Source organism: Rutilus rutilus (assembly GCF_951802725.1).
Source record: "Rutilus rutilus genome assembly, chromosome: 24".
NCBI lineage: Eukaryota > Metazoa > Chordata > Actinopteri > Cypriniformes > Leuciscidae > Rutilus > Rutilus rutilus.
Window position 1 is genome coordinate 18,189,481 of NC_140228.1, and position 576,716 is coordinate 18,766,196.

At 38.6% G+C, this 576,716-nt stretch overlaps 13 protein-coding genes across 36 annotated transcripts in view; 10 read left to right on the forward strand and 3 right to left on the reverse strand.

The window, feature by feature from the left end:
* The window catches only part of pdcd6 (programmed cell death 6), a 16,771-nt gene extending 12,169 nt beyond the window's left edge, over window positions 1–4,602 (forward strand). The window contains exons 4-6 of the mRNA XM_084398572.1: window positions 1,501–1,659; window positions 1,893–2,002; window positions 3,751–4,602. Of these exons, the coding sequence (XP_084254698.1) occupies window positions 1,501–1,659; window positions 1,893–2,002; window positions 3,751–3,849 (368 nt within the window). The 3' untranslated portion in view covers window positions 3,850–4,602. The remainder of the gene's footprint in view (window positions 1–1,500; window positions 1,660–1,892; window positions 2,003–3,750) is intronic.
* An 8,570-nt stretch (window positions 4,603–13,172) lies between these two features.
* dlgap1b (discs, large homolog-associated protein 1b) lies at window positions 13,173–156,931 on the forward strand. Of its 9 annotated transcripts, none has more exons than XM_084399650.1 (13): window positions 13,173–13,334; window positions 68,687–68,771; window positions 96,018–97,148; window positions 104,517–104,731; window positions 113,603–113,783; window positions 118,972–119,218; window positions 143,034–143,419; window positions 144,167–144,249; window positions 148,961–149,376; window positions 151,231–151,322; window positions 151,502–151,654; window positions 152,713–152,727; window positions 153,006–153,092. In XM_084399650.1, the coding sequence occupies exons 3-12, from the start codon at window positions 96,066–96,068 to the stop codon at window positions 152,713–152,715; spliced, it is 2,859 nt and encodes a 952-aa protein (XP_084255776.1). In that variant the 5' UTR covers window positions 13,173–13,334; window positions 68,687–68,771; window positions 96,018–96,065; the 3' UTR covers window positions 152,716–152,727; window positions 153,006–153,092. The 9 variants fall into 9 exon arrangements, with proteins under 9 accessions (XP_084255776.1, XP_084255769.1, XP_084255774.1 ...); XM_084399644.1 differs by lacking the exons at window positions 13,173–13,334; window positions 152,713–152,727 and adding exons at window positions 29,235–29,264; window positions 29,346–29,460 and having other exon boundaries at window positions 153,006–156,931; XM_084399647.1 differs by lacking the exons at window positions 13,173–13,334; window positions 152,713–152,727 and adding exons at window positions 29,235–29,264; window positions 29,346–29,460 and having other exon boundaries at window positions 96,021–97,148; window positions 153,006–156,931.
* A 1,552-nt stretch (window positions 156,932–158,483) lies between these two features.
* Window positions 158,484–165,470, reverse strand: tgif1 (TGFB-induced factor homeobox 1). Its single transcript, XM_084398573.1, has 3 exons — window positions 164,975–165,470; window positions 162,696–162,925; window positions 158,484–160,129 (listed from the first exon to the last, which is right to left on the reverse strand). The coding sequence occupies exons 1-3, from the start codon at window positions 164,988–164,990 to the stop codon at window positions 159,554–159,556; spliced, it is 822 nt and encodes a 273-aa protein (XP_084254699.1). The 5' UTR covers window positions 164,991–165,470; the 3' UTR covers window positions 158,484–159,553.
* A 2,688-nt stretch (window positions 165,471–168,158) lies between these two features.
* Window positions 168,159–170,510, forward strand: otud1 (OTU deubiquitinase 1). The gene has a single exon (XM_084398635.1). It carries the CDS (start codon window positions 168,657–168,659, stop codon window positions 169,959–169,961), a length of 1,305 nt encoding a protein of 434 aa, XP_084254761.1. The 5' UTR covers window positions 168,159–168,656; the 3' UTR covers window positions 169,962–170,510.
* A 2,259-nt stretch (window positions 170,511–172,769) lies between these two features.
* Window positions 172,770–306,760, forward strand: kiaa1217 (KIAA1217 ortholog). Of its 6 annotated transcripts, XM_084399152.1 has the most exons (22): window positions 201,986–202,350; window positions 254,516–254,808; window positions 270,041–270,127; window positions 271,701–271,905; window positions 276,642–276,840; window positions 279,733–279,826; window positions 288,963–289,717; window positions 290,982–291,086; window positions 291,406–291,455; window positions 292,152–292,315; window positions 293,156–293,331; window positions 295,324–295,460; window positions 295,890–296,037; window positions 297,011–297,446; window positions 297,634–297,859; window positions 297,934–298,229; window positions 299,087–299,239; window positions 299,927–300,031; window positions 301,361–301,435; window positions 301,799–303,430; window positions 303,963–304,094; window positions 305,059–306,760. In XM_084399152.1, exons 1-22 carry the CDS (start codon window positions 202,047–202,049, stop codon window positions 305,548–305,550), a joined length of 6,264 nt encoding a protein of 2,087 aa, XP_084255278.1. In that variant the 5' UTR covers window positions 201,986–202,046; the 3' UTR covers window positions 305,551–306,760. The 6 variants fall into 6 exon arrangements, with proteins under 6 accessions (XP_084255281.1, XP_084255280.1, XP_084255278.1 ...); XM_084399155.1 differs by lacking the exons at window positions 201,986–202,350; window positions 270,041–270,127 and adding an exon at window positions 172,770–172,976; XM_084399153.1 differs by lacking the exon at window positions 270,041–270,127 and having other exon boundaries at window positions 201,987–202,350.
* Window positions 306,761–315,772: 9,012 nt separating this feature from the next.
* LOC311284329 (uracil nucleotide/cysteinyl leukotriene receptor) lies at window positions 315,773–318,101 on the forward strand. Of its 2 annotated transcripts, none has more exons than XM_084399307.1 (2): window positions 315,773–315,909; window positions 316,731–318,101. In XM_084399307.1, the coding sequence occupies exon 2, from the start codon at window positions 316,747–316,749 to the stop codon at window positions 317,698–317,700; it is 954 nt and encodes a 317-aa protein (XP_084255433.1). In that variant the 5' UTR covers window positions 315,773–315,909; window positions 316,731–316,746; the 3' UTR covers window positions 317,701–318,101. The 2 variants fall into 2 exon arrangements, with proteins under 2 accessions (XP_084255433.1, XP_084255434.1); XM_084399308.1 differs by having other exon boundaries at window positions 315,784–315,909; window positions 316,734–318,101.
* Window positions 318,102–331,456: 13,355 nt separating this feature from the next.
* On the forward strand, window positions 331,457–359,388 carry nphp3 (nephronophthisis 3). Of its 2 annotated transcripts, XM_084399349.1 has the most exons (29): window positions 331,559–331,630; window positions 331,725–331,841; window positions 332,614–332,995; window positions 335,173–335,298; window positions 335,554–335,704; window positions 336,021–336,173; window positions 336,245–336,378; window positions 336,471–336,631; window positions 338,020–338,197; window positions 339,562–339,636; window positions 340,276–340,431; window positions 344,199–344,302; window positions 344,397–344,511; window positions 345,951–346,094; window positions 346,613–346,710; window positions 346,815–346,917; window positions 346,998–347,080; window positions 347,287–347,425; window positions 347,513–347,677; window positions 347,840–347,934; window positions 350,551–350,673; window positions 350,752–350,941; window positions 351,022–351,263; window positions 355,757–355,832; window positions 355,949–356,076; window positions 357,734–357,974; window positions 358,147–358,272; window positions 358,377–358,492; window positions 359,077–359,388. In XM_084399349.1, exons 3-29 carry the CDS (start codon window positions 332,672–332,674, stop codon window positions 359,240–359,242), a joined length of 3,912 nt encoding a protein of 1,303 aa, XP_084255475.1. In that variant the 5' UTR covers window positions 331,559–331,630; window positions 331,725–331,841; window positions 332,614–332,671; the 3' UTR covers window positions 359,243–359,388. The 2 variants fall into 2 exon arrangements, with proteins under 2 accessions (XP_084255474.1, XP_084255475.1); XM_084399348.1 differs by having other exon boundaries at window positions 331,457–331,841.
* Window positions 359,389–361,362: 1,974 nt separating this feature from the next.
* On the reverse strand, window positions 361,363–374,112 carry uba5 (ubiquitin-like modifier activating enzyme 5). The gene is made up of 12 exons (XM_084399350.1): window positions 373,758–374,112; window positions 373,620–373,665; window positions 373,442–373,531; window positions 373,036–373,145; window positions 371,299–371,385; window positions 371,133–371,214; window positions 370,835–370,939; window positions 365,060–365,187; window positions 363,503–363,638; window positions 362,685–362,760; window positions 362,478–362,584; window positions 361,363–361,914 (listed from the first exon to the last, which is right to left on the reverse strand). Exons 1-12 carry the CDS (start codon window positions 373,904–373,906, stop codon window positions 361,837–361,839), a joined length of 1,194 nt encoding a protein of 397 aa, XP_084255476.1. The 5' UTR covers window positions 373,907–374,112; the 3' UTR covers window positions 361,363–361,836.
* Window positions 374,113–374,566: 454 nt separating this feature from the next.
* Window positions 374,567–390,538, forward strand: topbp1 (DNA topoisomerase II binding protein 1). Of its 2 annotated transcripts, XM_084399448.1 has the most exons (29): window positions 374,644–374,784; window positions 375,082–375,181; window positions 375,282–375,416; window positions 375,647–375,790; window positions 375,932–376,113; window positions 377,125–377,318; window positions 377,407–377,601; window positions 378,216–378,379; window positions 378,540–378,703; window positions 379,280–379,530; window positions 379,611–379,915; window positions 380,010–380,182; window positions 381,732–381,943; window positions 382,643–382,965; window positions 383,146–383,331; window positions 383,406–383,521; window positions 383,665–383,788; window positions 384,712–384,876; window positions 384,974–385,070; window positions 385,171–385,366; window positions 385,622–385,851; window positions 386,599–386,738; window positions 386,817–386,919; window positions 388,582–388,745; window positions 388,823–388,951; window positions 389,024–389,113; window positions 389,269–389,430; window positions 390,058–390,219; window positions 390,400–390,538. In XM_084399448.1, exons 2-28 carry the CDS (start codon window positions 375,095–375,097, stop codon window positions 390,193–390,195), a joined length of 4,569 nt encoding a protein of 1,522 aa, XP_084255574.1. In that variant the 5' UTR covers window positions 374,644–374,784; window positions 375,082–375,094; the 3' UTR covers window positions 390,196–390,219; window positions 390,400–390,538. The 2 variants fall into 2 exon arrangements, with proteins under 2 accessions (XP_084255573.1, XP_084255574.1); XM_084399447.1 differs by lacking the exon at window positions 390,400–390,538 and having other exon boundaries at window positions 374,567–374,784; window positions 390,058–390,284.
* Window positions 390,539–392,976: 2,438 nt separating this feature from the next.
* On the forward strand, window positions 392,977–459,787 carry tmem108 (transmembrane protein 108). 4 transcript variants are annotated; one of them, XM_084399160.1, is made up of 5 exons: window positions 392,977–393,263; window positions 439,186–439,269; window positions 454,696–455,910; window positions 456,146–456,297; window positions 458,003–459,787. In XM_084399160.1, the coding sequence occupies exons 2-5, from the start codon at window positions 439,230–439,232 to the stop codon at window positions 458,117–458,119; spliced, it is 1,524 nt and encodes a 507-aa protein (XP_084255286.1). In that variant the 5' UTR covers window positions 392,977–393,263; window positions 439,186–439,229; the 3' UTR covers window positions 458,120–459,787. The 4 variants fall into 4 exon arrangements, with proteins under 4 accessions (XP_084255286.1, XP_084255285.1, XP_084255284.1 ...); XM_084399159.1 differs by lacking the exon at window positions 392,977–393,263 and adding an exon at window positions 394,448–394,601; XM_084399158.1 differs by lacking the exon at window positions 392,977–393,263 and adding an exon at window positions 416,436–416,569.
* A 13,524-nt stretch (window positions 459,788–473,311) lies between these two features.
* On the forward strand, window positions 473,312–482,197 carry cdv3 (carnitine deficiency-associated gene expressed in ventricle 3). 3 transcript variants are annotated; one of them, XM_084398725.1, is made up of 7 exons: window positions 473,312–473,378; window positions 473,794–473,907; window positions 474,044–474,266; window positions 478,730–478,806; window positions 479,036–479,163; window positions 479,251–479,416; window positions 480,910–482,197. In XM_084398725.1, exons 3-7 carry the CDS (start codon window positions 474,072–474,074, stop codon window positions 481,034–481,036), a joined length of 693 nt encoding a protein of 230 aa, XP_084254851.1. In that variant the 5' UTR covers window positions 473,312–473,378; window positions 473,794–473,907; window positions 474,044–474,071; the 3' UTR covers window positions 481,037–482,197. The 3 variants fall into 3 exon arrangements, with proteins under 3 accessions (XP_084254851.1, XP_084254852.1, XP_084254853.1); XM_084398726.1 differs by lacking the exon at window positions 473,794–473,907 and having other exon boundaries at window positions 473,329–473,378; XM_084398727.1 differs by lacking the exon at window positions 473,312–473,378 and having other exon boundaries at window positions 473,853–474,266; window positions 478,733–478,806.
* A 463-nt stretch (window positions 482,198–482,660) lies between these two features.
* vps41 (VPS41 subunit of HOPS complex) lies at window positions 482,661–509,010 on the reverse strand. The gene is made up of 29 exons (XM_084398724.1): window positions 508,805–509,010; window positions 508,167–508,205; window positions 503,684–503,791; window positions 500,316–500,393; window positions 500,117–500,191; window positions 497,315–497,377; window positions 496,787–496,852; window positions 493,348–493,467; window positions 493,101–493,247; window positions 492,951–493,017; window positions 491,953–492,050; window positions 490,329–490,458; window positions 490,096–490,211; window positions 489,937–489,993; window positions 489,758–489,819; window positions 489,576–489,657; window positions 488,435–488,527; window positions 488,150–488,277; window positions 487,882–488,026; window positions 487,602–487,643; window positions 487,463–487,513; window positions 487,204–487,341; window positions 486,027–486,081; window positions 485,701–485,841; window positions 485,470–485,606; window positions 485,276–485,375; window positions 485,140–485,184; window positions 483,407–483,486; window positions 482,661–482,908 (listed from the first exon to the last, which is right to left on the reverse strand). The coding sequence occupies exons 1-29, from the start codon at window positions 508,823–508,825 to the stop codon at window positions 482,828–482,830; spliced, it is 2,565 nt and encodes an 854-aa protein (XP_084254850.1). The 5' UTR covers window positions 508,826–509,010; the 3' UTR covers window positions 482,661–482,827.
* Window positions 509,011–539,461: 30,451 nt separating this feature from the next.
* Window positions 539,462–576,716, forward strand: part of pou6f2 (POU class 6 homeobox 2) — a 114,071-nt gene continuing 76,816 nt past the window's right edge. The window contains exons 1-3 of one of the 3 annotated variants that reach the window (XM_084399259.1): window positions 539,462–539,722; window positions 540,866–541,031; window positions 568,078–568,175. In XM_084399259.1, coding sequence (XP_084255385.1) covers window positions 540,872–541,031; window positions 568,078–568,175 — 258 coding nt within the window. In that variant the 5' untranslated portion in view covers window positions 539,462–539,722; window positions 540,866–540,871. Of the gene's footprint in view, window positions 539,723–540,744; window positions 541,032–568,077; window positions 568,176–576,716 lie in introns of those variants that run through there. The other 2 variants (XM_084399258.1, XM_084399257.1) reach the window with 2 other exon arrangements.

A 576,716-nucleotide genomic window follows, 5' to 3' on the forward strand; every position in this document is an offset into this window, starting at 1 on the left:
TTCCTATTTACATGTTGTGATAGGGCTGGGCGATATGGCCTAAAAAAAAAATCCCCGATTTTTTTCACAAAAAATCCGATTTACGATTTAAATCGATTTTTTTTTCCTTTTTTCCCTACTTAAAATCAATCTGCAGATGACAAAGAAATTGTTCAAAACAATTTTTAACTTTATTTTGTTTTGAATTTCCCTTCTGGGATTTGATTTGGATTTTCCCCTTGGGGTTAAAGTGCAATCAGAAACAACAAGGGATTGGGATTGGTGGGGAACGTGGAAAAAAAATGTACATCACAATAAAGTGTATTGTGATTGTTAAAACATTTGGTAACTAAACAGAATTTTATTAAGTTTAGTGACAACACAATGTTTACATGGTAGTCTACAATGACTGGTATGCTACTGTTTTTATTATTGCTTTCACAATTTCAATTCAATTCTTGTGATTTGATTCTGATCTTGATTCAATATCGATTCCTTTGGATAAATACTAGGTACAGTAGATACATGTTAATTTAAAGGCCTTTCAGCTGGTATTATTATTAAAGGTTAAAAATAACATCTCAAATTAAATATAATGTTTTTTTATAATAACAAGTTCAACATTATAATATTTTAATGATATAGGTAAAAATATAATAAATATGTAATATATGTTATCATATTTAGCAAAATACTACTCTCTACAGCAATTATTTTAAAGTCCAACTAACGTGCTATGGTCATTAATGGGCTTTCCAGAGGTAAAAGTAACTTTACGTGACGTATTGTCCTCCAGCAGTTATTATAGACCTATTTCCGCAGTTGAAAAACACAGATCGATCGATTTTATTTCATTTCGTAAAGTTGAACTGTATCTTTCAAATTACCTACTGATCCTTCGTGTTTATTTAGCCTACTATTAACTAGTAGTAAAGAGTAACAGATGATCGGTTCACGTGCCGCTTGAACTCTGTCAGTGATCTGTCAAGCGCCAAAACGATGTTTATTGTTTGAATTTCGTAATTAAATCGACTGAATCTGAGACTTTGTTTCATAGCAATAGTAACCTTCTCTGTCTTGTCTGTCGGTGTCAGTGTCCTCTCGCTGTGACTATACAAATCACAACATGTAAATAGGAAAATGTTGGCGTTATTTTGTCACTTAATGGGAGCATTATGCTAGCTGGAGCTGTTTACCTCCAGTCTTTGTGCTAAGCTAGGCTAGCGGTGGGTGCGTCGGAAAAAGTCCCCAAAAGTCGGCGTGTTCCTTTAAAGTTAATACACATGGGCATCGTACCAGCTCAATTATGATCTTTCAGGGATACATTTCCATCTTTTCTCTAGTAATGGTAGGCAAAATGTTATGAACTATGGCCGTGTTTTGTAAACATAGTAAATGGTTTTGACAGAAAATCACCAGTCACGTTACCTCAAAAGTGAAGTAATGCAATAAATCATCAAATTTGAGGATTAAATGTGACCAAACATTCCCTAAATGCTTTCTTCTCTTTCTTTTTTTAAGCTATGTTTGACCGGGAGAACAAAGGCGGGGTCAACTTCAATGAGTTTGCCGGCGTTTGGAAGTACATCACAGACTGGCAGAACATCTTCCGCACCTACGACAGGGACAACTCAGGGTTTATCGACAAGACCGAGCTCAAACAGGCTCTCACCGGCTTTGGTGAGTTCGTAATGCTTACTTATTGACCGCTATTAATGGAAAGTCGGAGGTGATGGATGCATTCAGTGAGGTGTTTAAAAGAAAATCCTGTAGGAATGAGAGGCAAGGGCATTGATTCACAAGACCAATACAAGGAAGGACAAATGAACTGATGGAACAACTGATGAAAAATGATTATTGTCAACCTTGTGGAAAATTCTGAACTAATTTCAAACACTTCTCTTTTTACACAGGTTATCGTCTCTCAGATCAGTTTTACAACACACTGATAGAGAAATTTGACCGTCAGAAGAGGGGACAAGTGGCTTTTGATGACTTCATTCAGTGCTGTATTGTACTACAGGTAATGATCTGTGTTGTATGCATTTGCAATTTGCACTTTATAAGGATAATTCATCCAGAAATGAAAATGCTGTCAGTATTTTAACACCCTCGTGTTGTTTTCTTTCTTCTGTGGAACACAAACGGAGAATGTTTGAAGAATATCCTGTCCATTCTTTTTCAAATGAAAGTAAATGAGTACTTGGACTGTCAAGCTCCAAAATAGCAAAAGAACCTTAAACATATTATAAAAGTAATTCATGCAAGCTATCATTTGATAGCTTTGTGTGAGCAACAAACAGAATTTTTGTTATTTGCGGACCATTTGCCATCGAATCATCTATCAATGAAGAGTTCATGATAGATGAATATCTGTTTCGTGAATTAATTTTTCTTAAGAATCAGATCTTTTCAACTGATTTGAAAGCTTCTTCATCATTTTGAGTCACTTTTACCTAGAAACACATTTCGTGTTTTATACACTAAAAATGCAGCCTATTAATTCACCAAAAAAAGAAAATTATGTCATTAATTACTCACCCTCATGTCGTCCCAAACCCGTAAGACCTGCGTTCATCTTCGGAACACAAATAAAGATATTTTTGATGAAATCAGAGAGCTCTCTGACCCCTCCATAAACCGCAATTTAATTACCACTTTCAAGGCCCAGAAAGGTAGTAAAGACATTGTTAAAATAGTCCATGTGACTGTCAACCTTAATTTTATGAAGTGACGAGAATACTTTGTGCGCAAAAACAAACAAAAGTAATTTTTCTCTCGTTTGTGTCAGTCTCCTACGCTGTTTACGTTGTAAATACAGGGCAGCTCTTCCGAGTTCTACGTCAGAACGCCGGCTTACCATTGGCCGACGCTGTTGACGTGAGCACCACTACACATACGTGTGATGCTGACCAATGGTGAGCCAGCGTTCTGATGAAAGGTAATATTTGAAAAAGCATAATGGGGCACTTTAATGATAATGTATTATTATTAGTAGTAGTAGTATGGTTCTACTGCAAACTGGAATTTTATTTTTGCTTAAATGGGCTTATGAATTTTCATGTATTAATTGCTTTTTTATTGCCAATGTATGAACAGCTAGGTTGCCTATGAAAGCCTGTAGGCTGATTTTTATGTGAAGGATTCGTTGTTTTTGCTGGAAAAATCAAAAGGATGTGACGTTTACACACACACTCCCAAGAGCCTCTCTTCCGCTGCTCTTTCTGCTGCGTGAACGGCCGTTGGGGATGTTCGTTAACAGTAAATCGCTGCAAAAGTGTTTCCATCTTCCATCGGTGTCGCTAATGACAAGGGTTTCTGAATTTTATATACAGCCCCTTTAACTCAAAAAGTGTTTTGGGGTCAAACTAACTCAGATATTTGGTCACATCTATTAATGAATCAGTCTGATCTGGTTCTTGAGTTCAATGCACTGATTCAGTATTCCAGTTACAGTGGTTCAGTTTACGGGAGGGGAAGATTATCAGTGAATAAACTTACATTTTTGTCTGTTCCTAATCCTAACATAAAACTATCGTTTAACTTCAGAAGACTTGCAATACATAGCTCTTGACTTACATAGACGTATGGTGCTTTTGTGTCCTTTTTGAAGCTTGAACACTTGAGTCCCCATTCATTGTAATTATATAGAAAAGCACAGTCTTGTTTTGTGTTCAGCAGAAGAACAAAAGTCAAACGGGTTTGGGACAGTTCGCCATAATGCAGTGATATACACCTAAAACTGATTGGGTGTTTTTTTATTTTCAACAGAGGTTAACTGACGTGTTCCGGCGATATGACACAGATCAGGACGGCTGGATCCAGGTGTCGTACGAGCAGTATCTGTCAATGGTCTTCAACGTGGTATAGCACAACACGAGCACGCCTGCACTCTCCTGTGCCAAACGCCAAATGTCCCTCCCCATGCGGTCTGAGACAGAGACTAGCCAATACTACCCTCTACCGGACGACACGGGGACGGGATTTTTATGACTCTTCATTACGTCTATCTGTCTGTTTGTTCGTCTGTTAGTAGCCATGTCGCCATATTTCTTAACCATTATTATTGAAAGAATTATGGAATATCACTCTCTCTCTGTGTTTAATGAATGTTGACATTGTGAAAATCATATTAAGACTCAGTTGCATGCTTTCTGATAAACCTTCTTAATGTCAAAGCATGAATTAATGTTTCTTTCTTTGGCTGAATTCATGTTTACAATGAAATACTGTGAGTGCAGGTTGTGTTTGCCATAAAAAGATCCTTTTATTTGGATTGACTGTCAGCTCTTCCATATATTTGTAAAGAATTATATTTTTAATCTGCACAATAATGTAATTCAACCTTTTATTTTAAGAAGGAGGTACATATGCTTTTGTATGCCTTTTTCATGCATGATGCCTTACAACTGTTAAAATAACAAACAAAAAAAACTGTTTTATTAAAAACTGGAAATAAGTTTGAAAATAAGTCTTTCATTTGTATGTGCATCTTTTCATGAATGTTACTCATGAGCTATTTAAGCAATTTAACATTATTTACCAAGAGTCTGACAGCACACAAAAGATAACAATGAGTGTCATTACTGTCAAATATGATAAATAAATATTTTTTTTAGGTTAGATTGGATGGTCCTCTTTATATAAAGTACAATTCTACCCCCTAGTGTATAGTTTTGTGTAATACATGCTTGGGCATGCTAAATATATTTCTGGCTTAGCAATTTAAAACATTAAAATAATTGCCTGCCCCTAAACGGCAACGAATTTTCATTTATTGAGGATTTCCACCTCCGCTTTACTTATGTATGTGCACAACTTTAATCGTAGGGGAGACCGGGGAGTGTAACACGGTGTAAATGTTTGTCATGCTAACTTAAAACCCACACAAGCTACAACAGTTGTGTTATGGCTGTTTAGTGGGGGGATGGTTGTAACAGTTCATCAAAATGTCTCTGCATTGTGTGCATGGAACACTGGAAACACATGGTTGGAAGAAGTGTGGGTCAGGTGTGCATGTTGTCAGTTCTAGGCCCATAAGGCCTGCATGCACACCAGGGGCAGCCATCTACATTGACAGCAAACTCTGTGAAAGTGACTGAACCATTATGTGACAGGAATGCAGTACGCAAAAATGCAAGTTATGTCCATTTATATCCAGAAGCAAGTTATATCCAGTTTTACAACTTTGTTGCCATGACGCCTAAAACCCTAAAATAGGCGTAAAACGAGTTGAGCAACTCTTCAGCTGAAATAAAAAGAAAGTTTACAAGAACAAATGTTAGTGTTTTTTTATACATATAAGATACGCTTCACATTTCTAGATCACGGTTAAAGGCAAGGGGTGATCGTGCACTTGCAATAGTTGGGCCTAGCTATGGAATGGTCTCCCCTTATCTGTGAAAATGAGCTTAAAACTAAATTGAAATCTTATTTTTTTACTTTGGCTTTTTAAACTTTATGTTAAATTTGCTGATTTTATTTTGTATTGTTTTTAATCTTATTTGTACAGCACTATGGTTCAACTGCTGTTGTGTTTATCAGTGCTTAATAAATACAGGAAATGTTAAATGTAAATGAATGTAAGAAGCAGAATTTTAAAATCAATATGAGGGACTGGGGAAATGTGTTTGATAGAAGAAGTTCTAGAAACAACTGGAGTTTATAAAGAAGTTTAGAAGAGAGACCAGTGAGAGATGGAATTAATATTACATAGGTGAAAGTATGCAGTACGCGTGATATTATTAACATGAGCTTAGAAGGATAGAGTGCTATCAAAGATGACACCCAGACTCTTAATCTGCAATGAAGGAAAAATTAGTTATTATTAGTTATTGAGTTATCAATAGCCACAGAAAAACAATCTGATTTTTTTAGAATAGATTTTGTGTTTACAAAAGCTGGGACCAAGATGGTTCTTGTGCATGTTGCCCAGTTGGGACAAACCTAGTGGCAAGTGCAATCCTGAATGAAATCCATGTGGGCAATTGCCATGGGCCATTATGGAACCTGTGGACAATCCTTTATAGGGCCCAGTTTTTCAGCCCATTTCTTACCCATATAGGCCCCATATACACGTGTTGGCTGGGAAGGAGGACTTCAGTTTTACCGCTATTGAGTTTTAAAAATTTAGCTGAAAGCCCATCTTTAATTTCAGCCAAACAACTGGACAGAGATTGGTGAAGGAGAGGAACCCTTGCAAGACAGATAGAGCTGGTCGTCATAAGCACAGCAATGAAAATGGATACCATATTTCCCAAAAATATGACTGAGAAGAAGTAAGTAGATGAATAAAAGAGGGCCCGAAACAGAACCCTGAGGAACACCAGAGGTTATCACTAGATGATTTTGAAATATTTAAGTTGGACGAACTGAGTGTGACCAGAGAGAAATGATCTAAAACAAGACTTGGGTGTTAGTAATCCCAAAAGAAGCTAACCTGTCAAGGAGTATATTGTGCAAGACGAAATCGAAGGATTTAGAGTCAGCTGCCAGTAACAGGCTGTTAGTGATTTTAACAAGAACAGTCTCTGTGCTATGCTGGGGACGGAAGCCCGATGGAAATTGTTTAAACAATTTATTGTCAAAGAAATGATCATGCTACAACACACTTTTTCCAAAACAAATTAAATAAATGGTAAATTTGAAATTGGACGAAAGTTATCAAAATTGGATGAATCAGCCCCTGTGTTCTTAAATATGAGAGAAATAATAGAAGATTTAAGAGATGAAGGAACCAAGCCTAAATCTGTCGGTTGCGGTACCCTTAAGTACCAGCAGATGGAAGCCTCGTTCCACACTGTTTCCAGAGACTCCCAGAACCCTCTGCTCATTATTAGTTAACCTGTTTCAGCTGTCTTGTTTTCTTAGTTTATTACCCTGTCTATTTAAATGCCTTTTGCCCTGCATTCATTATGAAGTCTTGTTTGCTTTGATTCACATTCTCAAGCAGTTTAGTGTTCCTTATATGTTATCTCTGCCAGACTCTTGGATTCTTTGTTCCTGTCTGCCCTTCATGGAGTGTACTTTGTGTATTTGGACTGATTGTATTGACCCTCTGCCTGGTATGGACCATGACCTTGGATTATAAACTGCGTTTGGATTCTTACTCCTTATGCTGTGTATGCTATGTTATTGTTGCCTCTACTCTCATAATAAAAACCTGGATAAAGACAAACTCATTCCAGAAACTCTACAGCAGTTAGCTAATGCTGACATCTCCATGACAGACAGCTGTATATTATGGATGAAATTCTTTCATTATTTGGAAAGGATATAGAAAACAATATTGTGGTAGCCCTTAATTTGATCAAAACATCCAAAATTGCATGTGCAAAATAAATGGATGATCAGCCTGTTTATTTCAAATTGAACAAATTTCAGAGTGAGAGCTTAGATGAGGACGGCAGAGAGAGTTGCAAAGCATCTTGGGATCGTGGAGTAAGCTTTGAGCAGTTCTTTGATTACCTGAATGGGATGAACCCAAAAACCTTTCACTAGTTCACACGTACAGTACATATAATTAGAGTCCACTCATTCATCAAATTATCAAATTGTAATAAGATTACATGGACTTGATCCAGAGTATTCTGGCCTGTTACAGCATCATCATACTGCTAGACCTGTAAGATTGCCTCAAATTCTCAATGGAGTTAAAACATGTTGAAGACATATCTCTACACTGTTGCATTCAACTGTCCTTACACTCATAGAGAAAAAGGTACAAAAGCTGTTACTTCTGTACCTAAAGGGTGCATATTAGTACATTAAAGATTAGTAACGACATGTCAATACCTAAATGAAACAAAAGTGTACATTTAAAAAAAAGATACTGCCCCAGTGATAGCTTTTGTACCTTTTTTTCTGAGAGTGTAGATGCATTTTTGAATAGTGATGTGTGTTTTTTTTTTATGTGTAAGGTGTGTCATTTTGGTTGTGTGAAGCACTTTAAATGTGCTATAGAAACTTTTTTGTTGTTTTTACATCTTCATTTAGTGTGGTTTATAGTATTACTGTTATTGTACAAATTTACATTTAAGTAAACATAGTAGCTGAATACATTATGGAAATTGCTGTTACCATAAACAGGTCCATTTATGGCGTTTACTAATGTTTTAAAGGAAGACCATTGTTGTTGAGTTTAAACCAAATGCACACTAGATGGCATTGTTTTCAGTTTTCACCTTGGCCACTTTTTATGTCTTGTATGATTTCTCACAACTGTAAATCCAAGTTTTGTCACTTTGTTTATTTTCCTCCTGAATTTTGAAAGTCTGACATTTAAGATTTTGCTTTGTTATTGAGATGGCCTTCTGCAATCTCTGCATTTGGGTCAAAGTTCACCAGCACTGCTATTCAGAAAAGCCTAAGTGAAGTGGCTAACAACCTGAAATCAAATTTTCTATGTCTAGTTTGACTATGTTATAAATGCAAAGCGTCTATCAAATTGAAAGTCAAAACAAGTAGTTGCATAGGTACTATTTGTAGTGGAGATGAGTGGTACCCGGTGGGGTCTTCTGCTGTTGTAGCCCATCCGCCTCAAGGTTGTGCGTGGTGTGGCTTCACAAATGCTTTGCTGCATACCTCGGTTGTAACGAGTGGTTATTTCAGTCAAAGTTGCTCTTCTATCAGCTTGAATCAGTCGGCCCATTCTCCTCTGACCTCTAGCATCAACAAGGCATTTTCGCCCACAGGACTGCCGCATACTGGATGTTTTTCCCTTTTCACACCATTCTTTGTAAACCCTAGAAATGGTTGTGCGTGAAAATCCCAGTAACTGAGCAGATTGTGAAATACTCAGACCGGCCCGTCTGGCACCAACAACCATGCCACGCTCAAAATTGCTTAAATCACCTTTCTTTCCCATTCTGACATTCAGTTTGGAGTTCAGGAGATTGTCTTGACCAGGACCACACCCCTAAATGCATTGAAGCAACTGCCATGTGATTGGTTGATTAGATAATTGCATTAATGAGAAATTGAACAGGTGTTCCTAATAATCCTTTAGGTGAGTGTATGAAATATCAGAATTAGTAATAAAGTGTTTAAAGCTGGCATAACATGAAACTAGAAACTAGTGACAATTGTTCAGCTGACAAAACAGCTTTCCAAAATACGTTCAACAGAAAAAAATCATAAAACAGTTTTGAAAATTTGAGTTTTGAAAATGACGTGATCATTATACAGTGCATACCATTGCAAATCTGTCTATCCCTCACTGGCTCATTTTCATCTGCATAAAATGCAATATGGCATAATGACATATTCAAGGCTGTGCTGCAGTTAAGTCAATCACATTCAGATCCACCACCATTCCTATATGCAACGCTGACTTTTCACAATCCAATGGATAAAATTAAGATCTGCATTCTTTTTATTGTGCATGATAAGCCATTTCATTCTAAAACTCCTAAAACACATTTAAATACAATAATAATGGCTTTATAAGAGCAGACAATGTTGTTGAAAATCTTTAAGTTATGGAATCTTTAGCATCTCTCAAAAAATGTCACTGGTGATTGACAGGTGGCAGAATGGAGAATTAAAATGACCTCAAGTGGCCAGGCAGATGAATGGATTCATCATCGTTTGGTCACACCGTTAAAGCGATTACAGACATAATGAAAAGTATATAATGTGCACACACACATTCACCAATAACACAATGGTTGTCTCAATAGAGAACAGACCAAGGAGAAGATCTCTGATTGAGCTGCTGCCTCGCATTAGCAGGGTGGCCAGTCAACTGCCAGTCCTAATATTCAAAATGCACCATGTCCAATTAATGCTAGACATTATACAGTCCCTCTTAATTTTTCTGTTTACTGCATTGCTCAAGGACATTATTCTTGCCTTTGGCTTCAATGACACAAGAAAGGCAAATTAAAAAACTTCTTCAATGTAAAAAGTGATCAGTTGACTTAACTTAAAATGATTAAGTAATAAACTTCATACATAATTGAAAAAATTAAGCTATGTGAACTTGACAACTTCGTCCAGTTTATTTACTTAGGAAACCTGTTGCCTTAAAATGATTAAGTCAACTGATCACTTTTCTAATAATCAGAGTAAGGACTTATTTCGCAGTAAGATGTTTATGATGTATGACATGAGCACGCAATTTTCATTATTCTTATTATTCGCTTGTGTTTATTTTTACCGCCATTATGCACATAGCCTAATGCACTGCACAAATGATGAACTGGCCACTGTTTTAATATAGGCCTGCTTATGTCAAATACAAAACACATTTCTATGGACGTATTGGAATTTTTTCGACCTTTAATTTACATGTTGTGCAACAATATCATCCTGAACTCAGTTTCTTCATCAAACCCAAATGTTATGAATTCTTTACCGCTATATCTGCACATGACACTGTCATCCGTATGCGTCACAACACAAGCACATGCACACTTTGATCAGAGTGGAATAGGTGCGATTAAAGTGTTTACATACCTGTGTAAAATCAGTATACGCCACATTTTCCTGGGATTATGGCTATGATTATGAGCTCAATTGCATCAATTTGATTGAAGTATTGTATTTAAATGAGATAAAGTTTTAATTGCCTAAATCTCGCATAATGAGGGTGCATTTAGCCTAGTTAAATGATATCAAAACAATTATATAAGAACTTTGTATAAAAATACTTTTAGTAAATCGGTGTGCTTAAGAGTTGACACTGTGAATTTTGGGCTTTTCTGTCCCTTCTACAAAATGAGGCCGGCTCATTCATCATCTCCCCCGGGAAAGATGTTTCTTGTGTCCCCTGTTGCCCCTTAAACCAGCCTGGCCACCACTACACCCACCCAGTCCAGCCAGTTGACACACTCATAATGATGATGAAGTGGGCCTCACACATTTCTGTGTGTGTGCAAAAGAAAACCCAACAGAGAATGAATGTGAGAGGGGGAGATACATAGCCTACAGTAACAGTCAAACATCTGGGCACACCAGACAACAGACTGAATGCTGTTATATTTCGTAAACCCTTGTGTGTGCATGTTTCTTAGTTCTGCATGCATGTGTGTGCCACAAATTACCACAAATTTCAAAACCACAAATATCAGCATTTCTACTGTCTGGTTAAGATTTGAGACAGTAGAGCTTGCCTTTGCAATAAGCAGAAGTGAGATCAACCAAAAAAAAAAAAAACAAAGAAAAAAAAAAAAAACATAAATTTATGTATAAACTTTATACCAAAACAAACAAACAAATAATAACATAATATATGTAGGCTAGAGGTTTATTTCTCCCTAATCAAACACACCTGATTAAACTTATCAGCTCCTTAGTGGATACATAGAAGATCAGAAATGGGCCTGAAAGATCAGGATTAGGAGCCACTGAATAAGAGTCCTGGTCCTGGTCCTGGTCCTGGTCCTGGTCCTGGTCCTGGTCCTGGTGACCCGGAGATCTGTATATTTTGTAGTTCTCCCTTATCTGACACACCCAGTTCAGTTCATGGAGCTCTATGCTAACTAGCTGATGATTTGAATCAGGTGTGTTAAATAAGGGAGACATACAAAACGTGAAGTGGGACTCAAAGATCAGGATTATGAACCGCTGAAACTGAGGGCACCATCTATCTATCTATCTATCTATCTATCTATCTATCTATCTATCTATCTATCTATCTATCTATCTATCTATCTATCTATCTATCTGTCTGTCTTATTAACAAAGTTTGGGAGGAACACGTTCAGATAATTAACCTAATTAACACAAGAGGAGCACATTCCGTTAATTAACTCAATTAACGATAAGAGGTATATACAGCATGCTTACCTCTGTTCCTTGACAGAATTCCAGCGTCTCTCCACCTGAATGGGGGGAGTACTCTGGGTTGGGGCCAAATTCCGAGCTCGGAGCCCTCCCCTCGGACAGCACGCCAAATACACATAACCTTTACTCTATTTAATTATATGTAAGTGTTAACTCGTGAACATTGTATAGACATCTATCTAGTGCAGGTTCTCAACACTGGCCCTCGAGGTCCACTTTCCTCCAGGGCCAGAGTTTTGCTCCAACCTAAAATCCAACACAACGGAAGAAGCTAATCAAAGTCTTCAGGATTATGCCTATTCGAAAGTTGCAGGTTGGTAAGTTTAATCAAGTTGGAGATAAAGTGCAGGATGTCGAGAGCCAGAGTTGAGAACCCCTGCTCTATAGTGACATAATACGTGAATATAGATGTCCACCATCGGACCAAAAGCGAGCGTGCTAGTGCGTGCCAGGGTCAGTTGTGTTTCCACTGTCACTTCCGGGGCTTGATCGGGACTTCCTCTGGGCTTTTTCGGGACTTCCTCAGGGGTTTTTGGCCCACTGAATACATTTTTCCAAAGCGAGCCAACTGGGGCTTGAGGAGTGAACAAGGCAGAGTTTACCTGAGTCAGGAGACGTTCAACACTGCTGTTCATTTCCCATGTTATCATATCATATTAACTTTAACATTAAAGATATTTTAAATAATTTTCAGTTCAAAACTCACTTTCAGATACCATCGAGTGTTTTCAAATAACTTCCTTACGATCCGATGGGGATTCTGATTAAGCTATACCGTATGAGGCAGACAACTTATATGCGATGCTAAAGGCTACCTATGCTAACCATTGCGTATATAATAAGTGAAGTTCCTAAATGTAATTTCGGGAGGTAATTAAACCCATCTAATCTTTCAATCATCAGCTGTGTTGGCATCCCTCCACCTCCCCAACTCCACCAACATAATTTAAGCATTTTGCAACCATAGGCTATATCTCATCATCCAAGCATTAGTAGTCCCACTCCACTGCAAGCCAAATACCTTTAACCTTATTAGCTTATATGGGCCAACAAATTCGTGAAATACATATGTTTAAGGAAAATACGAGAGACTGTTGAAGAAAGTAGACAAATATATAATTATCATCTATTTGATTTCATATTTTATCTCTTTTCCCTGTGCTTTTGTTGAAACCGGACTAATCTGCATATGTCATAAAAACATGCACGCAGGTTAACTCGTATAAATCATAACCCCTGTTTTCTTCTCGTGAGCTTCCTCTGTTGAAGCACTGCTGTATGACTCAGTAATCCATTCCGTGGTTTATCGCTGTCCGGCTTTTTCTCAGCATCTGATGCTGCAGCAGGACTGTGTGTGCAGACGGTGAAGCGCGCGCGGTTAGTGAGAGGACTCGGCAGTAGGGGGACGTCCTATCCACCGCAAGCCGGGCTTTAATTCCGTTCACACTGCGAGACCCCAACAGAGTCCACCGCTGAGGTCCAGGCACCCTCCACCGTTACGGATTTAATGCTTGTACCCGGCTGTTTTCCCGAAAAACTGTGTTTATCCGCGCCGTGAAACTCTCGAGGTAAGGAGCGTGCACATAATTGACAGCTTAGTTTCATGCAATTGTTGGACGCTGTGCGTGCTTTTGCTTGGCTCGCGCGCTGGTTTGGATGCTGGCCACTGCAAAGATGATTTCCAGTATGTAGATTAAAGCATATGTCAGTGGTGCCATTATGCGCTATTGTCTCATCTCTCACTGTTTTATCTGGTGGGAATGGAATGGGTTTAATTCTCAACATGTCACTGCAATCGATCCTAAGGCTGCGGGGAATTTGGACCGCACTCAAGTGACCATAAGGAGCGTCAGTGAACTGTTGACTGTGAGACTGTTTAAGCCTGGTCGTTGAATTTTAAAGGTTGAACGAGGATAGATGAATCCTTTTAAACACACAGATGGACTTTATATTGTTTTATACGTTTAGGCTTTTGGAGCGTCAAGATAGGGACGTGGAGGGAGAAGTTATTTGGCACTAATCAAAGGCGAAGCATGCACAAGCATAACACGTCATAGTAAATAAATCGTCCTGTTTTCACAGCATTAACTATATCAGACTCAGGCAATTATGACGTCACGCAGTGTTGCGTTATAGCGCGTAACTGCACTGACAGCCGCGCGGAAATGTGTGCATGTGAATGGGTACATATAACTGCTTTTGTTCTGTAACTCTTTCTAATTTTGGAGCAACATGCACTGTAAAAAAATAAATATATTTGTAATTACAGGAAAATTACTGGGCACAACTTCTATAATAAAACATGTCAATTGTAAGTTACATGGTCATATACAGTAACACAATTATATATGCATATTACAATATGCCTATGTATACTTTTACAGTAGAATAATGCAGGAATTATGTAAAAGGTGTGTTAAAACAGCACACATGTAAGCTCTGTGTGCCCAGAAATCACATAAATCTTGTGAATTTAGGTCAAAGCAAATAAAAAGAATTTGTTTTTCAAAAAGCATTTTTTGCTAAAATACCCCAACAAACAAATAAACCAAATAGGGGGATGGCACTGAATAGGGGCCCCTAAACATGAATTGTACAAGTATGACAATAAGTGATGTGAATGGCTTTTGATCTGAGATTTTAGCTGTAAAAAGATGTGGATTTAGTATGTTTTAAGGTTTTATGGGCAGGGGTAACGTTTCCTGTTATATCCAGTGTATATGGTTCTGAGTTGCAATTGAAAATGGAAGAGAAAGAATGAGGAAGTGAATGAATATAATATGTAGCAGGTTTCTAAAAGACACAAATTAAGCAGAGGTTTATGCATTTTTTTTCTATCATGGTGCAAACTCCTCATTAAGACTGTTGGCTGCTCCTTCACAGGTTTCTTTACACTCTGAACAGTCCTTTTATTCAGAGCTGTGTGTGTATTTGTGTACGAGACAGAGAAAGATCTTCTACCTCCACAGACCACGCCACTGCAAATGCTTCATTTCTAGGTTGCATGCATAGAATCTGTATCTGCCAGGCTTACCGTCACACTTTTTCTTCTCCTCTCTTCATCTGTCAGCCAAAACACTTTGATGCTGTTTTAAGTGTGACTGGTAATATGGTGGCCAGCCCAGCTCTATAGAATGACTTGATGCGTTTCACACTCAAATGTCTAAATGACCATCTGCACTCTATCTTGAGTAAAGTATTCCCCCCTAAACTAAAACTAAAGATGCTTCATATTTTAAATCCTTTATTTTTAACATAAGAGCTACAGTATGCACCCATGTTTCATCTATCTATCTATCTAGAGTGATAAGCTCAACTGGATGCCTACAGACATGGTCATAAATAATGAATTCTTTTTCTTATTGGTTCATCTCTGTGCGGCACATGGCAGTAATGAGACGTCTAAATAATAAACCAAACTTGCAGGAGTTTTTTTTTTTTTTTGTAGCATGCATTTTCAAATGAGCGAGTAAGAAATACTTTGTCATACTGTAACATCACACAAAATAAAGATAAAGAAAGCCTTTTACTAAATATTAAACATTCATAAGGAGTGTTCAAAAGATCAACTGTTGCGGTATATTAACACCTTGCGTTGTGTTTTAATTGTAGATCTTTATGTCTGTGTGTTACTGTCAAAAATAGTGTTTTTATGGGTGCTGCCCTTGTATTGAATAATCGTAACTATAGTCTTGTGCCTTGCATTCAGAGATTGTTCTTCATCTTCACAGTGCCTGCAGCTACACTGATAGCCGTTACTGTACTTTAGTCTCCGCATAGCCCCTGCCTTAGGGCAGATCTCATACGATCTCCTCTTCGCTGTACTGTGCAGACGTCAGACCCTTTATCAGTAGTGTGTGCTTCAAGCCTATTGGGTGGTAAATTTGTGTCCTACTCATCTTTTTCAGCACAGTCTCACATCAGAAGTGTAGAGCCCTTAATCACAGATGAGAAATACATTTCAGTCCTGTAGGACCCTACAGCTGAGCTCTGGAGCATGACACTGGCAGCCAGGATCCTCTCCCAGCATTCCCAGATACTTTTTTCCTTCAGCGTTCTCTTCTGCTGCTTCTGGAGCGGAGGAGAGGAGCTGCCCGAGGGAGGTCATCTGAGCAGCCATCAGTCTCTTATTTCAGAATGACGGAGGAGAATTTAGAAAAGGTGGAATAAAGGACAAGTGTGGCTTTGAATGCTGAGACCGGGAATTCACTGATGTGAATTAGAAGCACAAGGCCTTTTTGGACTTTTTATTAGATAGGAAAGTGAACAATGATAAAAAATGATTGAGAAGAAAGAATAGGAATGAAATATGTTCAGTATGTGATTTAGAAGTGTTCAAATTGAGGGGTGACTGGTGGTGGTGGTGGTGGTGGGGGTAATAAATTGTACTACTGAAACTTTTCATTGGTATTTAAAAGGTGTTTTTCGTTGGATAATTTTTAAAGTGCTACATCCTTAAAGCCAACCAAACATTAGTCGACAAGAAGAGGCTTGGCCGACTAAATTTAAAGTTTTTTGAAGTTTCTACTTGACAGGTAAAGTTTGGCATGCTATTTGGAGAAATCGATTTAAAATCACTGCTAGTAAAAGTTAATGTAAGCTATGATTAGCTCGTGCATGCTCTCTCGTGCACACGTTTAATAGGCGTTCCCTCTCGGGAGCATGTGCATTTTTTCAAAAAGTGGAGAGGGCGGTTCTTTTCTAAAATTCGGGAAAATCCTCCGCTATACCTTTAAATATGTATATTAGTGACAGAAAAAAAAAAACCTCCACAGGAATTGGCGAAGTCACACAGTCTGTGACAGACAATTCAAACGGTTGGTCAATGTGGTAAATTATGTCGGGAAGGAAATCCAAATCCATCATCGACATCAAACATGGCCTCTGACATCAATAATGCACTGGGCATGTTGCCGTCCAAGGCCACTCCCACCAGTCTGGTGAGAGACACTTAACCAGAGTTAAACACAGCCTTTCTTTAGTTGGAAATACTCCTTAGCAAACTTTTAGTCATAACTGACTTGTATTGTTCCTGGGTGCAAGAATTCAAAGAGTAAACGTTTAGCGGGAGCGAGTGAATTTCGGCAGTGGCTAAAGGTTGCAAAGAATCGTAAATTGTTCTGTCAGTTCCCGAAGCAAAATGCTGTCACATACAGAAATCTGTTGCCATAGTGTTCCATTTTTACCATAATGCTGTTTAAAGAGTATAGTACGACTGTCAGGAGTTGTGTTCTAGTTTGGTTTTGTTCTGTCTCTGTTTGCCTGAGTTTCCTGTCATTGCTAGTTTCCATGTTTGTTAATGAGTTATACACTTGTTCCCTGTTGTCATGTTAACGAGTTTTCCTTAGTTGCTTGTCTAGTGTTAACGTTATGTTTAAGTGTGTAGTGCTTTGTTTTCCCCGATGTTCATGAAAAGTTAGTTTGATCGTCTTCCTGAAGCTCACCATATCAAAACACTGGACCTAGACTAGATTTGTAAGATGGAAAATAAAATGGATTTTTATCTGGATCGCTCGCTCTGTGTATTTTGTTCGAGCCTCAACGAGCGGTCAACTGCCTGTGAACAGTTCTCAGTGTGTGTGTTTTATTCATCTTCATTTGTCAGCATCACTGAGCATACATTACATCCTTTAAGCAAGCCAGGGGTTATATTTATGATGTGTGTGTGTGTGTGGAGCGTTGTGTGTAAGGGAATGTAAACAGACAGTAATAACCCAGAGAAGACAGAAATGCACTGCCATCAGTTCACTTCAGTGGGCTCACTTTGGCACTAATGAATGTGATTTTACACACAGACACGTGACTATAAGGCAGCCTTCTTTGAGATTCTCTGGCATGACTCGGCGCTGTCGGCCTCACAGGCCTGATCTGTCACTACCACAACACATATACAATCAAACACCGCAAGAGTGACTTTAAAAAGGAAAAATGACAGTGTAAATTTAAACATAAGAGGGAGAGAGAAAAACGCAGAGAGAAAGTGCAAAGTCATTTTTATAGTGTCAGGGGTTTGTTTGAAAGAGATTTATTTTAGCCTGTGAGATTCAGTCTGCTGCCCAGAGACTTTCTGAAGAACAGAATACAAATTTGTATGCTACCTCATTGTTTTAAGGTAGGCCCAAACTAAACGATTTTTTAAATCTATTTTGAGATTCCATTCACAAACAATCAGATTTCTGACTGTAAAACAGTCTTGCAAAATCTCTCGCGGTCAAACGTGACTTAGTAAACAAACATGGCGGACGACGGGCTAGAAGAAATGACGATAATAGTGTTTGGATTGATTTTTACAGAAAATTTGTGGAGAAAAAAAAAGGAAAAAGGTTTGGATGAAGTTGTGTTATTCTTAGTCTTCCGTCAGCTGGCTTTCTGAATGGGTATCGGTTCGTTCCCCGTGACAATCAACAGAGTGCATGTGTTTGTCCTCGGGGTTCCCCCCACCTAACAGGATTTCTGATCGTAAATATCCTACACGTTCTTCTGAGTAGATTCAATCACACTTAACATGTCACACCACATAAATCTGATAAGATAATCTGTAGAACCATCAAGATAATCGGTTTCGGGACTTTACCTATAGGATTGAATAGTTGAAATTGTACAGTGTGGAGGATTCGTATCACTATTGCAACCATATCATAATGTACTTTTTAAAACAGAGTTAAAGGATAAGTTCACTTCAGAATGCAAATTTCCTGATAATTTACTCACCCCCATGTCATCCAAGATATTCATGTCTTTCTTTCTTCAGTCGAAAAGAAATGAAGGTTTTTGAGGAAAACATTCCAGGATTTTTCTCCATATAGTGGACTTCAACGGCTATCAACAGGTTGAAGGTCCAAATTGCAGTTTCAATTACAGACCTAGTGTTTACAAAAAAAAAAAGGGGGTAAATCAACGGTGTCGGAAATGAGAGATGAGAAATGAGAAAATGAGTTTTTCACCCTACCCTACATATTCTGCCTACGTCAGGTTACCGTAATATACCGTATATATTACGTAATATAACTATATATATTTGTTTGTTTGTTTTTTATATACGTTTCGCCAGTTAAGACCCTTATTCCTCGGCTGGGATCGTGTAGAGCCCTTTGAAGCTGCATTGAAACTGCGATTTGGACCTTCAACCCATTGATAGTCCGCTATATGGAGAAAAATCCTGCAAAGTTTTCCTTAAAAACCTTCATTTCTTTTCGACTGAAGAAAGAAAGTACATCTTGGATGACATGGGGGTGAGTAAATTGTCAGGAAATTTTCATTCTGAAGTGAACTACTCCTTTAACTATTATATTGTGTAAAGCATCGCTGACACTCAGATATGAGGTGAGTGGACCCAGTTACCTCACCCTCAAGTGCAGGAACCAGTGGTCTCCAATACAAAAAGGCAGATTAGGGAGTATTATTCAATCAGGGGAAAGAAGGAAGTGACAGCATATTAAAGATGACATACAGATGCTGATGAGCCAAAAAGTTATTTCAGTCCAGCTGAACAGTCAGAAGTGCCTGCTCGCCTCAGATCAGCTCTTGTGTGTGTGTGTGTGTGTGTATGAGAGAGTCTGTATTGTCAAGTTGCATATTGATGTTCATTTGCATCTTCGAAAATTGGTGGCGCTGTGTAGATGCTGCTTTGTGGGTCAATGTTGCGCTAATTCCCACAAAGACTTGAGGTGTTTTTCTCTGCAGGAAGTGGGAAAGTACAGTTCATGTGAGATTTATGAAATGGGAACATTGAATAATTGACGAAGTGGAGGTGCTCTTCCCTGACTTGTTCTTCTGTAGCTCTGCGAGACCCGCAGGCTTTTAATGCATTTAACTCTTAGAGAGGCACATGACTACAGGTTGTGTGTTATGTGTTAAGCAAGACAGAAAAAAAGCATAGAGTCAGTGTTTAAAAAGCAAAATATGTTTAATCTAATGTATCTCTGTTTAGCTCTCTTGCATTGTCCTACTTTTAATCGTTTTTGTATCAGCATTTTAAGCATTTTTGTTCCGCGAGCAGAACGCAGAAAATGAAGTAGGGGAGAGCGGGGCACAAGCTAACACTTTTTGACTTTCTCAGTTTGTGTAAATCCACTTGGGGTTCAGAGTATTTATTTTTTCCCACATTAATTTCCCATATGTCTAGTACAATTTTGTGGTTTTGTTTCATTAATACAGTGTATACTTTTTTCTTGATTTACCCTGAAAAAAATGGAAGTGAAATGTGACAACATGCCCCATAGGTGGCACATACATTGTAACATGACCATATGACAGCTTAAAATGTTATCTGATCTAATAAAAATAAATAAAAATAAAATAATGGCATTTTTTTAATAATTAAAAATAAAGTAATTTTTGAGTTTGACAACAAACACACTGCAAATCACAGCTATACAGCTAGTTCAAAACATAATAATAATGAATAATTTCTGAACATTGACTCTCAGTCTTTATTCACCTTTTTCTCGTGGTTTCTCAATAGAATTAATAAAAGTATAGAATAGCATAGTTCTATTAGGGGCACATTGTGACGCAGTGTTACAACATTCCCCTACACAACTTGGAATTTAAACCTGGCTACTGTCTTCTGCTACTTAGCAAAGCATTAAATAGCTATCCCAACTGTTAAATAACAGATATAAGGTTAAAATAATATCAGAATTAAATAAACATAAAACATTTATTTAAGAAATTTACTTTTGCTATGGATAAATAAACGTTCAATGGTTTCGTCATACTGGCATGTGTGGAAAGTTTTAAACCATGTGTGTTACAACTAGCCCTGCATTAGTTTGTGTCCCCTACACCCAGGCCTTAAAAGTGCACTATGCAGGATTTTCCCAAATAATAAAGCATAGACTATATGAAAAAAATATAATCCCTCACACTCATTAATTATGCTCCAATAGAATTGTTTGGTTGTGTTTGTCTACAGAGACATTGTCCTCTGCCTGTATTTTCTAATTTTATTCTCCTATTGCTGTGCTTGGGGACATTTCCGGGCTGAAACCTTTGGCCAGAGGGTGTGTCGTCTGTGTCTGAAGCTTGGGAAGCTTTGCTAAATTGTCGTGTATCGACACAAAAAACAATTTGCTAATGCTGCTTTTGCCTTATTTACTGTTATCTGTAACTCGACAGATTACTAGGCACTGTAATTGTTTTTTTAGATGACACATAATTATTGTTTATTTGCAAGCTAGACTGAAGATGGCTAACTTCGCTGGAAAATTACAGCCAGTCATCCAATTATTAAGGTTACTGTTCGTTCATATACTGTACACATAAACAAAACAAAAAAGAAGCCATTTATGCACGATAAACACAATATTTGAAAAAATACCTGCAAAACACCTCATCACTCATCGTCTCGCATGAAGTCCGCTGTTGATTCGCTGTCTCATGTGATGCTGATGCAGGTTTGGCTGTGTCACCTGTGTGTGTTTTGGCAACCGATATGATGTCTGGGACAGGGGGCTTAGCTTCTGGCTTGAGCCCGCCTGCGAGGAGGGACCAAGTTTGAGTGTTGTGTTTGTGAACGGCAACTGAAAATCCTGCATAGTGCACCTTTTTGAAAATCATCACTACAAAAACAAGTCAAATGGGGACCTTGTTTTTAATTTTATAATTAGTTACAACATAATTTTCAGCAACATTCAGCACATATGACTATGAGAGATGCCAAGTGCTAAACTCCCATCAAGCCAGTCCTGATGAATATAGTGTACATGCTTGTTATGATTATGGTAATCAACAGGCAGCACAAAAAAGACGGCCTTTAAGCTGTTTTTGGAAAAACCACCATACATTCAGGTGACACCAAAGCCTGTCATTGTCTTCTTAAGAAAAAAATACGATTTTTTTTTTAAAGTAAGTATTTGAGAATATTTTTCAAGAATTGCACTGGTAGGAACATTCTTCTGTCTTAAGAAATTTCTTAATTTGTTTAAAGAAGTTTTTCACGAATCTGACCGCTGCACAATTTAACTACAAAAACATTTCAGTCAGGACTTTCTGCAGACTTCAGAAAAATCTTTTAGAAAGCTTCTAAAAGTGGTTTGCATTTGTAGCTCCATATAGCTTTAATTTGAACCTCTATTTCCTTGTTGTTTATATTGCTAAATATAACTTGATCATCACCGTATATCTTTTATTATCTAATCACATTAATCTGACATCACTAGCTTTTAATCTAAATCACTATCGCTAGCACAACGCGTTAGCATTTCGCTAGTCTGTTAACTAGTCATGCATGCTTGCTGTCTCCCTTCAAACACAGCCCTGAATGTCAGCAGAGACCGTGTCTTCTAGACAATCCCATGTGAAGACCTTCTCCTTTTTGCAAGCCAAGACAGACTCTGTTTTTTTTTTCCTGCAATTTTCTTGTGTGAGGAAAAATGTCTTATATTTTCAGTAAAAATTAAGTTTTAATTTAAACCATAAACAAATAAAAAGACAGCTGTAAATGAATCTGAATTCACTTTTGCTGGAAAACAGTGTAATTTAGTGAAGAACATCATTGTTTTGGTCATAATTTTGAATTCATTTTCACTATGACAGAAAATGGAGGTGTCTCTTGTGAAGTGTTTCAGTATGTAACCACCTAGCAACACCCTATCAACCACTCACAACACCCTAACAATCACATAACCACATAGAACACCTTAGCAACCACATAACAATGCCCTGACAACCATGAACACTCTTAGGGGCAGTTCACATAGAATGCATTTTTTCATTCCACTGCGCTACTTTTCCATTGTTTTTCAGTGGAATAAAACTACATTCTAAAAACGCGGTGCTCAAGTTAAAAGAAGCTAAACTTTAAAAAATGCGTCTTAACACATTGGGATTGCGTTGGTGTATAGCTTACATTGTAGCAATGACTTTCGGCTGTGTGGGATGGAGTTGCTATCAATTAACGCCACTTACTCAGTTTAGTCTGATGAGGTCTGTCATCTCACTTGAGGCACACATTTCCACCCCCCAACACACACACACACACACGCGCACACACACACACTTACTCCGTCTAAAGCACAGAGATTTGTGTAAGCGGTCGTTAGCAGGGATAATCTGCACTAGACAAGCTGTAAGAGGAGGGGAAGTGGCAGTGTGTGTGTATTTTGCAGGAACAGATCTGTCACACACACACTGCCACTTCCCCTCCTCTTACAGACAATTTATATGCACACATGTACTGTTAATAATTACAAGCTGATCAGGACAGATCAAATACATGATGCATGATCCATGAGTGTTAAATTATATCCTGTAGCACGACTGGCAGCATATGGCAGTTTTAATCTTAAGAAACACATTCAAAAATAAAAATATGGGCACTGGATGTTTTGTAAGTCATGCTTTTATCGATATAAATTATATTTTCTGAAGAAAATGTATGCAAAACTCTTCAGCATGTTGGTCTGTGGTTGTGAGTGATGCTTTTCTTTTGGTATTTTATTTAGATGCATAAAATAATATAATGTATTAATAATCTTATAATGTTATAATTTATATAATACATACTTTTTTTACAAAACATTTTTTGATTTCTTTTTGCTCTAGTCCAATTATAATATAAATATAATAAAAAAATTTAAACTTAATTGCATATATTTAAAATTAAAAACAATATATGTACTTATACTTTAGAATATCATGCTTATATTTTTTTCTCAAACAGAATAAAATGGTCTTAAAATATACAGCTGCCTCATAATGGGATCATAATATTGGGACAATCTTGGTATCAATAAGTTTGAAATCTTCTGGTATTATCTATTAACACAGCACAGCACAAAAAAGTACTATAGCAATAATATGATTTTCTTAAAAAGGACTATGGGAACAGCATCTTTGAAGTGCAAATATGACCAGTGTTAATAATACTTATGCTTGACAAACTGCTAATGATAAAATGTGTGCATGTTGTGCGTGTTAATGTGTGTGTTTAATAAAATGTTGTAACCAGCAGTATCTAGATAGATAAAAGCAGCATGGCTTGTGTTTTAGTGCAGTTACTCAGCTGTGGAACACAGAGATACTTTGTACTTAATACAGATAAAGGAGGTTTACCTCATGCTGTGATGTTTATAAGAATCCTGTCTGCCCCTGCTCTATCTTTCCATCCCTTTCTCTATCCTCTATTTTTCTCAGAATTCCCTTGGGAAGAACAAAAATTGACTTCATACCTCGTTACTGATAGATTTGGCCTGTTGGTCAGGGAGAAAGAGAGTGAAATATGGAGAGCGAAGAAAGAAAGAGGCAATGAAAGTCAGCAGCACAAGACCGTAAGCAGAGAGCAGACTTAAATGTCAAGTTCAGCCAAAAATGAAAATTCTGTCTTCAGTCACTCACCCTCATGTACTGTGTCAGTCTGCTTTAGTATGAGATTTTTTTAATTTAGGTTCTTTTTTTTTTTTTTTTTTATATTGACAATACACAGATGAGCCAAAACATTATGACCACCTGCCTAATATGCCGTTGGTCCTTTGTGTGCTGCCAAAACAGTACCGACCCACTGAGGCATGGGCTCTACAAGACCCCTGCCCTGAAGGTGTCCTGTGGTATCTTGCACTTTAAGACGTTAGCACCAGATCCTTCAGGTCCTGAAGGTTGCAAAGTGGAGCCGCCATGGATTGAACTTGTTGGTCCAGCATATCCCACAGATGCTCAATTGGATTGAGACCTGGGGAATTTGGAGGCCAGGGCAACACATCTTCATCATGTTCCTCAAACCTTTCCTGAATAATGTCTGCAGTGTGGTAGGTTGCATTATCCTGCTGAAAAAGGGCACTTACACCATGGAACACCATTGTCATGATGAAGGAGTGTACCTGGTCTGAAACAATATCTAGGTAGTTCGCACATACGTTCTCAGCAGAACATTGCCCAGAACATCACACTCCCTCCTCCGGCTTGTCGTCGTCCCATGGTGCCATCACTTCTCCAAGTACATGGCGCACACGTACATGGCCGTCCACGTGATTAAAAGAAAACAGGACTCATTGGACCAGGCGACATTTACACTGCTCCAGGGTCCAGTTCTGACGCTTGCGTGCCCATTGTAGGCTCTTTCGACGTTGTACAGGGGTCATCGTAGGCACTCTGAGCGGTCTGCGGCTACGCAACCCCATACACCCCATACCACGTTCCTCCCAAAATTTTGTCCTACAGTAGACCTTCTGTTGGTTTGGACCAGACGGGATAGGCCTCGTTGCCCACTAATAATGTATCGATGAGCCTCAGGCACCCAACACCATGTCGCTGGTATGTGGTTTGTCCGTCCTCAGTTGGTAAATTCTCAGCACTGCTGACAAAAGCAACTCACAGCCTTGTCGTTTTAGAGATACTCTGATCGCCCTGCCATAACAATTTGACCCGTGTCAAAGTCGCTCAGATTTTTATTCCTGCCCATTTCTCTTGTGTCCAACATGTTAATTATAATAACTGATTGTTTTCTCACTGTCTAATCTACCCAGACATTAATATGTGGCCTTGTTAGGAAACGATCAGTGATATTTGCTTCACCTGTGACTAGTCATAACGTTTTGGCTCATCAGTCTATATCGGATTGTAACAAGGTTCGTTGATAAGGAAGGAGGAGGCAGTAACAGGTGAACGTTCAACGTAACTTTAATATCATAAAATAAACAAACACAAAACGAAAGTAAAGCAGCAGCTCCTCACGGACGACTGCCACACAAAACATAACAAAACACAACGTAAATAGTCCAGACCTGGTCCTCTCTCGTCCTTCACTGTCGTCACTCCTCATTTTATCCTCCCGGATGTCCTAAACACTAATAATTTAAAACACTTATAATTTAATAACAATGTTAATAAACCTTTATCAAATCAAAATATGAATATCTGAATATCCATTTTTCATACTGTACATTATACAGTTACATTAAGTTGTGATGCCTAAATTCACTTGTAGAATTTAAAATGATTCATTTTATTGTGTAGTGTTTTAATTTATTTAGACAAAATAGTGTCGATTTTTAATATTGGCCTTTTATTGGTTATTGGCTGTAACATAAAATGTCTATATGTCATCATCTAACATCTATAGGGTTTGTGTTTTGTCGCTACAGGCATTTAGAACCTCTTTTATTTGCAATCCCACACAGATGAAGCTCTAATGCCACCATTCATTCTCCAACAGAGGATAGCGGGACAAACAGCGTTTAGAGCTGATATTTTAAAAGGGTCTATCCATCCATCTGACACAGACAATGAATATAAATGTTGAACATTTCTGTTACTCCCGCCACAGTCAGAATAAAGTGAAGAGAGAGTGCATTTGTTAAAGAAACGTTTCGTGCGGATGGAGGACAGCGTGCAATAAAAATGTTAAGGAGGGGTGGATGAGAGGTGCTGATGTAGATGTAACACACTGACTATATATTTGTGGCTCTCAGACATGCTGGGTTCTTTAGAGTCTGACAAATTTAATTTCACAGCCTGCAGAACACACGTAAATGTGCACGCATGCACACACACATATATGCACGCAAACAGGAAGCATACTGACATTTACACGGACTGTTCTAGCAATGGCAGTCACAGCATCCACACGGAACTAAAACAAGCATTACCCGAGACAGAAAGAGAACGGCGGCTTTTAATGTAGAAAGAGTTTGTCATAATTCCTAGATGAAGATGAGTCGCCCTTACAAAAACGTACATTGTACAGTGTTGTCGTGCTGATCCCATAGTATATTTTAATTAAAATCACAGTATTGCCATTGTACTTTTTTAAGTGATGTGTTAATAGACAAGTTATACAAGCAGATTTTTTTTTTTTTTTAAAGGGGTTATGACATGGATTTTTAATATGTTCCTTGAGGTTAACTTTAGCCATTATCCATATAAAACAGTAATTTACTGAAAATGCATTATGAAATAATTTACTTGCGGTTTGCAATGCAGCTGCTGTCAGATCCAACATGTTGGCTACTTCATCCTTCAACAAAAGTTATACGCCAAATCGCCGTTTACAAAACAAAATGCTCCGGACAAACATATGACGCGATACGGGACGCCATTAAAACAAACCATCCACTTATTTCTGATGCTTCGGTCATTTTGAAGTCAGAGACGCAAACAAACATTAAAGTGAACGTTCTTTCACTCTTCCGCTCGTCCTGTTGTCGGCAGACTCAAGTGAATGGACTTTGTCACAGGCATCTGTGTAAACTTTAACCAGTGTCAAACGGGTTCCGTTTGCTTTTGACGCGACACGACGCACACATCCAGTATCCCTTTTTTCTAGCAAGCCTTCTGCGTTTTAGATTATGGGAGGTACTTCCGGTTTGGGGAAATTCCACTCAAAAAGACTGAAACAAATCAGCATCAGAAACAAATCATTTCAAATCATAAGGTTGCACCCTAAAAATAATCATAATACGTCAGTTTGACTGAATAAGCTGAAAAATTCCTTTATGTTCTCATGTTCAGACTTATAACATGCTTGGTATTTTAATGTGACGTGGTGTAACAACGCTGCATCCTTATCCTCCTGATTTCCTTTTTTAATAATCTGTCTTTATTAATCGCTGCATTGCTGATGATGGTTTTAAACATCAACGATATCTGCCCTTTCCAATGAACACAAGAACATGCAGTAAACTCAGACAACTTAATCCAGATATTTTAATCAAATCCGCAAATGCGTTTTAAAGAACCAAATTAACCAGAGGTCAGTTATCACGATAAGAAGATCTGGCATCTGTCATATCATCTCAGATTTATTAAGCGAGGTACGCAGAACAGACCCCAGGAAAAATAATAAATGTAAAAAATAAACTTGAAACTTAACATATGCAAATCTTTATCTTCTATAGTTAAATATTTAAAAAATTTAAATCAAAATGTAACTTATTTGATCTAGTCTTTAGAATTGGTTTTCTTTTTCTTTTCTTTTTTTCCCTGTTGAAATTACCTGTGGACCCCTGGTGGTCCCCGGAACCCACTATGAAAACCCCACTGGGTGTTTGTTGATTTTGTGAATGTGAAGGTGTGTGTAATTGTGCTGACATTTACTTACTTCCTGTTTGCTGAGGATTATCTACAGCGCTGTCAATTTGGCAGTAGCTCTCTCTCTCTCTCTCTCTCTCTCTCTCTCACTCACTCGCACACTCACACAAAACTCTCACACCAATGGGGTTTAGTTTCTGTTTTCTTTTTTGGCTATCAAATGTTTCACCCTCAAAGATGAGTGTTAACATATGGCATGGGAATGTGTAAACACAACTTATTGTGGTGCCAAACAGCAAAATACTTAAATCTGTTGAATTTGGCAGCCTATTTCCGTCTTGTGTGGGAGAAAAATAAAAGCCAGAGTCTTCAAAAACCGTCTGGCCACACACGATTGGTTACATCCCAAAACAAGATCTGCTTTTCCTGAAGGAAATACATGAGTTTGCAAGGCAGCAAAAGAACAGTGTTAAAGTTGTAGGTAAGTTTGGGTTTTAGACTTCAAATAAATGCTGTTCCTTTGAACTTTATATTCCACAAAGAATCCGGGGAAAAAATGTATCACAGTTTCCACAAAAATATGAAGTGGCAAAACCGTTTTCTTCATTGATAACAATGTGAAATGTTTCTCTAAACAGAAAATCAGCAAATTAGAATGATTTCTGAAGGATCATGTGACACTGAATACTGGAGTAATGATGCTGAAAATTCAGCTTTGCCATCACCGGAATAAATTATATTTTAAAATATATTAAAAAATCTTCAAACTTCTGAATGGTAATGTACAAAATAAGACCGATCGCAATTTAGTATGTACATATCAATTTGAAGCCATTGCGTTGGGTAGATTTTTGTTTCACACTGCACTTGGTGGCACTGTCCTAGTGTGATTCTTGACCATCCTCCTCTCTCTTTCTCTCTTCCTCTGGTAATATTACTACAAAGCAATAATGTGTTAATTAAAAAACAGGGCATTAGGGACCTGTGTCTGTGTCTATGAGTGCCTGTGTGCCAACGTGATGTAAGAGGTCAAATTTCAGAGCCTTATTGAACAGCACTCCAGAGGAAGCGGCACAGATTGGAAAATGATTGGAAGGCTGGATATAGATGAATGATTAGAAGCGCATGAAACAGATGGAATGAGACGATGCAGAGAAATGGAGAGAGATTGAAATAGCACTCAGGTGAAAAACAGATTTATAGAGGTTTGAAAGTTTAATGTGAATGTCTGTCATGTCCTTCTCCCTGAATGTCATCTCTCTTTTCCTCAAGTGTTTCGTTGTCTCCACTTCCTGCGAAAAAGGAAGTTATTTATTGTACATGTGTGTGCGTTTTATCACAGGTCCCTGTGTCTTATAATAAGGTGGTAACAGATTTAACCAATCAGCAGACTGTATTATATCTACGACAGCCAGAGCACAGGGGGGACTTGTGTCTGACAGATGGCTGTGGTGTGTGTGTGTGTGTGCGCGCGCGCATGCATGTTCTCACTTTGTATGTGTCGCTGGATGAAATGTTGAAGCTTCATGTGTGTACGTGAGCATATTCTGATTTGTTTGTATTTACACACATGAATGTGTTTTCATTGTATCTTTCTGTGTCTTAACTAGCAGACGTGCATGCATGTGTGCGTGTGTTGGCTGCAGCTCCAGAAATGCCAGGAGGTCCGTGTGTAAAGACTATATCACAGTGTGTTTTTCAGTGCAGCCGTTGACCACCCTCCAGCAGGTCAGTGCCTCTGCCCTCTGCACACACCAGCCAGTCGACAGACCCCTCGACCGCAAATACATGATGAAATTGAGTTTATCCTGAAGCCACTCTGGGCTACAACACAGTTGTGACCATTTGTGACTCAGAGAGTAAAAGGCTGTTTACACAGGATGCATTCTTGCTGTTTTGTATGTAAACATGCACAGGATTGACTTCTTTGACTGTTGAGATGCATTTTGCTTCCATTACAAGCCATATTAAGGTCTCCTGAAATCAAAATGTAGGTTTTTTAGCCTTTAGTATGAATATGTTAGCCTTAAGGTTATGAATAAGCTGGTGTGTTCCAAAACAATGACAAAATTTGCTTTTAGGAGATATTAGCATACAAAACGTACAACTTCCGCAAAAATGGATCACTGATTTTTATGACATCACCACGGACTTCAGATTCTCATCACAGCTCGTGTCCAATCAAATTCTCTCTAGAATCTAAAGCGTCCCGCCCCCTATGCTATAAATATCACCTGGCCAAAGCGACCGTTGACACGTCACAGAGCAATATGGGTTGGAGATGTGTGTTCGGTTTCTCAAATGCTCGAGTTTTATTCCATTTTCCAACTGTACGTTGGTTAAGAAAGAAATAGCTAGAATTTATTCACACCTCTACTAATGAATCCAACGTATCAGCAGTGCTCGGATTCGCTTCCTTGGTGCTGTCAAGTACGAATTGCAGTCTGTGAGGTAAACTAAATGCTAATGGCTATTTAAAAATGGGGAGGAGCCATTCAATATGTCCCGCCTTAGCTTCCTGTTTCAGTGGAAATTACGCATCATCCAAAGCTGTGTGTTCCAAGGCATTTCAGTGGACATTTAAACCTAGTTCTGTCCTGACAAGTCCTTGGCATGGTAATGGATTACTTAAACACAGCCCTGACGTCTAGGCAAAAAAAAAGGCAAAATTTGGACTGTCAGTGAATATTTGACGTCTAATAGCTCAAGAATACACGTATAGACATGTAAAACAAAATTAAGCCAACTCATAGACTTTGATTACATGATGGAGTATCATATTGCAAGTTATTTTGGCGAAAAAAGATATGTAACCAAATTCATGGTTATTTTGGCTAGAATTTGGTTACTCGTAGCCAGACTATATCGGGTCTATAGCTCACTTAGACGGTGAAATGACGGCTATTGCTTGCTGTACAATATAGCATACATGAATTACCCGTAGCAGGTCTATACAGGTGGAGCTGGGGAAGGTGGAGGGTTTCTGAAAGTGCACTGCAACTTCAACAGGAAATGCTGAGTATTTGGAGGTTAAGCAGTGAGTTCATTGGTTACTGATATGGCAGAAACCAATCAGCTGTGGCCTATAGAGAATGATGTGATTGCAAGCAGATTGAGTTAAGGACCTATCAGCCTGTGTTATCTAGAGTTTCATGACAGAACTTTGTATTTAAATTTTAAAAAATGTGCATCAACTTGACTTATAACGCTTGTTTTGTAAAGTTTAAATAAAAGAAAACTAATTCTACCGGGGTAAAGATTTGATCCATTTTTCGAGTGCGATTTGTCTGTTCAGACCATTGCATGACAAAACTAACTGAATAAATGTGTAGGTGGCACTTATGGAAAATCAAAAATACCCGTTATGCCGAACATAAGCGCTGTGCAACTTTCCATTTGCTTGTCATGGAGAGAAAGAAAGTCAAATTAAAAGTATTTACATGTTTTCAAACACACATTCGTATTTTTGTATTCACAGTGGTGTTTATCACTGTTTATCATGTTTAACATCAAATACAAGAGTGCAGAGACAAGAGAGTCGGTCCCTCTGATATTCACTGTCGCTCAGCAAAATAGTCTGTTTGTGAGCACCACCAAGTTCTAGTTTTATGTAACATTAGGGACTCTGAAAGAATGAATCTTATTGGTTTGGCCAGTTTTCTTTGCAGTGCAATATCGGGCCCTATGATTTATGCTATGAGGAAAACGCAGGCTCTAGTCATAAAAATGGAATTTACTATATAACACTGAATGTCATGGAATTCGATATGGACTATGCTTGTGAATATTAAACCGCAAAAAGTCTGCTATGTATGTACACTGTGTTCCAAATTATTATGCAAGTGACATATCAGTTGGATTTCAGATAAATAAGCATTCAGATTTTAGTTTTTCAAAGAAAATGTTTGTTTGTTTTATTTTGCATGATTTTTTCAGTATCAAGTTCAGACAGGTTTATTAAATACTTTGCCAGGTCTTCTTAGGTAAATTGAAAACCTACTTAAAGTGACTGTTCCACATTAAGTCACGGTTCTTATGCAATATGGGGATGAAAAAAGATCTTTCTGAAGATGAAAAACATGAAATAGTGAAAAAGGCATGAAAACTATTTTATGGGGGGAGAAAACTGAATAGAGATTATCAAACTGTCAAAAGAAAGTGATTTATAGCACAGAAGAGCTTATTTAGGAAAGTTTCGATCAAACAAATGAATTGTATTAAAAAGGGCTGCTATAAAAAAGCCACTGTGTGCATGTAAGTACCTTAGAGTAGTCATGTATAAACACTTAAGGCATTACTATGAACTACTACAGTACAAAGATGTCTATTTAAAGGTACTGCCCCAGTGACAAGATGTTGTACCCCTAAGGGTACAATTGTTTAACTTTTTTTCCTGTGAGTAAGTGGTTTCTAAGGTGTATTGAGTGGTTGCTAGGGTGTTTTGGTGGGTTACTGGCTCAAGTCATAAAACCCCACCTCCGAGTGTCTGATAAACCTTCTTCAATGTCAGCCTGTGAGACTAATTATCTCTATACCAGACTATTTATCTCACTACAAAAGGAACACAAAGTGCTGCTCAGAGTCTTCCAAGAACACTTCTGAGTGATCAATTGAATAATTTCAACTAAAATGAGTCAGATTTCTACTTGTCTATGTTTAGGAAACTGCTTCACTGCTGAACTGATTATTATTTTATAATGAGGCAGAAAAAAAAAAGATGAGTTGGGAATTTACTGGGGAAAGTAATTGAGATGTTTTTTTGTACTTTAAAGCTTAACAATCATTTCAATATTTGCAAGAAAATCTGGTAAGTGAATGTAATCAAATACTTGTTTGCTGTTGTAGGTCATCACCCATATTTGTTTTTTTTTTCTCAACACACACACACACACACACACACACACACACACACACACACACACACACACACACACACACACACACACACACACACACACACACACACACACACACACACACACACACACACACACACACACACACACACACACACACACACACACACACACACACAACCAGCCTGTGTGTGTGTTCTAAGCTGCCAAATATAAACACAAGTAGACAGCTCTGATAACCTAGCTTTGAGATGGTGTTAAATAATCTTAGTCATACAGGCTTCCTCATAGAGTCAAAGGAACATGCAACCTCCAAAACGAACACCTCACTGATCTCCTCATTAATCGCAACAGCATCTGGTGTATTAGCAAACAAATGTGTAAAGGTTTCAGAGTTACTATTACAATACTGAAACATGGATGGTTTTACACAGGAATGTTTGTACATTTTTACTGAAGATGAGAAATGGCTTGATATGTCTTTCACTATAAGGTCCACTATTCTGTCGTGGTGTGCGATGTACATTCCCTTATAAGCATGGCAGCCATTCAAGATGTGTGGCAATGTTTCAGTGATCTGTTCTGTAGTGTGATTCAAACAATGAGGTACCTGAGTTGTAGGAAACCAGATAGAAAGGTTGAGTCTGGTTGGAAGAACTTGTAGTCTGGCTTTTACTGTAAAAATAGCCTCAGTGCACTATTCTTAAGAAATGAGTGAGAAACAGAGTGATCAGCAGAGGAGAGATTTCAGGGGAAATTTCCCCTGAAGTTTCAGTCCAGTCCAGTGTTGTTTCTGATGATATTGGTGTAGGTCTTGGAGAGTTCGCCGGGCAACTGTGGATGTTAACATGTGTTTGTGATCACCGTATGTGGCTGTTGCCCAGAGGTCAGGGGGTCAGTAATGATGTCCTCTGAGACCCTCACAGTCCCAGAGTCAGACCGCACCCACTCCAGTGATACTCCAGTTCGGACTCAGAGGTCGTTCAGTTCCGGCCAGTCTGACCAGACACCAAAGCCAGCAGAATGGGTGTCAAGTTTCTCGCTGGGTTTTCTTTTAAAGCCAAGGAAGTGGGGCTCTGACTCCCTGGTACCTTGCGTCTCCGAAGGTCCAGGAACAGGGAGGATCGGGCCAGCTCTCTAACATCTTTATCATCATTATTCAGCATGTTCTGAAGATGGGAAATCCGCATGCTGGTATAGATCCATATCACAATTGGTGCCCCCAACCGTCCTTCCCATTGGGGGTGAATTGGGAGTATTCCTATGAGGACATTCCATAGACATAACGATTTCTATACTGTACAAACTGTATATTCTATCCATAAAACCATCTCAAAAAACTTTTTAACAGTTTTAAAAAACATAATTTAATATGATTTATAAGCTGTTTTCCTCATGGGTACCAAAAATATGTCCCCACAAGCTCAAAAATTTGTGTTACACACACACACACACACACACACACATTCACACACCTGCCAGATGACATTTCTCTCTACAGGTCTGTCTCTGACACAATGACATGGATAACAAATAACCTATAATCCCCTTTACGCCAACTCCAAAGGTCACTTATCAAATGAGTGAAATTAAATTGCATTATAATATACAAAACATTAGCAGAAATTGAATCAAATTCCTTGCAGTTGGCATTAATTTGTGCATTATCCAATTTGTCATTTGTTTAATGAATTTTTTTTTCGTATAAGAGAACTTGATGTCAAGATAATTGCATATATTTTTAAGAAAATAACTTTGTTTCATGGAAACTAAAAATAGATATTTTACTGCTGGTAAATGTTCTCATAGGGAGGTTTGGTTTAGTTAAACATCCTTTTTAGACCTTGAATGATGAGAAAGAAATGCAATTTGAATTTCACACAGTCCCTGGGTGAGTTTGTTCACAAATGCCTATTACATTGCTCTAAATATCTGTCATGCTATTTGTGTGGATGTGTCTGTGCAAAATCACAGTCTGCATTCCTGGGAATTCAAGCCAAATGAATAAATGATCAAGTAATTGAATCATTATATTCAGTTTAAATGTAGACATCATATTGCAGACAAAAACAATAATAAATATAGCTGCAAGCAGCAATTATCGGGGCCAAGCGCAAGCAGATGACAGGATATGCCAACATTTACATTTACATTTACATTTACATTTAGTCATTTAGCAGACGCTTTTATCCAAAGCGACTTACAAATCAGGACTAAATTAAGCGAGTCATCATGAAGAGGCAAAAGACAACAACAACGCAAGAAGTGTTCAGAATACGAAGTTCAGGCATTATTCAGAGTAGCATAAGCATGATAAGTGGGATTTTAAGGGAAAGGTTTTTTTTTTTTTTTTTTTTTTTTTTTTTTTTATGAGTTTAGGTGCTCATGGAAGAGATGGGTTTTCAGCTGCTTTTTGAATGTTGTCAGGGATTCAGCATTCCGGATGAGGGTGGGGAGAGTGTTCCACCAGCATGGAACTGTGAATGAGAATGATCTGGAAAAACATGGCTGAAGGTGTCAGACCAACTGGAACAATGAGCAATTAAATACATTTAAAGAGGATTTCAGATGAAATGGCTGAAAAATCATATTAAAAGTCATTTAAAATATGATTTAATGGATTATCACTTTCGACCAATAGGTGGCGCAGTTACAAAAGTAATGTGATGTGGTCAGAGTGAAGTGACAATGACACATACAAAGTTTGGTGTCAATATGTCAAGGCATTGCAGAGATAAAGCCTGAATTGTGCTTTTAGCATCATGCCTCAACTTTGCTGCTACGCTATATGAAAACGGTTTCATCTATTGACACGAAATCCATAACTTTTATACAGCATAGTCTGGAGATGATACGATTCGATTTTGGTGAAAATCGGACAAACGGTCTAGGAGGAGTTTGAAAAAGTAGGTTTTGACTGAAAATCAAGATGGCGGACAGGAAGCTAGGCCAAATAAGGAAAACTTGGTATCTATGTTCTCGGCTTGACCCAATGAATCTATTAAGACCAGTTGCATTACAATAGGCCAACTTATTCAAAAGTTATTAGCAGTTTTGTAAATTTTGTTAGAACTTTTGACCACTAGGTGGCACTGTCTCGAAATATTTTGGATACCTTCAGGGGATGGTGCTGATGGCACATTATGAGTTTCCTAATATTACACCAATGCATTTGTTTAGTATAGCATTTTATTTCACAAAACTGTATTGAAGTCAATGGGAATTTCATGTTTTGTTCTATTATAGCGCCACCAAGAGGCTGAGTCCCACCATTTTTTTTACATGTCCTCAGAGTGAGCTCATACATATGTTTGTCGATTTTGGTGAAAATATCTCAATTCGCTTCGGAGTTATAGACATTTATATGAAAAAACACGTAAAAAATGACTGACACATGACTTTGATTGGAATTTACTACCCCTAAACATCAATATTATCGCATTTGGGCATTGGCGTATAGCTATCGACCTATGTTTCCAAACTTCTGGCGGTGGTTTCGTCTCGATCGGACTAGCGGTTTCGAAGATATAGCAAAATGTTTTTTAAGCGCTAAATCACAACGCTACACAAACCGTAAGGCGAAACCTAGCATGTTTGGTATCGTGGGACTCGGCAACGATTCAGGACTCTAATGAGATGAGTCTCGTGAAAATAAGTCGACCACACCCAAAGTTATAAGCATTTGAAAGCATTTGGTGAAAAAAATTCACCACTAGGTGGCACTGTTTCGAAACTTCTCAGGCTCCTTCAGGGCATCGTGCTGATGATCCATTCCAAGTTTTGTAACGATACGTTCACGCGCTCATAAAATACAGCATTTTAGCACATAATTCAAAATGGCCGACAGCCAAAATGGCTGATCGGAGAAAATTGGATATCAGTCGACTCAGCATGACGCCCTGAATCTTACGAGACCACTTTTATGATTTTTGGACAAACCATTCAGAAGTTATAAGCAAAAATAGCCATTTTTCATATCTCCGGACCAGTAGGTGGCACTGCGCCGAAACGCAGCATGTTGCCTCAGGTCATGCTTGTGATGAGATGTACCAAGTTTGGTCTGAATACGATAAACCGTTGCGGAGATACAGCCCTACGACTGTTTTCACAAGCGCTACGTAAAATTTGTTTGCGCGGTATTCGAGAACGGTTTGATGAATCAACACGAATTCCATAACTTTTTTTCGGCATGGTCTGAAGATGATCTGATTCAATTTTCGTGGAAATTGGACCAACGGCCTAGGAGGAGTTCGAAAAAGTAGGTTTTTCGGAAAATTCGAAATGGCGGAAAAAATTTTATGACGAAAAATGACGTCATAGGGTGCGTTCGAATCGTCATGAGCTCAGGAATCAGAGGAAAAAAGAATTTTGTTTCTAGCCCTTGTGGTTCAAAAGTTATTAGCATAAACATGAGTGCAACTTTGGACAGTTGGTGGCGCTAGAGGGAAAGACTTAGACACACCAAAATTGGTGTATTTAATGTTGGGACTGTCCTCTATTAGAATGTCAAATCATTACAACTTTCCCGCGATCGGTTCTATGGGCTGCCATAGACTCCCAGTCGGAAGAAGGAAGAATAATAATAATAATAAATATAGCTGCAAGCAGCAATTATCGGGGCCAAGCACAATCAGACGACAAGACATGCCAACATGTCTGAAAGTGTCAGACCAACTGCAACAATGAGCAATTAAAGACATTTAAAGAGGATTTTAGACGAAATGGCTGAAAAATCATAGAAACAGTCAATAAAAATATGATTTAATGCATTATCACTTTCGACCAATAGGTGGCGCAGTTACAAAACTGATGTGATGTGGTCAGAGTGAAGTGACAATGACACATACAAAGTTTGGTGTCAATATGTCAAGGCATTGCAGAGATAAAGCCTGAATAGTGCTATTAGCATCATGCCTCAACTTTGCTGCTGCGCTATACGAAAACGGTTTCGTCTATCCACACGAAATCCATAACTTTTAGTCGGCACGGTCTGGAGATGATACGATTCGATTTTGGTGAAAATCGGACAAACGGTCTAGGAGGAGTTCGAAAAAGTAGGTTTTGAATGAAAATCAAGATGGCGGACAGGAAGTTTGGCCAAATAAGGTAAACTTGGTATCTATGTTCTCGGCTTGACCCAAGGAATCTATTAAGACCAGTGGCATTTCAGTAGCCAGATTTATTCCAAAGTTATTAGCCTTTTTGTAAATGTTGTTATAAGTTTTGACCACTAGGTGGCGCTGTTTCGAAATATTTTGAATACCTTTAGGGGATGGTGCTGATGGCACATTCTGAGTTTTGTAATATTACACCAATGCATTTGTTTAGTATAGCATTTTATTTCACAAAACTGTATTGAAGTCAATGGGAATTTCATGTTTTGTTCTATTATAGCGCCACCAAGAGGCTCAGTCCCACCATTTTTTTTTTGTGTCCTCAGAGTGAGCCCATACATATGTGTGTCGATTTTGGTGAAAATATCTCAATTCGCTTCAGAGTTATACACATTTATATGAAAAAACACGTAAAAAATGACTGACACATGACTTTGATTGGAATTTACTACCCCTAAACATCAATATTTTCGCATTTGGGCATTGGCGTATAGCTATCGACCTATGTTTCCAAACTTCTGATGGTGGTTTCGTCTCGATCGGACAAACGGTTTCGAAGATATAGCCAAATGTTTTTTAAGCGCTAAATCACAACGCTACACAAACCATAAGGCGAAACCTAGCATGTTTGGTATCGTTGGACTCGGCAAGGATTCAGGAGTCTATTGAGATGAGTTTGGTGAAAATAAGTCGACCACACCCAAAGTTATAAGCATTTGAAAAAAAAAATTCCCCACTAGGTGGCGCTTTTTCGAAACTTCTCACGCTCCTTCAGAACATCGTGCTGATGACCCATACCAAGTTTCGTAACAATCCGTTCATGCGTTCTTAAAATACAGCATTTTAGCACATAATTCAAAATGGCAGACAGTCAAAATGGCCGATATGGTAAAATTTGATATCAGTCGACTCGGCATGTTGCCCTGAATCTAACGAGACCAATTTTATGATTTTTGGAGAAATTGTTCAGAAGTTATAAGCAAAAATAGCCATTTTTCATATCTCCGGACCAGTAGGTGGCGCTGCGCCGAAACGCAGCATGTAGCCTCAGGTCATGCTTGTGATGACATGTACCAATTTTGGTCTGAATCCGATAAAGCGTTGCGGAGATACAGCCCTACGACTGTTTTCGCAAGCGCTACGTAAAATGTGTTCGAGCGTTATTCGAAAACGGTTTGACGAATCAATTTGAATTCCATAACTTTTTGTCAGCACTGCCTGAAGATGATCTGGTTCAATTTTCGTGCAAATCGGACAAACCGTCTAGGACGAGTTCGAAAAAGTAGCTTTTAAGGACAATTCAAAATGGCGGCCATATTGTTATGACGAAAATGACGTCATATGATGCAATCGAATTGGCATGAGCTCAGGAATAAGAGAAAAAAAGAATTTTGTTGATTGGACTTACGATTCAAAAGTTATTAGCAAAATAAAAGTGAAACTTTGGACAGGTGGTGGCGCTAGAGGGAATGACTTAGACACACCAAAATTGGTGTATTTAATGTTGGGACTGTCCTCTATCAGAATGTCAAACCATTACAACTTTCCCGCAATCGGTTCTATGGGCTGCCATAGACTCCCAGTCGGAAGAAACGGAAGAATAATAATAATAATAGGAACGGGAACAGATACAATAGGTGCCTACGCACCTTCGGTGCTTGGCCCCTAAATATAGCTGCAAGCAGCAATTATCGGGGCCAAGCGCAAGCAGATGACAGGATATGCCAACATGGCTGAAGGTGTCAGACCAACTGCAACAATGAGCAATTAAATACATTTAAAGAGGATTTTAGGCGAAATGGCTGAAAAATCATATAAAAAGTCATTCAAAATATGATTTAATGTATTATCACTTTCAACCAATAGGTGGAGCAGTTACAAAACTGTTGTGATGTGGTCAGAGTGAAGTGACAATGACACATACAAAGTTTGGTGTCAATATGTCAAGGCATTGCAGAGATAAAGCCTGAATAATGCTTTTAGCATCATGCCTCAAATTTGCTGCTGCGCTATACGAAAACGGTTTCGTCAATTGACACGAAATCCATAACTTTCAGTCGGCACAGTCTGGAGATGATATGATTAGATTTTGGTGAAAATCGGACAAACGGTGTAGGAGGAGTTCGAAAAAGTAGGTTTTGAATGAAAATAGTATTTTATTTCACAAAACTGTATTGAAGTCAATGGGAATTTCATGTTTTGTTCTATTATAGCGCCACCAAGAGGCTGAGTCCCACCATTTTTTTACGTGTCCTCAGAGTGAGCCCATACATATGTGTGTCAGTTTTGATGAAAATATCTCAATTGGCTTCAGAGTTATAGGCATTTATATGAAAAAACACGTAAAAAATGACTGACACATGACTTTGTTTGGAATTTACTACCCCTAAACATCAATATTTTCGCATTTGGGCATTGGCGTATAGCTATCGACCTATGTTTCCAAACTTCTGACGGTGGTTTCGTCTCGATCGGACTAGCGGTTTCGAAGATATAGCCAAATGTTTTTTAAGCGCTAAATCACAACGCTACACAAACCGTAAGGCGAAACCTAGCATGTTTGGTATCATAGGACTCGGCAACGATTCAGGAGTCTAAAAAGATGAGTTTCGTGAAAATAAGTCGACCACACCCAAAGTTATAAGCATTTGAAAAAAAAAATTCACCACTAGGTGGCGCTGTTTCGAAACTTCTCAGGCTCATTCAGGGCATTGTGCTGATGACCCATACCACGTTTCGTAACAATCCGTTCATGCGTTCTTAAAATACAGCATTTTAGCACATAATTCAAAATGGCCGACAGCCAAAATGGCCGATATGGTAAAATTGGATATCAGTCGACTCGGCATGTTGCCCTGAATCTAACAAGACCAATTTTATGATTTTTGGACAAACTGTTCAGAAGTTATAAGCAAAAATAGCCATTTTTCATATCTCTGGACCAGTAGGTGGCGCTGCGCCGAAACGCAGAATGTAGCCTCAGGTCATGCTTGTGATGACATGTACCAATTTTGGTCTGAATCCGATAAAGCATTGCGGAGATACAGCCCTACGACTGTTTTCGCAAGCGCTACGTAAAATTTGTTCGAGCGTTATTCGAAAACGGTTTGACGAATCAATTTGAATTCCATAACTTTTTGTCAGCACTACCTGAAGATGATCTGGTTCAATTTTCGTGCAAATCGGACAAACCGTCTAGGATGAGTTCGAAAAAGTAGCTTTTTCAGCACATTCAAAATGGCGGCCATATTTATATGCCGGAAAATGACGTCATACGGTGCAATCGAATCGGCATGAGCTCAGGAATCAGAGAAAAAAAGATTTTTGTTGATTGGCCTTACGCTTCAAAAGTTATTAGCAAAATAAAAGTGAAAGTTTGGACAGGTGGTGGCGCTAGAGGGAATGACTTAGAAACACCAAAATTGGTGTATTTAATGTTGGGACTGTCCTCTATCAGAATGTCAAACCAAAACAACTTTCCCGCAATCGGTTCTATGGGCTGCCATAGACTCCCAGTTGGAAGAAGGAAGAATAATAATAATAATAGGAACGGGAACGGATACAATAGGTGCCTACGCACCTTCGGTGCTTGGCCCCTAATAATGCATTTTATTTATTTAAGGCACTTTTCAAATCACTCAAGGTCTCCATACATCAAGAACAAGAAGTAGCAACAATAACAATATGAAAATAATAAATAACAATAAACTATAAAAGAGGAAAGCAACAAATACAAACATGACAACTGTAAAAATAACAAAAAACAAAACCAAAAGTGCTTGATTTGAGTGCAGACAGTAATCATGAAGGATAAGCTATTCTGAATAAGTGAGTTTTTTAGTTTGACTTTAAATTGAGAATTAATTACGGATGTACCCTGGGAGAGAATTCCAAAGGCGAGAAGAAGCAAGGCTAAAACTAAAAGCCCTATATGGCCCATGGTGGTTAGACGAGCAGAGACTGTAAGAGATCTGCAAGGTAAGGTGGAGCAATGCTATGAAGAGATTTGTAAGTAAGGAGGAAAATGTTGAATTCTATGCAGAATTTGATAGGAAGCTAAGCGGAACTACGCAGGGTGAGAAATGGACAGAGGCGAGCAATATTATGAAGAAGAAAATAACAAGATCTGGTTTTGCTATTGATGCGAGCTTCAAATGGAAGAGTGCTGTCAAACATGACCCCCAAGTTCCTAACCTGGTGGGAAGGAAAAACAGAGGAACCATCTGGATGGATAATGAAAAACTGCAGGACCTAGAGAGAGTATATAATTAGTGCCTATAAGGAGTACTTCAGTCTTACTGCCATTAAGTTTAAGAAAGGTGGCAGAAAACCAAACTTTAATTTCGTGAAGGCAGTTGGTAAGAAAGACAGGGAGGTGGAAAAATGGAATCAGGGCTTGTAGATACACAGAGCTGTGTATCATCAGCGTAACAGTGGAATTTAATACCAAATTTAGAGAAGATATTACCAAGTGGAAGAGGGTAAATTAGGAACAATAGGGGACCTAGGACAGAACCTTGGGGGACACCACAGCTAACAGAAGAAGGTTGGGATTGAATTTTTTTTATTGAACAAACTGTGTGCTGTTAGGTATTAAGTGAACCAGGCGAAAGGAATAGCAGTGATACCAATAGTGGATAAACGGTTCAACAGAATATTGTGTGAAATGGTGTCAAAAGCTGCACTCAAATCAAGCAAAACAAGAATAGATAAGACCCGCCATCAGCAGCCATTAACAGATCATTAGTTACAGTATCATGCTTAGAAAGAAACCCTGACTGAAAACACTCATATAAGTTAATTGTTACTAAGGTGAGCATGGACCTGTGCTGCAACTGCTTTTTCACGAATTTTGGAAATAAAAGGAAGATTTGAGACGGGATGGAAATTATCTAAATTGTTAGGGTCTGCACCAGGTTTCTTAAGAATTGGGGTTATAGCGGCTATTTTAAATGATGATGGAACAATGCCGGAGCTATGAGAAGTGTGAATAATGTGAGTTATAAAAGAAGAAAGAGAAGGAAAACAGGTTTTTACCAGATGAGTTGGTATAGGATCAAGTAAACGTGGAAGAATTTGATTTGCAAATGAGATGAGAAATTTCTTGTTCAGATGGCAAGGCAAAAGAAGAAAGGAGAGTGAAGGGATAATCGGTTGAGACAGTGGTGGAAATACTGTATGGTGAACTACAGTATGGGTTTGCCAAAGAGGCCAACTGTTGGTGTATGGGGGTTATTTTGTCCAGAAAGTGTGAGATCAGCAATAACACATACCCACCATATGTATGGCTGTATCTGTTTTCAATCAGCACCACGGACAGCGGCAAATTGTATATTTAACGATGCATTCCAGTGAGGAAAATGCTTCTATTTGCATTTTTCATAGTTTAATAAAATAAAATATTATTACAAATTGTATTATCATAATCACTCAATAACATTTTGAGTGAAATGTAGAATTTAAAAAGTATTATTAATTTCAAATTACCTCAGTATTTGGTTCATTCTATTTTTGATTTAATAGCAACAACACTAGAACAGCTTGAACAGTTTGTGTGAAATCATGTTATCCAACATTATTTGTCCCAAGATGCTATTTCAAAACCTTCTCGAAGAGTTCACATGATCAGTGTCAAAAATTTGCATATTTGATTACCTGGAAATAGTGCAGAATCTTAAAGGTACATTATGAAACCCCCCCCCTTTGTCCCAAGATGCTATTTCAAAACCTTCTCGAAGAGTTCACATGATCAGTGTCAAAAATTTGCATATTTGATTACCTGGAAATAGTGCAGAATCTTAAAGGTACATTATGAACCCCCCCCCCCCCCCCCCCCCCCCATGTACATAATGAATCAATCAATACATCATCAATCCTTCTTCCAAAACATGTTTTTGTCTTACCCTGATTCACTATGGTAAGCCTATTATAAGCCTCACGGGATGGTTTTCATGGTAAATTGCATACGAACGTCACTCGCCCGTGCGTGTCTCGTCTTATCTGTAAATAGAGAAAAGTTGATCCGGCTACTTTGGTGTGTGTTTGGTGTGGGAGTGGCATAAGTTAGTTGTCACAACAAGTGAGAAAGGTTGACATGGAGCACAAATCTAAAACCTCCAGGGAATTACCCAGTTTATGCTGAACAGATGAGAGTCTGCTGGCAAAAGGAGAATGTGACAGAGCTCGGCTTGGCTTTTCAGAGATGGCGAGAACTGAGGGATTTGAAATGTTGTAAAAAAAGCAACATTTCAAATTACTCATGAGGTGAGTAAGGTATTTTATTGAACAGATAAATATGTAGCTCTCTAACAGAGTTCTTTGTAAAGAATTATCTATTCTGAAGGGTCATATTCATCTGCAGTCAGGCAGAGCCAACGCACAATAAAAATAAAAAAATTCTGCAAAATGCATGCAGTTTTGTTTTTTAACCACTAGAGGGCCAAAAGATACATAGTGTACCTTTAAATATTTAAAGTCCCCCTGTGGTGAAAATCAAGCTTATAATGTTGTTTATATGTCTAGATGGTGTTTTAATATGCTTTAAGACAAACCATGTGCAAATTCATGTCAACACCATTGCTGAGTATTTTCTCCTTAAAACTGAAGTGAACCAAAGTTAGTCTTAAAAAATGCGGTTTGAAATCGCTGGTGTTTCTGACATCACAAACTACCTTCAATGTAATCACATCAAATAATCACATCAATGTGTGACCATCAAGGATCTCTGAGCTGGTGTGAATGAGTGGAGGCGGGGCTCATTTCCCTGTTCATAGAACCATGTATACTAAATGAGGCAAGAGTGTAGAGTTACATTCAAGCTATTTTAAGGCATGAAGAATTTAAATATGTCATTTTGGTGATCAAAGATGAGTTTTAAGGGATAAAATTATTAACTAAAGGGGGACTTTAACATTTTAACATTCTTTGTTTTAAATTGTTCATAATCCTAGAAAATGCAGTTCATTTCCAGGTTTAAATCCGCTTTTCAGTGTGGTCTCTTTTGGGCCCAGCTGTATGTGAGGCATCTTTTGCCCGAGTGATTAATCGACATTGACAAGATTCATTGCCGGAGGATCATGATCTGATCACACACACTCGCAGAATATCCTCAGAGACTGTGAGTTGACAGATCGGACGTGGCTGTCATCCGACTGTCCTCAGTGACTTCTTTTATGTATGTATCAAGCTATTGTGTGTTTCTCTTTTTGAACCGATTGTAGTGTAGGCTGCATTACGAATGGATCTAGGTTATGCACAAACTCACTCACTGCAGATGTTGGCTATGGTGATTCAGGTAGAGCTTTTGTAGATGAAAAAAACTTTGTGCATGCATACAGTTGACTGTGTGTGTGTGTGTGTGTGTGTGTGTGTGGAGGGTCATATTCATATCACATGCAAATCTCATGCAAATTCCTGCAGAGTGAAGTCATTGCATAAACCATTTCTTTCTCTCTCTTTTTATTGCATCCTCACATCTAAAAATCGCATTGCAAACTTATTTACATTTTCCTATTGTTTTATCTGCATAAATTATATTATTATTAATTGTAATATATTATTACAATTTAAAAAAATTATATTTTAAGAAATATAATAATATTTCACACTATTACTATTTTACTGTATTTTTGATCAAATAAATGCAGCCTAGGTGAACATAGGAGATTTCTTTCCAAAAATGTTTAAATCTTAATTATTCCAAGCTTTTGATGGGTTGTGTATTTTATTTTATTTATTATTTACTTAAAAAATGTGTTAAATATATGTATAGTCATTGTATCTTTTGTCAGACATACAGTGCCCTCCTCTAATATTGGCACCCTTAGTAAATATGAGCAAAGGCGGCTGTGAAAATAAATCTGCATCGTTTATTCTTTTGATCTTTTATTGAAGAAATGCACAAAATTCTAACCTTTAATTGAAGTAAAACAATTGAAAGTGGGTGGACTCACATTATGAAATAAATGTTTGTCTCTAGTTCACATTGGCCACAATTATTTGCACCCAATTATTGCAACGCACTTTTCTCAAGATAGCAGCTCTGAGTTTTCTCCTATAATGCCTGATGAGTTTGGAGACCAGAGATCAGAGACCATTCCTCCATACAGAATCTCTCCAGATCCTTCAGATTCCCAGATCCACGTTAGTGCTTCTTCTCTTCAGTTCAGCCCACTCATATAGGGTTCAGGTCAGGGGACTGGGACGGTCATGGCAGAAGCTTCATTTTGTGCTCAGTGACACATTTTTGTTTTGGATCGTTGTCCTGATGGAAGATTCAACCACGGCCCGTTATAAGGTTTATAGCAGAAGCGGTCAGGTTTTGATTTTTTTATCTTGTTGGTATTTTATAGAATTCATGATACCATGTATCTGAACAAGATGTCCAGGACCTCCAGCAAAAAAATAGGCCCACAACATTAAAGATCCAGTGGTATATTTAACCGTGGGCATGGGGTAATTTATATCCCTGTGTTTACAAAACCGATCTCAAAAAGCTATTTTATTTAGTTTCATCTGATCATAGAACCAGGTCCCTTTTGAAGTTCCAGTCGTGTCTGACAACTGAATATACTGGAGTTTGTTTTTGGATGAGCAAGGAGGATTTTACTTGAAATCCTCCCAAACAACATGTAGTGATGCAGGGGTTGTTTGAATTTTTAATCTTTCTGACCACAAGACTCAACTAATCTCTGCAATTCTCCATCTGTGATCCTTGGAGAGTCTTGGGCCACTCAAACGTTCCTCCTCACCGTGTATTTGGACGATATAGACACACGTCCTCTTCCAGGCAGATTTGTAACATCTTTAGTTGATTGGAACTTCTTAATTATTGCCCTGATGGTGGAAATGGGGATTTTCAATGCTTTAGCTATTTTCAGCCACTTTCTATTTCATGCTCCTAGTCACCTTGGTGTGCTAATTTTTTTTTAATATGAATAGAAGTATACTTCAGATTTTACTCATAAGAATTTCTAGGGGTGCCAATAATTGTGGCCAATGTGCATTGGAGAAAAACATTGATTTCATAATGTGAGTTTTCCCTCACTTTAAATTGTTTTACTTCAATGAAAGGTTAGAATTTTGTGGGCACTGTATATGGAAATTCTGAACAAGCTGTTTTTAAGTTGCAAGTTGTTTTTGGCTTTGGTTCAATAATTGATGTTTTTGGAATCTCAAAAAAGGTAAATTTGATTTTAGTAGTACTGTGACCTCTTTAAGTAATAAATGAAACATCACTTAAGAGTCAAAAGATGCAGGCCAGAGTGCAGACTGATGTCAGTTTCTCTACGGCTACTGACACACTGTAGCTTTGAATGACAGTTATGACTCAGTACCTTCGAGTGCACTTTTTTTTATTTACTAGTTTACTTTCAGAGAAAAGTAACCCTTTGGGCAACAATGTGTCTCCGTCATGAAAAACATATAAGCCTTCAGATACACACATGCACACACATGCTCATACCCACACAGCAACTGTTAAAGAGATAATCGCATCAGTCTTCTTACATTTCCTCTCTGCATAAGTCGGTCCAACATCAATGATTCAATTAGAGAGAGAGAGAGTAGGTAAGACGCTAAAAGTAATATCATGTAGGTGACACCTACAGCAGCAGGTTGCAGGCTTAGACAGAGTGGTTGTTGTCTAGAAGCACACTTTACCAGCCTGCAGCGCAACCATCCCAGCACGATTGACACACTTGGAATGGATTAACGAACAGCAGTTAATCCATTCTGTAATCTTGTTTATAAAGAAGGGGTGACTGCCGTGCACTGAGCTGCAAACCAGCGGGAGACATTTTCAGGTCAGCGTCTTCTGCTGATAAGTGACTCTTTCGATGTTCAATTTTTTGCGCCATGCACTGCTGCTTTACCCAGAATCCTCTGCATGTAGGGCCTGTTTTTAATATCCTGTCTCATTTTTATAGTGGCATCTCCTCTTTGTGACCAATTTTTTTGCTTCTCATACCCTGAAAGATAGATCATTGTTCAGTCAATCTGATTAGTAAAAATTTGTAGTACTAATAAAGACACTCCCTGCATCCAAACATGCACACAGCTATATAGTATGCAGAAGTAGTCAAATGAGTAAGATGTCAGAATATGGAGTATTCTTGATATAATATAAGCAAAAATAAATAATAAAAAAGATGAAAGATTTTTGGCTTTAAACACACCTTAAAAAAATCAAGGCTTGTTTTCCACACTATTTTTTGCTAAATGAACCAGTGTTGTTATTGATAACTAAAACTAAAGTTTATTTAGTTGAAATTAAGCTAAAATAAAATAATATATAAAATAATATATAAATATCAAATTTAAAAAAAGTTAATGAAACAAAATGAAAACGGAATGGGTACGCTTCTGGGTGACCTGTGTCTGAAGCACGTGTGAAATCACTCCAATCTCATTGGCAAAATGTAGTCCTGTGTGTAGTCCTGTGTCACCTGAATCTTCTTATTGGCTGAAGTCAGTTGCTCTCGAGCATGCAGGAAGTATGGCAAAGCAATGCATCGTCTCGCTCCCTTTCTCAGTCAACCAGGGTTACAGTTGTAACCGAGACGTTTCCTTTCAAGGGAACTCAGTGCTGCATCAAAATGTTGACGTAGTGGGAATGTTCATACCCACTATGCCATAGTGAACAAATGCCTGCTCAAAAGGTGTTAGTCATACCGAGCACAAAGCTTAAGTAGCAAGCACTTGAGAACTTAGGGTAGACTCCATGTCCAGACTATAGAATCTAATGAAGGTGTGTGGAAAGGACCAGCTTGCCACATCACAAACCCCCCTTAAGGGAAACCCCTGACAATAATGCCTTAGAGGAAGCCATACTCCTTGTAGAATGGGCTCTGATGGCTTGGTGCGAAGGAGGATCACGCCACAGAGATAGCCTCTACTATCCATTTGCTTATTCGTTGTTTAGATGCTGAGGAACCCCATCTAGGGGAACCAAAGCATACCAATAGCTGGTCAGAATTACACTACTGAGATGAACAGTGGATGTAACAACTGAGGGCCCGAACTGGGCAAAGAAAATTAAGTTACTCTTGGTCTGCTGTCTGAAAAGGAGGAGGGCAAAAGGCCTGCAAGATAACAGAGAGTGCTACATTAGTAGGTACTCTCTGAACATAACCCGGTCTAGGTTGAAGAAAAGCTTTAACCATGTCAGGAGCAATCTCTAAGCAGGACGAGGCAACAGACAGGGCTTGCAAATCTCCTACTCCTTTGTTAGTGAGGTAATTGCAAGTAAGAAAGCCATCTTAAGAGTCCTCTAAAGCTGACTCTAAAGGCTCAAAGGGTGCCATAGACAGACTGTCCAGTTTCATGGGCAAATTCCACATGCAGGCCTCAGTCGAACAGTTCCACTTCGGAAACGGAGCCCTCTGGTGTCAGGACTTCTTTCCTTTAAGAGGGGAAGAAAATACCCCAAAGCGTTCTCGACCGCTTTCATCGCCAGACAGTTTATGTGTAAGCACTTCTCTTGGCCTGACCACAGGCCAAAAGTCAGCTTGCCCTCGTAGAGGGTGCCCCAACCTGAGTTGGAGGCATCTGTCGAGACTACTTTCAGTTTCGAGACCGCTCCCAGATCTACGCCTGACTGATATCAGTCTGTCACCTTCCAGGGCTCCAGAGCTGTAACAGAGTTCTGGGTTACCTTGAGGCATGCATGACCGGAGGCCCATGCCCGACGCGGGACGCGCGTCTTCAGCCAGTGCTGAAGTGGGCGCATGTGAAGCAAGCCCAGCCGAAGCACTGCTGAGGCTGAGGCCATGAGGCCTAGCATCCTCTGAAAACTTTTGAGAGGAGTGGCATTGCCAACTTTGAATGACGCCGCCAGGCGCTGTATTCGCAGAGCGCGCTGTAATGTAAGCCGCGCTGTCATTGACACTGAGTCCAAATCTGTTTCCAGAAAAGAGATTTTCTGGCTGGGAGACAGCAAACTCTTGGTCCAATTGACTTTGAGACACAAGCCTTCTAGATGGCTGAGTAGTAAGCCTTGTGCGTTATCAGTTCCACCTCTGACTGCGCTAGAATTAGCCAGTCATCCAAATAGTTCAGTACTTGCATTTCCCGTTGTCTCAGGGGAGCGAGCGCCGCGTCCATGCACTTCGTAAATGTACGAGGTGCTAAAGACAGGCCGAACGGAAGGACGGTGTACTGATAGGCCTGGCCCTCGAAGGCGAATCTCAAGAAAGGCCTGTGACGGGGCGCTATTTGTATCTGAAAATATGCATCCTTCAGATCCACTGAAATAAACCAGTCCCTTGGGCGAATTTGCGCGAGGATTTGTCTGGTCGTGAGCATTCTGAACGACCTCTTCATAAGGGCTTTGTTCAAACGCCTGAGATCCAGGATGGGACTGAGACCGCTATCCTTCTTGGGTACTAGGAAGTACCGGCTGTAGAAGCCCGACTCGCTCTGTGCCAGAGGGACGGTTTCTATGGCTCCTTTTTTCAGCAGTTTCGCTATCTTGGCGCGAAGTAGATGGGCTACTTCGCCTTTCACCGTAGTTTCGACCCTGGCTCGAAAGCGCGGGGGTCTGCGAGCGAACTGCAGCGAATAGCCTCGCTTTATAATGTTCAACACCCATTCTGACACGCCCGGGATCATTTCCCATGCTTTTGCACGTATGGCTAGGGGAAGAATGGTATCTGGGCTCTGGTCGCCGTGTATTAGGGACCCGGAGACCCGATTGGGCTGATACACTGACACTGTGCTTACAGTGCTTATATGGGGCAGCGCGCTGAGAACAGCGGCCGGCCGATTTACACGTAACGCTCTTGTCACGGGGACTGGGAAGTGTTTTATTGAAGGGAGCCCTATATGTGTATGTGACACAGTGCGTGCAGTGTTTATTAGTGAGCGCTGAGAAGCGGGCACACTTCTTACACTTAAAACACCATGGGTGTTTATTGATGGGAGCCCTAAGTGAGTGTGTGTCACTGAATGGGCAGTGTTTATGAGTAGGGGTGAGCACTGAGCAGCGGGCACATTTCCTACATTTGAAACACACGCGGCCTGAGCCGATTTTATTGATGTGGGCCCTGAATGAGTGAGTGTCACTGAACGGGCCGTGCTTATGTGTAGGGGTGAGCACTGGGAAGTGGGCACAATTCTTACATTTATAACACTTTCGGCGTGAGCCGCACAAACAGACATAATGCTCTTTTTGAGATTTATCTGGGTCGCCGTGAAAACGGCGTTTGGGTACAGGCGAGCGGGTTGTATATCGGGCTCGTTGGCTGCAAAATACACTCCTCCAGTCACCTCTGCTGTGGGAACTGCGAGAGCGAAGCGTGCTGCTTTCGATGGCGGTCCGGCCGCAGCGGGACTCGACCGTTGTCGTCTTCTCAGAGTGGTCAGGAAGACTTGGGAGGCTCAGGATTCAGCGCAATCTTGGGCCTGGGTCCCCAGGGGGGAGGCGCTTCACTCCATGGCTGTGAGGCGGCTGCTTTTTAGAGCGACCTGTCGCGGAACTCGAGTGCCTGGGAATGAAGTGTTGCATGGCCTGCGACGTCTTCTGTACCTCCGAGTAGCACTCAGCAAAGCCTTTTACAGACGGGCCGAAGAGACCGGAAGGAGACACGGGCGCTTCAAGGAAGGTGGCTCTGTCGGAGTCCTTCATCTCTGACAGTGTGAGCCACAAGTGTCTCTCGGTGACGGTGAGAGACGCCATGTTCCTCCCAATGGCCTGTGCAGCGGATGTGGCGCTTCTGAGATCCGTGAAGCTTTCAGGATCCGGGCCTGCCTCGTCCATAGAGCGGAGAAGGTTGGCCTGATAAATTTGAAGCACAGCCATGGAGTGAAGCGCTGAAGCGGCCTGACCGGCGGCAGCGTAGGCGAAGACTGCCGGCTTCCTCAGACACTAGGCTCTGTGATACAGATGGCTCGTCCCGCTGCAGTGCCTTTTCGACGGCGCAGGCTTCTTCCAGAGATCCAGGGATGTGTACACTTCGCTGAAGAGATGAAAAATCAAAGAGCATCCTATCGGGATCTGGCTTATAAAAGCATAAGCCACGCCCATTCTGGCAGGCCGTGACGACTGAGGGCGCCAGCGCCCTCATTGGTGCTTACGTCACGAGCAGCCTCTCGATAGGTTGCAGCAAGTTGCCGCAGAGCAGCCAATAGGCGTGCGAGCTGCCTCGCCTAGGTCTGCTCTCTGCAGCAAAATGCGTTTTAAAATAATACAAAATTAAGGATAATTTTTGGCTTCAGTATTCTCGAGAAAAGGGATTTTCCCCGTAGCGTAAGCTAGCTTACGCAACACGAGAGTACTCTCGTAAGAGAACTATAAATAATACTAAAATAACTGAAATGAACTCAAGGAATTTATTATATTATATTATATTATATTATACAGTATTATATTATATTATAAATATTGACCTTATTTTATTTTTTACAAAAATGTTTTGATAAAGTCATGCAAAGACTTAACAGTTTTGAGTGTTGAAGCAAAAGGTCCGTTAAATCGGTGAAATTAACTTACAAATTCTTAAACCATTTTTGCTATTGAAGTTTAAAGTCCCCCTGTGTGGTGGGCAGTGCTGATTTCTAAATGCATAGCTGTTTAATAAAACATGATGTCAGGTGACTCATAAATGTTGCATACTGAATCATATGAGCACACACACGCAGAGTCTCTAACCTTTCCCCTCATGATTTTTAGTAATCAGCATGTTTAAGGTCACATAAAGGTCACGCTGATGTCTCTTCCAGCTTCACACACAGTTCTGAAAGATCACTTTAAATGTCCTAAAATATTTATTAGCAATATATACAGCTTTTTAAAAATCGTTAGAAGATTCATCAAAACAACTCTCACATTACAAATATCAGCAATCATTTGATTAAAAATATTTAATCATCCATCACGAGACAGGGCCACTGTCATTGGTGCATGATACTGTCATCGTGATGAGACATGGCAATTATTTTAATAAATCTGGATAGCTTAACCTCATTAGAATGTCACATAGATGAGCTGCCTGCTGGGAAATGGGCTTAGAGACCACCAGTGTGTGTGAAATGCCATTACTGACTGGTTTTGATTGACAGCTCTGTGTTAATCTATAGGTATCCACATAAATCTGCAAGCAGATTTGCATATGCACAGCTAAATGGGCACATTCCATAGACTTCTATTGTTTTTATATAACTAGCTATAAATGCTTATAATACTAGTTTTAAAGATTTTTTTCTAGTAGCTGTTTATATAAAGAAATAGGATGGGACTTTTTTTCTCAGAATTGTGAGATACAAACTCACAATTGCAAGTTAAATATATAAACTTGCAAGTCAGAATTGTGAGTAAAAAAAAATGTATTCAGTTTTTTTTTTATTCCATGACAGAAACAGCCTTCCATAAAAAGAGTATAAAAATAAAGTAAAAAAAGGTTGTGTTTTTTTTTATTGTAAAAATGCATAGTTTTCTGTGGGGGTTAGGGTGAAGTATTACAAGCATTTATAGCTAGTTGTATATATAAAACAATAGAAATTATTTTTAATTCCGTGTTGGAAACAAGCTTCCATATCTTTTACAAATTAGGACGTTCCCAAAAGGAGTTTTAGTTCACTTGTGGGTAAAGATTTGTCCACAAAATATGGTTAAGTAGGTACACACACACACACACACACACACACATGCAGATACACATTCCACTCATTGGATCATGCTAACTGATTTAGCTGTAAGAGGCTCATGGTTTCTGCTATCTAATTAACCCTTTGCGAGAGCGAGCATATTTGTGTTTCTATCTATTTACTCATCAATTACTTATTTACATCGTTAACCCAGTGATATGTGAAAATGTGTATGTGTGTGATAATCTAATAGTTTTTAAACCAGCAGCTCTACATGTGTTCTGACTGTAAGTTGTGTGTGTTTATGTCATTTTGAGGCATAAAGTTTACCCCACGGTGACCCACATACACACTCTGCAGCTTACTGTGGATGTATGCATACTCGTATTGTCCATGCGCTACTTTTCATTCTCCCTCTGGCTGATTCTCTTCCATCCCTCGTTCTCCTGTGTTTGATGGTGGTTCATCTCTCGGGCTTATCGACTAAAATTAAACCTTAATTAACTTGCCATTCTTCGGCCTCATGTTATTTTAACTATCCTTTTTTTTCTTCTTTTAAGTACACTCCTAAGACACACACACACACACACACACACACACACACACACACACACACACACACACACACACACACACACACACAATCTTACTCTTCATTTTTAAGTGAGAGAGTTCACAAGTGTGTCTCCAACTCGTCTGTGTGCATTCTGAATGGAGTCAGTTAATTGAATAATGATTGACTGTGTAGACTGGAGTGATCTCTGTAAAAGATATATTGGTATTTATGGGTGATCTTCTAGTGGGGATACTGGAAGGCTCTGGGAAGAAGTGGTTTATGTAATGGAGGAGAATCCTATGCAATCAGAGATTTTATATGGATCTCTAAAAGTGTAAACTAACTACTTGATAAGCATACTGTAGCAAAATCCACAATATTCAGTCCAATGGCATAATTGTGGGTGTGATAATGCTTTTATTCAAAGGTTCAATGAACAATATATATGATTAACTTAGAATTTATAGAGACATATTGTCAGTTATTTAGTCGATTTTTAGCCAACGAAAATAGTTCCAAGTAAAGTAAAAACAGAGTCAAGCACCACACATCTCCAAACATCAAACATTATAGTGTTTTTTTATTCTTGAAATAATCAGTGTTTTTGAATTAATCTTTTGAGGGAATGATTCAATGACTGACTCAGAGGGAGTGTATGAAGTTTACCTGATTGAATGAAGTGTACTTAAATGAATAGCTTGAATAAATGATTCAATGACTCACTCATAAAGACAGGTTATATTTGTTGTTATATTGGTGGTAAATGAGTCATTTGAAGAAGGGTTAAGAAGGGATAACTAAAACTAAATCTAAAACCACTCTTGTTACTTTAACTTTAACTGAAATGAAATAAAAAAAGATATATATTTAGGGCACTATCTTACACCCGGCGCAATGCAGCGCCAAGCGTGGCGCTAATGTTTTTTTGCTAGTTTCAGTCCGACGCAGTTATCATTTTCACGTCCTGCGCCTCGTTGTTTAAATAGCAAATGCATTTGCGCGCATTTGCGCCCATTTGTGCGCCCATGGGCGTGCTGGTCTGAAAACGAGGTGTGTTCAGGCGCATTGTTGGTTCTATTTTGAGGCAACAGAAACAGACTATGCCATTGACCAACTGAAACCTGGTCTAAAGTCAATGGCGCAATATTTGTTTTTGTTTAGCGTACACTCTGCTTATTAAACACACAGGGCACAAAAACATGCCAAATATTTAAAATAAAAGGATTACAATGTAAAAGATTATTATTATGTACATAAAGATATGGTGGAATCCGGCTTGTCCCGTTGATGGTCTGCTTGCACACTTTTACCTTGCGCACGAGCAGTTCCGTTTGCGCTCTGGAGACTCGTTCAGTCTTTCCACTATCAAATTCCGTCTTGTAAATAGCAAATCTGCCATGGCACGAGCGCAACTGGCCAAAAGTGGATTCGGACACGTCCTAAGTGAACTTGCGTTGTGTGCTTTAGACCATGCGCTTAGATCGTTAAAATAGGGCCCTTAATCTTATTAGGGATGCACCGAAAGATGCAAAATGGCATTTTCGGTTTTTGGCCGAAAGAGAAAAAGGCTGAAAATATATGCCCCCGCACCCCCAATGTTCAGTGCTCAGGTTTTCACAGCATTTCGCAGTATTTTTTGTAACTTTGTGTAACGGGGGCCAGCTAGTAGTCGCTGTGCAAGCAAACCTCTCTCCTCTGATCTCAATAGGCGCTCTAGCGACAGATGCTAGGGGCTTCAGTCTTTAGCTTCCTTGTTAGAGCGCCTGACTCACGCCGGAGACCCAGGTTCGAGGCCCGCACAGAGCGGGGCGAGTAGGACCCGGGTGGAGGGGTTACATTTGCGCCTCCACTTCTGAAGATGCAAAACTTTGAAGCGACTTCGCTTGCTAAGCATTTCTTTCTTCAACTATAATTATTCTATACTATAATCTATGCAAACATACACTTCAGAAGCATCCTGTGTTCATTTTGCTTGCTCTTTATTTCTCCTATTTTTCTCCCACTTGTCATATAATTTTCCCACTCCCTCATTCACTCATGTATTATTACATGATGCACACAGAATTTGCATCCCGTCTGTGTGTGTGTGCGTGCACAGCCACATCTCATTTCCATGCTGTGGATGTGCAAACGTCATGCTGATGTGGCCTGAATTAACATTAGTGTGCTTCAGCCCTAAAGTTCCTAAACAACAGTGGCATACCCTCGTGTGTCTCTGTGTGTAGATGTGGGTCTGTGTTTGGCCATGCACACCAGAGAAGCCATATGTGAGTGATGACAGTGTACGTGCGTGCATGTGTTTAGAGAATGCGAGGCAGTGGATCATGAACATGAGTGTGTTTTCTGAATGTTAATGTCTGTATATTAAACTGTATGTGAACAGAATACAATTAGCGTTGGCGCAGAACTGCTGTGATCTGTTTGTTTAATGTATGTATTTGTTTATGACTAAGCATCTGTGTGTATTTTTTTTGTGTCCAATGGCATTATTTTGTAGTTAAGCCTCTGGCTCAACAGATGCCCCTCTTTGAAATTTTAGGGAAAGTACGTGTGTTTTTATTTGTTTGAATTTGTTAATGCAGCCTGGTCTTATTGTTAAAGTGCACATATTATGCTATTTTAAAGGCTCCTGAATTTGTTTTGGAGGTCTCCTACAACAGGTTTACATGCAGGTCAAAAAACCTAAAATTTTCTTATAATATACATTGTCTCATAACACCACATTTTTCAAAGATTCTCAAACGATTCGTTTGAAGATTCAGTCTCTCTAAACCCCTCCTTTCCGAGAGCCTACTCTGCTCTGATTGGTCAGATGGCCCATTCTGTTGTGATTGGTCTACTGCTTACTGTGCCTTTCGAAAATGAATAGCCCATTACCTTCCTGAATCCTCAGCGATTGAACACACTGTAAAGACAGTATTTGCAAATGTCCACGTGCATCTTGAAAAGTGGATGTTTTGGAAAGTGCTGCGGGAAGTTTTTGTGCCATCTAGTGGTTTAGAGGAAAATAAAATCAAAGGCACCTTTTACCCTGTGGCGCCTTTAGCCCCGCTGTACCCTACTATATAGAGTTGAGCAGATGAGCCCAGATTATAAATTCAACAAGCTGAATGGTTAGTCGTTTCCCTTTATAATGTTTTTCTATGGAAAATTATTAAGATTTGCTCGTTGACTTGTTTTGCCCTCCAGGTGGGTGTTATATGAAAACTATGAATTGGCCAGTGCTAAGTGGTTAGGGTCTTTTAGATGGTTGCTAGGTAGTTGTTAGAGTGTTCTAGATGATTAAATGTTGCTAGGGTTGTGGATGGTTGCTAAGTGGTTGTGAGGGTGTTTGTGATGGGTGCTAGGGAGTTGCTAAGTGGTTGTAATCGTAGTTAAGGCATTGCTAGGAATGCCAGTGTTTTGTAAATGGTTGTTAGGCGACTGAAAGGTTGCCATTGCTAATTGGTTGCTAGAGTATTGATGGTTTTTCTAAATGGTTGCAAGGGCATTGCTAAGTGGTTGTTAGGGTGTTTGTGACAGTTTTTAGGGCATTGCTAGGTGGATGCTAAGGTTTAGTAGATGTTGCTAGGGCTTTGCTAAGCAATTGCTAGGGTAGATGTTTGCTTGGGTGTTGCTAAGTATTTGTTAGGGTGTTTGTGATGATTGCGGCATTACTAGGTGGTTTCAACGGTATTGTAAATTTTTTTGCTAGGGCATTGCTAGGTGGCTGTTAGGGTGTTCTTAATGTTTGCTAATGCTGGGGACACACTTAACGACCAGCTGAAACATTTTTAAGACTGAACTTAACACACTTACAGACTGTTTCCCATGACTGGAGCAGATTTTAAACACAGACTGAACGCAACTGTCTCTGACTCGGCGCATTTGGGCATGATCAGTCGTAAGTATCAAATTACATTCATAATCGGCCTTGCAGTCAGTCGTTAAGTGTGTCCCCGGTTTAATTGGCTTGGAGTTGCTGGGGTATTCTAGGGTCTCTACAGTCTCTGGTCTATGAGTTTGCTGCTTTTTTTTGCTCTGTCACCAAGTGAAAATCATAAGTCTGGTAACATTTGATGACACATAATTGTTGCCTTGTGCTTTTAAGTTGCCCAGCTTGGTGCCTGCCAAACAAATCCACACTGGAGTGCTGAGAAAATTTCACTTGCAAATTTCTTCAGAGGCCACTTTTTGCTTACTCAACAGTGAGCTGAGCCTTTTCCAATGTACCGGGTTCTCTTGAACCTTTTTGATACACTCAGACACACTTAAAATTGCTTAAATCCTGTAATTCTTCGACCTCAGATGTCAGAATGAAGGCTGAAAGTGCATTGTGGGACAGCCGTTGTGTCTTCCACATGAGCGCACAGCTGGCCAGTAGCACTAGTACCCTGAAGACTACAATTACAAGAAAGAAAGCAATGGCATCTGAACAGCTTTTGTCCCCGGAGACCTGATGGATATTGGATTGTACTCTCCCTGAGCTGCCATGAATGTAGGTGTTTACCTGAATCACTGACAGCTGCTGATCCATCAGGAAAGATTCCATGAGTGCTGTAATTGAGCTCATCACTTGGAGAGCTTGCGAAAACCTGAGAAAAACAGAATACAGTAAATGTGCCTGTAACTGCCTGCTTGACGGTTTTGGATGACCTTTCTCTCTCTCTATTTCTTTCCTGTTTAGCCCCGGCTGGCCTAAAATCTAAATCCAGTCCCTTTTTTGTCAATAATTCACTGCCTTTTCACGGCCACTATAATCCTCTTTCGAAGGGCACAGCATAGACAATCATCAAACTTGACTGTGTATGTGTGCATGCCTGTTCATTTGTGTGTGTGTGTGTGTGTGTGTGCGGTTATAACCCATAATCCTCATGAATGCTGACTGTTCTAGAAATGGGTCAGTTTGTTGCAGTCGAAGAGAAAGATGAGGTGAGAAAGAGGCAGGAACCAAAAGGGCACACATCACATTTTAGTTGTAACAAGAGAATGTTTTATAGTTTATAGTGTTTCTATTGGCCCTTTTGGTCTATAAATACTCTTTAAACACTTTTCACATTCTCACTTAATTTGTCTGCTAATAATATCCAACTGTAGACATACTTCTATCACAGGAGAATTCTCTCATATTTGTATTTTTTCCTACAATACCATAACCATTTTCTCCACAGTGTCATTTTCATCACAAAAAAAAATTGGTGGTCGAAATGTCATTAGAAAGAGAAAGGAGTTTCTAATCCAAAAATATTTCGGAGGCTAATTCCATTGCTAGAATTGCTTAGTATTGCTAGAATTGTATAGATGTATTTATGTATTAAAGGTGAACTAAGTAACTTTTTTTACCTTAACTGAACAGCTTCGGAGTCATTGGAATGGTTATATTACTTATTTCGGGTTGAATGGTGGTCGTTTCGCACCCCCCTGGTGCCCCTGAGCGGAAAATGCGCACTTGCAACTTTGAGCCGGCGGGCCGCCGGCCGCCGCGTCAGGAAGTCTCGCGTGATATCAGGTCTCGCGATGTAAACAATTGCTTTACGGCCAAAAGAAATCTGCTAAAATGCTGTCATTATTGCGCTCCCTCACGCTGTTCGAACCCGAATGAAGAAGACGTTTTAAAGAATGTCCCGTCTGCTTTGATGTCGTTGATCTACTAGCCTCTGGTGTCTGAGAATAGCCAACGAGTTTTTACAACAGTGTTGTCAAATATCTATTCCGAAGCTGTGGGGGGAGCTCTAGAGAGAAACCTGCGAGCAAAAAGCGAGAATACAGCGAAGAAATCCCGAAGTTACTGAATGCAGCTTTAATAGGCTGTGTTGTCTTACCTCGTTGGTATTCTGATTACCATTGTTGGTATTACTATAATTGTATAGATGTATTCATGTATTCATAGGCTGTGTAGGTATTCTGATTACCATTGTTGATTTTGCTATAATTGTTACCTGCGGTACTATATGGTATGTATTTAAGATTTTTTTTTTTCGTATGTGTATATATAAAATTTTAATTATTATATTATAATAACGTTAAAGGAACACGCTTATTCACCTTCTTTCCTACATTTAGATAGGTGGGCAAATGCATTTTTGTCTCAGTGCATGCACTGTTTTAGTTTGACAGGGTCGGCGCGAGCTTAGCTTAGCTTCATGAATGGAATCCTTTGTTGCCAGCTAGCATGTCCTGAGTAAAAGTGATTAAAAAAAAACAACAACACCTAATTACTTCTTGTGGCCTGCGTATTCACAATGAGTACAAATAGCGATGCAGATTAACACTAGGCGATTTCCCAGGCAGATATTGACTTGGGACTATATTAGGGTGAAGCACAGGCGAAGCACTGCTACTTGGGTGCAGAGATATCACGCAACGCAGAGATAGCTGGCTATTTTTCCTACAGTACATGAATGGCGATGAACATGGCTGATTTTGTGAGAGACGAAGAGGGTGACAGACAGTCAAGATCCAGAACCATACCTCTATGAACCAGAGTTTTCAGAAGATGAGCTGCGTGCTTTGGAAATAGAACGACAGGAGGAGGAGGTTGCGATCGCTCAACAGCCTGAGGACGTGAGGATGAGAGCCAGCACGAACTGGTGGTGTGAATGTGGGGGAATATGCCAATCTATGCCGACTGAAATAGAGTGTCTGTGCTGTGGCGAGTGGGATAAGTTACTGCCATCGATGACCAGGCTCAACGCGTAAGATCAAGATGAGCGTGCCCGCAGTTGTGTCACAGCTACCGAGGATTTCACGGCGTTGATCCATCCTGCAGTACTCGCTTTTTTTTTTCGGTGTGATAAAGTGAACTGGAAAAAACGTCCCACGCCGAATGGACCAAATGGACAGCTGTCCACCGAGTAAGTGATTATTTCAAACATGACGCATGTATAGGTCGACCCATATTATACCTGTATTCACAAGTTGTGGGATTTCATGTGTTGCGTGATATCTCTGCGCCCAAGTAGCAGTGCTTCGCCTGTGCTTCCCCCTAATATAGTACCAAGTCAATATCTGCCTAGGAAATCACCTAGTGTTAATCTGCATCGCTATTTGTACTCGTTGTGAATACGCAGGCCACAAGAAGTAATTAGGTGTTTTTTTAGGGGTTTTTTTTTTTCACTTTTACTCAGGACATGCTAGCTGGCAACAAAGGATTCCATTCATTAAGCTAAGCTAAGCTATCGCTGACCCTGTCAAACTAAAACAATCCATGCACTTGGATTGGAAGCATCCAGACAAAAATGCATTTGCCCACCTATCTAAATGTAGGAAAGAAGGTGAATAAGCCCTATTTAAAAAAAAACTTTTAAATTCTTTTAATAATTAAGGAAGCAGCTACCTTTGTTTTTCTTTCTTGTTTTTTTGTAACAGACCGGGGTGGGTCTTAATAAGTCTGACTTCTTCCCACTCCGTTTCGAGCAATTGATTGATTTATGTTGTTAAAGTAAGGTGAATTTACCTTCTTGTATAGATTGAATCAAATGTTTCTTTATTGCCTTTGATATATGTCACTATATTGCTCGAAATAAAAAATTCATTCAGAATAGTATTTCTGTCATGACAACTCTCTTTGTGTTTGGCATGGATATGACAATGTTGGGTAAAGGTCCTTGCACACTGAGTCCGAAATTTTCGCATACGTTTCTTCGTATTCATGATTCGGTGGCTCTGAATTGTCAAAACACCATTCAAAATGCTTGCTGGTTGCGAAAACGCAGAAAATCGAACCTGATCCGAATTTTTTTTATCACATGACAAAACCAGGAAACATGGGCATGACTAAACTTCAAAATAAAAGACCTGAAACCAAGAACATGAACTAAACCAAATGTGACAGTTTGCAAAGGATTTGTAAATACTTTATTACGGTTTACTTATTATAAAGTGTTACCCAATGTTGATATGTTTGGTCTTGGCATAATAGATATGCTGCTGCTGTTATTGCTGCCACTGTTGGTTATTGCTGCTGCTGGAGAGCAAGTACAGGAATTGCTACTGCCAATACATACATGACGCTGCTGTGAGCAAGTAAGACATGCTGCTGCTGTACAATATAGCATACATGAATTACCTATAGCAGATCTATACAGGTGGAACTGGGGAAGGTGGAGGGTTTCTGAAAGCGCTGCAATTGCTAACAGAAAATGTTGACCAGTGTTTGAAGGTTAAGCAGCAAATTCATTGGCTACTGATACAGCAGGAACCAATCAGCTGTGCCCTATAGAGAATGATGTGATTGCAAGCAGATTGAGTTGAGGACCTATCAGCCTACGCCATTTAGAGTTTCATGACAGAACTTTGTACAGTATGTATCCAAAATACAGTTTTGCATTAAAAATACAAAAATATGCATACAAAAATACAGCTTGACTTTGCTCCTTTGCTTTTCAAAGACACTGTTGTCTCTTTGTTAACCAAATACACTTTTGAAAATACTTTATTTGTGGCTTTTTTTTTTTTTTTTTTTTTTTTTGCTTTGGTGGAAATGTGTGAAGGAATTGAATAATAATTCATTTTCACAATAAATATTGAAATAGTTTGTTTATTTAATTCTTTGTTTAGATTATAATAGTTTTTAGAATGTAGTAATTCATGTGTTTATGGTGTATTTTTCTTTTTCAAGATGACACAAGGGGAAAAAAGTTTGTAAACGCATTGCAAAATCCATAGTTTTTCCTCATTTTCTGACTGCGCCAAGTTGTTCTGGTAGAATTACATTAGTATACACTGTAGCTCAGCTTCTTGGTTTCTTGTTTCTGTCGAACTGCAGAGGTTGAGTATGCTGATGCATTTTAAAGTGGACAACTCAAGCATTCAACTTGATCGTGAAGATAACACCACAGCACTGTAGATTTCAGATAAGACGTCTTGTTTCCTGTCATGCTATCCTCCCAGCACTCTCTCTTTCTTTCCCATCTCTCTTTCTGTATGTTTTGCATAGGTCACAGCCAATTGCTCCACTCTTTTTTAATCCTTATTTTTGCATAATGATGCATAATTCATGAGGAGCTTGTGAATATGAATGAGTGTGGCAGTGTCATGTCATAGAAGTGAGTTTTTAAGCGGAGTCATAAGGGTCACTAATGCAGCGAACACCTCTAAAGACACGACTGTCTCCAAACATGCCAACTGAAACTCAATCTTCACTTTAGTCTGAGGGTAATCTAAGGTTCATTCGCAATCCTCATTAAATGCACATTATTTGAAAGTGTATTAGTTTTCCCGTTCTACCTCAGGGGTCAGGATGAGGGTGTACGTGGAAAAAAACAAATGTGTGGTTAAAGAGGTTGATGACTTTAGAGATTGTATCTATTCAAAAACTTATTTTCCAACAATATATATTCACTAAAGTTGAAGTGTGACAACAAGTGTATTAAGTAAGCTAATATTCCATTATTGTGAGAACATTTGCACAGTCCTCTTGCATAGCACAATGGTTTATGGGCGATATTAGCCCAAAAATCATGCACAGATGCACACTTTGAAAACCCACAGAGAACTGAATGCCATCTGGGCACTTTTGACATACTATTTCCAACGTACAATGGAACATACTAATCCTAATCTCACTGACTGTCCTAGATGGTTTAGTATCTCGCCTTTAGAAAATTACTTCACTTCAACTCAACTTGTAGCAGCATTTCTGTATTTCTCTTATTTATTAAGTGGACTGTGCATATATCCTTAACATATTTTCCCAGGCATCAGGTGCAGCCTGACCTTCAATATATTTATGACTTAAGGTCTGTTTAGGCTGTCATGCGTTCATCTTCAACCACATTTGTGACCATCAGCCACCCAGTGTGTATAATAGCCATATGCATATAATAGGTGTTCAACTTTCCATGCATACCATGTGTTGTTGATGTTGATTGAACTTGTGAGAGCCCACAGCATGCTGACGGGGAGGTGTGAAGCTGGAGTGGATGATGTGTCCCAGCTGAGCGTGAAATTGAAATTGCTCCAAACAGCAGAGGGAAAAAGAGAGTGAGAAAGACAGATGGATGGATGGATGGATGGAACGATAGATAGATAGATAGTCAGTCCTTAAAGTTCCCCTCTTAAATATAACAAAAACTGAGACCCCGTTTGTGTGTGAGGGTTCACAAGAGAGTGGAAGGATAGCAGCACATATAAGCAAACTGAAAAGCAGCTATTGTTAATGCAGATTGGTTGGGAGATATTTAATAAAGTAGCTTGAATTACACACACCTTGTAACTGTGTTATTTTACTCTTGTAACAGTGTTATTTTACTCTGGAGCATGGTTTTCATATTCACCACATCGCCCATATACTCCTGCGCTATAGCAATGTAATCAGCAAGTTGATAGACTATGGGCCCTATCTTGCACCCAGCGCAATTGACTTTGTACACCGACGCATGTATCATTCCTATTTTGCACCCGCGCACAGCAGACTTTTTCCTCCACAGACGCACGTCAGTTAACTAAGAAATACACTTGCGCTTCCCGGGGCGGTTCAGCGCAAAGAGGAGGCGTGTTCCGGCGCAAACGTTCCCTCATGCTATTTTGCAGGTTTAGAAAACAATTCCGCCACTGACCGAAAAAAACTAGTTTAAAGTCAGTGGCGCGTTGCACATGTTATTATATGCTATTTTAAGGGCGCATGCTTGGCCATAATCAATGTAGCGTGTGCACAACGTGCATACACTTCGATTCTCTCATCTACGCAGAAGCAGCAGTTTTCATTTTTGCAAATCATACATTATTACGATAGAACGATAGAACGATAGATAGATAGATAGATAGATAGATAGATAGATAGATAGATAGATAGATAGACAGTTTATTATAAAAGCATACATCTAGCTTACACATTTACCCAAATTATCATACGCCTGTTTAACCGAAGTTAATTTGGGTGTATTTCTCCATCCCCAACGTCACTTCTCTGTGTTTTACGGCCCTGACGAGAACGTCGGTCTCCTTGGCTGTGAACCGCTCCTGGCGCGCGCCTGGCAAATCCACCGTTATAATAGGAATCCGCTATAGAACAAGCGCGCCTGCTCTTAAAGGGAATGTGAGATGACGCTCTGATTGGTTTATTTCACGTTACGCCCAAACCACACCTATGAGTAACCAAACATCCACCATTTGAAGCTGTTGTCATTTATTTTATAGGTTAAGCTTCATTATGGAACATGCAAATTAAACACTGAAAACTGTAATGTTTAAATTAAAAGTAAGCAATATCACAAACAAATAAAAACAATCTGCAGATAATCACATCTATGTAAAAAACCGCAGTTGTTTTTTATAGTTTTTCCCAATATAGTTAGTTGCTAAAGAAGCCAAAGCATCAATGTGACAGCCGGTCTGGAACAGTATACGATCTACAGAGAGTTGACACCACTCAAAGCGTTCTGGTCCACTCCAGGTCCACTCAGGGTTTCCTACATTTCCTATCCACCTTATTTTTTATGTAAAAGCTGGCGCAGCCATTTGTAACATGAATGTATGAAGCTTATGGTGTCATTCGCTTCTAGTTATTTTAAGTTATACAAAAATAGTCTGATATGCTGCTGGATATTGCAAACTGGTATTTGTTAAAGTTAAATCAAGCTTTTAATGTTGTTTATATGTCTATGTGGTGTTTTGAATATGCTTTAAGTCAAACCATATACAAATGCATAAGTCAACACCATTGCTGAGTATTTTCTCCTCAAAACTGCAGTGAACCAAAAAACGCGGTTTGAAATCGCTGGTGTTTCTGACGTCACAAACTACCTTGTAACCAATCAGGTCAATGTGTGATCTTCAATGAGCTGGTGTGAGTGAGTGGAGGCGGGGCTAATTTGCATATTCATAGAACCGCGTATACTAAATGAGGCAAGAATTCTTAGGATTCAAGGATTAGAGTTACATTCAAGCTATTTTAAGGCATGAAGAATTATGGAAAAAAACTTTGGTGATCAAATATGAGTTTAAAGGGATAAAATTATTGACTACAGGAGGACTTTAATTTATCATTTTAATTTATTATATTAATAATAAACACAATAAAAGAACAATAAAGTTCATAATGCAAATAGTTGTACTGTTTATCGTACTTTGTAATTCTGCTCATCTAATGAATCAGAAGTCTCGCACATTCACAGACATTGACGCTCCGACGTTCAAAAAGAAAAAAGTCCATTCCTCACTCCACTTTGGCCCGGTCCCATATGGCACACTTCATATGCATTTATGGTTTTGTGGACTTTTAATGGCCGCCACATGTAGTTTATATTGAGAAATAAACATAAACGTTTATTAATGGGTGTCTCATTTGTCATTTTAGGTCTCATAAGGGTGCTCACGAACATCCCCTTTCCGCTTGAAATGAGCCCTCGATGCGCACTTTTGCCAACCCCGCATTGAAGCGAGCTCCACAGGAGATTTCTTACCAACAGTCAAAGTGACATTACATCACGAAAGTGCAGACTTGGAGGAAGACTGTAAGTGTTTAGGGAGCCATTTGGGACAGGGCCTTCCATTCTGCTCACATACTTTGGTCTGGACTGCAGTGAACGATTGATTAAGCCAATCAGCTTAGAGGGTGGGAAGAAACTTATATAATTTCCCGTTCGTATATCACTGCAGGTGGTACCGGGGACTTAAGCTGCACGTATGCTCAGTCTGGAGCTTGAACTCAAGAACAGTGTCTTTCAAGGGATTCAGATAGGCATAAAATGAAAGGTTCACACTGGTTCTTTCCTGGATGGTGTATTCTCCCTTTTTCTGTCTGCCGATCGCTTTCATGTTTTTTACCCCTCACTTCTGTCCCTGGCGAGAGCATTTGGAAGCTGAACTGTCAGTTTGTTGCTTTGATTTTCTCAGTGTGCAAGCCTAGCCCACAGACAGTCCTCTGCTGTGCTCACAAACACACACACACACACACATGAATACTACATGAATAAATAGAGCACCAAACCGCTGAAATTGCTCAAATGTTCAAAGCTACGTGAATTTATTCATGGTCGACTCGGCTGTGTGAACAGCTTTAGGTCAATGAAAAACGGCTTTGCTTCAATGCCTGAAAGCGGAGCAAGTCAAGATGTAAAAATCTTAACATCTCATCTTTTGGTTATACTAGTAAAAGCGTACACAAACACATACAGTCACACATATTTAAAATAAGGTCCTTAGTACCCGCAGAGAGCCTCATAAATCATTTAATTGTTATATAAATCATTGTAATGGTGTGTGTGCAGGGGCGTAGCAAATGTCTGAAGGGGACAGAATATGCACCAAAACTCGCTTATGGCTTGTTATCTTATTTGTACCTACTTGTATTGCCATGAGCAAATTATGTTTTAGGCAATAAATACTGATATAAATTATAGTTAGTTAGAGTATAGACTACAGTATAAAGTAGTGTATGTCGTTTTTATTATAAATTATACTTGTATAGTAAAACAATTGTCTTATTACATTATACACTACCGTTCAAACTTTTTGGGTTTGTGAAAGAGGTCTTTTATGCTCACGTGTATATTTGATCAAAAATACAGTAAAAAAGTAATATTCAAAGTCCCTTTAAAAGGGGTCATGAACTGAAAAATAACATTTTCCTTGAGCTTTTGACATATTAAGAGGTAAATATCCTATAAGTTTCAAAACTGTAAACTTCCTTGTTAGTCCAAGAACAGCTTTTTTTGTAATCAAGCCCAGAGCACGACTCATTGGCTATATGTTTACACGCAACCAAATAATCCGTCACTGCAGCTCAGTCGGACTGAAAAGCCCTCATGTAGGCCTAAATACCTTAATCGATCCGATTGAGCTCGGTCCGATTGAAAGGGGTGGTTTATTCCTTTTCTAATCCGTTCAAGAGAACATGTAAACACTTGATCGGATTGAAAACCGAAACTGAAAGGACTGCACATAGCGTAATGGTGTATGACGTGCCGAACAAGCGACATAAAGTGTCATATAAATGAGTGTCCCCTCATTCTAAACTTCTCCTTTCACTCAGCGTCTGTGAAGTGAAGCAAGGCAACGTCCCACCAGTCCTTGTTTCGGATTCTCATCCACAGACGACTTTTTGGGCACGAGGAGGGGCATTTACTAAGCAGCATGGCACAATGGTTATAAGCTTATTGTCTCCAAATTATGACCAGAAAATAGATAAATATTAATTAACCAAAATGATGATTCTGATGGAATTTCAACATTGAATCAATGTCACCTTGCTATCTGGGAAGTCTGCTGTTTAAAACAAATGAAGAACCAATGTAGGAGCATGGTTATTATGCGCAAACAGTGTGCATGTCAAAAAATATATTCCGATTTGAAGCTTGTGACGTATAAACGTGCTCATCAACTCGATCACATTTTAGCGTTCATGTAAACACTACATTCAAATTTATCAATCGGAATGAATTCAGTCAACATAGTAAACATAGCCATTGTGTCTATGATAGGTGAAAGAAGAACGCCTCTGCAGAAAAAAATGAACGCCTACTTCATCACTGGCGTGTTAGTGAGATGAGGCCGAGAGAAGAGCAATACAGGATCACTGGACTAAAAATAACACTACCTTCCAAAGGATCCTAATGCTAGGAATGTGGTTATTTGTTTTCAACAATGTGAATGTCTCAGTTGAGCATTATTTATTTGTATTGGGTACATTTAACTGTGGATTCTTTGGCAAATCAGTTGTAATTTTGGTGCAGGCTTTGCCCGAATTCATCAGACACAATGACTTTACCAGTTGCCGATTGTATAGAAACGTAATGTCTACATTCAGATGATCTTATTGCTAGCTGAAAAACATAGAGGACACGTCCCTCATACATATTTTACCTTCAAAATAATTTTTCACATGGGGTCTCATGCATTTTGTGCTCTGTTTTTTTCTATTTCAGTGCGACAGACGTCCTGCATGGAGGACATGAGGAAAGAATTAAACACAACGAGGAAAAGGATGAGTAAAAAGAGAGAATAAATCAGGTGAGTTTGTGGATGTGTTTCAGTCTCCTCTGAAAAGTGTGTTTCCCAAAGAATCAGCCATTCTTTTCATTGTCAAAATTCTGTTTTTAATCTTTTTAATCTTTCATCCTTTATGTTCATGAAAGTGAAACTATAATGCAATTATGCAAACTTTCAATTTGAGTTAAATATTAGTCAGAAGAAGATTACATATACCTCCCTTTTTTATTTTTATTTTTTGTAGTGATCTTTATTATTAATAATATTATGTTATTTCTATTATATTAGGTTTAATTTGTTATCATAAGTTAACTACATTGGATAACATAAATAACATAACAATACTTCTACAGCATTAATTAATATTAGTCTACGTTAATTAACATTTTTTGTAATCTTTTTTTTTTTATTACAAGTTATCTGTTAATATTAGTTAATGCGCTGTAAACTGACATGAACAACAATAGTTTTTACTAATTAACTTTAATTAATAAATGCTTAAAAAATACTGCTCATTGTTAGTTCATGTTAGCTAATGCATTTTCTATTGTTAACAAATGGGATCTTGCTAAGTGTTACCATTATATTTGCTTTTTTATGTTAACTATTTAAACAATAAAAGAATGCAGGACAAGAGCATATTCCAAGACTTTCATAAAGACGTTATACAGCGATGTTGTTGATAAAAAACAGACATAATTTTAATTTTAATGCGTGACCTTGTAATTGTCCCGGAGGTAATTGAGTCATCAGTGTCTCAATGTCTAATGGATCTGCTGCCTGAATTAGTAATCATGATATTGCGATTCATGTCATGTGGGAAATTGCGAGTGGAGTGAAACTAAGTTTAACCAATGAGTTGTTCTGAGACTCCAGAAGCTGCTTGGTGTAAGGCAGTGGTTCTCAGCTGGTTTGGCCACGGGACCCACATTTTCCCTTGGTCATCAAGCCACGAGCCATTATATATAGAATTATATATAGGTTCTATTAATACAATAAGGTTGATAAGTTGGTATGGGCCACCACAGTCAATTAAAATATACAAAATAACACAAAGTGAATATAAGGTGGCATTTTGGGGTTATGAAAACAACAGTTACCATGGTGAGTACTCAATACTAACATGAACCGTTAATGAAACATGGAAACTTGCAAATCCTTCCCAGCTAACACACGACGTACCAGTTATGTGATTTATTGGTACTTTACTTTTATTTCATGACTTATTAATTGACAACGTAACTATGACGTTGCATGCACGTAATTTCTTTTGCGCTTTCGAAGTGATAAAGCGTGCGTCGCCGCATTTGCGTGTGCAATTGTAAAATGCGCGCTACGAGCACAGTATAATGCCTGACAGGACAGGAACGTTTATTTTTCTGAGGTGAGAGACTTTTTATTTCTTAACAAGCTACGAAAAAATAACGTTAGAATAATGAAACTGACATAGCCTGACAACATCTCCGCAGATAATAAATCGGGCGTTTTTCTCAGGCACACTTTACCACGTCTGACAGAAGAGTCAACAGCTTTCACGCACATCTTTCTAAATAAAAAAGTTAGGGTTAGGGTTCAAAGTCTAGCAATAGAAAAAACAACATTTTGTTGTTGATGTTGTTTCTTTGACTGCTCACTCCGCAACCCACTCAGAACAGTCTTGCGCCCCACCAGTTGAGAAACCAGTGGAGTTTAGACCAAAAAGCTCTATTTTTGTCTCATCAGACCACATGACCTTCTCCCATTCCAAACTTCAGACGGGCCTGGACATGCTCTGGCTTGAGCAGGGGGACCTTGCGTGCGCTGCAGGATTTTAATCCATGACGGCGTAGTGTGTTACTAATGGTTTTCTTTGAGACTGTGGTCCCAGCTTTCTTCAGACCAGGTCCTGCCATGTAGTTCTGGGCTGATCCCTCACCTTCCTCATGATCATTGATGCCCCACGAGGTGACCGAGGGAGATTGACCGTCATCTTGAACTTCTTCCATTTTTTAATAATTGCGCCAACAGTTGTTGCCTTCTCACCAAGCTGCTTGCCTATTGTCCTGTAGCCCATCCCAGCCTTGTGCAGGTCTACAATTTTATCCCTGATGTCCTTACACAGCTCTCTGGTCTTGGCCATTGTGGACAGGTAATGAGTGAAGAACAGGAGGGCTTCTTAAAGAAAAACTAACAGGTCTGTGAGAGCTGGAATTCTTACTGGTTGGTAGTTGATCAAATACTTATGTCATGCAATAAAATGCAAATTAATTATTTCAAAATCATACAATGTGATTTTCTGGATTTCTGTTTTAGATTCCGTCTCTCACAGTTGAAGTGTACCTATGATAAAAATTACAGACATCTACATGCTTTGTAAGTAGGAAAACCTGCAAAATCGGCAGTGTATCAAAAACTTGTTCTCCCCACTGTATATATTCCAGATGGTAGTAATATGTGTTTATCCACTTATATCTGATATGACACAAATATAACATCAGAAGTGATGTTGGAATATTATCAATTAAAATGTGTTGTACAGCAGTGAGGTTTCCAAGAGCAGATGTTTCTGTGTCCGTTATCATTGATCTTCTAGAAATTGTGAAGTGTGGGGAAATCCTGAAGTAGAACCATGATTGTGTTGTAGTCTAAAAATTTCTTTTAGTACCCCATCTGGACACACACACACACACACACACACACACACACACACACACACACACACACACACACACACACACACACACACACAGACAGGCTCTAGTAGTGTTATAACTGCCTGTGGAACTCTAAATTATGGTGGCAGAGCAGCTGTTCTGCCAAAGGATTTGATCAGACGACTTCAGACCTAAATGTGCTGAACCTACACTGCCTCCCACACACACAGTCTTATTAGAGGAAGAATATCTCACATCTACCTGATGTAAGCTGAAGCACACTGAACGAGATTTTTAATTAACTGCCAACCAAAACACACACACACACACACACACACACACAAACCTGAGGGTTAAATTGACCCAGAATGTTCCATAACAGCATTCCAGTACCTTCGACCGAAAAAAAGAAAACAATTACTGGCTTTTTGTTTGTCGATTCATTCCAAATCCTGCTTGTTTTTATTTGATCTTTACTAGAAAAAAATTGCATACAGAACTCACAAAAGGATGTCAGCACTAATTGATTTTTGGGTCTGTCCACCTCCAAAATCCTGATTTAACTTCTGTAGACACCCCAAATTTTAATTATTTCTATAATATATTTATTAGGGCTGTCAATGTAATACAATAATTTACTGCAATGCAATCAACATGTTAGAATGATTTCTGAAGGATCAGTTCACACTGAAGATTGTAAATTAGCTACATTTTAAAAAGCAGTTACTTTAAATTGTAATATTATTTCACAATATTAAATTTTTTACTGTATTTACTGACAACACAGCGGCAGTCTCTTACATAAATCACCAGGGATTGGCCCAAAATGCACCTCTATGCGTTTCCTCCAGTTTCTTTGCTCCCAGGAGTTCTAGCTAGAGTTCGCCAACAAGGGTCTTGCCTCTTACTGATAGCGCTGCATTGGCCGAACAGAGTATGGTTCTCAGAGATAATATCTCTCCTCGACGGCTCGCCATGGGTGATTCCGGAGAGGAGGGACATTCTGTCCAAGGCGGAGGGCACGATGTTCCATCCCAGGCCCGACCTGTGGAACCTTCATGTTTGGCCCCTGATGGGTACCAATTAAGAGACACTAGGCTTTCGCCTGACGTTATTGAGACCATTCTAAGTGCTAGGGCTTCCTTCACTAGAAAGAGTTATGCCAGCAAATGGGGTGTCTTTTGAAAGGTGGTGTGTTGTACATAATGCAGATCTGGTCAACTGCCAGATTGCTTCAGTTCTGGACTTCCTGCAGGAAAAATCATCAACAGGCACATGCCCCGCCACTCTCAGAGTTTATGTGGCCACTCTTTCGGCTTGCCACGTCTTGGTTGACGGGGTGCCACTCAGGAGAAATCCTCTGCTCGCTCGTTTCATTCGTGGGGCCAGACGACTAAGGCCTCCCGTAAGAACCAAGATCCCTTCATGGAACTTAGCTATAGTCCTCGAGGGTCTGGTTGAGACCCCCTTTGAACCTCTAGAATCAGCGTCTGACAAACTTCTGACCCTAAAGATGGTTTTTCTTATGGCTGTAACTTGAATCGGGGAATAATAAAGAATCGGGGATATGCAGGCTCTGTCGATCTCGCCATCCTGCTTAGACTTTGCCCCAGGAATGGTGAAAGTGATTTTGCATCCTCATCCTGACTACCTGCCTAAGGTTCCTTTCTCGACTGTTCATCCGGTCACTCTCGAGACTTTCTGCCCTCCGCCATTCACAACGCTGGGGCAGGAGAGATCTCACAGACTGTGTCCAGTCCGTGCTCTTCAGGCCTACGTCCACCGCACTAGCCAGTGGCGTAAGTCAGAGCAACTGTTCGTCTGTTATGGGGGCCGTAACAAGGGGGCGGCCGCCACCAAGCAGACCATGTCACATTGGGTCAGGGATGCTATTGCTCTTGCCTATGAGGCGCACGGTCAAGCTTCGCCAACGGGTCTTCGGGTCTCACTCCACCAGGGGGGTCGCCTCCTCTAGTGCTCTGGCAAGGGGTGCCCCCTTACAACTTGTTTGTGATGCGGCAGGCTGGTCCTCTCCCCACACATTCATAAGATTTTATAGTTTGGATGTTCATGCCACTTTGGGCTCTCACGTCCTTGAGTCGACATCACAAGCTAATGTCTGAGGCCTTCTTGCGTTCTTGTGAGCACACCTACACAACCGTAAAGGGTCCAGACACCTTCAAGCACGGCGGCGTGGGTATTCTCGTTCCCAATGCGCTAAGCAGCGCAGCATCGATTGTAGCTTTTGAAAGGGAACGATCCGGGTTGCTTGACTGTAACCCTATTCCCTGAAAAAGCGGAACGAGATGCTGCGCTACATTGCCGTGCTGAAGATGTCCCGGGACTGCTCTTCAGACAAAATATCCTGACGATGCACCCGTGGCTCATCTATTTATACCCTTGCGTCGCGGGTATGCGCAGATGACGTCATCGACCGAGGCTATATTATCTCCGGGTCAATTCTATTGACGTGTTACACACAATATTCACAGCTGGTCACGATTAAAGACATTCCCAATGCGCTAAGCAGCGCAGCATCTCGTTCCGCTTTTTCAGGGAACAGAGTTACAGTCAAGTAACCCGGATCGTTATGTAAGTATAACAAAAGAGGACAAGCAGCTTTGAAACACAAAGGATTATTTTTTTAGATATTTTGTCTGTGCACATTAGTAGTTTTGAGGAAGTCTCATGCTAACAGCTTCTATCAGCCTGTCTGCTGTCTGTCTCTAATAGAACTGGATACTCGCGCTGGCAGGTAGGAAGCCCAGAGAACAGGATTAGAGGATATAGGGGAAGTCATACTGTGAAGTCAGCTCCACTTCATTGTCTGATATCAGACTAACCTTTGTGTTGCCAGGTCTCTGGTTTTACAGTCGCTATGGCAGCGGCCTAACTGCAGCAAGGGATGCTAGGATGCTGTTTTGTGAGCTGTAGCAAAATAATCAGTGGCTTTTATGATACCTTTAGTCACTGTTATATTGTGCACACAAACACACACATGGTGTTCCAACAATAGCTGCGTGAACCCAAGCACCTCTGTCAGAGTAATACTATAAGGGAACGTATCTCTGGTGACGCTCTGTGAGCTGCTTCTGTATCTAAAAATGATTCTGTGGTGCAGTCATAGACTGTAAAAAAAATATGGACGTAGTGTCTGTCACGTCACCCGTAGGTTTCTGAAGAGCATTTTTGAAGCCCAAAGTGGGTGGAGCTCATCTTTTTAAGATTTAAAAAAAACAAAGTAAATTATATATTAGTACTCATACTCAATTTAAGCTTGTAGAAATTAAAACATAAATATAAACATAGTCAAATTAAGTAAAACCTACTCAGCTTTCTGATACTGGTGTTTCCATCATGCACTGGGGCATAAATAATTAATAGGGTTGCATTTTTCACTGTTTTCCAGCTGTTTTTACATGGTTTTATCATTGCTTTTGTTGTTTAGTAACTTGCTGTTTTGTGACATCTGGAGTTCATTTTCTACTCAAAATGACACATTCACAAACAAAAATGATCCATCAAATGTTACTGTTATTGTGTATAGTTTGTGTACCAAGTATATTGAGATCTCTGTGTTCGGGAATCGGGTGGGTACCACATTACTTCTAATATGTGGATATGTAGTCTACACAATATCTACTGTATATCATTTACTTAAGTAAAGCATACACTTTAAAAGTATGACTTAATTCAGAGTTGAAACAGAGTCTTGCAAAGTAAACTTCAGCTAAGTAGAAATTGATCAACTAAGTTTCCTAGTTAAATAATATATCAATTATTTCTTTGATTATTTGCTATCTTTCAAATAGTATGTAAATTAAATACATAAGTGTCTTGTATTGTAATATTTATTTGTAGATTTATTACATAAAAAATATTGTAATATTTATTTGTAGATTTGAGCACATTTAAAAGGTATGCAATTGAGTCAAATCTACAAAAAGTACATGTACATTTTCAGTTTTCTGTAATTGAAATAGATCTAAAATAAAAATTAAATAGATGATTTTTAAATCGAAATGAAATAAGTGGAAGTTAAAGTACTAAAATTACTAACACTAAAGCTGAAATCAAATAATTATATATAGAAATATAAAAACCGGTAACACTTTACAATAAGGTTTCATTAGTTAACATTAGTTAAGTACTTTATTTAACATGAACTAAGAATGAACACTACTTCTACAGCATGTGTTAATCTTAGTTGATGTTCATTTCAACATTCACTAATACATTATTAATTATGCTGTATTTGGTAACGTTAGTTATAAAACACACCTCTCTGAGTGCCAAAAACAAACATTTTGTTTCTTGTTTACATGTATTTAATTCAAGAAGTGTTAAAGGATCTTAATGTCATTTTTAGATTATTGTTCTTATGAAACTTTTCTTTTGGAATCTTCATTTTTATCTCCTAAATATAAGGATGTCAATGCAGTAACGTAGTTACGGTACTTAATACTCTTTTTTTTTATACTCTTGGTAGCTTCAGAAGCTATTCAAATGAACAAAATCCCATCTCCCAAATAGCCCTAAAACTGGTTAAAATATAGATTCTTATAAATACATGTTTGAGAGCAAGTTAATGTGCCTCAACTTGACAATTTCAGTGGATTTTTGGCTCTCAGATAGGTATGTTTTCTGCAATTCTTCTGATAGAGGGAAACAAGAAACATTTCTAGTTTAAACATTATTCATTCTTCAGACATTCCTTTTTAAATGCAATATGTATCAGCTGTGTGCAAAGTGAACCACATTTGGTTTTCAATCACTGAAAATGGGTCAAATTCAACAATTTGAACATGGAGCTGCTTTGAGATCCCCATATCTATGGGACTGAACTATATAGGGCCTTGAAAATGAAGATTTCAAAAGGAAAGTTTATTAAGAATGACAATCTTGAAGGATATTAAGATATCTTGAATACTTTTAGAGTTTCAGGCACTCATGTATGTTCTATGCAATTGAGATACAAAAAAAATGAGATACATTTCTAGGTTTAACATTATTTGTTCTTAGATATTCCTCTTTAAAAGAAAAAAAAAGTTTTCACTTTATGAAAGTGACCCACTTTTCTTTTCTTTTTCTTTTTTTATTGAAAATGTGTACAATTTGCCAGTTTACTCATGGATCCACATTAAGATCTTCATATCTCTGGGATTGAACTATCGAGGGCCTTTAAAATGAATATGCCAAAAGAAGAGTTTGTTAAGAAGAATCTAAAAGGATATCAAGATATTTTTTAAACTTCTTGAGTTAAAGGTAGGCAAACTTGAGGCAAAAAAACAGAAGAAGTGCTTTTTGCCATTTTTGAACTGTCACCGTTGGCATATAATGCAACAAAGATTGCTGAAGTCAACAGATTTTACTAATAGACCTACCAATCTCTGGGTAAAAATAAAATAATGATGCTGCCATCTTTCTAAAGTCATTTTTACACCCCTCTAATTTGTCTCCAAATCTCAGGTGGAAATTGTCATTTTGACCCCCTTCTTCAAAATAGTGGATTACTCGGTAAATATACATGCACGAAATTTTATATTTTGGCTTTCGTCACTATTTATGCTTGTCTTTCTACAGAAAAAAATATATATTTAAAAAAAATAAAAAAAATAAGTTTCCGAAATTTGCTTGATTTGACCACGGAATAACCCTGCGCACTTGCATGGGTTTATTATAAGCAGCCACTTCTATAAATTCACATTAAGCTCATTTAAATGTTTTTATAATACTGTAAATGAAAATGATATAGATACATATTCCATTCAAATACATATAGCCTACATCATACACTTATGCACGGAACCACTGTAACGCCCACATCTAGAAAACCTCTGTAATAAACACGGAGATGTTAGTCCCATCTGAATCGGTTGGTGAAATCACTGACATAGGGTGATAAGAAAACAAGTCCATTTCGAATAGAGCTGTAATCTCATTTTACCCTTTGGTTCATGTGGACCAGTCAAACATAATCCAATGTAACCAAAGACATGGAATCATCACAGGACCTGAAAACTGATCTGTGGGTATTAAACACTTTGCAGCTCACACCATTATCCAGAGTGGTTTTCTGTAGTCGGATCTCTAAAGGCCGAGCGCTGTCCTTCCTGCCAGAAAACCAGATTTGGTGCCTGGAGCTTTTTGATGTTAAAAGTATCAAACTCTCTAAGCTCGACTCTAACTGAAGCTCTTTTTAAAGAGCTGTAATATGCACTGAATGCAGCGCAGTGAGAAACAGACCCATATGATGCACAGACTATGCTCTGGGAACTGGGGCTGGAGTTTAGGAAGAAAGGAACAGTATTCGGAGCACCACGTTCGGAATATCAATTGGTCTAGCGGGGTTAATGTTTAACACCAGTGCCAAGGAAAATTCAATTGCTTCCACAAAATGGGTGATATTTGAAAAGGAGCCTCGAGGAAGACTTCAAAGAGCACCAGCTCAGCAGTGTATCCACGGATACCGAGTCAATGGGAGTGAATGAGAGGGATGAAGACATGGTAATTTAGGTAGATTATTATTTTGTGTGCATGTGCGTGCTTCATTAGTGCTATATTTTGTGCGGCAAGGACGTGTCGGGATCTTAGAAGGGGAAGAACGGAAATGATTTGTGCATTGACGGCATCTGTAGAGAAGACATTCAAATAAAAAATAACCATTAAGCCCAAGTTAAATGCACTTACTACTGACCACTTAAATGGTTGCTTAATAATTATAATTAGCCAATATTGTGTCACATGTACTACTTGGAACTATGCATTATTCAAATGAATGTTAATGACTTGTTTTCATGATTAAATTATAAATGAGTCATAATAAACCAAGAAAATGAGGCAGTGTTTTAGACGGCAAGGCCTCTTGGCTTTAAGCATTTTAGTCCATTAACCCAAAATAATGACCTCATTTGCGGAAAATGATTAGTTGTTTCTTTTCTCCCCATATTACAGGGTGTTATCTGGGTTATGAAATGATTCTTTTCTCTGCAACGGTGGTACTTGTGAAGCACAAAAACTTTCAGGAGTCAATGCAAGCAAGTTAAACTCATCAAAGTCAGCGTGTCTCTCCTAATTTGCTGTTTTGAGTTGTTTGGCAATTACAAACGCAGCTCTCTGCCGTGTTTGCAACAATGAAATTAAAAACTCATTTACCATTTTTCATAAACTCTTGATTTCACACCTCATTGCCGAGACTTGTGAAGCTCATTAAGGCTAAATCGCTATTCGGCGATAAAAGCATTGTGTTGCTCCCTGATACTCTGCCTTCCCTCTGCAATGCAACCTGGGAAGAGAAGGTGCCGAACTGACATCAATCATCAATTGCATGTGGTTCATTAAGACTGTATGAGGAAATAAACACATTTTCTTGCAAGAAACTGACCCTTTATTGCCTTAAATTAATGAGTTTTGTTTATCTTTATATGAAGTAATTCATGTTTCATGGATTATAGCTTTTCAATTTTATAAACAGTGTACCAGATTTTGTATCGAAACACTGTTACTAGAAGCAGGTTATCTGGTGTTCAATATAAATTCAATGTAATTACATAGACCTTCATAGCTGTCACAGCTGTTTGCACATGTTGTCAGTCCTGTTTGATCAATGTCCCTATGGGGCTCTTAATTAAATTTCAGCACACTAGTCAGACCCACTTTAGGTTGTACTAAGATAAAATGATGCCCATGCAGTATTCAGACACTTGGCTAAATACTCAGCAGGTTATGAAACAAAGAAAACGGGCTGAAATGAAATACTCAAGACCAGTGGCCAACTTGACATGTCTTTTGTTTCCAAGTTGCACGTTTAAAAAACACCCACTTTGTGTTTCAAATCTGTTCGCCATGATGGTTTTGAATTGCTTGAAATATGATTGGAATTTACGTGCATACATCACTACATCGTATAGGCTACATACAATTATAATGAGAACATCATTATAATTGTGTGCTTGGGACATGGATCTTAATGGTGAAAATTTTGTTTTGTAACCAGGCTCTCAAAAATTATAAAAAAATTTGGATTCAGATTTATCGGCCAATAGGCCTATGTCGGTTAACGGCTTTTGTATAAAGAATTATCGGTTATCAGCCAAAATGTTAATATTGGTGCATCCCCACTACTGACATTATTTTTTGGTGCGGTCACATTTAACATTGTTCAATGAAGTCATTTCAATTGGAATTTTGCGTCAGGGCGAAAGATTTCCACTGGCAGATTTTGCAGCAGGTTCACAGGTCATGCGGATTCACTGGGTTGACTAACAGAAAACTGCTTGGTTTGAAAGTGACTGTGTGAGCTAAGCATTGCTACAGCATTGACAATGAGCATTAAACATTTTTTGTCCATAAAATTTCTCCAAAATTTTGCTAATGTGACCACAACTTTAGACGATGTACAGTATCTTGCACTGCAGTGATAATAACCGCTGTTATTACAACTGACTAGCCTCAAACGAAAGCTTGAAGAACATTTTTGTGTTCCATCCAACTCCAATAACTTCAACTTGGAAACTTGACAAATATGATTGGAATTTACGTGCATACATCACTACATCGTATAGGCTACATACAATTATAATGAGAACAACATTATAATTGTGTGCTTGGGACATGGATCTTAATGGTGAAAATTTTGTTTTGTAACCAGGCTCTCAAAAATGATAAAAAAATTTGGATTCAGATTTATCGGCCAATAGGCCTATGTCGGTTAACGGCTTTTGTATAAAGAATTATCGGTTATCAGCCAAAATGTTAATATTGGTGCATCCCCACTACTGACATTATTTTTTGGTGCGGTCACATTTAACATTATTCAATGAAGTCATTTCAATTGGAATTTTGCGTTAACCGCTGTTATTACAACTGACTAGCCTCAAACGAAAGCTTGAAGAACATTTTTGTGTTCCATCCAACTCCAATAACTTCAACTTGGAAACTTGACAATTTTCAACCCTGACTTCAAAATGTTGATGTATGATAGTAATTGATCTTCTCTGTTAATAATTCGGCTACCACTCATCTTGTCAAAATTGTTGTCTAATACTGCATCTTTTAGATTGTGATCTTTTCTGTAACTATTTCAGTTCAATTGAAATTCTTTGAAGCCATTTTTCTTAGTTGTAGTGTTTCTGTTTCTGCCTTTGCATGGCAGAATTGTCCTGAAAAACAAATGCTACAGAAAATGCTTTACATGTATTCATCTTGTGAGCATCTGACAACAAAAGTCTTATATCTGGAAGAGGTGTTAGTGAGGCCAGCAGGGGGTGCTCACCCTGTGGTCTGTGTGGGTCCTAATGCCCCAGTATAGTGACGGGGACACTATACTGCCAAAAGAGCACCGTCCTTCAGATGAGACGTTAAACCGAGGTCCTGACTCTCTGTGGTCATTAAAAATCCCAGGATGTCCTTCGAAAAAGAGTAGGGGTGTAACCCCGGCATCCTGGCCAAATTTGCCCCTTGGCCTCTGTCCATCATGGCCTCCTAATCATCCCCATATACTGATTGGCTTCATCACTGTCTTCTCTCCACCAGTAAGCTGGTGTGTGGTGGGCGTTCTGGCGCAATATGGCTGCCGTCGCATCATCCAAGTGGATGCTGCACATTGGTGGTGGTTGAGGAGATTCCCCCATCTATGTAAAGCGCTTTGAGGTCTCAGAAAAAGCGCTATATAAATGTAACGAATTATTATTATTATTATTATATCCAGTTGGAATATCCCACATCCGACTTTGAACGGAATGCAACAGCATGCGAGAAAGTTATGTTTCTAGACTTTTTGATATGTTTATTGTTATGATAATATGTTTTCACCATCTGAGAGAATCTTACCACATACATTCTACCACTTCTTTCACATTATTCCTGCATTCTGATATTCAGTGGCGCTTTTCATGTGCAAAGGCTTTGTATTAGAACAATTCCGCTTTGGGCATTTCAACTGCATTTCCTCTCAGGTTTTGTTCTTCGCTATGGCGGACTAGTCATGAGAATTCAAATGTATTTGCATTTTTGAACATTTGCTGCCTTCGAAAAAGGTTGTACCATCTACCTCTTCCTATTTATTCTTCTTTCACTCAGCCTCTGCATGAAGTGAGAGCACAAGAAAGTGTGCGTGTTTATGTCTGTCAGTTTGCGTCCTTGGGTTTTATGGGGCATTTGGATGCCATGATGAAGGCTATAGCCGCGGGGACAGACTGAGAGGTGTACAGTACAAACAGGGTAATGATGTCACGAGAGCTGCTTTGAAACCCAACAGCCATGGGAAACAAAAGACTATTACACCCTCCTCTCTTCCTTTATTTCCCAACGCATCCCTCCATCTCTTACCTCCTTATTTTCGCTCTCTGTCTTCATTCTCTGCAGAGAGGCTTGTGTCTGTAGTCATCATACACAGGGCACAGTGGCTTCCTGAAGTGTCATAACACGTTAACAGTCCTGCCACTCAAGCTCCTCCTGCAGAGACCAAGCAGAGGCCAAAAACTCTGGTTATATCACTGCAACAAAGGGACCTAATAGAAAACATATCCCCCTTTTATAGCTGTAATTCTCAGTGGGTTTTTCTTCAGGAACTAAACACAATTTTTTAATATACGAAAGCAATGAAATATGAGAGAATGTGAGTGTGAAAGCCTCTTGGAGAATATGTTCGTGTTTGTTCCTGTTTTGCAGATCTGATTGTACTCACACATGAAATCTAGAGCAGCTGTTTGCTCAATAGTGTTTTGCTTTCGGCTTCTGTTTAATCACACCGCTATATCAGCAGAAAAGCAGAGGGATTTCTTTTTAAAGCCAGTCTGTGGGAATTAAAGGAACACTTCACTCAAAAATGGAAATTCTGTCATGTGCTCGTGTCGTGTGTTCCAAAGCTGTACGATTTCCTTTTTTCCATGGAATGCAAAAACAGAATGCACAGTGTGGTATTTTCTGTGTATCAAAAGTGACAAAAAATGCTCCATAAAAAAACTCCATTTGACTCATACTCTATATTTCAAGTCTTCTGAAGACATAAGATAGCTTTGTGTAAAGAACAGACTGAAATTGAACCCTCATCCTCTCCATAAATTTTTTAACAAATCCTTCCTTCGTGGGTCAAAATGACCCGAACCCATAAAATGTTATCAAATGACCCAAGATAATTTTGGACAAGAGGAGAAATAAAATGAGGATCAATATCGGTGTTGCATTTCCTAACACTGTTTAACAAGTCTGGTGAATGGCAGTGTAATCAACTACAGTTTGTGTTATACATAAATAAGTCAGTAAGTTTTAAACATGTAGCAACTGTGCTACGTTACCCAACCATTTAATTTGACAAATAAAGTTACATGTATGAGTAGTAATTTAGCATTAAACAATACATTACTTGCATCTAATTCATTAGAATTAAATCAAATCATGTGATCAAATGCAACGGTTATAAAACGTTATTTTAGTACCTCATTCATGAACATGATTTGTGATTTCGGAATATTAGCTGTGAAAGTTACATGCTGTGCCTTTATAATGATAATAATAATAATTTGCACTCAAAGCGCTTTACATAGAAGGGGGGATCTCCTCAACCACCACCAATAGCATCCACCTGGACGAAGCGACGGCAGTCAGATTGTGCCAGAACGACCACCACTCACCAGATTATTGGTGGTGAGGAGACAGAGTGATGAAGCTAATCATTATATATAGGGATGATTAGGAAGCCATGTTGATGGACAGAGGCCAATGGGCAAATTTGGCCAGGATTTGGATGGGATTTGTAATGGCCACAGAGAGTCAGGACCTCGGTTTATGGTCTCATCCTTTAAATCTAATATTTCAGTTTGTAATATGATGCCTCACACACATACACACATTTAAACTCCCATAGCTTGATATTCAAAAACAGCTCTCTCATTAGAGTCTACTTTTCAACATTTAAAAACGATGAGCTTTCCCTCCTTATTTTTAATGTACTACTGGAGATCAAATATTTCCTGACACATCTGCCCTCCTCATGTCAAAAGAGCACAGGGAGTTCAGTCTATTAACCTGTTTTAAAAGTTAAACCGACCTGCACACCAGCGCTAATGCTAAGAGACTGAGGAGCTGGTACATTATTAGAAGAAAACCACAGAGACTTATGTCACATCAGATTATTCACCCATTGACCTGAACATGCTAAGCTTCTGCTAATGCTAAATCCCCACAATTGGATTTGTATTGAGTGGATTGTGTTTTTTTATTGCTTTGTTTTTTGTTTGTTTTTTGTGTGCCTATTTTGCTTCCACCTCCTACTTCCTGTTTTTCCATTTCCATTTTCATAATTGTTGTTTTAGCTTTCCTGAGAATTAGGAGCTCAACTGGTTATGCAATTTCACATTAATTCAGGCTAACACATGTTAAATGTTCTCCTGCGAGGATGACGTTATGTGTCTCCTGCCGTGATCTAAATGAAAAATATATCAAGATAATCTAGAAAGACACCATGCATCTTTTCTGGGAAATAATATGCAAAGTAAAATAATGTGTAATTTGCTACACACACACACACACACACACACACACACACACACACACACATATATATATATATATATATATACCACAGCTGCACATCGTTTAGTGTATTTAGTTTCTCTGTGTTCAGTCTTGTGACAGATCGACCGACCAAATGGATTATGCAGCATGGTTTTCTATTATTGCTCATGAAAACCTGGACTTTTTTACCTTCACTGGACAATTCTGCCTTCTTGCCGTCACCAGCCCCTTTGGCGACGAGAACCTGAAGTCACTGTTCTGGATCAGTGCGAAATACCATCATCCCACAGACCTCCCAGACACCTCTGGATTGAACTGGAGGGATGCTATGATCCTGTGTCTGGAGAGTGTTTATCCCCGGTCCAGAACACAGCCGGACCCAGAGCCCGTTCCACCACCATAGACCACTGAGGAATCGTGTGTGCAGACGGAGAGCTACCACTCTCCGCGACACGTCAGCCAGAGCCCAAAGATAAGAGGTCAGCGCGGACCCTCGCCCCACAAGAGGAGCCCCCCAGTGAGTCTGACCAGGGCTGTGAGCCCACGACATCAGTGGTCGATGGTATACTGGTGGAAATTGAGACTGAGGACTGGCTGATGGACTTCAGCGCGGAGGTATCAACTCTCACCCTATCCCACCCCATTTCTGTTTTTTCATCGCTGTTTCTGGACAGCACTATGGACTATATGAACTTTTTATATGTTCTTCTGAACCTCCATCACTGTTTTTAGACAGCACAATGGACTCTTTATCTGTTTCATTAGAACCTTCATCGCTGTTTTTAGACACCTGCATGAACAATGTATTGTTATCTTCAACCCTCTCAAATCTCCATCTACCTCCGTCACCGCCCTGCTCAGCCAGTCCTCAAGCCCTGCCTCTACTGGAGGTTTGCAGCCCTTTACCATCTCCTGCAATGCCAAGCAGTCATGTCGAGCCGCAGGTCCTTCAACCGCCATCAGCGCCTGAGCGGAGAGATCCAGTGGCTCCGCCTCCAGCCTCGGATCATCTCGCTCCGTCTCGACCCATCGACCTGTCGGCTCCACCGTGGCTCCTCCCACATCCGGCTCCACCAGACACCCTCTGCCTTTCGACTCTACCGGGTTTCCCTCGTCCCACCGGTTCCCCATTGGTCAGTCGTCACACCACCTCCACCACGGACTTGCGGATATTCCACTACGCTCCATTCCTCCACCCCTACGGCTGCAGCGGGCTCCTCCTCCCCTTCGGGTATGCCTCTGTCCTTTATCACAGCGGCATCGCCTCAGTCCTCGGGCAGTCTGGCTCTTCCTCAGACAATCATCGCGCGGCATCGTCTAGGCCTCCCGTGCCAGCGATGTCGCTCTTCTCCATCAGCTCTCCGTCTGCGCCCTGGGATCCATCGGCTCTGGCTCTGTCAGTCATCCCCCAGTCTCTCTACACCACCTTGGCTCCTCCCTCCCTCTTCACTGCGCTCTGGGTCTGTGCCATCGGACGTACACCATCATCGCCGCCGTGGGCTCGTAGTTGTCTATCTGTCACCATTCTTCCGCCACCTGCCATCACCATCCATTCTCCATCTCCTGTCACCATCCCTACACCATTTCCACACCCTCCTCCTAAGCCTTCTCCTTCTCCTCACCTAACCGTGAGGTCGCGCCTTCCAGGAGGGGGCGTTATGTCACACGGACATGCATGTTCAAAGGAGACGTTTTATTGGTTGGCGCCTAGCCAATGAAATGAGACTTCTATTGTACACGATGATGTCACGAAAACCTAACATGGCTTGATGCATTAGACTGATATTAAAATAAATAAATGATATTATCAAACTCAGTAAACACCATACTAATAATGCATACTACAGAAAAGCAGATGAGCACATTTTAGAACATTGATTATTTTTTTTATTTTTTTTTTATGTTTAATTTAAAAATTAAAATATCAAATGAAAATAGCATCAGGGTTGTTTTCTAAAGTATGCCTTCATGGGTGTGAATCACTTCATTTACGCTGGAGGAAAACAACTGTGATGGGTGGTAAAAAAAATTATTAGAGTGGATGGGAATTGGGAAACCGTCTTGTATTGCTGCTGCATCACATTATGTAAACTGCACAGATTTAGGTGTCATGATAATCTATCAATAAATGCACACACCTTGTCCTCTGCTGCTGTTGGCGCTGCGTTGGGCAGCACGGTTGAAGAGCATGCTGAAAAACACAGACTAAAATACAGGGAGGAGCCGAAGCCTAACGCCTTTTTCATGGGAGTTTTAAAGGGGAATAAGGCGATCTTTAATTCGTGTGCAGATTATGGAGATAATCACAAACTTTTTTGTGGGGCTGAAGCCCTCCTAAAATGGACCTAGGGATGCCTCTGGGTTAAATTATGTTCATTATTGGTTGTTTCTGTCAAAATTAAAGAAATCCTTTTGAATTATCCGCCATGTTTTTCTATTTATTTTTAATTTGGTCAAAAAGACGGCAAACTTTAGCTTAAAGGCTGAGAAATCTGGCCATGAGTAACAGTCTGTCCCATTCATAAATGTCCAATGATAACGAAATCTAATTTAAAGTAGTATGACAGAGTATGACACACCATGATAAAAATAGACAAAACCTTTATTCATTCATTATTTATAACCCTGGAAATGTCAATAATATCTTGACCACTGAACTGAAGTCTGGTCACTTTGTTTTCCTTATGTTTTATTTATAAGAAATGTATGACAGACCTTCCTTTGAACTCTCCAAATCCTCTAATACCAGAAATGTTTTTCCACATTTCTTCTTTTCATCTAGTTTTCCTTGGTTTGGTCTTTTTATTTCATTTATTATTGAGGTGTATTCTGATTGGATGCCGAAAGGCTATGCTGTACATTATCTTCATTAGTGTTCATCCGAGGAAAATTGGGTTGTTTATAACAAACATTGCACTGTGTTTTTCAGAAAAATATGCCGTTTGTAGCGTGAAATGTGTAGCAAATTTAGCATGTCGCATGCAGTGTTTAGACTGTTGTTTATAATCTGTTGGGTGAAGTTTGTGTTGTGTCGTTCCCCTCGGCTGTATCTCTGCTTCACTAGTCAGTTTGATCCTGATGGTTTCCGTCAGCCCCATCAGCAGCCTGTTATTGCACTCTCAGCCAACTGTACATATCACCCACAAGACATTTCTAACACACATGCAAACAGAGATCTCACAAACACATGCTGCTGACACAGACACACAGACACACACATCCAAAACTATGACCGAACGTCCTCATTTATAATTCATACTATAGTCCAAATCATAGCATGCTGCCATCTTTCCACAAAATGCCAATAATAGAATGTCCTCGTCTGAGAATCTTTCCCGCATGAAGCTCCTGCCATTCCCTATTAACCCTGTTACTGAAATGGCAACTTGCTTTTTCACACTAAGTATCACTTGCTCACCAACTCCTCATGAGTTCACGAGCAATGTGCTCTCTGTTGGGTGAGGCGATGGGGGGGGGGAGGCTTGTTGCCATGGTGAGGAGAAAAACGACCACGTTCAATTTCCCCCGTGAGATTATTTATAGTTGTCTTTATTGGGCTTTATTGAAAGGAAAAAAAGAAGATAGGGAGAGAAAATTGCTCGCTGGTCGGAACAATATGTTGTTATGGTACAAACGGATGGCAGGTTACAGGATTCAAAATGGAAGGGCGCTTTTATTTAGTCACAGAACCAATTAGCAAGCAACCCACTTTTTTGTTCAGGCGTAATGTGGTTTACACCTCCACGCTTATGTGCATGCAGGTTTGTTGGTAGTGTTTCGTAGGTTTTGAGTTCAGTCTGGACTGCCATAATTATTTTTCATTTAAAGTTGAGAATTTTTTTTTAGGTCCTAATATGTCCTTTCACAAAGTCTTGATTTTGTTTTTGGGGTGTACTAGAATATGTTTTCATGCTTAATTGTTCAAAAATCGCATTATTTTCACATTATTTTTCACATATTTTACATTATTAGCACCTCTCTCACCAGTCTGGCTCGAACGCGCTGTTTAGTTCCTGTTTTCGATAAAGCCCCTCCTTCCAAAATATGAAATGTGCTGTGATTGGTTAGCTGGCCCAGTGTGTCGTGATTGGCACCGCTTAGCGCATGTTCGTGAAATGTCACGCCCCTTCATAACAACAAGTTCTGCTAACTTGTTCTAACTTGTTTAAGTTAACAACAGATTGTCCAGACAAAATGGGAACCGCTTTTGTGTGTATATTCTGCATTGTGTTCTCTTAGGTTCTGGAAGTGTGCAGAAAATGTGCAGCGCACAGACAAATGTTGGGGTTATAATGTTTAGGAACAGTGTTTAAAATAAATTTTAACCACTCTCAGTTTGTCTGCCTTAGGACAACGTTTTTCTGAGGTGGAAAGAATAGCGAAAACAACTCTTCATCTTTAGGGCAGTTCAACCAGCAGCCATATCACACTGTGTAGCACAAAACTGGTTGCCCAGTGAAGCTAAGCAGGGCTGAGCCTGGTCAGTACCTGGATGGGAGACCTCCTGGGAAAACTAGGTGGCTGCTGGAAGAGGTGTTAGTAAGGCCAGCAGGGGGTGCTCACCCTGTGGTCTGTGTGGGTCCTAACGCCCCAGTATATTGATGGGGACACTATACTGTAACAAACACTGTCCTTCGGTTGAGACGTTAAAACAAGGTCCTGACTCTCTGTGGTCATAAAAAAATCCCAATTTGCCCACTGGCCTCTATCCATCATCATGGCCTCCTAATCATCCCCATATACTGATTGGCTTCATCACTCTGTCTCCTCTCCACCAATAAACTGGTGTGTGGCGCAATATGACTGCCGTCGCATAGATTTGATAAAAAAATAGTGTGAAATATTATTATTATTTTTGTGGAAACGTTTTTTTTCAGGATTCTTTTATGAATAGAATTTTCAAAAGAACAGCATTTATTTGAAATTAATATATTGTAAACATTATAATTGTCTGTCTTTACTGAATCATTTATTAAGTTCTTTAAAAAGCCAAAAGCGTTACAATTTTCAACGTTTGACCAGTATTATATATTTATTATTTCTTAATAGTGTAAATTTCCAGGGTCATTCTGTGTGCCCACTAAGGGAAGAAGAACCACTTTCTTTCTTTTTTTAACCACTGATGTAGATGATCTAGTGTGGCATGTAAATGTTTATAATAATCCTTTACGACTGTAAGCCATGTCACACTGTAGGATCTCAGTTGTCATTAATGTCAGACTGTAAGGCAGTCAAGATTCGTTTAAAACGTATGGATGCAAGAAAACTCATCCGGAGTCATCAATCCGTGACACGTGACTGTGAGCTGCATTACATGCTGGATTGCAAGGGTGGCTAGCAAACAAAAACAATCTCGTGTTAATTTTGATCATGGCTTGTCTTAAAAAGAAAAATGGAAAAAATGAAGGCGATGTGTTTGGAGCAAGTGGTGGTTTGTAATCTCAGGTTTGGCGCTCCTATTGGTTTTTGATTTGACGAGTGTCGTAGGAGAAGCCACACTGCCACTGCAGGACTGTGCATGAAATCTTCTGACACTGCCAGAATTTCATCTGAGGTAACATTTTATCGCAACGGTCATTAATCGGCTGTTGGTGAACATGTCAAACTAGCGATCAAAGACTTCAGGTTTTTGCCTAGAATCAGAGGAATATTTTAGGATTCTTAACATTTGTCTCAGATGGCCAAATCGTACAGTGTTGGGCTGTCCCAGACGAAAGATTACCAATCGTGGCGTTTTTCTGTGGTCGTGGCTCCTAAACGGTGGTCCTACATCATACAGTGAGAGAGGTTCAAAGACGGTCGTTGTCACGGTCTTGCGACCAAAGATCTGACAGTGTCAGAAATTTTGCATGATCATCTCACAGTTTGTTTGCTACTATGATCTAAGTCTACTGACTAGCCAATAAATGGTTTATTGATCAATGTGACATAAATCTACTTCCCTCAAGCTCCATTTGCAAAATTTGCATGCCTCTTTTCCCTAGCTATATGACCGCGTCAATATTCTCCTCTTTTTTTCGGCACACATAAAATCCACAATTACCAAAATGTGATTCATCTTATTCTATTTGTTTACCACTAGCGCATGCTGATAACGTTTTATTCTTCTATACTAACTTGCGCTGTAGCCTACGATTCAATAGGTGTCATCGTCGTACAGTCTACATACATGCCCAAGTTTATTAGATCCATGTCGTACAGTGTGATTTGTAGTACAGTGTGATCTTATAGGACTGCCGAAATGTAGCTGTAACTGCCGAAATGTCTGTAGCAGGCATAAGGGAAATTTGTTTAATCGGCATATAAAGATTAAGTATTTCAAATTAAAAGTCATTATATTTTTACTACCAAAGCTTTGTTTAGATAATCGATGTGCTAAACTCTAGCATGTGTTCAGTGAAGCTGAGACTTCTGAAGGTTTAATCAAATTAGCTTAAATGTTAAAGTGAGTAGGCCTATTCATTAATAAATGGTCAATAAAAGCAAGTTGAGGGATCCTATATGTCCTAAATAGCTAATAGACATGTGCGGACACACACATAACGTTGCTTTTGATTCCATTAAATGTGTTCCATCATCTGTGTTGCTCAAGTTTATTTGCAGTTGTTATTCTTCACGAGTAAGGTCGGTTACTCAGAAATCATTTAGCTGTGCTAAAATCTGACATAGTGATTACTGAGCACTTCTTTGCACACATCCCCTCTCTCTGTCTTTGTGTCTCTTCCTCTTGTGTTTGTTTTCTTTGATCAAACAGATCTGCAGCAAGAAATTTTTCATAGAGTGTGTGTCAGAGTGTGTGTAACTCAAAGAGTGACTTGGTGCTGCTCTCATTAATGACAGCCAGCGTAATTAGTTTGGCCCGGAGAGAGAAACTCTTGGCTGTCGTTTCATCTGTCAGCATAGTTTGATTGTTTTAAAGCACACTTCAATGAAACCAAAATAGAGAGAGGAAGACGAGGGAGGAACAAAAAAAGGTCAGCTAAAGATATTTTTATATATTTTGCAAATGTAGTTGCCACAGTCCTGTGTGGTTGCTATGGAGTTAGAAGTAGTTGCTATGTCTGCCCGTGCAAAATTTGCTGCCACAATTTTACACAGTTTCTTGGGAATTTTAGTGGTTCCTAAGATTTTTCTTCTGTGTTTTGGGTGGTTGCTAGGGCATTGCTAGGAGGTTGCTAATCTGTTTTGAGCTGTGTTTCCCAAAAAATGCCCAGTTCACAAAACTCATTGGCACTAATGGTCTCAATGATCTACTTAGGCTCACAATGCTTTGGGGAAACATAGCTGTTTGCGGTTGTTAGGGTTGCCCACTCAAAAGCTTCCCCAATCCTATTTGGTTGCTAGGGCATTGTGAGTATAGTTGCTAGAACATTTTTATGTGATTGCTAGAGTAGTTATAAAGGTGTTGCTATGTAGTTGGGAGGGTGTTCTGGGTGATTACTAGAGCATTGTTATGTGGTTGCCAGGGTGTTCTGATAGTTGCTAAAGTGTTACTGTGTGGTTGCTAGGTCGTTTTGAGTAGTTACTAGAGCTTTGTTATGTGGTTGCTAGTGTTCTGGGTGGTTATAACTGTTGCAATTTAGTTGTGAGGGTGTTATGGGTGATTACTAAAGCATTTTATGTGGTTGCTTGGGTGTTCTGATAGTTGCTAGGGTGTTGCTATGTGGTTGCTAGGGCGTTTTGTGTAGTTGCTAGAACATTGTTTTGTGGTTGCTAGAGTAGTTATAAAGGTGTTGCTGTGTGGTTGTGAGGGTGTTCTGGGTGATTACTAGAGCATTGTTATGTGGTTGCCAGGGTGTTCTGATAGTTGCTAAAGTGTTACCGTGTGGTTGCTAGGTCGTTTTGAGTAGTTACTAGAGCTTTGTTATGTGGTTGCTAGTGTTCTGGGTGGTTATAACTGTTGCAATTTAGTTGTGAGGGTGTTATGGGTGATTACTAAAGAATTTTATGTGGTTGCTTGGGTATTCTGATGGTTGCAAGGGTGTTGCTATGTGGTTGCTAGGGCGTTTTGTGTAGTTGCTAGAACATTGTTTTGTGGTTGCTAGAGTAGTTATAAAGGTGTTGCTGTGTGGTTGTGAGGGTGTTCTGGGTGATTACTAGAGCATTGTTATGTGGTTGCCAGGGTGTTCTGATAGTTGCTAAAGTGTTACCGTGTGGTTGCTAGGTCGTTTTGAGTAGTTACTAGAGCTTTGTTATGTGGTTGCTAGTGTTCTGGGTGGTTATAACTGTTGCAATTTAGTTGTGAGGGTGTTATGGGTGATTACTAAAGCATTTTATGTGGTTGCTTGGGTGTTCTGATAGTTGCTAGGGTGTTGCTATGTGGTTGCTAGGGCGTTTTGTGTAGTTGCTAGAACATTGTTTTGTGGTTGCTAGAGTAGTTATAAAGGTGTTGCTATGTGGTTGTGAGGGTGTTCTGGGTGATTACTAGAGCATTGTTATGTGGTTGCTAAAGTATTCAACATAGTAGCTGCATAATTTGAGGCATCATTCATGGCCATTGCACAAATGATGCTGGGTGATTTACGCACAAGTTTAATTTTTAATGTTAATGCTTTGTTCAAATCACTAACCCTAAGTATGACCTTGCCTTAAAAACCACCACTAATAAATTTGAGTAAGGACAATAATTGCAGTTATTAGAGGGTGAAGAACAAAGTAGTGTGGATGAGGAAGTGAGCAGGAAGAATTGTGAAGCTCTAGTGTGAGTTGAGTGCAGTAGAAAGTACAAGATGAGCATCTTTATTTATGGATTTCCACTCAGTCTAATTTATAGCAAGTTCCACTAGGATGCATCTGAAATGCTTCAGGGGGCAATGAATGAGCTCAGCCTTACACAACAACTCAAATATGAGCTGTTATGAGGATGTATCAAGCGCACATACTTACACACACACACACACACACACACATGCACACAGATGGACACAATTAAACATTTGGTGGTCTTTATTCAAGTAATCTCATTTATGCTTGTGTACATTTAAACTTGACCCCTCAAGACACGTTGCACCAAGTTTGACGTCAATGATTTGTTTTCTAGTAGATTTTCCCAGTGAATTTCAGATATGAATATGCATAAATTGTATAATATATTATATTTTAGGATCCTTTTTGGAGCTGTTTGCTATATTAATGAATAAATCTTTTTCTTTTCTTTTTTTTTGGCTGTGTGTGTGTTCCTACCTCAACTAAGAAGTACAGACGAATGCACATTTTCATTTTTCTTTTATTTTCAGAGTTATATATGCCTTACTAAGAAGAGAGAAAGCAGAGAAATCTAGTTCCTCTGGGAAAAGACATAAACATCAGGCTATTTTTCTGCCAAGACTACAACATTTGAACACACTCACTGGCAGCTCATGCATTAATATAATGCATGGCATGACATCCGCTATAAAGATTTCATCAGAAACAGACGCTATGGTTTATTTATCAGTCTCATTAAATAATCATACACTTTACATTTGTTTCAGCTCTCCCATCAATCGGTTGAACTTACACGCTCATGGATTTGCATATTTCATCAAAACAAAACAAAGTTGCTTGGAAATAAGTGTATTTGGATATGTGTTTTAACTTTGTCTTGGGAGAAGATTAGTTTGACTTCATCTGTTATCAAAGAAAGGTATAAAAGCAATTAATTATTCTGTTTTCTTCATCTTCAGTTCAGTCTTGCCGTTCTTACAAAGACAGAGAGAGATGTAGTAATAAGGCAAGAGATTTACTCTATGTCAGCTTTCACACACACATAGACAATGTCAGACAGGAGTCACCACACAGCATGAGGAGTGTGTAAATGAGATTTATTAGAAGATAAAAGTTTTAATAGTCTTTTTATACGTGCTTATCATGACTGTGTGGGTGAATGCCTCTTCATTTAATGCACATTTCAGAATGTGTGTGTGTGTGTGTGTGTGTGTGTGTGACTTAGCATGCTTTACACAGCATCATTACTCCAGTCTTCAGTGTCACATGATCCTTCAGAAATCATTCTAAAATGCTGATTTAGTGCTAAAAGTAAAATTTCATATTATTAGCAATGTTGAAAACAGTTGTGCTGCTTAATATTTTTGTGGAAACTATGACACATTTTTTTCACGATTCTTTGATGAATTGAAAGTTCAAAAGATTGACATTTATCTAAAATAGAAATCTTTTGTAGCATTATGTCTTTACTGTCACTTTTAATCAATTTAATGCATCCTTGCTGAATAAAAGTATTAATTTCTTTGTATAGTTAGATGATCGAGTGAATATATAGCCACTATCTGCTTATTTGTAGGTAGAAATTGACTAATAAATTGGAAAAAGGCAGTTATGTATTTCAGACATTATTTTGAATCATCACATTTGTTTTACAGAGCCATCTACACATCATGGTCTGTTTCATAAAAATAATAATGTATGAAATCAAATGGTATAGTCATGGGTGAAGCTAAACGCTCTTTAGCCATGATATAGCACATGCTGAATGCTCATGTTCTGTATAAACATCCATCTCACTGGAAGTCATTGATCTCAGTACAGTCATTGATCTTTTGGTAAATGCTCTTAATGAATTCACAGCCTCACAAATGACTTCAAGCATGAACAACTGATTTCTCATTTTGACACAGTAAACAGGATATAGCTGAATAAACAGCAAAATGCGTCAGTCCTTTTCTTTCAGTCTTAATCTGTCTTTGGCTATATATTTCGCTCCTCTCATCTCTGTCTTTCTTCAGATTTGGCGAGGCATGCCTGGAGAGGTTTTTCACATGCTAATGTTGGTGTTCTAACAACACTGCTGCATTTACTGTTCCGTCCTATATACTGTATGATTATGCATCATATGATTTACATCAACAAATCAACATCATTTTGAATGAGCATTGGTGACATTATCTGATATAATATCAGGACAGTCATTAATACTCCTAATAATTATTTTTTTTAAAGTATCTTATGCTCCCCAATGCAGCCTTTATTAAACAAGAATGCAGCAAAAAATTATATTGTTAAATATTATTACAATTTAAAATAACAATTTTCTATTTTAATATATTTTAAAATGTACTTTATTCCTGTGATGGCAAAGCTGAATTTTCAGCATCATTACCCCAGTCTTCAGTGTCACATGATTTGGTGCTTAAGAAACATTTATTATTATTATTATTATCTATGTGAAAAACAGTTGAGCTGCTCACAATTCTTTAATACAAAGTTCAAAAGAACAGCATTTATTTCAAATAGAAATCTTTTGTAGAAATGTAAGTCTTTACTCTCTGTCTCTAGGCTACTGTTTTGATCAATTTAATGTGTCCATTCTGAATAAAAGTGTTAATTTATTTTAAAAAAGAAATAAGAAGAAATCTTACTGACCCCAAACGTTTGAATGGTAGTGTAGAATTATGGGTATGGGTCACAATGGTCAACTAGTCATCAGCTGGCTAGTTGATTATTATTTATTATTTGTTTCCAATATATATTTGCAGTGCATATGCTGTATTTAGCATGCTAACAGTGTGCTTGGTCTTTTGGTAAATGCTCTTAATTTATTATTCACCTTTAAAGCACTCCTGCTAAAGACTCCTGCTAAAGAAATACACATTCAGACAGACATGTTTGGCCATTCTGTCAAATCTCATATTGTTTTTTTGAGTGTCGCACCAAGTTAAGATAGCATGTCAAGTTAAATACTCCAATTTTTAAAAATGTGTCTTGAAACTCCTGTGTTCTTTTCCAGTTTAGTGCACTCATTCTATCTATTTTTGTACACCAGAACACATGTAAATGTTCTTGATCGGGGTCAGTTGGCTCCAACACCAGTCTACTTTTACAAGTTGTCTAGTTCACACAGATTAGTCTACTATTCATTTAGGCAACCATCTACATCCCTAGCACGATGGCCTGGATGTAACATCACACCCTGAATTGTTACAAATGTTTTTTGAATATCAGTCCTCTATAGTGGACACTATGTAGTATGAACTGAATCTTTAATGCATCTTTTTTTCTCCCTCTCTGTTTTTGTTTCTCTCTCCTTTTGTTCCTCTTGTTTTTCATTATTTCACATAATCTGTTTGTCCTCTACGTTACTCTGGACCTCTTGTCTCTCTGTCCATCTGTCTTTCTGCAGTAGGCACATTGTGTGTGGATGAGGCTGTGAGAGGGTGAGTGTATCAGGATGACGATGAAAGGCTTGTCCTCTAGCCGTAGCCACCACCACACACTCACCCACTGCGACCCGTCCTATGACTCTTTGACCCTCCGCCACGAACGACGGCCTTATGTCCTCAACCCAGCCCACACGACTGACCAGGGCTTCTACGGGTGCCAGTCTGATCTGGCTTGCAGCACATTTCCACGCCGACATCATGGCTCACAGCACGAGTTTAAAGGTGAATGTGCCATTGTGCCCTATGTGGGACCGGGGGGCGTAGCCGGAGGAACTGGGGGTGGGTACGGCCCTTGTGGCCCGACTGGCATCCCCCCGTCCCTTCTGGAGAAGTTTGACCAGCAGCAAACAGTGAGGAAGGACGGGTATCACACATTGCAATACAAACGGACGGCGGCGCTCGAGCACCAGCGCAGCGACAGTCCTGGGCGAATACGCCACCTTGTACACTCTGTCCAAAAACTGTTCACCAAATCCCATTCTCTAGAAGGTCCTAGTCAGCGCAGCCTCAACGGAAATGACCCCGCCATCCCAGCCGATGCAATGGCCACGGCTGCATCCCACCCGAACGTTTCCTCAATGACTGTAGGCACCCTACACAAGCCGTCTAGCAACAAGCGGGGAAAGAGCAAGGAGCGCAGTCGCTCTGAGCCCAAACCTCGTGCACGGACACCTGGGTCTGGTTACTGGAGCTCAGACGACACTCTGGACAGAGAGATCTGCCTCTACCACCAGCATCAACCCTCTGGAGTCATGACCATGGGCCGCCATCCGGACAAATCCCAGTCCCACTACTTCTTGGGACAGAGCTACAACACCCTAGGAGGGGGACGCTCGTCCCTGAAGACCTCACGCAGCAACAACGACATTGGAAGTTGTTCCACATGCTCCAACCCCACAGGAGGCGCTCTGACTTTCGGAGGCCCGACGGCAGTGGACCAAGCTGGGCCGCTCCTCAAGAAGAGCTCCTGGTCCAGCACGCTAACGGTGAGCAGGGCCCGAGAGGTGTACCAGAAGGCCACGGTCAATATCGATAAAGCCCTAGTCAAAGCACAGACCTGCCAACAGGGACGAACCTGCCAGTTTTTACAGGTAGGAGAGAGATTTAGCTTCCCTTCATCACAACGACCATCATCATCATTGCCATCGGTGTCATTAGGTCAGCTCCCACACCTAATGGTTTGTGCTGAGGATGCATGTGCATTTGGTTTCTCGGTGTGGAAGGTGTGACATCTCTTCATCTTTCTTTTCATCTCGTGCTTCATCTCTCATCACGGTTTCCGTCTTTCAGCGCATGATCTTTCTGCTGTGTTTGCATGTTTGTGAAGAGTGGACATATTGCATGCATGCGCATGTCTATGTTAGGGGGCTGTTCACACAGGATACAGTCTTGCGTCTGTCCGTTTTGTAATTGTTTTTTCTTTGATAATGTGTGCATTTTGATGTATATTGCTGGGTTTTAAAATTTTCAATGAAAATCTAAGAATTGTCCTATGCCAGACTTCAATAACGCCTCACAGTTTTTAAATAGTTTTTTTTTTTTTTTTTTTTTTTAAGTGCAAGAGGGATTCCATTGACCATTGTGATGGACTACTGTATGGCTGATGTAACATCAGATGTTTTCTATGAGTAGGCATAGAGGTTAATGTTCCAGGACACTTTGACCAGAAATATGTACAATAAGTCAAATTTGGACTTCTGAAGGGCTCTTGTAAGGTCAGAAGGACTCAATGAGCATGTATAGAAAGTTCAATATCAAGGACTCTTTGGTCAAAAATATGGTCAGTAGGTCAAATTTGGACTACACTTTGGTTGATTTAACATCAGAAGAAGTCTATGAGACCTAACTTTTTCCGTTTTGCATTACACATTGATAACACAGTCTCACTGTTCTTGCATGAAAATGTGTTAAAGAAACATCTGTGACAATCACGACAAGTCTTGATTACTCCTAATAGCTTTTTATGAAAACATGCTAGATGGTTGTCTTTGACCATTGTAACAGATCATGCTGTTTTTAATCATTTTCGTATGAAAAGTGTGCTAGATGGCATCGTTGCCTATTGCAATGTGTCTCACATGTATTTTGCGTTTTTCCATATCTAAAGATACCTGCATTCTGTTTTATTCCACTAGGCCTTTGTCTAGCTGATTTTAACGCAACAAAATGTCCTGTGTGAACGGCTCCTTTTTATGTCAATGTGTTTGAATGTATTAACATATGCTCAGGACTGACCTGCTGTGTGTTAGTGGCACTGTGACAGATTAAAATGAACTCAGAGACCAAGGCTTTGTGCTTTGTTTTCTTTGTTGTGGACTAAGGCTGTGTGATATAGAGATCACAAACAAATAAATGAGGGATAACTGAGAAAAAAAAAATAGGCCCGCAGCCCTGGAGATCAGTGACTGTTTGTGTGAAGATTAAGAGAAAAAAAATGGATTTTGTGTTTGTCCTTCTGCTATCTCTCTCAGTCTTATTTGTTCCCAATGTGACACAGTAACTAAGTCACAGGAAAACTAAAGTGATGGAGAAAGCAGAAATGGAAAGAGGAGAGCAGTGGAAAACATGGTTCAGGAAGAATGGAGAACTGGGAGAGGAAACCAGAAGAAGAGTTAAATATGGTTGAAGTCAACTAATTTGAAGTGAAAGTGTGTGACTATGCTAGTTCAGGAAATTACAAACAAATGAATGAATGAAGGAGCTAGAGTGAAGTATGTTTACTGGAGAGAGTCAAGGAGAGAATAAGAGAGGAAGGGTAAGAGAAGACGTTGCAGATAGAGGAGTCCGGAGAGATAGAGTAACTAAATAAAAAGGCAGAACTCCAAGGAGAACTGCCAAAGTGCCCATATCTGAGCCCCCATCTGCAGTAATGAGAGTCTGTCTGCTAATAGAGTTAGCTTCACTGTAAGTGCACAGACTTGCCATGGATAACTTTAGACATCTTATTTGCCGGTATGGCTATAGTTACTTTAATGCTAAGGTCACGATCATCTTCATAGCAGACAGAGCCCATAAAGCATTCAGGTACTTTGTTTCCTTTTTGTCCCGCTCTCTCTCTGCACCTCTTCCTCATTTCCATCCTCTACTCTTAAAAAAAAAAAGAGTAGCATTCCGTAGAGAGTGGATCCTTTCCCCTGGTCTGAACAATATCTCTCTTTGTGCCCCTTTCTCTTCTGTTTTCGGTGACGGAGGAAAGGTTGTTGGCTTCTCCCCCTAGTAGAGCGTGTGAAAAAGAGGGGAACGTGTGAACGAATTGCGTTAGCATGCGACGCACATCATGCAGTGAGCCTGCAGCCGGGCTCACTATAGTTCTCCTACACTGCATGGCCACTAAAAATGGTGGAAGATTTTAACAGAAACCGAGCCGTGCCGGATAATATGAAATGATTGTTATTCATCTCAGAGAGGTGAGAGGCTTTTGAGGTGAGGGTTTGAGAAGAGCACGTTACGTGTGTCGTACATGAATAGCGCAAGTGGGTGTAAAATGTTTTCAAGATCGTTTTCAGATAATGATGTTGGTTGTGCAGAAGTCAATATTGGGTTTTGTAGTGGAGGCAGCAGGTGTTAGTGTGTGGGTACGGGTTGCATAAGGCCGTGCGTGTTATGCCAGGATGCGCTTTTAGCTTTTTAAGAGTGTATTATCTGATGTATCAAAGAGGTTTTATGTGTTATAGAGATAATGTGGGAAGAGATTGAGAAGTTTTAGTCATAGTGGCGTCATCTAGCAGGGAGGGTTTCTGGTTAATACTTTATAGAATAATCACACAATAAGCATTTGTGATGTATTAGTAAACAGTTAGTCATTCATAACGCATTGATTGTATGTTTTTAATACATTGATCAGCACATAATTTATTCGTGGACAGTTGCAATTAATTATTATGCATTTATGTATAAGATTTAGGACATATATAGCTTCAGTGGGAAATTAGTTTATTTATTAGAATTAGAAAAAAAGATTAACAAAATATTTACATAGTTTAAACATAAATATGTTTAAAAATATTTAAACATAAATACATATACACTAAAATGTAAACAAATATTAATATTTTGCACACACATAAACAAATATGAAACTTTGAAATTATGTATAATATATTTGATTATATAGATATTTCTGTTTAGTTTTATACATTTTCAGTTTCTTCATCATATTTAAAAGTGATCTGTAATTAAACAAAAAAAATAGTTTTCAATTTTAGTGGGTTAAAACTATTTACAGTGTTTATATGCATTTATATTTAATGAATTGCATATAAACCGATCAGTATTGGTTACACTATAACAGCTGTTCCCTGTCAAGGGAACTCACGCTGCGTCGACTGACGCTAAGAGAACGCTTTACATGATGACGTCTTGAAGCACATGTAAAATCAGTCCAGTGGTGTGACGGAACGTCAGAGGCGGGTGATGTCATGAACCAGGAAACTATAAAGCCTGCCCAAAACAGAGACACAGCTAGCTACTGTGTCTTCAGCAGCGCTCATTGTGAAACTGTATATATATATACAGTATATATATATACATATATATATAGCCTACATATATAAAGTCATGGCAAGCAAGCAGCAGTTCAGGATGTGTGTGCACCCCTGCCCACGTTATTTAACGGGTGGGGACACTCAAATTTTTTGTGTAGCTTGTTTGGGTGCAGCCCCAAACATCAAAAGCCAGCTCTTCATACCGTTGCCTCCCGTGCTCCCCCACAGAAAGGCTGGGGACAGGGATGGCGCTCTCATCCGCAGTCTTTGAAGGGTAAGACGGATGTGAGGTCCGGCATCATCTCTAAGAAGGCTGCGGGGAAGAGGTCCTGACGCCCGAGGGCTCAGGCCAATGAGGGCAGTCCCCCCCGAAGCGGAGCGGTCAACACCTCATTATACGGTGCCCGTCTCCCTTCGGTGCCCTCAGCCAGTTCGGCCGTTCCCTGCCAATTCGCCGTTACAGGGCGTCGGGCTGATTGCACAACAAAAACTAGAAGCCAGTGTCGAGAGGCTGGTACCACTAGTAGAATTTTTGCCAGCGTGGAAGCTACTGCCAAATGTTTCTCATTGGATCCTGCAGACAAAAAAAAAAGGGTATCAAATACAGTTCAGGTCTCGCCCGCCCAGGTTAATGGGGGTCCTATCCACCATGGTGGGCCCAGAGCAGATTCTGGTAATGGAACAAGAAGTGGAAACCTTGTTGGAGAAAGGAGCCATAGAATATGTACCTCCCTCCAATAGGAAAACCGGGTTCTACAGCCGGTATTTCATAGTTCCAAAGAAGGATGGAGGGTTGCATCCCATTTTGGATCTTCAAATGCTAAACGAGTCATGCAACTAAAGTTCAGAATGTTAACACTGAGACAAATCGTGCCACAGATCAGATCCGAGGACTGGTTTGTCACGATAGATGGACGCATACTTCAAGGACGCATACTTCCATGTATCCATTCTTCCATATCACAGGGAGTTCCTGAGATTCGCTATTTGGGGCAAAGCGTACCAGTATCGAGTTCTTCCATTCGTCCTAGCACTATCACCCCGCACTTTCACGAAATGCGTAGATGCACCTCTGCGCCTGCAGGGTATTCGGATCATGAACTACATCAACAATTGGTTGATTCTGGCTCAGTTGCATCAGTTGGCAGTTCGGCCCACATGAAAGAGTTGGGGTTATGGCTAAACGGCAAAAAGAGTGTGCTTTCTCCACTACAGAGGACCACTTTTCTAGGCATGGTGTGGGACTCAATGTTGATGCAGGCACGCCTGTCACCGGCATGCATAGAGTCTATCCTTTCAGCTGTGAAAAGAATAAAGCTAGGCCAGTCACTCACTGTCAAACAGTTTCAGAGGCTGTTGGGTCTGATGGCAGCAGGGTCCAACGTGATACCTTTTGGACTGTTGTACATGAGACCCCTGCAGTGGTGGCTCAGGACCAAAAGTTTTCCCTGAGGGGCAACCCCTTTCGCATGATCAGGGTTACGCGGCGATGCTTATGTGGATCTCAGGGGCCATCATGTGCTTGTCCGCACAGACAACACATCGGTGGTCACCTATATAAATCACCAGGGGGGTTTGCGCTTGCGTCCACTCTGCAAACTGGCGCACCAAATCCTCCTGTGGTCCCAGGAAGCTACTGTCACTCAGAGCGGCTTACATCCCTGGGGCCCAGAATATAGGAGCAGACATCCTGTCGAGACAGGGGAATGGAGGCTCCACCCCAAGGTGTTTATGTCTCGAGAGACGTCTCACTGTCAACTTTGGTTCTCCCTCACACATCCAGCTCCTCTCGGACTGGATGCTATGGTACAAACGTGGCCGAGGCTATGTTTGTATGCATTTCCCCCGATCACTCTGCTCCCGGGAGTTCTGGAAAGAGTTCGCAGGGACCAGGTTCACCTACTTCTTATAGCCACGTGGTGGCCGGGCCGAGTATGGTTCCCCGATCTAGTGTCTTTCCACGACGGGCCTCCACTGGAGTTACCCGTCAGGAGGGACCTTCTGTCCCAAGCAGGGGGCTCGATTGTTCACTCCCGTCTAGAACTGTGGAAGCTGTAGGCTTGGCCTCTGAGGGGGCCCAGCTCATAGGGACAGTTCTCTCAACTGAGGTTGTAGAGACCATTCTACATTTCAGAGCTCCCTCCACGAGGAAACTTTATGCCTTGAAGTGGAGAGTTTTCACTTCATGGTGTAGTGACCGTCAGTCGGACCCAGTTAACCGCCAGGTTGGTACAGTGCTGGAGTTCCTGCAGGAGCGGTTCACTGCAGGTCTATCCCCGTCCACTTTGAAGGTTTATGTGGCGGCCATAGGTGTTTACCACATTCCTTTTGGGTGGAATGCCTTTGGGTAAAGATCCGCTGGTATCTCGTTTCCTCCGTGGTACTCTGAGGCTGAGGCCTGCAGCTCGTACCAGGGGATCCTACCTTCATCCTAGACCAGGTTATGTTCCAAAGGTCCCCACTAATGTGGCCAGATCTGTCATGCTGCAGGCCTTTTGTCCTCCTCCCTTCCAGAATTCGGACCAGGAAAAGAATAATCTGCTTTGTCAGGGCGCTAGATGCCTATGTCCACAGAGCTGCCCTGGTGCGTAAAGCTGAACATTTGTTCATATGTTTTGGGCCCCCTAAAAAAGGGTCCCCTGCATCTAAGCAGAGAATGAGCAAGTGGGTGGTTGAGGCTATCTCACTTGCTTATGAATCGGTCAGACAGCCTTCACCTATGGCTGTCTGTTCCCATTCTACTAGGAGTATGGCGGCCTCCAAGGCCCTTATAACAGGAGTTGCTCTCCAAGATGTTTGTGATGCAGCAGGTTGGTCCTCACCGCACACATTTGTAAGGTTCTACTCTTTGAACTTGGACTCTACACCAGGGTCCCAGGTGCTCTCGTCCTAGTGCTGCTCCTCGTGATTTCACACTGGACAGACACTTGACGCTATGGTGGCGTTGGTATAGACGTTCCCTTTGCATCAATCGACGCAGTGCGAGTTCCCTTGAAAGGGAACACCTCGGTTACGACTGTAACCTCGGTTCCATGAAGAGGGAACGAGACGCTGTGTCACCTTGCCATATCTCCTACGTGCCTGTCAGCGACTATTTCAGACTTTTACGAAGCTAGCGCGGCTCTGTTTTGGGCAGGCTTTATAGTTTCCTGGTTCATGACGTCACCCTCCACTGACGTTCCGTCACACCATTGGACTGATTTAACGTGCTTCAAGACGTCATCACACGAAGCGTTCCCTTAGCGTCAATCGATGCAGCATCTCGTTCCCTCTTCAGGGAACCGAGGTTACAGTCATAACCGAGGCGTTTTCAGAACATTTATTATTAATTAATTGTAATTTATTTAGTGCTGTTTATTTCGCATCTAACATTAAAGTTTTTGTTTTTTTATAATATGTGTGTATAGATATATATAGATATAGATTAGATATATATATATAGATATAGATTATTTGATAATACCAAATAAGTGAGATATATGCGTAGTTATCATATATGAAAATAGTTATGAAAGTTACCACCACTTAACTGCTTAAACATAAATTAGAAATATTCCCTTGGCAACTAATTGAAACAAATTAATTTAAGTTGAAAATAAAATCAATTAAAGGTAAATATTTGTTTTGTTTTGAAATGACTAAAGGACATAACAAAATTACTATAATTTAAACTAAAATAAAAAATAAAACTGAAAATACAAAAATTAAAGCTAATTAAAAATTCTACAGTAGCATATAAATAATACTGAAATAACACTGTAACCATGTTTATATATAAACATATTGATCATTAAAACACCATTTGCAACTGTTTATAAATGAATGTTCTCGTTAATGTTTGACTGATCATATTAATTCACATTAATTATCTATTATTTAATACATCATTAAATGCGTTATTGCTTGTAGTCATTATTAAGTGTAACAGGCAAATCATGTGTTAATGAGAAGCTAACTTTCTCTCTGTCTGTGCAGGTTCCTCAGGATGAGTGGGGTGGCTTCTCGTCTGTGGGTCAGGATGACGAGATCCCGTGCAGGAGGATGAGGAGCGGCAGCTACATCAAGGCTATGGCAGAGGAGGACAGTGGAGACTCGGACTGCAGCCCTAAACCTTCACCCAAAGTCCAGGCCCGGAGAGCCAGTTACCTGAAAGCCACCCAGCCTTCCCTCACCGAGATGACCACACTCAAGTGAGTCTGGAAAAGTATTAGCTTGTGCATGTTGCCGCCACAAAATCACATGGGAAATTAAATGCATGTACTCTGTGTGTACGAAAAGCGTGCAGGTGCGTGGGCCCGCCGATCCATCTGCAATTTCAATGAACCTTCATTTCTCTGGGGTCATTTTAAACATGTTATTTTACAGGCGCTCAAGCCACTCCGCATCTCTAAGTGCTGTAGGGATGTGTCTCTAGAGAGGGTGTAGTCTCGTCCTTAAACCCCACCTCTGTTCACACACAAACGCATACACTCACTCACTGCAATTTCATATAAAATCCCTCCATGTCTTCAGTACAGTGAAATCCTTTCACTCTCCCCTTTATTAAAAATTCAACAGAACAAAGCCATTTCAAAGGGAATTTTCTTGCGCCTTTAAAGTTCCTACCGACATTTTTGTAGTTGCGCACCGTTATATCATCTGTAAATAGTACTTTTTTAAATGTAGGAACTGATATTGAGTTCTATTTATCTTATTTATGTTATCACCTCACATGTATGTTGCTATTATAGTTGTGTATTACTATACAGTGACAACATTTCCTACTTAGACTATATACAATGAGGTGAGTCACTTTTATCCCACAGACTTCTTCATGAGAGCAAACTGATTTGCATTATAAAGAGAATCAACAAAACACTTTTGGTTCTGTGTGTGTGAATGTGCACTTTTGTGTGTAAACTTTGCAAACACAGCATTCGTATAATGCGAGCCTTATCACTGTGAAAACAGCAGATGCTCATAAGATAGTGGATATTGAAGTATACATATATATATATATATATATATATATATATATATATATATATATATTTTTTTTTTTTTTTTTTTTTTTTTTTAAATGGCTACTTTTATTCAGCAAGGACACTTTAAATTGATACAAATAAATGCTTTTCTTTTGATCTTTTCATTCATTAAAGAATCCAGAAATAAATTATAATGGTTTCCAGAAAACTATTAAGCAGCACAACAATTTTCAACATTGATAATAATAAGAAATGTTTCTCTAGCAGCAAATCAGCATATTAGAATGATTTCTTTAGGATCATGTGACACTTTCGACTCAAGTAATGATGCTGAAAATTCATTTTTGACATTTTAAAATACAAAACAGTTATTTTTAATTATAATAATAATTGTAATATTTAATATTACTCTTTTTACTGTATTTTTGATCAATTAAATGCAGCCTTGGTGAGCAGAAGAGACTTATATAAAACACATTAAAATGTTTGTATTATTAAGGCTATATTTTATAGAATTATACTAGGATGTTGTTACAGATGCAAGTATGAGACAATAGTTCAGGATCTAGAGAGGCTACAGGATCTAGAGAGGCTAGAGAGGCTTCCTTTTTAATTGATATTAAATTGTTTAATTAAGGTTAATACATGCTAGTTTCCATGACAGAGTTCAAGATAAATCTTTTCATTACTACTTGAGCTGCCAGTTTGCTAAGTTTCAAATGATTATTAAACAGCAAGCACAAACTATGCAAAAGCGGCAGCCCTTCCGGCGCACTCTGTGTCCGAGTTCACTTCCTCGTTTTCATTCACTCCCTCAAGTGGACTATATTAGTGGAGTAATGTAGGAAATATTGAATGAGGGTGTAGGGGTGATTTCAAATCAGGGCCAATAAGTAGAAAGACCATAAGAAATTAAATACACAGAAGTCAATGCCCATAATGAGACACAGGTGTGCAACAATCAGAAACCAAGGAAACAGATTTTTTTTTTTTTTAAAGAAGAGAAGAAAAACACAGGAAGAGTGGGAATGCAAACTAAGAGGCTGTTTACACTACACACACAGTTTTCAATTAAAAACGTAAAACTTTGAATGCGTTTTGGCAGCAAACGACAATCTCTGAAGACAATGATGTCATGCACATGTGCATTACATGTTCAATCTATAGTGTTTCATCACCATCCAATTGCCTAGCAGCAGAATACACCGTTTTTAGTCGTTTTCGCGGATTCGTGTGAATGGGGATCGGTTTGATAATGGTGTCGCCTGTACGCTGAAAACTCAAAGGAAAAACTTCTCCGTTTTAAGCATATCGTTGTCATGTAAACGTACCCTTAAAGTTCATGAATAATGTCAACATGATAGTCCTTAGACACAATAGAACACAAAAACTTAGAATACCTGTGACATGTAGTATATACGTTTATATATTGAAACTGTCATAATGACTGGATACGAGACAGGAAGCAATTGCAAGTGGTTTATTCAGATAGTTCAGAACAACAGTACAAGCCGATGGTGAAGAGTGACGCAGGGACTTCGATGGTCAGGATCCGTGAAGAAGTGCAGTGAAGGTGACGGTGAGACGACGGATAAATCCACAACGAAGACTTGGAACAGGAACACAAGGCAGGAACTGGACACCGGAACACCAACATGAACGACATCAAACAACGATCTGACAAGGATGATAGAACAACGGTAAGTATTAAAGGAGTCGTGATATTGCTTGCAGCTGGTGATGTGATGATGATCAGCTGGAGCGGATCAAGTGATGTCATACACTCACGCCCACAACACAACACAACAACATAAACACAAGACTAGAAGGAACAGAGAATACATCTACCGTGACAGTACCCCTCCTCCTAAGAACGCCTCCTGGCGTTCTCAGGCTCCCCTACCTGTCGATTGTAATCATCGATAAGGGAGTGATCCAGGATGTCTCTAGCAGGCACCCAACTTCTCTCCTCCGGACCGTAACCTTCCCAGTCCACCAAGTACTGAAATCCGCGTCCCCTCCGCCTAGAGTCCAGAATACGATTAACCGAATATGTGGTCTCCCCATCTACGAGTCGCGGTGGGGGAGGAACCGGGACAGGCGGATTAATGTGAGAATGAAACACTGGCTTAATTTTAGACACATGAAAGGCGGAATGGATCCTCCTGTACGCGTGAAGTAATTTGAGGCGGACTGCCACCGGACTAATGATCTTGGTGACAGTAAACGGACCAATAAATTTGGGTGCAAGTTTATTAGAGACGGTGCGCAAAGGAATGTTCTTGGTTGAAAGCCACACTTTTTGACCCACGACGTATACGGGAGGCTTTGACCTGTGGCGATCGGCCTTGGCCTTGGTGCGCGCCCCCACTTGGAGTAGAGTCTCACGGGCTCTATTCCAAGTACGGTGACACCTCTGAACAAAGGCGTGAGCGGAGGGAACCGCAACCTCGGATTCCAGACTGGGAAAAATAGGTGGCTGGTAACCTACACCACACTCAAATGGAGAAAGGCCCGTGGCCGACACTGGCAACGTGTTGTGAGCGTACTCCACCATAGAAAGTTGTTGGCTCCATGAAGAAGGATTCTTGGATACCAAACATCGCAACACTCTCTCCAAATCCTGGTTGGCTCTCTCGGTTTGACCATTGCTCTGGGGATGAAACCCTGAGGACAGACTAACCGACCCCAGTAATCTACAAAACTCTCGCCAAAATTTGGACACGAACTGGGGTCCCCTGTCGGAAACCACGTCAATCGGGTGGCCATGTAAATGAAAGACATGGTCTACGACCGCTACCGCTGTCTCCTTAGCTGAGGGTAATTTGGGTAAGGGAACAAAATGGGCTGCCTTCGAGAACCGGTCCACCACAGTCAAAACGACTGTGTTCCCCTGAGAGGGTGGGAGGGCGGTAATGAAATCTAGAGCGATATGGGACCAGGGTCTCGAAGGAACCGACAGCGGTTGAAGTAACCCATCTGGAGGTTGATTGGAAGTCTTACCAGTGGCACAAACAGAGCAAGCCAAAACAAAATCGTGAATGTCGCGAGCCATACGTGGCCACCAGAATCGTTGCCTGACTAAAAAACTAGTGCGATTAACTCCTGGATGGCAAGCCACGTTGGAGCCATGACCCCACTGGATAACGTCGGACCGTAATCCCTCCGGCACGAACAAACAACTCGGTGGACCACCGGGCGGAGGCGTTACCCCTTCTAAGGCCTTCTCGACCCTCGATTCGATCTCCCATGAGAGTGTGGAAACGACTAGAGTTTCGGGCAAAATGCACTCGGGAGTAGTCGGGCGTTCGGAAAAATCAAATATGCGAGATAAGGAGTCGGGTTTGATGTTCTTGGAACCCGAACGGTAAGAAATAGAAAAATCTAAACGACCGAAAAAAAGTGCCCACCGCGCCTGCCTGGAGTTCAGTCTTTTAGCAGTTCGGATATACTCTAGATTCTTGTGATTAGTCCAGACGATAAAAGGTACCCCCGACCCTTCTAACCAGTGGCGCCATTCCTCCAACGCTAACTTAACTGCCAACAACTCTCTGTTACCAATGTCGTAATTGCGTTCTGCCGGGGACAACCGGTGAGAAAAAAACGCGCAGGGATGCATCTTGTCGTCTATAGGGGAGCGTTGGGACAACACTGCACCTACTCCCACCTCTGACGCGTCGACCTCCACCACGAACTGACGTGAAGAATCAGGGGCGACAAGGATGGGGGCTGAAACAAAGCGGCCTTTCAGTTTGGTAAACACAGCCTCGGCTGTGTTTGACCACCTGAACGTCGTTCTGGGGGAGGTCAAGGCAGTCAGAGGTGCGACTAGTTGGCTGAAATTGCGAATAAAACGCCGATAGAAGTTGGCGAACCCCAGGAACCTCTGCAGGGCCTTGCGGGAATCTGGGCTTGGCTAATCTACCACAGCCTTGATCTTCTCAGGGTCCATCCGCATACCTTCAGACGACACAATGTACCCAAGGAAAGGAACTGACTGTGCATGAAAATCGCATTTCTCCGTCTTGACAAAAAGACCATTGTCTAGCAACCTCTGAAGCACTCGTCGGACGTGTTGCACATGTTCCTGGAGAGAAGAAGAAAAAATCAATATGTCGTCCAGGTAGACATATATGAACTGATCGATCATATCTCGCAACACGTCATTGACCAGTGCCTGGAAAACTGCCGGGGAGTTGGACAGCCCAAAAGGCATGACCAAATATTCAAAGTGCCACCTGGGGGTGTTAAAGGCAGTTTTCCACTCATCCCCCTCCCTAATGCGAACCAAACGATAAGCGTTACGCAAATCCAATTTTGTGAAGATGGACGCTCCCTGCAAACTATCGAAAGCTGAAGACATCAACGGCAAAGGATACGTATTCTTTACCGTGATGTTATTCAACCCTCGGTAATCAATACACGGTCGCAGAGAACCGTCCTTCTTCCCCACAAAAAAGAACCTCGCCCCCGCTGGAGAAGAGGAAGGGCGAATGAACTTGGTTGCTAGAGAATCAGAAATATATTTCTCCATAGCCTCCCTCTCAGGAATAGAGAGTGAATATAACTTGCCCTTAGGCGGAGACTTACCTGGCAGTAAATCTATTGCACAGTCATAGGGACGATGCGGAGGAAGAGAAGCAGCACGAGACTTACTGAACACTTCCTTCAGGTCCAGATACTCTGCGGGCACGTTAGACAAATCCCCTGCTTCCTCCTGAAAAACAGAAACAGGCACAGACGAACAGGCAGACACGAGACAGGACTTATGACACTCCTTGCTCCACTCCAGTACAGCTTTATGATGCCAGTCCACTTGGGGGTTATGTTGGATGAGCCAGGGATGTCCGAGGACGACGGATGCCAGAGGTGAATCCATGATGAAAAACGAGATAGTCTCAGAATGGTTGCCAGAAGTGATGAGAGTTAAATCTTCAGTGGAGAGGGAAATAGTGGGGAGTTCTTGTCCATTGAGGGCGTGAACCGCGATTCTGTGTCCGAGGGGTTTGAGGGGTTTGAGGGGAATCTGAAACTGCAGTGCGAAAGTGTGGTCCATAAAATTACCTTCTGCCCCAGAATCCAGAAGTGCTCGACAGTCGTGCTGGTGGACTGACCATCTTAGTCTTACCGGGAGGAGCGTGGAGGTAGATGGAGTCGAGGATGAGGTCTTCCTGGCGGAGATCCCACCCGATAGTAGCCTCAAGTTTACTATCGGGCTTGCCCTTTTACTGGGCAGTTGTATGCAAAATGTCCTGCTCCTCCACAATACAGGCAAAGGCCCTGGGACCGCCGCCTCTCCCTCTCCTCCCGGGAAAGCCGAGCTCGACCCACCTGCATGGGCTCGGGATCGTAGATGGGGCTGACCACGTCCCTGCCATTGGATCTGGAACCGTCGACTCCTCCGAAGGTACGGGTGGACGGAGCTCGGCGCTCGATCCTAGATAACCGAGCGTCCACCCGCAGAGCAAGATCAATGAGACCGGTCAGTGTGGTCGGTAGATCCAAGGCGTAGATCTCCTTCTGGACGTGGTCAGCCAACCCATGCAGGAACATGTCCCACTGCGCCTCCTCGTTCCATCCGCACTCCGCCGCCAAGGTCCGGAACTCGATCGAAAAATCGGAAACTGATCTTTCTCCTTGCCGAAGATCCGCCAATGTTCTAGCGGCCTCTCTCCCCGAGACCGCTCGGTCGAAAACCTTCTTCATCTCGGCGGCGAGGGTCTGGAACGAGGCGTAGCATGGGTTCTGGTTCTCCCACACCGCCGTTCCCCAAAGTGCTGCCCTCCCAGTCAACAATGTCAGTACAAACGCCACTCTGGCCTGTTCAGTGTTGAAAGTCTGTGGTTGAAGAGCGAAGTGCATCGAACAACGCGTCAAGAATGCTCTACAAAAAGCTGGTTCACCTGAATATGGCTCTGGTACAGGTAGGCGGGGCTCTGACTGGGAGGGTCTCGCTGGAGGTGTGGGAGGAACGGCCGGTGTGGGCGGCGCAGCGGGAATCTGAATGCGTTGGATCTGCTGGGTGAGCTCGGACACCTGTGTCACCAAAGCTTGTACTGCGCGACCTGTGTCGCCGATCTCTTGCTGCTGTGAGTCCATTCTTCGGATACTGTGATGAATGAATTCTTCCAATGATCCTGAAGACGCACTCGCTGCTTCCATTCCGCGGTCAGATCGTTCTGTCATAATGACTGGATACAAGACAGGAAGCAATTGCAAGTGGTTTATTCAGATAGTTCAGAACAACAGTACAAGCCGATGGTGAAGAGTGACGCAGGGACTTCGATAGTCAGGATCCGTGAAGAAGTGCAGTGAAGGTGACGGTGAGACGACGGATAAATCCACAACGAAGACTTGGAACAGGAACACAAGGCAGGAACTGGACACCGGAACACCAACACGAACGACATCAAACAACGATCTGACAAGGATGATAGAACAACGGTAAGTATTAAAGGAGTCGTGATATTGCTTGCAGCTGGTGATGTGATGATGATCAGCTGGAGCGGATCAAGTGATGTCATACACTCACGCCCACAACACACGCGCTCACACAACAACATAAACACAAGACTAGAAGGAACAGAGAATACATCTACCGTGACAGAAACATTACTCATACTATATATTTAATTTACTCAATTATGTGTCATTAGACTCCTAAAGTGCATAACTCAAGTGATGGTGTTCCAACTGAATCTCTTCAGATACTCCCTCCTCAGTGTGTAGGAACAGTGAACACCGCATAGGGACCCTGTGATGGGCTCTTTATCTATTTCTGCTTGACAGAAAGTGCAGCAACATTGAATATTTATAATCAGAGCATTGTGCCTTGAACTCAAACATGGACACACACATTCAAACACACATATACATGCTCCCATACACGCACATATTTGAAAAAATAATATGTAATAAAAGAAGTGGAGATTTATAAACTTATATCCACGTAAGCACACACACAGTAATAGAGTAGACATACACACTCATGCAAATGTGTGATTAAACAACTCCATATATACACCAAGAAAAGAAAAGAAAATGCTGCGTTATATAATGAATATGCAATCCCTTGAGGCCTGTGCTCATTATAGACAGATATTTCCTTTATTTCTTCAAAACAATTCCACAGACTTGCATTGAAGCCATGAGTCATATCTACGATTTATGATTAGTTTTTTTTATCAAGACACAAAATGATGTGCAAAAATGCAACAAACTAAACTTTAACCAAAAACGAAAGATTAAAACATTAAAAAAGATTATTATAATTAATTATATTAAAAATGAGCTGTAATGGTTTGGATTGAATAATGCTCATAAAATATATAATAGTTTATTAAAAATAATAGTTTAAATGTGTATATATTATTTATCTACATTTAAAAAAACGTACGCTATGAAAAACCTGAGGAAAAACCCTGAAAATAATAGCATTTAATGAGAACACATTAACTTTGTCCTATTTTTCTCCACAATGTCAAAATGTATCCTTCCCTCCTCACCGTACACAGTGAACTTGTACTATTTTGTGTTTTTTCATTATTTGCTGCTGTAATTGATTTCATCCACTGTCATCTCTTCCTCTAAATCTATTCTTGTACCTTTCCTGCATTCTTTCCTCTTTGTTTCTCTTTTACTCTCTGTCTCTCTCTCCTCATTCCTCACTCCAGTGAAGAATGACTAATGTGTGTTTTTACTTTCTGTAACTGCGTACTATTTTAAGAGCCGCATCCATAATTAAGATTGACTCGACCTGGAGGGATTGAATGCGTGTTTGTGTGCATTCATGTTTTAATGCATTTCTGTGTTCATATTCCAAGGCCCCATTCGCCCATCTTCACATAAACAAAAACAGTTGAATGCTATTGTGAGGAGTTCATGTTTACATTGGTCTCAGCTATATGAAGAATACACTAACACACACATACGCGCATAACAAAGTAGAGTTGTTTTTAGGTCAGCATTAATGAGTATGAGATCTGGGTTGGAGGAAAACACAAGAACATGAGTTACTAGAGTAATCTCACCTCTCATTTCATTCTCACCCCTCATTAAATACTTGTACACCTGTTCACGCTCTCTTTCTGTTTGCAGGATCAGTACGGATTCCCATTCCCCCAAGCTGCAGATCCGGAGTCACAGTTACCTGCGAGCGGTGAGTGAGGTTTCAATCAACCGAAGTTTGGACAGTCTGGACCCGGCCGGTCTCCTGGCCTCGCCCAAATTTCGCTCCCGAAACGAGAGCTACATGAGGGCCATGAGCACCATCAGCCAGGTTGGTCATCGCCCCCCTCGTTCTGTGGTGGAAATCGCCATTAAGATACTTATCTTAAACCAGTTGGGAAGAGCAACTGGTTCCTGGATTAGATCCTAAAGGTGATTTCCAACCAGAACCTTCGTCAACGTGGCCTCTTCAAGGTTTGCAGAGGGGAGGAAAAACAGAAAAGAAAAAAATTAAATAATGTTTTTGCTCAAGCAATCAATTTTTGTTCAATCCATGAATCATCTCATGGAATACTTTATCATCTCTTCATCCATCCATTATTCAGAATCCTAAATCGCATACTATCAATGCTATATATAGTATGGAAGATTAGGATTAGAGCATCAAGAATCATAGCATGGTGTGAATAATGTGTTAAAGAGGCCCAAGTTGGCATACTTTTTCAGATGACCATGAGGCTAAAGACCAAAGTATACTTCAGATTTAACGCAAACATTAGTGAATGCGTACAGTCAAACCTTATTATGTGCATGAACACAGATACTCGCATAAGGAAAATTCATCTTTCCCATTTTGAGATTACATGAACAGCTGAAAACTACTCACTTTATCTATATTACCCTCTTGTAATCATGCACTGAATAAATTAATCATGGCTAACTGCATATAGAGTGTTTCTACAATGTCATCTGTAACTAAAACTAATGTTTTTGTGTCATCATTACCATATCGGTCGAGCTATTGGTCATGCTTACAGAGATATTCAAACACAATCCCTGTATTCAAATATGCATACTTCGCTACTACTAAGGCAGTATGTGAAGAGTAGTAGCCTATGTCTGAATTCATAGCATTCATAAATAGTAGGCAAAATGTACCCAAATTTACTATCCCATGAGGCCACGGGAGAGGATTTGTGAATGGTAGAGAAGCAAGACAATTGACACCACAGGACACATGATAATGTAGTATTAAGAATGTAGTATGTCCGAATTTCATTCAGACTATACACATTCATACTATAGAACATGCCTATTTAAAGGGATACTTAATCCTTTGATGTTGTTTCAATCCTTTATGAATTTCTTTCTTCTGCTGAACAGAAAGGAAGATATTTAGAAGAATATCAGTAACCAGACAGTTTTTGGTCTCATTGACTTCCATAGTATATTTTTTTTATAGTATACTGTCTGGTTACTGACATTCTTCTAAATATCTTCCTTTCTGTTCAGCAGAAGAAAGAAATTCATACAGGTTTGAAACAACATGAGGGTGAGTATATGATGACAGAATTTTCATTTTAAAGTGGAGTATCCCTTTAACAATTAATGAAGTATGTTCTTCATCAAATGCAGTACCTACTTAGTATGCAATTTTGATATCAGCTAATCAATATGCAACAAATGGATTTGTGGTGTCACTGTCAAGACCTAATTTTATGATTTTATGGCAGTTTTTGTCCTAATCACCACTAAGTACACACTAGAAAAATAATTCAAAGCGAAATGTAGTACAGTATGCCTGGAGGAGAATAAACTAGCAACAAAATATTAGCATTGTGTGGAGATTGAGCTGCCATGTTCACTGGTAGTTTAAATACTCAAAGGCCATTTTAAAGGTGAGTTGGTGTCAGTAAAGCTTTGTAAGCAATTTTAAGTGGTGTTCTTCCTTGTTAGCATGTGTAGCTAAGAGATTTTCAAGGTGAGTTTTCAAGATTAGCTTCTGTAGCCCTGGGATAAGGTGACGGGCAGCGTTTACAACCGATACAATTTTAAGGTGAGTGTTCAGAGCCTGAAAGCTCACTCAGACAGACAACAGCCCTAACCTTTTAGAGATTTGTTCCTACCACCTGTGAAAAAAAGACACTGCCCTCAGGCGTGCATGTGGATGTGTGTCTTTTCTGCTCCCTGAGGATATATCAATCATTTCAGTGACAAAAAGCTCAGTCAGCTCGAAAAAAAAACCCCATCATTCATTGGTGCCTCATGTGTATACTGAATGTGTGTGGGCATGCAGACATGTGTTTGCGCTGTATGTGTGTACATACATGTGTTGTGTGTAGGTGTATTTCTGTGATGTTTTTGGGGGAGTTTATTGCTTACTAGATGATTAGCAGACCTTATTGCCTGTCTGTCTGTAGCTTCCACCAATGACAATCACTCTGCTGTCCTTTCCTCCAATCACAACTCACTATTAGTCCTCCAGTCATAGAGTGCTCCAAACAACCTGTTTCCAATTCCGTTTGAACCTCAAATCACAAGACCTTTTCCTCTGATAAGTTTCTGTGTAATTCGCACTTCTCCTTTCTGTCATCTCTTACACTGCTGATATTGCTTTCACTTGTACAGATTTCCTCCCCTCTGCACTCTTTTTTTCTGGTATGTTATCTGTATTAGTGTGTTTAACCCTTATCATTGAAGATACAGCATGGCTATTAGAGGGTTAAATTTACCCTACATGATAAATGACAGCTCAGAATTCCCAATTCAAACATTTCCCCCCAAGCAATTGATTTTACATCAATAATCAACCTATTACTAATTTCCTTCTGTGACGTTTACCCATTTTGGTATTTAAGGTTTCATGACATTTCAGGCTGAAAAGATTAGAAGTCAATATGTTAACCCTCTGGTATTGGTCGCATGATTTTTTTTGTATTTTTTATTTTTTTATTGAAATTATTGTACTATATTTTAGTTTGATAATATTTTTTACTTAATATTCTGTATTTTTAGGGGATTTTATGGTAGGCCTACTAAATTATATTTATGCAGTAGTTATAATCCATTTACTTTTTGAGCAAGGACCTGAAAATTTAATTTCCGATTTAAGTGGTTAGAAATCTTTAATGCTTTGGACCACAGACTTGAGTTTGGTCTCTTTTTAAAGAAGACACTTGGCAGATTTTTATATGAAATATATATTTTCTAAAACTGTGAGAAAATCAAAGCCATAAATCTAAACAAGCTGCGTTCCAAATTTGAAGTTGATATCTCAAAAAATTTGCTTTCAGTAAGAATTTGTTTGTGTGCAGTACCAAACGTTTTCAATAGATGAAATTCGTCTCCCATTCATTTCCAAATGCGGTCATTTTTTCGCGGACCATTTAACCTTTTTGATTCGTCCATGTTTTTTTGTGTGTGTGTGTTCACACAGTAATAAGGTAAAAAATTCGAAAAAAAAATTCTTTAAAAAAAATAAACGTTCAAAATATTTAGTCCAAAATGCCTGTTACAGCACCAGAGGGTTAAGGTCTAAACACAATGACAGCAAAGATTTGTCTTAAACACACTAATACACTTATGTTTTTTATTCTTTGTGATTTACTTTCTTGCTTTTTCATTTTGTAAAAATGTATGCTTGAAATTTAAAAACATATTTCTGAAAATAAAATACATTTTCCAAAACTAAAAACACTGATATGGCCTCAAAGCACCCTGGAATGGGAAATACTTAAAAAGGGTATTTTGAGGGGGATTTTACATTATATATTATGTTAACATAATAGTTAAATTATATTAACAGAATTATGTACATTTTATCATTTATATATATATTTTTTTACATTTTTATTAAAATTGTTTTGTTTTATATCGTTAATTGTTTAATATATCTACAAACAAAAGCTATATTATTATTATTTATACAAATAAAAAATGATAAATGAATCGATCAAATGTATGTATTATGTTCAAATAATTTTGCATTTTAAAAGTTAATGAGTTGACTATAATGAAAACATCTAGGTTTGTCATCCTTAGTGAAAAAAAAAGTATACTTTATTGTATTAGTATATTGCAAATATTTTTACTATCTTTAAATGTATTAGCATCATGCTTTTACCTATTTTCACAATACAACTTTTAACACACTTTAAAATAATTGTACTTTAGTACATTTTAGAAAAATATATTTTAGAAAAAGTGAAAATTCTGTTTATTTTTTTAAAGTGCATTTATTTGCACTTTATTAAAAATATATTTTAGGTATATTTTTAACTGTGTGCTGGAAGTGATCATTGTAACAATGCATTGAATATATACTTTGTATACATTATAGTATAGTATTTTTTTTACAAAGTATAGCTAAGTATTATTTGTGTATTAATGTGCATTTGTTATTGAAGAGTGTGCAATTTGTAGTAAGCCAAAGGACATTCTGAGCATTGAGCACATTGAGCAATAAGCACTGAGCAAATACTTGTTACTCAAATATAATGCACTTTGCTTGTTTGTTTCGATGACACTCGCAATGAATTTGTAATGTACTTGTAACACAAATAAAATACACTTTAATATCACTAATCAAGCATGTAATTAGTCCCTGCACAGGCAAATACTTAAAGTATACTAAGTATACTTGAAGTTGTTCCAATTTAGCACACAAAAGTAGGCTACACTATATACACTTAAGTCAAGTCAAGTCAAGTCAAGTATATTTGTATAGCGCTTTTCACAATACAGATTGTATCAAAGCAGCTTCACATTATTAAATTAAAATAATACAACAAGGTTTGTTTCTAGTGAAATTTACTGATTGATAAAATCAAATTAAATATCCCCAAAATATCCCCAACTGAGCAAGCCAAAGGCAACAGTGGCAAGGAACCGAAAAAGTTATGCTTTACTACAATTTAATTACAACTAAAATATACATAGTACAAAATTAGTTGTTTCAAAATTGCACACTTTTTTTTTCACCAGGGAAACTTCAAATTGTTAACCCAATTTCATTTCAACCCTGGCTTAATTTAATCTTCAGTTATTTTGTTACATATTTCACAATGTTCATACCTACGCGGTAATCATTCATACCTTCAGTACTGAAAATTTTGGACTCATAACAGGACTAAAAGTCATGCTAAACATCTTTCAAAATGTAGAAGCATTACTCAGCCTAGGGTTAAAACTTGGCATAATCCAGGGTTAAGCCTAGTGTGAAAAGTCAAATGTATTTTATTAGATTTTTAGAAAAGCAGCATTTAAAATCTTATGATCGCATTAGGCTCCTCTGTCTTCTTAATACAATGATTTAAAGTCATTGTGAGGTAACATCTTGAAACTACTCATTCAGACAGGTGTACTTATAATATATAATATATACTATGATCTACAATTTATAATATATACTATATACCACGATCTACAATTTATAATGCTATATGCTGCGATGGATCCCATAACAGAAGGGTGAAGGAGTTATGTGACAGCATGTGGTGACGCATTGTCTCCCCCTGCAGGTGAGCGAGGTGGAAGTGAACGGGCAGATCGAGGCTGTGTGTGAGAGTGTGTTCAGTGAGATGGAGTCCCAGGCCCTGGATGCTCTGGATCTGCCGGGGTCCGGGTGCTTCCGCATGAGGAGCCACAGTTACGTGCGGGCCATCGAAAAGGGCTGCTCGCAGGAGGAAGAGGAGGAGAGAGCGGCACTTCAGGCCATCGTACCACCTCGAACCACTACTACTGTTAGAACCATCCAGAGCAGTACAGGTACAAGCACATTAAAACAACTATTATTACTGAAGTTTTATTAGTGGTTATAAAGGTTCAATGACATGCCACTATTTTTTGTGTCCGGATGTTATGTTCTTTTAAATGCAGTGCAATATACATACACTGACTTGAATGCACCTCTTCTATGATGTTTAAAATTTCTGCATTAAAGTTTATTGCATATATTTTTTTTTCCTAGGCATAAAGTCAAAACCGCACTGGTGGTCTAACAACCTGATTTTTTTAATCGTAATAATACGAATAGTGTGGCATAATATTTTCTTTTTAAAATCTTAGTAATATTTGAAAGGGGTCTGTTTGTCCAACCTTTTTTTTTTTTTTTTTTTTTTTTTTTTTTTTTTTTTTAAGTGACTGTGGCTTTGTCTGGCGAGAAGTTTACACTTACATGTATTAAAGGTGTACGGAAAATATATGAAATTTTTTGTTGTTGTTAATCCATAGTTGGAATGGCCCTGTGTTCATAACCTGAAGTGTGAAAACTTTTGCCCAAAATTATGTTAATTTATTTTTTAAACGATTACACGTAAAGAATGAAGATTTCCTAGAACTCAACACATGCGTTTTAATCTAGATATTTAAAGATTTTTTACATTAGTTCTTGAAAATCCATATTTGTCATTGACCCATAATAACTTCAAATAAAGTATAAATATATATTGTTTTACTGAAGCTGTTCTATATAAGTATAACATTTTATATGACTTCAGAAATTCCATGCATTCTTCCTGCTATCATTGAAAAAATGTGCAATCTTGCCACTTCCCTCCCTTCCATTTTTATCTTCTATCCATCCTTCACTCTCTCTGTCACTTCATCTGTATGAATAGAGAGAGCCAAGGTCTCTCTCCTCCTTCTCTCTTGTGCGGCGTGTTGTTTAATTACAGCGATTAGAGAGTCTCATTCTTTCTCCTCGTCACACTGTCATCGGGGTCGTAGTCAGCTAATTAAAAACATTTACAGACAAGTAGGACGAAGGAAAGCCGGAGAAAAAGCGAAAGAGCTGTTGAGACAAATTAGAATGAGAGAGGGGAAACAGACAGGAACATAATGGATGGAGATGAGATTTGGGGATTATCACATCCATTATCAACCGTGTCCCATGTGTGTGCTTTTTTAAAAACTTATTCGCCAAGCTTTAATCTCTGATATAAAAAAAAGAAAAAAGAAAAGTCAATCAGAATTAGGTAAGACTTCATTGCTTTTGCAGGCCATTATTCACTTAAACAAGATTGCTAATCAATTAAATACAAATTCCAGACATGACATTTTATGCCATGTAGTTTCTGGGTTATAGTCCTAAAAAATAAACTAACACTTGGGACTATTAACAACCAACCAATAATATTTTCATTGTTTACATTAACACACTATGTATAGAGTATACTACCTTACAGAAGTTTTGGGACAGAATTTTTGGTTACACTTTATTTTAAGGTGATATAGTTACATTGTACTTACTCAAATAAGTACTGAGTAATTAATAAACTACATGTACTTACTATAGAGTTACGGTTAGGGTTTGGTTTAGGGATGGTTACTTGTAATTATACATAATTTACTGTTATTACTATAGTAAGTACATTTAGTAGCGTGTAACTACGTCACCTGAAAATGAAGTGTTACTGATTTTTTGCATTCTATGGAATGTTTTTGAAAGAAGAATCTTTTGCTCACCACAGCTGCATTTATTTGATAAAAATAAAACAGTAATATTATGAAATATTATTACAAATTTAAAATAACTGTTTTCTATTTAAATATTTTTTAAAATGTAATTTATTCCTGTGATGCAAAGCTGAATTTTCAGCATCATTACTCCAGTCTTCGGTGTCACATGATCCTTCAGAAATCATTGAGAAAACAGTTATGCTGCTTAATAGTTTTTTTGAAACCGTGATACATATAATTATATGTATTAATGTAAAAGCCTTTACTGTCAATTTTGATGCACTTAATGTATCCTTGCTGAATAAAAGCATTCATTTCTTTTCAAAAAATATTACTGACCCCAAACTTTTGAAATAATACCAAGTCTTGTTAAAGCTTTTGCTTCTTCTCTTTTTTTTTTTACATTGCTTTAAGAATAATTATGTATACAACACACAATTCTTTGTTTCTTTTATTTGTCACTAAAAGTTGTATATTAATTATTAATAATTGAATAATCCACTGAACTCAAAATACGCATGTGCATGTCTTTGTTTTCACAAATTCTCGTTTTTGTAGTTTACGTGAATTCAATAACAGTATCGGTGTCACTGCACTTTGAATCTCATTTTCAAAAGTTTTTCAAAAGCCCCCAAAATGCTGTTAGCGTGTAAATGAATGGCCAAAACGCCTAAAAAGTTTTGCGTTTTTAGTTGAAAACGGTGTCATGTAAACGTCCTGGTTGCGTATGCAACCCATCGTTCCCTGAAGGAGGGAACAGAGGACGTAGTCGACGTCGACTGAATGGGATCACGCTAGGGAGCCTATCTTCTTCGAGCATGCTTGAACGAGCCAATGCGCGCAATGGCGACGTGAATTGCATCACGCGATCCGCCCCGCGAGACGGGTATAAATACGGAAGCGGATGCATACACCATCTGTTTTTCGCTGAGGAGCCGAGCGTAACTCAAAGAGTCAGCGGTGGTCCAGCTATAGTGGCAAAGGGACTACGTCCTCCGTTCCCTCCTTCAGACGTAGTCGACGTCGACTGAATGGGATCTTTAACCCTGGAAAACGCCATTAGAGCTGCCACCTTCCAGGGCCTGGGTAAAAGCCTCAAGTCCCCCTGCAACTCTGAGGCGGAGAAGGGTGAGGCTTAGGCCAGGGAAGTCGACTGCTGTTCCACAGGACCACTGGGAAAGCGTACCCTGACAAGGAAGAAAGGGACACTGCGGAAACCACATCCTGCCCGAAGGGAGGTAACGTGGGGGATACACATATGGACTGGGCGGATGACCGGGCAGTACAACATATGGAATGTCACTGGGATAACTCCAGCTTATAACAGAGGGGAGGATCAACCAACAGTGAGGGAAGACACGAGGTCACCGCAGGGACCTGTACCGTGGAATAATGCACATATGGGATCGCCGTAGGATCACAACATATGGACCCAGCCTAACACAGGTTCCACCAGTGCATACGAGTGATAGGCCTGGCTTCGGACGCTCCACCACGTCCGGTGCCAAGGGGTATGGAGGAACTCCACAGGGTTCAGTAAGAGGGAACTCAACTGGAGCAAACTTGGGACTTCTCACCAAGACGAAGGCAACCACTTTGAAGTGGGCCAACCTCTGCTTGGAAACAGCCTTCCCTTCTGCTGGTTTCCATAACAGATAGAGCTGGTCTAAGGTCTAGGCTTTGTATTCTGATCACGTATAACCGCACTGAGGCAGACGGACAGAGAAAAGCCAGGGCTGGGTCTGCCTCCTCCGGGGCAGCGCTTGCAAGCTCACCACCTGGTCCCATAGGAGAGGTAGGAACCTTGGGCACACATTCAGACCGGGGTCTCAACTTGTGAGAGTTAGCCGGCCCAAATTCCAGGCATAACTCGTTGACCAAAAGCTAGCAAGTCCCTACCCTCTAGTGGAGACCATGCGAGCAGGAGAACTGTTTCTTAAAAAACAGAATTTTTTAACCCACTGCCTGCGATGGCACAGGGGCGGTCTCTGCAGTGCAGTAGCACCAGATAAAAAGACCCAAGAGGGTAAGGAGGGGACGCAAGGCGGATATATCTCCTTGCTCACCTCAGGGACCTGACGACCAAATCGCACTCCGCTTGGATTTGAATCCACTGCCTCATGATGTGCGCCAATGTAGAAGCCACAACATTTTGAGGTGGAGGGGACAGCCCTCACTCCAACCACAAGCAGTTTTTTTAAAAGGGATTACTGAAGTGATCGAACACCTTCGGGATCTCCTCACGGAGAGAAGACTCAATTCAACGAACAGGTTCGACTTCTATTAGAGGAGCAAGCGTCTTTCTAGAGGGTGCTCACAGAAGTGATGGTCTCTACTGCATAACAATTCTTGCGGTAGACCAGAACCTCTGCATCCCGTTCTTACTAGAACCAGACCTGGAACTTTCCCCGGTCTAGACGCAGGTGCCATCGTGCCCCATCCCTAAGAATGTGCTCAGAGAAAGGTGTCAGGAAGGCTGTTGAGAGGAGGTTGGTTGGGCCAGTGAGGGGCAACTAACAAAACCTGTTCCATCTCTTCCTGATTTTAGCACCATAGTGCAAGAAGGCTCACTGGGGAACGCATTTCTGCGGGGCCCAGGGCCAGCTGTGGCCAGAGTCTTTGTCGAGGGATATCCACTCAGACAAGAGAAGAAACAACTGGCATAGGACGAGTCCGGAGGGGCAACAGACGTGGCTGTGCGGCCCCGAAGTGGTCCGAAACAGCTGGCCAGCTGGGGATGGAGTCTCCACTGTATCTGGACCGGAGGCTGTCGTGAGGCTTGTGAGCGGCACGATTGAGCAGGCCAGCAAAAATAAAGCGACCTTAAAAGCTTCTGACTCCAAGGAGGAGGTGGCGGGCGAGTTGCAACATGCAAGGGGAGCGCAGCTCGATGGTCGCAATTTTGTCAGAACAGTACAAGCTCGCTGAGCAGCGGTGTCTCGAAGCAAGGGACTGTAAGCAACTCGAGGCAACGAATGCCAATGCAGTCAGAGGGCTCCCAGAGCTCTGTTACTGCATGCCCTTTATACGTGGCCCCTCAGCCAACATTTGGAGGACACTTGTTCCAGGAGCCACTAGCCCGGGGAAACAAAGGTCTGCTTATGGGCTGAGGGTTTGGCGATAGGCCAGGGTGTTTATTTTCTTACACGGAGCGTGTCGCTCTGCCACGGCCACCTCGGGACTAGGTCGTCAAGCCAGTGCTGAAGCGGTCTCCATATGGAGGAAGCCGTGCGGCTGCATCTGCCATATGCCCCAGGAGCCTCTGAAAGTTTCAGTGGGACCCTTTCTTACTTCTAAATAGCACTGAGCTGGCACACCTCACTTGAGAGATGCGCTAGACCGAGACCACCTCCATACTAGAAAAGAGATACTCGGCATTTGGGCGAGATTACTCTTTCCCAGTTGACCTGAAGACCCAACTGGCTATGGAGCACTCGAAGGGGAGCACTATGTATTGATACTTCGTATCTTTGAACGCAAGAACACAGTAAGCCTATGGAGCGGAAGGATAGAGATCTGAAGTACACGTCTTTCAGGTCGAACGCTGCAGACCAAGCTTGGGTACGGGGCATTGAAAATGCAACTCTGTGTTTACAAGTGAACGGAGGCTTTTGAAAAAGCGCCTGTATCAGTTGGTACAGAACCAAGATGGTCGTAACCCCCCACATAATAAGGGTACAATGAAGTACGGGTTTTGAAGCCAAACTCCATACCGGCTGGAGGGAACGGCTAGCACATGTCCTTCGCCAGTAGGACTGCGGCACACACACAGGACAGGAGCTCTGCTCAACACCTAGGTGTGCTGGATCTCACTAAAAAAATCTTTTAGGAGCATTTCTGCTCAACACCTTGGTATGATGAATATCACTGAGCCTGGGCAAAATGAATCGCAAGCCGGGTCTGAAGGTACCGAATGGGGCTAGGCTGGGCATCGGTTGGAAGCGTTTTAGACTTTGACAAAACCGGACCAGGGGCCAGGGAACCACAGACGTACCCGAGGTGGGGCAGTGAGGTGGAGGACAGGGATCCAGCTCGAGAGGCCCGAAGGCGGCCCAAAGCGGGATCTGAGTGTGCGGTGCAACACTTACCTGACTGTGGAACAGACACGCACACAAACAAAGACTCCACCCGGCCCTCATCCGGGGGGAGGGAGTGGATGACCCACTCCAAGCAACTTCCTCCATCCCTGAGCGGCCCTACTGCTGGGTGTCCCTACTGCGGTCGGCTCTATGCTGAGGCCTGGCTGGAGGCTGCTGCGGAGGCCCAGCAGAGCAGCTACAGGGGAACACCCTCGGCAACGAGCAGGCGAAGGAACTGCCACCGGAGGCGGGGTGGCAGCAGCGGGCCGCCGGGGCAGGATGTGCCGAATGGCCTCCGCCTGCGCTTGGGCGGCAGAAAACTGCTGGGCGCAGTTCTCCATCGCATCGCCGACCAGCCCAACCTGGGAAATTGGGGAGACCAGGAACCGAACCATCCATCCGCATCCACCACAGAACCAGGCTGAGCCAACGAAGGTGCTCCTGGACCACTAACGTGGACATCGCCAGACCGATCACGCACGCCACGGCACTCGTGCCCCGGAGGGCGAGGTCAGATGTGGTGCGGAGCTCACCTATGAGCGCACGGTCTGGACTACCCTCGTGCATGTCCATGAGTGTCCTGGCCTGATAAGCAGCGCCATGGCATGCAAGAGGAGGCGGCTTGCCCACAGGCTTTGTAAGCTCTGCCCGTCGGAACGGGTCTTAGGGGGGAGACGAGGGGCCGCATCCAAAAAGCAGCGGCCGCCGGACACAGGTGCATCTGTGTCGTGCCAGTCCGCTCCATTGGAGGAACCAGCGCGGCCCATCCCGAGATACCAATCATCCAGCCAAGACTGTTCGGTACACGGTGGAAGATTCCAGTCGAGCCCGACAGCCTCGGCGGCCCGATTCAGCATAGCTGATGTTACTGGATCTGGCTCGGGCAACGTTACACTCCCAGAGGGAGATAATGCAGCTATCATTTCCAGAGGTCAGCTCACCCTCCGATGCTGCAATCGGCATCCTGTCCCCTGGAGAGGCCCCGAATGAAACGGCTGGTCGGTCCATTACAGAGGGACCAGCGCGCTCAATGGGGCTCCACCGCCTGCGATGTGATAGAGGAGTGAGGAGCCCACAGGGATTGGTAAACGGGCGGGGAAGCCTCACTATGATCCTCTGATCACCCATCCCACACGGCACCGTAGCGGGCCCGGCGTGGTAATGGGGACTCCAGCTTCACGCATGAAGGAGAGTCAATCTCAACTCCGCGATAGTCATATCCTGCCAATGAGAACATAAACTATCCACAAAAGCTGCTTCAACGTGCTGCATATATACACATACATTATATACACATATATATTACAAACACGTGATACAACCATTGTGACCGTCCATATGGGGGGACAGGGAACGATCGCATCCAGAAACGCACGGGTGGAAAGGCATCTTGAAAAAGACGCAAACGCACCCGTGTTGCTCTTTCAGGAAATGGGATCCATCACCAGTGCCGGAGCACACAGGGGAATGACTGCGGCAACACTGAACAGTGAACTGAAACAGTGAAGCACTCACTTTTCTGCCCTCTAACCAGCCGTCAACAAACATAGAAATTTGATGCTGTTAAAACAGCAGTTGAGAGCTCAAAGCTCGTGATCACCGCTGCACTCGCGCTGTAGAATCACCAGCAGCTGGGAGAGTCTTCCTAGAAGAAGCACCGACACACTTGCTTGTTGTAATATAACAACACTCTTCAGAGACATTGACGTGAAGAACGATCGGCTCCGAAGCGATGCAATTCACGTCGCCATTGCGCGCATTGGCTCGTTTAAGCGTGCTAGAAGAAGATAGGCTCCCTAGCGTGATCCCATTCAGTCGACGTCGAATACGTCTGACGTTTTCGACTAAAAGGGAAGAGCCCCTTACTCCACTGTTTTGCTCCTGTAGAGTGAAGAGTGGAGAGAGAGAGCGAGAGCGAGAGAGAGAGAGAATCCATTTATTTTCAATGAGAGTTGGAGATTTGAGTCAGCATGACACTGTCGGTGACGAAACGTTAAGCAACTTCTATGCCACTTTTGGGTTTGAAACGTTATGCAAATGAATAGTGATGTGAGAGTGCAAACAGTGGTGATCACATGATCCACCTCATCATGCAGAACAACAAAAACAAAACAAAAAGTACAGTAGCTCGCCGACCTCCAGCGATTAAATCACTGTCAATGTGAACGGCCTTCATGAGGAGTCATTGGCTGAACACATGACCAGAAGCAAAATGAAAACAAACAACCAAAATGTTTTATATAGATGTACACTAAATGAAACACAAGCACAACCGAAGTTTTTCCTCCGGCTCTGTGACTACACAAAAACACACATTATTGACTTATTGTCACAGAAGAAATCGGTCATAGGGAGCTAAAAGGACAAAAAAAAAAAAACTTCAGTGTTCACTGAAAGGATAAATCTCTTGAGCGTATGTAGTAATGAGTTTATTCTGTGTATGTGTTATAGTTTAGTTGTTACTAAAAATAAAATTATTAAAGCATAACATATATCAGTATTATTAATATTATTACTTTTGTTGTTATTTTTCTTGTAAGGAATATCACACAACCCAGATATTTTTTTCATCCATTTTTTTAATAATACAGTATACAAGTTCTGTTGTGCAGCAAAAAAATAAAATGCTATGTTTTTATTAATTGCTATATTTTCCTTTGCTTACATTTTAAAAAAATTATTAAAATGTTCACGTTTATGAATTCATTTTTTATTGGACCAGTTTTGATGATGAATTTGTGTTCAATCATCAATTGTTGAATCATAAAGCACAGTTTGTGAAAAAATAAAATGGATTTCACAAGAATTAAAAGATAGCTTGCTCTCTGTAAACAAACGACCAATAAGATTTAAGGATGTGAACGATAAGTAAGTGTTGTAAAAAAATTAATAAAATGGTAACCAGAAAGTAAATCAGAGTTTTACAGCTGTCCAATATTCCAAGTTACAGACACACTCACAGATGTGCGTATCACATTTGTCCTTTTAGCAGCTTTGATCTAAATGTCATTTCCATGGCATTAAAGGATTAGAACTCCCCGTCTGTCTGAGAGTTTCTCTTTTTGTGTGCATCAACATCTCTCCCTTTCTCTGTGTGCTTCTCTCTCTGGGGTAATGGGATATAAAGCTTTCATGCCGAAGCTCCAGCCCCAGATGAGCACTTGTGAGCGCTCTAAGGTCTAGAGAGATGATAGATCCCACCATTCCTGATCTGATTCATCACTGACATTAAACAAGTTTCTTCAGAGACAGGGACATTTTTGTGGAAACTGTGATGCTCTTTTTTTTTTTTTTCAGAATTCTTTTAAGAAGAGAAATCTCAAAAGAACAGCATTTTGTTGAAATAGACATCTTTTGTAACATTATGAATGTCTTTACATTTGTTAGTAACACGTTTCCCCCCAAAGCCTAATTGCATTCTTTTGTTACTATAGGCTACATCAGATTGCTATTTGGTGACATATTGAAATAGCTGTAGTTATTGAATCTGTCATACAGACTCTTACTGTCTTGTTAAACTTATTCAGACCAAAAAGAATATAAAGTTCTGACATAATATTTCTCACAGAAATCTAAATCAAGCTTCACCTGATCCATAAAAACAGGATATTTTAGAAAAATACTTATCATTGATATCCTCTTTACGTGTGTGTGTGTGTGTGTGGCAGTGTGTACAAAGATGGCGATATCTGAAATCCTTGTCCTTGTGGGGACATTTTTGGTCCCCATGAGGAAAACAGCTTATAAATCATAGTAAGTGATGTTTTTTGAAAATATAAAAATGTTGAAAGTTTTCTGGGTATGTTTTGGGGTAGGGTTTGTGTAAGGGGATCGTATAAAAATCATTATGTCTATGGAAAGTCCCCATAAAACATGAAAACACAACATGCACTGTAAAAAGTTATCAATTGACTTTAATTAAAAAAAGTGAGTTAGTGTGTGTGTGTGTAGATTTGACTATATTTCTATTTAAAATCCAATGAAACATCAAATAGCAGCTTCTGAGGACATTTGAAGGTCCTCACTGCTGGAAAGCCTAAAGCCGGACAAAACATGTTTATTTCTAAATCAATCACGTTTATTTTCAAATCAAATAGTGTCACCATTATGTTAATGTTCAAATTGTTTTCTATGAAAGGTTTCATTTTAGAAGCATGGAATTACAGTGGGAGCAAGGCTATATGGAATTACACTTATATTAAAACCTGCAGAAACACAGAGTGAGGCTCAGTTCTTGTCGAAGTCTGAGGAGAATGAGGGAGATGAAAATGTTACTGTTCTTTGTCCAACCACACGAGGGCGGGCTCGAGCACACACTCTGACTGTTATTTAATGCTACATAAAAATGCATGTTTTAAAGGGATAGTTCACCCAAAAATTACAATTCTGTCATAATTTACTCGCCCTCATGTTCCAAACCTGTACGGGTTTCTTTCTTCTGTTGAACACAAAAGAAAATATTTACACCAAATCTTAAATTTTAGTTCATTTTAACTTTACTAATAAAGATATACATTTAAAGTTTAAGTTGGTAGTTGACATAAGATGACTGTGCGTGGATTGATACACGATTCATGCAGTATTTTCATCTAAATTTCAGTAATTTTCATCTAAAACACAATTCACTATTGTTTTTATTGAGATGACGGTAACGATACCCTAGATACGACTTTTTTTAAATCCCCCTTTCCCCTTATATTTATTTTGTGAAGGATTTTTAGTTTTATTTCACATAATTGAGCTCATATGAGGTTAGTCAGTTCAGTGTGGTGGGAAGTCCCGCAGGCTCATTCATGTTTGGCCGGTACGGGAATCGGTGTCTAACGGATGTGACGGTGTGGGCCGGTCCCGTACCCGCCCGTAACTGAACTAGCAGCTCGATCCACCGAGCGCGAGCGTTAACTCACTGCAGCGTCATTATAGCTTCCATTCAGAGCCAAGCTGGAGTTTATCACTAGATCCCGAAGATTCATTCAGGAGCTGTTCTCTCTCGTTCTCTCTCCGGTTACCGTTTACCGAAAATTACAGGGTATGTGTGACTCCTGGATCCGCCGCCTCTGTGAGTAGACTCTCTCTCTCTCTCTCTCTCTCTCTCTCTCTCTCTCTCTCTCTCTCTCTCTCTCTCTCTCTCCGTTTGTTTGTATTGTATTGACTGAGGTGATGCACAACTAAATGGACATTTTGCTTACTCACAGTGCAATGGACTGATGCGAGTTAACATCCAGTTTATAAGCTGATTATTAGTCTATGAATCGGTTAGCTACTTAAGAACTAGACATAAACATTTTTTTAAATAGACATTTAAATAAATAATAATAATAACGATTAACGATATAATATTAATAATATAATGGTCATATAAAATAAACAGATTTTAATTCTAATCATGAAATAGCCTGTTAATAAATAAACAAAATATAAAAAATATCTATTTATCAATACAAAATTGTAATGATGGCTTTGTTGTGTATGTTTGAGGGAGGGAGAGATACTGAACTCTGTCCAGCATCTGTCTATTTTGGTATGTCATATGTGATATTAGGGAGCAGGTGTCAGGCAGGGCTCAAAAATATACAGTATACATAAACAAAGAAACTCAGAGAGGTGAGACCATTTGCTTGTTATTGCGTTCCCCTTTTATGTGTGATTTCACTTTTTTTCCATGCTGGTGGAAATTATCCCAAAAGTTGAGGTGTAGTTCTCCTAAAACCTGGCCAGCAAACTGGGTCAGCATGCATGGGTGTATTTTTCATGCGAGAGCCCACATGGCTCAACCATCCAAGTTTCAATTCTGAGTCTGAGAGATCCCATTCATTTCAAATGGTCTAGGTATCCTGTGACGGCCGCATGCTGGTCTCTATAAATAAAAGCTGTTGCCGGTGTGTGTGTGTAGGCTATTTCCAGTTCAGACTCGTTTAACATCTAACTTGAGTGATTGCCCAGTAGAAAAAACTTTATGACATTGTGTTGTTGTTATTAAGGGTCAAGATGTCTGCAGTGTAATAGAAAAAAAATGTGACCTGAGAAAAACATTCGTTGCCAGAAAGAGGATGCTGCCGTTTCCACGGCAACTAATTCATTTAAACTGTTGATCTGGGGAAAAGAGGATGAGATGTAATTTGATTAAATCAAATTTTCTCCTCTTTTTGTTTTGTTTTGTTTTTATTTAATCTTTTTTTTATTAGAGATTGCTGTTGTTTTGACTTGTTTTGATGCAGTCTTTGCGTCAGAGAAACTTTGTGAATTTTGTGTTTGAACTTCTGTTTTTGCGGTAGCTCTGTATATCCTATGGCATCGCTGTCAAAGAGTAATTATCTGGCGAAGTAGATTTATTATTGTAGAGTTAAAGGCAGGGTAGGCGATTTGTTCCAGAAACATTTTCTTGTTATGCTGGTTGAAAGTCTCTTCACATCCTGATAACATCACACGTCATCAGCGCGCTTCATGCTATGCAGAATTAGAGACAGACCTCAGTCACCGAACACCGCAACCGAAACCGAAACAGCAGACGCCTTTTACAGTTCCTCCTGAACCAAAACAACAAGCTTATACTTCGTTCACACCTTAACAACTGTAATTTGGATGAGATGGAACCCTGTGATGTTATAATTGGTGGTATAGGTCAGTGTTCTTTAGGTTGTTTAAGTTCATTATTATTGTAGTGTTATGTGTTTCGAGACATGAGGTAGTTTAATGCCATCTCTCGTGACGCTTGTTTGCTCCCTGCTGTATGCGTTCATGTGTTTTGAAGGAGATGTGGCTCTGGAGGCGCTCTGAAGGGAGGGTGGGATCTCATGCTTTCAAAGCTAACTTGCTATTGCTAGCTTCTCTGAATATTGCCTACCCTACCTTTAACGAAAGTTATCATGAGCATTATAATGTTTGAAGCGGATGTCATAACAAATGTCAGTAGACCGGGAAGATTTTAAAACAAGTGGTTCATTCATAAATCCGTAAGATTGTACCTTCATGCTGTGGAAATTCAAACCGGAAGACCAAAATAGACCTGAGTGCATGCGGTGCTCATTTCGATGTCGTCCTGTCTAAAAGGAGAGATTGTAACAGAGACTCAGAATGCCAAAGATGGCAGCAGTGATATCATAAACAGGCCCTCCAGTCGATCAATACAGACTCACTTAGATATGATCTCAACATTATCGATTATATTCTCATTACACAGAGCCTGATGACTCTCATATTGATCCAAAAAAGTAATAAAAGTCCTTTGTAAGAGACAAATCAATATTTTTTAACTCAAAGCTGATTTTCTGAAAAGACATACATTTAGAGATTGTGTATACATTTCATACATTTAATATAATTGTAATACAAGTAGCCTAAATAAACCCGTTGAAAATGCATATTGTGTTGTTAATGAACAGTGCAGATTTTGAGCACACGAGGGCAGTGTAGTACAGAGAGAGAGAGAATGGAGAAAAGCACGTGTTTGAAATCAAATAGGCCTACTCCCTACACTCCAAAAAGGAGTTTTTAGATTCTCTTAAAAAGAACCATTTTTTTCTCTCTTGCTTAAGCACGTTTTAATAATCTGTAGAACCTTTTTCCACCATAAAGTAGCCTAACTTTTGTGCCATGAAAAGGTCCTATGGTTCTATCGATGCCCATAAAGAATCTTTATTTTTATAAGTGTACATAAGAATATATGTGTGAATCATTTCAGTGGATGATGCAGTTCACAATATAGTCTAAAACAATAATTAAAAAAAATATATAATAGTATTCTAATCCAATTCCACTTTCAGTGTTGTTTTAGTATTATTTAAATGCTATTATAGCATCTATTATTTTTAATTAACTTTTATTTAGTTTGAGTTTAAGCAATTCTGTTGTGTACTTTTGTCATTTTAATCGTTTTTTAATATTTTTAATGTTCAGCTTTAATGTATTTTTATTTCAATAATAGTCTTAATAATTTTAGTACTTTAATTTCAGTTAGTTGCCGAGGCTGAATTTCAAATTTTTTGTTTACTTTGAGTTAGTGTTGTTTTTGGCGGCCTGTTTTAATTTTAGTTTTAGTCTAGTCTTTGTGTCAAGCTGTCGTTTTAGTTTTTATTAGTTTTAGTCACGTTCATACTCTTTTTAGTCTAGTCAAGTTTTAGTCGACGAAAACTGATGACATTTTAGTCTAGTTTTAGTCAACGAAAACTGATGACATTTTAGTCTAGTTTTAGTCGACGAAAACTGATGACATTTTAGTCTAGTTTTAGTCAATGAAAATTGTATTTTAGTCTCTTTTTAGTAATGCAATTCTATTTAACCCAGTCAATATAGAATTTCAAACAAGGTTATCTTATTAGTATATTTAGGGCTGTGACGGTGGCAGTTTTTTTTTACCACCGTGGTAATGGACCAACTACCTTGGGGGTTATTTAAAAAAAAAAAAAAAAACTCGTTTTATATTTCCACACAAAGACGCGTGATATACACTCTGCGCTCTGAGAGGGATGTGGGACACGAGCAGGAAAGAGACCATCGATCTCTTCATGATATCTTCGTGTTTTCTACTTGATGTAAATTGGTCTGAAGAGCGAATTTTATCCTCCACAAGGGCGAAATATTAGGCTGTTTGAGATTGCGCTGCCAGAGAAAGTGAAACTAAAAATCACCCGCGCGTGTGAAACTATGGGTTCACGCACAACTCTCTCATTCGTCGTGACGTTATAACATTTCGTCTCGTCTCGTTTTGGTCAACGAAAATGAAGAGACATTTTAGCATAATTTTTATTTTGTAAACCACATTTAGTCTCGTTTTTATTCGTCAACGATATTGCATTATACATGTATTTTAGTCATCGTCACATGACCAGCATTTACGTCTCGTCTCGTCTCGTTTTCGTCAGGTGATAACGGTTCGTTGACGACAATATTTCGTCATAATTTTCGTTGACGAAAGCAACACTACTTTGAGTTACATTCATGTAATATTTGTATATTTTGGTATTTTAGTTTTATTTCAATTAATGAAAATGATTTTTAATAGTTTTAGTTTTAGATAAACAACAACACTGGTCACATGATCTACGCGCTTAGATGTAATTTTACAAAAGTAATGTGAAGTAGTGTACATAGTGTATTTTTCGCACATTTTTTTTGTGCTGCATACTCATATTGTAGCATAAATGATTAAGGGTGATAGTTTTGCGTTGAGAAATTGAGTTGTGTGTGTGTGTATGTGTGTGTGTGTGGACAGCCCATCTTTCCAGACTTCACAAATCACTCAGTTAGACATTTCAGTTAAACAGTCTTGCTACTTTTCATCCTCTCTCTCCCTCCCTCCCTTCCTCAGTCTCGCTCTCTTTCTCTCTCTCAGCCGCACAAATAATCATTTCCTTTCAGGCACTCCCCTCACTCACCATGAAAGGTGCTGTGCTGATTTATACTTAAACATCATGTCTCAAAGCTCTAAGATTTATATGATTTCCTCTTCCTTCCCGGAGTTAATCAGCCCGTGTAAGTATGTATGTGTATGTGAGAGAAAGAGACATGAAAGAGGGTGTCAGTGAGAAAGCGAAATAATGAACACACTGTCTGAAATGCTCTACTAGTGTGGGCATGCAGAAAAATACACAAACACGCATAATCTTCAAGCTTTCATATGAATCCCTCCTCTAAATCTATGACCTGAAGCTTACCTTTTAATAGACATTACAGAGGAGATGATCTAATGCATTTCTGATTCAGTTTCACACACACACACACACACACACACACACACATTACTGAAATGTACATTTTAGTCCCGAATATGTATGTAAGAGTATTATTTTATCTTAAAATATATATATATATATATTTTTTTTTTTAATTACTTGCATTGGTCTGATCAGGGAAGCAAATAATATCATGGCTTATTTCCTCAATTTCAAAATAACATTTTTATTCTATGATAAATGTCAAAAAGCAGATAGGCCTGTATATTTCTTATTATACATTATTTTGTATGTATATGAGAGGATTATGCATGGATGCATTAAGTTGGTCAAAAGACTGTCAAGGCATTAATAAATATAATAAAATGTCTGTCAAAAATATGACTGTTTTGAAAATTGGTAAACCAAATCAGCATATTAGAACGATTTCTGAAGGATCATGTGACACTGAAGACTAAAATAAATGTGGTGTCAGCTTCAACATTTCAACACTTTTATTTTCATCCTGTAGGTGGCGATAGGCACACAATGAAACATTCTGACACATGCTGGAGCCTTAAAGGGATAGTTCACCCAAAAATCATAATTTTTCCTCACCCTCCAGGAACATAAAAGAAGATATTTTGAAGAATGTCGGTAAATAAACAGCTGACGGTCCCCATTGACTTCTATAATGTAGTCGGAAAATACTATGGAAGTCAATGGCTTCCGTCAACTGTTTAATTACCCACATTCTTCAAAATACCTTCTTTTGTGTTCAGCAGAAGAAAGAAATTCCTACAGATTTGGAACAACTTGAGGGTGAGTAAATGATGACGGGATTTTCATTTTTGGGTGAACTCTCCCTTTAAGTCTGTTCACTTGGAAAATCTAGCGGAATGTGGTCTGTCAATTATCTGTTCATTACCTGATTTAACATGCTTTTTAGTGTTACAAAAACACACTGACTATTAGAAGAAGACTTTTTTCTTTTTTTTTCAGAAACTAGTGGCATCTGAGTCTGTTTTGGGGTTTTTGCATCTGAGTTCTCTTGACTGTTTGATGACCGTGCACTTTACGTAATTACAACTTAACGGCCTCTCTTTGAGAATCGCTATGCTTTGATTCAGGCCACACAGAAAGGAAGTGCGGTTGTTGACATGATCCTGTCACAGGAAACTCCTGTCTATTTCTCTCTTCTCTTCTCTTCTCTTCTCTTCTCTTCTCTTCTCTTCTCTTCTCTTCTCCTCTCCTCTCCTCTCCTCTCCTCTCCTCTCCTCTCCTCTCCTCTCCTCTCCTCTCCTCTGTGTGTGTGTGTGTGAGAGGGAGAGAGTATGTTGAATGGTTTAGGTTTTCACTGCGAGGGTGGGGCAAACCTTAATTACAGACCGTCTCTACTCTTTCAGAAAGGGTCCTCTGTGTGTCTGTGCGTGTGTGTTTTTTTGCCCCCAAATGTTTTGGGAGGGTCCTTTAATGGCATATATCACTTTGGCGCTGAAGTCTCAAAACATGCATTTATAAAAAGCCAAAAATTACAACATGCCATTTGGATTGACTCTATGAGTTTATGGGAAGAGGTGTATGTGTGTGTGTGTGTGTGTGTGTGTGTGAGGTTCTACTTTAGTAGTTTAGGAAGTCTTTGTAACACAATGCATTGCATTCCTGCACTCCTGCTGGGCTCCTCGTTTGTTCCTTGCATTCTTGCCCACTCACCCCCAACCCCCTGTATGTGTGTGTGTGTGTGTGTGTGCGTGTGAGTGTCGGGGGTCTCTTAAGTCTCCTAAAGACCACTTCAATCTCGGAATAACCCTAAACCAGCACTAACACACTCTTCACAAAAACTACACACATTTCTCCGCCACACACAAGCGGGTTCTTTCCCCATCCCCCCCACCTCTCACAGGATACCAGGGGTCAGAGGTCAAACCTGGAGACACAAAGCATAAAGAGAACAGACCGCAGAGGGAGAGATGGGGAGTATGAGGAAAGAGAGAAGGAAATAGAGATAGGTGAGTTAAAGGTAATTATTAGGGTGGTTAGTCCGCCGGAAAGTTGGTTAGATTAAAACCAGTACTGTTGCTCAGGTGACAGTTCACTTATTTTAATTAATTCATGGCTCATCTCATGAGTTGCGTGTTGGGTGTGCTGCATATATAAGTCGGGGTGTGAACTCTTGACCACATTCCTTTGTATTTAGATGTAAATGCAGGAGTGTCAGGCCTCTGACCTCTTGAGATGTACAAGATCTCGACCTAAAGACCTTCAAATGAACACAAACACACACTAAGTTCATACATTCCATAGCTAGGCTACTTAAATAGCTTTTTATCTATCTATCTAATCTATCTATATATCTATCTATCTATCTATCTATCTATCTCTATCTATCTATCTATCTATCTATCTATCTATCTATCTATCTATCTATCTATTTTTTAAATAATATATAAATTAGTTATGTTTAAGTAATTACATATATTCAAAATACATTTCAAATATTTCTTAAAACATTTAATAATAATAATTACATAATTATTTAACAATAAATTAACATATAATATTATATATATGTATAATATATAAATATTACTCCATTTATATAATATTTTACATTTCTTTTAAACATAATTACTAAATTAATTACTTAATTACTATATTTACTAAATAAATATAAATATTTTAGTATGAAAATATATATGAATATTTAGTATTGGGTAAGTATTTAAGAATAAAGATAATTATTCTTAATGTATAATGTATGTACAGTATATATAATTAGTAAACCAATTTAATTTATTAAATGTATGTACAGTATATATAATTAGTAAACCAATTTAATTTATTAAATTATTTCTTTAGTAATTATATATATATATGTGTGTGTGTGTGTGTGTGTGTGTGTGTGTTTGGTCTTTGATTTACTAAATATAATTCGCTTTTTTAGTATTTATTCTATTGTGTGTCTCATATTTAGATAGCTAAGTACATATGAGTGTGTATCTTCCTGTCATTCCTGGAAGAGAGCAATGCAGGATGCATCTATCCTTATACAAACACACAAACACTCACACTTGGTGAGCCGTCAAGCAGATGTAATGTGTAATCAGACAGGTATGTAGACTGATTAGGGAGTGTAAAGGCAGAGATCATTTGCGTGTCAGGAGTGTGCGTGTGTATTAAATTATAATTTTAGACTTTTGTCAAGTTAAATGTGTCTCGCGGTTTTATTGTGTCTTTGTGTATCCGAATGGTTTTGGTGTCTGTGTGTGTGTGTTCTCACTTTGACTGGTGTCAGGAATGCTTGACAGGAACTAAAGCAAATGGGCCGCTAAAACTAATCTCATCCTCTTTTACTGTGTGTGTGTGTGTGTGTCTCTCTCTCTCTCTTTCCCCTCATTCATCCCTGCCTCTCTTGTCCTCCTCCAGGGCATGTCTGTCTTTACAGACTTGAGAGAAAGATATTCATCACCTGAGTTAAGATCTTGCACCCCTGCAGATACCTACTCCCGTTAACTTTGAAGAGTAAAGTTAAGGTTTCAAAGCTCATTACCTTTGCATTTAGAAAATAAAATGTTTTATTTTATTTGTGCATTTGTACATTCAGAAAGAAAATGCTATTTATTTTGTTTTATTATTTAGCATTCAAATTTATTTGAATTATTTGTATTTGTTTTTTTTTATAATTTTTTAATAATAATTTTTTTAAATATTTTTAAAAAAAAATTAATTATTTAATCAAATTATAAATTGAATAATGCATTCAGATTTAATTTATTTTATTTTATTTTATTCTATTTATTTATTTTATTTATTTTATTTATTTTATTTATTTTATTCATTTTATTTCATTTATAAACCACGGCACATATATATAATCTCACACTTACCTAACTGAACTGCCATAAACCGTCTAGTCTGTGTTTTATTCCTTCTTTGAACTATGATTATGACACTTAATGTGTCACCTGTCGGCCGAGTATTAGCGCATGCGTGTGTGTTTGTTTGTAAGCGTGCATGGGTGTGTTTGTCACTGATTGACAGCTGCGGGGAAACTGGCCATGTGTATGAACTTAGAACAAGCAAAAGTAGGTCAGGCACACTGTTAGTAAACACATCCACTCACACAGTTTACAGTTAGCAGTCAGCGCTGCATTTTCCCCCCCAAAAAAAGTGCTTTTTTTTTTGCTCAATACTGGCTGATCTGTTTTTATCTCTATCTTTGTGTTTTTTTTACACGCACACGCTGTTTTATAGAAAGGCCACGGATTTCATGTTCCTCCTTGTTTCCACGGCTACACTATCACAAAGGACTCCAGCTGGCTTTGGAAAAAGGGAGCAAGGGACAGAGAGAAAGACGAACGGTGACCAGCCCTTTTCTAAACACACGGCAGCTGGGCCGAACTGTCATTCTGCACCCTGGCCTGCTTACACACACACACACACACACACACACAAAAACACACTGTGGCCCCTCCTCTGGCTTTATAGCGCTTTGTGTTTTGTGATAATTCCCTTGGCATCTGCTAGAGGGAGCCCAACTAACCTGTTTGAATAAGTTTTATGGTTTTTGTCGCTTCCACACAAGCGCACACACACACTCACGTCGGACTCGTCCGCGTCCAGACGTCATAATGCCCAGAGGTGCGTTCAATCTCCCCTCCTAATGAAGCATGAGGCTGAAAGGGGAGTTTCTCCGGGCAGGGGCCGAAAAGAAGGAATGAATGGATGATAGGGTGGTGGGGGGGGGCAGTGAAGGGGGTTGAGCAGGGGACGTCTTTGATACAGCGCTGGCCCGGGCGGGGGGTAGTGTGTTTTTTAGCCAGGAGATCCACCATTCACACTCCTCCGTCGGCCGCTCGTTTGAAGTGCCTCACAAAGAGGAGTTTGTGGGCCGGGGGCCAAAAGGGGTTTTGTCATTCACAGAGTCCCTCTCCTCCTCCTCTTTAACCTCTCGCTCATTCTTTCACTCTTTTGAAACGAGAAATACTTTATCGGCCAAGAACGCAGCCAATTAATGTTCAACCAACAGGCTGAATTGCTTCGAAGCTAGCATGCATGCGTGCGGTTTAGTTTTCGCATCACTCGCTCTCAGATTTGATCTGAACTTTCAGAGAGTTTAACTCCAATCCCAATCCCCAGAATTAGTTGCTGCATTTGTTTGCAGCAGCGCTCGGATTGTGTTAGACAAGCGGCAGATGTTAAGACCACTTTGTTGAGAGAAAGTTGGACGAAAGCATTTCGGGGAGTTTTTCTTTCTCCGTTCCTGCCTGCTGGAGTTCAGGAATTCTCTATCACACTCCACTTCCCAACTGTTGGATAAACACGATGGCCTTGAGAGCGTGTGCGTGTGTGTGTGTGTGTGTGTGTGTGGTTTTGGAGGCGTGACGCTTCCATGATCCAAACATCAAAGTGTATCCGTGGAAACTGTGAGGTAGTCAGTAATGCCGCTAACATGGCATGACTTGTTTTTATTCGCTGCCTTTTTTGTGTGCGTGTGTGTGTGTACACGTGTAGGTGAAAATAAAGTCGTTTGGGAGATGTCCTACACATCTGGTGTTAGAGAATATATCATACTGTGGTTGCCCATGTTAGAAAAACACTATTTTTGAGACGTTTTGGCCTCTAAAAAGACTTTGACAGCTCTCTGGCAACTGACTTCCTCTTCACTTTGTGGAGTCCAGACAACCCATTGACCTTCCTGGCATGCTTTTGTGCAGAAGGGGCATGTGTGTGTGTGTCAGTGTGTGTCAGTGTGTGTGTGTGTGTGTGTGTCCTGGTAAACCCTACGTTATGGGGACAAAATGTCCCCACAAGGATGGCATTATCCAAAATCCTTGTCCTTGTGAGGACATTTTTTGTTCCCCATTAGGAAAACAGCTTATAAATCACTCTAAGTGCTGTTTCCTGAAAATATGAAAATGCAGAAAGTTTTCTGTGATGGGTAGGTTTAGGGTTAGGCGACAGAATATACAGTTTGTACAGTATAAAAATCATTAAGCTTTTCCATCACAATAATGAATTGCATTTTAGAATTATAATTAAATTATAATAATATGTCACTGTATTGTGGATCAGATAAACTCATTATGAGCATATGTGATTTCTTATGAAAGCATTTTAAAATATTATAACCCAAACTTTGGCACAGTAGTGTGCATTTTACCCTATGTTTTACATAGTTTACATTTATATTTGTATTCATCTATTTAAACAAAGACAGGAAGAATATTTATATTTGGTAATGAGATTCTCAAGGCTATTACTATTGTGTGATAAGATTAAAAAAAATCCAGACTGTTTTTAGCTTGGAAACTCACATCTGTATTTTAAAGGGCTCCAGGTGGCTGGATGTTTTGGGCTATTTGACCTGTGGTTTGCCTTTGTCACATAGAAAGAGAGAGCGAGCGAGAGAGGAAAGGCTTTAGAAATAAACCACAGGACTGGGTGGGTCAGAGAACACACACATACATGCTTGACACGTGACACAGGCTCATACACACAGGTGAGAACAAGCACACACAGTGCCCGGCTCGGTTGCTGTAATAGTTTAAAGAGAAAGCCTGGCCTACTTTCCGCATGCACTGTGACCCAGTTTACATAGATTCAGACACGGAGCAGTCACAAACCTGTTCCACATCCCTTCTGTGTGTGTGTGTGTGTGTGTGTGTGTGTGTGTGAGAGAGAGAGAGAGAGAGAGAGAGAGAGAGCTGTTAAAACACAGAGCATGATCTTCTTACAGTGCTATAATCTAAAACAGACACACGCACTCTCGTACACTCAGATGTCATAAAGCAAAAGAGAGATCTTCCGATCTAATCCGCTCCCTTCATGTGTCCAGGAGTGATGTGTGTGTGTGTGTGTGTGTATGTGTGTGTCTGGGCCTGGGCCTGCGCTAACCTGCTCCTGCCAAAAGCAGGAAATGAGGGAGCTGTAAGAAAATGGACTGCCACTGTTTAGTCTCTGAGCACACACACACACACACACACACTCGCACACACACACGCACACACATACGTACGCACACATACACGCACACACACGCACACACATATGCACACAAACACACACACACACACACACACACACACACACACACACACACACACACACACACACACACACACACACACACACACACACACAGAGTGTTTAGTCTTCTCCAGCAGCTGTGCTATTCTAAGCAATACAGGCAGGAAGAACAGAGAGAGCAGAAATAGATGGATGATTGGGACAGTAATGCCAAACTCTTTTTGTAGTTTTACTCTGCAACTCTACAGTGCTGTACTCTAAGCATGCTCTACCTTACTGCACACTACTACACTCTGACCAAAAAATGCTTACCTAGCATTCTTATACTTTTTTATGCTTTATTCTATTCTAATGTGCTCTATTTGTTTTTATACTAAACTTCTATTCGCTATTCTGTTTTATGCAACTCTATTGTATTATATTCTACTCTACTTCACTCTGTTCTCTCCCACTCAACTCTGTTGTACTCCGTTCAAAAGTGTAATTCTACTGTATTCTACTTATCTTTACTCTGCTCTACTTTAGTAAATGATATTCTACTCTTACCTTATACTATTATACGCCAGTCTATTCTACTGTACAAAACGTTTTATTGTACTTTATTCTCTACTCTATTCAAACTCTACTCAACCCCATTCTATTATATTTTAGGTTACTTTAGGCTATTCTTCTCAACTTTCTTATGCTCTACTCTATTATATTTTGCTACTCCACTGTACTTTATTCTCTTTTACTCAACCTTGTTCTACTCTTTTCTGCTATACACTACATTATTCTACTTTGTTCTCCTCGGCTCAACTTCATTGTACTCTAATGTACTTCACTAAACTTTGTTCTAATTTATTCTACAGTAATTTATTCCTGCTTAACTCTGCAGTTATTCAACTGTGTTTACTTTACTCAACTTTATTATGTTCTACGTTACTGAATTCTGTTTTACTTTAACTCTATACTATTGTATGCCAGTCTACTCTATTCTGTTTACTTAATTCTAATCTTCTCAACTTTATTTGACTCTGTTATACTGTACTTTATTCTCTTCTTCCCAATGTTGTTCTACTCTTTTTTGCTGTATGCAACTTTATTCTAATCCCATCAACGTCACTGAACTTGACTCTGTTTTGCTGTATTCTACTCATCTCTGCCGTGCTTGTATTCTATTGGATTGTTCTCTATAGTACTTCAAATATGTCCATGGTACTCTAAATTTACTTCCACGTCTTTTTGTCCATTTTCAGATCATGAACCTGCGATTATTATCTTGTTATATTTTGACTATTAAATACATTTAACTAAATTGTCAATTGATGAATGCGCTACCTAGTTGTGTCACTTAGTAACCTATCACTTCCTCCCACTCCACAGTATCATCATGTATAACAACCTACAAGAAAACTCCGCCCCCGGTCCCACCCAGGTCAACACCCACCAGACCATACATCTCTATAACAGCTCAGAGCAGCACAGAATCAGCACAGGATGCCTACAATGAGCTCACCGGTGCTGGCCCTGCAAACCGGGCCTTAGCAGCAGTCCAGTCGGGCCTCAGCAACTCCACTGAGAGCATCGATAGCATGAAGGCCCTGACGGCAGCCATTGAGGCAGCGAACGCTCAAGTCCACGGCCCAGCCAGCCAGCATGTGACCAACAGCACCATCACCATCACCACAGCCAGCGCCACCAGCGTAACACGCATCGCACAGGACGCTAAGAAAGACGCCCTCAGGAAGTGCCTGTCCATAGGGATACAGGTTGGCCACACACAATCACATCTGCGTTGCCTATAGGGTTACAGGCTAGCAATACTAAACTTACAAAGAAAACACAAAACAGAGAATAAAATATGAGCTTAAGCACAGCAGTGTTTACAAGACTTTGTAAATCACACAAAGATTTGGCAAAAAATTTAAGATTAGTATGCCAGTATGCTATTTCAAATTCAGCCAGGCATTATTTACAGTATATACTAGAATTATATAGTATGCTCTAAGACAGTGTACACTATGTCCATAAATGCTGTCTAGTCATTAATAATCAGCAGTATATTCTCTGATTATTGAGTAGCCATCTATGTAGTATACACTGTGATACCCAGTGAATGCTGTCTTGATAGGCAGCATACTTTTATGAGCGTTTTTATGAGCACATCCGTTGTCTGCAGTGTATTCTCTAGTTATTGAGTATGCGCCTGTATTTTACATGCTATGATGCCCAAATATGCTGTTTAGGTAGGCAGCGTACTAAGTTTGGGAACACAGCATTTTTATCTGCAGTACATTATCTGATTATTGAGTATGCATCAATAAAGTGTACAATTTGCACATTTCTAATCACTTCTTGCTTTACACCTACATCATTTGGTACTAAAATATTCACATAAGTACAAACAACAACAAATGTACAGCAGTACATTTAACAATAACAATTCAAAATGTACTGTAGACACCCAGCCTCCATATTGAATGTGTGTGTGTGTGTTTGTGTGTGTCTGTGTTAAGGTTGACGGTCCTGAGGAATCCAGCCAATCAGAAGTGCACTGCAAGTTTCAGTCTGTCGGCATTCAAGTAGAAGAGGAGAGTAGGTAAGTTTATCTACACTCACTCGCTCTCTCTCTCACACACACACACACACACACACACACACACACACCCCAGTAGCAGCATATTCCATTACATCTCCAGCCTTTATCTCCAATCATGTGCTCATATAAACAAGACAAAGTCATTGAAAACATTACAGATGTGAGGATAATGACTATTGAAGCTTCTGAAAAAATGGAAGCTGTAAGAAGAGAGAGAAAAGAAAGTGAAAGAGAGAGAGAGATGTCATTTCAAGCACATGTTCCTGTGACAAAGACCCTCCCGTTCTCTATTTCACACACACAGCTGTCCCTATCATGGTGGTTTGGACACTGGGGCCTTCTGAAAGGGTAAAGGAGTGGGAGGCAGAGAGACAGCTGCTCTGTGTGTATGCGAGTGTGTCTGTGTGTTCGTGCACCGCCATCTGTTGCTGTGCCCATTATGAAGCAAGGCAGGCTGCTGGGTCACAGGCATGGTCAAATATCGACCCCCTGTCTTACCTCTCTCTCTCTCGCTCGCTTTCTTTTGCTTTCTCTGACTCGCGCACCCTCAGATGTCACTGTTTTAGCACCCTGTGAGAGGGAGGGACATAACGCCAGGAGGAGGTAGAGTGAAAGGGCCATTAGATGTTCAGTCTCTGTGTGTTTTCCCCTTAAAGTTCAGCTATAGGTCCAGCCAAAGCATCGTAAAATCCACATCTCGTAGCTAAATTACTGCCCAAGAGTACAGATCAAATGCCAGAACAAATGTTACACACACATACGCATACTGTGTGTAAACAGTAGTTTTACAGAAGGTCAGTTATGTTCAGAGTCAGTTGCTCTGCTTAAAAACCCCAGTGAACTATCTATAGAGACAGCGTTTTGAGGCATCTCAGACATACTCTCAACACGTTTTTCTCACTCACACATTTTTCAAAACAGTCTTAACATTCTCTAAAAAGTAAGTGCAATTGTCACATCTTAATATTTATGGAATATATCATGTCTGGCAGATTTTGATCACTGACTGGATCATTTTGCATGTGATGGCTCACACAATGAAAGAATGTTTAGAAGTGTTGAAGAGCTTGACAGTTTCACTGAGAATCAACTCATCGGTTTTGATCAACAAGCCATGTGCATTTAGTCATTGTGCAAATTGTAGACAATTGTACTTATTCTTTCAAAACGCAACACATCAATAAGAAATTCAAATCTGATGTGACCAAGAAACTAATTGTTAGGAGATCTGAACTTGTTGTTTTGAGAGAAAAAAAGTCTAATTTGAGAATTGAGCCAATGCTTTTGGTAAACCTGGAAAATAGACCATTTTACCCAATAATTAGAGTATTGTTGTTAGCTTAGCAATGTGTTGACGTCGAAACACTGTTTTTAAATATATTTCATTCAGTTATGTTATGTAAAAAAAAAAGATTTTGTTTAAAATCGACTATTTTACCCAGCATTTCTACATTTCTGTTTTTAGAGTATTGCATTGTTAGATTAACTACATACTAACATTGAAATGTTAGTTAGTATACAAGTTATTTTTGTTCAATATTGATAAGTATTACAATTTGGAATTTAATATTGGACTGTTTTACTATCTTAGAGTGTTGTGTTGTTAGTTTAGCAACATGCTAACATCAAACTTTCCCATGTGAGTAGCACTGGATGATGCGTTGAGCACTGGGTTGCTGCTCATGTACAGTAGTGGCCAAAAGTGATGTCTGGCCTAGGGACATCTTAACCCTAATTATTTTCTCAGATAAATACCTTAACCAAGTTAAGTGTTTTGTTCTTCCCACATATTTTAAAGATATTGGAGGTTGTGGCTGGTAACTGCCAGCGTTGAGGAGTTGAGGGCAGCAGATTCCTAGACAGTGAGAGAGGGACACACATAACCCACACACACTCGCACAGGTCGCCGGTATTTGGACTTTGCTGAAGCATGCCTTTGTAACTGAGAGGGAATACAGCTGTAAAACACCGACACACACACACACACACGCACACACAGACAGCTCTCCTAGCACAGGTCTGCTCTTGTTTCCTGCTGAAGTCAGAGCCCTTGAACTGTATGCAGAGACTCATTTAGCGTGTCATACACTCTTTTGTGCAGTAGGAACGAAGGGAATTAAGGAATGAGTTGTCTTCCCCTGTGGCTGTGGCCCAAACCACTTACGCCTGACTTTTTTTTAGCTCTAGGGAGGTGCAGTACAACATGTAGTCAGACATGTTTGATAACACATATTGACAAACTGTTGATCTCCAACACTTGTCATAGATAGACAGACAGAGGGACGGATGGACGGACATAGATAGATAGATAGATAGATAGATAGATAGATAGATAGATAGATAGATAGATAGATAGATAGATAGATAGATAGATAGATAGATAGATAGATAGATAGATAGATAGGTTGACAGACAGACAGACAGACAGACAGACAGAGATAGATAGATAGATAGATAGATAGATAGATAGATAGATAGATAGATAGATAGATAGATAGATAGATAGATAGATAGATAGATAGATAGATAGATAGATAGATAGATAGATAGATAGATAGATAGATAGATATGGGAAAGAATTAGATTAAAAAAAACATCATACGGGTAAATTTGCTCTTTAAAGTACATATTGTCTTTTAATAAAACTAAAGTCGACTTCTGACCCTGGTGTCTTCCCTGTCACACCCTGTGGAGTTTTTGGTGCTGTGGTGGTCCTAGTGGCTTTACCATGCGGCCCACCCCTGCTAGCAGCATGAGTGTGTGTGTGGGTGTTCTCATGTCTATTGATAGCTTTAGTTAATATGTAAAGCACTGAGTGCACCATAGGTTAGTTTCAGCCTCAAACGTCAAGCCCACTCTGATCACAGACTGTCTCATACATACACGGAATATCCAGATTCAGCCTGATTGGATGGCTGTTACAAACGTTCCAGTCGTAGTAGGACTTCTGTAAACTGATATCAGTGTATGTATGTATGAAGTCTGTACTCCTCTCAAGTTTAGATCATCATATGAACATGAACAATACTGTGTCCAGATATGTTTTGGGGACTGATAATGACTCAGAGATGTGAAAAGAATCTGCTGTAAAACCGTCTGCCATAGTTACATTTAACTATGAACATGAACACACACACACACTCTCTCTCACACACACACAAACACACACACACACACAAACGTTTTCTTATGATATGATTTACAGAAGGCAATGATTACTACCATGTGAGCGGAACAAGAAATGAATACTCTCTTCTCTCTCTCTCTCTCTTATGCACCCTTTATTTGTCTCTCTTCCTCTCTACAGGAAGTAGTTAGCTGATATGAAACAGGCCTTTCTGACACACACACACATAATCTAAAATGGTCTTTAATGGAAAACAAATGGTTCAAAAAGATATCAGAACTCAGAAATGTAGTGGAGGAGAACAGACGCAGATTACTAGATGGATGGATAAAAACACACTAAGTCCATGAAAAAGATTAAAGAAATCCTAGCAGTTTATGGCCTGTATGTGCTATCGTTTTTTTTTTTTTTGTGCCTTCCAATAACTCAATATTCAAACGCTCAGATGCACGGGCACACACAGAGGCGACACACACTCAGGGTATGGTGAGAGATGTCAGTGTGCTTCAGTGCATCTGAATAGAGCAGGTGTCATACCTCTCCAGTACACACACACACACCAGGCAAACACAGAGTAGCAGATCTAAGCCAGATCGCTTTGATATGTTATCCTTCTCTATTCCTAAAGGAGAGGAGATGTGTGTGTGTGTGTGTGTGTGTCTGTGTTTGTTACGAATGTATTCAATATCATAGGCTACAGTTACTTAGAAGGAAGTCTCAACAGAAAATTGCAACCCAATTAATGTAATTTATTTGAACATCGTAAGTACATTTGGAGCATTCTTCAACTTTTGCCAATGTTTTGTCATCATATTCATCCATTGTTATGAATCCAACTATTTAGCATCATACAACAAAAAATCAACATATACACTATCGTTTAAAAGGTTGGGTCAGTAAGATTTCATTTGAAAGAAATTTATACTTTTATTCAGCATTTTATAATGTTAAAAAATATTTCTATTTCAAATATATGCTGTTCTTTTGAACTTTATTTTCATCAAAAAAATACTGAAAAAATATACATCATAGTTTCCACAAAAATATTAAGCAGCGCACAACTGTTTTCAACATTGATAATAATAAGAAATGTCTCTTGAGCACCAAATCAGCATATTAGAATTATTTCTGGAGGATCATGTGACACTGAAGACTGAATGCAGCTTTTCCATCACAGGAATAAATTATATATATATATGGTTATTATAAATTGTAATAATACTAAAAAATATTATTGTTTTTACTGTATATTTGATCAAATAAATGCAGCAAGAGACTTTTCTTCAAAAACATAAAAAAAATCTTACTGACCCCCCCCCCCAAAAAACTTTTTCACTTTATGAAACTGTCCTTGAAAACCTTAATAAAGTGTTTAAATTTCCCATCATATTTTTTTGTCAACAGTATGTTTTAATTAAAATAGTTAATGCATTGTTATGATGCACATTTTATATCTAGTCTTTGTTATTGTCAACGGCGCAATAGAAACGTTTGTGTCAACATTGTTTCTGAGCATTAGATGTACATTTAGCTAAATGATTCGAACACAAACTATACACTACACTATTCATCTTTTCTTTCCAGCTACCGCAGAGTCACACGCTCTAACAGCGTCACCACTGCCGTTCAAGCTGATCTTGATCTTCTGGAGGTTCTCGGCGATGACCAGTTCACGCAGACCCACCAGGGGCCCATTATCCGCCAGCCGTCCCAGGATGCATCCACTTCCACTGTCAGCATCCAGGGCTCTGGGAACCACTACCATGCCTGTACCCAGGATGACTTCAACGACGTGGGCTTCGACCCCTCCATTCTGCCCCCGCCGGTCCCCTGGATGGATGGAGCCATGGAGGAGGAATACGCAAGTGAAGTGTCAGTCTCTGTGTGTCCGCAGGACGGACGCTGGTTTCTGAAGCTGCTGCATGCAGAGGTGGAGAGGATGGAGGGCTGGTGCCAACAGATGGAACAGGATGAGCGAGAGAATGAGCTACCGGAAGACAGTGAGTAACTCTGAGATAATGACCCTAAAAAAAAGTAGTAGGCAGCCCATCTAGACAGCATTTTTATGCATTATAGATCTGGGAAGTAGACTCATTTAGAATGTTTGTTTTAACAGCATTTTTCGGCATTAATTATTAATTTATAACATTTGATTCAACAGCATTTTGTGGCATTATAGACTCATTTAGAATGTTCGATTCAGCAGCAATACAAAGTTCTGTAATGAAACTCCTAAACTGAAACGCTTGCAATCATATCAATCTCTATAGGGCACGGCTGATTGGTTCCTGCTGTATCAGTAGCCAATGAGCTTAGTGCTCAACCTTCAAATACTTGCATATGCATTTGCCTTAGCAGAGCAGTGCGCTTTCAGAAACCCTCCACCTTCCCCAGCTCCACCTGTATAGATCTGCTACGGGTAATTCATGTATGTTATACTGAAGAGTAGCAGCATTGCATGTCTTGTATGTATTGGCAGTAACCGTACAAGTCCCGTACTTGCTCTAGCGTAGCAGATCTATTTCGCCAAGACCAAATTGATCAACATTCTCATGCTATTACCATGCCAAACACTCTGAGAGTTGTTATGACAGAATTACATTTCAGTTACATTTTTTTCAGTTACATTTTTCAGTTCAACAGCACTTTTTTGGGGAGATTCATATGTTCGATTTGAATGTTCTAAATGCATCTTTGATCCCCCAAAATTCTTTCTAGGTAGGCAACTCACTAGGTTTTGAATTAGTTTAAAACATATAGCAAAGTAATTGAAGCAAAATAGTTATTGTAGATAAATTACTGAATTTCCAAATCCGCTATTTTATTTTTAAAGTCAGGTAGTCATTTAAATGCAAAACTATATTTAGAGTGACATTTGTACAGTCTGTGTGTGCAAGTCGTTTGAAGAATAATCAGCCACTTCAACAAAACTACCAGTGCACAAGGTCATTTCACATTCTGGTTACCTCCGGCCAGCCTGTGTCTTTTTCTCCCACTTCCCGCCTTTTCCCCGCTCAAGCACACACACCCACACACACAGCGCAGTGACCGTCTTCGTGTCACTCACAAAGCCTGCTTGTTCATCTATCTCCTGTCTGTCTCCCTCTCACATACCAGACATTTCTACCAGCAGGGAGCCACCCGTCTCCCTCGTCTCTTTCGCTCCCTCTTTCTCTGTATATTTTCTTCTTCCTCTCAGTTTCTATATCTGTCTCCTTCCACTCTCTCTTCTCTAACCCTTCCCTCTTTCCCTGAATACATAAAATATGCTAATCTCCGTGTCCTATGACAGCACATTGTTTGCCATATGGTCTCTTGCTGCTGCATATGTTAAACAGAGCGAGTTCATTTCGTCAGATCACTGTTTAAACTGCAATCCACAGAGACACGCTGCAGTCACTCCTCGGGCCAAGGCGGAAGCCTTTAAATGACCCCCACATGGCAAACATTAGTTTCCTTTAAGAGAATTCACCCTTGTTTGGTAATCTGATATGCTATTTACTTTCTTTCACTCTCAATCTATCTTTTTACATCGCACTCTTGTTCTGTATGTGTGTGCGCGAATTTCTTGGCTCGTTGGCTCTGGCTGGTGTTTGTTTGGTGTGCATGGTAAACACTCCCCCTGCTCCTCTGGTTCCTGCATTTAAGTTCCCAAGCCTTAGATATTTATGACCCCCTTCTCGCTTCAAAGAGACAGCATTTAAACATTAACTTGCTGTCTAAGCCTTTGCAACACAAACGCACACATTCACTGCTGTGTAATTACATAGAGTTTCTCATACTGTGCTAATCAACTTTTCATGCTACTTACTGCACTTTACAACAGCTGATTCTCTTTTTTTGTGTGTGTTTAGTCCTCGGCAAGATTCGTAGTGCGGTGGGGAGCGCTCAGTTGCTGATGTCGCAGAAATTTCAGCAGTTCCGGGAGCTCTGTGAAGAAAACTTGGTATGTATGAAGCACACATCCATTAGCCAATCAGAGCAGAGCGACACTTGGTGACTCCGCCCCTGAGTGGCTGTGTTAGCCTCAGTAGAATTGATATAAGACAAATCAGTATCACTTAGTTAGATATTGCCCCCACCCCCCACCCCCAATTAACAGATGTTTTGTGTATAATCTGTCAGAATCCCAACGCCCACCCGCGGCCCGTGTCTCAAGATCTGGCAGGATTCTGGGATATGCTGCAGCTGTCCATTGAGAACATCAGTCTGAAGTTTGATGAGCTACACCAGCTGAAAGCTAACAACTGGAGAACGCTGGAGCCTCCTGAGAGAAAGGTACAGATTTTTACATCACAAATCCAGATGCATTACACACTCTCTTAAAATGGCTAAGAATACCACAGCTGACACAAAGCAATTTGCGACGACATTTCTTAAGATGCTGCATGGTTGGTTTATTGAAACTGTTCAATATATGTCAGAGTAGATGTGATATTTAATTTGATGCAAGCTAAAAATGACCCTTGTGAGGGGTGGAATCTTTGTTGTTTTTGTGGCATGAAAAAGGAAAGTTTTGAATAATTGTACAGGTCACTATGTTTTATGATGAAGCCTGAGGCCTTCAAGCTTAAAAAGGGCACAAAAACAGCACAAATTTGTTTGTGAATCAGACTTAACTACTTCTCTCATAAATTCTTACGAACAACCCAAGGAGCGCTAGGGCAGATGTCGAGTTGCATGGACTAGTTTAACGATGCTTTTATGGTGCTTTTGTGTCTTTTTTGAAGCTTGACAGACCCAGTCCCTATTTAATGGAATAGCACAGAAAATAACAACCGGCATATAATTCAAACTTTCAGCACAATGTGTTGAACGGACAGTTTTCTGTATTTGCATCCAGTTAAATATGGTGTGTACTCTGACTTTAAAGGGATAGTTCACCCTAAAATTAAAGTTTTGTAATCATTTACTCACCCTCATGTTGTTCTAAACCTGTATGAGTTTCTTTTTTCCGTTGAACACAAAAGAAGATATTTTGAAGAATGCTGGTAATCAAACAGTTGAAGGCATCCATTGACTTTCATAGTATTTTTTTCCTACTATGGAAGTCAATGGGTGCCGTCAACTGTCTGGTTACCAGCATTCTTTAAAATATCTTTGTGTTAAACAGAAGAAAAAAAAAAACTTGTACAGTTTGGGAACAACATGAGGGTGAGTAAATGATGACAACATTTTGGGGTGAACTATCCCTTTAAGATCAGTTGCTTTATTGTTTCATATAGTATTTTATTTGAATGTTTATCTTATTACATTTATGAATGTTGCATGCGTTATGCTATTATCTGATTTGTTTTGCTCACTTCTTATTATTTTATGTATTCTGTGTTTGACAGTGATCGGGTTTTGAGGTGATGCTCCCATTTGCACGCTGCATGTGGTTCACATCCAGAGGTCCCTTTTACTTCATGCCAAATGGCTTGAACTCTTATTTGACGAAAACGGCCCTCCGTAATGGCCCTGCCACCCCTGAGCGCTCACTTAATGTATTTGGCTGATGCCTGGCACTCAAACACGACTAAATATTGCAGATGACCCAACAGATGACACCCCCCCCCCCATTTGCATGCATTAGCTGTGTTGTGTTACATCGCGGAGTGACACTAACCAGTTTGTCGTTGATGTCCAGGAGAAGCGCGTGCCCCCTCCAGTACCCAGGAAGCCGGGAAAGGGTCCCATGCTAGTGAGAGACCGGTCTCTGGAGGGCTCCCAGCGGATGGAGGCTCGTAAGCGGCTGTTAGCGGCTAAACGTGCCGCCGCCTCTCAGCGCCAGAACTCTGCCACAGAATGCGCCGACAGCATCGAAATATACATCCCAGAGGCCCAAACACGATTATAAACACTTTCACACTGAAAACCGGGTGCTTAGAAGCCTAATAGACACACACACACTCATCTCCAACCATAACACAATAGCACTGAATGACAAAGGCAGGGTAGCTGTAACATAATCACTCCTTTTTCTTGTGTAAAAGAGAGTTTCTTCACTGTGGGCTTCTACTGTATTTATGACTTAATTTTACTCTCTTCCTCTGTCCTGCCATTGTTAGCTCCCTTGTTAAACTCCCAAAGACTTTAATATTACTATTAGACACTATATTTAATTGTTAAAATAACCAATTTTATATATATATATATATATATATGAATATAAATAAATATATATATTCATGCCTAAAACACAGCATATTATCATGTCTGTTAATATTACTACCCAAATATTGCACACTACTGAATTGTATTATTTATTTTGTAGTTTTTGCGGTTACCGTGTAAGAGCCATATGTCTTGTGTTCTCAAAGAGAACCTAACTTCTAAAAAGGGCAACATACCGATCACTTCTGAAGATTTCAACGGCCAATGTAGCTTTGATTGTCGTGTATGTATGTATACATGTGGGTGTCAGGCTTTCTGTACATGTGCCACACTCTCTCACGTGTCGCCCTGCACCTCTGAGACCGGGCGAGGTCGTTCTGTTTTCAGTATCACGGGACAGAATGGAAAACCCACCTCTTCTCTTCTTTCTTCTCAAATTTTTCAACCTCCCACTCGGTCGTCCTCTCCCATCCTCCCATCTTATCTCCTGTTTTGTCCACTCTCTATCTCTCATTGCCACTCACCTGTTTGACTGACAAAGATGTCCATCGTATCTGACAAATGTGACACTTTTATCAGTCCCCACTCAACACGTTCACGTCATTGACAGAAGCACTGTCAGAACAAACCACTCTTCACACCTCTGATTCATCAGCCATTCATATGTCCACGTTATGAAACATTACATACGGGCAGTCAGGGATTTCATTCAGCATTAAGCCCCGTTCACACTGACAGCAATGAAGTCTTTTTATTTTCAGAGATATTTGCAGATTTCTGGTGATATACATATGGTGGTGTGATGTGGATGTGTCCAGTGAATTGTTAACTTATTTCTCACAATTGCAGTGACTTTTTATTTCATAATTGCGATTTTATATCATAATTGTGACAATTTTTTCTCAGATTTCAGATTCTTAACAATATACCACAATTGTGATCCAATGTATCAGAAGATCTTTTATTTAATGCAATTGTGACTACTTAATGTAATTGCAATTTTAAATGTTAATTGCGACTTTATATCATAAATGTGACTATTTCTCACAATTGCATTTTTATATCTCAGTCGCACAATTAATATATCACAATTGTGACTCTATATATCACGAGATTTATTTCTCCTAATTGTGACTTCACTTAATGTAATTGTGATTTTAAGTGATAATTGCAACATTATATCGCAATTGTGACTTTATTTCTCATAACTGTGTTTTTAATCACAATTGTGACCCTGATCATGTAAGTGATAATTGCGACTTTATATCGTAATTGTTACTTTATTACTCATAATTGGGTTTTATATATCACAGACTCACAATTAAACTATCACAATTGAGATTTTATTTCTCGTAATTCTGACTTGACGTAATTGCAAGCTTATATCGTGAATTGCGACTTTATTTCTCACAATTATGATGTAATTTCTCACATTATGACTTTATATCTTATGATCTAGAAAGTTGTATCTCACAACTGTCTTTTTTACTTAGTTATGGCTTCCATCATTTTCTGTGTACAGTTTGTGTATGCGTGTACATTTTTGTTGTTGACATAAAGCCATTTCTGGTGACATGTGCAAGGTAATTCGACATGAGAGTGTCTAGCAACTCCTCCAGCAATAAAATCGCTGTCAGTGTGAACGAGCCAGCCACAACCACCACAACAACCGACAGGACATTTTCGAATTCTGTGGCATTGAATAGCTCCGCCCACTGTGAAATCTCATTGGCCCATTCTGCTCTTTATTACTGTACTTTAAACATCTGATTGGCCGTGATTGTGTCACGTTGCTTAGCGGTTTTCCGTTCATCGTTGACAGACAAATAGTCAAATCACGCCCCATTGTTGTTATGATGAGCTTGACATTAGATAGTTTTAAAAAATGCGTATTTTGTAAATATATAAATGATGAATTATAAGACGCCTTCCTGACTGCTCACTAATATAGCTCACTATATTTGTCTAAATGTTTGTATAAATGGATATAAAGTAAAATATCATTATTTTATAATGAGGAAGTTGTAGAGATATTTAAGATCAGACGAAACGCATATAAACGGACAGTCAGACATCAATTTCTCTCTTTACCATAGCTTTTGAATTTCAATAATGCTTAAAAGTATCATTTGAAATATTAAAACTGCAATGCCACAACTCTATAAATGTAATAGCCTACATAATATTTTTTTTTTTTTTTGTAAAAACACCAACTGTGACAGGCAATTTATTTATTATATTTATAATCACTAGTTAGCATGATAGTCTGTATCCTCAACCAAGTGTGTATGTGTGTGTTTGTGTTATTTCCACATCAAGTGCATGTACCCAAGTGCTTCCTAATTTTCCTAAAGGCGTCGTTTTTTTTTTTCCCAACCGATATGTAGCACAGTTGATACTTTGTAATATAGATCAGCTACTTTCTTTTGTTTTCATTTATACTTAGATGTATATAATTTCAGCAACCCTTAGGAGAAAGTGCAAGTAGACACATGTATCAAAGCAGAGCACATACCAGCAGTTTATTAATTTTTCTATTTAATGAAACCCATCTTAACCGTTGAATCATTCACACACTCTTGTGCTGCTCTTGTAATTGATTTGCGCTGCATCATAGTTGCACTGACAAGTTACTCAATACTAGTCAAATCCTAACTGCACTTTCTGATACTTTTCAATAACAAATACTAATTTGCACTTGTTAAATATGTTAAATAAACAGAGCTATTTCTTTTTTCTTTGCTCTAACTATTTCACTGTGGATAGACACATCACTATAAATATATATTGATATTAATTTCCCAGCAGCCAATGTGCAGCCATTTTCTATTTTCATAGACAGTTCAGTTGCATTGGCTTTAGTTTGATCCTTGTAGTATTTATCTTTTTAACTAAACTCTTCATTCCCGTTATTATGCACTAGAGCCCTTCTACTGTGGTTAATGTTTGTTTGAAATATTATTGATGTTTAAACGCTCGGCCTTAATTTATGAATATATAATAGTCATGCACAACATAGCCTCAGGGGAGACTATATAACGTGTGTGTGTGTGTGTGTGCGTGTGTGTGTGTGTGTGTGTATCATGAAGAGGTCTGATACTGGAGATTATACCTTATCAATTAAAATATTGGTTTATATCTGGAAACATAATAAGTCCAGACTTTTTAGGGTTTTATCTTCCCAAATAAAAGAAAATCAGACTATGTTTTATTGCCAAACTGTGGACGGTGCACTCACCACAATATTTTGGGAAATGAAGGCAAGAAATTGTGTATTTACTGTTCTTGTAAAAGCATAAACTTTATCAAAATGACTGTGTGTAAATACATGAATGTTCTTCATTGTAAATGTAACCTACATCTAAGGATATCTTACTACTTACATTTTGTATTTATTGTATCTACACTGTTGATGTTATGGCACGTGTATGAAATTTTGATCATTAAAATGTTACAGATGCTCACAGCCATGAAGTGATTCATTTTCAAATAAATGTATAGCACTGAATGTTCAATAAATCTGTTTGTTCTATCCAGTAAATAGAGATAAATGACAAGATATCACCTTGATATCACTATTGCATCTCACACATAACTCACAATTACGATTTTATTTCTCGTATATGAGACTTTACATCTCACAGTTGACATTGTTTCTCATAATTGTCTTTATATTCTAGTAATTGCGACTTTCTCGTAATTGTCTTTATTTCTTCAAATTGTGACTCAAAATTGCTTTTTTTATTTTTGATTGATTTAATTTGGACAATTATGGCAGTCAGTAATTGCGTCATATTTCTCATAATTACAACTACTTTTTTTTTTTTACTTTTGTGACAGCTCACAATTGACTTTATATCACAGCTGCAATTTTATTTTTCATAATTAAGATGCTTCTCATTATTTTCTTTATTTCTAATATTGTGATTTCATAATTGTAACTTTATTTTGCACAATTTTGACTATTGACTCGAATTTGGCTTATTTAAAAGTTTCTCACTATTATTCCGCCTTTACGTCTTTGTGACTTTCTAGCTCACAATTGCGACTCGTAACTTTACTTCTCACAGTTTTTACTTCACATCTCACAATTGCTTATCTTAAACTTTATTACTATTAGCTTTTTATATTTTACTCTGAGTTGAAAACAGCCTTTCAGTTTTAAATCATTGCCTGAGGCCTGAGTGGGCGAACAGATCTTCTTTGACTCTTATTAGTGAACAGCTTCAGGCTTCTTAGATGAACCCAAAGAACAGATAAACTCTCATCTAATATGTGCGAGACATCCCTTCCATCCAAAAAGTCTTTAGTATCATAGAATGTAATGTCTTTTTAAATATAGGTGTTCGGTTAATTAACCGCTTTGAGCTGCTAATCACTTTGATCACTTGTTGCCAACTACACAACTGACCCTTTGAGATGTTTGTTTGGATCTCAGCCGAGTGAGAAGTCTAAAGTAAAGAACAGCTGTCTAACCGAGCGTGATTGAATATCCAGGACAGACGTGTCCCCGCTAATCCGTCTTTATTGTCTGTGCTCATATACAGACATGCACACTCACACAGACGCCATTGGCAAGCCATCGTTGACGTCTGGTTTTAGCTACCGCTAATTAAATGCAGGATTATGCTAATTGGCGTTCTTGTGAAGCTTACACACACAGAAGAATGTCAGTATGATTTAGCAATAGCCTGTAAGAACATGCCTTTAATATGTGCGAGATGTCAAGGTAGGGCAGTGTTGGATTGGTATAAATCACGTTTGGATGCTGGCTTCCGCTTTATGAAAGCAATCTACATTTTCTGTCTGACCTTACACGTTATTTCATTTTTCAAACACTACTGGAAAGAAATGTCATCTGAAGGCTAATCTTTCCCGTGATCCCATGATAAAAAAAAAAAACAAAACAAAACAAAAACAGCCTTGATTATAAGAACCTTTCCATTTTCCCACTGCAAACACTTATCGAACAATGTAGTTAAAAATAAGCAGAAGAAAGAAGATTAATTTTGTAGAAAACAAAACTTTATTTAAACACCGTGTGACCCCTATTTGCCACATACATTGCACAGTAAGGAGGAGAAGTCACATCATTGGGCATCATGTCACATTGGCTACTGAAAATGCACTGGTCTAAGGTCCCAAAACCTTGAAATCAACATATTTGGTGACATAAAACCATTCTTTCTTTTTATCCTCTGAAAGTGGTCTCAACTTAATGAACAAAAACAAAAAAAAAAAGAAAAAAAAAAAAAGAAAAAAAAATTAATACAATTCATGTAGTGTTCATTCTTCCAGCTCACTTGTCCAAGGTGTGTATTTGTGTGTGTGTGTGTGTGTGTGTGTGTGTGTGTGTAGGGGTGGTGTGGGGAGCATGTGGGCACATTCACTGGCCGTTTCTACACTGAGTATTCAGAGGAAATCTCAGACTATAGTTCTGCTACATCTGAATATCCCTCAAGAGTAATGAAAGGAAAAAAAGAAACATACTAACGACAGCATCTGAAATTTTACAACGAAAAACAAAAAAAAAACAATACAAAAAACTGAACATCTATGAGACACAGAATGACCCGGTGCAGTAGTGATTAGAGTCTGTTGGAGAGAAAGCTAGAGTTGATAAGATACTGAGATGACCTGCCATTTTGTGCAAAAAAAACGAGGCAGAATATCAGACGTGTTCTCTAAAAATGAGGCAAAAATCGACAATCATAGAGCCGAATCTCTGAAAACGAGAAAGAAAGACTCATGAGGAATGGGAGAAGAGCTCGTCTTCTTGTAAAGAAGGAAAGACAGGAAGTCGTATTACTGTGTTTGGTTTTGGTCCCCTGTGTACAAAATGAAAAGATACATATTTATTTACATAGAAATGGAATACAAAAAAAAGAACCGACTGCCAAGGCACCTTGAAATGCTTTACATAAAGGAATCCTCATCAATTTGATTTACATTTACCAAAAATAGAAATGATCAGGCCATGCTTGTTTGCTTTCTGTTGCTCAGTCAAGTTTTTTGGGAGGGGCGGGGCAAGAAACAAACATCGATGAAGCTTTTTCATTCATCCATCCGTGTTTTCTGTCTTCAGGCGAGGAGCTGTTTGGCCTGCAGCTCCATTTCTGCGGCCCTCTTCAGCGCCACGTCAACCAGCAACTGGAAGCCGCTGAAGTCCTGGGTGAGATCGGGCGGGGTGGGCGGCGGGGTGTTGAACAGGCCGCTCTGGGGGCTGACGTTACCCTCCCCTCGACACCCGAACAGGCCGGCCACGTCTGTGAGCGGCAGCTCCGTGGCTCCCTCCACGCCGAGGCGCGTTGTCGAGCCGATGCCTTGCGTGCCCGTGGTGATGGTGGTGTGGCAGATGACGGAGGGTCTGGGTAAGACGGGTCCGGGCGAGGGGGGTGTTTTTGGGGACAGGGCTTTTTTGGGGTAACCGTTAGAAGTGGGCGTGTTGCTGGTCGAGTGAGGCGAGCCGGGCTCGTAGCTGTTGCGGTCCTCTCCGTTGGCGAGCAGACCGTGTTTCGGGGACTGGGAGTTGTCGCTGAGCATCTCGCCACCCTTGCTGCCCCGCCGCGAGATGGTGAACTGGTTGGGGTCCTTGCCGTCTTTCCGGAGCATCTCAGGAAGGAGTCGTCGCCGGGCGTTTATAAACCAGTTGCACACCTGTGCAGAGAAGAGCAGATTATGATACATCAAAACGCTAATACGATCATATATTGAAATCACAAGCGCAATCACAAATTGTCTTACCATACTGTATTAAAAATGTAGATCCTGTTGTCAATATTTTTGTTTAACATATATCATGTCCTGCAATCCAATAATGAAGTAGTAGATAATTTATTATGTACTTTTTAAATATTGTACTTTTTTGGAAATGTTCTTTAAAGCCAGAAAATAAAAATAAATAATACTTTTATTAACTTAAATTGAGTTTTTTTTAAGCAAGAAACTAAACTTAAAGCATTATAATAAAAATTATATAATAAAGCAACTTAATATTGTTAGTTTCTTATAGGATGAACAACCTCAAATTCTATCTCTAACTTCTACCACCTGTTATTTTCTTTCAAAGTTCAAAGCCTATAGTCCTATAAAAACTTTTGTTTTGTTCATTTTGTTTGCACGCTGTCTTGCTCAAGTTTAAAATGGAAATTCGTGAGGCTGTATTGAGTTAACATGTGACGGATCTCTGCCTCTATTTTTGTTTTTCCTCTTTTAAAAAGCTGAGTTGGCAGTTGAAAGCAGGAAGCTCTTGGCGGTGAGGATTCCTTTCAATCACCTAAGTAACAGTTCACCTTTATCCCTCAGACTGGGCTCTTTCTTGGGCCTAAGGGCTTTAGGCCTTAATCATGCTAATAGCGCTGTATCTTTCACGGCTCTGGCGAGTCTCACCTGAGGGGGTGTGAGATCTACTCTAATGCAAATCCAACATTTCAGGGTATAGAAAACACAAGTGACTTCGGTGTGCATCTCTACAAAAAGACCAATTACTTCGTTAGTAATGGCTGACTGTTAACACCTTTAGTTTATATCAACGATTGAACTCCACTGGCCTTTTTAGTCAATGTAGATAATGCACCACAGGTAACTGATAATTTACATTGCAGATTTAAAATGAATCCTATTAAGCAAGGAACATAAAATCAATGTTAATAAAATATAGAATTTAATTATTAAATTATATATTTAATATAATTATTATGCAATTATAAAATTATTATATAAAAATTAATTAAATGATATATTTTTAATTATAATAAAAAAAGTATATACACACACACACATATACATATATGTATACACACACATACATATTTATTATTATAATTTAAAAAATTTTATATTTAATAATTATAAATAATGATATTTATAGAGAGCTGTTTCAGAGCTGTTTTGACTTTTACAATTCTATTCTGGCCTACTTTCCCAATACACACACTATGCCATAATGAAATAACTTGAGTTCTAACTTTTCTTTCTCGGTATCTAAAGGGGCCGTTTTCAAAATGCAGTCCTCAGTATGGTAATGCTCCTGTATTGTCTTCCAGTGAGTCTCTTCAGAAGAGAAGCCTCTTTGGCTCTCTGGGTAATGGGGCTGTATTGTGTATCCAACGGTCCGCCTGAGCCTGGTAGTCTTCACTATGTTAATGTGTGTGTATTGTGTCTCCCTATTGTTAGTGAGACAGCTGGCTGAGCGCAGGGGAAATTCCTGGCCCAGTGTCTGAGCAAGTCTCTCTCTCCCTCTCTCTCCCTCTCTTTCTCTCTATGTGGCTACATCTCAGATGACTCAAAACAGTTATTCACTCATCTGTCCGCAGGAATTCTCTCCATTGACTGCATTCACAGGAAGTGTTGTTTATATGACGCTAAAACTCAGCGGGGACAGAACGTGTGATCTTAACGCAGTAGCGCTAGCAAAAAGAGCTGACTTTTTCTTTCTCTGACGTATTTCTTTTGGCTCTCTTCTATTTATGACATTGAACCTTTCAGTTTCCTTCACACAATGTCAGTTGAACTAGACATTGATGACAGTTAACTGCTCTCCAGTGAAGCATATAAATATATTACTGATCAACAAAGCAGAAAACTGAAAAATTCCCCTTCGCATTCTTGACAGAAACAAGCAGTCGTGAGAAACTTCAGACCTTGTCTGAAGCATAACTTCAGAAACTGCTTTGAGTCATTCAAATGTATTTTTATTCAGAGTTCCCAAACCTTTTGGCCAATGAATTTACATGACTTTCCAGTCAATTTGTTATATGTCATATTGTTTAATCTATTTTAAATACAGTATTTTAGATGTTGCAATCACTATGAGCAATTTCTAAACAATCAAATAGTTCACAACTAAACTAGAAAAATGTATACAACATAATTTTGTGTGACTTTTCCAGGCTTGAAAACAGTGTTGATAACTAAAACTATTAAAGTTGTTTTTGGTAAAAAAATTAAAAAAATTAATTAGATGAAAAACAAACTGAAATTTTGCCTTAAAAAATAAAACATAAAGCTAACTGGAAATATTATTAAATGCTACATTAATATATAAAATAATACTGCTTGGAAATCACCGTTGTAACATTCCCTGACATTCCAGTTTTTCATTACCATGGGAACTTTGATTATTCTTAAAGCTGTATTACATGCAGTTGTTCCCTTGTTTGTTTGGGGCTTTTTTTAGTTCTGTGCTAGGCCACATATACACACTTCTATAGATGTTCAGTACCTGTAGTGTGGAGAGATGGGTCTGCTTGGACAGCAGGGCTTTTTCCTGCTCTGATGGATAAGCATTGTAGCGGTGTTGGTAGAGCCAGTCCCGGAGTATCTGTACTGACTCTTTGGGCAAGTTTCCTCTCCTCTTCCTCTTCCCTGACCCTCCTCCATTTGAAGAGAGGTCAAGAGGCACATCCAAACTGTCCTCGTCGTCCGTCTCGCTACCGGACATCGCCAACACACCTGTAGGCATACGAGACAAGAAATACGCCACTTAAAAACGATTAAGTTTACAACATTATTCTTTCTTTCTATACAAAAAAAAAAAAAAAGGCTTTGAGAACCAGGTAAAGTATGAAGTGAAGTTGATGTATGAGCAATGTGTTTTTACCAGTCAGTAAGTGTGATTCAGGGAATTGGAATCAGTGTGTACCCATGTGTGTGAAGGAAGACAAAAGACACCCAGTCAAACATCAACCCCCCCAACCCCTGCAAAGGACTCTCCTCCTCCCCCTATCTTACACACACAGTCTCTCCCCTCCAAAATGCCAACTGCAAAACACTACACGACAGCGCCTGGTCGTCTGTATGCATGTATAAGCGTGCGTCTGTGAGAGAGAGAGTGTGTGTGGCAGCTGATGTGTCACATCCCTGCTGTCAAGCAAAGCCATGTGATTCATGGATGAAGTGGATGCATCACAGACTCTAGGTGTCATCGTGCATTTCCGAGCACTGTAAATACACTCACAAAAACTAGAAAAACTTTGGATAAACATACTGTTTTGTTTTAAAACTCACTTAAAGGGCCAGTTCACCTAAAAACTAACATTCTGTCAATATTTTCTTGCCCTCAAACATGTAGGATTTTCTTCTATGGAAGACAAAGGCAGAATGACAGCATCAATCACTAAGTACTTTAATTGTATGAAAAAAGAAAATAAATTGAATCATGACTGAGTCTCATTCTGCCAAACAAATCCTTCTCTGGAAAGAAAGTAATATGGGGGTTTGGAATAACATGAGGGTGAGTAAAAGATGACAGAGTTATGATTTTGGTCTGACTATCTATTTAAGTGCTGATATTTCAACTTTTCCTGCTTATGATGATGACTTGAATATCATTACCAAGTATCATAAACCGGTTAGTTTGTAAATAAGACGTTTCACTCAGAGTGCTGAAGGGGACTTTTAGTTCATGAGCACTCTGCAAGTGAAAGAAAACTTTCCCCAACTTCAGCCCGAGTGTGAGCGTGGGATTTCAACTAAAAACGAAACGAGTTAAATCACGTACACGTTTATCTTTGATGTTGTGTGAGAAAACGATTGAACATGTGAAGAGGAGTAATAAGAAGTAACTTTGTCGTCGGCCTACATGAGGAGGAGGAGGGGGAGGGGAACCTGTTGCAAATCTCAAGACCGAACAAAAGAATGTCGTTTGTGGGACATTTCAAACTCTGTTTTTTCGACTTTTTACGAGGTTAAAACGTGTGAAATCACGCCAGGTGACAGATTAAAGGCTGACACGACTCTCTACGCGGTTATACGTCATAATATATGAGAAATATTAACTTAATAACAGAAAATAGCTCGGGCTCTATTGTGTGCTGTGAGAGACACGAGGTCGGAGGGAATGTGAAAGCGTCGCCTCGAGGAAGCGGCGCGAAATACACAAACTTCACAAAAGGAGGTCAGCATTTATTGTTGCACATTTTACACCGCGACAAAATGTTCAGATGCTAAGAAAGCAACAAAGTAGTCGTCCAAAAAATAAAAAATAAAAATAAAAAAAAACTTGGAAAGTTTCCCTCATTTTCCCAACAAAACTTGAGTCAGTGTTATGAGAAACTCTGAGCGCGTGAACATTTTTTTCCCAAGCCAATAAGTTCAACTATTACACGAAGGCATTTACACACTTAAACATGCACGACAAAACCCTTAAAACAGTAACCTTTAAGACTATTTAAAGTTATAGTTATAGATTGGTTCGTGGAACAACACTTTAAAACATCTAAAATGCATGCAACTGTTATATAAGCATGTCTGTACAAATCAAAGCTTATATATTGTGAATAAAACCCATGCGTGTTAATAACGCGAAACGGCTCGTTGTGACAGCCCGCCAGCACATGGTGAGAAAAAGGCTGTTTTGTCTGCAGCGGAAAACAATAGCATGCGATGCCAGACATTTTCTGTTCAACCCTCATCGACAAGTTCTATCCATTTGTTACAATCACCGATAAAAATATAGAACATATATCGCCGCTATATCACCCATATCGAGAAGAAACATACCCTTTTTGGTCTTCATGTCCGTCAAAATTCCCCTTTTCACGTTGGCAACAAGGAGGTCGATTCTTCCTCGGTTTAATCACACACAACTGTAATATTCCAGATTGTTACGAAGTATCGAGAGAAATATTTCTTTTTGTCGAGGAATCGCCGCGGAGCGCGTTTTTCATTTGTCGGAGACGCAACACATTGTCGGGTACCTGGGACAGGCTGCGCGTCTCATTCAGTGTGTTTGATGTGGAAACTGGGTGACAGCTATCTTTGACAGCTGCGTGACTCAACGCGGTTAGATCCTCCCCCTCCGAGGGCAAGAGGGAAAAATCTGACATCAGACACACAAAAAGGAGTAAAAGAGACCGAAAAAGAGCTTTTTGACAAACCCATTCGAATCTTAAAACGTGTTGAGATAGATCCTAGCACGAGGGATGTGTTTGTGGAGACGTGTTTTGGACGTTGAATTGGATCTAGTTCCTGCACGTTTCCCTTTAATGACTGCGGCAGAGACACAGGAAGCTGGTTTATTATGAATGTAGGTTAACATTACGAAGAGGCAGACACATGGCAGGGATATATTTGGGGCTGCTTTGCTTTCATCAGCATACTTCTGTTAGGCGCCCTACTCCAATACAATATTTTTGGATGTGCGTTGTATTTTTCACTGAGATTTAAAAAATGGCACAAAAAAAAGAGTGTTGCTGCAGGATAGTGTTGATGTGTTATCAGGTGCAATGCGGCATTTATTTCAGGTGACAGATGTCCATGATGCTGTTGCAAGCTTGAGAGGATCCTAAGGAATATCCGGTTCCATTCATGATGCTTTTAGAACGTTTTAAAGCGCGGTTCTTATTAGCTGTATTATAATGCCCTCAGCAATCTTAAATGATGACACGATTTCTGATTTATCAGAACACATAGAACCCATTAGAAACCAGTTTAACAATTCTTGTACAATATGTTTACAGTTTTTAATTGACTTCTCAGACTTTTTAGACGCGGCATGCATGCATGCAACCCAGCAGTTGGCCGTATCTGTAGGCTATTAAAAATAACACAACTGTATTTTTATTAGAAATTACTGATTATAATGAACAATGTGCGCTTTTAATTTAATCTCACGAGTTTTCAGTAAAACATAACATGCAGTAACAGTTATTGAAAGTTTTGCAACAATAACTCGCTGTTTAGTAAGTGAGTCAGAATAATAAGTGTTTTGATTCACTGTAAAGAACCAGCCACAAGAATCATTCGCCCGGAACTGGAATACACTGGACGTTGAATGTGCGTGATTCACTGAAAAGAACCGGCTCGTCAGAGTCATCGGTTCAGGAATCGGACCACTCTGTTAATTGGCGCTGTACGTGTTTTCAATTCATTAAAAGAACCGACTCAAAAGAGTCATTTGTTCGGCTACACTGGTTGCTTTATGTTACGCTGCTAATTAGTGGTGAAGAAAACAAAAACAAAAAAAACATTCACAACATTTAGGAATGCTCGTTAGAAAACTTTTACCGAAATGGTCATGAACCATTTTAAAAACGGAGTAGGCTACTAATTCTAAGTAAGGATTGCTCGGTTCTCGTCACAGCTCCATTTGTAAGCCGTGCGTGATGCTTCCTGTTGGCGCAGCGCTGCGTGATACCCAGTTGACCGTTGGGATTAGATGGTTGTAAAGCAAGAATCGCTTGTTTCTTCAGCTGTCCTTGTGACGCGTCCCTAATTCAAATCACAGCAGTCTCAGAATTCTTAACGCTGATTATCTCTCTTGCGTATGGAGCCCAATGTTCATCTGTTGTTGTTCCAAATAGGCGCATCAACCAAAACGGTTATAGTGCGCACGCACAGGTTAGACACGTTATTATATACATACATGATTCAGACACAGACCTTTAAAACCAAGCGTATCTGCCTGTCAAAACACCGAGGCACATGGCGGTAAAGGCTTAGAACGCTGTATTTGGAGTCTGTAGATATGGGTCAGGTCGCTGACATTTCCATGCGAGGCGTGCCTGCGTCATACGTCTGGCTGGCCTTAATTCTCAATTTACTGCCGTTGATAAGAGCACAGGTTATTCTAGACTAGACGTAAACAATAGCCCATGTCAACAACAATCGGATGTTACAACAAAACAACTTAACATATTTGTTAATAATCGTCTTTGTTAAAGGAAACAAGAAGCTAGCCTAAAACTCGGTGAGGTAATGCCTTTATGCAGATTGGCTCTACTACAATGGATGTGAGAAGACGTGATGATGATTCACGATTTCTCATAAACCTGACACAGCTCTGGATTGTGTAACAGTCATCACAGTCAAAAAAGGCGTGTTATTATCCGATAAACAGAGACCAATAGTTCCCCCTGGTGTTACATTGCGCAACTGCAGACGTGTTACTCCAAAAAGCGTAATAGAAGCATTTGATTGCCACCTATTGGTAAAAACATATGACTTCTCTTTTATATAAAATACCAAAACGATATATTTTGACATTTAGCATATTCGATATATTACAATACTCTGCTATTATGCTGACCTGTGCACTATTATAGGCAATTAAATAGGCACCTGTATATAGGGATCTCTTTTAGGAGGTTGTCGGAGGACATGAGATATTCTCCCTTTCAGTAACACAAGCATAAAGGGGCATGAGAACATAGTGGAACTATGCATGAAACTTATGTGGAAGCTATTTAAAACTTGTATCGGTTTAACTTACCGTAAATTTAACCATGATCCGTTCAGTGACTTCACTTTCTCAGTATACTATTCCCCTTTAGATAGATAGATAGATAGATAGATAGATAGATAGATAGATAGATAGATAGATAGATAGATAGATAGATAGATAGATAGATAGATAGATAACTATGAAAGGACTAACCCACAGAACAGGTGCAGTAAAAGGGCTCTGAGTCTCTCTTTGCAGAATATGATGTCATGAGGGATGAGGTCATGAGTCAGAATATTCAGGATGTGATTAGGGAATTAGTAGTGTGAACAAAATGTTCACAATTCTGAAACTGCGTGTCAAATGGGAGTTTAAAGCCATATAAGGGAAAACGAAAGATGAAAGCTACAACGAGCAAATTATCTGCATTACTTTTATGGGGGAAAAAACTTATTGGATTGAAGCTTTGGGTTGATGCCGTATCGACCTGACTGCATTTCCAAGAAAAGTCTGTAATATGCTTAAGGTGATTTATAGCCAACTCTTCTTGATTAAGTAGGACCAATGAAGTTTAGTGTGAGGCGGGACTTCCTCGCTGTTGAGAGGCAGTGTGGTCCTCTGAGCTGTTTGGGAACCCGCGGCCTCTTGGCAAACTGCACGCATTCCAATCTGGCGACGCCGCCCTGACGCGCGCTAGCGTAAACACGGGCAGAAGCGAGAGAAACGCCGAGAGTCCCAGTGACACATCACATCTTTCGCATTCCCGCGGGGTGCAGGTCGTCTCCTCGGCCCGGGCGGTGTTTCAGAGACCCGGGGTCCGGTTACCAGTGCTCGCGCTAAAATTAGGGTTGCTTTGGGGCTGACGCAAGACAACTTTGTAGCAGCGGGGAACGAGGATCCATGGAAACGCGCCCTACACATTCGGTGCTATTGATGACAGAGATTATTTTTGGACCGTGTTGTCATCATTCGGTAACAACGAGGCCTTAAGGCGCATTGTATAAAGGGAGGACGTTGAAAATGCACTTGTACAGCAGCGCGTTAACACACTACCCCGGCTCCTCTCGGAAAGTTTCCGTAACTCTCACCAGTGTCGGCAATAACGCAACAACGACAAGTTCGGGTTCTTTGGAGGTGGTCAGAAACGCCGTTAACGGAAGCGCCACAATAGCTCACACGGGCTATTTATCTGGAGGGGAACAGACTGAAGCGAACATGCCTGCTTTTTCATGTTATGAGGCCACCTCGATGAGGCCGGTTTTCTACACTTCCACCGCGGAGATTATCATCACGCGACCGGATGGTGTGGAGAGATCTGTGCCTATTCACATCGTGAAGGAGCCGCGCACAAACCATAGACCTCTGGAGACGCACTACAAACGGGTTTCCTACGCAGTTAACGGAGATAATCATCACCACTCTGATTCCGTCTTGGACTTAGATCCCAGAAGAGGCGTTTTTGAGGATGACAACGATGAGATAAGTGAGAAAAAATCAATTCTCTACGATAGGTTTTTTGATAACGACAGCTACAGGGTTTGTGAGAGAAGACGCGAGCCATGTTTACTAAGCGATGCCACGCCCTCCAGAACTGCTGAAACTGTGCAAAGACCCTCATCTGATTCATCTGAAGCTCTCAAAGACCCCAAAAGACAGGAAAGCATCGAAGATGACAATCCGGTCTTTGAGCTGCGCATCCTTCAGGAGCCCACAGTGACACCCAACAAAAGTGACGTTGACAACAAGGTTACCCGTTACTTGGCCGAAGTGGAGAAACAGAACAAATACCTCCACGACAGGCAGAAATACCGCTTTCACATCATCCCAGATGGGAACTGCCTGTACCGGGCCATATCCAAGGCGGCTTATGGGGACCAGTCAAGGCACAAGGAGCTGAGAGAGCAAACCATGCACCACATCGCCGACCACCTGGAGGAGTTCAACCCCATCATCGAAGGAGACGTCGGGGAGTTTCTGATCAACGCGGCCCAGGACGGTGCATGGGCCGGCTATCCAGAACTGTTGGCCATGAGTCAGATGCTGAATGTGAATATCTACTTGACCACCGGGGGTAGTGTGGAAAGCCCGACGGTATCAACCATGGTGCACTACCTGGGCGAAGATGACTTGTCTAAACCGGCCATATGGTTGAGCTGGCTTAGTAACGGTCATTATGATGTGCTGCTGGACAGTTGTCAGCCCAACCCGGAGTATGACGACTGGTGCCGTCACACACAGGTGCAGCGCAAGAGGGACGAGGAGTTGGCCAAGTCCATGGCGGCGTCCCTTTCCAAAATGTACATTGAGCAGAACGGTCTGCACTGAAACTCAATCAGAGAATGTACCTGGGGATACTGTAACTCATTCTGATGTTTCCAAATGGATTGCACTTTGATTCCTCGCGTGATTAAATATTGCCTTAATTTATTACATTTCTATCTTTGTGTCTTCATTTTTCCATAAATGTGTTGAAGTGCTGTGCACAAGATGAGTTGTGGTGCGAAATGTAAAATAAGGACTTTTTGGGTCTGAGTGAATGTTTCTTAGCCTTGATTGCATGTTTGTGTACAGAATTTTAAGTCTTGTATATATACTTTTCTGTTTATTGTTTTGTAATCTGTTATGCAGAACTTTTCATCCACCTGAATGGGATATGTCGCACTTATACAAACATTTCCAGCAGTTCTTGTCAATGTTTATGCGTGTGTATATTTATTCCCCTGTAGTCCATTACCTGCACTGCTGTGTTATACACTAAACTGATGATTCTCTCATGTTCAAGTGCCTGAAATCTATTTTACAAATATGTATTTTTGAATAAATTCTTTTCAAACAATTTCAAAACTTGTTTATTTATATCACACTACCCCCCCCCCCCCCCTCCAAAAAAAAAAAAATCTCAAAATTTTGTCATAATTTTCTCACCCTTATGTTATTCAAACATGACAATAATTCTTCTGTGGAAGACAAAAAATGACCTTTCTGTCATTTTTCTAAATATCTTGTGTTGCACTGAAGAATGTCACACAAGTTTGGAACAACATGATGGTGAATAAATGATAACAGATTATTATTATTATTTATTTTTTTGTGAACTATTAACCTCAAACATACATGGGTTTTTAAACTGGGGTTAGGTACAGGAAAATGTTTAGATAAAAACAGTGTAAAGAAATGTAAAAATAAATAAATGAGTTTAAAATAAAATGGATTAGAATAAATAATAAAAATATTAAAGTAAATAAAAATAGATTAAAATACAACTTAGATAAAAATGAACAAATATTAGATTAAATTAAAAAAATATATATTATAATAAACAAAAATAATAATAATATAAAATGAATTATAAAAGTTAAAATAATACACAGTGCAGTACTAAGTGAATATAATTTTTCCAAATATTTTTTACACATTTATAATATTTTTCACAGTGTAAATTGGGCCTTTAAACATAAAACATTTATAGCGGCCTTTTAAATTTTAGGGATGGGGTCCCTTGCATGAGAATGATCACATATCTAAAAGATTGAAAACCACTGTCCAAATACATACTGAAAAATATGTATTTTTAGCAACAAGGAAAAGGTTAGACACACAAGCTTATAACATCTGTAAAAGTCTAAAGGAAATGTTCTTTCTTCCCAGAACATGGCTTTACATAAATGTTGACCTTTAAAGACACATCACCCAGACTGTGAAATAAAATGCTACAAATGTAGGATGAGAGGATAGCGTGATCTCATGTCAGTCTTGTGAGCGTATGTTCTCATAGACTACTCTGAAGACTGACCTCAGTGTGGTTATCTCTATTTAAAGTGGCTCCTCTAAGGGGTAGACTTCGATGTTCTTTCCTTGAATAGACGGATCACTCTTTACTGCTGTAGACCTATGGAACAGCACAATCTAGTATTACAAACAGATAAAGCTTAGCTACTCATATATGACGGCACTATTCATAATTGATAATGATGTGGCTTAGACATCATAAAATAGCCAGTAAATCCAAAAAGTCCTGCAAAGTGCAATATACCCACCCCATTTATTTATTTCTCTCTCTACATCGTTTCTGGAGGTTTTTTAAGATGACCTCTGTATATGGGCTATGTGGAAATAATAAACCTCTTTTCTAACAATATAGCCTACAATTAGACCCCCTTTTTAATGAATGATTTTATGATAAGTAGGCAGCTTTATATATTGATTCAAAGGGGCAAACTATTATTTTTATATTTTATTTCAGTTAGCATTTGTTTTATTTTAAGAGATTTTTTTTTTTTTTTTATGGTTTTAGTTTTAGTTAACTATTATAACCCTGGTTCTACACAAGACTGTTGAGCCGATTTAAATATAACAAGCAAACAAATAAATAAAAGTACCGCACTTATAAGGTGCGAGTACAACTTTTACCCTTTACATGAAAGAATCACATCCTCCCCGTCCTTTCAGATTGACTATTTGGCATTCGAAATTAGCTCTTTCTGTCAAGAGATGTTGTGGTAGTTCCCGTGTCAGCCACTAGATGACAGTATAAGTCCGAACGCCAGGCGCTGTACGATCAAATACAATGCCTCAGAAATCATGCAGCTTTTTATGCAGCCCATAGTGCATCTTTTGGATCATGCGACAGGACACACGAATACACCTCGAGGCTTTGACACATGATACTGTGTATGTGTGAGATGGAGCGTGTTTTCATGATAGTTTGAAGTTGTCAATCAGCCCAACTAATCAAACCACTGACTCATTTTATGTCAATTAGGGCTCTAATAAAGCTTAACGAACTAAGCAAATGGTCATTTTGTGCATTCTGCATCCATACTGGACAAGGTCAAGCACTATGACATTTTGTCAATTAAACTTCCATGGTTATTTCTTATATAAGATGATCATATTCATATAGCCTATTGATTATGTCGATGAAGACACATTGTTTTAAATAAGTAGGAAAATATGCATAAAAATAAGATTTCCCAGCAAAATATCTCTAACTAAACAATCTGCTTTAAATTGGAATGACGTAATTCTGCAGTCATGTGGACTTTAAGTTCCTTATTTATTTATTTATTTATTTACTTTTTGGGCTGAAAACCCCCTCGCTTTCTCTCTCACCCTCCCTCTGAGTCTCTCCTCTCTCATGAAGGAGTTTGTGTCCTTTGGTCATACATTCATAGCGCATATACAGACTCAGACAGACGGAAGCGGGAAATAAGCGAAAGTTTTGCGGATATTTGGCCAGGGACGAGCAGTCTGGAGAGGTGCAGAAGATGTCCGGACACCGGGTTCAGTTCGCGGATCTTCCTTCTACCGGCGAGCGCAAAGGAAGCCCGAAAATTAGCAGTAAGATTTCGGAGTTTCTGTTTCCTCCGGCTATATATGCCTCAAAACCGAGTGTGCAGCCTACCTAGTATTTTTGGTGGGCATCGTAGACGGCGTGCTCACCCACAAATACTAATATATGCCCAAAAAGGCAGCCTAGGTAGGCAGCACACTCTGCTTTTGACGCACAGCCTCGGAGTTTGAAGTTAGAGAAGAGTTGGTTAAGCTGTGTCACTTTTTATTTAAGGTTAGCCTCGAGGCAAACTGTAGAATGCTGCTATAAAATAAAAAATATTAAGGACAATACAATTCTGAATTATTTTAAAAAGAGGTCAAGTGGCACATTTTGCCCTTCGCATGTCAAGGTGAAACCCTGAGGGAATATGTAGGCTAAATGATGTACAATAAAATATAAACATATTTTTCATATTCATTAATTCATACAGGATAACCATTCATATTCATAATATTTAAATGTAGTGACAATTTCAAAGACTTTGTATTTGAACTTCCTGTATTTGGAGGCAGAGTTCACTAGCTGGCACTACCCCACGGCTAAAAGTTTCAGGGGAAACGCCTTATTATAAAAAAAAATATAGCTATAGTTATAGTTTGCTTAAGGGGGCAACACAACTTACCCACTGACACATCTTACCCCACTCTTCCCTACTGATTTTGATCTTTGCTGATGTAGCCTATACGCTTCCACCAAAAGCAGTGGCTTTCTGCTGAATGAAGCTTATCAGAAAACTTGAACAAAAACAGCTGTTTCATATCTCATCATAGTCTCATAACCTTTAAAACCCTGAGTGAACATTTGAGTTATTCTTGCTTGTGTTGCTACATTTTCTGCTGTTAATTTCTGCTCCAATGCAAGACATTTGACATTATAGCTGGGAGAAAACAACCTTGCCATGTATGCATAAAAATGCTATTCTTGGTTAAATGTCATGACTAAAGTATACTAGTCAAACAAATGGGATTCCTTTCATAACTTGGAACCAATCCCAAAGGATCCTCAAATAATCAACTTAAGTTTACCCAATTTATATGGTTCATTTCATAGAACTTAATTTCATCCATTTGGAACATATTTAGCTGATTCCTGTTTGATCCTATTAAATTGGTTCTAAATTATGATAGAGATTCCATTAGCAATTTTTAAGGATGAGTACATTCCTTTAGGAATCCTCTTAGAGAGAAACATGCATTTTAGGTTACTGGATATTGATTTAGTCATTGTATTTATGATTTTGTGTGCAAAAATGTCAGGAATTGAGTGCATTGCATTAACTCAAACTATCCAATAGTGACCTGGAGAAACTCTTTCATTGTGCTCTGTCTGTTATTTGCTTCATGGCTGTTTTAATCAGAACATGTGAAATGACTTTGAATGGCTTTGGTGAGTCCTTCACTCTACATTTGAGTACCTTCTGGACTATCAGAAGTGACGACAGAAGAGTGATATAAGAAAAGAGCAATATAACAGCCAGAGAGCTGCAATATTAAAAAATTCTTGCTCATTCTCTCGCTTTCACTTTCTCTCTGGGTGCAAACCAGAGAAAAAAATCCCCCCACCAGCCAGCTGAGAAGTAGCAGACTATTCAAGACTACTGAAGGTCTGCAAGCTCCACTTGGTGAAATCCAGAGTGTCGTAAGGTTTCACTGTTTGGATCCCTTCCACTGATACACAATCTTAAGGACAGGAAGTGTTTCTCAGGGCTGCAGTGCCACTGAAGTGAATGAAGTGGGTAATTGAAGGTTTTGAGCCTTTTAGACGCTGAAGTGAACTTTAGATTTAAGTCTTAAATGATGTAGGCTACTTAAATTATGTACGTATAAAAATTAAAATGTTATTATTGTCATAAATGGAATGCTAACGTTGCTAAATGCTAATGTAGCTTAAAAAATTAGGCATGTTCAAGGGAAAGTTATGGTGTTGCCGCTAGCTTTAGCATGGTTGCTAACCTGCACTATTATGGCCTTCCTACCTTCATTCCAATTATTATTCCAACAAAAAACACACAATGTGTGGTGACGCTAAACTTCTAACTCAACCCATGTTTCAGTATTCGCCATGTCCACTACTGTCACTAATGTCATAACTCAGTTTCTTGCGGTGAAACAGATTTCTCCAATCATTTAAGTCCACTTAAATCCTGGACCTTTCTTACAATCGACCTCAAGCTTGCATTCAGACCTGCTTCAACCAATGGATAAAACCATGTTCCTTGCCCTAGATTATTTTATTTTTCAGTTGCTACTGAAAGAAATCTGTTGCACACTTCAGTTAAAGAAGTACATCATCCAAGTACTTGTAGTGTACATTTGTATTGTATGCAAAATGGGACAAACCTTTACTTTTATATAAACTTTTTGTTCTCAAACAGCAAAAATAACTATCTGAACCTTCTAGAAGTACCATGTTTGGTTCAGTAAAGCCAAGGCTTATAACTTTGAGGTGCAGTTATGTATTAGAAAACTGTGATGTGAAGTTTTACAGCATTGTGTCTTACTTCAGGTTTCTACTTGTCATGGCTGGATATGCCGACTCAGAGAGCATTGCATAATCTGGAAAATTTTGAAGATTTAGCTGTATGAAAATGGGCTGGGATGTCTAACAAAGAAACTGTCCTTGGTCTCGCTCCGTTTTCTGAGAGTTGTTGCGTAAGCGTATCCTCGTCTGTTCAGCGATCAATGAGACAGTGTGAAATAAAGAGTAAAGCTTATATGTTAGATTTATTCAGTTATTCCAGTAATATAGCATTTTGCTAAGTCTTTTATCCCTTAAAACTTATCTTTGATAATCAAAATGACATATTTAAAAGTTTTTTCCTGTGAAAATGACTTATTCATGCCTTGAAATAGCTTGAATATAACTCTATACCCTTGCTTCTTTTAGTCCCCGCCTCCACTCAATCGCACCAGCTCGGACTACCTGATCCACTCACTCAACTGTAAACGCAACACAATAGCAATTGTACATATTGGTTCAATTTAGCCATATGTATTTGAACCAGAAATTGATTCAGAAGTAGTGCTGTCAAAAGATCCGACTTCAGTACCAAGTTGGTACTGAAATTTAAATGTGTTCAAATAAATGTGTTCAAATCACAAATTAAATGTGACGATACCAGCATTTCCCTCTTGCATTTTGAGCGCAGGTGAACAGATTCTTAAACACCTCTGATTGGCCATTGCTTTCACGCGCTCAACATATATGTCTCTAGCTGCGTTTCCATTACCCTTCAAATTGCGCAAATTAAAATTGCGAATTGAAAATACGCCCAATTGGAACACGTCAGTTTCGCAAAAACTCGCATTTATCGCAAAACTGCAATGGAAACAGTTTTTGCGCATTTGCAGGTCACCTGACGTAGATGACGCGGTGTGTTTGGACAGAATATGAGACATGAGAGTTCTTTAAATTCATAAAAGACAAAAGAATTACAGGAATAATGGATTCTAAACCTCAAATAAATGCCACAATCAAGACCTCGAAGCAGATATGAGGGAGAAACACCCAGAAACACCTCATATGTGCCGCTCACAAGTATAATAAGGCATATTAAAAACAGCACACAGACATATAGACAACATTAAAAACTTGATTTTCACCACAGGGGGTCTTTAAAATCCATGGAGTCTGGTTAAAGAAAATGCATTCATCATAAAATAAGCTAGAAAAGCACTATTAATAAGAAATCAAAGACAGTTGACGTCAATCAACTCATCAAAGAGAGTCCAACGTGCTTTTGACTTATCCAAATGGCTTCTAAATCTATTTTAAGGTGGTGGTTTGTGATTGGCTGATTGGTTACGACAGATACGCCGAAGGGTTTGAGGATCCTGTTCATGTAAATCTCTAATTGGATGCAGATGTCACGCATGGCCATATGATGCTCTCCTCGGCGAGGCTTTGAAGTGACTCTGGACTCGAAATACTTGAGGACTGGGTTTAATTTTCTGGCTCATCAGTTAAACCCAATACGCAGAGAGAGAGAGAGAGAGAGAGAGAGAGAGAGAGAGGCCCTAGAGGAATGCATGTCTGCATGTGTATGTGTGTGAAATGGAGAAATGCAAGCTCAGGTACAGACACACATCCCTGGATGACAGGGCAGAAAATGCTGAATCTCCATGGTTACAGGGCAGTTGACACACCACGTGAGAGTCGACACAGTGGAGAACTGCCAGACCTGACAAATCCCTCTGAGTGGCATTAGCTCAGCACATGCAAGTGTGTATGTGCGTTCTCTACTATAGTCAATGCATGTCAAACACAAGTGCTGATTAGGACAGAAGGAGGGATTGAGAGAGAGACGGGGCTACAGGGAGAAGACAACATTCAGAACTGTAGAATAGCACAGGCAGAAAAACTTTAATGGGAAGTAAATGGGGATATTTGCTTTAGTTAAAGGGATAGTTCATTATTACTGTCATTAAGTGCTCACCCTCATGTTGTTCCAATTCCAAACCCGTAAGACTTTGGTTCATCTTCGGAACACAAATTAAGATCTTTTTGAATAAATCTGAGAGCTTTCTGTCCCTCTATAGCCTATGCAACTGACACTTTGGGTGCTTCAAAAAGTTCATAAAGAGATCATAAAACTAATCCATATGAATTGAGCGGTTTAGTCCTACATTTTCCGAAGAGAATCGATTGCTTTATATGATGAAGAGATTTATTTTAGGCTTTATTCACATATAAACATTGATCAGCAAACAAACAGAAGCTATATATATATATATATGTATATATATAGATAGATATATAGATAGATATGTAGATATGTAGATGACAGCAACATGAGCTATGAGCACAATATCTGAGCAATAACATTTTCATCTAAGTTGGGTTTCTAGTTGGATTAGTGTAGGCATGACAGCAACTTAGAGAGTCCCAGACTTATACACAACTGTTGACCTGAATCCCCAGGGTCATGCTTTGGGATGCCACCCATATTTAGATGCTGATAAAGCTACAGTTACTGGACGGTATCGGGTTTCTCCACACGGAAGTAGGGAGAGAACTCCAAACCTGCCGTCCCACTGTCTAAACACCCCCTTTTTCCATCCCTTCCCATCCTCCTTCTCTCTATCACTGCCTCCATTCGAGGACAGCTAATATATCACATAGAGTTCACCATGAAACTTAAGAAGGCGTTCAAATCTCCAGCGATCACAGAGTAAAGGATGCCGACAGCAGATTACCTCATTCTTTTTAACAAGACTCCCCACTTTAGTTTTGCCCACACTGGGAACTTTGCACAAGTTGCTATATTACAGATAGCAACCTAAAATTGATGACACTTTTCCTCGTCCCATATACTTACAAGCAGGGATTTTCACCTGGTGGTTCATGAAAGTACTGCAGAAGGTCCATGAAACTGATATGTAAAATATATAGTAATTTTTTAAATAATATTCTGTAGTATTTCAAAATGCATTTCTAAATATACTTCAGTTATTTTAATATACTTATTATTTAATTGATTAAAAGAAACAACCTCATGTTTTCATCTTTGGTTGAATCGGCTACAATAAAGAAGAAAAAAAAATCGAAGTAACGGGATAAAAATCTGAGACTAGATGAAGCATAACTGGGTCAATGACATTTGAGTGTCAAATGTGGACATGCAGTGGGCTTAAACAGCTCACACTTTTACAGCAGATTTAGTTCCCAAACAACTGACAGTCGTGACCTAAATATGATTTTCATTTATAATAACAAATCCTAAAATACGGCATTAGTAACTTACTTTCCGTGCCATCAGTCATGTGTGCACTCAAGCTCAGAAGATCTCCCGTTCTTGGCTCATTTTGAGTCAGACTTGTTGACTGGAGACTTGCTCTGACCGGATCATTTGAATCAGTGAGTTGTTGACTCTAGAACAAATGCAGTCGGATCGATCCAAATCACCAAGAAATCATTCAGTGCGATTTGCAAACCGATTTGACAGGTTAATTGAAGAACGAATCAATTCGTTCACGAATTGGACACCGCTGTGGTGTCTCTTAGCAAGTGATGATTTAAGTTCAAAATAATGAGGAAAGACATGTTTCTATACTTGAAAAAATTTACTTAAGTAAACCCTCTGAAAACAAATAAACAATGACTGATAAAGACATTGATTGGCAAAGAGAGTAGAACGGGGCCAAAAATAAAATGTAAGTGCAATGTTTGTTTGTATAGCCTACAGTGTGTTAGAGGTGATAAACCAGTCTGAGAGTGGTTTCTGATTGGCTCTACAGTGTGGGATCATGGCGTGTTAGAAACACTTTCACAGCATGGGCACCAACATTATCCACTTATTCATGGAGATAAGCCTCCAGTGAGTGCGTGTGGAGGACACTATGTTCTCTTTGAGAATCCAGACACTTGTTATGTCAATATCACCACCTAGCAGGGGATAAACCAGCCCACAGACCAAATCTAACCTTTCACCTTTCACACATGACCTCCGACTGTCACAAGAAACCGGATCGCCAAAATAACAACTACAAAAATCCTTACTGGTATTCACATTTGTCAGGTTTTCTTGCTGCTTGTTTTCCATGAATGTTTGTTCATAGCAGTTTTTTTTTTCTTTTTTTAGGCAATATTTTATAAAGTGTGTTTTTTCTTTGATAAGTCGCTGAGATCGTCCCTGTATATCATGTTGGTTTTAATGAGATGGAGGGAATGGGAGGACAGATGTGAGGAGCTGGGTAATTGGGAAGATATAGAAAAAGATTGAAGAAAATGGAAGAAAAGTTTAATACATCTAAAGGTATATACTATAGTTACACAAAAATGAAAATTTGAGCGTCATTTACTCATCTCCGCATGACATTCTTTCTCCTGTGGAACACAGAACGAGATATTTAGAAGAATGTTCATGCTGCTCTTTTTTTAATTAAAAAATCTCTTTTTGTTTTTGTATTATTTGTATACTATTATTATTAAATATTTATATAATTCATATTAATATGTTAATTTTAGTTTTAGTAGTTTTGTTATATGCATTTGTAATTTTGATTACTTTAAAAAATATAATTCTAAGCTTTAATTTATATTTATTTCACTTTAAGTAATTTAAATACTCCAGCTTCACCTTATTTTATTTCAATTAGTTGCCAATGCAACATTTCTCATTTTTGTTCAAGTTTTTATTTAATATTTGTATTTTATTTAAGTAATAGTTAACAGTAAAGTTGTTTAATAGTAAAGTTTAATAGTAATAGTTATAAAAGTTTGCGAGTCAAGTCAAATGATGATGAGGAAGGCAGATTAAGAGGTTCAAAATAACAACAAGGTTTATTTAACAAGAGCAAACAATACGAGACAGAGTGCAAGGCACAAACAATACCGGACAACCAACAGAAACCCAAGAGTAACTTGAGTTCATTATCTCGTATACACAAGATAATGAACTCAATTACTGTATGAACAGCTGTGATGATGGTAAAAGTGGCGGGAAACTTCAACAAAGGAAATAGGAAACTGAAAAGAAACGAACTAAAAGTTCATGAAAATCAAACTATAACCATGACATATTTTAATAGTTAAATAGCTAATAGTTTTTTAATAAAGTAGTTTTAGTTAACAATAACTGTTTTACACATGTGCAATTGAACATAGCAGAAGTGCATGAGCCATATGCAGAACACTTCAGGTGCTTTTTTATCCTTTAGCCCCTGGTTTCTATATGTTTTCATTGTATGAAAAATAGCAGCATGAACATTCTTCAAAATATAATTTGTTTTGTGTTCCACAGAAAAAAATAAAGTCTTTTATGTTTGGAACAAATGACAGAAGTTTTATTTTTGGCGAACTGTTCATTCAGAACACAAATGAACATCTTTTACCTCCATAGACTGAAACTGAAACTTTGACTCTTTCAAAAGTCCATAAAGAGATCGTAAAACTAATCCATATGAATCGAGCGGTTTAGTCCAAAAATTTCTGAAGAGACACGATTGCTTTATATGATGAACAACAGATTCAATTTATGCTTTTATTCACATAAACTTTCATCAATGCACACATCAGATATTGTAAACAGAAACTCAAGCATGTTCGCTTGATGTGCGAGAACCAGTGAGGTTAATTCTCGTGTTACGCAGCACTTTTGAGCTTTAGCAAGAACCAATGAGGTTCATTCTCATGTTAAGCAGCATGTTTAGCTTCCTCAAGAACCGATGAGGTTCACTCTCGTGTTATGCAGCACGTTTGAGCTTCCTCAAGAACCAATGTGGTTCATTCTCGTGTTACGCAGCACGTTTGAGCTTCCTCAAGAACCAATGAGGTTCATTCTCATGTTAAGCAGCATGTTTAGCTTCCTCAAGAACCGATGAGGTTCACTCTCGTGTTACGCAGCACGTTTGAGCTTCCTCAAGAACCAATGAGGTTCACTCTCGTGTTACGCAGCACGTTTGAGCTTCCTCAAGAACCAATGAGGTTCATTCTCATGTTACGCAGCACGTTTGAGCTTCCTCAAGAACCAATGAGGTTCATTCTCGTGTTACGCAGCATATTTAGCTTCGACAGTAACCAATGAGGTTCATTCTCGCGTTACGCAGCATGTTTAGCTTCGACAGTAACCAATGAGGTTCATTCTCGTGTTACGCAGCATATTTAGCTTCGACAGTAACCAATGAGGTTCATTCTCGCGTTACGCAGCATGTTTAGCTTCGACAGTAACCAAAGAGGTTCATTCTCGTGTTACGCAGCACGTTTCAGCTCCCGAAAGAGTTCTGTTCTTGCGCGTCAAGCAGATTCGGTTGAGCTTATGTGTATGTTCGCTGATCAATGTTTATATAATAAAATTAAATCTGTTCATCAAAGCGATCGAGTCTCTTCGGGGAATTTGGACTAGACCACTCAATTCATATGGATTCATTTTACGATCTCTTTGTGAACTTTTTGAAGCGTCAAAATGTCAGCTGCATAGACTGTCAATGAAAAGACAGAATGCTCTCAGATCTTATCAAAAAGATCTTTATTTGTGTTCCGAAGATGAACGAAAGTCCTACTGGTTTGGAACGACATAAGATTGAGTAATTAATGACAGAATATACATTTTTGGGTGAACTATCCCTTTAAGAACGTAAGAGAAAAAAGAAAGAACCCAGAAAAAAATTTGGAGGAGATACTTGTTGGGTTTCCTCTGTGTAAAATAATTGTATTCCCCAGACAACACTCGCAGCTGTTTTTGTGCAGATTTACTGCTCTGCTTGCAAGAGCTCTTAAGTTCCCCCATCTAAAATAACACCAGCACAGCAGCCTCTACGGCTCTACCTTGATGCAAATCACGAGCATTGTCTCAGGCAGTTAATTTCTGTTTCTTTCTTCTCATTCCTCTGGTCAGGAAGGTATGAATCACACTATGAAACGGTGAATGAGAGGTTTCTATTTCTCCCTCCTTTTTTGCTGACATGCCGAGACACTTCTAACGGTGAGAAGTTTAGTTTTACTTTCCCGACCACAGAAATTTCCCTTGAATTCTACAGCATTAACGACAGACTAAACATTCTTATAAAACTGAGGCTTGAGGGGAGTGTGAGAATAAGCACATGCTCACACGCTCACACACACATTGAGACCCATGGGCTGGACAAATGCACAAATCAATGTAGCTGCAAAAGATTACACTGCAAACTAAACACTGCCATAATTCGAGAGTGGTTGCCAGGGTGTTGCTATGCTGTTGCTAAGGTGTTAAGAGTGTTTTTAGCTCATTGTTATATGGTTGCTAATGTGCTCTAGGTGGTTGCTAGGTGTTACATCAGTAAAACCAAGCCCTGGTTTCTAGTTATGACAAGGAAACCTATGGAACCTAGTTCTCGCCACAGAATAAAAAAAAAATGAAAAGATAATTGCGGCTTTTTATCTCACAATTCTGACTTTTTTTCTCACAATTCTGACTTTTTCTCTCGCAATTGCCAGTTTAGTCATAATAGTCAGAATTGCAAGTTATAAAGTCCAATTCTGAGGAAAAAAGACAGTTTTTCTCAGAATTTCGAGTTTATATCTCACAATTCTGACTTTATAACACGCAATTGCGACTTTTTATCTTGCTATTCTGACTTTATTTCTCAGAATTGGGAGTTTATAAGTTGCAATTGCGTGTTATAAAGTCAGAATTGCAAGTTATAAACTCCCAATTCTGAGAAATAAACTTTAAAGTCAAATTGTGAAATATAAAGTCACAATTACAAGAAACAAAGTAACACTTACGAAATAGTTACATTGTGAGATATGTTTACTGGTGTTGCAATTATGAGAAGAAAAAAGTCACAGTTACAAAAAATCAATTTGAAACTGCAAGTTAAGTCACATTGTGAAATAGAAAGTTGCAGTTATGAATAAGAAAGTTGCAATTACAAAATATAGTCACATTGCGAGAGATAAAGTCAAACTGTAAGATATAAAGTTACACTGGAAGGTATAAAGTAAATCCATATGCTATAGGTCCCTCCTTAAAAACAAAGTGATTTGGTGTGGTGTGGATTAGTTAATCTTTAATGATCTCATTTAATAAGGGCTTGATCCAATACACATCCATACAGCACCCACAAACTGTGTGCGTCTTACAAGAATGTGGCATTAAGGTTCCCATGTATTATTCAGAGGGTACCTGTAATAAGACCTGAGAGACAAGACTCCAGACTGCTTGGTGTAGCAGATGGCACCTATTTCTCTCAACACAAGCCACTTGTGAGATGAAAGCAGGCACACACACAATCATACACATCAAGCCTGCATGAATATGTCACTCTGTACCCGTCTGTATTTCACTTCTCTGTAAGATGTCAGGTCGCTCCAGCCATCCTGACTGTTCTGACAGCTGAGGATATGAGATGACAGGCCAAAATGATGGTATGGGAAGAGAAATATGTGTGTTTTTCAGGGGTTCTCTGATACAGATGTGAATCTTTGACTTAAATTCTAGTATTAACAATTTATACATTAATTATGTAAACTAAATCACATCAACCCTGTAGTTCAAACAGCAGATCAGGGTGCTAGCAATGGTGCTTGCAGTGACATTTTAGTTCAATTTAATATATATATATATATATATTATGAAAAGATATAATGCATTATAAAATACGTTATGAATGCCTTTATAATGCATTACACATAAAGGCTTTAAACGTACAATATGTAATTTTTTCGCCACTAGGGGTCGCTAACCTCTTACAATAATTATTATGGAAAAAGAATTATGGATCTTGTCGTCAACGTCAAGCCGACCGATCTAATAATGTTTATGGATGAGTAAATACATCAATGTTTTTATCATGACTGATATGAAGCAGGTCGGGATTGCTAAGAGACAGCTATCAGCTCCACACGCGACGCGAGTCCCGCGGATATAAAAGGAATATGGACATTTCATTCAACCGAACTACACGCAAGTGCAGAATTACTACTCACAGGTCAGTTTATTAGACAAATTAAACTTGTGAGGTAACGCAGCGTTGTTTCACTTGGTCTAACATTACACTATCACACTAAACTGCATTTGAATGTGTTGAAATGAATGTGTTAGTTTGTCTGTATGAGACTAGCAGTAAGCTAGATCAACATTAGAATAACATACAGATCATATTCTAACATTTTATCATTGTTGAACTACATAACATTGATTAGTTTTATGTAAATGTGTTCACCTGTTTAATAAAGTACATGTAGGAGCGGTCGAAGTCTCGGACGTGGAGCTCTCGTTTATATACCGTCTATGGGAGCTCTCGGCATCTCGAAAACACTGCGCTCGTTTTAGCTCGATTCTCGTTTTAGTTCTCCTTTTTTATCCAAAGTCTGCTTGCCATGGTCCATAATGTTTGAACGAAACAACAACAGCTTGCAAATAGACATTGCGAACTACACAGTTGTCCGCGTCAGTCGCTTTGGTTACTATCAGAGGGCTCTGGTTGCTATGGCAGTACGAGCGGAAACCAAGAAATAAAGAAACGGTCCGTGTCTTCGAATTAAATTACAAATTTCTCCTGGTTTGAAAGTTGTTGGAAACAGTCGGGATAATGTAAGTACACAACTAAAAAAAATATATAACATAGATATAGTGATTTTTGCTATTTTTAAAGCAAAAAAACTACATATTGTACCTTTAAGTAAAGTGTTACCATTATTATTTACCCAAGTATAAATAATATTATAATTTACCCAAGTATATTATGTCACCATCATATCTGCACAACTCAAGTATTATCTGTGTCTGATGACTTTTGGATGTGCACATACTTCTACACAGTGCGTAGAAAGCAGTGAACACTACATAGGAGGGACACTCATCAGTACCTCTTAGAGAACACTTTGGGCTGCTGAGACTCATAGAAAGCTCTTGTAGTTTCTCTCTTGCGGACATGTAGATGCACAGACACTCAGCTGTTAAATAAATATGGAGAAAGGCAGCCAGCAGGGTGGGTCGGATTTTTACACATTCCTCTGGGGAACCAAATCTAGCCGCCGAGGTCTAACCACTAGATTTATTAGTTACATTCAGCACAATTCTCAACCCCCAAATCCACTTTACAAGGGAGTTACACTCAGTCTGTCTGATTTTAATTCAGAAAATGCCATGAGAAAAAGTCTTCGCAAAGATCTCTAAACATCGTTCTGGTGCCTGCCCAGTTTTTCCATTGACACTGGTGGAGAGTTTCAGACCACATGGCAGCTTGTGTTTGACCAGTGCAAGCACGTCTCTCTCACACAGAGAGGAAATGAATTAGTATAAAGAAATGGTCAGTCAGCTTTTTGGAAAGACTAATTTGTCAATTTGTAATGACAAGCAATCTTTTTCTGCTTGGGTTTGTAGTTTATTATTGAAACAATTCCTTTTCACTTTCTGAGTGACCTTAATATGATTGATTTCGTCTACATAATCTCAACTCATACGCCCACCCGACTCTAGGTGGTATAATAAAATAATTCATTTTTTCGCATATGCACAGACTTTAAAAAACTCTGAATCCTTCAGTGCTCCCGAATTAAATGGTATTATTATGGATTTTTCTTTATAATCTACAGACCCTTAATCTGTAAGTGTATGATTTACATTATTTGAACAGACCTGCATGACAAATTTTTCTTTTAACTACTTTGTAAAAAGTAATGTATATCTAGTACAAAAGTGCTTGCTTAGTTAGTTGATGTATGTAAACATGAGGGGAAAGGACTCGGCACATGGATGTTACGTGTTACATTTTTAACAATATAACAATATTTTTATGATTTAAAGAGGTAGTTTACCCTAAAACTCACCCTCATGTCATTCCAAACCTTTGTTTGTTTTCATTTTTTTCTCATTGATAAATATATCATTCTTTTGAATCAGATATTTTCAGTGATTCTTTTGATCCAATTCACAAAATAATTCTTTTTGTTGAACTCACTGATTCGGTCGCAGATGTTAACAGCTCTCTGGATAGGAAGATTATCAATAAACTTCAATCAATAAAACAATTCAATGGCTTCATAAAATCTGTCCCACACACAAAGCTGATTTCTGAAAACTTCCAGAATAACAATGGTTACTTTTATGATACTTTATTGGTGCTTTTGTGTCCTTTTGAAGCTTGACAGCCCCAGTCCTCATTTACTTTCATTATATTTAAAAGAGCGCCAGAATATTCTTCATAAATTCAAGTCATATGGGCTTGGAAAGACATGAGAGTGAGCAAATGACAGACTTTCTATTTGGGGTAAACTATTCTTTTTAATGCGTAGCAACTCAGATAATAAACCACATTTCAGCATGATGGCAGCACACAGAAAGGTGAGCTGAACCTTGCATTAAGATATGCAAATCCTTGAGGTTTAGAACCTTTATTTGTGTGTGTGTGTGTGTGTGTGTGTGTGTGTGTGTGTGTGTGTGTGTGTGTGTGTGTGTGTGTGTGTGTGTGTGTGTGTGTGTGTGTGTGTGTGTGTGTGTGTGTGTGTGTGTGTGTGTGTGTGTGTGAATCCACGTTTATCATATATGTTTGTGCCATCATTATCAGCTTTTCTAATCCCATTTTGCCCAGACACTAAATCACAGGTTGCCAGCATTGTAGACGAGGAAAACACTAGACTGCATTTATAAGACATTAATGAGAGAATTGCTTTGATGCCTTATTTGCAACACAATAAAATGCATGCATGTACACTCACACAAACAGACCAAAACAAATTCAGCAAGTCAGTGAGGAGGTTTATTAAAATCATTTCTCAGAACCCTCAAGACTCTTGGCACAGGGTTCATTGTTATTTCATGAGGCTTTAAAAGAGAAGCTTCTTTTGGTTGTAATATTTGTCTGCAATTACACCCATGTGAATCTAAGGACATTTGGGCCTGCGGGGTGTTTGGAGAGCAGAAGAGGGTGTCAGACCCACTGATGCCAGTGTGAACGCTCCATTACAAACCACGCAGTGCAGTTGTGTATCTGAAAATGCTGCTCCCTGTACAAACATATTTAACACACAGACACACAGTGACCTCTGACAAGGTGATATAGAGATGTAGCGTAAATAAAATAGAAATTAAATTGCATTTGTGCTACAGAAGTGATTCATGAAAAGTTTGTTCTTTCACACTGAATAATGTGTCAGAGACGTGGCCTGGTGGTTACTGCACGTATGGACCTGTTGCACAGTGATGCAATCCGAGTTCACATCCTGCATTTGTCATTTCCAGATTTCATTCCCTCATTCTTTTAAATTAAAAAGAAAGCGTCTAGTTTGACCTCTAGTACAATGCATCTGATTCTTTTAAATGAAAAAGAAAGCGTCTAGTTTGACCTCTAGTACAATGCATCTGATTCTTTTAAATTAAAAAGAAAGCGTCTAGTTTGACCTCTACAATGCATCTGATTCTGTACAGATTTCCAGATTCAATTTGATTCTGATTCACAAGCTCTCGATTCAGTTCTGATTTGATTTGGGGAACTGTTGCCTCGTCTTTTTGAAACGTTTGTTTAAAGATCCAGCTGGTATAGGAACAATTGGCTTTGCTTTTAATGAATTAAAAATAATAGGATTAAGTAATGTGATCTATCTACCTACCTACCTCAAATGAGACCCTTTCCAACATAAGATGACTTACATTAATTGGTTTTACTATGAATAGAGTGAATTTGATAAAGCTAAATGGAATATAATATTGACAAAAATATCCTCATTACTTAGACTAATTGCAGAAGAAAACAATTAACACGGTTTCTAATATAACATGATTGTGTATGCAGAAATTCTTGCCACAGTTTGGAGTGCTGTGTGCATTTCATCTTTCTAGAGACATGAAGGAAAGCTACGTAATTTTAAACAGTTGGCAGAAAGCTGGGCTCAGGAGAAACAGATGGTGTTTAGTGTTAAGTTCTTCTGGGTCCTGTTATACGGTCTTGTCCGAACAGAAAGGCATGGCCTAAATGTCCTCCGTCCAGCTGTGAGGACATTACACTGGTGTTACTCTTTCTCTCTGTCTCTTTTTAATTCATGTCTGCTATTCTTCTGTTGCTCTTTCCTCTGTTCCTCTTCCACTCGGCATGTCTCTTGACCTTCTCTATAGATCAGCATTAGTGTGTTTATTCTTCATCCATCACTCTTAATGACTGCCTCTTGCTGTACAGTGTCTTTTTCTTCTGTTCTCTCTCACACGGGAAGCCTCTTTTCACCTTCTCCTTCTCGCTCTCTCTTATTCAGTATTCTCTTTCTTATTCTCTCGAATTCATCCTCTCTCCGTCTTATTCAATTGGATTTTTATTGACATGCTTATTTTACATATAATATTGTCAAAGCAATATAAGAAAAAGAATCAAAGTGCCAGCAATGATAATAAAAACAAGTCATATAAAATAAATATGGTAAAAACTCCATGCCCCCACATCTGCAAATGTGGTAAGAATTTGGGATTCTATGGGGTGTTTGTCCCATCTGGAGTAGTTTGCCTGACAGAGCGGACCACAAACCTATACCATTTACAAATAGAAATATAGGCATAATAATATAAAAATAATAATAATACAACAAATTGTGTCAGTAATGCGTGAATTTGCATTTAGCCTAATAGCTTGGAAACCCCTTCTAGCTGTCTTTTTAAGTGTGTGTGGTCTCTTCTTGACAATGTACTACATTGAATTGTCAAAAACTAACATTAGTATTGTAGAACATTGTATTGTTATGTCTAACATCAGAAGAAAGAAAAATCATACAGTTTTGGAGTGATATGAGGGTGAGTAAATTAGTTTTTTGGTTGAATTATAACTGTATGGTCTGTCTTAGTAACTTGGTTCTGATGGCCAGTTATATTGTATGTTGTATTATGTTCTGTTTAAATTAGTTACAGATATGTGTTTATTTTTGGGATGAAGGACATTCTTGTGGTTTGTCATATTAGTCTCCAGCCCATTGAAAACTTGAAAAAAATGGTGACCACTTTAATTCAAATTTCCCCATTGACAGAAAGTTTCTCTGCAGAACTTCTTCATGACTTTGAGAGACATTCTAATGCATCCCAAGACCCTCCATTGATTTTTATGACTATTTCTCGGGAACTCTTTGCTGAGATTTGGGCAGTTCATTGTCCTGAGAATTGTAGAAAGGATGTGGTGGAGAATGCGGGAAGTCTTTGATGTCGAAATGAGGAATTTGACGAGGATCTAAGTGATGTGATGGTTAATTCAATGCCTCAGTTCGGGAAAGAGGCCACCTGCTACCTCTTTCACTCTCTCTTTCTTTTCACCCTGTCCTCCATCTCTTTATTTTCTTTAACACTCTCTCTCTCTCTATTCCTCCTGTGAGATTTCAGCAGTTCATTTAGGCCCTCTCTAGCCAGATGTATAATTATTCCTGCTGGCTTTCCATAGGTTCCACAAGGAACATTTTCGTGTGTGAATACAGCACAGGAAGCTCTCTAGGAGGGTTTGGCTGACATACACGTGCCACCGAGGTCAGACTGGGTGTGTTAATGTCAGAGCAAAGGCAGAAACACATGTGTACACACGTACATGACATGCCATTCAGTCAAGCAGAGAAAAAAGTGGGCCAAGCTTTGTGACCCTTTAACTCCAAGCTAAAGCAATGGACCAATCAGAAACATGTGTGATTTCTTTTCTAATGACCAAAGAACACCTAAGGCTAGGGATGGGTCATGATGATCGACTAGTTACCCCGGTCCATAGAAAATTTGATAAGAAAATGATTTTATAACACATATTTTTAGGGCTGTCAAAGTTAATGTGTTATAGATATTATTAATAAGTATATATATTTTTTATATTTATCAGTATTATTGATATTTATTTGTGTATTTATATCTATTATCTAATAATTACTTTACATTTAATTTAATTACATTTACATTAAGGGGGCTTCAAGATGACTCAGGATTCCCATGGTCTTGAAAAACCTTGATATATGAGCTGGCCTCATTTTAAAAGTGTGATTTGTAGACTTGGAAGAATCATGTAAATTAATAAAATCTCAAAATTCTGTGTAATTTTATAATGGATATTTCTAGTTAACTCTAAAATATTTCAAATAAACAATATTTGTAAAAATCCTAATCCAGTAAATTATAAACAACTGGCAAAGTCACAGGGACTTTGAATATTGTTGTGGACAATGTTTTAAGAACCACTGCTTTCATACATAAATTGTAGATCATCATAATTGGGGTCTTTGGCCTCAAAAGGTTTGAAAATCCCTGTCATATACCACCATGCTAGTGTTATTATAATATTATTTATGTATTATTATGGTATTTATTAATATTTGACTAAGATAGAATCGGGAGGGATTAAAGAAAAGTGAAAGCATAGAATTGTTTCAATTTTTTATGATGAGGTTAAGTGCTCACAGAAGAGATGAGTTTTCTGCTGTCTTCTGAATGTTGTCAGGGATTCTGCCTTCCAGATGAAGGCGGGGAGATTGTTCCACCAGCAAAGAACCGTGAACGAAAATGTTCTGGAGAGTGATTTTGTGCCTCTCTGTGATGGTACCACGAGCCTTCGCTCATTTACCGAACACAGACTTCTGGTAGGAATGTAGACTTGTAAGAGCAAGTGGAAGTAGGAGGGCGCAGACCCTGTGGTAGATCTGTAAGCAATGGCTAGAACTTGATGTGAGCAGCGAGTGGTAACCAGTGCAGAGAGATCTCGTTGAAGACAAGATGTGCTGCAGCGTTCAGAATCATTTGTAGAGGCTTGATTGCACACAATGGAAGTCCAGCCAGAAGAGCATTGCAGTAATCAAGCCTAGAAATGACCAGGGTCTGGACAAGAAACTGAGTTGCATGCTCAGTTAAAAAAAGGCCTGATCTTCCTGGTGTTGAGTAGTGCAAACCTGCATGAACGAGCTGTCTTTGCAAAGTGGTCTTTGAAGGTCAGCTGGTCATCAAAGGTTACTCCAAGATTACTCCAAGATTTCTGACTGACCTTGACTGGGTAATAGATGATAAACCTAGCTGTATGGTGAAATCATGCTGTAGAGTCAGATTAGCTGGGAAGGCGAGATTATTCTTCAGAACCCATATGTTTTTTGAGCACATGTCTTGTGTGTCTGTGTTTAATAAGCATGTGTGTGCATCATCAGAGCAGCTTCCTCAGTCTGCCGCTTTTGAGGAGCTGCTTGAGGTTGTTGCTTGTCGTGCTTGAGGTTGTTACTCCATTGTGGAGGAAACCCGCCTTACCCACTAAGCCGTGTAGGGTAGCATCTAGCTTAGTCGGCAGCTGGCCAGGCTGGTATGCAGGCTAACAGGCTGGCCCGCTCAAAGACGTGGACCACAGTGAGGGCTTGGGACCTGAGGTGGCCATCTGCCATTCAATGGCTACAATGGTTTCCATGGAGCTGCATCTGTGGCTTAATATAGCCGGCATTGATGAAAGAGAAAAGGCCTTTCTTCTTGACTCCTCGATTTCGCCCTATGGCCTGTTTGGAGACACTGTAAATACAGTCGTCGACTGGTATCAGGAGGTGAAACATCAATCAGCGGCGTTCAAGGAGCTAATCCCTCGCCAGGTCCAGGAGCTGGTAGCCTCCTGCAGCCGTGATCGACCAGGGCCTGGATCCAAGAAAGATGATAGAGAGGAGCAAAAGGAGAATGTGGCTTTTTGGGTCCGGGCGACCCACACTACTCTGCCTGGGGGATGGACTGACCTGAGGGAAGTCATCTTCACAAGAGCAGCTGAGAAAAAGCAGTCGTGGCTCCTTTGGGCCCTGGTCCCTGAGAGCGCCCTCCCGGAGGGATTCTGGTTACACTGCCCCATCATGTTCCAGATTCCCTTCGGGGCTCTCAGAGGACTTTTGTACTTATCCCGCCGCCTTCGGTGATTCGGGAAGTAGAGATGCCTAACGGGCCATTTGCCCCATCTTCGCTCACAAATACATTTGTCCTTCAGCCAGCTTGAGTACTTCCTGCCAGTTCACTGATTCAGGTCTTCGAGCAGACCAAAATTATGGATTCTTCTGCCAGAATTTGCTTGAGTGTGGCATCTTCTGCCCAATGTCTCTCAGTGGGGCTGCGTTCGGTTTTAGATCTGAGAGTCTTGAACCATACTCTTTGGACATCCATGTTCAAGATGCTCACTCTCCTAAGCTCATAGTGTCACAAATACAATACGAGGATTTGTTTTGTGATGGTAGATCTAAAAGACGCCTACTTGCACATCGAGATCTTGCCAGAACACAGAAAGTTTCTCAGATTTGCTTTCGGGGCGAAGCTTATTAATATTGATTACTTCCTTTTCGACCTAGACCTGTTCACCAAATGCATGGATTCTGATCTGGATCCCCTTGGGTATCCATGTATTAAATTACAGAGACGACTGGCTCATTCTTGCGCAGTTTGAAGAGTTAGCAGCACAGCATCGAGATGTTGTGCTCGCTCATATGAAACGTCTGGTTAAACTCAGGTTAAACTCCAAGAAAAGTGTTCTTTCTCCAAGAACAGAAAACCACTTTCTTGGGGTGGTTTGGATTCAAACACGATGCAGGCACATCTGTCTCCTGCACATGCAATTTCTATCCTGAACACTGTAAAAGGCATCAGGCTAGGTCAGGAGCTTTCTGTGTTGCAAGTTAAGAATCTTTTTGGGGGAGTGTTGCTGTTACAAGGCTCTCATGATGGACGCTTATCTCAAGGAATGGGGTGCAGTTCTCGATTGCCAAAAGAGAAACCAATTTTCTTTCACTAAGGGCAGTCTACATTCCGGGGCATTTAAATCTGAGGACAGACATTCTGTCAAGACAGGGGCTGAGGCACGGGGAGTGGCGACTCCAACATCAAGTAGTAGAGTCCATATGGCAGAGGTATGGCCGAGCGAAAGTGGATCTGTTTGCCTCCGAGGAGTCAACCCACTGTCCTCTCTGGTTTGCCCTCATACCGCCATCTCCTCTGGGGCTGGACGCCATGGTATAGATTTGGCAGTCTGTACGCCTGTCCTCCGATAGCTCTGCTCCCAGCATTTCTAGCAAGGGTTCTCCAGGACCGAGTTCACCTTCTTCTATTGCATCCGTTCTGGCCAGCCCGAGTGTGGTTTGCGGACCTAGTTTCTCCTAGTTGGACAGCCTCCATGGGAAATCCGGATCCAGAGAGATCTGTTCTCTCAAGTGAGGGGGACGATATTTCATCCCTGGCCAATCACATTTAGACTCGTGCTTCAGACACCGGCTCACGCAGAGTCTTTCCCATCGCGTCAACGCTATGACATTCTGCAATGATTCAGCTTAATTTAATGTTGTTAATGCTTACAACACTGCTTCATGCAGTATGCACTTTGACTGCAGTGTATTTACATAATTTACCAGGGGTGTGTTTCCCGAACAACGACGTAACTCGCTGCTTAACTACCATAGTACGATGCATCGTTGAAGAAATCAACTAGCTAGTCACGACTGTTTCCCGAAACCGTATTGTCGCAAAGTGGTCGTTCAACCACGTTGGTTTATGACGTCACGCACGTGGTGGAGTAATAACTTATTTTAATGAATCTGTTTGAGATCGAATTAACGCTAGATGTTTTGCTATTAATTACAGTCATGTGGACATAAATTACCACATATAAATTTTGCTCAAGATAAGGATTTATTAAGTCCACATGTCATGCAAACTAAAAACTATGCTTCTAACCACAGGTCGAGAGCTGTCGTTCCAACTACACAGCTTTGCGATGCTGTTTGCGAATGCTCGTTAGAACGATGGTTTCGGGAAACACTGACTCGTTGAACTATCCTGATAACGACGGAACTTGCGAACATAGTTGGCTAACAATGCTTTTTGGAAACGCATCCCTGGTTAAGCTGTATACATGGGTCCAATTTCCCTTTTCTTTATCTTTTGTGATGTCTACAGATTGCCATTTTTTTCTGTTTAACAATGCACAACATTTGTAGCATTTGATAGTTTTCACTGATGATAGTAACCAGAATAATTACGTATATCTGCCTGTCTGTCTCTCCACCTATCTTTGGTTCAGTCTGCCTGTTCCTTCCACTCCATTATCACAAATCCCTAATATGGACATTTGCATACTTTGCATATTCAGGCTCTGGCCTTGCAGATTGGACGGAGGCTCATCACTACTGCCTGACTGGTTGTTATATAATGAGGATATAGCTGCTTCATCCCTTCTGTATTATAACACAGCGAGACATTCAATATGCCCGCCTAATTACCAGTGACTAATGAAGCTATTTTGAGAGTCGAGCTGACTGAGAATAAGATGGTGAATGCTCTAGCAATCATTAATTAATTTGGTATTCCATTAGCACCACGATGTGAAACGACACCCCTTCCTGTTTTTCAGTGTGAATATGCTAAAGCAGAGGAACATGGGAATGTCATTATAAGCTATTTCAGTTTGTTTTGTGTTCCACAGCTGTTGAACTATAATGTGTTAATTCGCTGGAAACTGCAAATTCAGCTTCACTTGGATTTTTCACAATGAGTTATATTTGAAATAACTGTGATGATATAGTTCTAATGACATTTGTTAATTGAGAGTATGGTGTGTGAATGTTGTTTTTGCGCTGTCAGCTGAACATGACAAATGCAAAAATGTTCTATATATCCTAAACATTTGTTAACAACACGTATTCTTTACTTCAATGAGCTCATTGTTTCTGCCTTAAATTAATCCATTGTTTAAATTAATCCATTGTTAGATAACTGCGTGATTTGTATATGTACATTTCTGAAATACATAACTTGGACACTTTCAAATCCGATAACAGATCACTCTGAATTGTAATGTAGACATGCATTTGTGAAATATGTATTGTGAAAAGCGCTATACAAAAAAATTTGAATTGAATTGAAGTATGGACGTCATCAGTGTACCTGTCTGTATCTGCTGTGCGCACCATGGCCTCAGGATGTTTTTTGTCCTTCCATTTAGTAATGCATCAAGAAAAGAGACACATGGGCTGCATCCAAAATCGCATACTCTCTTGACTTTGTAGTTACTTTGCGAATGCTGAAAAAGTATGTTCTATATTGTATGAATATGTATGAATGTAATTCGGACGTACTACATTCGCCATGTTGTCATTATTTTTTTTCGACTACTATATAGTAGGGAAGTAGCCATGGTCTTGAGACTGTGTGTGTCTGTATATGCATGTGTGTGTGTGCAGACAAGCAAGGTTGCAGGAAAAAAGGTAGTTTGAGCATGTTTAACAAGTTACTGTGCCATACTTTTTGGGAGAATAACTTCACAGGAAACAGAATGACATGCCATTTAATTTTCATTTTCATTTTAAATATGATATCCTTGTGAAAAAGAAGTGTGCTTAATGGTATTGAATGTGCACTTGTAATGTACTTATGCACTTGTAATTTAAAACAACTGTACTTGCAGGTAAGATAATATTAATTTAATAAAAGGCAATTTAAGTGTATAAGTACAATTTCATGACTATTTCTTAACACACTTAAATACACTTGAAAAGTGAACTTTGTAATGATTATTATTTTGCACCTGATTATAAATTTAACAGTACTGTGTTATTCGACATTTAAATTTTGCTTTAAAATTAGCTTTTTGCTACCTTTATTTCAATTAGTGTTAGCAGCTTTAGGTCCTAAGACCTGGTTAGACCTGAATTTAGCAGTATCAGATACAGCATGCTCACTCAACGACCTTATCCCCAGAAAACACACAATTCCATTCATTTTATTAACAGCCGGTAAATGGGAGTAAAAAGCGATGACTCTGTCTACCCCCTTCCCCTTGTTTGACTCCAGCCACACTGTTTTGGTGTTCACGCTGGTGGTTATGTTAGTCACCCTCAGACTGAGCACTGACCCTGGCTTTTATCTGCTCTCACACTCACTGCAGTGACCTTTTTAAATCCATTCTGATGGTTTGGACGGTGGAATAATTACATATTAACATAACCCAGCTGCATGCTGAAAGGGCCAAGAAAAATAGCCAGTGTTCGCTCAGAGAATAGAGAAAGTGAGAAAGTTCAAGGATGAACCTGAATTTACAAGTTTATTGTAGAACTAACAACTGGGGCGTTCAGGTGAGTTTCCAGTCTCAGATGGCGCAGCCGTAGGCCATTCAGGGACCATTTGATTGATAACTGACAAAAAAAATGGCTAGAGCTTTCTCAAAATGGCAAGATGCAATCTGGCTGGCTTTGCAACCATCTTTTAGGATTCCCATTCATCTCAATGGCAGTTGCTTGGCAGGCACATGACTATCTAGAAGTATACATGATTTAAAATGTAATTTGTTTGAGCAAAAAAAAAAAAAACTGTTTTATATATTTACATATAGAATTTCTATTTATTCATTTCTTTTAACAATTGGCTGCAGAGTAATCAGTCACATGGCATTTACACAAGTGTTGGCTCAAAAACATTAAAAAAGTTCATATTTTATATATCAGTCGGTCTCTAACTGTCTGAATGGGCAGGTCTTGGCCAGAATGCAGATGAAGTCTAGCTAGACGTCAGTTATCTCAATACGCTACAGCCCACTGAACTGCTGAATACACATTTCAGCTATTGCAAGTACAGAATTTGCTCCTCAAACGACATTTCCGTACAGATTCTCCATGTCTCTCCTTAAGAAAAGCAGCGTAATTAGTCTTACACAAGAGCGCTTGATTTCATGCTCAAAAATCACATTCACCATTTTAAATTAATCTGCTTCTATTGAAGGTTTTTGCTTGATGTTTAATGTACATAAGGTACAAATTCTTCTCGCTAACAGATAAATGTGTCTAGTATTGGTTTTAAAAGCACTGGTTTTGATTTAAATATAAAAGTGGCAATTGATTTAAACTGAGATTTTTCTTCCACCTGGAATACTTCTACTGGTTTGTTTGGCAGCTCTGTAACGGTTCTGTGCTCATCTTTTAGACCTGTATTAGCCTGGCACAGAGTGCTGAGCTAAAATCAATAAGCCCATAAGGTTGCTGTCACTGTCTCTTATTTACATCCTCTTCAAGAGATCTCCAACCATTACTCCTCTAGCTTTGCTAACTTATGGTGCATTGGTCTTAATAAAGCAAGAAGTTAACAAATGACAAAAAAAGGTTTATTGGAGAACAGAGATAATAGGCATCATTTGTAATTGTAATTCTCCCAGCAGGATTAAAAAATACAATCAATGAATGCGGACTATTCAGTGTAATCACAAAAGATAGATAATGCACTTTTGCTGAGTGACTCTGCAAAATGTCAAGACAGTCAAATATTCATTTTTTTTGTGACACAGTCTTTCACACCTGTGGGAAGAAATACTTATTGATAATTGAGAGACTTCTAAACATCCTAAATTGACTCAAAATGCACAAATTGAAGCCAGAGCAAGCATTAGTTAGTTTATATTCACTACAGTGTATCAGATGAAGATGGAGTTTAATGGTCAGGCCACATGGGGGCCCCAGAGACGCAGGGGTCAGGAATCTCAGCAAATCATTTTACTGTCAAACACTGTCACAGTCTTTTCTGTGTTTTTTTTTTGTTAGTATTTTAATTGTAACTTAAAAAAAAAAAAAAGTCCTCCCACTACAATGTCCTTTGAAAATTTGACACTGCTTTACTTACGTTTATATCATTTTTATTAGACTTATAAAATCTTTCATTCTTCCATCAATTTTTTGTCTTATCTTACCAATTACATGTCCGTGTCATTTTACTTTCAGTCTGTTTATTTGTGTATTTGTCCATCCACAGTACTGAATAAATTATTAAGCATTTTTTTCCAGCAGTTTAAGATACTTTTATGATCTGTCTTTATTGCTCAGGCTTGGAGGAAAGTGATCATGGTTGTTTTATCCAAGAAGTTGACTATTTTCAACCTTGAATTTTTTATATGACTTCTAGGCATTTTTAGGTTAATTATTCCCTTTCCTATCTGGAATTTCAGTCCCTGTATATTCTTGCAGTGGTCTGACGTGCGATCTCCGGCTCATTACTGAGGAATGTAACAGTATAATTGTTTGTCTGCTGGTTAAACTCTCTACGAGACATTTTTAAAAGAGTCGTTTTCACTTACCTCAGATGAGCTTCTCTCTTCGCAAAAACCTGCGATGCTGTTATGAAAGCTGTGAGTCAGGAATAGTCATTATAGGCGTCTGGAGAAAGAGCAATGTGTCTCTGAGGAGGCGAGGTGCTGAGTTGAGGAGGTGTGATTTTTTAAAAAAAGGTTAAATGGTCTATTTTAGTGTCACAAGGTGTAAATGATATAAGCACTAATTTAAGCAAATGTAAGTTGACGGAAAAAGAAGAGTTGTGAAACTTGTAACACAGATGAGCAATAGTAATAGTGATGCTTGCCTTAGTGAATATCAGTAATTATATATATAAATATCCATACAATTCTGTAAGGTATGTAAATTATTATTGCTGCAGTAATATGCACTTTTGACACAAACAACCCCTTTCAAAGACACGGTGAGACTCCTATAGTAGTGTGATTATATCATCAGGAATAACAGGAAACACTTGAGGAGTTGTATTCCTCTTGTGGAAAATTCAGTTCTGGCTCATGAAAATCTGAATGTGTTTGAAGAAACTGGCCCCTGGGGGCGTGAAACACACACACACACACACACACACACACACACACACACACACACACACACACACACACACACACACATACACACAGCCTTTTCATGTCGCGACAGTAATGATTCACTCTGCTGATAGTCAGGTATGAGACACTCAAGATATAATGATGTATCTGTTTGCTTCTGGGAAACTCTTAAGATGTTTTACCTGATACACACTCGTTGTTTGCTCTGGATTATTTAGTAACGGGACATGAGGGTTGAATATGTCAGATGGGGGTCACCGCTGTCACAGAATCGAAAAAAAATCCTTCGATTTACTCAGATCCAACTACCTAATTGTATGCAAAACCTGGAACAATGTGAGAGCAAAACAATTTTATGACGATTTACACAAATGATTTGCAAAAAAAAATGCAACAATTACATACAATTATTTAGATTAAGGAGTGTACAAATCTAAAAAATAAAATAATTGTAAAAAATAATTGTAAAACTAAAAAAAGCTCAAATTTTGAAATAATTATAAATTATATAAAAATGGTGTAAATGTATACAAATTCATTTTACCTGTGTTTCATGAATACGACTCCTTATTAAGAACTTGTTGCAGAAACAATATAGTTTTGTGGGTAAAATGAATGGAAAATGGTTTAAAATGAAGCAGTCTCATAGGTCATATATTATTTAAAGAGTTAAATATAGCTTACACTGAGCTAAAGCAGTGAATGGAGTCCATAGGGTGGAGCCATGAGGCAGACACATAGTGTATTATTAGAGGGCTTTTAATTTACCCCATAACACACGCAAATACATATGCAAGCTCACAGGCTGAGGCACACATATCACATGCAAACCACACATATGTATGCGCACACAGAAGCCAATACACAACATCTGCATTATACAGGTTTGAACGTTTGAAAATGGGCCCATCTGTTTTGTATATAGCATGGTCAAAGGTCATTTAGTAGGGAAGAAATGTAGGTCAAAAGTCAGCCATGGTACCCTGGTTTAGTTTTTCTCTGCATGGATATGCATATACGTGTACTTTGCAAAGAATGTCCATTTTGTTGATCCATGAATGAAAAAAAAAAGTTGTTAGGATACATATATCTGTTTGCCTCTTCTTAAATAGGTCACTTCTCACTCCAGCTGCCACACAGATATGTTCCGATATGATCACTTTCTTTGTGTTAAAATGATTGATGTATGGTTTGTCCAGATGGCCGGATGGTTTGAAGCCATGTTAGCGGGGGTTTAATCCAGTGATGAAATGTTGTACATTTAAATCTCTTGTCTAGATGCGTATGCATTTTACCCATAGCTTTTTCATGGATTGTGTGGCAGCCAAATCTGCTCCACTGGGGATCCCTGGGTATGAAATCCAAAGGTAAATATCCCGCCTCTGGATGGCTTGATCCGGGCTTTTCTGTGAAATGGAATCCCAGGGCGGCGATCTAGTGAAGCGGCGAGAGGCACAGGCTTTTGGGTTAGTAGGTTATCTGTTCAAAAACCTTTATCCAATAACCTCTTTGACCCATAATATTTAGTTTGTGTGTTTTTACTAGTAAATTGTTACATTTATTGTTTATGGTAAACTGAGATGTATCAGATTAATATGCACTCTGAGCACCCTGGGTAAAAACTGCACTGACAGTTATTCTGTGAGACGGAGTAGAGCAAATCTGAGCGATGAAGAGAGACGCATGATATGAATTTTTACAAGCTCAGCATATACCCTGAGATTTTATTAGATGTAAGTGAATTATGATGGTAAAAACTAAATTAAAAACTATAATTATATATAATTGTTATATAAACGATGATACAACATTTTATATATTTAATTTGATGATACATATATGTGAAATAAATGATTGTTGGTTTTAGAATTGTTTTGCAATATGAGAAATTTGATAAGTAATTTGTATATTTTAGTTTGCTTTACTTATTTTTGGTCTATTTACTACTGATGTTTTGTTGTAGCAGCAAAAAAAAAATTTTTTTATGACAATTGTCTCCAAGAACCCGTGATATTGCTGAAACGGCAATAAAACTATATAAAACTCCTTATGCTGTATTTTTTACTGGCACAATGAAATGAAAGTTTTTCTGTCGCTCTCTCTCTCTTTTTTTCACTATTTAGCTGTGCAAACTTTCTTCGAGTGTGTTTGTGCTTGTTTTGACAACAGCAAACAGGATTTTTCCTCCATTTCCAACTCTTTTCAGTACAAAGTAAAGCTTCCAGCATGCCTTGCTTTGATACACACACACAGACTGCAGAGCTCAAGTACTAGCTATGTTAGTGTAATCCCGCTTTCCTTTTTGCCGCTTTGTAATTCTCCAGAAATACCCGGGCACGTGTGTGTGTATATGTGTAATTTTCTACAGCACACACCACAGCAATGGTCTTCTAGCCCGTTAAACTGAAGACAGCAGAGAGAGAGAGACTCGCGTGAGGATCAGTACACACAGCTGTGACAGCAACAGAAGACCTTTTCTCCTCCCTTTTCATTCTTTTCCTTTTTTATTCCCAAGCATTGAGACTTTTTTCTGCCTTTCCAAGCTGAGAGCATTTAGACAAGAGGAAAAAGGTGGAGAGAGAGAAAGAGAGTTGAGTTTAGGACGGCAGAATGAGAGAGAGATTGTGTGTTGGAATGCGCTGATACATTGGAACAGGCTGCTTTTCTATGTTTGTCCCCTTGTCAGTCATCCCGAGGCGCACACGCATACACTTCGGAACGCTGGAGGCTCCGTTTGGAAAGGTGGTGATTAACCCCTTCCCCCTCGTTCCTCCTCCGTCTCTCTCGCCGTCTGGTTGTTTTACCTGCACTCGTCTGGACTCGTTCGGTGAGTAAAGACACAGAAGGACAGGAAGGAAGAGAGATGACAGATAAGGAGGGAGAGTAAAACCAAGACGGCGCAGTTCGTTCTCTGTGGAATACGGTGAAAATCCAAGGAGGGTTTGGACACCTGTGGAACACAATTCTGGATATTCACCTTGTGCAGTTCGATTGGACGACTGAAATGGAATACCATGTGAGTGACTGATGAACTGACTTAATTGAGTGCATTTCTACAGTATGTCTAAACCTTCACGACTTGCTCGCCCATCCTCGGCGGGTCCCGGCTCCAAACTCCCCTCGGCCCGTCGGGATACACCTGCCGGCAGACCCAAAATGCACGGCACGGGGGAGAAGGTGATGCGGACAGGAAGTGAGGGCAATATAGCCGGCCAAAGGCCTCCGGTCAATGGGACAACACAGTCGCATATCCCTCAAAACACTAATATAAAGGAAGAGGACGAGGTGGCCCAACCAAGAAGCAGAATCAGTCCACCTAAAGGGTCCATGGCAAGCATAACCCAGCAACAAGTAACACAGCCCAGTAAGTATCAGATCATCAAAGGTGGATACCCACATAGTACTTTTACATTTATGCATTTAGCAGATACTTTTATCCAAAGCGACTTACAAAAGAGGAATAAAAGCAATTCATCAAGAGCCAACAATATTCGTAATATATGGCAGATTTATCAGACAACTAGATTACAATGTACTGCGCTTCTCATATTTGACCGCTGACGTTTGGATTCTTTGGTCTCTGTTGATCGCAGATCTCCTGTTTTCATTATTTTAAAGAATCGATTCCCAGAACAAAATGTTTTTGGGCAGATGTTGCTTTTTTTATGGCTCAGGGGTCGTTAAAAAATGTTCTCAGGTGTGTCACATAAACTTTGCCGCAGATGTTTCTCCAAAAATTCTTTGCGAATTGGCAATAGAACCACATGACACAATTGTTGACATAAAGATATTTTCATTTAATGACTAATGTCTGTTTTCATACTAAAATTTCATGCTTTTGATTGCAGTCGTTCGGTATCTTGGTAGATTTGAGCACAGTTGAAGGCATTGTTGAGATCTCTGAAGCTCTAGAGGAGACAACTGTGAGATTTGCTAGTATCTTTTTCCACAGAAGACAAACCAGAGCCACAAGACTTAAGCCAAAATCTCCATTTGCTCCTCTTGTAAGCTCATTGCTGGAGAAAAACATGAGATTGTAAGAAAAACTCAAGTTTTTAGACCTTCCAGATGTGATAAGTTATATATTTGTGATATTAGTCATAAGTTGAATAGTCTTAGTATTGTGACATTGGGTATTGTTGACTAAACATTTACATTTTTAATCAAGTGCATGTCTAAGATATTATTATGTTTGTTGTGAGATTGAAGTATCTGTGTGAGTAAAAAAATGGAACATACTGTTTTGTTTGCAGAGTTTAAGTGCATTCGGGTGTTTTAAGCAGATTTGCATTATTGGTTTGAAGCGTCTGAATGTAAGTAAATTGCATGGATGGTATTAAGCTAAAAGTGTTTGGTGCAGGTTTTATATTTATTCATATATGACTATGCGTTTTGTGGGATTAGATCAGCAGCAGGTTGGATTCTTGTGGATTTTTGCTGCATTCCTCACAAAAAACAAACAAACAAAAAAACACATGGGCACAGCATTACGTTGCCTCCCCATTCCAGCACACTGGGGTGCAGATTAATGCCAGTTTGTGTTTGCGCATGTGTGATTAGGCACCTCTGTATCGCATTCCGTCCCAGTGGGTTTTAATCCTGCTGGTCGTGGTTGAAGAGCTCCATGTCAACTCAGACTTGCTCTAAAATGGTGATATAAGGCCCAAATCCTGTCACCTTCTGATGCCTGTCAGTCACAGCCCTTGATGTGTAGTGATTAAAAAACATGTCATGTCCTCTCAGTGAAATTGCAGGAATGCACCCCTGGGGTGGGGATTTAGACTGTGATGATATTAAGGACTGAAAGTTCTTGAGGTTAACATCCCTCTTTTAGTAATTCATGCGGATGAGCACACACACGCGCGTACGCACAAATAAGATGTGACGTATAAGAGTGCGTCACTCTTATTTGTCATTCATTTGTTTGATTGCTGAGAAGTGATGTGTGATGTCAGTCAGAATCTCAGTAAAACCTGGTTTCTGACATTTCTAAGTAATACATGTGTTTGCCTCCATCATTTCCGTCTAATATGTCAGTAAAAGGCAGTAGAATCCAGATGTTACCATGAACATTGGTCCTCCATAGATGTAGCGGCTTAGAAGAGGCATTGAAACCATTTTCAATGTAAATCCTTTACTCTCAACTGACATTTTACACAGTTTGTGCTATTGATGGATGGATGATGACTAACAGACAACAGATCAAAAGACAGCAGAAAGAACAAAAATGATAATTCATACACAATTTTTTCCATAGGTCTTATGATTAATGCTCTGTGATTTTAATAATATTTAAAAATAAAATGTGTTCTGAAGTCATACAATAGTTTGTGAAAAGAGTGGAAAGAGTTTGGTTTTTAATATGATATTAAAGGTGTAAAAGTTTGTTTTATGTTTTAGTAATTTGTGATTTTGTCATTTTTTTATTACTAAAACTTATTTTATTTCAGTTAGTTGCTAAGTATTGCCAAATTTAATTTATATATTTTATTTTATTTCAACTTTATTTCAATTAAAGGGGCTATATCTAAGAATTTTCAGGTATATTCATGTAAATCACATTTTTATTGCCAATGTGTGAACAGCTTGTAAGGAAACTTCAAAAAACGAGACCTTGGTTGTCTAAAGCCTGACTGATTTTTATGTGAAGGGCTCGGAACGTTTTTGCCGGGAAAATCAAAAGGATGTGACATTTACGCGCGCTTCAGAGAACCTCTCTTTTTCGATCTATGATACATGAAATGCTTGCTTATTCAATGATCAGGATAATGCCGAAAGAGCTATATTCTGTACAATAATGTAAGTGTGTCGTGCAAAGAAAAGGAATTCCTTCAAATGACAGAAATGTATTTTGGGGGAAACTGTCTCTCAGATCTTCCCAATGGTAAACATTGTAAAAGTTAGCTTTCTTTAGATTTTTACTTTAAATGGACCATATAAAAGTTAATGTTTTCTAGACTTAGAGTTCAAGCACAGGTCATAACATGGATGAATGGCTCTCGAAAAGGGAATGAATGATTACATTTCCCAACTGGAGAGATAATGTGTGTGCCTCTTTTTGTAATTAGCATTTCATTTTCTAAATAAACATAATGCAGATTTTAGTATTTAATCTTAGAAATCAGACGAAGAAGAGTTAGTTGCCCTGAAGAGTGGAATTACCTGTTTGTAATGACACTATTTTTAAACACAAAACTTTTCCTTTGTGCATTGAAGAAAAGTCTATTATAATCACCTGTGATCTGATACCAATGTTTTCTACCTAAACATGCCCTCAAAGAAACATGTGGAAGGAAATCAAATACATTCTCTTTTTTCTTTGCCCGTTTCATGTCTGACAGATAAAGGAGAGTTTTGTTTATCTGCAGTCGGCTTTCTTAAAGGGGTTTTGTTTATCTGCAGGTAAAATGGTTCAGTCTTTTGTTTAAACTACTGTTAGCGCTCTTTGAAAGTTTATCACAAGTAGGTGTAGCGGGACAAAGAACTGTATCACAGTCAGTAAATTTCACGGCTGGGTGGTCTTGCTTACTCATGGTTCAGCCAGACAGAGGTTATGGGAAAAGAAAGAGGGCAGAGAGGGGAGGGAGAGACAGTCCCCTCATCACAAGTTTATCTTAAGCTGGTTGGATCTGGACTCAGGCTTTTGCTGTTTAATTTTTCTGCATGCTTAGACTATAAGTGGTCGACTGGATTGATGTGTTTAACATATCAGTCTGAAATCTGCTGATGTAAGAAGCATAACATTTCACTGGGGGTTTATGGGATAGCCAGTGTAGTACACCAAAAAAATGCAGTTTTACATTTTAATTTAGCCTTTTTACATTGTGGGACTCAAATCAATAAAAAATCCATATGTTCGGTCATATGTTTAGTCATTCATCTTTTCATTTAAAGTCCCCCTGTAGTCAATTATTTCATCCCTTAAAGGGATAGTTCACCCAAAAATGAAAATTCTGTCAAATTCAGTATTTTTTTTTTCCTACTATGGAAGTCAATGGGGTCCATCAACTGTTTGGTTACCGACATTGTTCAAAATATCTTCTTTTGTGTTCAGCAGAAAAAAGAAATTCATACAGGTTTGAAACAACTTGAGGGTGAGTAAATGATGACAGAATGTTCATTTTTGGGTGAACTATCCCTTTAAAATTCATCTTTGATCACCAAAATTACACATTTAGATGTTTTTTTCCTTGAAAAAAAATTATTCATGCCTTAAAATAGCTTGAATGTAACTCTAAACCCTTGCCTCATTTAGTATACGCTGTTCTATAAATATGCAAATTAACCCCGCCTCCACTCGTTGATGATCACACCTTGATGTGATTGGTTGTGACGTCAGAAACACCAGTGATTTCAAACCGCGGTTTTGACTGTCTTTAGATCACTGCAGTTTTAAGGAGAAAATACTCAGTAATGGTGTTGACATGAATTTGCATATGTTTGTCTTAAAGCATATTAAAAATACAACATAGACATAACAACATTAAAAGTTTGATTTTCACCACAGCGGGACTTTAAAGAGGCCATTTTATTCCCTTTTGCAAAGTCTTGACTTTGTTTTTGGGGTCTACTTGAATAGGTTTTCATGCAAAAACTTTTCACATATTTTACTTTACATTGTTGAAGCACCTCTTTCCCCAGTCTGTCAGTATCGCTCTGTTTAGTTCCTGTCTCTATGAAGCCCTGGGCTGCGTTCAGCCCCGACAACGTTTTTTAAACAGAAACGGTGATGCGTTGAACACACTGTTCTGATGACGCAAGAGTTGCAACTATGGCAGCTGAGAATGCCATTCTTTGTGTTCTTTGTGAAGAATTTTCAGAGCCTTATGAAGTCGGTATAAATATGTGTTTAATACTACAAAATATGCCCGATGTTACAGTTACTACAGTTACTGCACTTGCCGCCCAGAACAAAAGAGAACATCCCAATCGAGTGAAGGGATTGCTGAAACTGAAATGGAAGCACACATCTTACCTAATTCAGACTAAAACACATCTATTTAGCCTCACATACTGACTTTATTTGTAGTTCATACTGTTTTAATACCCTGTATTTTCTTTCTCATTTTTAGGAAAAGCACTTAATTACCATTGTTTATTTCTATACCAATACACTTGCAATGAAGCAAAAAATATAAACAACTACATCATTATGTTGATATCCTATATTTTTACAATAAAACTTATGTCTTCTAATATCCTCAGTTTTTGCATATACCGAGCTGCATCGAACACATTTGTAAATTACTTTCCTTGAACCCATTGTGCGAGTTCACTTTAATACCGCGTGCTTTATATACATGTTGCTGCTGATTGGACTGCAGTTCTGACACACCCACCAAACAAGAGAAAATGTATCTCAAACCCCGGTGCACGCCGGTGCATGCGTTCAACCTGGAAATCGTAGCAAAACGTTGCGCACCGTTTTGAACTTGAACGTGCCCCTGAATTCCAAAAAGCGTAATGTGCTCTGATTGGTCGGCTGGACCAGTGTGTTGCGATTGGTCAACCGCTTTGAGAAATGCCACGTCTTTTACCATAACTGCGAGTATCAACACACTGGCTGCGTCCGAAAACTTCAGACAGACTTCTGAGGCAGCGTAACGGTTTAATGATCTACAGCAAAACAGAGAGAGCTTTGGTGATAACTAAGGGAATATTTAATTAGTATAATAGTAATTTCTCACTAACCGTCGGTCAAAAACATACATTTACACACAAACTGACCACCAACCACAACTTTCGGATGCCATCTTTAGTTTTTAGCTCAACTGTCACAGAATGGAATGTACAGGATTGTGGGATATCAAAGGATGAATCAGGTGAAAGGTATCTCAGGAGACAGGAAGTGAAGCTAACATTGGATTTGGACGTGCCTTGATGCTTTCCTACCTTGGAATGAATCCTCCGAAGGTAGCGTTTTTAAGATTGCGGGCACAGTCACTGCTAACACAACTCATCCAGGCCTCGCCCCCCTTTTTTCATATGCCTTGGGCAGGAATTATTTTAAGTGAGAAATATTGTGATGTGTACATTCCTGAAAGAAAACTCAAGGCTACAGTCTAGGCATTTCAGGGAGTTCAGAAACAGTGCTTACTAACATAGAGAATAACTCCCTTTGCAGTGGGCTTTGTGCTTTGTAAACTTTGCTGACAATGTCAAACAGCAACATTACACACTAAAGAAAGTTAAAAATGGAAAAAAAAGCAATGGCCTGTTTAAAAGGATAGATCCAACCAGTTTATTGACTTAAATCTCTCTTTTCCTCACATAATGCTATCTTATAATTTCAAAATACTTCTTTTTTTTTTAAATAGCCTACTTTTATAAAAAATAAAAAAAAATAAAAAAATAAACACTCAGCAAGGATACATTACATTAATCAAAAGAATCGGCAGTAAAGACTTTATAATGTTTTAATAAGATTTCTATTTAAAATTAATCCTGTTCTTTTGAACGATATATTCATCAAAGAATCCTAAAATCCTGTTTTCAACATGAATAATTATATAATAGATGGACTACTCCTTTCATGACCACAACAGAATAATCCCATAATTTTTGGTGAAAGTGTCAGACAGGGACAAGTTCTTGTAATTAAGAGAAATCTAAGTCATTGCAATGGAGACTGAAGCCAGTGGAAGTGATATAAAGAGAATTAGGAATGGGACTAGATTAATGAACACTGCTCATTAACCCTTAATCCTCTCTGATTAAAAAGTGAGACACACTTAATCCAGAATTGTCTAAACTGAAGACAACCCTGCTGGAAAAATCCAGCATTGCTTGTCACCAGCATAAGGTATATAATGCATGCTGGGACCAGCATGGGATGCCAGTTATTGGTTTGCTTGTCACCATCATGGCAAGCGGAAGTGCTGGTGAACCAGAAAAGCATGGTTTCTGGTTTATGATGAATTTTTCAGCAGGGAAGACACTCAACTTACTGTAAAAAAAAAAAAAATCATTCATGTCGTTCCAAGCCTGTATGACTTATTCTGTGGAATATAAATGTCTACTTATGCTTTCTTTGCATGGAAAAGAGCAGCATGAACATTCTTCAAAACATCTTGCTTTGTGTTCCACAGAAAAAAAAGAAAGCAACATGGGTTTGAAACAACATGAGGGTGAATATATGATAATAATAAAAAATAATTTTGGGTGAACTGGTCCTAGACTGCCAGGCAACCAAGCAAGGTTTAAAAAAAAAAAAAAATTATTTAAGCATATTTTTTAAGTGTTCGAAAGACAGAAAGCAAGCATGGAGGGACATGGATCCTATTTGCTTGTCCCAGATTTGTTGTACCCAAATTACTCTCTTAAATTACGTATTTTGTGCTTGGAAGCCACTACATTAATCTCGGACCAGCAGACTATTATTCCTTCAGACAGATGGAGTGCTCTGTTTGTGAAAAACTGAATTCATGTGGGCAGAAGTTGATCCACAGGTCACCGACCAGCTCAACTAATGAAAAGTGCCTGAGTGCTTTAACTTAATGGCCAGTGGAATCTGGTAATTGTTCACTGTTTGGCAGGAAGGATCGAAAAGGGGAGGGAGAGAAAGAAAGGAAAGGTTTATCATTCAGTGTTGCAAGATATTCTAGTCTCCTAAAGCATTTGAGGAGAGTTAATGTCAGGAGAGGGAGTAGCACTTAGATACTTTTCCTTACTTCAGGAATTTTCCAGAATCCTTTCTGCTGAGCTCATATGCTAATCGCCATCGCGGCTGCGAAAAATGGCTTACAGGACACAGTCGCCAGTAACCCGAACCTGAGATCAATGAAATCTGGAAGAAAAGGGGAGGAAGAGACCCTTTCAACAATGCCCACCTTAGACAAACTTTATTTAGGTCACTGACTGTATGACTTTATTCTTTATTCTGTGGAACATGAAAGGAGATGTTTAGCAGAATGTCTACTTTTTCTGTCTTTGCATTGAAAAGAGCAGCATGAACATTCTTCAAAACGTCTTAATTTTGGATTTCACATAAACCCCATGAGGCTGCATATATAATAAAAAACTGGCCCTAAATTGTCAGTCAGGCAAGCAAGAAGCTTGTATTTTAAAAATGAGAATTACTATGCTTCGTATACAAAACCTGAGGTAAATTAAGCCTGGAAGAAAAGGGGAGGGAGAGACTCTTTCAATAATGCCCACCTTAGACAAACGTTGTATTAGGTCACTAGACAAGAACCAACAAGTTGTGTGTATTTGCACGAGTATATTGACATTTGAGGCAGTTTGTGTTGATTCATGGTGTAGCTCTACACGGTTTAGATGTCACAAAGTGTCTAGGGTGATGTGAGTCAGAGAAAGAGCTAAAGACAGAGGGGGAAGGAGAAGAGCTACATTCAACACACCTGGTTTCGTTGTTACTGTTTATCTCCCTCTGAGCTGAATTCATACTCTGAGGCTCATCACGCGTGAAGACTGCAGACGTTAAGTGCCCAGGGTTGTTATCGCTAAAGAACAGATACATGGTCATATTATGTTAAGTGTCTCTTCATGATATGTCCAAGTTGTCATAGGGGAGCCATAAGATACAGCTCTCCTAAACAGAAATCAATAAAAATGTGCACAACCTCTAGGAGTTTGTCTGAGATGTTGGTAAAGCTTTTGAAGTTGTTGATTCCAGCAGAAAAAAACACACTCTTGTGTGCACTGTAGAACTAAACTTTTATGTACTTTACTATACTTTAAATTATACTTTTTATGGTGCTTTTTTGTCCTTTTTGGACCTTGACAGCTCCAGTCCTCATCCACTTACATTTTAAGAAAGAGGACGGGATATTCTTTCAAAATACTTTTTGTTTAAAAAAAGACAGGTTTGGAATGAAAAACTTTGAGTAAATGACAAAAAAATTTAGGTGAACTACTAATTTAATGATGATTTAAATGTCGTCTCTCTGTTCCATGTTTCTACAAAGGCAATTAGTTTGGACAAACCTATTCTATGGTTTAACCTCTTAGGCCACATTTACACATAGCCGGGTATTTAGAGAAACGAATATTTCTCCCCCTCCGTTTTCAAAAATAACATCGTGCACACAACATCGTTTTCAAAAAAGTTGTCGTTTACATCAACCCGCATAAATACGCCGTCGAGCAACATCATAATTATGCCAAACCTATGGGCGGCAGTGTAGGGAGAAGGATAAAGCCATGCAAGCCAATCAGAATCCTCAAAATCGACAACAACGAATAGCACGAGCGACTTCCTGTTCCTTTCAAAACAACAGACATGGCGCGAGATTCGTTTGTGTGGACAGACAGCGAAGCAAATGCAAACAGGCCAAAAACGTTTGCACAAAAGTAAAAATGAGTACCACCTTAACAGCATCCATGATCAAATAGTAGCCAAACAAACTCTAAACGTCAAACTCACATGACGTAAGCATTTTCTGGCGCATAATGTGACGTTTGAGAACCTAAAACCCCATTTCTCCCAGTTGACACGGCAACACATAACCGGCGTTTTCAGAAATCTCCACTTTGGCCGGAGTTTTTAGAAATAATCGTTTTCTTGGATAAAAACGGCGTTTTCGTGTAAATGACAGGCCAAAACGCAGGGAAATATCTGCGTTTTCCCATCGTGTAAACGGGGCCTTAGTCTTTCAGTTCAACCACACATATACACAGACTCACACTCCTCTATCATTATCATGTGTTTCTCTGTTGTACTATTGTGGTATTTATTCATATCTTGAATTAGCTTTTTCTTGCATTGAGTATAATGTGCTTTTGTCATCTTTTTCATTTAAATGTAATAATTTTTAAAATTTCTTTAATTTCATTTCATTTTTTAGTACATTAAGGTGCTGTATGTAACTTTTTGACTGTACTAAAGCATAAAAATACCATGTTTGCAGAGATTTAGGAAACATGCTAAGGTCACGTATACTTGTTTCTCTGAAAAACAATGCTACAGACAGTTATTTTACTTTGACGTGTTCCATGTCGGAATGTCTGTTTATGTTTCGGTGTGTGTAATCGCATCTCACCCACTGCCAATTTACCCAATATTACAGTTTTTTTACAATCACTTTGCTACTATTTTCAGAACCTTGATGTCATTTTTCAAAACTCTAGACACAAACGGTTATCACTTGTAACACAGGCTGTCTAATGTTCAAAACATTGCATTGTGCATTCACATATTTAAAGAAATCTTGCACAATCATTGGTTCAAAAAACAAATTTACTGTGAAATACCATTGAAGCATAACTATAGATCACCCACACACAAGCAACCGATAGTTTCACTGTGTCATTGTTCGTACAATCATTAAATATTGTAGAACAAAATAGGTGATACAGGTTTCATTATGGTACTACATGTACAGTAAATACATATCTGTAAAAGTACTGCAGTAGTAGAGAGAATACTACAGACAGTGGAATCATTGAACAAAGTTTGTAATATATTGATGCAAAACACTAGCCTGACTACGTCAGCGGGCAGCTGACTACGCTCAATTTCATTTCGCTTCTGTACTCAGCGTAATAGCTTTCCGTTTTCCTCCGGCCTGAAAACAGCCAGCCAATCAACGAACAGAGGGCGGGCTGAGAGCCGTGACGTAGACGCTGATTGTACCGTGGATGCGTAGATTTACTTAACATAATCTGCAAAAGTCGTTCACAGCCATGTTCACTCCGGTATTTCGCTCGATGGTTTTGTTTTCGCATCATACATGTGTTTACAGTGGAAGTTAGATGCAGCTGAGCATGCGCATAACACGCGCCATAACCAAACGTTATGTGATTGGCTTACGGGAACCAATGATTTTAAACTTCAGACAAGCGCCTCCCCGCGAGAAAGAAAACGCTTTTCAATTATGCCATGCCAGACTCTGTCTACGAAGCAAAGCGAAGTAGCAGAGTTTGGTATTACCAGGCTAGCAAAACACTACAGTACAATCACAACATAGGTTTATTTGAATCAAAGCAAAAATAATTAGCTATGAAATAGAAAAGAAAAGACAGTACTGTAAAACATCAAATGCAGTGTTCCTCAACTTGCTTGCTTGTACTGTAAGAAACAAAACAGGAGTGATTACTGTACTTCTACATTGTCATCAACTCTGTGTTGTGGATTTGGCCACAGGTTCTCATCTACATCACAATGGATGTTTTCATTAGCCAAACATCTTGGAAAAAACCCTTCGGGCATGGCGAATCCAGGCCTGACACTGGTCTGCTGTGATGTCATTGCATGTCATCCATGGCCTGGAGAAGAGTGACTTGTTCATGAGGGTGCCTATCATGAACCTTCCATCTCCATGCGGAGGGAAATTCCTCAATCGGGTTAAGGAAGGGAGAGTATGGGGGTAAATACAGGGTGGTAAATTGTGCATGGGCCTGAAACCATGCTTGCACCACATGAGCATGATGGAACCTGACATTGTCCCACACAATGACATGGGTCACACCTTCAGCGCTACAAACCTGATCGAGCTCATCAAGAAAGGTGACAAGGAGAGCTGCATTGTATGGTCCAATATGAGGTCTGCGTCCCACCACACCATCTTCTGATATAGCCGCACACATGGTAATGTTGGCCCCACGTTGTCCAGGTACTTGGATGGTTGCCCGCTGGCCAATGAAATTCCAACCTCTCCTCCTTGTCTTGGCCAGATTAAAACCTGCCTCATCCAAATATGAATTTGTGATGGTCGTCATCAACATCCAGCTCCATCACCCTCTAAAAATACATTTTGGAAAGATTACTGTACAATGTAGAATTTTTGGGAATGTTTTTACAACAGCCATCTTGAAACTGAACTTAGCTGAACATACTCAGTCCTCATTTGCTTCACTCTGTCTGCATTTCTTTCGAAAGGCACACGCTATAGTTGTTTTATAGATACCTGGTGCCTTTTCAGTATGCGTGCAATAGTCAGCAAACTTATGGATCCCACATTGTTGAACATGTCTTCATTGTCCAAAATATGCTGGCAAATTTCTGTAAGGCGAATATCATTTCTGGCCCGAACCAAATCGACCACAGCCTGCTCTTGTTGGTCAGTTAGAATTTTGCCTATGCCTCCACTATTTGGCCTGGTCACAATTCTACAGGGAACATTAGAGTAAGAAGACTCTTGGTCACATCACCTATTCTGTGATACACATTGGTATGCAGTCATTTGACAATTGAGAGTAGCATAATGTTTAGTGCATGCTGATAACTTACCGGTTCTCATCGCGGAAAGTTCTGATTATTGAGGCCACAGTTGACCTTCTGAGGTTTGGTTGGATCATTGTAGCCGCCTCAGTCATTGTCATGCCATGATTTATGACATGGTCTACAACTATTGCCCAAATTTCATTGGACACTCTATGCTGTTGCTGCCGCTGTCTTGGTCCGTGGCCTTGTCCTCTACCACGTTCCCCCACACCTCTCAAACGAGGCCCACGACCACCTCTCAGAATGGGTGCCTGTCCTCTACCACGTTCCCCCACACCTCTCAAACGAGGCCCACGGCCACCTCTCAGAATGGGTGCCTGTCCTCTACCACGTTCCCCCACACCTCTCAAACGAGGCCCACGACCACCTCTCAGAAGGGGTGCCTGTCCCCTGCCATTCCTTTGACCAACACGTCTTCCTCATCTTCCTCCCACCACTGCTTGACCTCCATTGTGACCTGGATCACCTGCTGGCTCCATGTTACATATCACTATGCTCTTGCAATTGGATCCCAATCAACTCTTTATATACTCATTCCACAATGTGCTCTCAATCATCAGTAACGAGTTGGCAGAATTGGACAAGCAATTACAAGGGCCTGCATCTATACAGTGCAGTACTGTCAATACTGTAAATAATCTGAAAAGGTGGTACAGTATTTGGGACCATAGACACAGTGTCTGATGAAGCATGATAAAATATTAGGCTACATCCATGGATATTGTAGTCTAATTGGTTCATGCTCCACTCTAATTGGTTCATGCTCCACGCTAATTGGTGACAATGAATCTCATTATATTGAAACTTTCATGATTTAGGCCCCGTTTAAACGATGGGAAAACGCAGATATTTCCCTGCGTTTTGGCCTGTCATTTACACGAAAACGCCGTTTTTATCCAAGAAAACGATTATTTCTAAAAACTCCGGCCAAAGTGGAGATTTCTGAAAACGCCGGTTATGTGTTGCCATGTCATCTGGGAGAAACGGGGTTTTAGGTTCTCAAACGTCACATTATGCGCCAGAAAATGCTTACGTCATGTGAGCGCCCTATGTTTAGAGTTTGTTTGGCTACTATTTGATCATGGATGCTGTTATGGATGTACTCATTTTTACTTTTGTGCAAACGTTTTTGACCTGTTTGCATTTGCTTCGCTGTCTGTCCACACAAACGAATCTCGCGCCATGTCTGTTGTTTTGAAAGGAACTGTAGAAGTCGCTCGTGCTATTCGTTGTTGTCGATTTTGAGGATTCTGATTGGCTTGCATGGCTTTACCCTTCTCCATACACTGCCGCCCATAGGTTTGGCATAATTATTATGTTGCTCGACAGCGTATTTATGCGGGTTGATGTAAACGACAACTTTTTTGAAAACGATGTTGTGTGCACGATGTTATTTTTGAAAACGGAGGGGGAGAAATATTCGTTTCTCTAAATACCCGGCTATGTGTAAATGTGGCCTTAAACATGGAAGGTTGTTTGTCTGTTTCCATACAACTATGCATTAAGAGTAATGCAACAGTTACTTATCATTTTGAGCAGTTGTATCAATTGATAGCTAGATCATTGTAAGGAAATGAATAGACACTCATTTGAAATGTAATGTGTGAATTGCCTTTTGAAATAGTAGTACTTTGATGTTAAGTTGTGCCATATTGAACAGGTGATTTTTGTTGAATGAACATATTATCTAAGTTTTATGTGTATTGTATCCAAGCAATTGAGAAAAGGGTTAGAGTTTTGAAAAATGCTAGATGGACTAGACTATCTTGTCAGAGTTTTTTTGACTCCTGACAAGACATGAACTTATTTTATCTTTGTTTTCACTAGATCTGCAATGGCAGGATTAGACAAAAATGGTTCCTTCCTTCCATTGTGACTATTCCTGGATGGGAATCCAGTCTTTGGTTCCCCAGCTGTGAGCATGTTATTTAAAGTAACACAGTCTGGGAATTCCTGTGAAACTTCATCTGCTTGCATCATTACTTTCAATAAGTTAAAGTGACCAAGACATCTCTCTGATATATCTGGTAGGGATGCATAAGCTGATAATTATTTACTTTCATGTCATGGTTGATGACAAATGGTCGATATTTTATACTATTTTGCCAAAATAAATGTAAAATAAAAGCAGCCATTGTTTAACTAAATGTGGCCATTACATAAACATAATGTACAGTATGAAAAATGGATATTCATTTTGAGATTTACTAAAGATTACATAATAACAGGGCTCCCTGGTTAGTAAATAAGCCACACTTTAAACTTTTTGTGACATGTTTTGCTTGAAAGGATTGTTTGTGTGATGTTTATTTAATGTCTGTGCAATGCAATGACATTCAAAGTGTAGCTGAATTCTCCAAATACTTTATGGGGCCACTGTAACTTCTTATTTGCAGAAGTTTAATTGGAGATCTAGTGTTTTCTGCCCCAGTTTCCACAGAGGCCTTATGAGACTATAAGCTCTGACAGGTTTGAGCCCCACACATGCAGCACTGACAGAAAATCATATCTTTTTAATCGTAAACTGGTGCAAAGGATGGACTGTTCCTCACATTCCTCCAGTGCTTGTCGTCTTCTTTTTGTTCTGTTGCTGTTTCTTCTGTCTTTCCCTTTTGGTTCGCCTCTCCGCTCACGCCGTTTGTTTCAGGTTGCCATTTTTCTTGTTTGTCTGTCTCTCTAGCTATCTCCACCTCTTCTTCTATTTTTCCCCTCCATCCCATGCCCTCTTCTCTCTGAACAGGTTGTGCTCTGGTTTTCACAGTGCTGATTAAAAGTAGCGTCTCTGTTTGAAGTCTATTCAGCAAGCTGTGTGTGGTTGCTTATTAGGGTCAGCCAAGAGGGTTACACACACACACACACACACACACACACACACAAACATAATGAACACCGTCTCCTAAAGAGACTCCTTGTTTCAAGAAAAGTCTGGTTAAGCAAGGATGAAAAGATGAAGGGATTTCCTGAAATGTTGGCACCGAGTGTAGGTTGTGTGCGCACACTCTTTCTTTTCCTCTTTTTTCTTCTCTGTTCGCTCCATTCTGATGCAGCATCTAATGGGTAGACAAGCACCTGATACAAGAGAGACCAGTGAAATAGAAACAAGAGGAAATGAAGTGAGAAAAGGGAAGAGGTTTTAAAGGTGAGAGGCAAAGCACTGTATACATGCTTTGAATTTTAACAGCCATGAAAAAGATTCAGAGTTTCCTTCGAGTTTATTAAAACATTGTAGGCTGCTCTTCTCTATTTTAAGGAATTTCAATAAATAAAGCAGGTCTTGTTGTAGATGTGGCTTATTGGTTTCGCACCAGACACATTGAGCCCTGGTGCTCATGTGGGAGATTAGGTTTGAATCCTGTTTCTGTTGTGCCCAAATCCCATTCTCTCTTTCTTTCCCTAATAATTTTCTCTATTATCTATACTCTTTTTGCTCATTCTAAATCATATTACACATATCACACATCGTACCATGCATACTAAATAGAAAAGTGACAAAAGCCTTATATTTCACTTCACTCATGCTGATCAATAGGCTACAGCTGTCAGTTGGAGTTGCAGTGGGTGTTTCATTGAAGTTAACAAAATGACATGTTTGAAAATGACTGAAATTTCTTATAGCATATTTAATGGTTTTAGTGAATAAGCTTTTTCATAAAACAGTGAGCGAGGGATTTGAGTTCTCTCTTCAAAAACTGCACCAGTGTCCAGCAACACAGCAACATACCAAACCCTTATTTCTGTTTATTCTGGCTATTTTCTGTTTAAATCATAAAATGTAATAAAAACTAAATTAATTAATTAAAACTAAATCCATAAAATGATCCCATGATGGGAACCCCTTAGTTTCTATTAGGGCTGCATGGGATAATAAATCGATTCCAATATTTTCCGAATGCATCGCCATTCTCTCTCGAATCGATTCTGAGCTTAGTTTTTAACAGCAGATGGCGTTCTAGGCTAGTTTTTAACCGGTAGTTTCCGGTTCAATAAGTGCATTTTTTCTGTTTTGGAATTTTCAGTGTGAACACACTACTACACTATTTATACTACAAAACAGCATAGAATAGTGCACAAGTATGCGAATTGGGATTCACCTTGAGAATGATTTGCACCTCAGAATGCTTTTATGAAACGTGATTAATGTAAACAGCCCAATGCAAACACCCTTGTAATTCACTTCAACCTTTTCAAACATTATGAATGATTATTTAATAGAAGGTTCAAGTGGTGTGTGTAAGGCATTGGAAGCCAGCAGAGTACGGCTGTTTCTAAAGCACGCAGTGGCATGTGCTGTTAAAATATAAGCTCTGAATCGATTCGAGAGAGAATCCCGATGCATTCGGAAAATCTCAGAATCGATCCAGAATCATTTCTCGATTCACGATGCATCGATTTATTGTCCCAGCCCTAGTTTTTATTTATAAGTTTCTGTATTTAAGTACTCTTTAAGTCCCCCTGTAGTAAATAATTGTATCCCTTAAAACTCATCTTTGATCACCAAAATGCAGATTTAAATTTTTTTTTTCCTTGAAAAACTATTTCTTCGTGCTTTAAAATAGCTTGAATGTAACACGACACCCCCGTTTAGTATAATGGTTCTATGAATATGCAAATTAGCCCCGCCTCCACTCACTCACAGCAGCTCAGAGATCCACTCGTTGACGATCACGCATTGACGTGATTGGTTACAAGGTTGTGACGTCAGAAACACCAGCGATTTCAAACCGTGTTTTTGAGACTGTCTTTGATTCACTGCAGTTTAAAAGAGAAAATACTCAGCAATGGTGTTGACTTTTGAATTTGCACATGGTTTGTCTTAAAGCATATTAAAAACACCACATAGACAAATAAACAACATTAAAAGCTTGATTTTTGCCACATGGGGACTTTAAGTGGCTTTTAATTTTATTAATGTTATATTTTCTGTAAATATATATATATTTTTTTAAATATACTTTCAGGATTTTAAGTACACTACTAGTGCACATTCAATGAAATTGAGGTCACTTCTTTTTTTCACAGGGGATGTGCTGACAAGCACCTGTTGAAAGATGATGCGATGTCAGCACAATCCGTATAATGATGATTATAGTGGTTTTAAGATGGTACATGATGGTGATTGGCAAATTTCATGCCTTGCCTGAGGGTTATTTTTTTGGCCGCAGTTGCACGGCACTTTGATTTACTGAAGAACCAAGCAGAGCCGATATACGTCGTAAGAAATATTCTGTAAATCAGCATGTGTCCGTCTGAAGCTCTCCAACATCTATTGAGCCAGTGACTGAAACATCAACAACTGTCTCCATAAAAGGTACTGAAAGATGTGTGTTTGGGTGATCGGATGAGGAATCTTTACTTGTTGAGACAGATATCGGTTTGCTGGACTGGCTTGACTGTGTGTGTGTGTGTGTGTCTTGTTCATGCCATTAGGTAATTAAGCATACTTAACCTATAGGGCAGATTTCTGTTGGCTGTGTGTTTATTAAACTATGAGTCAGTCTTTCTGGTCAGCTTTTAGAAGTCATCTTATTATGCTTTAAAATGCATTATTATCTTCATAGAAACAAACTTGTGGCTTTTTTTTGCTTGTTGATTTGTGTTCCTCAGAAAAAAACTAAATTGTTTGGCAACATTATGGGAGCATTCAGGAAATCTGAAAACAATCAAATGTAAAATAACGCTGCACTTTATAAATAAAATATACATTACAAATATAGTTACATAAGTGAACAAGAGTGAATTTTCTCTTTGTCTTATGTTGTTTGATAAACGTTATAGAGACGGCAGCAGGAATATTAGGCAGTGGCGGCTGGTGATGGAAAAAGTAGGGGGGGCTGAGGTACAATGTGGTTTTAAAATTTTTATTTGAACAATTAAACAGTTGCTGCTGTTTATTTATTACATTAACACCAAAGTAACAGCTCAAAAACAAATAGCATCTAATGTAATTATTAAAGTACGAATTTAGAATGTCCTTATAGATTTCAAATATTGTTCTTTCAAAGACAGAAAGATGTGCCAATTTGAGATTCATTGGAAACCAAGTCATACAAGGTGAACTTCTAATTGCTGTAATTTGCATGAATTACAGTGAGTGCTCAGAGTCAATATTCACACCAGGCTCGATCGGTCGCTGCAGTTTTAAAAAGCAAACAAGGGAAGCAAACCAGCGCGTTAGCCACGGCTTCCTAGTGTACCATCATGTCCGCGAAAAGCCTCTAGTATAAGAGGCTTCCTTGTCTTTCACCTGCTGTCTGATGTTAATTTGTGGCTGGTCCGGTCCCATTTCTTTGCACGGTCTCTTTCTCGTGTGTCGCCCGCGCCGCCATTGTCAACTTGTAAAGAAAGACTGGCTCCGCCCGCCGAATCTCACTGCCACGTGACCACACCAAGTAGAGTAAAAAGGCTTGTTCGACTTCATCAGAGAATGTCTAATAAGGCGAGAAGTTTCCAGGGGGGCAGCGTTTCATATTATGTTGAAGCTTCCCCGGGCGCCGCCATTGGCTATCAGACCATCACCTGCAGTTAGCATCCCATTGACTCCCATTCATTTTGGCGTCACTTTGACAGCGAATAACTTTACATCTGAGGCGTTTAAAGACTCCATTTGTCCATTATTTATTTCTAAAGAAACACGAAAATGTATAAAAGGCTCCATTACCTTGTAGCTTATGTTATGGCCCCGTAGAAGCAGTTTTTGTAAAAATAAGCTAACGATTGCGTCATAAACACGCGACTCTCTGTCGCACAGTAGAGAATTACCGTATGGACAGGAGGAGAAGCTCGGGGGCAATCGGGGGGACATGGAGGCAAAATGACAAAATAATGAATCAGAATACTTAGCAAAAGTTGCTCCTGCTCCTAGCTCATGGACAGCTCCTACTCACACTCTCCGTCTCTGCAAGTTTCGGAAGGGAATGATTCAGATTTCTCTTGGCACAGCTACTAGAAGACAGACGGGTTGCTCACGTCACATCTACGTCGTCAAGCTCAGTTTGAGTCTGCGCAGTACGCTCGACCATCAGGAAGTTAGTGCCTCTAATTGACTTCACTTGTCTCCGTTGAATCCAATGGGGTCGCTGTGTCCAGTTTATATACTGTCTATGGAAGTTTCACTCTCAGTACACTTCCGGCTTCTGAACTGGTTGCAGTTCCTCTCTGATTCCATATGAGGGCGCTCACAGGACGAGTGCAGAATGAATGGAGGTCTATGGCGCTATACCAATAAAAATCCACTTTTCTCAGGATATAATTTTTTGTCTAGTAATTTGAATGTTGTATTCGAAAGGAGATGCAAATAAATTACACATTGCTGGGTGTTAGATTTTTCTGTTAGATTTTTAGTCACTTATTTGCTTTAAAAAGTCTTTTAAAGTGTAAATGACGTCATCCACATGTACGACCAGAGATACTGCTTTACGGCAATCCTTCAGTCACTTTGGTGCTTTCGCGCTCTGCACTTTCTTTTCTCTCGAGGCATCGACAACACAGCTGACACAGGTAAATACACGTGCTAGAAGAGTTTTTGTTTTGTTTGTTTCTGGTCCCGCTTCGGATGCCACGATGCCATCAAGCGGTATCTCTGGTCGTAATCAGTCCTTCACTGGCCAATCAGCGTTCATTAGCAGAATGCTAGCGTGTTATGGGCAACAACAACTCAACCTGTAAGAAATCGAAAGGACATAAGTACTCGTTCATTCAACTTTCGACCTATAACCCATGTTGAACTTGCAAGATCTACAATCAGATCTGAGATTTCTCAACTGCAATCGGGTGAAAGAGACAAATTTAGCTGTCTAGCCCCATTGACTCCCATTCATTTTGCACTCATGGCGATCGCCCCCAGTGGAACAACCAAAATTCGGTACAACAGGGCTTAATAGGGAGTGGGCAGGCTCTCCGTAGACGGGCTCTGACTTCATGCAGAGACCGATCGGCGGCTGACTTGAAGCAGTGCATGCCGGTTAGAAATGTTGTCCGACTTGATGCAGTGCCGACGCCCCGTGACTGTGACGTATGCCATCAAAGTACCGCGAGAGCGATTTGAGAGTAGCCGGAGAACTCAGCCAGCGCAGCTTCTCAAGAGCGGCTGCACGAGGGCTGATGACGACACAGCTGTTCCACGATTGGCCGGATTCACCGCATGACAACGATCACGTGTGTTTCGTGTTTATTCGAACACCTTTAGTTCCTCTAAAGCTCACAAATCAGTTTTTTATAACAGTAAATACTCTTTTCATGTAGTTGCGATGTTATATTGTGTCATGTTTATAAAATAAAAACTGATTAAAAAACGTAGACTCCACTTCATTGATAGTAGCTTATGTTGAACTTTATTCTTGTTCAAACAGACGCTGTATGAAGCAATACATAAAGTATTAAATGAAAATGTCTCTGAAACATCTGTGTATTATTTGGCAAATATTGCATTTATTTCACTTCAGCTGTGGTAAAGTATGCAAACACCACGTGAGCAGTCACTACGGGAACCAGAAAGTGTCCGACTTCACGTCTCCGTTTGCAGCTCCTCCCCGCCTGCACGCGGCTACTCTCGCCGATCGGTTACATCCAGCCGCAGCCGATGTCGAACACACCTATAGTCTATGTTATTCTCCGATGGGCGCAGAGGCAAAGCGCCCATCGGAGAATTATTACTGCGCGTCACTGATTGGTTGAATTGATCATATTTAGTGACGTTTTATAGCATATCAGAGCTCCATTGGTTAGATAGCGAGGGCGCCCTTTCTCGGCACCCCGAGCATAAAACTACACAGCACACGATGAAGCTGGCAGACAAAAAGACCCCCACACCCCCTCCCCATCCTTCTAGTGTGTAAAACACGTACACATGTACAGAAGAAAGTCATGTTTTTGTCAAACTTAAAAAAAAAAGTTTTTTTTTTTAATTTTTTTTTTTAAACTTGGTAGGAGGAGGGGCGGCGGCCCAGCGCCCATAATAGACCAGCCGCCACTGAAATTAGGCTGCTGTCACTTTAGCTAAACATCAATATACTGTTATTTGTTTTCTTTAACAACTGTTTACGTTCATTTAAAACATAACCGACTGTGTTTATGAGGATATTTTGACATTTCTTGTATGTATTTGTCCGTTCAAGTGCAAAATTACGCGAATAAAAACTATTCAGTATGACAGAAAACAGCGCGCAAGCCTTCTTGCGCTTTAAGGGTTTGAAATCACATTAAAATCACTTTTTCTGTGTGCACGCTTTTGGATGTGTGTGCAGCACAAAAAACAGCGAGAGGGTCTTCTTGCGCTTGAATGGTTTAAAGTCTTATTAAAATGCACACAAAGAAATCGATAAGGGAATCAAAATTTAAATTTTATATCTGATTTCTGAATTGATTTTCGATTTCCAACCCTAGTTGTGCATGCTTAATATTTTTGTGGAAACCATGATGTAGTTTTTTCAGGAATAGAAAGTTTTAAATACTAGCATTTATTTTAAATAGGAATATATTAGAACATTGTAAAACCTTACTGACTCCAAACTTTTCAATGGTTGTGTGTCTCTATTGACTCCAAATTTTCTTACCTTTCTTTAGAGCATTTCTTTAGTGTGTGTGTGTGTGAAAAGAAAATGTATGTGTTAAAGAAAATGCACACATGATGAACCTTCTCCTTTATCACACATTCACATCAGGCACATGATGTCCATAAAAAAATGCTAATTTGTATAAAAGTCACTGATTATAACGGCCCCTACTTGTCTACTATTGTCTAGTGTGTGTGCAGAGCAGAGATGAGTTAGTTTCTCATTTTAGGTTCACAAGCAAGTAACTGCCTCTGTGCATATTATAATTTGATAAATGTCCTCATAATCAGACTCAGGAAATAGAATGAGTTCAGCCATTATGATATCATCAGTCAGACAGCCAGACCAATCATCTCATCTCATCTGACTCTGAATTCCTTCAGGCTCACCGAGAGACAGAGGATCATGGAATGTTGAGCATAATTAAAGGAAAAACTCAAAATTGCAGAGTTATGGTTAATCTGAGGCCTTCCTGGACCTGCGATCATATCTCATCATTTGAAAAGCTGTCATTGTCTGTGTTTTTTGTTTCTCTTTTCCTGTGGGCTCATGAACTTTTGTAGCCTGCACAAAAAAAATATATATTTTATAGCATGCTCAGTGGCTTGGGAATGATGGAAATAATCACTGCAGTTCATCTAAATTTGTTTCCATGTGACTAAGATCGATGTAAGTGTTTTAACATGGCGTTTAGTGCAAGTTTGAACAGCCCTCACATCACATGCTGGTTTGCCTCTGTTTCCTTGGGTGTTCGGATACTTTAACTGATTTAAAGTATGGCTTTATATTAAGTAAGAATTAATGGACGACGGGCCATTGAATTATTAGAAAATAATACACATCCGAGGTGCTAATGCTGCCATGACGCGAACCGGAGTGGCCGTTACACCTCAGGGTAGGGTTGCACCAGCCGTTCGTAAGTTCTTTCTTAAATTGGAATGTAAAGTCCACACTTAGGCTTAGTAACTACTAGCTAGTTTGTAACTAGTTGCACCATTTGTTCGTAAGGCAGAACGTAGCTAGTAGGTCGTAAGCTCTCGTAAAGTAATGCGTAGTCGCATAATATGACGTTTAGCCTCGATGATCCAATAGCAGCCTTCAAATACGTGAGCAGATGTTGTGTTGAAATGCTGTGAATTTCAGTTTATCCTTCATTCTTTTGCCTCACGTTACTAACGGTAAAAATAAGTTTCCATTAAATACGATACTTGATCATGAATAGCATAAGTGTTTTTATATGTAAATAACATTCAGAAACTGTATTTGAAATGAAATGAAGAAGGATCAATATATAAATATTGATACAAAAAACATAAGAAATTACGTTTATTGATTATGACTGATATTTGACATGCACAACATGGACCGATGCACACAGCGGCGTGCTGTTTAGGATGGGTTTGTGTTAAAGATAGCTGCTAACAAAGTAATCTTTTCACATAATGTTCTCTCTCTTAAAATGTAAGCGAGTGTAGATGTCAGCATAATCATATATGTCTAAAGAATTGAAGTCTGTCAGGTAAAAGAAGAGCTTATTGATGCAGTTCAGTCTGTCTGATATTTTATTCCATCCGTTACTCCTGATCGGAGGCTGCCGTTAATATTTAGTTTATACGTAGAGTTACGCTTCAACTAAGTTTAATGGTGCAACGCAAAAATATTTAGAAGTGCGTAAGTCGTAACTTAGGGTCCATTTACGTCAAAACTAGGCTACGTTATAACTTACGCACAGCTGGTGCAGCCGGCCCCAGGTCGTATTCTTTTCTAATGATTCAACTGATCTGAGCCAATTATTCCACTTATACTATGGTTACCACACCTCAGGACAGTGATCAGATGTTGTATTTCAAGACATTTGTCAGGTTTTTGTCCTTAAAACGCTCTTGTGTGCAGGGCTAATTTCTTAAACATCTAATCCCAAGCCTCCATTGCTAATTCCAAAATATCATTTTAGAGCTAGTAACTGTAGAGAAACTGTAAGTTTATCTGCTTCAAGAACAGCGCCGTTATTATCTCACTTGTGAGAAATGTCATGTAGCTTTTAAGTTGCTAATCTATTTTACTGATAAAACACGTTTTTGTGCGTGTCCGTACTGTGTGTGTGTGTGTGCGTTTGAGTGCGGGAGAAAGTGGGAGAAAGAGAGTATGTGCTTTCCGTATCCAAATAAAAGAATTTTGTGGCAAAAAAAACCCCAATAAAACCAATAATTTGTCATTTTTATCCTATTGTTTTCTATATTTATTTGGTTAGTCAGTTTGCTTGGTTCCTTGGTCAGAAACTTTTAAATAACTGAAATAATTTGGCGAAGTGATATGGACATGTAATGCGGTCAAGACCTGCCTGGAACTACTTTAGCTGTGCGTTCCGCTGAAAATTATTGTACGCCTTAGAATGTTCGTCAACCAATCAGATTCAAGCATTCAAAAGCCCCGTTGTATAAATAAACTTAATTCTCTTCACTCCTTTTTCTTTATCATTTCTTTATCTCTTTCAGTCTTTTTATTATAAGCCAGGCAATGCACTCAATTAAATGTTTTAATACGAATTAATTAATCAGTTCATTAATACTAATATTAACTATTAAAGCAATAATAATAAAAAGTATGCCTTTTTATTCAAAAAAATATTTTAATTTATTTTTGGCTTTTTTTATAAGACAGTATATGTATAGACAGAAAGTAAAACATTTTTTTTTCTTTGTTATGATATCACATAATTGCACCTACAGCCTATAATATAGACATCAACCATTGTGCTACATCACCCAAGACTTTATATAGACTACAATGTAAGTATTGACGATGAGTTAGAGAGGATTCATCTGCATACATATTGTGTTCCTCCACAGACAGACTGTCAGATCACTAATAGAATACAAAGAATTAAACACATTGTTTAATTCTTGTTCTTAGACAGCTCTCTCCAAGTACATGTTCTTGAGTACCATAGAAAGCTGCAAAGCTAATATTTTTCCAAGTTCGCTGGGTTTGGAGTGTTTATTGGTGAGTTCTCTCTCTAGCGTGAGGTGTGTTTTATGCAGGGGCGTAGTTTGTGGGGGGGTTGGGGAGGAGATAACCCCCCCCCCCCCCCCCCCCCCCAATATTTAAATCTATGCATTACAACCCCCCCAATATTTATACCATGATCACATGAAAAATGGGTTTGCAGACCCAAACTTCAACCCCCCCCCAATGTTCAAACCAAATCTACGCCCTTGGTTTTATGTATGATGATGTGAAGTAAGGTGTGTGAGAGTGTGAGAGGTATATTAGCTGTATATTAGCAGCAACATGATCCTAGAATAACATCTTAGTTGATCCTGGAACAACATTCCAATCAACCAATCAGATTTGAGGAACAAGTTTACAGTTTATGTCAAGTTTAGGCTTACAACCAGGGTTAATTGCTTCAACATCAGTGTTATCATTTCCATCTGATTTTAGGGATGGCTCATGGCTTAGGTTTAGGGGTAGATATAGGCTTAGTATTACATTTTTGGACAGGAATGCTGTTCCAAGAGCAACAAAATATGTTGACTCAGGAACGCATCTACTCAGCAAAATCAGGATGTGCCATTAGCTGTCATCGTCTGTGCACATTTACACATTTGTTTTTATCAGTAGATAGCCTACTGATTCATCTAACCCCTCTTGCTGACAGTTTGTGCTTTTAAACCCTCTAGCATATTAATTTATCATGACATCCCATGGTTTATTCTGGACAGAAAAGAACTGTAGGAAATGATGGAGTATGTATGTGTGTTGGGTGTGTGTGTGTGTGGAGTGGGTCAGACTGGAAAAACTGATTTATTTTCTTTTATTTATTTATTTATTACATTTTTTTAATGTTTTACTGTAGCTCACAAAACACTCATTGTGTGTGTTGTGTTTGCAGAAGTACACAAGCAGACCCTATACAAGCGTCTCTTGACATCCACATGACTGTATCCGTGCGTGTGCGTGTGTGTGTGTGTGTGTGTGTTTGTTTTAGCATGTGAGTGAGTGTTTGGGGGCAGGGTTCTGTGAGTCAGCGTCTCCTGAGTATTGTAATTTTTGCTGATAACCAAGGACAGTTATGTCTTTTCCACTATTTACCATCCTCCTATCATCCCTCTTCACTCCTTCCCTCTTTCGTTATGTCTGCCAGTGACTAAAGGCTGGAATACACTACACTAAACTTTTGTTCAGATTTAGTCCACAATAGTTGCAGAAAATCTGTGCCAGTCTGCAGCCTACAACTGTACTTTTGGTTTACTAAATTGATATACTTAGCTGCTAAATTGGAACAACTGATTTTGTAATTAATTCACTTTAGTTATTCGGAAATAGTGCTGAGGTCCAACTAAAGATATACTTAAGTATATTTGATTGTGCTCAAACGGAACTATTGCAAGTATACTTTAGATACGCTTTAAATATCTTGCATTTAAAGACTGATATACAGTGATCATTCTATCCTTACTAATAGTGATATCAAAACATGTTTTAGGCTTAATATTAAGAAATGTGCACTGTGCATTAAAGAAGTACTCCAAATTAAGTTTAATTCTAATATTTATATCATCAAGTTTCAAGCGATATATCTGTAAATATGTTAGTGGGTTTGTAGTATATGGGTATTTTGGCCCAAATTGAATTTTCTTGCTGTTTCAGACCGAATATGTTCGTTTGCCAACATTTCGGTGCATCACTATTGTGCTTAGCAACATGTTAACAGAAAACAATTGAAATCAATTGCAGGTCATGCCTCTTATGCTATTTGTGCAGCACATTGAGATGCCACCTATGTAGAGCGATCCAGGTCACTTATGATGTTCCATAACAGTTAGGATGCTGTCTTAGAAAACAGCTCCCTATGTAGGCAGTGTGCAAATCTCAATAGGTTTCAGGACAGATCTGTTGTGTGTTTTGGAGATGTTCTGTTGTGATGACTCAAGACTAAAATCTGGCTTTGATTCTAACAGCAAACAGGGATTTTGAGAGGAAGCTCTAAATTCACAGACGCATACACACATGGCCCTCGAGTTTGTGTCGCAGGGGGCTCCGTTGCAGGAAGTCCTCCACATGTTTTGTTTTAGCTTAAGAGATTTTCACTCACTCTCTCTCTCTCTTTCTCCACTCTTCATCAGTGGCTCTTTCTTTCTCTCTTTCAAACACCTCTTTTCTTTTCTTCTCTGAGTTCTTCATTCCCCTTTTTTTCTTCTTGCAATGAGGTGATCCAAGCTCAAGGGAGTGCCAAGAGAGTTACAAAAACTGCATTCATCGCAACACACAATCGAAAACACACACATGCTCACACAACACGTCCTGTCTAAACAATGCTCCTTGGCTGAATCTGGGGGAGTGATTTGAGTTGGTGTAAAGGGACAGCAAAGGAAGTGTCAGCAAGAGAGAGAGAGTTGGAGGGTTTGGAGGGTCAGAGAAAGAGAGAGAGAGAGAGAGAGAGAGTTTGAGCAACCCTACAACAAGAAAAAAAGTTTCCCTGCTGCCACCGGAGCAGTAGCAAGCAGAGTTGGTCTCATTTGCTCCCTTGTTCACGCTTCGGGTGTTGTTTGGATGTATGATCTTGAACAGGGCAAATAGGGTGAGTAACACAACCTTTCTATTTCTCTTTTTCCATACTTAAAGAGCTGTAAAGGGATATTAGAAATGTCTCCTCTGTAGCACATTAAAAAACTTTTTTTTACTGAGACATGTTTAGAGTGCAATTAAAACTCAAATGCCAACTCCACAGCCAGACCTCTGCATCTTTAGTGCCATATTTATTACTTTTACAATTCAGCAAGTTTATAGTCTTCCTCCCCTTGCGTTTATTTGTTCCATTTGATAGTCTGCAATGTTTCTCATGTTATATTGTTATTTAAGGGAATGATGTGGAGGCATGTTGAGGGGCTCTGAAACATTTGACATGCGTCATGGTAGTTTGCCATCATGATCAAGTCCTCTTGTAGATCATTCTTGGATATAATAAAACTTCGTTTAGGTGTGAAACTTCTTTTATGCACTATGTGCCTTCAATACTTTATCCTTCAGAAAGGAAAGTTTAGCTTTGACCAAACATTGCAATATTGCGGTTTTTATGTTTACTTGGAAAGTAACGACTCATCTGTCATTGAGCGCTCTATCTATCATTGTGCAACCACAGAACTGTGATTTACAGCATGCTCATAAATATACAAACACATTGTTTGTGACAACACATTCCTTTTGAGAATTCCCTCTTACCACTGTTGGCGTTCCATTGTAACCCATCCTTAATGATTATTTAAAAGTCTTTCTGTAGATTTGTAAACATGTTTTATGCCTTTATCTCTTGAGTTCCATGCCTGTCAGTTGCAAATTATTCAGATGCCGGTGACTTTATTTAATCAAGTGAAATCTGAACTCCTTTTCATTGGTTTCAGAGTTATGTCGGCAACCAGAATTCCTCTGGGTTGTGACAACTTTTCCAAGTTTCTTCCTCCACGCTGTTTAAGTAGATTTGCATCTGGAGGTCTTGGGCCGCATCCCATGCGTGTCTGGAAGGAATATCAAAGCTTTTCTCTCATGGTTGTTTATCCAGAGATGCTGGATATAAATTTCAGGACAATTCAGTAGTGCTGATAGCTGGAGCTTGAGTTTTATGATGAGGAAGCTTCTGGATTTGTGTTCGAGCATGTGTGTGTGTGTGTGTGTGTCTCTGGATTCAGAAGCCAGGAAATGATCCCAGTGTAATAGACTCTTAACTGTTGGGCAGAGGATGTTACTTATTTGGCACTTCTGAGTTTTCGTGTCCTTTCAGCAGCCTGCTAAAGCAAGCACTCAACCAGAAAATGTTCTTCTGCTCACTTCACTTGAAGGTCATTACATTTTGTATTCTTGATTTCGTTTTGGATTTTCCAACCCAGCTATCTTGTTCTAATGTGGTATAACTTATCATTATGGTCAAGTTCAGTTGCTTTTATGACTAGTATTTTGGTGACAATACAGTCAATAATTACCTTTAGTGCCAAAAGGATAAGTTCTACCTTCAGATTTTTAAATGCATCCGGGTGTTGATTTGTGGGTCCACTAGGTGATTATTATGGGATCGTATTGTCCTAGCAGGGAGCTGATGAAGTTCCCTCCTCAAAATACCATCTCCTGCAGGTTTATTATTGCTTGCTGCTGGTCTAGCTAGATGCCTTGCAGTTCTGGTCTTTTCAATAGTGCTGTGAGTCTGGAGCCTGAGGCCCTGGAGACTGAACGTGCCATATCATACAAGCCAGACTATCAGTATGCAGCATATTCTGGCCAAGAATCACAGCACACGTCCAGCTGTCTGATCAACATGTATAATAGTTTGTGTTTTTAATGTGATGTGTAGGGTAAATCTGATATCAAAGTACTACCACAATAATAGACTGATGTAGAAACTGATACAGTCATCTCTGGGCAAGGAAGAACTCAATATCTGGGTTTCCATCCATATATTTTTATGCAAATTGTGGGATAACACATAGAAAGTATAATACAGAAACACCAACATGTCAATAAAATTACCAAAATATGCATAAAAAACACACATGCCTGCTTGAGGTGGATGAACGTTTTATTCAGTTAGAAAACCTGCACATAATAATGTCAATGTCACGAAATAAAAGTCATGTGACTGAATAATTTGCATCTATTTCCCTGGTTTTGTTGTCTTGAACACATGGAAATGTTACTTTTTGGCTGCAGTGTTTCACATAAATTAATTTGGCAGCTTGGATGTGAATGGAGCAATTGTAGTAGCCTGGTAAACTTTTATGGACTGATAAAAACATCTAGACTCCAAAAAGCCCAGTGGACAGCCAGACAGATTAGAAATTGTGAATTTTGCCAACTCTTACTTTTTTTTTTGGAGAACCAATTTTGTATCAGGCTGTCAACTGAAACTAATACCAGGAAAACATGCCACAGCGATGCCAACACTAATTGTATTAATTGGCCTGCAACATACTAGTCATGTGGCTGGCACAATCTAAAAATGTTATTTTCCATTCCCTCCAGGAAGGCCTCTCACTGTGTGTGCCCACACTCACAATATTCAGCAATCTTTGAGAATAAGAAAATAAGAGGCGAGAAGGTGATGTCATGGTGAAAATTACTGAACCATCTGTGAGAGCCAGATGAAACAGCTGCCTCAATTGAGATGGACTTAACCTTTTACTCCCAGTGCTTATTTTCCTTACGCATTTGCTCTTAGATTCGGCATACGATACCAGCGTGCTTCCTCTGTTCTTGAGCTCTGAACGATTGCACCTGTAGCACCATCTCAGAGGAGTCTTTATTCATCCGTTCTCCATTAAATATTAATCCTGTCTGAGAGCACATGCCCCTTTTACACAAGCCTGGCTGAGAGATACGAACTAATCGCTAATTGAATCACCCTCATTTAACAAACTTCCTCAAAGGTTCTTCAACACTTATCTAATCCTGCTCTCCTTCAAAATGGGAAAGTACTTTCTAATCGGACAGTAAAAAGACAAATCTTTTTCCCTTTGATCAAAACCCTGCAAGTGTTTAGACTTTAATAAACATCTAGGGGTAAATAAAGTATTTCCAGGATTTGTACTGCTTAAGCCTAGTCTCAGACTAAAATGCATGTATGATTTGTCTTAACTGAAAGCAACTTGCACTGACAAATTTTAAAATATATCAGCGCCATTGTTTTGTCTCAAGTTTTTTTCTAAGGCACATTTAAAAAAGCTACTTAAATGTCCTAATTGAACTAAGGCATAATCCCGGCTTAATCTGAGCCCTGTCTGTGAAACCAGGCCGTAGTGTTTAGAAGAGGCTAGTCTGATTGCAATAGTGATCAGCTATTCCACAAGTTACGCTTCAAGAATTGAATTCCTATTTTTATAAGAAGGCGCCACCTCAGATAAAAGCTATACATAAATTGTATTCCCACGTATATACTTTTTTCACCCCATTTTTGGTTCAGAAAGCCATATTTTTAACTCTCTGATCTTGAAGCTGAAAGATATAGTTTCAGTATCACCAGCATCTAAAAACAAAATTGCAAAAATACTAATTGTTTTCACACAGGTTTTCCAAACGCTCCTCATTGGTTGGACTAAAAGATAGTCACGCCCAAAAATCACCCAATTGGTCAAACTGTTGCTATGCTGGGCAGGTTGGAATGCTCAAACAAATAGCAATGTTTTGGTGCTGCATCTGTTTATACTTTTTTTAGTAGAGTCAACCTACAAATGGCTTGTCTTACAAAACTTCTTTCTGTCTCTGTATAAGTACTATTTTAACCCCGTTCGGAAAGGTCAATGCTCTATTACATTTGAAAATAATGTAGCCTACTATACCTACAGTAAACCCAAACCTAAACCCAACTGATAGTGTTAACAAAAGTAAATGTGAGATAAAAACACATTTGCTGAAGCAACCATGTCATTTTAGATTTTTTCTAAAGGTCTTTTAGCTCTTTTGTCATGACTCGAGTGATTCGCATCGCAAGTGCAGTGCTGTACCAGGTGAGCTACACAAGCAAGTTTATGTCAGAAAAGCCATTCATATGGAGCTGGTTATGTGATGCAAATGTCAAAAGCTTTTAGTTTACAAATCAGTTACTATGATAAAATTGTTTTGAGGTCATAACATAGTATTGTGGAAGGAATCACATGAAAGTAAGTCTTTATTAATTGACAATCTGCCCCTGTAATCATGTTTTTACATTGAGACTTTGTTGAAAATATTACACTATATTACATTCTCTTTAACTGTTTTTCTCTCTCTTGACGAAGGCGGTAAAGTGACAGCTCACCACTGCTATTACCTCACAGTGTGGTGAGGAAAAAGGCAACCCACAACTTACATAAGCCTGACCTGCTTACTCGCTTGGCCTGTGTGGGTTTTTAAGGCCCTTTTTTATAGTTTGCCACATAAAGAAGGGAATGTTGGATGAATGAATGGTCTTTGTTTTTGCTCTTTTATGATCTGAATGGTCCAGAATGGTGATCTTACATCAGTCGTCCATGGTTTGTCTGCATGCTTGCTGTGAGATTGATTATCCCGTGAAGTAAAACGCAATTCCCTGTTGCGACATAGAATATCGAGAGTTTAAAGGCAAATCCTGAGGGACTGGGGTTATTATATGCTTATTTGTTCAGTTTAACAGCTCACATAAATATAAACAATATTGCGTTTGCTCGTTATCTTGCTTCTTCAAAAACGCATATGGGATAATGTACAGACGGCCGGTCATTATCGCAAAATTAGGATTCCGATGCAATGCAGTTGAATAAATACATGGAATTAAATATTGATACGAGTTACTATTTAATGTGAGAGGAGAGACTGTGGGGTCATACGAGAGACCTGAAACTAGCACTGCTATGTTGGAAATTGATTGCCTAGGATGGTCATTATACAGCTTAGCAAAAATATTTGACTGCAGAATACTGTCATTGACCAATCAGAATCAAGTATTCCAGAGAGCCAAATAATAAAGTTCCTAAATGGCAACACATGATCAAGGATCTTAAGCAATCATAGCTGAATAAACATAGTAGTTTTCAAAATGTGTCCTGGAAGATTTGCTGAGGCAAAAGGTTTTTTTGCTTGGCACTATTTTCTGTAGTTGCTTTATTAATAAATGATGACAAATGCTATACAAATACATTTGGATTTCTAATCAATGTATTGTAATACTAATATACAGTTACATTCATTTTGGCTTTAGTACAATGACAAATTAATAACCTCACTTTTTTTTCAATTTAGGAAACAAGTTGTCTTTATAATACGAAGCATTAAAAAGTTTGAAAACCACTGACTTAACACATTGAAATTTACAGTCAGCATTTTCTTTAAAGCTTCAAACCACAATCTTCTGAGAGCTATGAAACCAGCCATGTGCCCTCCTCTCCTCACCGATCACATCCCCACGGGTAGTAATGCATGAGGAAGCCTATACTATTTTCCTCAGATTAGCCTGTAACCCACATTGCCATGGGAACCACTGAGGCAATCAAGAGCAGATCACCTACAAATGGCACCAAGCCTGAAAGAGAGGCAGTGGATATTTCACTGAGGCTCATACTGTATCACTGCAGCCCAAGACAGATTTGACAGAAAACTTTGGTGCATAACTCACCCTGCACCGTTTGTGCTACGGATATGAATGATGCCTCAAAACATGCGTCTTGCTGAGTTAGAGGTGTGCTATTACTTTTATGTGATTGGACAGGAGTTTGGCCTAGCAAATGATGGATTTGTTGAAATATCCCATAGATGTACATTGAAGGAGTCATCCATGGTATATCTATAGGCTAGTATATCATATATACTCATATATCAGCTCTTCTTACTTGAGTAAGCAACCACCTAGCAACCACTCAGAACACCCTAGCAACCGCATAGCAGGCATCCATAAAAAAGCATAATGGTAGAAAGTTTTGGTAGCAACCAATGTTTTTGAAAGAAGTCGCGTTTGCTCAAAAAAGAGGCTGCGTTAATTTGATAAAGAAAACGGTAAAAAATGAATATTGTGAAATATTATTACAATTTAAAATGACTGTTTTCTATTTTACTGTAATATATTGTAAAATGTACTTTATACCTGTGATGGCAAAGCAATTACTCTGTTCTTCGTTGACACATGATCCTTCAGAAATCTGATTTGGTGCTCAAGAAACCTTTCTTATTATTTCTTATTATATGTTTCTTCTTCTTATCTTCAATGTTGACAGCAGTTGATCCGTGATGCATTTTTTCAAGATTATTTAATGAACAGAAAGAACAGCATTTATTTGCTTGCAGTAAAAATCCTTTTGTAACATTATAAATGTCTTTACTGTGACTTTTAATGTACAGTTTTTCTCAATTGTTTACACACATTTTCTGAAAGCATGCCTCATATTCTCAGAACTCTACACACAAATCAAAAAACACACACACAATGGGCAAAACCCCTCAATTCTCCTGCAAAATGAAACTTTACATTCAAAACAATGTTATTTCTTCTCAAAATGGTATTTTGTTTTCAAATGACACACACAAACCATCATATGAATAGACATTTATAAGAACCAGTTGAACACTGATGTGCTCAATGTAAAACACTAAGATGAATGGAAAATACTTATAATGACTTAAGCCTTTTTTTTTTTTTTCAGTGTTACACTTACTACAGACAACAGTACTATACATAAGTGTGTTGTAAAATATTTGAGAATATTATTTTTATACTCAGAACACACAAATACACGGTAACAAATATATTTTATTTTTCCCACAAAAACAATGTACATCCCAACCAACACAAAGTTGTACATACAGTGGTCTACATACAAAACAACAGAAGAATTTACTGTATACAGTTACAGTAAAAAAAAAAAAAAAATCCAATGTTGGCATCCATTGCTCCATTGAAGAGCTCACCTGTTGCCCTTTTATGCTAAAGCTCTGATTGCTAATTGTAAAACTGTGTGACGGGTGTTTGCCCATGTGATGAGTCAGTGTGCATATTTGAATGGCAGTGTGTCCCTTGTGAAACAAGAGATTTTCTGCATGAAAATTGTGCCAAAAGCAGAGAATTGTGTGTAGTGTTTTGAAAAAGGTGTGTTTTAGAACTGCAATTTGAGTGTAAAGCAGGAATTGTGCTTGTAGTTTAGCAGAATTGGTTCAGGGGGTTGGTGAATGAGTTACATGTTGTGGTCATTGTGTCTCAAGTACCAGTATTTGTGTGTAAACAATTGAGAAAAACTGTAATGCATCCTTGCTGAATAAAAGTGTTAATTGCTTTAAAACAAATTTCTCTGACCCCTAAATTTTGAATATTATATTATATTATATTATATTATATTATATTATATTATATTAATTTAAACACCTAATCAATACCAGCAAAAAGTTCTTGAACTCATTCCCTGTCTCCTCTAAGGAAACACTGAATGAGAAAAAAAGTCAGTTTTTCCATAATTTCTGAGGGTTTATGGAACATTCATATAATCCCTAAGAGTGTCCCCACTTTCATCTTATAATTACAGATTCATCAGCCATGTGCTTTTCATCCCAGCTGGACATAAGCGTGTGTGTGTGTGTGTGTGTGTGTGTGTGTGTGTGAGAGAGACCGAGAGAGAGAAAGTGTAAGTGTTGAGTGGTTAATTATGTTTGGTCTTTAGTGAGTCTTTGGGTATTAAACTCGGCTAATCTTAATAAAAATGGATGAAATCCCTCTAACTGCTAACAGCCAGGACCTTTTTCCACGCTTTTATGTCATCTCACTTTGTCTCTGTCTCTCGCTCTTTTTTTCCTCATTTATCTGCTCTAACCATATGCTAATGACGCCTTATCTTTCTCCGCTTTATAATCAGCTGTTAGCATGAATGTACAAAATTGCACTGCAGGGATTGGTCTAAATTCAACAGATGAATTTTGGATGTCTGCATTGAGGGCAATTTCACTGGAAAAGCTTACTGGCTGCTAGGAAGGATGTGATTTTCCATAAGGCCTATTTGGCTGTGGTTACACGATTATTCGTTTTCATGCGACTGGAATGTGTCTGGGCCGTAAATATGTTTGCAGGCAGTTGAATGAACTAGGTGAAACTTGACATGCATGGATAGATTAATGCATCTGGCCAGTAACATCACTATGAGACGCTGCAGAGAAGGAATCCAAATTCACTTTAAAGTAACATCATCTTTATTATCATCATGAACTCTGGTCTCTCTTTTGGTGCCAGAGCACTCTGATATGTTCTGATAAGTGAGTCTAACTAGATGAAGTGGAATAAAGAAAGCCACTTTGGGTTTGTTTATGCAGTGACTAAACCTCCTCCTCTGGAAATATAACAGACTTGAGTTATGGGAAGACCAAGAAAATGTAGGGATGCATAATATATTGGTCGGTTAGACCAAGTACCTAAGTATTTTCATTTATGGTCTAATTATGTCCATTTTGTATATACATATTGGGGAATGTTAAATATTTAATTGTTCATGCTCATTTATTTAGACATGTTAAAAATAAAATATTTTTTTTAATACTGATATATGTTAGTTTTAATATAATGAAAACAGTTTTAATGTTTTAATATACAGTATAACTTTAATAAAGTACATAATTTGAATACTAGAAAAATTATATTTACTACTTAGTATTTTTTTTATAATATTCATTTTATAAATACTATGTATTGGATACTGGCTATACAATTAAAATAATTATCAAATCGGATTTTAATATCAGGGCATACATTTGATAAAATTGTAAGTGTTGTGTGTTATATGTCTAATAAAGCTTCTACAATTGTTCTTTGCAGCATTATTGGTTCTTTGTGGAACCCAAAATTATTATTAAATTTTTCCATGCATTAAGAACTTATTCATTTGTAATTGTAACCTTCAGTTTAGAGAGTGTTGGATATAACTGTATTGTTGTGTGGTTGTTTCAAGGAAGTGCACGAAGTCGAGGAGTTGAACGAAACTGTCTTTTAATAAGCAAGAACACACAATAGAATTAGAGTAACAACTACACAATCACATTAACGAACAATATCAGACAAAGGAACTGAGGAAACTTAGTGTATGTAATGTAGGCCAGTAAGAGCGGTGAGTGTACACTTCACTCTCCTGGCCTCACGAGACGTGCTAGCGAATGACGCCAGAGGGTACGTCCTTGTTAGCGTGCCCGCTTCCCACGCCGGTTTCAATCCTGCTCGGAGCAGGTTGAGTAGGACCGGTTACATTTGGTGCATTGACCTGGATTCGAGTGAGGTTTAGGGGAGTCTAACGTTGGCCAGTTAGAACTGTGCTTGTACACCTCACTCCCCTGACCTCAAGAGGCACGCTAGCAACTGACGCTAGAGGCTGCGGTCTGCGGGCTAGAGACACCGGTTCGAATCTCGTTCGGAGACAGTTGAGTAGGACCGGTTACATTTGGTACCGTGATCCGTATTTGAGTGAGGTTTAGGGGGGTGAGTGTAGGCCAGTAAGAGCGGTGCGTGTAAACTTCACTCCCCTGGCCTCAAGAGGTGTGCTAGCGACTGATGCTAGAGAGTGTAGCCTTTAGCGTCCTTGTTAGTGTGCACACCTCCCACGTCAAAGACTCTGGTTTGAATCCCCCTCGGAGCAGGGTGAGTAGGACTGGTTACATTTGGTGCAGTGACCTGGATTCAAGTGAGGTTTAGGTGAGTGTAACGTAGGCCAGTAAGAACTGTGCTTGTAAACCTCACTCCCCTGGCCTCAAGAGGCGTGCTAGCAACTGACGCTAGAGAGTGCGGTCTTTAGCATCCTTGTTAGCATGCACTGCTCCCATGCCGAATTTGCATCCCACTCCGAGCGGGTTAAATAGGACCGGTTACATTTGGTGCCGTGACCCGGATTCGAGGGAGGTTTAGGGGGGTGAGTGTAACGTATGCCAGTAAGAGCTGTGCATGTGAACATCTGGCCTCCAGAGGCGCGCCAGCTACTGACGCTAAAGGCAGAGGTCTTTAGCGTCCTTGTTAACACCATGCCGGAGACGCCGGTTCGAATCCCACTCTGAGCAGGTCAAGTAGGACCAGTTACATATATAACAAGTAGATAATTAGTAGAACCGGAACAAGCGTGGGATTAATTAACTAGTGATCAGGAACACAGGCAAACGGAAACAGGGAGGATTAAACCAAAACTCACTGAAACATAATAGAAGCGTAACCCTAACAATAAGAGGAGAGGAAAAACAAGTATAAAACTAAGCAGAAAAATAATTGTTGCAATAACCAGCCACAAATCAGCAGTAGAATCATAGCTCGCTTTTGTGGTTAGGACATTTAAGGAAAAAAATATGTAAACACATTTTCTGTCTTAACACTAAAACCATTCTCTTTTCCATCTGTTGTTCTTCAGATATTCAGGTAGAGTTTTATAATGTGTTGTGATTTGACTCTGACAAGGGGGATGATGGGAAAAAGTTTCAATATAAGGCAGAACATCTTTCCCACACCTCTCCCTTGTCCACCCCATTCTTTTACACATGCTGCACTTGTCATTTTGCACGTTGAGAGCTTTTCCTGGCAACAGCCGCATGCGTTGAGTGGAAATGCATCTTCACCTCTCCTCCTTTCTGTCTGTTATTCTTCTTCAGTAGTTTAAAATGGATGGAAGCAAATGCTTTATATATTCACATTGGTGCAGATCAGCAGGAGCACAACAGATGCTTTAAAAGAGAAAAAGTGTGCTTGCAGTGTTTGTTTTGTTATGCAGTAAATAGAGAAACAAACACATGGAACCTTTCACACATGAATATTTATTATCCCTTCAAATCTCTTCTGGAAATATCACTTTTGACTTTCGCTCAATTGGAGATTTGCTCCAGGGTTTGGGTGAGTCCACGGGTCTTCCGACATCTCGGTCTTAAGGTCATGTAATATTCTGAATGTGCTTTGAATTGAAGGAAGAAGGAAAGCCTCAGGAAAATGTAAACAATAGAAGTAGCGACGGGACACATGGTGAGTCCTCCACCCCGACCACTGCCTGTTCCTCAGATGTTTTTCCTGCACTCCACCAGCCGTCCCCTTTCCACAAATGAAAGTTTACCGCCCGTCTTCCTCTTACGAACTTAGCATTCAACAGTGGCCAAACAACAAACCGTCACATGTTTTCCAAAAACAACCAATGTGACCTTGTCAAAGTGCACAAACCTCTCATGTAATACAATAATGAAATCTCTATTGTTTTAAAATGATTGATAGAAACAGGGTTGTTTTGTTTAGATGTATTGTGGGAAATTTGATTTGATTGTGATTGTGAGTTTTGACTATACAGACTTAAGACTCAAACTGTTCTCCTTTGCTGGACGGATGTGGTTCTTCATTAAGTGACATCAGGCATATGGCATTTATTACACACACCCAATGGCTCAGAGAATTTTGGGAGCACACACCCCATGAACACAAACACACATATACAAAAATAAGCCCTGCAAGTAGTTTTCCCCATCTAATTCATGCAGTAATTTGTATATAAATCAGTATATTTTTAAATAAATTAATACTTTAATTCAGCAAGAATGCATTAAATTGAAAGACTTCTATTTCAAATAAATTCAAATAAACCAAATCAGTAAAATGATTTCTGAAAGATCATGTGACACTGAAGACTGATGCTGAAAATTCAGCTTAAAATAGAAAACAGTTATTTGAATTCTCTGATAATCTTCCTATTTACTGTACCGAAGCCCATTTTATAAAAAAAAATAAAAATAAAAATAAATATTTTGAGTCAGACCTTTTCAAGGAATTGGTAGACCCAGTTTACAAAACTGTCCTTGTGAACGATTCATTCACGAATCAAACTGATCTGCTTCTCAAATTGAAATGGAGAGCATTATCAGCGATGAAAGCTTCATTGTCAGTCTGTTTGTATGATTATAATGCTAATTTTATGTACTATTTTCAATTATATTACAGTTTTTCTCCATTGGTTTGGCTCATTTCTTGAAACAGAAATTACATTCTCAAAACTCTAAGATCATTTGGCAAAACAGTCTTACAGGTCAGCACAACACTATAGCTCACTTGCATAAGCTCATATCTCTCCCAAAACTGTTCACTCATGCTTCAAAACTAAATTCCTTTCCCATATAAAGAGTCAGTGCCACGAAAATGGCAAAGATCCTTCTCAATTGCTTTGGCTCATTTCTTGAAACAGACCGGACGTTCTCAACACTCTTGGTGCTTTTGCCAAAATAACGTGGATGGTTCGGCACAACACCATGGTTCACCTGCAAAAGCTCATACCTCTCCCAAAACAGTTCACCCATGTGTCAAAACTAAATTTCCTTCTCATTTAAACAGTCAGTGCCCCCAAAATGCTTTGTCCCTTTGGCATTGTGTAAGCACTGCAAGTCAAAATGTTTAGATGTTTTGTCACTATGGCAGAGGACTATTGAAATATCCCTCATGTCCACCTTTCAGTCTTAGCCCTGTCCTTCATTGACAATGGTTACTGTACTGTTTTTTTTGTTTAGCTAACAGAATACAATTGTGTATAAAACTGAAAAAAAGAAATAGGATTTTATAGTAAGAGTAGCCTCCAAGGTTTGACATCACACATTGCACTCATACTGCCAAGGAAATTGTAACCATTATCATTCACACACATAAAAAGAAAATGTATACAGCATAATATACTGTGATATAAACACACAAACAAAAAACAATGAAAATTATATGCAGCCTACAGTGCTGTAAATAAAGCTGGAGTTTCACAACTAACAGTTCTTCACTGGTCGCTGTCCTCACCCTCCCTCTCCTGGCCACCGTCCTCACCCTCCTGGCCATCCACACGCTGCTGTCTGTCTGGCCACAGATTCTCGTCCACATGCAACGAGGGAAGAAACGGCGTGCATGTCGCAACCATCCTCTACACTGATCTCCTGTAATATCCCCACACGCAGCGTCCATTGCATGGAGCAGGGACCTCTGATCTTGAGCCCGATGCTCATACACTCTCTACCTCCAAGCGGAGAAATACTCCTCAATAGGACTGAGGAAAGGAGAGTAAGGTGGTAGGAACACCATGACCATCCTTGGATGAATAGTAAACCAGACCCTGATGAGTGGGCCACGGTGAAAATTCACATTGTCCCATACAATGACATATTGTGGTAGGTGAGGCCCTACGAGACCTCTCTCATTTTCAGGGATCAAATCAAAATGAAGGTGGTCCAAGAAGATGAGGAGCTTCTGTGTATTGTATGGGCCAAGACTGGGGATGTGAGTGGCCACACCATTCTCAGATATGGCAGCACACATATTTATATTGCACCCTCGCTGGCCTGGGACATCCACCATGGTCTGGTGGCCAATAATATTATATGTTATATTATATTATATATATATATATATATATATACACACATATATGGTATTCATGGTATTATGTTCTTGACTAATTTTGACAATTGAACAGACTATTGTGCATATGATGACTTATACAATGAAATGACGCTGACATGTTTTGGAGCGAACAACCATTAGACTGAGAATCAACAATCAGTTTAGATCAACAAGATCTATTCACTTGGAAATTGTGCTAAATGTAGCCTACCTGTACTTAATCATTTGCAAAGATGTACTGAGACATTGAGACATGTACTTAGACATTTGCAATTTGATGAAATGAATGAGAAATTCAATTCTGTTGTGAACAATTGCCAAGTGGTTTGGAGGTTTGTCCATGTTGTTTTGAGAATGTCATTTATGTTTCAAGAAATGAGCCAAACCAATGGAGAAAAACTGTAATGATACGTTTATGGTGTTTTGCATAATTTTTTTAAGCTTGAATGGCAGCGACCATTCAAAGCATCTGTGTTTGTGTTAAAAGTATGAATTGATCTCTATTCTGAGAAGGTGCTGTTTGATGTCATAAACAAAATGATGCTTTGTAATGTAGTAAATGTGTGTTTTATAACTCCTAATCTTGTGATGATGTTGACATTTGCGTTAATCAGATTTGCATCACATGGGCATTAAGGGATGATGTGCGTCTGCTCTAGTGCTCTCTGGCTATGACTTTCGCTACACTTAATCTGAATAGTGAGAAACTGGATCAGGGTTTAAAAAGGACAGGAATCTGGATTGGGGACAGTGATCTTGAGCCTGTAGCGCTTGATCATTCTCTAACGCTAATTTGACTTCATTCGTCAAGCTTTGACTGGCCTCGAATGTTTTTGCGTCACACAGACAGTGTCTTTTATCCCTGTGCTCTTGTATATGAGTGTGTATCTGGGGTCCTGCTGCATTACAGCACTGACATGCCTCAGTGCTGATGACATCGTCCAACTGGGAGGCGGCCTAGCAGGGGTGATGTCATTGACAGCGAATCAGATCATTTGCTGCAGCCTTCATCCATTAGAGAAATTAGTGTTTTGTATCTTTGCCCTCCATCCGTCTTGCATCCCATCTTTCTAACCTCACTGCTTACCTCCCATTTTGTATCTTTCCCTTCCTTTTTCTGTAATGCGATATTTTGTCCGCTAAACCAGTTTTTCCCAGCCTGATCTTCCTCTGGCTGGGACATAAATCTATTTATGTTCATTGTAAATTCATCTATTCATGCCATTATAAGTTCATTTTTTCTCTGCATAATGCTGTGGAATAGACACATGAAAGTTTTTAAACTGCTCATCAATTGTGTTATTCAACCATTTATGATATAATTCAATAGTTTATGAGTGTCTGTGTAAAGCTGGAAGACATTTTGATGTGACATCTAAAGAAATCGCTTTGCCAGATGCATGTGCTTGTTGTAAAGCTTATAAACACTTGAGGGCGCCAGAGTTGTAACAAGATAAGTGACGGGTGCAGTGCCCTCAAAAAGTATTTAAACACTTAAAGGGATAGTTCGCCCCAAAATGAAGATTTTGTCATCATTTACTCACCCTCAAGTTGTTCCAAACCTGTATGAGTTTCTTACTTATGTTGAACATAAATTATGACAATTTTCATTTTGGGTGAACTATCCCTTTAAGAAAATGTATCAGTGTCATTGCTTTAAATATCAGTTTTCAAGTCAGGTGTATATTGAGTATGTGAACTGTGACATCCATGCATTTTTATGTTTTTTAAATACTTGTACAGACTATACAGTTATGTGTTTCCGTGGTCACATAAAGCCATGCTCACTTTCTCTCTGATTTCTTTTTCCTCAGTCATTAGTCACAACAGTTAAAAGCCGGTATGTTCTCTCTTGGAGTGTTTTTAAGGGTTTCTGACCACTGTGTTGGATGAAATCAGTGTGTTGGGATCTGTAGTGCTGCTCTGTGTGGGAAACAGTTTCTGTAATCTGCAGGAATCGAAGCTGGAAAGACTTTGTGTACACATTGAGGAAATGAGAGGGAGACTTCGAGATGTTTTCATTTGGCCAGATGTTAATGACATACTAAAAAATTAATTTCTGAGATGAATAATGATGTGGGATTTGTGGGTTTATGTGTGTTTCTACACTATATAAACTTTAAAGCACATGAGTCTGCCCCCCGTTGTTTTTTACCCCTGGACCATTTTGTGTCATGTTGCGATAGCTCTCAGATTCTGCCGACTTCTTCCCTGTTCCCTTATACTTTGTTCTTTCTGTTTTTCCAGGAAAGAGCACATACTTTAAAGGTCACTTTAGAGCCAGGGGTGTGATGAAGGTGTGACAGCGGGTGTAGTGCTATGGGCCAAATTGGTCATCACTTACTCACCCCATGACTTATGACCTGTATGACTTTCTGTCTTCACAAAGCAAATGTTTTGAATAATGTTCACTTCTCTTTTTTAATGTATTTTAATGTAATTGTAAAATTGTGTTATCTGAAGAATATGCATTAATAATAATAATAATAATAATTTATTTTTTGATGATATTCTATTTATGCATTCAGCCAACCAACAAATAACACGAACAATTATATTATAATCATCATCGTCCTTTTGCCATTATAATTATTTATTTATTTTTATTATTGTTTGGTATGTTGAAATTACCACAAATTGCATACTGCACATTATTCTATAGTAAAAGTGTACAGTTTGTATAAAGAAGCTTCTGAGGCCCCCAGCATTTACCTAAACATCGAGATGTGACCATGCGGGACAGTACCAGTTTAACGAATGAGTGTGAGACGGTGAGGTGCAGTCATGTCTGAATAAGAGCACTGACATTTGAAGGTGCTTATCTGGTTTTATAGCAGCGAAAGGATTCTAATCACATTTTAATAAAGCTGTTTCAGCACTGTTTTATTAAAACATAAATTGTAATTTGGCAAAGCCCATGAACAGACTGTGATAAGACTGATGTGTGTGTCTGTGTTCACTAGACTGTATTCCGTACAATATTGTCTGTATCTCTGGTCAGATAGACAGCTGTATACCTGCCAGGACAGACTCCTGTTAAATCTCAACTGTTAGACAGACAGAATGACTTTGGCTGCTTTCTACAATATGCCCATGATGTAGCACTTCCTACTTTATCGTCTTCATTTCTCCTGTATTCTTTTTTTCTGTCTGTATCTCTCTCTCACACACACACACACACACACACACACACACACACACACACACACACACACCTTGGGATGTCTCTTCTCCAGCTGTGTGAGGAATGATCCATGAGTTCATTCTGCCAAATATAATCAAGATGCAACTCTCACAGCTAGTGTGTGTGTGCGTCTCCCTCTTCTCTTCTCCTCATGGTGCCGCAAGCCCCTCTGTTGGCAGGGCGACCGTTGACACGGAGACAAACACACAGCCGAGAGCTCCTTTATTCACTTTATTAAGGGAAAGGGTCAGTCATGGCCAACTGCGCAGTAACTCACACACTCAAACTGTCATGTAATGCACATTTGGAAACAAAACCCTAAAACTACACAATACAATAAACCGTGTATCATCATATAGAACAAAAACTATTCAGAATATACTGTCACTTCTTGTAGTATCACTTAATTAATGCACATCACTTTGTAATAGAGTTCCCTCTTATGGCCACTTTCCATACAACACTGAATTATGCCATTTAGACAGATTACTGCGATTACAGACAGGCATGGAGATAGATAGATAGATAGATAGATAGATAGATAGATAGATAGATAGATAGATAGATAGATAGATAGATAGATAGATAGATAGATAGATAGACAGACAGACAGACAGACAGACAGACAGACAGACAGACAGACAGACAGACAGATAGATAGATAGATAGATAGATAGATAGATAGATAGATAGATAGATAGATAGATAGATAGATAGATAGATAGATAAGGTTAGATCATATCGAAAGTTCGTCTGGTGGCTACATCCTAAATAAAAGGAAGTAAAAGTTATCCTGTTTTATTGTTAGATCTGGAATGGAAAGTTAGTCACCATCAGACATAGAAATGGGAAGTGTAATAAAAAGTTTATCATAAGATGAAAATCTAAGTTCAGATTTTCATGGTTAGTAACATAATTAATATTATCTAATTAATTCCACTGCAAAAGATAGATAGATAGATAGATAGATAGATAGATAGATAGATAGATAGATAGATAGATAGATAGATAGATAGATAGATAGATAAATAGATAGATAGATAGATAGATAGATAGATAGATAGATAGATAAACGGAGATAGATAGATAGATAGATAGATAGATAGATAGATAGATAGATAGATAGATAGACGGACAGAGATAGATGGACAGAGATAGATAGATAGATAGATAGATAGATAGATAGATAGATAAACGGAGAGAGATAGATAGATAGATAGATAGATAGATAGATAGATAGATGGATGGATGGATGGATGGATGGATGGACGGACGGACGGACGGACGGACGGACGGACGGACTGACAGACAGACAGACAGACAGATAGATAGATAGATAGATAGATAGATAGATAGATAGATAGATAGATAGATAGATAGATAGATAGATAGACAGACAGACGGAGAGAGATAGACAGACAGATAGATAGATAGATAGATAGATAGATAGATGGATGGATGGATGGATGGATGGATGGATGGATGGACGGACGGACGGACGGACGGACGGACGGACGGACAGACAGACAGACAGACAGACAGACAGATAGATAGATAGATAGATAGATAGATAGATAGATAGATAGATAGATAGATAGATTTTTTCTTTTAATTTACCAACCCCAAACTTTTGAGTGGTAGTGTAGATGTTCTACTTTGATCTCTTTTACCTTTAGAGTTAGAATTTTTAGGCTTATACAAATAAGGGCACTACAGTAAAGTGGATGAATAAGACCATAATCTGTTAACTCTGACTGAACTCTGACACTGTGATCCAGTTCTACTCTTCTGCACTTCCACTGTAAACAGACACTGGAGGCTGAAAGCTGAACTCTTCCTGTGAGAGAGGCAAACATTTCACCAGCACCATTACAGCATCACAAACTTCTTTATTTACAGTAGAAAGCTTTTATTAAATAAATCAGGACGCTCGCCTGCACTCATGCAGGAACTAAAACAGTAATACACTTTCTTTACTCCACACCTGTTTTACAGACGCCTGTAAATGTGTGTGTATGTGAAAAGGTCTGCAGATCGTAAACTTTCAGCAGGAAAAACATCTGCTCTCTTTTACTGCAGACTTTGCTCTAGTAGTCAACCGGTTATAATGCCATTGACAGATTATTTTGAAGTAGATATATTAAAGGAAATAGACAAATAATGGCCAATATATCAGTCTAGCTCTACTTTAATCATATGTATGTGCATGTATGTGCAAGTACGTATGTATGTGCATGTATGTATATGTATGTATATGTGTGTATGTATGTGTGTGTATATATATATATATATATATATATATATATATATATAAATGTGAAAATGGAAAATATTCTGTTGATTTCCCCAAGGAATTTGTCAGTGTCTCCTGCCTCGGGCTTGCTGCTGTCTGAGGGAACAAGATCATCCATGAGAACTTGCTGGAACAGAGCGAGTCAGATTTAATCTGGATTACAAATTGATGAAGGAGATAAAAACAGATTCCCCCTGAAGGCTCTGTGAATTCTTTTGTATTGTCTTGAGGGTTTATCAGTCTCATTACCTGAACATGCTGCCATTGTGATCAGGGGAGAAGAGGCACACCCGTATCACATTATCTTACGTTTTTTTATGCTTTCATTATCCGATTAAAGTCAATTATTCAAGTAAAGGATGATGCTGAAGATGAGCAGTACTTCTTGCCACCCTACCTGACACTCATCCTAAAATTTGACAGTGATTGACAGTTGGAATCCATCACCCGGAAAGCCTCAGGGTTTTGGAGGATCTTATTTAGTGGTGTATAGAAAGTACAGAGAGAGAGAGTGTAGTGTGTGTGTGTGTGTGTGTGTGTGTGTGTGTGTGTGTGTGTGTGTGTGTGTGTGTGTGTGTGTGTGTGTGTGTGTGTGTGTGTGTGTGTGTGTGTGTACTTGTACAACTATATTTGTGAGGACCAGTTTGAGTTTTAGACCATTGAAGTGAGGGCAAAGAGAGTAAAGTGAGGACATTTTGGCTGGTCCTCACTTTCTGAGAGCCTTTAAAGGCCTGTTTGAGGGTCAAGACTTGGTTTTAGGGATAAGGTTATAATGAGGTTAAGGGTTGGTTTAGGGTCAGGGTTCAGGTTAGGCACTTAGTTGTGATTGGTAAGGTTAGGGTAAGCGGCTAGAGATTGCATTGTGTCAATGAATGTCCTCATAAAGATAGATGTACAAAAATGTGTGTGTGTGTGTGTGTGTGTGTGTGTGTGTGTGTGTGTGTGTGTGTGTGTGTGTGTGTGTGTGTGTGTGTGTGTGTGTGTGTGTGTGTGTGTGTGTGTGTGTGTGTGTGTGTGTGTGTGTGTGTGTGATTAGCACCACCACCAAATGAAATTGGAATTGCAAAAAAAAATTTGGATTGTTTCCAAATGTTTCCTCATCACCTCTCATGTCTTCCATTGGTCAGTCAACATGATAGCCCCGCCCCAAACTAATACCATTGGTTGATGCAGTGTTGCTAAGTTGTGTTGGTTTGGATCCTCAAACAAATGTTTGGATGACAGTAAAAAAAATAATTTAAAAAACCCTACAATTGTACAAGTCAACTTTAGCTTGTTTTTATCTTATTAAACATACTTTTTGAACACAAATTAATAGTAGGATGATCGTATTGTGTGAATTTCGCTTTGTGTGTGTGTGTGTGTGTATGATGTAAAATTGTGTGTAAGATTCATTTATCTTATTAAATGACACTATCATCCCTTAGTCAGTAACTGTCTGCAGTAATGCAATATCCCCAGCCACACAAAAGAGCACTGTCCAACCAGAAAGAGAGAGAGTGGATGGAGAGAGATGTACATTGTTTTTAGAGAGAGGAGATGAAAGTTCATGAGTGGGAGCACAGATACACATTCCTCCATAAATCCATTACTGAGCACAACCCTACACCACTGACCCCAAACGCACCAGGATACACACACATCTCCTAACTAAAGACGCATGCCCTGTTCGGGTTACAGCCGAATGTCAGGCCACTGTGTCCCGTGACCAGGAATTGCAAGTTACAGGAGGTGAAGAAGACTGGAAGAGAAATAAAGAGTGTTTTTACAGGGGAAAGAGAGAGGGATGTGGTTAAACTTCCTCAGCATTGGTCAATGTGAGTTTTTTTTTGATCGGAAGAGAAGTACTGTGTGGTTTGGGAGATGAGGAATTGTGCTGTTGAGGCTTGTGGTTCGGGGAAAGTAAGCAGTGGGAATATGTGTGATTAGGAAGAGCTTAATCAACATATTGCAGAAGGTCACTGGTGCTTTGGCATGAGAGGTGCTAATGTTGATTATGGCTGGCTCTACGGATTTATTATGGCTGGTTTGATCAGTTGGTGGGTATTTGGGCATGTGATAGCTGGACAATTTTAATAGATTTAATGGGTTGGCTTTGGCTTTTGAAATGGAAGTATGTCTAGAAGAGTTTGGTTAATGTCCTGCACTGTATATAGAGATATTCTATGAAACGGGTACCTATTTACATTATTTATGATTATTGTAGCATCTCAAGCTGAATATAAATGTTATATTTTCTTCTTCCTTAAGCTTTTGAGCTTGATCTACCAAACTTGGCATACACCTATAGCTGGTCTGACTCATGTTGCTGTTTCTTTTCTAATTGCTCCGACTTCCAGTAGCAAGAGGCCAAAATTCCCCTTGCTCAAAATGGGCCAAGACTCCAACTGTCAAACGTTTTAAATGTAAAGTCACTTTACACCTAATAACAAACCATGCTATCAACACTTTACTAGCTACATGCTAACAATGCCTAGGAAGATTCTAAAACATGCTAGTATGTAAAAACATAAATGGCCTTAAAACAAAACTCATCTTTATCATCAAGTTTATTGTAATATATTGTGAGATATAATTATACAGCAGTATATTTAGAAAGATATAAGGTTTTACAGTTTAAAGCCACAATGAAATCAAATGTGAAGTTTTTAGCTTTTAGTATTAATATGTTACTGTTATCTATAAGTTAGTGTGCTCCAAAACAATGACTAAATTCGCATTTTGAAGATATAAGCATTTAAAACTTACAGTCTCTCACTTCCGCCAATATGGATCAATGATTTTGATGACATCACGCTTCTCATCAGATTTTCTGTCCAATCAAATGCTCTCTAGAATCTACAGTGCCCCTCCCCCAAATACGCTAAAGCTGAGTCTAAATTTGGTAAATGGCACATAGTACAATATAGAGTTCACCTTTGAAAGAATAGTATTGGAAAAGTTAATTTCTTTATAAAGACAAAAATATGATGCTAACATGGTTGACACATAACCTGGGGAAACAGCTCCAAGTTTTTTTAAATTACACATTATGTCAACTAAAATCTAAATATATGTTGAGAGAGAATAAAGATCAAATGCCATCCTGCATAAATGCTGTTCATTCATATCTTTTTTTATTTTATTTTTTATAATAGTACAACCTATTGAACAAACTGTACTTCTGTTTCTCATAGGTCTGTTAAAATAAAAATAGGGTCTACCCTGACATAAGGAATAATTAGCTTACAAAAAACAACAATAAAAGACATACAAGTGTGTACAAGAGTTTCTTTCCATTCCATGTGTAATGCATTAGCTTTCATATCTGTCTGTCCGAGCCGAACTATTATGAATTACTCCCTTCATGACAGATATTCTTATGTATTTTTGATCAAATGACAGGCTTGAATAGGATTATAAAAGATATATGAAACGTTTTAAAATACCCTTCATTAAATAATCTACTTGCTGTGGAGCAGCCGCCCCCATTCAGCTGTTGGAGGATTACAGTTCTCCCAATCACTTCACATTAGACATGCTCTTCAAAACAGTAGTATTTGACTTTTATAGCCAGCAACAGGAAACACCACAAATAGGGTACAAAAGCACAACTGTTGCACTTTTAAACCAATAAGGGCACAAATCAAGTTTTCTTTAGAAAAAAAAATGTATACCAATGTTAGATAAACTGTTACATATAATAAAATAACCATAGCATGAAAAGTAGATCTTTTTAAGCAAATGAAAAATCTGTAATCTGTAACTTTTCAACCCTGTTGCCAAATTTATTTTTTTCCCTATGATTTATAAGAAATATTTTATAAATTAAAGTCTTTCAATGAATAGTGAATAGCATTTGATGCCACATTATTTTGTACCGATTAATAACAAAATTTAGGCTCAAAATGTGACCCTGTTACTTGCAACCCTGTGAATTAAAAATATTTTATTTAATTGTGTTTTTTTCTGGACTGGGTCTATTTCTAAAAATTACACAGTCATGCAAATCTTGGTTTTAAACCGTATTCAGCTGATCGCATTTTGGTAACAGGGTTGCACAAATTGCAAACCTGGAACACAATTATTAAAAAAATGCCTAAGACGTCATAGAACATTTAGTTTAACTTCCTGACACCATTTTCTAAACGGTTAAGCACTTCCTTTCACTGACATTTTTTTGAAAACCAACAAAATCTTGTCTTATTTTCTTACTTTATTGAAAAGTGGCAGTACATAGAAAATATAGACAAGAATGTTAACATATAGAAAGTATAAAAATGCAATTGAGAGAAGGAGAGAGGAAGTAAGGATCTAGCACCTGTTGGCGAGGGGCCCTCGCAAAGCTTTACATGGGAACGTTAACGTCACCGTCACCTTTTTAGGTCTGGGAATGAGGACACACACACACACACACACACACTCCCACGCACTCAGCAATGCAGCGGGCTGTTTTCAATTGACAAGTTTCTACAGTTGATCACGAGTGCTGAGAGTAATCCCGACTCCATTAAAGTAAACTGCTAAAGCGTCTTTCACTCATGTGAAAGGCTGTGGAGTCTGGCCAACAGCTGTTCTCTACAGACAGACTCTCAAATTTAGTGTCTATAGGGTCATTGTATTGGAGAGCATGGCAGAACCTGGAGAAGAGAATAGGAAAGACTTGCCTGGGGAAGGTAAGGGCTGCGTGACACTAATGTAGACGTGATAAAGCAAGGTTGCAATAACAGGGTTGAGTGTTTGCTGTATGAAACAGAATTTCTTGATTTTCTTGTTGACTTACTTTGAGATGTGTGTACAAGTGTGTGTGTGTGTATAGCTTAACAGTTATAAATAGACTTGATAGATTGCTGTCCTGTGACACTACTAGGGGTATGGGGGAGGAGGATGGGCTTCAGGACTTATCAGCCTTACACTCTTACACTTAATAGTCAGTAATACTATTGATTTGACTGCATTGACACTATTGGATGAGAACAAAACTTGAACTGGATTGAGCTGGATGATGACACCACCTTTTTTTTCTGCAGAGCTGCTTTATAGTTGATTTGACTTTGTTTAATAATTGACAAATTTTGCCAAATCAACAATGTTATTGAACTGAACTGAATCAACATTGAAGTGATTGGAATTGAATCACGACACTATTGTCTTCTGAGAGCGGCTTATCTGAACTGAACTCATTTCATATAGGCTATTAATAACTTTACTCCGTTATTGAACTGAACTGAATCAACACTGATCTGACTTCAGGTGAATAATGACACTATTGTCTTTTTCTAGAGCTGCTTTAAGCAGAATTGAATTCTGTTTGCATCACTGATCACTATTTTCCCAATGTGAAGCTGCTTTGAAACAATCTCTATTGTATAAAGCACTATATAAACAAAGCTGAGTTGACTTGACAATTATATATATTTATTCAACTTTTGATGGGCTTTTTTAGACAACAGAACCTATTTCAAGGTCTCGAGCCACCAGGCACTGTTGTCGTGCAAATGAGCGGGCCGGAGCGCGTTAAGGGTTTTCTGTTAGAACGGTGTCGTGTAAGCGGCCTCTAAGTTAATATCTAATGATCTGTGCAACGGAAGTGAATCAATCAAAACTAACTTTAGCTGGACAATAACCTTATTCTAGAGCTGCTGTAAAGCCCAAACAATCTCTGTTACTGTAATTTCATATTATCACTGTAAAGCTGCTTTGAAACATTCTATATTGTTAAAAGCGCTATATAAATGAAGGTGACTTGACAACAGGAGTAATTTGGAGTGAACGTTGGCCTACTGTTTCTCACCTATAGAGAAAACAATGAATCTCTTGGGGCTATATCTCAAAATCAGTGTAAATAAGTACTCATTATTACGAAAAAATTGCCCATGTTAGGTACAAAACATCTGTGTGCCAGTTTCACAATAGAAGGCAATACATCAGAGAGACAGGTCATTCCCAACAGTAGTTTTGCTGACACAGTCTTTTCTCCTCTGCACTTCTGCAATTCTTTTAGCGGCCATTACTCTGTAAAAACGCTAAACATGACTGAACGTGTTTGTGTTATTTTAGCATTCAATTTTATTCACCTCAGAAAGTGTTAGATAAACAGCACATTTAAATGTTTCAAATGATATTTGAATATGTGCGTGACTTGTGGGTGTGTGTCACATTTGTTATGAGTAAATAATCAATGCTAGCATACTGTGCAGTTAGCTTTGTTAGGACATGTTTGCTTCTTTCGGTTTTTGGAAACTTTAGCTTGGGGATGATCAACCTGACAGCTTTATTTAATAAATCACACTGTCTTGTCCTGACAGCACTCCTTGAGAATCATCTGTCTGTTATATGTAAAAGTTTATTTAGCCTGTGTGTGTGTGTGTGTGCGTGCCTACATGTGCATATTTATGTACACCCATATGTAAAGATGAGGTCTACAAAAAAACAAAAACGTTCTCATATATTTCGCTAATCGTTTCATTTCATCTCTTTTTTTCTCCCAGAGCCTCTGAAGGGTAATCTAAAGGTGACTTCCAGTGAAGACGCAGAGCACCTGACCCGTAAACAGCAGGTTGTCTCCACTAACAGCCCTGGTTTCCGCTGCGAACCCAAATCCGCCCGGGCAGGGGCTCCACGCAGACACACTGTGGGCGGAGCGCGCAGCTCACGGGAGATCCTGGCCATGCAGCCCTCAGATATGGACAAAAAACGAGAGGCCTTTTTGGAACATCTGAAGCAGAAGTACCCACACCACGCCTCCGCCATCATGGGCCATCAAGAAAGACTACGAGAACAGGTGAAGCCCACCGTCGATACTGTTTGTTGTGACACTGTCGGCTCCAGAAGCCTAGACTTTGTTCGCTAATGTATCGGATTTAGAGATGAAGTAGATGTGTGAAAAAATGTAAATAGGTGTATTTAACATCATAAACAATGTTGAATGACAGATGAATGACAGCCCTGGGCTAAATCTCATTTTCTAACATTTGTTTGTCATAATAATAGCCACTTACGCAATACTCTTTACAGAAAATTGAAGGCTAATAAAACGCCAACTCAAAATTTCATGCATCTATAATCAAGTAAAAGTCTGAGCCACTTTATTAGGTATAGCTTGCTAGTACCAGGTTGGACGTGCTTTTGCCTTCAAAAATGCCTTAATTCTAAGGTGCTGGAAACATTCCTCAGATATTTTGGCCTATAATGATATGATAGTATCACGCAGTTGCTACAGATTTGTTGGCTGCACATCCATGATGCGAATCTCCCTTTCCACCACATCCCAAAGGTGCTCAATTGGATTGAGATCTGGTGACTGTGGAGGCCATTTGAGAATAGTGAACTCACAAAAGATGATTTGAGCTTTGTGACATGGCGCATTATCCTGCTGGAAGGAGGGTACACTGTGGTCATAAAGAGATGGACATGGTCAGCAACAATCCTCAGGTAGGCTGTGGCATTTAAACAATGCTCAGTTGGTACTAAGGGGCCGAAAGTGTGCCAAGAAAATATGCCCCATACCATTACACCACCAGCAGGAGCCTTAACCATTGATACAAAGCAGGATGGATCCATGCTTTCATATTGTTTACAACAAATTCTGACCCTACCATATGAATGTCACATCAGAAATCGAGACCAGGCATCATTTTTCCAATCTTCTATTGTCCAATTTTGTTGAGCCTGTGTGAATTGTAGCCTCAGTTTCCTGTTCTTAGCTTACAGGAGTGGCACCGATGTGTCGTCTTCTGCTGTAGAACATCTGCTTCATGGTTCAATGTGTTGTGCGTTCAGAGATGCTCGGTTGTGACGAGTGGTTATTTGAGTTACTGTTACCTACCTATCAGCTCGAACCTTTCCATTCTCCTCTGACCTCTGGCATCAACATGGCATTTTCACGCACAGAACTGGCGCATGTTTTCAAGAGGATGTTTTCTCTTTTCGGATCATTCTCCGTAAACCTAGAGATGGTCGTGTGTGAAAATCCCAGTAGATCAGCGGTTTCTGAAATACTGTGACCAGTTTGTCTGGGACCAACAACCATACCATGATCAAAGTCACTTAAATCACCATTCTTCCTCAGTTTGTATCTCAGCAAATCATCATGACAACGTCTACATGCCTAAATGCATTGATTTGCTGCTATGTGATTGGCTGATGAGATATTTGTGTTAACAAGTAGTTGAACAGGTGTACTTAATAAAGTGGCCGGTGAGTGTATATCTGTGAATATCAGATTTGATAGGGTCTGTGCTAACTGGAAAAATGATTTTTTTTTTTTTTGCTGTGATGAAAGTTTTTTTGGGTATCTGTGATGATATGTAGGCTATTTGTATTCACCGCCATTACTTTGTCCTGCTGATGGTCATAAATAAGGTGTATGAGTGGAAAAATCACATGACTGAAACCGATGAATAGTAAAGTATACAAACTATGAAAACAGTGCAAAGTATCACATGCAAAGCAAATATGGCATGTTGCAATATCAGGAAAAGAAAGTAAAAATGATAATTCGCTGTCCCCCAGGGGGCGCTATGAGGCTTTCCCCAAAGCGACCCCTAGGGGACACAGCGAGTTCCCTATTCTCTGGGAACCATGGTTACATGTGTAATCTGAGACATTTTATTACCTGCAGGTAGAAGCTGAAAGAAACAATATAGTTATATATTTATCACTGAATGGTTGCAGTGATTACATTGAACTATGCAAAATCATAGTAAAAGCCACTTATCTCATTGTTGTAACAGTGTCTTGTGTGTTCTATTGGACTACCATGGGTCAGTAAAAGGTTGTCCACAGGTTTTCTTTGTTCTGGATCTTTAGGTCTGAGTTATCTGGTGGCTGTAAATAGTAAAGAAAATAAGTAAAAAGAAGAGAAACTTTTTATCTGGTCTACTTTCTCAACAAAAAAAGACCCCCAGGGGACAATAAACATATTGAGTGATGTTAGCAGTTTCTGCAGTGAATGACGCATATACCCAATATGAAAGTATATTCAGTGTATAAATATGGCATTCAGGCATTGCTGTCCTTACGCTGCACATTCTTCAGTTATGACCCCAGGGATCACCTCTCAGCCAACTCATAATATTAAATCCATTCATTATATTTTAATATTAAAACACTGGATACTGTGAAATAGTTTTCTTTCTCACCACAACCCCACAACCAACCAAACTCCAACCCCAGAGTACTTAAAAAAGTTGTAAATAGATTGACCTCTCATTCCGAACAGGTGGAGGTTTGTTTCATATTTCCCCCCTTTGGCCGAAAAAATCCATTTTCAGTGTTTTGTGTCCAGCCATAGTTGCCTGAGGTGAGAACTGAAGTCTGTGCCATATATCACACTGGCACATTTTAGCTGTACGGTCATGCCCTAAAATTTTCATTTTCTGTTCCGTTTCACATGCAAGTCTGAATGTTTAAGAAAAGTGACAAAGAAAAGTTTAGCACTGACCGAATCTTAAAGTCTACGTTTCTGGTTTAACATAACAAACGTTTCTTTTATAGCACAACCCGCTATAATCTATACATAACATTTTTGGAAGTATCATTTTGTGGTATGAAGGTTGCTTTAAAACAAAATGCTTTCTGTAAAATGCTCTCTTTTCGCTCGTTTTGCCCATACTCATCCACTCAGTGGGTCTGTGGAATGTTATTTGGATTGCCCCAGGGGGTATTAACGAGAAAAGGTGGGGGGCAGGGGCCGAACGCTTCCCACAGCGGGTGAGTGAGGGAGTGTTGCGTGTGTTTACCCCGATTGAAAACAAAAGGCTCCTCACCTGCTCTTAAAGACCTACACAGCAGAACAATGGAGGTGATTGACAGCTTCTCAAGAATGAGAGTGCTTGGCTGCAGAGTGTGTGTGTGTGTGTGTGCGTGTGTGTGTGTGTGTGTGTGTGTGTGAGAGAGAGTTTGCAACAGTGTGGGCGGATATACACAGAGAAAGACAGGGAGAGAGAAGGAGGGAGAGAGGAATTTTGATTGGTTTAGTGCCCAGTCACCCATACACTTGACCAACCGAATCTTATTTGTATAGTCAATCATTTGCTTTTACAATATTTCACACAAACCTATTATTATTAAATAATTACAGAATAAAAGCATATTTTGTTTTAAAGGTGGGGATTGTAACTAAGTCTTTGAACTGTTCAATGCTGCATTAATCAGATCATGATGCATTGGCTGTGTCATATGAGCTGTACTGAATGTTTCTGTGTTTTTATTTTATTTGGGCGTTCTGTAGCTGACACATTCGCTGACCATTGAACAACATCAGCAGGGATGTGCTGAATCGCACAACAACACAAGGAGTTTAGCATTTAGTTTAGTTGTGTAAGACTTCACCTGTCCTTCACCTCACACTAAATCAAAAAGTAGGAGAGCCCGGGGAGTGTTGCATCACATGTTGTTTACTTCAGTGGGGTTTTTTGGTGGTGTTACAAACTTTAATATAATAACAGTAGTAGAAAGCTGAAAGTGTAAATTAATGTCAGGTTCAAATAATTCTGTTCACTACTGAATAGGTTGTAACACTAGAAAACATGGTTTTAATTTTATTATGGTAATCAGATGTACTTGTTCAAAATAATTGTCCTATTTTTGTGATGATCCCAAAGGTATTTTGGGTGGAGAGTTATAGGGATTTGAAGTCACCATAGTAATGTGTGATGTAAGAACAGGCTTGGCTCAGTTTACAAGTAGGTGAGCGCGCATAGAGCTGCTGGAGGAAAGCGCGGAGAGGAGGGGCGCGCGACTCACACACACACACACTCACACTCGCTCTCGGGCACTACATTGCGCGAAATGAACTTACTCCGGGAATAGAGACTAAAAGGACATGGCATACTAGTTTTCAACCGTCCTCCAAATCATGGGAATATTGAGAATGAGTCGCAACTGAGGACGATTGTTTGAACTTGGCTGTATATTGTGGAATAAGGTATTGTAAAAATTCCTCATACTTAAAAAAAAAAACTTGCCGTCTATTTTTATCAACTCAATGCATTCGCCAGCAAGCACGCTGATGCTCGCGCGATCGTCTTCAGACTTGCGCGCAAACTTCTGAACGCGGCGCGTTCTGTAACTAGAGAAGGCTCGTGCATGTTTGCTTTTCTGTAAGTTACTGTTGCAGTAAGTAACCCGATATGCGATTCGTTCTGGAGTGTGACACGGCTATAAAGATGCGGACGAGAAGGATAACAATAGTAGGGATCTGCTGCTGCTCCCAACCAGGTGTGCTCAGGGGGCGTTCGGAGTGGTTCGTGTGAGGCTTGTACCTTTGCCATCGTTTGGATGTTGTATTTCATTGACTGTTCCATCTTGTCCGCTTTTAGATTTTAAACAGTGATTGACTTCTTGAGATGTGGCTGTGTGTTGTTTTTCCTGCTCTTGTCTGCGTGGGAAGATAGATATATGATGTGTTAAATCCTGGCTATTGGGTTTGTTTGTTGTTGGCGTGTGCTGTTTACAGTAGTTTGTAGTTTACAGTAGTTTGTAGGGCAATTCAATTGTTTGGGTCCCAGGTGCGAATAATGGGATGGGGGCGGGGCTTCTGAACGCAGAACGTTCTTATTTGGTTCCCAATGGGAAACTATGTTTGGGAACGTTCTGAAAAGCCAAACTTATAGAGATGGTTATGTGATGCAAATATCAAAATGTATTAAAGGTAGGGTAGGCAATTTCGGAGTGGCTAGAAATAGTAAGCTAGCTTTGAAAGCATAAAATCCTACCCTCCATTGCTCTCCAAAGCCACATCTCCAAAGCCACAGCAGAGTTTGCAAAGAGATGGAGTGAAATTACCTCATGTCTCAAAGCACTAGGAAAATATTAGAATAATAATTAACGTATAAACAACTTACAGAGCTCTTACTCGTACCACCTGACTGCTGCAGATTAATTTCAGTGTTGATAGTGTTGACATAGAAACGCATAAATCCAAGTCTGAGGATGTGAACAGCTACGGGTAGAAGGTCACAGGTTGCCATCTCGTAATTACGGTTACGACATGGCATGAACGCAGCATAAGCTCGTTGTTTTGGTTCAAGAAGAACTGTAAAAGGCGGCTGCTGTTTGTTTTTGACGCTTGTTGCTGTCTGTCTGCAACTCTGCATAGCCTTATGGAACGTGTTGATGATGTGTGATGTGATGCGCGGAGGTTTGGAAATATACAAATGTTGACAGGCAGGTAGGGCTAGTTGAGTCCTACCGAAGGTGTCATTGAGTATCATTGAGTTCGGACCGAATGCAATGATTGGACGAACATTCTTCCACAGAAGATACATGTTTTAATATTTAGACCACTTCTATCATTGATTGCTATCAGGATGAGGATAAGAGGATTTCAACCAGTTTAACAAAAAGTGTTTGTAAACGAATTGCCTACCCTACCTTTAATTTACAAATCATGCATTATAGCAGTGTTTTGAGATCATAACAGTATTGTGGAAGGGACCGCTCAAAATAAGTCTTTATTAATCAAAGATCTGCCCCTTTGATAATAATTTGTCTGAACAAATGAATGCAAATTGTTGGTGTTTTACTGCCACTGATGTTCATTTCAGCTGGAAACTGCGGTGAATTTTATGCAAATTTTTGGACCTTTACAAAAATATAGATAGGCACATTTTCCAAATGCGCCCATGCTGGTTAAATTAGGTATTACAACATGAAGCACATTTTTTAGGTGACCTGACAAATCAAATGTACAGCCCTTTAGACCATCAATAGGGCTGTAAAGAAGCTGTCAGCATCTACTTTCAAATGAAATGAGCCATGATAGAGTCTATTAAAAAGCCGCTTGGACCAGTTTTTAAAACTGAGACTTCTTCCTATTGCAGATTTTGACAGCTAATGCAATGACTGAATTGCTCACATAGGGCTGTACATTCTGGGTGTAAACTTGCTGTCAGACGTTAGGCTAATTAAAAGTGTAAAATTCATTTTTACATTCTTTAGAAAGAAGAATGTTCTACTAATTAGTGGTTGAATGAGACGCTATTGTTTATGTTTGAAACACCAACTAACCCTCACTAATTATACCGCATAATCACTTTCACCAATTATACTGTATTATTGAGTTGTTGGGTGTCAGAAGCATCTAAGGGAAGCTCAACATTAGCACAGTTTTCTTGTTGACGGTGCATTCCTGATCTGAGGCCAGCAGTTTTACTTAGTGCAACAACCCCGACTGGTCACAGATCAACCGCTTGGCACCTTCCCAGTTCTCCATCATTGCCGTTGTCTGCCGAGAGCAGACATGAGTGAACTGATATATTAAAATGTTCAGTTGTGGGTCATTCCGGGGTCATGAGCTCAACTGGAGACGCTGTCAGTTTAAATCGTGAGTGCAGTTTCAGTTTTGCATGTTTGGCTGCTTCATTCCCATGAATGGTCCAATTTCACAGGGCCATGCAAATACTATGGCAGCTGCTCTGATGGGGATTTGATGCTCATTTAAGCATGATGTGCAGAGGAGCCAGCCTGCTATCCACTGTTATGAGAGGTACTTCCATTATGTGGAGATGACTGTACTTTTGTAGAACAATGACGAGAACAATGGGGCGTCTTCTTGATTTTTTTTATGATGGAACTTTGCACATAACATTTGAGAGTAAGTAAATCACTGTTTTATTAACAACATCCATTAAAAAAAAAAAAAAAAAAAAAAAACTTTGTATCTTTGACCCTGTTTGACTTGATATATTGGTGACCCAATCACAAGTGTTGATGATGTCAGGCAAATCAGAGCTGTTCAGTAAAGTTGAGGACTTTTTTAAAATTTTCTGATTGGACAATTAAAATCAAGAACCAATATTTTTGTGCAGTGGGTGCTCATTTCACATTTGTTTGTCTATGGAAATGCAGTATATGGAAATAGGTGGTAAGATGATTTTGAAAGAAGTCTCTTATGCTCAAAGCGGCTTCATTTATTTAATCAAAATACAGTAAAATATTCTTGTCATTTAAAAAAAAATTGCTTTAATATATTTTGAAAGTTATTTATTCGTGTGACGACAAAGCTGAGTATTCAGCATCATTACTCCAGGCTTCAGTGTCACATGATCCTTCAGAAATCATTCTAATATATGCTGATTTGGTGCTCAAGAATGTTGAAAATTGTTGTGCTGCTTTTTTGAGTGGAAAGTGTGATATTATTGGGGGGATTCTTTGATAAATAGAAGTTCGTAGCAATAGAAGTTCAACAGAATTTATTTACTACTGTGACTTTTGATCAATTTAACGTGTCCTTGCTGAATAAAGATATATTTCTTTCTTTCTCTCACATCTCAGTTTATATAAGTGAAAAATCTTCAATTTCATCAAGTTTTTCTTTTTTTCTGAGAATGTGTAATGGTAACCCCATAGAGAAGGTGTGAGTGATGCTAAGTTTTCTCAGTGTCTTAGACAGGTTTGAAAAGTATATTTTCAGCATACATTCTTCAGTGTAGTGACTCATTCTGTTACTATTTGTCTTTTATTCTGCTCTCTGTTGTTCTACCCAAGATGAGGACCTGAGTTTGCTGAGTGGAGCCAGTTTGGTTAAAGCTGTAGTTTTAATGTTTGAGTTTGGGACCAGTGAGATTTTTTAGACCGAAATTCAGCAAGGATGCATTAAATTGATCACAAATCAGCATATTAGAATGATTTCTGAAGGATCATGTGACACTGAAGACTGGAGTTATGGCTGCTGAAAATTCAACTTTGCCATCACAGGAATAAACAACATTTTCAAAATATATTAAAATAAATAAAAAAGTTACTTTAAATTGTAATAACATTTCCCAGTATAACTGTTTTACTGTATTTTTGATCAAATAAATACTGCCTTGGTGAGCATAAGATATTTCTTTCTAAAACATTAGAAAACCTTGACCCCAAACTTTTTTATGGTAGTGTATTAAAGGGTCATGTTTCTAAAATGCCACAGTATAACCTTTTTAACTATAATTTCTCACAGTTATGCTACAACACACACACACACACACACACACACACACACTCAAGGTTAATAATGTGTCAGCACATTCCTTCCTTTTCCATTTAGACTCTTTCTCTCCTTTTTCTGATACAGTTCAAACCACCAAGGTTAGCAGAAATAGTGGGAAAACCGCCCATTTTCCAGTCAGACCATGAAATTGCTGATGACTACGTTATACTTCTTGAATGAAGCTGAGACAGTGGCAGTATTATTAAAATAGCTAGTATATTTCTATTCCTATCAGTGTATGTCTATGGGCCTGTTTACACTTGGTCACTTCATGCATTTTCTCTAATCGGATAGCTATCCGATTGTGAAAAGACCAGGTGTAAATGCCCTCCAAAACGCTTTAGATACGGATTTAAATCTGATCACTTGAACCACTCCAGGAGGTTGTTTGAGATTCATTCCAAACGAAACTGGACAAGTGTAAATGCATCTTTGTTTGTTGAATCCACCGTTTCACTCCACCATTTCACATTATATTAAAAAAATTAACATGTGAGAGCGTGTTATAGACTATATGAATGTCTAGAGATTCAAGGTTATGGGGGTTAAGATTTCAAGAGGGGTCAAGATGCAATCAGTTAGTTACTATATTAAAGTCCTTATATATTTTTGTTTTTTGCACACAATCTCTATAGTAAAATGTATAAAATGAAGAGTACTACAGTCTTATTTGCAGCTGATGCATTACATATTTTTCATGGTTTAATGCATCTAACTTGGAGCATCCTTACAGTGTAATTACACAAATAAGTCTGAGGGTAGTCTTTGGTATATCTTACATTTACTTACCATAGTAATAACAGTAAAGTAAGCCTAATTACATGTAACTAACCCTCAACCAAACCCTAATCCTACCCTAACCCTATATTAAGTACATGTTGTTAATTAATATTAGGGTTGCAAAATTCTGGGAATTTTCAAAGATGGAAACTTTCCATGGGAATTAATGGGAATTTAAGGAAATTAACAGGAATTTATGGGAATAAACTGGGAATTATCAAAGTTGAAGGTTGGCTCTTCATAGGGAACTTAAATATAGTTGAGGAAAGTATATTTTAGCATAATCTTGACTAAAACAAACAGATGCCATTCAAATACACTTGAATATCCATGCCATTCCTCAATCACATGCACATAGCACACTGCTTACTGCATGGCTATTGAGACCACACCCCCTACTGGCACTGTGCATGCCTCCATCACATGTACAGAAGCCCAAAGCACAAGACTATTGAAGGCACACATTTGAGCCTGTGGACTAAACAAAGTGAAGTAAGTTTTGATGATATTATGGGGAAATATATTTATTAAATGTTTAAATTGCAAATATCACATACAAATGTATTCATCTAGTAGATAGCAAGCTGATAAGTTAGATGCTAAATAAGCTAGCATAACTTTATTTACCACATAAGTAGGGCTGGGCGGTATGACGGTATATATCGTTACCGCGGAAGAAAATGTCAACCGTAACAGATTTTTTTATTCTGTGTATATACCGCGACATGTAAATAAGTAGGCGTGGTTAACTCACGTGCAGCGTGCGTGAGACTGAGACACTGATATTTGTCAAAGAAACATGAAGAAAGACCAAGAGGATCCACAAAAGGAATTACGTTTTCAAAATTAACGTGATATTTTCGGGGGGGGAAGGCGCAGAAGTCAACTAGAGCAGTGCAGCACAATGAAAGTTTGACAACAAGTTCATATATCAATATTCTAACAAATAGAAATAACCTTAAATAATGTATCTATCCGTCTCTTATGTGTACAGTTACTTTCAGAGTGGACGCGCAAGTGGTTGCCGTGGTAATGAATATTTCCAAAATTCCCCAGCTTAACTTCCCATGGAAATTTACCGGAAACTTTCTGGAAATTTACCGGAAATTTTCCACCCCTTTGCAACCCTAATCAATATTACTCAGTACTTAAATATATAATTACACTGTAACAATGACACCTTAAAAAAAAGTGTAACCGTACTGAGTAATATTAATTAACTACATGTACTTAAAGGGTTGAGAAGCAAACTGAATATAATATTTAAACTCTGTAAGTTGTTCCAAGTTATTGATGTTTATACTTAAAACAAGATAAGAAAATTTGTCAGTGAGGTAAGAAAAAACACATTTAAAAATTTAAATTCTGAATATGTATCTTAATATCTTCTCTAGTAAATGTATATTATTTAGATATTATGACCCAAAAATAAGACAAAAAATACTGATTAATATTTGTTTTGTGTGTGTACTACATACAAATCAGCTGTAGTTTATATTCTTGTTCTAAGAAGGATAAATTTGAACAACTTTTTGCACCAGACACACTGACACCACAGCTAGAAATTCCTCTGTATTATATGAAAGATAAACCTGCAGAGTCAGCAAACATGCCCAAACCCATCTCTGTGTGTGTGATATTTTCCTGCCAAGGTGTCAGTGCTGATGTGATGAATCGCTCAGATGTTTATCAACACACACACACACCTCCTTGCTGAACATCTGCGTACCACCTATGCGTGCGGACGAGACCTCAAGCACCGGCGTGGTGAAAGCCTGTCACAAGACTTTGTGAGCGGAAAAAACAGAGAGCCGCCATCTGGTTCTGTTTGGCCCAGACAAACTGTAACCCCACCCTCATATGTTCCTGCGCTGCCCTATCCCCACAGAAAAGAGGAAGAGAGAGAAGAACCGGCATAAAAGGAAAAGAGGAAAATTGCCTTTATATCTATCACTAGACCGAAACAAGAACAGATGGACAATTTTTCCAGATGCTCTTGATTTAGATACAGTATCTGCAAGGCCTGGTGTGTGTGCAGGCGATAGAGGGCAAACTGTAGGCCTGTTATTGCATTACTGATATGTGTCTGGTTTAGGAAAGAAAATATTTGGATTGTTAAATGAGGTGGTTTGAGTTGCTGGTGGCTGATTTCGGTCTGATTGCTTTCCATACACTTGGTCTTTTCATGATGGGATAGCTGCATAAATGTGAACTTTTAGAACAATTCTCCTATGTTTGTAAGATTGAAGTGACTGGAGGTCATTCATTTTTAGGGGCAGTTGGTGTTTGAGGTGACAGAATAAAGTTTCATTTTATGCAGATGCCATGATGCAGTAGCTACCAATGGGAGCTGAACTGACGAGATCCGCCTTCTGATGCGGTTGGATACTAGAAACTAGTGGGACCTCTAGTGATTTATTCACTGTTAGTATGAACACATCTATAGTTATAAACACACCATGATTGGATATTTCAGGGGCCATGCCAGCGCTGAGGTCAGTTCAATGTGTTCTTTCTTGTAGACTAAACCAGCACTGGGAATCTAATGTGTTTAAGTGTGTATACTGCATGAATGTGTGTGTCTCCAATATATTGAATAAGAAAAAAGAGCTCTTTGTTTTTTCTCTCAAACATGAGTTAATGAATACTTTTATGGTCTTCTTGTTTCTTATACACTATCATTCAAATGTTTGGGGTCAGTAATTTTTTTTTTTTTTTTAAAGAAATAAATAAATACTTTTATTCATCAAGGATACATTAAATTGTGGAAGCTTGTTTCCGCCACAGAATAAAACATTTTAAAAGATAATTCACAATTCTGACTTTATTTCTCAGAATTGCGAGATAAAAAGTCAGAATTGCATGATATAAAGTCGCAATTGCGTGTTTTAAAGTCAGAATTGCGAGAAATAAACTCACAATTGCGTGTTACAAAGTCAGAATTGCGAGAAATAAACTCACAATTGCGTGTTACAAAGTCAGAATTGAGAGAAATAAACTCGCAATTTGTGAGAAAAAATTGAGTTTGTGAGATAAAAAGTCACAATTACACAATTGTGAGATTGTCGCAATTGTGAGAAAAAAAGTCAGAATTGTGAGATAAAAAATGATGCTGAAAATACAGCTTTGCCATCACAGGAATAAATTAAATTTTAATGATATTTTAAAATATATGAAACAATTATTTTATTTATTAAATTGTAATAGTTTTTGAAATAAAAGTGTTCAATGAACTGTGTAGCTTTACTTTTTACAGCACAAATCTCCAGTCCACACAGAACATTTTTTGAAACTAAACAGAAAATGGGCCATTCAGAAGTCGTCACAGTGCTGAAGACACAGCCGTGAACACATTAACACATGACTGCCCATATTTACATATAAACAACTTTTAAGTATCCAGCAACTTGCCATTGTTACTCATTTCACATGCAAAAGTGATTTGCATAGAGGTATTTAAAGTTATATTAGAACTTCTTAAAGGTACAGTAGCAAAAACAGTCTGGGTGGAAGTGGTCATGTTGAACTAAATTATGATTGATGTTGCTGTAAGAAACCTTTACTAACATTATAAGTGGACCTTGGGGGGAAAAATACGCCCCTGGTTTTGTTTTTGAGTGTGTTGTGTGGTGGCAGGAGATCATGGATTGCAATGCATTTTGTGTATGTGTGAGTGTGTGTTTTGTCCATAATGAGTATAGCTGATGTTACATTACACTTTCAACGGGGGGAATCCCAGCATAACTGAGGTATCATGTTAAAAAAAATGGTAAAACAACTGGCAGAGCCAGAACAATTCAGCTTTAAAACTATCCCTGTATAGCCCTTCGCATCTGTTACTAAAAACATGGCCTGGTTAACATTGGTCTGAAAAAATCTTAGACTCATTGTGTTATCTGGTGCGGTTATCACTTTTTATGGCCTTTCTTTCTTGTCTCTCAAGACAAGTCTTATTGGCTTGACTATAAAGGCTTTATAATATTGCCAAAGCAAAATTCATGGTACAGATAAAGTACTCCTTATCTCCGTTTGTATCTTTATCATTCCTGCCAACACACACAAACCTGCTTTTTATTCTTACAGTTGCAGATATGAATTTTGCTTGTTATTTTGTAAGCCACAATTTCCACATTGATAACCATGAAATTAAGTAAAGATAAGTGAGTTATCATAACTACATCATTCACTTGTCCTCTTTATAGATTCTGAAACCTCTTTTTGTTACGGTATCTTACTGTATTGCAGGAGAGCAGACACTCTTATCGTGACATCTGCCGGGTATACACATATATACAGTATATAATAATTACAGACCTTCTAACATACATGCGTTAACTGTGCAATGTAAGTGATGGTTTGTGTATGTATTTTGTATGTTTGGGTGGGTTTTCACGTTTAGTTCAGTTTCCTGCGTTTCAGTTAGTTGCTATGGTTTCTCATTGTTTGATTATCATTTGCACCTGTTGTTCATTTCGTTTGGTCTGTGTATTTAAGCTCTGTGTTTCTTTCAGATCATGGTCAGTTCACGTTTTACGTCATGTTTATAGCGGTTGTTCTGTTTATGCAGATCTGAGGTTCTGAGTATTTTGAGTTCAGTTTAATAAATCTCAGTACTGCTGCGAATAGATCCTTTTCTCGCCTTTATTGCAACCGTTTGTGCTTTGACACGCAACTGCTATTGAGGCCATATGTTGTTGAGGGCAATATTAGCTCTAAAAACATGCACAGATACATATTTCTAAAATCAATTGGCATCATCCCATCCCCCCTGCCATACTCTTTTTAACAAATGATTATTTTTCATGCTATTTTATTGTAGAATTTTTAAAGTAATATGATTATATTATCAGAATTATTATGTCATACTATTTTATTGAACTATTTTTAACATTATGATTTTTTCCATCCTACCATTTTATTGTACTATTTTAACAGTATGATTATTCAGTCATTATATTATTGTACAACTTTTAACATACTATAATATTTGTCGTACTATTTAAAAGAGTTTGATTATTTAGTCGTACTATTGTACCATTTTAACATAAAATGATTAATTTGTCATACTATTTTATTGTACTTTTTTTTTATTACTATACTATGATTATTTTCTCATACTAATTTATTGTACTATTTTTAACATAATTGATTTTTTTTTTTTTTTTTTTTTTTTTGCTTTTTGAACATACTATACTAATACTAAAATGAATATTATTGTGCAGAATTTTAAGCTACATTATGGTGTTTATTTTGTATTTCTTGGTTTTGGTATGCTTTTTGAACTCATGATGAACTTTTAAGCTAATTATAGAAGAGGTCTGAGAATAGGAGTTAACCTGTGGTGACTCACACACGCACAAACACACCCTTGAGCTTGTATTGTCATAAGTTTGTTGACAGCTCCTGTCCTGTGCGTGCCTACTGAATATCATTGTGTTGGTGGTTGTGGATCTAATTTCCCACCTCCTGCCCTCAAAAGAACCCCAGGACTCTTTGCTGTGGTCTGGAAAGTTCTGAACTGATCCTGTTTCTCTAACTCTCACTTTTCCTACCTCAAAGAGATGAATAAACATCTAAATTACAAGAAACCGCAGGTGTGGGTGTTTCAGTGTCAAGAGATCTGCTCGTTCATACATTCAATGACTTTTAATGATGCATCAGGTAATTTAAATATCAAAAGCACTTTGTAGACTATCATATGTCATGACTCATAAAATGTATTTGACTAAAAGTGATTCCTGCTACCTAACTTTAAAGGAATAGTTCACTCAAAAATTAACATTCTGTCATTCTTTTTGAATGTCTTGTAAACAAATGTGGCATGTGTATATATGCTGACATGTGAATTGCATTTGAGAGAAGATACATTTCCTTCAATTTAAAATGCACTTGAAATACTCCTTTAAAAAATCTGTTGATATATTAAATATAAAATGTTTATTTTGTAGTGGTTAATTAAAGAATGAAAGTTTTCTAATGGTGTGTGCTCAGTTTGTCAGTGGACCTTTCTTTCGACTTACATAATGGCCCATATGTGCTTGGCAGGAGTCTGAACTGTCACTCCATACCTGTAGGATTTTGAAGGTTCTAAAATGTATACAGTGAAAGTGCTCGTCAGCTGCTCTGGTTTGTGGGTATTTTCAAACATTAGCATAATTTCTCTCTGCTGAATTCCACATTTTCTGTTTCTATTATGCATATGTTCCTCATCTATGCTTTTGCCTTCATACTCTGTATCTCTTTCTCTCTGTCCTAATAGTTATTTCAGGGGATGTTGTCCGCTCTGCACTCTGAGATAGATATTCAAAGATATCTGATGAAAATCCAGACCGTTGGTTCACGCAGAGTCAGTACTAGCACGGATGAGAGTGTGTGATGCATGTGTGTGTTTAACAATACCACAAAATCACCTAACATGGAAAAAACTTTGAAGCTAATTAACTGACTATATTAATATATATGTACAGGCAGGTCCTAATATATTTTGATTTATAAATTCTGCATTCATTTTGAATCTAGTTTGTGGTGTGGTTAGTCATTCTGAGCTGTCTTGCTGCATGACTGATTGCAGTGGTCACAGTTGACCGGTGACTGTCGCTTTAAATAATATGTGCAGTGTGTGTTACGTGTATTAAGACAAATTATGCTTTGTTCACAATGAGTGGTTCAAGTTTTATGCATGTAGTAATGACAACTACTAAAGGTTCTATCCTGTCCATTGACTAGTCTTGATGGTCTAGATGGTCTATCAGTGGATCATATTATTAAGCTGGTTAATGCTGATAGACGACTTTGAAGGAAATACTACAAACCAGTTACCATGTCCGCACAAACAGCCTGACCATCTTAAATTGGTATGATCTGGTTTTTCAAGCAGAGAAGACAAAAATGGTTTATCAAGCTGGTTTATGCTAGTAGACCACTTTGAACCAGCTACTACAAACTAGCTACATTGTCCCAAAAACAGCTTGACCATCTTAAGCTGGTGTAATCTTCTTTTTTCCCCAGCAGAGAAGACAAAAAATGGCTTTATCAAATTGGTTTTTGCTAGTAGACCACTTTGAACCAGCTTTTACAAACCAGCTACCATGTCCCCTAAAACAGCCTGACCATCCTTAGCTGATATGAGCTGGTTTTTTTTTCCCAGCAGAGATGACAAAAATAGTTTATCAAGCTGGTTTATGCTAGTAGACCACTTTGAACCAGCTACTACAAACTAGCTACAATGTCCCAAAAACAGCTTGACCATCTTAAGCTGGTATAATCGTCTTTTTTCCCAGCGGAGAGTACAAAAAATGGCTTTATCAAATTGGTTTGTGCTAGTAGACCACTTTGAACCAGCTTTTACAAACCAGCTACCATGTCCCCTAAAACAGCCTGACCATCTTAAGCTGGTATGAGTTGGGGTTTTTTTCCCAGCAGAGATGACAAAAATAGTTTATCAAGCTGGTTTATGCTAGTAGACCACTTTGAACCAGCTACTACAAACCAGCTACAATGTCCCAAAAACAGCTTGACCATCTTAAGCTGGTATAATCGTCTTTTTTCCCAGCGGAGAGTACAAAAAATGGCTTTATCAAATTGGTTTGTGCTAGTAGACCACTTTGAACCAGCTTTTACAAACCAGCTACCATGTCCCCTAAAACAGCCTGACCATCCTTAGCTGGTATGAGCTGTTTTTTTCCCAGCAGAGATGACAAAAATAGTTTATCAAGCTGGTTTATGCTAGTAGACCACTTTGAACCAGCTTCTACAAACCAGTTACAATGTCCTAAAAACAGCCTGACCATCTTAAGCTGGTATAATCAGTTTTTTCCAGCAGAGAAACCAAAAATGCCATGGTTTTCAGGAATTGCACTAATGACGTGTCATCGAATTCAGCATGTTATCTAACACTCGTTTTCTTCTTCCTCCTACAGAACCGGGGCTCTAAGCAGAGTGTGGTGTGTCAGAGTCCAGTTCCTGTGTTTGTGGATCAGGTGGAGCACGGCTCACTGGTCTCTCTAGATGCTCTGGAGGTCATGTCTGAGTGTGACATGCCCATCGCCTTCACCCGAGGCTCCCGGTCACGAGCCAGTCTGCCTGTGGTCCGCTCTACTAACCAGACCAAGGATCGCTCACTAGGTATACACACTGATACACGAACACTAAATTATATACAGATACACTCATTCTAAAATATAGCAACCATGCAGAAATACAGACTAGCTAGGGCTACATGATTAACTGAAATAAAACTGAAATCGCTGTATGGCTTAATGCGATTATTAAATCGCAAATGCTGCATGTTTCAGAGTGTTATGTTAATAACAGTGCATGTTATTTATCATCTCTAAGTTTGAGTCGCTTTAACATGCATTTGGGAATGCAACATGCACCAACTTCCCAATCTTTCCCAAAACTTGTGATGAGAAGTGCATATCAACAAAAAAAAAGCTCTAAAGGTATAGTTCACCCAAACCTGTATGAATTCCTTTCTTCTGCTGAACACAAAATATGATATTTTGAAGAATATGGGTAACCAAACAGTTATGGGCCACATTGACTTCCATGGTGTGGAAAAAAAATACTATGGATGTCAGTGCGGCCATCAACTTTTTGGTTACCGACATTCTTAAAAATATATTATTTTGTGTTCAACTTGAGGGTGAGTAAATGATGATGGAATTTAAATTTTTGGGTGAACTATCCCATTTAAGGGCTGTCAACAGTTTTCCAACAAAATAAAAGTTTGATGGTTTATCACTTGAAAATAAAGAAAATTAAGACAGGCATACATATTATTATAGTAATTTTACAGTTGTAATGTAAATAAAATAATTATTATTATATCATTTTTCTTAAATACTATTAGTTTTATTTCACAGTGGAATATATATATGAAGAGTTCAGATGCAAAAGCCTCTAAGTGCCATACAAGTGAAGCTTGTATATTTAAGTTCAATAATTTCACTTAAATGCCAATGCAAATGACCTATTAATTGTCATTTAAGTGGAATTACTTAACTTAAATATACAAGCTTTATAAAAATTATCATTCTATAAGAAAATTTCAGATGGCACTTGCATCTGAATCTTCATATATATATATATATATATATATATATATATAGTAATTTATATATTTTTAGTTAGTAATAATAATAATAATAATAATACTTTATTGTTATTATTAATAATATATATCCATATTTTTATATAATCTAAAATTACACTAGCACAGGAAACCTGTATTTATTTATCACATTTTACATAGCAATGACAATTTTTTCCAAAAATCGTGCAGCCCTACTACTAGCCTCATAGAAATTCTGAACAATTCAGAACACATTTGCAATCGCATAGCTCGGAAATCATGACTTTGATGTCTATATATTTATTTCACATTTAAGGAAAGCAAATAAACTAACTCACAAGGGTTGGGGAGCGTGTCGAATTGTGAATGACGGGTGTTCGATTTCTGCGGTAATCTGCTGAGCTTTCTGTGGAATTCACCAGTATGAATGAGTGATCACACTGCTGCCTTACTTATTTTCCGTCTGGCTGCTAAACCATTTAGTTGCAGAGTTTAAGTATCTGTGGAAGTGTGTGTTTACTTAAGTTTGTCTGTCTGTCTCTTGTATATAAGTTCAATGTCATAACAGCGAATTTGGCTCTGTCATCATCGGTTCATGTAATGGAAATATACGAAGCTCCACAGCTGAAATTCATAGCCTGTACTTAACATCTCACAGGCGTACATTACTGCACAGACTCATGCTTGTGGACACACACACACACACACACACACAGAAACACACGGAAATAGGACTCTTTTGCCAACATACACACACACATTCACCAGCACACTCCGAATACTCCCTACATCCAGATAGAATGACGGTCAAACACACACAGGCCTTGAAATGGGAGCTTTCTCTGGCTGCTTAACTCTGATTGGTCGGTTTAAACAAGGACCATCTGGAAAGATAGTTATGGGGAGAAAAAGTGTGTTCACTCAAACTATGCCCTCAATATTCCTCTGAGAAGATGTAGATGTAGGCAGACCTGCAGGGAAGAGCTAGATGTTGTTTAATCAGAAGAAACACAAAGGCGAGGAGACCTGCATCTATTAGAGACCTGCTTGCTGTAAGTCACCATTCCTCTAGTTCAGCGGTCTTAAGTTTCAGTTGTTGAGAGATGTCATCTTAGGTTTGTGTAAGACCTTCTTTGGAAGAATAGAGCACTACAGTCTGGTACTGGAAGTAAAAATCCCATTCATTTTTTCTCTACAGAAATGTATTTTTAACAATATCATATAAGCCTTGCTTAATATTTTGCAATAAACTGCAAATACGTTGCATTTTATTTGATTATATATTGTCGTTTAGTCAGTAGTTTCATATTGTTCCATTTTTATTCGTTAGCGTTATTTGCAGAGTTCCGTGGGATATGGCGTTCATTAATTGGTAAAATATGTTAAATCTACATGTTTTTCTTGGAGTCCGAATACAGTTTCGCTTCAAAGTTTGTAATGTTGTGATTCATTTCAGAGCTGTTTGATTCATAACTTAAAAGCTTTAGCAAAGTTTTAAAATCCTTATCAGATTTGTTATTGTTACTAAATAGTTTTCAGTAATCGAAAGAAAGTTAATACACAAATAAATATACAAAAAAAAAAAAAAAAAAAAAATATTTGTATTAAAATGACTAAAACTGCAATCAAAATAAATTAAAGCTAAATAGAAATATTAAAAAACATGACCATATCATAATTAAATTACAAAAATGTTAACTAAAAATAAAAGATAATACAAAATATCAAATACTAGCATATAAACAATAATAAAATAACAGTGATCCTTATGGAGAAAATGAACGGGAAAAATAAATTTTTCCAATGCTCCTGAAAAGGGCGGTTACTGATTGAAAAAAAATATCTTCAGTGGGATGATATAAGAATAAATTTGTAATCAGAATTAATCATCTTTTTCCACCGTAAACAGTATGAATGGTGATGATTGAAACGTCTCATGTGGACAGTATTAAAAATCAAACAATTAGAACCTTTTTCCTTTGAGGCTTTTCCCGTTTGTCTAAGAGTGCTAGTATGTGATTGTGAATAAAGCAGTCCTTCAGATGTGGCTTGGCATTTAGCCCAAGGTGCTCTTCTGAATTATAGGCTGTTGATTGTTTGATGTTCGATAATTAGTTATTAATGTCGGTCATTAGAGTGAAATGGTAGTGTAGAGTTTCAGAGACTGTTCTAAACCCAAGTGAGCTGTCTACTGTTTACATGAGCAGCCGAGTCAAGTGCATTAAACACAAAAATCTGCTATTAAGTGTTCTGCAACATGACATTTATTTCATTTATTTATTAACATTTTATTTAAAGGTGAACTAAGTCACTTTTTTATCTTAACCGAATAGCTTCGGAGTCATTGGAATGGTTATATGACTGTTTTCGGGTTGAATAGTGGTCTTCTCGCACCCCTCGAGCGCCTGTGAGACGAAAAACCACCCTTGCAACTTTGGGCCGGCGGCCCGCCGGCCACAGCATCAGGAAGTATCGCGTGATATCAGGTGTCGCGATGTAACAAACTGCTTTACGGCACTGCACACATATACTATCTAAACATTTATATGCTAGCCTTCTGTGTATTATACATACCTCAGTGGACATGGCTCCGTGCGTCCGCCGGGTTCTTTGAAAACAAATACACATGACCAGCGGGAGAAGATGGGACGAGCCAACGAGTTTTAAGACAGTGTTGTCAAATATCTATTCCGAAGCTGTAGGGGGAGCTCTATAGAGAAACCTGCAAGTAAAAAGCGAGAAAACAGCGAAGAAGTCGGCAAAGCTGCATAATGCAGCTTTAACAAAAAAATCTAAAATCTTTCATTTAATGGTGTATACTTTGCAGCACATAATGAAATGTGTGTTTAAAACAGGGGTGGAATCTATCTATCTATCTAACAACAAACACTTTCACACGCGCACAAACAGTTGTCTCACCTAGTAAGCGAACATGGAAATACACATTTCACTTATCTGCATTCATATGGTCCCTTGTGAACCGATGTGGGCAAACATTACAACTCCCTCCATCCGTCCTTGAACACTCTGCCACATCCTACTTCTCTCTTTCCCCACTTGCTCTTCCCAACAAATTTTCCCACCAGATTTTACACACCCACACATAGAATTGAGTGGATCCCTCATAGAGTGTCACGGAAGAAGAGATAAGTGATTTATCGATATGGTCGCATGTAGAAATGCATGATATGTCAGTGCCGTATCAGATATCGGCTAATGATAATAGTTAATAACACTGTTAACTCTTTCTCCGCCGGAGTTTTTGAGCCACCGCCAGCGTTTTTGATAATTTTCACAAATGTTTCATGGCCTCCATAATATTTTGTTGTATGAATATCTGTATATGCAAAAGAAAGAACAGACCCTCTGCTTTTAAAAGCCTGGGTCGACATTTCATGCAGTAACATTAGGCAGTTTTGATTTAAATGCTGTTTAATGTTGATGATTGTGTTATATCACATATGCATTTATGCTTGCATATGATATCGCTTGTTTCTGCTTCTTCTTCGCTTGTGTTTTGATCAGGAGATTCAGTATTCTTTCAGAAGATGCGTAATAGCGCCCCCCTATAACAGTGTAAACATGAAAAGCCGGAAATTTGGCAATGGCAGGGAAAGAGTTAAATGTCCTTTTTAGCATTTTTTTTAAATGTACATTATAATGTTCTGATGCCCAAACTCGTGATTTTAGCTTTTAGTGTTGTATTTTTAATTTATTTAGACATAATAGTGTAGTTACACGCTTCTCTCAATCTTTCTTCATGTTTCCTCTTTCTGTTTTTCAGGGGTGTTGTATCTGCAGTATGGAGACGACACAAAGCAGATACGCATGCCTAATGAGATAACGAGTGTAGATACAGTCAGAGCTCTGTTCGTTAGTGCCTTCCATCATCAGCTCAACATGAAGATGCTGGAGTCGCCCAGCACCGCCATCTACGTCAAAGATGAGACCAGGAACGTGTACTATGAACTCACTGATGTCAGGTGAGTGTGTGTGCATCAGATTCAGCCACTTTAAAGGAATAGCTCGCCCAAAATTGAAAATGATTCCATATTTTACTCACCCTCAAGTCATCCTAGGTGTATATGACTTTCTTCTTTCAGCCGAACAAAATCGTTAAATAATATCCTGGCTCTTCTTGCAATGGAATTGAATAGTGTTTTGAGACATCTGAATTTTTGAAGCTCAAAAAAGCGCATCAAGCCATCATAAAAGTAATCCATACGACTACAGTGGGTTAATAAATGGTTTCTGTGAGAAAAATATCCATATTTCAACCTTTATAAACTATAATCACTGGCTTTCGGCAACTGTGTACGCGTTCACGAGAGAGTCGAGTTCCGACAGAAAGGTGACCTCTGACCTGACGTAAGACGTAGCTTCTCTTCTCTTATATCGAAATACTCTTACATTTTTCTTCGAAACTTCTCGTTTTAGACTTCTAATTCCTAATTCTAAGCCAGTGATTATAGTTAATAAGGTTTTAAATATGGATATTTTTCTTACAAAGACCCATCGCTTCACTTCAGATGGCATTTATTAATCCACTGGAGTCGTATGGATTACTTTTATGTTGGATGGATGCGCTTTTTGGAGCTTCAAAAACTAGGACACTATTCAATGCCATTACAGAGCCAGGATGTTGTTTAATATAACTCTAAATGTGTTCGCCTGAAAGAAGAAAGTCATATACACTTAGGCTGGCTTGAGAGTGAGTAAATTATGAGATAATTTTCATTTTTGGGTGTACTTTCCCTTCAAAGTTTGAACAGATTACTGTCTTCCTTCCTCATTCCACATGCTTCCTTTTGTTTCGATCAACACAGCAAGTGACATTCTTCGAGGTCCAATTGCACCTCTCTTTCCTGTTCGATTGCTTTTTCCTTGAGAACAAACTTAGGAATCAAATCTCTCATGTATTGATTTACAGGAATTGTGTAGCTGGTAAAGAATTGGAAATGAATGGAAATTAATATTCTGTTATCATTTACTCACCCTCATGCTGTTCCAAACCAGTATGACTTTCTTTCTGCTGTGGAACATAAAATGAGATTTTTAACTGAATGTTCATGCAGCTTTTACCAAATGACAAAAGCATACAGTGACTGGTGACTGTCAAGCTCTGAAAAACGTCACTAAAGGACCATAATTGTGTCATAAAAGTAGTCAATCCCACTGATTCACTATAATTCCAAGCCTTCCGAATTCATATGATAGCTTTATGTGAGGAACACATTGCAATTTAAGTTATTTGCTGAAAATGTTCACCATCAAGGCTCTCAAATTTCATTTGCAAAACTAAGACATCCATATTGGTTGGAGCGAATAAAGGATGACAGACTTTTCATTTTTGGGTGAATTATTTCTGTAATATGGAACTGTAGGTCTTTAAATAACATTTATTTGAACCATCTGTAAATAAGCCACCCTCACTCACATACACACAGACAGAACATTATAACTAGATATCAATTGAACAAAATTACAGTCAGCTAAAGCGAGACAGCTAAAGTAAGAATGGCCTCACATCATTTGTTTCTCTTACTTTAAACCAATAAACCTGACCGTCATACATCACCCACCAGCACAGCTAATGTTAACATATACCACCACTTATGTCACACATCAAACAAACACTCCAACGTATCTTTCACTCTCATTTTCTCTGGTCTTTCATCTTTCCCTCCACCTCAGCCGATCTCTAAACACTTATGTGCGCATAGCTTTCCTTACCTAATGTATCTCTCTACCAGTTTACAGATTTAAGAGTAAACCACAACACTTTCTCAGTTGGGAATCACCTTTGAAAGACCCGATGAAATGAAAACTTCAGCTATCTACATGCTAGTATACTGCTAAAAGTTGACAAAATTTACTTATAGTATATACACTACCTTTCATACAGTATTGTTTGAGGTTTTTTTTTATGTTTTGGAAAGAAGTCTGCATTTATTTGATCAAAAATACAGTGAAAACAGTAATACCCCCCAAAAATACTTGTTTCACTTCTGGGGAAACAGATGAAAAGTATTGATGACTCAGCTTGCACGATGCAGATTTTTGTCCAATTAGATGTTTTCTAGATTGAGTATGACAGTTCTTTCCACTCAAACTTCCTGTTTCAGCAGAAAACACTCCAGTATATGAAATAATCATGTGATCATCCAATGATTTCAATTTTTTTTTTTTTTTAAGAACTGGCCACAACCTAATTTAATCATTGACTTTGTCTCAGATCAAATGAGACTGTAAATAGTGACTCATACACATATTGTCCTGTAGGCAGAGGAGCGGTCAGTGCATTTACAATTCCATGATGATGCAACATGTACCAAAGTACCAAAGACAACTCCTTTTTTATCACGGCTGTAAATGTGAATAATAGCCACATGACCACATATCAGACTGCATGAGAAAAATGCTCACGTCACTTTATTCAAATCGGTATAACAGGCAAACTAGGAAGACAGAGACTTAAAAACATAAATAGTCAAACTTGGTTAGTAGACAGTTAATGTTTTAGCTCAATGCTGTATTAGTAAATCATTTCTGGACCTTCAGAGAATTATAGTCTGGACATTAACGGATATCTCAGCCACCATGGATTTTGTAACAGTGAGTCGTAGCTTCTCATCTTCATCTCCAGTTTCTCGCTCCAGCTCGCCTGTGTCTCTCAGCGAATCGCTTTATTCTCGTGATTCCTTTGACCTCTCTCGATGCCACTCTCCGCTCTCGCGTGTTGATATACCGTCGGCCCTAGTGCACCCTGTTGTGGCAGAGCTCAGGGGCCGACCTTCAGAGTACCGTACGCGACCCCGATCGGATGGTGACGTTTGGTCTGGATATGTGACCGATGTGGATTTCTCCCCGCACAGGAACATCACAGATCACTCCTGCCTGAAGGTGTACCACAAAGACCCAGCGCAAGCGTTCAGTCATGGAGCCCGGCCAAGCAATGGAGATGCAAGGGTGAGTGCCATGGACATTTTTGTATGCTACCAATGAGAAGTCAGAATCCTTAACGGAGATATGTTTTTGTGAATGGTTGAATAGCTGATGGAAAATTTCAGTTTGACATGCTTTGTATTTGGTCTTGATAATGTCAATTTTGTATTTGTGATCTAAATACTTCAGACTTCCACGCTGCACATCTGAACAGATACATATTACTCAAGGAGAGCACTAGATAAATTAGATTATCAAATAATTTATGGAGTTTGGTGAAGTTGAGAACTCTGGATAGTCACCCAACAACCTACATGTTAGGTCCACTAGTCTATCTACTACTGTTCAAAAGGTTTGGGGTCGGTAAGATTTTTTGAAAGACGTCTAATGCTCACCAAAGCTGCATTTATTTGATCAAACACAAAGTAAAAACAGTAATATTGTGACATATAATTGCTATTTAAAATAAAATAAAATGTAATTTATTCCTGTGATGCAAAGCTGAATTTTCAGCATCATTACTCCAGTCATCAGTGTCACATGATCCTTCAGAAATCATTCTAATATGCTGATTTGCTGCTCAAGAAACATTTCTTATTATTATCAATGCTGAAAACAGTTGAGATGCTTAAGAATTTAGTTGAAACCGAGATATTACATTCGCGTAATATCGGTAAAATAACCGGTAAAATAATATTTGATTACATTATAAATGTTTTAAGTATTGAACTTTTGATCAATGTCCCTGCTGAATAAAAGTATTAATTTCTTCAAAAACAATGTACTGACATCAAACTTTTGAACGGTAATATGTGTGTGTGTATATATATATCAAAGTCATTTTTAGATTAGCTAAAGATTTAACAGTTAAACAATTAAAATAGGATAAATGAGCATGAACAATTAAATTAGCTGATAAATATTGAGTATTGATTGATAAGGTAAATAAAAATCCCTGTTTTTCCGATATATATTGTACTTAGCATCCGTGTATTTGGTGGACGTGACTTTTAACAAACGTAATTATAGTAGGCTTCTCTACTTGTTCGAACAACCTACTAAGTAGTCAGTTTTTCCAAATCCTTCTGTAATGCCCACATGTTGCCACTTTTCATTTTTTGGCATGCTCAGAAAAATGAACTGAGGGCATTATTTAAATAACAGGTCCCTTCCCGGCCTCCCCTTTTCTTTTCGGCCATCACCAGGGATCCCTCTGCTCTTCACAGTTAGAGTCACCCCCACCCCAGTCACCCCATTCCAATCCTTTCATGTCCGTCTTTGTCCCCCGGGCCTAATTTCAGGGGGATTGGATCAGGATTGAAACAGAATTGGTGGAAGCACTGAATAGAAAGCAAAGGCTTTTTCCTCGTTCCTTTTCCTCCCATAATCCTCTCTAATCTCTTGCCATGCCGGCCCTGTTTGTTTGGTGGCGAATCTGTGATGTGACGGAAATTAGATCGCAAGGCTTTCATTTTCTCTCTGTGTTACCCCAAATTTAACAAGGTAGCCCCAGACTTTTGTCTGTGGTAATCCTCGGTTTGGCTTTGACCAACTCGCACAACTAATATGCATTTGATTAGAGTTTTAGACGCTGCCGTAAGAGCCCTTAAGGGAAGTTGTGAAAGTTCAAGGAAGTGAAGGACTTTGCTCACTATATTTTGTTTGATTTTTGTTTTGAGAATGTGTGCAAAGTTAGAAGTTGAAAGGCGCATTGTTTGTGTCACGTGTTCATGTCTAAGTGTATTACACTATGGTGAGTGATGCCATACAGTCGCATATGTACACGTTTAAAGGGAGAGAGAAAGAATACAAAAGATAGAGACTATTATCTGTTTGCTGACAAGAGAGTGAGAACAAGTTGTTCAGACAGTTGCCAAAGTTCACAGGAAGGGTCAGTGTTTGTCATTGTGGAAGTTTAAAGAGATTTCTTTATATGGCTATGAGATTTGTATGTTGGTATTTTACTTTTAGGCAAATGTGTGACTGTAGAAGTGTCTGGTTTTGGGTCGCCATCAAGTTCAGGCACAAATTAGAACAGTAGTAATACATTTAACAAGTGAATGAAAGTATAATCAGCTAGAAACGGTGACATACTTCACAATTGGACTGTGCGGGGTTCCTTGTCACTATTAAAAAGCCTGTTCTACCTTCAAGAGGTTATTGCATAACAGCTATCAAGGCTTTAAGTTTCGTACAAGCTCTCACATGCTTTACCACGTGACTGACATGGATCATAGGCTTGACGCCCAGCTCATATTGTGTTTCTGTAAAAACATAGCTGCCACTTTGCAAGAAAAGGATACAAAATAAGACCTGAAGAATCTTTTGCAACAAATTATCAATAAAATAAGCTGCTTAACCTTCAGAAAATATCCTTTTTTTGGGACTGCAGTTGTTATCATTTATTTATTGTGTTACTTGCATTTTTGGGACTGCTGTTTTTAATACACTTGCACAAATGTTATAATAACATTTGTAACTATATCAATTCAGTAGATTATGTCAAGAAAAATTATGGTTGCTCTTTGCAATGTAGATAATAGTTAGACAGTAGATATGTAGATAATAGTAGATAATAGTTAGACAGTACTTCATCAAACATATCTAATGTAAAAAAATATTTTGTGCCTATAATGCTGTAATGGGACACTCATGTCTACAATAGTTGTTGTTTGTACCTGTTGGCTGATTGGTCTTATAGGTGAGTGGATTTTGTATGAGTATTCTGGTCTGTATGCGTAGCAGAGCGATGTGATATGAAGTAAATGTCTTTAAACTCAGTCAGTACAGATGACTTTAATCTCTCAGCCAATCAAAAAAGCGGTAAATCGTATTTCTTTCATGTCACATGAGAGTCATTCCACTCCTTCCATCTTCTCCAATTGTGGAAAAGGGAAACATTCAATGTCAACACACAGCAGTGGACGTCCATAAACAATGGTTTATATTCATATGAAACCTGAGCATGAATCAATATGCCAGTGAAAACTTTAGGACATAATTATTTGTTGATATGTAACATAAGACACATTGTTAATGGTTTATTGACTCGTCTTTGTCAGGCGTGACAGGCTAAACGACATGTTGTATAAATATGGAAATATATCCAGTTGGGAGCGTTGCCTGCAAATCTCCCAGTATAATTGTGTTTGTTTCAGTAATTCAGATATGGCAATTGAGCTTGATTTGAGGCCAGAACGCACACACATGATGAAGACCATGCACAAACACACACTCTGATGTTTTGACCACAGACGTTGTTATTGTAGCTGTCAGGGGACAAGAGATCCATTATGCTTTCATCCAGTGCTTATACTGAAGTACACACACACACACATACATGTGCATGAGCGAACACACACAATGCACATGACCAGACAGTCTCAGTTCAAACAGGCATGGAGATACTCAGACAGACTTAACAGACTAATCAAATAAGCCCTGCACCTGTTCAAATACACCATTTGTGCCTGTGACAGAGACAGAAGAAGAGTCTTGATCATTGTCATAACTTCCTGTTGATAGCCTACTTGATAGGCCCTTTTTTTATTATAATTATGCACGAAATTATTTAAGAATGCAATGAACAAGCATAATTGGCCCGGCACAGTATTGATTATTTCCTAGCCAGACAACAGTCATACAATGATAAAGTGATACACCCAAGATGTTTAATTTATAACACAGGTGAGATGTTACTGCATGGCGTTTCCGCCTGACGCACCTCCTCCGGTGCCATTAAACATATGTGTCACAAAGTGCCCAGACACTTGGATGAAGATTCAAACGCAGCTTTTATTGGGGCAACCCAGAATCGTAATCCATAAAACAGGCAATAGGTAGTGATGGCAATTTCAAAACACTGCCTCATGAAGCTTAGAAACCTTTACAAATCTTTTGTTCCGAATCAATGGTTCGGAGCATGTATCAAACTGCCAGAGTCACGTGATTTCAGTAAACGAGGCTTCAATTTGTCGTAACTGTTTCGAAACACTTCAAAATTTCAATGGTTTACCACTGGGGGCGATGATCTCTGTCAACCGATGAATCATGAGGAGTCACTGAGAACCAATGAACAACTGTCTGTTGCTTTTATACATTTGTAAACGTTTTAATAGACATTAGTATATTTAAAATGAATAATGGTAGTCTCTTATTGGCCTGTTTGCTGAGCCATTCATAGAACAAACTAAAACCAATTGCTAAAAGAACATATAGACACTTGATAATCTCATTAGATGATTAGAAAATTGCATTTGAAAGACTGTATAAAAAAAAAAAAAAAAAAATATTGCAATAGATATATAAAAAGTGTTTTTATGCATGTTTGGCCCAGGTTTTTGTTGCATTTACACTGTTCTGACCACTAGGGGTCACCGTGAAGACAGGTGTCGGATTGTTTCGAAGCCTCGACACAATACGGCACATTTGCTTCAACTGTTTCAGTGTTCCACGAAGCCTCGATTACTAGCCCACCTAGCATAGGTCAAAACACAGTTCAGATAATCCAAAAACACAACAGCGCAGAAAAGCACAGGCAGACAGGGAAATCCAGGAAACAAGGCAAAGTCAAAACCAAAAACATGGATAACCGGTGGGAGAGCACTCAGAAATGCAGTGTGACACTTACAAGACTTCACGAGAGGAAGAGTGAGAGAAAACACATGGCTTATATACACAGACATAACAAGCTAATGACACACAGCTGGATGTAATCACACAATAATGAGTCCAGGCAAAGGTTTATGGGAAATGTAGTTCATGATGGAATGGCAAAGGACTAGGGCGGAGTGCCCTCTGGTGGCTAGGCACTCCAGCTGGCAGGTGTGACAATGAATGTAAACGTTTCTGTGTAGCAGTTAATTTAACTGCTAATTTATTTTAACTGCAATTTAATAAAAACATTTAAACCAATAGTTGGGTTTGTCCATATTTGACCCAAACATAGGTTGAAACAACCCAGCATTTTTGAGTGTACAGATACAGTTCGAATCTGTGTGTATCCGTACTACCCACGCGCACACACATCTGAGCTCACACGTATTCAACCGCATACCAGTCTGTTAAAACAGAAAGCAGATTATTGTGCAGCGTGACTGACCACAGTTTACAGATGACTGTTAATTTGAAACAGCCCCATAAAAAAGCAATGCAGCTCTCTGCAAGGAATCTAAAATTGATCATAGCACAGCGTCCGTGTCAAGAGTAATGGTGTCTTTTGCCTACACTTTCTGGTCATAGGTTTTCAGCAATGCCTTGTGGCATTTTATCTGAGAAAGAAAGAGGAGCAGAAAATGAGTGGAAAAGGGGGCATCAGAATTTGTCTTTAATCCCTCTTGGGCCAAACTCAAACCAAATGTTCTCATTCCATCATCTTTTGATTTCTTTCTTTATCACAGGTTTAATGTTTCATGTCAACCTTCCTCCAGCAAAATTCTCTACCTTTTAAGGTAATGCCGAGAAAATGAAAAGATGAGAACCCGGAGATGTTGAGACAGGCAAGAACTTTCATGTTATTCAGACGGTGTTGCTCAGGTAACATCTGGAGATGATTGTTATGCCTCCCAGGGTATCAAACTCCAAGTAATACTGCATAACCTGCTCTCTATAACCCGTGTGTGTGTATGTGTGTGTGTGTTTAAGTTTAGGGTCAGTACGTTTTTTTAATGTTTATATATATATATATAAAGGGGGAGGTGGGGGGGGGGGGGGTGTTGGGGAGTAAATCACATAAATGCTTTTTTTCAAAACAAATTGGCCATAATTATTGGCACCCTTTTATTATATACTTTTTGCAACCTCCTTTTCTCAAGATAACAGCTCTGAGTTGTCTTCTATAATGCCTGATGAGTTTGGAGAATAACTGACAAGAGATCAGAGACCATTCCTCCATACAGAATCTCTCCAGATCCTTCAGATTCCCAGATCCATGTTAGTGCTTCTTCTCTTCAGTTCAGCCCACTCATATAGGGTTCAGGTCAGGGAACTGGGACGGTCATGGCAGAAGCTTCATTTTGTGCTCAGTTACACATTTTTGTGTTGATTTTGATGTTTGTTTTGGATCATTGTCCTGATGGAAGATTCAACCACGACCCGTTATAAGGTTTATAGCAGAAGCGGTCAGGTTTTGATTTTTTATCTGTTGGTATTTACTAGAATCCATAATACCATGTATCTGAACAAGATGTCCAGGACCTCAAAAAAAAAAAAAAAAAAAAAAAGGCCCACAACATTAAAGATCCAACATTATATTTAACCGTGGGCATGGAGATCTTTGTATCCCTGTGTGCACCAAACACATCCCAAAAAGCTTGTTTTTTAGTTTCATCTGATCATAGAACCAGGTCCCTTTTGAAGTTCCAGTCTTGTCTGACCACTGAATATGCTGGAGTTTGTTTTTGGATGAGCTTGGTGATTAAATTTGCTTAAAGGATTCAAGTGTGCAGACAGTTTATTTTTGCACTTTCTGACCCCAAGACTCAAATAATCTCTGCAATTCTCCATCTGTGATCCTTGGAGAGTCTTTGGCCACTCAAACTTTCCTCCTCACCGCGCTTTAAGACGGTACTGACACATTTCCTCTTCCCGGCAGATTCGTAACATCTTTAGTTGATTGGAACCTCTTAATTATTGCCCTGATAGTGGAAATGGGGATTTTCAATGCTTTTTTATTACAGCCACTTTCTATTTTGTGAAGCTCAACAATCTTTTGCTGCACATCAGAACTATATTGTTTGGTTTTACTCATTTTGATGACTGATGAATGGAATTTGGCCTTTGTGTTTCCTCATATTTATACTCCTAAGAAGTCATAGCTAGAAAATATTGTTCCTTGTCACCCTGGTATGCTAAAAAAAAAAAGAAATATTAATGGGAATATACTTCAGAGATATTTTACTCATAAAAAATTCTAGGGGTGCCAATAATTGTGGCCAAAGTTTTTTGGAGAACATTTTTTATTTCGTAATGTGATTTTCCCCCTGCTTTCAATTCTTTTACTTCAAAGAAAGGTTCAATTTTTGCATATATATATATATATTGTCTGTATGTGTAAAGCAGGTGTAATGCATATTTATTTATAAGATTCACCACCATGGTGATATGATGTTGCAGAAAAGCATGCTGTTGTCCCGAAGCAGATAAAGACTCGGAAGTGTCACCTGTTCTGGGTGTAGCCGGAGCGCTGACTCACCCCTGCACAAAGCGCTCATTGTTTCAGATACAGAGAGACAGGGCGACGCTTCGAGCAAAGAAACATCATTTTGTCGTCTTTCTATTATTTTACAAATCTCTTTGGCTTAAAAGAACATTCTTGTCTGTTTCTTCTGTATATAGCATTCCCACTTTGCTTGTTTTCTATTTTTGGATGAGGCAGATATAGTCAGACAATAACTCTGTTTTAAACTGCTTTGCTCTCTTCTGCCCTCATAAGCTGCCTCCTTCTAATGTGGCATCCTAATTAAATGGAACCTGATTTGATTTGGGACGTTTGATTTAAATGAGTTACTGATGAACAAATAAAAAAATAAAAACAGGTTTTGTGCTAAATGAAATTGGGCCTGAGGTGATGGAAAAGTCTCAATGACTTTTTTGTTTCTGTCATTTTACGCACCGAAAAAAGGAAAACATCTAGTTTCACTCTGAACCAGTTTTTGTCTGAATTCTTTTCATCTGTCAAGTCATATGGTTTTTCCTGTTGCTCCTCATTGCTGAGTTTGGCGACAGAGACATTGGAGTTTGTCTGTCTATCCTCAGGCGTGAAGTTCTGCATTCTGTTGCTGATCGGAAATCTTTTATCTGCTCAGGTCATACTTTTTTCTTTTACTTTGTTGCAGTCAGTTACCAGATGAAGATAAGTGGTCTTAATCTTGTTTTAGTTTTTTTCCTGTCTCTGTCAGATACGTTTACTAATTGTTTCTGAATGAAATGGCAGTTTATCAGTGCCTTATCAATCCATCTTCTGCTTACAGTAGATTGTGGTAAACCAGTAGCATTGTTATATCCATATCTGCCTGTTAATTACATTGTGGGATGTGTGAACCATAACCACTTGTCTTGATGCACAAACACACACACATACTTGCACGTTTTTTTTCCATCTGAAGCGTATTAGTGTGATTAGTCTACTCTGTGGGACCTTCTTGGGTGGTCAGGTCAGATCAGGCTGCCTGCGTGCTGCCTGTTAAAAAGATTACAGGTGCCCTGAATTTAGCCGGAGAACAATGACATATTATTTCATCCAAGAAGACTTTAAAAAAAAAAAAAAAAAAAAACATGAATACCATGGTCTCTCAGTCTTTCTTTCTTTGACTTCTCTCAACCTATTTCATTTCACATGTGAGATGGAAATGTAACACTCCTTTCTCACTGTGACGGCTGAACAAAAAAGCCTTTTAGACTGAACTGGAACACTTAAAATCACATGGACCCTCATTTTTACGTGTATTCGTCAGTGTTGTTATTTTTAACTGAAACTAAAACTATTAATCGTAAATCGTTTTCGCTAATTGAAATAAAGCTAAATTAAAATATACATTTTAGATTAAAAAACTTGAAGTACTAAACTTACTAAAACTAAAACCGAAATAAAATAAATGAAAGCTAAATAGACAAAAACAAACTAAAATGACAAAATTACTAAAACAAACTAAAATTAAAATAAGTTGAAAATATAACAATAAAAGCTAATTCAAAACATTACAACAATACTATAATAGTATATAAATAATGTTAATACTAAAACAACAGTGCTATTTTAGGGTTAACACTGATTTAGAACCATGTACGTGTACTTTAGTGTAGTTTTATTCTCTAATTTTCCCTAATAACCTCTATTACATATGGTTTATGGTTTTACATGTAGAAATATAATTTGCATGTGATTTCAGCTGGTATTTTTTAAGGTTCTTAAGTTTATAATTGTTTATAATTATTTTTATTTATTTTGGCTGCATAAGCCACTTTGTAGCCATGTTATCGAATACAATGAACCTTTTGTGTTCATATTACATATATGACTACATTATGTGTAATTTGAACATATCTCTTACTTTCCCAGCCTAAGCTGGCTGAACGACCAACTAAGCAGTTTTATTTCAGCAGGATTTGAAATGTTTTACTCTCCTTTAATGTGAAATCGTATGTCCTCTGTCTCGTTCAGGTTCACAGGGAGATGATGTATGCTGGACGGGATGGTCATCCTCTCCGGCAGCCCCCGATGGGTCCTCCTCCACCCCACATGCAGGGCTCCATGTCCCCAACCACACCTCACGCGATGCCCCCCTCCCCGTCTCGTATCCCCTTCGGCCCACGTGTCTCTGGTGGTGGGGTTGCCACAATGCCACGTGAGCGAGCCGGACACACACTCCCCGCGCCCGCCCGCGCATCCTCCCCCTGCCCGAGCGCCATCCTCGAGCGGCGGGACGTAAAACCAGACGAGGACGTGGAGCATGCGAAGAGCATGTCGCTGCCCGCCCGAGCCGAAAGTCATTACGCTGACCCTTATATGTTACATCACCAGGTCCTGCCCCCTGATGCAGTAGACCATCCCTACCACCGTGCCACCATGCGCTCTTACAGTAACCCCGGTGTTCCTATGGAGCCCCCGGACCATCATTCACTCTTCCGACAGAAAAGTAGGAAGTACACGGATAGCCAGCTCCCTATGCTCGGCTCCAGAACCCCACCCTCTTCCCCACACCGGATGGGCGAGATGCGAATGATGGAAATTCACACAAGCCAACCACAGAGCTCCATGACTATGGAGAGGGCCTCTCCTGTCAGACAATCATTTAGGAAGGAGGCTCCTGTTACAATGGATACCATGGTAAAGACGAGGGGTGGCATGGGATCCCCGGCCACCCCGGATCTTCAGGGTCACAATCCTCTGGCCCCCCCGACAGACCCTCAGACACGGTGAGTCAATGTTCAAGAGCGAACGGGGATATCTGAGCATGGTAATAACTAACAGGAAACATTAGCATCCATGTTCATGTTCTAACTCTGCATCGGTATGTTGTCTTCCACTGCATCATGTCATTCCCTAACTGCATCCAAAAACACATCGACAACGTCTCATCTAAATACTAGCAGCCGTTATTATGTTCACATCAATTATTTAGCTGGGTTTGTTTTCAAGTATATAGCCTTACGTAACTCACAAAAAGACTTTGAACTGTAGTTCAGACAGCATTGTTTTACTGTGTTGGTTAAGTGGACTTAATCGTACCCTTTATGCTTGTATGTGCCTTGCAAGTCAGATTTATTGTGCTTGGCGATGTGCTTGCTAGCAGAGAACAGTCAATACACAGAGTCAACATGCTAAACTGTTTTTACAGAACAGAGCACATGCAGGCCAGACGTTTCTAACATTATCTTGTAGAGCAAAGAAATAGTGGTTTGAACAGTGTGTGCATTGGCACTTAAAGGGCAAATGGGTCCTATGAGAATTGTACCCATAAACATCATGAGAGTTTTTTTTATGCTTTCGTTATTTAATCATTTGGTGTGACAAGTTAATGCTTGGTGGGGTTTTTTTTTTTTTTTTTTTTTTACACAGGCAACTCTTTCGCTTAATATTTTTTGTCGTTAATATTAACCTTGAATCGTTTAAGGAAGTGATTTGTAATTTAAATGTGGTGAATATATTTCCAAGAATGTATGTTTTTACTTCAAGTTGTTTTATCTGTGCAATTTCACATAAGATTCCCATGTTATGAATAGCAGCATACTCTACCATTAAAGTTTGGCGTCAGTTAGATTTTTAAATACATTTTTAAAGTCTCTTACCTGCACTAAGGCTGCATTCATTTGATCAAACATGCAGTAAAACAGTAATGTTATGAATTATTACGCTTTAAGATAACCGTTTCGGTCTTAATATATTGTGAAACGTGATTTATTCCTGTGATGCCAAAACTGAATTTCCAGTGTCATAAGATCCTTTGCTGATTTGATGCTCAAGAAACATTTCTTATTATTATCAATGTTGAAAACAGTTAGCATCCAGAAACAACTGTATTTTTATTAATGGGGAATTAGAGTAAAAAGGACTTTGATAACAGAGCAATCTCATGAGATACATAGTCCCACTGTTATTTCAATATGCTTTCCCCTCGTCCGCCCCCCACACACACCACCCATCAGTAGTAAGAGTGCGATATGCTCTATCTCTCTGCAGAGAGAGAATGAAGGCCATGGAGGAGCAAATAGCCAGTCTGACTGGTCTTGTGCAGCACGCTCTCTTAAAGAGCCACAGCACTAACAGCAGCATGGAACACCCCAGGTAAGCAGGGCAGGCTGGGTAATGTAGTTCCCAGAATATCACAACGTTTCCCAAATTAAATAGGAAAAGAAAATAGGAGGGCTATAATGGATTAATGGTGGTGATAATCAGACTTGGTGGGTAAGATGACTTACTAACTGTGCATGAACTAAATTGACTACTCATCCTCACTGTAGCCGGTACCTGAATGAATGGCAATGCCTGTGCCACTGTAACAAAGACTAACTTCAAGCGTTTTGTTGAGTGATTTTATCTGCGTGTGTGTATATATGTGTGCGTATGTACCTTCAGTCATTTGATATCTTTTACATTTTTCCAGCGAGAAACCAGTAAAGTCCGGATCACCTGCTCACAGCACATCTAGCACAGGTAATTTCCTTCTTTTCGTCCCTCCCGGACCCCCAGACCCCATCTGTTTGTTTGTGTGTGTGTATGTTGGCTCTCACAGCAGAAGATTGTAATGCAGTGGCTGTGAGAGGATCCCAACAATCCTACCTCTCCCATTCATCTGTCACTCAGAAATGCTGCCTGCCACAAGTTCTCCCACTCTTTCCACACATACACACTGACGTGAACGAGTCCCTCAGACAGCAAAAGCCGCAAAAGCACAAACATGTCTACACGCTGTCTTGTGCAAGGACATAAATATGTACTTTTGCAATAACTGACCTGAATTGCTGTATTTTGTTTATCAGTTGTGCTCAGTCGAGTTTGAAATGTAATCTTGCCAAGTCAAATATGGGTACAACAACAAATATCACATATCCTTAAGCTTAGGGCCAATATATGTGAATATACCTCTGTTTATGTACTCAAATTGATTAAATCAGCCATCAGTTCTTGAGCTATTGAAATATTAAAGTCCCTTTTTTAAATGTTTACAATCTATAAAACAATATTTCCAGCAATATTATCTGCATAACTGTCCCACACATAAGTTTGAGATCACTGACTTTGAGAGAGAGAGAGTCTGATTTTGGCACCTTTTCACCACATAGGTCATGAAATATTATATACTACATATAAATCATGTTTTTGTGTGTTTTACTTTTATGTTTTGTTTAGGAGGTTCTCCAGTATTAGCACCAAAAGTTGCTGCAGCACCTCCTGAGCGTAGCCCCGCCCCTACACCACCACTAGGCCCCGCCCCCTTGCATGTTAACTTTCACATGTTCAGAAGGAATGTCTCTGAGCTCCGCCTCCAACTGCAACATATCAGACAACTACAGGTAATAAACGTGCCAATCAGTTAGCATAATGAGAAACCTGCGTTTATAATATTTATTTTGTTCAACAGGTGTCTTATAGTGTTGATATTTATGTTGAAGATAACATGAAACAACATTCATAACTCATTTAACTAGTGTATTGTGACATAATGGAGGAAATTCATTTTCGCCAATATATGGATTGGGAAAATTTGGCTTTGGTATTATTTTGTAATATTTTACTTCACTTGCACTGGCTTTTATATAACAGCTGAAAGTAAATGTTAAAAATGGGTTTAAAATGTGTATTGATGAATCATTTCTTTTTGTCTTTACATTTAGATGTTTTTTTTTTACATTAAAATCATTATACACTACTGTTCAAAAGTCAGTATGAATTTTTTCAAAACTAATACTTTTATTCAGCAAGGATGCAATAAATCGATCAAAAGTGACAGTAAAGACTTTAATAATGTTACAAAGGTTTATATATATATATAATGCTGTCCCTTTGAATTTTCTATTCATCAAAGAATACTGAAAAAAAAAAAACTGTCTTCAACACTGATAATTATGAGAAATGTTTCTGATTTCTGGAGAATCATACAACACACAAGTTTGGTGTAATGGATGCTGACAATTCATCTTTGCATCACAGGAATATAATTTAAAATATATTAAAAGAGAAAACAGTCATATTTCACATAATAACACATAATATTTCACAAATTTGATTTAAATAAAATGTAGCCTTGGTGAGCCTGAGAGACTTCTTTCAAAACATTTAGATAATCTTACAGACCCTAAACTTTTGAATAATAGCGTATGCTGTAGTAAATGGTTATGTGTGTGTGTTTTCAGCTTCAGAATCAGGAGTGTATGCGTGCTCAGATAAAGCACGCAGAGCAAGAGATCAGTGTGAAGCTGGCTGAAATACTGAGACGACAGGACGATCCGACACAGAAACAGAGGACGCTGGTGGAGGAAGAGAGACACAGATATCTCGGCATGCAGGAAAGAGTTCTCACACAGCTGGGGTACGACACACACACACACACACATGCACACACTTGTATATGTGATTTGCAGGGACTCTCCATAGGCGTAACGCCCCTCTCTCTCTCTCTCTCTCTCTCTGGGGAATCTGAAATTCACTTTCCTCTGGGCAAACAAATGCCTTTTATTCTCAATCATTCCTTATACGATTCATTACAGCCCCTCTTTTAACTCATTATAGCCCTGTCCGCCCTGCTGCACGTAAACCGTAATTAAAATCCCACTTCAATTTAGCTGGTTAACAAGCGTGTTCTCCAGACAGCTTTAAACATTCAAAACAGAACTCAGTGGGAATTAACGCTAGCCAGAGATCAGGAGAAGCATTAACACTCTGTTTCCCTTGGTTTAATGCCAGTGCCCAGTCAGCAGAGGTCTCTGGGTGCCTGTGAGCTGTGAAACGTTGAGCCAACAAGGACAGTTTGACTTTTACACATGTGGAGAGGCTGAGGGATGTGAAAGAACTGTGTAATTTAATTACAAAACATAAACTGTAAAAAAAAAAAAAAAAAAAACTATCATGAATGCACCAACATAACATAATTGCGGGGTTTTAAAATGCCAAACAACTAGTGCAGACCAATTAAAAATGCAGTGTAAAAACTGCTTACATGAAAACTTCAGCATAATATTTTATTCCTGTGTTAGTGCTTACAATAACAGTCTAAAATTAACACTCACCAAGTGCCAAATGGGAGTGAAAACTGGCTAATTAGCCTCTAACTCTTAGGAGTTGCAACATACAGCAAAGCATGGTTTGAATCACAACTTAAGTATGAAAGTTAGAAAAATAAACTTCTTATTACTGGTATAAAGAACTCTCAAGAAAAATAGTTGAATTTAAAAAATATTTATGAAAAAAATTATATTTAAAGTTTCTCCTCAACAACTAATGTTTTATGAAGTGCATGCGAATCACAAAAATAATTATGGGTAAATAATTTAATATATTGACACTCCCAGTGCCCCTTTTATGCTTTTTTCACAAATTACTTTTTATGTAGTGTTTAATATAGTGTTTGTAATATATATATATATATTAAAAAAAATTCACAGATCAAAGTGCATGGTAAATGGAGTTGTCTTCCCCCCCAAAAATAACTGATTCTGAATAGCCTGAAATGAATTGTCAGTAATTCCAGTCTTATTTCCTGCATGAATCTTCGTAGGTTTGTAATACATGTGCATAATGCCAGTCTATGGTCTTCATTGGCTGCCAGCGAACATTGACCCGCCCTCAAACACTACAGTTGTAGCTGTGGCCTGGAAAAGTTTGGTTTGTGTTGTCGACATGTCGAGAAGACGCTGTTTTCTGCGCTGCGAATGGAAATCCACTTTAGATGCACTTCCAAAGGACGAGGAGCTGAAATTAATATATGAAATGGCTGTTTCGTTTCTGACATGCGCCGTAAGACCAATCACAGCTGACTGGGCCATCTGACCAATCAGGGCAGAGTAGGCTCTCGGTTTAGAGAGACTGAATACTTTATCAAACTGTTTCAGAGACTGTGAGAAAAGAGGTGATGCTGCAATGTATATTATGAGAAAATCGAAGTGTTTTTTTTTTTTTTTATTGGATGCATGTAAACCTATTGTAGGAGACCGTTAGAAACCGTTAAATAGCATATCAGGGACACTTTAATAAAACGTTTGAAAACGAGCAGTATTGTCATAGGGGCCTTTGAATATTGTGATAGACAACTGAGAACCACTGATATAAACATGCATAGGTGTGACATGAGCAAATCGTAGTGTCCATAATGTAATAATTTTCAATAAATTCCCCCTCCCGTAGTTTTCTTAAACCAGAATTTTGGCAAAAATGTAAGACTGCACTGCCCTCTGGTGTCACAACAGTGTCATTTCAATATTCACTGGATGACTGAATTTATGTGGACGGATTGGCTCATCAGTGAAAATATGAGCACATTTGTGTTGCTGTTTGTGATATAAGTATCACGTGTGTTTGTGGGTAGGGATCTGGAGCAGTATGTGGAGACTCTGAGGACTGACTCCAGCCCTGCTGTGTCTCAGAGAGCCGTGACACTGAAGGAGGTAGAGGAGGGAGCTGTCAGCCTGAGGAAGGTGGGCGAGAACCTGGCTGGACTGAAAGGTAAAATACTCAATGAAAGAGCTCTTTGGAGGACTTTGCTTTCTTGTTGTTCAAGATGTTTCGTTGGCTTCCTTAGTTACAGGAAGTTTAATATTATCCAGTGCTAGACCTGCCCACACATGTTAAAGTAATGGAACTTGCAGAAACTGTGGGCCCGTTGTGTTCCTAGAGGTGTGAATTGTGATTGACAATAAACTGCAGCCTTGTTGGTAACAGACACAGCAAGACTTGGCCTATGACGCTGTTAATCACTTGTTTACAGTGCTATAATGGCATATTTATACAGATTTTTTTTTTTGTAACCTCCCACTCAAACACAACCATAATGCTTCATGACCCGACCTGCAGAAACAGGTTGAAATGTCAGGAAGTTCCCTAGCTGATGATGACACTCAGACTAACAGCAAAGCACCTTTATTTTTCTTGCAGGAGAGTTTCCAGCCCTTCAGGCCCACATGCGAGCAGTGCTCAGGGTGGAGGTCGAGGCCGTAAAGTTCCTCAAAGAAGAGCCCCACAAACTCGACAGCATGCTGAAGAGAGTCCGATCCCTCACGGACACACTCGGAAACCTTCGCAGGTACAAACGGAGAGAGTAAGAGATTGAGACAGACGTTTCAATTGCGAATAAAACAAGATTGCGGTTTATAAAAGACTTTATGACAAACTTTATGGACCTATACTGTACTGATTCCAGCCACGTATGTGTCCAGCCAGAGCGTTATGGTCTGCATCTCTCATTCATATTGTAATCACGTGTGAGCGGAGGTCTGGAGCATCTGCTACTAGTCACTTTCTTTCTCCCCCGTCAAACCTGATCAGACTCAAACCTGTTGCCGTTCTATATTACCAGCATTCTAGAAAATAGTGTTTTATTTTAAAGCCGCTGTGTGTAATTGCAAAATGAAACAGATTTTTGACACGTCCTGATGAAAACGTGTGTGGAAAAAGTTTTTTTTTTTTTTACATTTCTTTTTTATTATCTGTTTATTATTCTATTTTATATTCTATTTAATATCTTCTTTTTATTTAAATTAAATTACATTATGATGTCCTTTTTCATTTTCTTCTTTTTTTTTCTTTTTAATTATATTTTATTCTTTATCCTTTTTAAACAAATATTTCTATTCTAAATTTATTTCTAATTCTATTTAGGTTTTTTATGTTAAAATGTATATATTTTTATATTATATTTTATTTAAAAAAATTATATAATCATTTATTTTATTTTCAAATACAAGAAACCCAATATAGGACTCAAAATATTCATGTCTGTAAATGTGCAGGACAAGTTACGGGTTTGTTCAAATCTCAATAGGATTATCAGAAACTCTGTCTTCCATTGTTATCCAACAATAACAATGTTGAGCCCCATACAGCCATCTGAAGAAATCAGCTGTGATCTTCAAAAAATTGCCCACTGCAGCTTTTAATCCTCAAAAATAGGATAGAAATCATAAAAATAAGCTTGTGGTTTTAAATGTGACTAGATTTTAGTTTATTCTGAATGTTTCCCTCATTGATTTCTGTTTTTACTATTATTTGTTCTCTAGGTGTGCCACAGATAGTCTGCTGAATCCCTCTGACCCCGTTCCCTCGTCGCTTGCCTCTGAAAAAGCAGAATCGCCCATCGTTGAATCCCTTGAGCCTGCCTCGGTCATACCCCAGAGCTCCATAGTGAGGTCAGAGGTTATGACGTCAAGTCCTATGGTGATCCACCATGTCCAGGCCTCTCCTGTAGCCTCCCAACGATCCCAGAAATCAATAGCACCATCACCCATTCCCCCTGCTGCACAGAGACGAGAATCTACACCTTCACCCACCAAACAGCTCAAAAAACCTTCACTTGAGCAGACACAAATACCAAATAACAGCAGTAATGGAGTCTCTGCTAATGACATTCATAGTAAAGGTCCTTCTCCAAACTTGTTAATTGAGGAGATCCAAGCAAACCGCAGCAAGAGCAAGAACAGGGCTGTGTCGATCGAGGTGAGTATTTTACCTACCTACTACGTACTCTCCATGGACAAACTCCAAACGAATTTTGTTTTGGCCTGATTTTGTTTGGAATTACGTAACACTAGTTAGCTCTTCAATTTCACTTGAAGTACATCGCGGCCTTTGGGTGAAAATGTGCGTTCTCTTGTTTACTTACTGTTTTGTTTGGTATCTTCAGGCTGCAGAGAAAGAATGGGAGGAGAAGAGGCAGAACATGGGTCATTATGATGGACAGGAGTTTGAGCGGATGCTCCAGGAAGCTGAAGCCAACATGCTGAGAGGAATACCAAACCTCGAGGTGCCCAGCGAACCCGAGGGTTCTCCTTCTCCTCCTGCAGTGCTTCCTGCCTCCCCGGAGGAGGTGATAGAAAAAAACGAACCTACAGCAGCACCAACAGAACAAGGTAAGAGACATAAAGAAATGTTAGTGGTCTTGAGACTACTTGGTGATGTTTATGCTAAATCTTTCTTTTTGTAGATGACAATCAGTCAAACTCTGAGAAACCTACTAAGACAGCTCCAGAGAAACCTCCCAAACCTCTGGAGAAGCCATTTAAGCCAGCCTTGGAGAGACCTCTTAAACCCAGCCTATCCATCAAATCCAACCTAGAAAGACAGAGTAAGACTCAGGAAAAAGTTAAGCTTCAGACCACAGAGAAAGCTAACAAGTCCCCTCCTCCACCCCCACCTCGACGAAACTACACCACCAACACTGGGATGACCACCACCCGCTCTGGAGAGGTCATTTACACCAGCAGGAAGGAGTCTGTTACGGTACAAGTGTATTTGTAGGACAGATTTTTTTGTAACTTTGTCTTGAGTTCAAATAATACAATTACAAGTATTATATTTTAAAAATAGCTGGTACAGGTTTCAACTGCTTACACACATTTTCAAACACATAAATCCAAGAATTGCACACACAAAATGCAAAATGCCTCACATCTCTTGCAAAATGAAGCACTGCATTCAAAATATCACAAACGCATCTCAAAAGCAAACATTTGTCTTACGTTGCAAACACCTTTGCCATAATATTATATTTTTGGATATATCATTTACACACAGTTATTCAAAACCTAAAGATCTTCTTTCATGAGCTCCTATGTACATTTCTGTATAAGATTGAAAGTAATTGGCAGAGACATGTTGAAAAATGTATGGTAGACACGAAAGCAAGATTGAAACCAAACTTTTACTGTAAGCATTTGTGGTTGTGAATACAGTATTACACAGTCCGAAAGAAAATAAATACATCAACCATGTTTAGTTGGACAGAGACCAGGCATAATTTATAGGCCTATTCTAAAGCCATGATTGGGGTGGAGTGTTTGCACATGTGATGAGTTAGTGTGAGGCACTGATGAATTAGTGTGGCATTTTGATAGTTGTGTTTGAACAAGGAAATCAAGATACTTCTTGTTAGATTTGTGTGTGTTACATAGAGAATTAGTGTATGGTTTTGCAGATTTGGTGTGTGGTTCTGGTGTTTGAGTGTCATGTTTCAGAAATTGTGAGACAAGTAAGGATTTTGTGTGTAAGCAGTTGAAAAATAAAATAAAATAATTCTATAAATATAATTAAATAAAAATGTTCATTATATTAAAACAATTATTAATATAATTTGTTAGGAGGGTGAAGAGGAGTCCAACAGTACAGCGTCTCAGTCTGAATCAAAGACCCCTCCTGAGGTGAAGCGCAAACCCATTACTCCTCCACCTATCGCTGCCTCGGCTATCACTGAGGAAGAGGATGAGGGAGACAAGATTATGGCAGAACTACAGGTGAGAGACACGCAGAAACTCAAACATACATACTGTACATACACAGACCTGTAGCAAGCACAACATAATGTTCTTATTGGGTATAAACGTTAATACATGTACATGCTCACTGACTAATTATAAGCGTTTTGATCTTAAAATGTCTTGGGTGTGAATTGCTTGGTGTGGGTGTTAATATGCTTTGGCGTGTGTCCTGTGGCTCATTCGGTGGCAGTTTAATTTCCCTGCACTAGTTAGGCTTCTGTTCCCTTCAATTCTCTAGATACACAACCTAGTAAAAAAAAAAAAAAGTAAAAAATATGTATATACCATTGTTTGCAGTTCTACAATCCAAGATCAAATTATATCCTTTTTACCTTTTAAATTAGTAGACATACATTTTTATATAGAATAGAAAGTACGTTGTAATCAGAATATATGTAAAACAAATGTAATTATATTTCAAATATAACATTTAACACATATTAAACATATGTATTTAAATTATGTCTAATTTAATACGAATATTTAAACATTGCTCAAGTAAATATATATCGTAGCACATACACATATTTAGATAATAATTTGATAAAAACCCTCTGCAGATAATTTCTATTACAGGTACACTAATCTTGAACAGGTTTGCCCAGTTTAATGATGGGCAGATTCTTACCTTTAACTCCCTGCCTCACAAATTCTTCTTCTCAGGTTTTCCAGAAGTGCTCTGTTAAGGAGGTAGGGCTCAAGAGTTTGGTAGAGCCACAAATCAGAGAGCTAAGACCTGGGGTCTTACTGCCCCTTAAAGATAAGAAGGTAAAGGATATGATGTCCTTTAGTAGACCCTCCAACTGCCTGCCTGTACCAGCCGCTTGTCCCTGATGGCTGTCCTTTACAATGCTTGATTGGCTTTCTTACCCTTTGCTAACTTCCTCTGTACACTCTTGTGATGGGTATCTGACACCAAAAATGTTCTCACTGTTCTTTAAGTTTAAATTCTGTTCCTTTCCTTTTATTTCTACTGAACTCATGAACTGTGCTGATTGTAGTGATGTAGTTGGAGCCAAAAGGGGGAAACAAACATAATTGGTTTTGTGTGCTCTGAGTCATCCAATCAATAAACTAGATTTTCGACACTGCTGTCAAAGGGTGTTGTGTGTGTTTTCTTTTTCATTGTAATAAAAAGGTATCTCAGTTGGACACAATCCAATTTCCAAAAGCTTTATTACCTAAGGTTACATGATTTTCAAACATTTATCGTTTACAATGTACTCTTGCAGCTTGAGTTATCTAACCAGGTAGCATTAGCAAATTGTCCTGGCCAAAATGTTATTTAGCAGATTTATGGGATAATTATAAGGGCCTACTTTAATGTGGCCATCTAGTTTTCTCTTTAGAAATGTTCCAAACCATATGTATCAGTAGAATGCAGCTTAGACTTGGTTTATCCGTGAGGATTTTAGAGGATATTTTCAGCTAGCAGTCTGGAGTTCAGAATTTGTTCTTTGATCTTCTCACTTTGCTGCATGCCTGCTACTATATAAGCCTCCTTACCTATTTGATGGATTTTCAGTCTCGCCTTTTCTCTCTTTACCTTCGTTGCACCTCTTCACAGAACATTTTGACAGTGTTTTCTCTCCGTTAAAAATTGTGAAGTCTTATTTACAGGTGACATTACAGAAAAGCAACCTTTTGATCTCAAAATTGTATTAAGCATACTTTATTTGGGGGAAAAAGTTTTAGAAAAAGTTGGAAACATGCATTACAACTCTAAAATTAAGTTTTCATTTTTTTGGTAAAATTTGTACCTGTAATTTTGGGCTGTTTATTCAGATCAGTTCACAAATTCCTTAGGCCTAGCTCCAAATTATGATCTGTTATTCAATTATTAATCCAATTCATTGCATATTTAAAAATGTCTAACATTAATATAGAGAAGAGAAATGGTCTGAAATTTCCATCTGTAACATATTATTGGCATCATTATGATTAGAAATTTGGTTGATTCTATGACAATTCTTAAAATTAAACATATTATGATATGAAGAACGTTTGATCGAAGAACGTGTTTCTTCAGTGGTCTAGAGTAGTGTGTAGCCTAAGATTGTTTCTTTGTGAAGTGATGTTTTTCCCCACAAACCACAGAATACAGAAAACCAAGATGGCAAGAATCCTGACACAGACGAGAATGGCAACAATACAATTCGTCAGAGTCCTGGGGTGAGCGGCAGTATTTATTATTATAATGACTAAATTATCATAAACTTATTGTAAACTCCTACAAGACATTTATAAGACAATGTTATGATAGTATAAACTCTAAAAAAAACAAAAAAAAACAACTGTCTTTGTGACAATCAGACATTAAATAATTATGAGATCCCCTTTCACTAAAATAGTTATTAGCTCCCCTATCAGGTTACTCCAAAGGGTGTGTCCTTGTAATAGTGTTCTGTGAAACCTCACAAAGACCCAGTAATGGCCAAACCAATTGTAGAAAATAGAATTAATTCCATATAGGATTCATAACAAACTTAACTAATGGAAATGTCTTTTTTTTTCTCTGACCTTTAACCTTTTAAGGTCATCTACTATGTCACAGCTCAGATCAAGGGGACTTCATCAGTGTCAGAGGAATCAACAGAGCGTAGAGATGCATCACAGTCTCCCCCATCACAGGTGTCACATGTCAATGCTTCTGACCAATTCCAAAGCCAGCTGCAGGTATCCACTAACAAATTTGGTGCCCTCAAAAGTAGCAGCCCAGCCAGCTCTTCTAGCTCTCTGCACCAAAATCAGCTGTTTCGTTCAGCCTCCTTCAATTCAAATCCACCCTCTCCATTGGAAGAAGTTCCAGGTAGCCCAACCAAAGGGAAAGTGCATGTGGTCAAGGCTGCTCAAGTGCAGGTTAGCATAGAGGAGAGGGTAGAGTCTCCAACAGCAATTTGCTCACCAGTCTCCTTTGGAGACACTGAACACATTCTTTCTAAAGCAATCCCTGTTGGGCCAGATTTAGCAAATCAGAAGCTTCTGTTTGGTCTATCCAAAGTGAAGGAAAAGAAATTTGAAGAAATTGAGGAAAATGATGAGGCCTTTCTCAGTCCTGATCTGCCAGGAGAAGAGCCACCTCCCCCTCCTCCTGATAACTTTGCCTTCATGATCACTAACACCAAGGTACAAGCTCTGTCCACTGGAGAGTACCATCAGCTTGTCGACGCCAAGAAAGGTAGTGTGCAGACAGTAACTTTTGGCAGCAAACGACCAAGTGCATCTAACAGTGGCTCAGCATCAGGAGGTAATGCCAATACCAATGGTTCCCCTGGTGCTGACAACTCCAGTAAAAAGCCAGTTATCATCATTTTTGATGAGCCGATGGACATCCGCTCAGCTTACAAACGGCTCTCTACTGTCTTTGAATGTGAGGAGGAGCTAGAGCGGATGCTTGCAGAAGAAAGAATAGATGAGGAGAATGAGGAAACTGAGGAAGAAGAATGGACTAGAGGATTGCAGGTCAAACAGAATGGAGATGGTAGAGATTCTGAAAAATGTACTGGTTCACATTCTTCTGCAGATGTCACAGACGGTCAAGTCATGACCACTTCATCCTCATCTTTATCTGAGGGAGGGGCATTAGAAGATGTGAATGGTGATGCAAAGCAAGATGGAAAGAAGAAGTTCAAGTTTAAGTTCCCCAAGAAACAGTTTGCAGCTTTAACGCAAGCCATTCGTGCTGGAAGCAAAACAGGCAAAAAGACTTTGCAGGTTGTTGTCTATGAGGATGAGGAAGAACCAGACGGAACTGTCAGACAACAAAAAGAGACCAAGAGGTTTGAAATTGCTTGCTCCAAAACAGAGTCTTCAAAATCAAATCCACAGGAACCTAATGGACGAACTAACGAGATTCGTAAGAGTACCTACAAAACCCTTGACAGTCTAGAGCAAACAATAAAGCAGCTTGAAAACACAATTTGCGAAATGGGGCCCAAGTCTTTGGAAGACCCTGAAAGCTTGGTGAACCCTGAAACTCAGGACAACAAGTTTGGAGAGAGTCCAGGACACTCAGAGAAAGGACTTTCTCCCAAAACCTCGATTCCTAGGTCGACGTCTGCCAGTAAAGGTCCTGGTCTCCGAAAAAAGACCAAACCACAGCTCCTTCCTCGGCCTGCCATCATACCAACTACAGGGGTCTCGGTCACACCAGTTCCCACCCACCAGGTCTCTCTCTAGCTCCTACTACCTTAACAAAGACTATGGATCTGTCCCTCTCCTCTTGCCCATAATAGTTCCACCCTTTCCAGTGACTTCTACAGATCCTTAGCCTCTGGCGGAGGCTACCAACTCTGGGATCTGAACTTTCTAACACCTTCACATATTTTTTATAAATATGGTGTTTATTTCTGGTGTGGTGTTTCATGTATAAACCTTTGTGTGTTTACTGATGGTGCTCTTAATCTTGGGTTAAGGTAGCCACAACAACTTTCACAGTCTTAGAACCACAGTCTCAAGTTGTTTCTGGTTCCTTTTTGTGGATTCTAAGACAGTCCTCAAAGAAACTTTGTTGGTATTCTGTGCTGGTTTGCATGCCTTCTTCTTTTCTGGTATACATACTCTACAGTGTTCACAGATGTGCTGTGCAAGCTTTGTCTTGCTGTGATTTAGTTTAAAACCCCCTGAAATATGGCTCTCATTTTTTGTTTCTTTCTTTTTATCCCTTTTCTCTTCTGTTTGGTTTAAATCTTTTTTGCAGAATGCCAGCGTGGTCTCACCTACTAGTCGGATGCCTGTTTCTGCCAAGGTGCGGCAGCAACCGGGCACCTCAGACAAAGAGAGGGCAACAAAACCGCAAAAGCTACAGGACTCTCAGAGGCAGTTTCGCCAGGTAGTCTTATCATAGGACCACTTGTCTAGTCAAAAAGACACACACACCTAGGAATACACTCGAGAGGAAAGTTAGTTCTTGCAGGCCAGGGTATATATTTAGAGGGAAAGGAACTAACAAAGAACCTGATGAGACCAAACAACCCGTTCATTGGTGAAAAGCCCGGTGCCGAAAGCTGTTTTTGAACTGTTGACGTTTTCTTCTGCTACATTTTTTGAATGGCTGTGACCGAAGGCAACTGACTGTTATCTCATAATACCATCAAATGCTTCTGCATGTTTGCTTTGCTTGTGGCTTTGGTGCTGTAGAAGACAAACTAATTTTACAATAGTGAAAGAAAGATATAAAAACACTACAGCCACTGCTTACCTAACACTGTTGGATGCTTAGACTAGGGTCTCTTTAACTAAAACCCACTGACACCTAACCCCTACACACTCCAATGCCTGTGACAATTCCCTTGCAAGTCAGGATGCTTCTCTACTTAACCCATTTTTGGACCCTTTCCCTGTTGACCTCTCGGAGGGATCCCCAACCCCTGGCCCCACTGCCCAGGGTCCACAAATCTACTCTGTCCCTATTATCCTGTGGATGCCTTTCCCAATTGTACCTCCTCTATTCCTCCTGGAGTCTCATATGGTCTTGAGTACTGGTTGGTTGCACTTACACTGCGCATTACTCACTCTAAAACTCATAATCTTACCATCTTTCATCTTCCCTCTCCTTTCCATCTGACAGTCTACTTAAAGTGATATTTTTCCGTATTCTCATCTTGTAGACAGATAGTTTTTTGTGTGCGCCTTTAGTAATTTCACTTATATATGTAGCTTCTGTGTCTTTGATAATCTGTTGGGAATAACTGTAGATCCCAGTAGTATGATTTTAAACATGCTTAGAAATTTTGCGTATTTTAATCAAGATCCCTTTGTTGACAATCAGTGTGTTTTGGCATCTTTCTTCGCAGGCTAATGGAAGTGCTAAAAGATCTGGAGGAGATCCCAAATCCACTTCTCCTACTGTGCCTGCTTCTAAAATTCCTGCTTTTTCCTCTAGTATGGGAAAAGGCTTGTCCCAGTCTGATTCTACTAATATTGTTAATTCTTCTCCTTTATCTTCCTCCCTTCCCGCTAGCAAATCTTCTATCCCTCCTTCTCGATCCAGTTCCACCCCCTCATCTCATATCCCCTCCCTTTCTAATGGTTCTTTAAAATATGCCCCTCCCACTCACAGCACTAAAGGCCTCTCTATTCCCATGCAGACACAAAATGGTCGACCTTCCACCTCTTCTTCCTCTTCCTGTTCCCACTCCCCTTTGTCCCCGACTATGTTGAGTCAGAGTGCGAAGAGTATCCGTACCATTCACACACCCAGCTTTACCAGCTACAGTCGCCAGCACAATGGGAGTGCCGGTAAATCAACTGTCCCAACAGTAACTGTCGCTAAGGATGCTGCGTAAATTGCTTTGCTGCTTTGCAACCATTTGTTTATCTCTTAATATGGTGGAATCACTCCTGGTTTACTTTGATTCACTTTTTAAGTTGTTTTTCTGATTTTATTTGTTTGAACAGATAATATTTTTACATGAGAGTGAACTTTGTTTTGTCATGATTTTGGCTATTGCATGTTATTATTTTCTCTGTTCAATTGAATGGCCATCCTCCATTATTCAGTGTTTTAAACTTGAATCTCTGCAAATCATAAACATATAAAATGATCAACTGTTTTATTTTAAAAACTAAAACGTTTAATTGCAGAGAGCTCTTGATCAAGAATTTTACAGAGCACTTCATTTGAAAAGAATATTTATTTTTCATACAAGTTGAAGAGAGGCTAATAAGTATTAAAGTTAACATAGTAAAAAATATGTAAACAATGTTTTGGTTATTATCATCCTCTGAATGATTGTAGATTATTTTCATTTTGCAGTTTTAAATAAATTGACAGGCATTGGTTGTAGCCAATAATAAGTGGAAAAGTACTGTAAGTCTACTAACCATTAACACAAATTGTCAAACATTGTCTGTTTTTTTTCTTTGTCTTTTTTACATGCACTGCCAATGTCTTTAAGATTTATTGTTATAAACTGACAACAGTTTTGCAATGAACAGTTGTCTGTCTATTCAGTAGTTGCCTATTTGCCAAAGTTTGTAATTTACATCCTTAAAAATGACTATATATACTGTGTTTGACACTATGTACATTTAGGATAGGTTATATCTGGCTTAACCTACCTATGTCAAAAAATCCCTGATTTACCCTCGCAGTCTATGGCTCTTAAATTAATGAGTATTGATGTCTAAATGTAAACTAAAAATTGTAGTGATTGATAAAATTGCTCTCTACTTCACATGTATATACTGTAACATCTCTATTTCAGAGATTGTCTTTAGTTTTGTTAACATATTGTACCAAAGTTTATTTCTATGCATGCCTATACAAAATTGTAGAGAGAGAATGTAATAGAAGAAAATCATGCTTGCACAGACAGATTTTGTAAATAAAAATGTTTGGTTTTGTATAGCTTTAATTGCAGAAGCAATCTGTGCAAAAGAGTGTAGGTATTAAAACAATAAAGTTCTGCATGCTTGTCGTTTACATGGCCTCTCGGCTATGGTTTCTCCACTTCAACACTGCAAGTCCTTCTATTAAACATTTTGGCAGATAGTTCGGGTGACTTGTGTTTTTTATCACATATTTTGTCTTTTACACCTTTACACTTTCATAGTAATGACATTCTAGTGACATTGTAAACATGTTGGGAACTGTACATTTGGACACATTTTACTGAATGTATGTAATGTGTGCAGAGCTGTAGGCAAAAGGTGGTTATTTTGAAAAATCTAAAATATAAAAGTTTTGATTTGTGTAAAATATTGGTAATATCCTCATGCTTGTGTTAATTTACAGTTCTGATGACTTTTATACTAAAATGTGTTGTACAGATTACATATACTTTAGGAATGTCCAAACTTATGGCCGATACACTATATCTTATTTTTTATTTAACCTTTATTTAACCAGGTTAGTCTCATTGAGATATAAAATCTCTTTTTCAAAAGAGACCTGGCCAAGATAGCAGAACAAATTTGATCACACAATCACAAAACAAATACAAAAGACGCAAAGACAACTCAAGTGCATTTCAATTAAATAAAAAGTGCCATTAATTAAAACATTTGCACTTGTGGATGGACTCACGTTCTATAGTTTTAACATAACCTTTAAAATCATTTAAGGAAATTAGACACTGTAGTTTAAGTGTTTTCTGTAGGTCATTCCAAGTCGAAGGTGCAACAAACATGAAAGCCTTTTTGAACAACTCTGTCCGGGCTTGAGTTACATTCAATGGAATAGTTTTCTGCGACCATACTAGATTCTGTATATGAAGCTTAAAAGAAAGGTGATCATCAATTAAAAATCCTAAATATTTATAAGATGAAACTACCTCAATTGTTTTACCCTGATCAGTAACAATATTCAGGTCTAACTCATTTTTCCTTGAGTTTGAAAAGAACATTACTTTGGTCTTCTCTGCATTAAGTACAAGCTTTAATTGATAAAGCTGTGCTTGCCTTGCACTCTATCGAAAGCAGTTTGCAAGCATTCATACGCCTTCCTAATGGTAGCTGCACAACAATAAATAACCGTATCATCTGCATAAAAATGGAAAAATGCATGTTGGACATTTTCCCCCAGACAGTTTATATAAAAAGTGAATAAAAGTGGCCCAAGAATGGAGCCCTGTGGGACCCCTTTACAGATTGATACATATTTTGACGTTAGGCCATCAACTTGTGTAGCTTGAGTCCTATCAGCGAGGTAGTTGATAAACTAGCCTAGAGTGTTGAGACATACCTATACTGATCAGTCTCTGAACTAGTATGCTATGGTCAACAGTGTAAAATGATTTGGACAGATCAATGAACAGAGACACACAGTGTTTCTTATCATCAAGTGCTTTGACTATATCATTAATTACTTTTATGGCAGCAGTGGTAGTGCTGTGTTTCTCCTGAAACCAGATTGATGCTTTGATTAAATTGACTGAGCATTTAAATACTCTTTCACTTGTTCACTAACCAAAGATTCCAACACTTTGGTCAATGCTGAAAGTTTGGAAATGGGTCTGTAATTATTAGGCAAGGTAGGGTCACCTCCTTTCAAAAGTGGTAACTATACGGGCAACAGAATCAAACAAGAAACCAGATGATATGAAATGCTCACTAAAAAAATATAGCATTTCTACTTTGTCAGATATAGACACACCATTCTTACCTAGAGAAAACGGAAAACCTGTTGGTTTAGTCAATGCAGATAATGACTTAATAGTTTTCCAGAATTTTTGTTGAGTCATTTAGATTCTCTGTGATTCCAGATAAGTAAAATTCAGCTTTAGCTTTTCTGAAAAGTGAAGTGAACCTGTTCGCAACTGTCTGAAAACAAACCAGTCAGCATCAGTATCTCCTTGCTTTTGCCCAGGCTACATTTCTTTCGTGGAGCAAGCGGAATTGCGGGCCCAAGCCGGTGGCACCGCCACCCTGGTGCCTTTAGTTACACTAAAGGCACCGGGGTGGCGGTGGCACCGGCTTGGGCCCTCCATCGCTGCTCGCAGCTATATATATATATATGTCAGACAAGTAATATTCTTTGTCTTGTCACTTAAAAAAAATAATAAAAAAAAATATATATATACAGTGAGGAAAATAAGTATTTGAACACCCTGCTATTTTGCAAGTTCTCCCACTTGGAAATCATGGAGGGGTCTGAAATTGTCATCGTAGGTGCATGTCCACTGTGAGAGACATAATCTAAAAAGAAAAATCCAGAAATCACAATATATGATTTTTTAACTATTTATTTGTATGATACAGCTGCAAATAAGTATTTGAACACCTGTCTATCAGCTAGAATTCTGACCCTCTAAGACCTGTTAGTCTGCCTTTAAAAATGTCCACCTCAACTCCATTTATTATCCTAAATTAGATGCACCTGTTTGAGGTCGTTAGCTGCATAAAGACACCTGTCCACCCCATACAATCAGTAAGAATCCAACTACTAACATGGCCAAGACCAAAGAGCTGTCCAAAGACACTAGAGACAAAATTGTACACCTCCACAAGGCTGGAAAGGGCTACCGGGAAATTGCCAAGCAGCTTGGTGAAAAAAGGTCCACTGTTGGAGCAATCATTAGAAAATGGAAGAAGCTAAACATGACTGGTAATCTCCCTCGGACTGGGGCTCCATGCAAGATCTCACCTCGTGGGGTCTCAATGATCCTAAGAAAGGTGAGAAATCAGCCCAGAACTACACAGGAGGAGCTGGTCAATGACCTGAAAAGAGCTGGGACAACCGTTTCCAAGGTTACTGTTGGTAATACACTAAGACGTCATGGTTTGAAATCATGCATGGCACGGAAGGTTCCCCTGCTTAAACCAGCACATGTCAAGGCCCGTCTTAAGTTTGCCAATGACCATTTGGATGATCCAGAGGAGTCATGGGAGAAAGTCATGTGGTCAGATGAGACCAAAATAGAACTTTTTGGTCATAATTCCACTAAACGTGTTTGGAGGAAGAAGAATTATGAGTACCATCCCAAAAACACCATCCCTACTGTGAAGCATGGGGGTGGTAGCATCATGCTTTGGGGGTGTTTTTCTGCACATGGGACAGGGCGACTGCACTGTATTAAGGAGAGGATGACCGGGGCCATGTATTGTGAGATTTTGGGGAACAACCTCCTTCCCTCAGTTAGAGCATTGAAGATGGTTTGAGGCTGGGTCTTCCAACATGACAATGACCCGAAGCACACAGCCAGGATAACCAAGGAGTGGCTCTGTAAGAAGCATATCAAGGTTCTGCCGTGGCCTAGCCAGTCTCCAGACCTAAACCCAATAGAGAATCTTTGGAGGGAGCTCAAACTCCGTGTTTCTCAGCGACAGCCCAGAAACCTGACTGATCTAGAGAAGATCTGTGTGGAGGAGTGGGCCAAAATCCCTCCTGCAGTGTGTGCAAACCTGGGGAAAAACTACAGGAAACGTTTGACCTCTGTAATTGCAAACAAAGGCTACTGTACCAAATATTAACATTGATTTTCTCAGGTGTTCAAATGCTTATTTGCAGCTGTATCATACAAATAAATAGTTAAAAAATCATACATTGTGATTTCTGGATTTTTTTTTTTAGATTATGTTTCTCACAGTGGACATGCACCTACGATGACAATTTCAGACCCCTCCATGATTTCTAAGTGGGAGAACTTGCAAAATAGCAGGGTGTTCAAATACTTATTTTCCTCACTGTATATATATATATATATATATTCTTTTTTCCCCTATTTTTAACATATATATATATATATATATAATTACCTTTTTTTGGATGCTAAACTATTGTTTATTATATGCTTTGTACTTCACTCACGTTCCAATATCGAAGGGAAAAATTATCCTCTTCACATGCGCAAAAATGTGCTTGGAAAATTCACAGTGGAGCGGTGCTTACTGTGAATGTACGAATTGTACTACTGACTATTTAGAGCAGTGTAATCTTTATATGTTAGGTTGACCATTTTATTATTATATTTTATTAAGTCTATAATGAACAGGCTGCAATGTCAAGATTGCAATGCTGGAGTGTGTGTGTGTGTGTGTGTGTGTGTGTGTGTGTGTGTGTGTGTGTGTATGTGTGTTCATGTTTTTCTGTCCCGGTGGGGACTTTAACCTGAATGCACACAGACTCATGGGGACTCGTATCACAGTGGGGACCTAAATAGAGGTCCCCATGGGTAAACAAGCTTCATACAGAATGAGTTTTTTTGGAAATGTAAAAATGCAGAAAGTTTTCTGTGATGGGTAGGTTTAGGGGTAGGGTTAGTGTAAGGAGATAAAATATACAGTTTGTACAGTATAAAAATCATTAAATCTATGGAGAGTCCCCACAAAGATAGTAAACCGTGTGTGTGTGGGTGGGTGTGTATGTGTGGCGTGGGTGCGATTGAACAGTGGACACATAAAAACATACTCCGTCATTATACAGGACGACATTCAAACTGCAAAGTGTTAACTTATATTTGTGTACAGTCGCAATAAAACACAACATTGTGCTTTTGTAAAATAATTTCAAGCAATCCACCCCCGAAAGGCGCTAATTTTAAAATTAAACTAAAATGCTCATGGCTGCACGGGCATTCATAACGGTGCGCATCCACGGCGAGGAATGAGCAGAACAGAGTGAACGTTTTTTAGTTAATTCCTACTTCCATAGGAATTCATTTGAAACGCTCGCTCAACCACTATCAATGTCAGTGCGGACGAACATATTTTACTTTCGTTTTTAAGTTGGCGATTCAAAAGCCCCCAGCGGTGTCACACGTCGATTAACCGGTGGTAAAAAATTCTCACCGTCACATACCTAGTATATTTTTATGTAGATACAATAGGCCTACCTGATTTTGAACACAAGAGGGCAGTATAGCCCTATGTATGACTTGAATTTTATGGGACTAAATAGTACAATTACTATTTTTAAACTTATAAATATTTATTAAATTGAAAAAAAAAGAATAAAATGGTTTTAGTTGTGATATTTTTATACTTTTATATAGAAATAAATAGTGTTTAATTACATTTTTAGAAGATGAGGCTTTAAGTGTTACTTTAATTTAGTCCCTCACTATAGCAAAACCGTTTGAGATGTTTAATATCCGTTCACAATTTAGCATCTTTAATGTATCTTTATCATTTTGGAAAAGTTTGGTGTGAATAAAATAAACCAGTTAGGAAGAGTAGCTAAAAACTCAGAGTCTGAAATATCCAAAAAATCCACATTCAAACCAAAATATCTGACTTCCTTTTGCTCTGAGCTAATAACTGTAAATTAGAAAGTTGTCCGGCTCGGTGAGACCAATATATATACTGATTTTTGTAACTGTTGGTAAAACTAACCCCCCCACTTTTGTCAAACGCATGTTGAAAGTGACACACTTCCTGCTGCCAGTTGGTGGCACTATAACTTTGACTCACAATAGTTACATCCATCTGATCGGCCTCTTACCACGAACACACTGCTAAAGTTTCATCAAGATCAGTTAATGTATGCAGAAGTTATAACACTTCGTCTCCTCTCTTTTCTCGCCATAAATTTGTTTCCTCGCCACGGCCAAACCGTTCGAGATATCAAAAATCCGTCCGCAATTTAGCATCCTCAATGTCTGACTTCATGCTGACTGAGTTTGGAGGTGATTGAATGAATTCTCTAGGAGGAGTACATCACATTCCACAGCAAGCGTTTTCCAAACAACCCATAATAGCCGACTTCCTGTTGGGCTGGCGCGAAACTTGACAGAGGGAAAGTTGTTCGGCCCGATGAAATCTATATGTGTACCGAGTTTCATATTAATTCATGCAAGCGTGTTTGATATATGGACCAAGTTTTCAGACCCTGTTCAAGAGGGTGCTGTTGAGCCCCCCTGCCACGCCCGTTTCTGAAACTTTTCACATGTCTACTGGCTAATAAGTGTTATGTGTCTGTCGAGTTTCATCCAATTTCAAGCATGCTAAGAGTCTCAAACGCATCCGAAAAGAATATTAAAGTTTGATGCGTTGCCACGGCAACAGTATCTAAGATATCAATAATCCTTTCACAGGTCTACATCTGCCGTGTGTTTACATTATACACATAAAGTTCGAAGCAAATCAGGTAAAAGTAAGAGGGTGGCGCTATAACTTTGACTCACAATAGTCACATCCATGTGATTGGCCTCTTACAACGAACACACTGCGGAAGTTTCATCAAGATCAGATAATGTATGCAGAAGTTATAACACACTTCCTGTGTCCCATTATTCGCCATAAATTCGTTTCCTCGCCACGGCCAAACCGTTCGTGATATCAAAAATCTGTTTTGCAAGAATTCATCCTCAATGTCTTGACTTTATTCTCACCGAGTTTGGTGGCGATCGGATGAAATCCCTAGGAGGAGTATTTCACATTCCATTGTATGCGTTTTCCAAACAACGTATAATAACCGGCTTCCTGTTGGGCTTTTGTAAAATTTAGAGCACGAAAGTTGTTCGGCCCGATGAGATCTATATGTGTACTGAGTTTCTTATTATTACATGCAAGCTTGTTTGATTTATGGACCAAGTTTTCGGACCCCATTCCAGGGGGTGCTGTCGAGCCCCCCTGCCACGCCCCGGTACCAACTTCAGCCCGGCCCTGATGGCCGCAGGTTCTGACGTGTGTGCAAAATTTCAAGAGTTTTTGAGCATGTTAAGGGCCCCAAAAGTGGCAAAAAGGCAAAAAAAAAAAATAATCCTTCCGGAAACAATAGGGCCTTCGCCCTTTCAGGGCTTGGGCCCTAATAAATCATATAAAAAACCCCCCTGCTCAACAAACATTTTTATATTTTGCCTTTCAACAATACGAAGTGCAGACTTGGGCACCTTAGTATCTATAACAGCTGCAATCACACAGTGATCACTCACATCATTGGCAAAAACACCTATTGCAGAGTGCTTAAAAGGGGCATTGGTCAGGATTAAATCAATGCGTGATGATTTCTCCGGACATTAAGGATTTGGTCGAGTAGGAGTGTTAATTAATTGAGTCAAATTTAAATTGACACACTGCTCTTTAAAAGCATCTGATGTCGGCCTTAGCCAGTCCCAGTTTAGATCACCAACAACAGTAGTGTCATTACAAATAACTTGACTTAACAAATTTGATAGTGTAGATCAGGGGTGCCCAATCCTGCTCCTGCCGATGGACTTTCCTGCACAGTTCATCTCCAACCCTAATCAAACACACCTGCCTTAAATTTTCAAGTGATCCTGAAGACCTTAATTGGTTGCTTCAGGTGTGTTTGATTAGGGTTGGAGATGAACTGTGCAAGGACAGTCGATCGGCAGGAGCAGGATTGGGCACCCCTGGTGTAGATGAAGAGTCATTTGATGCAGACGGAGTTCTATAACAACCAACCAACCTGAAATCAAATTGTTTACCCACCGATTTTGAGAGCACTAAACTAGAGTTGAATTTGCATTTGATATAAATAGCAACACCTCCCCCTCTTTTTGGGCGATCTGAACGATACACATTATAACCATCAATGCCAATATCTTTATCAAGGACAGATTTAGTCAGCCAGGTTTCAGATAAAACAATAATGTCAGCATCAGTTGACCTGACCGCATGATCAGATGAGAAAGGTCATGGTGTCTGTTAACTTCCAGACACAATGAAAATCAGTATCTGTTAAACAAATGTTTTAAGTGAAAGTAAAAGTATAAAAGCATGGCTGATAATGATTGAGGTTCATGACTACATTCATTCAGAAACCTATTCCTTGTACATCAAATGTGGAACTCGCATTTCCAGATTTCAAGATGATAAAATCTCATATAACATTTGTCATATGAGATTTTGTCATCTTGTAAAACACATGGCAATGACAAGGCTATCTCTGTGTTTATTTAACTTATTTCAGCATTTTCATTTATCAATATTTAATTTATCATATATCATTTTTGTATATGCCACTTTTAGATGTTCAAGATCTGAATAAAATATTCTTTCAAAATCTTACATCTTTCAATGTCCTCACAAACATATTTTAAACACCATTGTTGCATATTGTTTGGTTATTTGAGGTCATTATTATTAGGGGCCAAGCACCAAAGGTGCGGAGGCACCTATTGTATCTGTTCCCGTTCTTATTATTCTTCCGCTTCTTCTTCTTCTGCTCTGGGAGTCTATGGCAGCCCGTAGAACCGCTTGCAGGAAAGTTATGAAATTTGGCACACTGATAAAGGACAGTCTGAACTATCAGCAAAGCAATTTTGGAGTCTCCAACTCATTCCCTTCTAGCGCCACCAACTGTCCAAAGTTGCACTCATGTTTATGCTAATAATCTTCTTCCTCTGATTCCTTGGCTCAAGACGATTTGATTGCACCCTATGAGGTCATTTTCCGTCATGAAAATTTTTCCGCCATTTTGAATTTTTATAAATAGCAACACCTCCCCCTCTTTTTGGGCGATCTGAACGATACACATTATAACCATCAATGCCAATATCTTTATCAAGGACAGATTTAGTCAGCCAGGTTTCAGATAAAACAATAATGTCAGCATCAGTTGACCTGACCCATAAATGAACCATATCCAATTTGGACATTAAACTCCGAACATTGAGGTGAATAATACCCAAGCCAGACCTTGATTTAAAATCTTCAGGTGTATCACATAGCTTAAGGCTATCAGGGCCTGGATTAGACTGAACATTTCCAGAGATTAGTAATAAAATAATAACAAGGAGTCTGGACCAATCCTCCAAAATGGAGAGGCAGTGAAGGTGGAGTAGATTTGTAGCCTTATGAACAAACAGAAATGAGTGACCAGTGACCAATATATGACCAGCTTTCTTACAATTCTTTTATAACCTAATAAACCTATAGGATTGACACACACATTTCAACTTTCCTGTATATTCTTCAACTTTACAGTATATTTGAACTATGCCAGGTTTGTCTTATGAAGTGTAAGTTATGAAGTTGTAATGATCACATACAGCAGGCAAAGTGACCAGTAGAGGGTGATGTGTGTTAATGTGGATTTTGTGAAAGGGCTGATTCTACATTAAAGGAGTTCACACATCTGTGCATGTCATTTTTGTGTGATACCTCCTACATGAAGTCAATGCATATATGACTAAATGAGGAAACAGATATGAGCACAGACATTCAGCTGAGTTGGTCACTAGCCAAACGAGGTGTTCATCATTATGTGCTGACTGCTGAGGAAGTCTCTAACCCGACTAGTAAGTACATCGGTGACATTTAAAAATATTTTCTTAGATTTTTATATTTCATATTTTGTATTGATTGTAACATTTACCTTACTGAATATTGGTTGACTTGAAGTTCAGTGTATGTTATTTCCAATGAAGAGTTCAGATGCAAAAGCCTCTAAGTGCCATCTGAAATTTTCCTCTAGAATGATCATTTTTATCAAGCTTGTATATTTAAGTCCAATAATTTCACTTAAATGGGCATGCAAATTACCTATTAACTGTCATTTAAGTGAAATTACTTATAAATACAAGCTTTTTTAAAAATGATCATTCTAGAAGAAAATTTCAGATGGCACTTAGAGGCTTTTGCATCTGAACTCTTCACATATATATATATATATATATATATATATATATATATATATATATATATATATATATATATATATATATATATAATTCTTCAGGGTATTTTTAGATAATAAGGTGTATATATATATATACATACACACACACACACACACACACACACACACACACACACACACACCTTATTACCTAAAAATACCCTGCACATTTTTCTCTCTTGCTATTCATGTGGTTTCAGATAATAATAAAGCATGCAGTATTATCATAGATAAGTTATATATAATATAAATAGATCTTTTCATTTCAAAGAAATATGTTAGAAATATGTTTCAATGAAATATGTTCTTATGTTTTAAAAACCATTTACCCACACTGTGTCACTTCCTGTAGTTCTTGAGAAAATAATATTGCTGACTGACTAACACCTGACTAACACCTGACTGTGATACTTATTCTGTCTATTGCCGTTCTGCAAACAGCAGATCAGTCACAAAGATGTGCAGCATGTCGAATCACTCAGTGGAGGGGATTTACCTGAGCACTCATGAGGAGAACATCCTGTTCGCAACCTTCTACATTGTCATCTTCATCCTCTCAGTCCCGAGCAATGCCTTGGCACTTTGGGTGTTCTGCCGCAACAACACCAACAACACCCCATCCAAAGAGTTTCTGAAGCACCTGGCTATAGCGGACATGTCTTACGTCCTGGTGCTCCCCATGCGAGTGATCTACCACATGTCAGACGGTCACTGGCCTCTTGGTGAAGGGTCCTGTCGCGCGGTGGGTTTCCTGTTCTTCGTCAACCTCTACTGCAGCATGTACTTTATGACCTGCATCAGTGTAGACCGTCTGTTGGCTTGCGTCTTACCATGCAAAACTCTGAATCTGAGAAAGACCAAGAATGCCAAAGTGGTCTGTGCAGTCTTGTGGGTCATGGTGACCATTTCCATGGTGCCTGTCCTGTTCTCCAAAAAAGAAGTGACTAGACAATGGCAGAATGTTACAGTGTGCGAACAGCTGTACATAGAGAAGTCCACTAATCCCACCGGCGCGGTGGTGTCCACTGCTATTGCATTCATGATACCTCTGGTCACCCTGAGTGTCTCTTACATTCTCATATTTTGCAAAGTCAAACAAATGACTTTTCAAGAAAGGACGCCCACTCAGCGTAAGGCAATGAGAATGATCGTACTTACAGTGGTTAACTTCTTGATTGCATTTGTGCCCTATCATATCCACCGATTTTTCTTTATCATACGGCATGAGGACATGTCAAGGTCAGAATCCGAAAGACAAATGCTGCATTTGGGAAATCGAATCACCTCAGCTTTAACATGCATGAGTGGCGTGTTGGATCCTGTCATGTACTTCTTTCTGGCTAGAAATTACCAAGACACCCTTCTGCAGCTCTGTGGTAGAAACCTCAACGAAGAGCAATCCACCGCATGATCAGACGAGAAAGGTCATGGTGTCTGTTAACTTCCAGACAGAATTAAAATCAGTATCTGTTAAACAAATGTTTTAAGTGAAAGTAAAAGTATAAAAGCATGGCTGATAATGATTGAGGTTCATGACTACATTCATTCAGAAACCTATACATACATCAAATGTGGAACTCGCAATTCCAGATTTCAAGATGATAAAATCTCATATAACATTTGTCATATGAGATTTTGTCATCTTGTAAAACACATGGCAATGACAAGGCTATCTCCGTGTTTATTTAACTTATTTCAGCATTTTCATTTATCAATATTTAATTTATCATATATCATTTTTGTATATGCCACTTTTAGATGTTCAAGATCTGAATAAAATATTCTTTCAAAATCTTACATCTTTCAATGTCCTCACAAACATATTTTAAACACCATTGTTGCATATTGTTTGGTTATTTGAGGTCATTATTATTAGGGGCCAAGCACCAAAGGTGCGGAGGCACCTATTGTATCTGTTCCCGTTCTTATTATTCTTCCGCTTCTTCTTCTTCCGCTCTGGGAGTCTATGGCAGCCTATAGAACCACTTGCAGGAAAGTTATGAAATTTGGCACTCTGATAAAGGACAGTCTCCAACTCATTCCCTCTAGCGCCACCAACTGTCCAAAGTTGCACTCATGTTTATGCTAATAATCTTCTTCCTCAAGACGATTTGATTGCACCCTATGAGGTCATTTTCCGTCATGAAAATTTTTCCGCCATTTTGAATTTTCCAAAAAACCTACTTTTTCGAACTCCTCCTAGGCCGTTGCTCCGATTTTCACTAAAATTTAACCAGATCATCTCCAGACCATGGCGACAAAAAGTTATGGAATTCAAGTTGATTTGTCAAACCGTTTTCGATAAACCCACGAACAAATTTTACGTAGCGGTTGCAAAAACAGACGTAATCTGTTTGTATGTATCTCCGCAACGCTTTATCAGATTCAGACCAAACTTGGTACATGTCATCACAAACATGACCTGGGGCTACATGCTGCGTTTCGGCGCAGCGCCACCTACTGGTCCGGAGATATGAAAAAAAATGTGTTTGTCCAAAAATCATAACATTTGTCTCGTTAGATTCAAGGCAGCATGCCGAGTCAACGGATATCCAATTTGACCATATTGGCCATTTAGAATTTTGTGCTAAAATGCTGTATTTTAAGAATGCATTAACGGATTTTTACGAAACTTGGTATGGGTATACTAAATGCTATACTAAACAAATGCATTGGTGTAATATTACGAAACTCAGAATGTGCCATCAGCACCATCACCTGAAGGTACCCAAGATATTTTGAGACAGCGCCACCTTTTGGTCAAAAGTTATAACAAAATTTTCAAAACTGCTAATCCTTTTTGAATAAATCGGCCTATTGTAATGCCACTGGTCTTAATAGATTCCTTGGGTCACGCTGAGAACATAGATACCAAGTTTACCTTATTTGGCCAAACTTCCGGTCCGCCATCTTGATTTTCATTCAAAACCTACTTTTTCGAACTCCTCCTAGATCGTTTGTCCGATTTTCACCAAAATCGAATCGTATCATCTCCAGACTGTGCCGACTAAAAGTTATGGATTTTGTGTCGATAGACGAAACCGTTTTCGTATAGCGTAGCAGCAAATTTGAGGCATGGTGCCGAAAGGACTATTCAGGCTTTATCTCTGCAATGCCTTGACATATTGACACCAAACTTTGTATGTGTCATTGTCACTTCACTCTGACCACATCACATCAGTTTTGTAACTGCGCCACCTATTGGTCGAAAGTGATAATCAATTAAATCATATTTTTAATTACTGTTTATATGATTTTTCAGCCATTTCACCTAAAATTCTCTTTAAATGTCTTTAATTGCTCATTGTTGCAGTTGGTCTGACACTTTCAGCCATGTCTTGTCGTCTTATTCTGCTTGGCCCCGATAATTGCTGCTTGCAGCTATTTTATTTATTTATTTATTTATTTTAAATGTAATTGTTTTATTTTAATTGCATTGCATGGTTGATTGACATTTTCACTATTTTATTTCCCATTTGGAAAGGAATAACCAGAAAGTAAAATATGGCTTGTTTTTCCCCAGTTTGTTAAAAAAATATATGGCTCGATATCCTTTTTTTTAATGGCTTAAATATTTAAAATGCAGGTCACAAAGTCATAAAACTTGCCTGAATTGTGCATATTTTTTTACTAAACTTTGTGGGATACATAAGTGAGCTGCTGCCATTGGATATTTAGAAACTTGGAAACATATGGTTATACGGCCCGCTCATTTGCATGACAACAGTGTTCGGTGGCTCGAGAATGCAAACCTTAAAATAAGTTTCAAGGTGCAAGCGGTGAAATTTTTTTTGAAAAACGTTATCATCTCCGCGTAAACTTCAAAAACGCGAATCTATGAAAACGCTGAAATGCATATACATGTTCATGCTATATAGGCACATAGCTTTTCTTTACAAAGTGACATCGCCAACTACTGGCTTGGCAGCATAATACAGCCTTTTTCATTGTTTTTGTAGATCTGTGTGAACAGGGATCGTTTTGACTATGTTGTTGTCTGTATGCAAAAGACGCAAAAGAAAAACTTTTCAGCTTTTAGTACATTGTTGTTGTGTTGAAGGGGGTGGATACCGGAATCCACTGCCGTTTCAATATATCCTTTGAGTGGTTGGTAATTGAGTTATTACGAGTTGAATGACTTCTTCAAGCTTATGAGATTTACATGTTTGTGAGAGAAGCACCAAACATATTAAAATATATATATTTACTCTTCTAGCTGACCATGACAGCCTAGGTCATTGGGGGTCACTCAAGCCTGTGACTACTGACTATTCAAGCATTTACTGTTCTTTTCATCTAAAGTCACTAGAGAGTAATGATGAATATTGTCTGAACCTCTTACTGAGAGAAAGTATATCTAATCAGTATGTTTTGGGAAAGTTTCCTGGTCAGAGCTCCACCAAATCCAACCTTGAAGAAGCTGTGTATCTGTGTATCACTGTGTGTGTACTCTTTTGTTATGGGACCTGACGTTCATAAGATGAACAGGCACGCAGGGGAAGTGAAATAACCATCTGTCATCCAGAAAGTGAAATAACCATCTGTCATCCAGAAAATTAATAGAGATATTCTTCTGACGAACAACCATATGTGGAAATTTTCTACGTTTATTAATGATTGAATGAATGAATGAATGAATGAATGAATTAATGAATGAGGCATTTATATAGCGCTTATGTACTACTGTACACCCAAAGCGCTTTACAATCATATCAGGGGATCTCTCCTCAACCACCACTAGCGTGCAGCTTGGATGATGCAACAGCAGCCACAGTACAACTGCGCCAGTGCGCTCACCACACACCAGCTATAGGTGGAGTAAAAAGTCACGCCTGAAAAATCCTCTCCCCCTCTCCCTCTCACTTCTGTCATTAGAACCAACGTGACTTTTTACTGCGCCGAGTCGAAGTGCTCCCAAGTGCTATTCCGCCATACATTATAGTTATCCTTTTATCCGTTTTATTTTGTGTCACCATACTTGGTCGTGTAACCACTCGTGTAGCTGTATTTAAATAGGGAAAACGTGGAGGTGTTTGGTCGCTTCTAACTTCATCTCTGTTTGGTCCCTAATGAATGAACTGGGCTAAGCTAAGTGCTATCAAAGTGTCGCCGCGCGCCAGAGCGATTGAGTGCACGCACTGAGACGAGAGAGGTATGTATCAACTCTTCTTAGTTAAGGGAATAACATAGTTTATTATGAAAAAACGGTAGAGTGTTCCTTTAACCAATCAGAATCATTCATCCTGAAGTAATGACATAGCTTAGTGACCTGGGTAAGTAATAATAATAATAATAATTAATTACATTTATATAGCGCTTTTCTGGGTACTCAAAGTGCTTTTACATGGAATGGGGACCACCACCGATGTGCAGCATTCACCTGGATGATGCGACGGCAGCCATATTGCACCAGAACACCCACCACACAACAGCTTACCGGTGGAGAGGAGACAGTGATGAAGCCAATCAGTATATGGGGATGATTAGGAGGCCATGATGGACAGAGGCCAAGTGGCAAATTTGGCCCCTACTCTTTTCCAAAGGACATCCTGGGATTTTTAATGACCACAGAGAGACAGGACCTCAATTTAACGTCTCATCCAAAGGACGGTGCTCTTTGACAGTATAGTTTCCCTGTCACTACTGGGGCATTAGGACCCACACAGACCACAGGGTGAGCCTCACTAACACCTCTTCCAGCAGCAACCTGGTTTTCTCAGGAGGTCTCCCATCCAGGTACTAACCAGGCTCAGCCCTGCTTAGCTTCAGTGGGCAATCAGTCTTAGGCTACAGGGTGATATGGCTGCTGAAAGTATAAAGTATAATTGCTGTGGTTTTGTGAATGTACGGCAGAGCGGCCTACGAACTCCTTGCTGAGTGTTGAAGCTGACTTCTGCTGATGAAACTGTAATCTATTCTTCAGTAAAATGTTCTTCAAATGACTGCATATCATGACTCCTGGTCTTCATTCATCATATCTGGTCCTTGGGTCTTTAAATTAAAAATCCCCTACAGTGTAAATGTACCCTTAGATATTTGAGTGGCTAATAATCAACATTTAACATGTTAAAAAAAAAATGTTTTAATGTTATCCGTGTTATATTTAATCTGCAGTGCTAAACCAATGTGAACTTTTATTGAGATCCGTTTGGCCGATAACTTGAATGCATTATTATGCAAAAATATGAGGAGAGTTCTCCGCATGAAAGATCCACTACTGGCAGATCAACGTGCTTTTCTCTCTAATGCGGTAGGAAATTAATTTAAATTTACATTTTACATTTACATTTATTCATTTAGCTGACGCTTTTATCCAAAGCGACTTACAATTGCTATATATGTCAGAGGTCGCACGCCTCTGGAGCAACTAGGGGTTAAGTGTCTTGCTCAGGGACACATTGGTGTCTCACAGTGGATAAGTACCTATGAAATGTCGAGGATGTTAACTGTGACAAGTTGATTGACAGGCCAGTTTACGCTGACAGGATGCATGTAAAGAGAGTAAATACGTAATTTTGCTTGCCTCCGTTCGAAATCACATACTCTCTTGAGTAGGTACTTATTTTGAATAAGTAATTACTTCAAGACCACTAAAAAGTATTTTCTATTTATGAGTATGTGTAGTATGAATGTAATCCGGACGTACTACATTCACCATGCTGCCCTGTCATTATCATGTGACCTATCATCATCAGTTGTGTTGCTTCACTGCAATTCACAAATCCCGTGGACTCATGAAAGTAAAGTGTCCATCATACATGCACTTCAGAATCTCTCAGAATGAAGTAGTAGGTATTTGGTACTTTTATGATTACTGTGAATTCAGACATACTTCAGTCACATACTGTTTTTCACCTACTTTATAGTAGCAAAGTATGCAATTTCAGATGCAGCCTCTTGGTAAAGCGTTAAGTCATGAGTTGAAAGCACATGAAAGCCACCACATTGTCGTTAATATGAGTGGATATCATTTTTTCTTTAAGCCCCAATGTTTACGAGTTGGGGGCGTGTAGAAATATGGCAGAATACCACAATACTTAAAGGTATTTAGCAGTGATATGGTCAGGCTTTTTTATTTTGATGTTTATGAAAATTTGAAATTATGACTATTCTTTTGTGGTTATTTCTATGATTAATCTGTTCAAACATATATACTGTATATATATATATATATATATATATATATTATATATATATATATATTTATCAATCCATTTATGAATGTTCTTTTTGTCTATTGTATCTTTTGATATCATCATATATTCATTGTTCATACTCATATATTCTATTCATATTCTTTCATTCACATCCGCTCTGAAAATGTGCATGTCTAAATTCTGCTGTCACTTCTCTAAATTTTGTATGAGTATGGTATCTGGTCTGTTTGTGGTTTAACTTGGAATTAAAGTACAGAAAGTAAAGTCCACACATGGTAAAAAAAAATTAAATCTGCGTCTATAGTGTTAAAACCACAATGTTTAGCTACGCTTGCAGAATAAAGTATCAAGAGGCCAGAGCTCATTATGCCAGCTATAAGATCTTTACAAACAGCAGGGGTGCCAACTCTCAAGCACTGACTGTTTGAGACACTTTTCACACACTCTCACGCCACACGCCACATCCGTTTTCTCATGTACAGAAAAATCACGAAGCAAAGATGACACGGAGACCGACAGACAAGACAGAGCAGGTTACTTATGATATATAAAAAATCTAAGCTCTCAGATTCTGTCAATTTTATTACGAAATTCAAACAATAAAAAGCCTACCGTTTTGGCGCTTGTAATGTGACGTGACAGATCCCTAGCGGCACGTGAACCGATCATCTAGTAAATAAACACGATTGAACCATTTTGAAAGATACAGTAGCCTACAATTTATCGAAATGTATATTCCTCATACATAATATCGATCAATCAGTGTTTTTCAACCGCGCAGAGGTCAATAAAACAGCTGGAGTACAATTATGTCACATAACATTTACCTCAGGAAAGCCATTTAGCCTAATGACCATAATATATAGCCTAGCACCTTAGTTGGCTAGAAAAAAAGAGCTAGAGAGTAATTTACTAAATATGTGTAGGCCTACTATATTACATATTTATTATATTTTTACTTATATCATTAAATAAAGTTGTTATTATAATAAAAAAACGCATTATATTTAATTTGAGTTATTTTTAACCTTAAATAGCCTACTAGACAGCTAGGGCTCTCTGTATGTTTACAGTATTAGGTGAGATTTTATTTTTTCTTGAGAAACATTAGCCTATCTTGTGTAGCCTACCTAATATTTATCCAAATGAGTCAATATTGAATCAAATCACAAGAAATTGAATTGAAATCGTGAAAAAAAACGTAGCTTTACCAGAAATTGTACCATGTAAACATTGTAACATGTTGTCACTAAACCTAGCCTAATACAATTCTGTTTAGTTACTAAAATATTTTGACAATCACAATACACTTATTGTGATGCAAGATTTGTTTATATGTATATATAAAAACATATACATTTTTTTAAGTTGGAGCCCCAAAGCCCCAGGTGGAAAATCTACTGCCTGACACTGTTCCTTCTTTCTGCTATGATACTGTTGACAGAAATTGCCTGTATGGTTAACCTAAAACTGAATTTAATATTGTTAACTAAAGGATTAATGACTAAATGATTAAATATAATTTTTCATTTTAGAGTATTAAAGGCCCACTGAAGTGCCTTGAAAAACACACATCATGACTCAATGTGTTGATGTAATTTCCACTGAAACAGTAAGACAGGGCGGGATATATCGAGCAGCACCTCCCCCTTTTTTTAAATAGCCAATAGCGTTTAGCTTATCACAGCTCGGCCAGAGCCGTTGAACTTGAGCTTGGCTGTCGTCGGCTGCGTCCGAAAACTGATAAATGCTGCCTTCGGAGGAAGCATTTAGGAAGGAAAAAGGTAGGAAGGCATCAAGGCACGCCCGAATGCAATGTTAGCTTCACTTCCTGTCTCCTGAGATTCCTTCATTTGATACATTTTTGGAGGCAGCATAGATGTATCCTTCGCTGCTTTTGATATCCCACAATCCTGTACTTTCCATTCTGTGACAGAAGTTGCGGCTGGCCAACAGTTTGTGTGTAAAAGTAAATTTTTAACGTTTTCCACTTATGATGTCATTTCTAGCAAGAAATTAGTATTGTAGTCATTAAATATTCTCTTAGTTTTCACCAAAGCTCGATCTATTTTGCAGTGATCATTAAACTGTTACGCTGCCTCAGAAGTCTGTCTGAAAAGACAAAAAAATTTGATTTTGATTTCAGGGGAGCCTTGTTTACACACCTAAAAGGGCAATGTATCCCCTGAGATACAAACATTTACAGACAGATTATGAGAAATGTAAAAATTTAATTCATAAATATTGTCCGAATTTTTCTCCTTCAAGTGTGAAGATCATCTCCTCACTGACTCTGAAGAAGACAAGATAAGAAGCCTTTCTACTCATTGTCGAATCAAGCCCCAGCAGCGGATGATCAAGAGGTTCTCCCCTGGCCTGCAGCTATCCGACGATAATCTCAGAGCAATAAAAGCAAGGTTGTTTCTCAAACAGAAGTCTGCATCCTTCCAAGACAGCATGTCCTTCCTAGTCTGTGTCCTCCTCAGCAATCAACCGCTAGAATGAGACTCTTCGTCACACATGTTCCCGCCCCCATGGTCACGGCACAAAAATACTATCAAAACTAAATTTGGGAAAATTACTTTGTATTACAAATCTTTATATTAACTGGCTTTTTATTAATGCAATACAGTGAATGACAGCCGTCTGCGGTCTCTTAGTGGCTAACATTATTGTCAGTTTAGTGTTAGCGATTAATTTACAGGAATTCATTCATGAATGCATTCATGTCTGAAAATATTATTTTTGTCTTACATTTCATAATAAAAACAGGCCAAATGAAGGACGTGAAACGAAGGCTGCCAGAGATACCGCTTTGCTTGATGTGCTAAAAGAGGATACTCTTCTGCATGCATCTTCCACCAGATTAGTGGGTTTTCAGAGAGTAGGACAGGTTTCACTTCCCTGTACCTTGCTACTTCCTCTTTTACCATTTCAGTCACAGTTTTCTTTGATGCTGGGGCTGCTGCTTTGTAGACTGGTCCAAGGAGATCCATCAGTACAGATGTCTTTGGCTTCTTGGGTGATGTGGGGGCTTCTGCATCTCCCACATCATCAGGAGGAACCAAGGAGTTGTCAATCTGCTGAACAGGCACACTGACTTCACCACAAGCACCATCAGTTGCTGTTTAAAAATAAAAAAAAATACAAATTAAATATAAAATATAATAATAATAAATCATCACAAAGACAATACCATTTGGAAGTTCTGATGAGAATAAACATAAAACAGGCTTGAAAATGTGTTGTTACTGTCCTCGTCAGACAAGAAGGGAAGGGCCTTAAAACGACGATCTGGTGCTGATGTTGTATACAATGTTTACTTCAGGCCTGCATATCTTAAGGTGATTCCACATATTTAAATCACTTTTTGTTATATGCAGTTATACATCACACAAAAGTCAAAGTCACATAGTAATTTATTAAAGTGTTGCTGATTGCATTAAATTGATTATTTTAATCTATATATGCTTGTAAATGTATTTAATGTTTGTAATCTATATTTATTCTACATAGGATCTATAAATCAACACTAATAATAACAAAAATCGGTTAACGTACCTTGACTTTAGGTTGTCATGTATAGTGGATTGATTATTGTGGAGTCACTAGGTGCAATTCTCATCTCCTGTAACAGCCGTGCATGCAGAGGACAAATGACTGGAAAATTTGGTGAGCTCTCCTCATGGCTGGTGTGGCAGCTTTCATGGGATTCAGAGCCTTCTTCACTACATCTTCTGCTGCCGTGCAGAGTTCTTTCTCACTTCGGCGAACCTTGGGTGAGAGCAGTACTGTGGATATGGCTGGCTGCTGTTCCAGGAACCACTCTAGCATCTCCAGTGCGCTGTTCCACCGAATTACAATGTCTGTTTTCAGCACATGAGAGGGTAGATCCAGTAGCTTCTGTTTGACTTTCAAAGTATGGCTGTCGATGCTGCTTCGATGAAAAAAGGCAGTAATTCGTTTGACTTTGCCAAGCAATTGGGTCACTTTTGGGTGTTTGAGTGCTGCTTGAGACGCAAAGTTCAGCATATATGCGTAGCAACTGACGTGAAGCCACAAGGACCATATAAGAAGCATTGTCGGTAACCAGAGCCGGTTCTTTCTGGGTAATGTCCCAATATTGCAATGTTACTTGCTGTGTGGCTGGTGTGGACAGCCCGGGTTTGCCAAAACATGCAACACAAGTGTCCAGTCATTTGCGATATAGTGACATTTTATGGTGACATACGATTCAGTCGCCCTGGATGTTCAACTGTCACAGGTAAGGGCAACTCTTTCTGCCAACTGGAGAGACGCTGCGACTTTGACCTTAACCTCTGCATACTTTTTTGGTATTGTCATTTCACTGAGGTACTTGCATATTACCATTAAGCAGGGTGGTTCCAAAACATTAATAAGAATTTGAAAGCCCTCGCTCTCAACAACGCTGTAGGGGCGTAAATCCTTGCAAATCAGCATTACTATGGCGTCTGCTATTTTCTTAGCGTGAGGTGAATCAGACTGTAATTTGCAGGTAAATGCAACATCTAGCCATTGCTGACCAAAATCACAAAAACGAAATAGCTTGTCAGCATGTTGTCTGGAAAGGTGGATTTGTAGGTTTGTTGTGTTGTTGCAGAATCTCAGCTCTTGCGGGCACAACTTGCAAACAACAGTGGTTTTGTCAACCTCATCTTTACCGTCACTGCTTTTGAACATGAAATACTTCCACTTATCAGACTTTAACTTCGCCGGCGCTGGCTTCAATTGGCTACCGTGACCTTCCACCATGATCTGTCTTTTTTTGTTTTGTTTTAATTGGAGCAACTCTATCCCTGAAATCCCTGATATCGCTTAGTTAAATTGAAGATTGATTAAAATTGGAGAATTAATATTTTTTACCCAGCCCTACAATCTTCGCTCAGTAAGAGCAATACATGTGCCGGGCTCCATGGGAGCAGAAATTCTGTCCCGAAACGGGCCGTCTCCGGGGAAGAGGAATGAACACTATCTCTGAGGCTAGGGCACCTTTTACCAGCCGCTTTTACACCCCTAAACGGCCTATTTTTTTCTGGCTGGTGCTCAGCTGGGAATGTAGACCCTCTGTCTTGTGAGATTGCTTCTATTCTCTCATTCCTACAGGAGCTGTTAGATGGCAGATGCACCCCGTCCACGCTCAAGGAATACACGGCAGCTATCATGACATACCATGCTCCTATAGCTAGCCAGTTGGTTGGAAAACACGACCTGGTGGTCAGATTTCTCAGGAGGCTAAACCTGCCTCGCCCCAACGCGGTTCCTTCCTTACACCTGTCTATTGTCCTGAGGGCAGTTTGTGGCACTCCGTTTGAGCTGCTCATGTCCGACCTTCGGCCTCTTTCACTAAAGACCGCACTTCTTCTGGCTCTGGCATCGGTCAAGCAAGTTGGTGATCTGCAGGCTCTTTCACTGGATGCTTCCTGCCTCGAGTTTGGGCCAGTGACAGTAAAGTCATCATTAGGCTCAGGTGAGGCTATGTGCCCAAGGTGCTTTCCACTCAGAGCACAAGTAATTTCACTCTCTGCTCTCCCTTCTGCTGAGGGCGAGCAGACACTTAACCCACTTTGCCCGGATCGGGTCCTTAGGGTGTACATCGAGCGCTCTAGCCAGTTCAGACAGTCAGAGCAGGTGTTTGTGTGCTTCAGCGGCCGCTCAAAGGGGCTCTCAGTTACGAAGAAGAGACTATTCCACTGGATAGAGGACGCAATAGAACTAGCTTACAAGTCCTTGGACTTGCAGTGCCCTATTGGGATGAGGGCCCACTCCACCAGGGAAATGGCCTCCTCTTTGGCTTGGTCTCTAGACGAATGTCCATTGGTGATATCGGTGCAGCAGCCAGTTGGTCCTCACCGTCCACCTTTGCCAGGTTCTATAACCTAGACATCCTGCTCTTCAGGCACGGATTTTGTCTGCCTAGTCGGTCCCCACCCTCGGGGGTTTTCTCTAAGTGGCATCATGATCCATGGGCTCCGGTCCTTATCTCTTATAGCCTGCTTGGGGACCCTTATCAATGCATGTGAACCGTATCGAAAGGGAACGTTCGGTTACTAACGTAACCTTGGTTCTCTGAGATAACGGGAATTAGCATTGCGTAGCTTGCCATGCTACTGCGCCTATGCGCAAATCGACGGTGCCGCTCCTCAGTTGAAAAATTTGGACGAAAATGGCTTAAAGCACGACTTAGGCAGTCGGCCCCGTCCGTTTTGGCGAGCTGAAAAGCCATTTGTCTGTGCAGGTGCACAGACGTGAACCAAGGTTACGTTTGTAACTGGAATGCATCCCACTTCAGGTGGCCATGTTGTTTTACGTGAGCTAAACAAAGAATGTATGAACAAAATCACAAGATCTAAATATTCACAACAAACACACTTTCAAAATGAGACCAAGAAATGAGACCTACACTTTCACTGCCTCTCTCCAAAACCTCTCAAATGTTTGTATCCCCCAGGATACAAAAATCTTTTTAGGGTTAAGGACTTGTTTATTGTTCCTTTGTTCATTACTATTAAAAGCTGATTATTACCAGGGGTGCACATAACTGGTGCGCAGGTGCGCATGCATGGTAAAAATGAACGATGCGCACCAGAAAACGTGGAGAGAAGCACTTTTGAGTACCAACATTTTTGGGGACATGGACATGTTTATATACTAGAGTAGGATATTTCTCCATCTCTGGTAAGATAGCAATCATGATTAGTGCAGCACGATATAACGTTTTAGCAATGATATCGCGATGTGTGCATCTGCGATAGTCACATCGAAGGATGTGTGATGTCAAGTATAGGCAGAGGTGTAAAGTCCAGGTTCAGAAAGTAAAAGTCCTCCTCATTATTTTGTTCCATTCACCTGGATTTGCTAATTAGCACAGTTTTTCAGCCAGGAGATAGAACTAATTAGTGAAATCAGCTGGCTGAGGAATAAACATACAGCAGGACTTTTACTTTCTGACCCCTGGACTTTACACCTCTGAGTATAGGTATCTTAGTTGATCAGTTCCGGTTTGGAACGCACATGATTTGCAGATTAATTGCAAAGTTTACCCATCACAGATTTGTTTTTAAGTCCTGTCAGTTTAAACATCAAGCACAAGAACAAGACTGAATGCCGAATTCAGGCCTCTTTCTCTTCTTTTGAGGTTAAATGGACACGTGCATGCAAAATAAAGTCAAAATGCCTGTCTTGGCGAGTATCATCGTAAACACATTTGGTTATGTGTTGTAAACAATTGAGAAAGAAAATGTGTATCATTGGATCCATGCATTCGTCTTAAAGTGACACACCAGCCTAATATACCTGCAGCTGTTTGTTAACACCAACGTTAATCAAACAACAAAAGAGAAGGAGAAAATCACTTTTGTAGCTTTAACAAAGATAAATTGTAATAATTAATTACATTAATTATATTTAATTTATACAGTGAAAACTATACAGTCTTATTTTACATTTGATTATTCAATGTCTGTACCTGAATACAGTTAGACTTACCTGAAAAACATGAAGCACTAAGCTACTTATTTTATTAGTGATGATGACAGCATCTCCAGGTGCTCCCTTGAGAATCAGACCAAAAAAGTTATGTGCACCCCTGATTATTATTTACAAATTTATTTAACCATTCATTGTTTTTTCTTCTTTACTTTTAAATAAAATCATTTTGATTCATAACTTCTCCGTCTGACTTGATCACAATGCATCATATTTACAACCTAATTGCCTGCACAAAATATGATAGCATTGTAATAACAATGTGTAACGATAAAGCTTACAGTGGCTTCATAAATGAATTAAAAACATTACAAAGCAGAACACACTGATGCACATTCTTTGTTTTTCATTTTCTAGAAGTATAGTGTTAAAAAACTTGCTGCATTTTTGTGAAGAAGGTAGGCTACACCACCAATTACTCCAACGAAAGTGACTTGAACTCACCTGACGTCGTAAACACGACTTCCCACATCGTAAATACGATCTTCCCAGGAAGAATTGAACATATGGTGCATATGTCAATTCTTCAGCTACACACGCAAAAGTATGTAGTTTTATTCACACGAGACTTACTTAACGAAAACGCTTCAGGTTAACTTTTTGGTCACACTGTGGACCCGTAGAAGTTCCTAGTAACGCGGTTGTCAGGAAGACAGTGGGGATAAAACGTGTGCATCGGTATGATTTGTTTACCTTTATGCCTGATATGCCAGCAGAGTTTATGAACACGTTACTTGTCGATATATATTTCGGGTCTTAAGATCGATATCAGTTTTGTCCAGGTTTATCGTCCTGGATCTCCTTCATCGTCTCGATTGGGTGGAGAATTTTTCCTTCACTCTGTCGTCTCCAGGATGACCGCAGCAGGGTTCAAGACCACAGTTTTAAGGTGATGCTTAATCTTTATTACTTTAAATATGCAATAATAAATATATATGCAGTCAATAAAAGTGTTTGATTTTGATGACAGTGTAAAGAAAAGTAGAAATCTGCGTGTTGACCTGTCCTGTTGGGATATTCACAACGTAAGATATTGTCTGTTTGCATAACTTCGCCACAACGTCTCATAAATGTTTCCATCTTATTATAATCTCAATTGCGAGACACTCGCCATAAGTATGTAGCCTATAATGACTTGTATTTTTTATAAGTGTGGTTTAGCCTAGGTGTCTAAAATATACTTTTTGCAGTCACTGTCCTTTGAAAATATTTCCATTACGTTAACTTGGTGAAAGAACTATGGACTTTTGCTATGACAACAAAAGAGTTTTAAAAATGAATGCATAGTGCATTAACCATAGACCAAACATATCCAGTTGCTGTAAATATGATATTTACCCACAATTTCACAGACAAGGCCTAAATCCAGTCCCAGACTAAAATGCATGTTTGCGATGTATTAACCGAAAGCAACTTGCACTGTGTCTTAAAAATATGTCAGTGTCATTGTTTTGTCTCAAGATACACACCAGTAATGTTTTTTTTTTTTTCTTTTTTTTTTCTAAGGCAAGTTTATAATCTAAGCCCTGTCTGTGAAACCGGGCCATCTCCTTAAATAAAACAAAACAAGACTTGTCATCCCTGCTGCTCTACTGTTTTGGTGTACAGTTTCGAAATTATACTTAAAGTTAACAATTAAAAGTGTTTCCTTTTTCCAACAGAACCAGCAATGCACATTCTGGAAGAGTGATATAGCTGACTGACGTCTCATCAGTTGCTATGGGTACGGCGTCCTCTCTGGTGAGCCCCGGTGAGGTGATTGAGGATGCGTACGGTGGTGAGGGAGGAGAGGCATGCGAGATACCGGTGGAGGTGAAGCCAAAAGCACGTCTGCTGCGGAGCTCCTTCCGCCGCGGGCCTCGTGTCATCGGCGCCAGCTTCAAGTCCACCGGATCGGTGGAACTGGAGTATGCAGCGGAGTATGAGCGCCTCAGGAAAGAATACGAGATCTTCAGGGTCAGCAAGAACAATGAGATCGCCTCCATGCAGAAGAAAGAAGCCAAGCTGGATGAGGAGAACAAGAGGCTGCGTGCTGAGCTGCAGGTTTGAGAGAGAATAAGATAATCTGACCTGTTTATGTGGGTCAATGGCAAATAAAAGTGGTGGCCGAAGAAATAAAGGATGTACTGTTGCAATTAATTTTTCTATTCGGTCACTGTTTCTATTCGTTTAATTTTAATTGAATAAAAATGTATTACATTTCCCTACACTATGCATGTGAGTGTACACAGCTTAATCTTTATTTACAAAAAGGTATATATATTTTATATAACATATATTTTTAAGGTAAAATTTATTAATATATGTGTGTATCTGTGTATCTCTCTCTCTCTATATATATATATATATACACTCACCTAAAGGATTATTAGGAACACCTGTTCAATTTCTCATTAATGCAATTATCTAATCAACCAATCACATGGCAGTTGCTTCAATGCATTTAGGGGTGTGGTCCTGGTCAAGACAATCTCCTGAACTCCAAACTGAATGTCAGAATGGGAAAGAAAGGTGATTTAAGCAATTTTGAGCGTGGCATGGTTGTTGGTGCCAGACGGGCCGGTCTGAGTATTTCACAATCTGCTCAGTTACTGGGATTTTCACGCTCAACCATTTCTAGGGTTTACAAAGAATGGTGTGAAAAGGGAAAAACATCCAGTATGCGGCAGTCCTGTGGGCGAAAATGCCTTGTTGATGCTAGAGGTCAGAGGAGAATGGGCCGACTGATTCAAGCTGATAGAAGAGCAACTTTGACTGAAATAACCACTCGTTACAACCGAAGTATGCAGCAAAGCATTTGTGAAGCCACAACACGCACAACCTTGAGGCGGATGGGCTACAACAGCAGAAGACCCCACCGGGTACCACTCATCTCCACTACAAATAGGAAAAAGAGGCTACAATTTGCACGAGCTCACCAAAATTGGACAGTTGAAGACTGGAAAAATGTTGCATGGTCTGATGAGTCTCGATTTCTGTTGAGACATTCAGATGGTAGAGTCAGAATTTGGCGTAAACAGAATGAGAACATGGATCCATCATGCCTTGTTACCACTGTGCAGGCTGGTGGTGGTGGTGTAATGGTGTGGGGGATGTTTTCTTGGCACACTTTAGGCCCCTTAGTGCCAATTGGGCATCGTTTAAATGCCACGGCCTACCTGAGCATTGTTTCTGACCATGTCCATCCCTTTATGACCACCATGTACCCATCCTCTGATGGCTACTTCCAGCAGGAGAATGCACCATGTCACAAAGCTTGAATCATTTCAAATTGGTTTCTTGAACATGACAATGAGTTCACTGTACTAAAATGGCCCCCACAGTCACCAGATCTCAACCCAATAGAGCATCTTTGGGATGTGGTGGAACGGGAGCTTCGTGCCCTGGATGTGCATCCCACAAATCTCCATCAACTGCAAGATGCTATCCTATCAATATGGGCCAACATTTCTAAAGAATGCTTTCAGCACCTTGTTGAATCAATGCCACGTAGAATTAAGGCAGTTCTGAAGGCGAAAGGGGGTCAAACACAGTATTAGTATGGTGTTCCTAATAATCCTTTAGGTGAGTGTGTGTGTGTGTGTGTATGTGTATATATATATATATATATATATATATATACACATACACACACACACACACACACACACACACACACACACACACACACACACAGCTCTGGTAAAAAAAATAAAGACCTCTGCAAAGTTGTCAGTTTCTCTGGATTTACTATTTATGTTTGTGTTTGAGTAAAGTGAAATTTTATTTTCAAGTTTAAAAACTATTTTAAGTTTTATTCTATGAAATACTGACAAAATTTCTTCCAAATTTCAAGTAAAACCATTGCCATTTAGATGATTTATTTACAGGAAATGGTCATACTTACAAAAATATGCCATGTTTTCAGACCTTGAATAAATAAAACAAGTTTATATGCATTTTTTAAACAATTTAATAACCTTAAATCTAACCTTAAATTTGTTATAAAAAGGTAAAAACATTTTTAGATTTTATTTATTTTATTAAGCACTATTTCTGCATGTTGGTTGCACCATAAGACTTTGATTTGGTGGACAAAAGTTTTTCATATATGAAAAAGAAGTGAAGCAGTTTTGTTATAACAGATTATGCCAAAATCACACCTTTTTTTTTTTTTTCACGAATTTAATTCTTTTAATAATGTTTTCCCCTTCATTTTGATATCATTTTCTGGTTGTCAGGCTCTTCAGAAGACATACCAGAAGATTCTTCGAGAGAAGGAAAGTGCCCTGGAGGCAAAGTATCAAGCCATGGAGAGAGCTGCCACTTTTGAGCACGACAGAGACAAGGTCAAACGGCAGTTTAAGGTGTGAATCATTCTCTTCTCTCTTACACAGGACATTTGTAGCTTGCACAGTTCCAAGTCTGCCCAAGCCCCCTCTATTTCCTTTGGTTTAGTCTTATCTCTTTAGCCTATAGCTGCTCTTGTTTCAGTCTTCAGTTTTTGAGATTCCAGGATTCCCCCATTCAGATAGAAAGGACTTGGCCTTTCCTTGAAAGGGACTTTGATTCTTTACCTTACCTTTCCTTCATCTTCATCTCTGCCCTAAATCGCCCGGCAGATATTTCGGGAGACTAAAGAAAAGGAAATCCAGGATTTGCTGCGGGCAAAACGAGATCTGGAGTCAAAACTTCAACAGCTGCAGGCTCAAGGCATTCAGATTTATGATCCAGCTGACTCGGATTCAGATGACAACCACACCACTGTCACTAGTAAGAGTGTGACCAATAAGTTTCACGAAGGAAACTGTATTAAAATTATGATGAATCAAGTAGATTTCTTGCACTGACAGCACTTTTCTTTTGAGAGAGGAAGTTGACTCTTAGGTTCTCTTATTTGTCTAATAAAAAATAAAATACATCCATCCATCCATCCATCTCTTTATTTATTAAAAAAGTACAACTTTTCTACCGTACCGCTAAATATTTGTAAGCATAATTTCACAAAACTCTAGATTGGAGCTTTATTGTGAAACCTAAGTTTTAAATCGAACCATCCAAGCTTTTATTGCTTCTACTCTGTGTGCAGCCGCAGGAACTCATTGTGAGGACTGGTGTGGTGGTGTGTTGGGCAGCGAGCCATCTATGGGCAGTATGATGCAGTTACAGCAGACACACAGAGGTCCGGAGTTTGCCCACAGTCTCATCGATGTGGAGGGGCCGTTTGCCAATGTCAGCAGAGGTGAGTTTGCACCTGTGTTTTTGTGTAAGTGTGCTTGTGTATGTGTTGATGTTCGTGCCTGTGTGTTTCAGATGATTGGGATGCAGCCGTGGCTAGTCTGCTGCAGGTTTCTCCTCACGTCTCTCAGGCTCTGTGGAGTAACACAGTCCGCTGCTACCTCATATACACACAGGAGACCAAAGCAGAGCTGCAGACCTTTATACAGGTGTGTGCACACGTGTGTGCTCCGATAACACCTCTTATTTAAATACACTCATTTTCACGGTTTAGCTGCATCTATTTGTCTCTCTCTTTCAGAATCATTCTTTGAGGCTGCAGAGGTTTTGTGAGGGTTTGGGTCATTTCTGCCTGAACGTGTCATTTCCTGAGGAGAAGGCCGCTCTATATGCTGCTGAACGCAGGCAGGAGATCGAGAGGAGCTCCGTGTGTGTGCTGCTACTCAAGTCTTCAGTATCCAGGTGACACTCTGGGCCCTATCATACACACGGCCCAATGCAGCACTAGGCACGATGCAAGTGTTTTTTGTTAGTTTTAGCCCGAAGCAGTTATTTTCATGTGCTACTCCACGTTGTTTAAATGGCAAATGCATTTACACCTATTTGTGCGCCCATGGGCGTGCTGGTCTGAAAACGAGGTGTGTTCTGGCGCATTGTTGGTGCGTTGCTATTTTGAGGCAACTGAAATAGACTGCGCCATTGACCAACAAAAACTTGGTCTAAAGTCAATGGTGCAGTATATATTTTTTTGTTATTTAAAGGTGGTATCAGTGATTTCAGGCTCAAAAATATTTTTATCACATTCATCTAATCTTTCCTAATGATCCGCTAGCTGCCCGCCCCATAAGCATGCCGTCAAAAAAACGCGTCTCTGTAGGCAGCCTAGGCTCTGAGATCTGCACACAAAAACAAATGGTTTAGCCAAACACTCAAAACCAAAACAAATAGTGTTCCAACCAATCACCGACAGGGGGAGGGTGTTGTGAGGTTTTGTGCTCGTGCACGGCTGCACGTGAAGTCGGAGCGGAAGAAGAAGCTGGCTCAAAACCTCACAACACCCTCCCCCTGTCGGTGATTGGTTGGAACACTATTTGTTTTGGTTTTGAGTGTTTGGCTAAACCATTTGTTTTTGTGTGCAGATCTCAGAGCCTAGGCTGCCTACAGAGACGCGGTTTTTTGACGGCATGCTTATGGGGCGGGCAGCTAGCGGATCGTTAGGAAAGATTAGATGAATGTGATAAAAATATTTTTGGGCCTGAAATCACTGATACCACCTTTAAAGGACACATTAGTAATATGAGCCTATGGGCGGGTGCACAACGCGCGTACACTCTGCTTATTACACAGACACACTGTGCTCATTAAACATACAGGGCGCAGCAGCGCACAAACTAACCAAATATTAAAAATAAAAGGATTACAATGTAAAAGATTAATATTGTGTACATAAAGATATGGTGGAATCCGACTTGTCCCGTAGATGGTCTGCTTGCGCGCTTAAACCCCGAGAGCGTTTCCTCTCTGGAGACACATTCAGTCTTTCCGCTTGCCAATTGCGCCATGTAAAAAGCAATCCGCCATGTTGCGAGTGCAACTGGCTTTTAAAGTGAATGGGAGATGAGACTCTGGTTTATTGCACGTTACGCCCAAAACACAACCATTACTCATTAAGAGAATAGGTACAACACTTTTAGGCCATGCGCCGGGCACGTCGTTAAACTAGCAAAAGTGGATTCGGACACACCCTAAGTGCACTTACGCTTGTGCTTAGATCGTTAAAATAAAAATCTTTCTTACACTTTTTATGTTATCGTTGACATGAATCTCATGTAACTGTTTTGCTGTTTTAGTTGTGTTGTAGAGGATGTGGAGGAGGCGTTTGTGAAGACACCAGACTCTCGTCCTCTCTTGCTGTATTTGCGAACGGGTGACAGAAAAGGAGAAAAGGAAGAGGTGTCCACCCTCAGTCCAGCCACCAGAGACCTGCTGGAGAGAGTTAACAAAGCTGACAAAAGTGCCAAACTCAAGGTTGAGTCAAATGATTCAAATGAGCTTAATATTGCAGTTTCTCTTGAAAGGTTTAGAAGTTTTAAGGACAATTCACACTGCACTCACACTGGAACAGACCAGCTTTTTGATGCTAAGATTTTACCCTCATAAGCTTTTCAGAAAAAAAGAATACTGAAGTAAAGCACAGTAAGAGTGTAAAGTTTTTTATTTTATTTTTATTTTTATGATACAGTATAACACTACTTTCCTGAAGTAGTAGTAACAATAGAATTATCTTTTGGTATTTTAAGTCATTTAGATTTTATTTAGAACTTATTTATCTATTAACTTCTCTATTTCATTATCACACACGCTGCCTGGCCAAAAAAAGTCATTGTTTGGATTTAAAAAGGCAAATGCTTAAGAGTCTATGATATATATATATATATATATATATATATATATATATATATATATATATATATATATACACTATATATATATCTATATATCTATATATATATATATATATATATATATATATATATATATATATGAAGACTTCAGATGCAAAAGCCAATTAATAGGTAATTTTCATTGCCATTAAAGTGAAATAACTGAACATAAACATACAAGCTTGATAAAAATGATCATTTTAGAAGAAAATTTCAGATGGCACTTAGAGGCTTTTGCATCTGAACTCTTCATCAGTCTCATATATATATATATATATATCATTTTATTTTTTTTAATTTATTATTATTTTCAATTTTCACCGTGAACAGCCAATGTGTGACTTTTTATGACCACTTAGACTTATTGAATAAAGTCAATTTTTTTCTTTGTTTAGATTGCATATACTGTAAATAAAAATCTGTTTTTACAGAAAAAAAAATCTGCCAGCTGCCGTTGCCGGACTAATCAGTAAAAATACAGTAAAAATGTAAACATATTTGCAGAACCACCTGCATATACTGGCAACCACCATAGTAACACTGGTGGTAAAGAGAAAGCCACACAATACTTTTTCACAAGTTGATGAAAATACTAAGATACTGAAGGTGCACACAGTGGCATGCATTCAAATACAAAACACCATCATGGTAACACACGAGTCTAAAATAATGCAATAACTATTAATTTAACAACATAAGATGTAACATAAACCCCTAATTTACATAACTGATAACAAAAATCTAAGAAGAAACATAATTATAAAAAATGAAAAACCATCAAATGTGGTGTCACTAGAAATGTCAGTTTATGGCTTTTCACCGTAAATTACAAGATGATTTGTTCTTTTTTACTTACAAGAATGGATATAAGATATTGTGAGGTGTGCAGTTCAGTTTTATTAATTGTTTTTGATTAATTAATTATTCTTTGCTGCGTGTTTTCTGCAGGTAGTGGATCATGCAGGGTCTGTAGAGGAAGGAGCTGATCTTATCTTCTCTCAACTTGAAAGAATTATCAAACAGGTACACACACACACACACACACACAGGAACTTACAAGCGGGTGTTGTGGTTAATATCATGTTGAAACTTCATAAGTTCTCACGTAAAGTGATAATGCAAATGCACTATACATATGTCAACTTAAACTGTCAACTTAAAACTTGGTAAATATTAGGCAACACAGATGTTGGGTTAAACTTATAGCGTTTTACTCATTGCTTATCAGTGTCAGCCAATATGCTGGGATCATTTTACCTCATAAATGTTTATTATTTTACAAATATTTGATATACTGTATGATAATAATATACAGTGAACTTGAATATGTTTTTAGGCCTACACACAATTACAATAGGAGCAGCCTCAGTGCACTGGTAAGTGAAAATGACTGTTCAAAGTCTGGTTTGGCATTGAAAAACAGGCAGTGGGTAACTTTGAGGTTCTATATCATTTCTACAATATAAAATTGACCCAGCCACCAACACAACAGCTAAGTTATAAAAACCACTTTGAAAATAACCCAACATTGCATAAAAATATAAACATTGTTTAGAGTGTGGTTCACTATTTGAGGTTCTGAAAGAGGAACTTGTCTTCCTTGTAAGATTGCCTGATTTTCAGCAAAGATACATTTTTACAAGATTCTCTCTCTGTCTTCAGGAGTTGTTGGGATTGGAGTTAGAGGAGAGTGGGGTGGAGGAGGAGAGGGAAGAGGAAGACTCTGGTGATGTGCTGTGGGATCTTCATGATGAGCAGGAACAGATCGAGGCATTCCAGCAGGCCTGCAGCGCTGCTGCAAAATACAGCTTCCAGAAGGCATGGCCTCTATCATTTTATTTATTGATCATTATTGACTGTGTTTACATGCACCATAATGCGATTATAATATAATTTTGGTAATATTGTGATTTAAACTCTACCTCAAGCAAACACAATACTTTAATCAAATTGAAGCAATTAAGCTCATAATCATATTAAAATATGTGGCATATTTTGATTATAATCACAATAAACAGGCATGAGAACAAGACATGATTGTGACAATGTTATGTTCCATTTAGTTTCATTCTCATGGATTTTCTTGTCACAGTTTTGCTTGGGTTCTAGTTTATAGTTTGTTTCCATCCTTTCTGATTAGTTCTCACCTGATTACCTGTTTCTTTGATTACCATCCTCTGTGTACAATATTTAAGCCCTTAGTTCTTTGAGTTCTGTGGTTCCCAACCTTTTTCAACTCACAGCTCACACAACCAAACACATATGTTTCCGCTAGGGCTGTAGTACTCGAGTCCGGTCTTGGACTCGAGTCCGGACTCGAGACCGTTTTTCTATGGTCTCGGACTTGTCTCGGACTCGCTGGTATTCGGACTCGGACTTGTCTCGGTCTCGGCCACTGGTCTTGCCAAATATGGCTTTTGGTCTCGACCGAGTCCAGGAGTCTTTATTATGTTCCCAGTAATCACACATACGTCGCCGCGATTTAAAACAAAATATTATTGGAGGGAAAGTGAAACACTATGGCCACTTAATAACTATGGGCATTTCGGGTCTTTTTCGTGAGCCGGCTCGTTTCACTCAGCTCACTGAAAAGAGCCGGCTCTTTTGACTCACAAACGGCTCTTTAAAAAATAAATGTTTAAATAAACGTACTCGCTGAAAGTCCACCGCTAGTGCAACGTGAATATTCACATTTTTGATTGTCCATAACACCCCGAAAACTAGCCTGCTTGCCTTGCACATCTAATTAATGAGCAAAGGTTTCCGACTTTTTTTCTTACCTTTCTTTCTTTGCCTATTCCACGAGTGGTAACGTTAGGCTCCAATGACTGGCTGTTTTAAAATATAGCTAATATCGAAACAAAATAACCCAGCTCATAACTTGCAGGTTTGCTTAGTGGCAAACTTTTTTCATTTGATTGCTTCAGCCGCCACCCGCCTGAATTTAATTAAAATATTATTTTTCGTCACGTCATCCGCCCGATCCGCGGTTTATCCGCATCTCTTGTGTGTGTGTGTGCGTGTGTGTCTGTGAGTTGGCTCGGCCTTCCCTCATGCAGTTTAATTGGTTGACATCGCGTGTATGATTGACCGGAACAGAATGTGAGGCTGATCAGACAGTCGAAACGAATGTGTGTGCTCCTTTAGGCCTATATAATTTTTTTACATTTTTTTTTGTTCTTTGAATTTGTCAATTATTTTAAATAAAATTAAAATTATTCATTATTTCATTATTACATAGTGATTTAATTTCTATAGGCTATAGCCTATATTTTTTTAGCAGACTTTTTTTTTTCCTGTCCTGGACTCGGTCTTGACTCGGACTCGAACCTTTTTGGACTCGGTCTTGACTCGGACTCGAACCTCTTTGGACTCGGTCTTGACTTGGACTCGACTAGTCCTGGTCTTGGACTTGTCGTGGACTCGACAAAGGTGGTCTTGACTACAGCCCTAGTTTCCGCGGCCCACTGCAAATATTTTAACTGACCCCGCTATTTGTGTCGGGTCAGTGACTGAGCACTCAGAAGCAAAGATTGACCGTCTTTATTGAATAAACTAGCAATGAACAGAAAATGTAGATAACGGGTCACCAAGCCTTGATAGACTCGGGCTGGCGCTGCTCAGGAAAATGGGAAAATCAGATCCAGGCTGAGGTTGGCAGCGGGTAGACCGTCAGTGGAGCAATCAGTCAGACAGAACAGGCAGAGCAGGGTCGAGACGAGCAGAGTAATAGAAATATCGATATACTTGCACTGCAGTCCGCCTGCTTCTTCTCAAGCAGGGAGATAACTCCCTCGAGGATCACAAGAGGGATATCTGAGATCAGACTTTCCTCACTATCCCGACTGGTCAAGGGCACGCCTGCCCATGGAAGGTCCTCAAGGAAGCTTCACTGCAAATGTGGAGTGGGTGCTGGTTCATTGCGAATCCCCATAGACTGTCTGTCTCACTGATGTGGACTACGCCCCATTCTGGACCTAGAGCTCAGCCAGCTGAACTCTACTGGTTCAGCCCGGTCCCAAGTCGTCTTCGTCTCTGCTGGTTCAGCCCGCTCCCAATGTTACACTTAAAGACACACTTCAGAAGTTAATCAATCACCCTTTTATACATGTACACTATATTTCACTCTACATCGTTCGTGCTCAACCAACAACAACCGCACTTCCGGGAACTTCATAATAAGAGTCCCCTTTTTCCTTTCGGTAAACGGTCATGTGTAATCTTAAACAATATTCAGCACAGAGGTATACATGTGCATGAACATATATATTTTTTTGTATGTCTTAAACTTAACACCAAGTTGTCTTTGTCTCTGCTGGTTCAACCCAGTCCAAAGTCATCTTCGTCTCTGCTTGTTCAGCCCGGTCCCAAGTCGTCTTTGTCTCTGATGGTACAACCCATTCCCACGTCTTCTTCGTCGCTATTGGCTCTGCCTAGCTCCAAGTCGCCTTTATCAACATTGGTTCTGTCTAGCTCCAAGTCTCCTTTGTTGAAGATAGTCCTGCCTCGCCAACCAGTTCCTTGGCCTCGCCTCTACTGTCTCCCTTCAGCCTCTTGGCTCCTTCAGTGGTTCTACCCTGCTGCTCAGATTAAGGTTAGAAACCTCAAATTGTCAGCTCCGCCTTGGTTTGAGGATCCGTCAGCTCCACCTTGAGCCTCTGAGCTGACCCTCGGCTCGACTGTGGTCTGTTATCCCTCAGGCTCCGCCTTGGCCCTCCAGGCCTTCCGTGTCACCCTGGGACTCCACTGATTACAGCTTCACCTCTGTTGATCAGGCTCCTGATTGAATCTTGGCTCCTCCCTCAATCGGCTCTGCCGTGGGCTTTTGTCCTGGCTCTGCTGCAGGTCATCCTCTGGCTCCTCCCTCAATCGCATCCTACCTGGCTCCTCCCTCCATTGTCATCGCATTGATGTTTCCCTCAGTCAGCCCCTACTTGGTTACATCTGTCTCCGGTTCCACATACTCCTCTGGAACCCCCTCCATCCCGCTTCCTCCACGTATAACTTTTGGACTTACACATGCTTCCTGTGAGAAAAGGCATCACATATTTTGGGTACTGAAGAAACTGAGTTTAGGCTGACAACATTGCACAACATGCATATAATGCAGTTTACTGATGGTCAAATTTTAGGTGCGTCACCGGAAAAAAATCCAATACGTCCATAGAAATGTGTTTTGCATTTAACATAAGTAACACACCTACTGTATGTGAGTTCATCATTTGTGCTGTGCATTGGAAAATGTCAATAATGTAGTTAAAAACAACCACAATTCTTAGTGGATAATCAGTATAATGAAAATTGCATGTAAACGGGAGTGAAGAGGTTTGCTCATGTCGTGTAAACATCTTACTGCGTCCTTACTCTTATTAATGGAAATAATCACATTATTGGTCCATATATAATTGAGTTATTGATAAAGTATTTTAACTAATGAGTAGACTAACAAGAAATCTGTGAAAATATGATGAGAGCTGAAAGTGCTACACTCATATTATCAGAGCAACTTAATGTTAAATAAACTGTGCAATGGCAGGAAATGTGTAAATTCTATGAGTTGAATGCTATATTGGTTCTTTTCACAGTATGTCGACCGACTCAATGACATGGTAGCCGCCCCTCCTCCCACTCCACCGCTGCTGGTGTCTGGTGCACCCGGATCGGGCAAATCTCTTTTGCTGGCTAATTGGTTATTTCATCTTAATTCTAAATATTAGGTATTATTGCACAATAATTCTATATGTCAATTATCACACAATAAACAATTTGTCATTTCTATGCAGGATAGAGTTACAGCAGAAACACTCTCCCAATACCCTCATTCTTTATCACTTCACGGGACGTCCGCTCTCTACCAGCACAGACCCTGTGCTCATCATTAAACGCCTCACAGTGAAGGTGAGATCCAGACACACACACATTTCACTCTGTTAGGCTCTGTAAAAGAACAGAGGCGGACAGTAGAATCAATTTCTTTGTAACTAGCGCTTTATTACATGCAGCCTTCACTATTGGAGGCTATTTGCAATGGAATTGTTTTTTACCATTGGCATATGGTAAACCCTAACCCTAACATTACCATAATCCTGGGTTGTCTTGTTTCACACTGTTCATACTTGGTTTTGGGTGGTTGATTTACAAGATTCACACTGTACATGTGTAAACCCTGGGTTAACGCTCTTATATGAATGTATACAAGCTTGTCTATCTGTGAAAATATTGCCATGTTAAATGTTCTGTTAATCTTAAAAAATGTCCCTCAGGGGCTGAAACTATGCACATTACAATTACACTACCGTTCAGCTAGTGCAGTCTATTGTGCTCAACAAGGCTGCATTTATTTGATAAAAAAAGTTAAATATTATTAAATATTATTAGTTATAGTTTAATGTTTTCTATTTTAACATATTTTCAATATAATTGCTCTGCAATTCCTCAGTTATGTCACGTCATGTTTATTTATACAGCACTATATTCAATAGATTGTTTAAAAGCAAGCAGTTTTACAGTATTAAACATGAAAAAATGTGTCAGTGTCTCTTTCAATTAGAATTACAACTTCAGTTTTTACTATAAAGCGACTCTCCAGTGTATTCATGTTTTTACTTGTGAACGTCTGACCTCGACAGACTGAAGAACAGAAGAAATGAACTGGAGAAAAATCAGAGCACACCTACCTATTACCTAATTGTAACAGAACAATGGTAGTTCAAATGTGTTTACCAGCCGGAGTGAACTTTTCCGGAACTGTGAACTGTTTGTCCAGCTGTTTTGTTCCAAAACAAACTTTTTTTTTGGCCTGATTTTGTTCGAAATGACATCACACTAGTTTGTTCTTCGATTTCGCTTGAACTGTTGTTCGGTGAACTGTTTCCCAAACAATTTATAGTCTACACATTACTTCAAAAGTTAAAAGTAAAACAACTTCTGTTAGAATCACCAGGTGTAAATAATGTTTAGCTGAAGAATCTGATAATGTGGATGAAATTTGTTAGATGGGAAGGTGTAAATAACCACAAGATCCATCCAGTCATGCGAGGAATTCAGAAGAATGAATGGAAGATCAGGAAGCGATGAAATATCTTGATGAAATATTCTTGAAATATGCTTGCAGCCCTGTCACAACCTGAAGCCCTGACACATCATCATTGTATGCAGAAAGAGGAAGTCTAACATTTAATAAGGTTAACCTGTTTTCGTTGGTGGTGGTTTAGTCTTCTGTAAAGGGTTTGGTTTTAGTGTAGAGGTGAATGTTATATAAAGGGTTTATAGGCACACAATTTAAGCAAAGTTAACTGAACCTAAAACTTCTTTTTCCACCTATATGATCCCTGTAGCTGCTCCAGCATTTCTGGTCTATCTCCGGCCTCTCGATGGACCCTTCTAAAATCCTCGAGGAGTTCCCACGCTGGCTAGAGAGACTTTCCGCACGCCACCATGGCAACATTATAATCATCATTGACTCCATTGACCAAATACAGGTAACGCTTCCTTACATTAACTTCCTCATTGAGCTGTGGTGTGGTCATGTTTAGAGATCTCTGCTACTAAAGAAACACAACTAAACACCTACATGAGTTCAAATCAATTGATTTTACACTGTCACTTTGTCATAACAGTTTACATAATGCTAAAATTGCTTGGATGGATGGATAGATAGATAGATAGATTTCAGCAAGTATCTATCTGATCTATTTATATATCTTATTCCCTCCTATTTTTACATTTTGCTGTTATTTAACTGTTATATTTTTTTATACTGTACATCATAATGTTGCCTAAATTCACTTTAGCATTTAAAGTGATTTATTTAGTTTTTAGTGTTTTATTTTTAATTTATTTAGCCAAAAATAGTATACATTTTTTATGTTAATTAGCCACTTATCAGTTGTTGACCATAGCATAAAAATAATTATCAGCATATCGTTATCTGCCCAAATTTTAATATCTGATAATGTTCTTCAGCATGATTCAGTTTGTCATTTTTTGTATTTCCCAGAATGCCGAGCGGCACATGAAGTGGCTGATTGATCCTCTTCCTGCTAATGTGAGAGTTCTGGTGTCAGTTAATGTGGAGACCTGCCCACAGGCATGGAGGTCTGTGATGCACAAACACGCATAATTAATTTGATTTCAGATATTATGTATGTATACAATAATGTACACAGGTAGACAATCACCAAACATACAAAACTATTTAGATTGTGGCCCACACTGCACCTGGACCCACTCAATCCTAGAGAGGTGAAGAGTGTCATCAGCACAGAGTGTGTGAACACCGATCTCAAGCTCACCAAAGATCAGGTAAACATTAATGTCAGCCTGTGTTCGTCTGTGTTTATGTATGCGGCGTTTGAGTATCTGTCTTTACTGCTGTCAAACAGGAAAAAAAGTTGGAGAGACACTGTCGTTCAGCTGCAACATGCAATGCACTCTATATCTCTCTGCTGGCCAGACTTATTACACAGTAAGTAGATGTGTGAGTGAGTGGATTGTGGATTTTTATAGTGTTTGTAAATTTGTGTCTACTTAAAATATATTTCTTGTTTGGTATGTGTATTTATGGCTCTGCGTGTGCGTGCAGTTCTCTTTATGTATATCAGTTTTTGTATATCTATATAATTCAGTGTATTTATGGAGTGAAAAAATAAAGATTTAAGTTAAATCTGACAGCTCTAGATCCTCCTGGACGTTGGACATGACTCTACAACAGTGCGCGTTGTGTCAAGACACCGTATCACTATACAGACTGGGCCTGAAGTTGGCGCTAGACTCACTCAGCACAGATCAGGAAAAAAACATCATGAAAGAGGTGACCTGAAGCAGAGAATCACTCAAAAACCACTTCAGTGCACAAGTTACTGTTTTCTGTTATTAATTTGTATTTCTCCTCATGCAGTTATTGTGCCTGGTATGTGCCAGTCACAACGGCATCAGTGAATCCGAGGCTTTGGAGCTGTTCCCAGACCTCAGTTTTCCCGCTCTCACCTCACTTCTCTACAATCTGGAGAGACTCCTCATCATTACTTACGCCTGTGGACTCATTCGCTTTCAGCACCCACAGGTGTGTGTGTCTCTGACTAACTAAATATGGTACTGTGATCTTTCTTGGGTGAAGATCTCACTTTCACATCCCATTGACGGAGAAATAACTGAAACAGAAGTAAATTAAAGTGAAACTGGTTTGTGCTGGTGTACTGTAAGTTCAACCGTGTGTCATTTCCAGGCTTGTGAAGCGGTCAACCAAGAGTTTCTGGATGGGGGAAAATGCTGTGGATCCTACAGAGAGAAAATCATCCAGTTCTTTAGTCAACAGCTGGAGTAAGAACATTTCTTACCCCCGGTTTCACAGACAAGGCTTAATCCCAGACTAAAATGCATGTTTGAGCTGTTTTAACTGAAAGCAACTTGCACTGACATGTCTCAAATTCATCATTGCATTGTCTCAAGATGCACACCAGTAATGTTTTTTTCTAAGACACATTTATAAAAGCTACTTTATGCCCTAACTGAACAAAGACCTAATCCTGGCTTAATCTAAACCCTGTCTGTGAAACCAGGCCTTTATGTGTATTGCAGGGATGTGATTTTTTATTTTTTATTTTTATAAATGGTACCATTTTTATTTACAAGCGAGCACCTCATGATTAAGTGTTTACAATGTATCAGAGCGTTTTGCTTCATAATATTATTGTACTGTAAAATAAAAGTATATAATAATAATAATAATAATAATAATAATATAAATAATAATACAATAATTATTACATTTTTATTTTACAGTACAATAATATTATTGCAGTAGCAATTTAATTTTGATAATTAAATAATAAAATGTTTAAAAAATGTAAAAAAATAATATTTATATTATTATAATCGTTGTTGTTTGATATTGTTATTGTCGTTATTATAGTATATAGTCATGTTGAATGGGGGTAAAAAGGTTTTCTGACCTAAGCTGATAACATGCCTGATAGTCCAGGCAAAGTAACTCATTTTGGAGCCAAAAATAGAACTAATTGTAAAATAATTTTTTGCAGCTTAAATAATTTCTATGTGATGTCCAGAACAACATACTAAAAGTCCTAAGAAATCCTAGTTGAGGAAATATGTTAAATTCTCATCAATCTGAGATGTGTGCCAGTAAGGCCAGGCAACAATACAATTTTTTTCCTTTACTCCTATCAAAATGAAACTTTACACAATGAAAGTACCCATGAAAAGTAAAAAATGTTGTATTACAAGTTTCTTTGAAAATGAATTTTAATATGCAAATGAGCTATACACTTATTGAATATGCCCAAAATACACCCAAATAGGCTTAATTTTTTCCTTTACTCCTACCACAATAAAACTTTACACAAGAAAAGTCTACAAGAAAAGTAAAACATTTTGTATTATAAGTTTCTTTGAAAATTAATTTGAATATGCAAATGAGCAATATACTAATCGAATATGCCCAAAATACACCCTAATGGACTTTTTTCCTTTACTCCTATCATAATCAAACCTCACACAGTGAAAGTATACATGAAAAGTAACATTTTTGTTTTACAAGTTTCTTTGAAAGATCTATTTTAAATATGCAAATGAGCTCAACACTAGGCCTAATTGACTTATGGCCAAGAAACCATAAAGTCATAAAGTAGAAAAAACAGGGGCCAAATAACTAACACATTCATGTCCATTCAGTAAGTTAACCTATGCATAAACATGATAAATTTGAAGTCACTTGCCACACTTACCTGGGTCACTTGCCACAAAAAGACTTATATTGACCTTAAGAATTGATTGCACAATCTTGCCTCCAGTTGCTTTCAAATTTTTTTAAAAAATTTTTGCGAACAAGCCCTACCTAATGACATTCCCCCACAGATAACATCAGAAGAAAGTCAGAATAGCCATCTTAGTCATTAGTATCGTGGTGAGATTAAATTTTGGGCTGGTAGATTTACAAATGATTGGTATTGTTGGTAAGATTACGAGATTACAGGCAGAAGTCATTCTTACCAACTAAACGATTCACTCTCACACAGAAGACAGATGAAAAACCAGATAGACACACTTTCCAGACATTTCAGCTCTTTAAAATAATTTAGCCAGACACCAAAACTGCTTCTCTTTTTGTAGTTAGCAAGTATTTCAGACCATGCGGGCCACATATCAGACTTCCACCGTTTGTAAAGTAGCTTTGCAGTGTTATGAGAAGCTAGCAATAGCAATTATCTAGGTTAGTTAAACAAAAAAATAAATAAATAAATAAATAAATAAAATAAAAACACCAAAAAGAAACCTCCCCTGTTGTTGCTACCTTGTCGCTTGTGTGCCTCTGTGACCCTGAAAACTATACCGGCGGGGGTTATAGTATACCCCTGGCAGGTACTACCAAGCCAGGCAGTTTTCAGGTTATGGGCCAGTCTAAAAGCAGCATTGCCATCACTCATTGGCAGTAGGATGATTGGATGAAGATTGGGCCGATGTATTTGTCATACATATGAATGGTGTTTCTGCCTATGCAAATTAAGACATATTCAATAAGTGTGGCACTCATGTGCATATTCAAATTAATTTCAAAAGAAACTTGTAATACAAAAAATTTTACTTTTCATGGGTACTTTCATTGTGTAAAGTTTCATTTTGATAGGAGTAAAGGAAAAAAATAGCCCCATTGGAGTGTATTGTTGCCTGGCCTTACTGGCACACATCTCGGATTGATGAGAATTTAACATATTTCCTCAACTAGGATTTCTTAGGACTTTTAGTATGTTGTTCTGGACATCACATAGAAATGATCTAAGCTTTAAAAAATTATTTTACAATTAGTCTGTCGTAAAACGCTACTTTGCCTGGACTATGATACTGTCTAGGAACAAAGCATTTATCTAAAAACTAGCTGCCATGTTAAATTGTTTTGTCGACTATTTTTTGACGGTTCAGGCAAGACAGAGTGACGTGGAGGGTGGCTGATGAGTTGCCATGGTTACTTCAGCAGCAGGAGGATCGAAGTAAACTCCAGATGAGTCTGCTTAACCTGTTCGTGTCCCAAAACCTTTACAAGAGGTGCATTCTCATGTTCCTGCTCTATATTTTCTTCTGTAAATGTGTCTGAAATAACATCTAGCTGATGTGTGTTCTTAGGGGTCATTTCTCAGAGCTGCTGGCGTACTGGCAGTTCGTTGGTAAGGATAAGAGCTCGATGGCGACGGAGTATTTCGACTCGTTGAAGGAGTTTGAGAAGACATGTGAGAGTGAGCAGAGCATGAGCCGACTGGCCAACCTGTACGAGACGCTGGGCCGTTTCCTCAAAGACCTGGGACTGCTCAGCCAGGTGATGCAGACAAAAAGACTGATGGTCATCTGTATTTAATTTTAAAGCGTGTATAAATTATGTGAATGTGTTGTTTCAAGGCGGTGGCCCCCTTGCAGCGCTCCTTAGAGATCCGTGAGACGGCTCTGGACCCGGACCACCCAAGTGTGGCTCAGTCCCTGCACCAGCTGGCAGGGGTTTACGTCCACTGGAGGAAATTTGGAAACGCAGAGCAGTTCTACAAACAAGCCATGGAGATTTGTGAAAACGCTTATGGCCCCGAACACAGCACCGTCGCTAGAGAACTAGACTCGCTCTCGCTCCTCTACCAGAAACAAAACAAGTACAGAACTTTTTTTCTTGTAGGTGTAGTAAGCGATTTCTGAGAATCATAATTGAACACTGTTGATATTTGAAATCAATCCAAACAAACACACCCCTCCCTTCATTGTTCTGCCCCCAAAATGCACAAACATGCAATGCAAGTGTGGATGTCTCTTTATCATAGCAGAAGCAAAAATTAAAGCGAAGATGATGAACGAACAACGAGGAACAAAAAATTTACATACAGTACACAAGAGGTCATTGTTCATTTTTTGCAGCACACCAGCTGCAGAGATGACACTCAAAACCAGTGTTACTCTCATAAGGAACAGAAACAAAGCAACCTCTGCATCTGTTTTCAGGCCTTTCCGCTTGGGTCTCTCCGGGGCTGAAAAGCTTTTGTAATATTAACGCGGGTCCTAAATCTCCTGCCTGATCATAGCCCTTCTTTTTCCAGTGATATTCCTCTGACCATTTCTCTTTTGTAATGTCTCTAAGGCATCTCTCTTTCTACAGTCTTTCTTCAGATCTCCCTGTTCTCACTCTCTCTCCTCCCTCATCATGAGTGTATACGCCCCCTAATGCTGATTGGCTACAAGTGTGTTTTGGTGCTCAGTCTGATCTACTTTCAACAGCGTTTCTCAGAAATCGCTTACTGCACATTTAATTTCATACTCTGGTATGCATATATATATTACAGACACTTTGTTTGGAGAGGCGGTATTAACATTAAGTGACATGACATCTGACGCACAGAAGCCAATGGCACGTCACTATACGTATTGGCACATCCGAGTCGCAGAACATGTCACCGTGTTACGACCACTGATCTATATAATGTCATTCTATATAGATCAGTGGTTGCGACACCTCCAGTCGTGACTGACAGATTAATGGAACACCTATAGCCTACTGACATAATTGTGGCACAAAATCCTAAATAAATAGCCTAATTTTGTGCTATTTAAAATATCAATTAAACGAATTAAAGTGCGTTAATATTTTTTCAAATGTGTGATTTGTCACGTCTGTATTTGATTGGTATGTGCCACTGAATGTTTTATAATACCAGTGCTACTTTGTTGTTTATCTCGCAAAGTCACAAACTGCCCATTCTAGGAAAGACACGAAATAAATCTATCATTTGTCACTACGAATAACGTATTAACAGTTGCGTCCGTTTCTGTAAACCTTTATTTTTGCGTGATGCTGCACAGACGCACGCCAGTAGGTGTCAGTATAAGTGAGTGTACAGCGCTAAATTCTCATCTGTGGCTTTTATGTATGTTGTAGGCTACACATTAACTTAGCGATGTTATAAATCATATTTTTTGACAGCATAAAGCAAATTGTTATGCAAGTGGCATATAACGCAATCCATTGGCACATCTCACGTTTTAGTGACACATGCCAATATCCACTGGCACATGCCAGTTGGCCTGTGTCACTAAAACTGACATGTCTCTTTATGTTGTGGCAGCTCCAGTAGTGACACCTGCAGCTGTCTGCCGGAGTATAATGTAGATTATGTAACATATGCACATAGTTAATTTGTACAACAAAAATGTATTTTATTTATTGAATAATTCCATAAAATTATTTTTGAAATGTTAAAGGTAGCCTACTGATCAAGGACCGAACGTTTGTTGAATTTTTAAAATTCACTGAGCACTTTTTTGCACTTGTATAAATAAAGAATATTGCTAGTAGCTCGGTATACTCCTTTTCAGGTACATAGCCTAACAAACAAATGAATTTTAATCATTATTTTTTTTACACTTTTTGGTACTTGAAATATTAAAGCCACAGATGAGAATCTTGCGCTGGCCAGTGTTACACTCACTTATACTGACACCTACTGGCGTGCGTCTGTGCAGCATCACGCAAAAATAAAGGTTTACAGTAACGGACGCGACTGTTAATACGTTATTCGTAGTGACAAATGATAGATTTATTTCGTGTCTTTCCTAGAATGGGCAGTTTGTGACTTTGCGAGATAAACAACATAAAGTAGCACTGGTATTACAAAACATTCAGTGGCACATACCAATCAAATACAGACGTGACACAAATCACACGTTTGAAAAAATATTAACGCACTTTAATTCGTTTAATTGATATTTAAAATATCACAAAATTAGGCTATTTATTTAGGATTTTGTGCTACAATTATGTCAGTAGGCTATAGGTGTTCCATTAATCTGTCAGTCACGACTGGAGGTGTCGCAACACGGTGACATGTTCCGCGACTCGGTGTCAGTCAGGTGTCATGTCAGTGTGTCGCGATGTCAGTGACACATGCCACTGTCCACCACTGGCACATGCCAATAATGTCAGTGACACATGCCACTATCCACTGGCACATGCCAATGAAGACCGGATGTGCCAATACGCATAGTGACATGTGCCATTGGCTTCTGTGCGTCAGATGTCATGTCACTTAATGTTAAAACTGCTACTGGTAAATCTAGTGAGCTGCCTCTCTGTCTATGTAGGGAACTATTTCTGAGGCAGCACCCTGTCCGAAATGGGTGACTAAACTGAAACCCTTTACATAGCCAGCAAATAAATTCAAGAACCACATAAAGCTAGTAAATGTGTAAACATCAGGACATTTTTTTAATTTTGATTTACAGGCCTGGAAATCTTAAAAATAGCTAATATAAATTGTTTTAGTATGTCAAATATTTCATAAACTAGAAATTGTTCTTTGTATATTCTATATTCATAGACAGCTGGAAAAGTCTGTTGATGATGTTTTTGAAAGAAGTCCCTTATGCTCGCCAAGGGCAAAACATATGGTAAAACAGCAATATTTTTTAAGTATTGCATTTTAAAATGACTGATTTCTATTTGAATATATTTTAAAATGTAATTTATTCAAATGACAAAGCTGAATTTTCAGCAGCCATTACTCCAAGTCTTCATTCTCAAATGATCCATCTGAAATCATTCTAAAACAGTTGAAACAGTTTTCCTGCTTAATATTTCTGTGTAAAATGTGATGCTTTTTTTTCAGAATTCTGATGAATAGAAAAATCAAGAGAACTGCAATTATTTGAAATAGATTTTTTTGTCACTTTCGATCAATTGAACGAAAGTATTAATTTCTTTCTAAAACAGAATTTTACTGACCCCAAACTACTTTTTAAAATGTTCTTTAATTTCCTTGCAGTGCATTCTGGGAATGTCTTAAAGGGACACTCCACCCATTTGCATTAAGCTTTGCATTGTTAGAAACCCAGTCATACTATTGAATGGTCGTGCAACACTCTCTCATTTTCCCCTGAGACGGGAGAAATCCGTTATTTACCTTTTACACTTCCTCCTACAATGACGCAAAAATCGTCATTTTGCGTCATTGTTAGGAGGAAGTGTAAGAGGGGGGGGATTTCTGTTGAGACTACAAGCACTAGTTCCTCATCTTTCCCAGGGGGCGGGACCCGCTCACGCTACAGACCTATTACAGATCAGTGGGCGGGACTTTACTCTCTGAAACTGAAAGCAATATCCTCCATCTTGTTTGAAGCTAAGCTAACAGGCGCTGTGGAGACAGATGTAAAGTTATGACAATAGCGGAGGAGAGTGCTCAATATCATATAGAAGAAGAGGATTTCGGAAGTCTGATGCTTGAATCAGGTGTTTGTGGCTACCTTTACAAGCCGCATTATAGCGAAGAGCAGCCGAGGCAGAAGACCTGCCTGCCGCGGACGAGGAGCCCGGACTGGCTCGAGTTAGGGCGGACTGGTGGCGCCGGTGATCTCACTATGCAACTCATAGACTGTAAGATGCAACTACGAACACAGAGATAGAGTCCGTCTGCGGCAAAGAATTTCAACGATGACAATTTCTCCTGGACGAAATCTCTGAATCAGACGAGGACACGGACGTTTGTGTTGAGAACTATCCTAGTTTCGCACCGCATATGTTCTGACTGAACATCCAGGTACCATGCAATAATTCACCTTTTCGAAAGAAACACAAACGAGGAGTAATGAGTTCGCCAACTAACTAGACATTTTGTGTGAATGTGAAATGAATTTCAAGCTCTGGTGGTAGCTAGCCTTGTAGACGGAAGAGTGATTTCTCTTATAGGCAGATATGCGCTTTCTGGATTAGTGGGAGTGGCTTGCGGAGCTGTGCAATGTGGTGCAATGTGGGAGTTGTTGTCTTTCATACAAATGCGTCCTGAAGTTATTTTTTGTCTTTCCTCGGTCACGAAGGCACCAAATTCAAAATTTATTTTACATTTCAACTACATATATGACCCACTTTAAATAAAAAACAATGTTCAAATGGGTGGAATGCCCCTTTAAATGCACATTTGACACATGATGCTGCATTCAGTTTTAGCAATCTTTTCTGTAAAAATAAAAGTAGGCAGCTCTCTATGGTTTGGAACAGATTCCTTTAGACCCTTTGCTCATGAATAAGTAAAACATAGGGGTTCAGTACATTATATTAACATCATATACATTTATACAAAACAAATTCTATTTAAATTTTATCTAGATATGAGCAGGCTGAGAAGTTGAGAAAGAGATCAGTCAAGATCAGACAGAAGACGGCACGACAGAAGGGCCACATGGTGAGTAAAGGTCAAATAGTGACTTTTAGGCACATTTGGTCCTACTCAATGGAGTGTGAATTCAGAGAAGTGAAAAACAGTCGTTCTTATACTGTAATTGTATGTGTTCTCTCTAGTTTGGTTTCACTCTTTTGAAGCGACGGGCACTGCAGTTGGAGGAACTGACACTTGGCAAAGACTCAGCAGATTGTGCCAAGACTCTAAATGAGCTTGGAGTGCTTTATTACCTACAGAACAACCTGGAGTGAGTAAATCTTTATATTTTAAAATCTGGGATTTTGCAATAAATTTTTCATTTGTCATGGAAAATGAGAAAAATATCTAAATGCCCTGTAAAATAACAAGTAGTCTTGGAAAATATTTTAGTGTTATAAAATGTTTCACTAAAATGTTTTTTACACACTTAAGGCCCGTACACACCGGGACGAATATCGGCGCGCGTTATTCGCCAGCGTTTTTCAACGCGTTTTTTGTGTTCACACCCAAGCGATTTTCGCTGACGATGAGCCGAGTGAACATGCAAATTCATTCCCTGACATTAGATGGCGCTTAATACCACTCCATAACAGTTCTCTTTTATCAAGATTTTTGTAGTCGCTGTCGCGTTTGTAGTTCTTTATGTTCCGACACCAACGAGACCAGCAGCTCTACATTCATCTTGCCTTGCATCTTCCTCGTCTTATTTCTTCCCGGCAGTGTTTAGACGCTACTCGGCATATATCTTCTTCGCCGTTACGTATGTGTGCTCGGCAAGACCGTTTTGTGTTTGAGCGCCCCCAAGTTGTGTTTTACTGTAACTTCAGAAGCTCCAGACACGTGAGCAAAAGCGGCAATCTCATTGGTCGGATAGTTTTTGACGCGGCGCGTCAAACCAAAAAAACGAACCCGAGGCGTTTTTTTAAAAATGACGCTTTTACGCGTGGCGTTTTTCGCGTCGGTGTGCACACTCACATTGGCGCCCTTTGTTTAGTTACGAGGCGTTAAACGTCGGCGAATATCACGCGCGAAATTCGTCCCGGTGTGAACAGGCCTTTAGGGTTAGTGTAACCGATACCAAAATTTCAGTAGCCATTACAAATATCAGTAAAATGCAACTATTCTTGATACAAATTGATTATATATCAATTATATATTGATTAGATTTGAATATCTCCAAAACATTCTGAACCTCAATGGCATTTTTTGTATCAAGGCAGTGTTCAAAGGTCAAAAAACCATACCCACGAGACCAGTTGTTTATTGTATTTCTGCACACTCGCAAATAACAGATTGGTCCGAATGGCTTACAACCCTTGTTCATTTATATCCGAGTGCAAATTATTCTCAAGCAATGACCCCTGGTCTTTTGGTTGACCATTATCCTCACCTGAAAACCAATTGTAGGACATTGCCATTTTGATTGTTCTTCAAAGAAGACTGTTCACAAAAAGCTCTTTGTACAAAGCACAGTTGCAGTGTAGAACTCACAAAAGTTTTGCACACGTCACCTGATCACGGAATCATCACAGCAGTGACATCATAGCATGACATACCATTCTCTGAGTATTAGGAGGTCATGTGAGATTCAGAGTTTCTTTACTCAACACCAAAATGCTCTGATATTAATAATATAGCCTAATACATAATAAATGATCAGTCAATTCAGTCTCTGGATAAGAGATAATAATGTAATGTCAAGTAGATCAGTGAGGCTAAAAAGAGGAGCACTAAAACGTTAGTATTACACTTGTTTGGCACATAAATGTGCCATTGAAGACAGTTGAAAAGAAGTGTCCTTTTCTGAAAAGGTTGAGTTTTATTAAATGAGTTTGTAAACCAGTAGTAGTTTATTTACAATATGCATTTCCCATTTGCAGTCATATAATAGGCATTTTAACATGTTGTTTTTTTTTATAACCCAGCGCCGCAAAGATGTTCTTGACCCGATCCCTGGAGATGCGTCAGCGCGTGCTGGGGCCGGATCACCCCGACTGTGCCCAGTCTCTGAACAACCTGGCCTCGCTCCACAGCGAAAGAAAGGAGTATGAGAATGCCGAGGAGCTGTACGAAAAAGCACTAGACATCCGCAAACGAGCACTCGCCCCAGATCACCCATCTCTCGCCTATACCCTCAAACACTTAGCAATGCTCTACAAACGCAGGGTGAGAAACCACAGGAAACACAACACACCAGCTCTGAAGAAAATGTAGCAATCAAGTGGCGATTATGCAGAGATTATTTTTGAAATGTTTTGTCTTTTTAATTTTGTTAATGAATTCCTGACCCTTTTTAATTGGCTGTGCGTGTGTGTGCGTGTATGTGCGTGTGTGATAGGGGAAGCTGGAAAAGGCAGTTCCTCTGTATGAACTAGCTCTTGAGATCAGAGAGAAGAGCTTCGGGCCCAAACACCCCAGTGTGGCCACCGCTTTGGTTAACCTTGCCGTGCTCTACTGCCAACTAGTGAGAAAACATCTCAGATTTCAGCAACCTGTTGATTTGTAAAACTATCCGGTCCACTCTGTTATTTGATGATGTGACTCATGGGATGTGTGTTTATGTTGCAGAAGCAGCACAGTGATGCACTACCTTTGTATGAGCACGCTCTAAAGGTATATGAGGACAGTCTTGGCCGACTGCACCCGCGTGTCGGAGAGACTCTGAAAAACCTGGCTGTACTAAGGTTAGCCATATTTTATTAGCTCAGCCAATTCATGGCACAATCATTTTAATTCAATTCAATTTGAGTTTATTTCTATAGTGCTTTTTACAATGCATATTGTTTCAAAGCAGCTTTACAGAAAATTATTCTTTCAGTATTACAGTTATGAAGTATTCTGTTATCAGACAGATGAGCGAATCAAAGTAATGTCGATATGGCAGTAATGTACAGCTATAATGTAATATTACAATGTAAGGATAATATGACAGTTTTGAATGCTGATCCAAAGTTTGCATCATCTGGAGTATTCGCAAGGGTTGGCATTGTCTGTAGTCTTTTCAAAAAGATTAATATTTACAGCACTCAAATATGGAGTGCCTCAAGGGTCTGTATTCGGCCCCCCTGCTGTTTACATCACGCTGTCCCTTGGAAATATTGTTTTGTATTTTATTTTATTGTAAATAATATATTTTAATGTAAATAATAGAGGAAAAGTCTTGTCTAAACCATATCCATCATGACTTGGACCAGTACGGTAAGTAGCCACATGGCAACTATCCAGAACACCTTAGTAACAGCACCATTGCAACCACTCTCTTTTTCAGCTATGAAGAGGGAGATTTCGAGAAAGCTGCTGAACTGTACAAGCGAGCAATGGAAATAAAGGAGGCAGAGCCGTCTCTGGTGTGTGGTAAGGCCCCCTCACATCACTCATCCAGCGGCGACACCTTTAGCCTGCGAAGCCCTGCCCTTCCTCACACCTCAAGGTGACACCTAAACGGCACCCCTCAACACTTAACTGCGGTGTACTCTGGCCTCTATTAATGAATCCATATCGGCCACACTTGTTATGTTCAGGCCTGTGCTTGAATGCCTCAAGCATGTGAAGTCTACATGGAACAATCAAATATGCATTGGGATCCAACTCTGTTACAGTTCCTACTGTAATTTACAGTATAAATCATCAGTGTTTCAAATGTACGCTCACTGCCACTGGGTGCTCTTTCTCAAAAAGGTTAAATCCTGAGAAAGTAAGCATTTTATACCTGTGATTTTCCTGTTGTATGTGCATCACATTCAACACACACTGTTGTATGTAATGTGTTACTGTTGTACAATGACTGTTGTAACACATCACTCTATCGCATCAGCATACCAGTGACATTTCAAGTGTTGTAAAATAGAGTTTAGTGAAATCATCATGAACAGAATGGTGTTTTTTATGGAATGCTACCTCAGAGTAAAAAAATGGGTAATTGGAAGTTTTGAATTTTTACATAACATTTAGGAGATATAAAGTCAAGTTAGATATGAAGTCGCAATTGCGAGAAAAAGCATCACAATTACATTAAGACAAATGAAGACGCAATTAGGAAAAATTGCATTGTAATTATGGGATGCGAAGTCGCAAATGCCAGAAAAGGTGGTGAAAAAATAGCCAATTCCAATATTTCTTCTCTTAGACAGCAACAGGCATCCATAGTTATTGATTGTTCATGCAATGCAAACATATTATTTACATTTTCTCGCTATATGTGCTTGATATACAATCTTTTTCAATTATCACTGACTATTATAAATGATAAACTTGAGTATGAATATATGTCAACAGTAATGTTGAAGAAGTGTATTTACCTTTGTATTTTAAGAATCATGTCTATTCCAAAGCACTTTTCACTTGCACAGTACAAACATCCTGGAAACAAATATAGTCACATCACATGGCATGTGAAGTGAGATTGTTTCTATCACTGCTGACTTCAGGATATGGAAATTAATCTGAGCATAACTTTGTGCAGCAGTTGCTTGCAGATTCAAGCCACACTGAAGTGAAGCAGAATGGAAGTTTCACAGTTTCAACTCCTTCCTCTGGCCTATGACCTGCTTCCTGCAGGGAAATTCTTTACCTTAACCTTAAAAATTGAGAACAGTTGTAAAGTGCAAAGCATTATTCACAGTATTACAAAAGGACAACTGTCATACATAGCCATAGAAGACTAATAGCATTAGATTATCTTTCAGGTATTCATTAAAATTATCTGATTTTATTGTATTTAATATCTTATTTATGATAAAGTTCTCACACATTTGAGTAACACCACAGAGCACAGCATGTGAAATAATGTTTCTTGTAATGCAGTGCCAGTATATGTGGATTATTTCATACAATGACTGTTCAGCTGAAAAGAGCATCCATATGATATTATGACCTATATATTGATATTTTATTTAGAAATGGTCGTTTTTTTTTTTTTTTTTATTCTGCGGATTGTCTCTAATGTGAAATACTTTGTATTGTAATTGCACATGCCAAGTTTTGATGGCCAGACCTGTTTACATAGGAGGGATATATGAATGAATGAATACAAATATAAAAGATTGTATGGATGCAAAATCATGGTAGATATACCAAACTCAAATTTCTCAGTCATCAAATGCTTAAAATGCAATTATTTAAACACTATTTGGAAAGGTGCTAAAGCAGATTCAGTCTACTAATGTGCCTCATTTTGTAGCAAAATCATCTTGTAACTGTTGAATTCTGGGACAACATGCTAATAATAGAATAATTTAATCTTCCATAATGTCTTGTATTACATTATATTGTATTGTATTAGAAGATACTTTATTCGTTCTGTATTGTGCAAGTGCTTAGGTGTTGTTTTTTAACTTCACTGCCAAAAGGTGTTTTATACCCAAATTCTTCTTATGCACACGATCCATGCACAAAAGAATATTATTGTGTATTGTACCAATAAATGCATAATTGAATGAAAATAACAGTTGAATGTTTTTTTCACTCAATGCAATGGAAACAGATTTCACAATCATTGCTAAGGCTCCATGACATTTATCTGCTAGTTGAAATGCAGGAAAAGCAGAATAGAATGTAACAACAATAAATTTATTTTCTTTTGCATTATAACTGTCAAATCATTCAATACAGCAGTCAGAATCAGGCCGATGATAAACTGTCTGAAAACATTTGCGTGATGTTCTTTATAATATCTGGGTGGAGCACATACAGTTTTAGAGATGACACGATTATATTAAGATGTGTAGCTGAAGTTACATCCATTTCCTCCACAGTTCTTAACATAGGCATTAAAATTAGTTCTGTTAACCACTGCCAACTCTGAAACCTCAACACTGCACAAACAAAAGATTAACAATGATGGCAATTCAGTATTAAGACTTTCAGTCGAAGTAAACATCTTGAGTGTTACAGGTTGTTTTGCAAAAACAATAAAAAACTAAATCCAAACTGATTTAGTATGAGACCTCAGATGTTACATGTTTACAAGTACAAAATAATAATGAGTTTGATTTTGGGAGAGTTCAAAAGGATGTCGGTTCCGTCTTCCTTACATGTTTTTCATCTGAGCCATCAGCTCCTCTAAACTCTGTTCTGTTTCCTCCACAGTCTCCCCTGATTCTCCATCCTGGCAAAGAGAAAGAACACATGGAATATTACATGTAAACACAATGATGCTCACAAAGTCTGATTTATTTGATCAACAATACAGTAAAAACAGTAATATTGTGAATAATATTACAATTTAAAAGAACAATTCTCTATTTTATTATAACTTAAAATGTAATTTATTCCTGTGATGCAAAGCTGAATTTTCAGCATCATTACTCCAGTCGTCAGTGTCACATGATCCTTCAGAAATCATTCTAATATGCTGATTTGCTGCTCAAGAAACATTTCTTATTATTATCAATGATGAAACCAGTTGAGCTGCTTAATATTTTTGTGGAAACCATGAATACATCGATCAATTTAATGCATCTTTGCTGATTTTCTTTTTTTTTTTTAAATGTACTGACTCAACTTTCAAACATTAGTATAATTGTTTGTTAGGTAATTGCATGTTATGTTTTCTTAGGATATTTTAAGCATTATTGATCTGGCATAAAACATTACTTGCATTTACCTTAATTCATTTTTTACTTTGCTTTTTTTAATGCAGGAAAATTATTATATTTCAGTGGGTCGTACTTTCTTAGGTATGGTGTAGGCTACATGGATGCCCTCTGGTAGATCTGGTACCGGTCCTGATGCATCCTGAAGCTCTGCCTCTGACACCTCTGATACAAGCTCAATGCCTGTCAGAAAACATATTGGTTCAAGATTACTAACGTTAACACATTTCTGTTTTATGAATGAGGAATCTTTTGCGTTTTGCGTGTTGTGTGTGATGCCAACCCCATTCATTGTCCTCATGCACCACTTCCTCTTCTTCCTCCACCACTTCCTGCTTTGGCCGTTCTGCTTCTTTTCTCTGGAAAATAAGCAATGAATAACCATTTTTTTACTGGTTTTTGCCCCAGTATGCCTTTATTTACATAACTTATTCTATAACTTGCATAGAAACAGTCACGTTAATATTTTGGAACTGTGTAACTACTCAGCAGTCAGAATCAGGCCAATGATAAATTGTCTGAAATTTTCAAATAAAATTTTACATACAAATTAATGAACACCCTTGAAGTTCAAAAATAAAGAATTCAGTGATGTTGTGGTTTAATAATATTGATTTATTAATCAATAAGGCGGGAATACACTACAAAAAATAAGGCGGGAATACACTACATTTGAACAGATTTGACAACACTAGGCATCATACACTTGCCAACTTTGTAAATAGTTACAGAGCATCATACACTAAACGACTGAGGATCATACACTACTAGACTTTCACGTCGTTTAGAACACAAACATGTGGCTTGTTGCTAGGGGATGCGTCACAAATGAAAACGTGTTCTAAAATCAGCTCTATCAAACATGTTTGATATCGTCCTACTAGATGGAATCATAGTCTGAAGTTAGAAAAAAAAATGGTATGTGGGAGTATGTGGCCATCATACACTACGTGATTTTATATTAAATCTGTCCACTCAAATCTGCAGACTGGCTCTGACTTTCAGCAACTAGCGTCAACAAAAATTTGGGCAAAAGTTGTATAGTGTATTTTAGCAGTAACATAAAAATTGTGTTTGTGTTTGCATTTGTAGAAGTGTCACCTTGTACTCTTCCTGTTGTCGTCTGCAGTGCGCGTCATCACACTGTGGGTTGGCCTTCATTGCCATGCTTGGGAAGAAATCCTGCATGGCATTATAGCCCAGGTAATAACTCACTGTCCCAAACCCCAACAGATACCTACAATACAGACAATGTCATTCCAGGCCTTGTGTTTTAAAGTCCTTTGGAACCGTACTGAGGACCTCTAAGGACTTGAAACGACCTTGGGCTAAACTAAAGGGTTTGGCTGGGTGGTTTGCATGGTTCAGTTAACCCCTGCTAGGACAAAAAATGGCTATATTTTGCCATCTAATGGCATTTATGTGATACTACAGCATTTACTACCCACTAAGTAATGGCAATAATTAGTAACTAAACTGAAATAGGATACACCAGTTAGGCCTGTGCTAATCGGTGTAATTTTAAGAAATTTTTTGTTTAAATAGATGTTTATTGAACCTTTTTCTATATTGAAAATAGATTTTTTTTTTATGTTTGCATGTTTTTTTCAGTATCATATTTGATACATCATGCTTTTATGGCTTATTTAGTATGATATCGAAGAATATTGAGCTCACACAAACTGACCAAAAATAAGCAATTTGGTGGAGTTGCTAATATTTATATGGCCAAAATTAAGATGAAATTCTGATTGAAATTCTAATTTAAATCAATGAGATCTTTATAACAGTACATCAGACTACTTAATATAAAAAGTCACTCTTATCTCCTAATAATCTTAGTAAGATGATATTTAAATGCTTAGTTATATATGATTAAAGCCTTGTCATTTTTTTTGTGAGGGGCAAAATATATAATGTAATGCAATACAATGATGATTGAGAGATGTACAAATAAACATTCCTCAAAAGCCTAAGGTATCATATTTGATACATTTTAAAATGATTTATGGATAATCAAGTAGACCTAAGTTGCTTCAGTCCGGTAAATGTTCATCTTGAAATATTATCAATGTAAAAGTCCTTCTTTCTTTTACTTTATAAAAATTGTTAAGGATTTCACAGCAACAAGACATGTACCACAATCTGAAGGGGGACGTTTTTATAATTATGCTAAAAGGCCTTTTACATGCTGAGAAGTATGAATTATTAATCAGACGACAGAGCGTGTAGCAGATTGTGTAAGTTTTGATCATGTTGATAAATTGAGAGACCTTAGAAACTTAAGGTCACACTTTAGATTAGGGTCCAATTGTCACTATTAACTAACTATTATCTACGAATTTTGCCTCAAACTCCTAATTACTGCTTTTTAATAGTTAGTAAGGTAGTTGTTAAGTTTAGGTATTGGGTAGGATCAAGGGATGTAGAATATGGCCATGCAGAATAAGGTATTCAAATGTGTTTTATGCGTACTAATAAACAGCCATTATCCTAGTTTTATGCATGCTAATAAGCAACTAGTTAATAGTGAGAATTGGACCCTAAACTAAAGTGTTACCAAAATTGCATATCAAATTTAATACAGTAGGCTTTATAGGGTTCAAATCAGTGTGGTTAGGCCTGTGTTGAATCCTTAGGATTGTGATGAGGTCTTACTTCAAGACATTCTGCACAAGGAGCCCAGCGACCACTCCCATTGTGGTGGGCAGGCTGGCGGCACACACCCCATCCTTCTTCAACGTCTTCTCATCGATATTTGCAGCCACGACGAGGGGAGGTGCACACTGACACACAGACAGAACTGCATCAGACCACTGTTAACTTTCCCACCCATTTGATTTGACAGAATTAACCAATGTTTAAAGGGTACAACCATACAGTATGAGATGGTTTTTAAGATCATTCATTCATGATTCAATTCATATTCAAGGCACATAGGGCCAGATTTATGAAACAGGGCAAATTAGCGTGAGAGCGCAATCCCATAAAAGTGCAGATGGTAAGTTCTGCTGGTGATTTACTGACAATGAACACGTTAAAAGAACAGACACAGCCAGATAATTTACATAATGACAATTCAGTCTATCAAGAGCAGCATAGGGTCGCAAACAAGCAGAGATGATGATAAAATGGAGTGTATGATCTACTCGCAACACAGGAGCAAAGTGGCTTAAAGGGTTAGTTCATCCAGAAATGAAAATTCTGTCTTTATTACTCACCCTAATGTCGTTCCAAACCTGTAAGAATTTCATTCATCTTCGGAACACAAATGAAGATCTTTTTGATGAAATCTGAGAGCTTTCTCTCCCTCTATTGACAGCTACGCAACTACCTCTTTGAAGCTTCAAAAGTTCATAAAGAGATCGTAAAACTAATCCATATGAATTGAGCGGTTTAGTCATTGATCAGCGAACATAAACAGAAGCTCAACTGAGCCTGCTTGACGTGCGAGAATGAACCTCATTGGTTCTTGCGTAAGCTCAAACGTGCTGTGTAACACATGAGAATAAACCTTGTTGGTTCTTGCACAAGCTCAAACATGCTGCGTAACACACGAGAATGAACCTCACTGGTTCTTAAGGAAGCTCAAATGTGCTGCGTAACACAAGAATGAACCTCAGTGGTTCTTGCAGAAGCTCAAACATGCTGCATAACACATGCAAATGAACCTCATTGGTTCTTGAGGAAGCTCAAAAGTGCTGCGTAACACAAGAATGAACCTCATTGGTTCTTGCAGAAGCTCAAACGTGCTGCATAACACACAAGAATGAACCTCCCTGGCTCATGCGGAAGCTCAAACGTGCTGCGTAACATGAGAATGAACCTCATTGGTTCTTGCAGAAGCTCAAACGTGCTGCGTAACACGAGAATGAACCTCATTGGTTCTTGCAGAAGCTCAAACGTGCTGCGTAACATGAGAATGAACCTCATTGGTTCTTGCAGAAGCTCAAACGTGCTGCGTAACACATGAGAATGAACCTCATTGGTTCTTGCGGAAGCTCCAGTGTGCTGTGTAACACATGAGGATGAACCTCATTGGTTCTTGAGGAAGCTTAAATGTGCTGCGTAACACATGAGAATGAACCTCATTGGTTCTTGCAGAAGCTCAAACGTGCTGAGTAACACGAGAATGAACCTCATTGGTTCTGGAGGAAGCTCAAAAGTGCTGCGTAACAAGAATGAACCTCATTGGTTCTTGCAGAAGCTCAAACGTGCTGCGTAACATGAGAATGAACCTCATTGGTTCTTGCAGAAGCTCAAACGTGCTGCGTAACACATGAGAATGAACCTCATTGGTTCTTGCGGAAGCTCCAGTGTGCTGTGTAACACAAGAATGAACCTAATTGGTTCTTGAGGAAGCTCAAACGTGCTGTGTAACACAAGAATGAACCTCACTGGTTCTTGCAGAAGCTCAAACATGCTGCATAACACATGTGAATGAACCTCATTGGTTCTTGCGGAAGCTCAAACGTGCTGTGTAACACAAGAATGAACCTCATTGGTTCTTGCAGAAGCTCAAACGTGCTGCGTAACACGAGAATGAACCTCATTGGTTCTTGCAGAAGCTCAAACGTGCTGTGTAACACAAGAATGAACCTCATTGGTTCTTGCAGAAGCTCAAACGTGCTGCGTAACACGAGAATGAACCTCATTGGTTCTTGCAGAAGCTCAAACGTGCTGTGTAACACAAGAATGAACCTCATTGGTTCTTGCGGAAGCTCAAACGTGCTGCGTAACACATGAGAATGAACATCATTGGTTCCTGCAGAAGCTCAAACGTGCTGTGTAACAGACGAGAATGAACCTCATTGGTTCTTGCAGAAGCTCAAACGTGCTGTGTAACACGAGAATGAACCTCATTGGTTCTTGCAGAAGCTCAAACGTGCTGCGTAACACATGAGAATGAACATCATTGGTTCCTGCAGAAGCTCAAACGTGCTGTGTAACAGACGAGAATGAACCTCATTGGTTCTTGCAGAAGCTCAAACGTGCTGTGTAACACAAGAATGAACCTCATTGGTTCTTGCAGAAGCTCAAACGTGCTGCGTAACACGAGAATGAACCTCATTGGTTCTTGCAGAAGCTCAAACGTGCTGTGTAACACAAGAATGAACCTCATTGGTTCTTGCAGAAGCTCAAACGTGCTGCGTAACATGAGAATGAACCTCATTGGTTCTTGCAGAAGCTCAAACGTGCTGCGTAACACATGAGAATGAACCTCATTGGTTCTTGCGGAAGCTCCAGTGTGCTGTGTAACACAAGAATGAACCTAATTGGTTCTTGAGGAAGCTCAAACGTGCTGTGTAACACAAGAATGAACCTCACTGGTTCTTGCAGAAGCTCAAACATGCTGCATAACACATGTGAATGAACCTCATTGGTTCTTGCGGAAGCTCAAACGTGCTGTGTAACACAAGAATGAACCTCATTGGTTCTTGCAGAAGCTCAAACGTGCTGCGTAACACGAGAATGAACCTCATTGGTTCTTGCAGAAGCTCAAACGTGCTGTGTAACACAAGAATGAACCTCATTGGTTCTTGCAGAAGCTCAAACGTGCTGCGTAACACGAGAATGAACCTCATTGGTTCTTGCAGAAGCTCAAACGTGCTGTGTAACACAAGAATGAACCTCATTGGTTCTTGCGGAAGCTCAAACGTGCTGCGTAACACATGAGAATGAACATCATTGGTTCCTGCAGAAGCTCAAACGTGCTGTGTAACAGACGAGAATGAACCTCATTGGTTCTTGCAGAAGCTCAAACGTGCTGTGTAACACGAGAATGAACCTCATTGGTTCTTGCAGAAGCTCAAACGTGCTGCGTAACACATGAGAATGAACATCATTGGTTCCTGCAGAAGCTCAAACGTGCTGTGTAACAGACGAGAATGAACCTCATTGGTTCTTGCAGAAGCTCAAACGTGCTGTGTAACACAAGAATGAACCTCATTGGTTCTTGCAGAAGCTCAAACGTGCTGCGTAACACGAGAATGAACCTCATTGGTTCTTGCAGAAGCTCAAACGTGCTGTGTAACACAAGAATGAACCTCATTGGTTCTTGCAGAAGCTCAAACGTGCTGCGTAACACGAGAATGAACCTCATTGGTTCTTGCAGAAGCTCAAACGTGCTGTGTAACAAGAATGAACCTCATTGGTTCTTGCGGAAGCTCAAACGTGCTGCGTAACACATGAGAATGAACATCATTGGTTCCTGCAGAAGCTCAAACGTGCTGCGTAACACGAGAATGAACCTCATTGGTTCTTGCAGAAGCTCAAACGTGCTGCGTAACACGAGAATAAACCTCATTGGTTCTTGAGGAAGCTCAAATGTGCTACGTAACATGAGAATGAACTTCATTGGTTCTTGCAGAAGCTCAAACGTGCTGCGTAACACAAGAATGAACCTCATTGGTTCTTGAGGAAGCTTAAATGTGCTGCGTAACACATGAGAATGAACATCATTGGTTCCTGCAGAAGCTCAAATGTGCTGCGTAACATACAAGAATGAACCTCATTGGTTCTTGCGGAAGGTCAAGTGTGCTGTGTAACACATGAGAATGAACCTCATTGGTTCTTGCAGAAGCTCAAATGTGCTGCGTAACACAAGAATAAACCTCATTGGTTCTTGAGGAAGCTTAAACGTGCTGCGTAACACACGAGAATGAACCTCATTGATTCTTGAGGAAGCTCAAACGTGCTGTGTAACACGAGAATGAACCTCATTGGTTCTTGCGGAAGCTCCAGTGTGCTGTGTAACACATGAGGATGAACCTCATTGGTTCTTGAGGAAGCTTAAATGTGCTGCGTAACACATGAGAATGAACCTCATTGGTTCTTGCGGAAGGTCAAGTGTGCTGCGTAACATACAAGAATGAACCTCATTGGTTCTTGCGGAAGCTCCAGTGTGCTGTGTAACACATGAGGATGAACCTCATTGGTTCTTGAGGAAGCTTAAATGTGCTGCGTAACACATGAGAATGAACCTCATTGGTTCTTGCAGAAGCTCAAACGTGCTGTGTAACACGAGAATGAACCTCATTGGTTCTTGAGGAAGCTTAAATGTGCTGCATAACACGAGAATAAACCTCATTGGTTCTTGAGGAAGCTTAAACGTGCTGCATAACACATGAGAATGAACCTCATTGGTTCTTGCAGAAGCTCAAACGTGCTGCGTAACACACGAGAATGCACCTCATTGATTCTTGAGGAAGCTCAAATGTGCTGCGTAACATACAAGAATGAACCTCATTGGTTCTTGCGGAAGCTCAAATGTGCTGTGTAACACATGAGAATGAACCTCATTGGTTCTTGAGAAAACTTAAACGTGCTGCGTAACACGAAAATAAACCTCATTGGTTCTTGAGGAAGCTCAAACGTGCTGCGTAACACGAGAATGAACCTCATTGGTTCTTGCGGAAGCTCAAACGTGCTGCGTAACACGAGAATCAACCTCATTGGTTCTTGAGGAAGCTCAAACGTGCTGCGTAACACGAGAATAAACCTCATTGGTTCTTGCGGAAGCTCAAACGTGCTGCGTAACACGAGAATGAACCTCATTGGTTCTTGAGAAAACTTAAACGTGCTGCGTAACACGAGAATCAACCTCATTGGTTCTTGAGGAAGCTCAAACGTGCTGCGTAACACGAGAATGAACCTCATTGGTTCTTGCGGAAGCTCAAACGTGCTGCGTAACACGAGAATTAACCTCATTGGTTCTTGAGGAAGCTCAAACGTGCTGCGTAACAATGAACCTCATTGGTTCTTGCGGAAGCTCAAACGTGCTGCATAACACAAGAATGAACCTCATTGGTTCTCGCACGTCAAGCGAACCTGCTTGAGCTTTCATTTACCATATCTGATGTGTGAGTTGCTGAATGTTTATATGTGAATAAAAGCCTAAATTCAATCTGTTCATCAAATAAAGCAATCATGTCTTAGTTTTACGATCCCTTTATGAACTTTTTGAAACGTCAAAGTTTCAGTTGCGTAGCTGTTTATGGGGGGACAGAAACATCTTCCTTTGTGTTTCAAAGATGAACAAAAGTCCTATGGGTTTGGAATGTAATTAACGGTGAGAGTAATTAATGACCAGAATATACATTTTTGGATGAACTATTCCTTTAAGACAAAAATAATGGTGCAAATACCCGTACATTGACAAGCACAAACCTTAGTCAATCGCATTGCGTGATTCATTTAAATACTCTCCTCCCATAAATTTTGCGTCAGAAAGGTAAACTCCTACAAATGCATACGCAATAAGGTCAGACGCAAAAACAACTGTGTCCACGCCTTTTCAGCACTAATTATTCTCTGCGTGTCTTCAGTAAATCCTGACAGACGTTTTTTAACACCAAGAGGGTTTACGCTGATGCAAGCTGTTAGTAAATCTGGCCCATTATTTGTTATTTTGGGTGAGAGTGTTTATCATACAGCAAAACAAGCCGTTTCTCCAGGGATAATGAGCTGGATGTGTCCAGAAACTGCGTTCTCACTGACGCCTGACTCCATCCAGGTCTGACCCAACTCATTACATGCCTATGAGAGAGAGAAGCAAACTTAATTGCTGATCATTTGTAGTGTAGTGTAATTGCTGATTTGTAGTTGCTAAATGGCTATATATATAGTTTCATATTTTTCACAAATTTGCACAAAAAAAGTATAAAAAAAGATATAAACAACAAATATAGTTCTTTCGATAGCTAAACGTAGTTTAATGCAAAGAACTCACTGTGTTAATGGCCATCCGAGCCTCAAAGTTATCAACACAACTGAGGACCAAATCTACAGGCTTCCCCTCAAGTCCTCCGTGACTGAAAACACAAAACCAAAACTGCTTTTTTACAACCAAATCGAAATGAGGGAGAAAACTTTGAGGCAGTAAAAAAAAGAATCACCTAATGCGTTCCATGAAATGCGTGAAGTTGTCCATTGTGGTGATGTTGTAATTGTGGGTCTCAAAAGCAACATCTGGATTAATGTTCCTGTGCAGGAAAACAGCATTATAATGAGAAATAATCAGCTGAAATACATTAAAATGTTGCCAAATTTGTCAATGACCCCTCAATTAATAACTTCCAATCCACATTATAGTTGAGGTAGATTTTCATTAATAATAAAATAATACTGTGTGTGTGTATTATTTTTTAGGGGACAAATTTAAACCTGACAAAACCTCCCAAAACCACATAATTTGTAAGTAAATAAAATTTATTTTTTTTCTATTAGGGTGTAGGATGTAACTAACTGTAAATAAAAACAATGTCCTATTTAGACAGCTCAGTAAACGTGTACGTGTGTGTGTGTGTGTGTGTGTGTGTGTGTGTGTGTGTGTGCGTGTGCTACTTAAAAGACAGGGATTGGTAAGATTCAGTCTTGTATACTTGTATTATTGGAGCAGAAATACAATGAAACAGTAGTATTATTGTGGAAATTTCTAGTTGAATATATTTCAAATGTAAATTATTCATTTCGATGGCAAAGCTGAATATTCATCATCATTACTCCAGTCTTCAGTGTCACATGATCCTTCAGCAATCATTCTAATATCCTGATTTAGTGTTCAAGAAACATTTCTTATTATTATCAATGTTGAAAACAGTTGTGCTGCTTAATATTTTTGTGGAAACGGTGATGCATTTTTTTCAGGATTTGAAATAGAAACTTATATATAAACTGCCCTTCAATGCAGTGTACTGTTGAATGTGTTTATGTGTAGCTTAAAGGGATAGTTCACCCAAAAATGAATTATTGAAGAAGATATTTTGAAGAATGTTGGTAACCAGACAGTTAATGATAGCCATTGACATCCATAGTATTACTACTATGGAAGTCAATGGGTGCCGTCAACTGTCTGGTTGCCAACATTCTTCAAAATATCTTCTTTTGTGTTCAACAGAAGAAGAAAAAAACTCACAACAGGTTTGGAACAACTTAAAGGAGTAGTTCACTTTCAAATGAAAATTAGCCCATGATTTACTCACCCTGAAGCCATTCTAGGTGTTTATGATTTTCTTCTTTCAGACGAATACAATCGGCGTTATTAAAAAATATCCTGGCTCTTCCAAGTTTTATAATGGTAGTGGATAGCAACCAACAGATTGAAGCTCAAAAACATGCATCCATCCATCATAAACGAACTTCACTCGGTTCCGGGTGGTTAATAAAGGCCTTCTGAAACAAAACGATGAGTTTGTGTACGAAAAATATTCATATTTAAAACTTTATAAAGGAAAATAACTAGCTTCTGGCCAAACGAACATGATATATGTTTCATTTCATGATACATGAAATATGAATATTGTCATATCGCTTTGCTTCAGAAGGCCTTTATTAACCACCTGGAGCTGTGTGTGAAGTTTGTTTATGATGGATGGATGCATGTTTTTGAGCTTGAATCTGATGGTTGCAATCCACTGCCATTATAAAACTTGGAAGCCAGGATATGTTTTAATAGAACTCCGATTGTATTCGTCTGAAAGAAGAAAGTCATATACAACTAGGATGGCTTGAGGGTGAGTAAATCATGGGGAAATTTTCATTTTAAAGTGAACTAATCCTTTAAGGGTGAGTAAATGATGACAGAATTTTCATTTTGTGTGAACTCTCCCCTTAAGATAAATTACCCCTTTTACCTAAGAGTGTGTTCTGCAGCCTGAACTTTACTGAGTCCTGCCTGATGTGGCTGGAAGAAGAGGCGGTTCATGTTGGCCAGCTCCACCTTATCATAGTCAAACAGCAGCAACTGCAGGGGAAGAAATCACAGACACAGCAGAAAGAGGCATGACAGTCTGTTACTGCAGAGCCGAGGCATGTCTCCAGGGGTTATGCTATTGGCTTCCCTCCTGTGTTCCACACTAAACACCACAGGAATACAAGGCTTGAGGAATGCACCATTTTTAATTGAACAACATCAGGGGTGCATCACGCTACAGACTGGCCAATCAGTGCATCTCTACATTTGATTCATGCCTCCTAATGTCACATGACACTACATATATTAGATCTAAATATTGAGGAATGATGATAAAGGTGCTTTACCTTACCAATGCCACATCTGGTGAGCATTTCTGCAGTGACACTCCCCACCCCTCCAACTCCCACTACTGCCACACTATACGAGCGGATTCTCTGAGAATGACAGCAGGTGAATAGTTGTCATCTGAACAAAAAGTCAACACTATAAAAGTCTCATAAAGGAATAAATACGCATGTTTACCTCATAGTCTTGCACTATGCCCATCCTTTTGAGCGCCATCAGACGACTGTAAGACATTTATTGAATGTGAAAATTGCACCGGTATAAGCCTTCCATCCATATGTCAGTCAATAAACACAGCAGGATCAAAACGCTCACCTGTATGGATTTGAGTCTACGACTTCAGCGCTCATTTTATCAATCTTTGGTCTGAGATGATGTTCAGCATCACTTTGCTTCTGTTTGGATTTAATGAGTTCATTTTCTAACTCACGGATTCGCAGCCTCAGTTCCTCAACGGTGGTCATTTCTTCTGTAAAGACCCTCTATTCCAATAAACACGGGTTGATGTGATCCGATGAGAGCAAAAAGCACAGAAACGATTAAAATCACTACTTAATGTACACGTCTGCACTGTTAGAAATCAGCTGGCGAAGAGTGTCTCTCGATATTGAGTCCGGAGTGAAACGCAAAGTTCACAGGAACGGAAGTTCCACCAGTTAATGATTCCCGCGAATCGGTTCGACTGAACAGATCTTTTAAATAAACTAGTTCAGAAACCTTCGTGGGATAATATACGCCACATTTAAACTCATAGGGCTGTTTATTACGTTTAGTTAGATACTTTTTTTCCCAGTTAAGTGGAGACATAAGTCACAAATATATTGCCATTTGGAAACCTAAATATAATGTACATTTAACTATTTAATTTTTGAGCCGGCTCAATCAATTCATTAAAAAGATCCGATTAAGAAGAACAACTCTTACAAATCGGACGTCGTAACTATGGTAACAGCAGTCTCGCGAGCGAGAAAAAAGGCTGTTCTTTGTATTTATGAAATGATTGCAGGTTCTTACCGAACTTGATTTAAAAAAATTATCTCATTGATTTCTGATATTACGAACCTCCAGTCCGGTGGGTGGCGGTCATATATTTTAATATTTCTCCTGTCCATACCAAAGAAACAGAAGTGAAGCGGAAGTTGTTTTCAGAGCTAGTGGCGCGAATGACTGGAATACGGCTTTCTCTGAATGAAATACACACAGATTAGTTAATCATTTATTCAGTTGTCTTATTCAATAGTTATTTATATGGGTGCAGTTGCAGAAATGATAATAAAAAATTAAGTTGAAATGAGATCAAAGTCTTTTAGAAATTAGTTTTAATCCTCTGCTCTGTCTCGCGGTAAGTCTTCGTTTGTTATTATAAGTGTTTGGTTTATTTTAATAACTTAATACTGTGCGACAGTATGACTCGCTTTGATTTTGTCTTGCTTGGCCATATGTTTATGAGATCATCAAAACAACCTGTCATGAGAAGCTGATTGTTCATTGTTATTATCATAAGTAACATCCGTTTTTTTATTTATTTTGGTATTGATTTCCTATTTAACTTGTTATATTACAGACTAGCAGATGTTTACATGTGTCTTGATGACAGTATAAAGTCCTTGTACATTTGTTTTCCTTCCACCTAATTTAGATTATATGCCACCATGTCAAAAGGCAACAGGGATGTATATATTGTGAAATTTGTTGAGCACAATGGACAGAAGACTGATCTGGCTCTACAGGCCTATAAGGTGATGAATGTGAAATTCTCCTAATAGCTATCATTAAATGCCCCCTGGGTTAATATAATGTATAGGCCTTTTGTTCATACAGTCATATGCTTGTCTTCAGGCAATAGTGGAACTTCAGTCAGAGAAGTACGTGCAGACGGTGGACGAGGAAGCCGCACTAGAGCTGGACCACAATGACAAATCCCTGTTTGTGTTCAGTGATTTCACCAGCAATTCCTTTGACCACTGCAGGAGGGTGAGGATTCACTTTCAACAGTGCACAGCATCTGCTATTTTGCAGTTTAATTGCCTGAATTTCAGTGCATCACTAATCTCTGTATTATTGACAAAGATGCTTAGAATGATGCTTCAGTTGTAATACCTGAACTCTTGTGTTCTGTCCATTTATGTTTCTCTAATTGCCCCCGTATTATTATAAATGTTGATAGTTATCTAAAACTCTGAATGTTTTTTTTATTTTTGCAGCTGGGATGCAGGATCGTGAGTCCTCTGGTAGTGTTGTTCTGTCTGCAGAAGCAGAGATGTGTTCCCAAAGCAGAGCAGCCTGTGTACAACATGGCAATGGCTGATATCACTATCTCCTGCACCAATCTCGACAAAGAGGCACGGGTACGGAGAAAACATTTATTAATATTAATTATTTTTTGTCCACCTTTGTTAACATTAGCTGTAAACTGGGATTGAAATGGCGATACACTTATATGTGCAGTTCTGCACGACAAATAAGCGGCGTTTTTGTTGTTCTTGTAGAGTGAAGTGATGGATCTTGTCCAGCTGATGGGTGGACGGGTTTACCGTGATCTCAACGTGTCTGTTACTCACCTGGTGGCAGGTGAAGTGGGAAGTAAGAAATACCTGGTGGCCGCAAGCCTCGGGAAACCCATACTATTGCCCAGCTGGGTGAAAGCATGCTGGGAAAAGTCTCAGGATAGGTAAATCATTAACTTCTACACGGTCAAATTAGTTATTTAAAGTCACTATGAAATCAACATTGATAATTGTTATGTTTTTATCAGAGTATTGCAGTGTTTTTTTTATTTTATTTTATAAATGATGTTTCCATGCGAATAAATTTAGCATTTTTGCAAATTTAGAATTTTTTTATCTCCTCACAAAATTCCCCCTAGCATTGACAGCTCTTCTCTGATGAATGTTTACCAGGCAAGAGCCGGACAATAAGCAAATCCAATCAATTCTCAATGTTCAAAACCATTACCTCCTTGTTTGATAAAATGTTTCAAAATGGATATGTCAGAATTCGGAAGAAAAGACGATCACAATTTTCTTTTCATGCTTACTTGTGATAGTCTAATATAATATAAAAATGATAAAATATAGCCGAGTGAAACAGCTTCTCGAACAAGAAAAAATGTAGGATGGACTTGGTCCGTCGGAAATTGATTGGACAGTTGTTGTTTGCTATTGCTGCAATTTCATGTGAGTGACAGGTTGTCCTGCCCTCCCGCCGAAAAATAGAGAGGAAATATTCAAGTTATTTTGATTAAAGATTACGAGGGCACATGCATTTTTATCATTTATAATAAATACAATATTCCAATTTTGATTTCATGGTGACTTTTAAAGGGATAGTTCACCCAAAAATAAAAATTCTGTCATCATTTACTCGCCCTCAAGTTGTTCCAAACCTGTATGAATTTCTTTCTTCTGTTGAACCCGATATAAGATATTTGAAAGAAAATGGGTAACCAAACAGTTGATGGACACCATTGACATCCATAGTATGGAAAAAAATACAATGGCAATTAATGGGGTCCATCAACTGTTTGGTTTCTGACCTTCTTCAAAATATCTTCTTTTGTGTTCAGAAAAAAATTCATACAGGTTTGGATCAACTTGAGGTTGAGTAAATTATGACAGAATTTTACTTTTTGGATGAACTATCCCTTTAAGGTCTCTGTTTAAAAACATCTCTTTCCCCCCAGTGTTTTCCATCACTCTGAGCTGAATACAGAAGACTATCGGTGTCCAGTTCTGAAAGGCTGTACGGTGTGTGTGACGGGACTCTCTACTGTGGAGCGTAAAGAGGTTCAGAGGTTGTGCAGTCAGAATGGAGGAAGCTACACGGGGCAGCTCAAGATGAATGAGTGCACTCACCTCATTGTCAATGAACCCACAGGTGACCCCACAATCTCTGACCCCATCACATTCTTTTGGGTTACAGTCTTTAGCATGTACTTCACTTCAATTTGTGTGTTGCATTTCAGGTCAGAAATATGAGTTTGCTCGTAAATGGAACGTATACTGTGTGTCCCTGCACTGGCTGTTTGACAGCATCGAGAAGGGCTTCTGTCAGGATGAGAGCAGGTATGCCATGGAGCGTGGAGAGAAGAAGAGAACCGAGGAGAAGGCGGACAGACCCAACACTTCCACTCCTACAGGAGCCAGCAGGAGCAAAGAGGGTGCGGAGTAAAACACTTTCTTATGGTTTAAGAATTTTATTTTATGGGGGGATAATTTATATTTTTGTTCAGCAAGGATGCATTAAATTGATTAAAAGTTACAGTAAAGACATTAATTAAATTACAAAAGATTTCTATTTTAAATAAATGCTGTTCTTTTGACCTTTATTCATCAAAGAATCCTGAAAAAAAGTATAACTTTTTCCACAAAAATATGAAAGCAGCACAACCGTTTTCAACATTGATAATAATAAGAAATGTTTATTGAGCAACAAACCAGCATATTACACATTTCTGAAGGATCATGAAGACTGGAGAAATGATGCTGAAAATTCAGCTTTGACATCATAGGAATAAATTGCTTTTTAAAATATATTCAAAATAGGAAACTATTATGTGTAAATGTAATAATATTTCACAAATTACTGTTTTAACTATATTTTTTATCAAATAAATGCAGCCTTGTTGAGCATAAGAGACTTCTTTCAAAACCATTAAAAATATCTTACAGACCCTGAACTTTTGTAAGCTAGTATGTAAGTTGCAATATTCTTACTAATTCCTATGGCATTCATTTTGATTAATTGAATTTACTTTGTAATTTGTTTGTGCAGAAGGTCCCTCACTTCTGGGATTGAGTCATATATCCAATATCAGCATGAATGTAAATGAAACGGCCCTCACCACTGCAGGAATCAGCCACTTAGAGACTCCTGATCCGGTCGACTCATTTGACATCACTGTCTGTCGAGTAGATGACCTGTTGGATGGCTTTAAGGTTAGTTTTACTAAAATATGAGTTTTTCCTGCATATTTATAAGTCACATTTTGTACATTGTTTAGATTAAAAATCGAAATGAAATCGTGTTGCATTTGTGTGAATTTAAATGTTGAATCTGAAATAAAACAACCCTGTTCTCTACCATTTCTTCCTAAAGTTGTACCTGTGTGGCCTTTCCGGAAAGAAACTGGAGAAACTGAGACGGATGGTGAACTCTGCTGGAGGTCTGCGCTTTAACCAGCCCAGTCAGGACCTCACGCACATAGTGATGGGAGAACCAGACCAGAGGGTCAAAGTCTTCCTTGACAAAGCCACTCACAGGTCAGTCAAAATCTAAGTTGGGGTACAACTAGGCATTGTTTTATTTTATCTAGTTTTTAATTGCTTTATAGGTTTTTATTGGCCCACCTAACAAAGTTTAGGGTCCAGGACATGTTGCTTTAAAGGACCCGATATACTTCAAGCGAAATCGAAGAATGAACTGGTGTGACTTTATTTAAAAAATTCAGGCCAAAACTAGTTTATTTGGAGTTCGAGTCTGGAGTTCGAAACAGCTTTCCAAAGAGAATTTTCTGGAAAAGTTTGCTATGGCTGTCTGGTAAACACCTTCAAACCACTTTTGGTCTGTGGCGATTGCGTAATGAGTGTATATAGTGTATGAGTGCGCCCATGAGTGTATATAGCTGAAAAGCTATTTCAAACTTCTTTTTGCATCTACTTAGCCGTGAGTGTATTGGGGCCTTTATGAGGACTTTGGAGGGAGAACTAGTTGTTGAATATGCAAGGTTCATAGCACATGTCGTTCAGATTGACTCTTCCTAAATTCCCATTCTTAGCCAGAATAAGGTGCAATTTAAGGATTTCAAATATGGTTCTCAGAGATATTCTTCTCTATAGACCCCATATAGTGACCGTGCATTGGCTGCTGGACAGTTTCTCTCATGGTACTCTGCTCCCAGAGGATGGCTACTTCCACCCCTCCTTCCTGCCCCCGGCCCCAGCCGCTGTTGATATGCCGGCTGCTCAGAAAGCTGCTCCCCGTGCCTCCAGACCCTCTGTAGCTCCCCCTCCTGCCCCTAGTCCAGCCCGTCAAGCCAGAGCAGAAGAAGACCTGCTCTCGCAGTACATGGAGACTGACCAGACTGTTGGTGAGTTGATAAATGTTTCATTCCTCCTCTGTCTACTCTTGTCTGTCTTCCTCATTCTTCCCTGACTGTCTTTAATGTAGTGGAGCTGCCTCAGGCCACTAATAGTACCAGGAGTCGGCAGAGCGTTTTGCTTCCAGAGCCTCCAGCTGCAGGGAAGGACTCAACCTTGGTCGAAACCTCAGAGGGTGGCCTGTTTTCAGGGAAGCGCTTCATCTTGGTTGGTTTTGGAGCTGAGGCTGAAGCCCAGCTCTCAGAGCTAGTCATGGAAAACGCTGGGAAGATTTTGGTGGGCCGCTCGAGAGCAGTGGCGCATTACGCCATCGTGCCACTGCTGGGCTGTGACGTGGAGGCCACAGTAGATGAGGTCGTAACAGATGCCTGGCTGGTAAGAAAAACAGAGTTTATGCACAGACAGGCAAGATACCTTTTGTAATTTTTGTCATTCTCTACTACTGATTTGTTTTTGTGTGTGTGTTCAGGCCATGTGTTTGGAGCAGCAGTGTGTGTTGCCGTTAGCCTCTCATCCTCTATTCACTCCAGTGACAGTGAGAGAGGGCTTCTCTCCTCTCAAAGACTGTGTGCTGTCCGTCAGTCAGTTTACTGGAGCTGAGAGAGACTCTCTCATTCAGCTCGCCAAACACCTGGGAGCAAGGTGAGACCTTCTTTTCACTGCTCACTGAGATCTGCTCACCTTCAAGGCAGTTTCAAGTTCATAACAAAACTTCACACGCCTGAAGTACACGCAACTTCCTTAATTGTGAGATGGACATGGTCATTAATTCAGTTAAGGATTCATCATACTAATTAAAATTGACAACATTTTGAATCATTTTAATTATCAAACTACACTAAAATGTAGGGCTGAACCATTAATCGGAAAAAGAATCAGAATCGCAAAATTGCTAGGTGCGATTTATCAAATTTTAAAGTCTGTGATTTGATTTAAAAAAATGTCTAGCAAGTTTCAGAGGGGAGCATGGCAGTGTTCATTTATAGGTGAGCAGCTCATCATCCGATGTTTTCAGTGTCACAGAGCTCCTCTGTTTGCAGTAAATGCAATCAGCGCTCTGAGTTTGGGTTGCTTATAACCTGCGTTTAACAGCGCAGTGCCGTCCGTTTCACCAGATTTGCACTGAGCAGCGTTTATAAACCTGCTACCAATAGAAAAGAAGCTTTAAAGAGATAGTTCACATCATTTTATTTGTAGTAACAGTAATACAGCATTTTCTCTATCACACAATATACTTTAAAGTTAATTACATCCTGTTTAGCAACAAGTCATCCATCTTTAATTAATAATATGATATTCTATTACCGATCTAGCTCATTGCAATGTGCATCAAGTCAAGTGTCTCATAGCGGCTGTCGATCGAACGCACAGAGTAACTTTATAACATCAACACACTCAAAGGTATTTAGTATGCTTGTTTTGATCAAGTAAAACAGCGCTGCGTTACCCCACAATTTTAGTTTATCAGATAAAGTCACCTATATGAGTAGTAATTGAGCACTTGCTGCTGTTAATATGAATTTAAGTGATCAAACGTAACTGTAACAAAGTTAATGTTCAGGGAACAGGGAGCTTGGATGTCAAACATAACTTTAATCATAAAAATAAACAACAAAACGAAAGGAGCGGCACTAGCGGCCGACTGGCATATAGGCAATAATAATACAGCAAAGTAAAATGTCCCAGGCTCTCGGCACCGCCCTGCTTCATACCACAATAACGTTCATAAAACTTTAATGCATTAGCTCACCCATGAACATGATTTCTGTCATGAGTCCTGTCAGATTGCTGTCCATCGGCTGTGGAGGTGAAGACAACAACTCCCATGATTCCACACTCATTCACGGCATCAAGCTACACCTTTGTTATTGTTTTGCACATAAAAAAACAACCTCTAGAGGCGAAACTTGCATACTGTGCCTTTAATGTTTGAAACGTTGTAATTTTTCATTTGTACTTTGTTACATTTCTTAAATACTCAAGTTCTTGTTGTTTTACAGTGAAAATTTTATTATTACAAAAGTAATATTTCGGTTTTTTTTTTATGTGTTACTATGTTTGGCCAAATTGTGCTACACTACGAAAAAGCAATTTAGCCTTCAGAATTATAACCAGAATTGCTGAATTCCTTATAATTCTCAGATATAATCTAATGTTTTCTTATTTCACTCCCCTACATTTGTATCTGCAGTGCTCAGGATTACTTTGTGCGGACCGCTAATCAAAGGAAGGGAATGCTTGCCAGCACTCATCTGGTACTCCAGACACCTGAGGGCACCAAGTACCAGGCAGCCCAGAAATGGGGTCTCCCTGCAGTCACGATCCGCTGGGTTTTGGAGTCTGCCAGAACAGGGAAGCGTGCCGATGAGGGGCGATACCTGGTTGCCCTGCCACCCTCTCCAGGTTAGTCAGAAGTAGAATTATAACTGATGATCTCAAGTGTTTTTCAGCAATTATATGTTGTTACTATATTTGTGAGGTCTCTTTAATTAACATTTTGTGATTGATTTCCTTTTTTTTTATTGAATATAGTCAGATAAAGAACGAAACATCCGCACTTGCTTGTGTTTTCTTAATGAATTATTCGTTTTTAATTATGCAACAAAGCACATATAGATCAAGATCAAATGTTTTGGCAATCAACCTTCTTCAGTAAATCATACAATGTTACTGTCCCCAATAATCTTTAAAAGAGTGCGAGTCCAATGATCACCAGGTGGAGACTCTCATCACAGGTGCTTCTCATCCCAAGAGTTTACAACCTAAATCAACAAATCACAATTAAATGAATCCAAACAAACAAGTCAACACTAAAAAACCAACCACCCAAAACATTAGCAAAACGTTCAACATACACTACAACATACACAAAATATTCTAATTAAAGAAAACAAGAGAGGTCAAAGTCTTCATTAAGACCTAGAGGAGCCATGCTGTTTAATCGATACATTGAGTAAGCTTCTCGTTGTAAGTTTGAAAGTTTTGATTTGAAAATGGTCAATTCATCAATTTCTATACATAAAATTAAGAAATGTCATACACCATCATGAAATGGTCACTTAAACATTATAGTATTACTTTCCTCTTTGTGATTTCCCATAGAGAGAAGTGAAGACAGTTTTGTTGGAGCATCTCAGAAAGACCCGCCTCCTCTGCGCCTCCTGCAACGCTCCCCAGAGCTACCCCTACTGGGCCCACAAAACAGCGCTGCCATCACCCCTCTGGACACGACTCGCTTTCAGAGCCGCACTGTCCGTTCAGCAGTCAGGAAGTTGAGAGAAGGAGAGGAGGAGCAGGCGGAGGTGTCAACCCCAGGACAAGAGGACGCCAAAGGAGCCCTGCAAAAAGACTCCTCCCTCCAACTAGACACTCCCTCTCGCTTCCTGAGCAGAGACAGACTCTTCGGACCCTCATTTAACACTAAGGTCAGCTGCAATTTCAAGTTCAGAAAACATCTTTTGTTTAGGGTTAAAATGTTGTTAATAGTCTGATATGAAAAGATACAATAGCTAAACCAGCCTGCTTGATTATAAGGGTCAAAGAGGAGTGGATGATTAAATAAAACTAAATGACAATTGTAATGTGTTTGTACGTCTGTGTTGCAGGATGTGTTTGACCATTTGCAGACTCCTGGTAATAACCCACATCAAGGTCAAGGGGCGGAGACTCCTCTGTCAGAGGTCATCGAGAGGAACCTTAACGCTGCAGTTGCCAACAGTAACCGCAGTCATGTCACAAACCTCGCAGCCATGACTGCCAGTCCACAACTGGTAAAAGAGCCTGAACCTGAGGTACACACTCATACTGACATATACACTCGCTACGTTTATCTGAATACAGGTATTTACAGGTGTGTGTCTTGCAGGTGGAGCAGAAGACTGCAGCTCCTCTCAGGGGGGTGGTGGTGTGTGTGAGCAAGAAATTAAGCAAGAAACAGAGTGAGCTCAATGCAGTGGCCGCCTCTCTCGGTGCAGACTTCAGGTATGTAACAAATCGAAATATCTGACTCTGTGAATCAAATTAACATTACATAAATCTAAAACAGTGCCAGCTGAGATAATGGTATGGCATGGCATGTTTTAGGGTGAAGGGGAGGAATCTAATGCCATGCTGTCTATTTTTAGGTGGTCGTGTGACGACTCTGTCACTCATTTCATCTACCAGGGGAAAGTTGGAGACAACAGTAAAGAATACAGAGCTGTCAAAGAGAGAGGACTGCATATAGTGTCACAACACTGGCTACAGGCTGTACGTACATGCAGATACTTCTATGTGCATATTGTGCAAAACAAAGTGTCTATAAATACATTAAGGATGCACCAATAATACAATTCTGGCCGACACTGATGACTAGGTGATCATTTTTATGTTATGGCTGAAAAAACTATTGTCAGAACATTATATTGTACAGTATGGAAAGTGCAGTTTCATTTTGAGATCTGCTAAAGATTACAATTAAGTGTTATGAAACTAGTATTGTTTTTAAAGATTAACTTTTGAGTGTTAGATGATGGCAAAGATAATCAAAATGTGAAAATTGGGCAAAATGAGCATACATGACACTAAGGACAAACAAAATGCATAAATCTTGTTTATTTTGGTTTCTTACCAAAAAGGCTAGTCTAGTGGTAGGATCTAGCTTTAATAACATGATCACTTATGGTGCGCAGTATGACCAAAGTCTTAAAGCAAACCACAGCAAAACTAATACTTCCCTAATACGTTAAAAGTTCTTAAGTAATCAGTCAGTAATAAAATAAGAACAAAGAAACAAATGCCAATTGAACAAATAAATACAACATAAAGATACAGATACAAACAGTGCTTTTTTTTCCTGTTGTTGTGTGATTAACATTAATGGCACAGACACAACAGGTATATTAGGTTGCTTTCACTTTAAGACATACAGTAATGTGTAGATTTAATACTGACACATCCCAAACTGTTTTATCCCCCAAGCTGTTTGTTCACTTAGGATATAACCTCCAAGACGGACATTTTCACATAATTGTGTGTATTTGACTGGTCAAGCAAATAAGCCTAGAAAGAGAACACAAGCGGTACTCATGCAAATATTTTGCATTTTATTCAGCAATTGTGGAATTGCGAAAATCTGGAGTGACTAAAGCATTGTGAAAAGTTAGAGATTTCATTGCTCATCCTATTTTCAGTGTGCAGATGAGCAGAAGCATGTGTCGGAGTCGCTCTACCCTTTCACGTTCAACCCCAAAATGAGTCTTACCATGAGTCAGATGGCAGATTGCACTCAGAGGTCACCTCCCCCTACCACCCCCCGCACCAGACTCAGGGCGTTCACTGAGAGTGAGGAGACTGGGGTGAGGGATTAATAACATTACCATACTCTTCAATCCACGCATATTATTAAGCGTATCAAGCATTTTTTTTATCAAAACAATGTTGTTGTTTTTCAAGCTTGGCCCTAATGACGACATAACAGACATCTCGACTCCTCAGCGAGTCAGTGTGGGAGAGCCTGAGAAAGATCAAACCCTCAGCAATGAGAGAAAAAGTGAGTCATCTTTAAAGATGTGTCTGATTTATGTGTTCTCTATCAGTTTTGTCTCAATTCACAGCTTTTTTTCTCTCCTTTTTTCTTATCCCTCCCTTAGACATTACAGAAGCGCTGGAGATGAGAGAGAATCTTCAAAGGCAGCTTCAGGAGATCATGTCTGCCACTAAACTGACCAGCGGTCGTCGAGGCTCCTCACGGTTGGCCAGAACAGGCTCAGGGGGGCAGGGCTCACCCCACACACCGGACAGCCTGGGGCGAATGGGTAGAAGGAGCCGGAATTTAGAGGCCATACGGTATAAAAGCAAGACTACCCAGAGTACTCTCTCTGATCCCATATGTGTCTCAAAGCTTGTAGCATCTAAGAGAATACAGCAGAGTTTTCATGTGTTCACTAGGGAATGTAGATGACACAGGACATGTTCTTGCTACTGTTTTTTTTTCTGCATCCTGTTCACCTGCATCAGATGCTGGTCATCAGCAAGGCTCACTTTTTGCTTTGTGAAGTTGCGTTTTTAAGATTGCATGTTGTAAGATTGTGTTTATGGCAGGATGTCACGTCAAGTGGATGTGGACCTGAACACAGAGCCGTCTCAGAGTGAGCAGATCGTATGGGATGATCCCACAGCACGAGAGGAGAGAGCTAAACTGGCCGATAACCTGCAGTGGCCTGGAAGCCCCTCCCAGCACTCCGAACCTCTAGCCCTCGTCCCGCTGCCCCCCTCTGACCACACGGCCAATGGCAGGGACTCCATGACTGACTCTGAACTGGTGGAAATGGGTATGCAAGGTTTTGCATTTGAAAAAAGTGTTCAAAAGTTAGGAGTTGGTAAGATTTTTGGTTATGTTTTTGAAGTATTTTATGTAGGGCTACGGCTCTTTGTAGTAAATGCCGCTCCATCTGAAAGCAGGTGATGGCGATTTACTACTAATCAAGGAACCGGCTTTACTGACGAGATGCGCATAACAATCTCACGATTTAAATCGCCCAGCCCTAATTTTATGCTCACCAAGGCTGAATTTATTTGATGATAAATCCAGAAAAATCTGTAATATTGTGAAATATTACAATTTAAACCAACTGTCTATTTTAGTATATTTTAAAATGTAAATTATTCCTGTGATGGCAAAGCTGAATTTTCAGCATCATTACTCCAGTTTGCAGTGTCACATGATCCTTAAGCAATCATTCTAATATGCTGATTTGGTAGAAAGAAACATTTTCATATTATTATCAATGTTGAAAACGGTTATATTTCTTAATATTTTGTGGAAATCATGTGGCATTTTTCAGGATACTTTGATGAATAGAAAGTTCAAAAGAGCAGCATTTATTTGAAATAAAAATCTTTTGTAACATTATTAATGTCACTTTTGATTAATTGAATGTGTCCTTGCTGATAAATAGTATATTTTTTTTTTTTTAAATTAAACATACTGACATACCGTTTTGAACGGTAGAGTGTGTGAGAAAGTGAAAGTACAATACAAATATTCTGAATGATTCAACTCTTCTGACCCTTTCTAGCTGCATTTGAAGTCATTGATGCGCAACTGAGGCCAAAGGTGACCCCGCCTCGAGTCGTCACGCTACAAAACCCTGAAACACCTGAAGCTCCTAGTATTGCTTTCCCCATTTCTAAAACTGCAGCCGCTCCCCTTCCACAGGTACACATACACCTATCCATTGACAGCAGTTCTAATTATTTTATTTAAATCTGATCTAACTGAATCTGTTCTCAACAGATTGAAGATGAGAACGAGGTGAAGAAGGATCCTCCACGATTCCTGCTGTCTTCATTGAATCCACAGGAACGCATTGACTACAGCCATCTCATAGAGGAGCTAGGTCAGTACACAATACCACTTAGTGTTTCCTGTTTCTTCCACTGGGTGACTTCATATTGTCTGTCAGTGTACCTCACTGCATTGTATTTAATTTAGGGATGTGTAAACAACCATTTTAAATCTTCTAGTCAGCCTGCTTGGTCTTAGGGTGCTTTCCCACTGGCAGTTTAGTTCAAAACGGGGCACGGTTCACATGAAAAATTGTTTATGTGAGAACTGTCATGGGTACCGAACCCGAGACTACCTGTAGGAGGTGTTCTGAGCTCGGTTGCACTGGAACCGTGTCGTGATTCGCGTGGATGTTAAAACGACTCGGGTGCTCACTTGTTCAGAAAGTAAAAGTAACCTGCGCATGCATTTTAGCCAATGACGACGTCATTAGTTCACAAAAGGGGATTACAGTGATGATTTACTTGGGATATGAGCAGAAGTGAGTGTGCAGTGCACATAGTGAGTGCAGTCGGAGCGGCTAATGAATGGCTCGCAATCCATAGTAGTAATTAATAAAAAAACACAATATATTGACCCACGTCCTGTTTTCTATCACACGCAGTGCACATTTGTGATGATGTAAGATGAATGCAAATGCACCAGGGTTTGATAGAATCAAGCTGAGTGTGAAACTTGACCAATGCTGCGTGGGAGCTGGGAACAATCGGACTTGGACTGTAGCAAACATGCCCAGTGTGAAAGCCCCCTTAGGGACCCTCAAAACAAGTCACCTTTATTTATATAGCGCTTTATACAATACATATTGTTTCAAAGCAGCTTTACAGTGACAAATAGGAAATTAATGATTCAATGGTGCCGAACAGAAGCAGCTCTAAACAGACAATAGTAAACATCAGTTATGGAATGAGTTCAATTCATCTATAAAGCAGCTCTGGAGAAAACAGTGATGTCATCATTCAGCTCAGATCAGTTCTCATCCAATAGTGTCAGTGCATTCAAGTCAATAATATTGTTGAATATTACCCTCTGTATAATTGGGCTGTTGTCAGGTTCTGATCAGACCTTGTCTTTGGGAGCTTTTAAACTATGTGTGGCAGAGCATAATGGAATGGGACAGAACGCAGGGGTGATGGTTTTAAAGTTTGACAGCTTTTATCCAGTAAATGAATGCATTGAACATTTATGCTACAGAATATTTCTATTTCAAATAAATGCTACTCTTTTGAACTTTATATTCATCAAATAGTCAAAATTTCGAACAAAGATTGTTTCACAGTTTCCACAAAATTATTAAGCAGAACAACTGTTTTCGACATTGTTAAAAAAAAAAAATCTTCTTGAACACATTAGATCAGCATATTAGACTGATTTCTGAAGGATCATGTGACTCAAGACTGGAGTTATGGCTGCTGAAAATTCAGCTTTGTCATCACAGGAATAAATTACATTTTAAAATATAATAAAATAGAAAATAGTTATTTTAAATTATAATAATATTTCACAATATTACTGTTTTATTGTATTATAAATGCAGCCTTGGTGAGCATATGAGGCGTCTTTTTACAAAACATTATTACTATGGCTTTTTTATATTTAAAAAAAGCAAAAAACAACCTCCCGACTAGTTGGTTGTTGGACAAATCAATTGTTATATCCTATCCCTAATTGAATTTCTGTGATACGATGCGTCTTGTATGTGTTACATGTGCAGGTGGTGTTGTGCTGGAGAAGCAGAGTTTTGACCCCAGCTGCACTCACGTGGTTGTGGGTTATCCTCTGCGCAATGAGAAGTATCTGGCCGCCATGGCAGCGGGCAAGTGGATCCTTCACCGCTCATACCTGGAGGCCTGCCGTGCAGAAGGACACTTCATAAAGGTGTGTGTCTGCGTTTGTGTTCCCCGTCTTTCACTCATGATCTCAGATGATGTTCATGTCCTGTGTGTGTGTGTTAGGAGGAGCAGTATGAGTGGGGCAGCAGCTCTATACTGGACGCTCTGCCGTCCATCAACTCTCAGCAGAAGAGACTGGCACTGGCAGCCATGCGATGGAGGAAGACGCTACATGGCGTCTCAAACAAGGAGGTACACTTATATACATGTGTATGGATGAACCTGCAAGTACATGGTGCAGTGCCTGATGCTGTTGATGTGCAGGGAGCTTTTGGCGGCTGGACTGTAATGCTGAACATTGACCAGGCCAGAGATGCTGGATTCAGACGGCTGCTGCAGTCTGGGGGAGCCAAGGTCTGTTGTCTTTTGTCATATTGTCTCTTTTGATTTCAGATTTAAAATATTGGTTTTCTCTGACCTTATAGGCAGTCGTTGCTATTCTCCCCCCCCCCCCCCCCCCCCCTGTATTGTTTCTTTGTCCTGTGTTAACCCTCTTTTTTTCTGTATAGGTGTTACCAGACCCTTCTCCCTCACTGTTTCAAGAGACCACACACCTGTTTGTGGATTTTAGTCGGTTAAAACCGGGTGATGTCAGAGTGGACATCGGTGAGGCTGCAGCTCAGGGGGTCAAATGCCTAAAACCAGAGTATATTGCTGATTACCTCATGCAGGTGAGAGGATGATTTTTATTTTATTTTTATTAAGCCTCTTAATAAATAAGTTGTGTAATTATCAATTTAATTATGAAATAATAATCATGATAAAAATATTGATTACACTTTATTTTAAGGTGTCATTGTTACTGAGTAATTATATATGTAAGTACTGAGTAATATTAAGCAACTACATGTACTTACTATAGGGTTAGGATAGGATTAGGGTTTGGTTGAGGGTTAGTTGCATGTAATTATGTATAATTTACTGTTATTACTATGGTAACATATGTAACAAGGACACTTTAAAGGGATACTCCACTTTTTTGGGAAATAGGCTCATTTTACAACTCCCCCAGAGTTAAACAGTTGAGCTTCTCTTTAGTTTCAAGTCTGTGAAGACTGTTGGCCCATGTTGCCTTCACAAATGTATATTATGTAAACTCGGGCATGAGCGATTTCGGTTTTATTTCGATTAATCATGCAGCCCTATTACACCTGACATTTAATGTACCAGAAGCAATAATGTGGAAATTTTATCTCAGTAATTGCTTCTTCTGTTCAGCTCTGAAATGGTTGTTGAGGCAACAAGTTGTATGATTTAATAACTTTGCCCTTTTAATGTTTTTTTTTTGTTTTTTTCAGGAGCCATCTCCTTCAATGGACGCTTACTATCTTCCTGGTGCAGCTGCAGATGATCTAGAGAAGGTTCAAGATACATCTACACGCAAACGGAAAGCATCCGGCGACATGTCCACATTGAAGAAGAGTCGTGTGAGATGAAACCGTCCTATTTCATGCTCAAACGTAATGTGCATTTAATATGTATTTAATTCATTTTATTCATATTACATTGTATGAATGTCTGTTGTGTCAATAAAAAATAAAATCATAATGTAATGGTTTTTTTTTTTTTTTTTTTTTTTTATTTCACCAGAAATCCAATTTAAACAGAATTTCACAGCATGCATTTTTGTTTTATGCTAGACATCTGTGGGCTGACTCTGATGTACTACCACTTTCTGTCCTGAAGAGGGAGCAATCTTCACATAATTTGACTTATTGATCATTTTAGCCATATATGTTGTACCTATTACATAAACATGTTTACACACCCTCAAATGCATGGACTAGTACTATATAAATATAGTTAGAAAGTTGCCAATTATCTGGCAGCCAAAAATATATAAGACATGATGTACAGGTGGACTAATTGGACAGTAAGAAAATTAAAATGCTTTATGTTCTCAAATCACTATGGTGTATCATATAATACAGTCTTTTGCATGTAATTCTGTTTTAAAAGTGATTTGTAATTCAGTTTATCACTTATGTTCAGTGAATCCCATGATTATCTGATCAAGTGTAACAAGTAATTACATTTACTCACGATGTTGCTTACAGTTCGTGTTTGACCCCTGGTGTAACGCTTTCTTACGCAAGACTTCGGGAATCTTCTGTGTCCACAGCAACCGTTCTGTTACTAATGGCAACAAGTGCATCGTTTTTTTAGTTTTTTTTAATGCTGCTGTCATAGAACCAATTCATATAGTTATTTCTTGGTCAGATACTTATTACTTTATTAATCTTTCAGTTATCTTCCCATAGTAACAATAGTGTTAATAATATATATATTTTTAATAATAAAACATTTTTAGTGCCACTTCTTCCTACATTAAGCTCATTTTAATGTGTTTAAACCCACTACTAGTCTTTTTACCCTGCAAGTAACAGATTACCTATTATTTTTTTACATTGAAGTTTGTGTGGAATCTCATGATGTCTGTCAAAAACCACATTCACTTAATGCCATAACTGGATTTGCTTGAGAAGTCTGGTGGCCTATATGGGCATGTAAATGATTTACCCTGGTCATGGCTAAGCCTGCCACCAGCCGATTACTGAGACCGGGGGGTTTAACCACAGTCTCAAAGCCATCGGATTACGAAGTTGGATCCCCCATTTGTCACAGAGGGTGGTGATAGGGGGAAGGGGAAAGGGCTGTTCTGAATGCCTGTTAGTCTTCTGAACACATATCTGCTATCACCTTTTATGTCACTGCACTGCACATGTTTCTGCCTTTGTGTTTCTTGCTTCAGTCCTGAATGAGTAATTAAATGTGCAGTAAATTACTTCTTCTTTCTTTTTTTTCCCGCCCAAGCTCTGTAACTGCTGGTGCAGATAAGACCTCTTTGCTCCTTACCTGTCTACATGACTGATTTTGGGACCAGTGCCTCTATCTGATAGCAATGCCATTTTGCTTTGGTAATAAGAGGAAAGGTAGTATGTTGTGAGGCCTATGACCGATGCAGGCCATGGAAAATGGCCATATTTCAGTAAGATATGAATAGGGATTATGCCATTGAAGTGGAACAGAATGTCCCTTTGTTCCTGTCTAAAATCAGGACACAGTTGTCTATTGTTGCTCAAGACAATGTAAAAAATATATATATATATTTTTTAAACTAGCTACTTTACGCTTGCAATACAAGGGCAAATAGGAAAGGGAGTTTACAGAATTTGTTTTTTTGTTTGTTTTTTTGTTTGTTTTTTTGTTTGTTTTTTTTGCTGTCATTTTGGTCAATCGGTTCATTTGAACGCTTTGGAACCAGTTCAAACCCCCGATTCAGTGATTCATTTACTTATCGTGTTTCCTGACATTGTGGCATGACACGCATTGCTGTTTATTATTAGCCTATTTATTTTTTTCTATTATGTTTTATTAATAAGGCTGTGTGTATTGTAATTCCATGCAACAATTCAGTTTTATGCAGCCATGAATGAGCTCATAAAATATCAAGTAATTTAATGTAGCCTGGCCTTATTGGCATTGACATTTGCTGCCTTTCATAGCACAGAAAACAAAACAGAAAAAAAAAAAAAGTTTTTAGCATGTTTGAATAATATTTAATAAAAATATGATATATTATGATTCTTGGTTCGACGAGTCTTAGCCTACTCGAGAAACCGCTCGGACGATTCACTCCGATTTATGAACCTATCGAACACGATAGGCTATTATTATAGATATTATAGAGCCCAAAGCTGTGAAGGAGGTAGTTGTCAATTTTACTATTTCACTGACATCTGTCGGGTAGTAAGGACATTTTATGCGTTACATAAATCCATAAATATCACGCAGGGCAGCCTCCCAGACAGCAACATAGTGTCGGCCCAGATCCGGGCCACATCTGGAGCGTGATCCACATCCACATGTACCAGATGTGGACCGGATCTGGCCCAACACTGTTGCTGTCTGGTTGTTCACCTATTTGAATTTTCGTTTCCTATTTATACGTTTCTCTTTAGCTACTAATTTCTAATACATATCTATTCTGTTCCTATTTCTATTCCCTGATTTGTACTTAAGTTGGTGTGGTCCTCAGGGCGGACCTGTCATAGCAGGTAAGACTAATTCAAGTTAAACCACTGGAGAAAGAATAACCCTCTCAGCCCAGTTTCCCAAATGCCCGCTTGCTGGTGCAGCAATATGTGCTCATTGTTATTCTGTGGCCGTATACAGTCTACGGAACAGTTTTAGAGCCGGGGTGACCGACACGCACCATCATTAGTCTGAGATCACTCAACTCCACCTGCTGCTTGGTTTCTGATGACCAGTCTATGATCTAAGCAAGCTATCCTATGTTTTTGGGGAGGTGGGCGGTGTTGGACTGGATTCAGATATCTGCTGGATGGAGGCAGGAGAGGGGCTGACCGCTCCGCTCATGTGACAGTCTGATACCGTGCGGGAAGCATGTGCGCGTTGCGCGTTTCACTTGGACCGGTGACGCGGAGGCTTTGATGAGCCGGTTCGGCTGGAAGGAGGAGGTTTCGGACTAGTCTCCATATAGGTAGACATAAACTCCTTATTCGTTATTTACTGCTGTCATTGCATGTATTTTCTTTGCGTACATTATGACAACGTTACTTACGCATTGGTAGGCTACTCGATTGTGGAGCCTCTAAGATGAATGAAAGCTCTTAAAATCAATTGTGAATATTGCATTTATTTATTTATTTATTTTGATGATGATGATGATTTCTGGGTTCTCCTTATTCGGATTTAGGCTACACTCCCATGAAAGATGCTGTTAATGTTCTTGGTTGGTTAACTGATGTGATAGAGTCATATAGGGATGAGAATCATACGGAATCGATTCTGGTTCCCTAACAGTTCCATGAACGATTCTTTCGTATTTTGGAGGTAGAAATGTGTGTGTGGGGGGGAAGGAAATGGAAATCTTATGGGATTTTTGACATCAGTAGTCTCTAATGATGGAATAATTTAAAATTTCAAAATAAAACGATCGGTATTGATTACTTTATTGCAAAAGGTGCGTTTACAAAAAACAAACAAACTAAAAATTAGGCTACTTTTTCTTTTTTCTTTTAATGCAATTCTTTAAAATAGGCCCTAACGATTATTTAAATAAAATAGACTACTAAATAAATTTCATTTTATAATAACAAAACTCAAAATACTACACGTTAACCAAAAGTTTCTCACAAATTTCCCAAGCCTTAAAGGGATAGTTCACCCAGAACTATCCTTTAAGTAGGCTATAGGATAGAATTCAGTTCCCCGACGGATTCAATGTAATTTCTTTACTGAAAAGAACCGGCTCATATTCGTTCCGAATCATTCGAATTGGACTGCATTACTTTTTTCAAAACACTAAAAAGTTCCGACTCAAGAGATTCATTCATTTGAAATTCGGACTACACTAGTGGCGCTGTGCTGAACAGAAGTGTAGGAAACACTGTCAGACTATTTTAGTTCGGTTTTCTGTCCGCATCAGAGAAAAAAATGGACCCGAACGTCACGAGAATCAATTTGTGCCGTTAATTTCTAAATAGAACTGAACAACAATCGATCCCTAACCCTAGTCATAGAGTAACGGCTTGCTAGTCATAGTCTCTCTCTCTCTCTCTCTCTCTCTCTCTCTCTCTCTCTCTCTCTCTCTCTCTCTCTCTCTCTCTCGTCACACACACTCACACACACACACTGGGGGTATCAGCCTTTATTTATTGTGAGCTGCCGCTGAAGGAGAGTTAGGGAAGCTTTACGGTATCACCACCCGTGAAAGATCATTGTGTGTTTCATAGTCAGGAGGATTCTGAGGATATAACGCAGATAAACATGTTATTCTACAGACGTATTTGATCGTTTTCCATCATATTCTTATAAGGTAAGAGACATCAGAGCTTTTCTCACCCTTCCTCTGGAACATTTGCCTTAGTAACTCACATGGCTGCACCTGCTCATAGATTGTGATAGATCTAGAGATAAATGGTCCCTTAATGACAAACTTACTTAATGTATTGTTTGGATAAATGACTAAAGGAAGCAAGCATTCATTCTCCACCATTCATTTAATCAACATATATATCGGATATGCTTATCACTTCAGCCATTTTGCTATCAGAGTCAAACATCTTCATTTCAGCATCCTCTTCTCTCTTTGTTTCATTTTGTTGGCATGCAAAAGTCCATTTTGGAATCTCAAGTGGTTTAGGAACATCACTTGTATTAAATGTATTCATTTGATAGATGCTTTTATCCTAAATAATTTAGATTCAAGATAGAGTATAAATCTTATGGGTAGGCCTACTATTTGTTTTCTCCCTGGGAATTCAACCTATGACCTCGGGGCATTGACTACGTATTACAGGAACGTCTGTAGAAAGGCTAAAGAACAGAGTGAATGTTTCCTTTACCCCGGGGCTCATTCATTAATATTCAGTTCTAAATAATGAGGCAACTCTCTTAAAGCTTGAGGCCGTTAGAAGGGGTCCTCTCCATAAAGATGCTCCATTTGTGTGTGTGTGTGTGTTGCCGGTCCCACAGAACAGTAAATGTTTAGAAGTGCAGGGTCATTAAAAGTTGGTCGCCAGAGAGCATTGTGAAAGGAATGTTAGTCAAAGTCCTTAACAGAACACCCCCAGCTATATGCTTTGTTCTCCGGGACAATACCTCGCTGGTTTGTCCAATAGGGAGATAGAGGGAGGGAGCCGGGTCTTGGGTCAAGTGGCAAGACACTGACATATGTAGCTGACAACTTGTTCAGGAAGGGTCACCTGATACGAGGCTGCAAAGCAGTGAGTGTTTCGTGAAAAGTGGAGGAGGAACTTTGATTCATTGGGGGCAAAGGACATCACCCTTTCCCCTCCGTTAGTTAACTTGCTTCACGGCAGCGTCATTATCTGTGTTCCTTTTTCTCTAAACATGGCATTCTTTAAAAATTACCTAAGTGTCTGTTAAAAAAAGTTAATTTTTATTTAGTTTGCATGGGAAAAAAATACTCCCCCCCCCCTTTGTCAGATGAAATCCATAACTTTCTAGATTTTTGAATTTTACTTACATGTAATAATATTATATTACTTAAATATGAATGATTTTTATTATATTAAATATATTTATTTCATTAATTTTATTTTATAGATTGGATATCTCTAATATATTATATTGCATTACATCTTATTACATTACAGTTCAAAAGTTTGGGGTCAGTCAGATTTGATTTTTTTAAAGAAATTACTTTTATTCAGCAAGAATGCATTAAATTGATCTAAAATGACAGTGAAGACATTTATAATATAAGATTTCTATCTCAAATATATGCGGTTCTTTTGAAGTTTCTATTCATCAAAGAATCACAGTTTCCACAAAAACTTTTTTCAACATTTCTTATTATCAATATTTCTTATTGATAATAATAAGAAATGTTTCTTTAGCGCGCAAATCATCATATATAGAATGATTTCTGAAGGATCATGTGACGCTGAAGACTGAAGTAATGGCTGCTGAAAATTCCGAAGATTTCAAAATTTATTTAAAAATTTTGTCACATTTTTAAAAAAGTCACAATATTTTATTTCTGTTTTTACTGTATTTTTTATTAAATAACTGCAGCCTGTATGAGCATAAGTTACTTTTTTCAAAAATACTTACCAATTTCAAACTTTTGAACGGTAAATTCTAATATATTTGTTTAATAAATAGATTTAAATATTATATATTTGTATATTTTTCAAAGTAGCCATTTTAATCTCTTGTTTTTGGGTGTGATTATGGATGATCCTTCATTGTCCTCGTGAATCGAGGTCATTTCAGAGTGACAGTAACCAGACCAGGACAACAACGTATCAACTGTCCTGTGGTGTCACCTCTGCCCACACCAAACATCACTCATGTGTCAGTGGGACGCATATCATCATAGCAACCAGGCTTCCTGCAATCTTATAGAGTTACAGAATAGGAAAACATCCCATACCAATTAAAAACAATCAACATCTGGAAAAAATTCAGGGTCAAGCAAGGAAGCCTTACAATCTTATCAGAGACTATACAGAAAGAAAGGCCAATGTTTCCATTCTCTTTTCTCTCCGTCTTTCGACCATTTCCAGTCTCAGTTACAATCCCATATGACCCAGGAGAGAATGGTACAGCCTGGTATGGAATGTGTCTCATGCCTAAATACTCTAGATCTTGAGGACAGTGAATGAACTCCGCACTTCCATGCTCATAAAACCCAGCAGACAGGAAAAACCCGACACACGGGCGCAACGGAAGAAAAACAACGTGTTCTTTTCCTGAAGACTGACATGCACTCCTTTAAATGCCACCCTACATTAGCAGCTTTAGAAATGAGTTTCTTCTAAGGATATTTCTGAGCTTCAGTAAATGAGGTTATACAGGGGCAGTTGAGATGTCCCTCACTGTCTGATAGGACATTTCCTCCCATTTCCTGTAAGACACTGATGATTCTATCAGCCTGAGTTCCTTCCCATATAGAAATTCGGTTTCGGTCAGTCGAGCTGAACATTGTCAGGAATAACAAACAGAAGGAGACAGAAAAGTTCAGGGTTTTTCCCAAGTTCACCCAAAATGTAAAATTCTGTTATCATTTCAGTATACTTTTAAAAAGATTATGTAAATCATATACTTTAAGAGCTAACTGAATGTATTGTTTTCGACACTTCATCATTGCATGTTAATTGAGATTAAATGAGAATGTATTATGATTTAAATTAAATACAATTAGCTGATCTTTGTTTTTGACCCACTTACTGTAAGTAGGTCTTAAGTACATTTTCATTTGTAATTTCATTATTTATACTGCCAAATGTACTGACAAGCATTTATGGTAAACTAAAATATACTTAAATGTCATTTCTATTGATAAATTTGAGCACTTGTAATTACTGATGTTGCACTTTAATACATTTTAAATATATTAACTTTAAATATGATATTGAATAACAGACTACAGTTAAAAATATAATAAAGTACGTTTGTTTCTTGAAGTATGACAAAAGATTATTAAAACATTCATTTAAAATGTACTTTAAAGTCAAACTTTTATTTTTACATAACAAAGTGAACTTTTTTAAAGTGATGAATTCATCTTTAAGTACACTTAAGTGGCCTTTTATTTCATTAATATAATATATTGCATTATATATTATATTGCAAGAGCTTAAAAAAATGATTACACTACAAGTGCACATTCAATTTTTCACAAGTGTTTATTCACCCTCATGTCTTCCCTAACTTTTTTTGTGGAACAGAAAAGAAAACGTCTCGGTTACGGATGTAGGGAACGGAGACATTACGTCAGTGACTGACGAAATTGGGGGTTTCGCTTAGAAGCCCCCAATTTCGTCCAGTTTCGTCAGTCACTGCTGTAACTCGTAGTGACCGTAGGAAAGTGAATGTTAGAATGTCCAAGCAGCTCTTTCCTTATAACGAAAGTAAATGTTAATCAAGTCTGCAAGCAATATTTTTTGTGAATAACGATTTCAATTTCAGTCTGTTTCTCAGACAAAGTTTCACAAGACTTTAAATACAGCACACATGTAAAAAGGGCTACTTTTATCAGCTTTTGGTCCTTTTTGGAGCTTGGAAGCCATGGCTCCCATCTACTTTCATCTTAAAGAAGAGCAGCTTGGACATTCTGCTAAACGTATAACTTTGTGTTCCACAGAGGAAAGAAAGTCATAAAGATTTGAAACAACATGAGGTGAGTAAAGGATGTCAAAACGTATATTTCTGGGTAAACAATTCATTTAACCTAATTTGTGATAGTGTCTTGAACCGCTGTGCACCTTTAGCATCTCGGGTGAGTTTGATACACTGAAATATTGAACACACGCTGTTTACCATGCACAAAGTAGCGCCTGCCCTGTCTACTTGAATTTCTTGATGCACCGACATAGCAGGTGTCTTAAATTACCCAAAGGGCAATGCTGATAGTGACAACAGGTCTTCCCATGTCCCTGTTGCAAGGAAGGGCAGCGGGCGACAGGACAGCCATTACAACGATTAGAGAGTGCGCTAGGGATGGATGAGGAAGATAAGAGGGAAAGAGGGAGAGAGATGAGGGGAGGACTGATGGAGCGTGAAGTGTGTGTAGGGGGAATTCCTGGAATTCCATGACCGCCACCACTCTTCCTGATCCTGATAAGACACACATCCGCGCACACACTCAGACATTTTCACGTTTGTAATTTTACTAAGATGCTGAAGAAGCCGACCCTATGGAATGTACTGGATTGGCTCTTTTATACAGTCTTGTAGCTTCTGTGTGGCTTCATAGCAAGGGTTTTATCAGTTGATGGCTTCAGGCTGTCAGAGTGAGTTTCTTGGCTTGCCTCTGATCAAAGGTCTTCAGCTTTATTTGGCACTGCTGCTTATTCCAGACCGAACAGTCACTTCAAACAAGGATTTAATAATATAATAATGAGCATGGATGGTGGTTCTATTCATCAGTATGAAATATACTCAATGCAATAATGTTTGTAGCGGTTCCAAAAAGTATTTGGGCGCATAAAATGTACGAATATCAACTAAATATCAAACCAAGGGGGACTTTGTTTTAAAGAAATGTAGCACAGACACACTTTTCAAGCAAAACATTTAGTGACACTTTATTCTAAGATGACAGAGTCACATGTAGTTACTATAGAAATAATAGTAAGTTATGCAAATTTAGAAAAGCAAATAACCCTGACCCTATAGTAAGTACATGTAGTTAATTAATATTACTCAGTTCATAATTGTGTAATTACACTGTAACAACATCACCTTAAAATAAAGTGTAACCCAACATTTAACCCATTTTTTGTTCAAAATGGAGATTAAATGGATCTGGTTGTCAGTTGTTAGTAGAACATGTTTACAATGTGAACTTGAGGGCATCTCATTTTATAAATCCACTCAAATTCAGTGTCAACAAATTCTAATGCTATTTGGCATTTTTGCTATTTTGTATCTAATGCAACAACGTTCATACATTTGTAATTGTGACTTGGCTGCCCAAAATGTCTAAATACCTTTTTTAGAACCACTAAATGAAGATAGCTGCAAAATGATCATTTCCAATGTCTAATTTAAATGCATTAATACATATAGTCATATGGAACAGTGTCTGGAACATTTTCAGCATGCTTTTTGGCATTATAGTGAATGCATTTTTTATGACCCGGCTATGATATGCGGTCTTGAGGATGTTCAGACTACTTGACAAAATCCACCCTGAAGGGTTTCTTAAGTCTTGATCCCCAGGATTGGCTCTGTTGAATTTTCTTGCACCCTCACCTAATTTGAGATGATAAAATCCCTCTTAAGGAGATGTAATGCTCTGAAGGAGAGTTCAGTTCACTTATGAAACCTTTAGATTCTCCCCTAATATATCATACAACAAATGCTCCTTAAACATCTCCTTCAAAGTGCTGAAATATGAATTCATTAAACATTAAACTTCATAAAACCCATTAAACTCAAATGTAATGTGCATTTTAATAGCAGCAAATGAAACCAGACAAATTGATTGATTTTTAAATCTTAAAAGAGAATAATCTAAAGATATAGACAGTTAGAGAGAAACGCACAACTCTTTAACCAGAATCCTTTAGCGTTTTAGCTATGTGGGCCAGATGAACAATGCTAATAGGATTTACTTTGACTGGATGGAGGGGCGACGGGCGAGAGAGATTGGGAAGGGGGAAGGCATCCCGCCTTTACCCCCTGTTGCGTACTAGCCCACCCAGAGCAGTCATGTGATGCTGGCAGGTGTCTGGCACTGACTAGACCATTAGTGACCAAACCCAGCAACTTCCACCCAAGCTGCAGGATTATATATGGACTTAATGATAAACAAGCCAACCCCCTTGCTAACAAGCCACCTTTGAAATTGCAATTGCCTTGCTTAGAAATTGTCATGTTGCTACTGAGCTTGACGAAAACTCGATGTTGTCATAGTCAGCATGGCAATAACAGCAAGAAATAGGCCTTATTCAGAGCAGCGCCATGACAGGTATGAAAGCGAGGCTGTGAGGGATAGACTTGCTGTGTTTTCAACGGCATCCGCTGTAAAAAGCTGTGGAAAGCTCCTAGATCACTTTTAAGTTTCCGCAGCTCATATTGCCTGGGGATTTTGTCTACTGAAATTTCTCGTAAAGATATTTTTGCAGCGTTTCATCTGCAGAACAATCCAAAAAACACATTAAATAACAGTACAACTGTCACTGTTGTGTTCTGTTTAGTTTGTTTTTTCATTGGACTTGTCTTCCTGTCATGTCACGTGTCTTCTTCACTGTCATCATTAGTTCAGTTGTATCACCTGCAGTGGTGTAGTGGTAAAAAAAGAGGTGAGTAAACTATAAATTCTGGTGAACCACAACTTGTCACCCGATAAGGTGGACCACTGCCTACTGGTGTATGTGTATCCTGATGACATCGCTATAGGCTATCATTTGATGGTACTACTAACCAGTGATAGATGGTACTATCACTGGTTGTTCCCTCATCATAGGTCACACAATCACTATTCAATTCATACATTAATCTAAGTTCTTGTTAAAGAGACTCAAAAAGGAATAATATGGTTGAAATCTATAAAGTTTACTAAATGAGAGAGAACAAAAATATTTAAGAGAGATCGAGAGGGAGGCTTATATCCACAGCTTCCAATGCAATGCACTTGTGCATAATGATTAGGGATTTGGGATTATTTTCATAGTCGATTAATCTGTTGAATATTTCCTCGATTAATTGATTAGTTGTTTGGTCTATCAGAAAAATGTGGATCAGTGTTTCTCTGTAGAGGGAAAAGTCTTTAACCTGGTGCAGGCTTGATTCCCTCTGAATCTCTTGACTCGTACAGTTGGGTTTTGACATGCTCCCTACATTAAACCAGCTGCTTGTAATGAATAAAAAAAATCGCTTTTTTGCATCGTTTTAATGATTTCCTGTTGCGGCTGCGATCAAGTTTCATTCTCGCGCAGCTTGTTTAGTAACTTCATGAGCGTGTGTTTTCTGTTACGTGTGTGCGCCGTTCTCTTTGTTCCGTGTGTGTGTGTGTGTGTGTGTGTGTGTGTGTGTGTGTGTGTCGGCGCGCTGCGCTCTCTTCTCCGTGTTTGCGCTGCGCGCTCTGCTCTGTCGTTAACGGCCCAAATGCTGGAATCATGTACCGATCGGCGATCACGCACTGGAAAAGCAAAGTCCGCTCAAATAACGTGAAATTTAGAGGTGGATAAACGCACTTTGGAGGTGGGCAAACGCTATTTCCGAATTTTGGGAGGTGCGTAAACGGCGTTTACGTGCGTTTAGCCTCCACTACACCCCTGATCACCTGGGTTTAGTTCATCGTTATCATAATCATCTGCATCACCTGTTAATTAGTGTTCATCTGTGTTTGTATTTAGTTCCCTTCTGTGCAGTCAGTCTTTGTCCGTTCTCGTCTATGTAACGTCGTGTTTGGTGTGTGTAAACCTTCTGCCTGTATGTGCCTATCTGAGTGAATTAGTCAAATGTATGAATTGGAGCCATTGGCCTCTTTGTCTTCTTCAACCTACACCACACCGTGACAACAACCCACTGAAGAGATGTATGTCTATCCCTCACAGCCTCGCTTTCATTCACGTTCAAAATCAAAGATGGCGCTGCTTTGAATAAGGTCTATTGGTTGATTCGCAGATTTTGGTTATTTGTAATGGTTGCGAAGATTTCTTGTGAAGTACATCAGTGATGTTCACTAAAATGGTTTTTCTTCATTGCTAAATCTCAGAAAATGTCCAAGTCATATTTTGCTCCAAAATCAAAATAAATAAATATAAATGAAGTTAATTAAATATAAAAATAAAAATTGTGCAATGTGACATTATTTTCAAGCACATATCCCCCTAAAAAAATATGACCTTGGCGTATAATGTTCAATTTACATTATTTTTTTTTCTTTTGATTTTTGGAATTGATTTAGGACACAGCCATTTGGTTTATTCTTGAGCACCAGTCTTGTTTAGTTCCATAAAATGCGATTGCATAAAAACATTTTTTTCCTTTAAAAAAAAATGTTTTGTTCCAAAAGAGAAATCCTTAAAACCCAAAATGATATGTGGGCCCCTTCCCTGGGGAGTATAATAGAACCTTTTTCATTTTGAGTTGATTATGTCATTTTCAGCTGTGAGCTCCTTTTGTGATACAGAGTGCCTTGGATATGTTCTTACTGTTAGGACTCCACCTACACTTCACAAATGATATTTTAATCATATTCCCTGCTGAGGTTTTAGCAAAGAATCTTTCCTTTCAATACAGTAATACAGTTCAGTCATTATAAATGACTAAAATGGTGTAAAAAACAAACAGAGTCTCTTTCGAGCTTTGTATTAAGACTTTATCAACTCTAACTTGATCACTAACTTAAGCCTATTAAGACAAGATGTCATTAAATGGGACGCGCACATTAAGTCCTTTAAGAAAATGACAAACTCCATCTCTGCGAATTATGCTTCCTCCAAATAACAAGCTTCATAGATCATATTAGACTTTTTGATCATTTTGTCTTGTTAAACCTAGAGTTTAATGTCAAAGACGGAAAAGCTAATAGTCGTGATGTACCTCTGATTAAATGAATCTCATCTGTCGAGCAGTGGGGGGTTTGCTTATACAGAAATGCTCTGCTACATCAAGCCAGCTTAATGTGATCTTATGTTATTATGTCAATGTTTAAAGGGGTGGTTGATTATGATTTCACTTTTTTAACTTTAGTTTGTGTGTAATGTTGCTGTTTGAGCATAAACAACATCTGCAAAGTTACGACGCTCAAAGTTCAAAGCAAAGGGAGATATTTTCTTTTAAAGAAATCGCTTTTTAAGGACTACAACAAACGGCTGGTAGGGACTACACGATATTCCTCCCGGGTTAGTGACATCACCAACCCTAAAATTTACATAAACCCGGCCCCGGAACACGATTTATAGATTATCAAAACAGAATATGCTAATCAATGACTAGAAGATAACTACACATCAGCTACATAAATTCATCAACTAACCATTCAGAGATGTTGTCTACTTGTCACTTCTTCTTGAGTCTCTCCATCATTTTCTGACTCCGGTTTGAACATGAAAGGCCAAAAGGTTTTGAAATTTTCAGTGCATGTCTGTGTGAGGTAAAAGGACACAAGCTGTTGTAGCTCCGCCTTCTGTGCCGGAAGCAGTGGCTCATTTGCATTTAAAGGGACACCCTCAAAACGTGTGGGGTTTTATATCTGTGGGGTATTTTGAGCTAAAACTTCACATACACACTCTGGGGACATCAGACTTATTTTACATCTTGTGAAAAGGGGATTATACCACCCCTTTAATTAGCCTCGTAGAGTGACATATATATATTTAACTATCAGCATCAAATGTAAATATATCAAGTGACCAAGCGCAGTTTGTTTTCTTTTTACGTGATATTTAAGGGTGATTAAATTAGAAATCAGATTGGAGGTAGTGATTTCAGACCTTTTTGTGTGCATTATGCACCTGACAGTTAGTGAACCCGTCTGAGATAGCTGTTTAACATAAGCTGTCGTGAAATTAATTTATATCGGACATGGACATGAACATCTTGATTTTGTGCATGTTTGTTTTATCTAGCAGACAGGAAGGAAAAGACAAGTAATGAGACTGAATCCTGCTTAGGTGTCAGGTAAATAGTCTGGACAAGGTTCAAAATACAGGTCATCACAGGTCTCCTTTCAAGCTGTCTTCCTGCTTTTGTGTTTTTTAATCTCTTTTCTTTGTGCCACAAAAGCTTTGTCGTTTTAAATGATCTTTCCTAGGTAGAGTAATCAATAAGCCCTTATATTAAGGGTGAAGGGTCAGATCTTTCTGACATTTCCCAAATACCATAACGAAGTCTAAATTTGTTTTTGTGCTGCCTGGTGCATCTTAATTACGTTTAAGCCTTTCAGAATGTAACATCAGGTATGGTGACCTCAATTAATGTGTCTCTTATATAATAAATCACATGCAATTTTTGTTTAATAGTACATGACCTATAAAACTCATATCCAGACACACTCATTTTAGTAAAGGCATTGTTTTTATTCGAACAGTCTACAATAAATCTGTGGTTTTGTCTCAGTGCAGGTATTTTTGTCTTGAGATTTAGTTTTGACACCTTTAGGTTTGTGTCTCAAAATCTCGTATAGTGCAATAACACTGCAGACTGTGATTTATTCCGTATCTGACTCCTGCAGTAAATGAGAGCTTGCTGGAGATAAAAGCTTTATGTTTTATGCCGGTGTGCTTGTGTGTTTTTTTTTTTTTAGTTTGTGCAAAGAGAAGATCTAATCAGTTCATACAACTTCTCTGACTTGTGGCTTATTTTTTAGTCATGTCAAAAGCATATGTCGTTGTTGTTTATGTCTGAGATCTAAAAACTGAAGGCTCTGTTTTGTGTGCTCATCCACTATTATTCTTCTATTCTTGTCATAAGTGGTGCTTGCCAAGACATCACCATTACTTTTGCCCATACTATGGGTTTACTCCTCAATAAAAAATTTTGATGTGTTTTACTCATTCTGCTCCAAATGAGTATCTGAATAATACTTCTCATTGCGCCGCTTTATTTTATTTTGTATTTTATTTAAGAGGGGTGCAGGGCTTGACATCAACTTTTTTTGCTCACCAGCCACTGTGGCTAGTGGTTTTCCAAAGTTACTAGACGCTATTTACTATCTCATAATTTGGCAGCAGGTATATTAGGCTGATGTCACTTTAAGACCCGACGCACGGATCCATTATAGTGTTACACATGCGTTTTCTTTCTCAACTGTTTACGTTCACTCAAAACATAACCGACTGTTTACTTGAATATTCACCAAGACCGGCATTTTGGCATTTTTTTGTGTGTATTTTACTGTTTAAGCACAATAAGATATTTAAATTTAGTACTGAGAGGCAGCTTTATGTGGGCGCACTATGAGTAAAATAATGGACAATACGCACAATCCCGAAATTCAAGCCATTTAACACCAACAATATTAAAATGAAGGGGAGGCGGGTTTGTGTGTCACTCGCTGTCGGAGAGATAAGAGAGCGAGAAAGCACAGCTGGTATTGTGTATCTATTCTGAGGAAAATTAGTATCGGAAGCGTTTCAGATATTTCAGTATCGATATGTATCAAAATATCGATATTTTTGACAACACTACATTGCATTTAGTTTATAATTTCAGATGCATTTTTAAAAGACTACAACTGAAAACTGTAAATATTATATATAAAATTATAGTGACTGCGTTACACGCCACTGCTGAAATGAACCCGCATTTGGCGGGTGTTAATGTCAAGCCCTTGAGGGATGCGTTATTATAGTCTTTTTTGAATGATTGAAGAGGCCAGAAAATAGTTGATAGTTGATGAATCAACACTTGAAAGGATTTGAACCTACATCCTTTCAGTAACCAGCCCAGATTTTTGCTAGGTTACACAACCCTGTTTTCCCTCTAAAAGCTGTTCTATTTTGGCAACTTTTACTCTATAACTTTTTTCTTTTTTTCTTTGCTTGTTCTCTTTTCCTTTCTTCTCACATTTTTTTATTCCATTTTTGAGTAGGTGCATGATTATGGGTGTATGCATCTAAAAAAGCCTTCTATTTAACGGATGCGGTAAACCTGGCTGGTAATGTGAGATGACATTAATATTGAATAAGATAGAAAGAGGAACGTCAGGTGAGAAAATGAATTTTCATATCCAGGGCTGCTGACTATAATAAATAACACTTCCACACCGGAATTGGGAAACTGTGTACATTCATGTGTGAGCAGATCTGTCTGTACTAACTGCATCACCATGGATACAGTGAAACACTTATGATGTGCTTTAAACAGTGCTGGATTTTCAGTGGTTTGAAATACAGCTGTTTCGATTCAGTACACACATGGATTTTGTCACAGAGTGATACATCAAAATCTAGAGGTATGACATACAGTGACATAGATGACTGCATTCATATGTGCTAAACTATTTGTCACCTACAGTGATGTCTCATTGTAAAGCTTTGGTTGGGAAGACACATCGATTCACACTGATTCATGACAGGCACACAAATCTCTCATGGTTTTTTTTCACCGTTTCACGACCTTAAACAAGTATGCAACTAATGATTTCTGAGCCTTGGGCTCCATGTTCAAAGATCCTGTTTGAAATGCCTTTGAAAATGTCATATAAATATGAGTTTAGGCTACATTTCTCTTGTTACGTTCCCATCAGTTCATACATTTCAAGATGTCAGGCGTTTTGGAGCTCAGCCTGTGCTAATGCCTCAGCTCTTCTGAACGGTGAGTACCCGAAAGAAAAGAGATGACTTAGCATTTCCTTTTGGTTTGGGAAGAGTCATAAAACAGCTTAAAACATTTGCAGAATTTGCCTTGTCAGTGCCAACCCACTGCAGATAAGGGACTATCTATCAATAAGAGCCACAAACTGCTGAATCGATGTTTATTTTAGGTGAAATTGAGATATTTGTTGCTAAATGTGCTGAATTTGATTTTAAAGACATTTTCAATTCAAGTTTGCATTTAGTTATTGAGCTCTCTGTCTGTATCTCTCGAAGCCATTTCTGTATTTGTCCGTGATAAAGCTCTCAACAACTTTAGCTAGTCAAATAAATGTAAATTTAAGGCTGGATTTTTAAATAAACTTTAAAAGTCTAAAATGTCTTACATTTTAATTCATGTAGCCGCAAAAGTAACTGAAAAAGAAGAAGGAAAATGTATATGGGACTTAAGAAAAGAATGACAAAAAATGAATATGGCTGGCCATGACTGTTTGGAACTTACTTGAAAATGAAGCACATAAGACGTACTCGGTTACTAACGTAACCTTGGTTCTCTCTAGAAGAGGGAACGAGTACTGCGTAATATCTTACGCTAGGGGAAAATCTCTTTTCTGCGAGATATTGAAGCCAAAAATTATCCTTAATTTTGAAATAATGTAAAACGCGTTGCGGCAGCATGCAGACATAGGCAAGACGGTTCGCGCGCCTATTGGCTGCCCTGCGGCAACTGCAGCAGCCTATCGATAGAGAGCGAGAGCGCTTGCAAGTTCCCTATACGCTTTACCGAAGCGAGAGCCAGAAGAAACACTGTCTTGAAAGACAAGTGTTTGATATCAATTGATTGGATTGGCTCGAATGGGGCACCTTTCATGGCTTCCAAAACCGTAGAAAGGTCCCACATGGGGACTGAGGGAGGTCTGGGAGGATTCAGCCTCCTAGCTCCTCTAAGGAAGCGGATGACCAGATCGTTCCTTCCAAGTGACTGGCCAAGTGTTGGTTTAGTAAACGCCGCTATGGCCGCCACATAAACCTTGAGCGTGGATGGGGTTCTGCCCTTATCCAGCAGCTCTTGCAGGAAGGAGAGAACCTCCGTCACCCCACAGTCTGGGGGTGATATGCCACGAGCTGTGCACCAGCTAGAGAACACAGACCATTTCGAGGAATAGAGCCGTCTAGCCGACGGGGCCCTAGCCTTCGTGATCATGTTTAACACTCCCACCAGGAGGTTAGCGGGTACCCGTTGATGGCCCACGCATAGGGACCAAAGCTCTGGGCGAGGATGCCAGATCGAGCCCTTGGCCTGAGAGAGGAGGTCCTTCCTCACTGGTATCGGCCATGGGGCAGTGCTTGCCAGCTGCATCAGAACTGGGAACCAAGCCTGGTTCTTCCAGAACGGAGCCACAAGTAGCACTGAGCATCCGTTTTCCCTGATTAGATCTAATACCTGAGGCAGGAGCGTGACGGGGGGGGGGAAGCATAGAGCGGGCAGCGGGGCCAGACGTGGGCCAGCGCATCCCTGCTCTTGGAGAAAAACTCCGGACAGTGAGCGTTTTCCTGAGACGCAAACAGGTCTACCTTCGCTCTGCCGAACGTCTTCCACAGCAGTTGGACTGTCTGCGGGTGCAGAGACCATTCTCCTGCCGGAACATTGTTCCTGGACAGTCTGTCTGGTCCCATATTCAGGTGGCCTGGCACATGCGCTGCTCTCAATGAGCGCAGATTGTGCTGGGCCCAGACCAGGAGGCGCTTCGTCAGCCTGTAAAGGTTTCAGGACCTGATACCTCCTTGGCGATTTATATAGGCCACCACCGACGTGTTGTCCGAACGGACCAAGACGTGGTGTCCTTTTATCTGGGGACAAAAAGCGCCTCAGCGCGTTGTCGACTGCCATCATTTCCAGGCAGTTTATGTGTAGAAGCTTTTCCCGTTCTGACCACTGGCCGCAGAACGGTCTGCCCTCGAGCAGCGCTCCCCATCCCGAGGTGGAGGCGTCCGTAGACACCACCTTCACACTCGAGGAAGTCCCCAGGCTTACACCTGATCGGTACCAGTCGGTCGCTCTCCAAGATTTCAGAGCTGAGACGCATCTTTGATCGACCTTGAGGCGAAAAAGACCGGAGGTCCACGCTCGACGCGGTACTCGCGCTTTTAGCCAGAACTGCAGTGGGCGCATGCGGAGCAGACCCAACTGGAGTACTGATGATGCTGAGGCCATGAGACCCAGCATTTTCTGAAACTTTCTGAGCGGGACTATAGTGCTTGCAGCGGAAGGTTTTCGTCATACGCTGAATATTCAGTCTGCGCTGTGGCGATAGTTGTGCTGTCATAAACAGCGAGTCCAGTTCTGTGCCCAGAAAATATATTCTCTGACTGGGAGACAGTGAACTCTTCGCCCAATTGACTTTGAGACCTAGATTCTCGAGGTGTTCGAGTAATAAGGTCCTGTGTTCTATGAGCTCTGAGTGTGATCGAGCTAGAATCAGCCAATCGTCCAAGTAGTTCAAAACTCGCATGCCCCGAAGTTTCAGGGGTGCAAGCGCCGCGTCCATGCACATTGTAAATGTACGGGGTGCTAGGGACAGGCCGAACGGCAGGACTGTGTATTGATACGCCTGACCCTCGAAGGCGAATCTCAAAAATCGCCTGTGACGTGACGCTATTTGTATTTGGAAATACGCGTCCTTCAGATCTATTGACATAAACCAGTCACCTTGGCGAATTTGCGTGAGGATTTTCCTGGTTGTGAGCATTCTGAACCGGCGTTTCGAAAGCACTCTGTTCAGCTGTCTTAGATCTAGGATGGGTCTGAGACCCCGGTCTTTTTTTGGCACCAGAAAATATCTGCTGTATAGACCCCCTTCGCTCTGAGCTTGAGATAAAGGCTCTATGGCCCCTTTGGCTCTATGGCTCTATGGCTCACGCCGTGCTTGCAGCGTTCGAGGCGGGGGGCGCGCTGATCACAGCGGGCACCCTGCCCGCGCTCGACTCTCCTATGGCGGCTTGCTGAGAGAGAGCGAGCGGGGCAAGGTATGCAGTGTGTAGTGTTTGTGGGCACTGGGTCGTGGGCACAAATACACTCTTTATGAGATTTATCTGGGTCGCCGTAAAAACGGCGTTTGTGTGCAGGCAAACGGGCTGTGGTACCAGCTTGTTTTCTGCAAAATACACTGGAATAGTCGCATTTTCTGGAACTGAACGAGCGAGAAGTTTTGGTGGAAGTCTGGCCGCAGCGAGACTTGAACACCGTCGGTTTCCTAGGCGGGCTAGGAAGACTTTGAGGCCTCGGGCTTTATCTCAATCTTAGGCCGGGGCCCACGCGGAGGGGGGCGGCGGCCGACAGAGCGAGAGCGTGGTCTCGGGTCCCGGGCCTGTCGATGCTGCGAAGCGGCGTCGGGCTGCAGCTGCGGCTGGGAGCTTCGAGCAGATGGCTGTTTTGAGCGGCCTGCTGCAGAGCTGGAGCGCTTAGGCAGAAAATGTTTCATGGCCTGAGACGTTTTCTGCACCTCAGCGAATCTATCCGCGAAGTCCTTGACGGATGATCCAAAGAGGCCGGCAGAAGAGATGGGGGCGTCGAGGAACGCGGTGCGCTCTGAGTCCGACATCTCAGAGAGCGTCAGCCATAAGTGTCTCTCCGCTACGGTGAGAGAGGCCATGTTCCGCCCTATGGCCTGTGCAGCGGACTTAGTGGCGCAAAGAGCTAGGTCATGGCGCTCCTTAAGTCCGGCACGCTGATAGCTCCCGGTCCTTCCTCATCCAGCTTACGGAGAAAGTCGGCCTGGAAAATCTGCAAGATGGCCATTGAGTGCAACACAGATGCAGCCCGTCCAGCGGCAGTGTAAGCGCGACGTCGCGTGTGCATGGCTGAAGTCGTGCGGCAAGCTTTAGATGGTAGCGCTATCTTGGCACGCCGTCCAGTGGAGGGCGGGCAAAGATGGGCTGCTACAGCTTCTTCCACAGGAGGAAGAGAATGGTACCCCTTGTCTTTAGCACCGTCCACCACGGAGAATGCTGCTGAGACAGAGGTACGCATTCTGGCTGAGAAGGGGGCGTTCTTCGTGAAACTCAGGAAGAAAAGGCACGGGTCTTGAAGACGGCGAAACGCAGTCCCCTTGCAGGAAAAAAACATCCAGCCGGTTGTGCGCACTGCGCAGGCTCCGCGGGCGCCGACCACTCAAGGCCGAGGCTTGCTACGGCCTGCGAGAGCAGACGCATCTGCTCTGCTTCAATGCTGGCCCTTTTCCCAGAAGGCTCGCGAGCAGAGGGGGCGAGATCCACAGAGCTCGACCAGTCCTCACTGCCCGACGCCAGGATAGAGCAGCTGTCCTCCTCCACAAACGCGGCTTCTTCGTCGTCATCTATAACGGAAGCGGCGGCAGACGCTGTCCGGGAGTGAGTGACTCGGGCGAAGCGGGCGGCGAAGCTGGCGGGCGAACCGGCGAGCTTTTGCGGGTTGGAGAAAGTTCCGGGACCCACTGAGCACGGCGCTTTTTACAGCGCGGCACCGCAGCGGGCGGAGGTGCAGTCTCGGTGAAAGATGCCAGGCGAGTCCTCAGAGTCACCATGGGCATCAGCTCGCAGTGAGGGCAGCCGCTGTCAGCGAGCGCGAGAGCTTCATGTTCCTCACCCCAGGCAGGAAGCGCAGATGACATGACGGTCCCCGTCGCTGAGTGGGGCTCGACACGAGCCACAGAAGGTGCGAGGCATCTTAAAAAAGACGCTCGGCTCTTTTAGGATAAGAGTGTGAGTCGCAGCGGCGAACACACACTAGCAGAGAAAGGATATAATACGCCGGACAGCGTAGCAGGAACGGCGACTGAAGGCGGCGAGTTGTCGGCCAGCGGCTTCAGATGCAGAGGCTCATCCCGCAGAAGCTTTTTCTAACGGCGTGGCTTCTTCCTCTCAGGATCCAGTGATGCGAGAGCTTCGCTGAAGAGATGAAAAATCAGATTCTATCAGCCTGTCGAGCTGTATTTATAGGCCCAAGCCACACCTGTTTCGGCGGGACGTGACGCAGTAGGCGCGGAGCACTCCCATTGGATCTGACGTCACGAGGGGCCTCTCTCGATAGGCTGCTGCAGTTGCCGCAGGGCAGCCAATAGGCGCGCGAGCCGTCTTGCCTATATCTGCATGCTGCCGCAACGCGTTTTACATTATTTCAAAATTAAGGATAATTTTTGGCTTCAATATCTCGCGGAAAAGAGATTTTCCCCTAGCGTAAGATATTATGCAGTACAAGAGACCTCTCGTAAGAGAACTACGGGTAGATATACTGAGAAATTGGATGGGATGTGATACATCGGTTATAAAAGACAGACAGAGAGAAGAGAAGTGAGGTGCCTACAAATTCAGTACCAGTCTGGAGTGAGGACGGGCTCTCTTGGGTAAAGCTTTTGACATTTAACTAGACCAGCCATAAACAGAGCAGAGCAAAGCCATTGACATTCATTCTGTCTGGCTGGAGTTTTTCTCTGGCTGATTTCATTCTGCTTGTACTTTTTGCCTACTCTTTTATGAGTACTGTGAATTCGGACATACTTCTTTTGTCACATGATATTTTTTTTCACCTATTATATTGTAGGGAAGTAGTATGCAATTTCAGATGCAGCCTTAATTTCCAAACTGCCTCTATGTATAACAACTAGATAAAACTAAACAAGCTTTTAGCGCTACTGACTAGACATTTCATTTTGAAAGTGCTGTGAAACATGCAAGACGCAATGTAATGTAATTTGGCAGAAATGTTTCCACAGGCACATTCTTCCAGTGAGCCAGGGTTGGTTTTATATATTTTGAAAATGTACATGTTTAAACATATTTGTATTTATTACACAGCTCTCTGGAATACTTGATTCTGATTGGTCTATCGCAGCATTTTGAAATTAAGTATTTTGTATAATGGCCGATTAAACCATTGTCACACCAGATTTCATGACTTTAATTTCTCTTTGCTGCCTTTTTTATTACATTACTGTTATATATGTAACACTTTATTGTGATGGTCCCTTTTGAACATTCTGTTGACTATAAGTAACTTTGCAACTACATGTCAACTAACTCTCATTAGAGTATTAGTAGACTGTCTGCTTAATATCTGCTAACTCTTTATTGTGATGCTCCCCCAACAGACATTCTACTGACCATAAGTAACTTGGAAACTAGAAGTCAACTTATTCTAACCCTACCAGTCTACTAATACTCTACTAACACTCTAATGAGAGTTAGTAGACATGTAGGGTCAACGTTACTTATAGTCAACAACAGAATGTGTTAAAAGGACCATCAAAATAAAGTGAAACCTCTCTCTCTCTCTCTCTCTCTCTCTATATATATATATATATATATACCATAGACTGTAAAGATATATACACTACGGGGCTGTTGAATCTGATTAGTTGATTGGTTCCAGGCAGGTCTAGGCCGCATTGCATGTCCATATCACTTCTCCAAATGATTTCTGTTATTTCAAAGGTCCTTTACAGTCTACAACAGCAAAATAACCAAAACCCACATCAACAATGACCAAGCAAATAAATATAGTAAACAATAGTATAAAAACAACAAATTATTTCCATGTTTTATTGTGTACAGAAAGCACATACTCTCTTTCTCCCGCTCTCTCTCCTTCTCATACATACAGTACAGACACACACCCACACAGAAACGTGTGTAAATGTGTATATAGAGTCAAATAATTCAGGCAATTATAATAGCCAACTATCTCATGAGGCTATTAAGTGGCTTTAGCCTGATGCTGCATTGTTGATGTTATAATCCCTGTGGCTTCAGCACTGTTAGTATCTTTGGTTAGCTATTAATAAACAGTGAATCTATGGTGTGATCACACATGAGCTAAAGCTACGTTAGCATTAGCTCTGTCACTGTTTACCTATTCATTAATTCAGCTGTGACTGATGAGGGCTTGCCAGAGCCCTCCATCTTTTGTGTAATTAAACGTCTGTCTTCGTTGAAGCATGTAGTATGAATACACATGGAAATACATAAACATAGCCCCTCCCCCACCATACATTTTGGCTATAGAGCATCCCCGGTGACCGGCTAGCATCGCATAATTAACGGCCTGAGCGGTCGTGTTGATTGCTTCATTATTCGTGCGGTAAGCATCTGGTGGAGGTGCCAGATTGATGTGGTGGATTTGACATTAATCTGCGCTAAAGCTGTTTAATAACAGCAGTCGGGACTGAAGACACAAATCAGAGCCCACACAGTCTTTAAAGTGTTGCTTTGTTTTAGGACCCAGATGTGATGTCATAATGAGGGTGTGGGCCTTGGGTTTTAATTGTTGTTGGGTGATTTTGCATTATTTAGCCAAATTACAAAGGATTATAGGATCATTAAGGGTTCACTTTGGGGTTTTAAGGGGTAACAGACACTACGCTCATGATTTATGTTTTGTTAAGATTGGCAATTTGTGTTATGTTGGGGTTAATGTTGTTAACCAGCAAGGATTGCAACAAACAAAACTGAAAGTTATTCTTTTGAAAAGAGTGCACTGACTGAACCTTTATCTGTTAATTAGAATCCCTGAGCTGCAGCTCTGAGGAAGTTTCAGTTAATTACTGAATCTGTTTTTTAATTTAACTTCATTTGACTTCAATTTTGAAATTAGCTAATTTGCTTTGCATTCAACAACGTCTTCTGCTGTTGGAACCTCAATTTAATTTAGTTAAGAAATGTCTCACTACTTCTTTGCAGTCAATCACAAACCATTCCTTCTGGCTATTGTTAAAATATTCTCATTCATGTTAATCATTGCAGAATATAATATCTGTGGGGGAAACACATGGACTGTCTGAGTGGGGTTTGGTCTTTAGACATCACAATTTAATAATATAACATTCAAAAGTTTGGGGGCAGTAGGATTAACAAAAATTTTATATTAATATTTTATTATTCAGAAAGAAGAATTAAATTGATAAAAAGTGGCAGTATGTAACAAAATATTTATAATTCAAGTAAATTAAGTTCTTTTGGATTTTCTATTCATCAAATAATCTCGAAAAAAGTAGGCCTATACGCTGATTTCACGCAGCCGTTATTTTGAAATCGAAAGCGAGGCTCCGGTGGGAAGAAAACCGGAAGTGTCGCCTTTAATCATAGGAGAGTCGTGAATGCGATGGCGTTTTGTTGTGTTTAATGATGTTGTGTCAATTCTAAAACTGTACATACATTTCTTTCATACTTTAGACTATATACAGTGACATTTATTTATAAATAAAATATTTTTTTTATATATAATTCAGAGAGTAAAAAATGAAGCAGGAATGAACTATATACATATCCTATATTAGATATTATCTTCCAATAGTGTAAATCGCGGCAGCAGCTTCAGGTTGGTAGTCCAAGGCATTGTTGTTTATCTGTACTTCCGGGGTTCTTCCCACCGGAGCCTCACTTTCAAGTTCAAAATGGCGGCTGCGTGAAATCAGCGTATTACACTTTCCACAGAAATATTAAGCAGCACAACTGTTTTCAACAGTGATAATAATAAGAAATGTTTCTTGAGCACTAAATTAGCATATTAAAATGATTTCTAAAGGATCATGTGACAATGAAGACTGGAGTAATGATGCTGAAAATTCAGCTTTGCCATCACAGGAATAAATAAATTGTAAAATATTAAATGTTTCATAAAGGAGCTATTTTAAATTGTAATAATATTTCACAATATTTATGTTTTAATGTATTTTTGATCAAATCCCTTAAAAATATTGTGCACAAATATCCTTTAGATCACCAGCTTTGCTCATTTGTGTCTGACCCTCAAAAATGATTTAAACCCCTTTCTAAATACTCTGTTATAGCCGACTAAATAACACAAAGAACAGTTGCAAAGCTGAAACTCCACATGGATCCGACCTTAGCTTTAATCATCCCTCTAACAACTATTCATAAACTTCTCTTTGACAGAAGCAGAGTTATCAGTCTCTATACACATACACTCAGTAATAAGCCCTGATATGAATCACATGTGCCCTTTTATTACGTCTCGCAGGAGTAAATTTTACCCCAACCCCAGAGGACCTGATTCAGCAGCTGCTGTGGCTGTAGTGTCCAGTGCTGTTATCTAATAAAGTTGCCCAGCCAGCTCTACATTGAAATGTCATGGCCATAATGTATCTTCAACTGTTTGTACAGGGAAAGGTCATGACTGGCGTCAAGGACAGTGACACGCACTCATATACTGTGATGTTTTACAGTATTGAATTTGCTTTGGGTTACATGAAGATAGAATTATAGATGATAGAGCATAATGCATTTGGTTTTCTAATCTTTCGACAGGTTTCTCCTCTACAGTACTCTTTTACCTTTCTCTATCCTGTTTGTTTTATCGATCTTCAGTGGTTATTCCTCAGTTCCCCCCTCTCTTTTTCAGCACATTTTTCTGCAGCTGCGTCCTTCGTCTCCTTAGCGTGGAGTGTTAGGAAGCCCCTCACAATGCATGAAATACACCACAACACATCCTTCCTTCTGCAGCCTCCGTTCCTGCCATTGTCAGCGTGTCAAGAGTGTGCGTCAAGAGGTAAAATTAGCAAGCTGTAATGATTGCGGCCTTTCCTGCGATACACTCGCTTGGTCCTTCTCCGCCTGTTCTTGAGTCATACTGTTGCTCTGAAGATTCAGGAGAAGTACTTGTTGGCAAATTGGGTAACAGTGGCATTGTTAAACATTTTCCAGTAATAACAGTAAATGATGCATTGGGAGCCCTGACCCTTTAGTTAAGTGCATATTTTGAATTAGTATTACTTATTTGTGTAATTGCACTGTAATTACTGTAATTTTTTGTAATAAAATTTTTGTAAAAACAATAATACTTTAAAACTCTTTATAACTTCTCTCTTCATGAGATTAGTAGCAATGACTGATTTGTGGATTGCTCTTTTGAGGGTACCTTTACAATTTCGAAAAATTATTTCCTTTGCATTGTTCGTGTATAGACGACACCAGTGTCAAAAATAATCCCCGTTCACACAGATCCGTGAAAATGATTAAAAACGCTGTATTATGCTGTCAGGCCAGTAGTTGGCGATGTCACTTTGTAAAGAAACACTACACGCCTATAGACTGAAACTTCACAGTGTTTGTAGTTTATAAGACGATAACATTATAGTTTTCAAAAACTTGCACTTTGAATCCCATTTTCAAAAGTTAGCATTTTCAGGCCCCCAAAACGTCGTTGTCTTGTAAATAAATGGCCAAAACGCATAGAATTTTTCTGGTTTCAGTTGAAAATGGTGTCATGTAAATCCCCCCTGAGTTAGATTTTTGTCACAACTGGGAATTAAAAGTCCAAAAAACTAGTTTTATGATACTTTTATTGTGCTTTTGTGCCCAGTCAGCAACTTACTTGGATCAGTAGAGGTTTTCTTTACACATTCTTTTCATTCTTTCTTGTCATGTTACCTCACGATTGGTGGCCTCTTCACAGCTCGGGTGAATTATTTTTCTCCAATTCTTTACATATAATGGAAACATTAGTATTAATGTAGACAAAATTAAAGCATCCACTGATGTAAAAATCTGGCATGGGTACAGTAAACTTTTAAAAACTGTCAAGCCCCAACAACGTATTAAATACACACATATTTAAACATTTATTTTAATGTAATTTTAATAAAGCTGATATTACTGTATTTCTTGTTCTTAAATAGTTTGAAAATGTGAAATAATGTAGCAATGACAGATTTTCCTGTTATTGAAACAACAACAACACATGCACATTTGAATTTGAACTAACTTTATGACCATTAAAAATGTATGTTCTATATAGTATGTATATGAGTTGTATGATTGAAATTTGGACATACTACATCCGCCATGTTTTTACTGTCACGTGACCTACCAGCATCAGTTGCGTCGCATCACTTCCATTCATAAATCCTCTCCCTTGGCCTCATGGGATTGTTAATTGTCCATCGAATGCACACTTCAGAATCTCGCCGGAAGTAGTAGGTTATCTGGGTACGTTTCGGCTACTGTTTTTCGAATACTATGAATTTGGACACTACTCTGTTGGCGTACTGTTTTTTTCACATGCGATGTAGTAGAGAAGTATTCGATTTCGGTGCGATGGATCCAGTTTGCCATAATGAACGTTGCCATAAAAACCAGTGATGAGAATGTGAATAGTTCTTCCCTTAATTATAATTCAGACAAGTTGAGACACATTATTTGGTGTCTCTTATTTGCAAAGCGCTAGCTGATTGTATTTATTTATTAATTCTTTTGTGTTTTTACGGTATAAAGTGGGCCATTTTTATTTAATCTAACATACAATTATGTTTCAGCTGATATTCTGTTTTTGTTCCATGGCTAAAGAGATTATGTAAGTAAATATTGGATAAAGATTATATTAAGTCATTAGTAAAAGAAGCCAAATTATAAAAAACAGCTAATTTCAGGAAAGGAAATAGTATCTCTCACTGGGTTGGAAACCAATGGTGGACACTATTTCTTAAAGCCATAGAAATGTAGTTGCCAGTGTTCAAATGATTCCTTCTTAATTGTTCTCATCCAGAAACAGACACATTTTTTCTTCTCTTCAGTTTCTTTAATAGTCCGAAATCGGCTCCTGGACTAACATATTTCATCCCGCAGGGGACAGGATATCATTGATAATCTGCTGCATATATTTATATGCCCTAAGAGCAACACCAAATGCTTTCAGTTTTTCTATTTATGGCTCATTATCATAAAATGTGAATCATTCATAAGAGGGGGTAAACTCGCATAATCAGATTCACCCTTGGGATTTTAACCCTTTAAATGTCTGTTATTGGGGTGGGCTTGTAAACGGCAACAGATCATTAAGGGTTTATTGCAATCTGTAGGACCAATTAACCTTTTTTTGACAGAGGACAGCAATACCAGACACATGCTTTCCTTGGAGACATTTATGATCAGACATTTGTCTAGTAAACAGTAATGTTCAGCCAAATGTTGAAATGCTTACTAGCTTTTCCACAAGACTAAAAATCTATGTATTTCATTTTGAACATAATCAGGTAAAATAAGTGGATTTAATTAAAGGGTGCTAATTGCAATTGCTCAAGTGGACCATTTTGCAAATTAAAGTAAATTTTTGAGTGGTCTGGTTCATGTAAATCTCGCCACCACAAGGGATGGTTGCCAGGTTGTTGCTATGTGGTTGATAAGGTGTTCTGAGTGGGCCTTAACCCATAGTTGTTGCTAGTGTGTTCTGGGTGGTTTCTAGTGTGTTATGGGTGGTTTGAAGGTGGTTGCTAGTAGGGGTTGAACGACTTCAGATTTTAAGTCGACATTTATGTGATTGAAGTCAAGTCAACTTAGACTAGTCTTTGATGATGTCATTAATGAACAAATAAGCCTGAACCTCGAGCTGAGACTGCCTTGTGCACAGCTATGGCATATGACACAGTGCTGCCCACATATTTCTCCTGCATAACAGCTTATATTTATCAGGTCTTTAACTTCTTTTGTCTTTGGGTTGTTAAACTTCTCATATATTTCTGCTTGTTCTAAATCAGATACAGATAAAGTAGCACAGTAAAGATTACATTTATATGAATGCATTAGTGATAGAGCGACTGCATGTGAATTCATTGTACCTGCGTCTCTTTAATAATAGTGAAGCTATGGGTTTTAGTTACTAAGAAATATATGCTAGAACTTTTCAGTTTCTAGCTATTTTATTGATAAATCACAGGACAGTGTTTACAATACATTTCTGCGCTACTGAATGTTTCTATGTGTGCGCGATCTGCACGTGATATGCAAGCTACTGTCTATATGTGTGTGCGTTACAATGCAGCAGCGTATTAGTTTAGAACGGCGATTAACTTAAGTGTACAATAAGCTGTTCAAAAAGTGCATTTACCCATGAGCATCCAAATGGTATAATCAAACATATCTTGTGGAGAGCTCTCGAAGTATGCATTTGTTTGTAATTTTAACTGTTGAAATTGAGTGTAAAAGTGGATTTCACAGATTTATTATCCTGTTGCGCCCTCTATAGGCCATGATCAGCGACTAGTCAATATCAGGCTTAAAGCGTCATGGCAGAGCATTAAAGTCGACTAGTCTGTGAAACCCCTCGTTGCTAGGGTGTTCTGGGTGGTTGCTTGGGTTTATCGGTTTCTAGGTGCAAGGGTGTTTCCTGTGTTTTCTAGGTGGTTGTTACAGGGTATTCTGGGTTGTTGTTTGCGTGTTCTGGTTGGTTACTAGGTGGTTATATGATGTTCTAGGTGGTTGTTATAGGGTGTTAACTGGCCCAAATCAAACTAATCTTTCCTATTGTGTTCTTAGACATGGCTTGGATCTACAGGGTCTACAGGGTCTTTTCACGTATTTGAAGCTTGAATATTAGATTTTTTTGTATAGTTTGTCAAGGTAATTACATTACATGTAACTGTAACTTTGAGCTAAATAAACAAAGAACGCTTCAGTGTGTCTGCATCCTCGTGAAGGTTAACAGGTTAAGCAAGAACCCTTAGTTTGATTTCACAGTAAATGAAGTAAATGAACTCCTCTTTTCATTAAGCTGGATGATTTGAGGTATCACTCAAGTCCCTGTCACAAGCATAGGGCAAGTCATGTGGTGAAGTTTAATATTTAGTGTCAGGGATTTGAAAACCCCAACTGTGCAGTAGAAAGAGGGGGGCTTACCATGGTAAATCATAATAAACCAAAAAATGCTAACTAAACATGCCTGGCATTGTGTTTGTGTATATTTGACTATCTGGCAGGTAGAAGTGCGCTCAGAGGGATGTTTCTCTGTGTTGCTGTGTTGCTTGCTGCGACGTGGGAGGACTAATATGTTGACAGCTCCCCTGCTGTTAGCTTCAGAGTGCTGTGTCAGGCCACCACATCAGACATCACCACGCTGTTTATCTCCATTTACCCATAATGCCATGGAACCTAGCTTCTGTGTGTATCTGGGGCTGCGAGTACATCTGCTTTGGTCTAACAGCCAATTGTGACAGAGCTCAGGCCAGATGCTGAACTATTATTGGATGAACCTCCTTGCTGAATTGTGCCTCACACTTCTAGGGACGCTGGTGCTGATTTTCAATTTGGATTTAGTTCTGTGTTTGCTCAGCTCAATTAGACGGTGTAATTGTAAAATATATCCGTACAACACAAGGTATGGCATATGCAGAGTATGTGTTTTTGTTTTGTGATAGAAATACCTCCAGTTCTTTAATGTTGTCTCTGACCTTCGGTGTGAATCACAATTAAAACTGCGGCTGTCAATTTAACACATGCATTTAGTGTGATTCATGAAACCAAAGAGCTATGAAAGATGTTTAAGACAGTCAATCAGTCGGTAGACAGACAAACAGTAAATGCCGTCTAGCAGTGCCAATTCCCATTGGGATCCTGTGATAGACAGAGGAAAAAGTGGGCAAAGTGTGACAGCCGTCTTTGTTGTGAAAGGATGTCTGCACTGAATTTCAGTCTGCAAGAAAGTCTTATTTAATCCAATCTACTGTACCAACTCAGTAGACCATCAAGTGTATCTGTATCAAAGTTCATTTGTGCCTATAGTTTGACAGTGTTGTTCATATTGACACATGATTATTATTAGAATTAATATATATTGTTTTGCACAAATCGTTTAAAATCTAACGTTAGAATCTTATGAGATCACAACCTTCATGATGGTCTCAGAGGGAATATATTATGTTATGTTTAATTCCAGGATCATCATTATAGTGTAGGTTTTTTGTCATTTATTACTTTTGGGTATAAAGCTGAAGATTTTGATAAAGGATTTTGATTATTTTGATAAAAGGCAACAGCAATTCAAGAGGGAGTGGTAGATAAGCACTACAAAAACATCATGTTGAAAGTGAGAAAGTTTTTAAAAAACTGTTTTAAGAAGCTTTGAGAGCGCACATAGAGTCCCAAGAGGCGATTTATGGATGCTCAATTCAGCAGATATCAACAAAATATGCCTCAGGCATCAGGCCAGAGTGCAATATTTGTTATAGCAAAAAAATACTTAGAAAGCCCAAAATGGATGTATATCCAGCCACCAATGTCAAATGCAAATAAGACAATGATCCTAGCAGAGCACTATTGAACATGTGCTGATTTAACAAACACCACAAACAGGTCAAAGGCCCTCATTAGTGTTAGTGAGCTTTAGTTACAGTTCTCAATAATCAATGTGACGCATTGGTTAAGCATGCCAATCAGGGCCACAACTAGCAGATATACGGTGGTCGAGAGAGCTCAACACGCTGCAACTGAAGAAAACACATGCAAATAGAAAAACACCCGCAAATTAATAAAACATCTTTATCAGTTTCACAACACATGTGTGCTCCAAATTCTCACAACACAACCAAGTACAGAAACGCGCTGCAAAAGTTCACAACACAACCAAATACAGAAATGCGGGGGACCCCAATAAGTGACGAACCCGGCTGGGACGTGCTTACAGCTCAAAGTCTAGGCTACTCTTTTTTTTTTTTTTTTGCAAAACATATAGAGATGACATGTTCATGACATACAACTTTGTCTACAATATACAAAATGTATTAACAATATGTTCAATGTCATCAGAATACTAAGGAGAAAAGAACAATGAGCTGAAAACTAAAATAAATAAGATAGAGAAAAAGAACATGAGGGAAAGATGTTAATCTATACATCAGTTACATTGTACAAAGGTTGTCATGTTATGTTTAAATACGTTTCATAAGAAATGTTAGGTAATGCATGGTATAAAGATGAGATGGCAAGTTTTAAAGTTGAGACACTCACACACAGATATATAACGCATATTTAAAAAACTTTTTTGTATAAAATGTATATTTATTTTGGACAGTTATGTTAACAGCAATAATAAGATATTTCTGGTAATAACAGCTATTCAGTTGATGGACACTGTGCTGCGTTGTCATGGGAACATCCTAGGTGAAAATAATGAGGAAATTATGTTGTTTTTCTTTGCTCCCTTCATCAAGTGCGTTCCAAACGGTGCCATGCTCACTCCAAATTCCCCAATTCAAGGGCTCTGCCGTCTGCCCATCGAAGGGAGTAGGGCATAGGGATGCTCACGAGCAATGAGCATGTCCCAGCCGGGTTCATCACTTATTGGGGTCACCTGGAAACGTTTCTATTGTGGTCTGTGCTATTTGCAGCGGGTTTCTGTACTTGGTTGTGTTGTGAGTATTTGGAGCACAAATGTGTTGTGAAACTGATGAAGATGTTTTCTTAATTTGCGGGTGTTTTTCTATTTGCATGTGTTTTCTTCAGTTGCAGTGCGTTGAGCTCTCTCGGCCACCGTACAGATAAATTTGTGTAGGGTTAAGAAAGAGCAAAGACATTTGCTTTTCTGTTCCAACCCCTTCTTTCTTACCAAAAAATTCCTAAAAGCACAAGATGTGCTAATAGTAATGAAGGCCTTCTTGGATGAGTTCTTGGATCAACATATTTTGAATAAAATTTAGTCCTAACCGTATTCCTACCCCTAAACCTAATCCTACCCGTATCTTTTCCCTAAAATCAGATGGAAGTGATAGGTGAATAACACTTAACCCTGGTTGTAAGTCTAAACTTTACAGAAACTGTAAACTTGTCCCTCAAATCTGATCGATTGATTGGAATATTGTTCCAGGATCAACAATGATGTGTATCCAGGAACATGTTGTACTTTGTGAAATCTATGTATGTTCTATGTAGGCGTTTTAAGGGCAAGTTGTAAGGGTAGTGCCACGGAGTACTGGCCCGACAGTGGAAACGCAGCTTGATTTTGGCCTTGCGGCTCGAAGTACGAGGCTATTGGCCCCACCCGGCACGTTGTTAGCCCTGGTGCACACTGGCCAAACAGTGGAAAACAGGGTGATGTGTGTACATCTGGGGTGTGCTAAATGTAACACCTTTAGAATGTGGGGGAAGCTGTATTCTGCTGATTGGTCAGTTTGAATATCTCACATTGGGTTTTAGTCACATGGTCAAGCAAGGTATGAAAGAAGATTATAACTATTGCTCTGGCTCTGTTTCTTTGCCTGTCCTTCTTAGGGGTGTTTTACTCTTTTTCTCTCTATCTGAGCTCTGCCTTCTCCCTTTCCTTTCTATACACTTTCTATATTCTCTCTCTCTCTCTCTCTCTCTGGTTACATTCTACATTCTGCACATTTATGTTTTAACAACTTATAAGTCTAATTTGTAACCAATTCAAGTATAACCATAACCAAATATTGTCATTAAACCCTTTCAATTATAAATGATGTGCTAAGCAGTTTTGATTCAGTATTAAAGTGCTATCTATTGCAATACAATATAGTCAGACCATAGCAATGCTCTCCCACATATTTTGCTAATTCTAACTGCGCTTATTTCAGTCGTTGGTAAGTAGCAGTGGGTGGTAATAGACAAGAAATATACAGTTTTACGCCATCATGTTGACAATGTTTCTTTAGGCATTCAGCAATCTTGCAGCCTGAACCACTGTAGGGAAACCACCCTTACATGTGTAAGAACAACTATCAGTGGTATAATGGGTGATAGATTATAGATTCATAATTCAGTGTATGATAATAGTAGAATACATAACATGTTGAAACACTTTTTTGATAGAACACTGGCTAATTTCCTTGTCTTGGATTGTAGCTTCTGGGCTCGGGATGCATTTGTTCTGTTTAAATGTGGTCATAAACATACTACAAATAGGAATTGATCTATTGAGTTCTCTGCACCCAAAACACTGACCACAGATCGATCTCAGTAGAGCTAAACAAGACAGAATCTACACAGCCTTATGGATTTCTTAGTTTATATCTTGATCTTGTACACGTTCTGGTCTTAACTATATTCTTTTACCCAGAAGAAGATGTGATTTCTCAGAGGTTGCTCATGAAGTTCTCAGATAAGTTATAGAAGCAAAAAAGACTATATAGAGCTATACAATTATTGTACAGCATAACATTGACGATTTGGTCTTGGAAAATTTGATAAGAAATGTAATGATGACTTAAATTAACTTCTGATTGCAGACTTTGATATCGTAGCAAATCTAAGCACTTTTTGTAACATTGTAGAGATCTCAGAAACTCTATATATGAGACACGTGAGCTTACTAGGGTTTGAGAAATACAAGCTGGTGACAAAAATGTTGCTCTCCATTTTGTTTAGGAGAAACTGAAATATTAAAGGGCTCTCATTTGTGATGTTTCTTTCCTTTGAGTACTTTCTCTTTTCAGCATACTAATTAGTATTTGAATAGTTGGGTCTTGGGTATTTAAATGAGATTCTGCAAGTTTTGACACAGAGGACTGGAAAACAGCTCTGCATTGTAAACGATTTTCCTCTGTCCCACTTGGGGTGGTTGGTTCATCTTTCCAAAGCATCCCTTTATCTTATCTTCCTTTATTGTACTTGTTTATTTTTAATGTGCCCATGGGCTCTTTAGAGGCTTCTATAAGAAACCCCTTTTGCGATTAAAGTGGATCATGAATAACACCACTGTTAGCCACACTAGATTTTACAAGAAGTCTCTCATATGATCCAAAGGGACTTTCCATACAGTATGTATTTATTGGTGGTATTTTTATATAATAATTCAAGTATTATGCCTAGAAGGATGATAAATGGATGGTGCAAAATCTTTTGGTAGTGTAACACATTCAGATGACTACTACATTTTGTCTTTTTCTTTCTTAAAGGGATAGTTCACTAAAAAATGAAATATTCTGTCATCATTTACTCACCCTCATGTTGCTCCAAACCCATAAGGCTTTCGTTCACCTTCGAAAGGCAAATCAAGATATTTGAATGAAATCTGAAAAATGTTCTGTCCCTCCATTGACAGTCCACACAACTACCAATTTGTCATTTCAAAAAGTTCATGAAGAGATCGTAAAACGAATCCATATGAATAGAGTGATTTTGTCCAAAAATCGGTTTAGTCAGAAATCTCTCAGATTTCATTACAAATATCTTAATTTGTGTTTCGAAGATGAATGAAATTCTTACGGGTTTGGAATGACATTTTTTTTTTGCTTGTTTTTTTTTTTTTGGGTGAACTATCCCCTTAATGTGCAGTCACATTAGCAAAAAGGTCCATTGTCAATTGCATAGAGATGTATGAAGCACAGCTCATACAGACGTCACTTTCAAACCATGCAGCTTTCTGTTGGTCAACACAGTGAATTTACATGACCAACTTTAACCTGTTAAAATTTGCATTGGAGAAATCCTTCGCCTTCACGTGACATTCCTGATCATGTGGATTCCCATTGAAATGACTGGATTTCGGCTGTGAAAATGTTAATAACAGTACATTTACTGTATATTTTGCATTTGACTGCACTTTTAGCCATGAATAATGAGCCTGAAAAGCATGTCTGTGCCCAGTTATGGTGATAATCTGTGCACGCCACCCTCTATACTGTACACGCATTACACACAAGCATAGTCCTATATGCATGGCCGCTCATGACGAAAGAGGGAGGAAGTATGTAGTTTCCCCTCATTTATTGTACCTTTACTCCTACATTACTCCAGACTACTAGACCCTTTACCTATGATCTCAATTGAGGAATGTGCAGAATGTGTCAGTATGTTCGTTGTGTTTGTATTTTAATCTTGGTTGTTTCCCGTCGGTCCCTTTTTATGGTTTTTGCCCAGCACTGAGCCAAAAGCAACTACGATCTCTAAAATTAATTTGATGGTCACATGGTGGCACTTGGTAGTTTTGTGACTTGTTTCTTTTAATCAGATATTAAAATAATTGATATAAATATATATAAACTAGATTTATTAATGTTATATTAAAAACAAAATAAAATAATTTATAATAGTATATAAATAAATATATAAAATATATAATAATATTTGGTTCTTGTTCTTAAAGGTTTGACTGTACATGAATTGCTCCAAGATAATTCATATTTATAAAAAAAAATCTAATTGGCACTCAACATAAAAAAGAAGTAAAATTGTACCGTCGACCAATATAGGTTTGTCAATGGCTCATATCTAACGAGCAGGGTGGCTTATATAAAATAGAAATGTATATGATAAAATTTGGGGGGGGGGGGGGTGGGGGGGTTCATATAAGATTGTTTCGAAATCTACAGTAAGATTGGATCCTGGATTTCCTTTCCTACAGTTACAGCAACTTGTGCAGCAAGATAATGCAAAATGTCAGTCCAAAGTTAACTGCTACAAGAGGTTTAGTTGTTGTATGTGATAGGTGGCACATGAGAATTCACCAAATAGTCGTCTTAATATCCAGACTCAGTTTCACAGTTGCCCTGTCAGATATAGCCACTCACCAGCTCATCTTGTAAAAGGCTATGTAGAGTAGGTGACAGTCTGTCAGTGTGTATCCTCTCACACTGTCAGCATCTCACTGAATCTGTTTATGGCTACATCCACCGAGTCTCTCTACTGCTCACACTTACAGCTGGAGCGTAAAAAATCCCAACAAATGCTAACTGAAATAAGTTTGTTCAAAGACTATAGATATAGAAAGACGGTTCACTCCTACTTCTTATGAATGGGAGAAACTGCAATGCGCAATATGGTGAAATACGTCCCGCCTTCTAAATAAAAGAGCCAATCGCTGATCGGTAAAGTCATTGCGTCGCTGCAGCTGTGGTTAGAAGCTCTGGTTCCGATAAAAACCTACGACTCGCTTAGGACTGGAAATGCATATTGGCTGGTCTAGCCTAAAAAAAAGAAGCTTTTTTAACGCTATTTGACTATAAGAAACAACATTTATGGGGCAATTCATGTCAAATTTTGTTGCTGATTTGAAATATGTTATTTAATTTTGAGTTTGGCAAGCAGTTTTTGAGATTTCAGGATTGCCCCATTCAGATAGATAGGACTTGGGCTTGGATGACCGAAATAGCTGCCCGGAGGCGTTGCAAATATGGCCGCCGAGTGAACAGACATTTCTTGAAAGGGACTTTGGTTTGTTCAATGTGTGTCTGTGTAGAATGGCCAATGCATTCTCATCCTAGGGCGTCATTTACTGACACTTTTGACATTTCGTCTACATCCAACGCACATGGCACCCTTTAGCGTCAATATGACACGCACAGAGCTTTGTTCGGTTATGGGTAGGTTTAGGTCTGGGGTAGGGTTAGGGTTAGACCGCTAGGAGGCGCCTTCTGGCCCATATCTATCTGCGTCTTATATTGACGCTAAAGGGTGCCATGTGCGTTAGATGTAGACGAAATGTCAAAAGCGTCAGTATATGACGCCTTGGGATGAGATCGGGCTGGAATGGCACATGTAGTTATGTACATTAAAGTTGTTACGTACTGGAAGTAACAACAGATCTTTTCTTCTATATTGTGACATAGCCTTTGAGTGTAACGGATTATCAGAAAAGAAAAATCTATCCATCATTGCACTCAAAAATGAATACAAGCTTGCAGTTTAAATAAACAATATGTTATCAGAGAGAAGTCTGTTTCACTGGAAGTCAAGTCAAGTCAAGTCATCTTCATTTATATAGCGCTTTTAACAATGTAGATTGTTTCAAAGCAGCTTTACAGAGATAAGTGTATAATTTAAGGTAACAGAGATTGTTTTGGCTTTATAGTGGTTCTTTAATAAAATTATTTTCCAGCTAAAGTTAGTTTTGATTGATTCGCTTCCGTCGCAACGATCATTTGTTATTAAATTAGGGGCCGCTAAGACGACACCATTCTCTCTACACAGACTTTAAACGCGAACCTGTGATAAACGCTGATGGCGTTCACATGCGCATTAAGAATTGGTTCTATAGTTATGTGCGTTTGAATATATGTGCGCAGGTTTGTAATTCCCTACAAACCAAGCCTAAACAAAGTACTGGTCTTTCCTTATAAATTTTGATACAGAATTTTATTTTGTCACTTCGGGGTAGCGAAACGAATTTTCCCGACAACGCTTTATCTGGAGTGGTAAAGGGATCCTCCATAGGGAGAGACTAGTTGACACTTCAGCACTGCGTTGTCATCGGGTCCAGGCGAAGGTCCTTCATCAGATCTGGATACGGCCTGGATACGGCAGGCTGCGGGAAAACCTCGGGATAAACAAAGACACTAATATTAGCGTAGATGCCATTCTTCTTATGATGTAACGAGTACATCAGGATTTATGGGAAGTGTTCCCGGTTCCAGCTGACCTAATCTATGCAGCCTAACATTGAATTATAGAAGTCTATAATGTATTATGTGAATTCTAGGTCAAAGAGATGTGTCTTTAATCTGGCTTTGAACTGACAGAGTGTGTCTGCTTCCCGGACAATGTTAGGAAGACTGTTCCAAAGTTTTGGTGCTAAATAGGAAAAGGATCTACCGCCAGCAGTCGATTTTGATATTCTAGGTATTATCAACTGGCCGGAATTTTGAGATCGCAATAGATGTGAAGGACTATAATGCGTTAAGAGCTCGCTCAAGTACTGCAGAGCTAAACCATTTAGTGCTTTGTAAGTAATCAGCAATATTAAAAAATTTATGCGATGTTTAATTGGGAGCCAATGCAGTGTTGACAGAACCGGGCTAATATGGTCATACTTCCTGGTTCTGGTAAGAACTCGAGATTGAGTTGTCGAAAAAAAAGATTTAAAGATTAATTGAATTTAATTAACACAAGCAGTTTCTGCAATTAAATGAATGGGTTATGCCATTCTGCAATCAAATGTTATGTAAAATAAATATTTTACATAACATTTGCTAAAATAATTATAAATAAATAATTCTGAAGTGAACTAACTATAACTCAACTATTTTAAATTGATATAAAATAAATTAGTAAAATAAACAGATGTATACTTCAAATAGTAACTTTTGATTCTGTAATCCTATATTTTTTTACAAATAAAGATGCTGTTAAAAAACATAAGTAAACAACAGTAAAGTAATCCACAGTACACTGGATTGTATGGATTGGGAATCATTTTCTCAAAGACCATGCTAATTTTGAATACAGTCTACAGTAAATATGACATAAATATAACATAAACAAAGATTTAAAGTTGCTCGCTTTGTGCGTGTCCAGTGACAGCTGAACTCTCATATCCGTATCCAATTCACACGGCTTGGATCCTTCGCATGGATGAACCGTCACACACAGAATACACATTTTATAAAGGCTATGCACACAACAAGAACTAACAGCTGGATTTGCAGAAGTTTGCAAGATTTTAGGCATTGAGTGACTTCTTAAGGCCAATTCACACCACACAGACAAACACCAACAAACAAGTTGGCTGTTGCTTTTAGAATTTTATGAAAAATAACTGTCATGTTCACACTGCCCCCAACAAACACTGACAAACGCTGATTGAACGTGTTCAGTCGGGTGAAAACAAACGCCAACAGACGCCGAAAGGGGTAACACACTGATCTGACAAAACCCAACAAATGTGTTTGTTGGCATATCTGTCTGTGCAGTGTGAATTGGCCTTTAGATATTCAAAGACTTGTTTAAAATGCAGATATGCTGAATGCATACAATATGAATGAAGTATAGCATTTGCCTTTCAATTATTAGTCAAAACTTTTAAACGAAGAATGGGAGTTCACGCGTGTCTGCGCTGGGTTCTCAGCATTGTCAAAATAAAGGTCCCACCAACAACACTTAACGGGGCTAAGGAGAAAAACTTGTTAGCCAATGCCGATAATTAAAAATGCAAAATATTGATAGATAATATTGGCCTTGGTGATATATCGGTGGACCTCTAGTCAAATTTTTGTAGCATTTTATTTTTTCAAATAACTGTTATGATTGGCTAACCTCTGCGTATTTTCACTAATATGAGTGCTATAAAGCAAAGTCCAAAGCATGGACATAGGTGTCCATGTTATGTGTAATTATACATTTAATGACTGAGTAATAACAATTTACTACTTACTATAGGGTTAGGTTTTGGTTTAGGGTTATTTGCATGTAATTATGCATCATTTACAGTTACTACTACAGTAATTACATGTAACACGTGTAACAAGGACACCTGTAACAAAGTGTTACAGAATTTTCTATTAAACATTTTTTATTTGACTCTATTCTTTATATAAGTGTAGTGTATTTTGAGTGAATGTTTCGCCATTGGAAACTCAATCGACCCATTTCCCTCTTAGTGAAGCGTCTGAGCTGATTCACCCACACATTATCAAACCCACGAGTTCTCTGAGAATCAATGACTTTTGTGTTAATCTTTGATGGCACATCCATCATCTACACACACACTCAGTCATACACCTACACATGTACCTTTTTATGTGCCATGCTTCGTGACACACAGCTCAAACCCTCCATTTCTGAGCAGTTTCTAATGCCTCCGTTCTAATGCCTTAAATTTTAGATGCAAATTATTTTCCCAAGAGCTCTCATCTTGCTAATAATAGCGGATTCAATATTCCTGACCTAGGCTAGATGGTAAGTTGTTTACATTTGTCGAGCAACAGAGTTGATGTCTGAACACGGCTATGTGTAGATTGCTAAGCTGTCCGTTTTAGTTTTAGGGACGCACCAATATAAACATTTTGGGTGATACTGATACATGTTATGGACGACAATTATTCTATTAATCTTTATAAATGTGTCTAAATTAACGAATAATAGCACGCTAAAGACTAAAATGAATCATTCAAATGTTAATGAATTTAGGCATCACAACATAATGTACAGTTTGAAAATGTATATCTTAATTTAAAGACATTTCATTTTTGTTATTTTGTTCCACAAGATTAACCTTGAGCATACAATTAAATATCCAATACTGGGCTGATAAAAAACAACAAATATTGACAGATAATTGATAAGGTACAGATAATTTGTGCATCTCTAATTTTACTATTTTAAGTCTGTTTTGAACTGTTTAAAGTATCATAACATAAAGCTGTTTGTGCCAGTAGAGAATTTTTTTAATTTGTTAAATATTTACTTCACTAAATTATTCAAAAGCTAAAAATCATTATTTAAATAATATATCAAACTTGTTTATAAAAACATTTTCTTTTAATAAAAACCCTCACAATGATCAAAGACCTTCATGAGCATTTAAAAAAAATTGAATTTTGCACGTTACGAAAATACTTTTTTTCAGTTAAATCTCTGGCAAAAATAACTATTGCAATATTGTGATATAAAATGATTCATTTTGTAATACCGCCCCCACCCTGCTTGATTGAAAGTTTGTTTTTCAAAAGTGAACTGACATTGCTAAGACAACATCTTTTACGATTCATTTAGCGCTTAATCGCTGAGCTAAATGCGCTGTTGTGCTGTGTGTCTTATGAAGGGACATCATTTTAAGAGGCCCTTTGGCTTTTTTGGTGTTAGAGACTCTGACGGGTTTTGTCGCCTTCCTCGTGGGAGACGTGAAAGGCATGCTGGGAAGGTAATGCACTTTTAATGGGCTGGTGCAGAGCCCTGCAGCTGTGACGGCCCATGTCTGATTGATTACACGTCTCCGGGGGCCGGCAGAGTGACGCAGCAGCTGCAATTCATCGCTGAACAACCAGTCGTGATTCAGCAGAACCCCGCACTGGTATCCAGGCAGTGCTGCTCATAGGGGATGTGTTATTGTCTGGCCTTGTGATTCATTTTTACATAGATTAATTTTTAATCTCGGGACATGGATAGGAACATGGTGCTTTTATTGAATCAGGCAGTGAATACTGATGATGATTTTCTGACCATTTGTGGTTTCGTACCTGATGCTCATGAAACATCAAATCCTGTGGAGGCAATCGTATGTGAATATATACAATATTACTGGTTTTACTGTATTTATTACTGTACGTGATCAAATAAATGCTGCCTTGGTGAGCCTTTTTTTAATTAAGAAATCGTATTGACCCCTTTTGTTTTGAATGGTATGTATATATTATTCAGTTTTTGCACTAAAACAGCCATTTACCACTTGTTGGCTGCTGTTGTATATTTAATTGTTCATGCTCATTTCCACTATTTTTACATTTAAATGATCTTTGCCGGCATCTAACACTCATTTAATGTTAATTTGTACTAATAATTCAAAATTCTGCTATATGTAACATTGTGCAAATCATTAATGTCCATTTTTCATTCTTCACATTGTAGTGTTCTAAAAAGTTTTTTTTTTAGATTAACTTATCATATCTGTGTCACGGGTTGGTTCCACACAGAAGCAAGTTCAGGATTTATTTGCAGCAGTCTTTATTAAACTAATATGGGGCTGTTACACAACACCGTTTTTCAACAATAAAACTGAAAACTTTTTATGCATTTTGGCCGTTTATTTACACAACAGCTTTTGAAAACTATACCGTTAACTACTCTGAGAAACTGTGAAGTCATGCATATTACGTGTTCAGTCTACAGGCACGTGGTGTTTCTTTACAAAGTGACATTGCCAACTACTGGCCTGGCAGCATAATACAGTGTTTTTAATCATTTTTGCGCATCCGAGTGAACACACGTACATCTGCAAGGTTTCTGTTAAAGATCACCTCATCTGGAAAGCCTCTGCTGTTTATTAACATCTGATAGACGTCTTTAAGATGTAAGTTTTACATACATTCTAAATTTTCATTTTCTAAATGTCTATCTGACTGGAAACGTCCTTTAGACGTATTGCAGATGAGCAAACACTCTATATTAGTATAATATTAGTAAAAACGAGCACTATAATCATGAATAGATGCACGTTGATGGACTTCCAAAGACATACACCCATTCACGCCCATTATAAAGCTTGGAAGAGCCAGGACATTTTTTAATATAACTCCGATTGTATTCGTCTGAAAGAAGAATGTCATATACACCTGGGATGGCTTCAGGGTGAGTAAATCATGGGCTAATTTTCATTTTTGGGTGAACTATCCCTTAGACACACAGGAAGACATCTTGACATGAAATGCCAGACATCTGTCTGGATATAAGAGAGGACACTGCTGTGTCATCAGCGATACTGGGGCTTGTGTGGCATTCCACATGCTTTTGCTACCATGATGAGACTCTCAAACACACATAAACAGAAAACACATGTGCTGCATGCTAATCACCATCAGAGAAACAAACATCAAAACTAACACACCAAAGGACTAATTCTCCCTCGTCAGACCTGCTTCTAACCCTCTTGGAATACATTAAACCCCATTCCCAAACTTTTAACTCCTTCCTTTATCGGAAGTATCGGATTTAACAGAATGTTTTTAATCAGATTTTGCTCAGTTCGATTAGCTAGAAGCATTAGCATTCGCATACTTGGGTAAAGTAGGCTATGTGCTAAACTGGTATATTTAGCCTTTATACACTATTTCAATTAAGTTTCAAACAGGTTCTAATATAAATCTTTTCTTTAACAGATAAAAAAAAAAAAAAAAAACATGTGGTTGTGCATATGCAAATAGCATTTTCTGGAGCTCAGATAAAACTGGATTGCTCCTCTTCTCTTAAAGTAGCAACACATGTCAAACAATCTTATCTTAGACTTACAAGACCTTGTTAGCTTCTGCAGAAGCCCAGAGGAAATTATGTCATGTAATACATAGTGAATGTGAGAGTGGCCCAGGTTTAATTGGATTAATGAGTCCTTGTAAACGAATTAGTGAGTGAGTGCAGTCAATATTCAAAGTCAATCACCTTGACTAGTGAACAAGATACCATGAGAGACTCACTCTGACCTCACAGAGAACAAGCACATAATTAAGTTTGCAAATGCTCTCATGACTTCATGTACTGTGTTGTGTAAATTAGTCAACATGAAATCATACTTGGCCCTCTTTATTTTCTCAATTATGTCATACACACAATTCACTGGTGCATGTTATTATGAAGAAAATTATTTATTGGAAATGTATTAACTTTTTTGCCCCTAAAACAACTTAGCTTTTTTTTACTGTTGCAAAGGCAAAGACATATAATATTACCTTCTTTTAACTACCAAAAGATCATTACCATCTAATTTTCCAGATTCAATTAAATCAACATCGATAAGGATTAATTATGTGTAGTGAATGCTGTATCGTATCAATCTATAGCATTTGGCAGATACTTATATCCAAAGCGACTTACATTGCATTGAAGGTACACGTTTCATCAGTCTTGGTAATCGAACATGTGACGTTGGTTTTACTCATGCGCTGTTGTTCTACTGCTCTGGTGTCGGGTTACATTGATGCCATAAGTTGGCAATGGCATGAAGCGATATATTTTTGTTTCGATTAATTAATGCACGGAATATTCCACTTATGTTTCACCTCGCCACATTGAGTTATGAAAATAAGCTTACGTATGTTCAAGTGTTTGTGTTTCCAATAAGTTTGGGTTTTAGTTAGTTATTTGATGCTACTAAAATGGGGTGTAACATCATGATTGTGTTCGTGATTGAGTCTGCGAGAGCGGGAGTATGGCCTGGATCTTGATGCCACGGCTCCATCTCAGGATCACTGTTGCCCAGACTCGGGCTTCGAATGATGTAATCATTTCTGGGATATTTTGGCTTCATTTTTTCATTAGCCGCTATTTCTATGAGCCACTTTACGTAAGCTGTCCGCCATATTGGAACGGTCAAATATAAAAGTACAAATCATGTTTTAAATGTAATAGAGGAGAGCAGGGCACAACCTAACACTTTTTGACTTTCTCAGTTTGTGTAAATTCACTTGGGGTTCAGTGAATACATTTTTTCCCACAATCATTTTCCACGTCTAGTACAATTATGTGGTTTTGTTTCATTCATGTGGGGTACAAGACCAACTAAAATATTTTTGTCAATAAAATACAATTATTAACTTCTTCATATAAAAGAATGGCATTTTTTAATAACCCGGCTACTGTCTTCTGGTTAGATCAGCATTAAAGAACTATCTCAACTGTTAAATAGCAGATATAAGATTAAAATAATATCAGATTTTTCTCGTTTTAAATAAACACAAAAAACAGAGATGAAAAATTACCTAAAGAAATCAAATTTTGCTATAGTTATATAAACGTTCAATGATCCAAATATTTTTTAATTTTGGCGCAACTATTTCTCTATATAGTGTTGATATGACAACTAGTAAATGTGTGGAAACTTTTAAACCATGTACCGCAGTGTTAGTTTGTGTCCTGCTCACCATTATTTTTGCAGCAAATGCGGTTTCACAAACCTCTATTTAAGCTTCAAAACTGATGAGTTACCCTGAAGCAAACGTGACAATTTCTCCGCCTTTGGGAGTCTAACTGTGAAATACAGACAAACATAAAGGCAGAAGCTTTCTTATTCCTGTCGGGAGCGATCTGAGGGGATCCATTGACAGCTTTTATTTCACGACACCATCTCAGCTGACCTTGGCTCATCTCAAAGCCCTTGTCCTTCCAGACAGACAATTTAGAGGTGCTGTCTCAAAACTGACCCGGGACGTCTGCAAACCGTCATCATTAACGTAAACCAAACATCGCCTTGGGAAAGCAAGGGCTGTTTTTTTCAGTCTGTTGGCTCAAGGGCTTAAAGCACACGTGGCTAATATCTCCATGTCAAGTTTGATTTTCTCTGTATTGTTCTCACAGTTGTGACGAGATTTGAATATCATTTTCAGTTCAGGTTGCCATGGTGACTGAAGCAGGGTCTCTATGTGCCAGTTGCCATGCAGTGGTTTGTTAGAAAAGAAGTACAAATGCCACTGCATGCTATCTAACAGCGAGTTGTACCTCCTATTTTCAGGCTTTACTCGTTTTGTGGCCTCTCAATTTGTCTTGTACTTGTAGTTTTTACTCTATTGACCTCGCCTCTGTTGTCTGAGAAAATGTGCTTGCGTCTGTTTCCCTCCTGGCGCAGGTGGGCATGACTCACAAATGGACTTTCTTCCTACACAAACTCACACACACGGTTGCTTTTACTGAATGTGTCGTGAATCACAGACATTCTCACAGGTGCCGTGATGACGTTGCAGTGACTACTGCACACACACATAAAAGCGGTGTGTTTACTGATTGAGACGTCATGATCTGTATTGATTGAGAAGTCAGAAAGCTCAGCGGTTGAATTTTCTCGACTGGCTGTGTTGAACAATAATGAGATGAAGATTACGGGAACAGGTTTATAACCTCTCGCCTGTTGAACAGGCTGCAGACATGATGAACCAAATGGAAATTATTTGCAAAAAATATTCATTAACCGATTGTCGAAATCAAGTCTTATAATAGATAATAATTGAATTGTATTGAGAAGTGAGGCAGTTTGATATGATAAATAATAAGTGGTGGTGAGCTGATCGTTCAGGTAATAAGTCTTATAGTAATAATAAGTAATAAGTGTGTGTGTGTGTGTGTGTGTGTGCGCGCGCGCGCGTGTGTGTGTGTGTGCGTGTGTGTGTGTGTGTGTGTGTGTGTGTGTGTGTGTGTGTGTGTGTGTGTGTGAGAGAGATTGTAACGCTCTTTTCCATCATTTGATCATAATTTAATGAATAACTGCTGCCATGATCTGTAGAAAATGTACACAAATATGTCTCATAAATTAAATTCATTTTAGTGCCAGCTTTCCAGCACTAATAGCAGTTTTTTTGTGTGTGTGTGAATAAGGCATATTCTTTAAAGAGCATAATAAAAGGTAAAGTTCACCCAAAAATGAAAATTCTGTAATAATTTTCTCACCCTGTATGAATTTTGGTAGCACTTTATTTTACAGTCCTGTTCCTCGTGTACATACTATGTACTTATTATAGTTATTACAATAACTGGGTAATAACTAGGTAGTAACCCTGAATCTACACCTAAACTTAACCATAGCCCATGTTTTTACCTTATATTAACCAGTACTTTCTTAGGTAAGAACACTGTAAGTATATGTAAGTGCACATTCTGTAAAATAAAGTGCATCTGAATTTTTCTTCTGCTGAACACAAAATATATTTTGAACAATGTCGGAAGAGAAACAGTTGATGAGCCCTATTGACTTCCATAGTATGGAGAAGAAAAAATCCTATGGAAGTCAATGGGGCCCATCAACTGATTGGTTAGCCACATTCTTCAGAACATCTTCTTTTGTATTCAACAGAAGAAAGAAATTCATACATGTTTGGAACAACTTGAGGGTGAGTAAATGATGACATTTTTGTTGAACTATCCCTTTAAGTATATTCTTTTAGCTTATATTTTTCCATAATAAGTAGGCTACTCACAGGACAGTCCAAGTATGCTAAAGCACATTGTTATTTTACCACACAGAAAGGCGTCAACTGTTTAATGAATTAAACCCTTTTGCTATGATGTGTTTTGTTTACAAAAATAATAGTTTTTTTTTTTTTTTGGAAAACATTTTAGTCATCTTTTAAAATCCTGTGAATCTATTTGAGCCTTGTATTAGGCAGAAGTGTTGTATGAGAGCTGTTTTACTTACCTGCTTACTTTGTGATATAAATTTAGATTTACTTAGACTTGTAGCCTTCAAAATGCAGTGCTGTTTGGTTAAATAGCATTGATCAAAAGCTATTTAGATGTGGTTTGGTTTCTACTTGAGAAAAGGCTGGATTTGATCCCATGCTTATGAAAGACAGACAGCTCTTAATGAAAAGATTATGAAAAGGGATCAATGATGCGCTGTATCATGGTCAATGTGGTTGTGTTGGCGAGACGTTTAGATTAGCATGTGATTCAGACTTCCTCTCACCCAAGGGGGCTTAAATCTCATTTCAGATACTTTATCGACTCAATTTCTTGTGCGATGGGATGAGGTTCAGTCGCAGTACCCCAAGGACAAGATGAGAGAGTGACAATTTTGACACCTTGACAATCACACACACAAAAGCACACACACACACACACACATTCATAGGCGCTTATCTCTTGAGAGAAAATGTGTATGTGTCCATTTGCATTTAGCACTGTGACAGTTTCCTGACACTGAAAGTGTCGGCTCATGTCAAATGCCTGAACAATGGGGAATAACTCTGGAATTTTAATGACAGGTCAAATAAATTTCAGCTTGTGCTAGTTATTATTTTCAGAGCTAAACCATTTATGCTATTTTGTCTTTCATTGGTTGGACAAACAGATACTCATCAAATTATTGTTTGAGCTAATGTTGCTCTTTTGGGCTGGTTGCCTCACATGTAATAATTACAGCCCTTTTTAATGATAGCAAAGTTCATTATGTTCTTTAAGTTCATTAAAAGTTCAGGAATGCACTGGCATGATAATCAGATTATGATTAATTCCCGTCTATCCTTTGTCCTGCAGAGAACCATGAGCACTGTGGAGGAGGAGCCGGACCACATGATACCATGAAGAGAAGCCTGCAGGTCCTGCCCCACCAGCTGCTGAGTAAGTCTCGCGTTAATAAAGCCTTTTAATACTGATAAGCCATTTATAGTGTTTTTAAAAACTCTGTTCCTTCATGGTGGTTGATAAAGGACTCTAATGTCCCATACTGTATGTGGTAAATCTAGAATTAATTTCAAAATATATTTATTGACATTTTGTGCAGAGACAACAACTTGTATATAAAAATGAGGTAAACCACAGTTCAGTATTTTTCCCTCACTCCCAACCCCCATTTCCTCCACCCCTGGCATCCCAAGGACAACCACCCAACAAATACAAGTGCAAATAACCATGAAAACAATACTATATATAAATATAGCTGCAAGCAGCAATTATCGGGGCCAGAAGACGATAAGGGATGTCAACATGGCTGGGAGTGTCAGACCAAAAAATCATATATACAGTAACTAAGATGATTTAATGGTTTATCACTTTCGACCAATAGGTGGCGCAGTTACGAAATCGATGTGATGTGGTCAGAGTGAAGTGACAATGACACATACAAAGGTTGGTGTCAATATGTCAAGGCATTGCAGATATAAAGCCTGAATAGTCATTTTGGCATCATGCCTCAAATTTGCTGCTGCGGTATACAAAAACACTTTCGTCTATCGACACGAAATCCATAACTTTTACTCGGCACGGTCTGGAGATAATACGATTCGATTATGGTGAAAATCGGACGAACGGTCTAGGAGAAATTTGAAAAAATAGGTTTTAAAAGAAAATAAAGATGGCGGACAGGAAGTTTGGCTGACTATGGCAAAATGGGTATCTATGTTTTCGGCATAACCCAAGGAATCTATTAAGACCAGTTTCATTACAAGAGGCACATTTATTCAAAAGTTATTAGCATTTTTGGAAACCTAATTATAACTTTTGACCAAAAGGTGACTGGTGGCATATACTGAGTTTCGTAACGTTACAGCAATGCATTTGTTAAGTATAGCCTTTTACATCACAATACTTTATTGAAGTCAATGGCAATTTCATGTTTTGTTCTATTATAGCGCCAACAAGTGGCACAATCCCACTTTTTTTTTTTTATGTGTCCTCAGAGTGAGCCCATACATGTGTGTATCAAATTTGGTGAAAATATCTAATTTTGTTTTGGAGTTATAGACATTTTTATGCATAAACACATAAAAAATGACCCACACCTGACTTTTTTTGGATTTTCTTACCACTTACTATTAATATTTTGACATTTGGGCAGTAACGTATGACCAACGACCTATGTTTCCAAACTTCTGACGGTGGTTTCGTCTCGATCAGTTTAACAGTTTCGAAGATATTGGCAAATGTTTTTTAAGCGCAAAATCACAACACTACACAAACCGTAAGGCAAAACCTAGCATGTTTGGTATCGTTGGACTTGGAAAGTATTTAGGAACCTAAGGAAATGACTCCCGTGAAAATAAGTGAACCTCACCCAGACTTATAAGCATTTGAAAAAATTGTTTTACCACTAGGTGGCGCTGGTTCGAAAGTTCTCAGGCTACCAAGTTTGGTCTAAATACGATAAAGCGTGGCGGAGATACAGCCTTAAGTCTGTTTTTGAAAGCGCTACGTAAAATAAGTTTGCGCAGTATTCGAGAACGGTTTGACAAATCAACTTGAATTGCAAAACATTTTGTCGGCATGGTCTGAAGAAGATCTGGTTAAATTTTCGTGAAAATCGGAGCAACCGTCTAGGAGGAGTTCGAAACAGTAGTTTTTTCAGAGAATTCAAAACGTCAAATGTGCATTCAAATCAGCTTGAGCCAAGTAATCAGAGGACACAAAATTTTGTTTCTAGCCTTTATGGTTCAAAAGTTATTAGCATAAACATGAGTGAAACTTTGGACAGTTGGCGGCACTAGAGAGATTGAGTCAGAGACTCCAAATTTGTTATGGTGACTGTCCTCTATCAGTGTGCCAAATTTCATAACTTTCCCACAAGCGATACGGAAGAAGAATAAGAAGAATAAGAGTGGCAACAATTTCAAGAGTTGCCTATGCAGTTTCAGTGCTTGGCCCCTAATAAGTATAATATAATAGTAAATAATACAATAAATGACAGAGAGAAAAAAAGTTAATCCTCTTCTGCATTTTCAAGTGACAGATTAATGGTATCAATATAATTTAACAAAGGCTAACATGTTTTATGGGTTTTAGAGATCCTTTTAAAGAGAAACTGATTTGTTCCAGCTTTAAACACAAGAGAATTTCTTTTATCCATATGAAGCAGGGGATGCATGTTTCCACTTAAAGAGAATAAGCCTCCTGGTCAATAGTGTGGTGAAAGCAACAACCTCTTGTATGTATGAGGCCAAATTAGGCTTAAAAGGAATTTCAAACTAAGCTGTAGAAGGGTTTGGAGTGACTAATATATTATAGGTTTTTTCAAAAGTGTCAAATGTTTCGAACCAAATCTCTGTGAGTATGATTGGTGTACTGTCCACATCTATTGCAAGTGTTGCTTTTGTCTGGGTATATTTTGGCTAGTCAGGCATTGGTGTATAATTGTATATACTTCTAACATTACTTAATTTTTTAACACAGTATAAATTAGTATTTATACATGAGTGGTCTTTATCATTTAATTCTTGCTAATTAAATCATTTTAAAATCCCATCAGCACATCCCATCTATGATATCTTAGTCTGTTATTTTGGCTCTTGACTCAGAATACTTGCAGAATATTAGTATTGGTGACACGCGCTTGATATCAGTCTGGCTGAGATCCAACACAAAAGTGTGAAATGTATCAGGAACATGAGGTCGTACAGAGAATACTTTCTCTCTGTAGAACAACTTTAAAAAGAGATTTCATCACAGAAAATTCTGTTAGACTCCATGCTCACAAAAATCCAACATGAACGTTAACAAAAGGTCTGATATCAGTCAAAAAGTTTCAATGAAACATACTTTTCAGGCTCAGGTGTGTTTTAGCCATTCGTTCAAAGTGATCTCAATAGAGTCTGTCTAGGGAAAACGTGTTTTAAGTGCTTGGAGAGATTCAGGTCATTTTTCTATTTGAATTCAGAGTGTTTCTGAGTCTGATCTGAGACTGTAGGGACACTGAAGACCACGGTGGATCTGGTGCTCTGCAGGTGGCTTTGAAATCTCCATATATGTGAACTGTTTAGTAATCGTACATCTGCACAGACGCCAAATTGTACATTATACAGTCAATGTATCGGCAGCATCTAAAACATGAGCATGTTGAATATGAAGAACTTTAGAAACATACAAATGATTAGAATCATTTTAGATTAACATAATAATAGTATTGAATAAATTATTCAATAGATTATTGTCAAAACTATAACATTTAAAGCATTTACCTAATTTAACATGCTCTATCAGTATTCAACATCTGCTTCATATATATATATATATATATATACAGTGCTATGCATACGTTTAGACACCCATACTAAAGTTGACTAAAAAGAGGAATAAAAAATCATCTTTTGGAAACTGAACTTAATGCCTTAATTTAAAAAATTAGGAAAAATCCAACCTTTAAGGACACCAATTTTCTTTGTGAATGAATAATGTATCGTAAATAAATAAATGTTCTTCCTTAAAATACAGGGTGCATAAGTCTGGACACCCCTATGTTAAATTCCCATAGAGGCAGGCAGATTTTTATTTTTAAAGGCCAGTTACTTCATGGATCCAGGATACTATGCATCCTGATAAAGTTCCCTTGGCCTTTGGAATTAAAATAGCCCCACATCATCACATAGCCTTCACCATACCTAGAGATTGGCATGGTTTTATTTCAGTTAGCCTAATAGCTAGTTTGATTTGCATTGAGAGATGATCTTATGGAAAGTACCCCATGCCAATCTCTAGGTATAGTGAAGGCTATGTGATGATGTGGGGCTATTTTAATTCCAAAGGCCAAGGGAACTTTATCAGGATGCATAGTATCCTAAACAAAAAATTAAAAAAAATACTTGAAAATAAAAATCTGCCTGCCTCTTTGGGAATTTAACATAGGGGTGTCCAAACTTATGCACCCTGTATTTTAAGGAAGAACATTTATTTATTTACGATACATTATTCATTCACAAAGAAAATTGGTGTCCTTAAAGGTTGGATTTTTCCTAATTTTTTTAATTAAGGCATTAAGTTCAATTTCCAAAAGATGATTTTTTATTCCTCTTTTTAGTCAACTTTAGCATGGGTGTCTAAACTTATGCATAGCACTGTATATATATATATATGTGTGTGTGTATATATATATATATATATATATATATATATATATATATTTTACATGCACACGCACAAAGTTCTGTCATGAAACTCTAGATAGCACAGACTGAGAGGTCCTTAACTCAATCTGCTTGCAATCACATCATTCTCTATAGGGCACAGCTGATTGGTTCCTGCCGTATCAGTAGCCAATGAGCTCGCTGCTCAACCTTCAAATACTTGGTCAGCATTTGCTAGTTATATAAAGAGTACAATTCATGAGTCATAGTTAGTGTTGAAACTAAATAGTAGGGTACAACGGGGTTAAAGGCTCTGCAGGGTAAAAGTGTAAAAGTAAAAAGTAAAAGCCACAGCACTTTCCAAAACATCCACTTTTCAAGATGCACGTGGAAATTTGTCTGATCCTTGACGTGATCGCGGGCAGCAGCGCTAAGTTGATTCTGCGCTAATTTGATCTAATAGTTGATGTTTTTAATAGCAAATGAGAATCGCTTAAATTATTGAATATTTTTTGAGACTCTTAATGTTTTTCAGTTTTGTTCGAGGTAATTAAACAACATGATAATACATATCTGGCTGTCTTTTCCATTTGTTGACATGACATGGTTAGATTCAGATGGTAAATATCATATATTAAGCTGGGTGTCCATCTTAGAGATAATCACCATATTTATAATGAAACCATATTTAAAAATATGATATTAATCATATAATATACTAAAATATGATTTAATGTTACTACTATAAATCTATTACATTTTATTTTTTAATTATTATGGGATCGCATTCATAAAAAGCCAGCTTCACCACCTCATACATTTATTCGATTTTTAAACAAAATAAACCCCTTTTGTGATTTATTTTCACACAAAATCTGTTGCTCCATAAATGTTCAATACAAACTTTTTTTTTTTTCTGCAATAATACGCAATGGGAATAGTGAAAAGCAATTTTTTTCTTAAGGTGTGCCTTTAGCCCCATTGTACACAACCGATAACACACGCAATCTTCTTTGTCTCACTGTCAGTTTGTTTGTGTCTTCCGTGTCTATCTGTTCATCTGCACACTCATCTGTAGGGATGGCACCATTTGTTTAAAGTAAACTAAATTTAGCGGATGGCTTTCTCATGCGGTTATGGCGGGATTGCTGTTCTCCCTGAAGATTGTGGGGCTATTAGAATAAAATGGCTTTTGCCAAATAACATCCTAAATTGGAATACAAAAGAAATGCTCCTTCAAAAGTCCCAAAGCACTGTTTCACTGCCTGGCCATTATTTCATTGTCACAACTATTTTGAGCAGCTAGCCCAGTGACATTACTAATGTGTTAGGAATTTCCTGTTTAAAATGTTTACTTCCTGTGCAGCCAAAATAAACTGTTAGTGCCCCTTTAAATGACAGACTTGATGTATTCAGTAAACAAATTGATTATTCCGTTGCCCAAAGCACCTCGTTCGTCCGCCCTCCTGATTGGATAAACATCCGAAAGTTCAGAGGCATTGCAGAGGACCAACGCAATTTAAATCACAAAACAGGAAGCCATTATCAGAGGGTGTTATGGTTCCCTCCTTATCTATGAGCTCACATCTGCACCACCCTGCCCCTCCCTCAACACAGGAAGTGCTCAAAGCGACCCACAATCCTCTGGGGGTAACAATCCCTAGCTTTAAAAGACTGCCAACTCCCAAAGAGACACCAGTGGAATTTTATTTGTTGGTTGGATTCATTGTTTTGGTTTTGTTCACATTTATAGCTTTAAATAATCCTTTGTGCGACTGTCAAAGAGAGATTTTATTTAGCATCTCACTCTGTTAGCATGTCAACAGCTAAAATTTGGAAGACAAAGGAGACTATATTTTAGATCATTGTCTCTTTGTTTAAACCCGGTATTCCTGTAAAAACGTTGTGCGGTCTGATCACAAGTGTTCAAATGAGACATATTGCCGTTTACTGTACATCTGATATTGACTTGCATCTCAAATGTGTCTTCTGTCAAATATGGTGAAGTGTCAAGATCAGTAAATCTCTTAAAATATCAATTAATTTGGTAAGGCACGTAAAATTTTGTGATCAAAAACGAATTTTATTGATATTGATATACATAGTGGTATTTATGAATTCAAAATATATATATATAAAAAAAGAAAACTGACAAAATACCATTCAGAAGATTGGGGTTGGTAAGATTTATTTATTTTAATAAGTCTCTTATTATGTTATCTTATTTTGTTCATCAAGGGTGCATTTGTTTTATCAAAAATGGAATGGAAACCGTGATAAAAAAAATTCACGATTCTTTGATGAATACAAAATACAAAAGAACCAATCCTTTGTAACATTTTTTTTTTTTTTTTACTGTTACTTTTGATCAATAAAAATATATACAGTATATATATCTTACCGAGCCCATTTTTTACATTGTATTTTAAACCTGTATTTTGTTGTACACTTAAGGTGCAGAGAAAAAAAGTTATTACTCTTCCCAGATACAGATGTTAACACCAGGTGTAAACGTGTCTCAGAAGGTTTCTGCATCTTATTCTGTAACTTGTTAGACTTTTATCTCAAGGTTAAAGGCATAAGCTGCTTCAGAATACTAATTTCAGCTGGTTTCCCAGACCAATTAATGTGACAGAGATTAAACACCATTTATAAAAGAGCGAGGGGGTCATGTGAGGATATAAAGGTTCATTACCAAAAGAACAGTGTTTACATCTGTTCTTTTGGGAGACCGCCAGACTTGCTAGTTATTGAGTGTCTCTGCAAAGCACTGTGCTAATCAATGCTTTGGCTAAACACCTAGAATAGGCCTTTCCCCTGCACCTTCATTTTGCATTTTCTGCTTGACTCATTGCCTGGTTTATCACTGTGAACCAGTGTGGTTCTCGCTACAGGGAAGCTTGTTCAATTTTCCACTGGGTGCTCATCATGTAGAGTGGACATGTCGCCGTCCGCTGCATGTGTGCACCTAGCAAAGCATTAATGCTGATGTGTGTGATTGTGTCCTATTTTCGGATGTTCCTTAGATTGGAATGGTTCTTGTGTGCAGTCGTGAACTAGAAATCATTTAAAGCTTCTGCCACACATGCAGATTTTCCTTACTCTCTGTGTACTATAGAGCATCACACTGCTGTGTAAGGCACTGCAAAAGATGAGCAAAGAGTGTTTCAGTAAGATTGATTCCCTTTGCCATCCTGACGGGCTTCCACAAATCTGAACTCCACCAAGAGATTGGTGTATATCCTGGTTTGACTGACTTTTGGAAGCTTATTTTGGGAATTTTATACACAAATACTCAAAAATATAATATTTACTAATGTATTTTGGTTACACTTTATTTCGATGGTCAACTTTAGACACCACTAAAGTTGAAGTAACTTTACATGCAACTACATGTCAACTAACTCTCATTAGAGTATTAGTAGACTGTTAGCAGACTGTTAGGGTTAGGTGTTAGGGTTTGGGTTTGTAGAATAAGTTGACATGTATCAACCCGAATTGCTTCCGAACCCGAACATAAACAGCATTGACGTGTGCACAGCCTGCAGACCCGGTGTCCTGCTGACTGATTTGGCCGCTGCTCCATTACTTTCATTAATTTATTTAGGACTACTTATTTATTATTACTTTATATTATTGCCTGCCTGATGGAAACAACTTATTTCTGGGTTCGGCTTTCAACTGTAACTAGTTGAGTGGAAAAATAAATGTGACAGCTCAATAAAAAATGTAATCGATAGCCAAATAAATGATGGATTCGCTAGTGTTGTCTGCAACGCTATTTACCTCTTCTAGACCTCTTCTATTAAAGGATTAGTTTACCCCAAAATGAAAATTTCCTAATAATTTACTCACCCCAATGCCATCCAAGATATCCATGTCTTTCTTTCCTCAGTGGGAGAGAAATTATGTTTTTTGAGGAAAACATTTCTGGATTTTTCTTCTAACAATGGACTCCATTGGTTACCATCGTTTTTAAGTCCAAATCAATGCAGTTTCAAAAGTCTTTGAAGTGTTTAAACGGGCTGTACGCGATCACAGCTGAAGAAGAGGTTGTTATATAGCGAAACGATAGGTCATTTAAAAAAAAAATTAGAAACTTTTTACCTTCAATAGTTCGGATTGAGCTGAATCTGATCAACAAACGGACAGGGAACTACGTCATCACGTTGAAAGGTCACGCCGGCAATACTATTTGAACTACTATTCAAATTCAGCAGAATGTTATTCATATACTATTCATATTCATATTCACTGAATACTATTACTATATTTATAATAGCAAACAATACTATTTGAACTATCCTCCTACGTACGGTCGCATTGTAAACAGTGGGCGCCGGCGCCGGCGTGACCTTTCACCGTGATGACGTAGTTCCCTGTCCGTTTGTTGATCAGCTCAATCCGAACTATTGAAGGTAAAAAGTCTATAAATTATCTTTTTTTTTTTTAAATGACCTATCGTTTCGCTATATAACAACCTCTTCTTCAGCTGTGATCGCGTACAGCCCGTTTAAACACTTCAAAGACTTTTGAAACTGCATTGATGGACTTAAAAACGATGGCAACCAATGGAGTCCATTGTTAGAAGAAAAATCCAGAAATGTTTTCCTCAAAAAACATAATTTCTCTCCCACTGAGGAAAGAAAGACATGGATATCTTGGATGGCACTGGGATGAGTAAATTATTAGGAAATTTTCATTTTGGGGTGAACTAATCCTTTAAGGGTTTCCTTCTGCCCAATGTCACTCATCTAGGGGTGTAACAATATATCGTGTCACAATATATCGCAATACAAAAATGCAACAATATTTATCGTGGATAGTGACAATATGTATTGTGTATAGTTCAACTAAAATAGAGTTTTAGTGTCAGTACTACATTAAACTACTATATATAGTGTATATTTTATAATAATGCAATGGGGGGAATATTTGTGGGTCCTAATAATGCCAAATGTCTTATGTTACCAGTAAAAAGCAGCCTACATTATTTTAAATATATTTAGTCAGTGAAAGAGTGCAAGCATATTCATCTAAAATAATTATTTTCAGCTTCAGAATCATGAATATTTTTATTCTGGTCACCATTGTCCTGTGCATTTGGTTACCAGCACAAATCAAAGCCTATTCATTTACACCCACAATGTAATATCAAATTTAGCATTTTAATCAACAGTACATTTTTTGTTAACCTTTTATCATGTCTTGGAGTATATCACAATAATATCGTATCGTGATATGTATTGAATCGTGACATGAGGGTATCGTTACACCCCTACACTCATCACTAACCTCATACATCCTATAACTTTTGTCGTAATGTTATTTGTCTGATGATTAGAGATGACTATAATTAGTCTTCAATTATTCTTGGTAATTATCGAAATAATTAAATATTATTTCATTTTATTAAATGGCCGACATAGTTTAAAAGAATTCGGGTCTTCTCGGGTCCATTCGGAAAAAGCACATTTATTTTAAATTACCTGAGACCCAAGGCCACTAATAATCAAACCCGACCCGTGTCTTTCGGATCCAAGTGGACCGTTGTGTCAGTCAACACAGTTCAGCCTCATACTGTAGATGCCATCTTGGCTCGTTGTCTCCGGAGGTGAGGTTAGTGTGTAATATTGAATGATGGATGGGAAGATAAGCTGTAAACCCATACAATCTGTCGAGGCCATTTGAGATCTCAGTATCTGCAACTCTAATGCGAGAGACTTGCAGACAGTTCAAGGATCACAGTGTGCAGGATGGTTCTTTCATGTGATTTATTAATGTCTATGTATGGCATTAGGAATGTCACAGACTACATAAACATTCCAAAGACTTTTAATTTCAGTTCATTTCCCCCTTTCCGTGACCTTGCTCACCTACGCTTGAAGCATGTCAGATGGAAATTATCATCAAGATTGTGGTTCAGGGTCACTGGAGCAATGCATACTAATACCTAACTGGCTTTTGACCCGGCACTTAGGGTTAAACCGCCGCTCACTGGCGCTTAATCATAGTATCACCAAGGTTTTTGTAATACATTTTTTTCATACAAAACAAATTTTGTATGAATTTCACAAATATACCATGGGCTGTCAAGCTTGAAATGACAAGAAATTGCTATAAAGTACCATAAAAGAAGTCCATATGAGATTTAAGATGCTGAAGTTCTTACAATTTTGACACATGCTGTACAACTTGAATATGCATATATTTTCAGTAAATAATGACTTAAATTATAATCATGTGGACTTTTATGGTAGCACTCTTTCACTGTATGAGTAAAAGCAACGTGAACATTTTTACACGAGAAACAACATGAGAGTTAGTTGAACATTTTCATAAATCTTCTTTATTATTTTTTAAGAAAGTTCCAAAATATAAAAGACCTGAAACATGTGATAAAGTTCTGTGTCAGAGAAAGTCTCCAACACCCATCCATCTGTGAACGTTATATTTTAAATCAGCAGATGGCAGCGCGTGTAATTTTGTAATGAAAGTAATTTTTTAGCAGCGAAACAGAGGAAGCAATTATTGCAAGGTTAATCATTCCATGTGCAAGCTCTAGCTTGTCAAACTAATTTATCTATTGAACAATAACAAAGAACTTTTGCATATGCCTTTTCCATTATAGCCGTTTTGTGGAGTTCTAGTGTCTTGTCACTCTCTTTTGATTCACACCTATCCTCTCTTTACAACACCATTCACTCCGTTACATAATGAGTGTTTTTGCTGGACTTTTCATCATTTTGGTTTTCCAATTTGCTTTCATTGCAAACACCTCTCCTGTTTCTGTGTGAAAGAGGAGGTCATACCTTTCTGTCTGCGTTAGACCTGGTTAGACATGTACTCTATCAGCATAGTGCTGTTGCTCTGGCTAATTACACATCTCTGACCATGACATTGCATGTACACACACGTATATGCTGTATGTGACATTGATTAATACACGCACACACACACCCCTTCATTCTGTGAATGGGAACTTCTTTCTAGGCTAGGCTCATTTGACTTGTTAAGGCTAATTTCATTTTATGCATCCTAAATGCACACAATTCAATATATATATATATATTTTTTTTTTTACTTGATGTGATTTTAGATCATGAAATAATAAAGATGATGCCAAATTATTGGTAGTGATGGAAGTGTCATCAAAAGGACAGTTGTATTTTTGTAAAAGTTGATAATATAAAATATTTTTAACAATACAAAAATGAAATGGTGTATGATTATTTGAGTCTTTGTTCAGATTACTATAGTTTACATGTAATAATTCATATTTTAAGATGGAAAGTCAGAGACAAGGCTAAAACAATAAAATATATCTACCATTCAAAATTTGGTGTCAGAACATTTTTTAAAGAAAAAAATACTGTTGTTTTGAACTTTCTACTCATCAGAGAATCCTGGGGGAAATGCATCAAAGTTTCCACAAATATATTAAGCAACTAACTTTGGTAATAATAAGAAATGTTTTTTGAGAACCAAATCAAAATATTAGTGTCAGGTATAATTTGCTCGTTTAGTTTAATTATAATGGACTTTTGTTTTGCTTCTCATTATTTCCTGTTGTCTTTGTTCATGTTTCCCGCCATCGTTAGTTACTATGGCAATTCATCTGATCATCACACCTGTTAGTCTTTTAGTTTGTTATCAGTGTGTATTTAAGTTCCTCGTTTCTTTGCCATGATTGTCTGTTATTTGTTTGTGTATCACATGCTGTTTTGTTATCTGTGGATTATCTGAGTTCGTTTGATTAAATACTTTTATTTTTGAATTCATCTTCATCTTCATCTGATCTTCTTCTGTGGACCTTATTCACTGTGATCGTGACAATTAGAATGATTTCTGAAGGATCATGTGACACTGAAGACTGGAGTAATGATGCTGAAAATTAAACTTTGCTGCCACAGAGATAAATTAAATTTTAAAATGTATTAAAATAGAAACCAGTTCTTTTGAATTGTTATATTTCACAATATTACTGCATTTTTTTTTTCATTAAATAAAGGCAACCTTAGTGAACATAAGAGACTTCTTTTTTTTTTAAACATTACAACCCTAAAATCTGGTATAGTTTTAATAAAAATCAAGCACCGGGGCATTAGAAGTGCCTGTAGTTGATTTAACACCCACATGCCTCTTATGGTCCAGTGCTCATCTCGCAAAGTATCCAGTGTGTGTTTTCGCCCAGTGCTGTGATTGTATTATGTGCTGTCCTCCTCTGCCTCCCCCTCACTATTACACTGTGAGTCAGAGAAGTGTAAGAGTGTGTGTGAGCATAAATGTCACTAGAGAGTGAGTCATTCATTGATGGATGGGAGATAACCTTGGTAATGCCAGTGTTTTTAAAAGAAAAAAATAATGATATGTATCTTCTTTATAACTTCCATTCATTCACACGTACAACCACACACATACAGTATGCCACTCGTGGATTAACGTGATTTGTTAAATTGGACATGTTCCTGGATCATCCTTTGTTGTTTCTGGAACAACATCCCAATTAAACAATCATACTCCTAATCTGAGACTCAGACAGACCACCCACAGTCTGTTTACTGATGGTCCTACAGGCAAAAAATGCAAAAACAGCCTGAAATAATCGAAATTACTATTGATAAAGTGATCTCACAATCTGTTACGCTACTTCTGGGATTCTGCTCAAGCTTTGGATTTTTCAAAGATCACCTTAGTACCAAATCTTTTAAAGATACTCATTACTTTTGAATGGACAAACATTCTACACAATTCCATAGTTTTCCGTACATCCTATATATATGCTAGTATGCATTTTCCATGTGGCAGTTAGAAAAAGTAAAGGTACTTATGCACTATTCTATGCCATTTTGTAGTATAAAGTGTGAGTAGTGCGTTCACAATAAAAGTTCCAAAAAGAAAAATACTTCAAATACCTGGATGATGTACTTAATTAACCAAAAAATCTGGTGTGGAAAAGTGTGGAATGTTGGACACTTCATGCATAGTATGCTATTATATATTATCCTGTACTGTATATGCATACTATTCCATATGGCAGAAATAGTAAGATTAAATCAAGACAAGTCAAGTCACCTTCATTTATATAGCGCTTTTTACAATACAGATTGTTTCAAAGCAATGAGTAAAAAAAATTACTTCAATTGGTAACACCTAAAGAAATTAAGTTTTCTCAACTTAAATTATCACGTTTTTCACGATAAAACGTGATCATTTAAGTTGAGAAAACGTAATTTCTTTAGGTGTTACCAATTGAAGTAATTTGTTTAAGTTGATCCAACTGTTCACTTTTTACAGTGAAGATTGTTTTAGCTGTACAGCAGATTAGCATGCTAGTACAGACTAGATTAGCATGCTAGAATGCTTGTATTTTGTCTTTAATGATGTGATCTCGGAGTTTGTTGGCTTCTGATTTTCTCATTTGCTAATCTTTGATATAAAACATAATTCATATCAACAGAACACAATCCAGAGGGAACAGACAAGTCATCAAAATACCAAGATAAAAACTCAGTCCAAACTGAGTAATCACTGATTTTCTTTTATGCTAACAGACTTGAAAACCATTTCCAAACTTAAAAAAAAAAAGAATTATAAATTATAAAACATGACTTGGTTAATAAGATAGCGGTGTGTTTACATGGGACCAGGGAGCTCATGATCAGATGATTTTAGTACCTTCAGATCCACGGCTTGTTAAACGCTCTGGGATGTGTGCAGAGCGGAGCGAGCTTGAGAGCTTGTGCCTGATCTAAACGCGCCACTTTGTTGTGAAATAAGCAGTGATTCATGTTTTATTTACAGGGTGATGTTTTATTAATGCTGCGTTGAATTGGAATGGCTGAATGGGAGATGTAATACCTTTTGATTCCAAAAAAAAAAAGAAAGTACATGGCAAATACCTTCAATTCCAACGCTATCTCACGACCAATTCGTACGAATTCGTACGAATGATAAAAAGTTGGCTAATTCGTACTAATTCGTACGACCTGACTCGTACGAATTTGTACGATTTGTCTAAACCCACGTGATGGGTAGGTTTAGGGGCGGGGTCAGGGGTAGGTCATTCGTATGAATTCATACGAATTGGCCAATTCGTCAAATATGTACGATTTTGCACAAAACGTACTAATTCGTACGAGTCAGGTCGTATGAATTCGTACGAATAAGCCACCTCGTAGAATTTGTACGTTTTCCCGTGAGATCGGGCTCTCAATTCTAATGTACTGTGGTAGTGAACTTTGAAATCAGCATGGTCATGTTGTCATCATAGCCATGTCGTTTTCTAGCATGGGCATGCTTGTGTTTGATATGGTAATTATGAGTTAGCATTAGCACTTGAAAGAGAAACTGTCTGTTTATCTCCCTTCTTCACTGCTTGTTCAGCAAGGGCAGATTGTGATTGGTAGGAAACTCCTGATTCACTAAACATTTACACAATCAACTTGCTGTCTTGTTGTTGATCAATGCAACAGGGTAATTGTAGAAAAGAAGTTTGTTCCAATGAAGTTTGTTATTCATGATAGTCTAGTGAAGGGTTTGGGACTGTGTTTGTTTTGTGTTGCATTCAGCCAATCAGTAGTGTCATGATGTAATTTTCCTTTACATCATGCTTTGGTCGGGTCATTAAGCTTTGTTCTGATTATTGAATAAAAACAGAGTCTTAAAAGGGTTCTTTGTGTATAGCATGAAACACATATCTTATAAAGAATGTCACATTTTAAACACCTACAGGTCAACAATGACGTCAACAATGACGATTGCTCAGTAGCTGGTGTTGAACTAACTCAGACTCAGATGTCTTCTTGATATTGTTTGTGATGTTTTTCTCTCATCTCTCACTGCCTTCCATCTTCTAAGAGCTGAATCTTGGTTTCTATAGCAACTAAAATAGCATGCAGATGAAACAATGTCCTTACTCTGATCATCAGGTGTCATCTATATGTTTTTAAGTATGGAGTGGTGACATAAAACACAATTTTGAACCATAAAGCAGGGTCCTGCCCATTTGTGGTGATGTCATCAAGACACATAGTAACCATACCAGCATTCAGACTGTTCAAAACTGTTCTTTGACTCATCTCTGAATGGGCCTGTAAGAACCTCATTGTGGACTAATAATGCTTGAACTAAATGTTTCCTTGGTGCAGTGAGATTTGGTATTTGCATAAAAGATTTGTCTAAATTCCTCTTACTGTCTGTTTTCCTTTCTCAGGTGTCCTACTGATTCTGTTTGTGCCAGTTGGGCTGGTGTTCTCTGCAGAAGAGCTTCACCCCAGCCAAACCCTTCGGGACCTTGTCTCCATGTCAACGAGGACAAGAACCCTCTCCACCCTCTCACCCTTGAGCTGGCAGGAGGGTTCCAGCACTGGGGATCTGCACAACCAGGCACTGGCCTCTCTAGAAGCCATCCGTAGACCCACTACTGTCGACCCATTCCAGACACCGAAGACCACTGTACCTTCTGCCATAGTTCAGACATCAATAGTAGGGGTCCATCCAGTTGATCCCAGGGATCAGGAACCACCTCATATCCCTATTTCAAAAGCAGAAGCGCCGCAAATGACCTCTGGAAGTATGTTCAATAGAACCTCCAGAACCCAAGAGCAGAACTTTAGCACTAATACCGATAAGCCGAGTACAATCAGTAGAAAGCCAGTGAACTGGTTTGAGCCCTCAGGTTTGGTCCATAGGAATCAGAGCAGTGCTATTGCATTGGACAGTGGAAACCAAACCACAAATTCTGGCTCGGGTCATTCTTTTTTCTCAGGGACTCAAAGTGATGTGACCCCTAGTGCCAAGGGCCTTTTGGAGCCCCCAGACACTGGCGAGATGGGAGTAGAGGACCCCATTGATCCTATACAACATCAGTCACCACCATTCTATTCACCCTATAAAACCCACAAAGGGCAGAATGCGGACAAGTCGGCTCCACATCACACCATTACATTGCGCGACGTGTCTTCAACAGAGAATCCCACTTCTCCTTTGGAAACGTTGGGAGGTTTACCACAATATGACATCCAGTCTCCTTCTCCAGCTCTAGCCCCACATTCCAACCACATTACCACATCCAATCCCACTTCTTTAGTTGAGAGTAGAAGCTCTATGGAAGTCCAAGGTGGTAGGGATGGAACCACCAACATGACCATGGATTCTCCTGTCTCCCTGACTAATGTCACAGACGTTATCAACAGCACTGGAGCCTCATTTCCTGCAGCGAATGATCCGGACACATCAGAGGCACCCTCCACAGCTAGCGGGAGCTTCATGAACAGGCAGGTCCCAGCCACCACACAAGGCCCATGGGGATCTGGAAACCAGTCGGGCCCTGCGTTGGATCCTCCTCACAAAAAGTACACCATCTGCCTGGAAAAAATGGACATTGTGTGGTTGGTTCTTGCCATTAGCGTGCCTGTCTCCTCATGCTGTGAGTAACCAATATCACACTTCCTCCAGCTTTGAAAACTTGTGCTTTCTGTCATCATTTTTTGACAGGAACTTTTCAAAAGAAACAGGATAACATAATATTCCCTTTGTGGCTTGGTATATTTTGCTTACAACTTTTCTGAAACTCATCATTCAAAATTCAGAAGTGGTCTTAAAGCTAAAATAGAGTTAGACATTGAATTTTAATCTTTTAATTCATGTCTTCTTCTCTTCAGCCGTGCTACTTACCGTATGCTGTATGAGGAAAAAGAAGAAGTCATCTACTCAGGAGAACAACTTGAGCTACTGGAATGACGCCATCACCATGGATTACTTCACCCGCCATGCTGTGGAGCTCCCACGCGAGATACAATCACTAGAAGCTGAGGTACTGACTGCCACTGCTTTTTGTGTTTAAAGCTGTGATGTAACGGAAGTAGCAACATATCTTTTCTTCTGTATTGTGATGTACAAGTGAAGAAAATAACTTAACTGGCACAAGCAACTGTAGAGAAGTCGTTGTTTCGCTGGAAGATCAAGTTATGCTATTTTAAGTAAAATTACAAGGGTCAAATTTTTTCGTTTTCGTTGTGAATCGTTCACAATAAGACCAATAATATGCAATCGGAATATAGAAGTACATTTCCATTTCGTGCTGACTTCAAAGATGCAATTATGACGTGGAAGCATATCTTTACTGCTCTTCTGCTACACACTCAAAAGTACGTACTTTTTTCACAGAGTACATACTTTAGTGCATAGTATATAAGCAGGTGAATTGGAACGCAGCACAACTAATTGGGTGAGTTCCTTGGGCTCTAAGCCCTAGAATGTTTCTTACATGTCTAGTGGTTAATACATGTGCTCAATCGGGTGAAACAATGATTCAATGGCCCATTCATAAAGAGAACCATTTACTTAATTCCTGAATGAATCAGCCATTTGAACAAATCGAATGAATGAATGACTCAATTACTTACTTAGACAGTTAACGCCACCTACTGGTAGGTTGGTTGTTAACCAAACTGCTTTGGTCTGTAAATGTGTATATATATGAGACATTTTATGCTGAATCGAATAAAATATTTCATTTTCTATAGCTACTTTTTGTGATGTCTATTTGATGCTTTTCTCATTTAGCACAGTACATACTTTTTAAATTACCTTTTTTTGCTGGCGTATCATTATGAAATGAACAGTAATCACTGCAATCAAGACAATGTGTCCTTGAAAAACTCATTTAATGGTAACTGAGAGTGTTTTAACATAATTTCCCATTCATGTTACATAGCGCCACCTGGTGTCCAGTGACCAGATTTCTAATTTAAAAAACTCACTAGTTTAAAGTTGTTGTTTTTCCCTGAACCTTTTGTCAGATTGTTACCATATAATCCCTTCATTGACATTTTCCATTTCAACCTCTCCATGCTTCTTGTTTTCCACCTTTTCATTCCTGCTTGCTGGCATTTTCTGACAGGAATGTGATGATGATGGTGATGATGATGATGATGATGATGAATCATGTTTTGGATGCCGGTGATCCAGGTGTTCATATCTTCCTTTACCTCTCTTAGAGAACCAACAGAGACATCCACTCCCTTCCTTTATTCCTTTGTCCTCAGTATTCCACTATATCAGTGTTTTTTAGCATCTTATGCTATTCACAATTTTTCATAATCCCTCAGTTTAGATAGATAGATAGATTTGAGAATAGTTGGATGGATGTATTCATTTTGATGTCTGAACAAGAATTCCCTATATGTGTGACCAAATACGAATGAATGACGAAATACATCGTCCTAGAATCTAGAGCCTCATAATAAGTTGTCTTTTACCACAGGTGCAATTTAACCTGCTTCTTCCTTCATTTCCTCCCATTATTTCACACACGCCGTCTCCATGGCAATAGAGCTCAATCATTACACACCATAGAAATGCACATTTGTGTCTATAAGAAGTAAAGAACATAGATCCTAAGAAGAATACCTGTTCCTTTCACCTTAACTGCATTTAGCTTTGTAGCAGCTGCTCTTAAGTGATTAGCTTTTTAGTTAGCCTGAAAGCAAGTGCCAATGTTGTTCTTTGTGTTTCAGGATCAGGAGACGTGTCTGCCCCCTAATGGTGACTACAGCGACAGCGGCGTGGTTCTGGTTAACCCCTTTTGCCAAGAGACTCTCTTTATCAACAGAGACAAGGCCTCTGATATCTAAACACACTATATTAAAAGGAGACAGAATCCTTGAGGATTTTCCAGTCTCTTTTCTTTGCTTGCATTTTTTAAGAGTATATATAAATAACTATATACATATATGTGGTGAACCTTCAAAGACTGCGGTTTATATATGAAACTGGTTTCAAGGAGCTGAAAGAATATTACAAAAAAGAACAAATGTTATTTACTATGAGGGGGAGCCCTTGCATATTTTTCTGATGTGGATTTTCTACCAATGCTTCATTGTGATAAGGGTTTTTATGTCTTTTTTGAATAAAAACAGTAAGTGTTGTTGCTCATATGTTCCAGTGGCTTTGGTTGTGCAGAGTGCTGAGAAACATGGCGCGTGGTGTAAGGATGCTTGTGTGACGTTACCCAAAATACTTAATATGATTACCTAAAAAAAGCCTGCCGCACTTGAATTCCGTATGTAAGGGGATGCAGGGGTTAGGGGCATTGATTCTGGAACGGTTCTGGGATGGGTCCAGTGGGTACTGCAGCAACCCTCGCTTCGCTCATGGAGGAACTAGAGGTGATTGCCTGTTTGCATTTGATGGATGCCGAATCATGACTTTCTGAGATGTTTGTCCCCAGTTGAGTCACCAGCCAAAAGACAAAACGACAATTGTCCCATTCCTTAGATGTCTGAGATGTTTTCATGAGTGTTTATGTCTTGTTGCATGCATCTGAGGTGTATGTGTGTCTTTAGACTATATGAAACAGGATTTTGTTTCTATCAAGATTTCGTTACACCTTAAATTCACGTCGACAGTTGCACAAGCAAGTAGAAAAAAATATTAAACGCCAATGAAATGTCTCATACAAAGGCCTTTGTATGGTAATATTACTGTGCACCACATTTCACATCATATCTGTTCATATTGTATGTGTTTGTGTTCAACTTAGCAGGGCTAAGCATTAAACTGTATAACTGTAGTGGAAATGCATTTTTTTAATAAACCCATTTGTTTATTTGCTATGTCATGCTCTGATGAAAATGGCACTACTATTGCTTCACAGGTTGGCGCTCTCTCTATATATATATGTATAAACACACACACATATATATATATTGTTAGAAGACACATTTTTCTTAGTGAAGGATGAATGAGTGTGTTTGTTCTTGTCTGTCTATCTCTGTCCCTTGTGTGAACATTGACGAGAATAAATGAGACCAAAATGAATTCCTTATATTTCTCTTTGATTCTCAGTGCTTACTGCTCTATTGTACAGTTTTTAGATGAATGTCAATGATGTCACTGGATGTAATAGAGTGTAATTGTTAGATATAAAGACATGCAGAGAAACTATTTTATTTTGTACTTTCTTTGAACATGTGCCACTGAGGTTGGTAACATGTTTTAAGACCATATCATCATCTTTTCTCAATACATATCAATTTTTTTTGCTGTGTGCTTAGCAGATTTTTTTATATATATATATATATATATTGTTTAAATGTTTTTTTTTTTTTTTTTCGTTGTTTCCGTCCTTTTTGTGTGCTGGCATGAGTTTTAAATATGTAAGCAGAGATAGCGATAATTGCTCAGCTGACAAGAAAAAACTGCTCTCACATATTATGAATCATGTCTAATCTTTTGTAGCACATAAACTGTACTTTTTACTGCTGAGCGATACAAATAAAAAGGCTTTTAAAGCTTCTTCAGTTTGTTGCTGATTTTTATTGTTTTGTATCAGTTAAAAGTGTCAATATTTAAAGCAAAATCTGTTAAAAAAGCACAGTGGAGCACAATGCCAATGTTTTCCCCCTGATTTAAATGGGTTACATGGTTTCTGGAATTTTCCCTGTTCACACTATATGCTGAATGAAGCTTTTCTATTCACAAGCTGTTCAGTGTGTCACAACTGGGACGTTCACTGGATCACCTATTCATTCACGGTCTCTCAAAAGGCGACAGATGTTTGAAGCCCTTTTATAAACTCTCTCGATCACATGCTAGAATGCAGTTAGGTGTTATAGTCTTTGTTTTGCAAATTCTGGATTGAGTTATTTGAGAAATGTACCTAATATAAAAAAAAATACAAATGTATTAGGCCTATATGCAGCTTTAAGCTGTCTGTGTGTTCCATCTGAAGAAGAAAAAAAAAAGAATCCAGTTCAAGAGGGATGCTTAAAGGCACAATATGTAAGACTTTTGCATTAAAATATCCAGTTTCTGCATCAGAAAAGCTGCCTTTGATATCCCACAATCCTATGCGTTCCATTTGGTGACAGTTGAGCTAGAAAAAGCAAGATGGCGTCTGAAAGGTTGCTGGTCAGTTTGTGACTTACTGTACTACTACTGTAGTTATTCAATTTTTGGGTAACACTTTACAATAAGGTTCATTAGTTAACATTAGTTAATGTATTAACTAACATGAACTAACAATGAGCAATACATTTGTTACTGTATTAGTTAATCTTTGTTCATTTTAGTTAATAAAAATACAGCTGTTCATTGTTTGTTCATGTTAGTTCACAGTGCATTAACTAATGTTAACAAATAACCTTTGATTTTAATAACTGATATTAGTAAATGTTGAAATTAACATTAACAAAGGTTAATAAATGCTGTAGAATTATTGTTCATTGTTAGTTCATGTTAACTAAGCTAGTTAACTAATGTTAACTAATGAACCTTATTGTAAAGCGTTACCAATATTTGTTTAGTTTCCACCAACTCTTACTCTATTTTGCTGTAGACATTAAACTGTTACGCTGACTCAGAAGTCTGTTCAAAATCAGTTTCGTGAGGTACCATCATGCGCAAACTCTGCCTGTAGAGTCATTGACTATAAGGCAGCGAGGCAACAGTTTAGCATATTTCCCTATGGGCGAAAAAGAGTATGTGACAAAAGTATGTCTGAATTCACAGTACTCATAAAACAGTAGGCAAAACGTACCCGGATGACCTACTACTACTAGATTCTGAAGTGAGCATTCGATGGACACTTTACTATCCCATGAGGCCATGAGAGAGGATTTATGAATGCAGTGAAGCGATGTAACTGATGCTAGTAAGTCGCATGATAATGACAACATGACGAATGTAATACGTCCAGATTACATTCATACTACTCACACTCATACTATATAGAATGCACTTTTTTAGTGGTGTAAAGTAATTACTTTAATCAAGAGAGTATGTGATTTTGGACGCAGCCCATGGCAATGGGTGAATCAAATGACCCAAGAAGAGTTTTGAATAAGACGAGAAATAAAACGAGAATCAATATCGTTGTGGAATTTCCTAACACTGTTTAACAAAAGTCTATGGCAGTGTAATTAAATACAGTAGGTCTATGTATTATATATAAATAGTAATTCAGCCTTTTTGCAAATGCTGTGCAAAATGTACTTTCCCTGCATGTAATTAGACAAATAAAGTGTCATGTATGAGTAGTAATTTAGCATTAAACATTATGTTACTTGCGGAAAATGTATTCGGATAAAAAGTCAGGATCAAATGTAACGGTTATAGATCCAATCCCATCGGATTGATTTCCATTGGCAGTGGAGGTAAAGACGACAACTCCCATCATTCCATGATGCATACTATCAAAAATCAAAGTTTCTTCTTCTGATAAATGGCCCAAAGCAAGGCAATAACACAACGAGGGGCCTTTAATAGTCATGTTAGTTTTTAGTTCTTACAAACTATTTTAAATACTTCCTAAAATATTATTGCTTTGTATTAATAACCAACTGAATTATTTATATTATTTTTTATACATTAATTGATCATTTCACATTTCTATATTCACACTGTCATATAAAAAAAAATATATATATATAAAAAAATATATATATATATATTAATATTTCAGAGATATGGCTTGCATTATCATTGCTTTACTAATGACACAATGTTATTTTCCAGTATGCTTGGGGGAAAAAATATTAATTGAGAATGCCCTATATTGCTTCACTGACATCAGAAACTTAATGTTTACTTCCTAGAGTTAAATGGGAGCAAAACTGAACTTCTGATTTTTGTTTCTCCCAAGTCCTCTTTATGTAATGTAAGCAGTGAGGGACAGGTGTTGGTGACTGATGTCATGGGAACTAATTACTACGGTGACAAACAAGGTACAAGGCAAAACAGGAACCAAACACAGGAAGTGAACACAGAAACAATGGGGAACTAAGAATTCAATTTAACATAAAAGTCCTACAAAACACAAGACAGTGCAGGGATCGTGACATAGCCCCCCCCTCAAAGGAGCGGCTTTCAGGGGTGGAGCGGAGGTGAAATTGGCCTCCCATGGAGGGCCAGGTCCGTGGAGTCGAAGAGTGCTCGACCATGACGGGACGAGACTCTGGAAGGGCGGCCATGACGGGACAATACTCTGGAAGAGTGGCCATGACGGGACTTGTAGCACTTTTGCTGCCCTATATGGAAATTCACTTCTTGTCTTTGCAAAACACGTACACTTGAATTAGTGCCAAATATTAGTTGTCACAAATCTGACGCAAAACTTGCGGTAACATACTAATCCGTTTAATCTACTTGGGAAAACAATTTCAGAGTCAGTCGGAATAAAATCAAACGTAACAATTTATTATGTTAGGTAAATGTATCATGCCAATTTCATAATCAGTTCAAAGATAATACAAAACATCAAATGCTCTGGAATAAAGAGAGAAGATGCGAACCTGTCATTATAAAATACATGATCACGGGCTAATTTGAGTTACAAATCGCCACAAGCATTCTTCGGCATCTCCCTAAAGGTAGAAACCTCTTTTCGAATGTAAACATGAGTTCACAGTGGGAATTTGCATTAATCACCGTCCCAGACTGACTGGGGACAGAGGTTGATTTACATGGGGGCATACTCACAGCAGTTAACAAGATATATCTAAACTCTCCACACCTTATTACCTTTTTGGTTTACTTCTGTGGGAATGAGACCTTTGTACCAGTCGCACTGAGACATTTCAAATGATACCAAACATAATACTGCATGATAATTGTTCATTTTAAACCATATAGATTTTTGGGTGAATTCAGGTAGAGATGGGTGAAGGGAATGAGCGTGTAAATTGAGAGGTGATCAACTCAAGTGTGATCGTGTCTCGAATGGGGATGGTAATATAGCAAGAGAGTTCAAATGTTAATTTCCTTTGTTTTCTCAGAGAGTAGCCATCTCTTCCAGTTCTTCCAGTTTCTCCAGTCTTACAGTTTTCCCTCCTTGACGCCGTGGGTCAAATTCAGATGAGTCACTGTTAGACATTTGTTGTAGTCTTTGAGATGTAGCTCAAAAATTGTCTTTGCAATGTTAGCATCTGTAGAAGCTTTCAGAGGGCTGTGTTCACCTGCAGAACACCCGGTCTCACCAGGTGTCCCTTACGAAAAAGAAGTTTATTCAAGTGTTCTATTAGTATACTTCTTTTAAACTAAAAATAAGAAAGTATACTTTCAGTCTATACATTTTATATACTTATCAAAAATATACTTTATGTACTTCTCAGAAATATACTTAAAATTACACTTAAGTGTACTTGACTTATACTGAGAGAAAAGTCCAAGTATATTTGGCCTGTAGTTGTGCTCAATCTTTTAATTGAGATATACTTAAAAGTATAATTAAGTATTCAAAGTATACTAGGCTTGTAGTTGTGTTTACTCTTTTGATCGAGTAGCCGATTAAATATACTTTTTTTTACATAGTTTTTCATACACAGTCTTATGAAACTTACATAGCTTGAAAATATTGATTAGAATATTGATATAAAACAGATATGTTTCTAATTCTGCATATCTGAATTTTTGTGTAGTCTAGTCCACTGGTAATGTATAGGAATTTACTCTAATTCTACTTTTCCCCACCATTGACTGAATTTTCCAGCTATCCATGTTTTCACTGTTATACGGTAGGGCTCTCTCAAATGTAAAATAACGTGATAAATCATCAAACATTAAACAGCGTGTAAATCAAAACTGCTTAATATTACCAAATGAAATGAAGCGTAACCCATGAAGAGAAAACGACTGTGAAGCTTTGGGGGTGTTGGTCCTCCATCTGTGTTTTGGTCATCGTTCTCAATCTGATCAATGTAGTCTTTGACAAAAATGTGATTTTCTCAACTTTTTTGTTTAAAATGTTGCCTTTCTTTATGAAACTTATCGACATTCAAGTGTTGATTAAAAAAGGATGCATGAAGCTAATAAAATGTTTTTCAAATTAAAGTACAGTTAAAGGTATTTTTTTCAAGTATAAAAAAATTATATCAACATTTGAACATAGTAGTATACTGCAAGTGCAAAAATAATATATAAATAGTTAACTATAAGTATAATGTTATGTTCACTTAAAGAAAACTTACAAGTATACTTGCAGTATAAACTACTAAACTTTCATTTCATTTCATTTTCATTTCATTTTCATTTTCATTTTCATTTTCATTTCATTTCATTTTCATTTCATTTTCATTTCATTTTCATTTCATTTTCATAACTTTCATAAACTAAAACAATTACTACTTGTATTAAAATAGTAAACTAAGTAGTTTACTACTCTTACACTTATAGTACACTTAAATGTATACTTTTATATACTAAAAGTAGGCCAATTTAGTCCCAAAATAGTACACTTACAAGTTTACTACAAGTACACATTGATATTAGTATACTTGCTACATAAAGTATACTTCAAAATATACTTGAACATTACTTAAGTATACTTCTTTTTCATAAGGGGTATGTAGCTTGAGTTCAGTAGGTGGATGAATGCGTTCAGGTTTTCTTCCTGTGGTCCAGCGTAGAATGTAAGCAAAGTTCAATCTGGACCTTTGTGACTTGTTCAGTTGACGTTTCATTCCTTCATGGAGAAACTTCTGCTTCTGTGGCACCTTCTCCATGACGATAATCTCTCCCCTCTTGACCAATCCTGTCACCTTCAGCTGTGCAATTGTCTGGGCAGACCTCAATGGATGAAGGGCTTCTCCTTGGTTCCACACTGCTTTGTGTGAGACACCTGAAAAGCATCTTAACTGTCCACTTCACGATTGAGCACTGGGGGACGGGGGGTTATACTGGCTAAGTCGCAGTCGATGACATGGTTAAATTGTAATTTTTGTAATTGACTGAAGAGCTTATGTTTCTGTTATTAGTGGTATGTTGAGAAATCAGGGGCCCTCTGATTTTCCAACCACCACAATTATAACAATCAGAAAGTTTAAACATTTTGAATTTTAATAGCAGGTCTGCCTCTGCTTTAGAATTTCCACCATCAATTTGTGACTGCAGCCATTCGTATGTATATAACAGTGTTTTCCCATGAGTGTTGTGAATAGTGTTTGCTATGTGTGTCTGTGTTAGACTGTCATCATGGGATCAGCTTTACCATCCTATGTGTGTGAAGCTATCTGGATATGTTAGTGTGAAAAGATGGACAATAGATCTTTAGTGAAGTAACACTGTTGGACTCTATGCCATCTTTGTCTTCTTATGATGTGTAGTGTTCAGCCTGGATAGACTTTTCCAGGTGATGATGCTGTGAGGGTGTAGTGATGGAGGTGTATGTTCAGTGTTCATGTCTAGGAGATGGGTGGAATCTAATAACTCTGTGTTACAACTTAAGTTCCAGTTCTATACTGGGAGGCCATACTTGTGCAGTGATGTGCTACTGTGTGGTGTGAATGGCCTCTTAAAGTGTCTTTTCACCCATCTCCCGAATCTCAGGTTATGTTCTAACAATCCCGCTGTCTTGGCTTTGATGCAGGTGGGGTCAGGCGCATCCTGGCATCCATCCTCCAAGGAATTGCAGTGGTAAACCTGAGACATAAACAAATGCAGAGAGAACCACAGTTAATTCTGATGTTTTCAACAGCTTCAAATTCAGACATATGGCATTATTTTACTTGCTCCATTATCATGTCCATTGCCATTTTAATTCCAGTTGTCACATGAAACCGAGTTTAAATTGACCGGGTCTGAATTATTGCTGTTGTTTCAGTGCAGTGTGTGACACCTAAAGCTGCTCTTGCAGTTGAGCCTTCACAGTCTGCTGTGTCATGAGCATTAGATACCCCAGTTCTGCTGGGGAAATTTTCTGGATTAATCAGAGATTTTATCACTCATAGTGTCATGAGTTCCAATGGGTTGATGCCCATGGCTTTACTTCAAGTTGCTCTCATTACAGCCAGATCTGTGGGGAGAAATTTTCGGTTTGCTGTTTTATAGTGTCGTTCACACATTTAGTTAGTGCAGATCTCTTGTGACCTGCAAAAGGCTGTGGTACTTCTGTCTGATGTTTAGCATTTCACATCCTCCTTGTAAATTTACTTCCCTGATCAGATTAAATGTTAGTTGGTGCACTCCAGTCAACGATGATTTGGTTTGCTATTACCTGTGCCACACTTCTAGTCATGTTTTTGGCACTGGATAGCAGGCCAATGAAAATCGAATTGTAAGGATTAATGTCACACTTCTCCAATTAATGCCCTGCTTGGCGATTATAACATAATGTATATTATAATTCGAGTTATAATACAATTATGTTATATTTAAAAGAATGTAAATTAAATAATATTATTTCTGGTCTCTGAAGAGTCTGGAACAACTTAGTTGTCAAAGTGTTCGTTTTGCAAAAGACGATTCTTTTGATTTGGCCCTGCAGTCGTATGCTGTACTGGCACGTGCATTGTATGTACAGCCACAACATTCTTTTGAATAGACTTCAAATCATACTCAGCTGACCGTTACCAATTTGTAGCAGTAAATGAAGAGGTGTCATATCGATAACAAGTTCAGTATGGCGTACCACAAGGCTCGGTACTAGGACTGTTTCTTTTCATCCTGTAGATTCTACCCTTGGGAGATATCATTAGGAGGCATGGAATTAGTTTTCAGTTACGCTGATGATACGCAGCTTTATATTTCTTCGCGCCCTGACGAACCAGAACTGGGAACACTTCCTATAACACCCAATGTATATTAGCGATTATCGTTATTAGAATGGCATCTACGCTAATATTGGTCTGTCTGTCTCATCCTTATCCCGAGGTTACTGTAGTCAGCCGGATCCGGCCCATATCTAGATCAAATGGTGGACCTGCACCTAGACATGACCAAAAATGCAAAAACCTGAACATCAGCAGAGAACGTATCTTCTAGTCAGTCCCCTGTGAAGGTCTCATCGACATGACAGCAACCCTGATCCTAAGCAGAGACCACAAGAACCAGACAGGTCCTCCGCACAGATCCCGATGGCCAGCTTTGGCTCCATACCGGCGTGATTAATCGATCTTCAAGCAAAAGGAACTGGATGAATCCCAAATAAACAATGGTTCTGAGGCACTCAAAAGGAATATAGGTTTTAAAAGCCTTTATTTAAACTTGGCTATCCATTAAAAACAAAATTTTGAATTTGCCCTGAAGAAGGCCACAGAGGCCGAAACATGTTGGCATGTTTTTAATGGATAGCCAAGTTTAAATAAAGGCTTTTTAAACCTATATTCCTTTTGAGTGCCTCAGAACCATTGTTTATTTGGGAAACATTTTTGGATCTCCAAACTGAAGAGCACCAGAGGAACACACCTCTCAACACCCAAGTAGCACTCCTAGTAACTCGTTTGTGGAACTGGATGAATATTTGAATACTACCGATCCACAATCTGAATTCTGACTTGTGATGCAGCCTGGAATCATAATCGCAGTATGTTTGTCCGTTGGCCAGAGGAGAACTTGCCCCCCAAACTGAGCCTGGTTTCTCCCAAGGTTTTTTTCTCCATTCGGTAACCAGATGGAGTTTGGGTTCCTTGCCACTGTTTTGCTTAGTTGGGGACACTTAAAGGGGTGGTATAAGTCTTTGATCTCCCCAGAGTGTGTATGTGAAGTTTTAGCTCAAAATACCCCACGGATATTTTTATATAGCATGTTAAAATTTTCACTTTTTGAGGGTGAGCAAAAATGCTCAATTTCGTGTTCAACACAAAGCGTTATAAGTTTCAACGCTATAAGTTTCAAGCTGAACGCTCACAACGTTTTTGTGTCAGTCCCTTTAAATGCAAATGAGCTGCTGCTCCCGGCACAGAGGCCGGAGCTTCAACAGCTTGTGTCCTTTGACCTCACACAGACATGCACTGAACATTTTAAAAACGTTTAGCCTTGTATGTTCAAACCGTGTCAGACAATGATGGAGAGACTCAAGAGTAGTGAAAACGTAGAATGTAACAAGACATTTCTGAATGGTTAGTTGATTAAAGGGAAGCTATGTAACTTTTTTACCTTAACTGAACAGCTTCGGAGTCAGTGGAATGGTTATATTACTTATTTCGGGTTGAATGGTGGTGGTTTCGCACCCCCCTGGTGCCCGAGAGCGGAAAAAACTCACTTGCAACTTTGGGACGCGGGTCGTGTTCCAGGAAGTATCGCGTGATATCAGGTCTCGCGATGCAACGAATTGCTTGACGGCACTGCACACGTACACGCCCCCATTCAAGCACCGGCTATGTATAAGCAAAGGGCAACGATAGATTGAGTTATGGCTGAGCCTGTAAAAAAGAAGCAGAAAGCTAGGAAATCTTTGTCGGAGGACCAACGAAAGAGGAATCGGAACACTGACCGAGCAATAAGTCAGACTCGAGTAAATATATCGGACCAGCTTTTTCAGAATGGTGAGAACTGAGAGAAACAGAAGCCTGCAAAACGGATGCTGACCTGGCTGCTGTTGCACTTGTAAGTATCTTTGGAATAAACTGTGTTAAACTTCAAGTAATTGTGACCTCAGGATGTTTGCTATTGTCTGTAAATGTTTTTATTATGATCGCTGTCTGTTACGGGCTTACTAGTACGCTTCGTTTGATACTATAACTTTGATGTTAGGCATTGTCATTAGCAAACACGTTTGGTTTCTGTAGTAGTTTGGCCGTTCCTCTGTAGGTTTTATTTGTGTAACTTGCACTTTTATTTTATGTCACTAAGTCAACGCGTCTGATAATAGGCAATAAACATGTAGCACATATCATGATCGAGCTAGAAAAAACGTTCTGATGTTTTCTTAGACAAGCAAAGGTAAACTGTCATTCTACCAGATGAACTTATAGACCTTGCTAATATAACTTTAGACAAATATTAGCCTCCGATATATATATATATATATATATATATATATATATATATATATATATATATATATATTATGCTCATGCCCACTCTCCCAAAACTCTCTCACTCTTCGTTCGTTCCCAGTAAAAATACTAAAGTTAGTATGCATGACAACCTATTTTTTACACTCTATGATGACAACACAATAATAAAAAAAAAAAAAATCGCCATCAGTTGGAAATAAAATATTGCCTTACTTGCCTCGGTAGACATAACTGGTTTTGAAATAGCCGGTTCCTCTGCTCAGCTGGATTGACAGCTGATCAGCTGGGTTGCTCGTGGCGAGGGGGGAGGGACAACAGTTCGTTTTTACGACAGAGTGTTTGAAAGCATTTACTACCAGACACTAGGGGGAGCTTCGTAGAGAAAAAAACACTCAGACTTGCCTGGTGTCCCTTTAATTTAGGTAGCTTATGTGTAGTTATCTTCTAGTCATTAGCTGTGTCCCAATGTTGAAGGCTGCATCCTTCGAAGGACGCAGACTTCAAGGATGCAGCCTATGCGTCCTCTGAAGGACGCACCATGTAGCCTTCCTAGGATTTCCTAATTGTGCAACCAGGTGTTCCCGATCACCGCTCCTGGCGCCAAGCAACGGTGCGAGAGGACAGCTGCTTTCCTGATCATTCATTTTTATAACTGAGTAAACAGCTATGGAGCCAGAATTGACTATTGTCATTTTTATGTTTTATATTTTACTGGAGGTCATGGTGTGCACCGGCGCTGCCGGATCATGTATTTTCGGTTTAGCCCTGTTTGAATACAAAACCCAATTTAATATAAAAAGTCCAGTATTTCTAGCGCTCGTCATCTGCAGCTGTCACGGTTGCCAGGCGACAAGAACAATCCTTCGTAGGCTAGACCGGTCCGAGCACTTCAGATGCGCCCTTTGATATGGGACGCTGCTGTAGTTAGCAACAATTTGTTAATATTGTGACAATAAGCCTACATTTTGTTACTTTAATTTTCGGAACTGCATATTTCGTTAAGTATTCACTTACAAATGTGAAGTAACCTGAAGTACTTTTTTCCCTCACATCACAATATGATTACATTACACTACACAAAAGTATATAATGTAACAACCAGATATTACTGTATATTGAAAATATACAGAAGTAAAATGCAACATAGCCTACGCAGTAATGCAGTAGTAGCCTAATATAAATGCAGTAGTTATTAAAAGTACTTTTTTCAGGAAGCCGTCGATTGAATCAGCCCTGCAAACCTGTTGGTAGACAATTTAGTGGATAGTGGAAATATGCACTTTAACACTCTGGAGACCATCCCAGATGATGTCCCACCAGCAGGAGGCCTTACCAGGGGCAGCCCATCCCGGTCCAGCAGCTCAGCTCAATAGAGTCTACATCATTTTTTTCTTATTTTATGTATTGTAAAATTAAATGTTTATGTTGATTTTGATATGTTTAATGTATTTTGTAAATAGTTGGAAAAAGTACTTTTATTTGAAAAAATAAAAAGGTATAGAATTTGTTTCATGCAGAAAGTATTACTGTCATTACAAAAATAAACAATGTCCAGAACAATTCATTCTCTTTTATTTACACAATTAAAGTTGCATAAAAATAAATTTACATAATTTTTCTTTTAAAAAATAAAAGTGAAAAAAGTTAAACAAGAATATGTAGAAAATATATATATTTTTCAATCATTCTCTCAAGAAGAGAAAACAGCCTGTCCATCCTCTCCCTTCTTTCCTGTGCACTCCTCGCCTCTGCCTCCCTCTGTAGTTGCATTTCTTCTCTGATCAAGTCCAAAAACTCGTCCTGTCTCGCCGCCTTTGTGCTGCTGCTGCCCCTGGCTCCTCCTCACCGTGGGCACCCACTGCTGAACTCGGCCCTGGTGTGTCCTCAGGGATTGAAGCGATGAGGACAGGGGGGTTGGTGCAATGCCTCTGTCCCAACACCTCATCCATGAGGACAAACCAGGGCCAAGCTTCAGCAGTGGGTTTCCCACTCACACCCTCTCCTGTCCCAGGACACTTGCAATCCTAAAGGCAGAGCAAATGAACCATGGCTTGTTAACAACAACAGGACAATACATTTCAGCAAAGATGTGTGTATTACTTTTCTTTATAAATATATATATATAGACCCATTTTTTCCTGAATTGTTCTAAAAAAGCAGAAAAGGGTACTTAACACAGAGGAGCAATTTAAGTGCATTGTTAACACTGCAAAATATGACACATCAAGACATGCATACAAAATACTTAAGAAATCATATTTCTGTATACTAAAATTTGGTTAAAACCACATACCTTGCATGACAGCTACAAAAACACATAAAAGTGAAACCCCATTGCCTTATCTACTGCTTTTCTTATTGTTTTGGGCTTTATTGGGTGAGTGATAGCCTATTTCTTATAATACACAAGTGAAAATATTACAAATAGGTCGTTAAACTAATAACGTTATTACCACAAGTTTTGCCTAAAACTACCTGATAAATGAAGCCACGCAATGGTGACGAAGGAGTTAAGAAGAAGTTTATAAGAAAATTTAACTCTGGTTTCGCTAGCTATTTGAGTAAATGAAAACATAATACTTACATTTAAATGTGAATTTGCTGTCCACCACCGATCTCTAGTCTCGGCCGCCTTTAAAAAAAATAAAATAAATGCTGTCTTCAACGGCGCGCAATGACTTATGGGGTAGAATAGGCCGCTAAGTGTCCATTTATGTATCCTTCTTTTCACGGGGAAACGAAGGGTGCATTTGGCGTCGCTTTTGAATCAGGGAAGCCTTCGTCGCGGCGCGATGACGCAACCGGCCTTCGAATACGGCCTTCGAAGGATGGAGAATTGAATTGGGACAGCCTCCATCGAGCCGCGGTGACGCAATCGGCCTTCAAATGCGACCTTCCAAGGATGCAGCCTTTGAATTGGGACGTCCTTCGTTGCGCCGCGGTGACGCAATCGGCCTTCAAATGCGGCCATCCGGCCTTCAAATCCGGCCTTCGAAGGACGCAGCCTTCACTTTGGGACACAGCTATAGATTAGCATATTCTGTCCTGATAATCTATAAATGCTTTCCCGGGGGCGGGGTTTATGTAAATTTTAGGGTTTGTGATGTCACTAACCCAGGAGGAATGTTGTGTATAAAACAACCAGCCATTTGTTGTAGTCCTTAAAAAGCTATTTCTTTAAAAGATAATATCTCCCTTTGCTTTGAACTTTGAGCGTTGTAACTTTGCAGATGTTGTTTATGCTCAAACAGCAACATTACACACTAACTAAAGTTAGAAAAGTAAAATCATAATCAACCACCCCATTAATATTCAACAATATTATTGATTTGACTGTACTAATGCTGTGGTATGAGAACTGAACTGAGCTGAACAATTAATTATAATTTTTTTGCAGAACTATTTATAAATTTAATAATTGATGCTCTTTATTTACAACAGAACTGAATAAACACTAAACTGACTTCAGCTGAAAAGCAGCAGATATGCATCATTTTCCTGTTTTCATTGTAAAGCTAATAAATTAAGGTGACTTAACTTGACTTGAACTGTTGTGCGTCTCCAAGCAACAACGTGTTTCGTTATTGAACGAATCTATGGCTTTGAATTAATCTGGAGAGTCAATGATTAAATGATCTATTCATAAATACACTTCACTTGCTTTGTTTTTGAGTGAATGAATGAATGAATGAATGAATGAATAAATGAATGACTCACTCATGAAGACAGTGACTTGTCGCCACCTACTGACGATTTTAGTTACATCATTTCATATTTTTTTCTATTGATTTAAAAAAAAACCCCATTATCTCATAACATTGTTTATGCCATTGTAATTGCATTCTTACCACCTCTGAGCAGCATTAAACAGTGTGTAAATACATCTAGATGCAGTTTGTGCCACTGCAGTGCAAAGATGGCTTTTGTTTCATTTGGTTCAAATTGTTGATTTAGTTAAATGTATTGCTTTATTTATAATATTAATAATTTAATTAATGGAATTTTAAGAATTTGACATAAAACATGAAAAATGTATTAATGAAAAATTTAATAAAAATCGTTGATGGAAAAGCTGTGACTGCAGTCTAAGTGGAAGAGGAGGTTACGCAGAAGGATGCCCCCACTTTGGGAACCACTCTGGAACAAGCTTCCACTTCAGGTCAGAGCAAAACATTTCAAAAACATTTTTATCCTTTATCTTTTGACTACATTTTAAATATAAATAGGCAGGTTTTGTGGTTAAGTATTGGTAGCTATTATAAAGAGTTTATTATGTGTATTGTAAAGCACTTTGGTTCAACTCCTGTTGTTTTTAAACGTGCTCTATAAATAAAGGTTAAGTTGAGTAATATTGAGAAAAGTTGAGTAATTTCTTTTATGCAATCGTGTTTTTTTATTCAGTATAACACGGCACTACATATGTAAATGTATCGGTAGAAATGTTTTCTTTAATGTGTTAACTAAATTACTCAACAAGTCTTGTATAACTACTAAAACAAAACAGTTGCACAATCTGGCAAAATCACTGTGCAGAATATTCACCCTGCGATGTGATTGGTCGAAAACTAACATAGTGCTCAGCGATTGGACAGCAGAACTGTCAAACACAAATCTGCTTTCCCATCCGGGTCAGATCGGAAGCAACCCTATCCGGTGCATTGGGCGAGTGTGTGTCACACTTTCAGCTGGTGAGTGCTAGGTTGCTCTCAGCACACCGTTAACCTGCGGATACGCATGAAACACGGATTAGCGGGCAGACACACACGCAAAGGCTCGTTTGCTGTCGTTTCAGACGCTGATCTGATTATTTCTGAGCTTTTTTAGTGTCAAGTGAAGGAAATTTGGGGATAAGATGGCGGATGTGGCTCCGGCCGGCGTGGAGAAGAGTCTGGATGACTTCTTCGCCAAGCGCGACAAGAAGAAAAAGAAGGAGAAGGTCAAGGGAAAGGAGCAGGCGACCGGAGGAACCGTAATGGTGTTGAAAAAGACGAAAAGGGAGAAGGAGAAGTCGACGAAGAGTGAGAATCAGGACGCGCAGATGGAGAAGGTAGTCAAAAAACACACCGGCTGCGTCACAAACCCGTGAGCTGCCTTGCCTAGGCTAGCGAACATTCAAACGCGCTTGAAACGTTGAGCAATGTGGGCTAAGCACGCAGTTCACTCGGCTTTGTGACAGCTAAATAACAATAACAAAAGGTTATACGTTTAATTTGTCTATAAGAGAAAGTTAATGTGATGTTGTGTTGTAGCCATCATGTGGTTGTGATTCTGAAAGCTATTAGGCTGCTTAAATTTACAGTTAACTTCAAAATCAATTTCGGTCATGATTTACTCACCCTGCACGACCTTTCCTCTTAAAAAAATAAACCAGAAAAATAACACAATTAGGTTTTTAGCAGAACAGTAAAATATTGACAGAATTAGTCATTTACTTACGTTTCAAAAACATTTCTTACAATTAAAGTCAATGGTGAATAGTACTGTTATTCTGTCTAACATTTCAAATGGGAATGGAGCAACACGAGGGTGTGTAAATGGCGACAGAATTGTCATTTTTGGGTGAACCAGAAGTCGTGTCTGAAGTGACGTATCTTGGGTGATATGACATCATACTGTTCCATGGGGAATCAGTCCTAAGTCTTGCAGGGTCTTATACCTGATCCTGTAACTGTCCTCCAACGCCACCATATGCTCGTTTCTCATGTCATTACAGAATAGCTACGAGCTAATGAGCGATGCTTGCGTGTGATTGTACTTTTACAATGACATCAGATCGCTTTAATTAAATCCTACACTTTTCAGATTGTGATGCACATCGAGAAATATTGTAAGTCAGTTGTGCTGCATCCCATTTTGCCCACTGTGCCCTGAAAGTACGTTCTCTTTTGAGAAGAAAAGCTAGTTTTGAATGTGTAACAGAAGAGCAGGGACATTTTGAGACATACTAGTACCACGTCATAATTGTGTATGAAGTCGGAGTGAAATGGAAATTCTATCTAATCTATTTTCTAAATGCATGTTATATATCTTATGTGATCAATCAATGTATGCATGGTTAATTTTTCGGATTTTTTGACCTCTTAGTGTTTAATCAAAGCTGGACCTTTCTGTGAAAATGACAGACTGGTGTCATACGCAGGTTTTATCCAATTGTTTCGTCTGTTTAAAGTCACCATAAAATTAAAAAAGATTTTTTTAAATGGAATATTGCAGTATTTATTATTAGTGATTTATCTGTGCACACAGGGGTGGGAGATGTGACTGAAATCTTATATCATGATATGAGTAATTTTATTTCACGGCCCGATATTGTTATTTTTGCTTTAAATAAGGGTTTTATGATATTAAAATTTGAAACCATTGAAGTTTCATAATTCTTGTTACCATTTTCAATATTACAAAAAACTAGGCTAATACTAGCTTAAAGCTACACTGTGTAATTTTTTAAGTTGATTCTTAGCAAAAAACACTTTGTTCTTTCAAAATGATATGTGCTCATTAATGTGTAATTACTTCTACCAATCAAGTATTCTCGTAAGCGTAGAATCTGCCATTTAGAATACATACGAGCGAGCCGCTCGAATGGCGGCAGCCATGTTGCGCCTCCATCTTGAAAATACATGTGCCAAAGAGGGACATACCTGGAAATTCAAGCTTCGCCTTTCGCGTTTTTACACTCAGTGGCACCGTTACTGCGAGGGGGAGATTACTCGCGACTGCCGGCAGATTTGAAATAATACGGCCACCGTAGGAGTTAAAACGCCCTCGGAATGGGAGGGGCTAGAAAGTAATATTCAGTTGGTAGTCATAAACAATTTCACCGCTAGATGGGAGAAAATCCTACACAGTGTAGCTTTAAGAACTCAAGCCTATTGAAGACAAACAGTGATAATGAAAGAACAGAGAAACTAATTACAAGCAAATTGGAAAACAAACTACAATAGATAAAAGACAAATAAAATTGACCTACCTCAAAAACTTCCAAGCACTAGAAATAAAAAATACATAAATTGTATAAAGTAATCAAATGTATAAAAAAACTGCATAGTCTTCACAGTGTAAATTAAATATACATTTATTCTTAAGTTAGTTGCAAAAGTGATTCAGTGAAGAACTTTTTTTTTTTTTTTTACACATTAATAACGACAGCAGGTAAATTTGGATGCTGTCACTTTAAGACCGACTACACGCATCCAATAGACTCGGGCGCTTTCTTAACCGTTTATGTTCACTTAGGACATAAATGACTTTTCTTGCAAAGAGATGGTCACTTTGATACACAAGTGTGTATTTAACCGTTCAAGCCCAATTAGTCAGCAATTCGCTGCTTACTGCGCTTCAACGGTTAAAAATCACTTGTTTTTAAACGTAATACTTAAAAACGCAGGCAAACGATAAGCTTTTGTGACACCGTAGCACAGCGACGTTATGTGAGCGTAACCACGATAGAGACGATATTCCAAAATCTCTACCGGTTTGGTTTACACATTTCTACCGGTTAATCGCAGCAATTGCAAATTATCCAACTTTCCAATCAATTCCTGATGGACAAAGCCCCACCCTACTTTTGTTTTATTGTTTATGCCATTTCACTTAGATATACATCAGAGAAGAAAGCACTATAGCAACTTCCGTCAACTTTAAACCCACCCCTGCAAGGTTTCCCACTTCTCGAAATCCAATAGGCTCTATGCGCGTTTTGTCTCAGCCCGCCCAGTTACATCCGGTGCTGCGTCGGAAGCCGTTTTTGCATTCGGTGGAGATAATGTTAAATTACACTCGCTGTTTACAAGAACTTCCAGCGGTTAACGTGAATGATGTTAACAATATTGTGAGGCAGTTAGCCGTCACACCTAAGAGTAAGAAAGAAAAGGGTTTTAAATTATATATTTCGAGCTACATCGACAACTTTGAGGATGAGTATTCTCTCATATCATGTGAAATCCGACTAGCGAATCGGTTTCTAAAATCGTTGTCTCCGTTTCTGAGAAAATGAATTTTATGAAAGTTTTGCCGCTAGTACACTTCGCTTTAGAACGCGCTATGCGGAAGTAAAGACGCTGGCTGAGATTCTACCGGAAATACGTCAGCAGCGCTCATGCATAGACAACAGATAGAGAGAAACCAAGACCACGCCCTTTTTCATTGTGACGTTAAGACCATGCTCCCACATAGACAGCCAGCATCCTGTCACTGGAAACTGGCTGGTCAATCATCTTGTCACTGATAACGTCTTCATATACACATTTTAGTTTGTTTAATTGATCCTACTCAAAAGTTCATTTTAATCTGCCAGCCGTGGGTCTTTTTTTAGTTTTAAAGTTAATGGCCACAGGTGTCTTTTTAAAAGTTCACAATGTTGTTGCAGATGAAATTGCTTCACACAACTTTTTCCAGCACTTCTCTATTGTGAATAATTGCATTGCAACTTGGAGGTTGATTAATGGGCGTCTGAAGCTGTGGAAAAGTGGGAGTGTAGTAGAGGGGAGAAAACAACCAATAAAACACAGACCTGCAACACACTCATTATACAGACACATGAATAGTAAAATATGACCTTGGAGAGAGAGAAAAAACAGAGTTGAGGGTTAAAAAACTAACCCTATATAACAAACTGCCAAAACCAGAGAGAAATGCGGAAGATAGAGCAGTAGAGTATATGAAATATGTCCATAAAAACTTGAAACGCGGTCCGTAAATGAACGATATGATGAGCGTTGTTGAACTTATAGCGGTGTTCCGCACAGAAACCGCTCTCATGCAAATGTGTTTTGGGGTTTCATGACCCTTTAAGGTGTGTCCCTAAAGTAGTTGGCGATGTTACTTTGTAAAGAAACACAATGCGCATATAGACCTTACGCCCCAGAGAAACAAGCGCGCAGCCATCTTTAAGAACATTGTCTTTGAACTTCCGTTTTTGCGGTCGCTCTGTTTATCTCTATGGCATTGCTGTTGAGGAGTAATTAGCTGGTAAAGTGGATTTACTTATTGTAAAGTTAACAAAAGTTATCATGAGGATTGTAATGTTTAGAGCAGATGTCTTAACAAATGTCAGTGGACCGGGAAGATTTTAAAACGAGCCGTTCATTCATAAATCCCCAAGATCACTGTGAAAATACAGACCGGAAGACAAAAGACAATGAGCACAGCGCTGAAAAGGGGCGGGGCTACATAAGGTCTATAGACTGAACACGTAATACACTTGTGCATGACGTTACCGTTTTTACAAATTCATGAGATGATAGCGGTATTGTTTTCAAAAACCTGCACTTTGAAACTTGTTTCAGGCCCCCAAAATGCCATTTTGTGTAAATAAACGGGCGAAACTTATACGTTTTGTTGAAAACCGTGTCGTGTAAACGGCTCCTAAGTCGAAAGTGAGATGCTCTCAGCTTCCCTCCTTTCTCCAAAAAATGTATTATTGTGCTGGTAACCACAAACTTAATTACATAGACTTCAATAAAGTAGTTTTACAACTTGAGTTTCACCTCTCTTTGTCTTTCTCCCCAGGAGGACGAGGAATGGAAGGAATTTGAGCAGAAGGAGGTGGACTACACTGGACTCAGACTCCAGGCCCTGCAGATGAGGTGTGAAGAGAAAACTGTTGACATTATCTAATGAATTTCACGCTACTGATCATAAATATTATGCTGTTCGCATGGCCATTTCTTTTTCAAAATGTTCTCAGTTGTTTTATTTGCAACTACACTTTGACCTTGGTTTTCAGCTAACACATGTCTCAAAGCACTCTAAATGAATTTAAACATTGACACATCTCTGTTGTGTTACACATTTTTATGTTTGTCTGTCTGACAGCGATGAGAAGGAGGAGGAAGAGTATGAGAAGGAGGAAGTGGGCGAGGATGGTGAGATCATCCTGGTCAGTGGTGATAAAGTCTCTGGACCCTGGAATAAATCCGGCGCCCCCCCTTCAGCTGCTCCGGGTGAGTCTGCTGCATTGGTATAAATAGCCAACTAATGGAAGTATTAGTTGAGATCAGTTCTTAATAATCTGTCTCTTTTTCCGTTAGTCGAGGAAGTTGAGGTTCCTGAGCCCAAGGCACCTGGCGTGTATCGTCCCCCAGGGGCCCGGTTAACCTCTACTAAAAGAGGCCCAACTCAAGGGCCTCCAGAGATCTTCAACGACGCCCAGTTCCCCTCTCTCCTCTCCACCGCCAGACACGTGGAGACTCGCAAGTAAGCAGTCACTGAGCTCCTCTAAAAAGCCTGTGTGCTGATCGTTGCTTAATCGGTACCTTTAACTTCCTTCCTTAATCAGTACCTTTAACTAACTTCCTTCCTTCCTCGTTTTCCAGAGTATGTTAGGAATGGCATCTAGGCCTATCTGTATCCATTAAAAATATATAAACATCCTAAAATGTGTTTACCTTATAGGCAAACCTGTATAAATTTGATTTGCTTAAAGCTATTAAAAATATTATTTGGCCACTGGAGACTAACTCTTCTCTAAAAACTTTCTCTGAAACTTATTTTATACAATTGTGATTGATTTATTCTAAAACGTATTTGTTCTAAAACAAGGCAAGGATGGGCTACTGATTGATTTTTCGCAATGCAATGTACACACATCCGGATCTCATGTTTTCTTAATGCCTTGTACCGTTAAACGTGGTATCACGTGGATGGGAATACGCATGTAAATGATATGCAGATGACCTTATAGTAAAACTAGGCGTTGTAAGCTCCATATATGGTTATTTCGGGGGAGGAGATGAATTTTACGCACAGTCTTCTGCTGACTGGGCTTAAAAAAGGGACTTTTCTGCAGGTTCTGGCTGCTCTTGCTTTTGTGCGTACACACACTTTTAAATCTACAGAAAGTTTTGTCCTGATACGTAAAACCATAAATTCAAAAGGGTGTACTTTCTTTTTCACATGACTGCATATGTATATGTGTGTATACTAATAGGAATGACAAAAGCACAAAATGACTAAAACTCATCTAAAAATGAAAATATAAAAGTGAATTCAAAATAATTAATGTAAGAATATATAAATAATACTAAAACATCACCATGCCAAAATGTGCATTATAACAATGGATGGCTTTGACATTTCTGATTGGATGAAATGCAATGTTTTAAAAAGTAAAAAAGGTTTGGATTATATCGTTTTTTTTTGGTTTTTTTTTCATACAAATGTATTTTAGTTTAGTTCCAGTTTTCCCCAGTTATGTTAGTTTTTATTCTTTTAGTAATTGGAAATGTTTTAATTTAGTTTTCATGATGATAACTATGAAGTGCAAACTAATTCTTGACTCATTTAATTCATGTAACTTTATTTTGATGGTCTCTTTTGAACATTCTGTTGACTATAAGTAACTTTGCAACTACATGCCAACTTACTCTAACCCTACCAGTCTACTAAGACTCTACTAACACTCTGATAGGCCAATTTTTACCCCCCCACCCCTCGACTATTACTGTTTTTATTGATGAACATGGATCTTGAAAATCTCAAAAGGAATTGTGGTTGTTAAATGCAGTTTTTGATCATAAAAAGTTTGAAAGCAGCTTTGCTTTTTTATAATTACGGCAGAAATACCGTAATAAGTATTTTATCCTGAATGGGGGGGGTCTTGGATTGTGTTGATTCATGGTAAATAAATAAAAACTGAACCGAACTGATAATGCATAATGATGCTGAGAGAAACTGTTTTCTTGTTGTAGGGACCGAGAGATGGAGAAGACTTTTGAGGTGGTCAAGCACAAGAGCCGGGTCAGAGAAGGGGAAGGCCAGGCGTCCATGCAGCAGTTACAGTTAGATAATCAGTACGCCATCCTGGGGGACAAATAAAAGCCATCTCCCCCTCCCCCCAAGCCTACCGCCAGTGGTACAGTAAGACTCGCAGGGGGAACATGACCTGCAGCTGTCTGATGCAGTCCTGACTGAGCTGGAGACGCCTGTGCCCTTCCACCCACCCACACACACACACACACACCTAAAATCCTTATCAAGCAACATCCACAAATGAATGCATTGACACATTTAGCCATTGAAATCCTCTCATACACACACACACACAGGGCTGATAAAGGCCCTCCCTTATCAACTGCATTCAGACGGGCTGCAGCAACAGGAACTGACTGAAATTTCAAATTCTGCTTTATATGACACCAAGTTCACCAAGACGTATGATACTGCATCAAACGAACAAGGCACCAAATGTTTATTTCGGTGGATTTCCTCATGGGGTTGGTTGGCCGGCAGAGCCACTGGACATCGGCCAACCCTGAGAAAATGAGAAAAGCCACTCTGAGGATAGAGTTCAAGACATTGTGTGAGAATTAAAAAAAAAAAAAAAAATGCTGAGGTTTTTTTTTTTTTTTTTTTTTGTCTTCTTTGCTACATCAGTATAGCTCCTGAACCAATTTTTTTTTTCTTTTTTTCTTTTTTTTCTTGCATTGTGATGACAAAGCTGGGAGTATTCGGTTTGGGCACTAGAGAGGGGAGACTACCTCAGTTGCATATCTGTGGTTACCATGTCGACCAGGTCCTGGGGTCTGATTGGCTGCAGGAATTAACACCAGTCCAGCCAAAGAGGAGCTATTCAACGTTTCAACCTTAAACTTGAAAATGATATTTTTCCCTCCCCTTGTCAGCTCTTCAAATTAATTTTTTAAAGTGGCCTTAATGTTTTGAATTTAGATACAAAAGTGTTGGGGGAGATATTTACATATAAATATATTTAGAGAATGCGCTCTGGAAGGCACTTCCTTGTGTGGCAGGTAAAGCCTGCTTGATTTGATTCTTACCACTCTTGAGGAGTAAAAAAAAAAAAAATGCCACCGTAACCCTCTGAGAATGTAGTTCTGCGCTAGTTTGTCGACATATTGCGAATAATGGATGTTCTCTAACAATGTCCCTTTAACCTTTTCATCCATGTTCCTCTCCTCATTTTATTTGATTCCATGATGATTGACAAAACATTATTAAAGTTTAACCTTTCTAATCTCACATCATGTTTCTGGTTTGATGTGTATTTTTGTGATTTTTCTTGCTGTGGCCTGTAGAGGGCGCTGCAGTCATTGCTATGAAATACTCTGCAGTGTCAAATGCGTTCCTGTTTATGTGTGGAGCTGTTTTGCCATGTTAAACTGTAAATGTACGCGTATAGTAAGTATCAGAATCCCGGCCATTCTGTACATGCATTAAAACCCCTCAGACTCACCATGTTGTTCTTCTGATTGGACAAAAACTGCTGGGCTGTTTCGTTATCTGAACAACTATGTGAAAAAATGTCTCTGAATTTAAAGTATATGACTAGTAAAAATTACTAGCGCTAATAAACATTTTGAATCTTATTAAAAGAAAGTAGCAATTAATAAACAGTTTTCTTAGTGGACCTTGAGATTTGATGAAACAGTTTATGATGCACCATATCTTTTCATTGGAAAATTGTTGCAACAGACTTATGAGGTGAATTATGGGAGTGCTTTATTGGTGCTGTTTTTGTCAAACATGAAGATCACAAGCTTGGATTAATAAATACTGTTACTAAAGGGAAGCTCATTTAATGATTGCATTTGTAACAGTTTTAATGAGTGTGTGGTAAACGTTTAACTGTAATTCTAGTAGTAGGAATGATTATTTCTTCATTTCCAGTATGCCACTGCCCGGGCCTCTCCGCTTTGCACTGCAGATGTTGCAATACTGTGTTCCTAGAACCTGTCGGGAGAGGACACAAAAATGGACTTATGGTGCAAAAGTAAAGATTTCTCAACTTTTAAGGCTTCAAAGGTGTAGTGTAGCATCATTAAATGCTATTTTCACTTGTCAGGATGCTCAAACATACAGAGTAATGTTGTGATAGTGCCACATACTTAAGGAAAGTTCACCCAAAATATTTGTCATTCCAAACCTGTATGTGTTTGTGTCTTCTGTTGAACACAAAATAAGATATTTTGAAGAATGTTGGTAATCAAACAGTTGACGGTAGCCATTGACTTCTGTAGTATTTTTTTCCCCTACCTTCAATGGCTACCATCAACTGTCTGGTTATCAACATTCTTCAAAATATCTTATGTGTTTAATAGAAGACAAACTCATAGAGGTTTGGAACGACATGAGGGGGTGAGTAAATGACAAGATTTTCATTTTTGGGTGAACTATCCCTTTAAGGTGGATTATAAAAATGCTAACATCATAAAATGACTGAAGACTTACGGTTCCTGGGGACGGCAGACACTCCTTGTGGAACATGTGTCTGCAGTGAAACACCACCACACCAAATGCTTGAGCCGTGTCTGAAACAAATAGTGTGTCAGTCAAACAATGAGAAAAAAAACCTTCCTATGCAGTGAAGTCAAGTCAAGTATATATTTGTATAGCGCTTTTCACAATACAGATTGTATCAAAGCAGCTTCACAGTATTAAATTAAAATAATACAACAAGGTTTGTTTCTAGTGGAATTGGTGGAATCTAGTGGAAACAACTACATTGTCAGCATCATCACCACATTTGTGAGGTGGAAAGATGCCCAATATTTGGGAATGAATGTGATGATTGGGCAAAGTATATTGCAATTTTATATATTGTGCACATCGTCAGCTTAAAAATATTTTCAACTTTCTTGAACAATTACACACATGAAATGAAATATACACAGATATATATATATGTGTGTGTGTGTGTGTGACGTATATATATATATATATATATATATATACACACACGACACATTTATATATATATATATATACACACATATATACATACATACATACATACATCAACTGCTTTAGAGATAAAATGTGCTACTTGTGTAATTTGAATTCAAATATGACAATTAAAAACTGATTGGCTGCTGTTTCCAAGATATTTAAGTTTTTACATTGTACGTCTATGTAAATTGTGTAGACAGAACCTGTCACCTGTCCTGTTTATGTAACGCTTTAAAAATCAGCAAAAGGGTTATATATATCAAATTTATTAAGAAACAAAAGGCAAAACACTATTATGTACATAGTTTAGTCCACTTCTTGGCTTGTCTCTTGTATTCATTGACTGAAGCATCCCATGTCATTGTCCAGCAATAGTCTGCAGGCATTGATGGGCTCTATTTGAAGTTATCTGCACTGTTCACACAAGTACGAGGCATCTCTGCTCACTTTGGCTAAACAGAAATGTGTCCCTTTGCAAAATCAAACAATGACAAATAAGAGAGCATGACACTATGACAGGGTGCAAAACTCCACAGCCCTGCAGAGTTTAGGCAACGCCACTTGAAGGCAAGCCAGCAAACTTATCCGAAAAAGTGTAATGCCTACTAACACTGCGGTAAGCAGGGAAGGAGACAAAAGGCTGGATGTCAATGGAGGAGAGGCGAATAAACCGCTTTTGTGAGGAAATGATTAACTGAATTAGCCCATCGGCTAATCTTCAACATGTTTCTTCTTAAACATTCGTTTTGGATTTATCTATTTTTATAAAAGCTGTTTTATAAGAGAAGTCACGGACAATTACACGACAAATATGAATCAGTTTACGGCACTTCTCATTCATTTCTATGGTATCCTCAACCACGATACCAGCTGTGCTTTCTCACTCTCTCATCTCTCTGACAGCGAGTGACACACAAACCCACCTCTCCTCACGCACTCGTTTCATTTGCTCCGGATGAATTTTACTCATTCCTGCAGATTTTGTGCTCACACCTAAAGTGCGCCAGCATAAAGCTGCCTCTCAGTACTAAATTTAGTTCTTTTTCACTGCTTATTGCACTTAAACAGTCAAATACACACAAAATAATGTTAAAATGTCAGTCTTGTCTTGGCAAAAAAGCCCTGTATATAAGTATATGCGAGTAAATAAAAGAAAAATAAATAAATATAATAGAATTTTTTTTTTACTGCATTTATGTATATAAACAGACACATAAAAAGTAATCAAGGCGTACCTGGTGGTAGAATAGGAGTGTGGCAGGATTCACAGATATTTTCCTCTATGAGAAATGAAAGAAAGAGATTTTTTTTGTAGCATTTCTAGCGAAATTTTCTTATTTTAGTTGACTGGAAGACAAAACGTTTGATTACCATCCACCCGCACTCCTCTCTTCTGTGTCCTGTGCATCCTCTGTAGAAGAGACAGCGAATCGGCCACCAGGATCTTCTTGCAGCCCTCTCTCAGTAAGATCTACAGGACAAATCCCATGAACACAAACCGATTAAGCAAATGTATCTAGTTATATTTGCACTCTAGCCTGAACGACATGTTGGTTTCAGCACACCTGTAGATTGTAGTCCTGTAGGATTTTGACCAGAGAGTCTCTGAGGTTAGGAATCTCCATCCCTTCTTTAATGCGGTGAATGAGCAGGATGGGGTCCACATGGGTTCCGATGTTATTCAAGAGGCCTGTGATAAACGCTAGAGGGAAGAACACATGAGACAAAAATCATTACTGTAGTCTCAAACATGCATCAGGAAGCAGAGAGAGCTAGTGTAGATTGGGTTCTCGTACGTGGTTTGTCTATAGAGTAAGAGATGAGATCCTCCCAGAGTTCTCGGTCATCCTGCTCTTTGGCAAACTCGATGGCCTTGTCCACATCCGCCAGCTCCTCCATGATCATCTGTAGGGCACGTCTGCAGTTTCCCATTCGACCTGAGAGGAGAAACCTTCAAATGTATGAAGCACTACAGCCAGTTGAAAATGTTTTATTCAAACTTACTGAAATTTTACACTTAGTGACTTCTCTGTTGCACTGGATCACACTTGCAGTGTAAAAAACTATAACATGCGTTCAATTTCTAGGAGAGAAATGCACAGATCAGTGATTCAGAACTCACTGAGCAGGAAGACCGTCTCTTCTACAAAGTGCCTCTGCTGACAGATTTCCAAAGCCTGAGACAGATGACACAGAGCAACTGTTTAAAGAATGTGTAAGGATATTGTTGGACTTCACTTGAACAAATGTACTGGGACAATGGCAGTGTTGCATTCAAAAGAACAGCATTTATTATAAATATAACTTTTTTGTAATATTTATTAATTTCATAAATGTCTTTACTGTCTTTTTTATCAATTTAATAGGCATTTGCTAAATAAGTCTAAATTAATTTTCTTTTTTAAATCTATCTTACCCCAAACTTTTTGAATGGCATTGTTATAATGATTTCCAAAAAAAAAGGAAAAGAAAAAAAGAAACTAAAACTGTTTTTCAACATTGAGAAAAAGAAATGATCTTATAATGATTTCTGAAAGATCATGTGACATTGAAGACTGGAGTAATGGCAGAAATTCAGCTTTGCATCACAGGAATAAATTAGCTTTTAAAATATATTACAACAGAAACCAGTTGATAGAAATTATAATTCTATGTTTTAACTGTTTTTTGTTTTATAATTTTTTTTAAATAAATGTAGTTTTGGTGAGATTAAGAGACTACTTTTAAAAACGTTAAAAAACCTAAATGTTTCCAAACTTTTGACTGGTAGACTTACATACATACTATGTATTTTTAATAAAATGTTATGAATTTCTCAAAACTTTGTTAAAGTGTCTTATAACTAAAACATGATATGTTAATTGAACCTAAAATATGCTATTGTAACATTTTATTTGATGGTTGAACAATTTATTTCCACATTTAATTCAAGTAATTATAATTTTTTTATGAATGTTGTATAAAAGTTTTTCAAAAACATACACTACAGTAACTACAGTAGGGGGCGGTAAGATTTGTATCGTTCATGTTAAAAATACAGTAAAAAACAATAATATTCCTGTGATGAAAGCTGAATTTTCAGCATCATTACTCCAGTCTTCAGTCCACATGTTTTCATCCAAAGCTGCGAATTTAACTTAGCTCAAAATGGGATTATTGCATAAAACATTTGCAAATAAAACACCATTTCCATCCAGTCAGTCGAAGAGAACCAAATTGTCACTTAACTGGCACTAAATACCACTTAGAAAAGTAGGAGAAGCCACTGTATATAATAATTTTCGTATATAATAAATGACCTTCTCCAGCGGGCAGTGCATGCTTTCTCTGAGGAAGGGCAGTAGGTTGGGTCGGTCAAACTCAGCATACAAACTGATCTGCCTCTCATGGTACTTCTGCCCCTTATGGTGGTCTCGCTTAAACAGCTTGTGCAAATACTGGAAGAAAACCAGGCGTAAATTAAGTTAAGCATCCAAAGTTGACTACTGCAAATATTGTATTGTATTCTGGATCCTTCATACACATCTCCATGATTAAAACAGCTCATATTCAGCGTACCACATGTAACAGCTCAGGTCTGTCTTTTAATTCCTCCACCACTTTGTCGATCTGAGGGAGAGAAACACACAGATGTTCGTCTGTACAGAGAGTTTGAGAGGGTTTAATCAGAAGAGAGAAGCCACTGCACTGAACTCACCGATATTTTATCTTCATTATCCAGCAGCATGTCAACAGCTTTCTGAAAAAAAAAGGGAAAAAAAATAAATAGAGAGAACAAAGAGGCGGATGTATCCTTCAGACACATCACTGTGACTATAAATCACATTCTTCCAAAGTCATCTATAATATATATATCAGCAAAACAATCCATAACTTCCTGAACTTATGCACTTGACATTTCATTTCAAGTTTCTTGTATTAAATTCTAAAACAAAGGTCCTCAATAAGGTCAAAAGCAAAAAAAATGGATGTTTTGCCTCTTTGTCAAAATCCATGAGCAGGACAATCTTGTCCTTGATGGAGGAGAAGAGGTTGTGTTTGTGAATGAGCTGGTAAACATCTTTATGTCTCAGTTTCAGGTAGATCTCCAGAGCACGATCGTAACGCTGATCATATGTGTACCTGCACACACACACACACACACACACACACACACATATAAGACCAGTCTGACTTTGTGCAGAGCTGCTTCAAAATTGTTACAAGCTTTTATTACACGATGATAAATTGTCAGCATTCACTCACAGCTCAGCCAGTGTGGTGAGGAGAACGCTGTTGGTTTGGTCCTTCTTCAGGTGTTCATTCACTGCCTGAACTATAGCCATGTTGTTATACAGCTCTCCTGGCCACTCACGAATCAGTGTGGCAAAACCCTGTGTGAGAAACAACAAAAGTAAAGGAATTTCCCTGCTTCCGTAAAGGATGCTGCTGTGATGCATTCACATTTTGAAACCTTAATCTTATGGTCCATCTAACAGGTTACAATGTCACGTTTATGCAAATGAAAGAAATGTAATGGAAAGCACATACCTCATAATCAGTCTTGAGGAACTCATGAAGGATCATCTCATAAATCGCTGGTCGAAGACGCAGGTCTCCTCTTGGTAAGTACTGACTGATGGCCTGAGAGAAAGAAGAATGGAGTAAGTAGGTAGTTGATGTGTAAATGCTGAAAAGAAGCATTTTAGGTTAAAATTATTATTATTTTAATATTTGTATATCTTAAAATGTTATTAATTTCTCAGACATTTGTCAAAATCAGTATAGTATGTAACTGATAAGTGATAATTAATAATAATGATTATTATTATTATTATTATTATAATACCACACGTATTATTATTATTATTATTATTATTATTATGACAACAAAATAGTCATAATGAAGACCACACTGTAAGTCTTTAAAAACGTCTACTTTTTTATATTAACAGTTAATTTCTCAGAACTGTCAAAGTCAGTGTGGTAAATAATAATAATAATAATAATAATAATAATATAATCAACCTGATTTTTTGTATTATTTATTATTATTTCTATTATTCATAATAATTGCAATAACAATAATTATAATAATTATTATATTATAACAATAACATAATCATAATAAAGACCACACTAAAAGTCTTTAGAAAAAATAAAAATAATAATAATATTACATAATAGCCTAAAAATAAGTTCTGTTTTAATATATTATTCAATAATTTTTCTATATAAATTGTTCATTTCTCAGAACTTTGTCAGTCTACTAGGACTACCTCTAATAATATCATCAACCTGATTTAATTTCTATTATTAATAATAATTGCAATAATAATAATTATGACTATTATTGTAATAATAATTATTATTATTATTATCACTATTATTATTATTATAACAACCTAATCATAATAAAGACCACACTAAAAGTCTTGAGGAAAAAAAAGGCATATTATGTTATTGCTTAAAAACTAATTTCTGTTTTAATATTTAATAATATTCATATACTTTTCATATTAATAGTTAATTTATCTTGATATTAACTTTGTTAAAGTCATTGTGGTACATAACTATTAATTATTATTATTACTGTTTTTATTATATTCATTTTATTAATTATTATCCTGACTGATATTATATTACTATTTACTATACAAGGTCAGCAGGGTGGCAAATAATTTTAACTCACTTTCAGCTGTCCAATGGTTTTGAACCTGTACACTTCATTCTCCCAGAGATCCATGTTCTTTCCTAGCACTTTTTGACACTTTCTGTCAATGAGTAATATAGAGAGAAAGGGGCATACATCAAAGCTTCTTCTTATTTTAAATGGGTAACGGGTTATTAAATCAGAGTCTTGATGTCCTGTACCTGGCAGCCGTGTCATAATCTCCTCTCTCCACCAGATGATTGATGTACGCCATTCCAATTTTCTATTCTCAAAGCACAGACAGGAAGCACACATATTGTGATTTCAGGTTATCATCTGATAGTATTATAAAACATTTTTTTAAAAGACACGGCATCAAATCAGGTTTATTTGTTTTCACCTGTACGTCATGACGTTTAATGTTTTTGAAGCTGATCTCTGCAGCCATCAGTGCTTCCTGTCACAAAGATCCAAATCAAATCAGAAATCATTAAAGTACAACTCAGATGTTTTTTAAATGTTATGATATTAATGCTTCCTTAGACTCCTGAACTCGTACCTCATATTTCTTCTTCTCCAGAAGCCAGTCGATGTGGTCATCCTGGTCTCTTTCTTTAGCCACTACAATGTCTTTAGGACTGATGATATAGAATAGAGACTCTCCCTCTGAGTGTTCTGGAAACGATTATATCAAAATGGGAATTGAATTGATTAAACTGTGGATTGAATGCGATTTGTATGCCTCTGCATCATTATGGTATTCCAGTTGTTTATTCGTTGTCTTCATCATACCGAGCCTGTAGTCCCTGCACTGGTTCTCCTGGAAGTTGCGTACAGTGAGAGCATCAGATGAGATCTCCTCACAGCCCTCGGGTAACGGCTGGATGATGTCTAAACGAGGCCGTGTTCTGAACTCTTCCTCCTGTCACAAACACAATTACATTTATTAATATATTAATTCGTGATAACTGGGATTTTTGAAAAAAAATTCTACCCAATGATTTCAAGCTTAACATAACCTAATAGATAAATGCATATTTTTATTTCAACTCATATTTATTATAAAACATTCCATAACTTAAAATTGTAATAACTTGTATATCCAGGTTTTCCAAGACCGTGAAAATCCAGGTTCTTTAATAAACTGGCAAGTGTTGAGGGAACGAAATAAAATAAAAATATTACAAGCCTACATCGTGAATTTTAGCTTGAATTAAAACTTGTTTTGTCTTATTTTAAATCATTTTAAGTCATCTTGCTCAATGCAGAGACAAATGATGTCCATCTCTACCTCTGTGTACCTAATAGGTGGAGCTTGATGTAGTTGTATTGAGAGGCTACTCTGAGGAGCCAATAGAGTGGTGCAGCTATGACATCACTTTGTAGGCCAAAACGCGGAAGCAAGTTAGCATTCTGGTTCCATCGTCCCGAAGTCAATGGGTTTTTTGAATGGGGTTTGGGTTAAATGGCTGAAATAAGGTCTGTCGTAAACACAAGCTCAAGACACTTTCACGTTTTATTCTGTGACATAAAATACATCAGTATCACCCCACTCATGATTTTTTGAAGCTGTAACGTGTCTTGAAAAAGGCGGTTGCTAACAAGTGGCTAAATGGGAGGCTGTCGAGATTAAACGTCATCATGCCAAAAAGGTAAACTCAGTCCGCTTTTACAGCATCTTTGCTCTTATAAACTATTCTAAAAAAAAATTATTCAGAATACATTTCTGGGAACATTTTTTTAGATAAAAAAACTGAAAGAGTTGTCGGAAGCTTGGTGATGGTGACGTTGAAGTCTAGAACCTTTAGCTTTTTACTTCTGGTGACTGCATATAGGCTTCAAAATTCCTAAAAGTTGTGTTCATCTGTGATAATTATCTTGATGGACAAAACGTGCAAGGATCATACACTTTTGTTAAACACCGCTTGGTTTTTGCGATAATCCAAAATCCTATGGGAAGATTCTGTTGTTTTTTTCTCGAGGAAACCAGTGTGATGCTAACTGACAGGCCTACAAAGTGATGTCATACCACTCTACACTGTAGGCAGAGCATGACATCAAGCTCCCCCTTGCTGGACGTCCAACCACACCCAAACCCATAACCCTATCTCTAAACGTAACTCCATCCATTACATCCAAAGGAGGGAGCTGGACGTCATTTGGCTCTGCAGTGCGCACCACTTGATTATGTTTAGGCATAATGTTATGGTTAGGGTGTGACTCGACTTTCAAGCTCCGCCCATTAGGTCCACTGATTGGTTCTGCAGTTAGCAGCCTCTCCATCTTCTGACCCCCTTGGACATTTGATGAAGGCCCCTAATGGGACCCAGCCCGAAAGTTGATTCTGGAACAGTTTGGATACTACATCTAAAAAGCAGACTTTTTCAGGTATACTGGTGAGAGTGGGTAAAATTACCATGTCCTCAGTGTTTTCTTTGACATAGTACAGAGTGACCAGCTGATCTGCTAAAGGCGCCAGTCCACTAATGAAGAACTCAGTCTCAAATGCTGACACTGAAAGAAATCAGAGAAACCAACAAACAAAACAAAAAGTCATAAAGTTATGCTATTGTACAACTTGAGAGTGAGTTAATTGATGACAGAATTTTAAGTTTTGGATAAACTGTCCCTTTAAAAGGATCATATGATGCCATTTAAAAAGTTCACTATTCTGATTATTAGGTGAAATAGGTTAACATGCTTTAATGTTTAAAAAAAACTTTTTTTTCACATACTGTACATTATTGCAGGTCCTCTATTCCCAGTCTGTCTGAAACACACTGATTTCTACAAAGCCCCTCCTTCCAAAAAGCTCAGTGTTCTGATTGGTCAAACACTTCAAGTGTGTCAGAAATGTAACTCCTCATACCATAATCAGGAGATTCAGTTTTCGAGGCTTTAAAGGAATAGTTCACTTAAAAATGAAAATTCTGTCATCATTTAACTGGACAGTTGATGGACCCCCATTGACTTCCATAGTAGGAAAAAAAAAAATACTATGGAAGTCAGTGGGGTCCATCAACAGTTTGGTTCCTGACATTCTTCAAAATATCTTCTTTTGTGTTCAGCAGAAGAAACAAATAACTTGAGGTTGAGTAAATGACGACATAATTTTCCTTTTTAAGTGAACTATTCCTTTAAGCAATTGTAAACACACAGGTAATCAGTAAAATGCACTAACTTTTGGGTTGTATTGCTCCAGAACAGCTTTATAAATAAATCGTAACCTCCAATTCCTAATTTCATCCGTTTTTCTTTGTGGGAGAATATGAGCTTTGCAGATCATATAGATGCACAAACAGATACATTACACACTAAAGGAAAAGGAAAACATTAAAAAGCATCATATGACCCCTTTAAACTTAATGATGATGTTACGTGTTCTCATTATGTGTATGCCTGTTGCTTCAGTACCAATCTCAACGTAGCGACTGGGTAGATCTCTCATCTCTGTTGGGTCACGCTCTTTAACAGCACATATCTGAGAAAAACAAATGAACCAAACAACATTGTCAGATTTACTATTATTAAAATACTTGCTCTGTAGTTGCTCTGAACACACACCTTAACAGAAGAGCCCCAGCCGATGATCAGTGTGGTGTTGTCTTTCCAGCAAAGACTGCAGGGATACATATCCGGCCTTAGACTGGTGTTGTCCCGCAACACATTAGTGATGCGCTGTTTACTGCCGATGTCATAGATTTTCACACCCTGACACACATCAAGTACATTTTAGATAAAAGATGGAGACCATTCATGACTAGTATGGCATCTTAATTAATATTTATAATTCGTCTAAATCTGATTGTACCACATTGTTTGCCCAGGCAATGAGGTTGCCTCTCCATTTCACATTGGTTATGTTTCCCTCTCCTTCATGAAGAACAGAGGTCTTCCAACGGCTCAGCCAGTTCCTCTCATAAAGCAAAAGCTGTTGGACATATTTAATTAACGTTAGTGAGCATTTGCTCACAGAGATTCACCAACAATGAACAAAATTCACTGTATTGCTTGCGTTAAACACCAGAGGGCAATAGAACATAGAGCACAAATATGTACCAAACAACAGTCAAAGTCAATGTGACTGCAAGCACATTTAATTCTGATCAGAATCCATTTTTATTGTTTATCCTACACTCTTGGGAAATAAATGCAGATTAGCTGTCACTGGGGCTGTACCCTTTTAAAAGCCAGTAATATTTACACTACCGTTCAAACTTTGGGGTCAGTACGATTTTTTTTATGTTTTTGAAAGAAGTCTCTTATGCTCACCAAGGCTCCAAAAGTATTTGAGCAAAAAAACAGTTAAATTATAAATATTATTACAGAACCCCTTTCTATTGTAATATATGTTAATTGTAATTTATTCCTGTGATGCAAAGCTGAATTTTCAGCAGCCATTACTCCAGTCTTCAGTTTCACATGATCATTCAGAAATCATGCTAATTTGAGGAAACATTTCTTATTACCGGTATATTCAATATAATTCAATATATTCAAAACCATTGGGCTGCTTAATATCATTGAGGAAATTGTCATTGTTTTTTACTTGATGAATAGAAAATTCAATAGAACAGCATTTATTTGAAACATTGGCTTTAATGTTACTTTTGATTAATTTAATCCATCCTTGGTGAATAAAAGTATATATTTTTTTGAAAAAACAAACAAAAAAAACATTTGAACGGTAGTGTACATTTAAGGTACTAATATGCACCATCCTTTTAGGGTAAATAAGGTTAAAAAATTTGAAAGAATATCACCTCAGTGGCAGTTGTGGTACAATATGTTTTCCAGTGTAGTACAATTTCTTTGCTTTATTATATATTATTATTATATTTTTCTAAAGTATTGGATTGGATCAGTGTATTAGGCAGATTCATTGGCCTTATCATGCTGTTAAGGTCATATCAGGCAGTAGATTCAATAAAAATCATAATACAAGATCCATTTCAAAATCAAAATCCATTTTGCGAAAAGGCAACATTCGGTTCAACCTTTAGATAATGGGATATTCATAAAGCCACTTAAGTAAGCAGTATGACACAATCAAACCTCAGAAAAAATAAAAGCAAAAAAAGATACTGTGTATTGACATCTCATGAATTGAGTCTCAAACAATTGAATTTCTATTAAAAGGTGTTTAACGTTTTGGTTTACTTTGATAAGTCTGCGATTCCCTGACATTATTGGTGCAAAAAAACAAAATTTTCTGAAGGACTTTGTGATAATAATCACATGCAGAAAGCAACAATGCACTTGGCGGATAACCTTGAATCGAAAAGTGTCAAAAACGCCACGCACAATCACACGCAGCCAACCTGACCTGACTGCGGAGAAAGTGACTGAAAAGGAAAGACGGTTCAATGTCGCTTCAGTTCTACACTTTTGGCCATGTTAACAGATCACAGCGCAGCAATAGGAGATGACACTCCAAGAGCCGAGCAGACGGAATTGAATTGCCTTTGACAAGATGCGTCTTCAGTGGAAGCCGTATTGATTTTCATGGCAGGGCTGCATTATGGAGACCTTAAGCCAGGGAAGAGAGAAGGAAACAAGAAGAAGTGGGAGGAAAATGCAGAGGACTTGGCCACCGTGGCGCACAATGGACGCCGTTAATTGCTTCTGATAAGCACAATGCAGTGACGGTGGTGGAGCCATTTTATGTGAATCAATCCACGGTGGATAAAAATCTATGATTTACAGAAACTGAGAAGACTCTATTTGAGTGGTCCAAGATTTGTACATCTCAACAAAATCTCTAACAGTCCACTTTACAAAGAACCAGTGGAATTTATTCAAATTCACTTTTTCAACAATTGAAGTTTTTTTTCCAGCCACAAGCATCTGATCACTGCATGCAAACAGATCAACAACTTCTAAGAGCTTTTACGACAGACCCAAACCCTGTTTTCATTTCTATAGATGTATGGGCGTCTGGAATGTATCAGACTATGGCATCTTGGGTTGGTAGCATTGTGTCCTTTGAAAAATGAGCGTATTTGTTTAGTCCATAAGCCAAAGAGTGTTCTACATGTTGCGAAGACTATGGCACTCTACGTAATGACAGTTATTTATTGCGCAAGAAGAGACAACATCTCTCTTGTGAACAACACTTTGGAGAAAATGGACCACTCTCTCTCTCTCTCTCTCTCTCCCTGGTGTTGACCTCGATGTAAGGCCGAGATGGTAAGAGCGTTTCATGCCGAACAGTTTCAGTTTGAGTAACCACTCGGCACTCAACGTGACAAAAAATGATTTCATTCTAATAATTTAGCTTAACCCTCGTATTGAAACCTCAAGAGCATCAAATGATGGAGACCATAAAATATATGTTTAGACTCCAGGCATGAATGTGGCTTTTGTTTTTATTTTTTGTTTTATTAAGGCATTCAAACTTCCTTTCAAAATTCAGAACAGTGGTTAAATAATGTGTCGTTTTCAATAAACGATTTTTATATTTTATATACAATAACCCTGCACCCAATCTTAAATATTTACACTACCGTTTAAAAGTTTGGGGTTGGTTTTTTTAAAAAGGTTTTTGAAAGAAGCCTCTAATGCTCACCAAAGCTGCATTTATTTGATCAATAATACAGTAAAAACAGTAATATTGTGAAATATTATTACAATTTACAGTAACTGTTTCCTATTTTAATATATTTTTTTTTAAATTAGCTATTTCAAATTGAAAAATTGTTCAAAATAACAGCATTTATTTGAAATAGAAAATTTTGGTATGATTTTAAAGAGTTTACTTTCACTTTTAAACAATTTAATGTGCCCTTTCTGAATAAAAGTATTAATAGTATTGATCCCAAACTTTTGAAGGATAGTCATCCTGGTTCAAACCGTCAATGACGTGCGTGAGTCAGAAAGTTTAGTGGAGACGGGAAAATAGAAAATGACTTAGACTGGATTCGAACCTGCATTTCCCATTTGAGCACCAAGGATCAAAATTTCGAGAGCATCTGCACTAACCACTAAACATTTGTGATTGGGACCTGAAGCAGACCAGATACCGACCAAAATTTCCCACGAGCACCAGGGCTCAAGGTTCTGGAGCATGTGCATGTGCATTTGAAAGTTTGATCAGCTTCTTAGTGACTGGAGTCCTATAAAAGTTTATTTATATAAAGATTTGGAAAATAAACGTGTTTTTTGTAAATGTAGAGAGGGAATCCAGGCATAGTGTAGACCAGATTCGAAGCTGTGCCTCCAAACACAGGTGATTCTGAAACTGGACTCACCTTATTTCCTCCAGTCACAAACTGTTTGTTGTTGGACTTGATGAACTGAGGGTGTAGCGCCATAACCTAGAATTGAACAAGGGATTTCATTTTAGTTTACGGCAATACCTGAGTTAATATCAATGTCCACTCCAGTATTTCTAAAGCCATATAGTGCCTCAGAGGGGGTTAGACTGCATCCAGTCAGAAAACATGCTCAATAAAATCCTTTTTAGCCCAGGAAAAGTTAAAGGATTGATCCTCACAGTCCAATACACAAAAGTATCGATATAAAAAAAATGACAGCAAAGGCTCTCTTTATGTGTGCCATAGGTGACATCACTCATGCTCAACAAACAGGCTGGCTCATGCATGATATGAAACACCCTGGAGAAATCAATTAAGACAGGTAGCAGGCTGAAATTACATTGTTTTCGAGAATTATCAATGCTTGCTGTGACAGGAAATCGAAATCAAAGGGCTATTTCCCATCAGGCAGCAAAAACATTGCCGGGGGACCGACGACTCACATTAACAGCAATAAGTTACCTTGATCGGACAGTCAAAGTTTTCGTGGAAGCCCTCCCTGGTGTACAGGCCGAACACTTGCACCTGAAAAAGATGAGAGAGAAATTGAGAAAGGGAGACAGATATGTCTTTTTAAGGTAAAACCGCTGTGGTCCAGAGATGCGTTCTGAGCCAACAGTTGACTTGGGCAAAGCATCAAACCATGTAGCCGGCTAGTTAACCATCTGCCAGACTCCCAATTAGTGGAAAGGTCAACTCTTTCTGCCCTCGCACGCTTTTATGCTACCGACTTATTCACTAGCTGTGCTGCAGTCCCCGACGGCTACAAACAAGCCTTAACACAACATTTCACCTACACCTGTCTGTATGAAACAAGCGGGGAAAAAATTGTTGTGAGCTCTCAAAAAAAAACCACTATTGAAAAGTAAAGTATCCTCTCACATTTAAGATGATGGTTTGGAAACGAAACTACTGACTTTGAACTGTTCATGTTCCCTTTTATGGTCAGGCAACATACTAAGCTAATCTTAAAATCATAAATTTCAAAGTGGAGTTTCTACGTTTTGGAAAAACCCTATTCAAAGACTCTTTCTCTTAAGAAATTTTTTATATTTTGCATAACAATGGTTATGTTCATTTCCTGCCGCTCCTAAAGCAGTCGGTAAGTGCAGTTTGGATTAACAGTGCAGAGAAGAGAACTCCAGTTTAATGTACAAAAACATTCACCATTGAAAACTGAATTAATTAGATACATTTAATTTAAAGGACTTTCTCCCATCTAGCGGTGAAATTGTTTATGACTACCAACTGAATATTACTTTCTAGCCCCTCCCATTCCGAGGGCGTTTTAACTCCTACAGTGGCCGTATTATTTCAAATCTGCCGGCAGTCGCGAGTAATCTCCCCCTCGCATTCGTCACGGTGCCACTGAGTGTAAAAACGCGAAAGGCGAAGCTTGAATTTCCAGGAATGTCCCTCTTTGGCACATGTATTTTCAAGATGGAGGCGCAACATGGCTGCCGCCATTCGAGCGGCTCGCTCGTATGTATTCTAAATGGCAGATTCTACGCTTACGAGAATACTTGATTAGTTGGTAGAAGTAATTACACATTAATGAGCACATATCATTTTGAAAGAATAAAGTGTTTTTTGCTAAGAATCAACTTAAAAAATTACACAGTGTAGCTTTAAGTTCTAGTTTTACAGTTTGGACAGTCTAGGAGCAAATGATGAACTATATTTTAAAGCTAACACACCATCTTTATCACAAGTTTGTTCATAAAATGTCGGTTGCATCCTATTTTACTTCGGAAACTACTGAATTTGAATTGTTCATATGTTTCCCTTTCAGGTCAGTAAGTTAGTCTGAAAATCATAATTTTCAAAGCGCAGATCTATTTCTTGGGGGGGGGAACGAATAATAAAAATAAAAAAAGATGCTTCAAACACTCATCCTCTTAAAAAAAGGTATCATATTTTGTGTACCAATGGTAGCAAAGCAGTCGGTAAGCTGGGCTCAACAGTGCAGAGGAGCGAACAATGGCCTCCATATCGATTTTAATTGGTGTATGTGCGACAAGATCTCACTTTGCCATAGGAACAGGGATAGACATGGTCTATCACGCCACAGATCAGCCTGAGAAAGCCACACAAGGTGCTGATGATTAGCCTCCGTGGACTGATAACAGCCGGCTCATGATCAATGAGCAGATAGATGGAGGATCGTGGAGGAAAGGTGTTCTTTTTTCACCACACATTTTAAGATGGACCAAATGCACACACGCTGTTTCTGCAGGTGTCAGAGTTGACGGAGCTGGTATTGAGTAGGAAGACAGGCACTGCATCATCTCTTGCAAACAGAGAAAGATATGAAAACTCAAGTAAACAAGTTCCTAGATTCTCATGGGGAAATTCGCTGAGAATTGCGCATGCTGTTCATTTAGCACCCAATTCATTAAATAAACCTGCAAATCATGTAATGGCATAAACACACAAGAATTAGTGCTGAACGTGGTTTGCATGATTCAACTGCAATCTTGCACACTTCGCTGAAAGTGTACAAACTCATTCCACACTGTAAAAAGCCAATAGTTCAGTAGTCTTTTTATGTACTGCATGTCTCTTATTTATTTTCCTTTTAATGTATAACTTTATTTCATTTTAATTAATTCATCCAATTCTTCCATTTTTATTTCTTACTTGTTTTATAATTTTTTTTTTTTTTTTTTTTTTTTAATGACTAATCGTCTTTGTGTAAAGCACTTTGAATTACCATTAAATACATGAAAAATAAATACTTCAATTAAAAATATGAACAAATAAACCTTGCCTTGCCTATTGTATGGTATGGTGACGGTCTGTCTGGATATATGTGTGTTCATTATTATTCTTTTCCATCATCAATAACTTTCTGCTACCATAATATAACATATACAAAAATATAATTTCTATATGATTATGATTTCAGACCAATCTGACCTAGCTTCCTATTTTGACAAGCAAACTAACAAAACCTAACTAGGTAGCTTAGTTCTGATAAGTAATGTGTAATATGATTTACAGAAGCAGAACTTGTTTCTGGATCAAAACTGTTTGTCCTGGAGCAACATTCTTATCAACCAATCATTGCCCTTTGATTTTAGGAGAAGGGTTCAGGAATTAAGCCTGGAAGTACTGATAGATAAGTCACTGCCCTCTCATTTTTTTATGAATAGACTGAGGGTTAGGGTTTGGATTAGATTGGGCTATGATTGATGGGCCGTAAAGGACTATAAAGGAAGTTAAAGAGCAATGGGAGCTGTAGTGAATGACGGAAATTCTCACCTTTCCATCCTCAGAGCAGACGCCAACATGATCACCGCTATCATCCAAACTAATCTGGTTTATTTTCACTGGACTCTATAAGGATAAAAGAGAACAGAGGATGGAGAAACAGTCACATCATGTAATCAGACATAACATGGCATCTATAACATCTAAAAGATCTATAACAATCAATCACACGAGATAATTTCAGACTTACAATTTCAAACTTCTGTGTAACATTTCCTTGGATATCCAGAAGGTAAACCTTCCCAAAGTGTGTCCCAAGAGCCAGGAACTGAAGGCAACAGAGGACACAAACACACAAGACACACAAGTGAAAACCACGGGACATCCTGCACTTATACAGAGTTAAAAGCTGTGGAGGAGGTATTAAAAATGAGCTTTACCAGGCATGGCTGCGAGGCCTCAGTGTTTGTGCGTGCATGTGAGAGTGTGTGTTTGTGTGTGTGGTTTCGGCTGGACCCTTCGGGGGCAAAAAGTGTGAAATTGCTGGAGGACAGGAAAGCCTATTTATCAGAGCGGCCCAGTGTGAAATAGCGTTTTTTCCCTCGACATATCAAAACGCTTCAACATAATATATGCACCACAGGTCACACATCTCTGCCCTCTACACCAACACTCTGCCTGTCAGACTAATGCAATTACATTTCAGAGTTTAACATATGAAAACTTTTCCTATTTTCTCTTGTGAATTGCCAGTATCACCACAAACCAATTCAGCATTTTGGACAGTCAAGGAGCAAATTATAAATTATGTTATAATTATAAATCTCACACACCAATCGTAATTACAAGTTTGTTGAAAGCTACTTACTCCAAATCCTAAATATTGCATTTCCATTTATTCACTGAAGACAATTGCAATCTGATACATTTTCTAACTGAAGCTAGATATACAAACAAAAAACTTGAATTTGATCAATCAGCAATTAATATGATAATGTAGAGTGACAGGTGGTTTGAGGGGCGGGGCTTATAAAGAGCTCTAGGTGATGTCAGCAGAAAAGGAAAGTCATTTTAAGAGTCAGATCAAGTTAGAGTATTATGCCTTCATTAAAGATTACAAACAAACACATTAATGAATCATTTGAAGTGAGACCGGGAACGTGTTTTAAGAAATAAGAAACACTTTTGTTTCATGCTGACTTTAAAGAGTCACTCTTTAGTACTAAACACCCTGTGTTTCCTCACTTCTTCAAGCAGCAGAACATTACTTTTAATAATACATGCTGACAGAGCATTCGGCAGATTAAAGTTCGCGTGAACCAGTAGTTGCGACCGACTTTACTTCAATATTGTGACGTATTTTCTGAGGAAGAATAGAGGGTGTGACTTCTTTTTTTGGGGGGGTGGGGGGTGGGGGGGATTTATTAGATCTAGAAACATCGTTCCATTCAGCTTGTTTATCAATTTTCAGATTTTGATTAAAGATTATAAAGACAAATGGATGAACTGTTTAATGTGCGGTAACAAATTAAATGGGGTCAATTTTTACTTTAATACTTTTTCAGCTGAATATGGATTAGTGGATGAAAAAACTGTCCAACGGCAAAAATTCACTAGGACAAGTATAATTAAAAAATACTAGAATCAATATTAATATTAAATATTTAAATGTATGTGTTTCAAAGTCTTCGCTGATTATTAGATGTCACACGTTAATATTGATTCCTCTAAGTTTGACTAAAAATCAGGCCTGGGGATGTAATTAAAATGAGTTGCAGTTTTTTAAGGCCTAACTTTTTGCCAATGTTCCCTTATTAGGTGAGTTCTTGTTTTCTTGTTATTGTTTGATTATGTGATTGTGTTATATTTCCTAGTTACCAATTTCATATGTATCTAAATGCCCCTTGTGACTGAAATTGGTCAATTCAATGTTCCCCCTTTTGTTACAGAAATACTGGTTATTAGAGCAGCATAAATATGATTTAGGATTTAGGATTTGATTAGCTCCAGAAGAGAATGTATTGTGCATGTGCTCTGCATAGTGTCACTAAGGTTAAACGAATAAAATGAAATCAGGCCACATAAGGTGATGTTCAGTCCAGTCCGACCAGCAATCTAAAATTGGTTTGACATCCATGCAGATTTGGGTCTATTGCTCTGCCAGCTGAAAAGTGGACCTAGCTTTACAAAAGCATCCAGCCACACTATAAAACACACACAGAATGAGTCTATCTCTGAAACTGAGGTAACCCTGTGTCCAAACACATATACACACACACACACCTGCTTACACATGCACAGACCTTTCCCTGTCGCAGCACACCGAGCCGCCCCATGCTTCACTGCAGTCTATAATGAAATGCTTATATTTACAGGCACAGCCGAGCATGTCCAACAAAACCCCCCGCAATCTCCCCAAATAAAATCAGACAAAAATAAATAAATAAAAGGGGTGGCCTTACCAGCCTCAGTAGCTCTTAAAGGGATTTATCAAAATGGAATTGCTGAAATGAAATTCAGAATCCTGGCACTTAAAATATGAGGCAACATTAGGCAGGTGGTGCTCTTGTGTGTCTAGGTGCCGGAATGCACATTGGAGCGCACGCATAAAAGACTACAAGGGAAGAGACGGAAGGAGAGAACGATAGAGATGTGAAAGAAGGTGAAAGAGTGAAAAAAGGGGGGACTCTCATTTGAAATTCAGCTTTTCAACATCTCCTCTTCTTGCAAGCTTGCCTTTTTTTTTGGAGAGATGGAAGAGGAGGAAAAGGAGGAGGAAGTCCCCAGGGAAAAGCAGGAAAAGAGGGGAGGGATTTAAAATCAATAGCGGTTAATAAAACATCAGGTGAGGAGACATAACTAGGTATGACTATTCCTCCACAGCGTCCGTGCATGAGTGAACCGGCTGCCATGACGATTAACCAGCCCGCGTAGAATGCTCCACCAACAAAAATATCAAACCCAGGAAAAAAACTGAAAGACGACGGGCAAAAAAAGAAAGAGAAATCTAAAAGCAGAGGAAATAAACAGGAAAATTAGCGAAAGGGTGGTGACCCGTGAGCGTTTGCGTGCAGAGTACCTCTCTGAGAAAATGATGGTGTGGAGTCAAAAATGCTATATTCAGTATTATACAAGAGTATAATAAAAAATAAATAATAATAATAACACGCTGTAAAAATTAGATGACCAATAAGTTTGGTTTAACATTGCTTGAACTATTTTTTTTTTTTAAATTGCTTTAATTTTCTACTTTTTTTATAAGCTATACAAGATTCAACTAATTTTTTTTTTCAGTTTAATTTAAGTTGAAATTAAGACTTTAATTTGATTGTCCTTAAAGTTAAGGCAGCACCTTTTGTTATTTTTATTTTTTTTACAGTGATTAATAATAATTAAAAGCTCCCGGATATCTCTGCATTTAAGAATTTAAAAAAAGGATCTGATGTTTGAATTTTACAATTCATCTACAATTAGATTTTAAACACTGAATTCAAGTTGCAATTAAGTTTATAATTTAAATCAGTTCAATTTATTTCAGATTCTTTATCTATGCTATCTGAAATACATTAAAACAAACTGTATATGCACATCATGTCTAGCTAAAAAGCTTCTGAGGACCTTGTCATGCACTGTCATGCAGCTGGCCGCATCCTTCTGCAAGATCTCTGTCACGCCATTGGTCAGCCTCTCGTACTTCAGTTTAGGCTCCTCCTCAGTGTCCTCCTCCTGAACAAACACAAACACAAACACACCCATCCTTCATTAGTTTGGAATCTTCCACAGTATACACAATTGATTCACACATTCATACATGCGTTCAAAAATATTATCCATTTAGCATTTTATTCTCTTATATCTATTATGGTGCAATTCATTAGTCTCACCAAATATCCAGTAATAATTAAGCGTGAATGTTAATGGGACCCTGATTCATAGCACAAGGATGTCTAAACTTTTTTTGTCAACCGAACCCTTTTGACCTAAAATATTTCCTTAAAGGACCGCTTGAGACTTAAGTCATGTCAAGTCACCTTTATTTATATAGTGCTTTATACAACATATAGGACACATTTCTCGATACTTAGGTCACTTATTCAAAACGCTTCACACAGTTCTCCAAACCAAATTTCATCTTGGCACAGCAGTCCATTTCACATTTAATTTGCACACCAAAACTTCATATATGTCTCAAATCAACCAATTCCTTTATAAAAATAGCAAAGGTGGTCACTCATCAAACACACTTTGTCACTCATAAAACAACAACCTAAAAAACACTAACAGGTAGCGTTATACAATGTTTTCTTTTGTAATGTTTCTTTACAAAACAAGAATGACAGTTCTAAATTGTTTATAATTCACTGCAGTATACAGTATGTTACATGGCCCATATTGGCCCTCTTTTGTATATAGTAACGAAATAGAAAGAAATTGTAGCTCAGCAACATCTCATTGTTTTGATAGTGTTTCAGTTTTTAGATTCAGAATATATATCAGTAGTATTACTGTAGTAATGTAGCAAATTGCTGTCTTATTCATTTTTGTATTATGTTAAGTTTAAAAGTTTTGAAAAGAATATTCAAACTAAATATTGAAATTAAATCTTAGTCTTAGCGATTGTACAAAACTGTAATGGTAACATGACAGAGGTAAAATATGTTTTTTAGAACATTTTGTTATTTTGATTATTATTATTTTAAAACTATTTAGTTATTTTATTTGTGCATTTTATTATTAGCTTCCCACCAACTATTTCAAATTGAGTGCTACATTTCAAGCCTGGCCAATAACGAGTATTAATGTATTTATTAATTTATGGTGATTACACTGCAAATACTTTATAATACGGGATAAACTATGAAACATTTTGCTGAACTTTAGCTTCTTTGGCTTTAGTTAGTTATCTTATTTCTGTTTGATTAATTATTAATTAAAATAATAGTTTTATTCAGCAAGGATGCATTCAATTGATCAAAAGTGACAGTAAAGACTTTTACATTGTTAAAAAATATTGTTCTTTTGAACTTTCAATTCATCAAGGAAAAAATGTATCACTGTTTCCACAAAAAAATATAAGCAGCACAACTGTTTTCAACATTGAAAATAATAAGAAATGTTTCAGTCAGTGCCAAATCAGTATATTAGAATAATAATAATAATTCGTTACATTTATATAGCGCTTTTTCTGAGAATGATTTCTGAAGGATCATGTGAGACTGAAGACTGGTGAAAATTCAGCTTTGGATGAAATTTAATTTAATTTACTTGAAATTATAGTCAAATAAAAATAGTTATTTGTTATAATATGCATTACATTATAATTATATTAATCTTACTGACACCAAACTTTTGAACAGTCGAAATATACATTTCCACATAGAGAGTATATATTTATATATATTCTTTTTTATTTTTGGACAACTATGACTTCGATCACAGGCAGATTGACAGATTGGGTAGTTTCATTTTATCAAACATTTTTTTCTCCTCATCACAAACACCTCCATTGTCCATTTCCTGTTGTGTCCAGATGTGAAATTTCTAATGCCTGAGCATTTGTCATGGTCCACAAAGCCATTACAGACAGGGACGGAGAGACGGAGAGAGAGGAGGGAGAAATCCTGACAAACTTTCTACGGTGGGGAGGGGTGGATAATATCCCTCCTGTTTCGTATCCCATAATTTCTTCCTCTTGTTAGTGTTTGCCATCGCCACGCCGATGTGGTGGATGAGTGTTGTGCCTCATTCCCTGCCGCTCCTAATTGGTGCCCTTGGGAGCAGGGGATGAAGGGAAGTCTGTCTTTAATTGCCCCTTTTCTGGAGTGGTGTGACCATCCACACTCTCCTCTTTTGCTCATTCCTCATTCTGTCTCTGTCTTTAGTTACAAACTTTGTTGGAACGCTATACCGAAGAATCGGGCCTCAAAACAACAGATTAATGTCAAACCCCACAAGCATCTTTGCTCATTTTGCTGCATGGCATCACATTTGGAAGCTGTGGTATGTTTTCTTTAAGCCATGAGAGGTGCGTTCTTCTTTCATGAGGCTGGACGGGCTTTGTGTGGGGTGTCACGAATACTGTCAAGCTCCAGAAATGTCATTCAGTATGAGTTTGGAAGACTCGGAACTCTGTAAACCCTAACGCTCAAAATAATTAATTGGTTTGAGTAGGACAAACTTAAATTAAACTAATTAGTTCAGTCAAATTAACTTTTATGAGTATTCAGCACTTTCCTTGTCTTTCAAGTTCACAGAACTGATACATTTTAAATGAACTGAACTTTTCCATTGTTTTGAGTTTTATGAAATAATTTCTTTTAATTTAGACTGAAATGGCTGGGATGTCTATTTCCCAGCATGCTTTGCCGATAGCACTCGAAAGGGAGAGTAAATGCTAAAATTATGTGTAATATAATTTTTTTTTTTTTTTTTTTTGTGCAAGATTAATGTTAAGTGGGAAATTTATTAGTGATTAATGTTTTGTTATGCTAATTTAGAAGAACTTCTGTTAATGTTGGTTTTAGTATAGTTACCATCATGGTGACAAGTGGTGCATGCAGCTTGATTTGAGAGCAAATAAAACCTTTATATTGCTGCACTCATACAACAAGCATACTATTGTCAACAAATTAGTATGTTAGCAAACTAGCTTGTTAAGTTTATACTAATAAAAGTGTTCACATTGAGATTACATGAAAGTTTTAAGTTAAATGTATGAAACATTTCAAGTTGAGAACAATTAAAATGTATAAGTACAAAATAAAAACCTGCCAGTTCTGCTTACTTAAATTTTGAATTTCTTAACTTAAAAAATTTGAGGCAACTGATTGCCTTAATTTTTTTGAGTTTTGCCAACTTATTCGGGTTTACAGTGAAGCTGTGGTCCATATGAGATCACATTTACACAAAGCCTTCAAGACGTCCATGGTCACATCAGGAAGTGTTGAGGAGAAATAGATTAGGAGATAGAGACAGAGCTCTACAATTATGAACAAAACAAACTGTGCTTTAAAGTTATTCCGAGGAAAATACAATCATGTTCTCCGAGGTGCATGCAGAAGACAGTTTGTGGACAGGAGATAGGACAGATTGCTCCACGGACTGAGATTTCATTTACGAAGAGGGCAAGGCTGTTGTTTCTTTCTTCCTGTTTTCATTTTGAATTGAGGACTAGAATGTCTACTTGACATTTCATTCACTGTCTCACTTAAAGGCAAACTTCATCTTTCAAAAGTATTTTCTTAAAGCTGCACTCAAGAAAATGGCCACAATGTAATATGACCTTTTACAGTAGCTCTCATTGTACATGGATTACATGTTATGGGCTACAAGTTGTTATTTTATATATAGGATAAAGGATTCATCTTTAAGCATGTTAAATAACAATTACATGACTGCACACTCAAAAAAGCATTTGAGTTGAGACACACTTAAAGGCTAAGTTGTCTATTCTTATTTTCTATGGAATATTGCAGTATTTACTATATTTATAAATGATTTATCCATGCACACCATTATTTTTTTTATTCATGTACCTCTGAAATCTTTAATCAAAATAACTTCCCCTTCCTCTTGCAATGACATCTCTTCTCTGATGACACATTTAGTGGCGTGAGGGCGGGACAACCTGACATTCACATGACATGAGTTCGCAGCAATAACAATCCAACGTTCCAATCAATTCCTGATGGACAAAAGTCCTAGCCTACGTTTTTTCTTGTTCAAGAAGCCATTTCACTCGGATGTACGTTACAATAGGGAAGAAAATCTTCCATTTCGTCCTTACTTAAAAAACAACAAAAAAAAAACAGTATGTGCACAATAAAAATAAATAAAACCAAGTGGCATGTGCAAGGTTTTCACAAAAACCTTTTTAATTTTAACCAAATGAGAGTAACCACAGATGTACAGTAGTTTAAATCATAATTTAAATCATTATCTCTATAGTTTTAGAATGCAAATCCTAAAAATATTTTTTTGCAAAAAAAGATTTTTGCAATTATTCTTTAAATGAAATACCATTTGGTTTCATGTGTTGTTATCTAATCCATTTCAAAACTAGATAGATTATTCAGATAAATTGCACAGTCCATGATTTTACCTCTGATTCATCTGTTGATTCCTCACTTAGTTTTCTTCCCTGAAAAAAAAAAATATATATATGTTTCAGAAAGTTGTATTAATATGAGAAAAAGTAATGCATTGCTGCAGAAAATATTATTAACTTATTTCCTACACTCCCGTTAAAATATTTAGTATTAAAGGGAAATGCTGCACCAAAACATACAAAACAGTAATTATCTTAATGTCCTATATTTAAAGTTATTCTTCATTTTGTCAGTAAACTTGCTGAAATCCCTGCTGAAAAAGCCTCAGCTGATTTTAAACGGTCCCTCAGACTGCCCAGTGCACAAGCGTCCAACAGTGTCCAGTCTAGGAGAGCAACTAAAACCAGGTTAAGTTAAGCTAGTTTTAAATTTATTTTTCAACGGGGATATTAACATTAGCAGGAGTAGGCAGTGATATGTTGTCATGTCAAGTCAAGTGTCAAACTATCGTGTTAGCCTGACAGCTTCAATAGCACGCCTTAAAAATACTTCCTTTAAAATATCCTATACACAGCACACACCGTGTACCTCGAATAGCCCACGTGCCTTAAAAATGAAACATACAGAAACAATATACTAATATTCACAGGCTTCTGTCATTTGACAACAGATTCTTCCTAAAGAAACCTACCTGCTCTTCCACTTCCGCCATGATACAGCCTCCAGATGTACTATAATAAGGCAGATTTAGTCTTCGTCTATCAGTATATGGTCTGTCGACAACGTAAATAATTTTTATTTTGCACTCAAATCAGTTATTTGGCACAATATAAACCAGCGTAGCTAGTCATGCGATGTTCATTATTATGTACACTGGGTCACATGACAAAAACAGGAAGCGTCGCTAGTGCATCATGGGATTTGTAGTTTAAGGGCAAGGGAATGCAACGGATTACACCTGATCTTTTTTTCCTTCGATATATGCGATTTAATGCAGTTTTTTTTTTTTTTTTTTTTTTTGTGTAGGAAACTCATTTTAGCCGACCTTCACATTTTATTAAATAAAATTGTTATTCAACAACATCTGCATGTGAGCAATATTTGAATGTCACGTCCAAACGTCTTGTCTATATAAATAATCACTGTCGTCTACCTTCATCCTTTTGCTTATTCTAATAAATCAACTAGGAGGAAGTGTGATGTGATGTAATTTGACATTGTTACGTTTGTAACAGATAGATCGCCATATGACAGGATCATTTGAGACAGGCTGTCAATGTGTCTCATATGTTTATGCTGATAGTGGCTGGCAGGGCGAGCTTTGCTCTTACCATTATACAGGTAATGAGTTAGAATATCAGCTCAATTGACTTAAATTTAGAGCTTACTCAGCAATTATTATAATTCATTGGGCAAAGATTATGCAAATTAGCGTATAGCCTATCAAATACCCATTTAATGTTTGCATAATAAATGTTGATCATATAAAATTAGACCAAAACCAATACTGCATTAATAATAAATTCTAAAATCAGCTCAAATGAAAACGTGGAACAGATATTTAACATATTGCATCTTTCAATGTATTTTTGTGACCTATATTGTACACATAAATGCATAAGTTAAATGTGATCTAATTTCATTGTGCAATTTATCTTTAATGCCTTCTGCAGTGAGTAAAAGCTTTTTAAATAGTTGAACAGCTGGGGTCATTGCATCTCTACCACATGTGTAGGTTCACTGTCTAATAATTTATGAGAAATGACCCACTGCGCCTCTGCTTATTGCTTTATTGGCTCAAGCCTTATAATGCTTCGGGCTGTTTTTAAATTATTCACTGATAATGTCCTATCTATTTTTATTTATTTTTTTACTACATGGTTTTTACACATCTTAGAGTGTGGCTGATATTTGTTCATAAACAGGTTATGTCGAAGAGATTTTTTGTTTGTCTTTAACAAAACAGTTATATTGTTATTCTTAATTGTTTTAAAAAAAAATATCTGATATCCATAAATTGTATAACACAATGAGTAAAACAACAAAATGAAATGAAATAAATAGAAGCTCTTAAATAATTATTTTGGGTGAACAGAAATTGTACAAAATAAACTGAAATTTGAACAGAAATAAATAAAAAGTTCATCTTTATTCTTTATTTTGGGGGGAACAAAAGTGTACAAAATAAACAGACTTTTGAAATTATGATTAGGAGTTACCCAGGCTATACTGTACATCACACATCTTCTGTATGTGTCTAAAATGATGTGTGGCCAATCTCCTCCTATATTACTGCACTCATTTCTCCTGAGGGAAAAAGTCTGGTCCTCAAGTTGAGACCGAGAGCCGTTCTCTTAGGAAATGACCTTTAAGTTCCATTTGGTGCGGAGGTCATTGTGGCGTCTCGACACACTCAAATCCACACACACCTATCTCAGCCTTCACCCCCGGCTTGAGTGTTCCAGCCTCCTGAAGCTGCTTTTGACACATTGCCATCACAGCGCATTATTTATTAATATCTCTGTTGTCTTATGTCTGATTTTGACCTGTCTTTTGAGTGGCTTTGGTTTCTACTAATGTTTTACGGCACAAATGTTGTTACTTTTTTTAAAAAGCAGACAAAGAAAAGTCATATGTTGCTATTGTCTTTTTACTAAAAGTATTGACATCCCTGTTGAATTTGATTACAAAACCTACACTAAAGGCAATTATATGTTTTTTGCTTGAAGTGATTCTTCTGCAAAAAGACTAAAGGTCTTCTTCCGGCTTTGATTCTGCCACGTCTTCCACGGACTGTGAGATTCACTTTCTCCAGACCTTTGGTCAGCGAGGGGACATGAGGTGAGAAAGAGATCACAACTGGACAAGTGTAGTCCTGTCTTTCTCACTCTGTCTTGTCTTGCCCTCTGTAAACCACTTCCCTTAATTCTCTCTCTTAATATATCTCTCTCTACACAATTTCTAAACCTGCCCCTCATCTCCTCTCCTCTCCCCCCAGATCGATCTTGGCATGCTGGTGCAGCCTGACGTGGGCAGGGGGGCGAGTGGGGAGCGCTGGCCTTCTTCTCACCCTCATCACCCTCGCTCTCCCCCACCGCGGCCAGAGAAGAAAGCCCTGCTGGGGATACAAACAACAAATTCTACCTTAGATCTTAGCCAATGCAACTGACCAATCCATAATTTTTGTTGTTTGAGAATCAAGATACATACTGCAGTTCTCACTTAAGCCCCAGCATTTGGGTCAGTGAAATAGGCCTACATTAAAATGTTAATTCATACATACAACAACGTGAATACACCTGTTCTGTGATAAGCATGTTGTAATTTCTGAAGTCAAATTCATTTTTATGTTTTTTGGGGGACATAAATTCAAAGATGTTAGGTAATATAATCGAATTAAACAATGCTTGAAAAGAAAACCTTTAAAGTAGTTTGGCGTGATCATATTATTCTTTCTTAGAAAATAGAATATTTCAACAAAACTGCTTCACTGTTTATTAAAGGGACGAATTCAGAAACCCTTATTAGCGACACCGGTGGCCGTTAAGTGAACTGCAGCCAGCAACTTTACTGCTCGTGATCGCACACGACACGTGTAGTAGCCTAACAGACTGATGGTGCGTTCAAGTCCTCCTGGGAAGTTCGTACGTACGAGGTGGGAAGTCGTGCTTATAACGGCATGTGCGTTCAAGTCACTTTCGTCGGAGCAAAATGGCGGAGTACTTTCTTTTAATTAATTACACAAAAATACAGTAAGGTTCTTAAACTCTTGTTCTAGAAAATGAAGAACAAAGAAATGTGCATCAGGTGTACTTTGTATTTTTATGTTTTTAATTAATTTATGAAGCCACTGCCAACACATCGTTACATGTTGCATTGTTATATTATAATACTATCATATTCTGTGTTGGCGATTAGCTAACTGAGCTGTTAATAGAAAAGCCTGACAATATCACAGCTAAATACCTTTACGTATTGTGTATTCCGCCATGTTAATCACTGACACGCCCCCAACTCGTAGAGATCGGAGCTTAGAGAAAATCCCGAGCTCCCCACTGGTATTTACGACATTGTGGTGGCGTTCAAGTGCGTTCAACTCGTAAATACGATCTATACGAGATGACTTGAACGCACCATGTATGTGATTCTTTTCCCATTTTTTGCTTAGAAAAGAAGTTGGAAATATAGCCATATACTGTTAACGAACATCTATACACGTCTACGCTGCAGACAGCGACGTTTAATTGAATATGAAAATATGTGCTGGCGGTTTCCTCTGGATATCATTACAAAATAAACACATCAAAATGACAGCGGTGAGAAAACAGCCGTTAAGAAGCATCTGCAATTCAACGATGTCGACAAATCAGGTAATTCAAATTACTCTGTTATTATGATATAAAGTGTAGGCCCATTTGAGATGTAGTCTACTATCTATATTATATAGATCTGACTGTGAGACTCTAGTTTGAATTAAGCCCCTTTCTTTGCATGGAACATTGACATCATTGTACAGATTCAGAATAGCTCTTTCGGTCTTATCCCGAAAATTGAAAAAGCAAGCATTCGTTTCACGTGTCATAGAACGGAAGAGACAAGAGAGGTTCTCTGGAGTGCGCATAAACGTCACTTTTGATTTTCCCGGCAAAAACGTCCCGAGTCCTTCACTTAACTCAGGGGTTAAATCAGTCTACTACAGGCTTTCATTGACAATCTAAGTCGGGAAAGGTCTCGTTTTTTGAGTTTTGTTACAAGCTGTTCACACATTGGCAATAATAATAAAAACGATTAATACATGAAAACTCTTATATATAGCACCTTTAATATTTGAAACACTTTTGTCTGCAACAGCAGAAATTTTCAGATAAACATAAACCTGGAAATGAAATGAGCAACATCTCAATATGTTACCTAAAACATCAGATAATCTGACCTTTTTATGAAAAGACAAAATTAGTTGTCATGAAAAAAACTCATATTTATGAATTAATTATGCAAATTCATGATATTAGAAGAAAAAAAAAAAGAAACGTTTTAATCTAAACTTAAATGTAACTTTTTTTTATGTGTACTCTCCTCTCATATATATTTAAGTTGTAAGGAAGTGATAATGGCGTTTACATTAAATATTTAAGGCATTCAAAATGAAAGTTTTCTGGGAAAATGTAAAAAAAAAAAAAAAAGTGAAACCAACATTAATTTATTACAAAGAGCAAATTTCTAAGACCTTGGTACATTTTTTCCCATTTATTGTGGACCCATTTATAAAATTTGAGTACTTTTGTGGAAGAGAGTTTTCCTTAAAAAAAAAAAAAAAAAAAACTCATTATTTAGTAGCCTATTCTGTACCCAGTGATGAATAGGACACCAAGAGTAAACAAATTGCCATTCTTTGCTAGTCCATTTCATTTTGATAGTTTAAATAATTAGGCCTATTTAGTTCAATCTCATATTTTCCTATTAATTGGACATACTATATTTCTTAATCAAGTTCACAAAGTGCTTGCCTCATAAGTAATAAATACCCTTTATCTGATGCCTCACATTAAGCTGCATTCTTACTTGATTAAGTGAGCTATTTTATATTCATGACCAAAGCATAAATCACAAACACCGAAGGGATAGCTACTAATTTTTCCCGAAAAGAGGACTAATATGCTACATAATTCTTATTTAATGTGGGAATTGGGCTTGAACCACACAATTATCTCCCACCGGAGAAAGACAATGTCTTATTTCACTTACCGAGCTATTCCCTATAATTAGGATGCACCCCTGCATCAGAGCTGGCCCGATGCCCTCAGTGGCAATTAGTATTTATTACACAGTTAATGACCATGACATGTAAAACCCAGTGAAGTGGTAAATTTAGAGCAGTCAGCGGTACTCAGTGGCTTGCTGCTAGATGTCGGGGAGTAGCTATTTGCCAAAGTGTCCACCTGTGTCACGACTGAATTAATGTCCAAGCATCTCATGAATGCACAAAGCAAAAAAACATCAAATCAAATGGGCTAATTTGAACAATCTCACTTTGTTTTGTTCTCACTGTGCTTCTCTCTTTTATTAGCAAATACATTCTTTCTTATTCATTTTTCTTGCATTTTAAATCTAAACTGATGGCACTATGTTTAGGCAAACACATAAACTTACTGTACAATGGTACAAATGAGATGTTTATTTATATAGGTGTTAAAGGGGGTTTTATTTATTGGAATTGAACCCTTTTCTGTCTTCTTTTTCTATGATTCACTAATGCACTGTCACCAAGCTTAGGGTATTTTTTTTTCTCTTTACAATCTACTTAGCAATGATTTATTGATCGTGGCCTCTTCCTTCATACTGAATTAGCAGGCCTTTTGGAAAATCACATTTTCTCACCTCTTGTGTGTGTGAACCTGGATGGGGGTTGACTTTGTGAGTAGAAATTCACTGGGTGCCTTTGTTTGAGAGCCAGTCAAATTTTACCGTTTTAATCCGTACTGTTGTGCAGCATATCATATAAAGTTACTTGTTATATGCTGTAGGCTACAACCAAACACTTGTTTATATGACAGTAGTAGTTCCTCAAGAACACAAGTTTAGTACACTTTAAGAAAAAACTGTGAAATTGTGAAATAGTGGCAGAAGGGTTGGTTGCCAGACACTTTTTAGTGGCATATAAATTAATTAAGCTATTATTTCACAAATCTTAGCCTATTTGAACAATAATTAGTTTTTCACACTCACATATAGCCTACATTAAATCACATATTCACATATACATTGACAGACACTAATCTATGTGAGAACATGGTCCCAAAACAATGCAAAAGTAAATTTTTGTACATCAAATCTTTTTTTATTCACATTCACAAATTTGGCCAACATGGTACAGTAATATACAAACAGCATGAGCAACAGCCCTTCAAACAATACAATATACAGTAGGAACTTTTTTGACAAAAAAAGTTGACCAACACTGTACAGTGATAACATAAAATACTGTGTAATAAATGTCACGTTTAGTGTTTTGCTTGTGTTTTTATACTCTTTCCGTCGGAAAATGTCTTTACCTGCAGTAGACTCGTTCACACGCTGCATGTGAAGGTCTTTGTTCATAAAGAAATTTTTCATCGCTGGCAAATAATAGGAAGCATTTGAACGTTGTTTCAATTGTTTGTAAGCAAATATTCACATAAATCTAGTGCTTTTTGTTCCATAGTATCATGTTACTGTTTCAAGTGAGCTGCCTGGATGATTCAGACAAACTGAAAAACACTACAGAGTCAGTTATTCACGAATCAGTCATCGCTGATGACAAAAAACGATTGCTGAAATATTGTGAGAGAAAAATGTGTCTCAAGTTGATATCTCCCTCACCAGACAAGGTTTCATCTGTGAAGTTTGCATCGTGGCAGGATCGCACAACGTGAGTTTGTAGATCCATACTGAAATTGGCTTTGTAAAGTGACGGCCCCCTAAGAGATGATGCCTTAGGCGGCTATGGTTGCGTTTTTAGTGTTTTTAGTGTCTTGCTATGCTGTTGTTAGAATTTTTCGGGTGGTTGCTAAAGTTGTTGCTACTAACCCAAATCAAAAGGGTCCACTCTCCAAGATATTTTGGTTCCTAGATATGGCTTTCATGGTTTTCAAACTCTCAGTGTAAGTATATGTTTTTTTTTTTTTTTATGTTTTATTTAACCATAAGAAAATCTAATTAATGATGATAAGATTATTGTTTAGAGAAGTAGTTGCACATATACCACATGGTTTGAGGTATCATGTCAATAATACAAATGATTTTGCACTAATTTGATCTAATATTTAATGATTTTTAAATCATAGATAGTAAATTAAGTAGCAAATTAGAATCAATAAAATTATTGTCTATATTTTGAAAAAAATGTTGTATCAGTGTTTTTTAGTTTTGTTCAAAGTAATTAAAGCAACAGTTTTTCAATAATGGAAGAATATGTAAAAGTATGGTATTTGGGGCAAAAGGCGCCCCTGCTGTTGGGGCGAAAGGCACAATAATTAACATGATAATAAATAACTGGTGGACTTTTCCATTTGTTGCCATGGCATAGTTAGATTCACTTAGTTGGGTAATAGAGATAATAATCACCATATTTATAATGAAACCATCATATTTTTAATCATGATAATAATCATATTATATAATAAAACATATTTATTTGTTACTACTGTAAAGCTGTATTAAATTATTATGGTATCTCATTCAGTGCTTTCAGAATCTTTACTTTAAAAACATTTTTTTCTGTATTTTTAAAATGAACATATTTTGATGACAGTATATTTATTGAAGAAAAATTAATTCTTTTATTTATCAAAATAACCGTAAATAGTACAAACTTTTTTAAAGTAATTGTTTTGAACTAGTACTGCACGATTAATCATATCGCAGTCGCAATCGCGATGTCAAGCCTACGCGATTATATGACGCAAAATGCTGCGATTTTATATTAAATAAACAAATTAGCGCTGTTAACGCAATTAACGCAGCATATGTTAATTTTTGCCATCCTTTGGCTAGTGTTACATGATCCCGCTCTTATTCATGCAAATGCTTTTAAACCATTCATGCGCGATAAGACAAAAAAGTTTGCGCTGCCTGTGAATGTCCTGACTGTGACGCACAGAAAGACTCGCGCTAATATCGTGCGTGCGCACAAAACAGCATGCCAGAATACAGTTCTCTTTTGAGCTTGAATGAACAATAACACACACAATTATGCCAAAATGTCTTTTTGTCGAGTATCTTCATAACATAAGAGTAGTCTTATGATGAACGTGAAGAGTTCATGTCAAGAGTGAAGAGACTCGTGAGAGAATGAGGTGTGAGATCCGCGTCTCTGACAGCAGCGGCTGGTCTTAAAGGGACAGTACACAGTAGCCACTAATTATATCTGTCGCTAAAGTTAATCAAAGAACAAAGGGAACAGAGAAAAACACTCACTGCTCTTCATTAAAGAACTTTTTTCTTTAGGCAGATTATCACTAATCTGTGTGTGCATTTATTTTCCTTGAGAACCAAGCAAGCTGACTCATGAAACCATTTGTTTATTATCGCATATCGCAATCGCAATATTAACCTCTATTATCGCAATATGACATTTTCCCCAAATCGTGCAGCCCTATTTTGAACTAAGTATTAACTTAGACATTATTAAAAAAAAACAAATGATTTAAGCCAAAGTATTTGTATCAATACTTTGTGCCTTTTGCCCCATGCTGGTGAGTCTTTTACCCCATATGTGGGGTAAAAGGCCTACCTTGCTGTCACATAGAGGTGAGGATGCAAATGCAAGTAACAAATGTAGATTTATTTACACAAATAAATCCAAAACAGTAATCCAGGATCACAGGTAGCAAAGACAAGAAGCAAGTACAGGTGACAGTGACAATGATCCGACAGTTAACAAAACAAAAGACAATGCTTATATACAGATCTAAATGAATAACAGGTGTGCCGGTGCTGATGAGGTGGTAATCAGTTGATCAGTCCAGGTGATGACAATCAGCACGAAACCATACACACACAAACGGACCACGGTTAGCCAACCGTGACAGTACCCCCCCCTCTAAGGAGTGGCTTCCAGACACTCCATACAGAACAAAAGAGTCCAGGTGGGTGGAGGAACGGAGGTGGACCTGGGGGAGGGACGGAGGGCTTGAAAACCAAGGCGGAGCCGGTAGAGCAGGAAGCCAAGGTGGAACCGGCCAAGCAGGAAGCCAAGGCGGAACTGGCCGAGCAGGAAGCCAGACTGGAACCGGAATCCAAGGGGGCGCTGGAGGCAACAGGAACCTGCGTAGAAGGAGAGACACGAAAGGCCTCACGGCCAGGTTAGAGGGTTCAGTAGTCGCAATCTTGGATGAGGCAGAGAGTTCAAAGAGCTCGGGATCGGCCATCTTGGGCCAGGCAGAGAGTTCAAAGAGTTTGAGATCGGCCATCTTGGGCCAGGCAAAGTGTTCAAAGAGTTCGAGATCGGCCATCTTGGGTAGAGCAGAGAGACTAGGGAACTCAGGAACGGTCATATTGGCTAAGGCAGAGAGTCGATGGAGCTTGGGAACGGTCATGTTGGCTGACCTTATGGTCAGGAAAGGGAATTCAGGGAACTCAGATTCAGCCAACTTGGTCGAAACAGGAAGCTCAGGGGACTCGGGTTTGGACCTTTCAGCCATGACAGGAACTGCCATCTCATGAACGGACTCAGACGATTCAGCCATCTCGTGAACAGACTCAGGCGATTCAGCCATCTCGTGAACGGACTCAGGCGATTCAGCCATCTCGTGAACGGACTCAGGCGATTCAGCCATCTCGTGAACGGACTCAGGCGATTCAGCCATCTCGTGAACGGACTCAGGCGATTCAGCCATCTCGTGAACGGACTCAGGCGATTCAGCCATCTCGTGAACGGACTCAGGCGATTCAGCCATCTCGTGAACGGACTCAGGCGATTCAGCCATCTCGTGAACGGACTCAGGCGATTCAGCCATCTCGTGAACGGACTCAGGCGATTCAGCCATCTCGTGAACGGACTCAGGCGATTCAGCCATCTCGTGAACGGACTCAGGCGATTCAGCCATCTCGTGAACGGACTCCGGCGATTCAGCCATCTCGTGAACGGACTCCGGCGATTCAGCCATCTCGTGAACGGACTCCGGCGATTCAGCCATCTCGTGAACGGACTCCGGCGATTCAGCCATCTCGTGAACGGACTCCGGCGATTCAGCCATCTCGTGAACGGACTCCGGCGATTCAGCCATCTCGTGAACGGACTCCGGCGATTCAGCCATCTCGTGAACGGACTCCGGCGATTCAGCCATCTCGTGAACGGACTCCGGCGATTCAGCCATCTCGTGAACGGACTCCGGCGATTCAGCCATCTCGTGAACGGACTCAGGCGATTCAGCCATCTCGTGAACGGACTCAGGCGATTCAGCCATCTTAGGAACTGGATCGAGCATGGCGACGGCCATCTTGGGCACTGGTTCGGGCAAAAGCTCATGCAGGCTTGGCTCTACAGCCTGCATAGCTTGGTGCTCACTACTCCCCCCCAAAAAATTATTAAGGTGAGACCTCCTCCTCGATCTCATCTCTAAGGAAGGGAAATCCGCTCCCACACCGTCGAAAACCCTACTCATCTCGGTCGACAACGCTTGAAATGAAGCACAACATGGGTGCCGGATCTCCCATATAGCAGTTCCCCACAATGCCGCTCGACCAGTGAGCAGAGTCAATACAAACGCCACTTTAGAGTTCTCCGTCTCGAACATGCTGGGTTGCCTGGACAGATACATATCACACTGATTAATAAAGTCTTTGCAAACGTTGGGCTCACCCGCATATCTCTCTGGGATAAGTAGGTTCATCTCCCCCGCATATCTCTCTGGGATAAGTAGGTTCGTCTCCGTTCGATCACTCGACTCCGTAGGTGTGAGAGGAACTGGTGGTATAGGTGTCGCGGTAGAACTCTTCAGACCCTGGATCTGTCGCGCCAGTTCCTCCATCTGTGTCGCCAGTGCCCGTGCCGCGCATCTCATCTCGGTGTCTCTCTCCCGACGCTGTTCTCTGCGAGAGGCGTCGAGATTAATAAACTTCAAGAGAGCCGCGGTACTTGCTGCATCCATGTTTGGTCGGATCATTCTGTCACATAGAGGTGAGGATGCAAATGCAAGTAACAAATGTAGATTTATTTACACAAATAAATCCAAAACAGTAATCCAGGATCACAGGTAGCAAAGACAAGAAGCAAGTACAGGTGACAGTGACAATGATCCGACAGTTAACAAAACAAAAGACAATGCTTATATACAGATCTAAATGAATAACAGGTGTGCCGGTGCTGATGAGGTGGTAATCAGTTGATCAGTCCAGGTGATGACAATCAGCACGAAACCATACACACACACAAACGGACCACGGTTAGCCAACCGTGACACTTGCCACCTCATACAGTCATAAGATTTTTAAACCAAATGAACCACTTTTATGATTTATTTTTACACAAAATATGTTGCTCCATCAATGTTCAAAACAAACATATGTATGTTTTCTGCAATCACACACTATGGGAGCAGTGAAAAGCACATTTTTTTTAAGGTGTTTTTTCTTAAGGGCTTCCTTGTACCCAACATGTTTTCTTTTGTTTTGGTGTAAATAAATCACTTAACACTAAATATTTTATAAAACATATTTTTTTCCAGAAATAAGTTTTAATAGTAGCTGCAGACTGAAGATGTCCAAAGATGCTCCTAAGAAAAGAGATTATTTGCGTATAGCATCATCACCCGACCGTTATAATGAGTTGAATTCATCAATTAACTTCTTTCTCATTTATTTAATTCTGACAATTTTGACCACGGTTGTTTCTCATGACTTTTTAGCTCTGTAAAATTAGGTACTGGCAACAACTAGGTAAAGACGTTGATAGGTTACTCATCATTTCAAGATAATGTCATCGCTAAATTGTACTAATTTGGACAGTCTCGCTAAAGGTGTTTTTTTTTTTAGTGAAGGGAATTTAAGTCTTTGAGTCTTTTGCAAAAAATATACATTTAGTGTAGGTAGGGCTGGGCGATATGGGCAAAAAAATATATCACGATAATTTTTTTTATATCAGTCGATATCGATAATTATCACGATAAAAGTCAAATCTTTATTTCTTTCAAGTTTAAAGGCAGATTTTTGCTCCTAAGTGAAAGTTGTAGAAACAAGAGCGTGAATTGTGGTTTTAAACTACTCTTTATTGTCAGAACATATCATGACAAACACTTGCCAAACAGGTGAACATTTCACAAATGTGAGGTTGAACATTCAAACATTTGTCATTTTTCCTTAACAAAATAAATATCTTTATTGGACAATTAATTTCTTAGTTTCTGCATGTGCTAATTTTTATTTGGTAAAATGTAATATTCTGACTGTTTGAGTTTTATTAAACTTAAAGGACAAGTTCGGTATTTTACACTTAAAGCCCTGTTTACAGATCGTTTCTGATGAAATAGAACGGTTAAGATTAAAATTTGGACACATGCTGCTGTCCTGAGAATTTTAGGTTTATTTCGCTTCCCCCCCCCACCTACACAATGGCAGCCTATGGGCACTGGAACAATCCTTCCTAAAACGCATTAAACTTTCGATTACAAAGACGTGAAACTCACCGAGTGGTCAGGGGTGTTCACTGATATGCTCACAAAAAAATCGCTGCAAAAGATGCTTTCCAACAGGTTTTATTGTAGTTTTTGTCCAACTCCATTGACTTGTATTGGATGGGCTGTGTGAGGTACGGTATTACTCCGCCGCTTCTTCTTCTGCTTCTTCTGTGTATTCAATGAAATGCCAGTGGTTTGCTTGCAACTGGCAAAGGTGCATTATCGCCACCAACTGGGCTGGAGTGTCTATTATTCAAGCTCTCAACGGAAGAATCTACGGTTGTGAGACGTTTGGAAAAATAGGTCCACAGTTTTACAACGAATGGTAAAACACCTGTTGGAAAGCATCTTTTGCAGCGATTTTTTTGTGAGCATATCAGTGAACACCCCTGACCACTCGGTGAGTTTCACGTCTTTGTAAACGAAAGTTTAATGCGTTTTATGAAGGATTGTTCCAGTGCCCATAGGCTGCCATTGTGTAGGTGGGGGGGAAAGCGAAATAAACCTAAAATTCTCGGGACAGCAGCATGTGACCAAATTTTGATCTTAACCATTCTATTTCATCAGAAACGATCTGTAAACAGGGCTTTAAGTGTAAAATACCGAACTTCCCTTTTAACCATTGGTCATCCAATATCATGCATTTAGATCATGATAACCACAGATAAAACCAGGCATAGCCTGTAGCACCTTACTATCATGGCAAAATGTAACTTTATGGTTTCTATGGTATTTGTATGAAAAACAGTAGCCTAAATGCATTATTAAATACTGTAATTATATTCCATTAGTCCTTTAATACATTGTCTACATTAATAATATAATACAATTCAATATGTATATCCCACATTTCATGGTGCAGTTAATAAGGAAGGGATCGATACAAGATGGCGGCGCGAGTACATCGCGAGGCTCGCGGTCTCTCCAGATTCTGTAATTTAGCAGTATTTTTCTTGCTCATTTCGGGTCTGTTCGTCCAGAACAGTTGTGCCTTAACATCGTACACCCAAGGTGAGCTTTTGGATATTGGTTTGCGAATTTCCGACAGTTTTATGGACAACCTTCGACTCCTTCCTGAGATCGCCAGATCACCCGAGGCTATGCACTCTGCCCGGCCGGGCGGAAGTGCTCGCAGGCGCCGGCGAGATCGTAAACAAAGGCGGGGGAAGCGCGGAGGACTAAGAGCTAAGCTAAAGCTAACACCACACCGGCTCTCTTTACCCAGCATTTTCCTTGCCAATGTACGGTCGCTGTTGAACAAAATGGAGGAGATTCGACTCAACATCACATACAGCAAGAGACTTTTGAACTGTAATGTTCTAATTTTCACGGAAACATGGTTAAACAGCGGAATACCGGACAACGCTATTGAGCTAGCGGGACGCCATACATTCCGGGCGGATAGAACATTACATGGCTCCGGTAAGACCAGAGGTGGTGGATTGTGCATTTACATTAACAAAGCTTGGTGCACAAACTCTGCTATTGTTGGGAGACATTGTTCAGCTAACCTTGAGTTTCTCATGGTTAAATGTAGACCGTTTTATCTACCGCGGGAGTTCACTTCCACTATTATAACTGCAGCCTATATTCCCCCGGATGCTGATGCCAAGTTTGCTATGAAAGAACTTCACGCAGCCATCAGTAAACAACAGACCGTTCACCCGGAAGCTGCGTTTATTGTTGCGGGTGATTTTAATCATTCAAACTTAAAGTCAGTGCTACCGAAATTTCACCAGCATGTTTCCTGTCACACCAGAGGAAACAAAACCTTAGACCATGTTTACACAAACATGGCTGAAGCTTACGTCGCGACACCCCTCCCCCACTTGGGACAGTCAGATCACCTTTCTTTGTTCCTCACCCCCAAATATGCACCTCTGATCAATCGCGTGAAGCCATCAGTGAAGACCATCAAGGTGTGGCCTGCGGGGGCAGATTTCTCACTCCAGGAAAGGTTTCTACACACAGACTGGAGTATGTTTGCTTCTCAAGCCACCAGTGGCTCTCACACGGACATTGACTGCTACACCTCCTCTGTACTGGATTATATTAATACCACCATTGACAGTGTTACAACCCAGAAGCAGATCACCACATACCCAAATCAGAAGCCATGGATGAACAGGGAAGTGCGACTCCTATTGAAGACACGCAATACTGCCTTCAGATCAGGAGATGCACAAGCCTATAGCACATCCAGAGCAAATCTGAAAAGGGGCATCAAAGAGGCCAAGCACTGCTACAAGCTTAAGATAGAGGGACACTTTTCCAACGCTGACCCTCGGCGCATGTGGCAGGGCATTCAGGCCATCAGTGACTACAAACCCTCTCACTCCACCCCCGCAGCCACTGATGTCAACTTCCTGAACGAGCTAAATGACTTTTATGCTCGCTTTGAAAGAGACAACAGAGAAACTGCCACCAAGCTCAAATCCTCAGCTGACCACCCACCGATCACACTCTCCTCCACAGATGTCTGCAATGCACTGAGCAGGATCAGCGCGCACAAGGCTGCTGGACCAGACAACATCCCTGGACGCGTACTCAGGGCATGTGCGGAGCAGCTCGCTGGGGTTTTTACAGACATTTTCAACCTGTCTCTTGCCCAAGCAACTGTACCAACATGCTTTAAATGCACTTCCATTGTGCCAGTGCCAAAACACTCCAGCCCGAAGTGCCTTAATGACTACCGCCCTGTAGCACTCACACCCATCGTAATGAAGTGCTTTGAGCGGCTGGTCCTGGCACACCTAAAAGACTCTCTACCATCCACATTGGACTCACACCAGTTTGCCTACCGTAGCAATAGGAGCACAGAGGATGCAGTCTCCATGGCACTGCACTCTGTGCTCACACATCTGGACAATAAGAACACTTATGCACGCATGCTGTTTGTTGACTTCAGCTCAGCATTCAACACTGTCATCCCAACTAAGTTAATAGCCAAACTTGGAGACCTGGGCTTCAACACCTCCATGTGCAACTGGATTTTGGACTTCTTGACCAACAGACCCCAGAATGTTCGATCAGGCTCCAACTGCTCCACATCCATCACACTCAACACTGGTGTACCACAGGGCTGTGTGCTAAGCCCGTTCCTCTACTCCCTCTTCACCTCCGACTGCAAGCCTGTGTACGGATCTAATTCCATCGTCAAGTTTGCGGACGACACTACGGTGATTGGTCTCATCAGCAACAACGATGAGACTGCCTATAGGGAGGAGATCAAGCACCTGGCCACATGGTGCACCGAAAATAACCAGCTCCTCAACACCACCAAAACGAAGGAGCTCATCGTGGACTTCAGGAAAGTGTCAAGAGGCACACACGACACCATCCACATCAATGGAATGGCTGTTGAGCGTGTCTCCAGTTTCAAGTTCCTGGGGACCCACATCTCGGCGGACATGACCTGGACAACCAACACCTCCAGCCTGGTCAAGAAGGCTCACCAGCGCCTCTTCTTCCTGAGGACACTGAGGAAGAATCAGCTTTCCTCCACTATCCTGGTGAACTTCTATCGCTGTGCAATAGAAAGCATCCTGACCAACTGTGCTACAGTGTGGTATGGGAGCTGTTCTGTTGCAGAGCGCAAGGCACTGCAGCGGGTGGTGAAAACCGCCCAGCGCATCACTGGGACTCCACTACCTGCCATCGAGCACATCCAGAGGAAACGCTGTCTGCATCGAGCTCGCAGCATCCTTAAGGACTCCTCTCACCCAGCCCACAGACTGTTTTCTCTCCTGCCTTCCGGCAGGCGTTTCAGGTGCCTCCGGACCAGGACCAGCAGACTAAAGAACAGTTTTTTCCCCAGAGCTGTCTCTTTATTAAACTCTAACCCTCATTGATCCCACTCCCCTCATATACTGATTGACTCTCCTCTCCCTCCTCACACCTGCCTCCATTTTGTTATTTGCAATACTATAATGTTCATTTGCACTGCTGACTGTTATTACAGTAACAACTGTTTACATATGCATCTTGCACTACTACCTTGACTGGAATATGCTCATTTGCACTGCCGACTGTTTATTTACAGTACCGACTGTTATATATACATTGCAATATCGTACCTTAACTGTAATATGCAATTACTTTCCACTGCACTCACTCGGATAGCTTCTGTCCAAACTTTATTTGCACTACTTTAAATCCATTGTTATACTGCTCATTAGCCTAACTTATACATATATCTATTTGTAAAATTCTGTTTATAGTAATATCCATCTGTATATTATGCTCACATTCTGTTTATAGTAACAGCCATCTGTATATATATTCATAGTACATATCTATCTGTAAAATTATGTTTATAGTAACAGCCATCTGTATATTATATTCAGTACATATCTATCTGTAAACATTCTGTTTATAGTAATAGCCATCTGTATATATATTCATAGTACATATCTATCTGTAAACATTCTGTTTATAGTAATAGCCATCTGTATATATATTCATAGTACATATCTATCTGTAAAATTCTGTTTATAGTAACAGCCATCTGTATATTATATTCAGTACATATCTATCTGTAAACATTCTGTTTATAGTAATAGCCATCTGTATATTATTATATTCAGTACATATCTAGCTGTAAATTCTGTTCACAGTAATAGTTATCTGTATATTATATTCATAGGACAATCTATCTGTAAATTTTTGTTTATAATAGTATTCAACTCTATATTTATTCAGTACATATCCATGTTCTGCACTTATGAACCACTGTATATCCTGCACTTGCTGCTATTGCACTTCTGGTTAGACCTAAACTGCATTTCGTTGCCTTGTACCTGTACTTGTGTAATGACAATAAAGTTGAATCTAATCTAATCTAATCTAATATTACTAGGCTAACGTTACAGTAAAATGATGGAAATTTGGAGACGGAAAAGCCTTCTGACAGTATCGTTGCGCACAGTGTTTCTCCACAGTGCTTCTCACTGGATCTCGTGACGAGAGCGATCAGAGTAAACGCATCTGCTCTAGTGAGCTCGCGCTGCGCTGCCGTTTGGACTTTGAGCCGAGCGAATAAAGGTCCGTGTGGCGCGCTGTTCAAATGAGTTTCGTTCCGCTTTTGGCACATAAACATTATCGAACATTTATCGAACTCTTGATATCGTTTTATCGAGAAAAATTATATCGCGATAATTATCGTTATCATTTTATCGCCTAGCCCTAAGTGTAGGGGTTTCCAAACTCTGTCCTGGAGGGCCACTGTCCTGCAAAGTTTAGCTTCAACTTGCCTCAACACACCTGCCTAGAAGTTTCTATGCCTAGTAAGACCTTGATTAGTTGGTTCAGGTGTGTTTAATTGGAGTTGGAGCTGAACTCTGCAGGACAGTGGCCCTCCAGGAGCAGGATTGGATTAGAGTCCAGTGTTAGTTGGAAGTCGTGAGTTGGGAGTCAGAGGCGACTCAGAAAAACTGGAATCGAACACCCCTAGGGATGACAGATTGCCACCTCAGTTCAATCTGTAGCGCGGCTGGCACATGAACTGATCATCTCTTCCTCTTTACTGCTAGTTATAGCACGAAATAAACATGAATGAACATCAGAAGGTATGTTGAAAGAAACGGTACAAGTTGAAATGTATCATGTCTCTTGTAATCCCTTAAACAGTGTTTCAACCGCGGAAAGACGTAAATAAAACAGCTTGTAAACTATGTTACTTTGATGAAACAGGAGAGGAGACACGGAGGTAAACATAAAAGTTCTTTATTAATTATTGGTTGGTAGCGATCTGGAGGATTGTCAGACAGGTGAGTGATGAGCATAAGCCGTTCAAATATAGCCTAGTCTTTCTTCTTGCAGTTTTGCAGAAAACCATGATGAGGAGAAATGGTTTGAAGGAACGAGTCTCTGGAAGAGGACGATGAAGGAAGGTGAGTAGTCTGGTAAGTTACTCTCATGTAGAGACCGACGAGACCGGACAATGAGTGAGTGTTAGGCTGGGCATACACTGCAATTTTCGTCCGATTTTGAGCTGAATTCTGACTCGTGCGACTCTTTTTCTGGTCATGCCGATTTTCAGCTTTGTCGCGCAGTGTTCGTGCAGTGGACAGGGGGAAACAATAGGCGATAAACCTCATCCGACCGGCAATCGTATGGTCGGATGAATTTCTGGCTTGTCAGAAATTTTGGTTGCTCCTCGTGACTATATCGCACAGTTGAAGCAGAGCTACGAACTGATGGCCCTAAAATCAGTGTTTTTTCCCTCACTGCGCCTGCGCGAAAACCGAAGTTTAACCATTTCATCTTTAATGCAGCAAGAAAGAAAACGAAAAGAGGGAGATCTTTAAGTTCTGTACTGTAATTATCAAACTAGCTACAAATTACTGTTGCTTACGGCCAGTTAGTATTGCAAAATGGATAAATCATATTACCCACGTCTTCCAAGCCACTTGCGATGTAGCTACACCGTGCCTCTTTTATTCATTTGTTAATCAATGTTCATGTTAAACAAGCTGTTTTTGAAATAAAGCTGTTTTTAATGATAGTTAATATTATTGAAATAAAGCTGTTTGATAGTTGATGCTTGTTTTGACAATATATCTGGATACACGATATCATGGTCTATTGGCGCAACCCGGCATGGGGGTTTATCGCACATATTTCACATGTATAGTGTGAGCTGTCAAGTCGCAGCTCGACGTTCAGAACGTATAGTGTGAGCACATAAAACGCGAGCTTTGGCTTTACATCGCATGAGATCTATTCGTTCAGTGAAAGTAGGTAACCTTGCTGAAATCGCACAGAAATCGCACAGTGTATGCCCGCCTTAAGCTATGTGCTAATGATAATGGGTGCTCGATGAGGATGTGACAAGTGTGGCAGGTTAGTATTCTGCTGATTGGGAAAGGGTAGGTGGAGCTAAAGGACATGGTGCTGCTGAATCCATGGCAGCCACGTAATGTTACTTTTACCTCAGAAAACCCTTCAATGTCTATAGCTCATTAGTTAGCTAGAATAAATAACTATAGAGATATACAAAAAAAAAAAAAACACTGGCAGCTGTGGTTGCCAGAATAATTCAATAAAAATACAGTGAAAATGTAAACATTCACAGAACAACTTCAGAACAAAAAAGAAAAGAAAAAAAATCGAGAAATATAAAAAAATCGGCAAATCCAGCAGCCCTTTTTCACAATCTTAGGTACATACATAGAAGGTGCACACGGTGTCCTACACACAAATACAAAATACCGTAACACACATGACACTTAGTGTTATGACTACAATATCGCAATAAACATTCATTTAACAACATACTGTAAGATGTAACATAGAACCTTAATGTAATGATAACAAAACTAAGAAACATTATAAAATGAAAAACTATCAAATGTGATTAGTCACACATTGAATTCCAGTTTATGACTTTCACTGTAAATTATAAGATGATTTGTTCTTTTTACTTCAAAAATTGTACATTTAATAGTATTTTATTATAAAATTACACAAAATGTAACGTTAGATCTATTAAAATTGTATGTAATACAGGAAATTATTGTTAACAAATTAACTGTTTTTTACTGTCGCTGTCACGTTTTAGTCCAGTGATTGATGAAGAAGATTCGGGTAGAAGCGTGTTTATTACAACAAAGTAAACTCAGTTAATCCACATAGATGTGAGACAGCGTACCATGCACAAACAATAATGGACAATGACTGAAAAGGTGGACGTCCAGAGCACAGGTGGTACAAAGGCCCACGGCGGAATCGATCGTGGGAGGAGCCAAGGCAGAGTAAGCGGTCCGACGACCAACGATGTAGCCAAGAGGTCTGGAGACGCTGGTGGAGCTGGGAGACTGAAAGGACCGGTTGACAACGGAGGTCCTGGAGGGCAGTGCGGTGTAACCTGGGCGCCAGAGGATCGAGGCGGAGGCGGTGCGACCGAGGACCCTGGTGAAGCCACAGGGAAGTCAGAGCCAGACGGAGCTGAATGGGTGGAAAGCCGAAGTGCAGCGGAAGGCTCGAAAGTCCGTAGCGCAGACAGGGTGAGTCAAACCAAGGTGGAAACAGCGGGACGAGGAAGCATGGCGAAGCAGAGGGGACGACGATCCAGGGTGGCGCAGAGGGAGGGAGGAGCCAAGGCGGAGTCGACTGCTCGACGGACCGAGTTGGAGCTACGGGCCTGGAGGTCTGAGGTGGAACACAGGAGTCGACACACCTTGGCTGATCTGGCGAACTAGAAGTCCATGGCGGATCAGAGTAGGTAAGAGCCAGTAAAGGATCCGAGGAACTGAAGGGCACCAATAAAGGTGGGCAGAGTGATCAAATAGCCTGGGCAGAGGAGGTGTGACAGGGAGGTAGGGTGGGTGTATTATCCATAGTACTGAAGTGTTTAAGCTGGGCAAGACCAGCGGTGAAAAAGTCTCTGAGGTGGGTAGGACTAGCAGTGATGAAGGCTCAGTACTGGATGGAATCAACGGAGGTCTTCCTCTTCCAGCTCTTCTCTATCTCCCACCGGCTCGTATGTAGAAGTCAGCAGACACAACTGGTCAGACTGAGCAGCTGCTTTCGGTTCCAGGACAGACGTGGCCTTACGCTCGGGCTCCATTGTGGGCATGTGCGTTGCCTCAGGGTCTGTGGTGGGCATCAGCTTGGTCTCCAGCTCTGCTCAAGCTCGTTTCCTGCCGTGGGCGAATACTCTGGCTCTGCAGTGGCCATTAACGCTGAGATCAGCTGAGGGTAAGTGCACTGCAGACATCGGAGGATCGCCTCTCTTCAGGTTCCTCCTTCCATGTCTGGTAGATTTAGGGGACTATAATAATATAGAGTCCAAGTCCAATAATGAGACTTTAGTGTCTCATCGTTAAAGTTTGTTCTTGCAGCCAGGTGACAGAATCTGGCGGAGTACTCCAAGATCAGGCATGAAAACTCCTCACCTTTCGGCGAAAATCGCCGTTTTAAAACCTAAAAGGGTCACCTACGTGATTTGTGCAGATCCGATGAGAAAATATTTATTGGGGGTGGGGGGGTCGTGGTCGAGGCCGAGGCCAGCATTTATCCCCTATAAAGTTACCATAAACTTCGCAGCTTTAAAAAACAATCATCATTCGGATCATTCCTAATGCCGAAACATGACAGCCAATATGAGTCAGAGTAACGTTAGGGCAGAAATGTTTTCAAAGTCTTTTACACCGTGAGTCTGACAACTGCCGATCAAAGAACCGCACGTCGGAAAGCAAGCCTGAGGTAAGTTAGTTTACAATGTTAACTGTCCTGTCAGATACAGACAGCAATGTTGCCAATGGCATTATTTTTACATTTTGACATAGTGGGCGAGATGATATCGCGAGCGGGCGCGGGCGCCGTGATCGCTGAGCGAGCAGGAACAAGTAATAAATAACAGTTAAGCAGTGTTATTCATTGCGCGGCTCGCGAGCCATGTGGCCAGCCAAGCTTTAATTTGTGGCTCGCATGGCGGTAAATAATACGGTGATATGATAATGCATTCACTAGAGATATTTCATAAAAACATTAATAACAAGTACATAACCCGTTAAAAACTTAAAGTGTCAGCTCTATTACAAATAATTTCGATCGGATTGAAAGGGGTGGTTTACAGAGAGAACGTGAAAAACCTTGATCGATTGAAAACCGAAACTGAAAGGACGACGTATGACGCGCGGAACGAGCTGTTCTCCTGATGAATAAAGTGTCATATAAATGAGTATCCTTTCATTCTATAATTCTCCTTTCACTCAGCATCTGTGAAGTGAGGCAGGACAACGGCTCACCAGTCCTTGTTTCAGATTATCATACAGACGACTGGTTTGGGGCATTTTTAATAAGTGATAAATAGTAGTAAATAGTTTTTTTTTTTTCTCTGACACCCGTTGAAACACGTAGATCAGCGGCCCATTGGTTCTTTTCTTGATTTACACTGGGCTAGCCCAATCACATCTTTAATGTGAAGTATAGAAATATACTCTTTCCAGTATAGACATTAGTACAAAACTAATTATGAAAGTTTCCTCTATTTTTTAATGCATTTGTTTTACAATATATGGCTATTACTATCATGGGATTAATATTATAACTATTATTGTAGCAGTAATGTAGACAGACACTGTAACTAAAAGAGTTTTGAAAATTTCTTTGTTTAATTTGCACCAGATTGATGAATTTAACATTAAAAAGCACAAAATTTTCTTACGGGGGAGCATGCCCCCGAACCCCCCTAGAGTGCCAGAGGTCCACTCATCACAGTGATCCAAAAGTCCTGTGACAAACACTGGTAATACTATGCCAATGCAGCTTACAGGTTTTTGGGGGGCATTTATCACTATGGAGTATAATTCAATTTTATTAATAAGTCAGAATTTCATCTGTTCGAGTTAACTCTTACGCGTTACTCACTCATTACATTTTGGGGGGGTGGGGGGTATATATGCCGCATGCCCGCATCCTTCTCACCTTTTTTACCCCTGACCTGTTTTCATGCCTGCAAGATAGAGCGGTTCTCTCAGAAGAGTTCAATAAACTGGGCTGCAATATCCATTTTCTTACTCAATTTGAGGGTCCGTTATTCTGTCACGTTTTAGTCCAATGATGACGAAGAAGATTCAGGTAGAACCGTGTTTATTAAAACAAAGGAAACTCAGTTAATCCACATAGATGTGAGACAGTGTGCCATGCACAAACAATAACAGACTATGGGCCCTATCTTGCACCCAGCGCAATTTACTTTGTACACCGACGCATGTTTCATTCCTATTTTGCACCCGCGCAAAGCGCGCTTTTCCCTCCACAGAAGCACGTCGCTAAACTAGGGAATGAACTTGCGCTCCCTGGGCGGTTCAGCGCAAAAAAGGAGGCGTGTTCCGGCGCAAACGTTCCCTGGTGCTATTTTACTGTTCCATAAAACAATTGCGCCACTGGCCAGAAAAAACCTAGTCTAAAGTCAGTGACGCGTTGCGCGTTGTTCATTATGCTATTTTAAGGGCGCATGCTTGACCATAATGTATAGCGTGCACAACGCTCATACACTGTGATTCTCTAATCTACACAGAAGCAGCAGTTTTCATTTTTGCAAATCATATTATTACAAACGATAGATAGATAGATAGATAGATAGATAGATAGATAGACAATTTATTATAAATATAATAATTTATTATAAAAGTATACATCTAGCTTACACATTTACCCACATTATTATATGCCTGTTTAATCGAAGCTAATTTGGGTGTGTTTCTCCCATCCCCAATGTCACTTCTCTCTCTTTTACGGCCGTGATGAGAGCGTTGGTCTCCTCAGCTGTTGAAGCGCTCCTGGCGTGCGCCTGGCAAATCCGCCGTTATAATAGCAATCCGCCAAGGAAAAAGTGCGTCTGCTCTTAAAGGGAATGTGAGATGATGCTCTGATTGGTTTATTTCACGTTACGCCCAAACCACACCTATGAATAATGAAGCTACTTCAGACCAACCCCTCTTAGATTTGCGCCCGGCGCAAGAGTCATTTATCCCGCCGGGAAAATAGCAACAGCGCTGAGACCCGCCCACAAAGTTACTTGCGCTTTGCGCTTTGACACTTGCGTTTCAGATCGTTAAAATAGGGCCCTCTGACTGAAAGGAACAGAGGAACTTAAATACACAAGGTGACATGCTCAAATACAAACAGTTGTGCTCTAATTAGGAACATAATGAATCACCATGACAACTGATTAATGACGTGCAAACAGGAACATAGACATACAGCAACTAAGAGGAACATAATAAGAGTCCATGAAAATGAAACTAAAGCTAAAATGAACATAAGGGGCTTTCGCACCGGAGGAACCTTTTCATAGTTTCTAGAACTATTGGTGGAAGTACCTGGATTTTGCCGTGTTCGCACCGCAGGAACTAGGAACGATTTTAGTTCTAGGTACTCCTTTTGGAGGAACTAATTTAGCTCCTACTTCAGAGTAGGGTCTAAACCAGCATTATAGGAACTATTCATGACGTTAGTATACGCTGATTGGCCAAACGCACGCGAAGCACCAGCACCCGCCATTTTTAAAAAGCTGTGTAAACACAGATTATAGCCTATATATTTACTCCAGAAAATAACTCTATGAACATGGAAAAGAGTGATAGATGGGCCTCTTAACCTTTACGCTGAAGAGAAAATCCAACGCAACTTTGAGGGGACCAAGCGAAACATGATTATGTATTTCTGATCAGCTAGCAACACTGGACATCAACCACACGGCATATGCTAATAACTTTTCATTACTCTCTACTTTTATGTATAGCAGTTCTATCTAATGACATATTAGACAGGACTGTTTGACAGATCGTAAACTAATGAACGAGCACAGGGGAGAATGCGAGCACAGTGTGGCTCTAACTGGCGTTCTCAGCGCCGTCAAAATAAAAATCACAACAACAAGCCCGGCTTGCGTCACTTCAGAGTTCCTACTGGCGGTGTGAATGCAACCAGGAAAATTTTCCTAGGGGAACCATTAGTTCTCAGGGAACCACCCAGTGCGAAAGCCCCTATAATGGTGACAGTTGCATTTTTTAGTCTTTTACAGTTAAAATTACAACCATGTTTACAGTTTGTATATTACAATTTAAATGTTTTTATACAACTCAGTTTTTATTTAAGTGTTGATTATTTCGCAAAAATAAAGCATTAGAAATGGAATTTGAACTTGTTAATTTTGTTCACCTTTAATATTACAGTAATGCAGTACCTAACAGGGTTCATATTTATATGATATACCTGAATATCCAAAACAAATGGAATTGAATCGATACATGAAATCTGTTAATGCCCAGCCTGAAAAGTGTCTTGCAGTCATGCATAGTTCCCAAGACTGCAAAACTTACCACTAAGTGATAATGTCCATGCAACTGTGAGTATTCATACACTCTGATATCTTTTGTCCACTATACATGCTGGGCAGAAGATGCTGGAAATTCAAGGTATTAAAAACTATTTGTCAGTGTCAGACAACAGACAGGCCCTGAAACCTGCCCTGCCCATCAGCCAATGAGAATCCAGACAATGTTACCACCAGTGACCGACCAAGGAAGCATGCTGATGAAGACCTTTGAGTAGATGCTTCTTATGTGAGTATTTGGACTTTCTCTTTTTAATCTCTCTCACTAACACGTGTGAATTCCTCTTCCTCCTGCTAGCTTCTCTGTATTCTCTGTCTCTTTCACCCCCTTGAACGCTATCTTTCTGTGCTCAGGTCATAATACAGAGGGCAGATTAGCTCCTGTAGGCTTTGATGCACCATAAGGTCAGCTCTGAGATCGATGTTGCAAAAGAAAAAAACAAAAACTGAAAAAAAAACCCTGCATGCACACAAACTCACCCTTCTGAACAATCAATGACTCTTTATATTTATCTGAGGGGGGCCTGATAGTGTCTGAAGCATCAGAGCTTTCTCCAGCACTCATCTTTGATAGGCTGTGACACATTTTCTCACTGTTCTCTGATCCTAGTCAATTAAGTAGTTTCATCTGAGCAGCATCACAAAGACACCGGCTGTTGCTTTGACTAACGCACCATAAATTCAGCCATGCATCAATTTTCCTGGAAGTAAAAATCAATTAGGGGTCATTCTACATAAATATTACAATTGTATGAATGTAACAAGATTGAGTGCACTTATGTAAATTAATTGATTTAAAATGTTATGTAAGATATAGATGGAGAAATATAATGACTAGGCATATCTGCATTACTAGAAAAACAGCATTAAGTTGAAAATGTGATTGCTGTCGAAAAAAATTTGCAGAGATTCGATAGTTTTGTATTTGTTTGATGACATTTTTGTTTTGTTTTTATTTAATTTTTTAACATCAACCTTCCTACTACGGCTAAAAATGAGCCAATCGTAAAAAAAAAAAAAAATGCATGTATTATTATGTGTATTCTCACACATCAATAAAAAGTTAATCCTTTAACTAGTATGAAAGCAATGGAATAATGTACTATTGATAAAGATTATTAATCTTAAGAGTCACACTTTTTTATTATGAAAGTCAGAAAAGTAGCTTTATTATAAATTAATAATTTAATATTAATTAATGGCTGCAACTAATGATTATTTTTAAAACGAATTAATCTCTCGTTATTTCTTTGATTAAAGAAATTAATTAAAAATTAACCTTTAAACATTTTTTTTTTTTTTTAAGTATTCATCCAATCAATATGCAATTTGATAGTAAATTAATCTATGTACATAATAGACTATGCTATACAGTGCGCAAAAAATTATAATAAGCAAAAGCAAAAGCACAGACTAAATGTTCTTTTAAATACTGATTTCTTAATGTAAAGCAATGAACCCCTGGTTTCACAGACCAGGCTTAAGCCTATTCCCAGACTAAAATGCATGTTTGAGCTGTTCTGAAAGCAACTTGCACTGGCATATCTCAAAATATGTCAGTGCCATTGTTTTGTCTCAAGATGCACACCAGTAATGTTTTTCTAAGGCACGTTTATAAAAGCTTCTTAAATGTCCTAATTTAACTAAGGCCTAATCCTGGCTTGATCTAAGCCCTGTCTGTAAAACCAGGCTGAAATGTGTATGTATAATGTAGGCTATATTTGAGAAAATGTGTCTTTTAAGGTCCCTGATACTGTCTCTGAAGGATTCCTTTAGCTTACAGAAAGAAAGGTGATATGTTTCCAGCCCTATGGGGGAGACAGACCTTTAACACAAAGCAAAAGCCGGTTCTGAAAGAAACTGAGTTTAAACAAGAGCTCAAAGGATTTGTGGCTGCTTACACAGATTCTCCTTAAAATCCTCCTAAACAAAAATCAAGTTGTACAAGATTCATGTAACAATTTCATTTGATTAGTTAGGCAAAATTATATTTATTGTGATTATTGCTCACTTATATCTTTAATTTATAGGTATGTATAAGAATCTGCACAATTGCCCTTTGAGTATCCCATTGGGCCTTAGTGCTTAATATTACAGCATGAAAGGAATATAATATACGTTTGCCTGGTTTCACAGACAAGGCTTTAGTCTAGTCCAAGAGTAAAATATATGTTTGAGCTGTATTAACTGAAAGCATCTTGTACTGACATATCTTAAGATATGTCAGTGCCATCGTTTGGCCTCAAGATGTAGTTAGTAAAAGACAAGTAATGCCTAGGCACGTTTAGAAAAGCTCCTTAAATGTCCTAATTTAACTAAGGCTTAATCATGGCTTAATCTAAGCCCTGTCTGTGAAACCAGGGGCCAGTTGCATAAACGTAGCCATTAAATTAAGACTGTGTCTTAAGAACTATATGATCAACTAGAAGTTAGTTAGAGGTAATCAGTCTTACTGTTCGGTGTCAAATTAGACCAATCTACGTTTTTATGTTACTGACGTTAAAAAGTTATTAACAGTCTTAAAGAATAAAATTGGATGACTAACTTGTAAGACTAGTCTTGACAGTTTATGCAACATAATGTATACTTTATATTGATTGTTTAAAACAAATGAGACAATCGGTAACACTTAACTTAAACTTAACCTATATGGTTTTTCATAATGTAGGTTATAATGCATTATATCTTTTCATTAATAATTGTAACCAAAGTTAAAATTCATTATAATATTTGCTGATTCCTTGTTACATGTGAAACTGGTTGTTTGTCATGCGTTTTAAAGCTGTAACAACTATTATATTGTATTAAAACTGTGGTTATAACTATTCATGATACCATACAAAGCATAATTAATGCATGCTTTTTTTAATGTATAAGGGCTCTTATGATCTTTAAGTGGAGTGTTACCAGACAATCGTTCTGAATTTATTTATTTTAGTATTATATATTATATTTTATGTAATGAAACAAGCACGTTTTTATATCTTTTGGTTATTGATAATTATGTGAATGAGGAAACAGAGAAGGACGATATAGGGAAAACATTGCTAAGCAAATGGCATGTGTGATTAGAACACTATTCAGGGGTCTTGGACCATTCTAAGACCCTTTTTGTGGCCCCGGGGGACGGCAGAGGCCCTGGCAGCTAAGGCCATTAGCAATTAGCATGGATATCTTATGAGGAAAAGGGTCAGAAATGACCCTCAGAGTAGGCAAAGGAGAAAGAGAGGAAGAGGGGCTCGAGTGCTTTTTCTTGTTTCTCCTCCTGTGTGGCCGAGAGGGAGTAAGGCGATCCCAAACACACACGCATACAGTACACACACACTGACACGCGCACACACTCCCCAAGTCCCTTCACATATGCTCTTTGGCATGAAGAACTGCCATGGGAGCCCCTGTTTCATTAGTGTAATTAACTGTGAGAGAGAGAGAGAGAGAGAGAGAGAGAGAAAAGGAGAGAGCAAGAGAAGGCGAGACTTTGAGGTAGATGCTATAACTTTACATGGATTATTTTATTATAAAAAAAAACCTAACAAAGCAGTGTTAGACTTGTTCTGGCACCAGCAAATAATGGACACAAACAGTAATACATTTTTAAAATAAAAGTTTAAAAGACTAAATGTAAAATTACACTACTGTTCAAAAGTTTGGTAAGAATTTTAAAATGTTTTCGAAATAAATATTTTATGCTCACCAAGGGTTTTGATTGAAAACAGAAGTATTGTGAAATACTATTACAATTTAAAAATAGCTGTTAAAATATTTAAATGAGAATTTTTAGAAGTTGTTTCTCCAGTCTTCAGTGTCACATGATCCTTTAGAGATTATTCTAATATGTTGATTTGGTGCTCAGGGAAAAGTTCTATTATTATCAATGTTAAAAACAGCTGCTTCATATTTTTGTGAAAACAGTGATACATTTTTTCATATTCTTTGATGAATAGAAACAAGTTGTGTGTCCTTTCTAAATATTTAAGAAATATTTGCATGTATATACTGTATATATATATATATATATATTTATACATAATTTATATTATATATACATATACATTTTTTTTTCTTAAATATATACATGCATGTGTGTGTATTTATATATACAAAATAATTATACACAGCACTCAGACTCACACATATATTATGTAAACAAAAACTTTTATTTTGGATTAATCATGATTAATCTTTGCCCAGCACCAAAAATGATACATTTCTTTAAAAACTTACTTTTGAATGGTAATGTATATTGAATTACTACATTGAATTACTACAAAATAATAAAATGAGCAACTAGCAATGACCAAGAACCTTACCAAGCATCTAGATCTTACACACCTTAGCAACTGCATAAGCACCCTGGCAACCAATCGTGGTGAAAGCAAGCACTTTCTTCAAAAAAATGCCAAAATCTGGTTATAACTTGTGGAAAAATTCCCATTTTCTCTTCCCTCATTTTTTTTCTTGTAATTTTCCTTCTGTTTTATTGTGCCCTCTCTTCTTCAGCAGCCCGTGGTGAAAATTACATTGTATTGCATCCTCTCAGGCCTGTCCCCCCTCTCCTCTCTCTCTCTCTCTCTCTCTCTCTCTGCCTCTCACAGCTCTCGTTCAGTCAACAGACTGTAAAGAATAAATAATAAAAAAGTATTGATTATTTTGATGACTTCACAATTCAATTAGGTATTAATTTTGCCCTCCACTGGACCTATCAGGCAGCTCAAAGGGGAAAGAAGGGATGGGAGGAGGGAGGGATGGATGGATGTTGTGACTTAAATGAATGCAGCATTAGAGGCTCCCTCGTTCAGCAGCGTTCCGAGATAGAGGGGCACATCGATGCGTTGGTGAGTCGCTTGTGCATAAGTGCACTGAGAAAAAAAAAAAAACTCCAGTGAAGCGATGACAAGAGACATTGTTGCAAAGCATATGAGTATTGACCAAGCGGTCCGGACCGCAAATGCCAGCTTAAACTATTCCTATTGATTAACATTTTCATAGATTATCATGTGTCATATCAAACTCTCATGCACTCCGTCTGATAAGCACATTAACAGAAGCCCCACGGGCTGCCATTCATCGACCCTCCTGAGGTGGGGCAGAATTAAGGGGGGCAGGAGTCCCGTGATGGCGTTTGATTTTCTCCGTTCCCCGCAAGGCTCGATCCGAACTGGTCATCTGGCCCCCATCTCGCACTCATTTGGACAGAAACGACTCTATAAATAAGGGAGCGTGAAAAGAGAAAAGCAGCTTTTTTTGCCCTCCCCATGTCTACACATTTGTTTGTACGTCTCACCATCAGAAGGTGTGGGGGGAGGTACTTCTGAAGCGCACGAGAGAGAGAGAGAGAGAGAGAGAGAGAGAGAGAGAGAGAGAGAGAGAGAGTGAGTGGAGGTGACATCTCGAGCAAGTCTCCAGAGGCAATCCCAGGCTTGCGCCAGCAGTACTTGATGTATTTGCGTTATCCACACTGGTTTTTGGGCTTTGTGACAAGCATGCACTGACTGATCTCGCATCACACTCTGGCAAGCTCTAACTGCTCTTGGATTTTAGCAAAGTAAGATTATTGGAGCGTAAAACATTCTAATATTTTTCTCTTTCATCTGGAAGCACCTTTCTGGTAAGTTTCATGTTGTCATAGAACTTTTTCTCGCTTCTGTCTATTGATTTAAACCTTACTTATTCTTTATTTACTGAACTATTTACTTAAATGGTCTTTAATTTTGGTAACTCACTATTAACTAGTTGCTTATTAGCATTAATATTACTAGCATATTGGCTGTTTATTAGTACTTATAAAGCACATATTAATGCCTTATTCTGCATGACCATATTCTACATCCGTTAATCTTACCCATATCTTAACTTAACAACTACCTTACTAACTATTAATAAGGATCAGTTAGGAGTTTATTGAGGCAAAAGTAACTGTTAATAGTGAGAATTGGACCCTAAACTAAAGTGTGACCTTAATTTTTATTTATATATCTTTAATGTATTTATTGTGTGTATTTTACGAAAAGTTCTTCAAAAGAACTCTAGGGTTAATACTTAAAACAAAACATCACAAAATTGCTCTTCTAATCAACAGACTGATTGGGTGAGAACAATCTGTGAATATTAATAGAATATGTAAATCAAAGTTGACTGAAGTGGACCATTACATTCTCAATGAAGTCTCAAATATAAATATATGTATATGTATATATTAACTATATATACATATATACATATATATATATATATATATATATATATATATATATATATATATATATATATATAAACTCTTACTTGCATTCTTACTGTTAAGTGCAAAAAGTTTTGTTAATTAAAACAAAACACTTTTTTGCTTAACAAATGTGCCACATTTATATGTAACTTAAGTGTTCTATTTTAATGCTGATGGCTCTTGGGTGATACTCATGAAAATTAGTCATTTGACAAGTGGAGCATTTTTAACCAAAATCTTTTCAAATTTCTGCCATCCACAAGAGCTCTTCAGCGCTACAACCAGCAGCAACAGCCAGAGTACCGTCCAAAAAAAAAAAAAAGAAAGAGAGAGAGCAAGCGCTACCATTGAGAGTATTAGAAGAGGTGGCGAGTTTCAGAAAGCAAAGAGAGAGAGACAGAAAGCGAGGGAATGAACGGACATGTGTGTGCGTGAGACCCAGTGAGAGTGAACCAGTGCGTGCCAAAGCTAACATCACTTCTTTTGCCTTTCCCCCCCCTCATTGTCCTCCCGACTTGATCCTTCCTCCAGGATCCGATGATCACAGGGCAGCTGAGCAAACCGCTGCTCCCCCTGCGTGCCGATATGGACGCCTGCGAGCTGCGGGATGACGACAAAGCGGCCAGCCCGGACAGCGAGCTCAACGATGAGCCCTTGCTCCTGTCAGCTGACACAGACTCGGAAGAGAAGATGTATGGTGAGTCCCAGCCATCATCGTCCTTGTTATTGTGACTGACACCCCGGGGTCATGTGCGGGGGGAACTTAACACCGACGAGTGTGTTTGTTTGTTTGTGTCTGCGAGATGTTGTGGTGTAGAAAGCGCTGGAACAGAGCAGGTGAAAGTTGTGGTTCAAGTGTATTGTGTCTCTTACTCGTTTTAAGATGACCTCGAATTATGTCTCATAATTCTTTAGATTTAAGTTTGTTTGTAATATATTGTTTTTATTGAGTGTAAATGTTTATAAAGTCCAAATGAAGTTGTTCTTCAAGTTTTCTCTGTATTTGAATAGTTGATATTTCATAATGCGTTTTACCGGCCGATCTGTCAAATTTCCACTGTGGAAAGCTTGTGGAGGAAGTGTCCTTTTCCTGTGACGCTGGTGGGGTGCAGCCATGCGGTATGTGGGGACCAGTTTTTTTGTTGGTGTTCATAAAGCAGAAAAATGTGACAGAATCTGGGGCAAATAGGCAACAGGAGACGTATAATGTACACGCGCACACACTCATCTGTCATACAGGGTGACATTTCTTCACATTTGAGATCTCCTCGGCTTAGGCTGAAGATAAAATGAGAGAAAGTGAAGAGGCCTGAGGGAGAGAAATGTGATTGTTGTGGCTCCACGGCCTTCAGATTAAGGAGGAGCAACTTATACCCTGAATCTCTTTAAAAGACGCTGCATACATTCAAGAGTGACGTTGTTGTTATAATAATAATGATGATAATAATAATAAATCGATACAGTGAATATTATTATTTTATTACTAATATTGTATTACTATATGTTTATTACTAATAATATTTATTATGGATATGTATACTTGTATGAAAAGATCTGTTTCAGTGCAATACTATTTCAGAAGTTTAAAATTGTTAATATGCTAGATGAAGTTTAATAAAAAAAAAAAAATAGAAAATTATTTTAAACATTAAACAGGCTTTTTAATTATGCATTATCTTTTCTGAGTTCTGAGCATACTTTATCGAATTTTGGTATATTTGATGAGCGCTGATAAAATATATTTTAAAATCTTAACATGTTGGATATAATTAACATCCTAAAATAGTGTATTATGTATTATGTTAAAATTTGATGTACCTTGCAGTCAGGATATTTGCTCAGAAAAAAAGCCTTTAGGATCCTTCCACTGCTCAGCAGTGATGTAGTGTGTGAAAAGATAGGTTTCCAGCCCTTTGGATTGAGCGTGCATTGATGTGATTGTCAATTTGGAAATATTAATGATACTTTTTAAGACTCGTGTAACCTTGCTGCTAGCTTCTTTCAGACAGATTTTAATTTTTCAATTTGAATAGAAGTCAGAAACACTTAAACCATTCAGAATTGACCTACAATTTTCTCAGTTTGAATTCCTGCTAATGAGCTTATAGACTCCAAACATCACCTTTAAAATTTTTTCTTTTATGACATTCACCGTTATATTTCATTTCCTAAAGTAACATGCACCACACAGGAGTTTCATAACTTTTAGTTTTTTCTTGCGTGTGTCTGTCCTTTTCTGCTCTATAATCTTCTACCTTAAAGAAATAAAGACATTCTGTTGTGCTTATATATTTAATTTGTGTGCATAATTCTGAATTCATTACAAACTATTTATTCTTACTGATGAATGCACTTTTAATGACGAAACAAAGAAGCACAAGTGCGGACGTGCACTCCACCACTAGAACATTTGCAATATATGAAATATATGAAAATTACATTAATGAAAGTGAGTCAACATGTTCTCAAAGATGCATTAAAATATTTCAAATAAATTTAAAAGGGCACATGCATAAAAACTACTTCTTTATTAAACATCCAGCCAGTAAAGTGACCTCCTCAGAACACTTACAGGCTATAGAAGTGTTTTGCACTCAGCCTTGAACGTGTTCTACTGTTTCTTGCATTCATCTATGTAATTCCTGGCAATTATTCACATTAATATTTCTAAAGCTTTTTTTATTCATTTTAGTTGATACGATGTAAAGTTAGCAAGGTGGATTCTGTGCTTTAGCTTTGATATTCAGTAGCTGTGACTGCATCTCCCTCTTGTCTGTGTTCACAGTTAGACTGATGCCCGTAGGGAGCTTTTCTATTGCTCTCTATGTTAGAACTAACAGAATTACATGAATGACAATAGATTTGGACCCCCTGCCACTCACCTGATTAGAAAAAACTTTTAATGCAATCAGATTACTTTTTATATCTACATTAAAATCCAAACTATACATTTTTGTTAATAGTTATTTGTTATTTGTTTAAAAATTAATTAACGTTTTATTAGAATGTTGCATTTGTTGATTATTGCAATCAATATATTTAATGGAGAAAAATTATTTCAGGTTTAAATGAGTATTATTTAATATGATGAATGATGAAGCTGAATTTTATTCTGTAATAACCTTGCTTTTGATGAACTGGCTCAGGTACTCGGTCCTCATTACAGTCCGGTTTGAGCTATCACTGAAGCTGTGTTACATTAGACATTAAAAGAACAGAATAAAGAGTATTGCTTGGTGTTTTGAGATGAATTATACATCAAACATCGGCTACCCCCTTATGTGCACCAAACGCACATAACAAGAGTGTATGTGCGTGTTTGCGTGGGGCGCATAGTTTAGAACGCGGTAGACAGAATTTTTTCGAGAGAATGGATTTGAGAGCGGGACTGCGGGCGGGCGAAGTGTAGGCTGTCACCACGGTGATGGTGTGTCACCACGGCGGGTCTTCTTGCTGATTTGATTTGGGGAGTTGGGGTGGGGGGTGTTGGCAAGGGGTGGGGTGGGGGGCGTTTGTGTCTGATCCCCGTCCGAACCTCTCTGTCAGGCCCTGATCAGTCTTGTGGTTCCCGCTGTCAGTCTGATGAATTTTTTAGAATATCCCAAGGCAAGAAAAGCCCAGTTACTGTTTCATAATGCCAGTGTTACAATTTTCTTTAATAAGCATCAAACCTGCTTTTGTTTGCTTGTTGCTTTTTCTCTTTACGCCCAGCTTTACAGCTCATTGTCTATCTGTCAATCTATTCCTTTTTGTAAAATCTCACTTTTTTCTGCACGCTTACACACACATACGCACACACGCACAAACAATTTGATGTAGGCGCATTCTTTTTCAGACCATTTTTTATTGAATTAATACATTTCTCATTTTTTAGCATGTGGTCAGCCTAGGTTTAACATTATTTAAAAAATACGACCCTTTCTTTTTAAGGCCACCAAATGGAGCATCGCTTGCTCTTTTCTTGCCCCGTGAGAGGTACACCAGGCAGGGGCCGTGGGCAGTGCCAGGGGGCTGCTCGGGGCAAACGGGCACGGCTGAATCTGTCCTTGGGCATAGTTGTCCATCAGTGAAATGTCTGAAAGGTCATTGTAGTTTGGTTACAGAAAGCATTGAGTAGGAAAGATGGGTAATAACAGGAAAAAGAAGTGCAGTTGATATTATTTTTTTCTTCTTTTTATTTGAACTTTGGAACTTTTTTGTTTAATTTGTTTAATAAATTGTCTTTTTTGTATTTGTTATTATATGTAAAATTACTTTTTAATTAAAAAGCCAATAAATGTATTTAATAAAAAAAAAAAATATATATATATATAAACGGTACATGTATTCGTCCCAAACTGTACGGTACGGACGTCACGGTTCAGTGCATGCAGTCGCACGACGAATACAGTCAATCACAGGCGATCCACACTCCAATCCAGAAGGGGGCGCGCACGGTAATCCAGCGCTGTTTGCTACCAGTAAAAAGTGCAGAAGAATATATAATATAATATATAGAATATAATCGATATTTTTTAGGGCTGGGCGATGATTAATTGCATCCGAAATAAAAGTATGTGTTTACAAAATAAATGTTTGTGTACGGTGTATAATTATTTAGTGTATATAAATACACACACATGCATGCATATATTAGAGAAATATTTCCATGTATATACTGTATTTATATTTATATATAATTTATATTATATATAAATATAAACATTTTATATATAAATAACACATTTTTCTTAAATATATAAATGCATGTGTGTGTATTTATATTTACTAAATAATTATACACAGTACACACACATATATTATGTAAACACATACTTTTATTTTGGATCCAGCCCTAATATTTTTACATCTCTCAACCAGTGTTTCAACTGAGGAAAGATATCAATAAAACAGCTTGAGAATAATTTCTCACATAGCATTACATTTACCTCAGGCATTTAGTGTTGACAGCATGTTAGTTAGACTGAGAAATGAACTCTAGAGAGGAGCATTTCGTATATGCACTTTATTAGCCTGTTCATAATATTTACTTAACCTGTTGCTAATGTCTTGATTATTTAATGTACGTTTAAATAAATTTGTCATATTATGACAGCCACTGTGTAAATGATTATATTTCAAAAAAGGAATTGGAGTAGAAATTAACTTTTTATAATTAGATTTAGATGTTAATGCAAAACCTGCCCTATGTGCAATTTACATGTTTTTTTGTTTTTATTTGAGTGTTGATTATTATATCTAAAAATAAATAGCCCCTACCGAACCGTGACTTCAAAACCGTCATGTTTGTTTACCGTTACACCCCTAAAAAGATCAAGCTTGTATTTTTTTTAATCCACACAACATGGTTAAATTATTATTATTAATATAAATTTAAATATAAAGATTATTTATATATATATATATATATATATATACACACACACACACACACACACACACACATATATATATATATATATATATATAATATTTATATTTAAATTTATATTAATAATAATAATTTAACCATGTTGTGTGGATTAAAAAAAATACAAGCTTGATTTGAAGTCATCTACATTATCTGTATCTACATGCTGGATGGATCTCAATTTTTAAAGCTTCATATTGCACATTTCAAGAGGCTGTATTTTTCTCCATATGCCAATTCATGCTGAAGTGATTTATTTTCTTTGGCTAGACATTGTTAGATTAAATCATCTACTGCTGACCTCTGAGGAGGTTCTGTATGTTTAAAGGTCATAGAAGTGAAATACATATGTCTAACAACTCAATTGATACGCCCGAGCACAGCGGCATTGAGTGAACTTTTGCATTGTCTGTTTAAAAAGATCAGACCAAAAGGATGAGGAAATTAAATAGCTTATTTGCATACCTTTCCTTGGCTGATTTTCAACACCGATTGAGTGTAGGTGATAACAAGAATGCCGGCTAGATGTTTTTCAATGAAAAATTCAGCATAAAAGGCCACATCAAAGAATCACTTGTGCATGTATGGACAAATGTGCAGTCTAATTTCCACTCAAACACATACGTGTGACGGCCGACAAAAGACTGGCCTTGACATTTTCTTTAAAATGTTGAGGGGGAGAGGGGGGGAGGAGGAGGAGGAGGAGAGGGGGGGGCATTCTACAGGAGTATAAAGGGCCACAGAGAGAAAAGATGGAGAATATGATGGGAACATTCTGTGGGTTTTATCAAGAAGTTAACTTCACCGAAGCTCCCAATGCAAGCATGATGGGAGTTTGTTTTGAGTACAATTGAGAGAGTGAAATAGATGATTGAACAAATGCTTTGACTTTTTTGCGTTGGTGTAGATTCTCAATGTAACTAAATGGAATTGTGTTTTATTTTGCACTACTAAGAGGTGGTGATAAAAGAAATGTGTTTTATAAATATAGTCAAACCCAAATTTACCTTCAGCATTTCTCACATTATCACAGTTTATTCGCTATAGTTTTGAAAATGGTTATAAAATATGACAAGAACTCAGAGTTATCACATCATTTGATATTTCACTGGTTTTGTCCATCCTTCTGTTAGACTGTCTCACAAATGATTTAGGTTGAATAGCGGTCAGCTGTTAAATTTAAGTACACAATTAGATTATACCAATTTAGGTCAACCAATTAAAGCAAAGCTTAATTTTGTTCAGTCTGTGGTGTAAAAAGGTCGCATCAGCAATTAAAGAAAAAACACTTAAGCAAAACATGGTCAGGTCAAAGTGTCTGAATAACTTTTGGTCCCAAATTTTTATAGATTTTACTGGTAGTCCACTGTATGAAGAATTTTTGGGTATAATATGTCACAGTTTACTTTATTTTGATATCCTCACTTACATAAATGAACTATAGTGTCCTGCACCCACTAGTATCAAAATATATAAAAAATTATATCTGGATATCAAATGATATACGATATCGATACGCGATACGATAATGCTTAAAGTGTGTAAAATAAACTTAAATTATCTTTAAAATATATTTAAAATTATATAACCTACATATGTGTTTCACAATCTTTTTGTGACAAGAAAACATCCCTACAGCTTCTGAAAGTGAACATCAGTGTTTTACTGTAGCATAAGAAGTGTTATATTAACATCAGTGGGGTTTAGGGTTTCAGGTTATCCTACATTAGGGTTATTTAACAACAGAAACTGAATAATCAAATGTAAAAATAAAACACTGCTTAGTTTTCACTGTATGAATTAAATATATACTGATTCTTATAAAGCTACAAAAGTTATTCAGCCAAGAGCAGTGAGTGATTTTCTCTTTGTCTTTGGTTCATGACCCCAGTTATTGCAAGCCATTGCGATATGCATATCGCGATACATACATTTGCGATATTTCGATATATTGTGCAGCCCTAATATCTGGTGTCTGAATCATTTTTGGTTTGACTGTATATATAAAACAGGTACTTTTAAACGACAGCCTTTTTTGTTGAAACATTGTCCACTCAAAAACAAGTACAAAAAAAGTATGAAATATGGCTCTAAAATGTTTTATGATCCAGCTCTTTTTGCGTTTTAAAATCGTTGACCGATTCATCTGGCCTGCTCAGGTGGTGTTTTATGATAAAAGAAGCAGATTAATTCTCAACCGTGTGTTTATACAGTCCGCTTTAAACCCCTTTTGTGTCGTTCGGAATGGGATTATGGCTATATTTAAGGCCGTTGACTCCCTCATCTCCCTCTCACTTTCAACTCCCAATGTTTTTCGACCTCCCCCGCTTTTTAAAAAGCTAATTTCTCCAGGTTTCACTCTAGCTATCGCACGCAAACATCCACAACAACCCCGTCCCTATTTATTGTAAGGTACATTAGCTGCAAAAGCAGTGGTTAGGAGGCCAAACTCCTGTTTTTTCGCTCTTACTTGTGAGATGGGTTGTGTGTGTGTGTGTACAGTGGCTGTCTACTCTTTTCTAAGAGACCCGCCTCCTCTCCAGCATCCCAAGACAAGATAATAAGGCACTCGGAGGCACAATCCGGCATTATATTCAGCCACCAAAGCCTTGTCTCTTGTCAGTTTGCATTTTATTCGGGCCCAGGATGTGACGCTTCTATCATCAGCCTGTCATGAGGAGAGGACCAGAGAGAGACAGGGCCACTCATTTCATACACTTAACGTCCACGCCAAATGGCCAGCACTTATACCGATTCCGCCGAAATGGAGGACACGTTCCAGCCCAGGGGTCACCTTCAGCGGGGAGAATGGGAGGGGAAAAAAGGCACGAAAAGATAAAAGAAATGTGTATTGATTTGTGTAATTGAGGGGGAGTTTGAGAGGAAAATGTATCTGGTGTAGACAAGAGAAGGGGGAGAAGGTGTATGACTCAATGCAGTGTTCTTTAAGAGAAGAACGTACCATTCAACTGGAACGCGCAACATTTTGAGTCGGGAAATTGTACTTTAAGCTGAGGTGATGTTTTTTGACAACCAATCGTCATTTAAAAGTAACGCTGAGTGTCTAAAAGTCAACCTGGAGCCATAAATTAGTGTATTTTAATTGATAGCCACAAGCAAAACACATTAGTAGCTTGTCCTAGTCCTTTTTTCGGCCTCGTTTGTACACATATATAAGCATGCACATAGACATTAGCCTTTTATACTCCCTCTAAGGCCTCCCAAATAAAAAAAACACACACACATTATGTTTGTGTAATCAGCTTAGCTTAAAATAGTGAGGAGGGGGTTCGGTGCTAATGCAAAAGGGCCTTGATGTGCCTCGCTCAGGTTAAGTAATAAAGTGACACAGACACAGTCTTTTAAATGAGGCTGGTCCTTTTTAAATAGAGCGCACTAGCCCCGAGTGCCTCTCCTCAGGAGTTAGATCTCATTATAGGGCAGGCTTGGGCCTTTAGTTGGCTGCTTTGAGCTGGGATCTGCCCCCATCTCCCTAATGCATGCCTACCAAGCATGTGTAATCCACTCGCTAATGCGTCTGTACCGCCAGCGGCTACAGATAAGATGCTATTCTGGGGGGGGATAGCAGGGGTTGGGCAGGAGCGGTCCTGGGTCCGCTTTTGTTTTAGAAACATTGCTGGTAGGGTCAGCGAGGACAGCGGAAATTAATTGGCACTTCCATCTAAAGTTTGTAAAGGATGGAGGAAGGGATTTTCTGCTCAATTGGACAGAGGGCTGTTATTGAAGATATTTTGGGTTGTTCCACAAGTATTTGCTGATTGAAGTGAATGTTTCTTGTTTTGTGCTCAAAGTTAATCTCCAAACTGCCTCTCAGCATCTTGTGGAGTTTCTGTGTCTAGTTAAATTAAATTTTGGGGTGTTTATATTTCATAACGCAAAACATGGTCACATAAAGTATTATGAGCTGGAATTATTCCCTTTCCCTTATTTTCTTTCACATCAGAGATGTGTTTTGGATGCTGGCTCCCAGTGTGAGATGTCAGTACTATAGGCTTGTTAACTTTTTAAGATTCCACTTTTTTAGTTTTTGTTACCCCAGTTACGAATTATGAATTTTTGTAATTACATTTGACATTTTCCTAGCAATTTCTTCCTTCACATTTTTTTTTTCTCTTCGCGATATTACAAAAAAACCCCCCATTTTCCTGTAGAAAAAGAACATTTGCAACAAGCTTCTTGTTATTGATCCTTGATCAGAGACCATGAAAGACCATGTTGGTTGACAAGGTTGAAATTGGATATGCTGGTTCAATGGCATTGGAACCAGTACTGAACCTAGCTCAAACCAGCATGGATGCTACTGTTCAAAGTTTGGAGTTGTTAAGATATATATATATATATATATATACAAATTTCAAGAAAGTATGCTCTGACACCAATGCAACATTTATTTGATAAAAAATACAGTAAAAACTATTTAAAGAAGTTTTTTTCTATTACAATATTTTAAAATGTAATTTATTCTTGTGATGGCAATGCAAAATTTTCAGCATTATTATTTCAGTCTTCAGTGTCACATGATCCTCCAGAAATCATTCTAATATGCTGACTTGCCGCTCAAGAAACATTTCCTATTATTATCAATCTTGAAAACAGTTGTGCTGCTAAATAGTGGAAACCAGATTTTTTAAGGATCATTTAATATATTCTTTAAAATAGAAATCTTTTGTAACATTACTGTCACTTTTGATTAATTGAATGCATCATTGCTGAATTAAAGTATTATTATTATTTTGTTAAAACGTTACTGACCTCAGACTGGGAAATAGTCCTAATTCATCTTTCATCAGAGTAATGTACAGTTTTTCCCTTCTGACAAAAAAAACAAAACAATCAGTCTAGAAATGATTCAAAGAAAATGAATGATATGCTTATTCCATATGCTATGCTTTATTATTCTGAATGTAAAAAGAATGACACAATGTTTGTGTTCCCTCACAAACATTCCCGAAATGTATGTTGCTTCCATCGCGTGGGATAATTGAAGCCGTCAGCTAATCATACGGGTAGAGAGGGTGGTCATCGTTGGATGAAAAATGACAATCTTGTGTTTGTCTGGTACAATGCGAAGCGCAGTGCGTAGCCGGTAACTAGAGTCTGGATGTCCTTCACAGACCCTTTATTATTTATGATGGAGTCTCTTTGAGCACTGACCAGTACTAATGCATAACCCCCTGTCCTTCTGCCTCATACCATCCCTTTGAAACCAAAGATTGAGGAGATGAGAGCTAGAAGTGACTGCGTATATATGAGGGGGTAGAGGAATGCTAGTGTTTCCGTCCGGCAATCCACAGAAGTTATAATGTGATTTTTTTTTTTTTAAGGCATCCTTCCTGTCATATTTAAATATGTGGAACAGAAACTGAGGGTGCCGCTCTTCTAACATGATGGAGTTCTAGAGCTTCAAAGCTCCAGACTTTCCCTGCAACCTTCATTTTGTCCTAAGACAGGTTGGAGGATGACCTTGCGAGGGGGAGTTGGAGAGATTCGCCACGCTCGCGCTCCGATTGCTTGTGTTTATGATGATGTCTATTGATGCTGCCGAGTGACCTGGGAGAGAACGAGATGACTGCTTAGGATGAGATGAGGAATGAGATGAGAGAGTCATTGGGTAGATGCGGAAATGAATACGAGAGGAGGAAGTGTGAGACTAACAGACAATTGAGGTTTACAATATTGTTTTTTTCAGGATCTTGCTGAACATCAATACATTTATTTAGATGTTCCATTCGAAACCCCACACTGCCTTACCTTCTTGTGTATTTTAGTGGAAGGAGTAGTTCACCCAGAAATGAAAATTATTAACCCTAATGTCTTTCAAAACCTCTATGACTTACTTTCTGTAGAACACAAAAGGAGATGCTTAGTAGGATGTTCACGCTGCTCTTTTCCATACTATGAAAGTAAATGGTGAGCAAGATTTTCAAGGTATAGTGACCCAAAAATTAAACTTCGGTCATCGCCCTCATGTCGTTCTAAACCTGTATGACTTTCTTTCTTCCATTGAACACAAATTAAGATATTTCTGTCAGGACCACTATTGTCAAAGATGATCGACAATGTCACTTAGCATACATTTTGGATTGGCAGAATAGTTCTGTTTTGGGCAAGAACTCCCACCCATACATGCAGCTTAGCATGGATAAGTGGAAGGAACGCAGCGATAACCCCCTTAGGGTAAACAGAACAGTGGCATGTAACTTTAATGTACTCGTTCCTGCTGACTTTTAACTACCTTAGTTAACATGAACTAAGAATGAACAATACTTCTTCAGCATTTATTAATCTTAGTTAATATTAATTTCAACATTTACTAACACGTTATTAAAATCAAAGGTTGTATTTGTTAACATTAGTTAATGCACTGTGAACTAACATGAACAACAATGAACAGCTGTATTTTTTTATAACTAACATTAACAAAGTATTAATAAATACTGTAACAAATGTATTGCTCATTGTTAGTTCATGTTAGTTAATACATTAACTAATGTCAACTAATGAACCTTATTATAAAGTGTTACCAAAATATCTATATGGCAGTTTTTCCCTATGGTATCGATGTCAAATGGTAGCCACTAGCCACAGTGGCTACATAAATACAGTAAAAAAAGGTTATGTTGTGAAATATTATTGATTTCAAATAAAAGTTTTCTATTTGATTATATTAAAAAATAGATTTTATTTCTGTGATGGCAAAGCCACATTACTGTGTCACACGATCCTTTAAAAATAATTCGAATATGCTAATGTGGTGTTCAAGAAAAAATAATCCATATTGAAAACAGTTGTGCTGCTTAATATTTTTTTTGTGAAAACCGTGATACGTTTTTTTCAGGATTCTTTGATGAATATAAAGTTCAAAAGAACAGCATTTATTTGAAATATAAATCTTTTGTAATATATAATTGTGTCCTTACTGTCACTTTTGATCAATTTAATGCTTGCTGAGCAAATAAAAGAAAAAAAATCGTACCGACCCCAAACTTTTGAATGGTAGTGTACATACTGTACTAAAAGGTAGATTTTTATTTGACTCGTATTTGTATGTAGACGCCTTTGAAAGATGTCTGTGTTAGGGGGAGGAATGGACACCATTGTGGCTATACAGCCGTAGGGTCAGTGGGCGATGTGCTGGCCTTGACATGTCTGCATCTGGCGTCTTGCTAACACCATCCACAGAGTTCTTGTTGTCACCCCCACAGGCTCCTATAAACCCCCACTTGCATTTCTTTGTAAACGCTATAAACAATGACAGAAATGACACGCTTGCAAGAAATGACAAACGTGGAAACTAATATTTTTTGCGGAAATAAGTAGTATGGGGATACAGACATTTTGAGGTTGCAAGCAGAAAATTGCCCATTTTTAAAAGGAACAATGTGGAAAACATAGAATTGGACTATAATAAGATGGAGAATACCAAACAAAATATGTCATTTTTATTATTACCATTATTTAAGGTTTTGTTTCTAGTCTGCAAGCTGTGACTTTTACACGACAAAGACAAGCAAACAAGCAAGCAAGTATATAGACTACGCCCGAGAATACAAGATGAATGAGCTTTTACTTCCAAGTGCAAAGACTTTTACAGGATTCTACTCTGACGAGTTAAAAAATAATCATTTTCTTTCCCCCGATTGTGAGCTAATAGCTATTAATATTCTTATTCACAAAAAGTCAGAGCGAGAGTGTTAAACCGCCCCGTGAGAGCCGAACAGAACACGTATAGATAAAGAGAACAGGATGCACTTAGAGAGATGCCTCACAAAAACGGCGAAATAAGGAGAGACCTTACACCGAAGACGGACAATGTTGGAGGTCAGAAGGCGGAATCCTATTTGCCACAAATATGCTTAAGGTAATTTAGGAAGAGCTCGGCGTCAGTGAAAAGCATGGCGACCCTGGCATTTTTCTGTCTTCGCTCTAAAAGGGTTTGATTTTCTTCAGGCAGGGTTGGCCTCACATCCTGGCTTTGCAGATGGGCCTAAAAGGATGAGGAGTCATGTGGATGGATCTTTGTCTCTTTCAACCCTGCGGTAATCGAGTTGACATTGCCTGAGGATGAGAGAGAGGAAAGGCTTCTTCAACAGATGTGGCCGTTTGTGTGTTAATCTTCAGATCACGCAAAATCAACACCCTGTCCTTTTTTTTTTTTCTTTTTGCCTTTTTTTATCCGTCCTTTCTCACAGATGGATTCTTTGAGTTTCTATCACTCTTTTAATAAAATAAATGCCCTTTCTTCTGCCCCTTGCTTTAATTCTGTTTTCTTCTTTTCTCCCTTTTCTCTATTTTTGTCTTCACCTCGGTTTCTCCCCCTCTATGGTTCTCAGATACATTGATTCGTCCTCATGTTTTTCTATTTTATTTTATATTTTATATAACTAATAACTAGTTCTGGACAAATTTTTCTGCTGTTGGGCATTGAAAGCTTCCTCTTATTGAGCTTTTTTTGAAAGAGCGCCTTCCTGTTTCATTGAGAGTTTAGTGCGTTTTTTTTTATTTATTTTTTTTAGTTCTTCTGTCCACAAGGAGGTTTAGATTAAGAAGTGGTGAAGCTGTGTCATATAGATTTATGGGGCTTTAGATGAACCAAATTAGTGCTATTTATTGACACCAGATACATTTAAATATTGTAGAAATAGGTTAGGATTTCCCTGCATGGGAAGAGGATAAGAAAAATGCTTATACAGTATATTTATCTCATTATATCTGTCAATGTCTGCTTTGAATTTTATTCATCCCTGACTTCTCTATATCATTTCGTCACACTGCCATGTTCAGAATACTATACTGATGTTGTTTTTGCAGCATAAAGTATGTATAATGTCTATAGTGTACCAATCCTCAGTATATATGCAGTATACATAACATAGCACAATGAAATAATGTATCCCACAATGTAGTGCACTTGAGTCGAACTTCCATATGTGTATTTTTTTATTATTAAAATCCTGGCTGATACAGATAAGCCGACATTTATTTCAGTGAAGTGGCCGGTAAATATATCGATAAACGATAAATGGCTTATATTGAAATTCTATATATTTTTAATAAATAAATCGAAATAAATTAAAAATAAAACACTAAAATGCTACTAGGCATCACAACATTATAATGTATAGTATGAAAAACGTAACATTTTTGTGAGATTTGCTAAAGATTACATTTAGCAATGTTACATATTTTAATCATCAAATTTTTAAAAAGTAGTTGTTTATAAAATGTAATTGTAAGTGAAGATTACTGTAAAAGTAATTTTAATGTAAAAATAGCAGATATAAGCGTACACAATTTAATATTTCCAATTTCGGCTGATACAACTGTATTCAAAATTCCCTCATCCCTCATTTTTATAAATATAATACATGGATTACCCTCAAGTAAGCCACTACAGTTTATCACTACTGTTTGACATTTTTATCATTACATAATACTAAAAAAGAAATATGTGCAGTATTCCATTCTATGTGTTCAGTGCCATATGCAGTAGGCAAGTACTCTATTCCAAACATCGCCTGTGTCTATTTCCCTGGTTTGAACTGCCACATTAACAAAATCAATAACCCAACAATTTGAACACAATTGGTTGATTATTGACAGGATTTACAATTGTGTTAAATGTGACCTGTCAGTCATGTGGCCAGGGCTTTAAACTTTAAACTCTCTGTAGCACAAATGCAATCTATTGTCTTCCATGGGTTTTAACTTTGATTGATCCTGTGGTCAACAATACATCAGCGGTGCTTAAAAATTAAAGTGTGTTATGTGCCCTAAGCAAAATTATGAATCAAATCATAAGCTTTGTGCCAATACAGTTTAATGTGTTTCAAAGAGGTCACTGCACCAGACTTAATGATTTGTATTTACAGTGGCTTCAATCTCAATCATATTTTAGATCCCAATGGGCAAGATCAATACATCACTAAACATCTTTCAGTTGGATTGGTTGGATCAATAGATAATTCAGATAATATCAACCACTCTATTTTGTGATAACGCAACACATTTATGGCCTGTTTCAGTTCATCATGCCTTTTAGATGGCACAAAAGCAAGTGGGACGCTTACAGTGCGCTTTGTAATTCAAATTGGTTTAACCGCGTGATAGTGAATGAGATGATAAATAGACGAAAGATCACAAAGCGGACACACGTGTGGGTTGTTTAAGATCGGGTTTGGGGGGCTGTCGATTCTGAATAGCCTGAAAGAGCATCTCTCACCATCACTGACGTTATGACATAATGTATTTCCTTTGAAAGAGTTAAAGCCCCTCTTTTATGGAAGGAAAAATTGATTCATAAATGTCTGCGGGGGCGAATGCCAACCTCTAACCGAGCCCTCGACAATGACTGTTTAATGCAGCCGTGTCGATTTAGTGTTGCTATCTGCAAGCTATTTGGCACTAAACGAGATGACAACAAACACATTGGCTTTTGTAATTTTGCATGCGCTGTCCTTGGCGGGGTGGTGGGGGGTGTTCACTCGGCATTGAAATGTAACATAGATGAGATCAATTAATACCGTTTTGGTTTGACCTGTGCCCGTTCAACCTCACTGGATGTTTACCACTTAAAAGATCAGTGGAACTCAAGGTGTTTAATTCATTTGATTAATTATTAAATTAATGAATATGCTTTTATTCAGCAAGGATGCATTAAATTGACAGTAAAGACATTTATGTTACAAAAAAAAAGTCCTTTTCAAATAAATGCAGCTCTTTTGAACTTTTGAAACAATCTTATATCAAGTCGTGACATATCGCATACTGTTTCTGGGTCCAAGGCTCTACTGAGAATACTATCTCAATAGCCATTTATGAGCACTTTTCATTAACAGCACATCTTTAAGCTAAGTTTTTAAAAATGCATGGTGTACATTACAGTTTCAGGTCTCTCTGTGTCTGGACACAAGTATTTGAATGATTCATAAAAGTCCAATCACTGTCTGGCCACCTGAGATTTCGATATGGAGAAAAGAAGATTTCAGTAGTACTACACTACAGCGTACCACAAGTATATTAGCACTGTTGGTTTTTGCTTTTGAGAGTTTGGACCTGGAAACGCTGATGTGTGATGCCAGCTTTAACAACCGGGGACGCGTTTCCCGAAACCATTGTTATCCAACTATGGTCGCAAGTTCTGTCGTTACCAACATAGTTCAACGATTTGGTGTTTTCAAAAACCATAATTCCAATGAAAGTTTGCAAACAGCATCGCAAACTTGCGTGGTTGGAACTACAGTTCTTGAGCTGTGGTTAGAAGCGTAGTTAAATGACGTAGATTTAAATAGATAATGCTCTTGGCAACAATAAGCAAGCTAACATTCAGTACATTCTGTATTTAAATTTGTGTGTGTAAAATGCACAAGGGAACTCTGAAGTATGAAGTATGAGGGAAACCTCGATAAATCAAACATCAAATAAAGCAAAATGACATGGAACAAAAAGAGTGAAGTATTCATTAGGTGCCATGTTCGTTACAACAGTATCTCTGAGATCTCGAAAAGATGCATTAGAAGAAGTATTACTCCTCCACCTGCGCGTGACGTCATTAACAACAGTCCTATATTGTTGAACCAATGTGGTTGCAACCATGTCCTTACTATTTTTGGGAAATAGTCGTGACTAGTTGGTTAGTTTCTCTAGATCTGCTGTACAGCAGAAACAAACTTTGTTGCATTATTTTCCTGTTATCACTGTAAAGCTGCTTTGAAACAATCTGCATTGTAAAAAGAGCTATATAAATGAAGGTGACTTGACTTGACTGGTAGGAGTTACATCGTTGTATGGGAAATGCACCCCAGATTGGCAATTTGTGCCTTTTTTCTCATAATTGCGATTTTATGCAATATCTCACATATTTCTTATTTTTATATTAAATTATATCCATTACATGTGCAGAAATTCTTGATGGCATTGCCATTTATCAGAGCTTGTAAAGCATAAACACAAGGTTGTTACATTTTGAGTTAAATAATTAAGTGTTAAGGCACACTAAGGGCCCTATTTTAACGATCTGAAACGTAAGTATCAAGCGCGAAACGCAAGTAACTTTATGGGCGGGTCTTGGGCGCTGTTGCTATTATACCGGCGGGATAAATGACTCTTGCGCCCGACGCAAATCTAAAAGGGGTTGGTCTGAAGTAGCTTCATTATTCATAGGTGTGGTTTGGGCATAACGTGAAATAAACCAATCAGAGCGCCATCTCACATTCCCTTTAAGAGCAGGCGCTTTTTCCATGGCGGGTTGCTATTGTAACGGCGGGTTTGCCAGGCGCGCGCCAGGAGCGCTTCACAGCCGAGGAGACCGACGTTCTCGTCAGGGCCGTAAAAGACAGAGAAGTTACATTGGCGATGGGAGAAACCCACTCAAATTAGCTTCGGTTAAACAGGCGTATAATAATTTGGGTAAATGTGTAAGCTAGATTTATGCCTATTTTTTCACATCTTCATGGACACAACAATGATTTCCCTCGTGTGTTAATATTTTTCCTTGTAATAATGTATGGTTTTATAAAAATGAGAACTGCTGCGTCTGTGTGTAGATAAGATAAGCAAAGTGTATGCGCGTTGTGCACACGCTACATTGATTATGGCAAAGCATGCGCCCTTAAAATAGCATATGAATAACATTTTCTAAACCTGCAAAATAGCACCAGGGAACGTTTGCGCCGGAACACGCCTCCTCTTTGCGCTGAACCGCCCCGGGGAGCGCAAGTGTATTTCCTAGTTTACCGACGTGCGTCTGTGGAGTCTGCTGTGCAAAATAGGAATGATACATGCGTCGGTGTACAAAGTCAATTGCGCTGGGTGCAAGATAGGGCCCTAAGAGTTAAGGCACTCTAAGTGTAAATATGGCAGCCATTGAAACAATATATATATATTGTTTCAATGCCTGCCATGGTTTGCCATATTTTGCAGTCTACATAACATCATAAAACTGTTCAGAGGTCATTGTCTCACCCCTGTTTTGAGGAAGTTTTTATAAAGAAAACAAAAACAGCTTGAACTCTGACCACTTGGCGTCTCAGCCACTTTATCAGAACTGGCACATCTAGACTCACTAGGTGAGGTTTTCTCCCTCTTGCTGTCGCTCCGGGTCTCTGTTGTGTTTAACCTATAGATAGGGCTACACAGAGGAGATTACAAATGAGACACTGTCTGACCAGCTCAGAGAAACCCGGCCTGTTGGTGCCCATCGCGCGTCTGTGTGAAAGGATGGGCGAATGTTTCAAAATACGCTCAATTATCAATACCTTTATGAATAAGTGAGCGAGGCTGAGTATCCATAATGGTCCTCTGCGGTTTGATAAGTGGTTTCTGTGGTGCTGTAAGTCTGTCAACCTTGAGAAGCATGCATGCGTATTCTTCGTTGTCTGCGAGTTTATCGAAACACCCTCAGGCTTTTAAACTAAAACAATAACTAGTACTAGCAGTTTGGCTGCTAGTACATGGCATTTAGTTTGGTTGAGGGAAGTGATACTTCCCAGGAAAAATTATCCTCAGCTAGAGTGTGTATCAGTTCTTTAGACAAAAGATATCCTCAGCGCTCAAAGAGTAATCCACTTAAGGCGCAGGCTGTTTTAATAAACAGGTCATAAGAACAATGGGATTGGGTAATGGGAGTGAATCGCTGTTGATAATCCCCAGACACCCCATCACTCCTCCTTCGGCTTTTTAATTTTGTTGCATGGAGGAGGAGAAAAAAACACACCGAAACCCCCCTGAGATGAGGGGCCTGTACATTTATTCATTATTGATCCCCCCCCTCTTCAACTAAAATGTGTTAACTTTACTATTATTTGCAAAGGGATCAAGCGTTCCCCACTCAACCAATGAAAGACACCGGTTCAATAGGCCACGCTTTGCTGCTTTACTTATAGACGCGATATATTATTCACAACTCGCCAAGTTACACCAAAAGCATCAATGCGTAACAGAAGCATTATTTATATATGATATTGTCATGTGCTCTGTCAATGCGATGCTCCTCATCAATTATGCAGCAGAGCGATTCCTTTGATTAGAAGCGGAATCTGCTTTGTTTTTCATTTTTGATATTGAGCTCGTGAACATATGATAATGGAGTCTGACACCGGAGATTTTCCTCTGATGTTTGTCATTTGCCAAACTTTGAGACAAACACGTCGTCGCTGCATCATTAGTTCTGTCGCTCATCTGGAACATCAAATACGGGACAAAAGAGCGCTGTGATAATATGTGATCATCCCACAATTACAAAAACAATGGTAATAATGCAAAACTTTGTTTGTGTCATCTTTTTGCTTTATTAATCTTTTAATATATTTCTCTGAAGGATTGTGTGACACTGAAGACTGGAGTAAAGATGCTGAAAATTCAGCTTTGCGATCACAGGAATAAATTACATATATTCAAATTTTAAATTATTATATTATTTCATAATATTACTGTTTTTTTCCTACTGTATTTTATAGTGTTTTTGATCAAATAAATGCAGCATTGGTGAGCATAGGAGACTTCTTTAAAAAACGAACAAACAAAATCGTACAGTCCCTTGAACTTTTTAAGTGCAGTGTACGTATAAATTAGTGTGAAAACATAGCATGAAATAAATATGAACAATAGAGTCATTATAAAACATCACAGAAATGACTGAACTATATTGATATGAGTGATTTTTTTTTTTATAAACAATTTATTAAATTAAATACATTTGATTTTGATTGATTTAAAAAAAGAATGTAATTATTAGTATTTTATAAAATATTTATGAAAAAAATGTATAATTTTATATATAATACTAGTTTATATATAATTCTTATTATATATAATTATTAAAAAAATATATATTTAAAAAAATATATTTAGGCATCATATCTCTCAGTCTGTTGTGTTTGTTTGTTTGATTGATTGATTGATTGGTGGATGGATGGATGGATGGATGGATGTTTAGTAATTGTATGATAGTACTCAATGATCAAGCCTAACACAAGAAACACAATTCAACACAAGAACACTGTTACTGTCTCAGAAACAGTCCAAACTACATGATTTCATTTTTGAGTTATGACACATTTATTATTGACTTTACTTCTCTGGCTCAATTTTCCTCGCAGGCAAGATTTATGTTTTGGCAGGAATTCTGAGGAAACCAGAACTAACTAATCATAATCTTGAGGTGTAGATAAAAGCACACATCAGAACGGCTGACCGCTAACCAAACAATAGTGGGGTTAAGCGTTCCTCAGGTGAGCGGTCATCAGCAGATGTTCTTCATAAGTGTGCTGGGTCGCTTGATTACAAACTCTTTTATTAGGTTTGACCAGTGTGTGTGTGTGTGTGTGTGTGTGTGTGTGTGTAAGATTAGGGCCTGGGAGACAGGTCTTTACCCTCCAGTGATCTCTGGAATAATGAGGGTATGTTACCATGGTGATTCTCAGAAAAGCCTCTGTAAGTGAAGAACCATTTAAAATCAGTTGCTTTGTTTTTCTTTGGCCATCACTGCCTGCCTGTTCCTAGTTATTAAATGTACAAGAGCAGCATGGAAGTGTAGGAACAGACAAAAATGTAGTAATGACACAAGTTACAGCAAGCTAGTTTTGTCAGTATTAGTTTTAATCTACACTGTGTTTCATGGTACAGCTTTTGAAAGAAGGAAAGAAAGGGAAAAAGCGTACTACACATAAGTAGAAAAAGCAATATGTTGCTATGTCAGCTCTGACTATGAACCAAAGGCAGTGTACCACAAAAATAGATGACTAGCTATAGCAATATAGCTATTATTAGCTAGCTATACAACCCAAGACCATGCCTGATCCTTTCCTGACTGGTTAAGTAGACTTGGCATGGCATGGCATGAGCTCTATGAGTTAATTATACATGATAACATATTTGAATGATGCTTTATTCAAGTCAATGTGATGAACTCTGATACTAGCCTCATGTTGACTATTTAACATTGCTGAAAGAGGATCTACCAAATGGATGTAGATAAATAATAATAATAAAAGAAATTAAATTAAATTAAATACTGTCTTCCAAAAAAAGGGTAGAATCAGATTCAGAAAGAGCTTTATTTATGTTTTTAGCATGATTACACATACAAGAATGTGCTTAGTAACAGAAGCTTCCACTGTACAGACTGAATGACAGCGACAAGACAGATAATAAAAAAGTTGGACCACCCTACATATAGTTTGGGTCACACACAAACACGCACACACACATACACACACACATATATATATATATATTTAGTTATTTTATTATTATTTTTTCTACATAATTATGTCTATTTCTACTTACATGTATATACCAGTTTCATTTATAATTCTGGACATTTCTCTGTAACAATAGAATAAAATAGAATAAAGTGGATAATAAAGTACAATATAAAAAATAGACAATAGACATTGGGCCCTATTTTAACGATCTGAAACGCAAGTGTCAAAGCACAAAGCGCAAGTAACTTTGTGGGCGGGTCTTGGCGCTGTTGCTATTATACCGGCGGGATAAATGATTTGCGGATTTGCCAGGCGCACGACAGGAGCGGTTCAAGGCAGAGGAGACCGACGTTCTCGTCAGGGACGTTGGGGATGGAGAAACACACCCAAATTAATTTCGGTTAAACAGGCGTATGATAATTTGGGTAAATGTGTAAGCTAGATATATGCTTTTATAATAAAATGTCTATCTATCTATCTATCTATCTATCGTAATAATGTATGATTTGCAAAAATAACTGCTGCGTCTGTGTGTAGATGAGAGAATCAAAGTGTATGCACGTTGTGCACACGCTACATTGATTAAGGCCAAGCATGCGCCCTTAAAATAGCATATGAATAACATGCGCAACGCGCCACTGACTTTAAACAGTTTTTTTTTCGGTCAGTGGCGCAATTGTTTTCTAAACCTGTAAAATAGCATGAGGGAACGTTTATGCCGGAACACGCCTCCTCTTTGCGCTGAACCGCCCCGGGGAGCGCAAGTGTATTTCTTAGTTAACCGACGTGCATCTGTGGAGGGAAAAGTCCGCTGTGCGCGGGTGCAAAATAGGAATGATACACGCGTCGGTGTACAAAGTCAATTGCGCTGGGTGCAAGATAGGGCCCTATATATGTATGCACAGATATCATGTTATATACAAATGAAAGGGAATGTAAATAAGAGGTATGGTGTGCTAAATAAATATAGGTAAGGAATAATTGACCTCAGGCCATTGAATTATTAGAAAAATAATGCACACCCAAGGTGGTAATGCGTTCACACTGCAAAGCTGCGTTATTATTTCTAATAATTATTATTTCTAATAATTCAACAACTATTCGGCTTAGTGTTTTAAAAATAGTGATTTTGATGCTATTATAGTCGTGCCCCAAGCACTCCCATTCAAAAGGCAATTTGACCGAAAACGAAAATACGGTCAAACTTAAAAGTGGCGTTTCCATTCTAATTATGCGAAGTTTACGAAAGCCTGCCTCAGGTAGATTAACAAAAAAAAACCTAGGTTGCATTTTGGCGAGAGTTACACTTTAAGCATGTGTGAATTACCTGTCTGTGCGTCTCTCAACTGTGTTTGGCAGCAGAGTCTCTAATAGCGAAACTATATGTTTATCTGCTCCAAGAACAGCGCTGTTATTACCTTGCTAGTGAGAAATTCATTTTAAGTTGTTAAACTATTTTACCGATTAAATTGTCAGAGCAGCTCTGACAACATGCTTCTGTTCGAGTGTGTGAGTGTACTGTATGTGTGTGTGCGTTTAACTGGGAGAGAGAGCGGGAGAAAGAGAGTATATGCTTTCCGTACATATTAAAACATAATTTTGGGGCAAAAAATATGGAATTAAACATGCAATGATTTGTCATTTTTATCCTATTGTTTACTATATTTATTTGCTTAGTCAGTGTCGTTGTGGGTTTTGGTTGTTTTGCTGTTGTTGGCTGTAAGGACTTTGAAATAACTGAAATCAATTGGCAAAGTGATATGGAACTGTAATGCGATCAAGACCTGCCTGGAACTACTTTAGCTGTGCATTTCCCTGAAAATAACTGCATTCCTTAGAACGTTCGTCAACCAATCAGATTCAAGCATTCAACAGTATAAATAGTGTTCTGTATTGCACATACTGTAATGAGTCCCAATGTTCCAGGTTCAAGTTAAGCTCTATCGACTCTATTGACAACATCTGTAACATTCTGTCAGTTAAAAAAAAAAAAAAAAATTCTTTAAAGGCCCGTTCACACCAAGGACGATAACTTAAAAGACACCGATGAAGATATAGTTTAAAAAATCGTTCTCAATATTAAATAATAGCAGAGTTCACACCAACGCTGTACCGATAACGGCTGAGAGAAACAATATCGTTGGAATCACTTTCAGAATTATTTTATCCAGCTGATGAACGATAAAAACATTGACAACCAGTCAGAATCCAGCTTGCTGTAACGAGTTCGAGCATTTAACGAGACTTAGAATAATCAGAACAAATCATCTGCTGGTGTGAACTCTGTTATAGTTATCTTTATAGTTATCATTCTTGGTGAATTATGCTGACCAAGGCTGCATTTATTTGTTCAACAATACAGTAAAAACTGTAATATTGTGAAATATTATTACAATTTAAAAAGATTTTTTTAACTAATCCAAAATATTGATAAAAACTAGTAAATAGTATCTCAATTATGTTACAATAACACTGCAGGTGTATAGTATCTCAGATCAGCACAGAACACAAGCATGTAAATTGATGTGTGGTTTGAGTCGCTGAATTAAGGATTCACTGCGAAGTGTATGTAACAGTGCTGATGGGTGTTTAGCAGAGAACACATGGTGTGCAGGCTCTTTTATTGGTAAAACGCTTTACAGCAGCAGTAACAGAGCACCCTACTGAGGGCTCACTGCCGTCACAGCATGATACTGTCTCTGAGTGTTTGTATATGTGGTTATGGGAGGGGAAAATTGAGGAATTTATTGAAAAGGATTTTATTCTTTAAAGCTGCAGTCCTTTGAAGAATAAAGGATTTTTTGGGTAATAAATGATCCAAAATAAATTTTTGAGCAAGTACATAACCAGCCAGTGTATGTACTTGAATTTTGCTTGCCCAAAAATAATGTTTTTAATTCCAGTGGTACTGGTAGATGTCCGCGGGAAATTCAAGCATGTCTTTGCGTCATTACGTCACATCTGTACACATAAAGAAGGTGTCTCGGCTAGTAGGCTATATTGCGTGTGAGGATGTTGGAGGTGGAGATTTATAGCCTTTTCTCAAAGCACTTGATATAATTAAACATCAATTTGATGGTTCAAACGACAATCACCAGTGACAACTGGAGATTCACCCGTTGTAAAATACAAAAGACTTCGGACTTCGGAGTGGCTACAGAAAATAAGTGAATGCAACCGGGCCCATGCGAAAACAAGGATCAGTCCCTCCAGAAAAACGCGGAGTTTTTTTGTGATTGTTGCGGGCAAAAATCCTTGATTATGCGGCGCGTTTTCTTAAAAAATGCGATGGAATATGCGGGATATTTATGCAATTTTATGCGATGAAATTGCGGGAACTTGCAAAAATTGCGGGAACTTGCAAAAACTGCGGTTTGATGAAAAAGAGAAAAATGTAAAAAAATGTACTTTAATGTAAAGAGTCATTTCTTATTACTTCCTATGATAAGCAAGCATACTACATCACATAAAGTGCTGGGAATATTTAAGTTCTCATCTTGTTTTATTTCAGACCTTAAAGGTGCATTGCGCAAAAGTCTGAGTTTTCGCAGAACTACGCCCCCTCTGGCGGCAAGCGAAACTGCAACCAGAGGTGTGCACGCTCACGGACCACACGCACACGCACGCTTGCACGAGCACGAGCTGGTCATAACCCAAGGAGCATCAGCCGCACAAATTTTTTGTTTACAATCATAATGTCTTCAGAGGTAATAAAGTTTTAAATCTGCAAGTAATTTAAAATATGTGAAAGGAAAGGCAATTGAGTAAATAACACACTTATGTGTGAGGGAAAAAATGGGGGTAGTAGAAAACTTCGTTTTTTATTCCCATCTATCTCCATGTTGAACTGTGTTATGTGTTTACTGTATCCACTTATGACTATTATTATGGAAACACGTTCATGAACAATATAAGTTATTACTTTGTAAAAGCTCAAAATAGTAATCATGATACCATACCATACACAGTCGGTCAACAAAGTAACGTTACACCCAAATGTCTCAAGGTAATAAACAATCAAGTGGCACTATGACGTTACCATAAAAGCCAAATAGGCTAACTTAATCCGCCGAAGATTTGCGGGGGTTTAGCCTGTTTTATTGATCAGCTAAGTAGCATATTCCAATAGCAATACATCGTAATTAAGCAGTAATTTGCTCAAAATTTGTGTCTAAGTATCTAACTTATATCAGCATTTTATATCACAATCATTCTGAACCTGATCACTGACAATGGTAAGTTAGTAAAACCTATTCCGATTGTACATTTATCTAGCTTACGCTAAAGCATTACACATTTTATGGATCGTCATTTATTGTCATTATTGGCCGTATCAGACATTAGAGAATGGGATATATCTTACCTTTTTTATCAAGAAAAAAGCCAACTGAGGATCCCGTTTGAGCCCTAGAGCAGACCGGAGATCTCTCCATTTGTTGAAAGCCTTCCCTATGTTTACTCTCGTCTTACCCCGACGCCTGTCTGACTCCAATTTGGACCTTTTGGTTGCACTAGACAAAAGTTCTCTTTTTTTTTTCTGACGTGGAGTTTGCGTTGGTGTTTGAAATGAACTACAAGCCGGTCTCTTAGAATCCATTTTCTACAGAGAATGGCGGCGTCGGCGCATACACAAACCTGCCAGACATATGAGCGTGCCGTGAACGCGCATGACGTCACGCCCAGTCTCAGATTCCGACCCGAATCCCTCTTATTTATTTTACTGTACAGGATTATAGAGGCAATCGCAGTGATCAGAGAAGGGCTCATTCAGCCCATCAGGCAATTGTTTAAGCATGTATGGGTTAGAAAACGGGTATTTTTAACATGAAAAGTTGCGCAATGCACCTTTAATAAACACATGGCTCAAACTTACAAAACATTGATGAGTCGAACAAGTTCTGTAGCTTTACAAAATGAATATGCTACAAATTCTGTAAAAATGAATAAATAAAATATATATATAAAAAAAAAGTGTGCTTCCTGTTTTACAGAGGTAGCTATACAAAACAGACATCTTCTGTTAAAATAATTTGCCCCCACTGTCATGTAATGCATTGGGAAACTGCTTTGCGCTGTCTTTTGCGCTTATGTTTGTTGGAAAATGAGAATGATTTGTGGGCTTCATCATGGTTTCATCGGCATCACAGGGTTTGCAGCTTTTCAATGATGTCGCGTAATTACGTCACTTCATAACGTTCCCATGGCAACATGGGAAATGGCTGTGCTTGTGTGAAGTAAACGCAACAATTTTCAACTTTTTGCTAAGATATATGTGACTTTTTGCAACGAAAATGCGGGGATTATGAAATCATGCAAGCCCGCATATTTTGCACGTGGAAATCTGCAATTTATGCGGCGAAAGTGCGGCGTATTTGAAAAAATGCGGCCCCCGCATAAATATGCGGACTTTGGCTGATTATGCATTGAATCATGCGATCGCATAATCGCGTTTTTCTGGAGGGACTGAAGGATAATATCGGAAGGGCTTTTGAAAGGTAAAAATTAGATTATATTCCAGTTTTAAATATGCATCTGATTACAGATACATGTGTTTGTATTTCAAAGAGAACCAGTTCTAAGGAACATTAATTGTTGGTATGACAATAAGAAATTAGACTGCACAGAAATGGAAACTGAACTACAGGTAGCCCTAATACCCACTAAATGTAGTCACGCAATGCTGTTGTTGTTAACATTAACAATTTGAGAACAAAGTATAATTTACTCGGTTTGACGTGATATGATAAGCGATCGTTCGATTTTTTTCCTTAGTTGGTCAGAACAAAAGTGGATGTTACTTGTTCAGATGTCATTTTCCGGCTAAATTCTTATGTTGGTCATACTTCCGAAAAGTAGAATCTGTGATTCCGAATGACAGTATCCACTCAGGCGTGGCGACTGACAGCCGCACATTCTCCTCAAAACATTGGATTCATCCGCGCTGTGCCGTGCCGAGGCACAACCCACGTAAAGTTGATAATTCCGCGAATAACTGCAATTGCAGATTTCGAAACAGAGATGGCGACAAAGAGGAAAAACAACGGACTGCAGCTTTAAGAATGGAGAAATAAGTCTATATATCTTTTCTCTCTCTCTGTCTCTCTCAGGTGTTCGAGTTGGTTCAGTTCAGTCTGATGCCAGCAGCAGTCCCACAGAACATGGTCATATGGGTCAATCTCACCCCACATACCCCTTAGGACCACAGGTGAGAGAACACACTTTTTCCCCTCATACCATTTCATTAACAATACAATACAATACAATACAATGTTTATTTATAAAGCACAATTTAAAAACAACCGAAGTTGACCAAAGTGCTGTACACACAGAGAGAGAAAAAAGAAAATAGTAAAAAGACTAGTAATAATAAAATGTAAAAATAAACATTTTACAATTTATAAACACCAATTATAAAATGGGTATAACACACGAAAGTAAAATCATGAAACAATGAGTCAAAATGTATTAAACGCCAAAGAAAAGAAATAAGTCTTAAGGGTAGACTTAAAGGCCGATAGAGTTGGGGCAATTCTGATATGGACCGGGAGACTATTCCATAATTTAGGGCCGATGGCAGAAAAGGCACGATCTCCTCTATTTTTTAATCTAGTCCTCGGAACTTGCAATAGACCAGAATTAGCTGATCTAAGTGACCTTGACTGAGCGTAAGGGTGTAGCAGGTCTGACAAATACTGTGGTGCCTCATTATGAATGGATTTAAAAACAAACAATAGGATTTTAAAATCAATTCTATATTTGACCGGCAGCCAATGTAGTGAGATCAAGATCGGTGTGACAGATTCATATTTACGCTTCCCATAAAGAAGCCGAGCCGCTGCATTCTGAACCAACTGTAGACGTGCAACACAAGCCTGTGGAGCACCGATGTACAATGAGTTACAATAGTCCAGTCGAGATGTAACAAAAGCATGCATGACCGTTTCGAATTTCTTAAGGGAAAGAAAAGGCTTCACCTTTGACAGAAGACGAAGATGATAAAAGCACGACTTAATCACAGTACTTATCTGCTTATCAAATTTAAGATTAATATCAAACCAAACACCCAAGTTTCTGACACACGTGGTACTATAAAGCGACAAAGATGCAAATGCAGGATCATGTACATAGTGTCCATTTGAACCAAACATAATAAATTCGGTTTTACTCTCATTCAGGCTCAGGAAGTTGGTCGCAAGCCAGAGTTTTAGTTCTTCCAAACAATCCATGATAGGCTGTAATGCCAGCCTATCATCACGTTTCAAAGGGATATAAATCTGGGTATCATCTGCATACAAATGAAAAGAGACCCCATACTTGTTAAAAATATACCCTAGTGGAAGCATATATAGGGAGAACAGTACAGGACCAAGTATTGAACCCTGGGGAACACCAGAATTTAAAGTCGTTTCAGAGGAAGAATGGTGTCCAATATTGACAACATACCTCCTATCAGAGAGGTACGACCGAAACCACTGTAATACTGTGCCTCGGAGACCAACACATGTTTCAAGGCGTGATATAAGAATGTCATGGTTAACCAAATCAAAGGCAGAACTGAGGTCTAACAAAACCAGAGCCATAGACTGCCCAGAGTCAGTGGTTAACATGATATCATTTAAAACTCTTAAGAGCGCTGTCTCAGTACTGTGACGGGATTTAAAACCAGATTGAAATTTTTCATGAATAGAATTGATAGTCAAGTAAGACTGAAGTTGATTTAAAACAGTTTTCTCTAGAATCTTAGATAAAAAAGGTAGATTTGAAATAGGTCGAAAGTTAGCCAACAATTTGGAGTCCAGACTTGTTTTTTTAAGATGGGGTCGCACTGTGGCAAGTTTAAAGTCAAAAGGTACCGTACCGGTGTGGAGACATTTGTTAATTACAGACAACAGGTCAGGGCCAACAGTCTCAATAACTTGCCCAAGGAAACGAGATGGAAGGACGTCGTTGGGACACATAGTTGGTTTCAAATGAGACATAGTCTCAATCAGAGAATTGAGATTAACAGACTCAAAGACAGACCAAGTGGAAGAGGAGAGTGAGACATCAGACAGTTTATACGCTGAAGTACACAACGAGGATGTAATTTTGCAGATCTTGTCATTGAAATATGTCGCAAAGTCCTCACATAGAGAGACAGATGCTTCAGGGAATAAATTAACCTTTGGATGAAGAACAGATTCGATGGTGGAAAATAAAATATTTGGCTTATGACTATTCCGTATGATTAAGTTTGAAAGGTATCTACTCTTAGCAACCTTAGCAGCTCGTTGAAAGGCAGAAAGAGAATCCCTTAAAATTTCATATGAAACTTGTAATCGATCTTTTTTCCATTTGCGTTCTGCCCTTCGACAGGTCTGTCTGAGAGAACGAGTAATATCATTATGCCAAGGTAATGAAATATGCTTACTTTTTTTCTCTTTTAGAGGTGCGATAGAATTTAAGATGTTAAAGCAAGTAGTATTGAAAATACTTAAATGTTCATCAGCATCTAAGTGGGATATGGAAAGGTTTGTATCCTGAGTAGCACCCAATTGTACATACCTGGAACAAAATTCATTGCCTGAACATTCGGTGAAAATTCGAGTCCAACGTGGCGGTGGAGAATGTCCTTCAGCATGTCCATCAAATGGCACAGAAAACAATAAAGGCATATGGTCAGATAAGCCAGGCTCACCAATTTTGAAGTTCAACACTGATAGACCACGAGACAAAATCAAGTCCAAAGTATGCCCCTGAACATGAGTTGGTCCAGACACCCATTGCACAAAGTCAAAAGAGTCAATTAGGCTAAGAAAGTCTTTTGAGAGAGGCTTAGAGTCACAGCACACATGGATATTAAAGTCCCCAATAATTAGAATTCTATCATGGCTGGTGACAATTTCAGACAGAAATTCTGCAAATTCATTGATAAAGTCGTTATTTGCATGGGGTGGCCGATATATAATAACAAAAACCACTGGATTTACCAAAGAAAGTTTAAACAGCTGAACTTCAAAACTCCTGCGTGTCTGAGTTAATAAACAGTGACAAAGATAGTTGTTTTTAAACACTGTCGCTAACCCCCCACCACGACCAGATAAGCGAGGGGAATTAAGAAAATTGCAGCCCTGTGGCACCAGTTCAGTAAATGGACTTAAGTCTCCAGGTTTAATCCAGGTTTCGGTAATGCATAAAATATCCAAGGTGTGCGAGGTAAAAAAGTCATTTAATATAAAGGTCTTATTTACCAGAGAGCGTGCGTTGATCAAAGCCACATTTAGTAGCTTCGTATCCTCCTGGAGCTGCATTGATCTCTGCAACGGTCGAAGATTAGAGGTATTGACTCCACAAGCACGAAGACGGGGAGGAAGGTGGCGCGTAGACATAGAAAGAGTGCTGGGAACCACGGGTCGAAGCCATCGATGCGATGTATCTAGCGAACGCCAGGGCGCACGGCGTTCTCGGGTCATAGGCAAAGGAAATAGCCTTTCAGCAGACAGCAACCATGCACCCGTACTCAGCGAGTGCGGGCAAGCGCGCCGCTCACAGACCCTCACAGACGGCGACCACGCAGGAGACCTAAGCCGAGCAGCAACTCCACCCCGCTTTCCACGTTTCCTCCGACGCTTCCTCTTCCAAGGCAAGTCAGCAGGACGCCAATATTGGTATACTGGAAGATAAGTATGGGTAGGCAGAGGAGAGGGACGAGACAGGCAAATGTCACCTCTAGCAGCTTCAACAGCCACTCGAATGTCCAAAAGTATTTGACGATCGTACGTCAACGCCATTTTACAACCAGTGATTAAAAAAGATATGCATAAGAACAGTAAGGACAGCAAAACTAGAGATTGCGACAGACGGCATGCCAAACACAACGGCGCCATCTTGTCCACTTGTCCGTGTTCGTGACTCTGTCACTAACATGAAATGGCATTCGGATCCCATTTTACATCTTTACAGTGATAAATTGAGTACAGGGTTTGATTTTATCCATCACCAAGTGATTGGATCATGAAAAGTGGGTTACATACTAGAATGGAGCCAGACTGAATGCGAGTTTACAAAATTTGGCAGCATTTTTCAAAAGTTACTCCTCAACACTGGCCTGACCGACTAACTAAAAATAGCATTGCTACTAACTTAATGTTTTTCAGTAGTGTCGAAGTTGCTCAGCTGCTTTTAAAATAATGTAGCTAGTATAGTTACAAGCTACTTTTTACAAGAAATAGCATAAGTAGTGACAAAATCTGCCATTATTTGTCGACCAATATCTATCACTAAGGCTGAAATATCGGCTGATATTGGCACTGGCCGATAATTTGGCCAATAAGTGTTGAAAGCAGGATCTTTATTTTGACAGTGCTGTAACTTTTATTTTAACAGTTCTGAGAACACCTTGCATCCAGTTCCGAGAATGCACAGAGGTTTTGTCTACATTAGTTTACTGTGTTAGTTTAATTAATTATTAAACAGAACTGTTACGCAAAGACAGTAAGCGTAGTATAATGTATTAGTTTTTCCCTTTCTATTATTAGTAATAGAAAGGCAAATGCTATAATGGTCTCATATACCGTTGGTATTCAGCAAATGCACATTTATATCATTCAAACAAGTCTTTGCTTTGAATGTCTAATAAACATTTAATCCCTTACTCTCACAAACTTTAGCCAATCCAGCTGTTAGATCATCTGAAGTGTGCATTTGTAGGCAGCAATATTTAGACTTTTTTGGCATTAAAACGATATTCACTCAAAAATGAAAATCTGTCATAATTTACCCAACCTCATGGTTTTCCAAGTTTGTATACTGTAACTTTTTTTTTTTTTTTTTGTGGAACACAAACGGAGACATTTTAAATAGTTTATGTATTTATATTCCATGCAATTACAATAAATGCACAATAAATGTTTTCAACTTTTTTTAAAAAGTACCAAAAAACAAAAGCACCCGAAAAGTACCGTATTATACTTTTTTTTTAAAGTCCATATGACTGATGCATAGAAATGTACGTTGTTATTCACTGATAATCTTTCTCTCTGTTGAGTCAGTAAGTTGAATTTGAGAACTCAGTTCAACTAATTCAGACTGGTTTTATGAGTCAGAATCAAACCAATTGACTAACAATAGTGTTACACACTTTGAGATGTTCATTAGAAAAATATGAACAATACAATGTATAACTCTGTTTCTCACACATATCTCAAATGGCTTCTGAAAACTTGAAATAGATGGCGCACAAGTCATATAGACCACTTTTTTGATACTTTAAAAACCTCATTCCCATTCATTAAAACTGTATATGGAGAAGCACAGACAACTCTTCACTTTTTTTTTTTCTTCTGCAGAAAGAAAGTTATACATTTTTGGAATAACATGGCATGTTAATAACATGTTAACATGATTTCAGTCAACTATCCTTTTAAGGAAAATAATAGAAAAAAACAACATTTTGATGACTTTATGATAACAAGGAGCATACCATCCAACCCAACACCTAACCAATGTCCCAATAAAACAAATAGACACCCACATACTCACAGAAAATCAACTGTGGTGTTTTATAGGATGAGTAGAACAAACAAGCTGTTTTAAAAGATGGAGAATGATCATTTTGTGTTGCCATATCCAGCTCAACACGCCACAGCGATGTCCAAGCCCTTGTCTTCTCGTTCCCCTGAGCTCTGCCTTAATAGATGAACCCTGTCAGGACAGTCCCACAGAAACAAACACTTTTCAGCCACACTGCTCTCTCTCTGCGCCATGGCCAATTCCCTTGTTTCTGGATCAATATGTTTTGATGGATTCTCACTCTAGAGACGGATATTGTGTGCACTGCCATTACGGAACTGGATCAGTAAGAGGGCAGTTAGCCCTACATGGGTCCAACTCTTTCCTGTGCCTCTGGCTTCATTCGTACACACTGCTATCAGTCTGATTACGAGTAATCTTTCAGCGTTTCCTCCGCTGAGCCGCTCCCTCAGTTCTTATTAGAAAGAGGAATGGGATGGGGGGGGTTTTGGAAAAGAAAAGGGTAATTTAATCCCAAAAGCCAGATCAAGAAGGTATGGCGTGTTGCTTATGGTTCAGAGGTTCTTGGAGCCTCATACATTCAGTACTGATTCAATTAAATTGGTCTTTTTAAACGATTTCTCATGTTTTATCATGCCTTGGATGGTTTCTTGTCAAAATGAACATTCCTTAAAGTCCCCCTGTGGTGAAAATCAAGCTTTTAATATTGTTTATATGTCTATGTGGAGTTTTTAATATGCTTTAAGACAAACCATTTACAAAATCATAAGTCCAACACCATTGCTGAGTATTTTCTCTTTAAAACTGCAGTGAACCAAAGACAGTCTCAAAAACGCGGTTTGAAATCGCTGATGTTTCTGACGTCACAAACTACCTTGTAACCAATCAGGTCAACGTGTGATTGTCAATGAGTGAATCTCTGAGCTGGTGTGAGTGAGTGGAGGTGGGGCTAATTTGCATATTCATAGAACAGTATACTAAATGAGGCAAGGGTGTAGAGTTACATTTCAAGTTATTTTAAGGCATGACACTTTTAAAAAACTTTTAAATATGTCATTTTGGTGAGTTATGAACTTATAATGTTAAACACTTTAACATTAAAGGGTTAGTTCACCCAAAAATTTAAATTCTGTCAGTAATTACTCACCCTCATGTTGTTCCAACCGCGTAAGACCTTCGTTCATCTTCGGAACACAAATTAAGATATTTTTGATGAAATCTGAGCCATGTTTCACTCCTCCATAGGCTTCCAGTGTGACCGAAACTTGCTGGCCCAGAAAAGTTATTAAAGAGATCGTTAATATAGTCCAAGTGACTCCAGTGGCTCAATCGTAAGTATATCAAGCGACGAGAATACTTTTTGTGCGCAAAAACAAACAAAAATAACGACTTTATTCCACTATTCATTTCCTTCTCTCTGGACCTCTAGTTGGTTCGCGTAGTGTTTTTGCGCAGCGCGTCTGTGTTACACGTCACCACGTAGGCTCACTATTGGCCGACGCCGGTCATGTGTGTGTTGCGTGATGACGTGCAACACAGACGCGCAGCGCAAACACACTACGAGGCCCAGAGAGAAGGAAATGAAAAGTGGAATAAAGTCGTTATTTTTGTTTGTTTTTGCGCACAAAAAGTATTCTCGTCGCATGATAAACTTAATGTAGTGCCACTGTAGTTACTTGGACTATTTTAACGATGTTTTAATAACTATTCTGGGCCGGTGAGTTTCGGTCACACTGGAAGCCTATGGAGGAGTCAAAATTCTGTCAGATTTCATCAAAAATATCTTAATTTGTGTTCCGAAGATGAACGAAAGACTTACATGGTTGGAACAACATGAGGGTGAGTAATTACTGACAGAATTTTCATTTTTGGGTGAACTAACCCTTTAACATAAGTACATTAACATATATCTATTATTATTTTTTATTCATGTGCCTTGTCGTATTGTGCAAAATTATTCAAAGTGACTTGCTAAAACGACTTTTCTTACTGACTGATCTCACCAAGCCCTCCAACACCCACTTTTCATGATTCGGTTCAAACCTGATGGATAAGATCAAGTTCTGCCCTACATTCTCTGAATGAATAGCCAGTTTAACTTAAAAATACAATGTCAACTCTATATTGAAGAATAATAGCAAAAAAAAAAAAGTAATGAGTAATCAGTATCAGTATAAGTATATCATGGCTATTCTATGGTATTGTTTACAGTACCTTGAAGTACCATATATGCTATTGTATTTTAATCATTCAGTACCATGTTATGTATGAAAGTACCATGGCACATGGCATTATATATATTATATTATACCATGGCATTGTATACTGTATATATGTTATGTAAATAATATATGTTTTATACACAATTATACAGTAGCAAAAAAATAAAATAAAAATTACAATGCAAAAATCAAATACTGAGCTTTTATACAATACAAAATGCACATGTACAATGAAAAACAAGATATTCAAAAAGAATCTTTACAAATATTAGTGTAATTATCACAAATATGCCACAGTATGTTTGAAAAGTGTATTTAGTGTATGTAAATGAACATTTAGGAGCCGTGATGTGGTAGTGTGACGTAAACATCCCAAGGGTATTTTGAGTGAGGAGTTGTTCAGCCATTTTAAAGTGTGTTTTGATCCTGGGGGATCCCATTTCACAGACACGCTGGGGTTCAGATCAGTTTGTCAGCTGCCTTGTCGCTTAGAGAGAGGGCTGATGGGAAAACGGTGTGAGCCATTAGTGAATCTAACACAAAAAAAGAAAGAGAGAAGATCTGGTTTTCATGCTGAGTCAAGGAGTATACGGCCCTCCCATGATTCCTGACACAGGCGTTCTGCTGGACACAACACAATAGTTTGTATTCCTTGGCAAAAGCCCATGAAAATTCCAACAACTGAAGTTGTATTTTATCACAGTGGATGCATGAAGTCAGTTGTCATCATGTTCACACAGGTGTCCTATAAAGTAACCAAAGGTGTAGTTCATCACATTATCTATGAACATGTTCCACTAATGTTTGATGACCAGAAAGTCACCTAAAAAAAGTATCTTATTGTATTCTGATAAATCTAACTTAAATAAAATGAATGAATGAATGAATGAATTTTTTTGTATCAAGGAGATTAATCTTCATTTTCAACAAACTTGGGTGCAATCTCTTGATTTTTCATTTTCTGGCACAAAATATAAATGCAATTACGTTTATTACTGATTACTGAAACATTT

Excerpts from the sequence above, each read along its gene's own strand:
- dlgap1b (XM_084399643.1), top strand. The coding sequence starts at position 96,066 with ATGACGATGAAAGGCTTGTCCTCTAGCCGTAGCCACCACCACACACTC. Across the intron at positions 143,420-144,166 it reads GCCTGTCCATAGGGATACAG|GTTGACGGTCCTGAGGAATC; the intron begins GTTGGCCACACA and ends GTCTGTGTTAAG. Across the intron at positions 151,323-151,501 it reads AGCTCTGTGAAGAAAACTTG|AATCCCAACGCCCACCCGCG; the intron begins GTATGTATGAAG and ends ATAATCTGTCAG.
- tgif1 (XM_084398573.1), bottom strand. Across the intron at positions 160,130-162,695 it reads CCCATCTCTCCACACTACAG|GTGTGCAACTGGTTTATAAA; the intron begins GTACTGAACATC and ends TTCTCTGCACAG.
- otud1 (XM_084398635.1), top strand. The coding sequence starts at position 168,657 with ATGCACTTGTACAGCAGCGCGTTAACACACTACCCCGGCTCCTCTCGG.
- kiaa1217 (XM_084399152.1), top strand. The coding sequence starts at position 202,047 with ATGTCTAAACCTTCACGACTTGCTCGCCCATCCTCGGCGGGTCCCGGC. Across the intron at positions 291,087-291,405 it reads AGCAGCATGGAACACCCCAG|CGAGAAACCAGTAAAGTCCG; the intron begins GTAAGCAGGGCA and ends ACATTTTTCCAG. Across the intron at positions 291,456-292,151 it reads TCACAGCACATCTAGCACAG|GAGGTTCTCCAGTATTAGCA; the intron begins GTAATTTCCTTC and ends TGTTTTGTTTAG.
- LOC311284329 (XM_084399307.1), top strand. The coding sequence starts at position 316,747 with ATGTGCAGCATGTCGAATCACTCAGTGGAGGGGATTTACCTGAGCACT.
- nphp3 (XM_084399348.1), top strand. The coding sequence starts at position 332,672 with ATGGGTACGGCGTCCTCTCTGGTGAGCCCCGGTGAGGTGATTGAGGAT. Across the intron at positions 336,632-338,019 it reads CTCAAGTCTTCAGTATCCAG|TTGTGTTGTAGAGGATGTGG; the intron begins GTGACACTCTGG and ends TTGCTGTTTTAG. Across the intron at positions 338,198-339,561 it reads ACAAAAGTGCCAAACTCAAG|GTAGTGGATCATGCAGGGTC; the intron begins GTTGAGTCAAAT and ends TGTTTTCTGCAG.
- uba5 (XM_084399350.1), bottom strand. The coding sequence starts at position 373,906 with ATGACCACCGTTGAGGAACTGAGGCTGCGAATCCGTGAGTTAGAAAAT. Across the intron at positions 371,215-371,298 it reads CATTTCATGGAACGCATTAG|TCACGGAGGACTTGAGGGGA; the intron begins GTGATTCTTTTT and ends TTGTGTTTTCAG. Across the intron at positions 362,585-362,684 it reads GCATGAGGACAATGAATGGG|GCATTGAGCTTGTATCAGAG; the intron begins GTTGGCATCACA and ends GTTTTCTGACAG.
- topbp1 (XM_084399447.1), top strand. The coding sequence starts at position 375,095 with ATGTCAAAAGGCAACAGGGATGTATATATTGTGAAATTTGTTGAGCAC. Across the intron at positions 377,319-377,406 it reads CATTGTCAATGAACCCACAG|GTCAGAAATATGAGTTTGCT; the intron begins GTGACCCCACAA and ends GTTGCATTTCAG. Across the intron at positions 383,332-383,405 it reads TAAAAGAGCCTGAACCTGAG|GTGGAGCAGAAGACTGCAGC; the intron begins GTACACACTCAT and ends TGTGTCTTGCAG.
- tmem108 (XM_084399158.1), top strand. The coding sequence starts at position 416,485 with ATGCATGAAATACACCACAACACATCCTTCCTTCTGCAGCCTCCGTTC. Across the intron at positions 439,270-454,695 it reads CCTGCCCCACCAGCTGCTGA|GTGTCCTACTGATTCTGTTT; the intron begins GTAAGTCTCGCG and ends TTCCTTTCTCAG. Across the intron at positions 455,911-456,145 it reads CGTGCCTGTCTCCTCATGCT|CCGTGCTACTTACCGTATGC; the intron begins GTGAGTAACCAA and ends TCTTCTCTTCAG.
- cdv3 (XM_084398725.1), top strand. The coding sequence starts at position 474,072 with ATGGCGGATGTGGCTCCGGCCGGCGTGGAGAAGAGTCTGGATGACTTC. Across the intron at positions 474,267-478,729 it reads AGGACGCGCAGATGGAGAAG|GAGGACGAGGAATGGAAGGA; the intron begins GTAGTCAAAAAA and ends CTTTCTCCCCAG. Across the intron at positions 478,807-479,035 it reads CTCCAGGCCCTGCAGATGAG|CGATGAGAAGGAGGAGGAAG; the intron begins GTGTGAAGAGAA and ends TCTGTCTGACAG.
- vps41 (XM_084398724.1), bottom strand. The coding sequence starts at position 508,825 with ATGGCGGAAGTGGAAGAGCAG. Across the intron at positions 490,212-490,328 it reads GTGCAGGGACTACAGGCTCG|AACACTCAGAGGGAGAGTCT; the intron begins GTATGATGAAGA and ends AATCGTTTCCAG. Across the intron at positions 485,607-485,700 it reads TTACTCTATAGACAAACCAC|CGTTTATCACAGGCCTCTTG; the intron begins GTACGAGAACCC and ends TCTTCCCTCTAG.